General features: G+C 39.3%; 4 protein-coding genes, 2 non-coding genes and 3 pseudogenes across 13 annotated transcripts; 4 read left to right on the forward strand and 5 right to left on the reverse strand.

The window, feature by feature from the left end:
• The first annotated feature begins 60,311 nt into the window (after positions 1-60,311).
• LOC120365554 (U6 spliceosomal RNA) lies at positions 60,312-60,418 on the forward strand. The gene has a single exon (XR_005580464.1). It is a non-coding gene; the product is annotated as a U6 spliceosomal RNA (small nuclear RNA).
• Positions 60,419-79,305: 18,887 nt separating this feature from the next.
• LOC101042038 (high mobility group protein B1 pseudogene) lies at positions 79,306-80,497 on the forward strand (annotated as a pseudogene).
• A 41,197-nt stretch (positions 80,498-121,694) lies between these two features.
• Positions 121,695-122,167, forward strand: LOC101042349 (ubiquitin-conjugating enzyme E2 N-like; annotated as a pseudogene).
• A 6,384-nt stretch (positions 122,168-128,551) lies between these two features.
• On the reverse strand, positions 128,552-340,401 carry IPO11 (importin 11). 3 transcript variants are annotated; one of them, XM_074385585.1, is made up of 31 exons: positions 340,235-340,391; positions 338,588-338,650; positions 319,778-319,921; positions 314,833-314,933; positions 298,052-298,124; positions 295,635-295,838; positions 284,070-284,202; positions 280,259-280,317; positions 275,905-275,953; positions 273,618-273,688; positions 270,630-270,822; positions 269,451-269,603; positions 268,184-268,227; positions 265,669-265,759; positions 264,239-264,286; positions 263,406-263,511; positions 259,901-260,027; positions 245,658-245,691; positions 245,471-245,511; positions 243,670-243,786; positions 237,106-237,219; positions 227,334-227,449; positions 222,569-222,645; positions 214,869-214,948; positions 214,349-214,429; positions 204,498-204,593; positions 203,600-203,713; positions 189,735-189,856; positions 157,455-157,550; positions 147,605-147,689; positions 129,182-130,003 (listed from the first exon to the last, which is right to left on the reverse strand). In XM_074385585.1, the coding sequence occupies exons 2-31, from the start codon at positions 338,642-338,644 to the stop codon at positions 129,839-129,841; spliced, it is 2,991 nt and encodes a 996-aa protein (XP_074241686.1). In that variant the 5' UTR covers positions 338,645-338,650; positions 340,235-340,391; the 3' UTR covers positions 129,182-129,838. The 3 variants fall into 3 exon arrangements, with proteins under 3 accessions (XP_003925854.1, XP_074241686.1, XP_074241699.1); XM_003925805.4 differs by lacking the exon at positions 338,588-338,650 and having other exon boundaries at positions 128,552-130,003; positions 340,235-340,401; XM_074385598.1 differs by lacking the exons at positions 203,600-203,713; positions 204,498-204,593; positions 338,588-338,650; positions 340,235-340,391.
• Positions 157,557-185,462, reverse strand: LRRC70 (leucine rich repeat containing 70). The gene is made up of 2 exons (XM_003925812.3): positions 171,283-185,462; positions 157,557-170,828 (listed from the first exon to the last, which is right to left on the reverse strand). The coding sequence occupies exon 2, from the start codon at positions 170,788-170,790 to the stop codon at positions 168,922-168,924; it is 1,869 nt and encodes a 622-aa protein (XP_003925861.1). The 5' UTR covers positions 170,791-170,828; positions 171,283-185,462; the 3' UTR covers positions 157,557-168,921.
• LOC120365681 (U6 spliceosomal RNA) lies at positions 314,634-314,738 on the reverse strand. Its single transcript, XR_005580565.1, has one exon. It is a non-coding gene; the product is annotated as a U6 spliceosomal RNA (small nuclear RNA).
• A 7,698-nt stretch (positions 340,402-348,099) lies between the features above and the next one.
• DIMT1 (DIM1 rRNA methyltransferase and ribosome maturation factor) lies at positions 348,100-365,198 on the forward strand. Of its 3 annotated transcripts, none has more exons than XM_003925811.4 (12): positions 348,100-348,327; positions 348,672-348,745; positions 350,836-350,922; positions 354,099-354,160; positions 354,241-354,334; positions 354,420-354,469; positions 358,912-359,035; positions 359,527-359,619; positions 360,579-360,643; positions 361,321-361,384; positions 362,714-362,820; positions 364,634-365,198. In XM_003925811.4, exons 1-12 carry the CDS (start codon positions 348,249-348,251, stop codon positions 364,674-364,676), a joined length of 942 nt encoding a protein of 313 aa, XP_003925860.1. In that variant the 5' UTR covers positions 348,100-348,248; the 3' UTR covers positions 364,677-365,198. The 3 variants fall into 3 exon arrangements, with proteins under 3 accessions (XP_003925860.1, XP_010334886.1, XP_074241747.1); XM_010336584.3 differs by lacking the exon at positions 348,100-348,327 and adding an exon at positions 348,337-348,419; XM_074385646.1 differs by lacking the exons at positions 348,100-348,327; positions 348,672-348,745; positions 354,099-354,160 and having other exon boundaries at positions 350,846-350,922.
• Positions 365,199-367,319: 2,121 nt separating this feature from the next.
• KIF2A (kinesin family member 2A) lies at positions 367,320-449,074 on the reverse strand. 4 transcript variants are annotated; one of them, XM_010336582.3, is made up of 21 exons: positions 448,719-449,074; positions 410,330-410,424; positions 409,061-409,180; positions 406,976-407,030; positions 404,491-404,556; positions 403,768-403,868; positions 401,910-402,005; positions 398,840-398,894; positions 398,297-398,459; positions 395,290-395,380; positions 395,093-395,156; positions 393,801-393,892; positions 392,415-392,557; positions 391,842-392,046; positions 390,699-390,809; positions 389,754-389,821; positions 383,074-383,187; positions 381,443-381,593; positions 376,755-376,856; positions 372,268-372,403; positions 367,320-368,222 (listed from the first exon to the last, which is right to left on the reverse strand). In XM_010336582.3, the coding sequence occupies exons 1-21, from the start codon at positions 448,780-448,782 to the stop codon at positions 368,137-368,139; spliced, it is 2,178 nt and encodes a 725-aa protein (XP_010334884.1). In that variant the 5' UTR covers positions 448,783-449,074; the 3' UTR covers positions 367,320-368,136. The 4 variants fall into 4 exon arrangements, with proteins under 4 accessions (XP_010334884.1, XP_003925857.1, XP_003925858.1 ...); XM_003925808.4 differs by having other exon boundaries at positions 404,434-404,556; positions 448,719-449,073; XM_003925809.4 differs by lacking the exon at positions 383,074-383,187 and having other exon boundaries at positions 448,719-449,071.
• LOC104651041 (CREB-regulated transcription coactivator 2 pseudogene) lies at positions 422,406-424,176 on the reverse strand (annotated as a pseudogene).
• Positions 449,075-576,716: the final 127,642 nt, after the last annotated feature.

Below are 576,716 nucleotides of genomic sequence, written 5' to 3' on the forward strand. Positions count from 1 at the left end.
CTTCCACCCAGTACTTTGACACCAAAACTCTCCAGAAGCAGAAACCGCTGATTACCATGTGCTGCACTGCACTGTTTTGTTCCTGCTGGATTAAGGTTATAAATTAATTGTTAGTAGACATCTCCATTTTTAGTCATGGTAATCTCAAGAACTTTACACCTAACAAACCACTAGGTTAAGGACTAATTAGTCAGGTACTGGCAAAGTCAAACAATCCATATCAAAATTAAAAAGACATCCAAATCAGTTGTGGGCATGTTTCAGACTATAGTAACAATCCTTGTCTTCATTTTGCCTATCTGGTAGACGCCAGGAATATGTCTCCAGAGTCTTAAATGCTGTGGTGTAGTCATTGGCATACCAGATGATGCAACAGGTCATCCTGCAACTAAAAAAAAAACATGAGGGACTAATTCTAGTTCAACTGCAGATGACATTCGCTGAGCAACCTTCTAATCAACAGGCTCCAGACAGCAGTGCAGATCTGACTGATCATGTCCCAGAGACAATGGTCTCCCTTTCAGGTTAGAAGAATGACCAGAAGATGGTAACCAAGAATTGAAACAGAACTCATATCTTGCAAAACTGGACCAAATTGTGGCATCAAGAAAACAATCTAAGGCTCAGATTCTTCCTTTTTTTTTTTTTTTTATTTATGATACTTTAAGTTCTGGGATACATGTGCAGATCATGAAGGTTTGTTATATAGGTATACACGTGCCATGGTGGTGGTTTGCTGCATCCATCATCCCATCATCTACATTAGGTATTTCTCCTAATGCTATCCCTCTCCAATCCCCCCACTCCCTGCTATTCCCCCTCTGGCCCCCCACCCCACAGGCCCCAGTGTGTGATGTTCCCCTCCCCTGTGTCCATGTGTTCTCATTGTTCAACACCCATTTATGAGTGAGAACATGCAGTGTTTGGTGCTCTGTTCTTGTGTCAGTTTGGTGTGAATTATGGTTTCCAGTTTCATCCATGTCTCTGCAAAGGACATGAACTTATCTTTTTTATGGCTGCATAGTATTCCATGGTATATATGTGCCACATTTTCTTTACTCTATCATTGATGGGCATTTGGGTTGATTTCAAGTCTTTGCTATCATGAACAGTGCCACAGTAAACATACATGTGTATGTATCTTTATAATAGAATGATTTATAATCCTTTGGGTATATACCCAGTGGCTCATATTCTTTAACAGAAGCTTGTGCCAGCCCTATCTTCCAAGATAAGACACAGGCTCACCGAGTTCACAAATTCTACCAGTCCCCCATCAAAACTATTCTGTGACTAACTCTTGTCCTCAAAACTCTAGATTTACCCTTCCCTAACTTCCCTTTGGAGACACCTAGGTTTGTTCATGGTGTGTATGTTTCCCTGCTGAGGCAAACTATTAAATTTAACCCTTTTATTTTTACTGTAGCTGTGTTTCTGATAGTTTCTGGTCAGGGGGTCTTAGCAAAGGCCATAAAGTCACCTTGCAGCCTGCTGAGTCTTGATAAAGAGGGGTTTTGGGTAAAGTGTATTATTTTAAGCAAAGGGAAGAAAAAAAGGGAAGGGACCCAAAAAAGTGAAAATAGAAAGAAAATGGAGCTTCTTCATCAATATCAAATTTTTAGGTCCTACAACATCCTCATCTATGCTCCTTCCAGTGAATAAAGAAACTATAATTAGGTTCTTTGTAAAATAATTTGATGCCTAGACCATCTAGTTGCTATATAAATACCACTGAAAACAATAGCAATATATTTTCATACATATATATATAGATATACAGTAACTTATAAGATTATAACTTACAAGATAATCTACAGTACTAGAGTTGCTCTCATTTTAAAGGCAGTCTCAGAGGATCTAGTTACCTAAATTAGCATCACACAGATTTAAATAGTGGAACCAGAACATAAACTTGATTACTAACCACCATGATAAACTCCTTTCCCTTTTTTTCAGATTTTATAAGAATCTGTGTCACCTTGTGCATAATAATATATTTAAAAATTGCAGACAAGTTATTGTTTTAGAGAAAACAAAGTCCACTTTAAGAAAAAGTAGATTGGGGCGGGGGGGGACCATGGCATGTGCCTGTACTCCCAACTACTGAGGAAGCTGAGACAGGAGAATCACTTGAACCCAGGAGTTCCTTAAAGCTAGGAGCTCAAGGCCAGCCTCAGCAACATCACAAGATCTCATCTCTCAAAGAGAAAACTTAAATAAAAATAAATAATAAAATACATGTTGTGAGCAAAAAACAATCTTTTTAATCATCATTTTTATAGACTGTAGACTTTATGCAGTCAGAAGGAATTTAATCACACACCATAACCAAAAATTTTCCTTAGTTAACAAATACTCCCAGTAGAGTAGTCCCCACCCAACCCCACCCCCACCCCCACTCCACCCCACCCCCACCCCCACCCCCTGCTTTTCCACAGTTTCATTTCCTATGGTTTCAGTTACCCATGGCCAACCAAGGTCCAAAAATATTAAATGGAAAATTCCAGAAATAATTCACAAGATTTTAATTGAACAGCATTCAGCTCCATCCTGCTTGGGAGATGAACTAGCCCTGTCCAGTGTATCCATGCTCTAGACCATACCCATCTATTAGGCATTTAGAAGCCATCTCAGTTATCAGATCACTGCTACAATATTGCAGTGCAATAGAAGTACAGTGTTGAAATCAACCTTATTTTGTGTTTATTACAGTATATTGTTACAGTTGTTATACCTTCTTATTATTATTAATCTGTTACTATGCCTAATTTATGAATTAAACTTTATCATGGATATGTATATATATGAAAAAACATAGTATATATTGGATTGGTACTATCCACAGTTTCAGGTATCCACTGAGGGTCTTCATACGTAGATAAGTGGAAACTGCTGTAATACTGCCAAAGTTCTTAACCTCACCTCCCCATGAGGTCAAACACAGTCAAATGTTTTAAAAAGCCACCAGTCATGCTATCACCTGAGTGGAATAATCACCTTTGAAATGGCCAGCAGTATTTGAAATGTAGTCACGGCTCAGGTAAAATCAATGGCCCATGGAGAAACTCAGAGCATTTCATTAAACTGGGCTATTAAGCACATTCATAGTTCATAAAACTTAATGGTGTGTCTGTAATGATTTATTTTTAAGTCCCCCAGAGGCTGCTAGGAAGCCAAAACATGACCAAATATCATCAACTGCTGTGTCAAACTTAATGTGAGAATTTAAGGTCTCACCACAAACTTAACAAATTCACTAACTTCTCCCAGCATGAGCTGAAAGTCTCCATTTGAATAAACTAAAAGTCTTCCTGACCTACCAGGACTTCCTGACTTCCTATGTACTAAAAGGATATATTCTTTTTTTTTTTTTTTTTTTTTTTGAGACAGAGTCTTGTTCTGTCACCCAGGCTGTAGTGCAATGGCACAATCTCGGCTCACTGCAACCTCTGCATCCCAGGTTCAAGTAATTGTCCTGCCTCAGCCTCCTAGCCTCCTGAGCAGCCAGGACTACAGGTGCACGCCACCACACCCAGCTAATTTTTTGTATTTTTAGTAGAGACAGGGTTTCACCATATTGGGCAGTCTGGTCTTGAACTCCTGACCTTGTGATCCACCCGCCTTGGCCTCCCTAAGTGCTGGGATTACAGGCGTGAGCCACCATGCCCGGTCTAAAAGGATATATTCTTTCCAGAGTACTAGGTCAGCTATGTCCTGACAGAGCCAGAGGGACTGATTAACATTACCCACACAAAAAACTCAGCCAAATAAAGAGAGGACGCAAGATGGTATCCCTGAAAATCGGGACACTCATTTTTACTGATGGGAAGATGTTTAGAAAAGAATATTAATAGAAAATAGTTCCCTACTACAGAGGTTAAGTGTGAGTCTAAATTTGACAACTCTGTCTTAGTCCATTTTGCATTGCTATATAAAGAAATACCTGAGGCTGGGTAATTCATAAAGAAAAGAGAATTATTTGGCTTACAGTTCTGCAGGTTGTACAAGGAGCACGGCTCCAACATCTGCTTCTGGTGAGGGCCTCAGGGAGCTTACACTCACAGTAGAAGGCAATGGGAACAGGCATCACAGGGCAAGAGAGAAGCAAAGACTGGGGAGGACTGCCAGACCAGGCTCTTTTTAACAACAGCTCCCAGGGGAACTCACTCATTACATCCAGATGGCACCAAGTAGTTCTTAAAGGATCCACTTCTATGGCCCAAACGCCTCCCACCAGGCCCCACCTCCAACATTAGAGATCAAATTTTGACATGAGACTTGGAAGGGACAAACATCCAAACCATATCAACTGCTAACCAGAAACTGCAAATTCAGTGCTGTCATCATATGCTTTTGTATTTCCATGTAAACTGCTAGCTAAGGGGAAATTTCCATTTAAACTGCCAGCTGTCTGTTAATCAATAAATCACATAATGCACACCTGCATTCTTTTCAAAAATGAGCAGTTAAAGTGTCAAGGGACTCACTGTGATTTCTCTGCAAGACACTCATTTGATCAGTATGTGGTTGAATTGATGACATTTCATTTGATGTCAGCAAATTTATTTTATGTCTTTCACAAATCTACATAATACTGGAAAATAGAATAATGAGTAATAAACAGGATTAAAAGAACAGTAAAACAGAAAATAATGTCTTCAATTAACCGCAAACTAGGAGCCATTTCTAGGTAATATCACTATCAAGCATATTATTATATGCTTTACATGTTATATACTTTACCTGTTCTTCATATTGCATCTGATATGGTATAATCCCTATCAAGCATATTATTGGTTGTTTTACATATTATTATTTGTTGTTGATATGCATCTGATATAGCATCTAAAGCAGGATTAGGTATACAGAAGTTAGTAGAGAAATAGAATTGATTAGTAAATATAAAAAAAAAACAAAAATAAAAAAACAAAAAAGAAAAAATAAGAATGCAGAATGAATAAAAGAATAAATGTATATCTGTGTTTTAATAATCCCCACAATTGCTCTATTGGGAAGCATTTCTTTCCTCTGAACTCAAGAAATATTACGGCTGCCTCAAATAATTCTAATTAAAATCTCTCACATTGGGGGTGGATCTGAGATGGCCGAATAGGAACAGCTCTGGAGTGCAGATCCCAACAAGAACAACACAGAGGGTTAGTGAACACCACATTTCCAAACGAGTTATTGCTACCCACAGGCCAGGAGATTGACAAGCTGAAAATGCCATGAGTTCCCAGCATGGCTATTTCAGCCAGCACAGTGGGTCTCCACAACAAAACTCACAAAATCTGGGTGGCCATTTCAACTGCACCTGCAATGCTTGGGAGACAGAGTCACCCATTCAATAGAAAAAAGGGGGCTGAAACAGGGAGCCAGGCGATCTGGCTTGGCGGGTCCCATCTGCAAAAAGACCAGCAATCTGAAATGCTCTGGACTGAGAGTTCTGCAGCAAGGGCAGCTAGACCCAGGACCGTCTAGCTCTGTTGCAGGAAGGGTGTCCACCATTAAAGAGGCAGTACACCACTACCAAGGCAATCCATTACCAAGACAGTCAACCACTACCAAGGCAATCCACCATTACCTAGGCAGTCCACCATTACAGAGACAGTCCACCATTACTGAGGCAGATAGCAATTACTGAGGCAGTTCTAACTATACCTCTATTTTAAAAAACACAAGGAAGTTCACACAGCAGCTCAGCAATGCCTCTGCTGGCAGACTGTGACTAAGCTACATCCTCGCTGGGCAGGGCAGCTCTGAAAAAAAGGCAGTAGCATATCAGGAATTTGTAAACAAAGCCAGAGCATCCCAGAACAGAGCACCTGGGAAAAAAAGCGGTTACAAGTTCTGCTGCAGCAGACTTAAATGTAACTGTCCAGGAGCTCTGAACAGAACAATGGAGCTAATAGCTCAGCACTTGAGCTCCTATAAGGGATAGACTGTCTCCTCAAGCAGTTCCCTGACCCCTGCATACCTAAAGAGGCACCTCATAAAGGAGAGCTCAGGCTGACATATGGCAGGTATCCTTCTGGGATGAAGATAACAGAAGAAGAAACTGGCAGCAACCCTTACTGTTCTGCAGCCACTGCAGGTGATTCCCAGGCAAGCAGGGTCTGTAGTGGACTACCAACAGTCCTGCAGCAGGGGGGCCTGACAGTTAGAAGGAAAACTAAGAAACATAAAGAAAGAACTTCATCATCAACAAAAAGGATATCCACTCAGAGACCCCTTCCCAAAAGTCACTAAATACAAAGATACAGGTAGATAAATCCACAAAGATGGGGAAAAACCAACACAAAAAGGATGAAAACACCCAAAACCAGAATGCCTCTCCTCCTCCAATGGATCACAATTCCACAGCAGCAAGGGAACAAAGCTGGATGGAGAATGAGTCTGATGAATTGACAGAAACAGGCTTCAGAAAGTGGGTGATAACAAACTTCTCTGAGCTAAAAGAACGTGTTCTAACACAATGGAAAGAAACTAAGAACATTGAAAAAAGGTTTGACAAAATGATAACCAGAATAAACAGCTTAGAGAAGAAGACAAATGACTTAAGGGAGCAGAAAAAAACAACACGAGAACTTCATGAAGCATACATAAGTTTCAACAGCTGAATCAACCAAGCAGAAGAAAGGATATCAGAGACTGAAGATCAACCCAATGAAATAAAATGAGAAGGCAAGATGAGAGAAATAAGAGTAAAAAGAAATGAACAAAGCCTCCAAGAAATATGGGATTATGTGAAAAGACCTAATCTACGTTTGATAGGTGTACCTGAATGTGATGGAGAGAATGAATCCAAGCTGGAAAACACTCTTCAGAATATTATCCAGGAGAACTTCCCCAACCTAGCAAGGCAGGCCAATATTCAAGTCCAGGAAATAAAGAGAACACCACAAAGATATTCCTCAAGAAGAGCAACCCCAAGGCACATCATCATCAGATTCACCAGGGTTGAAATGAAGGAAAAAATGCTAAGGGCAGCCAGAGAGAAAGGTCAGGTTACCCACAAAGGGAAGCCCATCAGACTCACAGAGAATCTCTCAGCAGAAACTCTAGAAGCCAGAGAGAGTGGGAGCTAATATTCAACATCCTTAAAGAAAAGAACTTTCGACCTAGAATTTCATATCCAGCCAAACTAAGCTTCATAAGCAAAGGAGAAATAAAATCCTTTACGAACAAGCAATGACTCTGAGATCTCGTCACCACCAGGCCTGCCTTACAAGAGCTCCTGAAAGAAGCACTAAACGTAGAAAGGAACAACCAGTACGAGCCACTCCAAAAACATACCAAATGGTAAAGAGCATTGACACAATGAAGAAACTGCATCAACTAATGGGCAAAACAACCAGCTAGCATCAAAATGGCAGGGTCAAATTCATACATAACAATATTAACCTTAAATGTAAATGGGCTAAATGACCCAATTAAAAGACACAGACTGGCAAATTGGATAAAAAGTCAAAATCCGTTGATGTGCTGTATCCAGGAAACCCATCTCATGTGAAAGGATACGCATAGGATCAAAATAAAGGGATTGAGGAAGATTTACCAAGCAAATGGAGAGGAAAAAAAAATCAGGAGTTGCAATCCTATTCTTTGATAAAATAGACTTTAAACCAACAGAGATCAAAAGAGACAAAGAAGGGCATTACATAATGGTAAAAGGACAAATGCAACAAGAAGAGTTAATGATCCTAAATATATATGCACCCAATATGAAGCACACAGACATATAAAGCAAGTTAATGACCTACAAAGAGACTTAGCCTCCCACACAATAATAGTGGGAGACTTTAACACTCCACTATCAATATTAGACAGATCAATGAGACAGAAAATTAACAAGGATATCCAAGACTTGAACTCAGATCTGGACCAAGCAAACCTAACAGACATCTACAGAACTCTCCACCACAAATCCACACAATATACATTCTTCTCAGTGCCACATCACACATCCTCTAAAATTGACCACATAATTGGAAGTAAATCACTCCTCAGCAAATGCAAAAGAACAGAAATCATAACAGACAGTCTCTCAGACCACAGTGCAATCAAATTAGAACTCAAGATTAAGAAACTAATTCAGAACCGCACAACTTCATGGAAACTGAACAACTGACTCTTGAATGTTGACTGCATAAACAATGAAATGAAGGCAGAAATGAAGATGTTCTTCAAAATCAACGAGAATGAAGATGCAACATAACAGAGTCTCTGAGACACATATAAAGCAGTGTCTAGAGGGAAATTTATAACAATAAATGTCCACATGAGAAGCAAGGAAAGATCTAAAATCGATACCCCATCTTCAAAATAGAGGAGCAAGATCAAAAAAATACAAAAGCTAGCAGAAGATAAGAAATAACTAAGATCAGAGAAAAATTGAAGGAGATAGAGACACAAAAAAAAACCTTCAAAAAATCAATAAATCCAGGAGCTGTTTTTTTTAAAAGATCAACAAAATAGACAAGCTGCTAGCCAGATAAATAAAAAAGAAAAGAGAGAAGAATCAATAGATGCAATAAAAAATGATAAAGGGGATATCACCACAAATTCCACAGGCAACTGGAAGAAATGGATACATTCCTGCACACTTCCACCCTCCCAAGAATAAATCAGGAAGAAGTCGAAACTCAAATAGACTAATAACAAAGGCTGAAGGTGAGGCAGCAATTATTAGCCTACCAACCAAAAAAAAAGCCCAGGTCTAGATGGGTTCACAGCCAAATTCTAGCAGATATACAAAGAGGAGCTGGCACCACTCCTTCTGAAACTATCCCAAACAATCCAAAAAGAGGGAACCCTTCCCAAATCATTTTATGAGACCAACATCATCCTGATACCAAACCCAGCAGAGACTCAACAAGAAAAGAAAATTTCAGCCCAATATCCATGATGAGCATAGATGCAAAAATCTTCATTAAAATACTGGCAAACTGATTGCAATGGCATATCAAAAAGCTTATCCATCACGATCAAGTAGGCTTCACCCAGGGATGCAAGGCTGTTTCAATATACACAAGTGCATAAACGTAATCCACTACATAAACAGAACCAAAGACAAACACCACATGATTATCTCAAAAGAAGCAGACAAGGCCTTTGACAAAATTCAACAGCCCTTTATTGCTAAAACTCTCAATAAACTAGGTATCTACAGAACATATCTCAAAATAATAAAAGCTATTTATGACAAACCTACAGCCAATATCATACCAAATGGGCAAAAACTGGAAGCATTCCCCTTGAAATCTGGCACTAGACAAGGATGCCCTCTCTCACCATTCCTATTCAATATAGTATTGGAAGTTCTAGACAGAGCAATCAGGCAAGAAAAAGAAATAAAGGGTATTCAGTTAGGAAAGGAGGAAGTCAAATTGCCTCTATTTGCAGACGACATGGTTGTATATTTAGAAGACCCCATTGTCTCAGCTCAAAATCTCCTCAAACTGATAAGCAACTTCAGCAAAGTCTCAGGATACAAAATCAATGGGCAAAAATCACAAGCACTCCTATGCACCAATAACAGACTTAAAGAGAGCCAAATCAAGAACAAACTGCCGTTCGCAATTGCTAAAAAGATAATAAAATACCTAGGAATACAACTAACAAAGAATGTAAAGGACCTCTTCAAGGAGAACTACAAACCACTGCTCAAGGAAATAAGAGAAGACACAAACAGATGGAAAAACATTCCGTGCTCATGGTTAGGAAGAATTAATATTATGAAAATGGCCACACTGCCCAAAGTTATCTGTAGATTCAATGCTATCCCATCAAGATACCTATGACCCTCTTCACAGAACTGGCAAAAAAACACCTTAAATTTCATATGGAACCAAAAGAGAGCCCTCATAGCCAAGTCAATTCTAAGCAAAAAGAACAAAACTGGAGGCATCACACTACCTGACTTCAAACTATACTACAAGGCTACAGTAATCAAAACAGCATGGTACTGGTACCAAAACAGAGACATAGACCAATGGAACAGAACAGAGGCCTTGGAGGCAATGCCACACATCTACAACCATCTGATCTTTGACAATCATGACAAAAACAAATAATGGGAAGGGATTCCCTGTTTAATAAATGTTGTTGGGAAAACTGGCTAACCATGTGCAGAAAGCAGAAATTGGACCCCTTTCTGACACCTTACACTAAAATTAACTCCAGATGGATTAAAGACTTAAACATAAGACCTAACACCATAAAAACCCTAGAAGAAAACCATTCCGGCAAAACCATCCAGGACACAGGCATGGGCAAGGACTTCATGACTAAAACACCAAAAGCATTGGCAACAAAAACCAAAATAGACAAATGGATCTAATTAAACTCCAGAGCTTCTGTACAGCAAAAGAAACAATCAATAGAGTGAACTGACAACCAACAGAATGGGAAAGAATTTTTGCAACCTACCCATCTGACAAAGGGCTAATATCCAGAATCTACAAAGAACTAAAATAGATCTATAAGAAAAAAAACAAACCCATTCGAAGTGAACGAAGGACATGAACAGACACTTTTCAAAAGAAGACATATATGTGGCCAATAAACACATAAAAAAATGCTCATCATTAATGGTCATTAGAGAAATGGAAATCAAAACCACATTGAGATACCATCTCACGCCAGTTAGAATGACAATCATTAAAAAATCTGGAGAAAACAGATGCTGGGAGAGGATGTGGAGAAATAGGAACACTTTTACACTATTGGTGGGAGTGTAAATTAGTTCAACCATTGTGGAAGACAGTGTGGCGATTCCTCTAGGACCTAGAAATAGAAATTCCTTTTGACCCCGCAATCTCATTACTGGGTATATATACAAAGGATTATAAACCATTCTATTATAAAGACACGTGCACACATATGCTCATTGTGGCACTCTTTACAATAGCAAAGACCTGGAACCAATCCAAATGTCCATTGATGATAGACTGGACAAGGAAAATGTGGCACATATACACCATGGAATACTATGCAGCCATAAAAAACAATGAGTTTATTTTTTGTCTTTGTAGGGACATGGATGAAACCATCATTCTCAGCAAACTAACACAAGAACAGAAAATCAAACACCACATGTTCTCACTCATAGGTGGATATTAAACAATGAGAACACATGGACACAGGGAGAGGAGCATCACACACTGGGGTCTGTTGTTCGGGAATAGGGGAGATACAGCAGGGGTAGGGAGGTTGGGGAGGGATAACGTGGGGAGAAATGCCAGATATAGGTCACAGAGTGGGGATGGAGGCAGCAAACCATATTGCCATGTATGTACCTATGCAATAATCCTGCATGTTTTACACAAGTACCCCAGAACCTAAAGTACAATAAAATATATTAAAAACAAAAGTTTGTCACATCATTTCTTTGACATGATACCATTACTTCACATCTTTTGATTTCTTGTGTCTATATTCCATTTTTCCATCCTTGTTTTGCTGCATATTACCTCTCAATTTCAGTAACTTTATTGCCCTTCTAATTACAAAGATAATGCATGCATGGTGCAAAAAATATCAGAAAATATGAAAGATTATAAAGTGGTATAAAAATCATAACCCAGAATTAACCACTGCTAATATTTCTGTAGCTTTCCTCCAGACTTTTACTGATTCATGTATTCAAAATGAGGCCATACTACATATAGTACTTAATATCTTTTGTTAATTTTTCAAAAACCTAGTTTTGTAAAATCAGCTTCTGGCTCCCAACCATTCCAAGGGATCAAAAAACTTCAGCACAGGTCTGAGAATGTTTTTCTTTAGTTTGCAGGTATATATCCATCAAGGTATCTATACAGGAAGATTTATTGCAGTATTGTTTATACCAGTCAAAAATTGGAACTACCAATAGGAGTCTAGTTAAATAAATTCTGAGCCACCATACAATGGTATGTTAATCAGGATTCCCCAGAGAAACAGAATCAATAGGATAAATGAATAGACAGACAGATACCTAAGAAGATTTATTATGAAAATTGGTTCATGAAATTATGGAGGCTGAGAGCTCCCATGATCTGCTGTCTGCACACTGGAGAGCCAATGGTATAATTCAGTTCAAGTCTGATGGCCCCAAAACCAGGGGAGCTACTAATCTAAGTCTCAGTCTGAGTCCAGAGGCCTGCAAACCACAAGCATTGATGTGTAAGGGCAAGAGAGGATGGATGTTCCAGCTCAGAGAGAGAAAATCTTCCTCTACATTTTTGTTCTGTTTGGACCCTCAGTTGACTGGATGATGCATTGGTGAAGGTGACCTTCTTTACTTATTCCACTGGGAAAAAACCTTACCGACATAAACAAAAATAACGCTTTATCAGATATCCAGGTATCACTTAATCCAGTCAAGTTAACATCTAAAATTAACCTCCCATGGGTCCTATCTCCAAATACCATTATCTTGAGGGTTAGGATCTCAACATATGAATTTGTGCAGGGCATAAATATTCAGTTCATTGTACTGATAAAAGATGCAAGACTCCTGAGTCAGCAATAAATGACTATTACAGAAATAACAATAGTCAGAACATCAATATTTTATTATATCAATTTCCAATCCTGCAGAGCAAAGAGGGCCAGGTGATACCTGCAAACATGCTCTGGACTGTGTTAAAAGAAAAGAACCCTAACCTTAAAAGAACCTGAATATTTTAGACTGGGTAGTAAGCACGCTTGTGCTTTGCTCTAGAGGAAAACGCTGTCTTTCTTTTCCAAGGTTGTTCACTAGGCAAGCATCCTTGTAAATATGGTTTGAAGCTAAGGCAGTCAGCACCTCTGTTCTCAAGCCATACATGAATGTGAGAGACGAATGTGAGAGATTCATGAAGAATCAGCTCTCAGCAGGATATATCACTCATATATATATATCACTCATATATGTATATTGCTTATATATATATCACTCTTTTTAGTGGCTACATAATATTTAATTGTATTAATATTTAACTAATGTTTTAAAATAACATTTAGGTATTCCTAAAGCTACCAATAATATTCTTGGACTTGTCCTATTATTTCCTTGAGATTAATCTAGAAGTGGGATTGCTGAGTCAGACTATGTATATGCTTTTTGAAATTTTTTTAATATGTGCATTACATTGCCCTAAGCTTCCTACTTGTACTGTTCATTCACACCCTACTTGCATGAATAATGTTCGGTCCTCCACCCTTTCACTAACATAGGATATTAACAATCTGATCCCTTCAAATTTAACAGGCAAAGCGACATCTTACTTTGTTGTCATTTTCATTTGTTGATTGCTAATAAAATTGAATCTTGTTATATGCTTATTAACTGTGTATATTTCTTCTTTTATATTTAAATATTGACATCTTTTCAATGGAGTATTCATGTCTGCCTTGTTGACTGGTAAGAGTAAATATTAAGACAATTAATCCTTTGCTATAGGCAACCTCTTCACAAGATACATTCCATTTTATATTAAGAATTTTTATACAATAGAATATCAAGTTGAATACCCACCCACAGACATTGACTTTATTCCTAAGGACAATCTTCTAGCCCTTGAATATAATCTCTATCTCTAGAGGAGAAAGTAGTATAATTCCACGACTATACCACAGTTATAAACCCCTTTGTTATATATTAGGGCATCTCTGCCTTCATAGGCCATCAAGGTCTATTCTAAATAGCTTAAAACTAATGTGGATTTTCACGTAAGTTCTTCTTTCCTTTTTCCCTCAAATTTTTTATCATTAAACTTGAAATTAATTATAAAAAGCAATGTGGAACACAGAAACAAGACTTAAAATGCTCTAATAGAAGAGTTTGATCCTAGCCTGTTAAAATAGAAGTACCTCATCTTTCTCAATGTTACAATGAAAGTCATTACCCACTGAAAGCCTAATCTCCCAGGCCAAGTAAATATAAAAGGCTGTTAAATCTTAAAGAAGTTATGTAATGTGTTAGTTTTGTTAGTGGTCTTCCTAACAAGAGATTACTTTTAATTACCTCTGAAAATCTTGTTCCATGAAAAAATAAATCATCTTTTGCAAATTATAGCCAGAAATTAGAAGAATATAATATGAAAAATTTATTCAAATTTTAAGTTTAGAAGCAAGTGATTGCAACATTAAAAGGAAAACATTCAGCTCTGTAGTAAGTACTTTTTATATATATAACTTTAAGTTCTGGGGTACATGTGCTGATTGTGCAGGATTGTTACATAAGTATACACATGCCATGCTGATTTGCTGCATCCACCCCTCCATCACCTACATTAGGTATTTTTTCTAATGTTATCCCTCCCCCGTCTCGCGACCCCCTGCTACCCTTCCCTAGCCCCCAACAGGCTCCAGTGTGTGATGTTTTTCTCCCTGTGTCCAGGTGTTCTCATTGTTCAACACCCTCTTATGAGTGAGAATATGAGGTGTTTGGTTTTCTGTTCTTGTGTCAGTTTGCTGAGAATGATAGTTTCTAAAGAAAGGGGAAAAAAGCTTTGAAGCAGCTCTCTTCAAATAATGTATGAGAGCAAATTTTGACAAGGGCTTTTCTATGAAATAAAAGGCTATTTGTTAATTCAAAACTCAGTGGTAAGTGTCAAGTCTCAAAATTCTCAACAAATATTGTTTTACTTATTTCAGGCCACTGATGTATATTAGGTAGTATATTATTAAATGTAATTGTTAAAAATAATTTCAAGGTGAGGAAAAAAACTAAAATAACTAAAGAGATGCAGGTTCCCCTAGGACCTGTGTTGGTTTGGGGAAATTAGGTCTGAAATAAAAATCTCTTAAGCATTGAGAAATCAGCAGCCTCTGGATGCTCCAAGTGCAAAGAACACCTTCAGAGCACAGCTAGGGATGTTCAGGAACCCAAACCCATGCTGAGTCCAAAGAACCCAGCCCTTCTGGTGGCACTAGAAAGTGAGAGGTACTTTTACAGCCAGATGCTGTTCATATTCTTCAAGTCACAGAATAAAGACTACAGGTAGCCAGAAATTGCATGATTTTTCTTCTTGACATTGCTATTTGGGGCCTAATGAAAACTATGTATTTGCATACACATATACAGATACATAAACATATACATAAATATATGTACATAGAACTTTAAATTTGGTCCCTTCCTTCCCTCCCCATCCCCCCCAACACACAAACTTTTCTCTCAGCTTCTCTATCTTGCTCATGCCAACAGTGGAAACATTAAAAAAAAATCAACACGAACTTGAACTAGTACCTTCCCACCACCTCCCTTTTATGTATTTATTAAATCCTCACAACACGTATCACATACAGCAGAGAAACCGAACCTCAGAAGGTTAAGTGACTTTTCTGAAATCACACACTTACAGAATAATCTAGTGAACTTTCATTCTCAGAAACTTCCCAGACTGGTTTTTCCTCTGCCTCTTTTGGCACCTGACTTCAGTTACCTTCTGGAATACATGGAAAGTCTGACTTTCTTACCCTCCCCAACATGGTCACAGAGACCCAGACAACATCTTCTTTCTTTAAGTAGAAGATAAGATATTCCCCGTCTCTACTAAAAATACAAAAAATTAGCTGGGCATGGTGGTGTGTGCCCGTAACCCCAGCTACTCAGGAGGCTGAGGCAGGAGAATTGCCTGAATCCAGGAGTGGGTGGCTGCGGTGAGCTGATATCTCGCCATTGCACTCCAGCCTGGGTAACAAGAGCGAAACTCTGTCTCAAAAAAAAAGATATTCTTCTGTTTGGGTACCCTCTGCCAGATACAGCTGAAATCTTGAGCCAAGAGACCCCATAAAGTAGGTTTGGTGTTCCATAACTCTAAACAACTGGGCTGTAAGATTGAACCCGTCGACCTGTATAGCACCATTGACTCACAGAATCATGTGCTCCTGAACCTGGGTGGTACCAAAAAGCTCACTTGGCTCAACAAAATGATCACTTCTGAGGAGGTAAGAGAGCAAACTTTATGGGTATTTTCTGTTCAGTAATGCATTTCTCTATGTACCTTTATGAGAAAAGCATGGTAGGGTCCTTTTTGATTGATGGTACTTGGGTGAAAATTAACCATGCATCTGTGCCCCATCCTTTGAGACAAAAGCAGAACTATATAGTCAAGAATGATGGGAGTAAACATGTTGCATAACTAGTATATTTCAGAATGGAAGTCAAAGATGTTTGGGAAGAAAGAGCTAAGTGCTAGTGCAGGGTCTGGGGAGTTCTTCATTAAAGCCACTTTGTTATTCACTCTTCCTGTAAGTTTCTTTAGAATCATAACTGTGTTATTTGTCTACTTGAAATATTAGAGTATAAAGTATGAACATAGTTTTTGCCAATTAGAAGAATAGATTCTAATGAAAAAATGTGTCTCTCAGGTCAATGCTCTTAGAATCCCCTGACTAACACTAGCACTTGAGAGAAGTCGGTGAATTAATTTGATCTGTAATTTCTGACCCTGCAGAGACTCAAGAGATGGTTAAACAGAAGTAGATCTGTGGCGAGGCTAATGAACCTGAATTTCCAGGCCCTTACTTGCACGGGCCCCTTCCAAGACCCTTGAAAGTGCCCTCACAATGTCACAATGATTATATGTTTTTGTAAAAATCACAAAAGTGAAATATTTTAACTGCATTTGGTTGATTAGGACCCCTGTTTCCTACTGCTTCAGCATCGTCTGCACGCAGATGTTATAGTGGAAAGAAACAGGAATCTTAATCAACCAATAGCAGTAGGAGAGTGTTAAAGTGGCTGCAGTTATTTTGGGATCCAGCTAAGAGAGAAAGTCAAGTTGGAAATACATTTAAATGTAATGAGATGTACTTATGTGGTTCACAGTCACTTCCACATACAGCTAAGTTATTGCTGGCTGGTCTAGTAAGGATAGCTTCTAGGAAGAATATTCCTACTGCCACTATGTGACTCCCCTAGCACTGGCTCATGAAGATATAGGACAAGAGGCTGTATCACAATATAAATGGACCTATAGCACCCAGTGTTGGGAGCACACAGGTGGAGGAAGAATAAAAACTGTAAGAAGCTGAAAGTTCATTTGAAGAAAATTCATGCAATCATGAGACTTATAAAATTACAGTGACCCTTGAACAACATGGGTTTGAACTGCACAGGTTCACTTATAGATGGATTTTCTTCTGCCTCTGAGGTCTCACCCGTGAGACCTCAGACCAACCCCTCCTCTTCCTCCTTCTCTTCAGCCTATTCAGTGTGAAGATGACAAGAATGAAGACCTTTATGATGATCCACTTCCACTTAAGGAGCAGTAAGTATGTTTTCTCTTCTCTGCAATTTTCTTAATAACATTTTCTTTAACTTATTGTAAGAATACAGTATATAATACATATAACCGCAATATCTGTGTTAAATTGACTGTTTATGTTACTGGTATAGCATCCATTCAATAGTAGGAATGTTGTTCCCCATAAATAGTTAAGTTTGGGGGGAGTCAAAAATTATACACAGACTTTTTGCTGTGCAGGGGATTGGTGCCCCAACCCCTGAGTTGTTCAAGAGTCAACTGTATAAACAGAAGATTGGGTACTCATTGACTATGGCCAAAAGGAATTTTTCTAATATTGAGTATACTGAGGAATATACTCAATAATGAATGACATGAAAATTTAGCACCCCAGAACAACCTCAAGATGTAGAGTTATTAAAACTATTATAATATCAACAGGCAATTAATTTTTTAAATCTATGCTATTTTTCTGATTTTATATGTCTAAGGTATTTATCAAATTTTTTTAACTTGGTACTTTGTTGTGATTTCTTTTTATGATCTAAGTGAGTATTGACACTCATCCTTAATTTTGTATTTATAAATTTGAATTTCTTTTCTTAAACAGTGCTCCTAAAATTACAAAACCCTCAAGCCTCATACAATCTGGATCCTTCCCAAAACAACCTCTCTAGAAGAATCAAAAGTTAGAAAATCCAAGCGTCCTGAAGCAGGGAGGAATGTCAGCAGGCTGCATTTGGTGTACCCTACAAACTAAGGGATGCTTCTTGAGATGGGTCTGATTTCCTTTTTGTTATGTCTATTTCAGCAGTGGACCTCAACCACAGAGTGAGGGGAGAAATCTATCAGGAATGAAGAGGCTAGCTAAACAAGGGAAACCAAAGCAGAGCAAACAAGGGATGGGGTATTGTATAAATTTTCTCTAAAACTCTGGAAGAGAAACACTCAGAGAACTAAGTGCTCAGAGGACTGAGGCCAGTGAGTTTATCAATCCATGGCTGAGATAACACAAATTATCCCTCTGCCTTCAGGGACAAGACAAATACCATGACCTTGGTACTGAGATGGGGAGGGGAATAGTAGCCACAGCTTGGGGTGAGTGCCCCATCTAAGACCCTTCTTCTCTGAGAAATACTCCTATGGTCTGTAACACACCACTGTGCTTTGTTAATAAATGTCCCTTTTAGATTAAAGTTTTACTCTCAGACTCTCACACGAAGGCACCTTAATCCCACCCTTCTACATGTCTAGTTTCTTCCAGTCTAAGCCTTCTTAGTCCAACCTTCTTATTTATTAAGCATTTTGTCTTCTTGGCTTTCCCCCTTTGTTAGCTTTCTATGGCTGCCCTAACAAATTAAAACATCAGAAATGTATTCTCTCACAATTCTGGAGTACAGAAGTCAAAAATTCAGGTGTTGGCAAGGCCATACTCTGACGGCTCTAGGGGAGAACCTTGCTTGCCTCTTCCAGCTTCTGGTGGCTGGAAGCATTCCTTAGCTCATGGTCAAATAACTCAGTAACTCCATTCTCTACCTCCATTTTCACAGGGCCTCCTCCTCTTCTCTCTTATAAGGACTCCTGTCACTGAATGTGGAGTTCATCCAGTAGTCAACGATGAACCCAATGCAAGAACCTTAAACTAATTGCATCTGCAAAGACCCTTCTTCCAACAAAATCACATTTATAGGTTCCAGGGATTAAGGCATGACCATATCTTTTGGGAGCCACCCTTCAACAGGCCTCCAAACCTCCAAGGAGTTACTTGGCAGAACAGAGCAACCTGAAACCTCATTCAGTTCCTGTTCCTCCATCTCCTTCCCATCTTTAAAACAGCGCTGTCCAATAGATCTCTCTGCCATGACGGAAATGTTCCACATCTGTGCCAGCCAGTAGGGTAGCCACCAGCCACATGTAGCTATGAAGCCGTTGAAACAGGGCTAATGAAACAGAATAACTAGATTTTAACCGTATTTAATTTTAATCAATGTAAATGTAAACAGCGATATGTAGTTAGTGAGTACTCCATCAGACAACGCAGTTCCAAAATTTTGACAGTGCTCATTTACTGTCTTCTTCCCTATCGCTTGCCCTTATAAATATATACTCATTTCTTTATTGTCATTCTCGCCACATTTTGGAAAGCAGCGAAGATAAATACATGTGTTCAATCTGCCCTATAAACCAAATAGCTTTGTCTATTGTCATGGAACTAGCTCTTATAATCTCATTATGATGAAAACTATGATCTGGGGGATTTTCATTAGCAAATCCAATATGTGGATATTTTTTTCTGGGTCATTTTGGCTTGGGTCTGATTATTAGGACAGAAGAGAAATGAAATAATGGAATCTTAGAAATGTAAAAGGCAGGACCCCTTACTCCGTATTTGGAAACATAAGATCAATGAATGTGGAAACCATTAGGCAAGCAGAATGTCAGATTATTGTATTACCTTTGTTGTGTCTACTACACTGTGTGAATGAAGCGTAAGTAGAATGTCAAGTCTGACTGAGGCAATAAAGATTTCACAAAGATTTTATATATTTTAATGTGACAATAATTTTTTTAGGTTTTTTTCTAATTTCCCCCAAATCCACCCTCTTTTGTCACCATGGAAGAAAGTCAGGCAAAGGAAAGATTTCTCTTGCCCTATTGTCCAACAGCTGCATCCCTTGCTAGTCAAAATAGGTTATGACCAGCCTCCTCAAGCTTGCTAAAACTTCAAAATCCTAAATTACTAATCACTTACATTTCAGTTAGGAAATTTTTCATCCTGTTCATATTGGGCTGTAAGCAAACAGGCCTTCAAACTTAACCTGTGTGAAAGAAAGATTCAGAGGCGAAGCATACAGAAAATAAAAGCAGCAGCTTGCTTGCAAAGAAGTTGAAAAGGAGTCAAACTTCAGGAGAACTGACTCATCAAATAAAAACACGATGAGTAAATTTACTTTTTTAACTGCCAAGGTTACTGAGTTTATACTTAATCTGAGTTCATGGTGGGAAAAAAAACAGCCGTTTTCTCACAGTTTATATCTGCATATGACACAATGTGTCTTCAGGCATCAGTTTTGCAAAAGTCAGAGATACAGTTGTTTTCTTAAGGAGTCAGTCAGCAACTTACAGGAAATACTCAAGGTTTCTTTCACTTGGGAAGTAACTAGAGAAAACAAACTTGTTATTGTTGGTTTGTCTCAAGGTACGAGGTGGGGCTTTCTTTTAATCCGGACTGTGGGGCAGTTAAGTACATTTAGTCGTGATAGTGGCAGGGTCGTGTAAATTTGACTTCTACAATAGATGTTCTAACTCAATTCACTGCTAAAAAATTAAGCTAAGGAAACCATTATGCAGATGATTAAAGTCAACAAGCTGTTCAGAGTCAGTTTATGTGAATAGGAGCAGATTTTCCTGTATTCCAGACCTTCTTATGCTCTTCTGTATCTTATGAAAAACTTATTCCAATGACTTTGTTTAGTGGAATAACATTAATGGTGACTAAATGGACGTAAAATGGCCTATAATAGAGTTTGGCGCACTGTAACCTATGGTCTTATAAATAAAGTTTTACTGAAAGAAAGCCATGTCCATTTATTTACATATTATTATGGCTTTTTTCCCCCACAGCAGGGCAAAGTTGAGTATTTGTAGGCAAATCATATTGCCTACAAACTGAAAATGTTTACTATCTGGCCCTATTACGGAAAAGGCTTGCCAGCCCTTGGTGTATAACTTTGTTTTCAACTTAAGTTCAAACTCATCATTAATTTAGTCTACCAGTGGTCCCCAACCCTTTTGGCACCAGGGACCAAGACCAATTTCGGGAAAGACAATTATTCCACGGATGGCAGGGAATAGGGGATGGTTTTACGATGAAACTGTTCCACCTTGGATCATCAGGCATTAGTTAGATTCTCATCAAGGGAGTTCAGCCTAGATCTTTTGCATGCACAGTTCACAATAGGGTTTACTCTCCTGTGAGAATCTAACGCCCCTGCTGACCTGACAGGCGGCAGAGCTCAGGCAGTAATGTTTGCTCTCCTGCTGCTCACCTCCTGCTGTCCAGCCTAGTTCCTAACAGGCCACAGACCAGGACAAGTCCATGGCCCCGGGGTTGAGGACGCCTTTAGTATACAGTTGTCCCTCAATGTCTTTGGGGACTGTTTCTAGGACCACCGGCAGATATCATCATTCATGCATACGCAAGTCCTGCAGGTGGCCCTGAGAATCCACGGATATGAAAAGTCAACCCTCCATATGGTCTTTGCATCCTGAGAACACTCCATTTTTTATCTCCATTTATTCGTGGATGAAACCCTCCAACTAAAGGGCCAACTGTATTGAAAACATCTGAGTGTAAGTGGACCCACACGGTTCAAACTGCTGTTCAAGGATCACTATATTCTCTGAATATCCAGATGTCTAACCTTGGAACACTAGCTTATGGGCATTAAGGCCACACAAACGAACATGTGCTAATTCATTTCTAGAGCAAAGAAACAAAACGTATCTTTGAAACAGAGCTGAACTTTGTCTTCAAATTTTACCCATGGAAATAAAGGCAATGGAAAACATATTGTGCTAGCTAGATGACTTAGGGAAAGTTGATTACCCTAAGCCTTAGCTTTCTCATCTAAAATAGGAGGATAATTCCTACCTAATAGGGTAAATCAGGAATGCCTAATCTTTTGGCTTCCCAGGGCCACATTGGAAGAAGAATTGTCTTGGGCCACACATAAAATAGACTAACAATAGCTAATGAACAAAAAAAATTGAAAAAAAATCTTATAATGTTTTAAGATGTACAAATTTCTGTTGGGCCACATTCAAAGCCATCCTGGGCTGCATGTGGCCCATGGGCAGCAGGTTGGACAAGCTTGGGATAAATTACTTATTGAGAGGATTCAATGCAATCAGGTGAGTAAATGGCTTAGCAAAGTACATGCCACTCAATGCATGTTAGCCATTAATAATACCGTAATTTCTATAGTTAATTAACATAGAAAAATAATTACATAGAAAACATGAACTTCCAGTAAACAAAAGGAGTTTAAAAATCACACCTCTTTGTATAAACTCTGACATCTGACAGTGAACTTTGTTTTAAAAAGTTAAACGTGCAACTAAGCGTATTGCCACGAAGATTAATCCCAGTGTAAAGGCTTCCTACAACAATAGTATTGTACGTGTCAGAACATTAGAAAAGAAACATACTGGCTTAAAGAATATTAATTGGCAAGTAGCACTTGGTAAGAGTACAGGCTTGACAAGGCTCCAGGACATATCGGTTTCTTAAGAAAGTCAACTGGTCCTAAATCAGAAATACTGTTCCAATTCAGAAAACAACTGCTAATGGAGATAAATAATGATATCTGAGTAACTGGATGATGCTATACCTGTTGATTTAAAGAAAACATAAATAAACTCTTAATCTCCCTCAAAGATCCTTAACATCCACCCCCTGCCAAGAAAAACCTTGGACATTCTGTATTATATTTTGAGCTCTATTTATGGGATTTTAAATCATCTAATATAAAAAGCTCCTCCCTTGGATACTGTCCTGGACAAGGGGATATATCCACTTCCAACAAATTATATTAGCCCTTTATACCAAGCCCAGTCAAGACATATGGGAACTCCAGCAAGATAACAAAATTGTATCATTTTATATTAGTATTCTTTAAGCATTTGTTCACTGTTTATTTAATGGTAGAAGTGAAGAAGTAATTTTCTATGAAAATGTTCTATTCCTAACATTCAAAATGTGAGGTTTATCATATGCATGAATATTAACTTCTGCTTTTACCCCAGTGTCTTCTAGAATGCTCTCCTTTGATAGATTAAATAAAACCACATATTCTTTGCATGGAGTCTAATTTTCCATCTGCTTGCATCCGAGTTGGCCTCATGGTATGCTTTGAACAATAGAATGAGGCAGAAGTGACTACTTGGGTGACCTGAAAGCATCAGCTTCAAGAGCACCTGCAACTTCTGTTCCCACCCTCTGGGACACTGATATCTTGTGAAAAAGCCTAGCTAGCCACCTTAAGACTGAGTGCCTTCCTGGAGAGAGACATCACTGGAAAAGAGTGGTCCTGCCACTCTGTCTATTCCAGGCCTCCCAGCTCAGATACTCAACATATGAATGAGGTGCCAGCCAACATATCAACTAACCGTAAAAGCATGAGTGAGCCCAGCCAACTCCAAGTGGAGCAGAAATGAGCCAACCCACACGAATCCTGTCCAAGCTGACAATTCACTGAACTGCAAGCCAACAAACGGCTGTAATTTTAAGACACTAAGGGTTGGATTGGCTATATAAAAATAGATAACTAAGACACACCCTGTTTGACATGGTAGACTAAAATTAAGACAGTCCAAACTTATTAATTCCCACATAAAAAATGAGAGGATTACAGTAGAGGTAGGACTTGAGAAAGTATCACTAGAAAGAGTCACTCATTCTTTACATTGGAGATTTCAACTAACTCCTGTTATAACACCTTTGATTCTTTGGATTTCGGTTCCATGTATCTCACCTCTCCCAGAATAGCCAAGTAATTGGAAAAAGTGTCTAATTCAAGCAGTAATTACTAATGTGCCAATACTCTGCTAGGGGATAGTAAACAAAAGTGAACAAACAGGTATGCACTCCGTCTTCATGGAACTTACCACCTAATGGGATGTTATCTTAGTCCATTTCATGCTGCTATAACAGAATACCTGAGACTATGTCATTTATAATGCACAGAAATTTATTGGTTCACAGTTCTGAAGGCTGAAGTTTAATATTAACATACCAGCATCTTAAGAGGTCAGCTGCCCCACACCAAATCATTCTAATTCTCCATCCATAGAATTACAGAAAGGTAGAAGGGGAAGCAGCCTCAAAATTATATCGCCCAGAATCCTCTCTTTATAAATAAAATCAGGAAACTGAGAGCCAAGGAGCAAAGGGCTTGGCCACAGTGAGAGGGCCTTGGTCAGAGTCAAAGGTAGATCCCACGTCTTCCTGTTCCCGCTGCTTTCTCCCTGCTTTAGTGTGTACAGAGACCCTTCCCACACATCATGCTAATCATCAAAACAGCTAATATAAAGTTTATCATTTGATTACGAGGGTGATCAGTGCTGAAAAAGAAGGCTTCAGGTTTACCTCCTAATAACTTTAACAAGTAGGCAAGGCAGATATTACAATTCTAATCTTAGGAAGAAGGAAGTGAGGCCAGGGTTAAGCAAAGTCCTCGTTGTTAACAGTGCCAGAGTCAGAACTGGAATCGGGTGCAGTGGCTCATGCATGCAATCCCAGCACTTTGGGAGGCTGAGGTGGGAGGATCACTTATGCCCAGGAGTTTAAGACCAGCCTGGGCAACATAGCAACACGCTGTCTCTACAAAAACTTCAAAAATTAACTGGGCATGGTGGTACATGCCTATGATCCCGGCTACTTAGGAGCTGAGGTGGGAGAATTCCTTGAGGTCTGGAAGCTTAACTCAGTTAATGCAGTTAGCACTAACAGAGCACCTACTATGTGCAAGCTATTCTCCGTCAGTGGAAGAGCCAAATGAATAATAAAAGGGTTTATAACCCAGTAAGGGAGATTAGCCTTGGTTAAGAGATGAGGAATTTCCGTTACCTTGCTCACTTCTGGGAGCTGGGGTCTTTGAGAAAGCATGTCATTTTCTCTGACTCTCCTGTTCTTACTAAGTCCTGGAAGACAGCAGTGTGCACCCTATGTGTCAGGCCTGTCACCGTTGGACAGGCTTTTATAACAACTAGACTTGTTGTTTTGATTGTAGGCAACAGAAACTGGCTTCCCAGCATCAATGAAGTACCTTTATTAGAAGGTGACCACAGAACCAATGGAAAGATTGGAGAATCAGACTTTGAAATAGACAGAACTCAGCAGCTGGATCCAGATACGGAGAAGTAGGCATTAGGAACGATCTTCAGCCAAGACCTGTCTGCCAATGGGACACATGGATTGCAATTACATTCTATCTCTTTATCCCTCTACCCAAGATTTATATTCCATGGAGGGAACATCCAGTCGGTCTAACTTGGGTCAAATCCCACCTCTTAGCTAGTGCAGGGCAGTGTACCCGATTATAGTTCCACCAGGCTACTTCCAGTGCAGACAAGGTAATTAGCCTAACATCATACTGTCAGTAAGGGGGGAAATATTTTAGGCAGCCAAAGAGGAAAACAAAAATCCATAAGACTCAGTGCACGCCATAGATCTTAAGGTAACAGAATATCAATTTCTCTTTCTCGAAAATAAGCCTGAACATTAATCACCAGCACTCTTAGTCTACAGTGGCTCCATGTGAACCACTACTGGGTTTTCATTCTAGCAAAATGATGAAAGAGTTTTGTAACTACTTACATATCACCTACCATAGTTGCAGCATGAGTATACAAAGCACCTATTTAACCATGCTGAGCCTGAGATAGCCTTCTGCAGGAACAGAAACAATAATTGTCATTGCCTCTGCCACTTGTGATTTCTCATTACAACTGATTGCTGGTATTGGGGGTGGTCAATAATAATAATAAAAACCATTGTGGCTAGAGGATCTACTGTGTGGCAGGTAGGCACCAGGTTAAGCTTTTTACATACATTGTTGTTTTTCTTTTAATCACGCCACATTATGTTGTGAAAAATATGACGGCGGCAATTTCATTCTGTCCCATGGTTGCTTTTGCCAACAATTTCTGCTTTTTTATTTCTAGAAGTCTCTAGGGATTACCTCTGTTACCAGCAGTGGATTCTACAGAACTAGTGGAAAACAATAAAGATGTTCTGCAGAAAGGGCACCCAGAAAATAACAGTTCCAGAGAATAATGTCTTGAGCTTTCTAGGGGGCTAACTCCTGCCAGCCTACAATATTTCCTCTGGTGAAATATATTGCTTTTTTATTGACTTTGTAGGTAGAACATAAAAGTAGAACATAAAAGAGAAAAATCAAACTGGCTTGCAGAAATAGATCACAGGCTGGTCTGAAGCTCCGGTCCGGCCAGGGAACAGATAACCTAGAGAATTTACCTTTGTAGTCAACATCCAGGAAGAGTCTGAGATTGTTTACACTGGATGCCTGCACCTGGTAAGCAGGGAGGCACATAGTCTGGGTCTCTAGAACAGCTAAGAGGGGCTCAGAGAACATAAGAATCCCTGCAAAGGAGTAGGTAAGCTTCTTGTAGCTGGCAGCGTCTTCACTCTGTACAGGTGGAGTCATTAGCAGGTTGGAAAGCTTGAGAGATCGGGGAGCTCATTTATCAGTCTGGGAACAACCTGCATGTCTATTTTGTGCAGACATGATAAAGCAGGTGAATATTTATATACTTTTCAATTAAGAGAACGTATGCATAAATGATATCTGTTGGCATTTTTCCATCAGTCACAGCACCAGCATGTATCGACGCACACACAGCTCCTAAGAACATTCCTGATTCAAAAAGAGACAGACTACAGGAAAATAAAGCTACTGAGTAGAGAATTATTGATCTCCAAACTGAATAAGTGTGGGAGAGGGACTTTATCTGAGCACACAAAGGTGGTGGTGAGGAAAATTAATCTCATCCACGGTAAAGTCAAGGACCAGCTGAAGATACAATGGAGTCAAGCAAATAATAAAGATTTGTCAAAACATTGAACCAAAAAGGTAGGGTGGGGAAAAGGCTAGTCCTAGAATAATGATTTTTAAAAAGAAAAAAAAAACTATAAGTTAGAAATAATTTAAGAAATGTAGTCCATTGTTGAGAACTGATGGCAGATACCTGGAGATAGAGATATGAAGACATTGAGATTTTAGTCATTGATAATTTAGTCGATAATTTAGTCCTTTACAGCATCAGACAGTGTAAAAATTGATATATTAAAATGACGGCAAAAGAAAACAAATGTAAACATAAGGGTGTTTACTTAGATTCTTGAGATAGAAAAATAAAGGGCCCCTTTTTTCCCACCTCATTTTTCCTGATGTGAAATCACTAAAAGTTCAGCTGTGCTTTTCTTAAAGCCCTATAAACTGAACTTAAACTCTGGAAGAAAATAGGCCAAATACTAAAAATAAAAAGGAGGTATAAATTAATAAATAGACTGTTTATTGGGTGCAGGGTCTCATTGTGGGGAGACTGTGTGTTGGGTGCTGGGTCTCATTGTGGAAAGACTGTGTGTTGGGTGCTGGGTCTCATCATGGAAAGACTGTGTGTTGGGTGCAGGGTCTCATTGTGGGGAGACTGTGTGTTGGGTGCTGGGTCTCATCATGGAGAGACTGTATGTTGGGTGCTGGGTCTCATCACAGGGGACTGTGTGTTGGGTGCAGGGTCTCATTGTTGAGAGACTGTGTGTTGGGTGCTGGGTCTCATCATGGAAAGACTGTGTTGGGTGCAGGGTCTCATTGTGGGGAGACTGCGTGTTGGGTGCTGGGTCTCATCATGGAGAGACTGTGTGTTGGGTGCTGGGTCTCATCACAGGAGAGACTGTGTGTTGGGTGCAGGGTCTCATTGTGGGGAGAGTGTGTTGGGTGCTAGATCTCATCATGGAGAGACTGTGTGTTGGGTGCTGGGTCTCATCACAGGAGACTGTGTGTTAGGTGCTGGGTCTCATCATGGAGAGACTGTGTGTTGGGTGCAGGGTCTCATCACAGGAGACTGTGTGTTAGGTGCTGGGTCTCATCATGGAGAGACTGTGTGTTGGGTGCTGGGTCTCATTGTGGAGAGACTGCGTGTTGGGTGCTGGGTCTCATCATGGAAAGACTGTGTGTTGGGTGCAGCGTCTCACTGTGGGGAGACTGTGTGTTGGGTGCTGGGTCTCATCATGGAGAAACTGTGTGTTGGGTGCTGGGTCTCATCGTAGGCCTCTTTATGTATGCTCTTTATGTGAAAATAAATAAATATTTTGTAGGTGTAGTATAAGGATATGTGAGGAGATACAGGAAAACATCTCAACTGCCAAAGAGTCACTCTGAGGCCAAATGTCCAATGTTAAGAGAAAGGAGGGGCTGTCGCCAAGAACTGGAACCAAAATTTATCATTGTTCAGGTCCAGCAGCAGCTCTGAGAGCCCAGAGAATTTTATCATCCCATCAAAGATAAGAGTCTATAAGCTTCCAGCTGTTTTTTTATTTATAACTTTGCATTTTTTTAAAAAAAATAGGTTAAATCAGGTCAGATTCAGAATACCCATACATGTTTCAAGTCACTATATGTGCCTTGATTTTCTGTAAATCCAACCTATATATTGTGGGCTTTTAATCAATAATTTCAACAAATATTAATTGAACACCTACTATGGACTAGTCATTGGTCCGTGTACTTAAAATAGAACCAGAATACTGAATAGGATAAACAAGATCACTGCCCTCACAGAGCTTACAGGGTGGGGCTGGGGAGGTGGGCAAATATGGAAAGAATAAGATAGTAAATAACAGTCTGATTAGGACATGATTCTCTTCTAATTTTTTTTTTTTTTTTTTTTTTTTTAGATGGAGTCTCACTCTGTTTCCTAGGCTGGAATGCAATGACATGATCTTGGCTCACTGCAACCTCTGCCTCCTAGGTTCAAGTGATTCTCCTGCCTCAGCCTTACAAGTAGCTGGGATTACAGGTGCATGCCACCACACCCAGGTAATTTTTGTATTTTTAGTAGAGACAGGGTTTCACCATGTTGCCCAGGCTGGTCTTGAACTCCTGACCTCAGTGATCCACTCACCTTGGCCTCCCAAAGTGCTAGGATTACAGGCATGAGCCACCACACCCAGCCATATTTACATTTAATAAAGATCATTCTCATAGGTTGCTGTGAGGATGAGAGAAGAGGAAGACTAAAGAAGATTAAGTGAAAACAGGGCGGCCAGGCAGGAAATTCAAAAGACGGTGGGTAGGTGGGTGGGGATGCCGAGTAGCATAGAACCACACAGAAGGAGAAAGTAGGTAATTGTGAAAGCTTGTTAAGAACTAGTATCAGTAATACTTTGCAATTCATTGAGTATAGAGAGGAGAGAGAAAAATGTGGTCAGTTGCTCTGCTATTTGGCCACAGGTTACTGGTGATTGGTTGTGCCATTTATAAAGACTGAGAATCAAGAAGAAAGAGCAGGTTTAATGAGGAAGATGATGAGTTCAAGTTTGAATATATTGAACTTAAGATGCTTGTGAGACACCCATGTAAAGAAGTCTAGCAGGTAGCTGATATATACAGACACAGATACAGAGAACAAGTCAGCAATCTGGAGTTGGAACTCATTAGCACAGTATACCCAGAAATACAGTTTTGAGAAGCATCAATATGTGGATGGTAATAGATGCCAGGGGCTTGAATATGCCCTCTCCACCTGCGTCAGCTGGAACTAGAAGACAAGGCCATTCAGCATGAAACAAAGCCAGTGTCTACAGAAATAACTACCAAGGGCCATTTTTCTGAGAAAGGGCTGTAAGCAGACAGTGCTTCCTGGATTTTCCAATGCAGCGGGCAAGAGAAGGCAGGCTAGTCACTCTCTTCCTTCGAAGAGTGTGGTTCAAATCCTTCTGACACAGAACAGCCATTTGTTGATATGATTGTCTGGAGCAGAGGACATACATGATAAAGCTAAAAGCTACTGGATAACTCTCCTTAGAACTTAGAGCGTGAAAACCCAGCCAAATGATGTAGGACAAGGGAATCTCAAAGCACTCAGAATGCCAACGCTTCCTCCCTCTGGCACTGTATAAATATGAGAGAGAAGGAATGGCAGATGGAAGAGACATGGGAAAGAAAGAGGAGCCCTGGCAGGAAAGTACCCACAAAACACCAGACATGACCCTCTGCGTGGCAACTCCCAGCATTACCAGACCAGGTAACCAGAGACCCAGACTTATAAATGCAGGCCAGCACCCACCCGAGCCATGCTGCCCAGGTTGCTCTTGCCAGGAAAGAGACAAACATATGTTCCTGACACATCCTCCTTTTATTTGCAAAACTGGAATTTCTTAGGTCACAGTTATGTCACATTTTCACTATTTTTTTTATCTTGCCAAAAATGTTTCTCTGAACCCAAGCCTCTACCCAAAATGAGAAAAAGATCCTGCTCGAGGCACTGTTTACGTGAGTTATTTTACCCTACACTCATGACATTGATTACGCTCATTTACATTAACTGACTGGCCTCTCTTTTATTAATGATTTGTTACCTGTGGCCGAAAGATACTTCCAACTCTGGTTAAAAAGATTAACCAACGTTCAGTTGGTTAGCCTAGACAACTTAACTTGTTCATAACAGTACAGATCCTAAGCTTATGATCCCATTTTTAACAGTAACAAAGTATTTGGCTGCCAAGATCACTGGTACAGAGTTATAATTAATCCAAGAGTATAACATTTAAAGTTACAAAATACATTGTGAAGTCAACCCATAAGAGACAGATTTTGCTAAGGCAATTGCTAAAATGTCCATTACACACACACACACACACACACACATCCCCCACACACTTACCTTGCCAGTATGTGTGTGTGTTATGCTTTGTTATTCATCTCATGAAGCAGGTGGAGCCCATCTTAAGTGGCCACACTTATTGAAAATGGTGCAATTATTCTGTGGTTATTTTGCAGAGGATGTGGTACTAGAAATTAGGCAACTGAAAACTCTTAAGGACATGTGCTTCATGGTTCTGTTAGTGACCACACTCCCTCTACCGTGAGACATGCAACATCAGCATCAGAGAGAGGACCATCTAGGACCAGTAAAAGGCAAGACTTGGTTAGGAGAACCTTCTCTTTTATCAGGAGAGCTGGGTTTCATTCATAAAAAAAAACCACCACATTTTCAGCTCTTTGAAGACAACAAGATACTAGGTAATAACCAGAAAGACTTCATTAAGAATAAATCCCATCAGGTTAATCCAGTCTGCTTCCAAGATAGCATGAGGAGGGAAAAAAGAGGATGTGCACAGCTTCGTTAAGCAGCGGTAGATGACATGAATTTCCCAGGAAGACAGCCGTGTAACTTGGCAGATTCAAAAGACATAGTTTGACATGGGCCGGGCACCAATATATCTAGTGAAAATATAACAACAAGAATGGCAAGAATGACTCTAGGATCTTGATGAGAAAGCACAAGACAAATGCCAAAATATGTTCATCATCATTCTAGAGTTTCAAATTCAGTGAACATAGCATTTCTCTGACTCTAAAATTTCTTTTTTAAGTGGCACTTATCAGACAATTATAAAATGCAAAGAAAAAATCAGACCACCTGCTAAAAGTAAGCAATTATAAATAATCAAAAATCTCTCTCAGGATCCAAATCACAACACAAGAAATTTGTATCATAAATATTTGACAGGTTCCATTGTCTGGTTGTGTTCACTGAGAAAAATAACAGGTACTTGCCTTAGGAAAAGAAAAGCCAACACTAGTCTCAAATCTTTTGTCTCTTGAATAACATTTCACACATACAGAAGCTTGCTTCTAAAGATTTCAAAACACTTTGCAAACAATTATGATCTCCATAGTACTGAGTTGTCAAGGGAGATGGAGCTTTGCAAAAATAAAGCCTGTGCAAGGTGACCTTGCAAGCCAGGGGTGGATATGGATGAAACTCTTAAATCTCAGTCTCTATCCCCCCTGCTTCAACTTCCTCACTTAGGGAAAATATGAATATTATCTTGATATTTCTTTCAAATACATGCCCCCAAGAATGTTAAACTTGAAGTGAAAAGTGTCTTGTTTCCAACTAAAATTGTAAAACCACATAAATAAATATACCAGAATAGTAGAGGGACTGTGGCCTGGTCATTGTGCCCATGGCCCCCACCACAATGCCCAGCATATGCTAGGCATTCAACAAATACTCTTAAATTAATTAATCCAATTAAATATCCATCAAAAAAGCTATTCCTCTCGTGTACAAGTATGTAATCAAATTACCCCAAATCCATAAATCACAGTTTATTTAGAATGGGAAGTTTTAAAGTTTCTGTCCCTTAAGAGTAGTAGTTTTTCCCCCAAATACAAAAGGTATGTCAAGATAGAATAGCTTCCTACTTAAGTTCAGAATTCTCCATTAACACTATCAGAATGTGTGGGTCCTGAACTCAAAGAAGTTTTGAGCTATGAATTCATGTCAGCTGCTCTCAAAAACTCTAAAAAGAAAATTTTGTCAGTGAAATTGTGGCAGAAAATCATTAGGTACTTAAAGTAAGAGTAAATCAGCGACTTGATCCACAAATTTATTTAGGTAACAGAAATTACTTGTTAAAAATAAATAATCCAAAAGTCACTAAAATAGATCCAGAAAAAGAGATAATGCAGAATAAAAGAAAAGTAAAAGAGACTGACTGAACCTTGCATAAACAAAAAGAGCACTTCCATCCCAAGCCAAGGAGACTGAAGAACTGATTTCTGGCTGAATTATTATCTTTGACTACATGCAGAAATATTTTTAAAAATAATCATGTCTCTTACTTTAGAGATTAAAATATTCACAATTTATTTGTGCATTTCATCTTTGAATGACCCATGTTTGGTAACTTTAAAAAGCCAACTATGGAGAATTTTTTTTCATATCTACATATCAGAGTGAACATATGGAACTACTTCAGGCTCATTTTCATTTGCGGCCCCATTTTAGGAGCCAACTACTCTCATTTCTCAAAATGAGTGAGTTAGACCACCAGGCAGGCCAGCAAAGGAAGTATTTGTGACCCTTGAACACCATCACACCAAAGCTACAGGTTAAAATGAGGCAGGAGGTTAGAAAGATTTCTCTGGAACAGCTTTATAAGCTTTACCTCCTCCATCCTCCATAAGGGATGGGCAGGAGGCTTGGTCTTTACTTCAAGCCTAGAGACAGAGTCTTCATGGAAACCACTCAGTGAAAGTTGTAGAGATCCCTTGGAGCTTGGAGCACAGTGGACTTAGGCCTGACTCACATCTGAGAAGTGGCTATGGTTGAAGTTGCTCTTGCCGAGAAGTTAATGACAAGAGTACTATATTTGCAAAGTAGTTAAACTCCCACTGATGATGGATAAAAGACGCATATTTTATGTGGATCCTATATGGGGAGGAACGCGGCAGGGAGGGAGGAGGCTAGTATGAGGTTGTCTTAGATCATGATCTAAAGGTCACCCTGGAAGGTGTAGCCCCCCATAAAAAGAGGCTGAAGATGAACAACCAGATTTCCAGGGAAAGAAACCCTAAGCAAACCCTAAGCAACCAGTCAGAGCAGGTATATTCACTCACCTCAACAGAACCGTAGGAGAACTTCCACTTAGGGGAAGTCTCCAAAGAACCCAAAAATATTGCCCTGAAAGACAATCAGCTTTTATCACCCTCTGAACCCAGCAAGTATCAATAACAGTTCACAGCATTACCAATAAGACATTTCCTGTCCTTCATCTCATCCCAGCTTCCAATACCGGCTAAAAGCATAGCTACTGGGCTGGGAGAGGAGGTCATCAAGAGCAGGTGGAGAAATGCAGTATGATTAGCCATTCTCACCTTCCCCATTGCTAGACTGCAAAGAGGATATTTGATTATAACACTGGACCAGTGATGCTAAACTGAACAGTCTTTTTTGAATGCTCAAGAGGCCAGAAGACTTTATTAATGAGTGAGCAAATAGGCTATGGAATCTATCTAAAAATTTTATTCAAGGGACAAAAAAAATTAGCCTCACAGAATATTTACGTAGAGGTTATTCTAAGACAACAAAGTTGATTTTATAATTTTACCTTTAAAATTTGTCTTTCAGACCAAGTATGGTGGTTCATGCCTGTAATCTCAGCACTTTGGGAGGCCAAGGAAAGACCAGCCTGGGCAACATAGTCAGACCTCATCTTTACAAATAATAGATGAAAAAATTTAGCCAGGCATGGTGGACCACACCTGTAATCCCAGCTACTTGGAAGGCCCAGGTGGGAGGATCTCATGAGTCCAGGAACTGGAGGTTACAGTGAGCCATGATCATGTCACTGCACTTCAGCCTGGGTCACAAAGCAAGAACCTGTCTCAAAAAATATATATTTTTTTCAACATCAAATTTACATTTAGATATAGAGAGGTATTTGTAGCATTACCACTAGAAGCACATAAAAAATAGATCCCATTTTTCTTTTAATTTATTTACATATTTTTAGAGAAACAGATTACCCAGGCTGGAGTGCAGTGGTATGATTATAATTCACTGCAGCCTCAAACTCCTGGGCACAAGCAATCCTCCCATCTCAGCCTCCTGAGTAGGTGGGACTACAAGTATGTACCACTACGCCCAATGACTAATTTTTAAATTTGTATATAGACAGAGTCTCAATATGTTACCCAGACTGCGCTCAAACTCCTGGCCTCAAGCAATCTTCCCACCTCGGCCTCCCAAGGTGTTGAGATTACAGGCATGAGCAAACACGCCCAGCCAGATCCCATTTTTCTCCCAGATATTTCATTTGTTCATTCAGTTCTATATTCACTCACTTCAAGTTATTGAATGTACAATGTATGCCTGGTACTACACAAGGTGCTATTAGGATACAAGGATTAAGTCCTTGCCTTAGTGAAAAGGTGGCATCATACCACATTGGAAATCAATACAAGTTGTTCATTGCCTGTTTTAAATGCCCTGGCTCTAGGGTGATGGTAATAATAAGTAACGTAAGCAGTAGGCTGTCTAGATTGCTAGGAACATAGAAAACTTCTACAGACAACCAAAAGAGGGAGCTTCTGGCTCTTACGCAGCCATTGTTCCTTCTGGGCCAAGGCAGAAGACTGAATGCAAATATACAGCTACATGATTTATTACCCGCTCTGATGCCACAAGAATCAGAGGAAGACACAGCAGGTCACAATTCTTAGCCATCCTCCTAAGTGTGTTGAGCAAAAGTTAACCCTTTAATATACAACTCAAAATTCTTTCCCTTCGTAACTTCCTTCTTCATCTAGGCCACAAACCCAGCCAACTCTTCTCTCTAGATCTTTTTCCAAGATGGACCTAACTGAACCATATGCAATGCCATTTCTAAGTACTTTTGACTGTCCTTTTTTTTTTTCTCATCCAGCCTGGAGTACAGCAACGCAATCTTGGCTCACTATCATTTCCGCCTCCCAGGCTCACACGGTCCTCCCATCTCCCAAGTAGCTGGGACCACAAGCATGCAACACCGCACCCAGCTAATTTTTTGTATTTTTGGTAAAGATGGGGTTCCGTCGTGTTGCCCAGGCTGGTCTCAAACTCCTGAGCTCTGGCGATCCATCTGCCTCGGCCACCCAATGTGCTGGGATTACAGGCATGAGCCTCCATGCCTGGCCTTACCTTTGTCTTTCTGTAGTTTTTCCACCTCAATTGTAAAATCCATTACTATAAAGTAGGAGAACCATTTCTAAGTCAGCAGAACTAAGCCACATCCAGCTATGCCCTCTGTTCCATGTGGACAAACTCTGTTCTTATTTACTTCTCTATTCTGGTTGAAAGACTGTGAACCACTGCATCTGCTTTCTCTCCTTGCTTATTTTTACTCCATATAAAATCACAGTACCTATACCCTAAAACTGCTGACTTCTCACTATTTCTTCTACTTAGCCCTGAGCCTTTTCTCCTCTCTTCCAATACCATAGCTAGTCTTTCTCACGGATATCGTCTGCTTAAAAGAGAAAGATATTTGAATCTCAGAATATCTCATCCCCTATTTAACACTTCAGATACATATTTTTCTAACATTTTTTGCACATGATATTTTCTAGGTACAGTTGATGCCTAATTAGGCAAGCTAAGGCAGTAATAGGACACAAATAATCTTAAAAGTTATTTCTGCCTGATTTAGTGAGCCCTGTGCAATCTTTGTTTTGATGCAGCTTCAACCAATATATTTTACTAACTCTACTTTTCTTGAACTGATGTTAAAATGTGTTTGCAATCCACAGCACATACTAAGTGGGGTGGAAATTTGGAAGTAAAATGACAGAATTTGAAAGTAAAGTGATGGAAGCATATATGAAATTTAACATATCCTGAGCTCATGCACAAAGCAAAGGTGGCAGTGTTTGCGTAGCCTATGAGATGCTTAAGCTACCTAGCAGAGTGAAGTATAGCTTTCCACAATTGAATTCTATGCATTATTCATATATCTATACAGCATCCACAGGAATTATCAACCCGTTCATTTATAACTGGTACCAATTGTTCCATAACACCCAGAATGCAAGAAATGTTATATTTCTTTACTTTCTAAATCAAATTCAATTCAGTTCAAGTTCCAACTAGCCAAGGTTGACAAGGAGAACAAGATCAATTAGATATCAGAGTTAACTTACAAGAAATGTTCGTATAAATGAAATGCTAGGGCTTACATAGTCCAAAAAAGTCCCCAGGTTTACATGATTCTTTCAAAGACTTTCAGTTTCTAGTATTCATGTTTGCCCATGTAGCCATCCATCTGCCTCCTCCAGGGTCTGCATTCTGGTAAAATTAGATGTCCTCAACTTCTCGAACTACCACCCATTTCTACACCAGTCTCAGGTAACGTAATTACATGGCTACAGAAAATTGGCCACTGCTCTCCAACCTTCAAACATAGAATTACTAGTCAACAAATGCTTGGCCAGGCATGGTGGCTCATGCGTGTAATCCCAAGCACTTTGGCAGGCGGAGGCAGATGGATCACCTGAGGATAGGAGTTCAAGACCAGCCTGGGCAACATGGTGAAATCTCATCTCTACTGAAAATGCAATACATTAGCCAGGCATGGTAGTGTATACCTGTAATCCCAGCTACTCGGTAGGCTGAGGCAGCAGAATCGCTTGAACCCAGTGGGTGAAGGTTGCAGTGAGTCCAGATCATGCCACTGCACTCCAGCCTGGGTGACAGAGTGAGACTCTGTCTCAAAAAAAAAAAAAAAAAAGGCAAATGCTCTTGGACGATCAAATCAAATCTACTTGTTGGTGTTCCACCTTTGAAATAAGGCTTCTTTCATTTGAAGGAAGAATGAAAAATCAGAGGAAATAACATCTTAAACAGTATTGGTCAGATAACACTAGCTATTAGAGAAAAAAAAAAAACAATATTCATGGTTCAACACAGTAGAAAAAATCATGGATTTTCCTAATGGGCATAGTTCCCTGCTCCATCCAGGCTGACAGAAGCTGAACCATTTTCAGTTTATGCTTCCAGGGTCGTTCTGGGCATTGACATCCAGCAAACAAAAGGGGCAAGACAACACAGAGAAGGTAAGCTGCTTCTTATCCATCTTAACCCAACAGTAGCATCCATTAGGTTTTCTCATATCCTAGTGGCTGATTCTACTCTCACAGCCTCACTTAAGTGCAAAAGTACTGATAAGTTTGACATTTGTGAAAAGGAAGTACGTATTTGATTAATAATTAGCCACTCTCCTACTAAATCATAGGTAATCCAAAATTAAAATTTATCTGCTCAGATGCTCTCCTTATATGTTAATAAGACTCTCTAAAGGGCCAATAGTTGAGAAGAGTTGAGTCTCCCTGTATGCCAAGTGATGAATGAATGAGTGACAAGTCAGAAATTAATAGAACAATAAAGCTGTGAAGGACATAAGTAGAGATTGCTTGACTCACCTCCTTAATTTACAACCAGAAAAAAATTGGAGCCCAAAGAGGTTAAGTTACTTTCTCTAAATCACAGAATGAGTTAATGATGGGGGGATAAAAAGAACTAAGATCCCTTGAGCCTTTTTCAGGTGCTTTTTCCACTAAAATGTAATGCTACCAGTTTCGTTTTTGTTTTTAGCAAAAGATGACAGGTCCAACTCTTTCCAGTTAAAATTTTAAGACTCCAAATTGTGCCTTGGGAGACGTAAGGAGACAAACTTTTCCTCCACTCTCTTATGTTTAGTGACGGGGGCCTGCAAATTAAACTGACAAAATCAGATTAACAGGAAAAAAAGGCATAAATATGTTATTCATATTTTTAATGTAACATGCACAGGGGCTTCAAGGAAAAGTGAAAACCCAAAAAAGCAATTCAACATGAAGGCTTATATACCATTTTAACAAAGGGTACTACATTGCAGAGACTAGACAAAGAAAGGGGGGGTTGGGTTTCTAGGGACAATAAATTAAGGGAAAGTGATCACGAAATACATATGGGAAGTTAATGGAAGACAAGGGTTATTTTCATAAGATCTGTTTATGCAGACTCTTCTCAATGCCACCTCTGTCTCCAGTACTAAGGGTTGCTCTTCTCAACCTGATACAGGAGAGGGGGGTGAATTTATGCCCTTATTTTAGGCAGAAATAGGGAGGAGGACAGATAGCTCTCCTTGCAACTGCTGTTTTTCAAGTGCCTTCAGCTCAAAATAATTAATATGTCAAAGTGGCATACTTTGAGGTGGCATATCCTGACCTCCTTCAGGAGAAGGAAAGATGGAGAGGAAGATAATTTTCACATTCTTACCAAATTATACCTAAAGGCACTTATTGAACTCTGTATATACCTATGATTAGGGTATAATGTCACACCCCCAATGCCACTAATTATCAGTAAGAACTTACAAGTGAATACCTTTAAATGGTCAAAATGTTCCCAGCTTGAACCACGTAAAATTTGTCAAGCAATCTGTTTCCTTTATGGTGGCATTCCTACCAAAAATGGTATAAATTTATTGCCAACAGGAACTGTACTTAGAGTCATTGATGATCTGTGGGAAATTTTTGAATTTCTATTTCAGGATGAATCTGCTTTAGTATGGAATCATGTTTTTTTCCGAGTGGCTTTCATTGCATGTGGAGCAGTATGCTTGGTCCTTCAAGTTTATTGGCCTGAAGTCATCATCTCAGTTTCTGACATTAAAATATGTTACTATGGAAACAATTTGTGTCAAGAGACTGAAGGATAACTCCATGGCAGCCTAAGTAGCAGGAGCAGACAAAAATCTCAGTAACAAAGATACTATTTTTATACTCAAGTTGCTAGTAAAATGTGTTGGAGAAAGGGGAGATAGGAATGAGAGGAAATAAAATGTCATTTGGATGTGTCTGGTTCCTTGAAGAAAACTCTTCTTAAATCTTAGTTGGAAAAGAAGTGTGCTGTGGGTTCATGATCCCTCCAGAGTGCTCCAGAAACTGCTAGAGTGAAGTACAATTTCACAGAATTTATCCAACTGTCTGAGCCTTTTGGCCTGTGTTGGTAAAAAGCAACTGTAGCTTTTTCTGTGAACCTTCTCTTTATAGGAGGAGATGCCAAGATAGGCAAGAGGGCAGCAAAATTGCAATTAAATAGACTATCGAATGAAATTTTCCCATTGATTGCGCATTTCAGAAAAGTCCACAAGGCAGAAAGCAATGGGTGCAGGTGCTTTGTGCATCCCATCTTCTAAAGAAAGCTACCAAGGAGCCACCAGCCATAACCTTGTAGCAATCACTAACAAGTGCTGCTACTGTCACCTTCCACTCCACCAGACTATGTCAGTAGTTCTCAAAACTGGCTGCACATTTGAAAAGCTGGAGAGCTTTTCAAAAATACTAACCAAGTCAGAATTTACGTGGTTGATCCCAGACACTGGTATTCTTTTAAAGGCTGCCTAGATGATTTTAGTCACTCAGCCAACATGGAGACCCACGGGTCCACAGGAACAGAAGGCTTAGGATCTTTGGAGTTATACGACGTCAGATATAATAAGTGCTCTGACTTCTCTCTCTTTTCTTGGGCCCAGTCAAGGCACTCTGCATTGAAAATGCCTCTGACAATGTCCAACAAAGGACCCACTCATGCACCCCACAGAGATACACTGCTAGCACTTGAATGCCAGCCACACAGCAGTCATGGACAGGCAGTCATTAACCGCAACAGAGAAACAAAGTCAGAAGATTTTGGCTCCTTTCTAAGATCTCTCACCTGCTTCAACACAGGAGGAGCTAAAAGCAGAAAATGAAGGATGAAAAAACAGACTGTGGCCACTCCCCATCTATACAAATCCCTCAAGCTGAGACCTTGCTTGCTGTAGCTTCAGCAATGAGGTCAACACTAAACTGGATGTGGGATTGAAGTTTCAACATAAACCACACAAGACTGGACCTTTCCATATTTGAAAATAACTGAAGACTTAAAGGATCTAAGATGTTCTTAAAGGATACAGAAAGAAAGGCAACCCTCCCAGAAGGGATGGCAGCACTTTGAAAGGCCAAGGTGGATCACCTGAGGGCAGGAGTTTGACACCACCCTGACCAACATGGTGAAACCCCGTACCCACTAAAAATACAAAAATTAGCCAGGCATGGCAGCGCATGCCTATAGTCTCAGCTATTTGGGAGGCTGAAACACGAGAACCACTTGAAACTGGGAGGCAGAGGTTGCAATGAGCTGAGATTGTGCCACTACACTCCAGCCTGGGCGACAGAGCAAGACTCTGTCTCAAAAAGAAATAAAAATAGAAGTAAAAAAATAAGGCAACCTTAAAAAGCATGTTTGAAGGAAGTCACAGGAAAAAAAACAAATCACTTCATATTCGAATCCCACCGAGTAAAGATGTTTGAGAAATTACTTGTGGCCAGGTATGGTGGCTCACACCTGTAATCCCAGAACTTTGGGAGGCGAAGGCAGGTGAATCACTTGAGGTCAGGAGTTCAAGACCACCCCAGCCAACACATGGTGAAACCCCATCTCTATTGAGAAAAATACAAAAATTAGCCAGGCATGGCGGTGGACACCTGTAAGCCCAGCTACTCAGGAAGCTGAGGCAGCAGAATCACTTGAACCCGGGAGGTGGAGATTGCAGTGAACCAAGATTACACCAATGCACTCCAGCCTGGGTAATTTTTGATGGTCTTCTTGAGATAATTTTATCTGTTTTTCCAAAATGTACTAATCAGAAGCAGCATCAGGAAGTCACCCAGTCCCTGGACACTTACCTACTGAAACTACTAGAGTGACTGGAGGCATAGTCACCAGAGTGATGTTAGACCTTCTCAGCCTCTGAAACCTTAAGGTAGTGGAGAGCTTAAAGCAGGGATCCTCAATTCCCAGGCCACAGAGCTGTGGCCTTTTAGGAACCAGCCCACAAAGCAGGAAGTGAGTGGTGGGCCAGCAAGCGTTACTGCCTGAGCTCTGCCTCCTGTCAGATGAACAATGGCATTAGATTCTCACAGGAGAACTAACCCTATTGTGAACTGTACGTGGGAGGGAACTAGGTTGTGTGCTCCTTATGAGAATCTAACTAATACCTGATGATCTGAGGTGGAACAGTTTCATCCCATGACCATACCCCACCCTAGTCTGTAGAAAAATTGTCTTCTACAAAACTGGTCCTTGGTGCCAAAAAGGATGGGCACCACTGGCTTGAAGTCCATTTGGAGTGGACCACTCCATGGCTGTGGATTGCTGGGGCCTCCTGTTATCCAAACTTGCTTTCCTGTCATCATATGTGACTCTCTTTCTGACTCATCTTCTGCTCATGCCTCATCCATGGGTGAGATAAGTCATGGAGACCTACACTCAGCTGCAAAGCCTAGGAAATTTTCAAGAAAGAAAAATCTCTTTGCACAATTAAACCCAAAGCACCAGAGACTGACCGAGAGGTATCCCATCAGCCTACCAATGTATTATTTTCAATCAACTAATACAGAATTCCTTTTATAATCACTAACAAATAAAAGTACAAAAGAGTGGACATCATCTCTAGAAGGCCCAAAATAAACTGTATATTTTACTTAAGACTGATTCTATTCCATTAACATAGTATATGCTAAATCTATATGTTAATATTTGGTATATGGATAAATGGGTGTGTGAATGAATTCAAGAACAAGCAAATGAACAAAGAATATACAGGTTCAAGACAAGGAAAGCCTAGAGCAATGCTGTATTGGGGGTGGGACCTAGAGAAAGTAAAAAAAAAAAAAAGGTAGAGAGACTTCATAGGAGGAATAGATCTAAAAACAAATTTACATCTAATTTTGCTAGAACCATCCTATTAATAACTAAAGAACAAATGTCATCCCTTCATAATTAATATGTTTCTACAGTCTCTTTGCTTGATACTCCAAAGTTTAAAAGCCCTTAAAAGGTAACCTAGCCTTGATCTTCCCATTTAAAACTCTCAGGCATTTTTTTTCTCAATCCACAGCTGGCAAATTACAGAATTTCAATATTGGAACCAGACATGAACAACTTCACGCATAATGAAACTTCAACTAAGCAAGTTCTCTGAACTCAAAAATTTCTCACAAATTAGGCATGTCCTAGGAATCCACTCTTTATAAAGCTAATGCTGAGTTGCCTTAGACAGTCGAGCCTGTGCATTTGAGGGTTTTGACAAGACTGAGTGCTGAATTTGTGATTTTAAACATAAGTTCTGGTTATTTTAAGCTATTCCTGTCTCTTTGAAGACACGGTAATGAAAGAAACTGAAAGGGTTTTTTTATTCTCTCATTAGTGTTTCTAGAAAAAAAATACTCATTTTATTTGTGGAAATTTTCCATTACCTAATAAATATAACCATTCCAAAAATAAGGATCAGTTTAATGAAAGTATTCATCATTATATACAGAGTAAAAGCCAACTACCCAGTTTAAATCCTCATTAATCGAAAACTACTTAGGTTTTTCCATTTCTCATGAAATCAACATAAAATTCATCTGTTGATGGATATGCAGCCACAAACCATTAACAACAAACTCTTAAATCTATGATCCCTGACTGCATGTCTCCAGGCAGTAGGGACCTATCTGGAACACTTAAGAATTCCCCCAAAAGGCAAGATCTTAAAAATATATACTCCACTGGTCTGAAATGTGATGTTTGAACCATACCTTTGGTTTAAGTAAGGGTTTTGGAATCAGATAAAGTTGAAATCTACACTGTTGGGAAAATGTATTTCCCCCAGTCCTCATATAGAGGGATCTCCCTAGAATGGCATACCCTATACGCTCATTCACTCCTCCCAATGGAAGAGTTTGGAAGAAGGAACTGGCCTCATCATACTCTCCCATCCTTCTCTTCCTGTTTTTCAGAAACAAATCCTCTAAAAGACAGAAACAAATCCTCTAAAAGACAGAAACAAATCCTCTAAAAGACAGAAACAGATCATTTATGAACCTTCATTATATTTTTTACATTATTTAGGTAAACTTTTTATTGGAGTATAACACACATACAGAAGAGTACACAAGTCTACAGTTCAATGAATTTTATTATTTATTTATTATTTTAGAGACAGGATCTCACTCTGACACCTGGGCTAGAATTCTGTGGCACAATCTCAGCTCACTGCAGCGTCAACCTCCCAGGCTCACTGATCCTCCCTCCTTATCCCCCCATGTAGCTCAGACTACAGGTACGCACCACCACATCCAGCTATTTTTTTTTAACTTTTTGTAAATACAGGGTCTCACTATGTTGCCCAGGCTGGTCTCAAACTCCTGGGCTCAAGTCATCCTCCTGTCTCAGCCTCCCAAAGCTGGGATTACAGGCATGAGCCACTGCACCTGGCCTAATGAATTTGTATTGAGTAAACTTACTCATGAAACCCCCATCAGATCAAGAAATTAAATATGACTAACATCCCAGAGAGTTACTTGTGTCTTGTTTTCAGTTACTTGTGTCTTATTTTCATCCTCCAAAGGTGGCTTTGAACACCAGAGATTAGTTTGGTCTGTTTTTGAGATGAAATATAAATGAAATCCTAGAGTATTTCACTCCGTTTGTGTCCAGCTACTTGCGCTCCACATTGTGTCTGTGAGAAGATACATGTTGTTGCTGTGGTTTTAGTTTGCTCAGTCTCTGCTGTGTAATATTTCATTGTGTAAATATACCGCAACTTATCCATCAGAATGTTAAAAGGGATTTGACATATTTTGAGTTTAGCGCTATAACGAATAATGCTACTGTGAACCTTCATGTACATGTTTTTTGTGTACACACACCAATTTCCATTGGCCAATTTACCTAACTGATTGCATTTCAACTCCTGATAAAGATGAATCAATGGAGTTCCCTGCCAGAGATTTGTTCAGCTTATATCCATTGAATGATACACTGTAGCATCTTCAGTTCCTGTTGCTTGGTTCCAGAGTAGTATGAGGAAACGTTACTGCCCACAGAGAACTGGATCATCACTGTGCTCAGCTGGAGAAAGAATTACATGGCCTGCCCAGTGGGCTCATTACACTCAAATGGAATTTTGTAGAAGAGAACAGCACCTGCCCTGAATAGAAATGAGCCATGTGATGAAGCTAGATTTGATGGAAGGAACCAGACTTTTCTAGGGGATACCTTGAGCATGAAAGTTTGGGTCCTACCTGCTATCTTCCCAAACTAGGGACCAGTGTGGGAGACCAGCAGCTTATATAAGACAGAGACACTGGCCACACTCTGCTGTGTGTGGTTTGGGTTGTGTTGTTTTACTGCCTCTCTGCTCCAGCAAGCCAGTGAGGAAGAGGGAAGCTACCTCAAACAGTGCCGAGAGCCCAGCAGAGCCCCACTGTGTCAGGGCTGCCTGCTGAGATAGAGAGGCCTCCCTTCCCAGCAAACTGGTTTGAACAGAACCTCACAACAGGTCTCTGTGATAGGTGTTGGTGGAAGGTCATGGCAACACAGAGAATTTGCAGGAGGCATACAACAGAGGTCCTCTCTCCCACTCAATATTTTTCCTTGGGATATTCTGCTTTATTGTGCCTCCATTTTTGACAAAGAGGAATGTCCCAGTACCCACTTATTTCACAGGCCCTTAGGCAGGACTGACTTACTTGACTATGGGAGCATTGCTCACTCAGTTTCTGTTGCAAACATCAAACTCAATACTGTACCTGGCCATGAACTCTTCTAAGGATTATTCCACAAATAAACAAAACTAATGTTTTTGAGATACTTATGGAAATATACTATTGATGTGATTTTCAATAATGAATATCAAGGTGAAAAAAAGAATTTCCATTTACGGATAAGCTAAGAGAATGCTTGTGGCCACGTGCACTCAAACATACACATACACACAGCGCCTCCCCCACCACAAACAGGACCCATTACCCCTCATACTGTGAGAAACCAGTCCTGATTCCTGGGTGTAGCACAGAAGAGGCCTAAACTCTGGATTATTTCATTCAACAAAGATTTATTCTAAAATAATTATTTAGCACATAATTTATACCAAGAAATTCTGAAATTGCCAGCAACAGAAAAGCACTTCTTCCAGCTAGAGTTCTGCACTCTGAGTGGCCATTTGCATGGAGCCTCACTTCTCAGAGAGTGCCTTGTAGAATATTTATCCTCAACAAACAGATACAAAAGGCTTTGGTAGTCAAGTAAGCTTTGAAAGTTCTACCTTTCATATCCCTTCTGGGAGATTCACCACGAGTAATAACATATTGAAGGCTCTGGGAAGTCCCACAATAACTAAGCTTGTTTAACTTTTCTTTACCTAGCCTTTGCCAAACCTGTTTGATCTTTGAATTCTTTCTCATGTAGCACCATATTCCTAGACCACAATTTGGGAAATGATGTTAAAAGACATTCATTAAAGAGACCATGTTAGCTGTGCGTGGTTTGGGTTGTGTTGTTTTACTGCCTCTCTGCTTCAGCAAGCCAGTGGGGAAGAGGGAAGCTACCTCAAACTGTACTGAGAGCCCAGCAGAGCCCCACTGTGTCAGGGCTGCCTACTGAGATAGAGAGGACTCCCTGCCCAGCAAACTGGTTTGAACAGAACCTCACAACAGGTCTCTGTGATAGGTGTTGGTGGAAGCTCACGGCAACACAGAGACATTTGCTCATCCAAATGTCATGATTTGAACCAACTTTGATACAACCAAATGCACAAAAGAGGGCCCTGGCTGGGCAGTTGTTTCCAAGGACTCACTGAGTAGCCTCTGCCCCATTCATGAATAAGCAAGACACCTTATATTCCATAAAACTCAGTTTCCTTGTCTGTAAAATATAGACTACAATTAATATACTTACTTTGAAGAGTCATTGCATTAGACAGAATGTGTTAAGTCCTTAGATGTATAATAAATGCTATCCATTATTACTAAAACTGCATAAGCCACAGTCTCCTTTCATGAGAACTAATTCCCTAGAATAAAGATCTATCATAATGATATATGTACCTTTTTGCCACTCACATTAAGGACCATAATCATGATGTCTACTAGCAAATGAGGGCAATATTGGCACACACAGATAGAACTAACTTCTTTAAAAGGATCACTTCCTATCAGCAAGGCCCTCCTTACTTTCTAGAGGGGCACTGTTCAATACAACTCTATGCAATGATGAAATTGTGGCTAGTGGCTTTGGATCAGGAACTTCTAGACACTTTTCATTGTCATCAGGCCTTTTTTCTCTTCTTCCCAAATATGGGTCCTCCACAGTTTAGGGAAAGCCCTGGTGTTCTCCATTATGTGGTCTGTCAGTTTGCAAGGGCTGTTTATAACTAGGGTTGATGTTGAGCTTTGGTAGAGGAGGAAGCTGTCTTTTCAGTTCATCTGGAGAGTTCTGGAGCAGGTTCTCATGCAGGTAAAACCCTTGCACAGGAATAGTGCCCCCATTTTCTCACCATTATTAACTTATTAACCTCTTCAGATTATATCCCTGAAGGCAACCATTAAAATGCAAATATCTTATGGATGAGATGACGTAGTAAGACATTGTCAGTGAAGAATGCCTTTGTTCCACTCAATTCATCAACTCCTTGGCAGAGAACAGGCCATAACGGAAGGAGACAGAAGACAGATGTGTTTCCATAGAACAAATTATCAAGAGCATGGACAACTGGTCACACAAAAGGATAATGCAGTAAAATGGCTATCTGGGCGACAAAATGCTGAAAGGGAACAATACAAAGTTCTAGTGACAATTTTTGAACTGCTTCAAAACTATCCCCATGTAGCTTCATATATTTTTGTTTTATCCTCTTCATTAAATAGTCCTTGACTGTGGAAATCCCTAAATTCTATTTATCTTTTATTCTCTCATCCCAACCCCTAGTGTAGGATATTATTTTCTGCCAAACACACCACCTCACAAGCCATAATAAAGTCAGGACATACGCAGAGGGCTTTGGGGTTTTAATACATCATCTGTGTCAGGCGAGACCATAAACTACAGCTGAAGAGGGTAGTTTTAAACTTCTTAAAATAGGGTGCAGTCCCACCAAAGTTTCAAATTAAAAAGATAAAACACTTATCTTTCTAACCAATACTATTTTAAAAATAAGTTGCCCGTGTTTATTTTAAAAAGAGTAATTATAGGGCTATTGGTAAGATATCTTTGAGTTAGATGTTTCTGTATCAAGCTTTATAGTAATTCTAACCCAGCAATGCCAAGATACTGATGCAGTTAGCTCACTCTTACATTTCTTTGTATAAAATTTAGGCAAAGGTTCTTGGGAGAAGACATGAAGGTGCAGACGGTGGGAGATAGGCGACAAGTAAGAGAGAGATGCATGCACACATATCCATGACACATACATATCGATGCATGTATCAGAGCAATATATCTTCAGTTGAAGACTTTTAACACAGACTTCTCACTATAAATATACAAGATACAGAATATACAGATGATTGGAGAGAATGCAGTTTCCTCCCACATCACAGAAAAAAAACTCATCCTCAGCTTTTTGAAAACATAAGTCATTTAAAACTCACTTCCCTTTACCAAGAGCTAACCCCAGGAAACTTATATCACTGAAGCCAAAGCTGGAGGAAACAGACAGAAAATAGCACGTACAGAATTCAGGCAAAGTAGCACAGAGAGAATTCCCTGACAGGCTGAATATGGATTAATCAAGGAAGCCATGACGTTTCCTTTCAGGATAATTTTTAGAACTGGATAAATTCCTTTGGAACTATCTCATGAATCTCTTTGGGAGTCAAGAGATGAGCCAGAAGAACAAATCTTTCTCAACCCTCTTCCATGTGTGTTATCCCCAGGTTGAAAATACAGTTAGAATGAGGACTCACATGGCAGTCAACTGTAAGTGGTGGCTTCATCTCAAGCCTGCCAGTCTGCCAGCACCGAGCTTAGTCCTGTTTCTTTTCCCTGCATAGATCTATTACAGACAAGTTCCCAAGACATAGATTAAACATAGAAAGCTTGGTTCCCCCTCAATCTGTACTAGAATCACTTTAATATACACTAAAGGACTGCAAAGTTTTAAAAAGTAATGTATGCTAATCAATAGGGCTTTAGAAAGTCTCTGTTCCTCAATTTTGTTTGACTATCAAGGGAAATTTGTTCATAGCCTAAAAATGTACTAAGAAGAAAGACTAATCGTGTAGAAGCCAAGCTCTGCCTGAACCAAAGTCATTGCCAATGGGTGTTATCTCAAAGCAAGTGAGCAAATCACCCCCTGGGGTTCTGTGTCTTCTGAGTTCACCTAATGAGGTGCCAAAGAATGGGTCAGCCAGAGAAAGCTGATACAGTCCGCAGAGATGCTTATGACTAGAAGAGATCTGGGACTCCAATCTCATGGCCTTTGTTCATTCTGCCTATCTTCTTCTTATTCTGGGATATCTCAGAGGGCATTTGGATCTGCAAGAGCAACTGGGAGGGAGTTCTCATGTCATTCTGAGTTGATGGGCATGGCTAAGGGATGGCCTGATCAGAATCATCTCTACCTGACTCCAACCACCACCAAGATGGAAACCCCCTCTTTTGAGCACCTGATTGAGATGAGTACTAGAAGCCCATTTTTTGAAAGCAGGAGTTATTGAACATTGTGTTCAATACTACCAGAAGATGTTGACAAATAGCATGGTCACATAAAACAAATTATTTTGTCTCAATACCTGAAAGCATTCCTCCAGAGGCGGCTAAAGGTTGATTGGGGAGAACAGGGAATTTAGGTCAGAAAAGTCCCAAAGCTAACACAGATCACCTCAGGGCATCCTGGCATCATCCCTTGGGAATGGCAATCCAAAAATAAGCCAACTTTGAGCCTCCATGATAGCCACTGTCTCTTGGTGGCCTCCTATTAGGCATTTGGCTGCACAGAGAAGGCAATAAACTGACAAACCTTCATTCTGTCAATCATGTTATGCCATAAGGTGGAAGATGGCCAGGGATGAAAGACAGGTGAAAGTGAGATGCATACATACATATCCACATATGCATCAGAGCAGTGTATCTTGAGATTTATACACACAAGCTGACCTTCAAAGTTCTTACCAACACTATCTATCCAGAGGGAAATGTTGTTAGAAAAAGGTGAGGTCTATGCTGCCTCTAGAGGCTGTCCATGATAAGAATTGTTTTACTTAGCAGAAGCCAAGAAATTCTATTCCCATTTTCTCCAGAGCTAAAAGGATGCCTCTAGCTCTCATCTTTAATAGCCTATGTTCTTACCCTTTGTGTGAATATCTAGCCTACTAATGACTTTCTCTAATCTTTGAGAGTATTGTCTGTCTTTTCAAACTTTTGCATCGTCCAAGATTGGTACAAGAGACTTTGACATACCTAAGCACACCTGAAACCCTCACTTACTCTGCTACTCTCTCCTTTCTTTTCCTTCAAAAGTTGGATTCTTCCTCTACCCAATTCTCTAAGTCACTCCTTTAGTCTTGTTTCCAGTAGTTTTCTCAAATACTTCTCTACTTAGAAGATGGACAATTTGCATATACGAATGACTCCCGTAAACAAAATGTCCATAACTTTTCCTGATTCCAGCTACTCCATTATGCACCTGCCACCAAATCTACACTTTATGACACCTGAAACACTGCCATCATAGACACCGCTGCAGCACGCATGGGTTCTCACTTCCTCATGATGACACAAAATTCCACTGCAGACCTCAAGACAGCCAGTTCCAGTACAGTACTCATCACTGTCTTCCTTGATCTCAGTAGTACAGCCCAACAGAAATATGATGTAAGCCCCATCTGTAAATTTAAATTTTCTAGTAGCCACATTTAAAACATAAAAAAAATGAATGAGTATGGGAGATCAGTCAGGATGGTTGGAAAAATTGTAAAATTATAGAATATAGTCACAAAGCTTCTTGGAAGGCTGAGAGGTTTGCATAGTTTCAGTAAAAATGTTGGCTGAAAGCAGCCTAATCCCCTTTACCTTTAGTTGATAAAAGAAAAGCAAATAACTAGGGAATCTGGGGGAGTTTTTCTCAATAACTTGCGTACTCATATGGTCCTAAAACTAACCTTTAATCTTTCATGGGTTGGATGGCTTTCCCAGGGGGAGGGCAACCAGATTTATCACCTACAAATGGTGTTGCTTTAGGCCTGGGAACCTGGCTTTTAATCATTATCCACCAGTGTGTTGACTTGGAGCCTCTGTTATTAAATCTATACTGAATAAATGCCTAGAGTACCAGCTGGTCGGGACCGATGGCTGCTATCTCTCTCAACGATGTCTGTGAATGGCCACGGACCTCCCAGCCCACTCCTTCACTGAAAATCTGCATCTAAGTGAATTTATTCATCCATCACTGGGTCAGGGTCTGCAGGTCAAACTCCAACAGGTAAGCGTAACTTTAATAATGTTTTCTCTAACTCAGTATTTCCAAACATCAACATGTAATTAAGAAAAGAAAACTATGAATGAAATCTTTTACCTTCTTTTTTTCTATTACCTCTTTGAAATCCAGTGTGTATTTTACACTGCTAGCACATCTCAATTTGAATGCTTATATTCTCACTAGAAGTCCTTGGGCAGTATCTAGGATTCACAAACTTTACAATTGAAAAATAGATTCCAATACACAAATTGTTCCAAATATGCTTAAACATTTTCCAAGAACCAAATCAATATTCATTTTAAAATTTAAATTAATTAGAATTTAAAATTCAGTTCTACTCGTAGCATCCTCCTGAGAGGCTATTCCTTCTCCTATGCCCTTGGTAACTTCAGAATCAAATGGAGGTATTGCATTGCTCTTGCTCATCAATGATATTTCCAACTGTGATTTATAACATGCCTTCCTTCTTTGAAGCTCCATCTTCTCCCACTCATTTTTACTTACTGACCTCCTAGTTCTTCCCCTTCATTTGCCAGATTCTGGCATCTGGTTCCCTCTCTTCCTCTCTACCCCAAGTCCTCCTGCTCTTCTATTATAGATGACCTCTGTGCTCTGTGTCACAGCCAACACCTGACCTCAGAGTTTCCTGACCCCTGAATTTCAATAACCTTTAATTCCTTTCATTTCAGCTATTCACATTCACAACTGCCTTTTAGATTTTGTCATAACCCTGAAATATTCCACACTTCATATCAAATCTTTAGCCCACGCCATGTCCATGCTCCCTAAAACATCCTGGATTTTACAGATGCTCGTCCCTGAAGAGTTTTCTTTCCTTCCAGTCCGTTGACCTAACTCCTGCACTTACAGCACAGTGGAAGGGTGAGGAAGAAAGTTCTTGTAACCAAACTCCCTGGGGGTTCTATCTAAGCTCTGCCACTTACTAGCTGTGTGGCTTAGAGCAAGTTATTTAACCTCTCTGCATTGCACTTTCCCCCTGCCTAAAATGAGTATAGCAACCCTATCAGGTAGCTTCTGTAAGAAAGAAAATATAAAGCATTTATTATGTAGCCATTATAAAAATTTAATTAATAAATGTTTCCAGCCAGTCAGGGTAAAACAATACTCTCCCCAACAAATCAATTGTCCTTTTTCTTTGTCCTTCTACCCCACCGGCTTTGCAAAACCACAACCCTGATCAATGCTGCTATCTGCCCTCCTGTTATCTACATCCAGGCAGCTAAGCCCTACTAGAGAAAATTGCAGTGTGGTACAAATGGGCATGACCACAAATGCTGTCACCGATGTCAGCATTACTGGATGAGCAATTTTCTTGTACCATTCTCCACACCTAACAGGATTTTCCCCCAAATGGAACTGAGGCCTATGACAGCCAGGGCAAGCACTAGCAAATCTCCAGTGAGAAATTTTGGGAGAACTGAACACTAGACACGAAACAAATGAGGTTTTTTTTTTTTTTTTTTTTGGTTGAGCTCACACTGTAGCAATAGTTATGCTGCAGAAAAATGTAAATGGCTGTTGCCCAGCCTAAGCCATCTAGGAAGTAAAGTTTGTCCACAGACTCATGCAACTGGGATTTTGTAGTCACAATAGAACAGAGTGAAGCAAAAACAAATTAAAGAAGATGCGGCGAGGAAGCTGAAGAGAGAAATTTCTTTTGGAAGAAAGTGAGGTTCTTAATGGCCAGACTGGGCAAGCCCAAAAGAGAAGTGTCACCATTCTTACATTCAAACATTATACATGAGGCTGAATAATAGCCCCCAAAGATGTCCACATCCTCAAAGGGAATGTGCAGGTGTCATTAAGGATATTGCCGTAGGGAGAATATCCTGGATTATTCTGTGGGCCCCAGATGTCATTCCAACAGGGAGTCACAGGGAGATCTGACATTGAAGTAGGAGTAGGCACAACAGAAGCAAGAGATTGGAGCAATGTAAAGAAGGGGTCATGAACCAAGGACTATCAAGGCAGCCTCCAGAACCCAGAAAGGGAAAGGAAACATTTTCCCCTAGAGCCTTCAGAGGAAGCAGCCCTACCAATACCTTGACCTCAGTCCAGTGAAACTAACTTTGGACTTCTGAGCTAATGAACTGCAAAAAAAATAAATTTCTGTTGTTCGAAACCAACAAGTTTGTGGTCATTTGTGACATTCACAAGAGGAGACTAACACACACATGGTATAGAAAACCTCCCGTGCTGCTGGAGCATTTCCAGGTGACAGGTTCGGCCTGTGCCACGCATGAGGGAACACGTGCGGGTGTGGTCTTTGGGGCTCAGCCCTGGTGCTGAGGTGCGCCTCTAGCGGTGAGCCTGAGGACAGCCATGCATCCGCTGGGCCTGAGTGAACGAGGTTCTGACAGAAGGTGCTTTCTTCCAGGAAGTGGCTTCTCGGAGGGAAAAGTAAGCAGAATCTGTCAGAAAAATGGATGCTTTCAGTGCCTCCAGAATGAATGGACCTGTTGCATATCTATCACACTAGGGACTCACGGGACCAAATCAAATGGTGTATGTCAGAAAAAACCCTTTAGATAGATGCTAAAGGAAACAGACAATAGACAGTGCTGGCCTGATGCACAGTAAAAAAAAAGATCAGGCCCAAAGAAAGATGTGGGTTAAAAATGTTACAATTCAGCTAGATCCACTTCAAAGGGAGAGCAGGGAGGAAAACGCAGCGCTCAGCCCCTCTGCTGCTGCAGAGACAGGTGAAGACCAGGGTTTTTGCTGCCTGAAGCCACCCCAGGCCCCCGAGGCTGGAAAGAATCAGAAGCTAAATAAAGGGAAATTTGGAGGTCAGTAGGGTGTTCACTAAGCCCCTGAAGCACAAGTTTGGGGAGTATCAGGCTCAGCTTCAGTTCAGGCACGTCAGGGTGATTCTCCATCTAAAGCAACCCCCGGCACAAAGCAGCCCAGTGGTCCAAGGAATTGCAAAGCCAGAGCGAGTGAAGTGGTAGTGGAGTTGGCTTTTTTCCTTCCATTTTTCTGGGCTCAGGGGCAATCGCTGAGAATACCTTGGGATCTTGAGGAAGGAGACACTCAGAAAACCTGGGATAGTGGATATTATGAGGAAATCATTCACTGCCATGCTTTATTGATAACTTACTCGCAAAATAACCTCACTTCCAAGCACAGCACAGCCTGTTTTCTGCTCACCTCCACTGAGCAATTGCTCCTATAATTGCAGGAAACATGCTTCTGTAAATTAATTACAGGTTTTCATCCACAAGCTACAAGAAGCGGGAAAAGAGCAATTTATACTGAGAATTAGAAAAGAGTGCTGTCTGACCGGAAAGAAAGCTGACTTCTCAACCAGAACCTCAAGGTTCCTTGAGGAAGGGCAGATCTTCAATGAATTTAATGACCTCTGCACACCGGATTTTCTCCTGATGTTCCTTCCAGCAGTTGTGGACTACTGAGCGGCCCATCAGTCCCAGCCTTCTCTGCTGGTGGCCGTGACCTCCCTTTTGCAGGCTCACAGGGCAGAAGGCATCTTCTCTTGTGTCTAGAACAGTCTCCATATGTGCACAGCTGTTCCATAATTACTTAATAACAGAAAGAGAAGCACTAAGCCATAACTAATGATTTGTAGTCATTAGTCCAGAGCTACTATCTTCTAGGAAATCAAATTCAAGGAACACGTAATTACAGACAACTCAGACCAGGGTCAAAGCCTCTTAGCAAAACCTTCATCAACTCAGTCTGTGATGGGCCAGCAGGTGATAGAAATCAGGGAAATGGAGTCTAGTCCACAGAATCTTTAAATGTCCTGTCTTTGTTTTATTCAGTGCATCAGTCACATGCCAGAGAACATTATCCTGTTCTTTGTTATTTAAAAATTTTAAGTTCAGGTCCTTGTCCCACACATCCTACCAAGGTCAGCACTGCCAAGGTCACTACCAGCTCTAAAGATATGTTACCTGGAGACTCTCTGCCTCTCATGGACCTTCGTCTCAAGTTGTTCTCTTGGGATGACTCATGGAATTAATCATTTTCCCTTGAATTTCTCCAGCAACTTTGCCAGCACCACCCAAAACAAAATTTAAAAAACACTACTCTCCCAAGATATTAGCAGCCTAAGCAGTCAGAAGGGTTTGCAGTGTGGCAAGGTAAACAATAAACAATTTTAAAGTGGCTGTGAAAGATCCCTGTTCTCAAAAGGCTTGCCAGGAGGGTGGGAGAGGAATAAGAGATGAAAAACTACCTATTGAAGTAAAATGTACACTGCACAGGTGACAATACACCAAAATCCCAGACTTCACACTGTACGATTCATCCGTGTAACCAAAAACCACGTGTAGCCCTAAAGCTAATGAAATCTTAAAAATTTTTAATAAAATAAAAGGGCTTACACACACTTCTACTAGCAAGGCCTCTTAGCCCACCCCATTCCACAGGCTCCAACCTCCTCTAACGTGGTCCAGCCTCACCAACTCCAACACACAGACATCTACTGTAGGAGACAAGAATATGCCATTACAAAATATGCCTCTTTGGCATAATGATTATTTTGAGTTGAAGGCAATTGGGAAGAAGTAGATATAAGAAAACCTCTCTGCCCTCTTCCATTTGCCTAAAAGGAGGACATAAATTCACAAGGAAATGTGTCCTCCTCCCTCACTACCAGAAAGGAGAAATGTTGACCATTGATTCAACATTAGACCCTATTCAGCCTGTGTACAGCGCCAGAGAAATCTGCATGACAAACTTGGCAAACTCCTACACATGCGCCTTCCCACAATTTGCTGCCCCTAGAGACTCAAACTCATTTTCCTTTGTCTTGACACTTCTCTAAAAATATACTGTTCTTTGTTAAAGATGCTACATAAGCCAGAGGTCTAAGCCACCTCTTTGAGAATTACTCATTCACCAGGTATCTCCCAAGTGTATATGAAATATACATGTTAATGCATTTCTGTTTGTCTTTCTCTTGTTAATTTGTCTGCTTCAGGAGTCTGTCACAGCTAAGAACTCAGAAGGGTAGAGAGAGAGTTACTTTTCCTCTTCCCCAAGGTCATGTGAAGATCACATTCCTTCCAGTACATGCTACCAAGGCCTCACCTTCCTCCCTTAAGTGGATTACAAAGGTTTTCCTAAAAACACTGCTCTTTTTAAGATATTTTCTGGAACCAATTACTAAGATGAAAAGTTTTTCATCCTAATATTATTCAGATCTGGTTTAAACCGGTTGATTACTCTGGGGAATTTTAAAAATCCGACTTGTTTTGCTTTATTTTTAAAAACCAATTAATGTGATTTGTTCCAGTTTTTAGTTTACTGCTGCTAAAGTTTCTGCTTATAAATAAACCTAGTCTCATTCACCTACTCCATGCATTTTTGCTTTACATCATGTTTTGACAAGTTCTGACAAAGTTAAAAAAGAATGCAAAGCAACCAACTGCCTCTACTTCAAACTTACATTAAAAAAGTTAAATTTTATTCTTGCTAAGAAAAACCCAGGAAAGGGGTACTCATAAATATTAGAAAATCTTTTGTCTAAATACGATAAAACATTTCACTTCCATTTTAAAGTAATTGTGCTGAGTGTAAGCAGAAGTTTATACTGAGTTATTAAATTAGTAACAAATATACTTTCTTCCAATCCAGGAATAACACTTGAACCTATAAGTAATACCATACGTACTTGGCCGTCACAGTGCCCTAAAATTTATCTCATCTCACTGTAAATTCTAAAAAGCAGGAGAGGGAAGAGAAGACATGATTTTGCTAATGGTGGACAGATTGACAACACTGTTGTGTCCTGGGAATCCCGAAGTTTTGCCATTTTGTTTTGTTTGAGCTCTTCCCTGCTCCCTCCCACCTCCCTCAGAGAAGACCTGAAGTTTCATGTCTCCACTTGCTAGTGATCTCCTTAAAGAGTTGTACTTGAGTGGAGATAACTAATTTAGTGAAAAGAACATGGATATATGGGCATTGGAATTCTGGCTCTGTCATTTCCAGCCGTGTAAGTTTTCACAAGCTATTTCACCTCTTTGAGACTCAGTTTCCCCATACATGGTTTGGCCTTATCAGAAAATGTATCCAAAATTTCAAAATAAGCAGAAGGGGTTGCCAGGAGTCCTTTCAGTATGGTACTGAGTTTGTTTCTCTATTGTCTGGGATGTCTTTCAACTCTGTAGGGGCAGAGTTTACATTGTACATTTTTGTCTAGCAGAAATGCAAATAATTTCCATTTAGTGACAGATATAACCACAAAAATGATGGCTTAGGGCCTGATTGAACATTACTCAGTTTTGTGTCTTACCCAACAATCTCATCTCAACATTGCCTACAAACTGCATTCCCTTTCAAATGCTCTCTGATCTACCATTAACATCTTAATGGTTCTTTCATTAATTAATAAGGTAAACAAAATCTTTGATGTGTATTCCCTTTATATTTGCATAAGGCTCATATTTTATCTTTCTGAAAATTATGCCTTAACAAAGGCAATCACCTCTGTTACTTTGGCTTGTGAGAGGATTCAGTGAAGTGATATAATAATAAAAATGACAATAATAATAATGTTTATATTTTATTAACTACTAACTCCATGCCAGCACTTCTCCTAAACATTCTTGTTACATGTGCTAATTCATTTAATCCTTAAAACCCTATAAAGTAACATAATTCCCATCGTATAGACAACAAAACCATGGCATAAAACGGTGGAGAAAGTTACCCAAGGTTACAGAGCTGGCAAGTGGGAGAACTGGTATACAAACTTTTCAAAAAAAGGCAAGGGACCTATGTGCCTCCTACTTGGCAAAAGCCTTTCTCTTTCTTTTTGATGACTTCAGCTGCCCCTATGAAGACAACATGGCAGTTAACAACTCATTGCCAACCAAGTATACGCCCAGCCATTCTCCCAGCCAATTCCCCTCATCCAGCCCTCTTTCACACTCAGCTCTAGAAAACCTTCTCCAGGGATTGCCCTGGCTGCCAGGAAGACTCCTTCCTCTGAATTCTGGCATCAGTCTTTAAGAAATTAAACAGACTGATACACACTGTTAGTTATTACACCAGGATTCCGCTTGAAACACCCTGCTCCACTGGAGACTGCAGGTAACTTAAGGGAAGACAAGGAGATACCTGGAGAGTGTCTTTATGTCATGGCTCTCAGATAACAACTCTTCACTCATGGCTCAAAAACTGGTTATTCTGAACCAGGCATACAAAAAGGAAAGTGAGAAGGAAAGATAAAATAATCACTTTCCCACATGCAGAACACAGTGATAACCACTTTCTCTATCTTCAGAAGAGACAGAGAAATCAGGTAGCCCCAGTAACCTTCACCTTTAACCTAGACACATATATTTGTGAGGCCTGTTCTGTCTTCTCTCTGGATCGTTAAGCATCTGATGCCTTGTGATGAACGATCCTGACTTTTCCAGCTATTCTGATGCCTCAGTCTCTCCCCTGTGTTCAGCATCAAAAGACCTGAGAGAGAACCATGACTACAAGACTGTGGCAAATCACCTGAGGGAGGTCAAACCCTCTAAGTCAGGAGTCCTCAAAGTGTGGCCCACAGGCCCTCACAGGTCCCTGAGACACTTTATGGTGGTCCATGAGGTAGAAATTATTGTCATAGTAATACTAACACATCATGTGCCTTTTTCCACTGTTTCCTACACTTGCAGAAGCACCGATGGGTAAAACGGCTGCCATGTTAACAGCAAACCAAGACAGTGGCACCGAGCCGTGCTGATGGTCATCTTCCCTGCCGTGTACTCACAGTGAGAAGAAAAGGCCAGTTTCAATAAAAACCTCCTTGATTAGTCAGTTGAAAATAGCAATTTCAATCAATCTCAACCCTCACACATTATTTTAATGAGCTTTGTGTCGAAACAAAATGTACACAGAAAGCATTTCTGCTATCTTGAGTTTGTCTCAAGGAAAAGCATTTGGGTAACTGAGTTGCAAGCTGAACCAGCTGCTTTCTCCATGGAGTGCCATCTTTATACTTGAAAGCATGACTGACAGACAAACTGGTTGGTGGACATTTTCTCAATATCAAACTGACCGAGCCTGTCACTTCAAGGAAAACTGGCAGCATTTACTGGCAACAATACAAATGTAAGCTCTTAAGCAAAAAAATTAGAGTTTTGGAAAACTTATATATCCACCTCCGAGACCGTGACAGCTTCTACATACATATAGACTTTTCTGATGAGACAGGTGGTAATATCAATTGTAATTTTTTGATATCATGTAATAAAATGTGTCAATATTTGGAACAGCCGCATAACTCAGCAATCCAATATTTTCCAAATGACCAATGCACTATACTACAAGTTCATGTATGGACAAGACATCCATTTAAAGGGCAAGACAGACCAAATGGATCTGAATGTACAGATGACAGAAGAGTCACTGGTATGTTCTCAGATTCTGCATTGCAAGCAACCTTTTAGAAATTACCTCTTATTGAGCTGCAGTTTACTATCAAAGAAGAATATTCTCAATTATCTGAAAAGACCAATGAAATACTTATCCCTTTTCCAACTAATTACCTGGTTAAGTCCAGATTTTCTTCACATACTTCAACCACCACAACAGATTGTGAAAGATTGGATGCAGAAACAGACATGAAAATCTAGTTGTCTTCCTATGAGCCAGACATTACAGAGATTTGTAAAAATGTAAAACAATGTCACTCTTCTCACTAAATTTTTGTTCTGGATAATGCAGTTATTTGTTATAAAGCATTTGTTATTTATGCTCAGATGTAATGGGTTTATTATTGTCATTCATAAATATTTTAAATGTCCATTTTGATAACTAATATGATAAATACTTATAGATAAAATAAAAGCTCTTTAGGATCTTCAGTAAGATTTAATAGTGTAAAGGGGACTGAGACCCAAAAGCATGAGAACTGCTCCCTAAGTAGAGAGTTTCGACGGCCGACAGATGGCTTTGTTTAATATGTAAGGAAGTGCTGACACAGGTTACAGGACTGTGATGTTGGCTTATCTTGGAGCCTGCCTACCCCTAGGCCCTGTCCCTAAGTGAGGAGTAAGAATAACTCCCATTTGTAGCAGAAGCCACCCTAACACTATGTCTTTCTATACCTTCCCTACGTCCCTCTCTACTGTGAAGCGTAAGCATCTTGTGGACAAGAACCATGACTTCTGGCCAGGTGCAGCATCTGACGACTATAATCCCAGCACTTTAGGAGGCTGAGGTGGGCCAACGGCTTAAGTCCAGGAGTTTGAGACCAACTTGGGCAACATAGTGAAACCCTATCTCTACAAAAAATAAAAAATTAACCAGCGTAGCGGCATTCACCTGTAGTCCCAAGTACTCAGGAGGCTGAGGTGGTAGGATCACTTGAGCCCAGGAGATCAAGGCTGCAGTGAGCCATGATCTAACCCCTGCACTCTGCCTGGGCAACAGAGTAAGACCCCGTCCCAAAAAACAAACAAAAGTCCATGACTTCTGACCTTTCATCTCTGCTTAAGTACCTACAGGTGTTACATATTTTCTATTATGAACTGACTTTCATCAAGAAAATATATCTCCTAAGGAGCTATGTTCTCCTGCAGACGGACTCAGTCCATTTGTTGTTGCAGCAGCACTTACATGGCCTGGGATAAAGTACAAGATGCCTCCTTCTGGAAGAGTCATTCTCTTCAACCAAAAGGGCTGTAAGAAAGAAAGAAACTTCTGTGCTCGCTTCGGCAGCACATATACTAAAATTGGAACAATACAGAGAAGATTAGCATGGCCCCTGCGCAAGGATGACACGCAAATTCGTGAAGCGTTCCATATTTTTAAAAAAAAAAAAAAAAAAGAAAGAAAGAAACTTATATCTGGTCAGCCAGACCAACCCAATTTGCCTTTCTCAATCTGACATTGTAACCAAATGCCCCCATACCTGAGCCAACATTTTTCAGCTGGAAACCTAATAAAACTAATATATGCATAGCAAATAGGGAGGAGGCAGCTGAGTTTAATAATCTTATATTTGTATAGCACTTTACCCTTTCCAAATCATTTATACCTCCCTGGATTCTCAGAACACCCCTGTGAGATGGGGCAGTCATTATAACTTCCCATTAGCCAATGAGCAAAGTGAGGCAAGGATAGATGAAATTACCCGCCAGTGCCCATTCAACAGCTTGGGCATCATTCACCCTGGAAGCCAGGTCTCCTGACCACCAGCCCAGTGCTCTTTCCCCTTCCCTGTGGGTACTCTGACTCCTGTTGCCATTTTGATATTGAAGGGACAAAGAGAAAGCCAGCAACTATCTTTGTTCCTTCATTCCTGTTTCTCGGAGGCTCTGCTCTAATTCCTTGATTCAGAAATAAGAGCAACTTACTTTTAAATAAATTTCATCCTGGCCTGGAATATTTTCACCTTAAAATATGTTAGATATGTCTACGAAATTCCTTATTATTACCCCTATAAATCCCAAGTCAATACAGCTTCTGCAGAACAAGCAAACATCGTCCTATGGTGTAGTAATGTAATTATCTGCCATCTCTCTGATCTCTTGGCTAGTAATATGTGTCAAAGTGCTGAAGTTGTTTCAGATAGAGACATATATATTCTGGCAGTACATGTTCCCCTATTGCCCAGATGGTTGTTTAGGTACAGATCAAGTCTGGAGAGCACTTTCCAAAAATACTTTGGTGTTAGAAAAGATATAGAAGCTAAAAGCCAAAATATCAAAAATTTCAGAACTTGCTTCATGTTACTCATTGTCACAGGTATCTGGAATAACTGCAGCTAGAACACGACTAGTATAATCGATGGCTGGAAAACCATCTAGGTTCTGTGAGTAAGATGGTGGTTATACACACGCACAACTTGTTTTTGTCCCCAGGTTGTAACCACAAAGCATGTCTTTTAAGAGACTGGAAACAGTCTAGATGGGTATTTTCAAAAACATCATGGGCATTCCAAATGGGGCAGCTTTGCGCTCAGATCTGATAGGCCACTCTCAGATTACCACTCTTATGGTAATCAAGTTTAACTGGTTTCATTAGGAATCTCCCCACCTCTACCTATGTCAAACCACAGATACCAGAACAGGTAGAGTGTCCTCACCTACCTGAGATCCAGCTGCCATTCAGAACTTGGGGCTTTCAGAGATGTGCATCCAGCAGAAGTTTGCTCCAGCTTGAGTTAGAGGGAAGCAAAATAAGCAACCCCCAAATGTGCCACTTTAGCATAAGGATTATTTTGAGCTGAAGGCAAATGTGAAAAAATAGGTGCAAGAAAAATCTCTCTCATACCTGTAATTTTTGCACTTTGGGAGGCCAAGACTGGTGGACCACAAGCCCAGGAGTTTGAGACCAACCTGAGCAACATGGCAAAACCCTGTCTCTACAAAAAAATACAAAAATTAGCCAGGCATAGTAGTATGTGCCTACAGTACCAACTACTCAGGAGGCTGAGGTGAGAGGATTGCTTGAGCCCAGCAGGCCGAAACTACAGTGAGCTATGATCATACCACTGTACTCCAGCCTGGGCAACAGGGCAAGACCCTGTCAGAAAGAAAGAAAGAGAAATAGGGGGAGGGCTCTCTGCCCTCCCCCTATTTGCCTAAAAGCAGGACACAAGTTGGTAAAAGTGACCCCCTCCTCTCTCTTCCAGGAAGGACGGAAGTTAATTATGAAAGAGAACTCTAGACCCTTATCAGCCCAGAGACGGTGCCAGAGGAGTCTACAGAAACAAACCTTACTAACTATACTTCCTACCTTCTGTTAGTTTCCCCCATATATTTACCTTTCACAATCTGCCATCTTTGGACGCTTCAAGTCCTTTTCTTTTGTCTTGTGATTTCTCTAAAAAGTTATTGTTCTTCTGTTAAGATGATACATAGGTCCTAGGTCTTAACCATCATTTGAGTTAGTCATCTGAGTGCTCTCATGTGTGTCCATAGGGCACACATTAACAAACTCCTATATTTCTCTTGATAATCTGTCTTTTGCCAGTCTAAATTGCAGGGCCCCACCAATGATACTAGGATGGATAGAAGAAGATTTTTCTCTCCTACAAGCTTCTCTTAAGATTTGTGGTTCCTTGATTTCATGAACATTAATAAAAACAATAAATAATGGACTGGAGGCAAGGCTAGTTCTTTAAATATCAAGGTGATCAGAGTTTGCAGTGGTCACTGGAGACATCCCTTCTAGCCTCACTCTTTATTTCTTTCACCTGGTCTCAGTTTTCCTTTCTGCCAATGCCCCTGGTCCATTGGACAAGAGCCTTCAATGAAGCCAAGATACACAGAGCCCATGAGTTAACCTGTTGCTGAATCCTGTCTCTGGGAAGATGGGATAGACCTGGGAAGGTCACACCCTAATTACGCCGTTGATTCCAGCACATTTCTCAACACAGTTGTTAGAAGCAGAGGCCTGCCAGGGCAATGCCTCTTGAACTTTCTCAGTGCCATTTACATATTTCTGGTGCTGAACTTTACCAAAACATGACTGATGTATTCTGACATTTCTGGCTTTTGGTGTTGGACAGTCCTAGTTTCAAATCCCAGCAGTACCTCATATCTAACCCTTGAGCAAGCTGCGTAACTCCTCTGAGTCTTGGTTTTCTCGTCTGTAATTGGAGTCAGAAAGACTCACTTGTAAAGATTAAAAGAGATATTTTATTTGAAGTTCTCAGAACCTAGTCTGGTACATAAATGTAGTTCTGAAATAATTTCTGTAAACCTGATAAAATCAATCAGGAAAGAAGGGAGAAGGAGAAGCAAAAATAAACCAAGCTTGCAGTACATCCAGCACTTCATGAGGTCAGCTTGCTCACTAGCCCACTTCCTCACAGTGGTTTGCTGCCTATTGCCTCAGAATCATGTAACCCCTAGATTATAATTCCCCTTAAATGCTCTAAAGATAAAACTTGAACACTGTGAAATGCTAAGTTTTCCAGTTGAGATCTTAGGTCCTGCATATTGATACAATTACTGCTCTCAGCTGTTCTGAACAACAAGGGCTGACTCACCAAAGAAAGCACTTTCCACATCCTAATTATTTCATCCACTTTACCCTAACCAATCAATGGCCGCAATTTTCCAGGACTTTGCCCTCCATGATTCCCTTAAAAACTCCAGCCCAGAGCTCTTGGAGAGATGGATTTTAGGATTCCTCCTGTCTCCTCACTCAGGTGCCTTGAGATCATTAAACTCTTTCTCTGCTGCAAACTCTGCTGTCTTGGCGCATTGGTCTGTTACTTCACAGTGCATGTATGAACCTGTTGGTTCTGTAACAGTTCCTTTGTGTTCCATACCATTATCAAAAGTAAAAGGGGAGAAAGTCAAGTAAGTTAACACAGAAGAGCAATAGCTCTTCCTCATCCTGCCTCTTCCCCTTTTGCTATGGACTAGCCACATTACATTCACTTATCCAGCAGAAGCTATTACACATGGGCTACTAATAATTAAGACTTCTAGCTCAGATACATTTCTTTCCTTGGTAAGGAGAAGGATATTGACAAAAGTCTGGAAATGTTAGCTCTCTTAGCTACAGGTGAAAGGAGTGCTTTTTTATTTTATCTGTACCTCGGAACCACCTGGAGAGCTATAGAAAAATACCAAGGTGGGTTTTACCCTCAGAGATTCTAATTTAATTGGTCTGGGCTGAGGCCTGATCATCTGTATTTTTAATGGCCCCACACACGATTCAAATGTGCAAAGGGCAAAGAGCCACTGATTGGAGTAACCCACATTCTCATTGAAAAGCCCATGGGTTACTACAAGAAAAGTTTGACTTTCGCATTCTCCTCTCCATGGATGCCCCTGTCAGAGGTTGATTTATAACAATAATATGTTTGTCTCCTTGGGGCTGGCAAGGAAGCTTAGCCAGAGATTATTTGTATTCAGTTATTCACACGCTGAATTTTAAATTCAGTCCAAAAGCCTCTACCACCTTCTGATCTTGTGTCAAGAAAATGCAGCCTCCACTGTCAATGGCGGGCTGAGAAAGTTATGCGTCTGGTTCTCATTCTTTCTGTTATGCTTGTCTCGGACATCTTGTACTTCCAGTTTGTAGTCCTACTTTTATCTATAATTTATTTCAGTGATAGTATTACTGATTCCGGACTGCCTAACTGTAGTTGATCAAACTCTAAAACATTCAAGCAAAGAAGAAAGCATCTTATACACTCCTCTTTCCTCAAGTGAGAATTAGATTGCATAAGAAACTGCAAAGAATTTGCAGTTTTATTCTTCAGACTCATGTTCAGAGATCTAAGCAGAGAGCTGTGGAGAGGAGGAGTTGGTACAGCTGAAGAAATGAGTCACTTAGGGGAGGGGTTTTCAGATGGCCGCATTCTCTAGTTTATGCTACTAAACTGGAATACCAACATCTGGTCAAGAAGTGAGGACACTCCGGTCTAGGGAATGCCCAGGCTTCTTCCAGGCTTTCCTCAAGGGATCCTGATTATATGAAAAATTACTGGTGGCTGTGACTTCTAGTGTGTACTGCCACCTTCTGGGGAAGGCATTTATTTCATCCCATGTCACTCCTCAGTAGAATCTGTACCACAACCCAATTCACAGATGGGGAAACAGCCTCTGAGAGGCAAGCCTCAGCCAAGGTCAAGCTCAAATCCATGTCTTCCCAGTTGTGTCATTTCCATGACCCTGCACCTAATTAAGAGGATGCTTTTTTCTTGAAGGCACAAACCTCATTGGCAATAAAAATAAACTTAAATGGAAGCTCTGAAATCACAGTATGAGGCTGGCCCAAGATCCCTGGGCAGATTTCCATGGTCTGTCTGAGTTCTCAGTAGCTGACAGCCTGGCTATTCTGACTAAGCTTTCATGGACTTGCTCCCTACCCAAGTGAAAACTCTGCCTTGTTTGCTCTAAGACACAGTCAATAGAGGCTTGCCCCATGGGCTCCTTCCTCCCTCAGGCCCAGCTCAAATCTCTCACCCTCAGCTGGATCTGACATCATCTAGGCACCTTGTCACAAGTTTGTCCTTCTTTTTCTGAGTTCTCCCTCAGCTGGCTTGCAACAGCTCTCTGCCTCTGAAGATAACAGGGCAAGATCCTGGCAATGCCCTCTCATCCTGGAAGAAGTGGGAAGTGAGCCCACCTCTCTCCTAATCCCCTCTCAGATGTTAAACTGAAAGATGAGAAGGTCTGATGGGGCCACTTGGGTATAAAACGCCTTCCCAGAAATCGCAAAGTCAGTCATGAGCAGCAAGCAATCACCACCATGGAACAAGGTTGATAAGGAGAGTCAGGGAAGCAGAAGATGCCATTACACCACCTCCATCACCTCCAGGAGCCTACAATCTAGGGTAGGAGGGACGAGTGAGACCAATAGTTCTCCATCCTCACCAGGCACCAGAGTCACTGTCCCCAGACATACTGATGCAATTTGTCCAGGACAGGAATCAGTTATTACTACTTTTTAAAAGATACCAGTTGTTTCTAATGTGAAATTGCAACCAAAATAAGTTAAAACATAGTATTCGCTCATAAGAGGGTGCCACTGTATTGTTGCCTCAAGAAGGCACTAAGTTGGTTAGGGTAGCTCTAAAACGGTGGAATTTAAATTACAGGAGAGCTGTTGTAAGGCAAGTGGGTGAAACTGGGGAAAAGCAGCTCTGAGGTATCCAGAAGAAGAAAATGGGCCGTGCCCATCTCCATCACGGGAATTGAGATTTGCATGCTGTGGGCAGTCAATGTGTTTTTTTGGGTAGAAAAGATCTGCACCTGGTCTGGGCATTTGGCAGCCCTGAGACTTCTTATTCAGAGTTGTTATAAACTGGCTCAAGAGACAACTGTGACATATTCCAAAATACCTCCTTTTGATCATTCTGTTAAAAAGTTGCGAGGTAGCTGCTATCTCTAAATTGTTCAAATCACAATGGGTTTGAGGACATGTTTCCACCCTCTTCCTCATCTTTTTGTTCAAACTCCTTAAGTATAATAGCTGTTTTTTATTGAAACTCAGTATTCTTAAATCCTAAGTGGCTTCTCCTGTGGCTTTTGCCTCAAAGCTCAGCAGAGTCTCCCAGAGAGCCTGGCTGAAGTGTGCACAGTTGAAGCATTGGAAGCCAAGGAGAAGCACACCAAGGCCTGGGGCAAAGCAGGCCTAACAGCCCCTGGGCCTCTTCCTCTATCCTCATCTCAGTCTTCTAGATTCTGTCACTCTGATGATAAACTCCAGAAAATGCTTTCCTAGGAAAGGAGAAGAGAGAGATTTGTCCTGAAGGCCCAGGGTGGAGTGGACCAAGTTACCCACTCAAAGTCTTCCCAGCCCAAGAGCACCTCCAGGCCTATTTTAGCCCCACCACAGCCAAGCTAAATTGAAGAGACAAACTATGCTTGAATATCCTGAGGGAGAAGAAACAAAAGTGGTCCTGCCCTGGGAAGCAAGTGCAATCCAGTCTCTTTGCATTATAGGAAAGCTCCGGAGGGGCTCAGTGGCTCATGCTTGTAAGCCCAGCACTTTGGGAGGCCTAGGTGGATGGATCCCTTGAGGCCAGGCATTCAAGGCCAGCCAGGCCAACATGGTGAAACCACATCTCTACTAAAAATACAAAAATTACCTGGGCTTGGTGGTGCATGCCTGTAATCCCAACTACTCGGGAGACTGAGGCACGAGATTCATTTGCACACAAAAGGCGGAGGTTACAGTGAGCCAAGATTGATCGCGCCACTGCACTCCAGCCTGGGTGACAGAGCAAGACTGCCTCAAAACAAATAAACAAAGGAAAGCTCCACCCTTGAAACCATGACCCAAGAAATATCCTGGGACTCTGCCACCCACTTCACAATGCTCCTTCAAGGGTAGGGCACTAAGGACTGGAGGTCAGGCAGACCCGAGGCTGAGGTCTCCATAAGAGGCTAAGAACTTGAATAACCCATGCTCTGTCTCTGAGGGCAAATTACTATTGGGTTCCCAGACTTTCCCGTAAGCTCTTCGGAGCACTTTCTGAAGCTCCTCTTTGGAGTAGTTTTTCTGTTTGGAGGTGATAAGCACTTTGTTCCTAGCACCTTATATGTCAAATAACCTTGGGTGATAATATCCCACACAGGTTTACAAATTAGCCCATAGCTGTCCAAAGCCTCCAACAATTTGTTTCTATGTCTGTCTCTACCTGAGCTGCAAATATCTTGAGGAGTAGGGTAGTTTTCCTTGTTTTTCTTCTATATACCTTCTGCCTACTGTGTAGGACCTATTACGTACAAAGAGCTTAATAAATGTTGAATACAAAAATAAATGAATTGCTTTCTCATTAGTGTCCTAAGTTCCAGACTTACCAGACTTGCCCACTTCCTCGTGAGCAACAGCCTTTCATACTTAAGAGTTTAACCTTTCTCTAGCCTTGCTAATCCCAACCCTTTTCACATTTCATCCTGGGACCTACTTTGTAAACTTTTCCTTCTGACCCAGTGGGAACTTGGCCTTACAGGATAACTCTCAGATATTAATGAAAGCCCTTTAGGGAAATTTGCTTCTGATCCTAGTCAGTAAAATTGTAGAAAATATTGGTCCTTCATCTGTTTTCACAAGAAATACAAATTAAATAATATGTTAATACAGTCATATACTTGGCTGAGGCATGACAATGGCTTGAACCCAGGAGGCGGAGGTTGTGGTGAGCCAAGATCACACTACTGCACTCTAGCCTGGATGATAAAGAGAGATTCTGTCTCATAAATAAATAAATAAAATCATGTCATTGGATATACAGTTAGTATTTTGAGATCATCAGAGAAATAATTCTATAAAAATTTGACAAGAGTCGCCTTCAAAAAAGTGAAAACTGCCTCTCCACGATAGCCAACTTTGAGAGATACTACAGCAATTCTCTGGAATTTTTCTCAAGTTTTTCTATTAGCTTCAAAATCAGTAGAACCTCATGTTTTCTATGTAGGAAACTTCAGAAGGGGTGGAGCCATTTCCAAAGTAGAAATAAATCACTCTCTTTTATCAGCTGTCTTCTTCCTGTGTACACATGGGCATCAGGGAACCAATCTTTATTGAATGCCTACTGTGTACCTGTGCCTTTTCTCTTTACCCATGTAGGGGAGGAAAAATATTTCCTCTATCCACCTTAGGTTCTCAGCTGGGTCCTTGCAACAAAAGAAAAATTAACAAGAAAAAAAGCATGCACATTTACTTAAGTTTTACACGACATGGAACCTTCATAATGAAATGAAGACCTGAAGAAACAGTGAAACCTGAGTGTTTTATTCTAGGTTTGTCAGAGAGTGGAAAGCCATGGAAAAATGTAAGAGAGCAAAAGGGTGTGAGCAAGAGTAGGAAACAGGGAGACAGAAAACCCGTTCCTTATACTTGGAGATAAGGATGCTCCTTTCCTCCAGGTACAGGAAGGGCGCCTCCCACGTGACGGCCAATGACCTGCTTCAGGGAGGTCACGGAGTTCTTCCCACACCTGCTGTTTCTCATATTCCTTCAGCTTAAAGCATTCGGTATGGCAGCACATTATTTTGAGATAGTGTGCCCTGAACCCCATCACCCACAAGTCAGCACTTATTTCGTACTATCCTCCCAGACAAAATTAAACTCCTTCAGAAGACTTAACGTTCTTTCTGGTTTTTCAAAGCACAAAGCTAGCCCTGAAGAGTCACATGCGCATGTCAATAAATTCTTTCAGTCCTCTCCAAACCTTTAAAATAAAAGATTGCCAATTTCCTGATTGATAATTTATCCACAAAATAGCAAAGGCAGAGGATATGAATCAATAGCCTACCATACATACTTGCACATATCATCAAAACATCTCTGTGACACAGATATGGTAAAATCAGGTTTACCACTGGCAAATTATACAAAATCTTTATAAAGCGGATCAGGAAAAATGGAATGAGGCCAACACCCAGTAGTTATGTTACAGCTCAGTCATTCCTCACGGAGACCCACTAGAAGCCAGTACACAGCCCAGGGTCCACAGTGGGAAACGAAAAAGTAATGCTAAAACCACCTGAAAAGTGATACCAAAGAGGTGTGTGCACAAGCTAGGGGAGACTGAAAGACAGAGATTCACAGATTCTGAAAGAGCTGAGGATGGCTTCATGGCAAAAGCACCATCTGAGCTAGTGCTGGGATGTATCTGCACTTCCCAGGCAGGATGCTGGGAGAAGGTGATAAATGTCAGGCAGAGGAGACAGCTCGCTCTGGAGTTGTGAGTGGGGGCTCTTCCAGGAACAGGAGATGCTCTGAGCAGCTTGGGGAGGAAGCTGGGTAAGGCCTGAGGTCTTCTGACATTTGGAATACATCCCATACACAATAGGGAGGGAGCTGGTGGCGGCTGTAAAACAAGATGTCATATAACAAGATTTCTTATCTAAAAAGATATATCCAGCAGAAGTGTGGAAGTTGAAATCAAGAGGAGAGAAACTGGAGAAGAAAAGGGACAGGGACAACTCTCTTTCTCCTTCCTGCAAAAGGCATGCAAACCATTCCTACAGATGTTATGCTGTCACCAGGAAGTAACCCTGATGCATTCTGGGGAATCAGACCCTACCTGTAAAGTCTGCATTTCAACACCCACTGCATGGACCTCTATTTAGGACAACTGATACTCCAGAGACAAGTGGCCTGTTTCCATCACAGCCATTACTTGTGCATCAAACTCTGTAGAACAACAAGCAAGGTTCTATTGGCAAATATTCTATATTGAGTTCTCTGGTTTCTCAAAATCCTGGCGTTTCTAATATCATTCCCTAATTGTTTTAAAGTGACAAGTTCTATAGCAACAATTTTCATATTATCATACAAAATATGAATTTGTTAAGCTCTTCTAATCATACATACCAAAAAATCTAAAGGCATTTTCCTCTGATTATATAAACTGTGGCAACAGAGTCAGGATTCAATTTTCGAAGCTCTGATTACTAAGTAGGAGGAGGTGACCAAAACTGCTTCCCACGAAATGATTTTCAGAGGATGTAGAACTATACTCTCCATTCCCTTACAGAGCTGAGAAACTGCTTCCTCTTCTTTATTCTTCTCTCTTCTTCCAGGAAAAATGGTTGGATTGCTCTGCAGTTTCTCCTTACCTGCTAAAGAAAGACTCATTGCTACAAAGGAATTTTGAACCCTCTCCTATTTTAAATGGCATCTCCCTGTAATGCCAATAGACCCATTTGGATTTTCAGCTCAACTCCTGTAGGGAAAGAAAAGTAAGTCGGAATCAAGCTTTTTGGGGGAAAGGACTGCCTACCGAGCTTCCTTTTCAGTCTGTAAAACAAGAGATCTCCTGTCAGACTTTCAGACAATGAGATCACACGCAAGAGGGTAGACTATCCCCTTGTCTCCCAGCACAGAGGCACCCTGGGCTGAAGAGTAGTCCTCCCTGGAGCTGTCAGGCCCTCTGTCATGTACAGGTTTCTTGTCTGTCTTCCCTTCTACCTCTCAAGTGGAGTCTGAGTCTCACTCATCTCCACTGGCCTAGCACTGTGGTTGGCACAGTCATAAGGAAAGCAATTATTAAATAAGAGCCTACTCTACACTGGACGCTGTGCCAGCTACTTCAGATAGACACAAGACTACTTAACTAACTCAACAACACCATTCTATTCTACATATGGAAAACAAACTCAGAAGGTTTAACCAAGTTTCTCAGTTACCTATTGAGAAAGAGTCAGCAGAAATTTGAGCTCAGTCCTGTGACTTCAAGCCTCTGCCCTTTCCACTCACCACAGGCCCTCCAAGGAGGACATCTGGGCTAACCAAGGGCTCCAGCTCTTGCACAAATTCTCCAACATCCAAGTAAGTGTGTCTAGACTGGTTCATCTGGCAAAATTACATTTCAAAGCAAATGTCCATAAGGGAAATTCCTACATCCATCTGATATGCACTGCAAAATCAGAAAAATGTTTCCATAGGAAAAAAAAATCCCCTAGAAGACCAAGCTGGAAACTGTGTGGTATAACAGCTGTGACTGCTAGAGCTATGGATGGTCCAGAGAGCAGCGGCAGCAGCATCACTTGGAGCCTTTCAAAATTACAGAATCCCAGTTCCTGCCCTACTGCATCAGAAGTGCATCTTAATCATATCAGATGATTCAGATGTACATTCTACTTTGAGAAGCACTGCCCTAGCCTTTTTAAACCTTTATACCAATTATCCCTATGTTATCTTACCATCTCATCCCCTTCCCTACACTCCAGTCTTCCCACAGGTAGGATTTCCATGATTTTACCCTTGCCTACTGGTATGAGTATGGTACACGGTGCCATGCCTATGGTTAGATTTCCCTAACTATGATTGACAGAATGAATACTTACAATCAAGCTCAGAGCCACAATCTAACCATAATGTACTTTGTACCTGAGTAGATTGATTTCCACAAATTGAGTCAATAATTTAATCCAGAAGTTTCAAACCCTGGATGCACATGAGAATCACTTGGGGAAATTTAGAAAATACTGATGTCCAAGTTGTGCCCAATTATAATTGAATCAAATTCTAGTGTGTAATAGGGTTGAGAGCCTAACCTATTAATTATAGTGTCCTGTGCATAGTAGATGCTTAATAAGTGTTTGTTGAATTAATCAATTATATCTGAAATCTTATTATTTGCTTAGAGTGACATTTAACCTCACTGATAATCCAGAGCTTTCATTCAAATCATTTATCCAACTGGAATTTTACTCTCCTTTCTCTAATCATAAAACGAATCCTCTTGTCTCCTGCTCAAATATTGTACATCTAAATTACCAAATATGGACTGCCAGGCATCATACTTATAAGCAGCTCATGACAGTGACTACCTGGCAGCCAGGGGCAGACAGGAGAAACCAGGATGGAAATGCTCAGGTTGGATTCTGATCAGAGCTGCATTTGTGGTTTGAAAGCCTCTGTGTTCCTCAAGGCAGCTATAAAGTAGCATGGCAGTTGCTCAGCATGGTGGCTCATGCCTGTAATCCCAGCACTTTGGGAGGCCAAGGTCACAAGGTGGCCTTGTGATCCACAAGGGTGTATCACAAGGTCAGGAGATCGAGACCATCCTGGCCAACATGATGAAACCCTGTCCCTACTAAAAATATAAAAATCAGCTGGGCTTGGTGTCATGTGCCTGTAGTCCTAGCTACTCAGGAGGCTGAGGCAGGAGAATCACTTGAACTAGGGAGGTGGAGGTTGCAAGGAGCCAAAATTGCACCACTGCACTCCAGCCTGGTAACAGATCGAGACTCCATCTCAAAAAAAAAAAAAAAAAAAAAAATAGCATGTCAGTTTCTGGATATTTTTGCTTGTGAAATATGGAAGGTTGATTCCATCGATGGTCCAATAATGTCCTCTGGGTCTCCAAGCAATGTGATTTTACAGCCCCTCCATTAAAGGGGTAGAGTCTCCTCCTTACATTTTGAATCTGGGCCTTGACTAATAGAGTGCAACAGAGTGATAGTGGTTGTGCTCCAAGCCTAGGCCTCAGGAGGTCTTGCACATCCCTACTCTTTTCTTTTGGAATACCTCATGATCATGTGAACAAGTCTGAGCTAGCCTGCTAAAGGACCACATGGAAAAGACATCAGATATTCCAATAGACCTTGTGAGAGACCAGCTAAGATCGGCAGAGCTGTGCATGCAACCCATAGCTGCCTGAACTCAAAAAGTCAGCCAAGCTAAGACAAAGAAGCACTCAGCTAATGTATAGACCCACACGCAATAAGAAATGCTTCTTGTTTTAAAACTAAATTTTGGAGTAATTTTTTTTTTTTTGAGACAAAGTTTCACTTTTGTTACCCAGGCTAGAGTGCAATGTTGTAATCTTGGCTTACTGCAACCTCCACCTCCCAGGTTCAAGTGATTCTCCTGCCTCAACCTCCTGAATAGGTGGGATTACAGGTTAATCCAGCCACTATGCTAATTTTTGTATTTTTAGTAGAGACGGGGTTCCACCATGTTGGCCAGGCCAGTTTCGAACTCCTGACCTCAGGTGATCCACCCACCTCAGCCTCCCAAAGTGCTGGGATTATAAGCGTGAGCCACCAGGCCTGGCCCGGGAGTAGTTTTTATACAGTAACAACACACTAGGACAAGGCAAATGATTAACAGGCCAGTTTCTTTGCTTTTTTGTTTTGTTTTGTTTTTGTTTTTGTTTTTCATGACTTATCACAAAGCTTCAATAGTTCAGAGCATGATGCTGGCACAAGTGTAGTAAATAGATTCGTGAAATATAATATGTATAACCCAGAATGAAATACTGTGTAATATAGAACCCCACATGTGGGAAACCTGATATATGACCAACGTGGGAGAGCAGAGAACATAGACTATGCAGTAAATAGTAACATTAGAAGGCATTTGTTATGGATAGAATTTTGTCCCTCCAAATTTATGTTGAAGCCCTAACTCCACAGATGGGCCAGTTTCTTTAAGGTCAGAAAGGTTTAACTTGGTGATGGAGGTCATCTTCCTGGTACCAAGTCAGGAGAAAAATCATCTCTATAAAAACATAGTTTCTTTTATCTTCTCCCAAGAAGCATTTGTACTACAAATGTATAAAGGCACCATTTGCCAGTTGAGATACGGAGTTTTCTTTTTGTGTTATTTTGCCAACTGAGCACAAAGTAATGAAAGGCAAGTCTGTTCTGTTACTAACCATCTGTCCTATTAACTATTATTAACTATTGAGTTGAATTAACTTCGGTGCTCTGATCGGTTTTCAGTCAACCCACCAGGCCATGCACAAAGACTCCATCAATAGCGTCTTCATGATGCTTTATAAACACATGGAAAGTAGTCAGTTCTGCCCAACTCACATGCAAGCGATGAGAAGAAAGTTTACCTACTAAGCAGAAGCCACACACCCTCAGTTCTAGAACTCAATAGCTCCATTCTAGCTGTAAGCAGAATCCTTGGGGTTCTTCACTGGGACACTTTGTAGACTTCCCCACAAGGGTGGATACACATAGCACACAGCAGCTCTTTGTTCTTCTTTAGTGGAGATCTTTATTTTATGTGTTAATATTACGAATTTCAACCATGTGCTGAGAGCACAGTTGTGGAGCAAGGACTGGGCACAGACCTTGACTAGAGTTGCATTACTAAGGCAATATTTCAAATGGTATTTTTCCAAGAATCCAAAAGGAATACAATAGACTATCTTCATGGTTGAGCCCCAGTGTTTGGTTTCTCTGGTAAAAAGAGATGTGGAAAGACGTGCAATAGAAGTTTTAGCTGAGGCATCAGGACTAACAGTGCCATATTCTAAAGTAAATGTGAGAACATCATAGTGTCGCTTTTACATTAGAAATGATCAAAATCTACTTTGGGACTCTCACCCTTGAACCCCTCTTCTACTTCACACCACCCTTCTCTTACGTAAGAGGCTAGAGATTGGAATTAGAAGTATTTGTGAGAGACCCACTGGTATGCTGAGTTCAAATGGCCCCACAGGGGTCTCTCACCTCAAACCTAAGGGACCGCAATGGGACCACTCAGAGGGTTTGACATGTGTCCTCTGAGTTTAGGGGACCCTGTGACTCCCACATTAAAAAATTGGTCTGGCTATCTGCTTCAGTGGCAGAGCAAAGAATGAAGGCTGGTATTGGGCTCTGGATGCAAGGATGCCTGAATACATTTTCTTGGACTAGACGTGGCCACTTGTGTGAGGGAACCAATGGGAAGCCTTTTGGATTTCCTCCAAGATGGCTGCCTGGATGGGGCAACTAGTCCTAGGAGGAAAGATACCAGAGGTACCACCACAGGCCTAGGGCTGAGCATGAGGAAGCCACCGTGCACAGTGGAAGCATGACCCTTCGAAGAGCAACTATAGGTGAGAGATAGCAGCCACTGGCATGAGCAGAAGGAAGCAGGAAGGAAGCGGGGCACTGAAGAAACTACAAAAGTGCAGATGTGGAAAGAGGCAGCTTTACACGCCTGCCAGACCCAGAAACAAAATGTCAGTACCTGACAGTGTCAGTCAAGGAAGAACTTCCCTGGCCTTTTCCCGTCACCTACTCCCTGTCGCTGCCCTGGAGAGTCACAATAAGGCCAGCAAGATGGAAGATAAGTAAAAGTGTTAGGCTGGAAAAGGTGAAAGGGCAGCCCGAAGCAAGCTACCAGTGTGTCTTTGCAGGGAGAAAGAGCAGCTTGAAATGTAAGTTTTAGGCTGGGCATGGTGGCTCACGCCTGTAATCCAAGCACTCTGAGAGGCCAAAGCAGGTGAATCACTTGAGGTCAGGGGTTCAAGACCAGCCTGGCCAACATGATAAAACCCAGTCTTTAACAAAAACACAAAAAAATTGGCTGGGCATGGTAGCACATATCTGTAATCCCAGCTACTCAGGAGGCTGAGACAGGAGAATCACTTGAACCTGGTAGGTGGAGGTTGCAGTGAGCCGAGATCGTGCCACTGCACTCCAGCCTGGGTGACAGGGTGAGACTTCATCTTAAAAAAAAAAAAAAGTCATGGGACTGCCCTAAGTCTTTTATGAGAACAGGAGAATAACCAAGTCTCCCCAAGAAACTTAAAGAATGTGTGTTTTGATAGTATAGCCCTTGAGGCCCAAGCCTTCATCATCATGACTTTACAGGCACTGGGCGCCAGCTCCAAGTGCACAAACTTCACCTGCAGCAGAGAACCCATGGAGCCCAAGCAAGCCTGGAAAACGGAGCAAAAATGAAAAACAGACACCTGCATCTGGAAGGATGTTTCACTTGCTACCAGCTGCTTCACAGCTTCCTCTGGAGTTCCTCAGATGAATTCTGAAGCAGTGACTCAAGTGGGTGAGTCAACTCCACTGAACCCGTTTCCTGTGAAGGGTGGTAGTAATGACATGGCCATGGGTGGGGGGTAGACACTAATTTCCTGTAGCTGCTGGAACGAATGACCTCAAACTTGAATAAACAAAACTTATCCTTTGACATTCTGGAGACCAGAAGTCCAAAATCAGCTTCACTGGACCAAAATCAAGGTACCAGCAAGGCCACACTCCCTCACGAAGTACTAGGATCACTTGGGCGGATCACTTGAGGCCAGGAGCTTAAGACCAGCATGGTCAACAGGTGAAACCCTGTCACTACTTAAAATTTAAAAATTAGCCGGGCATGGTGGCACACATCTGTAGTCCCAGTTACTTGGGAAGCTGAGACAAGAGAATCGCTTGAACCCGGGAGGCGAAGGTTACGGTGAGCAGAGATGACACCACTGCACTCCAGCCTGGGTGACAGAGCGAGACTCTGTCTCAAATTTAAAAAAAAAAAAAAAAAAAAAAAAAAAAAAAAAAAGTGCTCATGAGCACATATGAGCATAAACACCTCCAATGGTTTATTATGAAAAAACAAAGCAGAAGAGCCCACACGTGATTGTTTCCAGCCTTCTCCAACACACAGGTATAGACAGACAATACTTACTATGGATCCCTGTGTCTGGGAGGTGTGAGTCATAGTAGCAGGGAAGACTGGCCAGTACTGGTGAAGTACAAAGGCAATGGTCAAGAACTGGAGAAGTCCTCAAGCTACTCGCTTGCCACACCTTCTATAGTACAGACACTTTCCACTTGTGTGTCTGCAGAAGCCCTGGGTTAGCATGTATCTATGCTGCTTGGGAGATGGTAACACAGCAACCATCCATGGTGACACAGTAACCCAAGAACCCACAACAATGGAACATAAGCATCAGTGAGTTAGTGTCAATAGCAGATAGAGACAGGAAAGACTGGAAGAGAGAAGAAGTAGGACCACAGAGGAGCTATGAAGTGAGGGTTGGCTCCTGGTGGGCTACCTCTCTGGAGACCAGAAGATAGGGTGGGAAAATGGATGGCCTGGAATGGAAAAATATTCACAGAATGTTTGCAGGGATTCGTGCATCAACACCAGAGTGGAAAGCTTAATTTCCTTGGCACTCTTACCTAGGGCAGCCCAAAGGAAAGCCAGAGGCTGCCCTGTTTAGATAACTTAAAAAGCTCTTGTCTTAGACATCCTGAAATCGGTGGGCTTTGCAATCTGCTCTTATTTTAAAATCAGTGGCTGTCAACATGCTACATGCTAAAAATATGTCGGTCCCCACCTCTCCATTTTATCAGCCTGAAAATATTGAAGTTATAAGGGTGTTTCCACCTCTGCCACCCACTTAGTGTCAATTCAAAGGTGAAACTGTTATAATTAGTTATCTTCAAATGATCTTGAGTTTCTTCTTTCATCTTCCAAATTTGGGGATACAAAATCTGTTAAGGGGGAACTTGCTTCTCTCAAAAAAAAAAACCTTGTAGGCTAATTATATCCTTTAGTTAAGAAAAGCTTGAGCTTTCTTCTTCTTGAAATAAAAAAAACATTTATTCCTCCCCTTCCTGAGGTGCAGAAGGGGACAGTTACTCTTCCTGGATTTTCACTCAGCACTGACCTCTGAGGGCTCCAGACTGACCTGTTACCAAAGAAAAGAACCCATTACTTTTGTTGATTTTGTACGGCTTTAGCCCAACACTGAAAGTGGACACAAAGGACCTGGCCTTCACTTACAACCAAAAGTGCCTTTAACCATAACAACAGAAAATATCTGAGTTGACAAAGACAAATGATAGGTCTCACCTCAATCCTGAGCTCACAGCCTCAACCAGATAATGACAGAGAATCCTGAAACTGGCAAGATGAAAGAAACCCCAGGTTCTTATCCTAACTCTCCAAAATCCTGCTCCTTAGGGAGCGCCGATTCTTCTATTAACCTATTTTCCACCTCAGCTTTCAGTATAAAGTCAAATGACAGCTAACCTTACTGCATTTTCAGTTCAGAAGGATGTCACATTTCAACAGCCACTTTGGGATTTGGATAAAGACTTCACGCAAAAGACAAGTCCCGCTTAGCATTTTAGACCAACTTCTGCTCATAAATGGCAAGAGGATCCAATCTGCTTGTCAACACCAAGGGAAGTGACTGCTTGTAGAGCACTGCTGGGAAGGATTCTGCATCTGCAAACCGACTCAATAGGAAAGAACACCATGACCAACCATCAGGGGCCGGCAGCGCCCAGGGCCTTAAATGTGTTGGCAAATCCCATTGAATATGGAGCCATCTTAAAGTCAACATCACCCACTCAAGTGTATTTTGGGCCAGGTGTACAGAGCTCCAGATACTTGTCTGTGGATGAACTCCTGTGATTTTAGACAATATCTCTTTGCTTTACATCCTCCTGCAGAAAACAGTCTGTTGACAGTAATCTCTCTCAGGCGTACTTGAAGATGAATGGGCTGCTTTGAAAGCACACAGGGCTCTTGGAAGAAAATGCACTGCATAAATCCCAGGCAATACCATAGCCATTGTCTGGATTACCTATCTAAACAAACAACTCCCTTACGTCATTTGATTTCTTTGACTGGATTTCAGTTTCTATGAGGTATATAAACTACTATCACAGGAAGTTAAGGCAAATTGACCAGTAAGAATACTTTATAGACTTAATCTACAATTGAAGAGCTTGACATCCTCTGTTTACATCACCTGATCAAATCTCTGGCATGCAGAGAGCACAGTACTAGCTGCAATTGTGAAAAAATATTTCCCCATGATTTTCCAATGGAATTTCACCTAACAACACAACAGATGTGGTGCTTTATGGTTCACAGCCCACCTTCCAAGGAGCTGTCTCACCCAGTACTCATGGAGCTGGCCCACTGCCATAGCTAAAATGCAGACTCCGCCTCTGGGAGTGTTGATGGCCACGCCCAGCTGGCGGGTTTATTTTGCCCTAAAGATACATTTTTAGACAGCCATTGCAGTACATTGAGCTCCATAGAGACAGCGCCAGGACAAGTGAGAGCCAGACGGGCACTGGGCGACTCTGTGCCTCGCTGAGGAAAAATAACTAAACATGGGCAAAGGAGATCCTAAGAAGCCGACAGGCAAAATGTCATCATATGCATTTTTTGTGCAAACCTGTCAGGAGGAGTATAAGAAGAAGCACCCAGATGCTTCAGTCAGCTTCTCAGAGTTTTCTAAGAAGTGCTCAGAGAGGTGGAAGACCATGTCTGCTAAAGAAAAAGGAAAATTTGAAGATATGGCAAAGGCGGATAAGGCCCGTTATGAGAGAGAAATGAAAACCTATATTCCTCCTAAAGGGGAAACAAAAAAGAAGTTCAAGGATCCCAATGCACCCAAGAGGCCTCCTTCGGCCTTTTTCCTGTTCTGCTCTGAGTATCACCCAAAAATCAAAGGAGAACATCCTGGCCTGTCCATGGGTGATGTTGCGAAGAAACTGGGGGAGACGTGGAATAACACTGTTGCAGGTGACAAGCAGCCTTATGAAAAGAAGGCTGTGGAGCTGAAGGAAAAATACGAAAAGGATATTGCTGCATAGCGAACTAAAGGAAAGCCTGATGCAGCCAAAAAGGGAGTTGCCAACACTGAAAAAAGCAAGAAAAAGAAGGAGGAGGAGGAAGATGAGGAAGATGAAGAGGATGAGGAGGAAGAGGAAGAAGATGATGATGATGAATAAGTTGGTTCTAGTGCAGTTTTGTTTCTTGTCTATAAAGCATTTAACCCCCCTGTACACAACTCACTCCTTTTAAAGAAAAAAATTGAAATGCAAGGCTGTGTAAGATTTGTTTTTAAGCTGTACAGTGTCTTTTTTTTGTATAGTTAACACACTATCAAATGTGTCTTTAGATAGCCCTGTCCTGGTGGTATTTTCAGTAGCCACTAACCTTGCCTGGTATAGTATGGGGGTTGTAAATTGGCATGGAAATTTAAAGCAGGTTTTTGTTGGTGCACAGCACAAATTAGTTCTATATAGGGATGGTAGTTTTTCATCTTCAGTTGTCCCTGATGCAGCTTATATGAAATAATTGTTGTTCTGTTAACTGAATACCACTCTGCAATGGCAAAAAAAAAAAAAAAAAAGTTGCAGCTGTTTTGTTGACATTCTGAATGCTTCTAAGTAAATACAATTTTTTTTTATTAAAAAAATACATTTTTAGGACTTCAACTCTTTTCTTGTCTCCTGAGGAAATCCTGGAATGGTTTTGTCAAAAAGTCCCACACATTAGCATTTGTTTATACCTATTTCCGGGACTTATAGCCAGAAAAGGAAGAGATGTGATCATGATCAATTTCCCTTTTTTAAAAAAAAGTTTTTTCTTTTTTTTTTTTTTTTTTCTTGTTCTGTCACCCAGACTGGAGTGCAGTGGTGCACTCACAGCTCACTGCAGCCTCAACCTCCCAGACTCAACTGATCCTCCCACCTCAGCCTCCCAAATAGTGGGGCATACAAGGACACACCACCATGCCCAGCTAATTATTTTTATTTTTTGTAAAGAGGGGTTTCACTTTGTTGCTCAGGCTAGTCTCAAACTCCTGGGCTTGAGCAATTCTCCCGTCTCAACCTCCCAAAGTGCTGAGATTACAGGTACTGGAATTATAGCCTCCCAAAGTGCTAGGATTACCATGCCCAGACTGTTTCTCTTTTAACACACTCACATAAATCTGATACAAACCCATTACGATGGCATGCATTTGATTGGCCAAACATATGACTATAATTGTTTTCCTAAGAAGGAGTTTTTTTAAAGTACAAGTCAACAGAACTTGAAACTTATATGTTGTAGATTAGTTGGACCAGCTCTCAACCAAACTGCCAAGCATCAATACTTCTCTTCAATATTCCACTATCTTTCAACTCTCTTCTCTTCAACTAGTGGCGGCCCCTCCTATCTACAGAGCCCTTGATACAGGCATTGCCATATTTCATCTAAAATTAAAAAGAAGTGAAATAATCTGTCGTTGACTTGAAATAATCTGCCTTGGTGTGAACATGTCACTCACCTTCTTAACTGTCCCAGGTATATTTTATATTTTAATCTTATTTCTTATATTGAACAAAAGGAAAACTTTTCTGATGTTAATAAAATGTTAGGCATTGGAAGCAGATGGAGTATTGGAGGATTCAGGAGAAGACGCCAAAAGCTTCCTGGGGACCAGGCATAGTGGCTCACATCTGAAATCCCAGCACTTTGGGAGGCCAAGGCAGGAGGATCACTTGAACCCAGGAGTTTGAGACCAGCCTGGGCAACATAGCAAGACCTCATCCCTACAGAAATAAAAATTTAAAAATTAGCTGGACATGGTGGCAGGCACGTGTAGTCCCAGCTACTCGAGAGGCTGAGGCAGGAGGATCACTTGAGCCCAGGGGTTTGAGGTTACAGTGAGCTATGATCACACCACTGCAGGCCAGCCCTCAGCCTGGGTGATAGAGCAAGACCCTGTCTCTTAAAAAATAAACCAATAAATAAAATAAAGTTTCCCAGGAACCCAGGAAGGGTTACTTGTCCAAGATAATACCTTAGTGTATATATTCTCAGTCTGACCCAAAGTTTTAAAGGAAATTTTGAAAGTGCAATGTGAAGTTACATCAGTTAAGATTACTGACTTTAGTTTCCTGTTTTTCAAATGTTTTCTTCATCTGAATCCCTCTGCAGGAAGCCTTGTGGCATAGATGCATGTACATACATAAGTAGGTTATTATGTATGTGTCTCTGCATATGTGTATACATATGTGCATGAAGATGTGGCATTTTACAACATATAAAACTTAAGCTAAGTTATTGGAAGTAATAATTACTTACAGGTGAGGAACCTGAGAGGTAAGGAAGGTTTAGTGGTATGTTCAAGGCTTGAGAATAAATCCCTGTGAAATCAAAGGCAGGTCACCAATTCACAGCCCCCAAAGTCTCGTTTGCATCTACCTACTCCTGGCCCCTACCCTGTAAGTGTAGTGTTTCAGAGTCTCATCAACATCCCTTAGTCTTTTTCACACAGGTCACAATTGGGGTATATTATTATTGTATTTGATGGTTATTATTACAGGAGAAAATTATTAGTTTACTGAATTAGCTACTCTTCAGCAGTCCCGAAGGGAGCACTAAGGAATACAGTCAGAACTTTGAGCACATGCTCAAGCCTCTTTTCTACCCTTTCTTCAGTCCAGGCCCATTGTGATGGGTTTTTTAAATGTTGAGTTGGCTGGGCTACAGTATCCAATTATCCAAACACTAATGTAGGTGCTGCTAGATATTCTGCAGATATAATTGAATTCTCAGATAAATTGACTTTGAATAAGGGAAATTATCTTAAATAATCTAGATGGGCCTAATCAATCAGATAAAACACCTCCAAAGCACAGTTAAGACTTCCCTGAAAAGAGAAGAAATGCTTCCTGTGTATAGTATCCTCTATCTGTGCCTGTGAGTTCCAGCCTGTCTGTGATCTTTCAATGTTGGGGATCTGTTCTATGAATTTCAGATTTGCTTAGTGAGTCCCAATTTCATAGGCTGATTCCTTGTAACAAATTGATAGATGGGGACAGGCATGGTGGCTTACGCCTGTAATCCTAGCACTTTGGGAGCTGAGGTGGACGGATCACCTGAGGTCAGGAGTTTGAGACCAGCCTGGCCAACATGGTGAAATGCTGTCTCTACTAAAAATACAAAAATTAGCCAGGCATGGTGGTGGGAGCCTGTAATCAGAGCTACTTGGGAGGCTGAGGCAGGAGAATCACTGGAACCTGGGAGATGGAGGTTACAGTGAACCAAGATTGTGCCACTGCACTCCAGCCTGGGTGAAAGGCAAGACTCTGTCTCCAAAAAAATAAACAGATAGATAGATAGATACACAGATATATAGACAGACAGACATAAGATATGGATATGGATAGATAGATACATACATAGATGTACAAACATATATAGGTATAGATCTCCTACTGGCTCTGCTTTTCTGGTTGAACTCTGACTAGTATAGATTTTGGTACCAAGAGTGGGGTGCAAACAGACAGGGTTAAATCCTGACTAATACACCCAGTTTTCCCCAAATGTCACAACTGCTAAACTTGAAATAACTAAGTGAAAATAAGAGTAAAAAAGATCAAAGTAGCTCATCACAGATCTGCAGTGTGAAAGATTCCAGAAAAACACCCTCCCTCAGGGGTAGAGTCTGTTTCCCCACCCTTGAATTCACTTTAACCTGTTTTTGTTATAGGACTTTAGCAAATGTGATGATGAGGCTTAAAAAGCACTCGCATATGGAGACTTGCTGTCCTGTTGCTCCTGTGAAGCCCTTGACTGTCAGCACATAAAGATGCCTGGGCCAGCCCGCTGGGAACAACAGACACTTGGCCAGTTGTTTCTGTTGTCCTGGCTGACAGTCTAACAACAACAGTACCATCAGCTGATCCGCCCATGAACCCAGCTGACGTAAGCTGAGCCTGCCAGGACCAGAAGGACTGACCAAACCCACAGAATCCTGAGCCAAATAAGTGGTTGTTGTTTTGATACACTAAGTTGTGAGGTGGACTATTAGATAGCAAATGCTTGCTAATACATGAAGAAACTGTGTACTCACTTGTTACATTTGAGATGAGGTCTGCGAAATTTTATGAAGTCCGCCATCTCCCTCAGATTTCAACTTAATCCACATTTTTACTAACATTCCATGTGATTCCTGTTTTACAATTCTTGATGCATGGCTGGCATTTCAGTGTATCTTACAAACAGAGGCACTGATTGTCCTTATTCCAGAGTATCTTCTCAAAGATTTTTGTTTAGAGAATAGCCTTGGAAGATAGAGACAGCACTGCTCTCCAGAGAACAGGGCAGGCATGCTTTGCCCAGTTTAAAAGATTCTGGTTTCATAAGGTCAGAGGTTCTCTCCTATAACACAACCCACTGCCTATTGCAGGTGTTACTTGGTCCCGTTTTCATCAACCAGGCACAAGAAATTGATATTCTGGCCCCTGTTAATGCTGTGAATAGTAAAGTCCTTTGTCTCTCACCCAGGAGTCTCCAGTCTTGTGCCAGCATCCATGAAACACTGGCAGGCTAATTTGTTAGCTTGCAAGGGGGTAAAATCTCAGGCCTTCCACAGTTCTTGACACCAATTAATCAAAACTCCTGTGTATAAAACTATCAGCCAAATTCATGTAGGGGATATTGCTTGGTGTTTGTAAAGGTCCATTTATGTGCAAATTACCCTGGAAAAGCTCATTATTTGCCTGTACTCAGAAACTCCAAGGCAGTGACAGCTGTATACATCCTTTGTTTTTCTTTAAAGGGCACAGGATAAAGGCCTGAGGCCAAATCCATTTTTTTAAATCATTAAAGAAAAAGGAAATGGCAAGCTAGATACAGATATGCTAAGAACACACAGAGGTTTAACAGCAAAAGAAAAATATTGTTGATCTCTCCACTTTCTGCTTTTCCCCCCAGCATTCAGCAGAAAGGAAGCAAACCTGAGTGGCCTTATGCATGCCATCACAGGGCACATGGATTCAAAAACTTCAGTGAAGCCAGAAAACTTTTTAAGCCATTATTATAATAGATTAAGAAAACCAATCCTGGTTGTTGGTTCATTGACTGCACACAGAACTTTTCAGGCATATCCTAGCATTTTAATACAGTTCAAAACTCTACCCTCAGGGCAAGAGACTTACACATTTGTTCCTAACCCTAGCATATTCAATTCAGCTATTTCTGCCAAGAAGTTGTGTCTATGCATTTAAATCCTTCCCAGATTGTCAAATAGTCATTAGACTAGAACATTGGGAGGAGAGAGATGATGTGGCAAAGATGCCAAGGCTCTCTTAGGACAACAGTTAAACACCTGCTTCAATGTCCTGGAGATGAGCAATTACTTAAAAGGAGCACCTGAGCCAAGACCTAGAGGGACGTTCAGGAAATGTCCTTGTCTTCTTTGAGTAAATGTTTGAGGGTCAATATCTTTTTCCCACAAAGCTCAGATTCTGCAGGATGAAACCCCTCTCTATGCTATATCAGCCATAAGATACTAGTTGCTCCAGGTATACATGGAACAGTGGTTTTCAACCCTCATTGCTCAATAGAAACACCTATGAAGTTTCTTTTTTCAAAAAATCCATTTTGGCTGGGCACAGTGGCTCACACCTGTAATACCGGCACTTTGGGAGGCTGAGGTGGACGGATCACCTGAGGTCAGGAGTTTAAGACCATACTGGCCAACAGGTAAAACTCTGTGTCTACTAAAAATACAAAAATTAGCTGGCTGTAGTGGCGGGCGCCTGTAGTCCCAGCTACTCAGGAGGCTGAGGCAGGAGAATTGCTTGAACCTGGGAGGCAGAAGTTGCAGTGACCCATGATCATGCCACAGCACTCCAGCCTGGTTGATTCTAATTTAATTGGCCTAGGGTGGGGCCACTGGAAATTTATATATATAAAATTTCCTAGGGCCCCACCCTAGGCCAATTAAATTAGAATGGAAGGAAGATAGAGTGCTGACTTTATTATTTAAAAAAAAACTACTCAGGTGATTGCAGTGTGCAGCTAGGTGTAGAAAACCTTGTTAGGGTAAAACATTCAAGTGTGGCTCTAAACATATAAATATCAAATCAAATGGCCTTCTCCTAAAATCCGTTTCATTCTAGAGGTGGAGATTAAAGTGAGTTTCAGCACTTTTTTTTTTTTTTTCACTTGAATTGAAGATCAGAGCTCTTATTCATTGGTGCATTAATTCAATAAATATTTTTTGATCACCTGGTAAATGTCAGGCACTACCCACAAGGAGTCACAACCCAGAAGGGAAGATAGAAAAATGAACCAGCAATGTTAGTGCCCTGGAAAGGCAGGTGCAGAATGCTTCGAGAGCACAGGGGAGGGGCACCCTTCATTTGCTGAGACCACATCTTTCTTCTCCTGCTGCCTCAGTCCTCAGCCTCCTCCTCCTCATTTCCATACCTCCAGTCACTACGAACTTGTGACTGTGAAGTCCAGGTTCTAATGGAGACTTTGTCACTCACAATCATTTACCAAAACCAGAGTGTACTTTGAATAAATCTTATGAGCACCTGAATAGCGTATTCCTCTCTGATTTAAAACAGGGATTTCTAGAAAAGAACAAGAAAAAAAAAACAACTGACATTCCTAAACCCCAAGGCTATGTGGAAATGCAGAAGTGACACATTCTGAGTGGGTTTCAAGCTAGGGATTGGGCTGAAGAAATGGGTCCCCAGCACAATCTCCAAGGAGGAAGTGCTGTAACAGAATCTCCTTTGAAAACATATCTGACCAGAGCAGCGCTGCCAAGTAGCACAGGCAAAATCGGAGAGGAGACAAGACCATGCTCAGACCGTGATGCTACAAAACGTGGAGGCATGTTCCTCTACTGGCCCTGGGAGACCAGGAGTAACTATCTCAGCTGCATTTTCAGAAAGTATAACTTGCCTTTTTCTTCATCTGCTACCAAGCATCCTTCACAAAGTGAGCAATACAGACAGGCCTGTTTTCCGGAATGCTGAACTCGGAAGTGCACCTTCATTTTATATTTCTGGAATCAGCACTGCGCCTGCATACCCTTCATCCTATACTGTGACTAAGAAAGGAAAACTGTATTTCAGTATCAGCTCCACGATTTGATGGATGGATGATGTTAGGAAAGGCAATTAACCTCCCTGTATACTTAATTCCCTGGTCTGTAAAGGAAGACAATGATCACAGGAGTGTTGTAGAGACTGAATAAAATGATTTACTTAAAGCTTTTAGTTCAGTGTTTGGCACATAGGAGGTATTCAGAAATGGGAACTATCAGGATCCTCACATTCAAAGCCTACCTGCAGAATGTAGCAGCTGTGAATTTCTAACTTCTTACAGCAGAGCCCTGCTTCTCTCTATTTAAGAAATAAAAAAAGAAAAAAGTCTGCATTTAATAAACAGTATCTCCCAAGTCCTAAGCAAACACAGGACAGTATTGGGAAGCTCAGACACCAAGAGCCAGTTCTCTCACACCTCCCCAAATTGCAAAAGGCTATGTGCTGTTGCAGCATGTCTGTTCAGCCTCTTCAACACTAGCACTTTCAGACCAGCTTTTCAGAAAACTATGTTAGACAAATGGAGAAAACAGGACTTCCTCTCAAGTTGGACAATATTCTTTCATTTCAAATTCCTTTGCCAGAGTCAGGCCCACCAAGGTAAACTGAGGGAAATGTGCAGGGTTAGGGGTCGGCAGAGGAGGTGAGATGCTGAGGCTAATGACTTTTTTTCTTTTTTGAGATGAAGTCTTGCTCTGTCTCCCAGGCTGGAGTGCAGTGGTGCCATCTCGGCTCAATGCAACCTCTGCCTCCCGCGTTCAAACAATCCTCCTGCCTCAGCCTCCCGGGTAGCTGCAACTACAGGCACCTGCCACCATGCCCAGCTAATTTTGTATTTTTAGTAAAGACAGGATTTCACCACGCTGGCCAGGCTGGTCTCGAACTCCAGACCTCAGGTGATCCACCTGCCTTTGCCTCCCAAAGTGCTCTTTATGAAGCACCTGAGATGAAAGAGTGGAGGCATCCTAAATGCGGACACATCTGAGACTGGAGTCTTCTGGGCTCAGGGACAAGCTGGGGAGAGCTGGCCCCAAACCGTGAGATTTTTAAATAGCACATGCTTAAATCACAGGTCAGCATCCATTTCTTCAAATCTTCTGAATATCTTCTTTGTGCAGAAATACAAACTCAGAGGATTTGCTGACAGCAGCTCTGACAGGGATTTCCATCGGTGTTGCCAGGCATCAAGCCCTCCTGTCCTCGGCTCCCAAAATAATGCAGTTATTTTAACTTGTTTATCAGGCCTGGTGTGGAAGCAGTATCAGAGTTAGGAAGCACCTTCTCTTCATCTTTAATTTTAACCTTTTCTTCTTTTGGCATTGACTAAGGAATGGATAAATTTAGACATTAGTTTTCTTCCTGACTTATCTTAGTGAGTTGGCCACATCTCAAGCACTGAGCTAACGCTACATGTTCTTGTAAAAACAGGAGGCTACTTCAGAAACGTATATGTCATTTCAAAATAACATGTAGGCACTCAGTGTCTGCCATATTCTTGATCCCCCAAAATGAAAACAAAAGGGAAAATATGATAGATACTGAAGAACCAAGAGAAAAAAGAATAAAATGTACCATGTTTATCATAAGCAAGACCATTATACCTGGTCAATCAATGCAAGAAATCAAGGCTATGAGTAATAGAAACAGATACTTTCTTTCATAAATGTACTATTTTAATTTAAAAGATAGAAATGCATATTTATTCACCAAGGCCTTTCCACTGGGTATGGGTCCATTCGTTCAAGCTCCCCATTGTCTTGAGACTCAGCAAGTTCCTTAATGGTTGGGACTGCTGGCTCTTTGCCTAAATCAATTCTCTCCCTCTCTATAATAAAAGAATTATAGCCCGGCATGTTTCTGTCCCAATAGAGTACACTTCCAGGTGTCCCCCGCAATAGGTATGGTCACGTGACTGAGTTTTTGTCAATAGAATGCTTGCAAAAGGGATGTGTACCACTTTTGGACTGATGCCTTAAGGTAAGAGTTCTGGCTTCTCCATGTTCTCTTTACTCTTTCTGATTCCAGAATCCATGAAAACCTGTTTTCAACCATTTAGATATCAACAAGGCCATATGGGTCTGAAGATCAAAATGATTTAGAAATAAACAAAAAAAAGCCTGGGCATGGTGGCTCATGCCTGTAATCTCAGCACTTTGGGAGGCCAAGGCAGGTGGATCATGAGATCAGGAGTTCAAGACCAGGCTGTCCACCTGGCCAATGAGCGAAACCCTGTCTCTACTAAAAATACCAAAAAAAAAAAAAAATAGCTAGGCTTTGTCTTGGGTGCCTGTAATCCCAGATACTCAGGAGGCTGAGGCAAGGGAATTGCTGGAACCCGAGAAGGGGAGCTAGCAGTGAGCTGAGGTCGTGCCACTGCACTCCAGCCTCAGCGACAGAGCAAGACTTCATCTGTATCTTTAAATGATTACAGGAAACAGACTTCCCTCTGACGCAGAATACTCACCTTGGACTCCTAAATAGAAAAACAAACAAGTAAGTAGAACTCAGTCTTCTTTAAGCCATCAAATTATTGTTAGGCTTCATTGTTCAGCAGCCCAGTCTCACGCTCATAATCCACATCCAGTTTCAATTTGTCAATATGAATCAAAAACTTAAAGAGATGTGGGAAATAATCTGAGGGCAGAATCCTGTATTTTTATAACTTTCTCCTCGTTTATTACAGGTGTCTCACCTACATCTTATCTGATGTTTGTTAAGACTCCTATTTTTATCAAGTCTTTACAATGCATTCAGTTTAGTTTTCATATGAATAATTTTCATTCTCAGACTCATATGTCATTGCTTTCAAAGTAATATTAAAGTAAATGATGTAATTACTAAACAATACAGCTGGCATAAACCTCCTGGGAACATGCTACCCTTGATGTATCAGCCATGGCTTCATTACAAACCATCCTCAAAATTCAGTGATTTAAAACACCTACCTAAAACACCTACCTACGCCATATCTTCAACTCATAATTCTGCATTCAGGGATCTAGGCTGGGCTGCACTGAGCTCCTTCATGTGTCCCTGTCCCTGCAGGAGATACTCCTGGTTTTCCCTTGGGTGAAATCTGATGACATCTCATCCACATTTTCCCTCATCTCCCTCCTCATTTTTTTTTTTTTTTGAGACAAAGTTTCACGCTTATTGCCCAGGCTGGAGTGCAATGGCATAATCTCGGCTCACTGCAATCTCCACCTCCTAGGTTCGAGCATTTCTCCGGCCTCAGCCTCCCAAGTAGCTGGGACTACAGGTATGCACCACCATGCCTGGCTAATTTTGCATTTTTAGTAGAGATGGGGTTTATCCACATTGGTCAGGCTGGTCTCAAGCTCCCACCCTCAGGTAATCTGCACACCTCGGCCTCCCAAATTGCTGAGATTACAGGTGTGAGCCACTGCACCTGGCCTCATCTCGCCTTTTATATCCCTCTTTTCCACTTCCCTTTCCCACTGTAGGGTACCATGATTAGTATATGATAACAGTTAAATCAATCAGTTAGTATGGAATACCTATTATGCAAAGCACTATTATGTAAATTAAAGCTATGCTGCTTACAGGTTTTGCTAATTGAGTATAAAATCAAACAGGGAAATGTTCCAATTTGGTAAATTATAATTCCACGTAACACTCAGATGATTTGTCATTACTTTAACAACACTTTTTGGTACAAGCATACTGTATGTGAGTAAAAGCTGTTAGATGCTCAGTGTTAGTAAGAGTAGGGTAAAAATGATACACTCATACACTGCTGGTGGCATTGTTGATGAAAAAATATTTAGGCAATATATATTTTTGGCTATGAAAATAGTCATACACCTGACCACATAATTCCAGTCCTAAGTCTATGTAAAAGAAAAGTATATATTGGCTGGGCACGGTGGCTCACGCCTATAATCCCAACACTTTGGGAGGCTGAGATGGTCGGATCATGAGATCAGGAGTTCAAGACCAGCCTGGCCAACATGGTGAAACTCCAACTCTACTAAAAATACAAAAAAATTAATCAGGTGTGGTGGCAGGCGCCTGTAATCCCAGCCACTTGGGAGGCTGAGGCAGGAGAATCGCTTGAACCCGGAAGGCAGAGTTTGCAATGAGTCAAGTTCACACCACTGCACTACAGCCTGGGAAACAGAGTGAGACTCTGTCTCAAAAAAAAAAAAAACAACAACAAACAGTATATATTATAGCACCATATTCAACAACCCAAAATGGAAGCAATTCAAATGTCAGCATTAAGAAAATGACTTAATAGTTTTACAGTTCGTTTGATTATAATGAATTATGCATTCATTAAAAATGGGTATTTATGGGATATTTGTGGACGTATACAATGTTTATAAATAATATTAGATGAGAAAAGCATACTTCAAAGTTTTGTGAGTACTGTGAAAACAAGTATGTAAAAATCTGTGTGCATATGGACAAGAAGAAAAAGATAACACTCAGAAAACTAGACATGTTAAAGTAGTGGATTTTTAAAAGTTAGTATTATTAAAAATAGGAGCCCTCTTTGGCAATATTCCACAGGAATGGAAGGAGAGAGGTGAGAAAGACGAAAGGAAGACAGACTTTAGCCTAGGACGAAGTTCACCAGCAATATAGCTCACATTCTCAGAGCTGCAATTTATGTTTGGCTTGGACTATTTTCAATAAGGATAATGATTAATTTGTAATCTGAAAGCATGCTAATATATGTAATCTATTTATTCAGAAAGAGGCTTACTCATGAATTCTTTCCTCTTACCAAATTATATACATGCTTGGTTATATTAGATATTTATGGAGGGGAAGAAAGTAATTTCAACTTAACATGAGAGAAATGTGTTTGGAGTCAGGCTCTCTGGCTGTGGCCGTGCCATAAACCAGCTGTGTGCAGCTGAGCAAGTGACTCAGGCCCCCTGGGTCTCACTTCCTCCACGTACAAAATAAAGTGCTGAACTGCAACTCAGAGGGCCCTCTCAGCTGTAACATTTCATGACATTGGTCAGTTTCACCTGGGAACTTGATGCAGTACATGGGGACAGCTCTGTATTCAATTTAGCAATGGTCAGAGACTCTTGAGAGAATTAGACAGAGAACCTGCCTTTGGTGTTTTGATCGTACCGAGTTAGAGGTTGTCACTACCCATAGTTATTTATTTATCAAATTACACTTTTATAGCACTTATGCCCTATTTAGTGCTGCTAATGAGTTTCACTCATTTAATCCTTAGGAAATAGGAAAAATTATATCCTTACTTTACAGATGAAGAAATTGAGGCCCTGAGAGGCTAATAATTTACCCACAGTCACTCAGCTGGTAACAATGGAGCCGGGACTTAATGCCAAGCAGTGGAGCTCCAAGTTCATGCTCTTAACCATGATGGAGTCGGTCAGGATGCCTCTTCCTGTTTATCTGGCCCCACTTCCATTCAAACTCTTCAGTCAGGAGATAAAAATCTCACAGGAGGAGATGAAGGCTCAAGTATAAAATCACCAAGAGCATGCTGCCTCAGCGATGGCTCAGAATACTCCAGTCATTACCGTCAGCACGTAGCGTCAGATAAGCCTTCATAGGTCCTTGTGGATTAATTAGATTTACCACTGCCTTCTGTAAATCTAGCACTGAACAGATCCTGCGGACTTTGGAATAAGAGGAAAGTGCACAGAAACAAGTTTCCCCCAGGGTAGGCCATCTCAGGACACACCTCGAGTAACTGGGATTACAGTCACGCCACCATGCCTGGTTAAATTTTGTATTTTTTAGTAGAGATGGGTTTTGCCATATTGCCCAGGCTGGTCTCAAACTCCTGGACTCAAGAAATCCTCCTGCCTCAGCCTCCTGAAGTGCTGGGATTACGGGCATGAGCCACCATGCCAGGCCTATAATTTTAAACTGTGACACAATATTCAGTGGACTTTGTGGGAATTCAGGGACACCTGATTTGATGCTATATACCTCCATAGACTGTTACTGGAGACAAATTTTTATATGTGAGTAAATTTTTATATATGAGTAAATCTATGTTTATGAATTCTTAGAGGAGCCATTTACCCCATCTAGAACCTATGGCAAGCCCAGTCTTCTATATCAGTGCTACCCAATGCAGATCAAGCATCCCCAATCTTAAAATCTAAAATCTGAAATGCCCTAAAATTCAAAAGGTTTTGAGCACCATCATGATATCACAAGCAGAAAATTCCACACCTAAGTACCTAACACAAACTTTATTTCATACACACAATTACTTTAAATATTGCATAAAATTAGGCCCGGCATGGTGGCTCACACCTGTAGTTCCAGCACTTTGAGAGGCCGAGGCAGGTAGATCACCTGAGGTCAGGAGTTGGAGACCAACTCCCTGGCAAACTTGGTGAAACCCTGTCTCTACTGAAAATACAAAAAGTAGCCAGGCGTGGTGGTGGGTGCCTGTAATCCCAGCTACTTAGAAGGCTGAGCCAGGAAAATTGCTTGAACCCTGAAGGTGGAGGCTGCAATGAGCTGAGGTCACACCACTGCACTCCAGCCTGGCAATAGAGCAAGGCTCTGTCCCAAAAAAAAGAAAAAAATCAAAATATTATATAAAATTATATTCAGGCTACGTATAATGTGTATATGAAATACAAATGAATTTTTTGTATTTAGTAGAGATGGAGTTTTTCCATGTTAATCAGGCTGGTCTCGAACTCCTGACCCCAGGTGATCCTCTTGCCTCAGGCTCCCAAAGTGCTAGGATTACAGGAATGAGCCACAACACCTGGCCAATTTTAGATTTTCTTGTGGCTACATTTAAAAGGTGAAAATAAATTGGGAAAATTAATTTTAATAACATTTTATTTATTCTAATATATCAAAGATATTATTTTGACATGTAATCAATATAAAACGCATTAATCTCAGCACTTTGGGAGGCTGAGGTAGGCAGATCACTTGAGGCTAGGAGTTTGAGACCAGCCTGGCCAAAATGGTGAAATCCCATCTCTACTAAAAATACAAAATTTAGCTGGGTGTGATGGGTGCAGCAAACCACCATGGCACACATATACCTATATAACAATCCTGCACATTATGCACAGGTATCCCAGAACTCAAAGCAAAACAAAAATTTTTTTTAAATTAGCCAGGTATGGTGGTGTATGCCTGTAATCTCACTACTCAGGAGGCCAAGGCATGGGAATCACTTGAACCGGGAAGGTGGAGTTTGCAGTGGGAGCATTTTTTAGACAGATAGAGCTCTGTTGCCTAGGCTGGAATATAGTGGTGTGCTCTCGGTTCACTGCAGCCTTGACTTCCCTGGGCTTGGGTGATCCTTCCACCTCAGCCTTCCCGGTGCTGGGATCACAAACAGGTGCCACCATGGCTAGAAAATGTTTGTATTTTCAGTAGAGACCAGGTCTCACTATGTTGCTCAGGCTGGTCTCCAACTTCTGGGTTCAAGCAATCTGCCTGCCTTGGCCTTCCAAAGTGCTAGGATTACAGGCATGAACCACCACCCCTGGCCTTTTCTGAAAATTTTCCTAGGGTAAATTTAGGACCTCCAGGTCCTTGGAGGACCTGGACCAACTGAACATCTACCCACCAAACATTAAGGCAGTTTTCAAATATTATATTCACAAGAAAGATTTAAGGATAGAAAAATTGTCAGGATTTTCTATCAGAAATTCTAGTATTCTAAAAGTATATTCAATATCATCCTAGTTAGACTTTAAAAAAATGGAGTCGATCAGGCACGGTGGCTCACACCTATAATCCTAGCACTTTGGGAGGCCGAGGCGGGTGGATCACGAGGTCAAAAGATTGAGACCATCCTGGTCAACATGGTGAAACCCCGTCTCTACTAAAAATACAAAAATAGCTGGGCATGGTGGCATGCGCCCATAGTCCCAGCTACTAGGGAGGCTGAGGCAGGAGAATTGCTTGAACCCAGGAGGCGGAGGTTGCAGTGAGCCGAGATCGCACCATTGCACTCCAGCCTGGGTAACAAGAGCCAAACTCCATCTCAAAAAAAAAAAAATGGAGTCATACATATATGCGTATGTATATGTGCAAAACCCTTCACACACATCACAACATTAAGGGTGGCTATTTCTGGATGACTGGATTATGAACATTGGTTGATGATGAATGCTTCTTTACCTTTTTCTTTTCTTTTTACAGTCTCTCAGTAATAAACATTATTATCTTCATAATCAAACACAAAGGAAAATTGTACATTTATACACACACACACACACACACACACACACACACACACACACACACAGAGTCCCCACAGAGATCCTTAAGTTACCCTGAACTGTGGACACTGGTGGGCCTCATCTTTGGAGGTCAATGCACAGTTGGCAGGCATAACCAAGCAGCAAGAAATACAGATGATAATGTCAGTGTTTGAGAAATGTGCTTGGCTGATTCCAGATGTTCTCAGAATCCAAACTGCATTTAGGAATCTTGATGGAGCATCAGAAGGGAACAAAACAGATGGAGTGCAGATCCTACTGAGCGTTGCTTGTTTCCATTTCATTATGCTTTGAAGAAATTCCTAGCAAGTCAATGTTTACCCAAATGGCTTTATTCTTCATTTTATTACATATCTGGTAGGCAAGAATAATGTCTTCCCCTTGTCCTAAAAGGACAGGCAACTTTGTTCCCAAGTCTTTAAAAGGGATGAGTAAGGGAAAGCTGAGCTGGCAGGGGACACACGCATCATCCTTCCAGCTGCCCACCCTCAAACCTGCCCCCTTTCCCTCCACCATGAAGCTCCTTGTGTGTTTGCTGTTTTTGAGGAACTCTTGTGAATCAAAATGTCAGAACCATATAATACCACCAACAGCACAAGAGTAAGAGCATGTATTGGCTAACTACTATGTGCCGGGAAATGTCCTTAATGCTTTCTGTATATTAAATGTCTGATTTAATCTTCATGAGAATCCTACAAGAAAACTACTAGCACCATCTCCATTTTACAGAGGAGGACACCAAGATATAGAGAGAGAAAGTTTGCAAGAACCACATAGCTAGTGCGTAGTGAGGCTGGATTCTGAACACAGGAAGTCACCAAGAAGAAACCTGACTAAGAACAAAAAGCAAGGCCGGGTGCAGTGGCTCACACCTATAACCCCAGCACTTTGTGAGGCCAAGCTGGGTGGATCACCTGAGGTCGAGACCAGCCTGGCTAACATGGTGAAACCCCATCTCTATTAAAAATACAAAAAATTAGATGGGTGTAGTGGTGGGTGCCTATAATCCCAGCTACTCTGGAGGCTGAGTCAAGAGAATTGCTTGAACCTGGGAGGCAGAGGTTTGCGGTGAGCTGAGATTGTGCCACCGCACTCCAGCCTGAGCAACAGAGCCAGACTCTGTCTCAAAAAAAAAAAGAAAAAAAAAGAACAAAAAGAAATCCTGAAACTCAGGTACACAGCTGGCTGCCCATGATGGATATGAAAGTTGGACTATGCCAGAGAAGCAGCCGGGAAGTGAGACTGTGCTGGAGAAAAGACCAGCCTAAACAGACAAGGGCGTCAGAACTTAAACGCCAGAGACAGCTAAGCAAGGGCACTAAGCAAGGACTGGAAGACAAACAGGTGAAATGATGCGATACACAGGAAGCAAATGGGGAAGCGGTTACAGTCAAACTAGTCCAAGAAGCCATTCCACGGGGAAAAGGGCCAAGGAGAGGAAGGGAGGAGAGCATGTGAAGACCGGATACAAAGGACACAGAACAAACAAAAAGAGCAGCGGCAGAGTGATGGAACTGACTGCAGAAGGAAGGGCAGAAATGCAGGCGCTCAGATAATCCCACACTGGGAAAGCAAAAAGCAAAGAGGGAAACAACTGATTGGAGAGGGAAATGCATCATTTCCTTTTCACTGTTATTTTAACCTCGTGTCTTCCTCAGCCACTCTGCCAAACAGATTGACAGGGGTGAACCCCTCCCTCAAGGGAGTGAAATGGTAACACACTCACTGCCGCAGTCCCATGGTGTGTGGGTTTAGGTTGGATGGTCGGTTTTCTGTATGTCTTCTGCGTTTTAGCGATTTCTGCCAATAATGAGGTGTGATCAGGTAAGTAGCTGCCATTTAAAAGGGGCTTCTTGGCTGGGTGCAGTGGGTCACACCTGTAATTTCAACACTTTGGGAGGCCAAGGCAGGAGGCTCACTTGAGTCCAGGAGGCTGAGACCATGCTGGGCAGCACAGTGAGACCCCTATCTCTACAACTAAAAAAAATTAGCCAGTCATGATGGTGCAAGCCTGTCATTCCAGTTACCCAGGAGGCCAAGGCAGGAAGATTGCTTCAGCCCAGGAGTTTGAGACTGCAGTGAGCAACAATGGTACCAGCGCACTCCAGCCTGGTAGACAAAGTGAGACCCTGTTTCTGGTGGGGGGAGGGGAGAGCGCATGAGTGAGCACAAGAGGATTCTTCTTTCACAGGATCATTGTGGCCATGAAATAAGATCATATATGTAAAGGACATGTGTATAGGGCTTAACAATTGGTATGTGCTCAAAGAAAGATGCCATGGGAGAAGGGTGTCCCTCTTCTACTCAAAATATTCAATGGCTCCCACCACTGTGGGACACAGAACAGACACCCTGCCCTGCCACTGAAAGCCCTCCACTGACTAGCTTCAACTTACATTTCGACAACCTCAATTACAGAATTAATTCGCTCAACCTGCATTTAGCACCTTCCGTCCTGCTCAGAAATGCCAAAAAGCTTATGTAAGAGGATTCAAGCATTAAAGGACATGGGTCCCATTTATCACAGAGCTCAGCCAGGGATCACAGTAGTTGATTTACCAAGTAACTCTTTCAGGTCCAGGAGGGAGACGGGAGGAAATGTCCTAAGTTGCACTCCGAAATAAGGATCAAGTTTGGATGAGATGAAATGACAGGTGCTGTGTCCCTGGAAAGGAGCTTTCTGATGAGGCAGCCGCAGAATAGGAGGGAGACACTGGTGAAGTCAATGTCGATGCAACAACAAAGAGGAGCAAAGGTCATATAATTCAATTAGAAAAATGGGGCTGGAATATTGTGTTTAAAGACAGATGGCCACAAGTAGGCAGGCTTAAAAATAAGCAAAGCCAAGATTGCACCACTGCACCCCACCCTGGGTGACAAAATGAGAACCTGTCTCAAAAAAAGAAAAAATAAGCAAACAGCTGTGTGCACAGGGCCCACGTGGCAAAGCCAGAGGAATCCTAGATCAAGTAAGAAGAAAACTGCTGAGATGTTGTTCTCCAGGATGACTACGTTACTTGGCCTATATTCCAGACACACAGATCTCATTTTTAGCTCTCTTTTGGTTCACTGCAAAGGGGCTGCTTTATTTATTATTTGTCATATCTGCCATGTGTCCTTCTCCTGGCAGTGTGCTCCCCTGTGCTCACATGCTTATGATGCTATTGCTAATTCCAGGGGCAGGCATGTAACCGAGGTCCACAGTCTTTTGGCCACAGTGATTGGTCCAGAGTCAGGTCTGTGGCCCAACAAGAATCAATGAAATGCAATAAGACCTTTGTTGGGGCAGCAGGTGATACGGCATTTGCTTTTTTTGCCGGAATTGTAAGTCAGATTACACACACCTGGACCTGCCCAGAAAGCCAACACTGTGGAAGACACAGCCAAGAAATGGAGAAACTGGGTCCTCCAACACTGTTTGAGCCCTTGGGTCACACTGCACCTGAAGCCAGTATAGCCCAACTATATTAATGAAGTGAGCCAGTCAATTCCCGCTTTTCTTAAGCCAGTATAAATTAGATTCCAACCTCACAACTGAATGAAAGAGTCCCAACTAACAGAGAAAGGGAAGCTAAAACTGAAATAAATTTATCTCTGCCAGAGAGGTGGGGTGACCCGTGCCCCAGGAAACACACCCTCCTTCACTGCACTTGTCCAGAACACCTTAACACAAAGGCCAGTACTCATGGGAGGGCAAGATGGTGCTGACCAAAGACCCAATCAGCTCTTAGCCCAGACTTGCTGGGAAAATATCCATCTTCTCATGGAAGCAGAGACACCTCGGGTAGCCAGGAGGAAAAGACAGCTGTAGGAGATCCTATGCGCAGTTTCTGTCTTGTAATCTTCTCCGTGGCCAGTTCTTCTTGCCCACTTTTTCCAGCTGAAACTGTCTTTGTCACTACAGTTGGTCCTACTGCCATCCCCCAACCACATTGAATGCCCCCCGATTCCACACAGTGGCTCCTACCTGCCTAGACTTCTCCATCTCCTTTTTATCATCAATCTTGCCCATATTCCTAGGCGTGATTCAAATCTTTTCCATTTTCTCTGGTTGCAACAACCCACATTTGAACCCAGTTTCCATATCCGTAAAGTAGGATAATAATCTCTTAAGGAAGCAGCTATTAAAACATAGTAAGTTTGGGACCAGCCTGAACAACTTGGTAAAATGTCTCTACAAAAAAAAAAAAAAATACCAAAATTAGCCAAACATGGTGGCACGTACCCATAGTCCCCCTCAGGAGTTAGAGGTGGGAGAATCACTTGAACCCAGGAGGTCAAGGCTGCAGTGAGCTGAGATCATGTGCAGCACTCCAGCCTGGGCAACAATGAGACCCTGTCTCTAAATAAATAAGTGATAAATAAGCATAACAATATTATAATAGCCAACATTGATGGAACACTTTAATATACATCAGCACTACCTGAGTGCTTTACATGCATGAACTCATTTAGTCTTTATGTGTTCCTAGGATCAAGACATTGTCATTATATACATTCAGACAATGGAGGCACAGGAAGGTCACATAAATTGCCCCATGTCATGCAGCTGGAAGGAGACAGAGCCATATTTCAAACCCAAGCACTTCGGTGCCAGAGCTTTCATTCTGAACTGCTGCACTCCAACTGCCCTTAGTGGCGTTAGGATGAAGTGAGAGATGAGGATGCAGGAATGTCAGAATTCTGCCCAAACCGCTTCCATCCTGAACTGTAAATCCCCTCAGGGAAGTATACCTACCCGTGACAATGGCAGGACACTTTTAAAATTGCTATTTTATTACTTGTCACTTAGGTATGAGGTCTAAGAAGGACCCTCCCTTCCCCTAACCCAAATCTAGGCCTTGTCACCATCCAGCTGCAAAGCCTGAGGCAATGGTAACTGTGCCCCAGAGAACTCATGAGAAAATCCAGAACTAGGGCTGGATTAGGGCAATCTCTCACCCAGACCCAGAACTAAACGAGGATAACCTATGTTCTGATGTGCTCTGACAAACTCCTAGTTTATGACAAAAGGCCTGGTTTCTGTGTTTCCCTGGTGCAGATATTAAACATTTCCTAAGTTTGGTTTGGAGTATAAATTAGTTGGTCACCCTGGGCTTGCCTATATGTGAACTAAGGGAGTGAGAATATCACAGATACTTTCCTTTCCTACCATGATGACCTCTCTGATTCTGCTCCTGTGTACCTTCCTGAAACCAGTGATGTCCTCTCAACCCTGCAGGGACACCCCCTTGAGGTTATCTCCAGAAGTTCTAAAATGGATAAGAGTAGAGGGTGACTCCATGGCCAGACTACGTAAACAGACAAAAACAAACTACATCAGGCAGCTCAGGCTGCTACATCAAAATACCTACACTGGCTGGCTTAAACAACACACATGTATTTCTCACAGTTCTGGAGCCCGAGAAGTTCAAGACCCAGGCACCTGAAGATTCAGTGCCCTCTTCCTGGCCTGCAGATGGCTGGTGGCCGTCTCACTGTGTCCTCACACAGGAGGGGAGACAGAGGGGGCGAGCTCTGCTGTCCCCTTCCTCTTCTTATAAAGACATGAATCCCACCATGGGCGGGGTTGGGGGGCACCCTTATGACCTCATCTGAACCTAATTGCCTCCCAAAGGCCCTACCTGTAAATTCATCATACTGGGGGTTATGGCTTCAGCATATGAATTGTGGGAGGATACAAACATTCAGTTCATAACACAAACAAATAACCCACCCCACTCCCATCACCCATCTCAACCAGTATTTAGCTCCATTTCCACGCAGGTGTCTGCTTAAATATCACCTTAAGAGGCAGGGTTCTAAGACTACCCTTCTCAAACAGCATCCCCAGCATCAGCTTTCTCAATCCCTATACACGGCTCAGATTTTCTTCCTAGCAACACTGCGTGTGTGTGTGTGTGTGTGTGTGTGTGTGTGTGTGTGTGTCTATTTTTAACTGAGTGTCTCCCCCAGTGAAAATGTGAGCTCCATAGGAGCAATCCCAAGCAGAATGCGAAATTTCAAGCAGGAAACTGCTGCTCATTCCCCCTTCCAGCCCTTTTTCACTGGACTTTGTCAAAATAAATGTGTTCAAGCATGTGTGGGCCATATAAAACAACGTTCCAGTCAGAATGTTGTTTTATCAGGTTAGGAAGCTTGTTTTATTTTTATAACTGTATGATGTTTCCTTTAATCAAGGAGTCTCTATTCCCACTCAGTCAGAAAATAAAATTTGTCCCAATCCAGTAAATTCAAGCCATGGTGGCATTTTTAAAAATTGGTTCTATTTGAAACTGTAGTCCCTCTTGGGTAAATATTCAAATTCGGGTACACTGGTTAGGTTTGATGGTCCAGTTGAAGCGCTCCCTCTGCTTAAACTCTACACTGCTGCCCACCTCCTCTAATCTGACCCTGTGTTCCAGAAAGCCTCACCCTTGCCCATCACTGTGCAGCAACAGCGTCTGGGCAAGGTGAGAGTTCATGTCCCAGGACCGGCTAGTTCTTCTCCTGGCTTCACACAAGCTCGGCAGCTGCTAGCCTTACTTCCAGAATCCTCTAAGCTTCACAGGAGACTTCTCTTCAGGCCCTGACCTTGGAGAGGGCCGGAAAGGGTTGGGAACGGGTCAAATTCCCCTCCCAGCACCCGACCTCTGCTCTCTGCAGGAAGCCAGAGGAGGCTGTGGCAGGATGGGGCCCAGTGGGCCAGGCAGGCCACAGCTGGAGCAGCCTCCTGGGTCTGCTCCATGGTTCCATCACCTCCGGCCAGGGTGCACTGTGGCTCACCTCGTGATCTGGGGTTTTTCTTGACTGAGGGGCTGGTCATGAAGGAAGAAGAACTCTCCATATTCTGTCGCAAGTACTGCCACAAGAAGTAAGCTTTCTCTTTCACTCGATTCCCCATGTGTGAGTGCTTCACGAAGTGCAAAGCCCCACCCACCTGCGAGGTGGTGTTGGTGCCCAGCTCCAATCATTCTAGATTTCCTCCTGTCTTGCCTGGACAACATTGTATCCTGAGGCATTCACCTTCTGCAGAGAATGCTCAGGAGGGAGCTCTGGAATCCTGATCTGTCCTTCTCTGCACAGCTCAGGAGCCAAGAGCGTGGCGCTGGAGCTAGAAGCTGGCTTGGAAGCTCTGCTCTGCCACTTGCAGGCTGTACGACCTCAGGCAAATCACTTAACCTCTTGCATCTCGATTTTTTCTCTGTAGAGGGGTGTGATACTGGGAAAAGTGAATAAGCTAATACATGTGAAGCACTTTAGAGCTGTTCCTGATACGTAGGAAGTGCTGGCCCAGAGCTGCTGGCTGAACAAGGCTAGTCTCTGGAGGTCAGCGCTGCCGCTGTGTCGGCAGTGGGTTCAAATGATTCAGCCAATGAGTTCCTCACCTGCTATTACACCTTCTTTGCAGGCTGTACCTGCAAACCTAAAAGGAATGACATCAATGGCTTTCTTAGCAGGACAGAGGGCTTAGTGATCTCAGAAGACACCATCTGACTTAAGTTGCTTTTCGGAAACCTGGCTTTACAATTTTTAATTTCTCCATTCTGCTTTTTCTAGCTCTAAGAACAGAACTTCCTGCCCTGAGATCCTGTCAAAGAGCATTGCTCTGCCTTGACAAGGGCAGCCACTGCTCAGTGGGGTTTTCTTTATATGTGAACATCTGCTTCCAACAACCATAGGCAAATGGTTATCTACATAAATCACACAGACCCGGCAACTGCAAAGCAGCAGCAGGATTGCCCTAACCAGATACTTCATCTGTTTGAAGGAAGCACAGTTTTGATACAGTACAGTTCTGGCTTTTACCTAAGCAGCAAGAGAGATTCAGAGCATCTTGGTGAGCAGAGGCAGGCTAAGCAGCGGGAGTTGGGCAGTCTTCCAGAGCCCGGCCCAGCCACCACAGGTACGCATGTGAACATGCACAGTGCCAAGGATGGTGCTCAGCAGCTGGGAGAAGCAGCGCCTCTTCCTTTGCCAGGAGTTTTTGGCTTACAGACCAATGAAGCCAGTGTAGACTCTGGCAGACCTTCTTTGCTTATAGACAACCCACAATCATGCACATCCCTAAAGAGAGGGACTTTGCAGATGAGTAAGGCCCAGGGGCACCATGGGACTGGGCAGTGCTTGCATGGGAAGGCTGGGTGTAGGATGAGAAGGACAGAGCCTGAGAAGGCTGTGTGGCAGAGGGAGGAAGGAGGGGTGGTGGCCTGACAGGTGTGAGTGAGGAGGCAGGGAAGGGAGATGGCAGAATGATGGCAAGGGGATGTGGTGACATGATGAGGAGCATGGTTGATGTCAGACAGACTGATTGGTGCCCCAGTACCACTAGTGACCAGGTGTATGGCCCAGGGCCGATCACCTGGCCTTCTAAGCCTATTTTCTATCTAGAAAATGGAGGCAGTACGCTACCTATGATACAGTTTGGACATTGTTCCCTCTAAATCTCATGGTGAACTGCAGTCCCCAGTGTCAGAAGTGGGACCTAGTGGAGATGATTAAATCATGGGGTGAATTTCTCACGAATGGTTTAGTGCCATTCCCGTGGTGCTGTTCTCACAATAGTGAGTTATCCCGAGATCCGGCTGTTTCCAGCTGTGTGGCACCCTCCCCCTCACTCTGTCTTGCTCCTGCTTCAACCATGTGATGTGCCTGCTCTTGCTTTGCCCTTTGCCATAAGGAAAAATTCCCTGAGGCTGCCCCAGAAGCCAAGCAGATGCAAGCGCCATGCTTGTACAGCCTGCAGAACCATGAGCCAATTAAATAAACCTCTTTTCCTTATAGATTATAAAGTCTCAGATATTCCTTTACAACAACACAAGAATGGACTACACAACCTATTTCACAGGAATATTGTGAGAATCAAGTTAAACATCATCAGTATCAGAATTATTTTTGTCATTGTTATTTGCTGGGTTATAATAGCATGTGGAATGGAGAAGAAAGGACCCTATGTATTCTTTGAGAAATGAGACCACCTAATGAGTGGCTTTCCAACTTGAGTCTTTTATACAGTTCTTCAACGAAAGTAGTAGAATGCTAAATGTTAGTCTACAATTAGGAGTGCCACTTCAGAGGAGAGCAGACCCTGTGCTCCACCAATGCAGTCTCTCTAAATATGGGCTGTAAGGTAGATGTAGCCTCCGCAGGAAGTTACTTAATACCATCAGGTCATGACCAGCCAGTCGAACTGGCCAAAAGCTCGCTCTCTCCTGGACTCTCTTTCAGACTGGCAAAGTCTGACATTGTGGCTTGACAGGTCAGAATCATGTTGGAAATTACACAGGGCTGTGATATATAATTTGATACGATTTAATGGCATTAGACAGTAGTGGTTTTAGACAGCGACGCTGACCTTCAGAGACTAGCCTTGTTCAGCCAGCAGCTATGGGCCAGCGCTTCCTACGTATCAGGAACAGCTCTAAAGTGCTTCACATGTATTAGCTTATTCACTATTCAGGAGTCCCCAAACTTTTTACACAGGGGGCTGTTCACTGTCCCTCAGACCGTTGGAGGGCCGCCACATACTGTGCTCCTCTCACTGACCACCAATGAAAGAGGTGCCCCTTCCTGAAGTGCGGTGGGGGGCTGGATAAATGGTCTCAGGGGGCCGCACGCGGCCCGCGGGCCATAGTCTGGGGACACCTGTTTTAGACTCTACCTGTGACAATCAGAAGACAGGCAGATAAGAGGAAGGGAGGGACAAGGAAAAGGAAAATGTAAGAGAAACTTTTTTTTTTTTTTTTTTTTACCTCAAGTCACAGGCCTAGTTCAGTGGCTCATGCCTATAATCCCAGCACTTTGGGAGGCCAAGGTGGGAGGATCACTTGAGGCCAAGAACATCCAGTCGAACTGGCCAAAAGCTCGCTCTGGGAGCTTTTGGGAGCTCGCTCTGGGAGAGCAGCCTGGACAATGCAGTGAGACCCTGTCTCTAAAAAAAAAAAAAAAAAAAAAAAAAAAGTTTTAAAATGAGCTGGGCACAGTGCTGTATGCCTATAGTCCCAGATACTCGGGAGGATCACTTTGGCCCAGGAGTTCAAGGATACAGTGAGTTATGATCACACCACTGCATTCCAGCCTGGGTGAGAGAACAAGACCCTGTCTCTAAACACACACAGGTGAACCTGACTCACAAGGGTGTTTGACTGCACTGGTTTTAAACCACAAGTAGCCTGTCGCTGAGAATAATATTCAATCACATTTTCAACTGGACCCTTGTCATCTCTGGCAAAATCAGAGATCTCTCTTTTATACCACATGGAGGTTTACCTAAATGTCATTTTAAGTGGTTTATTCTGGGAGAAGGCAACCTTAATTGAAGAGGAGGTATTAGATACATATTTTCGGGCTGTGAAAGAAGTGTAGAAAAAAATCTTTTTTTTCTTTTGTAACAAAGGAAATTGTAATTTCTAATAAAAAGGTTGTCATAGGTTGTGTGTTCACTAAAGTGGAGAATCCAGAATAGTACAGAAGTTTCTGCATCCAGACTGTTGTGCTGAACCCCTATTGACTCCAAGGGAGGATGACACTAGGTTCAAGAGACTGAAGAAGAGACCCAGTGCCAGCAAACGAGATGGATTTTAGTGGGGACTTACATACAAGTGAGAGAGTCCAATGGTGGCTGGCTGGACAGAAGAACCACGACCACTTACAAAAAGCATGCAGTTTTGATGGCACTTTCACTTAACACCCTCCCCCAACCACCTCCACCTAGCAATCTTCTTTCAACCCAAAACAAAAGACCTCGAGCCCCTGTATGGCCTGCATGTTCCGGGACAGGGCTGGGGCTCGGACGTTCCTCATTGATATGGAATGAATCTCCAGGTTGGCTACTCCTGGGTTCCTCAGCTTGGAACTCGAGACCACATTCAGGTGTGTCTGCTGTACAAAGTCATTCTCAGGGTATGCTTAAGATATTGCTATCAGGTGTGTTTACCTGCACGGCCAGACCCTAGAGAAGACACTCCTCTATGGGCACAACCTATGATACTCTGGGCCAATAAGTCAGGCCTGGTGAGACCTCAGGAGGCTCTTTCCAGAGGTCTGAACACCTGTAAAGTATGGTCCTCACAGTGTAAAGTTTCTCTGCCACTTGCATGAGTCCAGTGAGACAGAATACTCAGACATCAGGCCATGCAGCTGTATTACTCACAGGTAGGTAGCAAGGATATCAGAAGCCTAGGATCCATGCCAAGTGGATGCCCGAAGGTTCGGAGAGCCGTGCAGGGTATATGGAGTCTTGTCTGTGCCTGCGCACATCACACCGCAGCTGAGGGACCCTGAAAGTGCTCTGCCTTGGGCTTTCCTTAGCTCTAAGTGGTGCCCTTGGCACCACTTAACTCACTGGACAGAAGTGTGGAAGAACATCCTGTTTTGGAAGTTACAAGGACACAGCCAGGTTGTTCCCCACTTCCTCCTTATCTCAGGATATTATATCCTCCATACATTCTGAGAATTCCAGAGGAAGCAGAGTTGGGTGTTAGCCAAGGCCATCCAGGGCCCTGTCCTCCTCCATACCAACCCTTGCAGTTAGTGTGCAGGGCTGCCAAGCCCTCGATGGCTACAACAACAAGTTTTCTCTAGTGTCCTCTTGGCTGGGTCTAAGTCTCTGCTTTTCATGGTGGAAGCAATGAGGGTACATGGCTCATCTCCACGTTGCAGCTAAAAGGCAGCCAGTGCACCTGCACCAAATCCTTGCTGCCAAGAACCACAAGTGCCTCACAGCTGTCCGTGGCAACTGTCCAGGAACATCACATTGCCTTCCTCACCTGCTGCCCTTCTGCCACTGGGGGCACTCAGCCCTCTTCTCAATGTTGGCTGCTGTCCCTAGCCCTTACCCTCTGTTGGAGCTCCCGGGTGAGAGGGTGAATCTGAGCCCTCTCTCCAGACTCAGCCTGGAGCTCTCACCTCTGCATCTTCTGGCCTGGGCATCCTGGAGAGAAGTCACTCTAGTTTTGGTTCTTGGAATATAACCATGCCCTGGATCCCGGGCCCCTGGAAGCATGACCGAGCTGCCCCAATTAAAGCTGCTGAGCTCGCTCTTTATGCTTCTGTCTGTGGAGGAAGGGATGCAGGTACTCCTAGAATGGAGAGAGCTTTCTTGTCTGTCTTCTGATAATGGTAATAGGCAGTTAACAAGTTCTCATCTTAAAGAGAAAACAGCTAAGAGCTTTTAATGCCAAAGTTCCACAGGTTTGTCTAAGCATTGCTTCTGCATGAAGCACGTGGGATGAGTCTTCTGAAAGAAGAGCCTGATATAATAAAGCCAGAAGTGGAATCATAACAGTTAAGAACCAGTGAGAATGTGTCTCTGCTGTTCTTTGATGTTTATTCTTTTATGTATCTTTTTAAAATATAGCACTTAGTAATACACACTTATGTAGCACAGCTGTTTTCTTTAGAGGAAAAAGCATTTAAAATTTTGCAATTCTGATTTGAATCTCATATATTAAAGTGCATTTCTAAGCATTTATTTGGTTACCAACCCCCTGTGCATTAGAAATAACGGGAAAGCATGTTAGAAATACACATGTTGAAGGCCACGCCCATAAATTCTGGGCCCTGGTGTCTGTTCTGTTAGCATATGTGATGTTTGAAAACTACTAGTCCAGTGTCTCTCAGACTTTAAAATGCATGGGAATCACCTGGGGATCTTGTTTAAAATCCAGATTCTGACTCAGTCAGTCTGAGGTGAGTGCCTGAGGTTCAGCGATCTCGATCCTAACGAGCTCCCGAGGCGAGGCAGCTGCTGCTGGTGCACACATCACACCAACAGCAAGGCCAGGGCAACACACCCAGATGCAGCCGCTCACCTGCTGGCAGCCGGGCCACACTGGAGGTCAAGGAAAATAATCAGACTCCTTAAGACTGGACTTCCTACACTAACACATGAAATGATTAACAACAGACTTCACATGCATAATCTCAGTTCATCCACACATACACTGCACAAGATCATTATTATATTATTTTTTATGGTTGAGGAAGCCAAGACTCAGAGTCATACAGCTAGAAAGTGTATTGGTTGTCTATTGCAACTTTAACAAAGGACCACAAACTTAGTGGCTTAAAATGAGACAACTTTATGCCCTTATGGTTTTGCAGACAAGAACTTCTACAGTCCAGGCACTGGCAAGGCTACCTCCCTTCTGGGAGCTCTAGGAGAGAATCTGCTTTCTTGCCTTTCCAGCTTCTAGAGGCTGCCCACGTTTCTTGGTTCGTGGTCCCTTTACCCATCTTCAATGCCAGCAGCACCACATGTCTCTGACACGTTCTCCTTCATCACATCTCTAACCACAGCTGGGAAAGGGTCACTGCTTTTAAGGACGAAGTAATTAGATTGGGCCCACCTGGATAATGCAAGATACTCTCCTCTCTAGAGTCTGTACCTTAATCAAATCTGCAAAGTCCTTTTTGCCATGTAAATGAACATATTCACAGTTGATGGGAATTAGGGAATAGACATTTTTGGGGGAACATTATTCTGCCTTCCACAGTGGGAAAAAAGCAAGATTTAAAACCTGAAAGCAAATTCAAATCTGTCTGATTCCAAAGTCCATGCTCCTAGCATGCAACTCAAAACAGTAGCTACATTGAATGTTGCTGTGGTCTGGAGGCCAAATCACGAATGGTGTCAAAGGTCACTGCCACTGTAGGCAGCCTGAATGCCATTATCATTTTAAATTGAACTGAAGGATGTTGAAGCGGATTTTGTGTATTGCCACGCATTTTGCATTCTCCGTAGGGTCAGCAAAATCCAGTCCTCCTTGCAACTGCAATGCCTTGTATAATACATGAACATCTAATCGTGGTTCTTGGTCATTAATTAATGTAACTTAAGATGGAAACCAAGGAACATCTTCAAGAGTTCACAGTGAATTATTTATACTTCTGAGCAACTGCACCAAAGAAGATTCGTAACTGAATCTTGAACATGTGACTCTCTTGCAGGAAGCTTGATGATGACTGAGGCGCCGTCTTCATCAAATTCCTCAAAGTCCTGCCAACATAGTAGCCAGGCGTTCCTGTCTGAGAGATGTAGCCCCTAAACCGACGTAAAACTTACCTCACGCTTTCTAGGGGATTCAGAACTAGGTTTTTTTTTTAGAGCAGCAATACCAACCTACGTTAGTGGGGCTCCCAGTTATCAGACATATGGCCATCAGAAAAATATGAACAGAGAAATATTTAGTTGCGTTTTGAGACACAGTCTCTGTTGCTCAGGTAGGAGTGCAGTGGCACGATTTCAGTTTGCTGCAAACTCTGCCTCCTGGGTTCAAGTGATTCTCCAGCCTCAGCCTCCCAAGCAGCTGGGATTACAGGCACCTACCATTATGCCCAGCTAATTTTTTGTATTTTTAGTAGAGACGGGGTTTCACCGTGTTGGCCAGGCTGGTCTTGAACTCCTGACCTTGTGATCCACCCGCCCCAGCCTCTCAAAGTGCTGAGATTACAGGTGTGAGCCACCATACCTGGCCGTTGGGCTCTTTTAAGTTCATCTGTGATGGGTTGAATTGTGTCTCTCTCTACCTCCCCACTCTTGAAAACAAAAAGAAAAAGATATGTTGAAGTTCTAAGTCCTAGTACCTCAGAACATGACCTCATTTGGAAATGGGGTCCTTGCAGATGTAATTTGTTAAGATGAGGTCATGCTGGAGTAGGATGGGCCCTGAATCCAGTATGACTGGTGTCCTTGTAAGAAGAGAGAAGGGCCAGGCACGGTGGCTCATGCATGTAATCCCAGCACTTTGGGAGGCCAAGGCAGGTGGATCACTTGAGATCAGGAGTTCGAGACCACCCTGGCCAACATGGTGAAACCCCATCTCTACTAAAAATACAACAGTTAGCTGGGCATGGTGGGACAGTCCTATAATCCCAGCTACTCAGAAGGCTGAGGCAGGAGAACTGCTTGAACCGGGGAGGCAGAGGATGCGGTGAGCTGGGATCGCTCCACTGCACTCCAGTTTGGGCGACAGACCAAGAATATTAAAAAAAAAAAAAAAAAAAAAAATAGAAGAACAGAGGGAGAAGATGACCATATAAAAACAGAGGCAGAGGCTGAGATGATGCATCTAGAAGCCAAGAACACCAGAGTACTGGCAAACACCAGAAGGTAGAACAGGCAAGGAAGGATTGTCTCCTGTGGGTTTCAAAAGGAACCAACCTGATGACACCTCAACTTCAGACTCCACCTGCAGAATTATGAGATCATTAATATCTGCTGTTCTAAGCCGCCCAGTTTGTGGTGCTCTGTTAACGGCAGCCTTAGCAAACCAATACAATATCCTCTGGCTGTTACTATAATCTACATTTCTCATTCTACAGAATGGATGTATTCCTGGAGAGGTAAATGGATACAGGTCAAACAGTGATCAGAAGGTGGCTTAAACCCTGGAGGTACAGTCTCAGGGAATGAATGGTTTTTGACTGCAAGATGTATTTAAACCACATCATAGACCCTTTGCCAAACACTATTCAGTATAAAGTTGAGTTCAGCATAACAGACATTTCCTAGCCCCTAAAGAGGTCTGGTTTCAGGAAGTTCTAAAATGACTGTACAGAGTATGGGCCCAGGAGACAGCTTAGCACTGGCAGCAGCAGTCCAGTGCTACCTGGAGGAATCTCTCATAGATCACCTGCTCTGAGCCAGGCGCTGTGCTAGACTATTATGAAAAACAAAAACCTTTTTCTTTTGGGCAATGACCTCCTGCAGAGGGTAAGAGGAGAGGGATGTAATATCAAGTAGAACTCTCTTCCACCATCACATCTTGAACCTCATTATCACCCAAACCATTCCGCCTTCTGAAGCAGTGATCCCAGGATCTCCGTTTCTCACTACCATTGCCTGGCAGTCCTTCCAGGCTGCTTAGCTACCACTCCTACCACCAACGTTCTACCCGTTAGGACCTTTGAACTTGCTATTCTCCCCAGGGTTTCTTTCGCCAACCTGTACTTCCTTTGTATCCAGCTTAGAATCCATTGTCCATTATTGTGACCCCCCCATGTCTTCTGACTTTTAGCAGCATTATCTGCTGAAACATAACCTCTGTGGCTGTGCTGAGCCATGACGCTGCCAGGAAAAGTCACAAATCAGGGATTTGTCTCACTGACTTCATCAATTTCTACTCAGAGTACTGCTTAAATTCATTTATCTCCATTCTGACCATTACCACCTGGATTTATAATAGCTTCTAAACTGGCCAGCCTGTGGCCATTCCCCATCTCCTCCCACCCTACCATCACCACCTGTTGCAGTCAAGATTCTGGCTTTAAATTGCAAATTGGTTTTTGCTACCTTTGCATGCTTCCTCTTCTTCCTGTGGTTCTTAGAGTCCTTTCTGTATGTTGCTCCCTCTGACTAGAACACCCAGTGTCTTAGCCCCAACCCCAGTCATCTCCGCCTCCTTTACACCTTCCCGCCCATCATCCCCTCCACAGAGCTGCCTATCCTTCTCCAACTCCCTCAAGTCAGATCTGCAGGTACTCTTGGTGCTCCAGGTCACCATTCCATTTTAACACTTATTTGCAGGCTTATTTGATGGCTGTCTCTTCTGGTGGACAGAAAGCTCAAGACAAAAGTCTTCTCTGCTTTTGTTTGTTCATCATTGTGTCCTTAGCACCTGGCATAGTGCCTGTTATATGCAGGTACTCAATAACATTTATTCAATGAAAGTTGAATTAATGACTTAATTTTCACAACTAATCCTAGAAAGAAAACTATTATCCCTATTTTACAAATGAGAAGATTGAAGCAACTACGGAAAATTAAGTTACTTAAGTTCTAGATAATTAAACACTCACCCCAGTATCTTAGTATTTTCAGGCTACTATATGACAAAATACTATAAACGGGATGACTTTTCAACAGAAATGTATATCTCACAGTTCTGGAGGCTGGGAAGTTTAAGATCAAGGCACCCGCAGGTTCAGTGTCTGGTGAGAGCTCACATTCTCACAGATGGCACCTTCTTGTTGTGTTCTCACCCAGTGGGAGGGGTCGGGGGTCTCCCTAGGGCCCCTTTTATAAAGACACTATCCCATGACCTAATCACCTCCTACCTCCATCACCTTGGAGATAAAGATTTCAATTTATGAGTTTTCATGGGGATACAAACATTCCAACCACAGCACCCAGGTTCCTGATTATAAAGCTCACATTCTTTCCTCTGTACTATTTCTCATAATATGATACTCAAATGTCACAAAATATGCTGTGCTAAACAAAAGGTGTGGTCAGAGGAAGCATCACTTTGGTGTCAAATGCAAGTGAGAGGAAGATGAGTCCTATGTGATGCTGGGCTCTTAAAACATCTCTTAGGGCACCTCTATCAAGAAGACCTTTACCACCCAAAACAATCAGCCTATATCAAAAGCCTTAGAAATGTAATATCTTCTTTTTTTTCAGATGGAGTCTTGCTCTGTCACCCAGGCTGGAGGGCAGTGGTGTGATCTGTGCTCACTGCAACCTCCACCTCCCAGATTCAAGCAATTCTCCTGTCTCAGCCTCCAGAGTAGCTGGGACCACAGGCATGCACCACCACACCAGTTAATTTTTTGTATTTTTAGTAGAGACGGAGTTTCGCTGTGTTAGCTAGGATAGTCTCGATCTCCTGACCTCATAGTCGCTCCCTCCTTGGTCTCCTAAAGTGCTGGAATTACAGGCATGAGCCAGCACTGATAACTCTTTACCTAGCAATTGTTTTTAGTAATTCTAAGAAAACTTTAACAGCTGTACACAAAAATTTATGCACAAGGATGGTAATTGTGGTATTACGTTTGAACAGATACAGTTAAATAACACACCCTTATAACACATTTTTATGCAGATGCTACAAACATATTTTTAAAGAATATCTAACATGAGAAAATGGTTAAATATTACATTCAGTAAAGACAAATATGACAGACTAATAAAAGGACACTAGTAATGATTCCAATTTTAAAGATATGTGTTTCTAGCTATATGTAGTCAAGAAAAATAAAATACGGCAAAGTGTTAACTGGTTATCTCTTAGTAAGACTGCAGGCAATTTTATTTCCTCCCATACACCTCATTGTATTTTCAACTGTTCTCCATCAGCATGTGTTGCTTTTATAATGAGAAAAAAATGTTATTCAAAAGCAATTGACTGTGTAATTTACTCAAAGTTTTTCTTGCTTATGTTTTTCAACTGTTATTTCTAAATTATTTCAGAAACAAAAAGTCTTTTGAGGAATTTTCCCTCTACCAATGCTCAGGTTAGGTTATTTATATAATGGAAGGCTACATGGAGACGTTGGACTTCCTTTTTCAGCTTCAACATACAAAAAGCCTGGAAGTTGTCACTCCTGTTTTTACAAGAAAAATCTGGACAAACTGAAAACCAATGACTCAGACTCATTGCAGAACCGATTTCACAGGGCAAACTGTCTCCAGAGTTTGCAAACTACCTCCAGCAAATCCAGGGACAAAGCTGAGATCAACTTACCTGGAGCAGAAGTGTTGGATTGCTAAACTGGTAGGCTCACTTCTGGTACCACAGCCTTGGGGAAAGCCTCTTGGTTTTGTGAACATTACCTCTAGGAATTCCACCAGTTTCTCATTGTAAAGAACTGAGAGAAATTGCCCTCATAGTTCTTGCAGGAGAGGAAGAGTAATTCTTATGAAATATGTTGAGCTTTCTCCATAATAAAGACTTACTCCTCAGGGAAAGACTGAACCAGGCTTCAGGCTTGTCCTAGAGCCACGGGGAAAGGCACTTCTCTCACTCCAGCCATTTCTCCCCTTTCTGTCTCACCTGAGGGGGATAAGAGAGTTTTCCAACAAGAAGCACCTGTGAAGGTCCCAGGCCAGAGACTCAGGCTTACTAAGAGACTTGAGATTTAATTGTAAGATTGAGAACACTCCTCTCCCACTTGCCTCACCACCACACCAACAGGGCTAAAGAAACAGTAAACAAAACCCAATCCTAGCTAAATGAACATAAATCCTCACACTAGATGCCTGTTTATCTTAGTCCCCATGACCCAATACATGTCCAACTTTCAACAAAAATTACAAGGCATGCTGAAAAGCAAGCAAGAAACAGATCAAGCAAGTATCAAAACCAACTCTGATAGGATATGGCTGCCAGATTCACCAGACAGGGTGTCAACAGCTCAAACGGGAAAAGTAGGCAACATGCAGGAAACAGACGGGTAATGTAAGCAGAGATGGAAATTATTGGAAAGAATCTAATGCTAGAAACTGAAAACACTCAGTGGCTTAGCCCCATCCCCAGTCACCTCCTCATAACAGAAACAAGTTAAACAAAAACAAAAAACTACACCTAGGCATATCAGATTTATACTGTAGAACTGCAATCCTCAACCTTTTTGGCACCAGGGACCTGCTTCGTGGAAGACAATCTTTCCATGTTGGGTGGGGGTTGGGGAGATGGTTTTGGGATGAAACTGTTCCACTTCAGATAATCAGTTAGAGTCTCATAAAGATCATGCAACCTAGATCCCTCGCACACACAGTTCACAATAGTGTTCAAGCTCCTGTGGAAATCTAATACTGCTGCTGAGCTGACAGGAGGCAGGGCTCAGGCAGTAATGCTTGCTGCTTATCTCCTGCTTTGTGGCCTGGTTTCTAATGGGTTGCTGACAGGTACAAGTCTGCAGCCTGGGGGTTGGGGAACCCTGCTGTAGGAAATGAAAAGACAGATAAAGAAGGCAGTGGCAGATTTTTAATTTTTTTCTTTTTCTTTTTTTTTTTTGCCTATAGGAGAACAAGTATAAGAATTATAGTGAACTTCTCATCAGAAACCATACAAGCAAGAAAAGTGTGAAGTGAAATATTTAAAGTGCCAAAAGAAGAAAACTCTGGAACCTTATAACTAGTAAAAGTAGCCTTCAGAAGTCAAGAAAAAAGACTTCCTCAGACAAAGATAGGATGTTCATTGCCATCAGACCTGCCATGTAAGAAATATTAGAAGGAAAATGACATAGATCAGACTTGGATCTAAATAAACAAAGGACAACTGTCAGAGAAGAAATACAACCAAATCGTAAATTTAAAAAATTCTTACCTGAACTGAGGGATAACTGTTTAATAACAGTAATAATGTATTGGATGATTATAACACATGAATAAATGAAATGAGAGACAGCAACTCCCTAAGGGTAGGAGGGAGGAATTGGAACTCCCCTGTTACAAGGTATCTGCACTACATGTGAAGTGCTATTTGAAGGTAGATGTAGATTAGTTAAGATGTATATTGTAAATTTAGGGAACCATTAACATTTTTTAAAAGGAAGTATAATTTAAAGTATATTGAAGTAGACTCATGCCTGTAATCCCAGCACTTTGAGAGGCCAGGGCTAGCAGATCATCTGAGGTCAGGAGTTTGAGACCAGCCTGGCCAACATGGTGAAACCCCATCTCTATTAAAAATACAAAATTATAATGCAGTAAAGCTAATCTGGATGGACAAAAAGAAAAAAAGAAAAGAAAAAGAATACAAAATTAGCCAGGCATGATGATGCATGCCTTTCATCCCAGCTACTTGGGAGGCTGAGGCAGGAGAATCACTTGAACCCAGGAGATGGAGGTTGCAGTGAGCTGAGATTGCACCATTGCACTCCAGCCTGGGCAACAAAGCAAAACTACATCTCAAAAAATAATAATAATAATAATAAAGGGGGTAGATCCAAGATGGCCCAATAGGAACAGCTCTGGAGTGCAGTTCCCAGCAAGAAGAACACAGAGGGTGAGTGGTCACCACATTTCCAAACGAGTTTTTACTGCCCATAGACTAGGAGATTCCTGGGCTGAAAAGTGCCACAAGCTTCCAGCATGGCTGTTTCAGCTGGCGCAGCGAGTCTCCGCACAAAAACTCACAAATCTGGGTGGCCATTTCAACTGGTGCCTAGAATGCCTGGGAGACAAAGTTGCCCATTCAACTGAAAAAAAAAGGGGCTGAAACAGGGAGCCAAGTGATCTGGCTCAGTGAGTCCCATCACCCACAAAGACCAGCAATCTGAAACACTCTGGACTGAGTTTTGCAGCAAACTCAGCTTGACCTGGGACAGTCCAGCTCAGTGAGGGGAAGGGTATCAGCCATTACTGAGGCAGTCCACCACTACCAAGACAGTCTGCTATTACCTAAGCAGTCCGCCATTACTGAGGCAGTACGCCATTACCAAGGCAGTCCACCAATACTGAGGCAATCCACCTTTACTGAGGCAGTCCGCCATTACCAAGGCAGTCAACTATTACTGAGGCAGACCACCATTACCAAGGCAGTCCTAACAGGAAGTTCACTTGGCAGCTGGGCAGAGCCCACAGCAGCTCAGTAACACCTCTGCGGGCAAACAGTGACTAGACTACCACCTTGCTGGGCAGGGCATCTCTGAAAAAGGGCAGCAGCATGTCAGGAACTTATAAATAAAGCCCCACTTTCCCAGGACAGAGCACCTGGAGAAAAAGTCGTTTATGAGTTCCGCTGCAGCAGACTTAAACGTACCTGCCCAGCAGCTCTGAACAGAACAACGGAGCTCCCAGCTCAGCACATGAACTCCTATAAGGGACAGAATGTCTCCTCAAGCAGTTCTCTGACCCCTGTATATCAAAGAGTCACTTCGTAAAGGAGAGCTCAGGCTGACATCTGGCGGGTACCCTTCTGGGACGAAGATAACAGAAGAAGAAATTGGCAGTAACCCTTACTGTTCTTCAGCCCCAGTGGGTGATCCCCAGGCAAACAGAGTCTGGAGTGGACCTCCAGGAGGCCTACAGCAGAGGGGCCTGATGGTTAGAAGGAAAACTGTAAAACAGAAAGAAATAACTTCAACATCAACCAAAAAAAATCCACTCAGAGACCCCATCTGAAAGTCACCAACTACAAAGACCACAGGTAGATAAATTGCTAAAATAGGAAGAAACCAGTGCAAAAGGATGAAAACACCCAAAACTAGAATGCCTCTCCTCCTCCAAGGGATCACAACTCCACACAAGGAAGGGAAAAAAGCTGGATGGAGAATGAGTCTGATGAACTGACAGAAACAGGCTTCAGAAGATAGGTAATAACAAACTTCTCTGAGCTAAAAGAACATGTTCTAACCCAATGCAAAGAAACTAAGAACCTTGAAAAAAGGTTAGACGAAATGCTAATGAGAATAAACAGCTTAGAGAGGAATATAAATGACTTAATGGAGCAGAAAGAAACAACACAGGAACTCATGCAAAGCATACACAAGTTTCAATAGCCGAATTGACCAAGCAGAACAAAGGATATCAGAGACTGAAGACCAACTCAATGAAATAAAATGAGTAGGCAAGATTAGACAAAAACGAGTGAAAAGAAATGAACAAAGCCTCCAAGAAATATGGGATTATGTGAAAAGACCTAATCTACGTTTGGTAGGTGTACCTGAATGTGACGGAGAGAATGAATCCAAGCTGGAAAACACTCTTCAGGATATTATCCAGGAGAACTTCCACAACCTAGAAAGGCAGGCCAATGTTCAAGTCCAGGAAATACACAGAACACCACAAAGTTATACCTCAAGAAGAGCAACCCCAAGGCACATAATCATCAGATTCACCAGCGTTGAAATAATGGAAAAAATGCTAAGGGCAGCCAGACAGAAAGGTTGAGTAACGCACAAAGGGAAGCCCATCAGACTCAAAGTGCATCTCTCGGCAGAAACCCTACAGGCCAGAAGAGAGTGGGGGGCCAATATTCAACATCCTTAAAGAAAAGAACTTTCAACCTAGAATTTCATATCCAGCCAAACTAAGATTCATAAGCAAAGGAGAAATAAAAGCCTTTACGAACAAGCAATTGCTCAGAAATTTCGTCACCACCAGGCCTGCCTTACAAGAGCTCCTGAAAGAAGCACTAAACATAGAAAGGAACACCAGTACTAGCCACTCCAAAAAAGTACCAAATGGTAAAGAGCATTGACACAATGAAGAAACTGCATCAACTAACGGGCAAAACAGCTAGCTAGCACCGAAATGACAGGATCAAATTCATACATAACAATTTAAACCTTAAATGTAAATGGGCTAAATGCCCCAATCAAAAGACACAAACTGGCAAACTGAATAAAAAGTCAAAAACCATCCATGTGCTGTATTCAGGAAACCCATCTCATGTGCAAGGATACACATAGGCTCAAAATAAAGGGATGGAGGAAGATTTACCAAGCAAATGGAGAGCAAAATAAAAGCAGGAGTTGCAATCCTCATCTCTGATAAAATAGATTTTAAAGCAACAAATATCAAAAGAGACAAAGAAGGACATTACATAATGGTAAAAGGATCGATGCAATAGGAAGAACTAACAATCCTAAATATATACGGACCCAATATCGGAGCACCCAGATACATAAAGCAAGTTCTTAACAGCCTACAAAGAGACTAAGACTCCCACACAATAATAGTGGCATTATTAGACAGATCAATGAGACAGAAAATTAACAAGGATATCCAGGACCTGAACTCAGATATGGGCCAAACAAACCTAATAGACATCTACAGAACTCTCCATGCCAAATCCACAGAATGTACATTCTTCTCAGCACCACATCACACCACTTCCACATAATTGGAAGTAAATCACTCCTCAGCAAATGCAAAAGAATGGAAATCATAATACACAGTCTCTCTCTTCTATCAAATTAGAACTCAGGATTCAGAAACTAACTCGGAACCACACAGCTTCATGGATACTGAACAACAGGCTTTTGAATGTTGACTGGATAAACAATGAAATGAAGGCAGAAATGAAGATGTTCTTTGAAACCAATGAAAATAAAGATACAACGTACCAGAATCTCTGGGACCCATTTAAAGCAATGTCTAGAGGGAAATTTATGGCAAAAAATGCCCACATGAGGAAGAATGAAAGATCTAAAATCGACACCCTATCTTCAAAATTGAAAGACCTAGAGAAGAAAGATCAAAAAAACTCAAAAGCTACCAGAAGACAAGATCAGAGCAAAACTGAAGGAGATAGAGACACCAAAAAAACCCTTCAAAAAATCAATAAATCCAGGAGCTGGTTTTTTGAAAAAAAAAAAACAACAACATAGACAGGCCACTAGCCAGATTAATAAAAAAGAAAAGAGAGAAAAATCAAATAGATGCAACAACAAAAAAGGGGGATATCACCACCAATTCCACAGAAATACAAACTACCATCAGAGATTACTACAAACAACTCTAGGCACATAAACCAGTAAACCGGAAGAAATAGACAAATTCCTCAACACTTGCACCCTCCCAAGCCTAAACCAGGAAGAAGTTGAAACCCTGAATAAACCAATAACAAGGACTGAAGTTGAGGCAGAAATTTATAGCCTACAAAAAAAAAAAAAAAAAAAAAAAAAAAAAAAAAAAAGAGCCCAGGTCCAGATGAGTTCACAGCCGAATTCTAGCAGACATACAAAGAGGAGCTGGTACCACTCATTCTGAAACTATTCCAAACAATCCAAAAGGAGGGACTCCTTCCCAAATCATTTTATGAGACCAACATCATCCTGATACCAAAACCCAGCAGAGACTCAACAAAAAAAGAAAACCTCAGGCCAATATCCATGATGAACTTAGATGCAAAAATCTTCTATAAAATACTGGCAAACCGACTGCAACGGCACATCAAAAAGCTTATCCATCATGATCAAGTTGGCTTCATCCCAGGGATGCAAGGCCTGTTCAACATATGCAAGTCTATAAATGTAATCCACCACATAAACAGAATCAAAGACAACAACCACATGATCTTCTCAATAGATGCAGAGAAGGCCTTTGACAAAATTCAACAGCCCTTTATGCTAAAAACTCTCAATAAACTAGGTATCGATGGAATGTATCTCAAAATAATAAAAGCTATTTATGACAAACCCACAGCCAATATCATACTGAATGGGCAATAACTGGAAGCATTCCCTTTGAAAACTGGCACTATACAAGATTGCCCTCTCTCACAACTCCTATTTAATATACTATTGGAAGTTCTAGACAGAGCAATCAGGCAAGAAAAAGAAATAAAGGGTATTTGATTAGGAAAGGAGGAAGTCAAATTGTCTCTATTTGCAGATAACATGATTGTATGTTTAGAAGACCTCATCGTCTCAGCCCAAAATCTCCTTACACTGATAAACAACTTCAGCAAAGTCTCAGGATACAAAATCAATGTGCAGAAATCACAAGCATTCCTATACACCAATAACAGACTTAAAGAGAGCCAAATAAAGAACAAACTGCCATTCACAGTTGCTACAAAGAGAATAAAATACCTAGGAATACACCTAACAAAGAATGTAAAGGACCTCTTTAAGGAGAACTATGAACCACTGCTCAAAGAAATAACAAAGGACACAAACAGATGGAAAACCATTCCATGCTCATGGTTAGGAAGAATCAATATTGTGAAAATGGCCATACTGTCCAAAGCGTTTTACAGATTCATGCTATCCCCATCAAGCTACCTATGACCCTCCTCACAGAACTGGAAAAAAACACCTTAAATTTCATATGGAACCACAAAAGAGCCCACACAGCCAAGACAGTCCTAAGCAAAAAGAACAAAGCTGTAGAAATCATACTACCTGACTTCAAACTATACTACAAGGCTACAGTAATCAAAACAGCTTGGTACTGGTACCAAAACAGAGATATAGACCAATGGAACAGAACAGAGGCCTCAGAGGCAATTTCACACATCTACAACCATCTGATCTTTGACAAACCTCACAGAAACAAGCAATGGGGAAATGATTCTCTATTTAATAAATGGTGTTGGGATAACTGACTAGCCATGTGCAGAAAACAGAAACTGGACCCCTTCCTGACAACTTACACTAAAATTAATTCCATATGGATTAAATAGTTAAACATAAGACCTAACAAATACCATAAAAGCCCTACAAGAAATCCTAGGCAAAACCATGCTGGACATAGGCATAGGCAAAAACTTCATGACTAAAACACCAAAAGCAGTGGCAACAAAAGCCAAAATAGACAAACGGGATCTAATTAAACTCCAGAGCTTCTGTACAACAAAAGAAACAATCATTAGAGTGAACTGGTAACTAACAGAACGGGAAAACATTTTTGCAATCTACCCATCTGACAATGAGCTAATATCCAGAATCTACAAAGAACTAACAGATTTACAAGAAAACAAACAAACCCATTCAAAAGTGGGCAAAGGACATGAACAGACACTTTCAAAAGAAGACATATATGAGACCAACAAACGTATGAAAAAATGCTCATCATCACTGGTCATTAGAGAAATGCAAATCAAAACCACATTGAAATACCATCTCAGCCAGTTAGAATGGCGATCACTAAAAAGTCTGGAGACAGATGCTGGGAGAGGATGTGGAGAAATAGGAACACTTACACACTGTTGGTGGGAGTGTAAATTAGTTCAACCACTGTGGAAGACAATGTGGCGATTCCTCAAGGATCTAGAAACAAATTCCATTTGACCCAGCAATACCATTACTAGGTATATATACAAAGAATTATAAATCATTTTATTTTAAAGACATATGCAGGAGACAAGACCATAGGCTGAACTCAGGTTCTGACATGATGGCCGGCCTGCCCCACAGGATCAACGAAACCCAGTGTTTGCTGGCAGAACCAGTTCCTGGCATCAAAGCAGAATCAGATGAGAGCAATGCCCATTATTTTCATGTGGTCATTGCTGGCCCTCAGGATTCCCCCTTTGAGGGAGGGACTTTTAAACTTGAACTATTCCTTCCAGAAGAATACCCAATGGCAGCCCCTAAAGTATGTTTCATGACCAATATTTATCATCCTAATGTAGACAAGTTGGGAAGAATATGTTTAGATATTTTGAAAGATAAGTGGTGCCCAGCACTGTAGATCCGCACAGTTCTGCTATCGATCCAGGCCTTGTTAAGTGCTCCTAATCTAGATGATCCATTAACAAATGATACAGCAAAGCAGTGGAAGACCAACAAAGCCCAAGCCATGGAACAGCTAGAGCATGGACTAGGCTATATGCCATGAATAATATTTAAACTGATCCGATCATCAAGTGTGCATGACTTCTGTTCTGCCAAGACTTCTTTTTGTTTGCATTTAATGGACACAGTCTTAGAAACATTACAGAATAAAAAAGCTCAGACAATCTTCAGTCCTTTAGTGATTAAATGCACATTAGCAAATCTGTTTTGTCCTGATTCGCTGTCGTAAAGCATGAGCAGAGGCTAGAAGTATCACCTGGATTGTTGTGAAAGGTTTAAAAGCACTGGCCCCTTCCTGCTTTTACTCATTTCCCCCATCCTGGTTTAAGTATAAAGCACTATGAATGAAGGTAGTTGTCAGGTTAGCTGCAGGGGTGTGGGTGCTTTTCTTTATTTTTTTGAGGGCGTAGTTAGTTTTATTTTAATTTTATGGGCTCCTTTCCCCCTTTTATGGTGATCTAATTGCATTGGTTAAAAACAGCTAATCAATTATTTAGAATATGCTCTCTAGCCAAGTCTAACTTTATTTAGATGCTGTAGATGGACAAGCTTGATTGTTTGAACAAAAATGGGAACATTAAACAAACATCACAGCCCTCACTAATAACATTGTGACTTTGCTGTCAAGTGTAGATTCCCCCCTTCAAAAAAAGCTTGTGACGATTTTGTATGGCTTGTCTGGAAACTTCTATAAATCTTATGTTTTAGTAAAATATTTTTTGTTATTCTACTTTGCCTTTGTACAGTTTATTTTACTATGTTTATTTCATTTTCCCAATGTGATAATCATATTTTAAAATTAAAACTGATGGAACATTAAAAAAAAGACATATGCACATGTATGCTCATTGCAGCACTGTTTGCAATAGCAAAGAGTTGGAACCAACCCAAATGCCCATCGATGATAGACTGGACAAGGAAAATGTGGCACATATACACCATGGAATATTATGCAGCTGTAAGAAATGATGAGTTCGTGTCCTTTGTAGGGACATGGATGAATCTGGAAACCATCATACTCAACAAACTGACACAAGAACAGAAAATCAAACACCGCATGTTCTCACTCATAGGTGGGTGTTGAACAATGAAAACACATGGACACAGAGAGGGGAGCATCACAAACTGGGGTCTCTTGCGGGGGACTAGGGTAGGGAAAGTGGGGTGTAGGGAGATTGGGGAGGGATAACATGGGGAGAAATGCCAGATATAGGTGACAGGGGAATGGAGGCAGTAAACCACATTGCCATGTGTGTACCTATGCAACAATCCTGCATGATCTGCACAGATAACCCAAAATCCAAAGTACAATTAAAATATATATATATATATATAAATAATAAAATTAGAAAAGTATATTGAAGGAGGCAGCAAAGACCCAGGTCTGTTGGCCTTACCTTTCTAATCCATTTCCTCATCTATAAAACGATTAGGTTAAGAATAGATCACCTCCCTGATTCCCTTTCCGCTCTGCAATTCCATTAAGGAAAAAAAAGTTAATTAAAAGTCTACCTTATTCCTTTAGTCCAAATGATAACTATGAGGAAGAATCTTTTGACAGAAGAGCTTTCTAAAATAGCCAAGTCCCTAATTTATTCAGTAAATTTGGGTTTCCATACTTCCAAACTGTGAGTTGCTTTTACTAGGTTTGTCTTGCACATATACTAAAACAATGAATTTGCTCACCTGATTCAGCACTCCTCAATGCATTGTGCTGTAAGTAAACAAGACTGAAAGGAAAGGGCCATTTCATGGTATTGATTTCACTGCCAGAGATAGCCCAGGACATGTGCCTTTCAATTCAAGAAATAATCAAACTGCCTCCCTTGCCTAAATAGAGCTCTTCATTAATTTGTGATTACCTCCAGATCTGTCAATAGACTTTCCTTCCCTGGCTATCAATAAATTTCTGAGCTCAGTGAGCACTTTTATGAGCTACAACTTTCCTGTCAATTAAAAAGTTTTGCTCTTCTAGACTATTGCTCAAATTGCAGTGTTCATTACAAAAAGAAGAAAAAGGCACTTTGAATTGCCCTAGAGAGCACTGTGGAAATGACCTGCTCCTTTTGAAATGAGATGCTGATCTCGCTTCAAGTTAAAGCAATCAAGAAAAACTAAAAGCTCACTTGTAGGTCTGCTCAGTCTCATCTCCAGAATTTTCTGCTCTAACCCTTACAATAAAAATCCCCAACAAGCAGAATTCTAGCCAAAAGGCCTATTTCCCACTTTAAAGCCATCTGCCTAGTTGCAAACAGATAGACATGCTTTAAGCCTCCCTGGACTCTTACCTGATCTAGCAGTTACTTGCATCCTATTTTTGACCGACTGGGAAATTAAAGTGGCATGAAAATCAATGTTTTACATTGAAAGGGAAAGGGTCAGATCACCAGATACCAATATATTCCTTCTTGGAGTACACAGTTCGTCAAAGCACACTTAGCCAATAAATTCCAACCGACAGGCCCAGATGAGTTGAATGCAGGCATTTGCTGGAACAAAGAGCAAAACTGGCTTGCTTGTTAAAGATTGTTGGCCAATCAGGGACTTTCCACTTATGGTAAAGAAAGAATTCAAGAGAAAATGTAGTCAACAGCTCTCGGTTTTGAATTTCATCCAAGTGCTTCAGACTGTAAGGAATCCCCCAGGCTAGGAGTCCAAGTGTCCAGAAGTAAAAACAGACTCTCAGACCAACAGCTGTAACCCTTTCCAGGGCATCAAGGTATTCACCATCAAGGGCTCTAAAGCTCGACTTCAGACAAATAGCATGAAGCTGTGTAAAAAGTTCCAGCTTGAGCTGGGCACGGTGTCTCACACCTGTAATCCCAGCAGTTTGGGAGGCCGAGGTGGGAAGATCATCTGAAGTCAGGAGTTTGAGACCAGCCTGGCCAACATGGCAAAACCCTGTCTCTACTAAAAATACAAAAATTAGCTGGGTATGGTGGCATGTGCCTGTAGTCCTAGCTACTCGGGAGGCTGAGGCAGAACTGCTTGAACCCAGGAGGTGGAGGCTGCAGTTAGCCGAGATCGTGCCACTGCACTCCAGCCTGGCAAGAGCACAAAGCTCCATCTCAAAAAAAAAAAAAAAAAAAAAAAAGATCCAGCTCTACCACCAGATGGAATTGTTTTTTACCACTTCATGGAACACCAAATTCTGTGTAATTATGTTTGGGACAGAATGTAGTTTCTTAAGTGGTAAAAAGATAACTTTAAACTGCTTTTCCAGCAGATGTCACAGTTCTACCAAGATACCAAGATCAAAGCTTCACATTTAAGGAAATGATTATTTTTGTTTCTCTCCTCATTTTGTCAGCTGATAATGTACTGCTTCTTATCCTTAACCACACTCAAAGGTAATGCTCTCAAGTCTAGTATGTTTCTAAACTCAGCCCAAACTTGAGTCTCACTAAAAAGATAAAGTATTGCTGCATTTCTGCCTTTTTGCCAAGAGTTTCCAAAGCCAAAAAGGATATTTTGGTAATGGAAAAGGCAGTGTTTGCCTTCCATTTTAGTGGTGTGTTAGTTCAAGTTATATTGGAAGTCACAAAGAACTACATAGCTTAAAAACAGGAGACAGTGAGAGAGAGAATAGAACTCGTGAAGAGATGACTTTTTTTTTTTGGACAAGGTGTTTCGTTCTCATTGCCCAGGCTGGAGTGCAATGGCACCATCTTGGCTCACTGCAACCCCTTCCTCTCAGGTTCAAGCAATTCCGCCTCAGCCTCCCGAGTAGCTGGGATTACAGGTGTGAGCCACCACGCCCGGCCTAGAGATAACTCTTGACTAAAGGTTGTGCAATAACATGAGTTTCGGAGACTTAAGGCTGATGAAACTTGAACCAGGTTCAATATACTTCTTCCCCAGTTCAGCCATGCTACTTTCCTAGGATAAAAAAAAGTTGCAGAACTGTAAATGAACAGGCAAGCTAGTGGTGATAAGAGCTCTGATTTGTTAAAACAAACAACAAAATAACCACTGGAAATTTCTAGAGCTGTAAATTCTTTAAACATTTATCCTTATCATGTAGATACCTGGAGCTTAGAATTAGTATCATTCATACAGACAACCAAACTCCATGTGCCTCCTTATGTGATGTCACATAAACTGTACATTACCAGAATAGCGTTGTTGCAAAAAATGCTTACCTGAATAAAACTGTGAGGAAACAAGTAGAAAATTCCACAGTAAGGAACATTCTACAAGGCAATTACCTTGGATTCTTAAAATTTAAGAAAAAAAGCCAAAGACCTGAAAAGAGGACAATTCTAGATTGAAAAATTAAGCAGCCAAATGCAATGTATAAATGTTAAACAGAGCCTGGGCATGATGGCTCAGGCCTGTAATCTCAGCACTTTGGGAGGCCAAGGTGGGCCACTTGAGCCCAAGAGTTCAAGACCAGCCTGGGCAATATGGCAAAACTCCATCTCCACAAATAAATAATGAGCCACACGTGGTGGCACGTGCCTGTAGTCCCAGCTGCCTGGGAGACTGAGGTGGGAGAATCACCGGAGCCAGGAAGGTCGAGGCTGCAGTGAGCTGAGATCAAGCCACTGCATTCCAGCCTGGGTGACACGGTGATACCCTGCCTAAAATAGAGGATTCTGACCAAATGGTTTTTGTATGTCTTTCATCATATGTCATATAAAAGACATACAAAATAATAAAAGACATTTTTGTGGCAGTGAGGAAAATTGGAATATGAACTGTTTATTAGATATTATTGCATTATTGTGAATTTTCTTAGGGGTATAATGATTATTAGTGGATATCTAGAGGAATAGCATCCTTAGATGTCTGCTAAGTATTTGGGGCTAAAAGGTTTATAATTATAAACTTTTGTAGTGTTTGTACTTTCAAATGGTTCAGCAAAAGTAAATGCGTGTATATCTAAGTATATTTATATACAGACACATATAAAGACAGTAAATATGGCTAAATGTCAACAGTTTGGTAGATCTAAATGTACAATATGCTGGGTTCATTATACTATTTTTTTTCATGCTTCTGCAGATTTCTAAAGTTAGGAGAAGAAAGTATTTTCTGTTTTTTATGACATGTATCTCATCTTTAATGCTCTTCAACTTTTAAATTTCTATTCACTTGAGGTTTATGACTTAGAGAAGCAGAAAAGACAACAACCCTTAGTAGGTGAGCCTTATGTTTTAATTCATGGAATTAGAGATTAATTGAGAGGCTACAAAGATGCAACATTTTCAAAACCTCATGATTTTGTATGTTAAAGTGACTCCAAATTGATGTGTCTGGAGTCAGGGTGTTGCCCAGTTCCAGTGTAGTGCCACTGACATTTAAGTCGCCTCACCAAACCATGCCACTTGAGAGCAGTTTTTAAGTAACTATTAAATTATAGTGACAGCATCACTTTCTTTCATACACAGTCTCCTTCCCCTGCAGGACAACTGCCTGACAACGTGCGCTTTCACTGGAACCCCTATTTTCTGATAGCATGTCAGCAAGTGTGTTCCTAATCAACTGTGAAAATTCACGAAGGTGGGTACTATGTTCTACTCTCAGAATGTAGTACAGCATTATGGCATGAAACAGGAAATAAATACTAACTGAATAAAGAAATGGGTAAAATAAAGATTAAAGTGAGGATTTTTCAAGAAAAATGGTTTTTAAAAATTTGTGTGCTATAATGTGGATTCTCTAAAATGACTGGTAAGAGAGAGAGAAGGGACCAACTTATAAGGAAGCTTTAAATGTTATTGTTAGTCACATGGGCCTTTGTAAGAGGGTTGGGAGAAGTCTCTGGAATAGAAAAGACATATGTTTTTGGAGTATAACTGATCACTACCTTGTATCAGGAGCTACAGTTCAACCAGAGGCCTAGCTGAGTTGTTTGTCGTAAACTTAATATATTTGCTAATAGTTCTGTTAATGAATATAATTCTGTAAATCAATGATTACATTTTATGTCTTAATTGAGCACTTAAAAATTCAAGATACATTATTTTCTGAACTATTTACCAATACTATTTATAACTATGAGTTTAAAAAATGAATCAAACTCTTTCCCTGAGATAAGCTTTTTACTTTTCAGTAATATTTGCTATGGTACTATAATGAAATCTGTCAGGAATTAAAAGGATGAGTACTTTACTATAACTGAAACATGAGCATGTTTGAGAATTTCTGATAGCACTAATGGGTTAGTGTTTCAAATGAAAATAATTGAGTCAACAGAAAGTAATTCTTCTTGGATTAGTCTTGAGGACTGAGTAATAATGATAAAGAAATATCACTTAAAAGAAGCTTTTTGTCTTTAAATGAAGATAAATTAAAAGAGTAACTAGGATTTGCTACCTCCAGTACTGATATCTACTAGCGTGGAATCAAAGCTAGAGTATAAAAGAAAACTCTCTTTGTAAGTCACTGGGCAATTTTTATGAACTCTTTCTTTGTGGAGCAAGTAAAGTAGTCTGACAAATCAGGCCAAGGTGAGGTATCTTTGGAAAATTTAATTTGGACCATAGTTTCTTCTTTTTCTGAAAACATCAAATATCCCCATACATTTTGGGTTCCACAGCTCACAAAGGGGTAGTGTGTTTCCCGCAGTTACATACTGTACCCAGCTTTCTATAGAAAGATAAGACATTTTCCAACCTTGCTTTTGAGTATTTCCTAAAAAATGCTTTAAAGTTTCCTTATGATAAATGGCAAGTAAAACAAAGTAAGGCTTTTTTTTCTCCTTTTCCCCTTTTTATGTACTGCATGTTGGAGAAATAAGGAAGGAAGACTAATTCCATCAGTGTACTAGTAATCCTAGTATCCTGGGGATTACTGCTGGATCCTCCAAGGTATACCCCTATTATTGAGGCCCTGATGCACCCCTACATTGAGAAACCTGCGAAGGGTAAGTGCTCAACAGTCTGTCATAGCCATGTGGGACTGTCACAGCACAGGTGGGGACTGGGAGTTGCCCAGTTCTTCTTGATGCTCACAGGAGTAACAAAGGAACTGGGACCACCAAACCATAACCAGAGGCCTCCCATGTGGTACTGCAGTATCACAGGTTCACTTTTGTGGGCCTTAACAAATGCACATTTATAGACCCAATGTATTTACTTGGGAAAAAAAAAAAAAAAAAAACAAGAAAAAATGCCTTTACTAATTTCTGTATCAAATTATTAGAATGAAAATAAAAGCATTTTTCTGATAAAACACATTTTCTATGTTAGATGAAAATAACTCCCTTGCAAGATAATATTGGTAATGTGTATTTGTCACTATTTATATATTTTTGCTTAGTACACACATTTCTTTAATAGCATCATCTGAAGAGCTTTGTCATTTCTCAAACCTGTAGTTTCATTAGCTTAAAAAAAGGATAAGGCAGCCAAATTTAACCAATTTTGGTTGCAGAAAAACATCTCGGGTGTTAACTTTCAGCTTTTCAAGTGTTAAGAGCACATAATTAAAAGATAAAGTTTCTTCTCTTAACAGGAAACTAAGTGGCTACTGTCATCAAATGTACTTTTACATGTACTTTTTAGTAAAGGGCCCCCTCATAAATATAAAATTAAATTCTTTTGAGGAATAGGTTTGTGATTTTAGTTATGCAGGATTTACATGTATCCATTACATTTTGTAGTAAAAAAATGTGTGGTCTTTGCTTATTTTCATACACAAATGATTTCTTCATCTCAGCAGGCTCTCACATACAAACGGCAGGCTGGGTTATTCAGCTTATTTCTGAAAGGGGAGGCAGCAACATATCATGTGCTCTTAGAATCCTTGCAAAAACTCCTGTAGCTGGGTGACAATCTCCGTGTCCACTGTTTCCATGAGGGACTGAAAACCTTGTTCTCCTAGTAACTCCTGCTGTGCCTTCAGCTTCTCGTAGATGAACTGCTGCAGTGACACCGTATGAACAGGGTCCTTCAGGGCCAGCTGTGGGATACAGAGAGGAGCAAGATTGTCAAAAAAGCAAAACTAGTCTCTCCTATCTGCAATTACTAAAGTTCTTTGTAATCTCTTCCATAGTAACAAAATTGCTTCTGCCTCTGTTCTTACACAGATTCTATATCAGTCTCATGGTAGAAAAATTTATCAAAGAAAATTTCATTCAATTAGTCTAACTTCAGTTCCCTAGGGCCCCCTGAACATGTTGTCTGATTAACTGTTTCTCAAGAGCTGGGAAACTCATTCATTTAAAGCATCAAAACCTAGTAGAAAGTATTTTAAAAGGAACAGAACATGCTGAAGAACATTTAAATACAATTGTCTAGCATTCTCCTTAGGAAGACAGGGTAGGTCACAGTGGCAACCCAGTGATGCCTTGAAGATAGAGAGAGCAGACTATTTTTGCCCTTCCCTGGATTGCAATACTATTTAAATTCCTGTGTATGCTTCTGGTTGAAATTAAAAAAAAAAAAGATTCCTCCTCTCCCACTGGGATATCTGGAAAACAGAAAAAGTATAACTTCATAAAAAATAACCCATAAGTCCACTCCCTAAAGATAACAGTAACAACAGAAAACACTTTGGCCTCTTTTGGCTTCTTCTATGCCTGTGGTATGCACATACATACATACACATAAAACACACCTGGAACCAGGGTAATGTGTGATATTCTGGATTGAATCCTAGAACTATCAGTATTACCAGAAAAAGTGGTGAAATCTAAATAAAAGTCTAGAGTTTAGTTAATAATAATGCACCAATGTTGGTTTCTTAGTTTTGATAAATGTACCATGTATATATCTGAAAAATATAGGGCCAGGCACGGTGGCTCTTGCCTGTAATCCCAGCACTCTGAGAGGCAGAGGTGGGCAGATCATGAGGTCAGGAGTTCGAGACCAGCCTGGACAATATGGTGAAAGCCCTTCTCTACTAAAAATACAAAAATTAGCCTGGTGTGGTGGTACATGCCTATAGTCCCAGGTACTTGGGAGGATGAGGCTGAAGTGAGCTGAGATGGCACCACTGCACTCCAGCCTGGGTGACAGGGCAAGACTCCATCTCAAAAAGAAAAAAGTAACATACAATGTTAACATTAGGAAAAACTGGGTGAGGGGCACATGGGAACTCTTTGTACTATTTTTGTTACTTTTCTATAAACCTAAAATTATTCCAAATTCAGAAGATTATTCTAAAAAATGGACTCAGAAATTAGAAAAGTATACCCCTCTGTGGCCATCTGGTATAAGGACAAACCGCTCTACAACTGACATCTCATCTTATATATTAGCTTAAATAAGTGTCCAATAACACAACTTCTAAGCAGCTAGCCTGTATTCAATTTTGAGATAAAAACTGATGTCTCCAAGCTCTGAATAACATTCAAGATTAGTTTTTCTCAAGTTAATGACATCAAAAGAACCAGAATATAGGATCAGAAAATTCCTGGTTTTGTTCTCTTTCCATTACTTCCACATGCCGACCTCTTACACTTGCCGTCTAAGAAAACGTGATCATTTAAGAAATATTTCAATTGAAATGGTTAAGATAAAATTAGAAACCTTCAGAGGCTTCAGTTATTAGCAAAAGATAATTACCCAGAATTCCCAACTCTGGAGTAACACCAGATAAATGGAGTGTTAACAACCAGATTCACTTTAAAAGTCCACACATCGGATTTTAATAAGCAAGTGGCTCAGTATTGCTTGGTTTTAAAATTATTACTCTAAGAACGGTTCGAGTTGAAGTGTATATCAGTTCCCTCTGTTGGTAATGAAAGCCTTTTGACATATGCTTCAACCCATGAAATACTTAGTCTTCAAAAGTGGTTCAAGATTTTAGCTTCTGGGAGGCTACTTACACATTTCTTACTCTTTGAGATTTTTATTCCTTGAAACAAAGTTTTCTATCATATTTTACATTAATAAGCATTTCACCCAGGAAGAATTTAGTGAAGCAAAATCTTTCATTTTCCTTATGTGGCATATGTCATTATTCACTTTTTAAGCCTAGAGGCCCAAATGTAATTCTTCAGAAACTACTTACTGTAAAGTTATTTTATCAGAGGCCTTTGAACTACTGCAACTCCATCTTGAATAGGGACTGGATAAAATAAGGTAGAGACCTATTGGCCTGCATTCCCAGGACATTAGGCATTGACACAAGATACAGGTAATAAAGACCTTGCTGATAAGACACCTTGTAGTAAAGAAGCTAGCTAAAACCCGCCAAAACCAAGATGGCCACAAAAGTGACCTCTGGTCCCCACTCCTCATTACATGCTAATTATAATACATTAGCATGATAAAAGACACTCCTATCAGCACCATGATGGTTTACAAATGCCATGGAAACCTCCAGAAGTTACCTTATATGGTCGAAATAGGGGAGGAATCCTCAGTTCCAGGGATTTACCAACCCTTCCCAAAAAACTCAAGAATAAACCACCCTTTGTTTAGCATATAATCAAGAAATAACCATAAATATAGCCAGCCAGCAGCCCTAGGGGCTGCTCTGCCTATGGAATAGCCATTCTTTTATTCCTTTACTTTCTTAATAAACTTGCTTTCACTTCACTCTAAGGATTCAACTCAAATTCTTTCTTGCGTGAGATACAAGAACCCTCTCTTGGGATCTGGATCAGGACCCCTTTCTGGTAACAATTGCATAAGGAATTTTGCTAAAAAGTATATTCCATCCTAGAAAAATAATAAATAATTGCTTAATATGAATTTAATTTTTGTCACTTAGACATGTAGAACATTTTTGTAAGAATAATATATTCAGGCTTCCTTTCCATGAAACTTGGTAGATGACACATAAATACACTAGGTATATAACACACCAAAAATCTTAAAAGGAAAATTTATCTACAACAATGTATTTGACTATGTGGTCTTCAAAAATTTCTTAGTTTAATTAAAATATCTTTGGTTCAAAAATTCCCTTCTTTTCTGATGTCTAATTGTTTTGCTACATCTAACTGTCAATGTCTGAAATAGATCTAAAATATCTAACTTTCTAAAATATGTTGGATATAAATTCTCCTCCCAACTCTGGCTTAGTGAAGAGTATGAGTCCACAAGATACCAGTCAGAACCCACTTAATCAACACAGCGCAACAATACAAACTCAATCATCAAATTGTACCCACTGTGAAACCCAAACTGTCCTTTGAGAAGCTTGGAATACAATTTCTAAATAATGAGCTTCTAAGTAAAGGAACTATTTTACATTGCTATGTCTAGAAACACTGGGATCTAGACTTCATGAGATAAGAATGATGGTATGCATGTCTCAGTGAACAAATTAAAATTCCAAGTTAGCAATTGTAAACTAGGTTTCCTGATATAATTATTTTTCTTTCCATTAGTCCTTGACCATTATTACTTGGAATTCTTACCCTAGTATGCCTTTACTGCAATGTGCTTTAAATTTCTCAGAGTAAGCTTGACAAAAATGCACAACTTAAGCAATTAGACAAAGTATTTCAAGCCTAGATCTGCGCAACAGAACATCTGCTTATTTCCTTATGTTTCAGTATGAAGTGATCCTCAGACCAATTAAGTAGGAATCAAAATACATTATCCACATTTACTAAACTCCAATCACAGGCAAGGCTTACGCTAGGTACAGGGTAGGCCACTCACACACATAATTTCATTTAAAACTAATAATAAGAATAAAGGGAAGCCTCATCAAACATATCTTTATACAACGGTAGTTCTTCACTTGGCAGCACAAGGGAATCATTTGGGGAACTTTTAAAAATGCTGATGTCTGAGTCCCACTGCCAGTGATTCTGATTTTAACTAGTTTCAGGTACCAGAATATTTAAAAGCTCCCCAAGTGACTGTGATACATATCCAAGAACAAGAAACACTGCTATGGAAAAATGTGGGCCAAAAGAGTTTTGAGGCCTAAACTCTCAACAAATACAATAAAACATCTATAGGTATTTCCATATGCATTAAAATAAAAGAATACAGACAACAGGCTAAATAAAACACATAACACTTAAAAAAAAAAAAAAACCCTTCAGCTAGTAATTATAAGCTCTTTAAACTTAAACCCATTTACTGTTACTTACTTGCCAGAAATCTTTCAGGTTTCCTTTCTCCTTTAGTTTCACTGAGGCAATTTTGAAAGAGTTTTACTTTACTGTGTGCATACTAGAAAATATTGATGACTTTTTAAAAAATCATTGTTTGACTCATCCACTGTCCAGAAGTTTAATGTACATCTGATTTTGATTTTTGTTTTCAGAATTCCAAAGAATTCCTCAAACCACAGGGTAAATAAGATTCAAATTTGTAAAGGGCCGTCATTTAGGCTGCTTTTCCGAACTGGTTATTGCTAGCATATAACAGCAACATACATTTATGTATAATTATCACTTACTAAATTCTCTTCATAGTTAAACTGTTGACCTTGGATTTTTTTCTGGCTTAAATTACTGTCAGAAACAGGAGGCAGACAAGGCACACCTCCCTTCCCCCTGAAACATAGCCTTAGCCTTCAAGCCTAAAACAGCCTGAAGGTTGAAAAAAGGGACTGCAGGTCTGAGAATCTCCAACCAGCCTGCCCACCAGGAGGACAGAGTGGAGCCTTGGGAAGTGCATGCCCTGTTTGCAGGGGGAGGAGCCTGGCCTCTGCTGCTCCTGTGTGGTAACCTGGGATTCAATCCATGAGATGTGGCCTGTTAACAGGTACCCCTGTCACTTTGCTGAGTTTTTTTCCTTTTTGCCCAATAAATTTGGTTTCCCCTCGCTCTTCAAAGTGTCTGCGAGCCTAATCCTTCCTGGTTCTGTGACAAAAACCCGATTTTTCCTACAACATTATCATTTCAATGACTTCTGAATTTCGTCTCTTCTTTGCCAATACTTAAAGGGACATACACTCTCTTCTCATCACACTAGCTAGAAACTCCATGTAACAGACTATTGTATCATCACCATCAAACCCTTTTACTCGTCTTCCTAGGCCACACAGACCACATTTCCCAATTCAGCCTAACTCTTAAATCACTCCTACTCATTCTTTTTCACAGTTTTCCAGCTAGACAGAGCCATGTGTTGAAGTCATGCATGTCAGTAAGTCTGGATTATAAATTAAAAATAAAATTGTAAGGCCTCCGCCACCCACCATCCATCTGAATGGACTTCCTCCTTGGCCAGGGCACTCTTAAATGTAACCTGAAAGACTGCTTCAGGCCATGATGGCAAGTAGGGTGCCTCATTATACTCTCCAGCATTAACATAAACACAAACCTTCAGTCTCATAAGAGACATTTATAATTTATTTTCTTGGAAGCCTGCCACCTGGATGCTTCATCTGCATGATAAAACTGGTCTCCACAGCCCAGACATTTCCTTTCCATTGACCCCAGGTCTTTAGATAAACTCAACCAATCGTCAACCAGAAAAATTTAAATCTACCAAAATCTGTAAGTCTCCTGCCTCCACATTTTGTCCCACCTGGAACCAAACCGATATATTTCTTAAATGTGTCTGATTGAAGTCTTGTGTCTCCCTAAAATGTATAAAACCAAGATGTACCCCAACCACCTTGGGCACATGTTCTCAGGACCTCCTGAGGGCTGTGTCACAGGTCATGGTCCCTCATATTTGGCTCAGAATAAATCTCTTTAAATATTTTACAGAGTATGATTCTTTCCGTTGACAGGATCATCCCTCAAGACTGTGCACTTGAAGACACACTCCTGGCTCCTCCCTTTTTTGTGTTTTTCCTGAGCAATAAATAAACTATTACATTAAGCTGAGATTCCAGAGGTCTGTTAAAGATGATGATAGCATTTCCTGGCATTTAGATTATCCACTATCCTGGTATGTTTGTGCACAGTTTCAAATATAGATAGTTTATCATAATATTCTATTGCTATTTCAATGAGAAATTTTACGAGGAATATACGCTAAATTTAACATTAAATTAAATTTGCTGATAGTAATTTACATTTTTGCATCTATTTTTATTTTAAAAACCCATCTATAATTTTTTCTGTTTTGTTCTTTTTTCTATGTTCTAGAATACTTGAACTAGCATAGAATTATCTATTCCTTAAAATTGGATACAAAGGAAGAGAGGAAGGGAGGGAGGGAGGAACAAAAGAAGAAAAAAGGGAGGAAAGACAAGCTGTTGCTAAAAGAATGTCATTAATAATTTTTTATTTTAGAAACAGTCTCGCTCTCTCTTTCAGGTGGGAGTGCAGTGGTGTGATCTCGGCCTACTGCAGCCTCTGCCGCCTGGGTTCGAGCAATTATTCTGCCTCAGCCACTCAATTAGCTGGGATTACAGGTGAGCAACAACATGCCTGGCTAATTTTTGCATTTTAAGTAGAGATGGGGTTTCTCCATGTTGGCCAGGCTGGTCTTGAGCTCCTGACCTCAAGTGGTCCAGCTGCCTTGGCCTCCCAAAGTGCTAAGATTACAGGCATGAGCCACCTAGCCCGGCCTGTCATTAGTAATATTTAATGAATTAAACCACATTTTAAAAAGACATAGTATATTCCGGTAATATCACTTGGAATGAGCAAGCAAAAAACACTGAGAGGAGGGGCTTTTGAGGGGGAAGGAAGCAATTTAAAATAGTTCTTCCATGGTTATAAATCTGTTTCTATCTGGTCCTAAGTTTCTCATTTTTTTTTGTAAAATTAATATAGGAAAACTGTTCTGATAAGATTTTTCCATTGATTAGCCTAGACTTGCATGTATAATATCTGAAGCTGTATTACATGCCTTCTTATCCCTAATATTTTATGTTTATTCTTTGACCTCTTGATTAAATTGGCCAGGTTTATCTATTTTGTGGGTATTTTAAAAAGAAAAACAAGCAAACAATACTTATTCATCAATTTTAATACTTTTCTCCCTTCTAATTTAAAAAATTATTAGTCTATTAATAATTTTATTTTTCTAAAGGCTGACTTTTTTCCTTTTTCTCACATCTTGACATCAGTAGAGTTTAATTTTCATTCTTTCTTTAATAAAATTACTTAAGGCTAGGAATAACTGAGCTGTGCTCACGTTTTTATGTGTAACAATCTCAGTGTTGTAGGTCATCTACTTCAAAATTTCAAGCTTCCCCTTCAAAATACTGTTTAAAAAACTTTGTAAAACCAGTATTTCTCTCAACCTTTGTGTAATATCTGGTTTTACTTTAATGTGGTCAGATAATATAACCTGTATTATATCTACTCTGGGAAATTAGGGGTTTTCTTTGTTAGCCTAGAGTATGATCAGTTTTTATAAATGTTTCATGAACATTTATATATTCTACTTATAGAGTAGAATTTTTATATAGATATTAAATTTCCTGATCATATTATTCAGATCTCTCACCACACACCCACCAGATCATCTTACATTCAACTAAACATAGGCTCACACGACTATCATAGGCTATCCTTAGCATCAGTTAACATAGAAGGCTGCAAGGAAGACTTGCTATCACAAAAAGAAAATGTGTAGGAAAATAAAATAAATTTTGCATCAATAAAAATGTTATGATCTTATATGCATTTTTAGAATCCTATAAAAGTATGTTGCTTTTTGAGATAATTTTTTACATGTTTTATAAAAGCATTTCTACTTTTAAGTCAATTTTGGCAGTGCAATTAGGACTATCTGCATTCAATTTCCAGCAATGGAGTGATGGCTTTACTTTTTAAAAAATCAACTTTAATATATAACTAAATTAGTAAATAATAGAGAATTTTTTCCTTCCATTCATCTTATTGTCATTAAAGTAAAATGGCTACATAAAGTGTAATAGGATATTTAGGGGTGTGCTACACACATCAATGTAATGAATATTAAAAATAACAGATTGCTAGATATCTAGAAGTACCACTATCCAACAATGCCTTTAATTATAATTACTTCCCTCTCAGAAATGTAATTAATATTCATGTTTGTCCACTGTGGGAGAGAATATACTATAAATCCAAACGTGTGCATAAAACATTGTTCCTATTATATGTGGACACCAGGTGATTCAGAGAATGGAAAGAAGATAAAGAGAAACTGTGAGGAAAAATCAGACGAGATTTCTGTTTGAAATGTAAATGTCATGGATATGCTGAGTTTTCTGAGTATCATTTATTTCTGTCTACACCATTATTACAGGAACTGAAAAATCTGAACATAACAAATATGAGCATCTTGAAACCACAAAGGCAATTGGAACAATAAGGAGATATAAGGGGAGCAGCTGTGTCCCTTTTATCTCCTTATTGTTCCAGTTGCCTTTGTGGTTCCAAGAAGCAAGATCACTGAGCAAATCATATTAAGAATCTCAAGTCTGTTGATAAAAATGCTCGACAAGGTCAAGCTATCAGGTGAAGGACTGAAAAGTGCAGGTGCTATAAAGAGGAAATGTAGAATGGGTTAGTGCCCTCAATCTCTTTCAAAAATATGATTTCATCAAATTATATATCATTAATTTATAAAAATGACAAAATGTGATGGAGATGGTGTTTGACCATCTGCTGACATAGCAAAGTTGTTAAGCCAAATTTGGCTCTGAGGCTAATTTTTCTAAAGCAGATCCTGATCTCTCACTGATTTTTTTCTTTTTTTTAAGTCAGAGTTTCACTCTGTGGCTCAGGCTGGAGTGCAGTGGCACAGTTTCGGCTCACTGCAACCTCTGCCTCCCAGGTTGAAGTGATTCTCATGCCTCAGCCTCCCAAGTAGCAGGGACTACAGAGGCATGCCACCATGTCCAGCTGATTTTTGTATTTCTAGTATAGATGGGGTTTCGCCATGTTGGCCAAGCTAGGCTCAAGTGATCCACCTGGCCTGGTCTCCCAAAGTGCTGGGACTACAGGTATGAGCCACCACACCCAGCCATCTCATTGATTTTTATCACAAGTCAGATGTATATGTATTTTTTTTTTTTTTTTTAAAGATGGGGTTTCACCATGATGGCCAGGCTGGTCTTGAACTCCTGACCTCAGGTGATCTACCCGCCTCGGCCTCCCAAAGTGCTAGGATTATAGGCATGAGCCACTGCGCCCAGCCAATCTATATGTACTTCTAAACAAGTGTTATTTGATTATGTTTTGATTTATTGAGGAATTTTCAGAAACAGCAGAAAACTATTGGCAAGAAAGATTTGAGATTGTGCTTAGCCACATCAAGAAAACTTCCTGGCATTTTCCTACTACAGAATCCGAACTTGCTCCTCCACCCCACCCATCAACATTTAGCTACCTACAGATTAACTGCTTCCACCCAGTGAACAATAATGCTGTTAGACAGATACCTCCACATAGCCAGTTAGCTGTCCCTGGGCCTCAGTAACAGAAATATCTTCTCTTTGTTTTCTGTTCTGGCTCCTCCTCCTCTCTGTTCTGTACCACTGCCACCCCATCCCTTCTTCACGCTCCCCCCTACCCCATCTTCCACTTTTAATGACTTGTCATGCCAAAGTACCTACCTAGATAACCCAAAATAATTTCCCTTTGATCAGCAAATTCCAGTTTGTCACGTGTTAAATTACTAGAATGGAGTCACTTGTGCTAGATGCCATGTCATCAAACTAAATTTAAGAACAGGCCAGTTTTCTAAAAACGGGGATTCACAGTAACCAACCAAAAGGGGCCCAGTAAACCCGAGACAGGGTGATAGGGAAGCACCCTTTCCCTTAGCTCATCCAAGGTGTTAACCAATCCACTTTTTGTACTAATTTTGTTTCCTTGTTCCTGCTCAGGTTACCTTACAAAAACCAACTCTGCTGCCACCTCCTCAGAGCTCCAATCTATTTTGTAGACTGGATGCTGCCTGATTCATGAATCACTAATAAAAGCTAATTAAATCTTTGTAACTCAGTTTGTTGAAATTTTGATCTTTGATATGGGAAACATTCACAGGTTCCAGGGATTAGGACATGCACATCCTTGGGGGATGAGAGGGATTATTCTACCTGCTACGCTTCTGGCATACAAAGCCCTCTATAAGCTATCTGCTATTTTGGCACATGGTATGCACCTAGTAAATACTTCTTGAATGGTACTCTTGCAATTACCCACTGCTCAGTGAAACAAGATAATTTATACTTGCAAAATCTAAAAAACAAAACTACACCAACAAAACATGAGTGGCTTAAATTCAGCGTTTCTCAAACTTAGCACTAACAAACATTGGACAGATAATTCTTTGTTATGGGGGTTGTTCTGATACAGACAGGAGATAGGGAAATACTGGGTTCCCTGGCGAAGGCCCCACCCTCAAGCCTGGAAACTCAAGGCCCTAAGTGGGAACAGGCATTCCTGTTTTCACGCCCAAAAGCTTCCGTATGGTGCACCACACCCACGTATCCTGTACCCAATAAACCCCAACCCACAACTCCAGAAGGTGAAGAACAGAAGAGGAGAACAGCAGAATGGCACGGCAGAGAAGGAAAGAAGACAAGGAGCATCTGAACGCTGAGAGGAGTTCGGCTGGGGCAGTCAGAGAGAATACTGGCCATTAGATGGCTAAACTCTAGGAGAAGATATACTTCTCACTCTATCCCCTTTCCAGCTCCCCACATATCTTGCTAACAGTCATCTCTACCATTCAGTAAAAACCCCATATTCACTATCCTCAAGTCTGTGTGTGACCTGATTCTTCCTGGATGCCAGACAAGAACCTGGGTACTAAGAGGGCACTGAGCTGGTTAATGCTTAAGCCATCGGTAGACGGCAAAGCTAAAAGAATGCACTGTAACACATACACACTTGGGTTTGGGGGTTGCAGGCTACCACCCCCAGCTGCTGTCATGGGGCCAGAGCCTAAGGGTACTTGCTCTGGCTCCTGCACCTACCTGTCTGCAGGCTCCCCCTCCTGTAAGGGGCTTGAGCACCAGTGGATGAGTCACACCCCTGTCACATACTGTGAGGGGGGGTCAGGGAATTAATCCATTTCAGTTCTAAGTATTGCAGAACTTTAGCAACAGCCTTGACTCCCAACCATTACTGCCAGTAGCACTTCCCTGCCCTGTAACAGGGACTCAGGGGAGGGAGGGATGGACAGGCAGAACACAGAGGATTTTGAAGGCAGTAAAATTCTTACATATGATACTACAATGGTAGACACATGTCATAATACGTTTATTAAAACTCACAGAATGTACAATACCTGAGGGAACCCTAACATAAAATATTAATTTTCAGTGATGAGTCAGTGTAGGTTCATCAGGTATAACAAATGCAAGACCACTGTGGAATAGGATGTGGACAGGCGGTGAGGTTTCGTCTCTGTGCGGGCCAGGGCATATATGGGAATTAAAATGCCAAATGAGAAAACTCAGTGGGGAGAAAAGAGACAAAAGGGCTATTACAGATGGAAGGACTAGCATGTAACAAAAGCGGAAACCATGTAACGTGTGGAAACAAGCCATTTGGTTTAGCCAGTGAAGGAGACAGAATGGGAAAACAGGACAAGGTTTAAAAGGTTGGTTGGAGGCAGAATGCAGAGGTCTTTCTTAAAAGAGTGACAAAAAGTTTAATTTTTATTCTAGTGGTTTCCAACCCCAACTGTACACCAAAAGAACACGTGAAGCTTTTAGAAAATAGTTTGGGGGCCTGATTCCCAGGCCCCCAAATCCAGTAAGTCTCAAGTAGAGAAGGTGAGGGCTATGGCTTGTCCAAAGGTAAAAACAGCAAAAGAATATTGGGCTCTAGGATTTAAGAGGACAAAGTAAGGAAAAATTGTAGGGCTCCAGATAAAGATACAAAATAGATCTACCAAAAGAAAAGGACTGCTTAGTAAGGAAGAAGAGGCCATGATGAGAGAGAAATGGAGTTCAAGGTTTGGGGTCAAGATGTGGCATGAGAGGCCAGGAATGGTGGCTCACACCTGTAATCCCAGCACTTTGGGAGGCTGAGGCGGGTGGATCACTTGAGGCCAGGAGTTCAGGACTAGCCTGGCCAACATGGCGAAACCTCGTCTCTACTAAAAATATGAAAATGAGCAGGCAGTGATGGTGTGTGCCTGTAATCCCAGCTACTTGGGAGGCGGAGGCAGGAGAATCACTTGAACCCGGGAGGCAGAGGTTACAGTGAACTGAGACAGCACCATTGCACTCTAGCCTGGGTAACAGAGTGAGTCTCCAAAAACCAACCAAACAAAAAAAGATGTAGCATGACAACAGAAGTGATCAATGCTGATGGAACTGCAGTAGCTGAGAAAAGAAAAAAGCTTTCTCAACTCATAACCTGAATGGCACTGCATGTAAGCTGAACACTAAAAAGTATTTTCAACAATGCTATAATTTATGTTGATTACTGAATGCTATAAGGATTCTCAAGTGGTAGTTCTGAAGCCACCAATAAGATGATGAATTACTCTCATATTATTTATAAAAGGAAATTTTATTTTATGCATACATTTAAAAATTACTGATATTTAATTAAGAAAAACACAGTACCTTATCAGTACCAATACAATTCTATCTTTATGCTAGTTCTGTTGAGGTTTTCTAGACACAAATGGGAGCTGGCAAAAGAATCAATTTACTGGTTCTCAGTGGTCAAAATCATCCAGGGAAGAGTTTAAAAACTCCCACCCCAACCACTACCACAGGGTACCCTGTTGATATTTGACATGGAATAAAAATTTGCAGAAAACCTTATGAAATGTTTTCAACTCATAATAGTGTCACTTTCCTTCTGACAATGCTTTCTAAATTCTAGTAAGTCTAAAGAAAGCTTCTAGATCCAAAAGTTAGATAAAATGAAAGTTTTCAGAGAGCTAATGAGGGAAGGAGGGGAAAAAGCAGGGAGGGGGAAATGAGGGAGATGTCTGTGCTCTAAGAGAAAAATGTTAGCTATGTGTAGGCTCTGACTGCAGGACAATTCTACCCCACAGTGTGGTACTCCTGTCCATCCTTGATCCAGTGTGATATCTGGCAACTGGAGTACAGAAACAATAATCGCTCTAAGATAGTACACAAGCCATGCTCAGGATGTGTTACATATGGCACGAAACTTAGGATGTACTTATAAATTTATCAAATCAAATGCAACTCAACCTAACGTGCAGTTTGCTTACATATGTTAAGAGTCCAGGCAGAAGACTATGATGCCAGGCTTGCCAGAGCCACAGTCTACACATACTTGGTTGCATTAAAAAGCTAAGTAAAGCTGCAGATTATGTTTGCCATATAATCTAGTTTGGTTCACAACACATTCAAATGATAATGCTCACACCATTTTAATTTCAGTGGTTTGTAATGAGAAAGAAGGGTTTTCCTTTTTTTTTTTTTTTTTTTTTTGGGAGACAGGGTCTCGTTCTATTGCTCAGGCTGGAGCAGCAGTGGCATGATTTTGGTTCACTGCACTTGCCATCTCCCAGGTTCAAGCAATCCTCCCACCTCAGCCTCTTGAACAGCTGGGACTATAGGTGCACACCACCACGCCCAGCTAATTTTTGTATTTTTTTGTAGAGGCTGGATTCTGCTATGTTGCCCAGGCTGGTCTTGAACTCCTAGGCTTAAGCCATCCTCCCATCTCTACAAAAAATTTAAAAATCAGCATGATGGCATGCACTTGCAGTCTCAGCTACACAGGAAGGTTCGTTGAGCCCAGGAGGTCAAGGCTGAGTAAACCACGTTTGTACCCACTGCACTCTAGGCCAGACAACAGAGCAAGACTCCATCTCCCAAAAGATAAAAAATATAATAAAATAATAATAATACTTTGTTAGCTGGTATCATAGAGTTGTTCGAAACCATTAAAATGCTCAAAACAATAATTTGGAAATTATAACTTTTAAGTGACTATAAGTCAGATTTCACCAAAAAATTATTAAAAAAACTTAAGGTATTAATATATTAGCTCAAGTCTTTATAGAAAAGGACATGAAATTAATATTCTACTATTAGAATATACTGGACAGAAAGGAAACATATATTAAATGAAAAGCTTGAGCTGCATTTGCTATTCTATTATTTCACCAAAATGAAAGGTAGAGAGAGAGGTTGAATGAAAAAGAAGATCAAAAGTCTGGACAGCTTAATAGCTTTCCTGAGTGTAAATTTCATCCTTATTTGAAATAAAATATAGAGAATTCTCAGAAACCGATGACAATTTAGATCATCTGCCTTTCTGAACTACAATCACTATTGCCATTCTCTACCAAAGCAGCTGTTGAAACACAGACACCACATTTTATGGACTACTATAAGACCACAACAGTAAGCAAATCAAATTTTCATTTATGTGACCTAGGAACTAAGCGGTATATTTTTCTTCCTAGTAAATAATTTCATTTTAATTCCTAGCTAGTAAATAATTTCATTTTAAAATGAGAAAAACCTTTGCTGCTATATTTCTTTTATAAATAATTATTCATAACAATTTACCAGCAAATGTTTCCTCTTTCACTTTGAAGAAAGAACCAAGATATCCTGGACAGCTCTCAAAAAATGTCTAATGTTATAGACAACACAGTGCAAGAATGACATAATTACTGAAAAAATACATTAATTTATACTTATTATTCTAAGAGACAAGTGAAACAAATTTTGTTTAAAGTTGTTGGAAATGAGCTCATATTCATAATTAGATTTATTAAGTGTTATAATACACAATCCCAGCTTCAGTTGAAAACTGCTGTGGTATCATCAGCATATCTAAGAACAGTGGGTATCCAAGAGCAAGACCAAGGAAATCTTACTAGAGATGACAATATAAATCTACATTAACTATCTACTGTAGTAAATTACTTCAAGTAAAATCAGCCACTTAAAGAATGGTTGTTCTATAAACCAATACTACAAATAATTAGAATGATAAAGTGGGGGTGTGAGCAGTGGAAAGACAAACTGTTAGGTTATACTTAAAGGTTATCATTACTGTAGGTGAAAAAAATACACTTTCCATGTCTTTAAGATACCACATAGGCCAGGCGCGGTGTCTCACACTTGCAATCCCAGCACTTTGGGAAGCCCAGGCAGGCAGCTCACCTGAGGTCAGGAGTTCGAGACCAGCTTGGCAAACATGGCAAAGCCCTGTTCCTACTAAAAATGCAAAAAAAATTAGCCGGACATGGTGACACGCACCTGTAGTCCCAATTACTTGGGAGGCTAAGGCACGAGAATTGCTTGAACCTGGGAGGCAGAGGATGCAGTGAGCTGAGATCATACCACTGCACTCCAGCCTGGGGTGATAGAACAAGACTGCATTGCAAAAAGAAAAAAAGAAAGAAAGAAAGAAAAAGAAAAGAGAGGAGAAAAGAAAGGATACCACAAAACAGTTTAATTTCAAAGGAAAAATGCTTCTGGAGGTTAACAGTCATGCACTGCTTAAAGATGAGGATATGTTCTGAGAAATACATTGTCAGGCAAGTTCCTTGTGTAAACATGGAGTGTGCTTACAAAAACCCAGATAGTACAGCCTACTATACACCTAGGCTATATGGTATAACCTATCGCACTTACACAACAAATCTGTCCAGCACGTTACTGTAGTGAAACTGTAGGCAAATGTAACAAAGTGGTATCTGTGTATCTAAACACATCAAAACACATAAAAGCCATAGTAAAAATAAGGTATCATAATCTTACTGGATCACTATCATATACAGTCTGCTGCTGACCAAAACGCTGTGTTGCTGAGCAATGCATGACTGTGCAGCAGGTCCTTGCTAACAACATCATTTCATTATAACTCTGATGAGGAAAAAAATGGATTCCAGGCTGCGGCCACTGTTTGTATGGAGCCTGCATTTTCTCCCCATGTCTGTGTAGCTTTTCTCTGGGTACTCCAGTTTCCTCCCACATGCCAAAGCTGTGCACATTAGGTGAACTGGCATGTTGAAATTGTTCCCATCTGAGTGAATGTGAGTGTCCAGGAGTACACTCTGTCAGGGAATGGTGTCCTGTTAAGGGCTGGGTCCCATCTTGCACCCTTAGCTACTAGGATAAGCTTCCACCACCCACTACCCTAAATCAGAATAAGTGGGTTGGAAAATGAATGAATGAATACAAGTTATCGTCATATAAATGCTGCTCTATGGAAGTGTTCAGAGAGCCCACCAGATTTGTTCTTTTCGTTTTTGAAGGACATGGTAGTAGGAGGTGCTCCTTACAATTTTCACTTTGCAAACATTTATTCCTTGATTTAATCCACCACTATATCCATCATCACTTACTGATTCACTAAAAAAGTGGGTAAATAATTATTTAACTTGTTTTCATTAATCTTTCTTAAATGTATATACAGTTCACACTGGCTGCAATGTTGAATATTAAAATTGCTTTGGATCTTTATTTAGAAGTTTGGTGATGTTTTTATTACCAGAAATAGGCCATAGGAACTTCTTGTTTAGATCAATTGCCCATGGTACAATTAGTTTAATTACATGTTGTGCTGACACAGTTTCCAAGAACCTATCAGTGATGTTAAATGAGGACTTACTATATGCACATAGTTTGGGGGAAGAAAAGGAATGATATTAACGAGTTTTAACAACAATTTTTCAGTTCACAGGCCCTAGAAATTTGCTAATCCAATTTCTACCACTTTTCACAGATAAGGCAAAAACAGTTCTAAAAAGACAAGGTGACTTGCTCAAGGTCACAAGTAATAGTACAAAAAACCCCCTAGAATTCAGGTCCTAAGAATCCTTGGATGTTGTCCTTTCCACTATATTATGTGCTACGGGGATGATATCTAGCATAAAAGCAAAGTAAAATGAGTTAAATTCAAACATTTTAAAAGAAGGCTCTCAGAGCAGTGCAATGTTAGCTACGAGCTAAGGATTAAGCCCTTGAGGGCTAACGTGTAGTAATGCAAGGTGTAAATACAATGTTCAGATTAAAATGATAGCTAGCACTTACAGAGTAATTACTAGGCATCCAGTATTATCCCATAACCATTTTATATATTTATTTATTCTACCTATGAGCTAGATACAATTCTTTCACTTTGCAAATGAGGAAAGAAGCTGTAATAAAGCTAGCTAAATGATGAGGCCAGAAAACGAGATTCCAAAAGGGGAAAAAAGTTTCTTACGTACCTATTTTACATTCATGATCAAAATAAATATTTAAACATTCAAGATTATACATAATTTTAAAGGCAAGATATTTTAGGTATTTCCCATTTGTTTGTTCTTTTTTCCTTATCAGATTCCTCTGGTGAGAATTACTGGTTTTTACAAAAAGTTAGTGGTTAACTTAAGGGCATTCTTTTTTTTTACAGAAGCCTGTGATGCAGATCAGCAAAGGTCATGTAAAGATCTATGCAATAATAGGGAATGCAGGGAAATTTCAGTACATCTTCTCAAAACAGAAGAATAATCATTTCAACTTAAATAAGGTTTGCAGGTCACGCGTTTTCTGTAAGTAAAAACTAAATCATCTGCTCTGCACTAAGGCAAGCAACAATTGCTTCAGATGAAAAGTTAACCTCAATTTCCTGTACTAGGAATAAAATTTATCTGTTTTAGGGTACACTTTGCAGTAACTCTGTAACATGGGATGGATAGATATACATCTGGATGGACAAATGGACTACAGTTATTTCTGAACCTACAGAAAATGATAACATATGGTTCTTAATTTTTAGAAACTACTTTTATAACTTACCATCTTTTTCCTCTTATCTTGTTCTGTGGGTGGTTCTTCATCTTCTGTAACTTTTGGTTCCTCAAGATGAGACATCAACATACAGCTATAATAATTTTTTAAAAAACATGTTTTAAATAAACAATGTCTGTAGACACTTAATAAGTCCTTAAAATCACTAAGAACATGAATAATTTTATGTACCGAAATGTGAGAAAGACTAGATAATTTAGATTTAAAATCTAACAAAATTTTTGAATTATGAAAAGATATCTCACTATAAAAAGGGTCCCACTAAAACGTTTTAGAGCATTTTACTTGCGCATTTAAGACAGTAATTCTTTTTAGTTTTTGAGATGGAGTTTTGTTCTTGTTGCCCAGGCTGGAGTGCAATGGTGCTATCTCAGCTGACCACAACCTCCGCCTCCCAAGTTGAAGTAATTCTCTTGCCTCAGCCTCCTGAGTAGCTGGGATTACAGGCATGCGCCACCATGCCCAGCTAATTTTGCATTTTTAGTAGAGGGTTTCTCCATGTTGGACAAGCTGGTCTTGAACTCCCAACCAAGTGTTGGGATTACAGGCATGAGCCACCGTGTCCAGCCGATAGTAATTTATTTATAGGCAACTTCTGAAACAATGAAACATCAACTGACAAAGTAATGCATGTATACCCTTTATGTTATTTTAAAATGACACAAACTCTTAGAATACTTCTTTTCTGCTAATTTTCACATCTACAGAGTTTTATACATGCAATAATTTAAACATCACAAACATATTAATTATGTAACAATCTACCTTGTGTTCCAAATGACATTACTGTGCTGTGAGAAACTTGTCCCTTAGAGCTTGTACTTTCTGGGTAGTTATAAACCATTTTATTTTTATTTTCTGCACCATGCTCTTTACCATTAGCAGAGATAACAGAAACAGTTTCCTGTTCAGTCAATACTGGTTCCAGGGAGACCAGAAATGAACACTATCTAGTGAATCAAACTGATGGAACAAACTCCACTGTTTACTGATTTGTAACATGAGAATTCAGTACTATTTATCAGCATGATCATAGGTTCTTAACCAATAAACTGTGGCCAAGACAGTTTGGTTTCTCTTGTTTTGTAGCAAGTATAGGTGAAGGACAATTCCTGACTCAGCTGTGTAAATGGCTTTTAATATAGAATTAAAACACAGGTGCTGATACTAGAAAAGTTGATCAGCCTTATTTTTGCAGTGGAAATGAGTGTCCTTCATTTCTATTTCCTACCATTAACAAAAACAATGTGTGGGCTGGGTGTGGTGGCTCATGCCTGCAATCCCAGCACTCTGGGAATCTGCACTGGGTAGATCACAAAGTCAAGAGATCAAGATCATCCTGGCCAACATGGTGAAACCCTTATCTCTACTAAAAAAAAGAAAAAAAAGAAAAAAAAAATTTAGCTGAGTGTGGTGGTGCACACCTGTAGTCCCAGTTACTCAAAAGAGGTTGAGGCAGGAGAATCGCTTGAACCCAGGAGGCCGAGGTTGCAGTGAGCCAAGATTGCACCACTGCACTCCAACCTGGTGACAGAGCCGGGGGCGGGGGGGTTTGGAGTGACTGCTGCTGATCCCGTCAGTGCCTACTGGTGTGATCAAAGAATAAAAACCTTAGGCTAGAAATAAGAAGTCCCTGAAAAACAGCAAGAACTCAATCTCTAACTTGCCTTGACCTCTTGGGGCTGCAATGCTTTTGTCTGCCATGACATAATAAGAGTATGGGTCAAGTAGCTGGCCAGTGAACTCCATCTGACACAAAGTGAGACAATTACATTATTCTATCAACCCAAAAGCTAAAAAGGTCTACATCCCAGTTTGTATTTTAGAACTGAATAGTAATATGGGGTTCCCTTTACACTAGCCAGTTTATGTCTGTTGCAGATTTGAATTCTAACTGCAACGATCATGGATCTGCATGAAAGCATGCTTTATTTTGCATCGAATTCTTCCACTGTATTCCAAAGTCTATTAACTTACTTACATAGTGAATGCTCTCTGTTTTTCCTTCCCTAAATTAAAAGATTTATCATATTAAGGCCAGGCATGGTATGGCACACACCTGTAATCCCAGCACTTTGGGAGGCTGAGGTGGGCGAATCACTTGAGTTCAAGACCAGCCTGGGTAACACGGTGACACTCCTTCGCTACTAAAAAAAAAATATAGTAACTAGCCAGGCGTAGTCACAGGTGCCTGTAACCCCAGTTACTTGGCAGGCTGCGATGGAAGAATCGCTTAAACCTGGGAGGTGGTGGTTGCAGTGAGCTGAGACTGCACCACTGCACTCCAGACTGGGTGACAGAGCAAGACTCCATCTCAAACAAATAAAAAGATATATTAATATTGGAGCATATTCTGGAGATACATACATACATATTCTGTTTCTTTCACTGACCAAAAACTAGACGAAAAAACAGTATTTGAAAAGCCCAAACCTAAAACTGTCCTGCAGGAAAATGTTCAATTAAAAGTCGAATCTCATTTTGTCGACAAAGATTAAAGATAGACAACCATGCTTTACATAAAAGACATGTAAGAATTAACAGATTCCTAATAAACTAAAATGTGTAGACTGTGCATGCATTAATAGTTACACTAAAAACAGTAAACACAACAGTTTAAAATAGGAATGACTAACATGAATGTAAGTGGCCACTCCTCCATTCTAAACTCATGGCAGAAATCACCAAATAGATCCAGGTACTCCAGTCCACTAAATAAAAATCTTTCTCAAAAAGAAACTCAACCAGCTAAACAGAACCAACAGGTGTTAGCATGAAAAATAAAGCCTTTTAAGTCATTTCTGGGTTTAAAGATACCTGAAGTAATACCTTTCATTTAATCTATACAAACTCTGCCCTAAGTAGTTCAGCCATTTTACAAATGAGAAAAGACTGAATTTACAAACATTAATTGGGCACTGATAAATAGTATTATTCCTCAAATTTTTTTTTTTTTTGAGACGGAGTTTTGCTCTTGTTACCCAGGCTGGAGTGCAATGTTAGATTTTGATGGAGCCTGAGAATCTGCGTTTCTCACAAGTTCCTCTGTGACGCTTTCTCATCATTTCCTACATAATGTTAATGCTGCTGTTGAGGAAGTTGTTGGGACACACCTTTTGTTAACCACAATCCTAGCACTTTGGGAGGCTGAGGTGAGCAGATCACTTGAGGTCAGGAGTTTGAGACCAGCCTGGTCAGATTGTTGAAACCCCATTTCTAATAAAAATACAAAAATTAGCCAGGCATGGTGGCACGTGCCTGTAATCCCAGCTACTCGAGAGGGTGAGATGAAAAAATTGCTTGAACCTGGTTGGCAGAGGTTGCAATGAGCTGAGATCATGCCATTGCACACCAGGCTGGGCAACAGAGCGAGACTCCAGCTCAAAAAAAATTAATAACAATAAAAATAGTAACTTATGAGTTGCTTCACATGTGACAAAACAGACACTACTCAGTTGGTCTCTATATTGGACACTTCGCTTGCCTATTTAATTAGCCTCCTTCTTAACTGAGCCCCGAATGTGTCCAGTTATCCTCTTCTTCCATGCTACCACTATTTCAGAAAAAGCTGATCCCAGCCCCAATGCCAGTGGTTCAATAAGCAATCATGGAGATCCCATTCCCTTGGTCAACGATTACTTTCAGCAGGGGCATGTTTAAGGCATTCTGGCCAATCAGGCATAAAAAGACGTCTAATGCCATCATTTCCAGAAAAGGTTTGCTTTGATTTTTAAAAAGACATAAGGAAGAAGATTACTTATCTGTCACGGGCAATGCCATGAACTATAATGCCTAAAACTACTTTTTATTGATAAGGGATAGTAGCCTGCAGATGAGGTTAATGTGCTGAGGGGATGGTGTAGAAAAAAAAACCTGGGGCTTTGATGACGTTGCTAAGGCCACAATCAGCTAATCCTGCAGTCACTTACCTACAATCATTACGTCAGGGGTCCCCAAACTTTTTACACAGGGGGCCAGTTTACTGTCCCTCAGACCGTTGGAGGGCCGCCACATACTGTGCTCCTCTCACTGACCACCAGTGAAAGAGGTGCCCCTTCCTGAAGTGTGGCCGGGGGCCGGATAAATGGCCTCAGGGGGCTGCATGCGGCCCACGGGGGCCATAGTTTGGGGACGCCTGCATTAGGTTATCAGAAACAACTAATTCTTTATTGTTAAAATGGAAAGCCCTTTTACAGTCCCTTATATAAATACCTCATGAAAAATGCATTTCTGGACTCAGGGCATGACACTCCAATGAGAATAAATATTATGAGTCTCTTTCTCGTGTGTTAAATTACATTTAGCCTAAAGTTTCCTCCTCACATATTTTAAGTTCAACCTGAAGGTCTCTCTGTACATAGTAAAGTGTAACCTAACTGGAAGTGTAAAGAGACTGTAACCTACTCTTGTACCAATCAGAGTTTCACAGGTGGCTGACTGTTGAAACCATGTTCAAATAAGGCAAACGCAGAGCTCTAACCAATCCAGCTGTTTCTGTACCATTTCCCTTTTCTGCTCATAAATATTATCTTGACCAGATGTAGCCCTGAAGACACTGAACCGATTCTGGTTCTGGGGGCTGCCCAATCTGTGAACAATTAGTTGCTTAATAAAACTCTTGTTAAATTCTTATTAAAATCCTTTCAATCCTGTGTTAACAGTTTTCTGTTATAATGAGCACGTGCTTTCTGTCTCCAATCCTCTTACAGTCACTAGACTGAATATAAGCAACTAAATATTGTATATTAGCAGTAAAGACAAAGTGCCATGAAGAAACGGGGAAAGATGCAATGATTCTTTCTATAAGTCTGCAATGCAATTGTAGCAGTAGATATTTGCTAAGGAGGATAAGGGTGAGGGCTTGACACACCAAGGAGCAGAAATATTATTAGTCAAGCCATGAGTATAAAAATGTATGGCATGTTTACAGAATGATGAAGAATAATCCAGGGAGGCAAGAGATAAAGCTGGTGACTGAGCACAGAATAGAGCCCCATTAACTTGATCCTGCAAGAAACTGCGTTTTTAATTTTAAGTGGAGCAGAATGGATCAAACAGGGGCAAGTTAAGAAAGAGAGACTTCCCAAGGAGGTCACAAGGATCTACACAAGTTAAGATAACATAGAGATGTCAGAATCCAGGAACCAACGTTTCTTCTAGTATTCTCTAATCCATTCTGAAGAGCTGTCTGGTGGGTCAATGTATTGAATGAAGGAAAAAACACCTTATAAAAGCCTAATTTTAACTTTCAGCATCCCAGGCTGTTCTATTGATCTGAGACCACTCACCAGCATCTACCCTGACAGTCTTCCTCCACAACAGACCAAAGTAACCTTTCTAAGCATAAATCTGATTATGTCCCTCCAGTGTGGAAAAAACCAGTGGACCTCCATTGACTACAGAATACAGAATAGTTTCAATTAAGACTATTTCCTTTAGACTTGGTATGTTTTGTACTTTCTAGCTATAAAAACCACAATTTCTGAGTCCTTTTCTAATTAAATTTTAGTGGCTCTAGACATCTTAAAATGCTGGCTAAATTCTTTTTTTTTTTTTAAAGACAGGGTCTTTGCTCTGTCACCCAAGCTGGAGAGAAGTGATGCAATCAATCACAGCTCATTGCAGCCTTGACCTCTCAGGCTCAAGTAATCTTTCCACCTCAGTCCCTGAAGCAGCTGGGACTAAAGGCATGTGCCTGGCTAATTTTTAAATTCTTTTTTTAGAGATGGGTCTCAGACTCCTGGGCTCAAGAGATCCTACTCTCTTGGCCTCCTAAAGGGCTAGGATTACAGGCGTGAGCCACTGTGCCTGGCAGCTAAATTCTTTCTTCCTTTTTACTTCCCAAAACTTGGCAAGGCATTGTCAATTTCATTTCCCAACATTCCTTTCAACAAATTTTTTTTTTTTTAAATAGTAAAAGAGAAACACTCTAACCAGACAAGCAGAAATCAAAGAAGGCAAATCTCTAGCCTCAGGAATATATTTTCCTGGCTTAATAAAAACTCTAGTTAAATAAAAAGAAAACAACCAACCAAATCACAAACCCACCAACAAAACCCCAACAAACAGATTCATAAACTCTCAAAATGGAATTCTTCTTTCTTCTAAAAGAATTCATTTCTGTACAACCCTGAAGAAATACTAGCATCAAGATTAGTAACAGGCAACTGTTGACTATCCATTTATTTTGGAAGATAAATGTTTCTACGTTTAAAAAAGAAGGATCATTAGAAGGGAAAATAAAAACCCATTTCCATTTTCTCACACAAAACGTTGTTTAAATTTAAAAATGCCTGTTTCAATATGTTATGAGGACAAATCAAGGTATAAAAATCACAGGCTACTAGGTATAAGCACAACTATGTTAAAAAATTATATATGCATGTGTGTGTCACATGTCACCCAAACTACAAATACCTTTCAACCCTCTCTAGCCATACCTACCTATCCCCATTTCCTGCTAATCCTTCCTCCAAAATCTATCTCAAATGCATCTTACCACTGCTCACCAAGGTAAGATTACTGTAACAACTACCTTTATATGGTCTTCCCACCTCCACAGTAGTAGGTTCTCAATTTTCACAGTGTATATGAATCACCATGTTTCCCGTTTGCAATGCAGATTCTACTGTGTGACCCCCAAAGATTCTGATAAGAGTCTGCACTGAGGAAGCAAAATCTGCATTTCTAACATGCATTCCAGGTTGTTCCCCTGGTCTGAGACCACTCACTAGCATCTACCCCTTTGGTTGTCCTCCACAATGCATCAAAGTGACATTTCTAAGTATAAAACTGATGAAATCACCAGTAGACCTCCACTGACTACATAATACAGACCACAATTCTTTGTATTTCACAAAGATTACTTCACTAGTTGGCTCCAATCCACTACAAATCCTTAGGAATTATTCTGTTTCCCCGGACTCCTTTCTCTCTTGCACCTGGTATTGCTCCATTGGTCCCTATCTACCCTTCCAGGCTGTGGGCTCTTTCACGTCAGAGACTCAGTTGCTTCCTCACACTGCACAGTCCCTGCCATAAACAGTTTGAATAAAAAGATGATCTGTCAACAAGGCATTCTTAGTGTGATGGCTAATTTTGTGTCAACTTGACTGAGATACTGGGTGCCCAGCAATCTGGTTAAACATTACTCTGGGTGTATCACTGAGGCTGTTTCTGGATGAGATTAGCATTTTAACATATAAACTGGGTAAAGCAGTTTGTTCTCCCTGTGTGGGTGGGCCTCAGCCAATCCACTGAAAACCTAAATAGTACAAAAACTCTGACTAGATGAGGAAGAAGTCGTCCTCCGACTGCTTCAAGCTGTGACTCTGTACTTCTTCCACCTTCAGAGCCAACTAGTTAAGTAAACTGTGAAATACAATTGTGGCTGTATTCTATAATCAATGGAGGTTCACTGGTGATTTCCACACTGGAGGAACTTCTGACTTACACCATGGGCTTTCCTGGGTCTCAAGCCTGCAGACTGTAGATTTTAGACTCCTCAGACTCCATAATCATGTGAGCCAATTCCTAACAATCAATTTCTTTATATATTTTTTTGTCTCCTGTTGGTTCTGTTTCTTTGGAGAAGCCTAATACATTACTGATGTAGGTGAAGGAAACAGAGTTTTCTTCCTTTTTTCCAATTCACTCAGTTAAGAGACTATAATAAGAATTCAAGATAACCAGAAAGATTAACTTTTTTGAGTAAACTGTTTAAATAAACAGGAAGGGGTAGTTGAAGGCCAGGTTAGCTACGTAAGTATGTATTTTATGTTTCTCATGCAGACTTTTCTGAAAAGTTATATAGTTAACTCATTTAAGTAACTTTTCAGAAAAGTCTATGTGAGAAATATAGAATACATACTTACACAGCTAACTTTACTTATCCCTTATAGTCTCATGGACTGTAATTTATAGAACTCTATGTAATTAATAGAATTACAAAGTAAGAAGATTTAATAGAGATCTAGTCTAACCACTCTTAGAAACAGAGACTCAGAAAACGTAGGTAATTTGTTTCTCAACTGTGTTCCTATATGCAAAGTACCACCCCAGAGTAAAAAGAAATCACCAAACAATTCTGGGTAAAAAAGAAACCAGTGGTCAGATATGTTCTAGCTACTGATCAATACAAAATGCCAAAGTCTATGCCTTTGTAGCCGGGATCCTAAAACTGAGTTTCCTTACTTCCAATGTTTTTCCCCTTCCAAACCACACCCTTTTCTTCAAGGCTGAGCTTGGCATATTGAGATCCTGACTCTTCTTGACTCTTCCACAAATTTGCAGTGTCACTCTACTTTTTTTTTTTTTTTTGGTAATTTTAGTAGAGATGGGGTTTCCCCATGTTAGCCAGGCTGGTCTCAAACTCCTAACCTCAAGCATTCTGCCTGCCTCAGTCTCCCAAAGTGTTGGGATTACAGGCGTGAGTAAGTTGCACCCAGCCAACTTTTCAGAGCCATAATATCCTGATTGTTAATACTATGAGACTGCACTAGATAATTTCTAAATTTTCTAGTAACTTTCACACTCTCACCTCTTACAGTTAAAACATGTTATAATTTTGTTCTACTTCCTACATCCTAACCCATATCCTTCTCTGAAGACTATAACACATAGTGCCTTTTTTCTTTCCCTGATTTACTATTAAGGCAAAATTTAGAATTGTACTGTTTGGTGTGCCCTGCACAAAACAGATATAACTGTCTGTATTCACTACTAGTGTTTTAACTGTGCTATCAACCATGTCTTCCCCTCAACTAAGCTGTATATTTCAAAGAGGTCAAGGAACATCTGATTATATCCTAAATATTTCACATATTGTTGTAAACTTCGTCACATATTATATATACAATTTACCATCATGTGCAGTTGATATGGTTTGGCTGTGTTTCCACCCAAATCTTATCTTGAATTGTAGTTCCCATAATCTCCACATGTCATGGGAGGGACTGAGTTAGAGGTAATTGAATCATGGCAGTGGTTACCCACATGCTGTTCTCGTGCTAGTGAGTGAGCTCTCACGAGATGAGATGGTTTGACAAGGGGCTCCTCCCCCTTTGCTCAGCACTTCTGCTTCCTGCCGCCATGTGAAAAAGGATGTGTTTGCTTCCCCTTCTGCCATGACTGTAGGTTTCCTAATTTAACTCACAGTTCCTCCCCAGTCCTGAGGAACTGTGAGTTAAATTTAACCCTCTTCCTTTATCAATTACCCTGTCTTAGGCAGTTCTTTACAGCAGCATGAGAATGGACTAATATAGTCGAAAACCCTTACATTAACTTAAAAAGAAAAAAAACTGCCTACATGCATAAATGCTTTCTTGTTTTTGGTTTATAGTCTCAAAAAATTTGATGTTTCCACTTCATACGAACTCTGGTGTTCTCAAAAGCTAAGTGACATGTCAGACACGTTTTGTTAATGTATTTAATAAGATTCAACAACATATATCTGCTAACCAATTTGTCAACAAAATATTATTCAAGTAAGTCTTTTCTATTTGCTAGAGATGGCATTATAAAGAGGAAAGCTGAAAAAAAGAGCATGCTCAAAACGTACTAGGAAGAAAACTTAAATGCTAAAAAATATTTGAAATTGTAAAAAATCATCAAACAATGATTAAATCAAAGAAACTCAATTCAGGTTGTTGCTGTAAAATAAAGCTGATATCAAGATCAAACAATAAATAATATCACAAGCAAAATAAACTTTTCCATAAAAAAGACAAATTATAAAACTTCCATACTGTGCTTATAGAGTGATGGTAAATAAAAATCTTGCAGCATGTATTTAATTATTCCCCAAATCCAATTGTGATTAATTAAATAATGCACCTACTCTTTATAAGTTCCTGTTTCAGGATCTTCCGTCATGACATCATGCAGGCCTTCCACTGAGATGTTTATAATCCCACAGAATTTATCTTGGATAACACTAGAATAAAAAGAAAAGCAAAACAGGTTAACTGGAGTACTCAGGTTAATTTTTTTTCCCCTAAATATCCTCTTGAACAAGAAGAAAAATTTCAGTTCTGAAATATAAAAGAAACTTTCAAAATATATTTCTTAAAACAAAAATTTTAACTCTGCCTATAACATTATAAAATTCTTTTTCACTAGATTATTCGTAAGTTTAAATACTAGATAGGTAGATTAGATAGAAAAGGACTATTTTAATATTACTGGATTTATTATAACAGTGTTATGTGACTTTTATAACTACAAAGACAAACATACAGAGTATTGACAAATAAAAATTCCTGCTCTTTTAATGACACTGTGAAGAAAAAGGACATGCCATATTCTAGAAGAAAATATTTGTAAAACAAGTATCTGCTAATGGACTTGAATCTAGGATGTAAAAAGAACCCTGCAAACACAGTAAGATGACAAATAATTTCAATTTAAAATAGGCATCAGATGCAGTGGTGCAAGCCTGCTGCAGTCCTAGCTACCTGGGAGGCTGAGGCAGGAGGATCTCTGGAGGCCAGGAGTTCAAGACTGCAGTGCACTATGATCACACTTGTGAACAGCCACTGCTCTCCAGCCTGAACAACACAGAGATCCATCTCTTAAAAGAAACAAAACCAAAACACTTTTTTAAAAAAGGCAAAAATGCGAACAGACATTTCATCAAAGATATACAGATGACATGTGAGCATCCTAAAAGGATGCTCATCATTAAGCATTAGGAAAATTTGAATTAAATAATAATAAAATTTTTTTAGAAATTTAGTGTGTGTTTATTTTTTATTTTTTATAGATTTGGGGGTAAATCTATAAAAGTGCAGAATTTGCAGACTTTACAAAGTCTAAGGAGGAAAACAGGCAGGAAATAATACAAATTTTTCAATTAACTTTTCAAAATAGTTATATAAGCTAAAACTGATGATGCAACTTTTTAATAACAGCAATCCCAAGACAGAAATGAATCAGAACCTTAATCAACTTAGAATTTTCTAAGCTCTAACCAGACCACAATTATGCTATTTATATATCGTACCTAATTAATATTTAAAGTCATTCTTGCATTATTGTATTTTAAATACAGAAAGTAAGTCAAGTGAGGGTAATTTAAGAGACTAAACATTTTTAGGCACTAAAATTCACAACCAAATAAAATATTCCCTTAACTATATTTATCTGCTTATATCATTCAACAGGGTTAAGCAAAGAACAATTTATTGAAATAGTGAAAGGAAGAAACAAGCCCTGATTTATCAGCTTTATTCCAGAATTTCTACAACAGTAGAGGCTACAACAGTGGTAACATTAAAAAATAGTTTTCCACTTTTCCCACCAGAGGAGGAAGAGCTGACAATGGGAAGAGCCCTGAGCAAGGAACAAACTTAGCTGAAATCAGCTACACTTGGCAAGCAATAATAACTGAGATGGTGGAGTGTCCACGCAGCTGCCAGCAGCTAGAGCCAAGACTGAAATCCAGAACCTTATACTGATCAAACCCAGAGGGCAGTGCTCCACGCTTGAGCTCACCATGCTGAGAAACTGCTTTTCAGAGGGCTTCTACAGAGCTCACAGCTCATCTTTTAGAAGTCATCTTTAGCTACTCTCAGTTTCTAGGCTTTGCAGGACTCCCTTCAGCCTAGAGCAATACAGCTTCTGATCCTACAACTCCATGGAGAGAAGACATCCATTTTTGAAATCTAGAGGCCACACTTCAGTCTACCTCATGAGATAGCTCTGCTGGGTAGATAACACTGGTCTCCCTTCCTGAAGACTCTGCTTCTTTGCCTTCTGTGAGCATAGCCTCTTCTGGTCACTCTTGTTGTCTGGCATAGACTTCTTCTCTGGGGGGCCCTTCAGCATCATTATTGCCCAAGGGAGTACAAAGGACCACATAAGGGAGTATGATTTTGGTGAGAAGCCAAGATCAGTCCACATCTCAAAAAGAGATGGTAGCAGCCTGAAATAGTTTGGTGGCCATGGGAATAAAGAGAAAGGGGCAGACTTGACAGATGTTTAATGGGTAAACATCACAGGATTTGGCAACTAATCGGCTATGGAAGATAAATGGGAGGAAAGAGTCTAGGACAACTGCTGGGTTTCATCTTGGGTGGGTGACTTGACTAGGTTAGTGACTTCACTCAATACAATAGGAGGTACAAAAAGAGCAAAGACATAAGAGAGAAGATGATGAATGTGGTATCCTAGAAAATGAGAGAGTGACCAACACCAAAAGTCAAGCAATCAGATAAATCAGGTTCTAAGCTGAGGAAGGGGACTGACAATTCTTTCAAAAAGCTTCTCCACGGAGGGGAACAACAGTGTAATAACCAGACGGAGTGCAGGGTTGAAGGGGTGTTTTTTGGCTGAGGGAAATGAACCAGTAGAGGTTGAGCAGATGAAAGTGCAGGTGACAAGGTGATGGCTGAAGGAGCAAGATCCCAGAGATGGGATGAAGTGGGATCATAACAGAGGCAGGGCTGAACAGAAAGGATATCTCTTTGCATGAGGCAGCAATACACAGATGGACATACTCCCTTGGAGGCTGACAGTGGGAAGCAGAAATTCCTCTATTTTGAACTTTCCTCTGTCTGTGAATTAGAAGGTGAGCTTATGTATTAGGCATGTGGGTGACTAAGCAGTTGGAGCCAAATGGTCAATGTTTACAGTAGACGGTCCTGACCAAGGACAAAGATTGCTCAATGGCACTGAGATCCAACTGCAATTGAATGCCCTAGATTTTTTAACAGCCCCAATCTGTATACTTCTATCGTTTTTAGTTGCTATATTTTACATCCAAGCAAATATTCATAGAAGAAATTGAGTCAGGCAATTCAGGCTTGGAAGATTACAAAGCTGGTAATGTTTGAGGATGAGGGGTTTAAAGAGCTGAGGGTATGAATGAGAAGTCTGAGTTGACCACAGGGCACCAGTTGGGTCAGGTAGAGAATGGGGTTAAAAGGGCGGGGGGGAAACACAAAAGGAAAAAACCCTAACACCAAGTGCAAACATCAAGGTTTATGCCAGATATGGTGGCTCACACCTGTAATTCCACTTTGGGAGGCTGCGGTGGAAGAGTCACTTAAAGCCAGGAGTTCAAAACTAGCCTAGGCAACAAAATGAGACTTGTCTCTACAAAAAATAAGAAAATTATCTGGGGGCAGTGGTGCATGCCTGTAGTCCCAGCTACTCAGTCCCAGCTGAGATATGAAGATTGCTTGAGCCCAGGAGTTCAAGGTTGCAGTGAACCATGATCGCACCACTGCACTCCAGCCTGGGTAACACAGCAAGACACTGTACATTAAAAAAAAAAAAAAAAAAAAAAAGTTTAGTGGTAAAGAGTAAGAAAACTGGAAAATATGAAGTTGCAGTAAGACAGGATATTAGCGTTTTGAGCATGGAATGTATGGATAAAGTGGAAGTGCATAGATTTTTTTAAAAAATCCAAGTCTTATAGGGCCAATTGTAAGGCCATGCTTGAAACCATTCAGGGTGGCAGAATTTGTGATGAAGACTGCAAAGCAGATTCGAGGCCTCAGTGACTCCTGCAAAATGACTGTGAGACTGGTAGAGAGCTGGTGACGTAACCAGATGGCATGGACATTCTGACCCGTTCCAGACCTCATGGAAATGGCAGAAAACTGGTCAGCATCAGAGCCTCAAATTGTGGCTTTACCAGTGACTTAACTACGTGGCCTTGGGCAAGTCAATTTAACCTCTCTGTGCCTCACTTGGCCTCATCAGTCACATGAGGACATAATAATACCCACAAGTTAAGTGCTTATAACAAGGTCTGCCACATGTACTAGAGCACTAGTTAAATGTCAGCATCATCACTATTTCTCAATTGAACAATGACGGGTTAACAGTTATCCTCTAAGTCTCTTAAACTTTTTGGTCTTCGTATCCTTTTACACTCCTAAAAACTGCTGAAGATGCCAAAGAACTTTTTAAAAAATGTATTATATCTGTCAATATTTTTCAGATCAGAAACCTGAGAAAATACTTTAAAAATATTTATACACTTAAAAATGTAATAAACTCATTACCACAGGGCACCAGTTGGGTCAGGTAGAGAATGGGGTTAAAAGGAAAAAAAAAAAAACAAAACAAAAATTTTTCCCCACACATATTTTCTAGGACACAACCTGCAAATACTTTTGTCATTCAAATGGAAACATACATCTTTTCTACACAGTAATTCTCTGCATGGTCATGGAAAAGTATATTAATAAATCTAGCTCCTCTGAAAAATACTGGCAAGAAAATAATCTAAAAAATCATAGTGGAAATTGACTATCTTAAAGTAAAAGTTGAATTTTTTTTTGCATTCAATAATGATCCTTATAAAGACTTTTATATACTAAACTATTCCTCTGATTATGTTTTATTTTTTGAGCGCGCACACACACACACACACACACACACACACACACAGCAGCCAGCACCGCCCTCCCCCAACAAAACCATTATCTTCAAGACTATAAGAAATAATTAAAATGATCTGTATGTAATGGGATGAGAAGAAATTGCCATCTTATGTGATTTTGCTGTAAGAAACAATGCCCAGTGAAGACACGTAAAGGAGATGATCAACGACTACTACAGAACTGTCTGGAAAAAAAAAAAAAAATTAAGCTAAGTAAAAATGCTTGAATAGTTCTTTTAAAAGTCACTTGACAGAATTGGTTTTTTTTTTTTTTTTTTTTTTTTTTTAAGTGATATAAAGGAATTTATCAGAGAATTGGTAATTAAGGAGCTACGGGTACAACTTCAACATTGTAGATATTGGAAAATGATGAAAATAAAGCTGTACAATATATAATTAAAAGGTAATCATGAACGTATATTTTAAGAACAAATCAAAAGGCCAACTCTGTTAATGTTACTGAAGTTATATGAAAAGGTAATTGTATTGTGGGATTAAATTCCTGGAAAAGTCTTGTACACTATACAGCTCAGATCAACATGAAGACAAAATGCTCTGGAAAACAGTGTTACATGATCAAAAGGGGATTTTGACTGATAATGATGAAGACACCAATGTCAAAGTTTGCAAGAAGCATTTGAATAAAATTGTATCATGAAATTTAAAAAAATCTCTAAAGCAAAATTTCACATTTAAATATACATGTGTAATTAAACTAACAAATTCATATAAACAGATATTTGACTATTTTGTTACAGCTTTAGAATAATAATGTGTTCCAGTTGCCCAAAAATCTTTATACTCAATGACCTTTCTCTGAGCTCCAGAACCCGAAGTCCACCAGTATCCTTCTCATCTACTCTTGGCACTCTCACAATCATCTCAAAATTAAGAAATCCAACACCAAACTTACGAGTGCCTCCCCAACAAAAACAAGGAAACCAAACACAAAAAAGAAAATCAAAGCCAGGCTCTCTTCCTGTTTCCCTTAACTGAATAAAAAGCATCTCTATCAACCCAGTGACTCATGCTAGAAACTAGGGATTCAGTTTACCTTTCTTCTCATTCACCCTTCCAATTTACCCTTCTCATTTACTCAATACATTATCACTCAATTATGTCAAATTTATCTCTGAAATTTTTCTTGTTTCTCCTCCTTTATATTCTTACTATTAACACAGTGCAACAAGCCAATTCTGTCTCGAGTTTAGAGTTTAAACTACTGCCTACTTTCCCAAACAAGGAAGCTTCTACTCTTGACTTCCTCTAATCCATTCTCTATGTACCAGACTAGAATGTTTTTACAAAATCAGGTATCTTTTCCTTGCTTTAAAGCGAAAGTTTACACCTTTCAATAACTTTCCATTATATTTAGAAATCCAAACCCTTAATCCTAGTTTAATCAGCCCTGTATGACCCAGTTCCTGTCCAGTGCTCTGACCATATCTAGCCTCACACTGTTCTCCAGCTTCATCAGCTCTCTTTAACACTTTATAGTTTCTGGGCTTTCACAGGGCCTTTCCATCTGCTAAGAATTGTATGATCTGGATTTACCTAGTCAGTAGTGTTTACACTAAGACTACAACTACTGTAACAACACTGAAGGTATGGTCGTGATTCTAGAAGACAGTATTTAAAGATGCTTCATAGATGAGAAGCAGGTAACAGGATAAGGGAGTTTCAAAAGCCAAGGCTTGAGAAACTGCACTACAACATAAAAACTTTTGCTCCTCAGAGCCTCAGACAAAAATACAAACTTACATATTAACTCGTGTATCATAGAAAATATATGACAAGAAGCAATAAGGTTGCCAAAAGCCAAAGATCCAAACTCACAACAGGCTAGGGTTTGGGTGCATGTACTGAAAATTCCACAGACATGGGAAGAAATGGAGACAAAAGAAAACCAGAATGTCGACAATGTATAAATATAAGTTCTCCACATTATTCAGGATAAGAAAACTATTTTCTACTAAATTACAATGTCCTCTATCACACGATGTCTCGGAATTGAGTCAGAAGCAATGAAACAAGGCACATCTGGGCCAGCAGGAGGTATACTATACATTCTTCTCTCTCATACTGCTTTCTCCAACATTTCTCTTTTAACCCACCAGCCTTCCCACATTAAAAGTGTGCAGCCACACAAGCTTACTAGCTTCAGCAAAGGAATGACCAGTGGTAGAGGGCGCTTAAAAGGGTTCATATAGGTAAGTTCAGTACGAGAAAAGTCAAATATAAATTTTAGTAAGAAACGAGTAGGTCTAAATAAAGTCTAATAGTAAACAGAACAGCCTGTTTTCCTTCACATAACCCACTCTCCTTCCTCTTAACGGAGCACATTGTACTTTAAATTCAAATATACATTTTTCTAGTTTGGAGATTAGTAACAGAGGACCAGTAAATAAGTTAGAGCTGTATTAAAAAACAAAACAAAAAAAAAACAGGTCTCAACAGAAAAGGTTCGTGTGAGACCAACTTGGTAGAAAGACCTGGCGTTAAAGCTGTTTTTTTATAAGCTTGAAAGGTTCCCTGGGCTTTCTTCGACTTTTTTTTTTTTTTTAAACACCGTGTAAGAACAAATACAGGAGATTTTACTGTTTTTTGTTGCTGTACAGCTAAGTTAATTGAGTAAAAATGTCCTAATTACTTGTTGGACCTCCTTCACTTCAAAGCTTAAAACTTAAATGTTCATATAATGCCTAGAGACTCAAGAAATGTCCACATATGTATTACATCTGAATGTTCTATTTCCTGACCTCAGGGGTAGTTGTGTGTCTACTTCTGTATGTGATGTATTTATCAATAACAGTTTTAAAAATGTTTATAGGGAAAATATTTGTCATGCGTTAACACTGACACAGGTGAGAGCTAGATAAACTCTACTATTACTTTACTATAAAATACACAAAGCAATAGAAAAGACAGCAAAAATCTGTCCAATGGTTACTCAAAAGACCCAGAAGGCCACGAGGCAGAGTAGATCAACAAAGCAACCCTGGTTTTCTAGTTGAGTCTAAATCAATTAGAAGTTATATTTTCAAAAAGCAAAAATTCTGATAGATTTTCTGAACTGCCTTCTTTGAATTTAGAAATTTTGTTTTAGGATAAAAACATTTTGTTACATAAATTTTTCTGAACTTAACATAGGCAGCTGTGTTGCTTGTGAACATCTTTAAGAGGATATGATTTAGGTGATAAGAAGTGGGGCATGGTGAAGTTTTCAGCTTACCTTACGTATTTCTGAACTGTTTAAATTTTTTCCCAATGAACATGTACTTTTAGTAATTAAAGAAAAAAACATAATTAGAGATGTAGGAGTTGGGAGGATATAACAAAGAAACGAATACATTATTAAAAATGTCTCTCAAGATGAACAACAAGATCACTCCTCCATAACAAAACAAATTACTTAGGAAAAATAACATTCACTTAAAATATATTCACATTTTCTGCTGAAATTATAATCCCAGAAAAAGTATTAAGCTAAGCAAGGAAAAGCCAACCATTGTTTGAAAACTCCTTGGAGCTGGTGGGGCTTTACTTTGTGCAATTTCTAATATATCTTAAAACTACTCTTCAGCTCCTTTCTGGTTTTCTCTCAAATACATTAACACAGTGGTTCTCAATGTACGGTCCCAGACAAACAGCATCACCACACTTGTGAAACTGAAAACTCACAGGCTCTATTCCACATCTACTGAATCAAGAATTCTGGCTTGGATATTCATTTGCAGAAGAATGAAACTGGACTATTTCTCACTGTATACAAAAATCAAGTCAAGATGCATTAAAGACTTAAACATAAGATCTGAAACTATAAAGCTACTGGAAGAAAACGTAAGGAAAACACTTCCAGACACTGGCCTAGGCAAAGATTTTATAGCTAAGACCTTAAAAGCGCAGGCAATAAAAACAAAAATAGACTTTAGAAGGACTATTTTAAATGAATATGCTTCTGCGTGGCAAAAGAAACAAGAGTGAACAGAAAACACACTGAAGGGGAGAAAACATCTGCAAACTATTCATCTAACAAGGGACTACTATTCAAAACATACAAGGAGCTCAAACAACTCAACTGCAAACAAATAAACAAAAAACCCCCAAAATAATCCCATTAAAAAGTAGGCAAAAGACATGAACAGACATTTCTCAAATGAAGACATACAAATGGCCCAGAGGTATATGAAAAACGTTCAACATCACTAATCACTAATTGCGTTTGAAATGAAAATGAAAACCACAATGAGATACCATCTTAGCACAGTTAGAATGGCCATTATTAAAAAGACAAAAAATGACACATGCTGGTGAAGATGCAGAGAAAGGGGAACTCTTATATACTGTTGGTGGGAATATAAATTAGTACAGGGATTTCTCAAAAAACTAAAATTAGAACTATCATCTGACCCAGCAATCCCACTACTGGGCATTTTTATCCAAAGGAAAGAAACTAGTATGGATACCTGCACTACCATGTTTATTACAGCGCTACTCACAATAGCAAAGATCAGGAATCAACCTAAGTGCTCATCAACTGACAAATGGATAAAGTAAACTGTGGTGTATGTACACAGTGGACTATTATTAGGCTATAAAAAAGAATGAAGTATTGTCATTTGCAGCAACAAAGACAGAACTAGAGGTCATTATGTTAAGTGAAATAAGCCAGGCACAAAGACATGTTCTTACTCATATTCGGGAGCTAACAAAAAGTTGATCTCATAAAGGTAGAGAACAGAATGATAGATACTAGAGGCTAGGAAGGTTCTTTGTGTATGCAGAGAAGATGAAAAGAGGTTGGCTAATGGGTACAAAAATATACTTAGATAAAAGGAATAAGTTCTAATGTTCAATAGCAAAGTAGAATAGCTAGAGTTAACAACAATATATTGTACGTTTCAAAATAGCTAGAAGAGAGGCTTGAAATGTTCCCAACACATAGAAATAATAAACAATTGAGGTTATGTCCCAATACCCTGAGACCTGATCATTACATATTCTATGCGTGTAACAACATCACACATACCACATATGTACAAATATTATCAATAATAATTTTTTAAAAAAGAAAAAAACTCTGGGAGGGGTAGAAGGAGTCAGAGGCAGCAAACTGTGTTTTTATAAGGCTACCAGGTGATTCTGAGTTTGAGAACCACTGTATTATGGTACAATAAACAGTATTGCATTTTATTATAATTATTTTCATTTCACAATATAAACTTGATAATTATCATTTGATTTAAATACTCCCAGGTAACATGTTCCAGGCTGATTTCATATGGATTGCATTTTTTAGTAATTAAAAAACACAAATCTGGGGGAAAAGGAAGGATATGAACGTGAAAGATACAATGCTTAAGAAAAAATTTTAAATACATATTTGTGGTTCAGGTCACTATTAACAAACCAACAAGCATGGTCACTTACTATAATGCCTAATATTCTGCAGAGGGCTACACAAGTACAAATTCATGCTAATGAAGAGAAAACATTACATTACTTCCATGACTTCAATTACTATCTACATTAAAGATTCTCAATCGAGGGTACTAACATCTCCTAGGGACTCTTTCAACTTCCATAAGGTCTTCCCTACTTACCTACTTCCCAAAATCATGGCCCAATTGGTTATTGTTACCGTAAGGGGTGTATCATACACTTCCAGTGTACTGGATAAATGAAAGTGTAGGAATTATTTGTCTTTACCATAAGACCTCTCTCCTGAATTTCTGCATGCTATATATTTCCGATTGGAGATCTAATAATAACCTCAGATTCAACCTGTCTAAAACTGAACTCATCATTTTGCCCTACTCCTTTTCTTTCCTTAGCTTAGTGAATACAGCACAAAACTGCCTAAGCCAAAAAAAAAAACCTGACATCTTTGACTTCTCCCTCCCCTGCCACCTCTCAACCAATCACTAAGGCAGTTCATTTTACTTTCAAAGTACCTCTTGATCATCTATCCTTTTTGCCAGTATCCTGGCCCAGGCCTCTAGAATCTCTTCCCTGGATTAGTAATTCAGATTCCTACTCAACTAATTCTGGCTCCAGTTTTATTGTTCCTTCCAGACAAAGGGAACTTTCTAAAGGGTATATCTAATCATTTCACTCTACTGCTTAAAATCCTTCAATCAAGATAAAGCATGTAACTACAAAGCTTTCATCACCTGATCTCTGCTTCAGGCTTTAAACCGCATACCATCGTTCATGACTCCAGCTGTACTGAATTTTAGTTCCTGAAAAGCAGTATTTTCTCTTCTGTTAACCCCTCTGACACGGCGTTAGCTCTTTTCACTGGGCTAATTTCTATTTATTCTTCATGATGCAGTTTTGACGTCACTTTTTTTCATAAAACCATCTCTCACCTCCACATATGTTATACTCAGTAGCATCTCTAAGTACAGTACTTATCATCATACTGTGCAGTAACCATGTATCTCCTCCTCTAAATTTCAAGCTCTACATAGAATAAGAACAATGTCTATTTTTTCATATTACAATCCTAGCACCAAACAGCAATACACCATGAAACTGAAGGCATGAGTTCTAGTCAGAGAGGCTCAAAAAGTGTTACGAGCTGTGAAAATTTGGGACAGTTACTTAAACTCTAAGATTCCTTACCTGTAAAGTAAAGCTAATACCACCTTTCAATGCTATTCATGGATTAAATATGTGAAACATTTGGCACAATGCTTGATACACAGAAATGTTAGCTATTATTACTTAGTACGTATCAAAGAAAATATTTGCTAAATGAATACACTATTCACAAATTATTAAAAACATATTTTAATAATGCTAACCTCATATAATTCATTGTATTTCCAAGTATATACTTCTATAAGGAGGTTTCAGTTTTAATCACGTCCATGGCACCAAAGTTTCTTATAGACAATATTTAGTTGAGTTATAAAGCAGAATGTTCAAAAAGAATGACCTGTGCCTCATTTTCAGGAACAATTTGTTTATGAAGTCGAATCTGCTCCAAGCCAGGACTTTCTAGAAAATTTGGATTACTGTTACAAATTGAGGCAGTTACATTATACCTTGCTGACTGATAAAAGCTGTAGTATTCAAGTCTATTTTCCCTTGAGTTTTCTAGTGCCTTTAGTTTTTGTTTAAATTGAACAACTTTGTAGATCAAAAAAATGATTAAAACACAAGCTAAGATGAAAAAAGCTAGCAAAATGTCAAAAGCCTCATTCAACTTCTCAACTTCTTGTGTACAAATCAGAGATGTTTTCCCTGATATTGAAGCAGCATCAATTGGTAGAGCACTGTTTTTTTCCAAGTTCAAGGTAACAGAAGTAGTAAGCTGTATCTGCACAGGTAACACTGCTGTAGTCTCTAATGGATTACCAAAGGCATTCTCTTGAAAAAATCTACCGGCAGGTGAAGTAGATTTTCGTTCCCAGAAAGTAATGCTCTCGGTCTCAGTATTTTCCAGAGGATTGCCACTGGTGGTTACTTTAGGCCAGGCCATCATTAGTGCAGTAGTCTTGTGATGAATGTGAGGAGATTTTACAACAGCCCAAGCTCTGGATACTTTTGTTGAAGACGTAACACAATTTGTAATGTTAATATAACGTAATGCTCTGCCACGCATGGATGGGGGATTCTGACAATAGATGTTTAGGGTAATGGCTGAAGATGTTAGCCAGTCTCGAAGGCCCGCAAGTTTGCAGTTACATTCCCAAGGATTAGAATTTGCCTGAAGATGAATCAATGAAGACAATGGCTTAAGGACCCTTGGATGCAAGTCTGTAAGATTATTAAATGACAGATTAAGGATCTTCAAAGATGCTCCCATGTTTTCAAATGTATCATTATCAATGCTAATTATTCTGTTTCTATCTAACTTAAGGTAAATTAAATTCTTCAACAAACTAAATGTGTCAGAATTTAAATTCTCTAAATCATTATGACTTAAGATCAAATGTTTAAGATTATTAATTCCACTAAATCCATCTCTAGTAACATTTCTAATTCTTGAATTTTTCAGGAGGAGATATTCCAAGTTGACAAGTCCTTTAAATGCAAAGGGCTGTATTACTTCAATGGGATTATGAGACAAAGAAAGTCTTCTAAGACTTTTAAGTACTTCAAAGGCATTTGATGGTACTTTTGTTAAAGTATTACTTTCTAGATACAAACAAGCAAGGTTTCCAAGATGTTGAAAGCCTGAGGCTGATATCCTCAAAATGTTATTGTTTGATAAGTCAAGTATCCGAAGAGCAACCATGCCAACAAAGGTACCACTCCCAAGAACAGTGAGGCGATTCCTTTGTAGATTTAAGTACTGAACTGAAACTAGATCACTAAATACTCCTCTTGGAACAAAAGACACCTGATTAGAATGTAAATATAAATTACGAAGATTTACCAGTCCCTTAAATATTCCAGGATCTAAGCGTTTGATAAAATTATTATTTAGAAATAGAAAATGTAGATGCCTCAACTGAACAAAGGCTTTTGGATATACATACAGAATGTTAGAATTGTCCAAATACAATACTACAAGAGAATGAAGTCCTGTTAATTCACTTTCATTTATATAAGATATATTATTTCCAGTCAGATACAGAAAAACTGTACTTTCAGGAAAATTCTGAGGAATACTCGAAAGGCCTAAGTTACGGCAGTTAATTTGTCTCCCAGTGCAGAGCTGACAAACAGATGAACATCCAAGTATTTCTTTGTGAAGTAATAATAAAATATAACAGGTAACAAGCAGAAACAGTCGTAGGCAAAGCAGAGAAAACTGTAATCCACACATATCCCTGTTCTTGGTTTTTCTGTTCAGATCAGAATTGGCTATAAAAAGAGAAGGTAAAGCTTAAATCATCAAAACTTCATCAAATGAATTCTTTTTACAATACTATAACTTCTGTATTGTTTTAATTAGGATCGGCCAATAATACTATCATAAATCACACCATGGTAATAGCATAAAATGGGTATGGAATACATTCCAGAATTATTAACATGATCAGGCCATTAACCCACTATTTGACAAAATAGTTTAGATTAATGAAACATTTGCTAAGTTAACTTAAAAATTACAATTGATTACGACACAGGTGACAAATGATGCAAGAATGAGAATCTATGAATTTAATGTGTCCCTTTAACAACACAGTCTAATATCAAACATTATAATTTATAAAAATACAAATTCACTACAGAACAATTAAACTCTAAATTACAGTTTTTCACAAAACTATTTTTCATGTCAGCTGTAAGTTCATATTTAAGTAAATAATCTTACCAAAAACAGGAAATTCATATTATTAACGCTCAGCTGATTCAGTAACGGTTTTCTTTCTAAATCTGAAGAACGACATTTCTAAACTCCATTTTGTTCTGTGGCACTGCTGACCTCCACCCCATCACCTTTTTTTTAAAGTCACAGTTTGCTCAGGAAACACCACTCTTCACATTGGTTCCTTTAGAGTCAATGTGTAAAACAGAGGTTGCCATGGATACAGGAAGCTGAGAGACAGGAAGTAATTTTATCTGTGTTTCAAAAGTATTGCTAAACGGAAATCTCGGGAACTTATTTTTTCAGAATGCAGTTAGAGTTTTCCTAATATACACATCGAAACATCTCCTATAATTTAAAAATAATAGTTTTTAGAGAATACCTGAAAACCTTAGTTATTCAGAACCTAAACATAACAGACTCTAGCTATCAACAACATAGCTATTAAATGGAAAAGACTAGTTGAAATAAGATGGATATACAGTAAGATATTTTTTGTCAGCTTTATAATGAATAAAATATTTATAGCGTTTTAAATACATATTGACGACCAATTTTATGCTTTATTCCTTTAATAAAAATAGGAAAAAACAATTTAGAATGGTGAACACAAATGTTGTTATACTATCCTCTAGTGTTCTTTTTAAAATTTTCAAAATATTTTTGGTTGCAAAAACTACTGAGTACTACTTAATATGTTAAGGTACTAACTGGTAGTAAGGTATTAATTAGTATTAAGGCACTAATTGGTTGCACTGGGTTATAAGATGGTAATAAGCTGCATACCAAATTACTGACATAGGTTATCTTTGCAAGAAAAGTTGGGGAGAGTGCAAGAGGCAATGTTTTGCCATATATATATATATATATATATATATATATATATATATATCTGAATTAGTTTGAATCTTTTAGAACAAAATGGGGAATATTAATGTAATTTAAGACTTTAAAGAATTGAGTATAAATTGTTTATATTATATATTGTTCAGTCATTAACTTTCCAAAAGGCTAGTTGCTTAAGCTTTCTAATTCTTTTAATACTACTAATACCCTGATAATATTCCTAAAATATCAATAGTTATATAATTGTATAGAACTTTCCTTTGATGTTAAAGCAGTTTTATTTCACATCAAGAAAACAATTACTTTAGATAATAATTATGTCCACACTAGTAGATACCTTAAATAATACCTAGCACTATCTTTCTATGACTAAAAATTCAGTAATGCATACTGAATAGCAGCTCTTTATCAAAATGATTTATGATTCTTACAACTATCCTTTAGGGCTGGCTATTGTTACTATTTTATGCATTAAAAACTGGAAAACAACACAAATGACAAAAATGACATGAACTTGAGGTAGGGCTAGGTTTCTCAGGTCCACTTTGTTTAGTACTTCCAGTAACATACAAAGTGATATGAGGCTTGTCTCATGGATTTTTCAATTGCATAATATAACTTAAAGAGTTAAGAAAAAGTCAGAGAAAGGGTCCTTTAAAATAAAAATTAATTTAAAGGGAAAAAACCCATATAGTAATATAACCAGAGTATTAATTTTGTTCTCTGTGGCAAAAATAGCCAACACAGTCAAGAATACTTATTAGTCAGGTTGCAAAAGTAAAAATTTTAGAAAACTCTATTAAGAAAAAAATGACAGAATAAAATCTAATTTCTCACATTCTAAAAACTGATGAAAACTAAACTGACTTCACCAAAAACAGTAAATCGTACACTGTAACTCTCAGGTTGCGTGGTTAAAAAAAAATCCAATCTCCAGCAAAACAAAGTTTAGTCTTTCTGTTCATTTAGGAGTTGCTGCTCTTAAAGACAACTGATCAACACTAGAGAAGGCCACAGAAATCAAAAACTCAAAAAAGGTAGATGTGAGAAGGTAATTTAAACCTCTTCTCTTGCTTAGTATGATCATATCACTAGTTAGTGGGCAAAACTGGCTACTCAGGTTTTAGATGAGAATTCAAGTCTTCTGACTTCCCTGTGTACTTACTGCAAGGTACATTTCCCTGTGCTTTGACTGAGTATTATTACTTCACAGCAACTCACATCATGCAAGTAGTATAAAATATTCTCATGAGCTCTAAATCCTGTAACATGTTTTCTAAAATCTCCACATGATCTCTAACATGTAATAATTCCCCCCATCTGAATTGTGACATTTTGATTTTGTTCTGTAATAACACATCAAAATGATTCCTCATTACCGTATTCTGATTACTAATATTCATTACAACTATTACTGAACACTACACTCAACTTCTTAAATTAGCCTTCTATTTCTTTCCAGGAAATTGACTAATTATTTTCCTTTCATTCTTGTAGCTGAACCTTCTTTTACAGTGCCTTTGTCTTCAAATCATCTCCTGCTTCTAGTATCAATACACAACTATTCTCTTTTCCATTCAGATTTTGCCTATACAAAGACAAGAATGTATAAATAACAGAACAATTGTTCCATTAGCACCTTTTAAATATACACCATCTGTATGTATGCATGTATTCTTTTGAGACACAGTCTGGCTCCATCAGCTAGGCTGGAGTGCAACAATGTGAACACAGCTCACCACAGCAGCAACCTCCCAGCTTAAGTGATCCTCTTGCCTCAGCCTCCTGAGTAGCTGGGAGTACAACATGCCACCACACCTGGCTAATTTTTCTCATTTTTGTAGAGATGAGGTCTTACCATTTTGCTCAGGCTGGTCTTGAACTAGTAGACTCAAGTAATCCTCCCACCGTGGACTCCTCTCAACCTGCGATTACAGGTGTGAGCCACTGTACCGAGCCTATATGTATTTAGATATATAGCATCTACATATAAACCAATCGAGATTAGTTTACATATAAAGAATGGCTTATAATAACAGCAGTCACTGATTTTATGGATCTTAAAAGTTACTGATGGACCTAAAGTCAAGAGAATGAAAATGTGAAACAGGATTTGCAATTAAAAAATAATCCAGCTCTTTGTGCCATCATGAAGCCTGTGGAGGCCTGCTTGAAGCATGACTTCCAAAAGCAAATCTGTCTGGAAGGCTGTGGTCCAAGGCCATTTTTGCTGGCTATAGGCAGGGTCTCTGGAACCAAAAGAAGCAAACAGGTGTTCTTTTTTTTTTTTTTTTTGAGACGGAGTTTCGCTCTTGTTACCCAGGCTGGAGTGCAATGGCGCGATCTCGGCTCACCGCAACCTCTGCCTCCTGGGTTCAGGCAATTCTCCTGCCTCAGCCTCCTGAGTAGCTGGGATTACAGGCACGCACCACCATGCCCAGCTATTTTTTTTGTACTTTTAGTAGAGACGGGGTTTCACCATGTTGACCAGGATGGTCTCGATCTCTTGACCTTGTGATCCACCCGCCTCGGCCTCCCAAAGTGCTGGGATTACAGGCTTGAGCCACCGCGCCCGGCCAGCAAACAGGTGTTCTTAAAACTGAAGGTGTTTATGCCTGAGATGAAACTGAATTCTATTTGGGCAATAGTTGTGCTTACGTATACAAAGTAGAGAATAACACAGTGACTCCTGGCGGCAAACCAAACAAAACCAGAGTAATCTAGGGAAACGTAACTTGGGCCCACAAATTTGGCTCGGTTTTTGCCAAATTCCAAAGCAATCCCTCCGGTAAGACCCTTGGACATAAATACTGTAACCCTTAGGATTTAAACTAATGAAAAATAAAGAAAGTGGATTTGTGCTCTTGGAAAAAGAAATCTAGTAAATGATTTGAAAATTATCATTTTGCTCAATGTAGGAGAGAAATTTTAACAAGGGTCAGTACTTTATCTCAATATACACCACTTATCAGTTGCAAGAAAAAAAAAAACATAGTAACTATACACAGTGGAAAAATCAGATAACACCATGACCAGCATTAACATCATCAATGAGAAACAGATGAGCACCATGTGACTTTGCCTGTGATATTCCAAGAGGCACACATCACTCATACAATATTCCAATGGGAGATGCATATATATATCTAACTGTAAGAAAATACTAGACAAACCACAAATGAGGAACAGGTTATTCTGTTGGGGATGGTGAGGGGAGGATGGATGGGAGACAAAAACAAAGAAACAATTGGAGAGATAGAGATTAAAGGAGTGGATTCTTTAAAAATGTTATAAGAAAAAGAAAAGACTGAGGAAATGACATTACAGAGTAAAAGAGACTATAAAAAGACAAAAACTAAATGCAATAATTGGTCCTAGACTGAAGTACTGAGGAGTAAAAGACCATGACAAATGCAACTTACACACAAATGGTTCAGAATATAAAACATCTATCTAGTTATCTGACAGAAAATACGTATCACACAACAAACTGGGACAAAAGTTAACAATAGGTGATTCTAGGTAAAGGTTATATGGGTGTTCTTTACTGTTCTTGGAGTGTTTTCCTAATTTGAAATAATTTCTAAATGAAAATATCGTGACAGCAGCTATAATCTCCATGTAAAATTTGTTCTTGTGCATTACTGCCAAGATACGTCAGCATTTCTAAGTTTTTAAGGTATGCTTTAAAATAAAAATAGAAACAAATATTGTGCTGTTACATTATGGCGAAACTGTATGAATATCTCTATTTTCTTAATTGTCAACAAGAAAATCAACTAACAAATTTTTAACTACAAATCTATCTATGAGAATAAAAAATAAACTATATTCATCAGAAGCCTAAAATTTCAACTATGTCTGTGTCTTCGGGGCTTTAAAAACACTGTACTGACACTGGAACACTTTGAAGGAACATTATTTATTAATCATTCCCCCTAGCATGACTTTAGAAGAGTATTTTTAACTTCTTGATATCTGTTCCTGTTACACAGTCATTTCGAGAAGCAATATTCTATTTCCATGGACAATTTTAGGTACCATCCTCATTGCTGCTACAGGATAAATTTCTTTGTTGTGTACTGGCATAGTTTTACACTGTAAAGCACAGAAAGCAGAACTATTAAACAGAAGGGCTGTTCCAACTTAGAAAAAGCTAGGAGAGATGCATTATAATTCAAAGTATCTCCTCTTTCCCCTGGCTCCAACTGAAACCTTTGGAACACTATCTCTCCTCTGACCCTATCCACCACCTTCTGGGTTTTGCTAAGATAGACTACTATCAGCAGACTGTAGTTTAGATGTGAACTATATTAGCATTTCTCTTTCCTGCAAATCCCTTCCATTTTGATGGTTCTTATTTTACACTTACATTACCAATATCCAGTTTATCACAATTCCTAAAATCCCTATAGTTTTAAACACATACACACACAAAGGGAGAAGAAAGGAGGGAGTAGTAAGTCCGGAAGAGTTGAGTCTCTTCCAATAATTATATAATAACCTTTGAAATTATTTTCTTGCCTCAAAAGACAGTATTATAAAATGGCTGCAGTTACATGAATGAAGACTATATTGAATATAGAAATTAGCATATGCAGTTAAAAGCACAGATTTGGGAGTCACTGTATTTTGGAGATAATACTTACATAACAAATAGCTATATAGTTAGAAAAAAGTCCTACAATAAAATGGGTGCCTTAAGGAGTAGAAACGTTTTATTAGCCAAGTAACCAAGTGGAATCTGAATGAACATCCATCATACTGTAGAAGGAAAGTTCATTACCAAGTAAAGGGTAACCTAAATAACCCCTAGGGAACTTTCAATGTTAAGCCACCAGTGCTGAAAACTACCCAATATGGCTGAGAGGTATAAATATAAAACTACTGGAGGGGCATCAAAGCTCCACACAATACCATCTATGCCAGGCATGAGACCAGTCAAATTGACCACAGTGTGAAAAATAATTCCAGAAGCATGCCCAGTTTGGTCACTGGAATATGGCTAACAGTTTCTTGGTACACAAACTGCTAAGCTTTTCATGGCCAGTCTTTTAAGCATCTTATAGCTTGGATTTGACAGAACCTCTACCATTTAATCTCCATTATTTTGACCCACTAAGGATGCATCTGCAGCTCTTTTTCACTCCAATAACCAATGCTCATAACCCACTGATCTGCTTACAGATCATACATACTACATAGTATAATATAGCTATTCAGCAATTCAGAAAAATTCCCAATATAAAATCCAACTCACAACTTAAAAAAAGAGTATACAGTCAGAAAGGTTAGTGAAGCAGAGAAATTAGGATAAACAGAAGATAAGATTAACTGCTTTTGCTACTGCTGGACAGATGTCTTTACTGATAGAGTGCTTCTATGACCCAGAGAATGTTCTCAACAATTTTGAAGTATTACCTCTTTTTAATTCTCACAGGAGCCCTATAAAGTAAGGTATTATGATTATCCTCATATAACGGATAAAAAAATGAGACACAGAGAAATTAAAACTAAAGCTTTATACCCAGAAGATCCTACCATATTTCCATATATAAAATTTTCTGGTGTTTTTATTATCCTTTAAGTTCTGGGGTACATGTGCAGAACGTGCAGGTTTGTTACATAGGTATACACGTGCCATGGTGGTTTGCTGCACCCATCAACCTGTCAAACACATTAGGTATTTCTCCTAATGCTATCCCTCCCCAGCCCCCCACCAACAACAGTCCCTGGTGTGTGATGTTCCCTTCCCTGTGCCCATATGTTCTCATTGTTCAATTCTCACTTATGAGTGAGAACATGCAGTGTTTGGTTTTCTGTTTTTGTGTTAGCTTGCTAAGAATGATGATTTCCAGCTTCATCCATGTCCCTGCAAAGAACATGAACTCATCCTTTTTATGGCTGCATAGTATTCCATGGTGTGTTTGTGCCACATTTTCTCTATCCAGTCTATCACTGACGGGCCTCTGGGCTGGCTCCAAGTCTTTCCTATTGTGAATAGTGCCACAATAAACATACATGTGCATGTGTCTTTATAGTCTAATGATTTATAATCCTTTGGGTATATACCCAGTAATGTGACTGTTGGGTCAAATGGTATTTCTATTTCTAGATTCTTGAGGAATTGCCACACTGTCTTCCACAACGGTTGAACTAATTTACACTCCCTCCAACAATGTAAACGTGTTCCTATTTCTCCACATCCTCTCCAGCATCTGTTGTTTCCTGACTTTTTAATGACCACCATTCTAACTGGCACAGTTAGATGGTATCTCATTGTGGTTTTGATTTGCATTTCTCTAATGATCAGTGATAATGAGCTTTTTTTCATGTTTGTTGGCTGCATAAATGACTCCTTTTAAAAAGTGTCTGTTCATGTCTTTCGCCCACTTTTTGATGTGGTTTTTTCTTGTAAATTTGTTTAAGTTCTTTGTAGATTCTGGACATTAGCTCTTGGTCAGATGGATAGACTGCAAAATTTTTCTCCCATTCTGTAGGTTGCCTGTTCACTCTGGTGATAGTTTCTTTTACTGTGCAGAAGCTCTTTAGTTTAATTAGATCCCACTTGTCAATTTTGGCTTTTGTTGCCATTGCTTTTGGTGTTTTAGTCATAAAGTCTTTGCCCATGCCTATGTCCTGAATGGTATTGCCTAGGTTTTCTTCCAGGGTTTTTATGGTTTTAGGTCTTATGTTCAACTTTTTGATCTATCTTGAGTTTATTTTTGTATAAGGTGCAAGGAAGGAGTTCAGTTTCAGTTTTCTGCATATGGCTAGTCAGTTTTCCCAACGCCATTTATTAAGCAGGGAATCCTTTCCCCATTGTTGTTTTTGTCAGGTTTGTTGAAGATCAGATGGTTGTAGATGTGTGGTGTTATTTCTGAGGCCTCTGTTCTCTTCCATTGACCTCTATATCTGTTTTGGTAACAGTACCATGATGTTTTTGTTACTGTAGCCTTGCAGTATAGTTTGAAGTCAGGTAGCATGATGCCTCCAGCTCTGCTCTTTTTGCTTAGGATTGTCTTAGCTATGTGGGCTCTTTTTTGGTCCCATATGAAATTTAAAGTAGTTTTTTTTCTAATTCTGTCAAGAAAGTCAATGGATAGCAGTGAATCTATAAATTACTTTGGGCAGTATGGTCATTTTCACGATATTGATTCTTCCTATCCATGAGCATGGAATGTTTTTCCATTTGTTTGTGACCTCTCTTACTTCCTTGGGCAGCAGTTTATAGTTCTCCTTGAAGTTCTTCACATCCCTTGTAAATTGTATTCCTAGGTATTTAATTCTCTTTGTTGCAATTGTGAATGGGAGTTCACTCATGATATGGCTCTTTGTTGGTCTGTTATTAGTGTCTAGGAATGCTTGTGATTTTTGCACAATGATTTTGATTCCTGAGACTTTGCTGAAGTTACTTATCAGCTTAAAAAGATTTTGGGCTGAGATGTTCTTATATAATTTACAATAAGAGGTTTTTCTTAACAAATGGAACTTGAGAAAATGGAACTTAAAAAATTAACTATGTGCAGTGACCAAACTTCATAACTAACTATGGAAGAATGTGAAAACCCTGGCACGGTGGCATACACCTGTAATATTGGCACTTTGGGAAGTTGAGGCAGGAGGATAACTTGAGCCTAGGAGTTCAAGATGAACCTGGGCAAAATGGTGAAACCCCATCTTTACAAAAGATATAAACAATTAGTTGAGTATGGTGGTGTGTGCTTGTAGTCCCAGCTGCTGGCAAAGCTGAGATGAAGGAATCACCTGAACCTGGGAAGTCGAGGCTGCAGTGATCCATGATTGGGCCACCATACTCCATCCTGAATGATAGAGTGAGAATCTGTCTCAAAAAATTAACAAACAAAAAAATATATACACAATTATTGTGTACTATAAAATCAAGATTATTATAGTTTAAAGGTACTGTGCCCTGTGACTAAGCTACCACCAGAATTTTATAGTTGTAAACACCAAATAATACTTCCAATGTATTTTCTATGTCATCTCTTCCAGATAAGTATCTATAATGTAGTGGAGAACCTCAATAAATACTTTCTTAATAAATGCACTTGATTTCCAGAGAGAAGACAGAAAGAATGATTTGTTGTCCCTTTTATGAACAACTTAAATACAACGAGGTATGTGGTTTTAAGTGGTTGGAAGAAGTACCTTACTTTAATAATGAAATTATCTAGGATTATGATCTCATTTTTTTGATCAGACTAATAAAAATGACTCAGAAGTAGTAAAACAAGATTGTGGAATAGTAAAATTAGACAATATAGCATTACTTGAGGTACTCAATAGCCTGGCAGAATAGACATCAAGAGTAAGATGGACTGGATTTGAATTTCAGTTTGGTACTTGACTTTGGGTGGGTAATTAGGCTTTAATAGTCTTGATTACATATTTAAAGATTTAATAAGGCCAGACGCAATGGCTCACGCCTGTAAGCCCAACATTTTAGGAGGCTGAGGTGGGTGGATCACTTGAGGTCAGGAGTTCAAGACCAGCCTGGCCAACATGGTGAAACCTTTTCTCTACTGAAAAAAACAAAAATTAGCCAGGCGTGGTGGTGTGTGCCTGTGATCCCAGCTACTGGGGATGCTGACTCAGGAGAATAACTTGAACCCAGGAGGTGGAGGTTATGGTGAGCCGAGACTGTGTCACTGCACTCCAGCCTGGACGACAGAACGACACTGTCTCAAAAAAAAAAAAAAAAGGTTAATAATGTCCATCCCCCAGGACTGTTGGAAGAATCCACTGAAATGTGTATGAAAAACATATTGTATAAAGGCTATCATAAATTATGTGTTCTATTAGTTATTATCTATTTCTTATTATCATCTTCTTCACACATAAACTAGATGAATGTGGGAAAGCTTCCAAAGAAAGCTTTGTACCTACTTAATAAGCTGGTACCATCACACAGTTATTCAAAATGATTAATATCAGAAACAATTATTTACCGAGTGGTCATATTCATTAAGCATTTTAGAAGGCATTATATATACATTCTCTAATTCATCATAATAAGCCCTAAGTGCTAGCTGTTAACACTGCTTCCATTTGAAACATGAGAAAACAGAATGAGAGAAAACTGGTCCAATGTCACATGAACACACCAGGCAGAACATGCATCTGAAGCTAAATCTAGCTTACCTCTCCATCATAATGTGTTTTTTTCTCTGGGACTCTGGATAGAATGAAAGCAGAAACTCAAGGAAAAGAATCTCATAAATAAATAAATAAATAAATAAATAAATAAATAAATAAATAAGATGTTCCTCAGGCTATGAAGGAACCACTTGTGACAAACACATGCATCATCTACATGAAGAAAAACCAGAAAGCTCAGGAGACTCTCATCATTTTCCTCCTGAGTACTTTTTCTATTGTTATCCTTGCTGGAGCTAGCTACTCTGTGTGCAATTACTTTTCTTTATCATTTCAACTACTTTGAGGATCTGGACCCAATACAGCATTCTCACTGATAAACATCTCTTATTCTCATTGTAAAGCAGTTTGAGGTCCTGAAACATCAAAATAATCTCATTTGATCATAGTGTAGTTTTCTCTGGTGACATGTTCGAAAGAAGCTTCTCATACAATGGTCAGTGATTAATTAAGGGCACCCAGTGTCTATAATATGACTGTTACATATGAAAACAGTTTGCCAGAAGCCTTTATCTAATTTGCAGATGGGCACTGTCCCTAGATATTAGGAAAGCATTGAGAACGTAGTCCCAAATTCACAAGCCTTCAGAAACTTTCCTAAGCAGTCAGGACAGGAGATAGAAGACACAAATTGTTGTTCTAAGATGCCAGAGTACAATAAACAATAATGTATCCTAAAGGTGAAATACAATGTGTCCTCAGTACACAGCATGTTGACCTAGCACATAACAGCATCTTTAAATCATTGCTGTTGTATTAGTAAGTGTCCTAAGGTTGCTATCAGAAGAGGAAGAAGTGAGCATTTTAATTCTAATGTATGTTTCAAGAGTAAAGTAAATTTGTTTTAAAAAGGAAAACCAAAATAGACGATTCCCATTCAAATCCTAATGTATGAAGATAGAAATACTTCAAAAGTGTGGCACTTTGGGGGAGGGGGAAGTGTGAGGAGGGGAATATCTGGTTTTCAAAGAACTTTCAGAAGCTTAAAAAGTTTTATAAATGATTATAACCTTTCAGTTAAAAGTCAGCAAGCCAAAGAATTAATCATTTACCTTCTTTCTCAATGAAACTGCTTTGTATACAGATGAAAGGAGTGACATCCAATTGTAATATCAACTGTTCTTCTTTCTAACACTTGTCTACACCCTCCAGCTTCTGCTGGATTAAAGCTAATAAAATTCAGCTTGTAATTAATAGCCAATTCAAAAATAGATGCTCACTCAAATTATGCTGGAAAACCAGTCCCAAACTCACAAAAGCCAAAGATACATATGCATAGCTTATACCAAAAACAAAAACATTAAAAACTGCATCAAAGAGTTTTTTTGTCCCAGTAGAACTGAAATAATCAGAACCAATATTTACTACAAACTGTATTACATTATATACAAAAAAGGAAAACATGTATAAGGTAAAGATTATTCTTTTTAACTTCTAAGGATTTATAGCCCCTTTGTAAACCAATATTCAAAGAGTGGTTAGGGAGCAGAATTTCAGCATCTGAGGTCCTGAAACTTCAAAGTAATCTTATTCATGTCTCTATTTTCCTCATATAACAATGCAAGAAAGAGAATTAGTCACCATTCAATATACCCAATGAAGACTGTTCCTTTTACAGTCAACTCTGGCAAAATAAAAATTGTAAAGAACTCTCCCCTTGTTACTTCACTGACCTGTTCCACAAATTACTATATAATCAAATAATATGAACTAAGTTAGAAATCAGCTCAGACTGTATTTTGAATAAAAACATCAACAATAGGAGCAACTACTTAGAGAAGAGGAAGAGTCATATGAAAAAACAGAACCCTCCAATGACCATTTCCTTGCATTACTCCACTGGAGCATCAATTTGCAGAATAATTTTCAGAATTATCCAAACAAGAAAATACCTTCACAAGAGCTAAAGAAACCAGGTGAGAGATCACAGTACCTGGTAAATAAGAAAGGGCACACTGAAAGGAGCAGAAAGAAGAGTCTTTCATTGCCTGCACCATTCCTACACCAACCCCAGGCAGCACAGGGCAGAGAGAGAAGCTGTGCTCTTGGGGGAGAGAAAGAAGAAAGTATGCAGACAGCTTTGCCTTGGCCGCTACTACCAGCAGCCCCCCTCTCTTTCTCACTGTCCAAAATAAATCACAGTACTGGGTCCAACTCGAAACAGTGCAGCACAAAGAGAAACTCCTTCCATATGAAGGGAGAGGAAAGTGAGTAAAGGCCTTTGCCTGAAGAACCCTGGGAATTCTCAAGTCCCTCAGGCTAGGGATCTTCACATGGAAGAGAGTCACAGAACACCTTGGCCTCAGGACACTCTCTAGGGCTGCAGTGTCCACAGGCTTAAGAAACTTAACAGTCAGTCCCTTTTAAATTCCTGAAGACCCTCTGAAGAAGGACATGTAAAAACAAGGCCAGGCTGTGAAGACAGGAAAAAAAAAATACCTAATTCATTAAGGCTCAAACACTGACATACCTCTATAAGTATCAAGAACATTCAGCTAAATATGATCTTACTTCATATTTATCAGACTAAATAAAGCATCAGTGATCTATCCTGAAGAGATGGGGATGTGCAAACTTTCAGATAATTCGAAATAGCTCTTTTGAGGAAGCTCAAAAAATTTCAAGAAAACATAGATAATCAATTCAGAAACTTATCAAATAATTTAACAAAAAATACTGACTTTTTTTCTTTCTGTTTTTCTAGACAGAGTTTTTTTAGACAGAGTGTCACTCTGTGACCCAGGCTGGAGGGCAGTGGCATGATCTTGGCTCACTGCAACCTCTGCCTCCCAGTTTCAAATGAGTCTCCTGCCTTAGCCTCCTGAGTAGCTGGGATTACAGTTATGTACCACCACACCCCACTAATTTTTTGTATTTTTATTTTTTGAAAATCAAATGGAAATACCGGAGTTGAAAATACAATGGACAAACTGAAAAATTTATAGGCTCTCAACAGCACAACAGATCAAGCAGCAAGCAGAAGAAAGAATCAGTAAGGTAGAAGACAGAATATTTGAAAATACAGTCAGCCTGGGGTGTGGGTGGCTCACATCTGTAATCCCAGCACTCTGGGAGACTGAGGTAGGAGAATCGCCTGACACCAGGAAGTTGAGACTACACTTCACCTGGGCAACAGAGCAAGACCTGTCAAAAGCGAAGGGGAGGGGAGGGGAGGTGGAGGGAAAAGGAAAAGGAGAAAGAGAAAGAAAAAGAACACAATCAAAGGAGGAGAAAAATTGAAAAGAAATAAATACAGCTTATGAGATCTATGGGACAGCATCAAAAGAGCAAATGCAGCCGGGCAAGGTGGCTCATGCCTATCACCCCACCACTTTGGGAGGCTGAAGTGGGTGCATCACCTGAGGTAAGGAGTTTGAGACCAGCCTGACCAACATGATGAAACCCTGTCTTTACTAAAACACAAAATTAGCCAGGCGTGGTGATACACACTTGCAATCCCAGCTACTCGGGAGGCTGAAAGGAGTTCAATCTTAAAGAAAAGGATGGTAGAGTAAAACAAGAAAACATCTGGATGGATAAAATTATCTGGTAAAGGTTAACTATACAGCCGAGCATGGTGGTCCACGTGTGCAGTCCCAGCTACTCAGGAGGTTGAAGTGGGTGGATCACTTGAGCTCAGGAGATCAAAACCTGCCTAGACAATAAAGTCAGACTGCCAGTTTAAAAAAAAAAAATCTTTTTAAACTATATGGACAAAAAAATCAAAATAATCTAATACTGTAATTGTGGTGAGTATATCACATTTGTTTCTTGCAGGACTATTCACAATAGCAAAAACATGGAACCAACCCAAATGCCCATCAATGACGGACTAGATAAAGAAAATGTGGCACAAATACACCGTGGAATACTATGCAGCCATAAAAAAGGAATGAGACCATGTCCTTTGCAAGTACCTGGATGAAGCTGGGAGCCATCACCATCAGCAAACTAACACAAGAACAGAAAACCAAACACTGCATGCTCTCATTCATAAGTGGGAGTTGAGCAATGAGAACACATGGACACAGGGAGGGGAACACCACACACTGGGGCCAGTTGCAGGATACAGGAGAGGGAAGTTGAGCATTAGGACAAATAGCTAATACATGTGGGGCTTAAATCCTAGATGTCAGGTTGATAGGTGCAACAAATCACTATGGCACACGTACACATATGTAAAAAACTTGTAGGTTTGTTACATATGTGTACGTGTGCCATAGTGATTTGCAATTGTATCCCAGAACGTAAAGTAAAAAAAAGACAAAAGAAAGAAAGAAAGAAAACAATTAAAGACATAGCAATACAAAAAGATGTAAACTGAAACATCAAAAAATCAGAATGTGGGGGGGTGACATGTAGAGTGCTCAGTGTTCATTTGTTTCTTTTCTTAATGATCAAAATTAAAATTGTCATTAATTTTGTTTTTCTTGAGACAGAGTCTCACTCTGTTGCCCAGACTGGTGTACAGTCGCATGGTACTGGTTTACTGCAACCTCTGCCTCCTGGGTTCAAGCAATTCTCCTGCCTCAGCCTCCTGAGTAGCTAGAATTACAAGTGTGCGCCACCACACCTGGCTAATTTCTGTATTTTTAGTAAAGATGGGGTTTCACCATGTTGGCCCAGGCAGGTCTCAAAGTCCAGACCTCAAATGATCTGCCAGCCTCAGCCTCCAAAAGTGATGAGATTACAGGCGTGAGCCCACTGTGCCGGCCTGAATTTGGTTACTTCTTTAGGTACATTTTCCTAATACAAAATTTACTATGTATTTCAGATGCAAAAATGTATCTTTCCCATTTAAATCATCTTTTAGAATTAGGTACTGCATTAAATGGATGGGAAAAAGAAGGGGATGAAATAAGGACAGCAACTCCGCATCTATGCAGACAGTTTGACCTTACATATGTAACTCAATCGTAATCCTTACAGTAACTTCATTGGAAAGATACTATACTACCCCCATTTTAAGAACAAGGAAACAGGCACAGGGGAGTTAAGTAACTTGACCACAGTCATTAGCAAGTGACTGGTGGCCCTGGGATTTGAGTGTGGACCTAAAGTCTATAGGCTTCACCAAATTTCTAAACCAAAAGTAGTGGATTAGAGTACAAGAGAGTTTAACCATTTGTCCCCAGGGATATCTAATGACAATATCTGATGACAGTTTCAACTGCTGTGACTTGAAGGTGTGGGAGGAAGGAGAGAGTACTACCTGCATCCAGTAGGTAGTGGCCAGGGATGATGCTAGACATCCTACAATGTGCAGGACATCCTCCCACAAAAAATAATCATCTGGACCCAAATGCCATCATAATAAAAGGAGGCTACAACAACATTTCCCAATTTAGCCTGACTTTCAAAATCATCAACATCACACTTTAGACATGCCTTATTTTGGGAAAAGCAAATGGTATGCTGCAAAATCTAAAAGAAACACAAGAATAGGAAATTACTATTATGTAGAAAATAAGAAATCATCATTGGGAATGCAGAAGGGAAAAAATTTCCCCAAACTCCAACAGCTATGTAGTACACTGGAAGAATGGTTACAAACAGGAAAAAATAAAACTGCTGACCTGAATATCAGCACATTCCACAAGAGTATGTGACTATAAATTTCCCTAAGTCATAAGTCAATTACTATGTGGAAAATTTCTAGGGCAATAAAGGTGGTTTTTATCAGATTGTTACAGGTTGACACAGATTTTCTATATCAATGTTTCATCACTAGTCTATTAAGGATATTATGAAGTTAAATCATTATTCTTTAAAATTCTACTACCACATTATTCAAGACTCTTAGTACCCTTAAAAATGACATGAGTTTGCTAATGCCCATCAGATTTGTATCTCATTTTAAAAACAAAAATAATGTCTGATCTTCCATCACAATGCTATCACATCACAAATTTTAAATTTAAAATTCCAATGTTTAAGAGAATTTCAAGTCTTACGACCTATCCCTCAATTTACGTAAGTTGATTTAAGTCCCAGTCTAAGTGCTAATTTTTCTTATAGATGACAACTATAGACTGAGCATCCCTAATCCAAAAATCTGAAATCTGAAATGGCACAAATATGAGATTTTTTTTGAATGCCACAATAATGCTACAAGTGGAAAATTTCATACAAGTACTTTGTTTCATATACAAAATTATTTAAAATACTATATAAAATTATCTTCAGACTATAGGTGTAAGGTGTATATGAAATATAAATAAATTTCACATTTAGACTTGAGTCCTAGCTCCATAATATCTTATCTATATGCAAATATTTCAAAATCCCAAAAATCCAACATCTGAAAAAAAATTTTGGATAAAGGATACTCAGCATGTATTAAACTTCCCCAACTTACATGTCAAAACCAAAAATGGTTTTGAACAAACACATACTTACATAACATTATATGTTGAAGCAAACAGTATTCTCATTAAAAATGTAAAACAAATGTTTCTGATACAATTAGGTAAATTTCTACACTTAGCCCCCACCATTTCTAGCTTTCTTTCAATAATCTCAGAACTTCATATTGGAGAAAACTCTAACATGCTTTATAAACTCATTTCTTTCCATTCATTAATTCATCTAACCAACATTTAGAGTGCTGACTACTACCAAGGACTACATTCTTTAACATTTCAATATTAAAAGCCTGAATAATTCTCAAGTCACTGTTTTTCCACTGAGAGAAAGAAACACCAATCAGCTAAAATGTAGGTAAATTTGGCTTTCAAAAATAAGTAAGATGCCACACCATTTCCTAGTGAGGAAATCTGTTCATCTTGTGTGTATCCACCTGGAAAGAAGCAATTATCACCTGGTGGTTAAAAGAGGCATTCCTGGTGTCAAGCAGCTCAGGTTCAAATTCACTTATGCCATGCCAAACACTAGATCGCATACCTTAGAAATGTTACTCAACATTTTTAAGTAATTGTTTACTATGTAAGAAGGGATAATCATACCTACACCTCATGGGGCTGTTTTAAGAATTAAATATCAACATAAAGCAGTTAGGAAAGTATATGGCATTTGGTAAGTATTATCTACTGTTATGATGTTGAGATAAAATAATTACATATGTCCTTAATACAAATTACCATAGTAGAAGTAAATAACAAGTAAAGAACAAGTAAGGATTTCTAAAACTGGACTTACGTCATTAACCTATCACTAGAATAAATATGCTCTAAAAATTCCCTAAGACAGTGTTCCCCAACCCCTGAGCCATGGACTGGTACTAACCAGTCCATGGTCTATTAGGAATCAGGCTGCATGGCAGGAAGTTAGCAGAGGGCAAGCAAGCATTATCGCCTGAGCTCTGCTTCCTGTCTGATCAGTGGTGGCATTAGATTCTCATAGGAGCAGTAACCTTATTGTGAATGGCACATGCGAGGGATCTAGGTTGCATGCTCCTTATGAGAATCTAATGCCTGATGATCTGAGGTGGAATAGTTTCATTCTGCCTCCTCAGTCCATAGAAAAATTGTTTTCCACAAAACCGCTCCCTATTGCCAAAAAGGCTGGGGACCACTGCCCTAAGACATAAAGATCTAATGTAGTATCACTACTCTTTTCATACAACATCAAGCCCTGAGACCTGCTTTTAAGGCTTTAGAATTAAAAGTACAAAAAAACAGTGGCCAGCAGAATGGCTTTGATACAGAAGGGCAGCAAGAAAAGCTGTTATGCCATCAACAAAGTGGTGACCTGAGAATATACCAACATTCATAAATGCATTCATGAAGTGGGTTCCAAGAAATGTGCTGACCATGCATGAAAAGAAATCCATAACTTTGCTATGAAAAAGAAGGGGACTTCAGGTGTGTGCACTGATACAAAGCTCAATCAAGCTAAGTCCAAAGTATAAGCAATGTCCGATACCACATCCATGTACAGTTGTCCAGAAAATGTAATGAGGAAGATTCACCAATCAAGCTCTGTGTTACTTATATACCTGCCACCACTTTTAAAAATCTACAGTGTGAAGAAGTACTAAGCACTGACTGTCAAAGTTTATTTTTAGAAGTATTTCGTGCCAAACTCCACAAAATAGGAATTAAGACAAACTTTATGAAGTGCTATTGACTTTAAAATGTTAGATATTTAATGTCTATGTAAAAAGAGGGCTGAAGATTAGTCTAATAAAATGTAGTTATTATAAAAAATGGAAATTCAGACAAGAATTAAATAAACTTGTAAAATGAATACAACCAAAATAAACTACAGCCCCCACCAACCAAGAGTACATATCCCACTCACTGCTTTCTAGACCTGGACCAAACTTATCACATCATTATCAACTAATAAACTTCACATCCATATATAAATAAGTACCACTGCCCAGCAACACACAGCAATACTGATGGCCAAAAACAGTGTTTCCATTTTGATGCTTGAAAGAAACAAATTTTAAGAAAACATTTCCTTACCTATTATCAGATGGCAGAAGAGAAAGCAAAGCCAAAGCTGAAAGTTTTCTTCTTTCGGGCTGGGTAATGTTGTCCATTCGATCAACCCACATTTCAATCATATTTCCCAAAAGCTGGTCCATCTAAAACAAGAGGAAGAGGCATCTGAAAATACCTAATATACGTTTTACTTGTGGATAAGCACTTTTAAAGGATAAAACCTCCAAAGTCATCATTAAAATTCAATTATAGTAAACCACATAACTGCAATACTTGAACTGGGGCTAAGTCACGAGCTGGAAATGTACAATTTGAACAAAACCAGAAACTGACTCTAATTAATCCTGAGAATTAAAAAGACTTACTTAAAACATGTATGTAGCCAATGAGTGATTTTAGTAATATTTAATAAATCACTGCCAATCTGGCATGCTGAAAAAAACATGCATTTTTCAAAACTATCAACTTATACTTAGATTATAGTTTATTCAATTGGATTATTATTTTTCAATGTTCTCTAATTTGCTGGACTAATTTGCTGCTACTCTCAGAGGAGAGGACAAGTTGCAAACTCAAACTGCAGAGTTTCAAAAGAAAACAAATGATTTCCTAAGACATTTGTATACTACACTAAAAATGATGCTAAAACAAATTAACATAATACAGAATGTGATGGCTAATTTTATGTGTAAACTCTGCTAGGCTAAGGTGCTGAGTTGTTTGGTCAAACACTAGGCAAGATGTTGTCATGACAGTATTATGTAGATGTGATTAACATTTACAATCAGTTGACTCTAAGTAAAGGATAATGTCCAAGATAATAATGTGGGTGGGGCTTCATCCAATTCACTGAAAACCCTAAGAGCAAAAACAGTATGCCCAGGAAAAAAGAAATTTTGCCTCAAGACCCTAACAGAAATCTTGTGTGAGTTTCCAGCCTGCTCTACAAAATTCAGACTTACCAGGCCCCACAATTATGTATGCCAATTCTTTAATCTACCTGTCTCTACAATTATAGTAAGCACAGAACTGGAATACTTGAACTGGTAGAGGTAGAGGTTGCAGTGAACCGGGATTGAGCCACTGCACCCCAGGCTGGCAACAGAGTGAGACTCTGTCTGAAAAAAAAAAAAAAAGTGGATCTCAGTGTTTGCTTACAGTGTTTCTTTTGCCCTGAGGCCCTGTGAAAATATTACTAAGACATTAAAGGTACCATGAATCCAGACATTTTGGTAACTGCTGATTTATACCATGGTGTCTTCAAATTATATTTAATTCAGAAAGAGTACAGATCAAGGTTTCTGTAATTAATATCTAATAAGCAAAATTTTAAAAACAAATCATAACCATTATAAAAGCAAATATCAAGTTATCATGCCCTCATTTTAAATATGTATAATACATATTTTATAAATATATAAAATTTATAAATTATAAACATATAAAACATATTATACATAAAATATATAATTACATATTAATATATTATATACAGATGAACTGAATCTACAGAAATGTATCTGCTTGAAATAATGCAATTAGCAAGACAGCTATTTCTGTCTATATTTATTTACAATTTATAGTTTAATATTTATTTATTTATAATTTATACCTATCTCTTTAATGTAAAAATATTTAACAAGCAATTGCATATAATAGTAAGCTTGGGCAAGTTTTAATTAAGCAACTAGAATACTAGGGGTTACCAAGCTTTTTCTGTAAAAAGCCAAATAATTAGTGTTTTAGGTTTTGTGGATCATATGCAAATGAGAGCATATTCAACTCTCAAAAATCAGTCATAAACAGTAAGTAAACAAATAGGCATGGATGTGTCCCAATATAAAAATGTAATATAACTTCACATCATGAAATATTACAATTAAATACTCAGCAGGAAAATATTAAAGAAACAAACAAACAAATACTGAGTACCCCTTATCTGACATACTTGGAGACTAGAAATTTTTCAGATTTTGGAATATTTGTATCTATTTACCAGCTGAGCATCCTTAATCTAAAAATCTGAAATCCAAAATGTTCCAATGAGCATTTCCTTTGGATGTCATATTGGTGCTCAAAAAGTTCCCAATTTTGGAGAATTTCAGATTTTGAATTTTTAAATTAGGGATAACTCAGTCTGTAGTCACTAGGCAACATACAGCACGTAGTCTCAATAAGTAGTAACTTCTCTTATTGTTGAAAGTAATGAATGACCTCTCATCTTCTATTAAACAAACTACAATTATACATAAAGCTTTTATAGCCCTTCTAAGTACTAGAGGTACTTGTACTCTGTAAAATAGAGATTCAATAACTCTAATGTCTCCAAAGTTTATCCAAAAGTTGTATTTAATTAGTTAGCTTAATTTATTCATTTTAACCTTTCAACAGAGAGAGCTTCACAACTGTCAAAATAAGTAAATGAACCTAAAAATTCAATATATTTTTCATGTGTCTTCAAATAAAAAACTGTCCAAATAATTACACAATTTTTCTTGAAATTAAAACTTTGTTTTGAATGAATGGTATGTCATATTTCATTTCTATAACATCTTCCATTTTTTTTTCAGAATGCTATCTTTCATTTTATATGTTCAATCACCTTTTTAAGGGGGTCAAATGTGTCAGCTTAGATACCTAAAATTCTTTGCAATAAAGTAAAAATTATAACAGATATATAACACTACCACTCAACATAATACAGAACCAGCAAAATGAGCCAAAAAACAGGAAGGGGATGGGAGATGCAGATTGGAAAGGAAAGAAGTAAAATTGACACATGATTGTGTATATAGAAAATTTTAAGCAAGCTACAACAAACCTACCGGTATGCTACTAAAATCACAATATCTTTATCAATATACAAATATAATTTCATTTCTCTTCACTACCAATGAGCAACTAGAAACTGAAATTGTCAAAGCACCATTTACAGTGGCATCAAAACTAAGAAATACTTAGGATAAACTTAGCAAAATAAATGTAAGACATTTACAATAAAAACTATAAAACACTGCTGAAAATACTAAAAAATACCTACATAAATACAAATCCATGTTCACAGACTTGAATACCAGATAAATAAATGTCAATCCTCCCTAAATTGAGCAATACCATCAACACAATCCCATTCAATATTCCAACAGCCATGTTTTTATAGAAATTCACAGGGTAATTCTAAAATTTATATGGAAAGGCAATGAACACAGAATAGCCAAAACTGCTTTAAATAAGAAAAACAAAAGTTGTAAGATATGTATTACCAGATTTCAAGACCTATTTATTACAAAGTATAGTAACTAAAAGTGTGAGACCATGAGTATTGCGAGGGAAGGTTTTAACTGGGTGCTGCAGCCAAGGAAATGGGGAGATCTCAAATCCATCTTCCTGACCAATGAAATTCAAAACTTGGGGGTTTATGTAGCAGAGAAGAAATGTAACTACATGCACAAAAACAGGAATTAGGAAAAGGTAAGAAAGAGGAGCTGGTCAACAGCAAACAGGTTATCAGTTGGGCAGTCATGAAGGGTGAGGGGTCTGGTGTCTTACTGCCCAGATACAGTGATTTGGTAAGTTTCAGTTGCTTCACACTGAGATGCCTGACGGTTGCTTTCCTGAAAAAGGATCCCAAATAAGACAAGTATAACTTTCTCAAGTTTTAAGACTAGGAGGGTCAATTTCTAAGTTTATTCAAAAGAAACCATAAACATCAGTTCTATGGGACAACCAGGCTGGTTTCATTCTGTGTCACATTTTGAAAACTCTTGTAAATACTTCACAACTTTTCGTTATTATTCTATCTGTTGTGGTGGCCTGCAATCAGTGATCATTTATGTTCCTACTGCAATTGTTTCGGGATGCCACAAAACACACCCATATAAGATGGTTAATTAACTTAATAATCTATAAATGTCATGTATGTTCTGACTGTTCCACCAACTGAAAAGTTCCCCTATCTCGCACCCTCTTTTCATGCCTCCCTACTCCCTGAGACAAGGTTAATACTAAAATTTGGCCAATTATTAATCCTACCATGGCCTCTATATGTTCAAGTTAAAGGGAGTCACACATCTCTGACTTTAAACCAAAAACTAGAAATGATTAAGCTTGTGGAGAAAGACATGTCAAAAGTTGAGATAGGCTGAAAGGTCTCTTGATCCAAACAGGTTGTTAATGAACAGGAAAATTCTTGACGAAAATTAAAAGCGTTTCTCCAGTGAACATATAAATGGTAAAAAAGCAAAACAACCTTACTGCTGACATGGAGGAAGTTCTATTAGTCTGCATAGAAAATCAAATCAGTTACAACATTCTCTTAAGTCGAAGCCTAATCCAAAACAGCGCCCTAATTCTTTAATTCTACGAAGATTGAATGAGAGAAGAAAGCTGCAGAGGAAAAGTGTGAAGATAGCAGAGTTTGGTTTATGAGGTTAAGAAAAGAAGCCACCTCCATAACATAAAAGTGGAAGGTGAAGCAGCAAGGTGAAGCAACAAGTGTTGATGAGAAGCTGCAGCAAGTCATCCAGAAGATCTTGCTAAGAGCACTGGGGAAGGTGGCTAAACAACAGGTTTTCAAAGTAAATGAAACAGCCTTCTACTGGAGGAAGATGCAATCAATTCAGGACTTTTCACAGTGACTGGCTTCAATACATCAATGTGTCCATAGGCTGACTCTTATTGGGAGATAATGTAGCTGATGACTTTAAGTTCAAGCCAATGCTTATTTACCATTCTAAAAATCCTAAATCCTTAAAAATTATTTTGTATCTACTCTATCTGTGCTCTTTAAATGGAAGAACAAAGCCTGGATGACAGCATATCTGCTTACAGCATGGTTTACCGCTATTTTAAACCCACTGTTGAGACCTGTGGCTGAGAAAAAAAGATTTCTTTCAAAATATTACAGCTCACTGACAATGTACTGGGCACCCAAGAGCTCTGATTGAGATGTACAGGAGATTAATGTTGTTGTTTTTATGCCTGCTTAAAACACAACATCCAGGTAGCCCATGGATCAGGGGGTCATTTCAAACTTCAGTCTTATTACTTCAGAAATACATTTCATAAAGCTATAGCTACCTATAGGAAGTGATTTATCTGATGGATCTACACAAAGTCAACTAAAAACCTTCTAGAAAGAATTCACCATTCTAGCTACTATTAAGAACATTTGTGGGCTGGGCCTGGTGGCTCACACCTGTAACGCCCACACTTTGGAAGGCTGAGGTGGGTGAATCACAAGGTCAGGAGATCCAGACCATCCTGGTCAATATGGTAAAACCCCATCTCTACTAAAACTACAAAAATTAGCTGAGTGTGGTGGCGTGTGCCCGTATCCCCCAGCTATTTGGAAGGCTGAAGCATGAGAACAGCTTGAACCTAGAAGCCAGAGGATGCAGTGAGCTGAGAGTGCACCAGTGCACTCCAGACTGGTAACAGAGTGAGACTCTGTCTCCAGGAAAAAAAAAAAAAAAAAAAAAAAAAAAAAAAAACAAGAATATTTGTGATCCATGGGAGGAGGTCAAAATATCAACATTAACAGGAGTTTTGAAGAACCTGATTCCAACTCTGATGGCTGATTTTGAGGAGGTCAAGATTTAGTTGGAGAAATAACTGCAGATATGGGGTAAATAGTGAAAACTACAGTTAGAAGTGAAATTTCAAGGTGTGACTGAATTTTTACAATTTCATTATAAAGCTTGAACAGATGAAGAGTTGTTTTTCTTTTCTTTTCTTTTTTTTTTTTTTTTTGGAGATAGAGTTTCGTTCTTTTTCCCAGGCTGGAGTGTAATGGTGCAATCTCAGCTCAGTGCAACCTCCACCTCCTGGGTTAAAGCAATTCTCCTGCCTGAGCCTCTTAAGTAGCTAGGATTACAGGCATGAGCCACCATGCCTGGCTTATTTTGTATTTTCAGTAGAGATGGGGTTTCACCATGTTGGCCAGGCTGGTCTCAAACTACTGAGGTGATGCACCTCGTAGTTTGAGACCAGCCTGGCCAACATGGTGAAATCCCATCATCACTGAGGTGATGCGCCTCGGCCTCCCAAAGTGCTGGGATTACAGCTGTGAGCCACTGTGCCTGGCCATGAGAAGCTGTTTCTTATGGATGAGCAAAAAAAGAAAAACAAGTGGTTTCTTAAGATGGATCTATTTCTGGTAAAGATGCTGTGAACACTGCTAAAATAATGACAAAAGATTTAGAATATTACATAAACTTAATAAAGCAGCAGCAGAATCTGAGAGGACTGATTCCAATTGTGACAGAAATTCTACTGAGGACTAAATAGTCCATTATTGCCTTAAAAAAAAAAAAGTACTATCAGTAATTTTGTTATCACTACCAAAACAACCTACTGTTCATTGTCCTTTGCCTGCAACTTCCTTCCATCCTCTTTTATTTTTTCCTTTTCTTGCTCTCTGAGGACCATTAGTCTTCAGTAGAATTTCTGTCACAATTGGAGTCAATCTTCTCATTTGTGAAGGGAAGAGCCAGTTGATGCAGCAAACTTTATTGCTGTCTTATTTTAAGAAACTGCCATAGCCACCCACACCTTCAGCAACCACCACCCTGATCAGCCAGCAACCATCACTATCAAGGCAAGATCTTCCACCAGCAAAAGCATTGTTCACTGAAGGCTGAGAAGATCGCTAGCATTTTCTAGCAATAAAATATTTTAAATTAAGGTATATACGTTGTTATTGTAGACACAGTACCATTGTGCTACATACTACAGTATACTATAATTATATAACTATATGCCCTGGAAAACCAAAATAGTTGTATGACTTGGGTTATGAAGACATTCGCTTTATTGTGGTAGTGAGGAACCAAACCAACAATATCAGGTATGCCTATACAAGTTTTCTAATAGGTGGGAAACAAATTTAGAGTGTAATGATACTCTCATATTAATATTAACTTTGATATTTTTATTACATATTTTATTCCTTAAAATATTCTATTAAAACTACATAGTAAATGGTATTCAGAAAATGTCGACAGTATTCTTCCAAATGTTTTTGTTCATTTTGACAGTTAAAAACTGTGTTTTTATTTCAAATACATAACTATCCATCATCAATTCAAGATGGTGCTTTACTTTTTTCCCTGATCGTTGCAAAAATTCTTTACTTTTGCCAGTGAAACTTTAATAAAAAATAACTGACATTCTGATAAAATACAATTTAGACCCTTCAACTTTTAGTAATACAATAATTTAATGCAGCATCTTTGCACCCAAACTTTATACTAGCCAAGTCATTATATTTTTGTTCAAATAGTAAAAGTTTCTTTATTCCAAGAATAAATACTAATTTGTTTTAGTTTGCACCGAATCCTATACATATAGCAGTTACTGAAGATTTTTTAAATTGTTCAAATATACCAGAAGATGTATTAAACTGCAGTTTATTGATAAAAATTTCTTCACTATACTCTGCAGATTCAAAACGTGTTTACGATACTTAAAAGGAATGCTCAACTTTTTATAATAAAATGTATACTATTAATTAATTATAATATTTATCAAAGCCATTTTTTACCCTGTTTGCTAATTCTTAGGCGTTCTGTCAAAATTTTAACAAATGGTATGACCACATTGACACCTGTCAGCTAAATAGCAGTTCTGAGCTGCAGAATTTATCATTAGTTTAACAGGGATTCAGCACACACTTTTAAAACCATAGTACATTGAGCCTTGGTATAAAGTTCTAGGTGACTTACTATGATTCTAGCCCAACAAATGAAAAAAAAAAAAAAAAATAGAAGGCTGAGCAAAAGACTGAAAAGTAAAAGCCTGAGGAGAGGAAGGCAGAGAAGAAAGGATTGAGAGTTCTTTTCGGCCACAGTTGGCAAATGGACGGTGCAGGAAACATACGAACCACTCAAACCTCATCAGTATAGTATGACAGATAGATACCAAATCAGCTTTCCAACCCAGAATACCAAATGTCTAATCCAGAACAAGAACACAGCATTCTGGAAAGGAATGCATTCCAGGTACTAGCACCATGATGTGTGGATATAAAAACAATACAGAATTGAGAAGAAAAAGAGGAAAAAGTAGGCAGGGTAAGATCTGGATTAGCCCATTAGCCTATAGATGGAGGCATTAACAGTATTTCCCTTACATTTCCATTACTGATTTCCTGTCAAAACAAATGATATGTCAATAGGAAGTGAGAGGCTAGGGGTATATTTTAAGTTCCTAAGTAAGAAAGAGCTCATGACCATCCCAGAGTTGTTATCAAGGATATAGAGACACTGACAGTAATGTTTAGATAACACATTGAGAGGCACACACAAGTGAGGCCAAGAATTCAAATGGGATCTAGGTAACTGAGGAGAACACGAAGATATTCAAGGAGACAGAATCCTCATGCTCCAAGGGATTTTAGACAGGACTGGACATGTGAATAAACCTAACAAGAATACTGAGCTCGCATCAAGTAGGAGTTTTGTAAAAGAATCACAAGCTACAAAAGAGCCACAAAACAAACAATCAAAACCAATTATAGTAGGAACCTGGCGGGGTGAGGAGGGGGTGGAAGGAGTGTCCAAGACTAGGAGAGCAAGGAAAGGAAAAATAAGAGGATGGAAAGAGGATAAAAGAAACTTGCAGGCAAAGGACAATGAAAAGTAGTTGTTTTGGTAGTAATACCAAAATCACTAAAACTTCATTTTTTAAAAATTCTCATTTAATTTTTTTTGTTTTAAAAAAATATTCAAACTTTTTTTTTTTTTTAAGAGACAGAATCCTGTTCTGCTGCTCAGGCAGGAGTGTAGTGGCATGATCATAGCTAACAGCTGCCTCAAGTTCCAGGACTTTAATTTTTTTTAGTTTTTGTAGAGCTGAAGTCCCACTTTGCTACTCAGCCTGGCCTCAAGCTCCTGGTTTCAAGCAATCCTCTAACCTTGACCTCCCAAAGCACTGTGATTACAAGGCATGAGCCACCACACCCAGTCACTGAAACCTTAAAATGTGTTTGCTTTCAAAGTTACCAAGCAGTAACTGAAGTAGTCCTCACATGATGCTTTAATTGTATGATAAGCAGACCTAAGCCATTTTATTTATTTTTATTTACTTCTTTATTTTTGAGACAGAATCTCACTCTGTAGCCCAGGCTGGAGTGCAGTGGTGCAATCTTAGTTCACTGCAATTTCCACCTCCCGGGTTAGAGTAATTCTCCTACCTCAGCATGCTGAGTAGCTGGGATTACAGGTACCTGCCATGATGTGGGTCAAAAACTAAGCTGTTTTAATTACTCAAGAGGATCTATTATTGTTTGTGCATTATGATGTAATATTTTAAAGCTAATAGCAGCCTAAAGAAAAATATCAATGTTGAGTTACAATTAACTGATTTAATATCTCACTGGATTACACTCAGATTTAATCAGATCCAAAGTTGATATGGACCCATATGACAGTATTTTTTTTTCTTAATTAAAAACCAGATTAGAGAAAAACCGAAGGTGGTTGGGCAGAGTGGCTTATGCCAGTAATCCCAGTGCTTTGGTAGGCAGGGACAGGAGTATCTCTTGAAACCAGGAGTTCGAGTCCAACCTGGGCAACATGCAAGGCTGGATGTCTACAGAAAACTTTAAAAATTAGCAGGGTATGGTGGCATGCATCTGTAGTCACAGCTACGTAGGAGGCTAGGGTGAGAGGATCACTTGGGTCCAAGAGTTTGGGGTTGCAGTGAGCTATGATTGTGCCACTGCGTTCTAGCCTAGATGACAGAGTGAGACTCTGTCTCTAAAACTTCTTTAATAAAAAATCAAATTCTTAAAATTTAAAAACATAAACAAGTAGAAAAAAAGTGAAAACGAGAGAGAGAGAGAGAGAGAGAGACAGACAGACAGACAGACATACCATGTTCATGAACTGGAGAAATTAGTACTGTTAAAACGGCCATGATATCCAAAGCAATCTACAGATTCAACATAATTTACCCTATCAAAATAGCAAGTATATCCTTCAAATAAATCAGAAAAAAAAATTGTATGCAATCATGAAAAATCCCAAACAGCCAAAGAAATGCTAAGCAAAAAGAACAAAGCTGAGGCATCACACCACCAGATTTCAAAATATATTCCAAAGGCCAGGTGTGGCGGCTCATACCTGTAATCAGTACTTTGGGAGGCTGAGGTGGGCGGACCACTTGAAGTCAGGGATTCAAGACCAGCCTGGCCATCATGGTGAAACTCCATCTCTACTAAAGCACAAAAATTAGCTGAGCGTGGTGGCATGCACCTGTAAGCCCAGCTACTGGTGAGGCTGAGACAGGAGAATTGCTTAAGCCTGGGAGGTAGAGTTTGCAGTGAGCTGAGATCATGTCACTGAAATCCAGCCTGGGTGATGAGCTAGACTCCGTCTACCCCTGGCCCAAAACAAACAAACACACACACACACACACACACACACACACACACACACACACACACCATATACTACAAATACAGTAACCAAAATAGCATGGCACCAGCATAAAAACATGCACAGACCAATAGAACAGAGAACCCAGAAATAAATCCATATATTTACAGCTAACTGAGTTTAGACAAAGCTGCCATGAATACTCACGGGGAGAGAACAGTTACTTCAACCATGGTGCTAGAAAAACTGGATATCCATATGCAGAAGAATGAAACTAGATCCCTATCTCTTGTGATATACATAAATCTTGAACTAAAGACTTAAAATGGAAGACCAATAACTATAAAATTACTAGGGGAAAACACCTCAGGACACTGGTCAAGGAAAAGATTTTATGAATAAAACCTCAAAAACATAGGCAACAAAAGGAAAAATAGACAAATGAGATTCTATCAAACTAAGCTTCTATATAGCAAAAGCAACAAACAACAGAGTAGAAGGACATCCCACAGCATGGGAGAAAATATTTGCAAATTATACATCCAACAAAGGATTACTACCCAAAATACACAGGGACTCCAACAACAGCTAAATAAAAATAATACTCCATTTTTTAAATAGGACAATTATCTGAATAAAGAGTTCTCAAAAGAAGACATACAAATGGCCAATAGGTACATGAAAAAATGGTCAACATCGGCTGGGAACAGTGGCTCACATCTATAATCCCAGCACTTTGGGAGCCCAAAGCTCGTGGATCACCTGAGGTCAGGAGAGTTCGAAATCAACCTGGCTAACATGATGAAATGTCGTCTCTACTAAAAATACAAAAATTAGCCAGGCGGGGTATTGGGCACTTGTAATCCCAGCTACTTGGGAGCCTGAGGCGAAAGAATTGCTTGAACTCGGGAGGCAGAGGTTGCAGTGAGCTGAGATCACACCACTGCACTCCAGCCTGGGTGACAGAATGAGACTTTGTCTCCAAAAAAAAAAAAAAAGGTCAACATCACTAGTCATCAGGGAGATGCAAATCACAACCACAATGAGATATCATCTCACTCTGGTTAGAATGGCTATTACCAAAAAGGCAAAAAAATAACAAATGCTGGCAAGAATGTGGAGAAAAGGGAACTCCCTGGTGGGAATGTAAACAACTACAGCCATTATGAAGAACAATATGGGTTTCTCAAAAAACTACAAATTGAACTATTGTATGATCCAGCAATCTCACTACTGTGTGTGTGTGTGTGTGTGTGTGTGTGTGTGTGTGTATCTCTCTCTCTCTCCCCAAAAGAAAGGAAATCATTATATTGCAAAGATACCTGCTCCCTCATGTTTATTATAGCACTGTTCAGAATAGCCAAGATGTGGAATTAACCTCAGTAACCCATCTACAGATGAATGGATACAGAAAATACACACACACACACACACACACACACACACACAAATACTATTTGGTCTCAAAAAAGAATGCATTCCTGTCATTGGTGGCAACATGGATGACGCTAGAGGACGTTATGTTAAGTGAAATTAAGCCAAGAACAGAAAGATAAATACTGCATGTTCTCACTTACATGAAGAAGCTAAAAAACATGACCTCAAAGTAGAGAGTAGAAAAGTGGTTCCCAGAGACTGGGAAAGGTAGGGGAAAAATGGGGAGAGAGAGAGATATTGGTTAAAAGATATAAAATTACAGGTACACAGGAAGAGTAAGTTCCAGTGTTCTATACAGCACTGTAGGATGATAACAGAAATATATAGTTTCAGTTAGAAGAAGGCTGCTGTATGTTCCTGACACAGAGAAATAATAAATGTTTGGGGTGATAGATATGTCAATTATCCTGATTTGATTACTACACACTGTATGTACAGAAGTATCACTATGTACTCCAAAAATGTCTACAATTGTTATGTGTCAATTTTAAAAAAATTTAAAGAAATTAATCAACTTTGGTGATTAAACATTTATTCATTGTGATCTCAGATTGAATCGTCATGAACTTAAAGCAAGGCAAGAAGTACATATATTTCAAGAAATGTTGGAAACATGACCAGGTCCCTCATGGAAACAAAAAGGTAAATACATAGTAATGGCATTCTGATGTTCCTTGGGATAATTTTAATTTCCTTTCTTAATGTTCTTAAATATTTTTAATTATCATGTAATCTCAGCACTTTGGGAGCTCAGAAATTTGAGACCAGCTTGAAAAACACATAGCGAGACCTCACCTCTACTAAAAACTAAAAAACAACAACAAAAAAACCTTGTAAATATATATATTATTAGCTTATTAATTATAATTAAAACGGGATATTATATATTATTATCCCATTATATATATTGTTTTTATATATTTATCATTACATATGTAATATATATTTATTATTTTATATAATAAATATATAAAACAATATATATAATGGGATAATATGTAATATATAATATATATACTTTTATTAGCGTATTAAATTTAATTGAAATGGGATAATATATAAAATATATGCAATATAATGTATATTACATATATTATATATTTATATACATATTTAAATATATCTATTTTTATATATTATATATTATATCATTATATATTATCTAAATTATATATCATATATAATTATATAATTAATATATATTACACAATTATACATTATATAATATATATTTTTATATTGTATATATTATATATATTATCCCATTTCAATTAAATTTAATAAGCTAATAAATATCTACCCTATTTAGTTATTACAACAAGGGTTGTGATCTCTAATTAGATTAGTCTGATTCTAGAAAAGTTATATATATTTTAAAATTTGTACTTCTGGATTTCCTCATATTAGAAATAGTTATATTTGTTTTCAGCCATAATCCAAAAGATATTACAAATTGTCTCCATTGTAGGTATACTGGTCAAGCATACCCTATCTTCTACATTTCATAAATCTTAACAAACAGATTAATGACTTACAGTATAATGTTATTTGAATATCATGTATATAGTTTCAAACCGTCTCACTCAAAAACTCATTGCAAGCTTACTCAGGTAGTAGGTGTCAGCTACAATTTTTAAAAATCAACCTTTGCTAAAAAGGTAATTTTCTACAATAATCAGAACAGAAACACTGTCAATCCATGGCATTAAAAATAAGTTAACCAAAGAAATAATACAAAGATGATACATCACTTTATGCAAAATACCTGCTTCCAGATTCTGTAACAGTGAAGAAAAACCACAGCTATAAACAAATCAAAATTATATTCTATAGCGAAGCAGAATAAAATCACCTATTTTGAGCGAGGGCAAAAATGTAGAAGTTTCAACTGCCACTTACAGGTTCCTTTTTCTTTCTTCTACCCCAAATTATTGATATAGCATAACTAAAGGTTTTAAATGTAAAGGTGTAAATACTATAAAGCAACTTTTACAAAGAGTCACTATTTCATCAAACTATTCCTAATTTATATTTAAAGGCTTCCTTAAATTTAAGTATATAGAGTCTTACCTCTTGATTAAATTTATGGGCCATCTCATTAAGTAGTGAAGAAAAATAACTAGTGTTTTGTAGTAGAACTCGACCCATAACTCCAAGATACGTGGACATCACTACAGGATACCTCTGGACAATCAAAATATAGCACATGTAAAATTGTGTTATGGTACAAGTATAAACAATCGTTGACATACTAACAAGCAACAGGGATATAAAATAACATTCTCCTTAATTCCCTTTAGAATGAACTGTCAATAGTGCCTGAGTTCTAACTTACTAAATACATATATGAATTATATGTACTATCTATATGTATAAAGAGAAAGAAACAATATTTATCAATTTCATATATTACTATATTACTTGATCTTTTTTTTTTTTTTTTTTTTTTTTTAAGACGAAGTTCACTCTGTTACCCAGGTTGGAGCACAGTGGCAAGATCTCGGCTCACTGCAACCTCCACCTCCCGGTACTGTATTACTTTAAATATCTGTAACATACACAGGTTCATGGATGTATTAAAGAGAGCTATTCTTAGAAAATAACCAGTGGTTTCACGTAATCAGTCTGTAACAATATTAGCACTATTTTGTCCCCCTCATATTCTCAATAGTCAACCACTGGCATTAAGCCACTCACCATTCCTGTACTTCACATGATTTTTTTGTGTGAACATACATGCATTATGTTTGAAAGAGACATGTTAAAGAAAATACGCTATGTGGAGCAGGAAAAGGCAAACGTGTCTAACTGCCCTAAAAATTTAACTTAATTTAACATGATCCAAAAGACAAGGAAAGCTTTCCTTCTGCATATAACAATGAAGTAGAAATGACTACAAGTAAGAGAGTAATTGAAACTAGAATCCTAGAGTCTAATGCTACCCTTGGAACTTTAAGAAATATCTTACCTCCCCTTCTATAATACCCTTGAAAACATAGGGTAAAATCGGTTGAAACATTTGCGGACCTAATATTGGGTTCACTTTAAGGGCATTTTCCACAACCTAAAAACCAGAAAGAAACATTGGTGATACTCAGTAGTTCAAGTCATTGCTTTATGAAAAACACATGTAGGGAAACAATGTACTAAAATAAATATCACAGACCAAATTTAAGAAGACATACAAGTATGCAATATTCTGACACTAGACACACTTTTACAAGATAATCCATTTTAAAACTGCAGTTGGGTATAAAGGATATAATATTTACACACAGCTTTACACCTTGCATACAATTTTATTTAATTACATTGTAATGACATAGGTATCATACGCAGTTAATGTCATTCTTACCCTTGCAATTTAAACCAATAGCCCTTAAAAATGATGCACTAATAGAGGCAGCAAAAGGCATTTTTACAACATTGGCTTTTTGATAGCTAAACAGGAAGTTGGCAATACCTATACTCACTGCCCAGAAATAAATCTACATTTATGTTAATCAACAAATTGGAGGAAAAGGGCATGTTGCATATACACTGAATATTTATTAAATTAGAAATCATATTGCATTCATAATTATACTGATCAGTCATGAGTATTGATTGTTACATGTGAAAACAACATAGAAATTATTTTGATATGAATGAGATGTTTCTTCTACAACAAAAATGGGTAAGCATGAAATTCAAAGCAGGGTGGAGTTTTTTCTTTATTTTTGTTTTACTTTTTAGGAAGAGATGAATGCAGTGGTCAGGAAGCAGCAATAAGGACCAAGAAGGACATTTACCCGACACTCACTTCCAGCCTAAAGGCTTAACAGGTGGGAAAAGAAACAGATACCATCTGAGAGGGTTGTGGGCAAGGAATGGCCTTAGGGTGGAGCCACATTTCCCTTAAGAATTCTATCAATGCTTCTCAAGATTGACTACTGACATTTTTAATGAAGAAAACTATTTACTGGGCAGTCATCCCACGCACTGAGGGAAATTTAGCATCTTCCAGTGTCTGCTCACTGGGTGCCAAAAGTACTCCAAAAATTATGACCATCAAGAATACTTCCATGCATTTTGAAACAGTCCCAAGGTAAGCAAATAGCATCCGTGGTTGATAATAACATTTGTTGTTGCTCTAATTTTGAGCAAGAAGGGAAGGTAATGTCTAAACAAAAGATTAAAAATATAAAAACTTTACTGTGGGACAAGCACTATGCTACTACTAAGAGATACAGGTTTAAAAGATAGCAATTCCTGATTAAAAGCAAGAGGAGACAAAATCTTAAACATAAAAATTTGATCTCAATAAAGTTTATTTAATTTTGAAGGAAAAAAAAAGCTAGGTCTCAGAAAAAAAGATAAACATGGAGAATATATAGATAAGCTAGTAGACTGAGAGAGTAGAGGCTGATATCACCAGACAGTATTTATCTGTGAGTAGAAAGTAAGGCCACCTGCTGATTATTAAATACATCTATAATTTCACTCCCCCCTAAAACCCCACTAAAACTACAGGAAAAAAATTTTAAGAGAGAGAGAATAATTTTAAAAAGACAAGAGGAATGAGAAACAAACACTTAAAGCAAGAAAGAAGAAAGTCAAGAGGAAACTGACTCATAAAGTCAGAAAAAGCTGAATCCCAAGGTATCAAAGCAACCAGATTTGCTTCATATAACTTCTCCCCCTTTCTCCACCCCCAAAAAACACAGAAAGTATCAGAACCTTATTACCTTTGGGAAGGAGAAAAGGGAAGCTAAAAATAAGAAGAATAAAAAAATAAAACAAACAAAAAAATAAGACTGGTTGAAAGTATGTCTAAGAAACAGAGTGCTAGATATTTTCAACTCTGCATTACCTGGGCAGCTGACACCCAATCCATGAGAACAAAGAGAGTATATTTTCTGTAAAGAGTCTAAAAGAGATTGCTTCCAAACTAAAAGAGCCCATTCCCAATGTAATGCATTTAAATAAACCTACATTATGGCACTAGGAACAAGAAGGAGCAGCTACAAACTTGGAAAAGGAGGAGGCCCAAAGAGGGAGTCAGCATGGCTCTGAAGAGACTTGAAGAGAACTAAAGTAATGGAATCCTTGATGTATCTGAACATATTGAGTATCTGTCAAGGCAGTTTAGTGAAAATAAAAAAACTATACCAAAAAAAGATAAGTATTACTTCCAGGGACTACAAAAAATTATACAGGAAAGTATTACTTCCAGGGAATACAAAAGATTGTACAGAAAGGAGAAGTAATCACAGCTGACTACACGTCTCAGCTTCGAATAGGAAATTTAAGAATCATGGTGTAAACACTGAATTTTGATTACCTGGAGGATAAAGGCACAGAGGAAGTGCAACAGCGATATCAATACATACTGCCTACAATTAACAACTCATGAAGGAATAACACAGGGGTTTTATTTACCGATATGAACATAGATACAAAAGAATCAGCTACAAGCAATAAAAGTAGTTGTCTCTGAGCAAGGAAAAATGTCTGGCAGAAAGACAGCTGATTACAGTTTGTTTCTTTAAGAAACCATATATATCTAGTTGACTCTATGTCATATAAAATTCTGATTAAAATTTTAAAAACAAACAAACATAGGGTTTGAAGAGAATATAGTAATAATACATAGCTGTGGGTGGCCCCAATCCACAGGAATCTTAATAGTTTTCTTTGGCGACGGGGAGGTAGGAGTTGTGGCAAAAGACTATTTAGAATTAATGTAAGGATTAAATAATGCAAACATAAAGTTGTATCTGATTGAGTAAATAAATATCTCAACATAGTCATATACACATATACTTCAGGGCTAAAGTAGAGTCTTTGAAGTCTAAAAGTTCAGGAACCATAGCTAGCGAAGATGAGAGTTTTGGAAAGAAAAATATCATTACCACACTTGGGGGCAGAGGGTATGGGGCAGAATAAAGAGAAATTCAGAACTAGAACTAATAACATATAGAAGAGCTGAACAGTGGACCAAAGGTGAAAAAGTCTTTCACTGCTTCTACATTTTCCTGTTCCGGCAAATCGGTACAACTGTAGTGTCAATAGTAATAATGACGTTCCATTCTGACATGCTGAATTTTAGGTGTCTGTGGGAAATTCATACAAAATGGTCTGTATTATTTCTCTTACATTGAAAAATCCCAGGTCCTATAACCTTGTTTCTTTCTACTACATATATACATATATGAGTTTCAAAATAGCAATGCCAATATTACTGATGACAATACTACTGAATGTAATTATAAACTTCTTTTTGTTCTAATATTACATCCCATCAGGGATATACATGTGAAATACTATGTATTAAAATGACTTGAAGTAGTCTTCTCAAATAGCTATGCCACCAACATCATAACAGTTAGATTCAAATGTTTCAGTCTGTTTTTTATCTTTAGGAACTGCTTTTTCTTTTTCTTCCCCGCCCCCCCGACCCCCAAACCATGCTTTACCTCTACATGGTTCCAAACTCTAACATTTAAAACAGATATACATCCTGACTGTTCTAGTTTTCATACTCTTCTCCTCTTTTTGCTAGACAGCTACTTTAATTAACTTGGTTTATTCTTCCATTGCCTTCTTCCACTCTTTAAACAGAAGAAAACTAGAGACATGCTCTTTGCCTCGTTTTCTTCTGTTTAAAAAGTGGAAGGCAGCAATGGAAACTATAATATACTCCTTGCTTATATTCTCAAATTAAACTTCTGTTTAATGGAAACTGGAAGAAGGCAAAGAAAACTAGAATATGCTCCTTGCTTCTATTATCAAATTCATACAGAGATCTTCATGCCTTTTTAATGCTGCACAGTACTCTGCTATATAAATGAACAAGGTGTGGCACTTCAATTATCCAATCACCCATTACTAATTGTTTTTTGACAACATTTTGTTATTACAAAAAGAACTTTTGCACTTTAGTTTAAACCCATTCCCTTTTCAGAATATACCTGCAACAGATTGTGTTCTTAAAACCTTTGGGGAAAATGCAGAATTCAATTTACTTGACTTAGGCTTACACTGCATACAAAGTGATTAAACGCATGGATCTTAAAGTCAAAATGACTTTGTTATATCATGGTTCCAATAATTACTAGCTGAGTGGCCTTGAAAAAAATATTCACCACTCTGTGATTTAATTTCTCATCTGTAAGACTGGGAAAAAGAGCAGTACTATCATCACATGTTTATGTGAGGATTAAATAAAATCTGTATTTTATATTTTTAGAAATGTGTAGCACATGTTAAATGTTAGTATCTGCTATTTGTGTCATCTTAAAACCTGGCTTAACATTGCTTAATATGACCAGGACCAAAATGAGAATTCAAAAAGTCAAAGTAGTATGGCTACAATACTGACAAATTTCAAATTAAAGAAATGTTAACAATTTAAATTTGTATTTTATCATTTAATTATATTCCTCTAGATAACATGTTCTGAGTCACAATATACAGTAAAGTCTATTCTTTGTTCTACATCATTTGCTCCAAAAGCAGGCATACTGGTCTCTCTATCCAATTTTCATAACAATGTAATTTTCTACTTCAAAGAACAAAGAAGTTAATTGAAGATACTGTCAGAAATTAGTGTAACAGTGACATTTAGTAAAAATTATATTTAAAATGTTATATAGCACACTATATTAAGAAACAGTATCTGATATTAAAAATGAAGGTGAGCTAATATGAAAAACTATTGTTACTGCTATACTAAAACTCTAAGATCAGGAAAATGCCAAATACATTGAGAGTTTGCCCAGCCTTAAAATATAGCAGGAAAATGAAAGCATTATTGCCTTAAAATATTCCCGAACATAAAAATACAAATAATTTATTCATAATGAGCACATTTTTAGTATTTAACATCCATTTATTAAATAATAAAATCTGGTTTCTGAGATTTTAAGTCAAATATACAGACTGAGCTATACCAATATTTATACAAAAATACCATCTTAAACACATATTATCAGATTCTCAATTTTTCATTCTTTTCTTTTTTCTCTCTCCCTCTTTTTTTTTTTTTTAAATAGAGATGTGGTCTTGTCATGTTGTACAAAAGGCTGAAATCGAACTTCTCAGTTCAAGTGATCTTATAGCCTCAGCCTCTGAAGTAGCTAAGATTAAAGGCACACACTACCATGCCTGGCTCCAAATTTCTTTCTTATCTTTTCTTTTTTTGTTGTTGGGAAGGAGTTCCACTCTTGTCGCCCAGGCTGGAGTGCAATGGCTCACTGCAACCTCTTGGCTCACTGCAACCTCCACCTCCTGGGTTCAAGCAACTCTCCTGCCTTAGCCTCCCAAGCAGCTGGGATTACAGGCATGGGCCACCAAGCCCAGCTAATTTTGTATTTTTAGTAGAGATGGGGTTTCTCCATGTTGGTCAAGCTGGTTTCAAACTCCCAACCTCAGGTGATCTGCCTGCCTCAGCCTCTCAAAGTGCTAGGACTATAGGCATGAGCTACCACGCCCAGCCCCAATTCTTAATTCAAATATTTGTATCCTAATAACAACCTACTGTTGGCATACTTACAGATAAATTGCCTTCATTTTTAACCTGTATTAAATGTTACAAAAATAATTTGACTATATATTTGACTACAGATTTGTAATATGCAGTAAGTTAGTTTGGAATTTTCTATAATAAAAAAATTTAATTGTGTTATTCTGAGCAGAAAAAAAATACAATTAATTTTCTTTCTTTCTTTTTTAAGAGACAGGGTTTCACCATGTTTGCCAGCCTGGTCTTGAACTCCTGACCTCAGGTGATCCACCCACCTTGACCTCCCAAAGTGCTGGGATTACAGGTGTGAGCCACTGCGCCTGGCCAATTTTCTTCTTTTTCTTCTTTTTGAAACAAGGTCTCCCTCTATTGCGTAAGCTGGAGCACATTAGCACAATCTCAGCTCACTGCAGCCTCCACCCCTCTCCACTCCCACCTCAGCCTCCTGAGGAGCTAAGATTATAGCACACACCAGCACACCCGGATAATTTCGTATTTTTTTTTAAAAAGATGGGGCCTCACCATGTTGCTCAGGCTGGTCTTGAACTCCTGAGATCAAGTGATTTGCCTGCCTCAGCCTCCCAAAGTGTTGAGATTATAGGCGTGAGCCACCACGCCTGGTCAAAATACAATTATTAATAATTTTAAAGAGCGAGCTGAGATATGCAGTTCTTGCTAATAATATACCATTACTGTGTAAACCACCTGCTTAGTTTTAAAAGCAAACTTTATTAACGTACTTAAGTATTTATTTTGAAGAAACTGTAAAATGATAAAGTAGAACAACTTGGTTTCTCTAGAGCTGAAGATCTTAGCAAATTATTTTGCCTATAATTGGAGTAGACTATTTGCCCCCAAAGAGAGACTAAATAATTAGTCTCTCAAAAGACAGCTATATAATTATATTAGATAAAAACAGTCAATGCTTATATTCACTTATTACATGCTAGGCATTGTCATAACTGTTTATACATATAAGCACAAGTATTCCTCACATCAAACCTAGGAAGTAGGTAAAGTTATCATCCCATGTTATAGATGGAAAATGAGGAACAAAGAATAATTTGTCCACATCACGTAACTGTGAAGTACCAGAGCCAATGTTCTAATCCTGGGGGTCTCCCTTCAGTGTGTAGTCGTATCTGCTATGCTATGCTCACTCTAATAATTTTTTAAGAGTATAATTAAAAACAAGTAGAATCACAATGGCCATTCCAGATAATCCACAAGTTGTCTTTCAACAATTAATTCAATAATATTGTTGCAGAAAAGCCAAAAGAGTGCATGGGGGTGAGGTCAATTCAAATTTGGACTGGAAGCTGTTTAAACGTGAGAAATCACCTCTTTTCTTAATCACTTAGAATATATAGATTATAACTTAACATGGAGAATTTCAGGTACTGCATAGGTACAGAATAAAAATCATTTAATAAATGAGGAAAATGAAGGCCAGAGTACACTCAAGAGCCATAAAAGTAGCAGGGCAGCATACGCAAACCAAGCGGATGGTCAAGGAGAGAATTCCAACTGGATCCTCAGTATACATGAGATGGCATTTCCATTGGAGGCACAGTTCCAACATAAAAATTATGGATTACTTGCCTTTCAAGTCACTTACTACGTATGTATTCAGAGCTAACAGAGCACACATTTACTGAACTTTGGATAATGGAGAAGGTCAGTCTAATACAGGAGTAAGGTTAAAACAGGCATACATACAGAAAAAAAATCTGTGGAGACAATAGTATCAAAATGACATGGCAATTTTCACTTGTTTTAATCACTCCCAGGATGCCAATCACTTTTTCCTCAAATAGTCAGAATTAAGTCCAATGTGTCAATTCCTTATTTCCTCTTACTTCCAGAGAAGAATTTATCACCAAAGCAAAAGCTGAAGCTGAGATTGTGTAAATCTGATGAAGGTCCTTAATACACTTATATTGCCACTCTGTCAGTTTAGTAAAGGCATAAATGCAGTTATGCCTATAAAAGGCATAAAAGCATTTTAGTAAGCAACATGTTTGATGTTACTTGTTAGCTCTGGGGCTAGGAGAACACTTTGAAATTAGTAATGAATGAGGATTAAAAGACTAGTGCAATAGACCAGGCCTCAAGTATCCAGGGTCTCAACAAGTCACATGCACAGATTCCTGTTATTACAAATCCTTTAGTGCCCACGTGATTCTTTGGTAACAGTGGCTTATAGTCTCACCATTTAGTAAACCCCTTGCTCTAAAAAAGAAACAAAGAAACTACAAAATTAAAGCCAAAGAGTTCTGCCATATCCTAGATGTAATCAAGGTAAGATGAAGATATTAGAGAATGTCCTTAATCAATTACGGCTTTTGTCCTTGCAACAACAAAAACAAAACAGACACAGACACATACCAGGAGAACATCATGTGACAGCGGAAGCACGGATGACGGGATTGCGTATCTACAAGTCAAGGAATTCGAAAGACTGCCTGCAATCACCAGAAGGTAAGAGAAAGGCTTGGAACAGATTCTCCCCCTTAGACCCTTCAGAAATAGTATGGCCCTGCAAACACTGATTTTTTTAAATTATATAATGAATATCAATATTATAAATAAACTTTTGTTTTAAGCCACCAAGGTTGTGGTATTTTGTTACAGCATCCCTAGCAAACCAATAGTCCTTACTGATCTCCTTAAGCTCCTTCCTTTTCTCATCAATCTATAATTTAATACTTCAGTAATCTCACATATGACCCTTCTAATTTACAGACACTCAATATGTTTTAAATTTTGGGTTTAAACCTTCTTCCTCAATAGACAATCCTAAGAGCATTTTCTCTCTCCTTATTCTTGTTCACTTCTCTGCAGTGCTTAACACTGTATTAGCCTGATTGATGCTAGCAGAGTTGCGACAGCAAATAAATACACAGTCATGTGCCACTTATCAACGGGAATATGTTCTGAGAAATGTGTCATTAGGCGATTTTACTGTTGTGCAAACATCATAGAGTGTACTTACACAAATCTAGATGGTATCTTATTGGTTATGGTAAAAGGCTAAAGTAACAAAAGAATAAAGCAGAAGAAAGAATCCATTTTCATACTGCTATAAAGAACTGCCTGAGACTGGGTAATTTATAAAGAAAAGAGGTTTAATTAAGTCACAGTTCAGCATAGCTGGAATGGCCTCCAGGAAACTGACAATCAAGGCAGAAGGTGACAGAGAAGCAAGGCACCTTCTTCACAGGGTGGCAGGAAGAAGCAGTGCCAACCAAAGGGAAAGGAAGCCCTCATGAAACCATCAGGTCTCTTGAGAACTCACTCACTATCATGAGAACAGCATGGGGAAAACCACCCCCATAATTCCCTTGATTTGGGAGACAGTCAACCTCACAATCCCCTTGATCATGGGGTGATCTGGGTGGACCCAAAGCCTAACCATATCAGTTACTATGAAATAAGACTTCATTATCTGCACAAACTTTTACCAACTTAGATCCTAGAGTATACTTTGGATTACTTCAGTACACTTCTTACAGCAAACGTATTTGGGTAACCTCTTTCATTTCACTGGGAGGAAGTGAGATCATTTTTAGGTTCTAAAGCAGTGCCATGATTTTCACACCATAATGCTATTTTGTTATGATAGAAATTCAGCTCTCGTATCTTGGAACATAGCTGAGAAACTAAACACCAAAAATAGGGGTACTTTTAATAGCAACACCTTCTCTCAAAATCCATGCATAAAGATATTTTAATATATTTATATATATGTTTATATGCAAATATACACTTAATACTATTTCTATCCTTAATATACAGACATAATATATAAAGATAATATACAACTTAGAGCCTGTTGGTTCTTAATTACACAATCTCAACAAACATGGTACTCAAAAATTTTGAGAGCCAAATCAAATTAAAACTACCAAATTATAAAGTGAAAAGTCTGTCCCAAAGGCAGACTAACAAAATGAAAGAGTGAGAAGTATCAGACACCACACCAATAGATAATTTACAAGAGTTAAAATCCTTACTACACAAAGTAAGGTATCGAGATAGGCAACACCCCCATCAGTTCAGACCTTGTGAGAAATCCAGAACTGAATTTTAATAAGATGTCCAGGTGATCTGTTGCTTGCTGAAGGTGTATGCAACTTCAGATTTGAGACCTCTGGTCCACAGGTATTAAACCAACTGAAAACTGCTAAAATAGCCCGTCCAGAACTATATCAACTCTTCTCCTTCTTGTGAACCATCCACACCCAAATGAAAGTCCAACTTCATGAAATATAAAGAAAAACTCATATATTCACTTAAAATGATTACAATACCTTCAGCACTTGAACTTGACCTTCTGTGGTAATCTCCTTTAAAAGTTCACAAAAGGACTGGCATAGACCTACTGCGTATGTCTGAAATTCAATTAAAAGTCAATACGTATGTAAGAACACATCTGTAATATCAAAACAGTATAAAATTTCATTGGGACTCATTATAATCTATTTGAGAAGTATATGATAAAGGTCTAAGCATATCAAATTTCAATTAGAACTCTTAGAAAAAGTTAAAGAAAAAAGATTATGCCGAATAAACATATAGATTATTGATACATTAATTTTTACAGGAATATAAAAATATATTTGCTGACACGGCACATTTTCTGCATTAAATAAGAAAATAACTGCAAGCAGCCCATCTGTCCTGCAGTGGAAAATGCTCAGCCAATGTTTCTTTGCCTCAAAGTAATAGACCAATCTTAAAATTCTTAAGAGGCACTCCCTGATTTCGAGCAAGAAATAATCAAAATAGTAATTATATAATTTCATATAATGCAAAACTACTACAACATACCTGTAAAAATTCTGTTGATGATAAAAAGATATAACCATTGATGATCTTAAAGCAAGTTCTGAGATTTTCTGAACTTAGTTCTGCCAAAACAATAAATGTCAAACACAGAAAAAATAACAAATTAATTCACTGCTCAAAATTAGTTTAAATGATTCATTGTTATTTAAAACTAATTTACATACTCTAAAAACCTCAGCACTATTCAGACTACTAGTATCTACAGATATCTAAAAACTGGCATCACTAGGATTTAAAGGTTACAGTCAGCAATGATCATGCCACTGCACTCCAAGCTGGGCAAAAGAGTGAGACCCTGTCTCAGTGAATTAATGAATGAGTGAATGAATGAACAAACGAACAAATACTGGTATCAACCCAAAACTTAATGCTACCTCATTTGCTTTTCACTAGTTGAAACAGTCAGAAAAAAAAGCCACACTCCCTATATTTTTTCCTTTCAGAAAAAAACTAGCTAATCATTCGACCCAACCTTTCATTTCAAAATGAATTTTTACTGGTAGCATGACAAACTACATGAAGCTGAATCATTTTACCCTCATATTCTGACATTTGCTTAAATGAGTTCACTTGATGAACATTTACTGAGTGTTTTTACTGCACTTGCACTAAATATGCAATATGACTTCTCAACAGACTCCTGATCACACTCCAAAAAAATTATATTAGGTTTAGATAGTTTCAATCTTTCCACTTTGTTCTTCAAATCTGGTCCCCTATAAAACACTACACATAAAAAATGTTCTTAACATTTAATTACCAGAGTAACATTGGAAAAGGATATCGTTTTTAGCTATTCCTTTGCAAGTGTAGAGTAGAAACTATTTGTTAAAAATGAATATGATCAAAAGTTCACACAGTAATATTTTACGTGTCTCACTAAATAAAATAATAATACAAAAGGATACAGGCTCCAAGTACAAAATTATACAGATTAAAATATGACTCCCAATATACGTCGATGCCTAAAACCTGCCATTCTTTGTTACAAGTATTTTGGAAATTATATTCACTCACAATAGGACAGATTGTTTTTTCTTAATTTCTGGCAAAAGATTAGCCCCTGTGTTCTTATCTGTCATTTCTAAATAAAAGAAAGAAGACATTATATTCATATGTGAATTTTCCATTTATTTTCACAAAAGAATGACAATCCAACCTACCTCAAAATGTCTTTGAAGGCATTAGTCCTAAAATTTAGGATTTGACAGTTTTAAAAAATAAGGATGGGAAGAAGACAGGAAATAATCAACTTATTACTAGTTACTAATCTAAAAAAACATTTTTTAAAAAGCTGTTATCTAAGTATCTTTTGACAACAAAAGATAAAATCTCAGGATAAAGGAGGCTTTTGTACTCGATTAAAGCTATCACTACGAAAAATTCACATTATCCTTTTCTCCTCAAGGAGAAAGCCTGGACTTATGCACAGTTTTTTGTAAATCAACAATGAACAGCAGACTGTTTGGCAATTGCCAGGAAAAGTAAGGCAAAGGGTCTATATTTAAGAGAGAACTGAGAATGGCTTCATTCCAGGCATATCAGAGAATATAATTTTGAAATCACTGCCAAGTATAATTTTATCAAAATCAATATTAAGTGAAAAAAAACAACATTTAAGAAGAACTGATATAAAAAGAAAAGAGCCCATCTCTTCCTACAGATATTTAAAAACTATTCCTGGACCATTCTATACAAATTAGGTCACTTCCCACTGCTTTCCATGCCTCTAATATGCCCAGGATGGCACTGACAAAATTTTCTTGGGCATGTTATCATCAGCAAACACTAAATATTGATATTATACATAGCCCTAAAATTTAACAAATTTATCTATTTAACAGTACTGAACAGTGTTCATGACATCCATAAGTTCCTAGTGAGACTCTAAAGAAAAATGACTATCTAGGCCTAATACCAAGAAGTTGCTAGGCCTTGACAGTCATTTTTCATTATCTGAAATTACTCAGTATCTGAAAATAAATACATACCTATTGCATGACTGCAAGAAGTCAATAATGCAATAGATACGTATTTATTTTCAGATACTGAGTAATTTATGTCTAAGGTTCTCAGTCAGGGGCAATTTTGTCTGCTGCAGGACATTTGGTAATGTATAGAAACATTTTGGTCATTGCTAACATCCAGTAGGTAGAAGGTGGGGATACTATTAAACATCCTTCAATGCACAGGGAAGTCCCCCACAACAAAGAATTATCTTGACCCAAATGTCAACAAAGCCAAGACTGAAAATCCCTGATTTAAGTGACTAGGTTTTTCTTTTCATAGACTGCTACAGAGCTCTAAGGTAAACCTGCATATAACCCATCAATGTATTTAGTTACGCACTGTGCATATATGATTCATATCTTTAGTGTGATTTTATTTTATAATCTACTCCTATTTGCTTTTATTTATACTTTTGCTCCTATTTTTAATTTTTATTTTACATTTTATATATTCCTTTAAATTTCTGTAAAGAGGATAGGAAGTGAATTATTAAATTATGTTATAAAGAATCGAGAGAAATCTACTTCATCCTTTCCAAATGTGTTAGAAAGTTACCAGTTGAAAAATTTTACAGTTAATTGAACATTAGTTCCATTCACAGTAACTAGGACAAGAGCCAGTCACATGCTGATCTTTTAAGTAAGGAGAATATTAAGTAAATTAACAGCATAACATAGATTTAAAGAAAAAAACCTATTAGAACTAAATTAATAGAATTACTTCCAGTTATAGCCTCTGGTTCTACTTAAAACTTCTCAGATTCTATTTACATTTAGGGACAAGGATATAAAATGAATCTTGGCCTTGAATATATTCAAACTTAATTAATGCATCCTAAAAACCATTAACTTAAATATCTTAAAGTGCTCTATAATGTTGGCTTTACATATTTTAAAGCAGGAAACTTTCTGCCAGTGGCTTTCTTTCTTTTATTTTTACTTTTTAAAGAGAAAGGTTCTCACTCTGTTGCTCAAGCTTAAATGGAACAGTACAATAACAGCTCACTCCAGCCACTACAGCCTTGATCCTCTTGCTTCAACCTCTTAAGCAGCTAGAATCACAAGCACGGCCCACCAAGGCCAGCTATCTTTTATTTCTTGTAGACATGGGGTCTTGCTGTGTTGCCCAGGTTGGTCCCAAACTCCCACCCTCAAGAAATCTACCTGATTACAGGCATGAGCCACTGCAACTAGCCCAGTGGCTTAATTTCTGCTTAGAAAAATATAATAGCAATCGTATTCATTAGATAGTTTAAAAGCATTGTGCTAATAAGAGAATTTAACTGATACAAAAACAATATTCATTTTGGTTTATACTCTTAAAAGATTAAAATAAATATTCTGGTTGTATTTAAAAACAAATTTTAAAACTTGTCTGAAAGAATGTATATGCAAAAGCTGTATGTCAAACAATTATTAGTGCTATACTCAAACAAAAATAAAGGTAATACTGATGTCAAGATATACTAATAAACATAAACAAATCTAATTTGTAAATAGGATTTCTTCATTACTGATGCAAATACACATACCACAATGCATAAAACAAATTATGTTTACCATTTTTTTGAATGATAAAAATAGAAAACAATTCAATAGCATTCACATCACCTATATTCATCAAAACTTTATAAAATAGAATTCTTTAATTTTTTTTTTTTTTTTTTTTTGAGATAGAATTTCACTTTGTTGCCCAGGCTGGAGTGCAGTGGCACAATCTCGGCTCACTGCAACCTCCGCTTCCCAGGTTCAAGTGATTCTTCTGCCTCAGCTTCCCAAGTAGCTGGGACTAGGTGTGTGCACCACCACCCCTGGCTAATTTTTGCATTTTTAGTAGAGACAGGGTTTTGCCATATTGGCCAGGCTGGTCTTGAACTCCTGACCTCCTGATATCCCCTCCTTAGCCCCACCTAAGTGCTGGAATTATAGGTGTGAGCCACTATGCCCAGCCAGAATTTTTTAAACCTTTAAAAATTAAACAAGTTTGAATTAAATATGTTATATCAAAAAGTTGCAATTTCATTAGTTCTTCATTCAGTAAGTAACAAATCCTGAAGAGCCAGTCAATGGTAGGATAATTTTAAAATAGGAGTAATGTTAATGGTGACAGTAATAGCACTAACATACCAACAAAACATTTAGATAATACTTACTATGTGCCAGGCATTATTCCAAACACATAAAAGTCTTTATTGATTTGGTTAGAAATATGTATCAATTACAAAGCTTTATATTGTTAAAACTACACTAGAGGCTGGGCACAGTGGCTCAAGCCTGAGAGGTGGGCAATCACATGAGGCCAGGAGTTCAACAGCAGCCTGGGCAACATGGTGAAACCCCATTTCCACTAAAAATAAAAAATTAGCTGGGCATGGTGGTACATGCCTGTAGTTCAAGCTACTTGGGAGGCTGAGGCAGAAAAACTGCTTGAACCTGGGAGGCTGAGGCTGCAGTGAGCTGAGATCATGCTACTGCATTCCAGCCTGAGTGACAGAGCAAGACTCTGTCCCCCCAACCCCCGCCCCCGCCGCAAAAAAAAAAAAAAACAAAAACCAAACTAGACCACTTACCTAAAGCTCTACTAAATATAGTGTTATACAGTTATGGTAAAGTAAGTCATATGCTTTCTATTTAAATCTCTTCTTGGTTACCAATCCCTCTCCCACCACTCTAAGGGAACTGAACATTATGGAGACCAAGCATGCTGAATTTGAGGTGGAAAACAGGGTGAAAGGAGACCAGTGTATGAAATCACACATATGTGAAAGTAGCTGAATGCTGTTCATGACAAAGTTGGTAAAAGATCTGGTTGAGGTGTCTAATCCTAGGTCAAATATAAAGAAGCCTGTCAATTGCTTCTTTATAAAATGGCAGGGTATGGGCCAGACGCGGTGGTTCATGCCGGTAATCCCAGCACTTTGGGAGGCCAAGGTGAGTGGGTCACAAGGTCAGGAGTTCAAGACCAGCCAGGCCAACATAGTGAAATCCCATCTCTACTAAAACTACAAAAAAAAAAAAAAAAGTTAGCTGGGCTTGGTAGCAGGCGCCTGTAATCCCAACTACTTGGGAGGCTGAGGTAGGAGAATCTCCTGAACCCAGGAGGTAGAGGTTGCAGCAAGACAAGATCGCACCATTGAACTCCAGCCTGGGCAACAGTGCGAGATTCCATTTTTTTTAAAAAAAAAAGTGGGCATGGTATAGTAAGTTAGGTAGAACACAACTAAAAAGGGCTTCCCCAAAGAACCCTATTTTCTTTCTCTATCATGACTGAAAGATAAAATTTTTCCTAGCAGATCAACACCTATTGCCACTGACTTCATGTTTGGTAAGTTTTTCCTTTTATGGGGACTCTAAATAACAAAGAGCAAATGGTTCTTTATTAGAAAACAACTGGTTACTATTTGAGAAGAGGAATAAAAAATTTCAGAGAAAATGTGAAGAACTAATCACATTATTTAGCCACCATGGTCATCCAACAAATAAAAAGAGAAAATGATTTTTTAACCAGTTATAATCATTTTAGTCCACATTTGCTGGTTTTTCAAAGAGTAAGTCTATTTTTCCAGTGTGTCATTCATTATACCTCAGAGGCATTTTTGCCTCTGATAATCCCAGCACTTTGGGAGACCAAGGTGATCAAATCACGAGGTGAGGAGTGTGAGACCAGCCTGGCCAACATGGTGAAACCCCATCTCTACTAAAAATATAAAAATTACCCAGGTGTGCCAGGGGTGGTGTTGCACACCTGTAATCCTAGCTACTCAGGAGGCTGAGGCAGGAGAACTGTTTGAACCCAGGAGGCAAAGGTTGCAGTAAGCCACGATCAAGATCGCGCCACTGCACTCCAGCCTGGGTGACAAAGCTAGGCTCCATCCGAAACAAACAAAAAAAATTCTCTGCACAAATAAGTTCTTAGACCTCCCCTCCAACAACAACAACAACAACAAAATAAATAAATAAAAATCTGCAGACACTGCCATAATAATGATGCCTTTCTTCCTAGTATTTTCCTAGCTAATGCCCTCTCATGACAATATTTAAACTATTTGGTTAGTATACCCAAAGTTCAAATGAAGGAATTAAAAATGCTTCATTGAGGATCCATGAATGGAAAAAACATACATAACATTTATAATACAGTCTCTAAATAATCAAAACAAGGAAATATTTTGCTGACTGAAACAGAATGAAAGGGCTGGTAAACAGACTATATACAATTTTGAAATGTGTGTTAAAGTATGAACCTACCCTGGTAAACACCCACACAAAACAACCTATAAACAAAATATTATTTATCAATTTTTACACTGATACCTATTTGAGAATGGTAGCTAATATATAACAGAAAAGTAGAGATTTTTAAATTAATTATCATCAAAATACACATTCGGATTAGAAAATGAACCTAATTAGATCTCATTCAAAAAGGCTATAAAAGAGATTAGCCCACTCATAGCAGGGTACCCAGTTCTCTGGTTTCACGTACCAAAAGTGTTGCTTAAAAAATATGAGGCTTCATGACTTCAAAGTTCATTCATAAGCAATATTTCAACAAACAATATAAATAATTTCCTGATACTTAAGACTCTTTGGGTAGTTCCCTAGTTAAAACAGAAAAATCTGTACAAAGAGCTTTTGTGATCAACTGATAAGGCAAAATCCATTGTATAATAAGCTAGATTAAAAACACAGTATTTAGAAGCAGTTTTACAATATAGTCTTCTAAATAGCTAACAGTACTACTATCAAACATAGGAAACTTACCAGGCAAAGTTCAAGCTCAATTTGTAATTTGTTTCCTAAGAACATATTGGTATTAAAAAAAAGTTTCATAGTGATATAATTTAGTGTTCACTTTTAATAAGCAGAAATGATTCTAAAAAGTTTACAGCAAAATCTAAGACCATTAAAACATCAGCAGGACATGGTGGCTCACACTTGCAATCCTAGAGCTTTGGGAGGCCAAGGTGGGAAGATCACTTGAGCCCAGGAGTTTGAGAACAGCCTGGGCAACATAGTAAGACATCACCTCTACAAAAAAATTTTAAAAATTAGCCGGATGTAGTGATGTGTGCCTGTAGCTCTAGCTACTCAGGAAGGTGAGATGGGAAGATTGCTTGAGTCCAGGAGTTCGAAGCTGCAGTAAGTTGCAATCATGCCACTGCACCACAGCCTGGGCGACAGGGCAAGACCTTGTCTCAAAATAAAACAAACATGCTGTTAAAAGAAAGTCATTAAGAGGGGGGAAATTAAAAAATAAATAAATTAATTAATTAATTAATTAAAAAAAATAGAATAAATCAAACAAAAAACACCAACCGACTTACTTGTCAATATCAGGGATTAAATCAAAAAAGAAGGTATGTATGTTCTAAAATTGAGTACTCATGGACATAATCATGGCAAAAATAGATACTTTGGCCTACCAGAAAGCAGAGGGAGGAACTCAAAGGTTGAAAACTGTTAGGTACTATGATCACTACCTAGATGACAGGATCAGTTATACACCAAACCTTAACATCACACAATATATCCATGTAACAAATCTGTACATATAGCTCCTGAATCTTAACTAAAAGTTGAACTAAAAAAAAAATACAATAATATTTGTCTCAATGCCTCCAAATTATGGCTGCATTAAAAAATCATTAGTAAGTTTATGCTTACACATACCAAGAAGTGGTGACATATTCTGAAATATACGAAGCAACTCCGGTGTAACACATGGGCTGTTTTCCAAAGTTACTAACCTAGGACGGAAAAACAGGTGATTAAATTACTTTCCATGCCCATGTAAAGGCATTAACATAATGACTTAAATATTAAAAAGGTCCCATTTAAATAAAGAAACATAAATGGATAATCAGTAAGTTATAAAAATTATCTAAGAAAGATTTAACTAAATAACTTAAAATAAAAACCTGTCTACAGATTATGTAGTATTTCTATATAAATAGCAAAGGTAGTGGAAAGTAACTACAGTTGAGCCTTGCACAACATGGCTTTAAACTGCGTGGGTCTACTTATACCCAGACTTTTTCAACCAAATGTAAGATTAAAAGTACAGTATTCACAGGATGCAAACCCAAGTATATGGAGGGCCAACTTTTCACACATACGTATACACAGGTTCCACAGGACTGACTGCGGGCCTTTAGTATGCATGGATTCTGGTATATGTGGTAGTCCTGGAACCAATCCCCTGTTGATAGAAAGACACGACTATATATACTAAAGTATCTATAATAATGAAATTATAACAATTAATCAAAAGTATAAGTATTAGGGCCGGGCGCGGTGGCTCAAGCCTGTAATCCCAGCACTTTGGGAGGCCGAGGCGGGTGGATCACAAGGTCGAGAGATCGAGACCAACCTGGTCAACATGGTGAAACCCCGTCTCTACTAAAAATACAAAAAATTAGCTGAGCATGGTGGCGTGTGCCTGTAATCCCAGCTACTCAGGAGGCTGAGGCAGGAGAATTGCCTGAACCCAGGAGGTGGAGGTTGCGGTGAGCTGAGATCACGCCATTGCACTCCAGGCTGGGTAACAAGAGGGAAACTCCATCTCAAAAAAAAAAAAAAAAAAAAAAAAAAAAAAGTATTACGAATTGGTCAAGGACATAAAAAAGTTATTTTGTTGTTCTGATTTTCTTGATACGTTCCTCTGCCACATGTAATTGATATGTCCTTTAAAGAGAAACTAGGCTAATAAATTAGTAAAACAACTTATGCTGAATGCTGAATAAATATGAACTTAGTACAACAAAGGCCAATTACAAGCCAATCTGACTGCATTAGCAGTATGCAACAATCCATAATATAATACATACACATGAAAGGTTTAATACAACAAAGGCCAATTACAAACCAATTTGACCACAATCCATGACATAATGCATATCCATGGTGGGTTATCAAAGAAGTGTGTGGTTGGCCCAACTCTCAAAACAAGGAGGAAAACTATGATTGTCAAAACAGCAGCGAGAAAAGGAGGGAAAAGCCTATTCAAAATCTAACACTGGCTTTGAAAACTAAAAACTGAGGAATAACCTGATGATGTTATCAAAACTGTAAAGAAACCCTGGCCCCCACCATTGGTCTATTTCCAGTTCCTTTTATTAATGAATTGTTCAAACGTACAAAGAATAGATTGATACATATCACAAAAATTATTCCAGTACAAGAAAAACAATTTTTAAATTGTTAAACAAATATAGCACTGATATAAAATCAAAAAGAATCACAAAATGTAAATCATAGATCCAACTCATTAATAGAGGAAGAAATAAAATTAGATAAAATATTAGAAAAATGTTTATAATATACATTAGTAGTGTAATTCACCACCACGTAAAGTTTATCCTAGGAAGTCAAGGTTCTTTTAAGAGAAGAGTTTTTTTTTTTCTGAAGAGAAAGATATAATCTTTTGAGTAGATGGCAAAAAGCAATCAAATTCGTTTTTTTTTTTCAATGATCATACTGCTTTTAATGAGATATAGCTGATACTGCTGACTGCTTACCAGTATTCATTACTATCCCATCAAATTTTCTTAAAAATGAAAAACTGTTTATACAAGGTCTTTTGAAGGCTAAAAGTTGATGAACTAATTTTGTTAGAATGGAAATCAAATAACAACGAACCCATAAACCTAAAGCAAGTAGAATGAGATAATAAAACGTAAGAGCAGATATTAATAGGAAACAAATAGGAACAAAAAGAACCAAAGCCAAAGGTTGTTTCTGAAAAGACTAGTAACTGACAAATATCTAGGGAGACGGATCAACAGGAAAATAAAAAGCCATGGTGGGAAATAAATCACATAATCGGTCTAAGAGTTTCACTCTATATTCATGACCCCAAACATCAACTGGTACTGGTTTTAACCCTAATAAATTCAAATTATCATTCTTTTAACATAACTGCTGTATACCTTCTCTCACCTACAGACCTCTATCTTGTATACACTCCTAATTCAGCCCATTACTCCTCACTAAAGGTGATGCTTCATATTTTGTTAAGAAAACAGAAGCTGTTGAATGAACACCTTCCTATCTCATCCCATTATCAAATTTGAAAAACCGCCTTGGGCCTCCAGTTAAAATGGATGAAGTATTTCAGCTGCTACCAAAATTTAATCTCTCCACTTAAGCTCTCAATCCCACCCCTTTTTGCCTCCTTTACTTATTCCACTCTCTCAATCCAGCCTCACCCATTCCTCTAGATCTTACATTTCCCACACTACTCAGCTGTTGCCCCATTTCTGTACTCCTCTTAATAGTAAAGGCTCTCAAACAAGTTAACAGTGTGCATACTCTGTGTGGACTTAGCTTCAATTCATTCTTCAGACTACCCCAATTCTAATTTCTGTTCTTACCACTCCAGTGAAAACCCTCCTATCATCTTCATGTGGCCAAATTCACATTTCTATACTAATCTTGTAAGGAAAATCAGCAACACTTGACAAAGTTCACCACTCTCCCCTCTTTTAGGAAATATTCTCCTCTCTTGGCTTGGTTTTCCTACTATCTAAGTACACAGCTCTTATCTGTCTTTGTAAATGGCTCTTCATGTCCTCAAAATGTTACAAGTACATTAGAATTCTGCCCTGGGCAGAATATTCTCTATCTGTCCTTCTCTTCCTAGGCAATCATATATTCTCAGGCATTGAATGCCATATTCAAAGTGTCAACCACTTCAGCAAACATCTCATCTTCACAACAACCACGTAAGGGTAGGAATTATTCTTCATTTTACAGATAAGGAAATTGTGGTTCACCAAGGATGATTAACTTTTTCAAATTACATATATAATGCAGTAGTATAAATGGGATTGGAGCCTATGTTTACCTGATTTCAAATATAAACTCTAACCCATTAAGAAAAATTCATGAATACATACTCTGAATCTTTAGAGAAACTCAACAAATTAATTTTTTTAATTGTCCTAACTTATTTTCATTAGCATGTAAATAAAGGCTAGAAAAAAAATTACCATTAACAAAGCAGTACATTTTTATTACTTTTTAATGTAATCCCTTGAAAATATATATATCTTTAATAAGCACATTAATATATTGTCGGTAATACTAGTAAATCTGAGTCTAGTATCTTTAACATATTTAGATTTTTTTCTAACATTAAACATCATATAGTATCTACATGTTTAGAAAAAATTATTTATATGCCAGGAATTAATATTTTACCTTATACTCTAGAGCAGAGGTGGGCAAACTACAGCTCATGGGCTAAATCCACCCAGGTACTTATTTCTATAAATGATGTTTAATTGGCACACAGCCATACCTACTTGTTAATGTATTGTCTATGACTGTTTTGACACTGACAGCAGAGTTGAATAGCTGCAACAAAGACTGTGTGACTTAGCCTAAAATATTTAATGTCTGGTTCTTCAGTACAAGTTTGCCAACCTCTGATCTAAAGTAATCTATCCTTATACAAATAGAAATATTTGAATATAAAATATTTCAACAGGCTAATTTACAGCTGAACCATATAGATGCCATTTAAGTTTGAACAACACCTTTCTGAGGAACACAAACTGCAAATTAATCAGTATCCACCTAGTTAAGCTTTAAAGTCATTCAGCTCATATCCTGATAGAGATCATTATTTACAATTTGCACCAAAGGTAATTTCCAAGAACCAAAACTTTTAAATTCTATACATCTAGAAAAAACAAGGAAGGAAGGAAGGAAGTTCCAAAGGAAGAGACGAAGGGAAGAAGAGAAACAAATGTTCATTTCTTTGATGGTTGATTTCTATGATTTGCTTTCTTTAACTGCATTATCAATTTATATAATGGGATTTTGAAACTTTTCATGTATTTCTGAAAGACTGTCTCTGGATAAAACTGTTGCCAACAGCAAAGTGAGCTTAATAAAGCAAAAGAATTTTCTAGCACAGTTGCTTACACACCATGAGCAGTCAATAAGCCTCTGTAGCACTGAGCTGCCACAGAAGCACGGCATTTTTTTTTAAACCTCTTAATACTGCTACTATTAATTTACTCAGTAAAACAATAAGTAAGACTATAAGTAGCTTTACCATTTGGGGCTGAGGTATAATATCTCAATGCTTGGTTAAGTAGTAGGAGGACCTCAATATCCCCCAAAAATCTCATTTAACAGATTAGAGATTGTAAGTCAGTAACTTTTTGGAAAAGTTACATGAACCCATTTTACATGACAAAATTCAAAAGATTAAATGCAGATGAGTTCCTGTTGAAAAGTCACCCTTTAACCGTAATCCTACACTGAGTGACAGGTGCCCCCAAAAAAGGAGATATATGCCCAGTTTGAAGAAACAGAGTTTACATTTTTGTTTTTAAAGCCTTATTACATGACCTTAACTTTATTGGCATGAGAGTAGGAAAGGTCACGAATAAAATAAGATCCATGGTGGTGTTTTTCCTCTTACCATAATTCTAAACCATCTTCCAGAAGATAAACATGTGGAGGCTGAGAAACATCTGTACTCAGTTGAATAACTGGGAGCAGGAAAGGGTACAGGTTCTTGCTGTCTGCTCCTAATCCCTATGGGAAGTATAAATAAAACTTATAAGACACTCTAATGTCCCATCCCCCATCAAAAAATTACCTATCATATAAAAAGCCCTCAAACCAATTTATTTAAAAAATGAATCATATTTTTAGAAAGGTCCTAATTACAAGCAATAGTAAAACAAAGTCAGTTCTGTTTATAACTGGAAAGCAAAATTCAAAAAATACTATTCAATTGCCTATTGGCAGTAAAAAATACATATGCCAAGGCTATACATATTTGTTCATTTTAAGAGATTGTACATATAAGAAATATCTATTTTCCTCTCCCTGTCACTTCAGATGACATACTAACATTGGTATTTAAAATTCTATAGATGCTCTCACCTAAATAATTAATCTAAAATGAACCCACCCTAACGTTCATCAGTAAAACAAGTTATGAAACTTCCATATTCTAAAATACTGAGAAGCCATTAAAAAGGATTTGGGGGATGAATGTCCCCAAATGTTCATCAGTAAAATAATTAAATTATAAAATTTCCATATTCTAGAATACTGAGAAGCCATTAAAAAGGATTTGGGGGCTGAACACAGTGGCTCAGGCCTGTCATCCCAACTCTCTGGAGGCCAAGGCAGGAGGACTGCTTGAGGCCAAGAGTTGGAGACCAGCCTGGGCAACATGGGAAGACTCTATTCTTGAAAAACATTTAAAAGTTAGCCAAGGCTCGGCATGGTGGCTCACACCTGTAACCCCAGCACTTTGGGAGGCCAATGTGGGTGGATCAGGAGTTCAAAACCAGCCTGGCCAAGACAACATGGTAAAACCCTGTCTCTACTAGAAATACAAAATTAGCCAGGCGTGGTTGCACATGCCTGTAATCCCAACTACTTGGGAGATGGAAGGAGAAGAATTGCTTGAACCTGGGAGGCAGAGGTTGCAGTGAGCTGAGATCGCACCACTGCATTCCAGCTTGCACACCAAGAGTGAAACTCTGTCTCAAACAAACAAACAAACACAAAAGTTAGCCAAGCTTTGTAGCACCTGCCTGTAATCCCAGCTACTCAGGAGAATGAGGCAGGAGGACTGCTTGTGCCCTGGAGTTCAAGGCTGCAGTCAGTGAGCTATGATCCCACCACTGTACTCCAACCTACATGACAGAGTGAAAATGTGTCAACCTCCCCCCACCCCACCAACAAAAAAAGGATGGGGGTATTTGACATAGAATTTTAAAATTTCAAACAAATACTTTTTAAAAGGTGCACAAGTGTGTATAACAATTCCACATGTCAAACAATTTTTAAAAATATCTAGATATCTGTATATGGTGTACACATAAACGTTTCTGAAAGCAAATAGAAAAAACTGATAATGCTTCTTAGATATGGGAAAGGAAAAAGGATGATGTTGAGAGGAGGGCAAAGGAGTTCTTTGTTTTTACTTTTTAAATATATTTAAGAATTTTTGTTAATATTTTTAATGAGTCAAGAACACAAAGATGGAAGAAGAAGAAGAGAAATTTTGATTTAAAATTCTAGTTTGCTGAATCACTGTCTTAGAGAAGTTGATTCAACGTACTACACAGTTAAGTACTTTGGAAGAAAACAAAAGGGATAAAAAGTCCATCTGTAAAACATAATAATATCTATAATTTGATGAACACAAAAAGGAAACCAAATAAAATACCAAATGCCTCCTCACTTAAGAAGTAATTCAAATGTCAGTATAATTCAGAGCATTACAATACCACACAGTATACGTATATTCCCCTTTTGATGACATATACTACTAAGTTCAATTGTTGGGGTTTTATTTACAATTCTCCAGCGTACAATGTATTATTTTTCTGACTATACACACCGCACTATATAGTAAATCTCCAGAACTTATGTTAAATATAATTTTGGCCCTTTTTATAATGAAAAACCACTTGAAGGACCTTATTAAGGAGTTTTCTAAAGGAAGAGAATTATAAAAATGCCATTATTTAATAGAGTAGTACGTTGGGTCTTAAAACTCACTTCAACTTCACTCTCCATAGCTCAATCTTTCATGAAACAAACAAACAAAAAAGAATATTAAGAAAAAACAGTCAGGTTCATTTTGATTATGAAGTAGGCTTAAAATTCCCTTGGAAAATTTATCTATTTAAGTATATTTTCCAATATTCAAAATATGCTAGCATTAGCTAAACCAAAGTAAGTAACTGCTAAACACACACACTCTCTTAATCAATGCTTGAAGAGATTCAATACCTTACTTATAATTCTAATGGCTAAAAAATGTGTCCAACCCCTGGTATGCAGCTTTATGTAAACACCCTTTGGGCCCACAGTAACTACAAGACATTGCATACAATATTATAAAAGTTCAAAAATAAATTCATCAATCATTAAAATAAGAAAACTACTAGAATAATTAAGGAGAGGAAAATTAATATTCTACTATAATTACAGAAGATATAAGGAGAAATTAAGTGAAGGATACATGGTATCTCTATACACCACCTTAGAAATTTCCTGTGAATCTATAATTATTTCCACAAAAGAAAAGTTAAAAAAAAAAAAATCACCCTCTAAATACTGGTCTTTCTCAGGCTACTATCCTTGTCCCACTTCTCATGTCCCATAAACTCACTGATGATATACAAATCTATCATCTCTGAAACAACTGTCTGAACTCCAGACAATCAAGTAACTATAGTACATCATCTGTCAGAGGTATCTCAACCTTTAATACTGAGCCAACTTATTGTCTTCTCAACACACAGTTCCTCTTCCTGTATTTTCTAACTCAAGTGACATGAATAACTGTCTACCTAGTGATAAATTATTATCATAACTACCTCCTGGTTCTTCTTCAGTTCTATCTCCTTAATATTTTTCAAATATTTCCCCTTCTCTCCATAACTCAGGTCCTCATCATCTTTTTTCTGATTAACAGAGTCTCCTAATTAGTCTACTTGACCTTAGTTTTACCCACTTCCAAACCAGTGTCCTTAGTGGTGCCCTATTTTTCTAAAATAAAAATAAATTCTCATAATGTTTCTTTCTCTGACCTTCAAGAGATGTTCACTTAGCCTTCCTGACCAGTTCCCCTTACACAAGCTCTGTATTCTATGTTCCTGCTCTACCAAATAAATGCACAGTATTAGAAATCACTGTGTTAACATCTGGAGAAGGCTGACAGATGAATGATTTCAACACATGCATTTACTACTGTTCTTTCCCAAAGCCAACTAAAAGGATACAGGAGGAATTTTTTTTTTTTAAGAACTAAAACCAGAAATACAAAGACAGCATAAGAGATAAAGTAATTCACTTTGGAAGCTGGAAAAAAAGACAAATGCTAAATGATTTCGCCAACTAAGAAAACTAAGCTAAAATCTAGCAGTGGGGTAGGTACAGACAAACTACGTGACTTATACTACAGAAAAAAGACTGAGGAAGTAATGGCACCAGGTATTTTGAGGGGTGTGTGTGTGTGTGTGTGTGTGTGTGTGTGTACGAGCATGTGTGTGCATGCATGCATGCATTTGGGGGACAGAGATTTTAGGACAGTGAAAAGGAAGTAATAATAAGAGGACTTCTACAAAATGTTTAGAAAGCAGTTTGATGCCAAGATCTCATCTAGATACATAAGCAGACAAATAACCGGCCCTCTTCTGAACCAGCATAAAACCAGCTATTTATTTTCTGATAAAACAAAACAGATGGTTTCAAGACAGGGAGATATCAGGTAACCAAGAACAGGGATATGACATAAAACAGAAGGATTAAACCAGCATCTAACAGGCAAGAGACTGAGGGATCTTTCCCTGAAGAAAGACCTTAAAAAATTAACATGAAAACATTCTCCTACAAAACGCAGCCAGATCATCCTAAAATAAAAACACATAATCATGGCTGGGCAAAGTGGCTCACGGCTGTAATCCTAGCACTTTGGGAGGTCAAGGTAGGCAGATCACCTGAGGTCAGGAGTTCGACAGAAGCCTGGCCAACATGGTGAAACACTGTCTCCACTAAAAATACAAAATTTGCCGGTCATAGTGGCACACACCTGTAGTCCCAGCTACTAGGGAGGCCGAAGCAGGAGGATCACTTGAACTCTGGAGGCGGAGGTTGCAGTGAGCTGAGATCGTGCCACTGCACTCCACCCTGGCAACAGAGTGAGACCCTGTCTCAATAAAAAGAAAAAAAAAAAAAACACAGTCAGCAAGCATCCCCACCATACCACATATGCAATCCTTCCACTCAGTTTTTTTAGTGCCCATTCCTAAATTTACATGGACAAAATGCTGATCTTGAGGTTGGGTAGTATTTCAGAGTTCATTACACTCTTCTTCCTTTTTTGTGTATGATTCAAATTTTTCATGATAGAAAGTAAATAAGTAAATAAGAGAAGGCAACTAAGGATCAACAGATATGATTAAAATGTTTGCTATAAAAAAAGAGAACCAAAAAAAAAAAAAAAAACTAAATAGAAAACAGCACCTTGAAAGAAACAGAGACCAAGAGAAATGAAAGCTTGGAAAAATGTATCATTATTATATTTTCTAATTAAAACACTGCATTCATAAAACAAAACCAAAATGTTGTACAAAACAATTATTCAGCAAAACACAAAAGATTTCATAGGCATGAAAACATGCCAACACAAAAGAAAAACTCATTAAAAAGGCTAAGAGATAAAACTGAGAAAACTCCCTAGAAAGTAGAACATAAGAACAAAGAGAAGAAAAAGCAGGAAAGAAACTAAGAAAATCAGACGACTGGTTCAGAATATCTATCCTGTAAGTAGCAAAGAGTTCAGAAAGTAAGAAAAGAAAAATATGAAGAGGAGGAAATAAAATAAAATGGAGTCATCATTCAGGAACATGAGTTTCCAGCTTGAAATGTCCACCAAGTGTCCAGAACAGTGAGATGAAAAGACATTCACATCATGAAACTAAAAACAGGAACACACAGATGATCATACAAGTTGCCAGAAAAGGGAAGGAGAGATGATACATTCAAGAATCAAGAATTAGAATAGCTCCAGGGTCCGCAGAGCAACTTCGGAAGCCTTAAGACAAAGAAAAAAACTCTTCAAAATTCTGAGGGGGAAACTTAGACTTTTATACCAGCCAAACTACTAATCAATGTGAAAGTAGAATGAAGACATTTTCACACATGCAAAATCTCAAAAAAATTTACCTCCCAGATATTTTTATAAAACGCCCGTGCCATTCATGGCTTCCACTAGAAAAAGAAAGTAAAATAAGAAAGACATGTCCCTGGTAGTCTAGTGGTTTAAAAAAAAAAAAAAAAAAAAAAAAAAAAGACATGACATGACATGATGCACAGAAAACAGACATCCCACAGAAGGGATAGGCAGTGAAAGAAAATCCATTTGTAACAGCTATGCAAAAGCTTAAGTAAAACCAGTCCAAACTAGAGCACATAAGAATCTGTTGTATCTCTTCAAAATGATGAAAGTAACAAAACAATACTGAGGGAATGTGTAGATAACAAGTAAAAGCATAGGTTTAACTGAATAGAAAACTAAGTATACTAAGCAGAAATCTAAGATGACCACCTAAGGTTCTTGGCCACCACAGTATATGCACACCATACCCCATTCCCCAGTTATTCAAACACTAATCTAGGTACTACTTTGAAGAAATAATTTACAGATGTAATTAAAGTCCCAAATCAGCTGACCTTAGATAGGAAGATTATCCAGGTGTGCCTGACCTACTCATATGAGCCCTTTAAAAGAGAGCATCCTCTACCTAGTGGTATAAGGGGAAGCCACAGATTAAAACCCTTAGGGGTTCTGAAAGTCGAGAACCACACCATTGCTGACTTTGAACATGGAAAGGGCTATGCGTCAATCAATGTGGCTGGACTTAGGAATGAGAGGGGACTCTAAATGACAGCCAACAAGTAAACTGGGACCTTAGTCCTAACTAAATTCTGCCAACAAGCGGAATGAGTATGGAAACATACTCTTCCGCAAATCCTCCAGTGAAGAATTTATTCTGGTAGTCACCTCAATTTCAGTCCATTAAACCCTGAATTCAGACATGGCATGCCCAGATTTCTAACTTACAGAACTATAAGCTAATAAATGGATATTGTTTTAAAACACCAAGTTTATGGTACTTTCTCAGTATACTAAGCAAACAAAATTATTACTACAAGGGTGAAATTTGGAAACACCATGTATTAGAAAGAAAATTAATCATGACATAATGATATATGCCTTGAGTAGTCTTTATACAATCAAGTATATTGGGAGGATGGAAGAATAGAAAGGACACAGGGGTACAAAAGAATTTCATTTTCATCTTCTATGCAGAGACGTGAAGAAATAATATCCACAATGCTTATATCAAAAATAAATAATATGTTAGAGTGAGAAAGACTGAGAAACCTATGATCTGGCTGTAAGAGCTGAAAGTAGATTCTTCCACCAAAAAGGAAATGAGGAAGAGGGGCAGGGTACTAATACTTTCATTCAAAAAATCTTTAAGAACTAACTCCTTTATCAACATTAAAATTGATCAATATATAAACCTTAAAAAAAATAAAATGTACTGCATTCTCTAATGCTTAGGGAGCTTTACACATGCCGGTTCATATGTCTAAAACACTTTTCTACTCTCATTCCTAAACACAATCTCAATAACACTTGTTGTTTAACACTATTTAACATCACCACAATTTGAGTAATATCTCTGTCAGGAGGCCTTCCCTAATGTGCCCCACCTCACCCTCCATGTGATACAGCAAACAGACCATGTACCCTCAATGGCAGTATGTTCTTAACTGCAAAAAGAGCAGTTAATACAATTATTTAGTATTTCCCTACTCACCTACACAAAGAGCTTGTTCTATTCATTTTTGTATCCCAGTGCCTATGTATTACACTCTGCAGGTTCTCAATAAACGATTAATGTATGAATGAATACCTACTTCCACTAAGGTCAACTATGCAGACTAGAAAGTTTATTTTCACCCAGTGACCACCTCTACAAAGACTACCAGAATCTGGGTTTCCAGGTTTAAACAAAACAAAACAAAAACATACAGAAACTTACACTACTATCTGTCTGTTACGTGTGAAAAGCCAAAAGATAGAAATATTTTGTAAGAAAGGAAATTTACCAGTAAACTTATTTTTTTATTTTTGAGATAGGGTCTCACTCTGTCACCCAGGCTAGAGTGCAGTGGTGCCATCTGAGCTCACTATAACCTCTGCCTACCAGGTTCAAGCAATTCTCCCACCTTGGCCTCCTGAGTAGCTAGGACTACAAGTGTGTACCAACATAGCCAGCTAATTTTTTTATTTTTAATAGAGACGGGGTTTCACCATGTTGGCCAATCCAGTCTCAAACTCCTGACCTCAAGTGATCACCCACTTCGGCCTCCCAAATGCTGGGATTACAGGCATGAGTCATGGTAAACCAGTTAACTTTAGTATAACCTTCCCAAATGCCTGAAAAATATATTTTAAGCTACATTCTCAACTTTGGTATTAAACGTTATATGCTTTCTCCAAGAAGGGTAGATTACTACTTGGTCGAACCTTGCACTCTTGGCCTGTAAAAATATACAGGGTACTTCAATGTCATGATTAAAGAAAAAAGGTAAAACATTTGACAAGAGTTGCTCTGACTTCCTAAAACTACTTGAAGTAACACTGCCTGAGGAGATATAAATGTTGGTGTTTTGTCACATGTCCCTCACAAAAGTCCCAAGTTGAGCTTAAAAATACATTTTGAGCGGGGCGCGGTGGCTCAAGCCTGTAATCCCAGCACTTTGGGAGGCCGAGGCGGGTGGATCACGAGGTCAAGAGATCGAGACCATCCTGGTCAACATGGTGAAACCCCGTCTCTACTAAAGGTGCAAAAAATTAGCTGGGCATGGTGGCGCGTGCCTGTAATCCCAGCTACTCCGGAGGCTGAGGCAGGAGAATTGCCTGAACCCAGGAGGCGGAGGTTGCGGTGAGCCGAGATCGCGCCATTGCACTCCAGCCTGGGTAACAAGAGCGAAACTCAGTCTCAAAAAAAAAAGAAAAAGAAAAAGAAAAAAATACATTTTGGCAGAGATACTACCATAATACAAAACATCTGGGGTCATTCATTGCTCTATTACTTGTAAAGTAATCACAAGCTAGGCAGTAACCATCTCTTAGTCTTTATCCTCTTCTATAAAATGGACATAATCTTCATAAGATAACCATAAGCATTAAAGGATAGACAGAAAGAGATTCTGGGCCAAACACTTATTTTCTAAAAGTGCTTTAGCAACAGAGCTGTGGAGTTATTGTTTATGGCATAGCTTCAGTTTTACAAGATAAAAAGAGATACTGAGATAGAAGGTAGTTATAGTTGAACAACATTATGAACGTATTTAATACCACTAAAGGTACAGTTAAATACCATTAAAGGTACAGTTAAAATTGGTTAAAATTGTAAATTTTATGTTACGTGTATTTTACCACAACGAAAAAAAAAGGGAAAAGTATATTAAAAATATTTTGCATTACTATTTAGCTTATACTGCCTCAGAGAGAAATCTGTAACTAAAACTCATGCATAAATATTTACGGAGGGGCTGGGTGCAATGGCTGACACATGTAATCCTAGCACTTTGGGAGGCCAAGGTGGCTGGATCACTTGAAGTCAGGAGTCTGAGACCAGCCTGGCCAACATGGTGAAACCCCATCTCTACTAACAATACATTAATTAGCCCAGTGTGGTAGCCTACACACGTAATTCCAGCTACTTGGGAGGCTGAGACAGGAGAATGCTCAAACCCAGGAGATGGAGGTTGCAGTGAGCTGAGATCATGCCACTGAGCTTCAGCCTGGGCAACAGAGCGAGACACAGTCCCCCCCCCCCCCAAAAAGAAAACATTTATGGAAATAATTAGTTCATGTTTAAAAAAGTATCAAAGCTTCTAAGAACAGTTTCCGGTGTTTTTCTAAGCAATTTTAGAAAGCTTTAGAGTAGTACTTCCGAATTGAAGTATACTTCTGAATTCTCCTCCAGTGAAAAATTTCTCAAATTCGTGGGTGAGGTCAGTAAAATCACTTGAGCATCCCACACATATATTTTAGCTCGTGGCCTTGAGCTCGTCCCTCTTCATACTCTCATCAGACTACAATTCACTTTAATAACAGTTCAAATGAGAACTACAGTCTGGTTCAAAGTTTCAGGTTCCTCTCTACCTTCTACACATCCCAACACCTCAAAGTCAAAATATTTGAAATCCAATTCGCTCATCCCCATCAAAAGCAACTCACGTGGTTTCCTAACTTCCCAAGTTATAATTGGGATTTTTTAAATTTTAAATCAAGGAAAAAGAGTGAAAACATAAAGTATGTTCAAGCAGAAAGAAAACTGCATGCATAGTACCATGGACTGCATGAACCATGAGTCTATCATCACTGGAGACTACTACATCTAATAGAAGACATCTTCTTTAAAAGTGAATAATATTTTTCACATCCTCAAAAAAATGTCCAAAATAAGCATGCAGAAGTTGTTTTTAAATCTGTTTAGATCACACATGAAAAAAAGGTAAAAGTAAAATGTGAAGTTTTGCAGTATCATTAACATAAATCACATAAAAACAATTTTTAAAAGAATTTTTAAAAACCCACTAAACTAAAAAAACCCTATGGAGAAGTGACTTACCTGAACAAGATGAATAAGTGTTGTCAAAATAGCACATCTCAACATATTGTGCTCTTCACTCTGCTTCCAAAGGAGGGGCAAATATTGTACCAAGCATCCCACATATGGTCGTATCTATCACAATATAAGTAGGGGAAGCAACAAAATTGTATTAGTAAAGAAGGCACTTTACTTTGAAAAACAGTGAGAGCACTATTAAGTTGCAGGCAGCAAATATTTAATATTTATTAGATATAATGTATTAAGCTTACATCCTTATGAAATAAATTAGACATTACATAAAGACCCAGGGCTCTATAGTAAATATTTTTAAATAATTTTAAACAAGTATCAAGTGTACTGAATGAAATAAAATTTATCAATATAAAAAAATTCATTAGATAACAAAAAAACGCTGTTATATCCTGCTTCTTTTTTAATAAAACAGCTTACCTAATTGGAAATTATACCATTGTTTTTTTAAAAAGTCAGCATTTATTCATTTATTCTACAAACATCTTCCAAGTTTCAGGCCCTGAGCACAAGGCACTGGGAAAAAAAAGGATACAAAGAGAGCTTTACAAACTCTTACAATGAAAACGGAAAAGTGCAATGATGAAGGTGTATACAAGGTACGGTGAAAACACAGAGGAAGAAACCATTTTCAAAGGATAAAACTGCTAAACCCACTATGGATTAAGTTAATCGGATTTTAGATTTTACCCTGAAGCACAGCTGAGTCTGACAGTAGTCTCCTGAAAAACAAAATGGATCTACAATGATGCTGGACAGCGTTTCAACTCCAGTATTTGAAATTGCTATAATCTTAGTATCACAGTATTTCAAATTGCTTGAAGAGTATCCTTGGGGATGAAACAGAAACACTAGACCTTCACAGCTTCACTACTATCTATTTGAATATCATGGATTAAAATTTAAAATGTTCCCAGAAAGGGAGATTTTCTTTATTCTGCTAGTAAAATACTCTAAAGGGGTAGCCAAACAACTGCAAAATTTGCTCCCCTCTTCTGGTGGTGGAAGTGGTGGTGGGAAATGCAGAAAAGTAAGAAGTTAAATATTTGCCCAAACATCTCAGTAAGATACAACAAATATTAAGACACAAACTACCTTATTTTCATGTATTTATCAAGTAATACCTTATTTTCAAAATTTGACTATTATAATATTTCTAGAACATGTGCTCAGTATCGCTAAGTATTCTTCAAAGATCATTCCAATTAGCTCATAAAAGCAGACCATTAAGTAAGTAAAAACAGATTTCAAAGTATTTAACTCATTCATAATCAACTAAAAAAAAACCATATGACAACACAATTTACTGATAAGGAAAATAAGGTAGTTTTGGTTATAAATAGAGAGGATACTTTCCTAGAAATTACAGAAAAGAAATATATACTATAAATTACAAATGGGATAATAAAAACCAAAGTACTCAGTTACATTTAAAATCTATAAAACATTTATATTCTAAGCTGTCATTAGAATATATAATGTTCTAAATTAAAATTAATGCTACAAAAACAGTACTTCAAAAATCAATCACAGAGGCTCGGCACAGTGGCTCACAACTGTAATCCCAGCACTTTGGGAGGCCAAGGTGGGTGGATCAATTGAGGTCAAGAGTTCAAGACCAGCCTGGCCAAAGTGGTGAAACCCCACCTCTACTAAAAATACAAAAAATTATCTGGGCATGGTGGCATGCACCTGTAATCCCAGATACTCAGGAGGCTGAGGCAAAAGAATTGCTTCAATCTGGGAGGTTGCAGTGAGCTAAGAGAGCCTCACTGCATTCTAGCTTGTGTGACAAAGTGAGACTCCATCTCAAAAAACAAACAAACAAACAAACAAACAACAAAAAATAAATCATAGAGTGCTGTGAAAGATACAAAAGGAAAAAAAAAGAAAAGAAAAGAAAAACAATAAGCATTAAAAACAACAGAGCAGGGACATCAGAGCCAAAGATATTCCAGTGGGGTGGGAGGATAACTAATGGGAGGAACTAAGGAAATCTGAATACTGATTTGATATTAGATAGTATTGCATCAGTGTTAAGTTTCTGAGTCTAATCACAGTTATAATAATGTAGGAAATGGAGCATACATCTCTTAAGGAGACATCTAATATTCTGGAGAGTGTCATGATGTCTGCAACTAAAACTGAAATGGTTTTACAACAACAATCTGTACATGTGGATAGAAAAAAGAAGGTAAATGTGGTAAAATATTAGTAAGTGATGAAACTAAGTGAAGGATATATGAATGGTGAGCTACTCTTACAACTTTTTTGTAGGTTTGAGAATTTTCAATGAAAAAAGGTGAAAGAAAAAATACTGTCCATATAAAATTATGAATAGGATTATAATACAAGGGTTTTAAGGAAAGGCTAATTTCAGTTATTTGTAAAACATTTAAAAAATCACATAGAATAAGAAAGTTTCTGCAGTTGATAGGGAAAGGCAAACCAAAACCAAAATGCGAATCAAAAATAGTCAAGGTGGCTATCATTAAAAAAAAAAAAAAAAAAAAGACAACACAAGTGTCGGCAACACTATGGAGAAACTAGTACCCTTGTACAACTGTTGGTAGGAATGTAAAATGTTATACCCGCTATAGAAAGCAGCATGGAGGTTCCCCAAAAAATGAAAACTAGAACTACTGTATCTTCCAGCAATCCTATTAAATTATCAGCATTACCATGTTTATTGCAGCACTATTCACAATAGCCAAGATGTGGAAGAAGCCGAAATATCCATCAACAGATGAGTGGATAAAGAACATGTGGTATTGCATACACAAGGGCATATATATACTATGCAGCCTTAAAAACAGAAGGAAATTCTGCAATATGGGACATTATGAGTGAATCTTGCCAACAATATGCTAAATCAAACAAAATACAGAAAGACACACACTGCCAATTCTACTTATATGAAGTTACCTAAAATAGCCGAGTTCATAGAATCAAAGAGTAGAATGATGGTTGCCAGGGACTAAGGGGAAGGGGAAATAAGTTACTAATCAACAGGCATAAAGTTTCAGGTAAACAAGTTGAATAAGCTTTAGGGTTCTGCTATAGAATGTTGTACCAAAAGTCAACAATAATATATTCTACACTTACAGTTTTGTTAAGAGGATGGATCATGTTAAGTGTTCTCACCAAAGAATTTGGGGTGTTGGGGAAGCACTTTATGGCCTTATGAGTTAATTCATACATAGGGAAAGCTCTACTATCATTCACCACTGACAACATGAAAATCAAATATGTGACAATCTAACAAATGTTTTAAAGAGGGCTCTATCACTGGGGTTAAAAAAATTACTCTAAGTCTCCAAAGACACATCATCATTTAGATAAAATTTTCAATAGAGTATTTTATATTTCATAGAGGCTCTTTAATTTTGTTATTTCACTTAGGAAACGCACAAGCCCAAAGACTGCCTGATACCACACCTGATGATTACATATTTATTTTGACTATATATTTATAAGCTTTCTGTACAAGAAAAGTTAACTGTAGGTTTTCAACTACTTTCTCAAAAAGCAAAAACAATATTCAAATAATTGTACATTATGGTACAAAGATGGTGACTTTACTGAAACTTCAAAATTAAACTGTATGTGCCAGAAAGCACTACTGTAAGGTGGCGCAAAATGTTTGCTGCCTAATATCAAAAAGATACTTCAGGCTGTGGGTGGTGGCTCTTGTCTGTAATCCCAGCACTTTGGAAGGACAAGGCAGGTGGATCCCTTGAACCCGTGTTCGAGACCAGCCTGGCTGACATGAAAACCTTATCTCTACTGAAAGTACAAAAAAAGAAAAAAAAAACAGCCAGGCATAGTGTCACATGCCTGTGATCCAAGCTACTCAGGAGGCTGAGGCACAGGAATCACTTGAACCCAGAGGATTGGGGCAGAGGGTGCAGTCAGCTGACATGCAGCACTGCACTCCAGCTTGGGTGACAGAACAAGACTCTGTTTCAAAAATGATAAAATTTGTTAACATTTTTTAAAAAGTTTGTTGCCTGATGGACAAACATCAAATTCGGCATATGAAATAGAGTTGAGGGACATATGCAACAATGGTAACAATGACAGGGTTGATCAAAGGTTAACATAGAAAAAAGTTAAAGAATCAGACAAATGAAAATATTTTTTTTTTTTTGAGATGGAGTTTCACTCTTGTTACCCAGGCTGGAGTGCAATGGCGCGATCTCGGCTCACTGCAACCTCCGCCTCCTGGGTTCAAGCAATTCTCCTGCCTCAGCCTCCTGAGTAGCTGGGATTACAGGCAAGCGCCACTATGCCCAGCTAATTTTTTGTATTTTTAGTAGAGACGGGGTTTCACATGTTGAGCAGGATGGTCTCGATCTCTCGACCTCGTGATCCACCCGCCTCGGCCTCCCAAAGTGCTGGGATTACAGGCTTGAGCCACCGCACCCGGCCGAAAATATTTTTTAACCTTTCCTATTTAGTGTAAGTTTTGAAAAGCAAAAACTTTACTGGATAACCATATCTAATTGTTACTTTCTGATGATACAGGCACATGAGCTGCTTAGGCTATTTGTGTTTCTAAAGATGAGTGTAGACAGAAACAGAAAATTTACTAAGCCAAAAGAATAACACACTTTTGGAGAAAAATGTTTAATTTGAAATTTGGGGAGGCAAAGGTAAGAAAATCCATTTCTATTTTAAAAAAAAGTTTTATTTAAGAAATTTCCATCAGCCATATGTATCTAAACAAAATTAAAGATAATGGCCAAATCTTGTTTTTGTAATCAACTTTTTAAACAATTTATTGCAGTTTTTAAGTACTCTGAAGCATACTGGACATGTATAATAATTTCATGCTCATGAAATCCTAAGTAAGGTGAGTTCAGAATTATCGTTACCATTTTAAACATGAGGACACAAGGTTAAAGACTGACCAAACTGAATAGTGGAGGCAAGGACTTAAAATGAGTTCTTAAAACAGCTGCAATGAACTCTGTGTGACCAAACTCTCTCAATGTTGTTGAAAAACAGCATCAAATGAAATAATGTGATTAACATATTAAGAACACCAAGTACTGGCTGGGCGCGGTGGCTCAAGCCTGTAATCCCAGCACTTTGGGACGCTGAGGCGGGTGGATCACGAGGTTGAGAGATCGAGACCATCCTGGTCAACATGGTGAAACCCCGTCTCTACTAAAAATACAAAAAATTAGCTGGGCATGGTGGCGCTTGCCTGTAATCCCAGCTACTCAGGAGGCTGAGGCAGGAGAATTGCTTGAACCCAGGAGGCGGAGGTTGCAGTGAGCCGAGATCGTGCCATTGCACTCCAGCCTGGGTAACAAGAGCGAAACTCTGTCTCAAAAAAAAAAAAAAAAAAGAACACCAAGTACTAAGAATCATGCAAGGTATTACTACTTTTAGACAACAGTATGCAGATCTGTTTCAAATGATTAACAGTGACTCAACCCTACCACAGGAGTGGCATTATGCCGAGTTTATGTATGAGCAGTGCTATTAAATTATGTGAACTTTGAGAAGTTCCTTCAAGTCTCAAATTGTTAGAGAAAATAAATTCTAACTTCTACCTCAAGTTTTTTGTGAGAACTACATGAACAATATATGCAAAGCATTCAACACATATGTCAGTATGTTGTCATTACGGAATAATTAATAGCTATTCCCATCAATTTCTTTAGAATTAATAAATCTGCTCAAGGTATCACAATTCACTAATAGCAGATCCAAGAGTAAACTCTAAGTCTGTGAAATCCAAATCAATTATCTTTCCTAATACAAAGCAAATCACAGATTTGTTCCAGTGCTTTCCAAACAAGGATATGCAATGGTGAACTAGAATACAGAAAGCCACAAGGATAATTACAGTGTGGTTTCCTGGATTAACAATTTTTCACAAAGATTCAGAGTGACTGGAGAAGCTGAATAATTGAACTGTTAAGAGCTTTACACATCATTTTTACATTAAGCCAAAAGTAAATATAATGCAGACTAGATGGCAAAACATACTTAATGTTTAAGGTAAAAATAGCAGACTTTCCAGAAGTCTTGCTGATGGACACTTCTGGCTATGCTCTCAAATGCACTGAGTTTTACATTAGATGAATCTTCTAAAACATGAAAAATTCTGCTTTATGAGTATCTCTATATTGTTGATCCAATTTTTTAATATTTTAATTTTCTTAGACATTTTTTAAAACTTGAATATAAATGTCAATTTTGAGTAATACATAACTGAAATGACAATCGATAAGTTGGAAGCTTTTCAGTTAATGTTTTAACTCTTAAACCAGGCGTCCCCAAACTTTTTACGCAGGGGGCCAGTTCACTGTCCCTCAGACCATTGGAGGGTTGCCACATACTGTGCTCCTCTCACTGACCACCAATGAAAGAGGTGCCCCTTCCTGAAGTGCGGTTGGGGGGGCCGGATAAATGGCCTCAGGGGGCCTCAGTTTGGGGACGTCTGTCTTAAACAATGTAGTCAAGGATATTAATGAATTTTACATATACTCTACTTACCTCTCAGACATTTATTTTCATATTTTACAATATAATTACCTGCACATTGACTCTTTCGATGACACAAGAAAGGACATGCAAAACGTGCATCTTTGTGTCACATTCTGTAACTTGCTGCAGTAACTGAAAAAGTAGTGTGAACATGGTTTCCAAATACTGCAGGTAAAAAGAAATAAAATAAAAAAGGTTTAGAATAGAAATCTAGAGACCTCTACATACATACGAACAGAAGTGAGAAATAAATCATAATGTTAAAGCAGTAAAAGTCAAATAAACAGAAAGCCAAAAGCTTGGCATTACTTAAACAACTTGAAATTGCTCAAGCTACTAAAATGTAAAAAAGTGTTTTCTGGCTCACACCAGTAATCCCAACACTTTGAGAGGCTGAGGCAGGTGGATCATAAAGTCAAGAAATCAAGATCATCCTGGCCAACAGGGTAAAACCCCATCTCTACTAAAAATGCGAAAAAATTAGCTGGATGTGGTGGTGCGTGCCTGTAGTACCAGCTACTTGGGAAGCCGAGGCAGGAGAATGGCTTGAACCTGCAACCAGAGGTTGCAGTGAGCCTTAATCAAACCACTGTGCTCCAACCTGATGACAGAGCAAGACTCCGTCCCAAAAAAAAAAAACTATTTTCTTTTTTCATTGCTGCTAAATGTGTCCATTTCGGAAATTAACTCATCCACAAACTGAACAATGTTTAGTGGAGTATTGTCTAAGATGTGTATGTTTAAATTTATACTGTTAACTATTTTATACTGTTAACTACTAACAGTGCCTAGTCACTGTTCTTTCACATATGCCTGTTGCCAATCACAAAATGTTTTGTTTTGCAAGACCTATTCAGTACAGCAAAAAGACATTAATTATTGCACTCACATGCCAGCTAGCTGTGTGGCCCTTAACATATACTGCATGAAAACATACATTTTTATAGATATAACCTGTTATTCTAAAAATGGCAGAATAGTTCTTACTAGGAAATCAAAACCAAATATCCTATGTCTGGCTGTGAACTCTTATATTATGAAAATTATGTGAGAAACTAACAAATCACATACATAAAACAAGCATCTGTTCTTTCAGATATATGGCTCATTTTAATACAAAGTTATATAACACATTCCTTTCACCCAAAAAATGTCTAGTGATTTCATATTAAAGTAAGATAACTGCTCTACAAGCTCGCCCTATCTATCCCCCTCACCAAAAGAAGTACAGACAGACATTTATCTGTACAAAAAAATCTTTATACAGAGAGACATTTTATCACGTAACTTTCTTCTCACCCAATCCTCTTAAGAACAAATACTAACACCCCAATGTTACTGACATGTTTAACAAGTGCTCACTGAGTACCAATTATGGGAAAACACCATGCTAGGTGCTGGGGGTTGAGTAAAGAGTAAAAAGATGAGTCAAACTTGGTATTTTGTTCATCAAGTAATTTACATCGAGTATGTAGGATAGGATACAGATATACATACTCAAATAACACAGAGAAATAACCTAAAAAGTAAAAGTAACAGAGACACAAAAAAAGGAAGATACTCGATGTTTTTCAATTTTGAAAAAACAGTTTGGCAACCAACTTCAACATAGATTAGAAAATTGCTAAACAAAAATAAGCAGAATAAGAGTGAACTGCTACCAATGAAAGGTACCAAAACAGTTTACAAATAAAAGTTATGTCTTCCAAAATAATCCAATACAGCATACTTTTAAATGTAACTTTAATAAGTAACACACAGATAATTTCATGTATAAAATAATACAATATCAAAGATAAAGGCAGAAATTGTTTAAAAGAAAAAAAAACTTCGAAGTATATATTCTTACCGGTAGAAACTGATCTGTTCTAAATTCAAAATCATCAACAGGTAAAGAGCAGTTAAGGAATATTAAGAATGTGTAAGTTTTATCAAAATAAACATATATAAAATAATATACATAAATTAATTTCACAAAACAATAAAAGTATGAAAGTTCTTTGCAATGAAGTATTTTTAAATTTTCAGAAGGATATTTAACTTCAAAGTTGTAGCTGTTTCAATACGGACCTAAAAGAAAGTATATCATGAGTTTTTAATCATTCTAAAATGACAAAACATCATTAATATCAAACAAAAAACTTTATTACAAATCACCTTTTTTACCCTATTAGAGTCACAGACCATACAAATTTTCAGAAATAAAAGGACACTCTCCTTCTCCAAAGCAAGGAATAAAAAGAAAAGGTAAAGTAGTTTATTATGATTCTTCTCACTTTCCCATAATTGACTTAACAAGCCTTTAATCCAGTGAGTCCTTCCAGGAAGGAAAATAATTTGCCATAAAATATGTGGAGAGCATGGGATTGAGGGAAAAGGAAGCAGGAAACCAGAGCGGGATTGAGCAAACTGGAGGATGTATAAGTGAAAGGTACAGAAGGAGACAAGAAGGAAGGAGACAGAAAGAACACAAACTTCCACCTGTAACCTCAATTACAGCAAACCTTTGAAATATCCCCACAATATTCTGAGATTTTCTAAATCCCACAGTTCACAAATACAGAAAGGTTTATATATGCTCCTGACCTCCTAAATAGTATTTTCTATGCGTATCAGCATGTTACCTGGACAAATCATATTACAACATAATCTCATTATCCTTCAAGTCTTATCTTGTACTTAATCAGCTAATGGCCTAAAATATTCGTAGTTTCCACTTAAAGTAACATGAGTTCAAGACATGACTAAATTCTGTATTTCACTCTGTGGGATAATATTTCTAAAACTTTTACTTCCCACCTGAGAATCATTACTTTCTTAGATGTTACACTTTCCTTACCTATTAATAACAACTGTTTATTTCTTTCCACATTTTTCAGAAAGTCAGCGTTTAAAACCTTTTACAGGAGCTTCTGAGGTCTTGAGAGGCGACTAGGCAACTTCACCAAATGTTAAATACTCTATTGCCCAATCCACAGATTCCAAGAGCCTACAATATAGATGTTTTCTCACCTGCTTTTTTCCTTTTATTCACTGTCTCTAAAGGCAAGGTTAACATTTCCATATTTTTAACCGATTTAACAAATTTGCTGATTATCTAATACATGCAAAGCATTGTGCCACATGTTCTACCACAAAACGACCTCATGAAAAGACAGTATGGTCAGGTATTTCATCAAAAACTATTCAATGAGGAACTATCATCAAGCACTGCGTTAGGTGCTACAGAAAAACCTAAGTTAGGTGTGCCCATAAAGAACTTACAATATGGGGAGGAGGGCAACAGACACTAAACAATTACTAATGAAAATGACTAACTTGAAAATGTTAAGCACAGGACAGTCCCTTGAGGACATGGACTATGTGTAATCATCTTTAAGTTCCCAGCATTTAGTGCTGAGTGAATATATAAGTACAATATTAATTCACAGACACCAAGACATGAAAGCCCCTCAAAACAGAAACAAGAAATCAAGGCCAGGCACAATGGTTCACACCTATAATCCCAACACTTTGGGAGGCCGAGGCAGGTGGATCACTTGGAGCCAGGAGTTTGAGACCAGCCTGGCCAACATGGTGAAACCCCGTCTCTACTAAAAAAAAAAAAAAAAAAAAAAAAAAAAAACAAACAAACAAACAAAAAAATTAGCTGGGCATGGTGGCATGCACCTATAATCTCAGCTACTCAGAAGGCTAAGGCACAAGGATGGCTTGAACCTGGGAGGCAAAGCTTGTAGCCACAGCACTCCAGCCTGAAAAACAGAGTAAGACTCCAACTAAAAAAAGAAAAGAAATCAAACTGTCAGCACACTAACCCATAATTCTCTCTTGATTTTCTTCCACAAAAGAATCATTTATTTTAGAGATGTACTCAACCCCCAGCCTTAACATTTTTTTAAGTATATGAAACAAGACACCTGAATAAAACAATGTGTTTTCCTTCCTAACAAAGGGAAGTCAGTGTAGTATTATGTGCAGAGAAAAAGGTAAAAAGAACTAAGATGACCTGCTTGCATTCCAGTATGACTGCAAGAACAGAAAGCCAGATCATAGGGAAAAACAACAACTACAACAACAAAAACACAGACTTTTAAAGAAAGTTAAAGAGCATTTTAAATGATAACAAATAAAAATTTTTAAAAAGTCAGCTCTTCCCAAGCTTTAAAAGAAATGTACTTACCACAAAGAAACAAATGAATTTGGCAGCAACTGAAGCAACGGGGGACAAAAATCAAAACCTGAATTTATAAAATGAAGACTTGGGGAGTATGCTAGAAGACTGGTAGAATAGTCTAACTCACTTCTACTGTGAGTCTAACTCACCCCCAGCTGAAATCTCAAAAATCCATGAAAAGATAACAGGCAATTCCAAATTGCCACAAATGTCGTCAAGACCTAAGAAACATTGGAAAGATCCTCCGAAGCATGAGAGAAACAGAGATATGAATGAGAAGAAACCACAAGTCAACAGCACTTCCAAATACTGCTACAAAGGTAAGCACAGCCAGAAACTTCTGTGCAGATGTCACAGTGAATGAACCTCATTAGGACACTTAGGTGGGCTTGGACTAATGCCTGACTACTTCTACATCCTGCCCTTAGCAATGAAGGCAGTCCACAAACTAAAACAGTCAGCATGGTGTTGGGGCCAGAAAGAAACAGCAGTGTCTCAGGGACTTAAGACCACCAGGAAAATGTAAAAAAGGGAGACACAAAAGAATAATACGCTAAGGAGAAATAAAATAATGATTTCATAATTCAATTATTTAAAAAGCCATCCTCATTCTTGGGTTCTTTCGTATCCCTACTCCTAATTCTTTCAATAACCATTTTCTAAGACGTGATTTCACGCCAGGCATAAGAAATACTAATATAAATGATATTATGCTATACTATCCTATATATTAGTACCACCTAATTATATAATCTGATATCATCCTTCTGAAATGTATGTATCAATAAGTTTCCTAAAAGGAAAAAACCACCTTTGATTTATTCATCTCCTCCTGAATCAAGGACCAAAGATAAAAGAAAAATAAATATTTAATCTCCTTTCAAGAAAAAAAATTATCAAGGTCATTTTCATATATAACTGATAGACATATCAATTATAAACCCAAAACCGACTATAGGGAAGTTACTAAAGTTTCCTTTCTTCTTGGTTTTAGATAGCTCAAATATTTTGATATCTCAAATACAGATTATTTTATATTTCCTGTGAATTTATATTTGGTGAATATCACTGAATTCAGAATTCATTCTGGAATTTTTCAAAACACAGACTAGCTGAGAGCTTAAGATCTATAGCAGTGTTTTTGAGATACAAAGAATAGGTAAATAGAAAAAGAAAACAGAGAGTGTATAAAAGAAAAACTGACAAATCTGAAAGACCCATAAAATGCACAAGAGTGGAAAAACAGGAGAGTTTCAAAGTACCTTGTAATACCTCTGTCCCGATCCCAGCTGTACTTACTATACTAAACACTGGCTTTGCCACAGTCTTCTCCATGCCACTGAAAGTACCTCATTAAACTCCCCTTAGTAACTTTCCATTTTTGAAAATTCACTACAGTTAGGCATCACAGAATTATGTATTAGTCAACAACATACTGCATTTACAAAAGTAGTCTCATAAGATTATAACTGAGTTAAAAATTCCCATACATAATGATGTGATGGCTGTCACAACACATCACATTACTCATGCATTTGCACTGATGCTGGTGTAAACAAATCTAAGGCACATACAGCAGTATAAAAGTACAAAATAGACATGGCCTGGTGTAGTTGCTCACACCTAAAATCTCAATACTTTTGGAGGTCATGGAGGGAAAACTGCCTGAGGCTAAAAGTTTGAGAGCAGCCCAGCCTGGGCAACATAAAGAGATCTACTCTACCAAAAAAAAATCAAAATATCAGGCAGACATGAAGTCATGCACCTGTAGTCCTAGCTACTTAGGAAGTTGAAGCGGTGAGGATCACTTCAGCCAGAAATTGAAGGCTGCAATAAGCTATGATCACACCACTGTACTCCACTCAGGGTGACACAGTGAGACCCTGTCTAGTTACAAAACAAAACCATAGCATATACAATTATGTTCAGTAGTGTTTAATACTTGATAATGAAAATAAGCAACTATGTTACTGGCTTATATGTATATGCTATACTATATGTATGTATATGCTATATGCTATACTATATGTATATGCTATGCTATACTTTTTATTGTTATTTTAGAATATATTCCTCTATCATATTTTTTTTCTTTTCTTTTAAAGTTAACTGTAAAACTTCCTCAGGCAGATCCTTAAGGAGACATAACAGAAGAAGGCATTTTTTGTTGTTGTTTGTTTGTTTGTTTGAGACAGAGTCTGACTCTGTCACCCAGGCTGGAACTGCAACGGCGTGACTTCTTAGGCTCAAGCAATCCTCCCACCTCAGCCTCCCCAGCAGCTGGAACTACAGGCACATGCCACCATATCTGGCTAATTTTTGTATTTTTTTTTTGTAAAGACAGGGTTTCACCACGTTGTCCAAGCTGGTCTTGAATTCCCGGGCTCAAGCAATTCGTCCACCTTGGCCTTCCAAAGTGCTTGGCTTACAGGTGTGAGCTACTGCACCTAGCCCAGAAGAAGGCATTGTTTTCATAAGAGAGGACAACGCCATGTGTGTTAATGCCTTGGAAGATCTTCTAGTGGGACAAGATGTGGAGGTGGAAGACAATGTTATTGATGATCCTAACCTTGCATAGGTCTAGGCAAATGTGTTTGTGTCTCTGACTTAGATTTTAAGAAAAATTATTAAAAGTGGAAAAAACTTATGAGACGTTTACAGAATAAGGACGTAACAAAAGAAAATGTTTTTGCACAGATGTAAAATGTATGTGTATTTTAAGCTAATTGCTGTTACAAAGGAAATCAAGAACTTTAAAAAAACTTTTAAAGTCCCCAAACTAGCAAGGCAGGCCAATATTCAAGTCCAGGAAACAGAGAGAACACCACAAAGATATTCCTCAAGAAGAGCAACCCCAAGGCACATAATCGTCAAATAGATCAGGATTGAAATGAAGGAGAAAATGCTAAGGGCAGCCAGAGAAAAAGGTCTGGTTACTCACAAAGGGAAGCCCATCAGACTCACAGAGGATCTCTCAGAAGAAACACTATAAGCCAGAGAGAGTGGGAGCTAATAGTCAACACCCTTAAAGAAAAGAACTTTCAACCTAGAATTTCATATCTAGCCAAACTAAGCCTCATAAGCAAAGGAGAAATAAATACCTTTATGAACAAGCAATTACTCAGAGATTTCATCACCACAAGGCCTGCTTTACAAGAGTTCCTGAAAGAAGCACTAAACACAGAAAGAAACGACCAGCACCAGCCACTCCAAAAACATACCAAATGGTAAAGAGCATCAACACAATGAAGAAACTGCATCAACTAATAGGCAAAACAAACAGCTAGCATCAAAATGGCAGGATCAAATTCACACTTAACAATATTAACCCTAAATGTAAATGGGCTAAATGCCCCAATCAAAAGACACAGACAGTAAATTGGATAAAAAGCCAAAACCCATTGGTGTGCTGTATCCAGGAAACCTATCTCACATGCAAGGATACACAAAGGCTCAAAATAAAGGGATGGAGGAAGATTTACCAAACAAATGGAAAGCAAAAAAAAAAAAAAAGCAGGAGTTGCAATTCTCATCTCTGATAAAATAGGTTTAAAGTAGCAAACATCAAAAGAGACAAAGAAGGACATTACATAATGGTAAAAGGATCAATGCAACAAGAAGAGCTAAGGATCCTAAATATATACGCACCCAATACAGGAGCACCCAGATACATAAGGCAAGTTCTTAATGACTTACAAAGAGACTTAGACTCCCACACAATAATTGTGCTAGACTTCAACACCCCACAGTCAGTATTAGACAGATCAGTGAGACAGAAAATTAATGAGGATATCCAGTACTTGAACTCAGACCTGGACCAAGCAAACCTAATAGACATTTACAGAACTCTCCACACCAACTCCACAGGATATACATTCATCTCAGCACCACATCAGACCTACTCTAAAATTGACCACATAATTGGAAGTAAATCACTCCTCAGCAAATGCAAAAGAATGGAAATCATCACAGTCTCTCAGACCACAGGGCAATCAAGTTAGAAATCAGAATTCAGAAACGAACTCAGAACCGCACAGCTTCATGAAAACTGAACAACTGGCTCTTGAATGTTGACCGGATAAACAATGAAATGAAGGCAGAAATAAAGATGTTATTCAAAACCAACAAGAATGAAGCCACAACATACCACAATCTCTGGGACATATTTAAAGCAGTCTCTAGAGGAAAATATATAGTAATAAATGCCCACATGAGAAGGAAGGAAAGATCTATAATTGACACCCTATCATCAAAATTGAAAGAGCTAGAGGAGCAAGAACAAAAAAACTCAAAAGCTAGCAGAAGGCAAAAAATAACTAAGATCAGAGCACAACTGAAGGAGATACAGACACAAAAAACCCTTAAAAAAATCAATAAATCCAGGAGCTGGTTTTTTGAAAAGATCAACAAAACAGTCCACTAGCCAGATTAATAAAAAAGAAAAGAGAGACTAATCAAATAGATGGAATAAAAAACAATAAAGGGGATATTAACACTGATTCCACAGAAATACAAACCATCATCAGAGATTATTACAAACAACTCTACGCACATAAACTAGTAAACCTGGAAGAAATGGATAAATTCCCGGACACTTGCATCCTCGAAGCCTAAACCAGGAAGAAGCGGAAACCCTGAATAGACCGATAACAAGGGCTTAAGGTGAGACAGCAGTCAACAGTCTATCAACCAAAAAAAGCCCAGGTCCAGATGCGTTTACAGCTGAATTCTACGAGACGTACAAAGAGAAGCTGGTACCATTCCTTCTGAAACCATTCCAAATAATCCAAAAAGAGGGAATCCTTTCCAGATCCTTTTTTGAGACCAACATCATCCTGATACCAAAATCCGGCAGAGACTCAACAAGAAAAGCAAACTTCAGACCAATATACATGATGAACTTAGATGCAAAAATCTTCAATAAAATACTGGCAAACCGACTGCAATACCACATCAAAAAGTTTATCCACCACGATCAAGTAGGCTTCATCCCGGGGACGCATGGCTGGTTCAACGTAACGAAAGCCCATAAACGTAATTCACCATAAACGGAACCAAAGACAAAAACCACAATTATCTCAATTGATGCAGAGAAGGCCTTTGACAAAATTCAACAGGCCTCTATGCTAAAAACCCTCAATAAACTAGGTATAGATGGAACGTATCTCAAAATAATAAAAGCTATTTAGGACAAACCCACAGCCAGCATCATACTGAATAGGTAAAAACTGGAAGCGTTCCCTTTGAAATCTGGCACTAGACAAGGGTGCCCTCTCTCACCACTCCTATTCAATATAGTACCGGAAGTTCTAGCCAGAGCAATCAGGGAAGAAAAAGAAATAAAGGGTATTCAAATAGGAAAGGAGAGAGTTTAATTGTCTCTATTTGCAGATGACAGGATTGTATATTTAAAAGGCCCCATTGTCTCAGCCCAAAATCTCCTTAAACTCATAAGCAACTTCAGCAAACTCTCAGGATACAAAATCAATGTGCAGAAATCACAAGCATTCCTATACACCAATAACAGACTTAAAGAGAGCCAAATCAAGTACAAACTGATCATTCACAATTGCTACAAAAAAAGAATAAAATACGTAGGAATACAACTATCAAAGAACGTAAAGGTCCTGTTCAAGGAGAACTACAAACCACTGCTCAATGAAATAAGAGAGGATACAAACAGATGGAGAAACATTCCATGCTCATGGTTAGGAAGAATCAGTATCGTGAAAATGGCCATACTGCCCAAAGTACTTTACAGATTCACACTATCCCCATCAAGCTACCAATGACCTTCTTCACAGAACTAGAAAAAACACCTTAAACTTCATATGGAACCAAAAGAGAGCCTGCATAGCCAAGTCAATTCTAAGCAAAAAAAACAAAGCTGGAGGCATCACACTACCTGACTTAAACTATACTACAAGGCTATAGTAATCAAAAAAGTATGGTATGGGTACCAAAACAGAGATATAGACCAATGGAACAGAATAGAGGCCTCAGAGGCAACACCACACATCTACAACCATCTGATCTTTGACAAACCTGACAAAAACAAGCAACGGGGAAAGGATTCCCTGTTTAATAAATGGTGTTGGAAAAACTGGCTAGCCATCTGCAGAAAGAAGAAACTGGACCCCTTCCTGACAACTTACACTAAAATTAACTCCAGATGCATTAAAGACTTAAACATAAGACCTAACACCATAAAAACCCTAGAAGAAAATCTAGGCAAAACCATTCAGGACATAGGTGTAGGCAAGGACTTCATGACTAAAACACCAAAAGAATTGGCAACAAAAGTCTAAATAGACAAATGGGACCTAATCAAACTCCATAGCTTCTGCACAGCAAAAGAAACAGTCATTAGAATGAATCGGCAACCAACAGAATGGGAAAAATTTTTTGCAATCTACCCATCTGACAAAGGGCTAATATCCAAATCTACAAAGAACTAAAACAGATTTACACACAAAAAACAAGCCCATTCAAAAGTGGGCAAAGGATATGAACAGACATTTTACTAAAGAAGACACTGACGAGGCCAACAAACATATGAAAAAATGCTCATCATCACTGGTCATTAGAGAAATGCAAATCAAAACTACGTTGAGACATCATCTCACACCAGTTAGAATGGCGATCATTAAAAAATCTGGAGATAACAGATGCTGGAGAAAATGTGGACAAATAAGAACACTTTTACACTGTTGGTGGGAGTGTAAATTAGTTCAACCATTGTGGAAGACAGTGTGGCGATTCCTAAAGGACCTAGAAATAGAAATTCCATTTGACCCAGCAATCCCATTACTGCGTATATATCCAAAGGATTATAAATCGTTCTATTGTAAGGACACATGCACACAAATGTTCACTGCAGCACTGTTTTCAATAAAAAAGACTTGGAACCAACCCAAATGCCCATCAATGATAGACTGGACAGGGAAAATGTGGCACATATACACCATGGAATATTATGCGGCCATAAAAAACCACGAGTTTATGTCCTTTGTAGGAACATGGATGAACCTGGAAACCATCATTCTCAGCAAACTGACACAAGAACAGAAAATCAAACACCGCATGTTCTCACTCATAGGTGGGTGTTGAGCAATGAAAACACATGGACACAGGGAGGGGAATATCACACATTGGGGTATTGCGGGGGGGAAAAGGGGAGGAACAGCAGAGGGCAGGGAGTTGGGGAGGGATAACATGGGGAGAAATGCCAGATATAGGTGATGGGGAGGAAGGCAGCAAACCACACTGCCATGTGTGTACCTATGCAACAATCTTACATGTTCTTCACATGTACCCCAAAACCTAAAACGCAATAAAAATAATTTAAAAATAAAATAATAAAATAAAGTTTAAAAAATTTAAAGTAAAAAAGTTACAGTAAGCTGTGGTTAATTTATTGTTAAGAAAGAATATTTTCCAATATATTTAGTGTAGCCTAAGTGTACAGTGTTTATGAAGTCTACAGTGGTACACATTAATGTACTGTGCTTTCACATTCACTCATCTTTCATTCACTGCCTCATCGAGAGCAACTGCCAAGCCTGTAAGCTCTATTCAAGTTAAGCGACCTACAGAGGTGTAACATTTTTATCTTTTATACTATGTTCTTACCGTACCTTTTCTATGTTTAGACATACAAATACTTACCATTGTGTTACAACTGCCTAATGTATTTAGTACAGTAACATGCTATACTGGTTTTACCCACAGCCTAGATAGCCTATACTATCTTGGATTGCATAAAAGCACATTAAATGATGTCCGCACAATGAGGAAATCGCCTAACAACGCATTTCCCAGAATATATCCTTGTCTCGAAATAGCACATGACCATTTGTCTATGCTGGCGGTCAACGTGCCCATGAAGACGGCCATTGTTCACAAACAACCACACCACACCCTCAAACTACAGGTTTTCTGATTATACCACAGTTTATATCTTACACAGGCTTTCACAAAAGTGAAAGATTATACTAATGCTGATTTTCTAGTAATTTACTGCTTCTTTTACTGAGGTTTGAATAATCTAAGTAAAACTTTCTAAAAATTTCTTTTTGTTTTCTTTTGAGATGGATTCTTGCTCTGTTTCCCAAGATGGAGTGTGACAGTGTGATCTTGGCTCACTGCAACCTCCACCTGCCAGGTTGGAGCAATTCTGCTGCCCCAGCCTCCCAAGTAGCTGGGACTACAGGTGCCCACAACCATGCCCAGGTAATTTTTCTATCTCTAGCAGAGATGGGGTTCCCCCATGTTGGCCAGGCTCAGGTGATCCACCCACTTTGACCTCCCAAAGTGCTGGGATTACAGGCTTGAGCCACTGTGCCCAGCTAAAAACTTCTAAAAACTTATTTTGAATTTCTGAAATAAAGATATAATTGGTTCAGAAACCATACAACCTAAAGCCCAGTTTATAAACAAAGTATTCTGCTTAAAGAATCATCTGAAGTCCTGGGAAAAGAAGGTTCCTCTGACCTAAAATTTAGTAATTCAAATAACATCCTAAAACCCAAAACTTGTCATAAGCACTGTATCTACTAACTAGTATGTTACAAAGGGGAAAGGAAGGGAGAGTGTAAAAGATGTTTTTAGAAGGTGTTTTGTTCTGTTGTATAGAATCCAGGTCAGTAGTTCTCAAATTATGGCACAAGGAATTACAAGGAACTACTGGTGGGCTTCAAAGGAGTAGTCTGTTAACAATAAGTGTAAAGAGGTGGTCAATTAACAGTAAGAACAAACACTGGACAATACACAAAAATCATGGCTAATGAAAGCAGTACTTCATCTTCCATCAACTACGAAAAATCTGTGGGTACTGAAAGTTACAAGAACATGTTTCCTACCAGGTATGAAGGAAACATGTTCTATAAAGCTGTTTAAAAAAAAACAAACACAATATTCAAGCAGAGATATGCAAGTAAATCAATGAAATGGAACAAAATCCAGAAACAGATCGACATGCAAACATGGGATATGACAGAGATAGACCTATGGACCACCAACAAAAACTATACATTATTCAATGAATCATAGTGGTGCTATACTTATTTTTTAAAAAAGAAAGATGGAATCTTATTTCACATCACTCAAAATTAAATTCAAGAGAGAATAAAGAACCAAGAGTGAAGAAAAGGATTTCTTACAGGCTCAGTGGCTAATGCCTATAACCCCAACACTTTGGGAGGCCAAGGTGGGAAGACAGCTTGAGTTCAGACTTCTTGAGCAACCTAGGCAACACAGGAGACCTCCTCTCTAGAAAAAAAATTAAAAATTAGCCAGGCGTGGTGGTACACACCCGTAGTCCCAGCTACTTGAGAGGCTGAGGTGGGATGATTGCTTGAGCCCTGGGGTGCTGAGGCTGCAGTGAGCTGTGATCTCACCACCGCAAACTAGCCTGGGCGACAGAGCAAAACCTTGTCTCAAAAAAAAAAAAAAAAAAAGTAATCAATAAAGCTATTAAAATTTAAAATCTCTTCTTAATGAAGACAATAGAATGACACTAGAAAGAGACAGAGGAATTTGATTGCATTTGTAATATTTTATTTCTTAAATAAAAGATATGAAATGTATGTGGAAAAATACTGCAAATGAAAATATGGGTGATAAGCACACAAGTGCTTATTATGTTAGTTGCTGAATTTTTTTATTGACAAAAACCTTGTCTATGGGGTAGCCCCACCCTTTCTATGGAGCAGCCAAAAAAAGAAAAAAAATTAACAGCTACTTCTGTCATAGCCAGTCTCCTCCTAACAACAAAAGAATAGCCATGGACAACTGTAGTGGATCAATACCAAATGTACCCCAACTCCTTATCAGCAGCACTTAGGAAAGAGAATGCAGATTCTGAAAGCCAGAAAGGAATTGAATTCATCAGGATCTACATGCTTGTGACACAGAAGAAGCAGAGCAGCAACTGGAGGAAGCAAATTCTCCAGTTAATAGGACTTCAGAAATTTTATAACATCGGAGGCCACTGGGTAGAGAACATCTATTCTGATAGCTGTGTGACAATACAGAATTATTGTCTGATCTAGGGAAATAGAATACAAATAGGGTGACATATTTTTTGGTTTGTTTGTAATATTGTTAATTTTTCCTAAGCATAACAATTTGACTTAATCACATGACACACATGTATACACATACCTACACAATGTGTGTTTGTGTATATGTTTATATATATAAAAATGTATGTTTGCATATACATACATGTCTCTATATGGTTGTACACTATTGTATATATATATATGCATGTATAAAGTATCTCCCCACATTACATTAGCTAGCATTTCTCAAAGGTTCAAAATTAAAGCAAAGGAGTTCAAGACCAGCCTGAGTAACATGGTAAAACCTGGTCTCTACTAAAAGACAAAAAATTAGCTGAGCATGGTGGCGTGCATCTGTAGTACCAGTTACTCGGGAGGCTGAGGCAGGAGAATTGCTTGAACCCAGGAGGCAGAGGTCGCAGTGAACCAAGATTGCATCACTGCACTCTAGCCTGGGCAACAGAGCAAGATTCTGTTACCCCCTCAAAAAAGAGAAAAAAGAAAGAAAAGAAAAATTAGCTAGGTGTAGTGGCACATGCCTGTAGTCCCAGATAACTAGGAGGCTGAGGTGGGAGGATCAGCTGAGCCCACGACATAGAGGCCACAATGAGCCGTGATCGTACCACTGCACTACAACCTGTGCAACAGAGAGAGACTCAGTCTTCCTTTCCACCCAAAAAAAAAAGAGAAAAGAATAAAGAAAAATCCAAGCAATTTCTCTATTTCCCAAAGAAAATTTAACTGAAATTTAACCCTTCTGTAAAACATGCATACATCATTTACTATCTTTTCTCTTACAGAAGAGAAAATAGTATTTCCAACTAGGAAAGAAAAATTTAAATCTTATTGTTTTACTGTAAAGCTATTACAAAAGAAAATTAATTTCAGCAAATAGAAATTTTAGAAATAGCTTGTTAAATTAATACATTTCTAAGAATATAAACCCAATAAAAATAAGTCTCTCTTGTAACTTTCCATGCTTATACTATTTAATAATTACAGAATAGTACTTAAATTCCCAAATTATTTACACAAAGCAGATAATACTTAGGTAGAAAACCCAAAGATCAGTTCTATTTGCTTTCGGAATGTATTGTGTTTCTGTAACAAATTTACCTAATTATGTTTTTCTTTAGTGAACACTACATGTAGTTTTCTTTATGAGAGCATATGTAAAAAAGAGAACTACAGTTCAAGCCTTTGCTAAAAGGCAAAAACTAGGCAGGTTCATACAAAAAATAAGATTGGTGGGGGAATAAGGGGAGAATGATTTAAAAAGATCTTAGCACAACTCGGGGGAGAATTTTAAAAAATCACTTAATTTTATCTAAAACAAATTGAAAATCAGGAAAAGACAACAAACACGTATACATTAAGTCACTAATATATTCACTCAGGCATATGGTAAAGCACCAGCAGGAAAAAAGGAAGAAAACTATTCTTTACAATTTAAACTTCTTAAAATCACAGGCCTGTAAAATTGCTACTACTGTTTCAGTAATTTTATAATAAAGCAGCAAACCTACTGCTCTGAAGGGGGAAAAAGCAACAAAGAGCTTACTATCAAGTTTTCAGTAACACAAAATCAAGAATATTATGTGAATACATAAGAAAGAAAAATTCCTTAAAAGAATCCAATAATTCCAAAGGCTTAAAAATTTTTTCACAAATGAGGGACAAAGAATCAACAGTAAAGATGAAATAAATCATTATGCTATCTCAATGCCAAAGTCTATCCTGAATTTTACAAATAATATGTAAGCTATAAAGGGATTTTTTTAACTGCCTTTTTTTCTTACTAAGAAATTAAATATTACTTTAGAATAGTAGAGCTTAAATTTTTTTTCAATGGCTAGTAATGGAAAGGGCAAACGATAATCAAAAGATTTTCCACCCTCAAATCAAGCTGCTCAAAAAGAAATAACTAGTACAGTGAAAGGCCATACGCATTCTAAAGAAAGGCATAAACTGTTGTGAACTTAATTATTAGCACTGGTGAAACTTTAAAAACTAACTCTTTTAAGGCACTGAAAAAACATACCACTAAATCTTGATCTTGAAGCAAGTTACAGATTGCTTCATAAAGCATGGGTCTTAAGTCAGACTTGAATTTCACAGAAATCCACTGACCGATGAGCCAAATCACCCTGCGTCGCAATGGCTTATACCTAAATAGAAAAAAAACATGAAATTAAAATGTTAAATATTTTAAGAGGTCTATTTTATTTAGTATAATTTATCAGTTAAATCTAAAATGTACTAAGAATGTAATCTGCATTTTTTAATATACACGCTTAAAAGCGGGCATGCTGGCTTACGCTTGTAATCACAGCACTTTGAGATAAGCCATAGAGGGCAAATCACTTGAGGCCAGGAGTTCAAGACCAGCCTGAGCAACATGGTGAAAGCTCATCTCTACCAAAAACATAAAAATTAGCTGGGTGTGGGCATGTGCCTGTGGTCCCAGCTTCTCATGAGGCTGAGGCACGAGAATCCCTTGAAACTCAGGAGACAGGTTACAATAAGCCAAGACTGTGCTACTGCATTCCAGGCCAGGTGACAGAGCAAGACGCTGTCAAAAAAAAAAAAAAGGTTAAAGGCTACTACTTCTAAATGTACCACGGTACAAAATATTCACAATGTCCTGATCTAAACAAATTTTTAATATTAAAATTTTTAGTACTTAAAAATTCCTAGGCATATATGTTGTAAAAGTCCTGATTCTTTTATCTTAAAGAATCACAATGTAGATACATTCATAAAAACCAAGTCCATTTGTTTTTAGCTCAAGTAACTAAAAACAGTGGTAATTCCCCAAACTCTAAAACTGGAAAAGTCCCAAAAAGTAAAAGAATCTCCTATATTTAATTTTCTATTCTAATTGTGTTAATAGCATGAAGATTATTTTCAGAACAATGTAAGAAACTTCTAGGTTTATATAAAACATTCATATAAATTTTGTTATTTTAACTAAATTTTCAAAGAGGTACACAGTAACAGAATGTGACTCAGATTACCAAAATAACATATTAACATTTGCAAAACACTTACAATAACATGTATATACATTTCTTTCTCTGATTATCTTTGCTAAAGGAAATGAAAGTTCGGGTAAGGAGAAAAATCATGAAGTTTAAAACATTTGTGTCCAAGAATTTCACTCATGAAGTATCTTCTTGATATTATGTAAATTTTCACGGCAAGATGCTAAATTATTTCTGGGTATAAATGGAACAAGCTAACGAAACACTATTTTATTTTTCTTTCAAAAAACTACAGTTTTAAAAGATGATCAAGCACATAGGAAAAAAAAAAATTGCTCATTAAAGTTACAAAAATTGTAATCCCAGCATTTGGGAGGCTGAAGCAGGTAGATCACTTGAGCTCAAGAGTTTGAGACCAGCCTGTCCAAAATGGTGAAACCCTGTCACTAATCAAAAATACAAAAAAATAGCTGGGCATGGTGGCACACACCTGTGGTCCCAGCTACTCAGGAGGCAGGGGTGGGAGGATCACTTGAGCCCAGGAAGCAGAGGCTGCAGTGAGCCAACATCATGCCACTGTACTCCAGCCTGGGTGACAAAGTGAGACCCCATCTCAAAAATTAAATGAAATAAAATAACTAAATAAAGCTACTAAAAAAGTATGTAAGTATTCCCTGCCCCCAAGAAGTTTATAACATACCTAAAGGAATTAAAAAACACAAGGACTTTGGAAAAGGAAGAGATGAGATGAGCAGAGACAGATAGAATTTAAGCAAGTCTTTGAGATAAACAGTATTAGAGCTGAAAAGTAAAAAAATGTCATTTCAGGGGATAGGAACTGTTTGAACCAAGTAACACAGGCAGAAGTAGCACTTGTGTAAAGTAAAGTAAAAGCACCAAAGAACCATCAATTTTGGGACTAAGGCCATATTAGACTCTGTTCCAGATAAAGAGAATGAAGCACAGACATGTCCAAACAGCGGTAAAATCATAGATCACATTGCTATTCAATGTATACACTGCCTGATCTGTCACAGGCCTAAGTCAAAACCTAATCTTTAACAAGATTACCAGGTGGCTCATATGTATATCAAAGTTTGAGAAACATGGGTCTACATCAGCTTTGTCCATTAGAAATATAATGCAGGCCACATATGTTATTTTAATTTTTTAGTACCCACATTATAAGAGAAATGAGTAAAATCTTAATATTTTTATATATCCCAATATATCCAAAATATTACCATTTCAATATGTAATCAATAAATATTTTACATGGCTTTAATTTTTAAATTAAAATTAATTAAATTTGCAAAGTCGTTTCCTCAGTTGCACTAGGCACATTTCAAATGCTCAATAGCCACCCATAGGGAGCTTCTGTACTAGACAATGAAAGTCTTACACTAAGTAGCCTCTAGGGTTTAAGGACAGCTAAACTGCAGACTGCGTCAGAGTCTGTTTTATTCACCACTACTATATAGGACATGGCAAATTCCAAAAGTTAAAAATATATGTTAACTAAATAAATGATTGAATAACTGAAGAGATAAACAGCTACTTACTGCTAAGAATTACTTTTAGAACATCCCTGGCTCTACAAATTCTGTGGCTCTAAATATGACCTTCTATTCGTTCATTAGTTTAGTCAACAAATATTAACTATCTATGACTATATGCTAAGCATTCTGATAGGCCCCAGGTAGAATGAAGTGAATCAGCAGACGTGTACCCTTCAAACTAAGAAGAAAGTCTCTTAGAATTTTTTTAGATTCTCCAATTTTAAACTAAGAAATAATTTTTAAAACTATGAAAGAGCTTTTTCCATTTTATGTATTCAATACCTAAAATTTAAATAAATAGGCGGGTGCTTAAATGCATATAAAACAAAGGAATTGGACTGGCTGGGCATGGTGGCATGTGCCTATAATCCCAGCTACTTAGGAGGCTGAGGCACAAGAATCACTTGAACCCAGGAGGTAGAGGTTGCAGTGAGTTGAGCTGGCACCACTGCACTCCCGACTGAGACCCTGTTTTAAAAAAAAAGAATTGGGCAAATGTGCTAGTAAATGTACTAAATTCATTCATTTCGTAATTCATATTAAATGCAATATGAATCTGTACTATATAAGTAGGTACCTCCATTAGAACTTACAGTGTATTCAAATATTTTTGCCATGGTGCCTCTACATCCTACTCAGCTGCCCCTCCCAAAGACTTGCAGTATGCATTATGTGATCCCAAGACAGTCACCTTTCAGGTATTACTTTGATTAGTCTATTTCTGACACTAGACATATCCCCTACTAAGTCTCCAATTGTCTTTTTCTTAGGCATAGTTTCCTTCTTGAACTCAGAGACCTGCATCCTCCTTCATCTTTGCATAAAGTCCTCCTTTTCTCCTGTCGAATACTTCCTAGATGTCAAAATTCTTATTCTTTTCCACACAAGACATTACCTAACTCATACGACTGTATTTTTTAAATTGTAAGTCAATTTTAATGCCTTCCTGTCTCCATTAATAAGGTAAAATAAGTGCAGAATAAATACAAACTTTTATACTTGCCTATTGTGAATGACTTGTAATTCTGGAAGAAGCTGGTTTTTAAACCACTGATCAAAATCAACACTGTCAAAGAGCTCATAAGCAGCTAATCCAACAGCATTATACACTGAGAAGAAAATTTAAGAAAAAAATTTAAAGGTTTCAGATACCGGATCTGCAAATGAGTGGATGAAACATATGTTAACAGAAACATACAATATGTTAATCAGGGAAACTGTTTAAGTAGACATTTTAGAAACGCTAATTATCTTACTTCATGTTTTTCCTAAATATTCCTTACTACTTTCAAATAGAAAATACAATTCATTCTAAAATATTTAAGTCTAACTATACAAATTATAAAATAATGACTGCTTCTAAATGGATGTAATATTTTATGATCTGGACCCTACTTAACTCTCTCCAGCCTCAACCCAACCCTTAACCTAATGTTCCAGTTAAACCAAAATAGTCACAATTCAAATTCTAACTCTGCTTCCTCCTCTTTCCTTCAAGTCTTTGTACCCATTGCTCCATCTCCATGGAATGCACCACTCTCTTTCTACCACCACCTCCTCGCACATATAACTCCTATTTGTCCTTGTGTTCTCCCATTACACTTCTTTAGAAATCTTTCCTAGACACACCAAACTACCTGATGATCACCACCTACTTTAGCATTAACCATCCTGTATAGCATTATTACAATGCATTATCTATTTACTTGGTCATCTCCCCAACCAGATTGTTCCTGTATGTTAGCTACTCTTACATCTCAACGCCCTCAGCATAAAATCTACCACAAAACAGATTCTCCATCTATTAAATAAATGTTTCTAAATCACTTAACATACCAGCATCTTTGATTAACAGTGCATTCATATCTTCCACATTTGTGGGTCCTAAAAAAAATAGGTATCAATAAAAGCAAATAAAGTTTTTTTAAAAAATTTTACATTTAAACACAATGTGTTATTTCCCAATTCAATTACGTACAACACATTTCATGGTATCAAACATGGACACAGGTATAAAGGGAAAGTCTAAGTTTTATGATTATCATTAGAGAACACAAGATTAAAAACCATTATTGCATATTTGAAAAATGTTGTGACAAGCAATATTCTAGAAAATACGCACCATAAAACGCTAATGTGCTATATACCACACAAATTTTTTTTTTTTAACTTTTTTTTGAGACAAGGTCTTGCTTTGTCACTCAGGCTGGAGTATAGTGTAGTGATCTCAGCTCACTGCAGCCTCAACCTCCTGAGCTCAAATGATCCTCCCTCCCACCTCAGCCTCCTGAATAGCTAGGTCTATAGGTAGTCACCACCGGGCCCAGCTAATTTTCCTAATTTTTGGAGAGAGAGATATTTGCCACGTTGCCCAGGCTGGTCTGGGACTCCTAGGGAGCCACGATGCCTGGCTAACACTCACTCCTGACAACATGCTCTTCTCTAGGATACACCACCACACCTGGCATTTTTACAAGGCTTTTATTTCCTCATATCCCTATTGGTAAAAATCTCAGCTTCTGTCCCTGAGATCCTCTTTTTTTTCCCAAGGCTCCTTTTATGTATGCACTCCAAAAGTATATCTCTATCTCCTACCATTTCTAATGAAGTAACTGTTTCCTTGTTATTAAGGCTCAAAAGGTTAGGATCTTCTTTGATTGCTTTTCCTTGCCTAGCACATTCAGTCAGTTGCCAAGTCAATCTAGTAATAATAGTTACTGAATATGCCCAGCACTGGGAATAAAGTAAACAAAAGAGACATGACCAATGCCCCTAGGACTTACAGTCTAGCAGAAAAGACAGAAATCATAAGTCAATGTTAGTTAGCAGGCAGATAATTACTTGTGTACAAAGTGAAATGATCAAGTGTCAAAAATTTACATCATCATTCTCTCTCAAATCCATCATCAATTCTTTCCATTCCCATTGATACCATTCTAAGAGAGGCTAACACTTACTATTTAAACCTTTTCTCACTGTTTCTCAAAACATGCTCCAGATAGACTTTCTGCAAGCAACATGATTGCTGTTTTGCTTATGCTGCTATTGAATTTATTAGAGGAAAATTTAACTATCATTTTCCAAACTATAATTCAAGGCCTATCTCAAATACCACCCCTTTGGAAAATAACACATTCTGTTTTTCTGAAATTCATATTCTTTATATGACCCAAGAAATAGCAAATTATGCATTGTAGGCACTCAGACTATTTCTTAACTAAAGATTAAATAGATCAACTCAAAGGTAAATGCAAAATACGCCTTACCTTGAAGGGTTTGCATCATTTCTAGAAGTACAGGAGTAAGAGTCTGATTATATTCATGGAATATATCTATAAATAATACTTCAGTGCATGGCTGGAGAGGGAAAAAGACAAATTTCTCATCCAAACAGCTGTACACTATATTGACTAATTGTATAACAAAGCAAATACTCAATTTTAAAGTTCGAAAACTGTAAAAATGTTTCTAACTTTTGATTTGTTAAAAAAAAAAGGTAAGATTAACATTTTTTGTAACCAACACAATGAAAAATCAAATCACATCATCGAAGTTTATTTTCTTATTTCAATTATTTGTCATTATACATTCAAAAACTTAAAACTATGGAGAGCAAAGTGTACATTTTAATCATACCTTAAATTTAAAAGGCATTCTGTACCCACTCGTTTATAGTTCAGCACTATAAATAGCTGACTATCCAAGATTTAACATGCTAAAAATTATGTTTTTTGGTTTTTTTAGATGAAGTCTCGCTCTGTCACTAGGCTAGAGTGCAGTGGCATAATCTCGGGTCAACCTCTGCCTCTGGGGTTCAAGTGATTCTCCTGCCTCAGCCTCCCAAGTAGCTGGGACTGCAGGTGTGCACCACAATGCCCAGATAATTTTTGTTTGTTTTTTTTTTTTTGAGACGGAGTTTTGCTCTTGTTACCCAGGCTGGAGTGCAATGGCGCGATCTCCGCTCACCGCTGTTTTTAGTAGAGTCAGGGTTTCACCATCTTGGCCAGGATGGTCTGGATCTCCTGACCCTGTGATCCACCTGCCTCAGTCTCACAAAGTACTGGGATTACAGGCATGAGTCACTGCTCTCAGCCAAAAATTATGTATTTTCTTAGCAATGATAAAATAAGCAAAAACAGGAACTCCAATTTGCCAAATAAAGTAGCATTTCTCTTAACAAACACAAGCAGTAACAGAAATCAGCGTTAGCTACATTTAAAAAATCATTCATGCCGGGCGCAGTGGCTCAAGCCTGTAATCCCAGCACTTCAGGAGGCCGAGGCGGGTGGATCACGAGGTCAAGAGATCGAGACCATCCTGGTCAACATGGTGAAACCCCGTCTCTACTAAAAATACAAAAAAATTAGCTGGGCATGGTGGCGCATGCCTGTAATCCCAGCTACTCAGGAGGCTGAGGCAGGAGAATTGCCTGAGCCCAGGAGGCGGAGGTTGCGGTGAGGTTGCGGTGAGCCGAGATCGCGCCATTGCACTCCAGCCTGGGTGACAAGAGCGAAACTCCGTCTCAAAAAACAAAAAAAAAACAAAACAAACAAACAAACAAAAAAATCATTCATTTGGTTCTTAAAATTACTGAATCATTTCACACTGCATGCTGGTATCAAAACATATCATGTACCCCATAAATATGTACACCTACTATGTAACCACAAAAATTTTTTTAAATAATTTTTTAAAATTTAAAGAAATAAAAATTGAATCACTAGACGGTTCACAATATTTAATTTTTTAATTAAATTTTAAGGTATTGTGCACTGTTTTAAAAGGAACATTATAGATATACACACTGAAATATGGTCAGAGGATGTGTCATCTCAGATATCTACTTTAAAACATTAGGGGATGTTTACAGGAAGCTAAAGTAGACGTGAGTTGATAACTAATAAACTACGTTATCATGAAGGGTTCGTGTTATTATTTTATTTTTTAATATGTTTAAACTTATCCATAAGAGAAACTTTTAAACATTAAAAAAATGAAATTTTTAAAAGTTTTAAAATCACCAGTAATCTCTGGTTGACAACTCTATGAGTCTAAAAACATTAAGATAACATTTTTAGGCCGGGCGCGGTGGCTCAAGCCTGTAATCCCAGCACTTTGGGAGGCTGAGGCGGGTGGATCACGAGGTCGAGAGATCGAGACCATCCTGGTCAACAGGTGGCTTGTGCCACCGCGCCTGGCCTACTTTGACATTTTCTATGGGTAAAATGATAATTATTCCCATGCAATGTACTAAAAGAAAAAGAAAAAATTCATTTTGAAACCCCAAGTTAACAAAAAAAAAAAAACCCTCAGATTGAACTTCATAATGTAATATGAATACAGTTCTTACAGTTTCTTATAATTATAAACAGTTACTTATCTGTCTGACTTAATGTTTGGAATCTTTAATTTCTGTTTTAAGAGACAGGGTTGGTATGATTATGACACACTGCAGCCTCAACCTCTTGGGCTGAAACAACCCTCCTGCCTCAGACTCCTGAACAGCTGGAACTACAGGTATGTACCACCACTCTGGTCTTTTTTTTTTTTTTTTTTTTTTTTTTTTTTACTTTTTGTAGAGACAGGATCTCGCTACGGTGACCAGGCTAGTCTTGAACTTCTGGCCTCAACTGAGCCTCCCGCCTTGGCATCACTAGGATTAAGATGTGAGCTACCACTCCCAGCAAATGTTTGGAATCTTTAATAGAGTGTCATTCTCTACTAAGAGCTTTAGAAGGATTAAGCTTTCCCCTATCAATTTTTCTTTCAATTAATACTTACCCTCAAACTATATTTCCAAGAATCTCCTCCTGTTTCTTCCACTGCTGCAATTAAAAATATGTAAACATTTTCAACATCTTGGTTTAGAAATCAAAGATGTGAATAACATCAGTATAATATTTCTGTGAACTGTTTTAAACATAATATTAAGAGCAAATCCTTGGGAACACAGGCCTTAAACAGATTTTGTTACTGCATGCTATAGATCGCAGCTGTGTATCTCAACAGTCATCTAATAAGTGCTTACTCTATCCATAAGCATTCTCATTTTCAATAAAAATTTTTTATGGAGAAAAGCTCAAAGTACTTCTCATTTCCAGGGTATCTGCTATCACCTGATCCAATATCACTATAATTCTGAGAATCATTTCGTTTCAATACAGTAATCATGTTTCAATAGTTACAATGATTAGTCACACTATCCATAAATTTCTGGTATTTATATTTAAAGTCAGATACTTCAGGGCTTTTAAATATTTAGGGAGTCAAGGCTTCATATGACAATATTCTATGTACTACATAAAGAAAGCAAATTGAAACAAGATGTTTCAGGGGGAAAAAAGAAAAGACGTGTTGTATAGTACAATACTATATTAAAACTAAAATTATTTTTAAAAACCAAAATGATAATGAAGATAAGTATTACAAAAACTCTTAAAATATTAGGAAATGTGTAACTACACAAGGGCATCCAGTCAAAGGGAAAAGGGAAGCTAAAATCTAGGTATGTCCCACCATAGCTTAAATAATGCACATACAAGTACTATATTACAACATGATTCCTTGATTTTCTATAGCAAGGGTTGCAATAGACTTAGTCTACTCATTTGCCTAGTACTAAAATTCAAACAGCTATAAAGATGTCCTGTCCAAAAAAAAAAAAATCTATTCATCAAAAACTCTCCAAATTTCTTTGTTAAGAATTTTTACAAATTAAAAAAAATATGTAATGAAGCACAAAGTAGAAACTGACCTGATAACAGAGAGTTAATTTTGTATTTTTGTTTGAAACTACCTATTTGTAAAAGAATCTAAAAACTAAAAGAGTCCTTTTCTGGACAAAATTCTACATCATATTTGTATAAGTCATTCATTTTCCGCGTCTCAATTTGTCATAATGGATAACAAAGAAAGAATAAGTTAATTTTAAAAAACCAAGATTCCCAGATCAAAAGTGCTGTATGAAAATATATTATACCTATCACTCAAACACATATTTATAGAAAGGGGAGAAAAGCCATGCTAACACTAAAAAATTAATTCTTACTAAAGCCTTCTGGGTCTTCTTCCCACATTGTCAGTTCTTCTTCAGTTAACAGAAAATAATGAGAGACTAATCTTCTACATATCTCTGTCAAAGTAGGATATGTGAAGAATGCCATCTTAATCTTATGGGCTTCAAGAGTTTCAGGGCTGCTATCTAGAAAAATGAAATTTCCAAGTTAATTGTATAGCCAAATATTATAGCTACATTGAATTATGTAACTTAAATATATAAAAATTATACTCTCAGGGAAAAAGTCATACTTGTGTATAAATTTTAATTTTTTATAAACAAATCTCAAAGATACTTTTTCCTTATAACACACTCACATTATTCCTGCCTCTGTCTTACCATTACAGCTTCTGTATTACCATGCAATACTATCACAGCATATTGAAATAGCTTCCTCATATGTAGAGGGTGTGTTTCTCTCTCCCCCTACCAACAAGACTTCTTCATTCATCTTGGCACACATGCATATGAATGAACTCCAAATAATATAACAATTTAACCCGTCTAGAAGCAATCACACTTTATATAAAGTCAGAGAGAGCCTTTATTTGTTCAAATGAATACAGCCTACAACATAAGCTGCAGTGATGACTATAGCACCTAATTCTTAAAATCCCTAAGCTTCAATCACTTTATTGTACTACAAAAAATGGCTTATTTATTTATTTATTTATTTATTTTCGAGATAGAGTTTCGCTCTTTTTACCCAGGCTGGAGTGCAATGGCGCGATCTCGGCTCATCGCAACCTCCGCCTCCTGGGTTCAGGCAATTCTCCTGCCTCAGCCTCCTGAGTAGCTGGGATTACAGGCACGTGCCACCATGCCCAGCTAATTTTTTGTATTTTTAGTAGAGACGGGGTTTCACCATGTTGACCAGGATGGTCTCGATCTCTTGACCTCGTGATCCACCCGTCTCGGCCTCCCAAAGTGCTGGGATTACAGGCTTGAGCCACCGCGCCCAGCAAAAATGGCTTATTAAATGCACTATATTGTTCTTAAAAGCTAGTATAAACATACTAAAGCCTATAATCCCTATCTTTATTTCATGTCCCAGCAACAATTTATTTTTCAAACTAAAACAAATAAAATTTTTTAAAAATTATATAAATATAGGAATTATATCACACTTAAGATTAAAATAATATTTAAAACTGCCAGTAAAGCAATTACCTTCAAAATTTTTCGATGGCTTATAAGCATAATTTTTGACAATCATCTTAATAAGATTCATACACTGGACAATGAATCGTTCAAATGTAACGCCTTCACCAACTTCTGTAAAAACATAGCTTACAGAAAATTCCAGTGATCTCTGAATTAGAGGAGTAAATGAAAAGGGATGTTGATCTAAGAAGTCCAAAAGCTGTTAAAAAAAAAAAAAAATTAACATGCATTTTCCCCAAATCCATATTGGAACATAATCACCCCAATTATAACTTTACTAATAATCATTTAGCAAGTTTGTACCTTAATGTGGAGTCCACATTCACTCAGTTTTACATGTATCATAACCCTTCTTGAGGTACATCACATAATGTGGATTATTATTAGATTATACCTCTTAATAAGAACTTTCTATCATTTTCAGTACAGAAACCAAAACAAACCCAATCATACACAATTTCGTAACAATGGGTAAATATGATAGAAAATGCTTAAATGTACAACAGACAGACCTTAAAACGTAACAGACTAATGGAAATAATTTAAATATTATCCTGCCTTTCCCATATTAATTGCATTTTAATTTATCAAGTAGCTGATGAGAGAGATGTCTTCTTTATAGAAGAATTTCAGCTAATAAACGCAAAAGGAATAACAGAATTAGAATGCCATCATTTTGTAACTCCTAATCAAATAAGGGATGTAGGCAAATGATGATCAACAGCTGTTAAGGTAAGAGAAAAGATGCTAAGGAAATTTGATAGATCACTCATTAAACTTAGCTACAGAAAAGGCAATCAGACACTGTGTGCCACACCGCATGTGTGCATGTCATGCAATACAGAGCAACACTTATAATGTATTCTTGTCATCCCTGTCCTATCCCTACAAAAAAGCCTGAAAGGGACTTAGCCTCTACATCTAACTACCAACTTATAAGAAATATAGGGGGAGGAGTAGGAGAAGTGTGGAGACTAAAGAATATGTAAAAAAAAAAAAAAAAAAAAAAATTGTGGAGATACAAGCAATCAAATTCAAAACATGAAAAAGTATAGAAAATTACCCGTTACCTCAAAAAATAATAGCAAGGAAATCAAACAGATAGAAAGGGAGCTGACATGACTTGAGTCCTGATTCAAACAAACTATAAAAAATGCATGAGACAGAGACATCTAAAATCTGACTAGATATTTAAGTGATGTTAAGAAGTTATTACTATTTTTTAAAAATACAATAATTGTGCTAAGATTCTATTTTAAAAAAAACAAAAACAAAAAACAGGCCAAGCATGGTGGCACATGACTGTAATCTCAGCACTTTGGGAGGCAAGGGTGGGTGGATCACTGGAGCCCAGAAGTTCAAGATCAGCCTGGGCAACAAGGCAAAACCCTGTCTCTACCAAAAATACAAAAAGTTAGCTGGGCATGGTGACATGCGCCTCTAGTCCCAGCTACTCAGGAGGCTGAGGTGGAAGGATCACTTGAGTCTGCAAGACAGAGGTTGCAGTGAGTCAAGATCACACTACTGCCCTCCAGCCTGAGTGACAGAGTGAGACCCCATCTCAGAAAACAAACATACACAAAACAAAACAACCCTACCACTTAAAGAAACTCAGATATTTACAAATAATGGTAGATAATGTCTGGGATTTGCTTTAAAATAACCAGCAAGGATGGGAGGGGAAAGAAGCACACAGACAAAGTAACACTGACCATGGCCACAGATTGATAACTGTTGCTGAGTGATGATCTCATGAAGACTCAAAGTTACTCAATTCTACTTAGAGTAACTTTATTCTATTTTGAAACGTTCCGATTTAAAAAGCTTTAATAAAATCATAGAGATCATAAATACAAATACCATAAATGAAATTGCTTCCAACTTGTTATGTAAAGTAGAATAAATTACAGACACCAACTATCCATGTCATTACCTTAAGAAACAATAGAAAGAACTGAAAAATCTCACAGCTAAATAAATGTGTTTTCTAAAACTGATCATCTAAATAATACTTTCTAAATTTGACTTATGTAATTGATATACTGAGTTGGGGCTGTGAGGGAGCAGAGCTGCAGGTAAGTGTCAGTGATATATCCTGTATAGTCCCCTTTGACTAAGCATATCATCCTGTTTGCTTTGTGTTTTTTTAACAGTGAATCTGAGTCAATTTTATAGTGTATCTTGGAAGATTAGGTGGGCTTTTGTTGTTGAGGTTACATGGAACAAAAGAAATGAAGACAACGGAAAGTAAAGGCAATTACTACCTAAAACACAAAGACAAAAAACAGCTCATTTCTGCTCCTTTTCTCCCCTCCCAGGGAATAAGCAACCCCTACCCTATTATGGAACCTTTAACTAAAAAGGGAAAACCGATTACGGATTTTGATATCCCCACCTGTCTGCAAGTACCTATTTAAGTGCAAGCAGTCCAAAGCCAGGTCTTTCTAACTGCTGTAACCCAATTCTTTGCAATTCTCCCAATCCTTCAACCCCAGAATTTCATAAAAATTAATGCCTTATCAAATATAATTATACACACTGCCTACCACAGAATACCCCCTATAATTCCACTCTACAGATGTTCAGTATGAAGATAGTGTGATAGTCATTCTGAATATACTAACTTCCTGATATTATACTGTCTGCTACATTTGATCTATTTCTAGCTGAACTGCACTGCTATCTTCTTTATCTCCACTTTCTCTAGTGGGTCAAGAAATAATAAGCTTTAGAGGAATCAAATATTTTAATATCTATTAGAATTGATTTTTCATATATCACGGTGACTTACACATTATGACACATGGTATATAAATTTAATTATATGCATGCTAAAGTACATACTAAAGCAATTTTTTAGCTTTCCTATTAGGAGTCAGAACATAGGTTTCCTTACACTAAAGTGAAAATGTATAGTTACAAAAATATCATTTTCCTTTCTAAATCTGAATATGTGTATTATATCTGAGAAAACAAGTTTTTAAAAACACTTACCACTTTAGTAAAAAGAATGATGGTCTTTTCCAGTCTATCTCTACACACATTATCTGTACCTATATTTCTACCTGTTAAAATACATTATAAAATTTTAGTAGAAGTTAGTAAGTTTACAACCAAGACAACATCAAAACTTTTATAAAAATAATATTGCTGGTTTTATTTTTGGTTATTTTGCATTATGAATTCATTATTTAAAAAGCAATACCAAGATTTACACTGAATAACAGACACAGTAGCCCTCTGTGCCATATTATACAAAATTAACCCTAGTACATGAACTGAACTCACTGTTACAGTAAAAGGAGTCATTTTAGCAATGAAACATGGGTAACACTTAAAAACTAAATGTTGAAGTATTTGTCAAGCAACATACATGTGTAAAATAAAGCGCTCAAAGAGTAATATACTCATTATCATTTTTCCTGTATCTTGACAAATTTATTCTGATAATTTCCCTGTCGTGAATTTTTTTTTGTACATTCAGAACAATGATCATCAGCTCATCAGCTACTCTGCTCTCTAATAATAATATTCATATTCTGTTTGTTCATTTATCTTATTCTCTCCTGGAAGGGCTTATATTCTTCCTTCTGCTACACCCACAGGGATGGCCAGAGAAAAATGACTATTTTCAGAAAACTTAACTACATAGTATGAACATTCTTATTCATCTTTGCATTCACAGGACCCAAAACAGTTCTGGCAATGGGCTCAACAATATTTTACTAAATTGAAACTGACTAACATAAAACAATCAACAGCTCCTTAAAAGTGAGCAGACTAAGATATCTTCTCAGGGTAGCAAGTCCCCAAACACACACACAGGTGCACGCGCACACACGCACACACACACACACACACACACACACACACATTTGTATGTATATGTCCAAATAAAGGTGCTGACAATCACATGGAAGAAGATGGTAACAAACAGACCACCAGTAAAATACAACACAAATATAAATACTGCAGTCTCTCATGTGGGGTAGTGGATTACAAAGGATGCTAAAGATAGGTCAGTAGAGATTAATGAACAAGGGATTTACAAAATGAAACTGTCATTTAAGGAAATTTATATCACAGTGATATGCAACAAACACTAAAAGCAAGAGGCTACAAGAAGTCTAAACAGGATCTGGCATACGGTCTACAGATAATATTTGTTAAACATCTGACTGTTGTGAATGTCTGGCTGGAAAGGGGTAGCCACAGTAAAACATAAAGGAATGAACACAAAATAGATTTTTTTTTTTTTTGAGATAGGGTTTGTTGTCACCCAGACTGAAGTGCAGTGGTGAGATCACTGCTCACTGCAGCCTCAACCACCCAGGCTCAATCAATCCCTCCCAACTAGATGGGACTACATGCACACGCCACCATGCCTGGCTAACTTTTTAATATTTTTTGTATTGAGAGGGTTTCATCATGTTGCCCAGGCTGATCTCCAGTTCCTGGGCTCAAGTGATCCACTCACCTCAGCCTCCCAAAGTGCTGGGATTACAGGCATGAGTCACCACGCCTGGCCCCAGGGAAATCTTTTTTTTAAAATCTGTTTTGGCCAGGCAACGTGGCTCACACCTGTAATTCCAACACTTTGGGAGATGAAGGTGGGCAGATCACTTTAGCCCAGGAGTTTGAGACCAGTTTGGCAACATGGCGAACTCCCTTCCACTCAGTACCAATACCGTAGTCCCCTCTTAGTTTTAGGTGCCTGCAGTTAATTGCAATCCAAAAATATCAAACAGAAAATTCCAGAAATAAACAATTCATAAGTTTTAAATTGTGGACCATTCTGAGTATGGTGATAAATCTCAAGCTGGTCCACTCTGTTCTGACCCAGACAAGAATCCTCCCTTTGTCCAGCATATCCAGGCTATATATACTACCTGCCTGTTGATCACTTAGTAGCTATTTCGGATATTAGCTCAAAAAAAGTATAGTACACATAGGGTCTAGTACTATCTGTGGCTTCAGGCATCAACTGTAGGTCTTGGATCGTAGTCCAAGGAGGGACTCCAGTATATGAGACAAAAGCTAAGCTTCTAACTTCAGAAAGTTGACAGAAAATATTCGTTTTAGCTATATACAGGATCTCTGCAGCTATCAAGTGTTTACTCAAGGCAACTGGACGAGACATTTTCTCCAGATTTACAAGTGCGCAACAGAAGCTAATAATGAATAAGCATCTATTAATCCTTCGTTAATCCTAGTTATTAATGAATAATCTGTTAATGAATAAAAATTCTACAGTAAAAAGGACTGTAATGAAAGTACTTACTGCATTCCAGAAACTGTTTTAGACGTACAAATATTCCATGTAAAAAACCCTAGAAAAGAATATTATTTTATTTTCAAGTGTCTCAATTCATTGTTACAAATATTTACCTTGTACCTTTCTCATGGATACCAAAACAAATCTAACACATCACTTAAAAAAATCAGCTGAAGAAAAATAAGTTAAAATTAGGGAAAAAAAAAATTCACTATTATAAACAAGTCTCCCAAAAGTAAATAACTATAGTGTTTCATATCTTCAATATCTCATTTAGTTACATGAATCATTTTGCAATAAATAAAAACTTACCTTTTAAGAATCCTGTTTCACTAAACACTCTCTATGCTCCTTACTCTGCTGTAATTTTTCTTCATAGGCCTTAAATCCATTGACATATTGCATTTGTCCATTTATTATGTGACTCTTCTCATTAGAATGCAAGCTCCTTGAGAGCCAGAACTTTGCACTGTTTACTGCTTTATCCCAGCATCCTGGAACAGTGTTTGGCAATAACCACAGTTCTTAACTTTAAGTATATGAGACATGAGTCCTCAGATACTAGTATTAGATAGGCATCAACATATATCTGCTAGGTCTAATGGACACTTTATTTTTGAAAACATATTCTAAGATACATTTTGAGTAATTAATAGGAGTAAATATAAAAAAAAAAACTTAAAATTTTAATAAGAATTTAAACATAGAAGACATCTTTGTATCAATAAATGTTGGTATATAAATATCATAAAAGATGTCACATACTCTATTAGCAAATGAGGTAGTCATGAAATACTGGATGACGGTGGCTTTCCTGGAAAATAACTCAAGAATGCACATTTCCTCTCTGTCCTCAGAAATACATTATTCATTCATCAATTCTTGAGTTTGAGAAAATTCAATTAGGATACCATTAAGACCTGGTGTCTGACATTTTACTTAGACAATCAAGTTCAGTGTTATCATTAGAGTCAAGAGTACTACTCTCAGACTCTGAATATCCATCCACTGACTCATCAAAAAATTAGTAAACCACTTCCTCTGTCAATTTTCTTCTTTCTCTCTGTCATTTTAGGCAGAAAACGTAAAATTCTGAATTTTCAACTGTATTAAATAAAGCTAAAAGCAGAGTAAAATGAGTGTTTCCAGTCTTCCTTTATGCCTTCTGGAAACTCGATGCAATAAAATAGGGAATACAATTTAAAAAGAGAAGAAAACTTCAGGATGATAACTTCACTACTGCATCATCTTCCATTTTCATACTGTTTGTCTTTATAAAGCATAGTTGGCAATAATTGATAATGAAAAGTAACAAGAGAACAATGAAACAGCAAAAGGTTTCAATAGCAAAGAGTAGGATCACTAAGATCCCACATGTATCTTAAATTTATAAAAGGGTCCAATAGTCCTATTCTGCAAAGAAAGTAGAAAATTACAAAGGCCATTAATTTTAAAGGCCATCAAATCAATGTGCCTGCTTCCAGAGCCCACAATCTCACTACTGTCATATATTGTTTCTTTAGCATCTTTTAAGCTTTAGGTTATTTTTAACATTTTTAGATGAGGTACGGTGGCTCATGCCTGTAATCCCAGCACTTTGGGAGGCCAAGGCAGGTGGATCACCTGAGATCAGGAGTTCGAGACCAGCCTGGCCAACATGGTGAAACCCCGTCTCTACTAAAAATACAAAAAATTTCCTGGTCATGATGGCAGGAATCCCAGCTACTCAGGAGGCTGAGGCCGGATAACTGCTTCACCTTGGGAGGCAGAGGTTGCCGTGAGCCGAGATCACGCCATTGCACTCCAGCTTGGGCGACAGAGTAAGGCTGCCTCAAAAAAAAAAAAAAAAAAAAAAGACAAAAAGGATTTTTATATTATTTGAAACACTGTCCTTAATTTGTTAAAATTTTATTCTCCAATTAATTGATGACCTTAATTGCTAAACTAAGGCATTTATAACTGAGTAAAGGCTGACATATGATTTATGCAGACAGGAGAACTCTGAAGGGAAATAAATCATACATAGTATGGATGATATCCAGTGTAAACCATTATTTCACCTTATAGAGATGTAAGTCAAATCAATTCATTTTCACTTAAAAGTTAAGAAGATGGGTGAGGTGGCTCACGCCTGTAATCTCAGCACTACGGGAGGCCAAGGCGGGCGGATCACCTGAAGTCGGGAGTTTGAGACCAGCCTGATCAACATGGAGAAACCCCGTCACTACTAAAAATAAAAAATTAGCCAGGCGTGGTAGCGTGTGCCTATGATCCTAGCTACTTGGGATGCTAAGGCAGGAGAATCACTTGAAGCTAGGAGGCGGAGGTTGGGGTGAGCCGAGACCGTGCCACTGCACTCCAGCATGGGCAAGAAGAGTGAAACTCCATCACAAAAAAAAAAAAAAAAAAAAGATAAAGATAATATTCTAGTTAATATAATAAGGGTAATTTTGCACATAATTCCTGAGGCTTTTGATACACTGCTTCTAAAATAAAGGATGTATTCATTAAACAAATAACTATTGAGAATTTACTATTTATTTACTGTGACTGTTCCAAGCTCTGAGTCACAGTAAATAAAACAAAGTCCCTCCCTTCACGGAATTTACACATTCTAATTAGGGAATTGAAAGAGTATTGTCAAGTTGGTTTCTCGAAAACCCTTTTTGACAGTATGGCAATTAAAATGTATCTGGATTTAAACTGATGCTTGATATACCTTTCAGTAATTTGTTAATATGTATCAATACTGTGAACATGCATAAGCTTAACCTAACATTTTCAATTCTAGGAATTTATCCTAAAGAGATTGGAAAACCATATAAATGACCCAAATGTTCATTCCATATCTTTTATCAAAAATGAAAAACTGAGAACCTATATGCCCATCAACAGATGACTAGGTAAGTATAAGAATCCTATATTACTATCTCTTTTTTAAAAAAATTAAGTCTATTGACATTAATCATATGAATATACTATACAATCATTTTTAAAGTGACACGTAACAATATAACTGACAAGGGAAGATATCTATAATATGCTGAGTTTGTTTTTTAAAATGCTGGTAAGGGAACAAGATGTAAATATGATCCCATTAATATCAAATTGAGTGAGAAGGTCTATCCAAAAGAATATGAATAAAATGTCTTCAAGAATATTTACAAACTTTACCATTATCTCTGAAGGGTAAGATTATAAATGATTTTTTAGTTTCTTTTTCTGAAATTCTTAACTTTAAAAAAAGCATGTAAATTTTCAAAAGATGAAATAACCATCACATTATTATGATGTATATTAACCGGTTTTAAACTCTTCTAACAATAGAACAATTATTTCAATCAAATCTCATCAATATACAAAAAATTCTATTTTTTTTAATGGTTCTGGTCAGATCTAATAGGAGAGACCCAAAGATCCAATTAGATTTGTTTTTTCCTCAACTCCTGAGCAACCCTCAAAGCAACTTACAAAAAAGCAATGTTTTACCTAAGCTAAATTTAATGTGAAAACTAACACAGATATAAGTATACTAAAATGCCATTTCATTTATAGAAAGCAAATGCAACGAAGCTGAGCACGGTCACACCTGAAATCCCAGCACTTTGGGAGGCAAAAGAGGCAGATCACTTGAGGCCAGGAGTTCGAAACCAGTTGGCCAAAATGGTGAAACTAAAAATACAAAAATTAGCTGGGCATGGTGGCACGTGCCTATAATCCCAGGTACTTGGGAGCCTGAGGCAGGAGAACTGCATGAACCCAGAAGGCAAAGGTGCAGTAAGCCAAGATCGCGCCAGCCTGGTGACTTCACTGCAGCCTGGGTGACAGAGCAAAACTCTGTCTCACAAAAAAAAAAAAAAAGTAACTACATGTTTGCATAGAAAAAAGCAGATGGCTATCTACAATGAATATATATCACAACTTATGATCAATTTATTGACAAGGTTTTTCTCTCATATTTTTTTAATTGATTGCAAAGAGCATCTATTAATGTTATGATTAGACAAAAAAAGCAAATTTATTTTAAATACATAAAAACAAAGAAAAATATTAACTATATAAATAGTATCTAAATGTACCTGGTAATGTTATAATAGCATTCAAGAGTTTATTTTAAATTCAAATTGACTCTCAATGTACCATGGCATCTTGAGAAATATCCTGGGCCTATTTCCTCTCCTTTACACAACAGCCACTTTAATGTAGTGAAAACAAACCAGAAGTCTAAAAGTCAGAATGGTAAAAAACTAGATGGTCACTTAATAAAAGTTCTAATTGAATGCCAAATAAAGGAGCACTCTTTTAAACATTCAGGAAAATACCTTTCCCAAAGTCGCAGTTAATTACTTCGATCACTTACCATCACCTCCATATTTTTATGAGGTTCCACAAATCCATTAACAGTTAACTTACGCAGCACTGAAAAGCAAAAGGAAACTTTACTTGGATCTTATTTCATCCAACTAAAATCACAATCACAATAAAGATTCGGAATCACAAAACCTAATCAAGCTAGGAGGTTAATCTGGGTTAGAAAGTTAACTCCTGGTCATTTGGTTGGGAAATTAGTGGGAAAGACGGAACTAATGTCTAGTTCTTCTAACTCACAAAAGCAGTGTTCTTTTGATTTATTGTAACTACTCTCATGTTTCTAAAACTGGATTCCAAAATTCAGTGTAATTTATATAATTGTTAGTACTTCCTACCTGTAATAACTGAAATTGAGAAAGTTATCTCTATTTCAAGAACTTTGAGCTATGACTCAACGGTAACAAAAAAATTCATTCAGTTTTAGGCTATATTAATGGAAATACAGTTATCTCCTAAAAAGGATATAAAAATTAAACTCTATTTCCAAATTTGGAATAAACTACACTGCTCAACTGTGACATTTTATGAGTAACACTGACAAATCAGTGTAGACAGATAAGCAGGACAACAGATTTGAAAGCAGAGCTAGATTCAAATCCTTGCTCGATTGTCTACAGCTATATTATTACTTTGGGCGACACTTCTAGATCTCAGTTTCTTCATCTATAAAATGCGGTTAACAAATCCTATTTCACAGGTTATTGATGGATTCCATGTTATATGTAAAATATAGCAATTATTTTGCAACAATAAGGATGATGACAGCGTAAGAGGCAAAATTAAAAGTTCATTAAAGGGCTGGGCGCAGTGGCTCAAGCCTGTAATCCCAGCACTTTGGGAGGCCGAGGCGGGTGGATCACGAGGTCAAGAGATAGAGACCATCCTGGTCCACATGGTGAAACCCTGTCTCTACTAAAAATACAAAACATTAGCTAGGCATGGTGGCGTGTGCCTGTAATCCCAGCTGCTCAGGAGGTTGAGGCAGGAGAATTGCCTGAATCCAGGAGGCGGAGGTTGCAGTGAGCCAAGATCGCGCCATTGCACTCCAGCCTGGGTAACAAGAGTGAAACTCCGTCACAAAAAAAAAAAAAAAAAAAAGTTCAAAAAAAAAAAAAGTTCATTAAATAAGCATTGCTATCTATAGTACTAAAAAATTATACTTTAAATAGTGTTTATGAAGTAGAAAGGCAATGGATTAAATTTAGGATTAGAATGTAGCTGTCTACTAGACCCTCTCTTTGTAAGTGTAAAGCAATGTTTTAAAATTAGGTTTAGAAATGTAGCTGTTTACAAGATCTTCAGTTTGAAACCATCAATTACATGCGACACAGAAGCTGCTGCATTATAATGTTGTAGTAACTTTTCCTCATTTACATAAGCAGAAAACAGAATTCAAATTGAATCCCTTATTCTGGATATGCTTTCCCATTAAGACCTTGAGCCATAATACCTGAGAGGATTCTTTCCTTCTCCCTTCGTCACCTAGTTAACTTCCATTTACCCTTTAAGATTACAGCTCAAAGACCACTTTCTCAGGGAAATTTTTTCTGATCACATTATCGGTTATCCTAATATCATAAGGCCTCTGTCACAGATGTCACTTTAAATATATGTGTGTGATCATTAACTCTGTCTCCCCAATACGAAGCACCTATAGATTTGTCAAATGAAATAACGAATGCATCAATGTCTAAAAGATACTAAATACAACTAAGTGTAAATTCAGATAGCGATTACAAGGGAGAAAAAATTCTAGTCTGAAGTATTTCTTTATTTCAGGACAGAAATGTATAGTTAGAGAACAAAATTTTCCAGAGCAGGATGCCTGTATGAATCTAAGACCTTTAAGCTACACCTTTTGTCAGACAGGAGTTAGGTTTTGAAATCAAAAAGGTAAAAAAAACTTTATAATAAAAAGAAATCTTGAAAATTTCCTAATCATTAAATATACTATACATACAGCTTTCTATACACAGCCTTACATCAGTTTCTCTAATTCTACGTAAACATTTCTCTCCAAGGCCTGTAATTTCTTCCTCAAGGATGTTGACAAAAACATCTCTACTCACTTTTATAACTACCTCTGAAGAGGGAGACCCAGGCATCTCAGATCAACTTCCCCTTTGACTATCATACTGCATTTCAATAGAAGTAAAGGCTGACCAACTGGCGCCTCCTGTTTCACCTTCCTGTAGGTGGCAGACTTGGTCTTGGGGACTCTCAAGAAGGCATTATTTTTACTTAAAACAGGATTAAGCCAGAAACCTTTTCACATGTGAGTCCTAAAACTGTAAACCAGAACCCTTTCATATGTGATTCCCGAAACTGTCAACAGAAACCTTTTCACATGTGAGTCCTAAAACTGTAAACCAGAACCCTTTCATATGTGATTCCTGAAGCTGTAAACCGAGACCCTTTTCATATGTTATTTCTAAAGCTATAAACATAAGATTCTTCCACGTGTAATACCTAAAGTATAAGCCTATATAAAGGCAGAACCTTCCTTTGTTAGATGAATTGAGCTTTTGACAAATTATCACTCAAGCTCCCGGCAGAATAAACTTCTTCCTTTTCCATTTGGTGTTCCTGCGGCTGCTCCTGCTACACCTCTACAATGGATTTTATTTATCAATGGTCCTTTAAAATCATTCACACATTTCCTCACAGTTTCACAAAATGTGCTGACAGCTCGGGATTTATGCATCATTGTCTGGTTAAACTAAGTGACGCAATAAGGAAATGTCAAGACCCTATGATGAAATTCCAAGGTACCAGACTGACTATAATAAAAGAACTTATAAGTAAAACTAAAAAGAATGCAAGGTGAGTTAGAGTAAGAGAGAAACGGATGCTACCTGGAATCAAAGAAACAAAAACAACTTAGGCCAGGAACAGTGCTCATCCCTGTAATCCCACTTTGGGAGGTCAAGACGGGAGGATCGCTTGAAGCTAGGAGTTCAAGATCAGAAAAATGTAAAAATCAGTGCAGTAAAGTGGCATGTACCTGTAGTCTCAGTTACTCAGGAAGCTACAGTGGGAGGATCACTTGAGCCCAGTAGTTCAAGGCTGCAGTGAGCTATCATCGTGCCACTGCACTTCAACCTGGACCCTGTCCAAAAAAAAAAAAAACTAAAAGAACCTTACCAACAGGAACATAAAGAAGAGGGACTAGAAGAGTAAGAGAGTAAGACAAACAGGTATGTTTTAGAAGGAAAGGAACCTGGAGATACATTCATCAAGATAAACAGCCCAGGGGAAGTGTGATGAAGATTTATGCTAGGGGGGAATGCCTACAAGCAACATATGTCAAGATGCAGGCCAAGACAGCATCCCATCAAGCACCTTCTGAAATGCAAGTGCGCCTAAGGTACTAACAAGAAAGATGGACCCTTGCCTTTCCAGGGAAAGGAGAGGTGAAAGATGGCTCATTCCAGCCTAGAGAAAAAATTTTAGGAAAGTTAGCATGACAATGATAAATGTAGGGTCCAGAGTGAGAAAAATAAAGTAGAAACAAAAACTAGAAGCATTTGAAAAAAACACATTCAGAGCCATGAGGCCACAGTAACGTGAATATAACATAAAACTATCCACTTCGACTTACTATATGTGCTTTCATAAATTAGAAGGGGTAGAGGAAAAGCTACTATGACAAAACTACAAATAAACCCTTATCTTTCAGGGAAAAATTAACCCCTTATTTTCCCAGTGAAATTGGGAACAGAAAACCCATATAAAACGACTATTTGGTGACTGTTCAGAGGTATCTCATTTCAAAATGAACATGTCAAGCTTAATAGTACCTTTCAATGATAGCAGAGTTCGTTCTAGTGAACTCAGAATTGCAGCTTCATTGCCAGAAGAAACTTGTTGCAGGAATGTGTCTGTATGGTGATTCCACAGAGAGCAGGCAAAATTATAAATTCCAGAAGCTAACTGCAAAAAAAGGCAACAAATTTATTCATACTGTATTATAGATTTCATTAATAAATTAGAACTACGAAGTAATATATTTTAGTTTTACAATTAAGCACACATTTTCTGAGAGATCTGAAATAATCAAAGAATATTTGTGGCAATGTTTCACACCTTTTTTTTTTTTGACAGCATCTCGCTCTGTCACCAGGCTGGAGTGCAATGGCACTATCTCAGCTCACTGCAACCTCTGCCTCCATGGTTCAAGAGATTCTCCTGCCTCAGCCTCTCGAGTAGCTGGAATTACAGGTGCCCGCCACCATACCCAGCTAATTTTTATATTTTTCATAGAGACAGGGTTTCACCATATTGGCCAGGATGGTCTCGATCTCCTGACCTTATGATCCGCCTGCCTCAGCCTCCCAAAGTAATGAGATTACAGGCATGAGCCACTGCGCCTGGCTTGTTTCATGTCTTTTTAGCCACAGTGCACAGTAACACATACAGCTTACACTGGCTGTTAAACACACACAGACACACCCCTAAAATGCTACTTTCTTAAAACAATATTAACACCTCATCAAATGCCTGCATTGTAGCCTTATATATTCTATTTTTATTATTTTTATCCCCACTAATAGGTTGCAAACTCAGTTTAAAACAATGATTTATGGACCCTCACTGAGTATGTCAGATAAATCAATATACAAAGATACACAAAGAAGACAAGCTTCTGTGTTCTGCCAGTTCTTCCCATATGTCTTTTGCACATTTAAAGCCAGGAACATACAAACCACATGGTTTCTCAGTTGCTTTACTGAAGTGTACTGGTATTTAAAAATCTGAACCTCACATTAAGAAAGTAGTTAGCTTCTGCCTCCCAGTTTGAGGCAGAACATCTTCCAATGATATCTTCAATTTTTTCCAGGAGGTCTCAGAGCAATCCAGTTGAGTCTACATGGCTATCTACTTTAAATTAAAACTAGATAAAAGTGGGCCGGGCGCGGTGGCTCAAGCCTGTAATCCCAGCACTTTGGGAGGCCGAAGCGGGTAGATCACGAGGTCAAGAGATCAAGACCATCCTGGTCAACATGGTGAAACCCGTCTCTACTAAAAATACAAAAATTAGCTGGGCATGGTGGTGCATGCCTGTAATCCCAGCTACTCAGGAGGCTGAGGCAGAATTGCCTGAACCCAGGAGGTGGAGGTTGTGATGAACCGAGATCGCGCCATTGCACTCCAGCCTGGGTAACAAGAGCGAAACTCCGTCTCAAAAAAAAAAAAAAAAAAAAAAAACAACTAGATAAAAGTATATATGACTAGTTATCATTAGCATACTTCAGAATACTTTTTTTTAACTCAAGATACAAGCATATCATGTTGACTAATTAAATGCTATTTATAAAAGAGACATCAGAAACCAGAGACGTAATCCTGTTAAAATAATGTTTTTATGCAAAAATCAATTCCATTTCTGTTAGTTTAATTCAGTAGGTTTAGTGGCCTGTCCCATTAAAACAGCTTGATAATAACCCCCAGGACAACTTCACATGTATCCACATAGAACACACAAGCTTAGCATAGGCTTGAACCTCAGTTGATCTCTGTCTTGGAAAAAGATCCTGGGATCCTCCCAGAACACAAGAAGATAGAAGGCTTGTAAGAAACTTACAAAACCATCTCCTACTTGCCTCCTTTACCTCCTCCATTAGGCTGTTATGAGACAGTTTCTCATCACCTCTCAAGTTCTGAAGAGGTATAAGGCTTTCTGTCCTTCTCCCCTTAAAACAGACTGTAGAATATAAAACCACTGAGCCATACTGTCTTGAATTGACTTCTCAGCAATTAAGCATCCCACAAGTCACACTGGAGTCATCCACCTATTGTTTCTGTGTCATTCTTTCTGGTGTATGAGTCAAGGCCCACAGGAAGCTGGCACCTTTGGCTAGCTTCCTTTCTCTGTCTAAATTAAATAATGAACTGCCTGAATCTAAAAGTGGTTCACTGTATTTTTACAAACTAAATCAGTGAGGGATAGGCCTTGGCCCGCCGTCGTCTTGTGTGTATACTTCACAACAGGTACAATGACTACTTATTAAGTTACTTTATCATATTCTCAAGTATATATGTAATATTTCAAAGAGTAAAATCCAATTGTTGTTTCATCCTAGCCAAAATACTTTAGTGATTATTCTCTCAATTAATACAGTGTTACAAAATAAGCTGCTGTATCATAAAAAGAGTCTGAAATTGACATTTTCCCATGAAGTAATATTACAGCAGAGAAGCAAACATTCACTCTAACAGAGGGAAATAATCTTTAAAAAGTGGGAAAGAAGCTTTATTTCGACAAACTTGCATGCTTTACTTAGAACTTCAGTAAACCATAAAATGAATTTGTATTTTTCTTAGTAAATCCTTTCAGAAAATAAAAGACTGAAATATGTATCCAGAATTGAAAAAACATCATCCTAAATTTTATTGTACTTACTGTGTAACAGACAACATCCTAAACTTTTCCAACACATACATCATTAAAATATTTTGTCAGCCAGAAGTGAAAGAATAGAAACAGAAGGAATTAGAGGCAGAATAAGTAAGAATTCTATAAAACACCTAAAGTTAAATTTTAAACTAAAGTAAAATTTCTTACTGTAACAAATATTTCAACTCCCCAAAAATGAAATCTATAGCCATGGCTATAATTTGTAGATCCATTTTGTACTATGTCTTTTTGTAACAAATAAAACCAAAACTCAAAGGCTGCCATATCCAAATTTCAAATAAGATCAAAAAACTATTTTATTTTAAATCAGTATCTTGCTTACAACAAAATGACATTTTGATTAATTTTATAGCTTTTCTTTGCATCTCCTTAGAACTACCTGTTAACATTAACTTCTATGTATAGATTATATTAAAATTGTTTAAAAGGAGTATCTTTATAGCAAAATTTTTTGTGTCGGTATTATCTGAAGTCACTTGAACTCATTTAAAAACATGCTGAGACTAGGCACGATGACTCATGCCTGTAATCTCAGCACTTTGGGAGGATGAGGCAGGTGATCACTTGGGGTCAGGAGACCAGTCTGGGCAACATGGCGAAAAATACAAAAAAAATTAAAAATTACAAAAAAATTAGCCAGGAGTGGCAGGGTGTACCTGTAGTTCCAGCTGCTTGGGGAGCTGTAGTGGGAGGATCCCAGGATACCATGAGCCCAGGAAGTGAGGCTGCAGTGAGCCAAGACTGCCCACTGTACTCCAGCCTCAGCGACAAAGTGAGATTCTATCCCTATTTCAAATAAAAAAAAAAGCCAGGCATGGTGTTATTCCCAATAATTTGGGAAGCCAAGGCAGTTGGATCACCTGAGGTCAGGCATTCAAGACCAGCCTGGGTAACATACCGAAACCCTGCTTCTACTAAAAATACAAAAATTAGCCGGATTTGGTGGTACGCGCATATAATCCCAGCTACTTGAGAAGCTGAGGCAAGAGAATCGCTTGAATCCGGTAGGCAGAGGTTGCAGTGATCTGACATTGTACCACTGTACTCCAGCCTGGGTAACAGAACAAGACTCCGTCTCAAAGTAAAACAAATAAAAGGTATGTTCAATAGATCAGTTTATCAGAATACAAGTATTTAAGTAGATAATGATAACGTAAATGGTAAATAAAATATTTACAGAATAATAAGACATTTATTAAATGCTACCATGCACTAGGCATTACTCTCAGCACTTTACCTATGTGAACTTATTTAATCATCACAATCTAAAACTAGATATTATTTAATCTCCTTTTACAATAAGAAAATTAAGTGAGGCATAAAAATGTTAAGTAACTTGCTCAAGAGTAAAGAACACAATTAACAGGAGGAAGAGACAGGATTTGAATCCAAGGAAAGTGCTCAAAACCTGCATTATCTTCTATGCTCCAATGTCTATTAATACAGTAACTAATAACTAGCTGCATTGTAATTTAATAAAAGAGATAAGCACTTTTTTTTGTATAATTGAGTTCTGTTTAAACTTTTCTTTTTTTTTTTTTTTTTTTTGAAACAAGGTCTTACTCAGTTGCCCAGGCTATAGTACAGAGGTGCGGTCACAGCTCACAGCAGCCTTAATCTCCTAGGCTCAAGCAATCCTCTCACCTCAGCCTCCCAAGTAGCTGGGACTACAAGGATGAACCACTATACCATGTTAATTAATTTATTTATTTTTGTTTTGTAGAGATGTGGTCTCACTATTTTGCCCAGCCTATGGTCTCAAACTCCTAGGCTCCAGTGATCCTCCTGCCTCAGCCTCCCAAAGTATTGGGTTACAGGTATGAGCCACTATGCCTGGCCCTGTTTAAACCTTTTGATATCAAAGTATAAAGTACACTCTGGGCATAGTGTATCACAACTGTAATCCCAGCACTTTGGGAGGCTGAGGCAAAATGATCACTTGAGGTCAGGAGTTGAGGACTCACCTAGGTAACACAGTGAGACCCTGTTTCTACAAAATGTTTCTTAACAAATTAGCCGGACATAGTGGCGCATGCCTGTAATGTCAGCTACTTATAAGGCTGAGGTGGGAGGATCATTTAAACCCAGGAGTTTGAGGCTGCAGTGATCTATGTATGATCATACCACAGCACTCCAGCTGGGACAAGAGTGAGACACCGTCTCAAAAAAGAAATTGAATGTTTTTCTTATACATATACATATATTCATATACATATAAGTAATATATATGTGTAAATTAGAACTAGTCCCATTCACTAGTCATAAGAGCCAGACTTTTTATCTAATTCTCAATACCCTCCACTACATGCCAGATTCACATGCCAGACTCGAAAAAAAAAAAAAAAAAAAAAAAAAAGATGGTGATAGTAACTATTCCCTAGTTCCTCAATTAAAAGTAAGATTAAGCTTGAAAAAGAAAAAAAAAAGAGTCTGCCAAATAAAACATGGCATAGGCCCAAGAAGGAAAACATTAAGGGAGAATTTGCCACCCTACATAACCAGCATGGTATTTTGAAATCATGTCAGATTTATTTTGAAAGTATTTTATACTGGCCACACACAGTGGCTCACGCCTGTAATCACAGCTACTCAGGAGGCTGAGACAGGAGGACTGCTTGAGCCCAGGAGTCTGAGGTTGCAGTGATGCAAGTACATTGTATCACTGAACTGTAGCTTGGGAGACACAATGATACCCTGTCTGTAAAACATAAAAATAGTATTTTATAATAATGGTAGCAAAAGGGGCAGAACTACTTATTTATTTATTTATTTATTTATGAGACAGAGTCTCACTCTGTCACCCAGGCTGGAGTGCAATGGCATGATCTCGGCTCAGAGCAACCTCCGCCTCCTGGATTCAAGCAATTCTCCTGCCTCAGCCTCGAGTAGTTGGGATTACAGATGAACATTAGCACACCCAGACAGTTTTTGTATTTTTAGTAGAGACAGGGTTTCATCATGTTAGTCAGGCTGGTCTAGAATTCCTGACCTTGTGATCTGCCCACCTCGGCCTCCCAAAGTGCTGGGATTACAGGTGTGAGCCACTGTGCCTAGCCAAAACTGTTTTAATTTTTTCAGGCATTACTTCTGTTACCAGAAGAATATCTCTTTGCAGAATTCTACCACCTGCATACAAACAGTGCAAATCACAGTATATATATTAAACATAAAATCCTCCCCACTCACCTACAAAACAAAGAATAAAAAATACCAAAGAACGTCTCTGATACTATACCAAAGGTTCTTACTTGTCACAAGAGTAAATAAAAGGAAGCATTTAATCATGGTGGAATCAAAGTCATTAAAATACAATTTTATTCTGTTTCATAAAATCATCTCATTTTCTATTTATCATTTGACTCTAAAAACATGTGTGACAAAGTTCAGTAACTCAGGTAATCAAAGATTCTACTTCATTTCACCTTAAGCAACTTTCAGTGTTAAATTTTCATCCCTACTTCTTACAACAATAAAATAAATGAGATTTATAGATATTAGTGGCAAAGTTAGATCTTGATCTACTAATTAATTCTTCCCTCTTTCTGGCCCTAGAAAGTAATACTTAATATGAGAGAACTACAGGCTAAAATATCCACATCTGAAAGTCTGAAGTATTTGCTTCAAAATCCGAAACTTTCAGTGCCAGCACAATGCTCAAGGGAAAGCTCACTGGAGTGTTTCAATTTTCACATTTGAGATGTTCAACCTAAGTATAACGTAAATATTACAAAATCTGAAACACTTCTGTTCCCAAGCATTGCAGATAAGAAGTACTTAACCTGTACTTTAAGGACTACAGATATGAAAAGCATGTAACACGCAAGGCACACAGCAGGTACTACTAAATGAAGGCATGTAACATTTGAGAAAAAAATCAAAAAAGAAACAATATGGAAATTCTGCTTTAAAACTTAATACTTGCCGGGCGCGGTGGCTCAAGCCTGTAATCCCAGCACTTTGGGAGGCCGAGGCGGGTGGATCACGAGGTCGAGACATAGAGACCATCCTGGTCAACATGGTGAAACCCCGTCTCTACTAAAAGTGCAAAAAATTAGCTGGGCATGGTGGCACGTGCCTGTAATCCCAGCTACTCAGGAGGCTGAGGCAGGAGAATTGCATGAGCCCAGGAGGTGGAGGTTGCGGTGAGCCGAGATCGCGCCATTGCACTCCAGCCTGGGTAACAAGGGCGAAACTCCGTCTCAAAAAAAAAAAAAAAAAAAAAATTGTACATATCTCTTGTACATAGTAGGCATTCAATAACTGTTAAGTGACCGTTAGACAGAAGTAAAAATTTCACGTTCATCCCTAATATCCAGGCTGGGTACAATCATATGCACCTGTGGTCCCAGCTACTTGGGAGGCTGAGGTGGGAGGACTGCTTGAGCCTAGGAGGTCAAGGTTGCAGACAGCTATGTCTGTGCCACTGCACTCCGCAGCATACATTTGTGGGTTACACACCATGATTTGGAGACATTATTTAGTTTAACACACTTGTAATTTCATTAGAATTTCTACTTGTACCTTAAGTTTCCTTATTTTGCCAGGCACAGTAGTTCACGCCTGTAATCCCAGCACTTTGGGTGACCGAGGAGGGCAGATCATGAGGCCAGGAGTTCAAAACCAGCCTGGCCAATATGGTGAAACTCAGTCTCTACTAAAAATACAAAAACTAGCCGTGTGTGGTGGTGTGCGCCTGTAGTCCCAGCTACTCAGGCGGCTGAGGCAGGAGAATCACTTGAACCCAGGAGGTGGAGACTGCAGTGGGCTGAGATTGTAACACTGCACTCAAGCCTGGGTAATAGAGGGAGATTCCATCTCAAAAAAAAAAAAAAAAAAAAATTCCTGATCTTTAGAGACTTTGGATTTTAACTGTAGTTAATATATATTTTATCATATTTAGGTTTATATAAAGGCATACTGTTTTACAGAAAATGAATTCCTGGCCAGGCACAGTGGTTCACACCTGTAATCCCAGCACTCTGAGGGCAGATCACCTGAGGTCAACAGCCTGGCCAACATGGCAAAACCCCACCTCTACTAAAAATACAAAAATTTTGTATTTTTATAAAACTACCACCAGGCATGGTGGTGCATGCCTGTAATCCCAGCTACTATGGGACTGAACCTGGGAGGTGGAGGTTGCAGTGAGTCAAGATTGTGTCACTGCACTCCAGCACTCAAGACTGGGCAACAGATTGAGATTCCGTCTCAAAAAAAAAAAAACAATTCCTGGCCGGGCGCAGTGCCTCACGCCTGTAATCCTAGCACTTTAGGAGGCCAAGGCAGGTGGATCATTTGAGGCCAGGAGTTCAAGACCAACCTGGGCAACATCAGGAAACCCTATCTTTACTAAAAATACAAAAATTAGCTGGGCATGGTGGTGCACATCTACAATGCCAGCTACTCAGGAAGCTAAGGAACCAGAAGTGGTTGAAGCTAGGAGGCAAAGGTTGTAGTGAGCCAAGGTAACACCTCTCTCTCAAAAAAATAAATAAGTGAATTCCTTTTTGTGTCACATCAAGCTCAATTTTGTTACTGCAAAACAATTTGCTCTCAATTGTTGATTCTGTAATTTGTCACCCCTGAAAAAGAGCTTAATTTATTTTAACATAGAGGAGGAAAGGGTATAAAAATTGTTGGGTCTCCACTGCCCATATGTGCAAGAAATAAAAAAAAAAAAGAAAAAAAAATTGTTGAGATACACTGAGCAGCAGGTAGCAATTTTAAGTGTACTCTGCATTACTTTGCTGTAGCAACCAGCTTAACCATAAGCTTACTTTTTTTTTTTGAGACAGAGTCTGACTGTCGCCCAGACTGGAGGGCAGTGGCAATCTCGGCTCACTGCACCCTCCGCCTCCCAGGTTCAAGTGATTCTCCTGCCTCAGCCTCCCGAGTAGCGGGGTTTACAGGCATGAGCCACCATGCCCAGATAATTTTTTGGTATTTTTAGTAGAGACGGGGTTTCATCATGTTGCCCAGGCTGGTCTCAAACTCCCAACCTCAGGTGATCTGCCTGCCTCAGCTTCTCAAAGTGCTGGGATTAGAGGCATGAGGCCTGACCCTTACTTTTTTTTATATAGGAAACTAATTTGGTACTTGATGACTATCTTGGCATCTTTCTAATTAAAAGGGAGATTTTCTATAATTCGAATTACCAAAACAGGCACAGCTGTATTAACTAGCAAAACTGCTCTTTAAAATAATGTCTTCCCATATGTGCTACCTTCAATTAAGTACACATCTTGTACCTCAACCACATGAGACAGGCTGCCCTTCCTAGTCCCTACTGTAGTCCATATTTCCAGGTTCAGCTGTTCCACTTCAAAACAAAAGGTGCTAATTTGATTTTTTTCCAGGTATCTTTAGCTTTGACTAATCTCTCAAAAATCCTGCTTTGTGAAGTTTTGCACTGTATCACTCTGATATCCAGCAGGTACCTAAGATTAAGTCTCCTATTATTCATTCACTTAACAGTTATAGAGCATCAATCATTATGTGTACTCTTTTAGACTATGCAGTAGGATGACAGCAGTAAGAGCTACACCGCAGTGAATTTGAGAAAAATAAGAAAATTACAATTCAGCACAGTGTGATAACTACTACATTGAAAGTAAGTACAAGATGCTAATTAAGCCTATACTTCATTTTATATGGAGAAGAACTAGCTTCACACCACAAAACAAAGAAACAAACAAACAAAAAAAAAACAAGAAGCAAACTCACACACGTTATCCAGCTTAAGGCCCTGTTTATCTCTACAATCTGTAGAGACTGCCTCGGCTAAATATAAACTGTACCTGTAAGGCAACATATTCGCAGAGTAAACTTTAAGATAAAGTTGAAATATGAATTCAAACTTTTATAGACTGGTAGCCTTTAATAACAGGTAACTGTAACCAAGAATCTTCTAGATAATTGATTTTGGGACTCTCCCCAACAAAAAAGTAAGTCCTAGAAGTAAAGGGTTTGAGGTGAGGATAAGAGTTCAGCAAAAACAATCTGACACAAAGACTGGAGTGAGTAAACTGTCCATTTCGTTTAGTGCTGGCTAGACGTCAAGCAAAAGTGAAAAGGATTTGAAAAGCAACCTTGAACTATCAAAAACAGTTTCTCTTACACACAACATCCTCGAATGAACATAAGACTAGCTATTTAAACCCACTGAGTTAAAAATGAAAAGGATACAATGTAGTTTGACGTAAACTTTGGTATATATAAAAATCATATGGGGAGCTTGTTAAAAACGCTCATTGCCAAGCCATGTCCTCAAAGTGAAGATTCCAAAAGTGTAGTTCTGAAACGTCTCAGTCTGTGTATATAACACATTGAGAACTAATGTGGACATGAAAGACAGCTCAAGATTAGACACTATTCTTCCCACCACCCTTCCCTAGTCCATTCTCAAAGAAGAGGCTCTACACTTGAGTCCAAATCCTCAGGAACAAAAAGTTGGGCAGTTCTTTGTGTAGAAATAAAGGCAACATAAAAAGAGTAGAAGTATTTTCTTCTAGAAATCTCTCTTCACTTGGCTCCTTCCACTAGATCCCTTCCCTTCTACACGCTGCACACTCTTCACTGATTCCTTTTCACATCATAGGACTAGGCTACCACCTTCTTAAGAATGAAACATCTCTAATCATGGACAGTGAAGTAGAGACCAGAGCAAAAGTCAGAATGAGGCCAGGGAAAGGTTGCTTAAAACCACATGCTAAGTTTAGAAGCAAAAGGAACTCTGGAAGCTCCCAAAGAAAAGCCTGCTAATTTAGGGAAAAGTATGAACTATATTTAAAGTACATTTAGAGGAGAAAAAGAAAGACAAAAGAAAAATCTTTCTATAAAACTCTATGTCACCCTATTCTTTTTGGAGAGCAGCATGATTCAGAACACACCTGAAATAGTTTGAGCCCTATCATGTGGCCATATAAGACTTAAAATTATATTCCTTTAATTTCTCTACAATTACAAAACGTAACCAAGAACACTGTTAAAAATACTTTAAAGCAGGCTGGGCGCGGTGGCTCAAGCCTGTAATCCCAGCACTTTGGGAAGCCGAGGCGGGTAGATCACGAGGTCAAGAGATCAAGACCATCCTGGTCAACATGGTGAAAACCCGTCTCTACAAAAAATTGGCTGGGCATGGTGGCACGTGCCTGTAAACCCAGCTACTCAGGAGGCTGAGGCAGGAGAATTGCCTGAACCCAGGAGGCGGAGGTGGCAGTGGGCTGAGATCGTGCCATTGCACTCCAGCCTGGGTAACAAGAGTGAAACTCCGTCTCAAAAAAAAAAAAAAAAAAAAAATACTTTAAAGCATGGCTAACACAGTGAGACCTCAGCTCTACAAAAAATTTTTAAAAACTAGCTGGGTATGGTGGCATGTACCTGTAGCCCTAGCTACTCATAAGGCCGAGGTAGGAGGATTGTTTGAGCTGAGGAGGTCAAGGTTGTAGTGAGCTATGATCATGCCACTGTACTACAGCCCGGGTGACAGAAAAAAACCCTATCTCAACACACACACACACAACCAACCCCAAAACCAAAAACAAACAGTGCAAAAAAACCTAATAAATGGCTACCACTCCCTACTTATGTCAAACTCTTTCCTACATCTGCCCTACATCCTTCAATTACCCACATGTCAATTCTACTTCTAAATGCCAACTCTATGCCTGCCTAATTGCACCCATTACCACAGCTTCGTTTAAGAGATGTATCATCCCATCTGAACTACTTCCACTGCCTGAAACTGATCTCCCTGCCTTCAGACTGTGTCCAACTAACCAATCCTCCTCACTGACAACTAAGTGATCTTCTTATTCATATCACTGCCCAGCTTAAAATGAGAAATAATTCAGTCTTTCAATAAAACATCAATAGAAGTAAAACTATAATCATTTTTTACAAGTAGCACAATTTTCACAATCAAATTTAACTAAGTGAAATCACTTACATCATAAAATAGTTTTCTATCAGCAGCAAGTCGTTTGGATGCCAGTGTCTTGGTAACATGATAGAAGGTAAGTAATGCTCTGTGCTGTCGAAGATCATCCTGGACTTTAACAGACTCTATAAGAGTGGGAATTAGTTCAGGCCACTGTCTGGGACAATCCAATCTAGCAACTTTTGCAATCAGCACTGCAATCTGAGTTGCAATCTGGAGAAAAAAATTAATCATCAGAAATAGACAAATGAAATCAAGGCAACTGATAAGGAACACATTCATGGTGAAAAAGTACATTGTTAATTATACATTTGACAGAAATGAATACAATTTCACTGAATGACTGCTTAAAGACAGTGGTTCTCAAAGTGTAGCCCATGGACACCTGGTAGAGCTAGGACCCTTTCTGAGACCTATAAGGTCCTCCTTTTCCCAATTACCTGTCAGTGTGAAACAAGGTTTTCTTCATGTAACATTTATCATGTACCGCAACAGAGTAAATGAAGAAGCAGATATAAAAACCTAGATCTCCTCCTTGAAATAGCTGAACCCTAAAAACGCAAGCCAATGCCACCTTTCTCACTAAATTTTTATTGTTTGGGAAATAGATACTATTGCTTATTTCCAAAGCTGTTATGTTGACACGTATAATTTTATTTTTTACACTAATATTTTTAAGTTTCTCAGGTTTTTTTTTTCTTTTTTATTTATTTCTTTATTTATTTTCTTTTTTTTAAAAAAGACGGGGTTACACCATGTTGGTCAGGCTGCTCTTGAACTGCCAACCTCAGGTGATCCGTCCGCCTTGGCTTCCAAAGTGCTTTGGATTATAGGCGTGAGCCACCACACCCAGCCTAAGTTTCTCAGTTTTCATTTATAACACAATAAATATTAACAGATGTAACTCTTTAAGGTCTTCAATTTTAGCAGTATAACAAGATCCTGTGACCACAAAGTTTAAGACCTCTCACCTAAGAGTAGAAAGAAACATCACATATTGGGCATTTAAATAATGATACTTCTACACATCAGTGTTTCCAAATGCTAGCTGAAAGAACAATTAGGCAGTGGTTTACTGTTCAGTAACACAAACCCCTCCCTAATCATCTCCTGCCACATTAAAGGTAGCTCTATTTTTCTCTAATAGCACAATTTTAAAAATCAAGCATAACCAAGTATTATCTTGAAAAACTTGAGAATTTACAAAAAAAAATTGAGAATTATTGTACCTATAAGCAAAACTTATTTTATTCTTAGAAGAAAAACCTCAGGCCAGGCGCGGTGGCTTATGCCTGTAATCCCAGTACTTTGGGAGGCCGAGGCAGGCAGATCATGAGGTCTGGAGTTCGAGATCAGTCTGGTCAACATGGTGAAACCCTATCTCTACTAAAAAGACAAAAATTATCATTCAGGTAGGCTTGCATTAAAAAAAAAAAATGACAAAAATTAGCTGGGCATAGTGGCAGGTGCCTGTAATCCCACATACTCAGAAGGCTAAAGCAAAACTGCTTGAACTAAGGAGGCAGAGGTTTCAGTAAGCTGAAATCACACCACTGCACTCCAGCCTGGGTGACAGAGTAAGACTCCATCTCAGGAAAAAAAAAAAAAAAAAGAAGAAGAAGAAGAAGAAGAAAAACTTCAATTTAAAAAAACAAAACAACATATAATTCACTATCTATCTGCCACAGAATAGTAGGAATTGAAAATGTGATGGATGCAACCAGAAGCCATTCTGTAGCTTTTCTAAGAAAGTGGTAGGGAAGATAATCTAAAAATTATAATCATTAAAATTAATTCCTGTGCAGTAAGACTACAAATATAGCCATGTATCAACAACGGAAATACATTCTCAGAAATGTGTCATTAGGCAATATTGTGGTTGTGTGAATATCACAGAATGTATAATAATTGTATGTGCTATACTTTTACAAGACTAGCAGCAGTACAACAGGTTTATTTACACCAGCATCACCACAAACTAATGAGTAATACACTGCACTACAATGTTAGGATAGCTATGATGTCAATGGTTGAGAAGAATTTTTCAGTTCCATTATAAACCTATGGGACCACAATTATATATGCAGTCCACTGCTGCCCAAAACATTAGGCATCACATGACTATAGAGAGATTTGCTTTAAATACAGGCTCAAAAAATGAGAAAGCTGAAAAGTATACAAATATACCTTAAAATGACTTCTGAGTTTTAAATAATTGAAAACCAAATCTAATCAAAACTATTCATGGCTACAAATAGATCACAAAATTTAAAAATGAACAAAGTATATAAAAAAATCACAAATGAAAATACTGTAATAGTAATATTTTTATTTATTTTTCATTTTAATGCCAGAATATAAAATTAGTTTGGAAAAGCAGTAAAAATTAAAAGAAAGAAAAACCAGCATGCATTTTTCTCACTAACCTGGTTTATTGGTTCATTGAAGTTGGTGATGAGCCCTGCACGCAGAGTAGTTTTCTCCTCCTCTGAGAGAGCACTGTAAAACAAAATACATTGCTTATGCCAAAGAATGGCACCTAATAGTAAACACTACTGTAAATTTTAATAATAAAAAGCCTTCAAACATGTGTCTCTGATTGGTTTTTATAAATAAAAAGGATTATTTACATTACTTGTACATTGGCACTACTGTGAACTTTAAAACTAAAAAGTCCTCTAAACAACTGTCCCTGATTCATTCTGGTGAGTAAGATTATTTCTATTACTTGTATCTTGGCACATCAAGTAAGTCAGAAGCATAAAATTCCTTCACAATTGAATAAATGGGAAGCACCACACAGTAAGCAAGAGGAAGTAAGACAAATCCAGGTAATCAATATATTTCATGCTCACTTTCACTGATGTAAAAATGGTTGCCTACAAAAAAAAAATAGCTAAAAACAATCTATACAAGCAAATATTACTGGCTCCATTGGCTTCTTTCATAAAATCTGTGTGAGGCTATTCTGTGGGGAAAGAGATTCAGAATCAGAGAATATTTGGGATGAGTGACTTATTAGAAATCAACTAGTTTAAATTTTTCATTTTACATCTCCAAAAAGAATAAATACAATACTAGTAATTTTGACTGCATATGAGAAAGGAAAATAGAAAGCTACTGGACAGGAAAGGAGAACACTACTATCTAAAACCGTATGCATGTTCAATTCTGAACCATATGAATGTGTTGTTAATTTTAAAATTAAGGCCAGGTGCAGTGGCTCAGGCCTGTAATACCAGCACTCTGGGGAGGCCAGTGTAAAATGATCACTCGAGCCCAAGAAGTCGAGGCTGCAGTGAGCTATGATTGCACCACTGCATTCTAGCTAGGGCAAGAGAACAAGACCTTGTCTCTAAAATATTTTTTTTAATAGTAAAAGTACATTAAATGTTAATGCCTCATTTTAAGGTTTTCCATTCTGAGTATCACGGACTAGTATGATTTTGTATAAAAGAAATCATCCCAACAAGATCAGCTATAAAAGCTGTATAAATTTTTTTTTTTTTTTTTCAGACAGTTTCACTCTTGTTGCCCAGGCTAGAGTGCAACGGTACGATCTTGGCTCACCGCAACCTCCCCTTCCTGGGTTCAAGCAATTCTCCTGCCTCAGCTCCCCGAGTTGCTGGGACTACAGGTCTGTGCTATCACACCCACCTAATTTCATATTTTTAGTAGAGACGGGGTTTCTCCATGTTGGTCAGGTTGGTCTCGAACTCCCAACCTCAGGTAATCCACCTGCCTTGGACTCCCAAAGTGCCGTGAGCCACCACACCTGGCCAAAAGCTGTATATAATTTTTTAAAAAGATTAAGATATCCATTCCAAGCTGAATTGTGCTCCCATAAAATGAAATGCTCAAGTCTTAAACCCAGGTACCTTTGAATGTGACTTTATTTGGGAATATATAGTGTCTGCAGATGTAATCAAGGTACAATGAGGGAATCCTGGATTATGGTGGTCCCTAAACCAATGACTGGTGTCCTTGTAAGAGGAAATTTGGACACAGAAATGATTCAGGAAAGAAGGTCAACAAAGGCAGAGACTAGAGAGACGCAGTTACAAGCCAAGAAACACAAAGGATTTCCAGCCACCACCAGAAGCCAGGACGCCACAAGGAGAACTCTTTCCTAAAACCTTCAGAGGGAGCACAGCCCTGCCAGCTACTTGATTTTGGACTTCTAGAGCCTCCTGATCTGCAAGAGAATAAAAAAATTTTTTTTTCAAAGAACAAGGTCTAGCCTCCTGATCTGCAAGAGAACAAACTTTAGCTGTCTTTCCCCACTACACCACCCGCGCCCTCTCCCCCGCCCCCACAGAGAACGAGATCTTACTATGTTGCCCAGGCTGGTCTTGAATTCCTGTACTCAAACGATCTGTGACCCAGTCCCACAAAGTGCTGGGATTCCAGGCATGAGCCACTGCTGCACACATCTGTCTTAAGCCACCTAGTTTGTGGTAATTTGTTATAGCAGCCCTGGGAAACTAATACAGCACCTAAAAACAATCTATGCAGCCAAGACTTAAGAGACTTAGGTCTCAGGAAGAAGGCAATGATCTGTGATAAACTAGTACATTTCCCCTCAGGCATATGCGTACAAGAAATCAAGTTGAAAGCATCAGCTAAGACACTGAAGAGCTACGAAGAGATTTCAGCAGGTCTCAATGTTGAAGAGACAAAAATCGGCTCACAGCCTACCAAAAGGCAGTATCTTGGTAAACACCCAAGGCTTTGCAGTTAAAACCCCAGGAAGGTTGCAACCTGGGATTAACACTAAATAAGGCCGGGCATGGTAGTTCACACCTGTAATCCCAGCACTTTGGGAGGCTGGCAAAATCACCTGAGGTCACGAGTTTGAGACCAGCCTGGCCAACATGGCAAAACCCCATCTCTACCGAAAATGCAAAAATTAGCCGGTGTGATGGCACATGCCTGTAGTCCCAACTACTTGGGAGGCTGGGGAAGGAGAACTGCTTGAACCGAGTAGGTGGAAGTTGCAGTGAGCCATGATGAGGCCACTGCACTCCAGCCTGGGCAATAGAGCAACACTCTGTCTCAAAAGAAACCCAGTAAATCAGAAAGAGATTAAACTCAACTATATCAAGGTTGAGATCGTATTCCATTTGTTTGCCCAAAGAAAATTAAATTCTCTCTAGAGAAAGAGAATTTAAAGCCTCTCCAATTTTAACTATACAACATTAAGCATCCAATGAAACTTATCATGCATATACCAATAAATAGGGAAAAATGACTGAAACCAAAACACAAATAGAAACAGGAGTACATTGTAGATATAAAAATCACACTCAAAACAATTATACACTCAAGAAAATAGGAAAGAGATGGAGAATTTCACCAGACAACTAGAATCTTTTTTTTTTTTAATACTTTCAAGTTTTTATATTCAGGGGATACACGTGCAGGTTGGTTACCTGGGCATACTGCACAATGCTAACGTTTGGAGTACAATTGAGTCAGTCACCTAGGTACTGAGCATAGTACCCAACAGTTAATTTCTCAACCCCTGTCCCCTCCCCTCTCTAGTAATCCCCAGTGTCATTGCTGCCATCTTAAGTTCATGAATACCCAATATTTGTCTCCCACTTACAAGAACATGCAGTATTTGGTTTTCTGTTCCTGTGTTAATTCACTTAGGATAATGACCTCTGGTTGTATCCATGTTGCTGCAAAGAACATTACTTCTTTTCCTTTTATGGCTACATAGCATGTCATGGTGTATAGGAAGCAAATTTTCTTTATCCAATCCACTGCTGATGGGCACCTAGGTTGATTCCACATCTTCGCTATTATGAATAGTGCTACAGTGAACATATGAGTGCATGTGTCTTTTTGACAGAACAATGTATTTTCTTTTGGGTATACATCCAGTAACAGGAAGGCGGGGTCAACCAGTATTTCTAGATTCTTTGAGAAATCTCCAAACTGCTTTCCACAGTGACTGACTAATTTACTTACCTACCAACAGTGTGCAACTAACTTCCCTTTTCTCCACATGCTCACCAGCATCTGTCATTTTTTGATTTTTTTTTTTGAGACAGGGTTTCACTCTGTCACCCAAGGTGGAGTACCACGGTGCCATCACAGCTCACTGTAGCCTCTAACTCCCAGGCTCAGGTGCTCCTCCTGCCTTAGCTTCCCAAGTAGCTGGGACCACAGGTACACACCAAAACACCTGGCTAATTTTTCTATTTTTTGTAGAGATGGGGTTTCACCATGTTGCACAAGCTAGTCTTAAACTCCTGGGCTCAAGTGATCTGCCCACTTCAGTCTCCCAAAGTGCTGAGATTACAGATGTGAATCACCACACCTGTACTTAACTTTTTAACAATAACCATTCTGACAGATGTGACACAGAATCTCACTGTGATTTTGGTTTGCATTTCTCTGATGATCAGTGATGTTGAGCTTTTTTTCATATATTTGTTGGCCACTTGTATGTATTCTGTTGAGTAGTGTCATTCATGTCTTTTGCCCCCCTCCCCGCTTTTTTTTTTGAGACGGAGTTCCGCTATCATTGCCCAGTCTGGAGTTGAATGGTGGAATCTCAGCTCACCACAACGTCTGCCTCCTGGGTTCAAGTGATTCTGCTGCCTCAGCCTCCTGAGTAGCTGGGATTATAGCATGTGCTACAATGCTCATTTTGCCCATTTTTTAATGGGGTCATTTGGCTTATGTTTGGTTGATTGCTTCAGTTCCTTATAGATTCTAGATATTAGACATTTGTCAGATGTTAAGTTGTGAATATTTTCTCCCCATTCTGTAGGCTGTTCTTTTTGTTGATAGTTTCTTTTTTTTTTCTTTTCTTCCACCCAAATCTCATCTTGATGTTGACAGTTTCTTTTGCTATGCAGAAGCTCTTTAACTAGGTCCCACTTTTTAATGTGTTTATACTACAATTGTTTTTGACTACCGTCTTAAGTCATAAATTCTTCCTCAAGGCCAATGTTCAGAATGATGCGTGTTTCCTAGTTTTTTCCCCATTATTCTTACAGTTTTAGGTCTTACATTTAAATCTTTAATCCATCTTGAGTTAATTTTTGTGCATGGTGAAATGTAGGGGTCCAGTTTCAAATCTTTTGCATATGGCTCCCCAGCCCTCCCAGCACCATTCACTGAATAGTGAATCCTGTCTCTGTTGCTTATTTTTGTTAACTTTGTTGAAGATCAGATAGCTATAGGTGTTTGGCTGTATTTCCGGTTTCTCTATCTGTTCCACTGGTCTATGTGTCTGCTTTTGTACCAGTACCATGCTATTTTGGTTACTACAGCCTTTTAGTATAGTTTGACATAACGTAAAGTGACGCAGCTGGCTTTGTTCTTTTTGCTTAGGATGGCTTTGGCTACTTGAGCTCTTTTTTGGCTCTACATGAATTTTAGAATAGTTTTTTCCAGATCATGTAAAATGACATTGGTAGTTTGATAGGAATTTGTAGATTGCTTTGGGCAGTATGGTCATTCTAACAAAATCGATACTTCCCATCCATGAGCATGGAATGTTTTTCCATTTGTTTGTGTCATCTATGATTTCTTTCAGCAGTTACTTATAGTTCTTGTAGAGATCTTTGACCACCTTGGCTATATGTATTCCTACTAATTTTTATAAAATTGCTGCAGCTTCTATAAATGGAACTGCATTCTTGATTTGGCTCTCAGCTTGAATATTCCTGATGTACAGGATGCTACTAATTTGTGTTCATTGATTTTGTAACCTCAAATTTTACTAAAGTCATTCATCAGTTCCAAGAGCCTTTTGGTAGGGTCTTTAGGGTGTTTTGGGTATACAGAATCACACCGTCAGCAAAGAGAGACAGTCTGAATTCTTCTTTTCCTATTTGGATGTCTTTTATTTCCTTCCCTTGCCTGATTGCTCTAGCTAGAACTTTCATAGAATTTACTTTTTTAAATACCAAAGGGGAATCCTAAAACTGATAGACATAATAAGTGAAACAGAAATAACGAACTAGAAGATAGGTCAGTAGAATATTCAGATTGACGAATAAGAAAAAATGCACTTCTGCTTCTGAGAGAGTTCACTGGCCAGATGTGCACTTAAAGAACACTAAGCTGGGCACAGTGGCTCACGCCTGTAATCCCGGCACTTGGGAGGCTGAAGGGAGAGGATTGCTTAATGCCAGAAGTTCAAGACCAGCCTGGGCAATATTATAAGACCCCATATCTTAAAAAAAAAATTCTAAAGGCAGTTCTTCAGGCAGACACAAATGAACTCAGACGGAAGCAAAGCATAGTTAACATTGCCTGTAATCCCAGCAGTTTGGGAGGCCAAGGCAGGTGAATCACTTGAGGTCAGGAGTTTGAGACCACCCTAGCCAACATGGTGAAACCCTGTCTCTGCTAAAAATACAAAAATTTGGTAGGTATGGTAGCAGATGACTGTAATCCCACCTACTTGGGAGGCTGAGGCAGGAGAATTGCTTGAACCAGGGAGGCGAGGCAGAAGTGGCAGTGAACCAAAATTGCCTCATTCAGCCAGGGGGACAGAGCAAGACTCCATCTCAAAAAAAAAAAAAAAAAAAAAAAAGGTAAGTTAAAGTGAATACTGTTAATAAGATAATATAAAATAACATTTTTGGGTTTTAAAATGTATGTAGAATTAAAGCAATAGCATTAAACACAGGAAGGAAAGATTACACAGAATTAAAGTATTACTACAAAGCTCTGGTATTAACTAAAAAAAATAAAGGGCCCACCATGGTGGCTCATGTCTGTAATCCCAATCCTATGGGAGACTGAGATGGAAGGATTGCCTGGGGTCAGGAGTTCAAGATCAGCCTGAGCAACATAGCAAGACCCTGTCTCTACAAATGAAAAATAAAAAAATTAGCAGAACATGGTGACATGCACTTGTAGTCCTAGATACTCAGGAGGCTGAGATAGGAGGATTTCTTGAGCCCAGGAGTTCAAGGCTGCAGTGAGCTATGATTATGCCACTGCATTCCAGACTGGGCAACTGAGCAGGACCTTGTCTCTAAAAACAAAACAAAACAAAGTTAAAAAAATAAATAAATAAAGTACTAATACAAGGATATCAAGGATGCATGTTGTAATCACTTAAGTCATGAAAACATACTAAACATTTTAGAGAGTAAAACTGAGTAACAAAAAATGTCCTGAATACAGTTGTCCCCCTTAATTCACAGTTTTACTTTCCATGGTTTCAGTAATCTACCATCAATGAAGTAGACTCACTGAATGGAATGGAAAATTCATAGATTTTGAATAGCATAGCATTCTGAATAGCATGATGCACTCTCATGCTGTCCCTCCCTGTCTGGCCTGGGATGTGAATTATCCCTTTGTCAAGCATATCCATGTTGTACATGCTTCTGCCCACTAGACATCTAGTAGCTATCTTGGTTATCAGACTGAAAAAAAACATACTAAATGGACTCAGGACTATCTGCAGTTTCAGGCATCCACTGGGAGTCTTGGAACCTATCACCTACAGATAAAGAGATAAAGAGAAACTATTGTAACCCAAAGTAAGGCAAGAAAGAAAAAAAAAGGAACAAATATCAAGACACATAGAAAACAAAGTGTGGGGATGGACACCATAGTTCACACCTGTAATCCCAGCACTTTGGGAGGCCAATGCAGGAGAATCACTTGAGCCAGGAGTTCAGGACCAGCCTGGACAACATGGTGAAAGAAACTCTGTCTCTACTGAAAATACAAAACTTAGCTAGATGTGGTGGCAGATGCCTGTAATCCTAGCTACTCGGGAGGCTGGGGCATGAGAACTGCTTGAACCTGGGAAGCAGAGGCTACAGTGAGCTGAGATGGCATCACTGTATCCAGCCTGGACAACAGAGCAAGACTCTGTCTCAAAAAAAAGAAAAAGAAAACAAAGTATGGGTAGTAGATTTAATTTCAATGTATCAGTAATTACATTAAATGTAAATGGGCATAATACCAAAATTAAAAGATATTTATGATAAAATTGGATTAAAAAACAAATCCAAAGCCAGGTATGGTGGCTCACACCTATAATCCTAGCACTTTGGGAGGCTGAGGCAGGTGTATCACGAAGTCAGGAGTTTAAGACTAGCCTGACCATGGTGAAACCCACCTCTCTACTAAAAATACAAAAATTAGTAGGGCGTGGTAGTAATCCCAGCTACTTGGGAGGCTGAGGCAGGAGAATCACTTGAACACAGGAGGCAGAGGTTGCTATGAGCCGAGATCGTGCCATTGCACTCCAAGCCTGGGCAACAAGAAAAAAACTCCATCATAGATAGATAAACAGATAGATAGACAGGTAGATAGATAGTTGGGTGTGGTGCCGAACACCTATAGTCCCAGCTACTCAGGAGGCTAAGGCAGGAAATCGCTTGTACCCAGGAGGCAGAGGTTGTAGTGAGCAAAGATTGTACCTGCCTAGGCAACAAAGCAAGTCTGTGTCTCAAAAAGACAAAAATAAAATTCAATTTTCTATTGACAAGACACTGGGGTTTTTTTTTTGTTGTTGTTTGTTTGGTTTTTTTGGTGAGGCAGGGTATGGCTCTGTCCCCCAGATTTTACTGCAGTGGTACGATCCTAGCTCACTGCAACCTCTGCCTGCAGGCTCAAACCCTCCTCTCATCTATCTCAGGCTCCCAATTACCTGGGACTACAAGTGCATGCCACCATCTCTGGCTAATTTTTTGTATTTTTGGTAGAGACGGGTTTTGACATCATGCCCAGGCCAGATATACATATTTTACTTATTTATTATTTTTTGAGACAGGGTCTCACTTTGACAACCAGGCTGGAGTACAGTGGCGTGATCTCCACTCACTGCAAACTCTGCCTTTGGGTTCAAGTGATTCTCATGTCTCTACCTCCCGAGTAGCTGGGATTACAGGCGTGCACCACCACACCCAGCTAACTTTTTTATTTTTAGTAGAGTCGGGATTTCATCATGTTGGCCAGGTTGGTCTCAAACTCCTGTCCCCAAGTGATCCATCCACCTCAGCCTCCAAAAAGGCTGGGATTACAGTGAAATACACTTTTTTTTTTTTTGAGATGGAGTCTTGCTTTGTCACCCAGGTTGGAGTACAGTGGCACGATCTTGGCTCACTGCAACCTCCACCCGCTAGGGTTCAAGCAATTCTCCTGCCTCGGCCTCCCCAGTAGCTGGGACTATAGGTGTGTGCCACCACGCCCAGTTAATTTTTTGTATTTTCAGTAGAAACGGGGTTTCCCCGTGTTAGCCAGGATGGTCTCAACCTCCAGATTTGTGATCTGCACGCCTTGGCTTCCCAAAGTGCTGGGATTATAGGCGTGAGCCAAATCACCCCACTATATATCTTAAATAGAACACAGAAACACTGAAAGACAGAAAAAGATTTATAATGAAAATACTAACTAAAGATGGCTGGTGTGGCTCTATCAATATTGGAAACACTACACTTTAAGCCAAAACATATTTCTAGCTTATATTGTTAGGTTTTGTGTCCCCATCCAAATTTCATCTTGAATAATAATCCCCCTGGTCAAGGGAGATACCAGGTGGAGAAAAGTGAATCATGAAGGTATCTCCCTCATGCTGTTGTTTCAAATTACAGGCATGAGCTACCATGTTTGGCCTTTTTTTGTAATTTTAAAGTAGTACAGGTTGGTGCCTCACAAGGTGTTTTTTTTTTTTTCTTTTTTTTTGAGACAGAGTCTCGCTCTGTCGCCAGGCGCTAGGCTAGAGTGCAGTGGCACAATCTCGGCTCACTGCAACCTCCGCCTCCTGGTTTCAAGCAATTCTCCTGCCTCAGCCTCCCGAGTAGCTGGGATTACAGGCATGCCCTACCATGCCCAGCTAATTTTTGTATTTTTAGTAGAGACGGGGTTTCACCATGTTGGCCAGGATAGTCTCGATCTCTTGACCTTGTGATCCGCCCACCTTGGCCTCCCAAAGTGCTGGGATTACAGGCTTGAGCCACCGCGCCCGGCCTTTTTTTTTTTTTTTTTTTTTTTTTTTTTTTTTTTTTAAGATCAGATCTCACTCTGTCATCCAGGCTCGAGTACAGTTGCGTGACCTTGGCTCACTGCCCTGTCTCCTAGACTCAAACCCACCACAGCCTCCCAAGTCGCTGGGACTACAGGCACGCGCCACCACACCTGGCTAATTTTTTGTATTTGTGGTAGAGACAGGGTTTCACCAAGTTGCCCAGACTGCACCTCTTTTTTTTTGAGACTGAGTCTTGCTCTGTCGCCCAGACTGGAGTGCAGTGGCATGATCTCAGCTCACTGCAACCTCCGCCTCCTAGGTTCAAGCAATTCTCCTGCCTCAGCCTCCAAAGTAGCTGGAACTACAGTTGCCAGCCACCACACCCAGCTAATTTTTGTATTTTTAGTAGAGATGGGATTTCATTATGTGGGCCAGGATGGTCTCAAACTCCTCATCTCATGATCTGCCCACCTCAGCTTCCGAAAGTGCTGGGATTATAGGCGTGAGCCACCATGCCTGGCCATTCAGTTGTTTTTTAAATTTCCTTCGTGATTTCTTTCTGTATTTATAGGTTAATTAGAAGTATAGCATCTAATATACAACATGTAGAGCTTTTTAGTGTTTTGTTACTTATTTCATTTCTTAAAATGTGCTGTCTTGCTTTATGATCTAACTATAAGGTATTTTGGTAAATGTTTCATGTGTACTTGAACAGAATGTGTTTTGCAGTTGTTGATTGTAATGTTTCCTATATGTCAATTAAGCTGAATTTGTTAATTGTGGTATTCAAATCTTCTGTGTCCTTATTGGTTTTGTGCTACTTTTTCCATCTGTAAGAGAGGTGCATTAATTTCCAAATATGGTTTTCCCATCAATGAGAGAGGTGTGTTAATCTCAAAATATGACTATGGACTTGCCTATTTATTCTTTTTGTTCTGATTTTGCTCTCTATATACGGAGGTTGTATTAGCATCATAACAGGGTTGTTATTCCTGTTGAATTGACCTTGCCATAATTATAAAATGTTCCTTTATTGCTAGTGTATTAGTCTCCTTTCATACTTTTATAAAGAACTGTCTGAGAATGCGTAATGGTTTAAAGGAAAGATACTTATTTAACTGACTCACAGTTCAGCATGGCTGGGGAGGCCGAGGCTGGCAGATCACCGAAGGTCGGGAGACCAGCCTGACCAACATGGAGAAACCCCATCTCTCCTAAAAATACAAAATTCGCCAGGCATGGTAGCACATGCCTGTAATCCCAGCTACTCAGGAGGTTGAGGCAGGACAACAGCTTGAACCCAGGAGGCAGAGGTTGTGGTAAGTGAAGATCGCACTATTGCACTCCAGCATTACGGCAAAACTCCATCTCAAAAAAAAAAAAAATTACAAAAAGAAAGAAAGAAAAAGAAAAGAAACTGAATGTATGAAAGTACTACATATCAATGCTTGTGAAACTAGTTATGATTATATGAAAAGCCTTAATGCTTTAAATCCAAGTATATAAGAAAAACTGAAAATCAATTATCTAAGTTTCCACCTCAAGAACCTAGAAAAAGAATATCAAATTAAATCCAAAAAAGTAACAGAAAGTACATTAAGCCTTAAAAAGAACAAAACAAGAATAGACAAATAGGCCAATAGAATAAAAGTGAAAATCCAAACCAAATCCACTTCTAAATTGCCTGTATAACAAGAGTACTGGGCCAGGCACAGTGGCTCATGCCTGTAATCCCAACACTTTGAGAGGCCAAGAAGGATAGGCTGCTTGATCTCAGGAGTTCCAGACCAGCCTGCTCAACATGTCAAACCCTATCTCTACCAAAAATACAAAAATTACTCAGGCACGGTGGCTGCACCGATGCTCCCAGCTACTCCAAAAGCTGAGGTAGGAGGATCACTGGAGCCTGGGAAGTCAAGTGAGCTGTCATGGCACCACTGCACTCCAGCCTGGGTGACAGGGTGAGACCCTGTCTCAAAAAAAAAAAGAAGAAAAAGCAAACAAGGGTACCATCATAATGCAATGGGGAAAGAACACATGTCCCTACTTCACATAAGCACCTTGTGCAAAAAAAAATTCCAGATGGATCATACACCTAAAATAAAAAAAGAAAACAAAGCTTTCAACAGAAAACAGTATTTTCATGACCACAGGTTGAGCAAAAATTTCATAAATAGGCTAGGTGCACTGGCTCACACCTGTAATTTCAGCAGTGTAAAAAGCCAAAGTGGGAGGGTCACTTGAAGTCAGGAGTTCAAGACTAGCCTGGGCAACACAGTAAGACCCCATCTCTTAAAAAAAAATTTTTTTTATTAGCTAGTGGTGGCACACACCTGTAGTCTCAGCTACAGGCAGGCTGAGGCAGGAGGATTGCTTGAGCCCAGAAGTTAGAGATTACACTGAGCTATGATTGCATCACTGCACTCTAGCCTGGGCAACAGAATAAGACCTGATCTCCTTAAAAAAAAAAAAAAAATTAAAATTACGACCCAAAAGAAATAATCACAGAAAGGTAATTAAATTAAACGTCATTAAAATTAAGGGCTTCTGTTCACCAAAAGACACCATTAAGAAAGCGAAAAGGCGGCCGGGTGCGGTGGCTCAAGCCTGTAATCCCAGCACTTTGGGAGGCCGAGGCGGGTGGATCACAAGGTCGAGAGATCGAGACCATCCTGGTCAACACGGTGAAACCCCGTCTCTACTAAAAATACAAAAAAATTAGCTGGGCATGGTGGCACGTGCCTGTAATCCCAGCTACTCAGGAGGCTGAGGCAGGAGAATTGCCTGAGCCCAGGAGGCGGAGGTTGCGGTGAGCCGAGATCGCGCCATTGCACTCCAGCCTGGGTAACAAGAGCGAAACTCCGTCTCAAAAAAAAAAATAAAAAAAAATAAAAATAAAAATAAATTAAAAAAATTTAAAAAAAAAAGAAAGCGAAAAGGCAAGTCACAATGAAGTTTTTTGTTTTGTTTTGTTTTGTTTTGCAGTCAAGAGTCTTGCTTTGTTGCCCATGCTAGACTGCCACCTCTACCTCCCAGGTTCAAGAGATTCTCCTGTCTTGGCCTCTCCAATAGCTGTGACTTACAGGCGTGCACCACTATGCTCAGCTAGTTTTTGTGTTTTTAATGGAGATGGGGTTTCACCATGTCAGCCAGGCTGGTCTCAAACTCCTGACTTTGAGTGACCTGCCCACTTCAGCCCCCTCAAAGTGCTGGGATTACAGGCGTGAGCCACCATATCCAGCTTAGGAGAAGATATTTTTAATATGTACATTTGACCAAAAAACTCCTACTCAAAATAAAAATCTCATAAATCAGTAAGAAATCCAATTTTTTTTAATGTGCAAATAACAGGCCCTTCACAATAGAGAATATTCCGGTAACTAATAAGTACAATTAAAAAGTGCTCATCATTCCTCAAGAAAATGCAAACTAAAATTACTAAGCCCACCAGAATGACTAAAATGAAAGATCAGACCATGTGTTGATAAGAATGCAGAGCAAATACTAACACTCATATGTTGCTGTGGGAGTATAAACTGGTACAACCAGCCTAGAAAATTCATTGACAGTATCTACTAAAGTTGAACACACATCTGACTATAAATGGTAATAAAATGCACACGTGTAAAAGTTTCTGGAGTGTTTTAGGTGTTCTACCTAGTTCCAAGTGGCTTACACGGGTGTCTTCCCACTATAAACCTTCATTTGTGTACTGATGAAAGTATGTTATGTATTACACTTCAAAGAAACTATTTTAGGGCCAGGTGCGGTGGCTCAAGCCTGTAATCCCAGCACTTTGGGAGGCCAAGGCAGGTGGATCACGAGGTCAAGAGATGGAGACCATCCTGGTCAACATGATGAAACCTCGTCTCTACTAAAAATACAAAAAATTAGCTGGGCATGGTGGCGCGTGCCTGTAATCCCAGCTACTCAGGAGGCTGAGACAGGAGAACTGCCTGAACCCAGGAGGCGGAGGTTGCGGTGAGCCAAGATCGCGCCATTGCACTCCAGCCTGGGTAACAAGAGTGAAACTCCGTCTCAAAAATAAATAAATAAATAAATAAATAAATAAATAAAAGAAACTATTTTAAAACCTTAATGACTTACTCAAGGTTAATAAACAAATGAGAAAACAAGATTAAGATAAACATTCAAGTCATTAGAAATGATCTCTCTAATCCTTTTATGACAGATGACTATGTTATACTTTCCATACTTTCCACAGCAGGTAGTTCCCTTTTACTAGCAAATCCATGATATAATGTGTTCTCCTACAATGCTTTGCTTTAAACTTGTAACTGAACTTTTCTTCTATGCCAAGGAGCCAGGTTCAGCAGTCCGCATAACTCTAATTAGGATAAAAATGTATAATATAATGACTAGCTATCAAAATATGTAGAGAGAGACCATGCAAAAAATATACAGATGCTCCTTACTTCTAATGAGGTTACCTCCTGATAAACCCATTGTAAATCAAAAAATATTATAAGTCTAAAGTGTATTTAATATATCTAACCTACTGAACATCATAGCTTAGCCTAACCTAATTTAAACATGCTCAGAACATTTACATTAGCCTACTACTGGACAAAAGCCTCCAACAAAAAGCCTATTTTATAATAAAATAATGAATATCTCATGTTGATTTACTGAACACTGTACTGAAAATGAAAAATACTGTACTGAAAATGAAAAATACTACACTGAAAATGAGAAATACTACACTGAAAATGAAAAATAGAATGGTTGTATGGGTACCTGAAATAGTTTCTATTGAATACATATTACTTTCGCATCATAGTGAAGTAAAACAAAATCATTAAATCAAACCACCATAAGTCAGGGACTGTATACATATTAAAGAAACAAGCCATTAACCTAAAGAAAATTTGTATCTTTAACAATTCTCTATTAATAGTTAATGTTCCACCTTTAATTCTATGCATATTATCATTAGATGAATTCAAAGTATATCCCAAGCAGAAATAGGATGGTATTTAATTAATAAGGACCCAGAAAAACATGGTAATGGTAACAAGCTTGTTCAGTAATTCTCATTCCGTGACAATGGTTAAGAGTAGGATCTATGAAAAATGAAACAGAAAAGTAGAAAAACAAGCATATTTTTTAAAAAGTCTTAAGTTTAACTATAAGTTCAATTACTAATCAGCCACCCTTGCTCCCTTTCTAAATACATTCATCTCCTTTCCTGCTTTCATCTCAATATATACTAAAAGATACAGCTTGGGATTTATCTACCTAATATTGTGTAAATTATCTCTTAACTTTTTAAATTTAAACTAAATTCCAGGTTCTAATTCATTATGTAAAAGTACAACCTTAAATATTTAATTATAATTTACTTTCCCTGCAAAACAATCATTTATTTATTTTTATTTCTATTTATATATATTTTTTGAGACAAAGTCTCACTCTGTCGCCCAGACTGGAGTGCAGTGGCGTAAGTTCGGCTCACTGCTACCTCTACCTCCCAGGATTAAGTGTTTTTCCTGTATCAGCCTCCCCAGCAACTGAGATTACTGGCATCCACCACCATGCTTGGCTAATTTTTATGTTTTTAGCAGAGATGGGGTTTTGCCACTGTTGGCCAGGCTGATATCGAACTCCTAACCTCAGGTGATCCGCCCACCTCAGCCTCCCAAAGTGCTGGGATTACAGGATTGAGCCACTGAGCCCAGTCAAAACAATCATTTATAACTATATCCTTTATATAACCCGTAAAACAAAATGAATTTGAGGAGTCATGCAAAGTTTTGTTCTGTTTTATTTTTTTTGAGATGGAGTTTTTCATGTTGCCCAGGCTGGAGTGCAATGGCGAGGTCTCAGGTCACTGCAACCTCTGCCTACAGGGTTCAAGTGATTCTCCTGTCTCAGCCTCCCAAGTAACTGGGATTACAGGCATGCGTCACCACACCTGGCTAATTTTGTATCTTTTTTTTTTTTTTTTTTTTTTTTAGTAGCGACAGGGTTTCTCCATGTTGATCAGGGTGGTCTCCAACTCCTGACCTCAGGTGATCTGTCTGCCTCGGCCTCCCAAAGCTCTGGGATTACAGGCGTGAGCCACTGTGCCGGTTCAGAGACGAGCAAAATTTAATTGGACAAAGTAGTAGAAAAGTGCTGCTGGGCCATTTCCTATAAACCAATAATGCACACTTTCTCATCACTACCTACCATATTTCTCCCCAAAATTATAAATTAATCCTATCTAAAAGTTAATCCTATCTAAAATCCTAACAAAGAAGACAAGTTTGCTTTAAACCATATTATAAGCCTGAAATATTCTAGTTGTTTCCAATATTATTCAAGGACATGTTTTATATGTACTCTGAAGTATTCAGACTTCAAAAAAAAAGTCTTACGGCTTTAAGACTTTACAGAGCTACAGTGCCATCTACTGGAAAACACAGATTATGTTACTTCTTTGGCAAAATTCACTACCATATTTTCTATCAAACAAATCCCAGGGTCATGTCTACAATGCTTTTCCATTAATTATATAACATGTAAAATTAACTACTAAGAGAAATCTGTTAACTACGTACATAACTGAATACTAATGTGATTACGAATGTGTACTACTCCATTTCCGCCACAGAGGAAGAATGTGTAAGACTCAGAAACTAACACCCAGTTGGTTCAGGATGGACCTGGGATTTCCTTCTGAATGGCTTTTTTCTAAATCCTAACCTTATACTTCTGTTTCTTTTTTCTTGAGATGGGGTTTCGCCACATTGCCTAGACTGGTCTCAAGCTACCAGACTCAAGCAATCCTCCTGCCTCAGCCTTTTAACTAGGTAGGACTAAAAAGAAAAAGGCTTTTGTTCAACATGAGTCACTAAGCATGATCCTTGCAAGCAGAAGGCAAACAACACACACACACACACACACACACACACACACACACACACACACACACAGAGAGAGAGAGAGAGAGAAACAAAACCACGAAAATAATATAGCTATTGATTTGTCATTAACTAAATAGAACAGTTATTCAGTAGTAAACACTTTTTTTGCATTTTTTTCTTTTAAATATCAAACACTTCACAAATTTCCACAACATACTCGTAGAGACCATGCTAATCTTCTCTGTATTATTCCAATTTTAGTATATGTGCCACAGAAGCAAGCACTAAACCATTCTTTTACATAAACAAGTACATTCTTTTACCTTCTTGAATTTGGGAAGGATCACACTCAAGAAATAGGGGAAGTGACAGAACTTACTGAGGTGCTACACGTCTCCAGTAGCGATCAATTCCATGTTTAAAATACAGTACAGCAAGCCACCTTACATTTATATCCAGAGTATGGTTTGTGAAAATATTCTATAAATAAAAAACATAATATTACAATTAGCATGAAATAAAAGTATAATTAATGTACCCAAAATAAAGTACGGACACTTTTTTTTTTTTTTTGAGACAGAGTTTTGCTCTTGTCTCCAAGGCTAGAGTACAATGGCACAATCTTGGCTCACTGCAACCTCCGCCTCCCAGGTTCAAGCAATTCTCCAGCCTCAACCCCCCAAATAGCTGGAGTTACAGGTGCCTGCCACCACACCCAGCTAATTTTTTTTGCATTTCTTTTTGTAGAGATGGGGTTTCACCATGTTGGCCAAGCTGGTCTCAACCTCCTAACCACATGTGATCCAACCACCTCGGCCTCCCAAAGTGTTGGGATTATAAGTGTGCGCCACCACTCCCTGCCTAGACAAATATTTTTATTAAATTTGTTTACATTCTATCACTACATATATCATATTGATATTTATGAAGTATATATAGTTCTACAATTCATATAAGAAAGTATACCTGCTCAGTTGTGTGTTAACTGTTTAAGCTGAGTAACAAACACGTAGAGTCATTGTACTATTCTGCTTATAGGTGTGTTTGAAAATTCCCCTAGTAAAAAGATTAAATTCAGAAACAAGCAAACCTAATTATGTTTCAAATGAATACCATAACCCCACACATATCCAATAAAACATATAACTTCCAAATTAGAAAAAGTAGTCCCACTACAGCACAGATTCAAAGGAGTCAAGGCCCCAGGGTTGTGAATACATGCTATGAAATAAGCCTATTTCATAGTACCCTCCTTATCGAAACAATTACAAATAAGTTTGATGAGGTGGGACATAGTTGGCTAACGCCTATAATCCCAGCACTCTGGGAGGCTGAGGCGGTGGATCACCTGAGGTCAGGAGTTCAAGACCAGGCTGTCCAGCATGGAGAAACTGCATCTCTACTAAAAATACAAAAATTAGTTGAGCATGGTGGTAGGCACCTGTAACCCCAGCTACTGGAAGCTAAGGCAAGAGAATCAGTTGAATCCAGGAGGCAGAGGTTGTGGTGAGCTGAGACTGCACTGCTGCACTCTAGCCTGGGCAACAAGAGCAAAACTCCGTCTCAAAATAAGAAAAGAGATACAAAGCTAGATGTGATGTAAATAATGCAACTCAAAATTAACCATTACTCAAAAGAATGTATTCATTATGTTAATCCAAATAATAATAATAATTACTATAATTACACTTTGTCTGAGACCAAAAACAACTCCAATTCCCAGAGGTGACCTCCTAAACCTTGTGTACAAAAATTCCAAAGCTAAAAATGATGTGGAAGTATGTTCTTTGCTATAGAAAAATATTTATGGCCAGGCATGGTGGCTCACGCCTGTAATTCCAGCACTTTGAGAGGCCGAGGCAGGCGGGTCACGAAGGTCAAGAGATTGAGACCATCCTGGCCAACATGGTGAAACCTCGTCTCTACTAAGAGTACAAAAAATTAGCTGGGCGTGGTGGTGCATACCTGTGGTCCCAGCTACTCAGGAGGCTGAGGTAGGAGAATTGCTTGAAACCAGAAAACGGAAGCTGCAGTGAGCCAGGATCACACCACTGCACTTCAGCCTGGTGATAGAGCAAGACTGTCTCCAAAAAAAAAAAAAAAGAAAAATATTTATAACTCCTTTTTTTTTTTTCTCTTTGAGACAGCGTTTCATTCCCGTTGCGCAGGCTGGAATGCAGTAGCGCAATCTTGGCTCACTGCAACCTCCACCTCCCGGGTTCAAGCAATTCTCCTTCCTCAGCCTCCTGAGTAGCTGGGATTAAAGGTGTGTAATGAACAGCTACCTACTGTATTTTTAGCAAAGACGGGTTTTTGCCACGTTGGCTAGGCTGCTCTGGAACTCCTGACCTCGGGTGATCTACCCGCCTTGGCCTCCCAAAGTACTAGGATTACAGGAATGAGCCACTGCACCCAGCCAAGTATTTGTTAAAAAGGAATGCAGGCTGGCTGTGGCAGCTCACACCTGCAATCCCAGAACTTTGGGAGGCTGAGGCAGGTGGATCATTTAAGGTCAGGAGTCCGAGATGAGCCTGGCCAACATGGTAAAACCGTCATCTCTACTAAAAGGACAAAAAATTAGCTAGGTGTGGTGGCAGGCACCTGTAATTCCAGCTACTTGGAAAGCTGAGACAGGAGAACTGCTTGAACATGGGTGTTTAAAGTTGCAGTGAGCTGAGATCCTGCCACTGCACTCTGGGCCTAAGCAACAGAGCGAGACTCTGTCTCAGAAAAAAAAAAAAAAAGGAATGTACGCTATATAGTCATTCTTAGAAAATCATGTGTAAATACAAAAAAAAAGGTTACAATAGTTGTGTAACTCCCATTTATTCCTTCAAACCGCTGGCAACTGAGTGCAAGTCCCTCTTTTGGGTCTCCATTATAAAAGATGCACTTCTTTTACCAGATTAATCACATTTGATCTTGACACGTTACCTGTCCACCTTCTATACTAGATTGAGTCTTGTCTTATGCCTAGATACTAGCACAGTGCCTGGCAAAGCAGAAACTTCATAACTTTCTATTGAGCAAATGAGAGAATGAATCCAAGTAATATGGGAATATTGTGAAAGTTGGTGAGTCTCAGTCTATCTCAACTAGTCTTGGGAAAACAAGAAAAGTCAAGCTGCAGATGTCAATCCAAGTTGAAATATCCTATAAGTACTTCGAATAACAGGACTAGAACACAAACCTGAGATCATGTATACAAATATAGGAGTCTCCTGACTAGAATGGACAGCTAGGGAAGATTAAATGTGCCAAGATAGTGAGTATAGAAGAAAAAGGAAGACTGAAACACAGCAGTTTGTTCATCTACTATAATCTGTTCTATAATATAAAAGAAATGTTATATCCCTCCTTTAAGAAGAAAATTACAGCTAGTAAAAATAAAGACATTGGGAGGCCAAGGTGGGAGGATCACTTGAGCCCAAGGAGTTTGGGACCAGCCTGGGCAACAAAGCAAGACCTTGTCTCTACTTTAAAAAAAGACCTAAGCATTTAAAATTATTAACAATGTATAGTTATTCATACATAAAAAGACAACAGTTAAGCAATGCCTATTGGTTTTTAAGGTCCAGCAGTAATTAAAATAAGAAATTCTAAAAGTGTTTTATATTTTGTCCTGAAACAGCTCAATTCTAATTACAGAGCATATTCATTTAAATAAGTGTAAGGAGAGTAAAGATACTCAAGAGATTGTCTTTTTTTTTTTTTCCAATGGAGCGTCACTCTTCTTGTCCAGGCTAGAATACAACGGCGGAATCTTGGCTCACTGCAACCTCTGCCTCCCGGGTTCAAGCGATTCTGCCCTGGCCTCCCAAGTAGCTGGGACTACAGACAGGCGCCACCACACCTGGCTAATTTTGTATTTTTAGTAGAGATGGGGTTTCACCATGTTGGTCAGGCTGCTCTCAAACTCCTGACCTCAGGTGATCCACCTGCCTCGGCCTCACAAAGTGCTGGGATTACAGACGTGAGCCACCACACCCAGCCCTACTCAAGATAATTTCTAAAGCTTTATATATTATGCCTAAAATGTACAAACATGATGCTAGGATTACATAAAGAATAAGATGTTTTCTTTAGTATCTTTTAAAATCAATCTTTTTTTTTTTTACCTTTTTGTTACTAACCCAGTCAACTTTTTTTGTTATTTCACAATAACAAGTCTGACTCTAAACAATTTCCCTTACAGTCATGACCAATATATTCTTCAATCTAATAAACAAATCAAACTTTTTGGGCCAAAAAGTATATGACAACTGCTATCACTCATTTTGCAAGATATGGTAAACAATTTTGCTCTGAATCTATGACCCAGTCACAAATATTGAATCGGTTTTTAACCCAACCCAGCTTTGTTGTCCTGACCAGAAGCTAAACCTTAAACACTAACCAGAGTTCTCAATTTCTCAGAAGAAAAGTATAAGGAAGCTGTTTAACACAGAAAGACTTCTTTCATTCTGGCATTGAGAAAATAATTTTGATTAACTAGTCAAAAACTTTAAACTCCAATAAAGGTTTGGTTAAAGCACATGTTGTTAATTAATTATACTATTTCCCATTACACCCAAGAAAACATCAGTGTGTCAAGAGAATGAAATTTTTAGATGAGAAAAGAAAACATTTCAAAGTGCCTGATGCGAAGACCTGAACAACTATTGCAACATAAATTGCGTGGGGTAAAGATAAAGACAGAATATGAAGGTGTGTTACTTGAAGTCCTGATGGTAGCTACTATAACATATTAAAACCGAAGATCATCACAGTTTTGCCTTCTGGACAGATGTTACATATGCCTTGCTTATTTTTATATTTATGAACAAATATTTCTTTTTTTTTTTTTTTTTTTTTTTTTTGAGACGGAGTTTCGCTCTTGTTACCCAGGCTGGAGTGCAATGGCACGATCTCGGCTCACCGCAGCCTCCGCCTCCTGGGTTCAGGCAATTCTCCTGCCTCAGCCTCCTGAGTAGCTGGGATTATAGGCACGCACCACCATGCCCAGTTAATTTTTTTTTGTATTTTTTAGTAGAGACGGGGTTTCACCATGTTGACCAGGATGGTCTCGATCTCTTGACCTTGTGATCCACCCGCCTCGGCCTCCCAAAGTGCTGGGATTACAGGCTTGAGCCACCGCGCCCGGCTGAACAAATATTTCTTATCAACCCTTAAGAAGTCATAAAGTAGTAAGACAATGGCAGAGGCAACAGCAGCCAAACATTTGAATCTATTTCACTAAACTACCAATAAAACTAAGTTTTAAAAACAATTAATGTTGTCTCATTTTATTAAAAAGAAAAGTAAACAATTTTAGAAAAACTTACCAGCAACACTGAATAGAAACCTGGCTGTGTCTCCCACTGCTTCAACTGCTCCTCAGCTGGTTTTAACACAGCAGTATCCTGACTGGTGGCCTGTGTTAAGACCTGAAGAACAACAGTGCTGGCACTGTTGAGATCCATGGAAACCTGGCAATGATAAGTTAACATACTTGAATATATACTATAAGTAACAAAAACTTAACAATAATATAAACGGAGACAAAGACCTTTCATGTTCTCAATTACTCCTATTTGTCTACTCCTTCATATTTCTGCCTTTCTGCCTTCTTTGTGTATACCCATAATCTTCTTTAAAATTTATAATCAAATTATTTTTGCTTAAATCAATTTATTCCTAAAGGAAACTATATTTCACTGTTCCATAAATAGAAGATAATAAATTGAGGGAGGGGAGACACACACAAACTTCAAAGGTTCTACATTTTGAGTTAAGTACCATTATGTACCCAAGACTAAGCATAATGCCCTCTGTCTTCATTTTAAAAAGGAGATTAATAAGTATTATAGGACTAGGTGCAGTGGCACGATCCTGTAATCCCAGCACTTTGGGAGACTGAGATGGTGGATCACCTGAGGTCAGAAGTTTGAGATCAGCCTGACCAACATGGTGAAACCCCATCTCCACTACAAATACAAAAGTTAGCCAGGCATAGTGGCACATACCTGTAATCCCAGCTACTAGGGAGGCTAAGGAAGGAAAATCACTTGAACCCAGGAGGCAGAGGTTGCAGTGAGCCAAGACTGCGCCACTGCACTCCAGCCTGGGCAACAAGAGAGAAATTCGACCACCAAAAAAAACAAATAAATAAGTGTTATAGGCCAGGTGCGGTGGCTCACGCCTGTAATCCCAACATTTGGGAGGCCGAGGTGGACAGATCACAAGGTCAGGAATTCGAGACCAGGCTGACCAACATGGTGAAACCCTGTCTCCACTAAAAATACAAAAGTTAGCCAGGTGGGATGGCATGCTCCTCAACTACTCAGGAAGCTGAGGCAAGAGAATTGCTTCAACCCAGGAGGTGGAAGTTGCAGTGAGGTGAGATCATGCCACTGTACTCCATCCTGGCCGACAGAGAGAGTATCCATCTCTAAATAAACAAATAAATAAATGTTATAAAAGCATTAAACCATATAGACAGAGCAAGACTCCATCTCTAAATGAATGAATGTTATAAAAGCATTAAATCATACGGTAGCACCTAACATTACACTTGACAAAATCAGAAGATAGAAAAGAAAACTAAAAAAGAATTGTTTTGACTCACTGGTAAAGTACTTTGTAACATCATCTTACTGTGCCACCAGTGGTACATGTCCATATCATATTTCTTAAATACACAAAATGAAATGCTGTGGGGAAAAAAGTCAAACTGACCTACTAAACAAAAATCTAAAACCTAAGTCAGACAGGATCTTAAGGTTTAGGTCATCTAATCCTATACCACGTAGCTGAAGCCATTCAACAAATATATAATTTCTTGAATTTGTTGAATTATCTAGGATTTTGTTTCTAATCACCCCCAAAATTGTATACAACTATATACTTAGCAAGTTATATAGAGTTATTCACAATATATATGTACAAAATATAAGGATTAAAACTGAAAGCTAAAATGTAACAGAAAATGAGTCAAAGTTCTTAGTGCAGGGGTGACAGGGACTAGCTTTGTACTGTGTTGATATAGCTTAGTGATAGTAGCTAACTCTAAAACTGAAGAATGTTCCAGACAGTAAAAGTCTGAAAGTTATTAGCCTATAAAGAATACAGCCAAAGCAAATGAATACCTTTGTTAAAATAATTATAATTGGCCAAGCACAGTGGCTCATGCCTGTAATCCCAGCACTTTGGGAGGGCAAGGCAGGTGGATCACGAGGTCAGGAGTTCAAGACCAGCCCATGGTGGTGGGCGCCTGTAATCCCAGCTACTCGAGAGGCTGAGGCAGACAGATCACTTGAGCCCAGGACTTCAAGACCCACCTAAACAACACAGCAAAATCCTGTCTCTACAGAAAATACAAAAATCACCCACGTGTGACTGTGTGTACCTGTAGTCCCAGCTACTAAGGAGGCTAAGGTGGGACGATTACCTGAGCTCAGGGAGGTTCAGGCTGCAGTGATCTGTGATCCCGCCACTGCACTCAGCCCTGTCTCAAAACAACAGACGGACTGCAATTGAGTCTGTCACTTTAGACTGGGTATTCAGGCAGGGAAGGCTTCTGAGAAGTGACATTTATGAGACATGAATGACAAGAGAAAACCAACCAAGCAAAGATCAGAAGGCAGAGCTTCAGACAGGGAAAACAACTAGAAAAAAGGCCTTGGGATTAGAAACAAACTTAAGAAGGCCAATATGGCCAGGCACGGTGGCTCAAGCCTGTAATCCCAGCACTTTGGGAGGCCGAGGCGGGTAGATCACGAGGTCAAGAGATCGAGACCATCCTGGTCAACATGGTGAAACCCCGTCTCTACTAAAAATACAAAAAATTAGCTGGGCATGGTGGCGCGTGCCTGTAATCCCAGCTCTCAGGAGGCTGAGGCAGGAGAATTGCCTGAACCCAGGAGGCAGAGGTTGCAGTGAGCCGAGATCGCACCATTGCATTCCAGCCTGGGTAACAACAGCGAAACTCCGTCTCAAAAAAAAAAAAAAAAAAATTAAAAAAAAAAAAAGAAGGCCAATATGACTGACACTTAGTGAGAAAAGGGGAAAGTGGTAGAAGATGAAGTTGGAGAAGAGGGCAGGAACAAATTGTCCAGACTTTTCATACAGGTACAAAAATAGCCATAGCATAAGAAGAATATAAATATACTGATATCAACATATGAATGGAGAAAAGCTCTACCACAACTCATCCTCATCCCACCCGCTCCACCAAAGAAATAAAGATAAAAGTCACGGACTTGTTTTGGGCTACTACTAAAAAAAAAAAATCACTGACTACTGCCAACCCTCAAAACAATTTTCCCCTAAAGCAAAGATTATACAGAGAACATAAACGCACACAGCCAAGCCATCCTTAAGTTTATGTACTCTTATCCTTATATCCCACTTACCCTCACCATTTTACCTGTTTTAGTGGCATCTGCTAGGATTTCCCATCCCTACCTCCTTCCAGTACCCTGCCCCATCCAGGTCCTCCCCTTGCTTTGATCCTTGATCCTAAGAAGCCCATCCAGTCTAGGGGGAAGAGCTCAGTTCATACATTTCTGGAGCACCTATTTTGTGCTAGACACTGCAGTAATTGTTAGAATAAGAATCAGAATAGTCTCTGTTGTCTTCCCACAATCTGTGGGCTACTAGGGTGGGAGGCAGAAGAAGCTATTCTTACTGTTAAGACAAATTGTGAAAAGTACGTTTCTACTATACCAGTTGGCACCCAGTATATCTCCCACACAGAACCAATATGAGTGGTTCATCTAATGGGTAAAAACCCAAAGCCCAAAGATATACAAATGTGCCTATAGTTTGAAACATAAAACTGCTCATTAAAAGAAACAGTAAGCAAAAGAAAATGCAGCACCTTTGCCTGCCACTAACAGATTTCTCAGATGTGCATTGACTTTAATTTCACCCATACAAAATAGTTTTCTGTAGAATATTCGTACTATCTGTGTTTGTCATTAGTTTTAGGGTATTTATTTTACATAAACAATAAAACCAGCAAGTCTACAAAATGCCAACGCATTAAGTAGAGTGACATTTTTTTTAAAAATGCCAATATTAGAGTAAAAACTGAAGAGGACTGTTTCAAAATAAAAAGAGTTCCCACAGTGAAATTATTTATTCAAGCATGGGTAAATAACCCATGCTAAAACTATTAAATGAAAGAACAGTTGTTGAGGAAAAGAATGTTCCCAGTGTGTCCAACTATCACTCCACAGATTACCTCCCAATTGTAATGAAGAAACAAACCTTTAAAATAAAGAAATCCATCGTCAGTCACCAGCTTAACCAAGAGAGCAAATTCAGTTATCAACAACAGCAACAAAATTTAAACTTAAGTGCCTCCTGATGTGATGAAATGAACAGCCCACAGCCTCACCTCTGAAACATCAAAAATGGTTAACATTAATCTAACCAAGACTTGACCTAACTTCCAGTTCAAAACAATTAGAGGCAGGGTGCAGTGGCTCACATCTGTAATCCCAGCACTTTGGGAGGCCAAGGCAGGCAGATCACAAGGTCAGGAGTTCAAGACCAGCCTGACCAATATGGTGAAATCCCATGTCTACTAAAAATACAAAAATTAGCCGGACGTGGTGGCAGGTTCCTGTAGTCCCAGATACTCGGGAGGCTGAGATGGAAGAATCACTTGAACCCAGGAGGTGGAGGCTGAAGCGAGCCAAGATTGTGCCACAGCACTCCAGCCTGGGCAACAAAGCGAGACTCTGTCTAAAATAAAAAATTAGAAGAGAAGAGAAAGAATATTTTTGGAATGATGTGAGTAGCTCCACAGACCTTCTCTTCAGGGATACAACCCTAACTAGTGAAAATTATAAAAAGCTCAACGTCTCTGGAAAATGTCTTAAGCACATGCAACAAACATAAAAACATCTATGCAACAAACAGTACCAAATCTTGGTAGAATCTGTGGCTTTTGAGCCACAAACCCAGCCCTGCCCCACAGGGTGAGGAAGCTCTACTCCAGGGACATATAGCCAAGAACACAGGGCTCTCGCTCACCCTAACTCCCAGCTGAGGGCTACAGTTTCTCCCCAGTATGAGAAATGCTGGTAACCAGCCAGCCAGCATTTCTCATACACCCCAGCTCTATGCTGCAGAAGTTCTACACCAGGCAAACACAGCTAGAGGTCTAGGGCTCTCTTCTTCTACCCAGGTACCACTCCTGGGGCAGAAGCTCTACCACAGGGCAGCAGGCCAAGAAGAGTGAGCCTCAATTGTGCCCACAACAGCTTGTTCAAAGAGCAGAGGTACCACACCACAATAAATAATGTAGCCAACTCAAGTTTGACCATTTGCCACTCAGAAGCCAAAGTATGGCATGGTAAAAGAATCACAGCTTTTACTTAAACGTAAGTAGATGGGAAAACAGCCTAGCTCAAGCCTCAAAGGAACCACCTCAGGTTTTTGGGCTGAGTGAAGGGGTTTAAGGAGAAAAACTTGGTATAAGAAATATACGGCCGGGCGCGGTGGCTCTAGCCTGTAATCCCAGCACTTTGGGAGGCCGAGGCGGGTAGATCATGAGGTCGAGAGATCGAGACCATCCTGGTCAACAAGGTGAAACCCCGTCTCTACTAAAAATACAAAAAGTTAGCTGGGCATGGTGGTGCGTGCCTGTAATCCCAGCTACTTAGGAGGCTGAGGCAGAAGAATTGCCTGAGCCCAGGAGGCGGAGGTTGCGGTGAGCCGAGATCACGCCATTGCACTCCAGCCTGGGTAACAAGAGCGAAACTCCGTCTCAAAAAAAAAAAAGAAATATACAGGAGCAGTGCAGGAAGGTACGGGTCTGCAAGCCTTATTTATTTTACTTTTGTTTGTAAGTCTAGCTCTGTCACCCAGGCTGAAGTGCAGCGGCGCCACCTCAGCTCACTGCAACCTCTGCCTCCGGTTCAAATGATTCCTGTGCCTCAGCCTCCCAAATAGCTGGGATTACAGGCATGCGCCACCATGCCTGGCTAATTTCTGTATTTTTAATAGAACTGGGTTTTCACCATGATGGCCTGGCTGGTCTCGAACTCCTGGTCTAAGGTCATCGGCCCACTGCAACCTCCCAAAGTGCTGGGATTATAGGTATGAGCCACCGTGCCTGGTCTGCATGCCTTGTTTCAATGGCTATCTTGAGTAATCACTGTACCCAGTGGTACAGTTGGCATCATCTTGACTTCAGCCTGGTGGTGGTAGACTATCTGTAACTACTAAGTAGGATGATTCCACAACTGAGTCTCTATGCCTGGTTTGTTTTAAAATTAGCCCCTGGAAGAATCCCTTGAACTCAGGAGGTAAAGGCTGCAGTAAGCTGAGATCACACTACTGCACTCCAGCCTGGGTGACAGAGCAAGACTCCGTCTCAAAAAAAAAAACAGCTCCTGGAATTTCTAAGCAATTACACAATTAGGTAAGTGAGTACTGTGCACAGTTGGGAAAGGGAGGAAAATAAAGAGTTTTAAATACACTGTAAGGCCCAGGTATGGTAGCTCACGCCTGTATTCACAGCACTTTGGGAGGTCAAGGTGAGCACATCACTTGGGATCAGGAGTTTGAGACCAACCCGGCCAACATCGCAAGCCCCATCTCTACTAAAAATAAAAAAAATTTAGCCAGGCATACCATGGGACATGCCTATAGTCCCAGCTACTCAGGAGGCTGAGGCACAAGAATCATTTGAACCCGGGAGGCACAGGTTGCACTGAGGAGAGTGCACTACTGCACTGGAGCCTGGGCGACAGAGGAGACTGTCTCCAAAAATAAAATAAGGCTGGGCACAGTGGCTAACGTGACTCACACCTGTAATCCCAGCACTTTTGGAGGCTGAAGCAGGAGGATCACCTGAGATCAGGAGTTCAAGGCCAGCAGGCCAACATGGTAAAACCCCATCTTTACTAAAATACAAAAATTAACCAGGCATGGTGGCACGCACCTGTAGTCCCAGCTACTTGGGAGGCTGAGGCAGGGGAACTGCTTGAACCCGGGAGGCAGAGGTTGCAGTGAGCTGAGATCAAGCTGCTGTACTCCAGTATGGCGACAGAGCAAGACTCCATTTCAAATTAATTAATTAATTAATTTATTTATTTATTAAGATAAATTGTTAGACTACTTTCTGAGATTAAGGAGCCTGGCATGGTGGTTCACACCTGTACTCACACCCAGCACTTTGGGACGCTGACGCAGGCAGATTGCCTGAGCTCAGAAGTTCCAAGACCAGCTTGAGCAACATGGTAAAAACCCATCTCTACCAAAAATACAAAAAATTAGCCAGGTGAGGTGGCACGCCCCTGTGGTTACAGCTACTTGGGAGGCTGAGGTGGGAGGACTGCTTGAGCCCACAAGACTGAGGCTGCAGTGAGATGAGATTGTGCCACTGTTCTCCAGCCTGGGTGACAGAGGAAGACACTGCCTCAAAAAAAAAAAAAAAAAAAAAAAAAAGATAAAAAGATTAATAAGGCAAAAAAATTTAAATGCATTTTAAATCTGGGATTCTGAGTTACAACAACATTTGGAGACTTTACTACTCCATTTTCAGTAATGGATAGAACTAAGAAAAAGATCAACAAGGAAATAAATACAAGTCTAGAACCACATTAACTCACAAATGAGACCCAACAGACATTTATAGAATACTCCACTCAACAACCTTTTTCTCAAGTACACATGGAACATTCTCCAGGATAGACCATATGCTAGGCCACAAAACAAGCCTCAATAAATTTAGAAGAATTGAAATGATACAAATATGTTCTCATACAAAAACTTCACAAATATGTGGAAATGAAAAAACTCACTCCTATATAACCAACAGCTAAAAGAAATCACAGGGAAATGAGAAAATATTTTGAAATGAATGAAAATGGAGACATGATACACCAAAACTTCTGAGATATAGTCAGAATAGGATCTAGATTACTACTTCTGAGATGTAGATTAGAGAGACGTTTATAGCTGTAAATGCCTATACAGTTCTCTCTCAATATATGAGGGGTATTGGTTTCAGGATCACCCACAGATACCAAAATCCAAGGATGCCCAGGTCCCCTACATAAAATGACATAGTAGTATTTGCATAGCACATGCATATCCTTCCATATACTTTAACTCACCTAGATTACTTACAATGCCTAATATAATGCAAATGCTATATAAATAGTTGCTATACTGTACTTTTTGTTTTATTATTTAACGTTTTTGAAAATTTTCAACATGACATTGGTTAAACCAGCAGGTGCAGAAAGTGCAAATATAGAGAGCTGACTGTATTTTTTTTTTTTTGAGGCGGAGTTTCACTCGTTACCCAGGCTGGAGTGCAATGGCGCGATCTCGGCTCACCGCAACCTCCGCCTCCTGGGTTCAGGCAATTCTCCTACCTCAGCCTCCTGAGTAGCTTGGATTACAGGCACATGCCACCATGCCCAGCTAATTTTTTGTATTTTTAGTAGAGACGGGGTTTCACCATGTTGACCAGGCTGGTCTCGATCTCTTGACCTCGTGATCCACCCGCCTCGGCCTCCCAAAGTGCTGGGATTACAGGCTTGAGCCACCGCGCCCGGCTGTATTTTTTTTTTTTTTAATGAAATATTTTGGCCAGGGGCAGTGGCTCACACCTGTAATCCCAACACTCTGGGATGCCAAGGCTGGAGGATCACTGAGCCCAGGAGTTTTAGACCAGCCTAGTCAACATAGCAAGAACCCGTGGCTACAAAAGTTTTAAATTAGCTGGGCATGATGGCACATACCTATAGGCCCAGGTACTCAGGAAGCTGAGGCAGGAGGATCACTTGTGACCAGGAGGTCCAGGCTACAGTGAGCCATGATTGTGCCACTGCCTTCCAGCCTGGGTGACAGAGCAAGATCCTGTCTCCAAAAAAAAAAAAAATTAAAACTTCACCAAATGACACTATCAAGAAAGTGAAGCTGGCCAGGCACAGTGGTGCACACCTGTAATCACAGCACTTTGGGAGGCCAAGGCGGGTGGATCACGAGGTCAAGAGATCTAGACCATCCTGGCCAACATGGTGAAACCCAGTCTCTTAAAAAAAAAAAAAAAAAGATTCTTAAGACAACCCACAGAATGAGAGAAAATACTCGCCAACCATACATCTGATAAGGGAATTGGATTTAGAATATACAAAGCACTCTTATACAACTCAGTAATAAAAACATAAATAACCCAATTTAAAAACAGGCAAAGGCTTTAAATAGGTGGTTAAAGAAGATACTGAAATGATCCCTAAGTATATGACAAGATGCTCAACATCATTAACAATTAGGGCAACACAAAACAAAACCACAATGAGGCTGGGTGAGGTGGCTCACACCTATAATCCCAGCACCTTGGGAGGCCAAGGTTGAGGGACTGCTTGAGCCTCAGGAGTTCAAGACCAGCCTGGGCAACATGGCAAAACCCCATCTCTATACAAATTAAGGCCGGGTGTGGTGGCTCACGCCTGTAATCCTAGCACTTTGGGATGTCGAGGTGGGTGGATCACCTGAGGTCAGGAGTTCAAGGCCAGCCTGGCCAACATGGTGAAACCCCATCCTATTATTAAAAATTAAAAAAAAAAAACCACAGTGATATCATATCCACTACTACTGCTATAATAAAAAAGATAATGATCTGATCAATGGTGTCCAGCTTTTTTTTTTTTTTTTTTTTTTTTTTTGAGACAGAGTTTCGCTCTTGTTACCCAGGTTGGGGTGCAATGGCGCGATCTCGGCTCACCACAACTTCTGCCTCCTGGGTTCAGGCAATTCTCCTGCCTCAGCCTCCTGAGTAGCTGGGATTACAGGCACGTGCCACCATGCCCAGATAATTTTTTGTATTTTTAGTAGAGACGGGGTTTCACCATGTTGACCAGGATGTTCTCGATCTCTTGACCTCGTGATCCACCCGCCTCGGCCTCCCAAAGTGCTGAGATTACAGGCTTGAGCCACCGCACCCGGCGTCCAGCTTTTTTTAAAAAGATGATGAAGCATAGGTAAGGAGAAACTGCAACCCTCATGCATTGCTAGTGTAAATGTAAAATGGCCACTTTGGAAAAGTCTGGTAGTTACTCAAAATGTTAAACACAGAATAACATATAATGTAGCAATTCTACCTTTGGACATATACTCAAGAGAAATGAGTTTGTCCATACAAAAATTTGTACACAGATGTTCACTGTAGCATTATTCATGATAGCCAAAAACTGATAACAACTCAAATATTCATCATGTGATAAACGGTTAAATAAAATGTGGTATTTCAGCCAGGTGCAGTGGCTCACAAGTATAATCCCAGCACGTTGGGAGGCTGAGGTGGGTGGATCCCCTGAGGTCCAGAGTTTGAGACCAGCCTGGCCAACATGATAAAACTGCATCTCTACTAAAAATACAAAAATCAATCAGACATGGTGCCGTGCACCTGTAATTCCAGCTACACAGGAGACTGAGGCATGAGAATCACTTGAATATGGGAGGCGGAGGTTGCAGTGTGCCAAGATCATACCACTGTGAACTCCAGCCTGGGCCACACAGTGAGACTCTGTCTCAAAAAATTAAATAAATAAAACAAAATGTGGTATTTCCATTCAATAAAGTATTATTTTGCATAAAAAGGAATAAAATCCTGTAACATACTAAAACATGAAAGAGCCTTGAAAACATCACCCCAAGCAGAAGAAGCCAGTCAAATAAAACCACGTTGCATGATTCCATTTATATGAAATATAAAGGACAAGCAATTTTATAAAACAAAAAGTAGATAAGTGGTTGCCTAGGCTAGGGAATTGGCAGAAAATGTAGAGCAACTGCTTATAGGTCACTGTTTCTCTTTGGGATGATGAAAATGTTTTAAAACTGATTGTAATGATGGTTGCACAACTCTGTGAGTATACTAAAAACCTTGAATTGTACACCTTTTTCAGTGGGTGAATTATATGGACTGTGAATTATATAGCTCAATAAAGCTGTTTTTTTTTAAAGTGCTTTGACCATGTAAATATCAAAATCCACAAGAGATGGCCATGCGTGGTGGCTCAAGCCAGTAATTTCAGCACTTTGGGAAGTCTAGGTGGGAGGACAGCGTCACTCCAGGAATTCAAGGCCAGTCTGGGCAACATAGCAAGACCTCAATTCCATTTAAAAAAAATAAAAAACAAGCCGGGCGCGGTGGCTCAAGCCTGTAATCCCAGCACTTTGGGAGGCCGAGGCAGGTGGATCACGAGGTCGAGAGATCGAGACCATCTTGGTCAACATGGTGAAACCCCGTCTCTACTAAAAATACAAAAAATTAGCTGGGCATGGTGGCACATGTCTGTAATCCCAGCTACTCAGGAGGCTGAGGCAGGAGAATTGCCTGAACCCAGGAGGCAGAGGTTGCGGCGAGCCGAGATCGCGCCATTGCACTCCAGCCTGGGTAATAAGAGCAAAACTCCGTCTCAAAAAATAAATAAATAAATAAATAAAATAAAAAATAAAAAAAATAAAAAAAAAAACAAAAAATTTAGCCAGAAGTGGTGGCACAAACCGTCCCAGCTAACTACTCAGGAGGCTCAGCAGGGAGGAACCCAGGAATTTGAGCTTGTAAGTAAGCTAAGACTGTGCCACTGCACTCTAGCCCAGGTGACAGAGTGAGACCCTGTCTCTAAAAAAAATGTATTTTTCAAATTTTTTAAAAATGTGGGCTAGGCATGGTGGCTCATGCCTGTAATTCCAGCACTTTGGGAGGCCGAGATGGGTAGATCACCTGGGGTCGGGAATCCAAGATCAGCCTGACCAAAAGGGAGAAACCCTGCCTCTACCAAAAATACAAAATTAGCCAGGTATGGTGGCACATGCCTGTAATCCCAGCTAGCTGGGAGGTTTGTGCCACCATTCCTGGCTAAATTTTTTGGTTTTTGATTGTGCCACTGCACTGTAGTTCAGGTGACCCTGTCTCTAAAAAACATTTTTTTCCTCTCCTGGCCAAAGGATACAAAAAATTTTTGTAAAAATACAAAAATTACCTGGGCGTGGTGGCGTGTGCCTGTAGTCCCAGCTACACAGGAGGCTGAGGCAGGAGAATCACTTGAACCCAGGAGGTAGAGGTTGCAGTGAGCAAAGATCATGCCACAGCACTCCAGCCTGGCAACAGAGCAAGATTCTGTCTCAAAAAAAAAAAAATTTTTTTTAAATTTTTTAAAAATGTGGGCCAAGCGGCCGGGCGCAGTGGCTCAAGCCTGTAATCCCAGCACTTTGGGAGGCCAAGGCGGGTGGATCACAAGGTCAAGAGATCGAGACCATCCTGGTCAACATGGTGAAACCCCATCTCCACTAAAAATACAAAAAAAAAATTAGCTGGGCATGGTGGTGCGTGCCTGTAATCCCAGCTACTCGGGAGGCCGAGGCAGGAGAATTGCCTGAACCCAGGAGGTGGAGGTTGCGGTGAGCCGAGATCGCACCATTGCACTCCAGCCTGGGTAACAAGAGCGAAACTCCGTCTCAAAAAAAAAAAAAAAAAAAAAAAAATGTGGGCCAGGCATGGTGGCTCATGTCCATAATCCCAGCACTTTGAGAGGCTGAGAATCACTTGAAGCCGAGAGTAGGAGGTTGCAGTAAGCCGAGATCCCACCATTGCACTCCAGCCTGGACAACAAGAGTGTTTTGAAACTTCATCTCAAACAAAAAAAAAAAAAAATTTTTTTTTACTTATATAGGCCAGGCATGGTGGCTCACCCTGTAATATCAGTACTTTAGGAGGTGAAGGTGGGAGGATTACTTGAGCTGAGGAGTTCAAGACCAGCCTCGGCAACATAATAAGACCCTGTCTCTTCAAAAAAAAAAAATGTAGCTATAGTTTCCACAGTATTTGATGTTAACTCGGGGCCAAAAAGATCAAGAAATTAAAGCAAGGTGAAAGAACATAAGACTTTTGGCATAAGACAAAGAGGTCCAAAGATGCTAGTGTGTACTACAACATCTGGATTCAAATGTGTACAGCTGGATTCATTTCAGTTTCTCAGCAGCAGTCTTTGGCAGTTTGAATAAGAAAATACTTCTCTGTGCATGCACTGCAGGTTGTTCAGCATCTCTGTCCCTGCATACTATATGTTATTAACACTTCACAGAGATTAGTTAAAGATGCTTCCATATACTTTCCAAATACCTTCAGCTAAAAGAACCACCAGGGCTACTCATGTTATTCCCTATGACACCAGTCCCCAACCTTTTTAGCACCAGGAACTGGTGTCATGGAAGACAATTTTTTTCACAGATGGGGCGGAGCAGTGGGAGAGTGGTCGAAGGCAGGGGAGAGGATGGTTTCTGGATGAAACTGTTCCACTGCAGATCATCAGGCATTAGTCAGATTCTGATAAGGAATGTGCAACCTAGATCCTTTGCATGTGCAGTTCACAACGGGGTTGAAGCTTTTATGAGGATCTAATGCTGCTGCTGATCTGATAGGAGATGGACCTCAGGTAGTAATGCTTATTCACCCCCAATGCTCAACTCCTGCAGTGTGGCCCAGTTCCTAACAGGCCATGCACTGACTGATACTGGTCCATGGCCTGAGGGCTGCAGACACCTGCCCTATGACACTTCATGCAGACTGTCAAAAACTGGTTTCTTTGGGAGGAAAAAATGCATAACAAAATATATGTGACATCAAAGAGAGGCACTATTTGCTTGCTTTCTCTTCCCTACTCCTAAAACATCAAATCTACTCAAGAGTTTCAAAGGACCTGAACTCTGCTTGGTGTTTCCAAAAAACCTGCAAACTCTTACTTGTTAGAAATGAGTCTGGAGGGAGCGTGGCTCAGGCCTGTAATCCCAGAACTTGAGGAGGCCGGGGCGGGTGGATCACCTGAGGTCAAGCACTCGAGACCAGCCTGGCCAACATGGTGAAACCCTGTCTCTACTAAAAATACAAGAAATGAGCCAGGTATGGTGGTATGTGCCTGTAATCCCAGCTACTTGGGAGGCTGAGGCAGAAGAATCATTTGAACCCAGGAGGCAGAGGTTGCAGTCGGCCGAGATCATGCCACTACACTCCAGCCTAGGCAACAAGAGTGAAACTCCATCTAGAAAATAAAATAAAATAAATTGAATAGTCTGCAGTGCCACCTGATGGTAAGAAGTATAACATTCCGCTGGGTGCGGTGGCTCACACCTATAATCCCAGCACTTTGGGAGGCTGAGGCGGGTGGATTACAATGTCAAGAGATCAAGACCATCCCTGGTGAACATGGTGAAACCCCGTCTCTACTAAAAATATAAAAATTAGCTGGGCATGGTGGCGCACGCCTGTAGTCCCAGCTACTCAGGAGGCTGAGGCAGGAGAATTGCTTGAACCCAGGAAGCGGAGGTTGCGGTGAGCCAAGATCGCGACATTGCACTCCAGCCTGGGTAACAAGGGCGAAATTCCATCTCCAAAAAAAAAAAGAAGTAGTAGATTCCAAAGTGTATGTTCCAAGCATCCTTTCCACTCAAGGAGGGCTGAGGGAAGCAAGGAACTTTAGAATTCTCAGTGACCATTTGGGCAAGACAACCATCTTGACCAAACGTAATAGGGATTACAGAGTTCAAGAGGATAGGGCAAAGAATGCTGAGTTCCTGAGGGAAAGAAATGAATAGGCACCTAGAGAGTAATGCAATGCAAGAAAGATGAGATTCAAAACATAAAAACAAAAACCTCACCCTGAGGCAACATATGACACCTAAGAACTTCTTTACAGCACTGCTTCCACTTCTACAGTTAAATATTTCATCACTCTACCAAAAGAAAATTTGAGGCAAAGACATGAATGTATTTTTGAGTTCTAGTCAAAGTAAATATGAAGCAATTTTTTAAATATAATAATAAAGGCAATGTCTAACATAAAGGAGACTAGGCATACAAGAATAAGGAGACGAGGACTAACTTGTCTGTACATCCTAGTTATCTATAGTAACAGAGACTTGGAAACATGTGTCCATCTTTACTAACTTGTCTGTACATCCTAGTTATCTATAGTAACAGAGACTTGGAAACATGTGTCCATCTTTAGTGAAAGATACATAAAATTTATCTTATCCTTCCCTTGTACAATTTGTTCCCTCTGGCTGGAAAGCTCTGGTCTCTAGATAAAAGCATGTCTTGCTCTTTGATGGCATTCCATTCTGCTCAAGTTGTCCTCTATTTAAAGAGGTCTCCACTAACTGCCAATCTAAAACAGCTCACTCCTCAACCCAGAATCTTTATGTTCCCTATATCCTTCTTAATTTTTCTGCATAATACTATTAACTATATGAATACTCTTCATAGTACTGTACTGTTAATAGCTTACTGCACTGTAAACACATACATTTTAAACTATAAAATATATGTGTTGGCTGGGTGTGATGGCTCATGCCTATAATCTCAGCTATTTGGGAGGGCAAGGTAGGTGGATCACTTGAGGTCAGGAGTTCAAGACCAGCCCGACCAACATAATAAAACCCCGTCTCCACTAAAATTACAAAAATTAGCTGGGCATGGTAGCGAATGCCCATAATCCCAGCTTCTCGGGAGGATATGGCAGAAGAACTGCTTAAACCTGGGAGGCAGAGGTTGCAGTGAGCCAAGATCGCACCACTGCATTCCTCCAGCCTGCGCGGCAAGTAACACTCCATCCCCCCACAAAAAAGTAATAAATAAAATAAAATATATGTGGCTAAAGTACAGACTCCCTTGATTAGTATTTAAAGACCAGAAACTTCAATTTGTTCAAAGCTATATCCTAGTATCTAGAAGAGTACCTGGCACATATGAAAGTGATGAATAAAAACTTGTTAAATAAATGAATTCAATAAATAAATCTCAAGTTCTGCTTATAGTTCATTGTGTAAAGCCACAAAAAGCACTCAAATCTTTGATTTTTCAATCCTACCTGGTCTAACCTCAAATATGTAACATTCCACCTTTTTTTCAGCCCACTAGTAATTCAACTTGCACTCACAGTATTCAATAACGAAGCAGCCTCTACTGGTCAGCCACTACTCTGAGAGACAAAAAATAAGTGAGTCTTTCAATCAAGTCTAAAGAGGAAAAAACACAAACAGCAATTAAAATATAGTATAAAGGCTAAGATAAACTACCACGAAGGGCAGTTAAGAGGAGAACCTAACTAACTCACTCTAGAGAGACTGAAGCTTCCATCCAGGTGCATTAGTGCATGCCTATAATCTCAGCTACTTGGGACTCTGATGCAAAAGGATCACTTGAGGCCAGAAGTTTGAGATCAGCCTGAGCAACACAGCAAGATTGTGTCTTATGTCTTTTAAAGAGATAGAGAATGAGGCTTCCCAGCGGGGAAGAGGGTAGCATTTGAAATAAGCCCCATAAATTGAGTAGGAGTTACTCAAATGAATGCATGTTATAGGGTGTCTGTCAAACAGGTGATGGGTATATTTTAGGCATATAAAGGTCTGAACTTTTAAAGACATCCTAACACTCTTGAGGAATCGTAAATAGTTTACCACGACACAAGAACGTGAGGAAAGTGGTCCAGAATGTGAACAGAAGGTGAAAACAAAAAGTGGGCAACATCCAAATCATTAAGGTCCCTATTTTTTTTTTTTTTTTTTTGAGATGGAGTTTCGCTCTTGTTACCCAGGCTGGAGTGCAATGGCGCAATCTCGGCTCACCGCAACCTCCGCCTCCTAGGTTCAGGCAATTCTCCTGCCTCAGCCTCCTGAGTAGCTGGGATTACAGGCACGCACCACCATGCCCAGCTAATTTTTTGTATTTTTAGTAGAGATGGGGTTTCACCATGTTGACCAGGATGGTCTCGATCTCTTGACCTCGTGATCCACCCGCCTCAGCCTCCCAAAGCGCTGCAATTACAGGTGTGAGCCACTGCACCGGGCCTAAGGTCCTTAGTCCCAAAACTACATACTTTGGATTTTAATCTGAAGGTGTGCACGAAAGGAACGCAGAACACCAACACAATCTGTCTTGAGTAAAAGGCAGGGTGGAGAGGAATGGTCTGCATGCTTGGAAACAAAGAGTCAATTTACAAAGTTTACACAAAAGTCCAGATGATAAATGATAATCTGAGCCAGTGTAGTAGCAGTAGGGAAAAAGAAGTAGATGAAAGAATTGAAACAAGATTTGATAAATAAGTAAACAGTTGAAGGCCAGGCGCAGTGGCTCACGCCTGTAATCCCAGCACTTTGGGAGGCCTAGGCCTGAAGTCAAGAGTAAAGAATTGAAACAAGATTTGATAAGTAAATAGTTGAAGGTCGGGAGCAGTAGCTTACGCCTGTAATCCTAGCACTTTGGGAGACCTCGTCTCAGGTCTGGAGTTGGAGACCAGCCTGATCAACATGGAGAAACCCCATGTCTACTAAAAATACAAAATTAGCCAGGCGTGGTGGCATATGCATATAATCCAGCTACTTGGGAGGCAGAGGCAAAAGCCAGGAGCACACCACTGCACTCCAGTCTAGGAGACAAGAGCGGGGGGAAAAATAAAGAAAGAAAGAAAAAGAGACAGCAGCAATGCATGTACACACAGGGATGACCATGAGAAGAGGCAGCAAGAAGGTGGCCATCTGCAAGCCAAGGATGGAGGTCTTACAGGAAATCAATCTAATCTGAACCTTGATCTTGGACTTCCACCCTCCAGAAACCCCATCTCTACTAAAAATACAAAATTAGCTGGGCGTAGTGTCACATGCCTGTAATCACAGCTACTCAGGAGGCTGAGGCAGGAGAATCATTTGAGCCCAGGAGGCAGAGGTTGCAGTGAGCCTAGATCGCACCATTGCACTCCAGCCTGGGCAACAAGAGGGAAACTCCATCTGAAAAAAAAACAAAAAAAGAAAGAGTAAAAAGGGGACCTGTTATTCCATCACTTTGGGAGGCCAAGGTAGACGGCTAACCTGAGGTCAGGAGTTCAAGACCAGTATGGCTGAAATGGTGAAACCCTGTCTCTACTAAAAATATAAAAATTAGCCAAGTGTGGTGGCAGGCACCTGTAATCCCAGCTATTCAGGAGGCTGAGGCAGGAGGAGAATCGCTTGAACCCCAGAGGCAGAGCTTGTAGTGAGCAGAGATCGCACCACTGCACTGCAGCATGGGTGACAGCGAGACCCCATCTCAAACAACAACAACAACAACAACAACAACAACAAAAGTACAGCAAGACCCCGTCTCAAACAATAATGACAACAAAATAAAGAGGGAAGGTGGTTGGCCAGGTGCGGTGGCTCACACCCGTAATCCCAGCATTTTGGGAGGCCGAGGCAGGCAGATCACCTGAGGTGGAGAGTTCAAGACCAGCCTGACCAACACGGAGAAACCCAATCTCTACTAAAAATACAAAAAATTAGCAGGGCGTGGTGGTAGCCTGTAATCGCAGCTACTCAGGAAGTTGAGGCAGGAGAATCTCTTGAACCTGGGAGGTGGAGGTTGTGGTGAGGTGGTGAGCCAAGATCATGCCATTGCACTCCAGCCTGGGCAACAAGAGTGAAACTCCACCTCGAGGTGGGGAGAAAAAAGGAGGGAAAGTGGTGGATTAATGCCACCATGATAAACAGGTACAGTAAGCAGGGACACACAGGATTGTTGGGCTGTCTGTCCAGTACCCAGTAAACATTTGTTATTGAATGAACGGCTGTCATTCATGAACGTTAGTCCATTTTTAATATAACAAGCTCTGACCGTAACCAGCAAAAGAAAAACCACTGGAATGAGTCAGAACCTGAGTTATAAATCTAGAGTATGACCTTATGCAAGCCACTTACCTTTCCGGGCCTGTTTCATCAGACTGGATAATCAGCATAAGATTACCTCAGATTAAAGTAAATGATGCTATAAATTTTCATACAGCTTTGTGTATTACCTCAGTGTTCTTCAACTGTTACCAACCAAAGCAGTGCATCTCAAGATTTACTGAACATTTCTTTAATCTAGGTATCTTGTTAAAAATGCAGATTTTGATTGAGCAGCTATAGACTGAGCCTCAGACCATGCATTTCTAACCACAACTTAGGTGTTCATTCAATAACAAACGTTTACTGGGTACTGGAGTAGCAAGGATAAAGAACACTGATGCAACTTAAGCTCTGCAAAGCATTTAATTGTGGACTTATCTGCAATCAGTTTGACAGTCAGAAAACCAAAGACACTACAGACTCACATTTGCACTAAATGTGTTTTGCCATTCCTTAAATGCTCTGAAATTAACAGTCCCCATTTGAAGCTGATAAAGAAAGGAAAAAATATTACCATCAGTAACATTGAATTAGAAGTAAGGTTAAATACATACACACACATAGGTACAAACATGTAACACAAAGGTCAAAATCCAACTAGCAAAACATTCCCTTATCCAAAATTTGAATATTTTTATCACTGGGGAAAAAACTGTTTCTGGAAAAAAATCTTGTGTATTTTAATAGCCACATGCATATAAGGATCATTCTGTATTCTGGTTTGATTCCAAATGTAAATATATTCTAACATAATAAAATCTGAAGCTTAGATTTTCTACTAGTGATCAAATAATCTTTACATATTTGTTTAAAACCTCTAACATATTGCCACAGCCAAATGTGTTTGTCATGAAAATTCTCCTTGGCTTTAGGAAGTGCAACTAGCGCAGAGACCACCCTCCTACCCTGGGACTATAATATATGGCCACAAACCACTACTACATGTAAACTGTTTCTACTGTACCTTGTTCTAGGTTACAGCAGAAACAGAGAAAATACCAGTCCTATCATAACCAATAGGAAAAAATTTTCTAATTTCAACGAAATTTTCCTCAGTGATGAAAGATGTAAAAGGTGTCATGCAATGGATGTCTCCTATAGCAGAGTCACCCTGCCCTTAATATGAAGCTTCTCTACTGAACAGAGAAGTTTGAAATAACATGAAAATGGAGGAAGAAAATTCCTATCCAAGGACGGGGGTGGGAGGGAGCATTATGGCTGCAAACTGCTCTTCCTTACTTCCTTCTGAAGAATCACCAAAATCTGAAGGGCACTACCACACTACAACTGAGCTCATTTCAATTATGGAGGGGAGGAGGTATGCCAACTGCAACCTTGGTACTAGTAGGTAATTTACTATTCCTTGATATTTAGTCAAATCACTTTCAGGTAGGAGTACTTCTCTCATTCACCACCATGTCACAAAATAATAAAGAAAAATGACAAATGCAATGAGCCAAAGTAGTTTTGCTGAATCATAAATACCCCCAAATATAAATCTGCAGGAGTCGCTGAGCTTGAGAATTGGCGGCCATACCTCTTCCATGAAGCTCATCTCTATAAATGGGCAACCACCTTCACTTTTTCATTAAAGGCATTTAAGGGTCTAATGTTTAAAGCTATCACAGTATTGTTATCATCAACAAGGTCGTGTGCGCAGTAATAATGCACAATGGTCTTATATTCGAGATAACTACTTTATCTCAATATTTGCACCAGCTATCCTCCAAGGGCAAATGCATCACCCAGGTCTGCAACCGTGACCACGAAGGGTACCCTCGACTCTGCTCAGCCTAGCATACAGTCCCTCCCACCCCGCACCCTGACTGCTCAGCTACCACGCTATCCACTCCCGGGCTGCCTCGGCCAGCCCCCAGCTCCCCGGGTTCCTAAGGTTACGCAGACAGCCAAGCCTACAGGCCTCCCTTGCCTCGGACTGGTATCCCTCATCTCGCTACTTGTATCCCTCATCTCCCGGTAGCCCCACGTTCCTCCCTCGCCTCTCAGATCTCGGGTGCCCAACTCACTCCCTTCCACTCGCGCGCTCTGTGGCTCTCGGGCCGGGGCCTCACCGTTTGGTTCGGTCGGGAATCGCCCGGCCCTCCCGCTCCCACTTCCCAACACGAAGTGGCGTCGGTTGGTCCCGCGCCCCACGCTGCCAGTCCCCACGCCGCCGCCTACTGATGCCGAAAGCGGCTTCTAGGAACACGCCATGTTTAGCGTCGCGGCTCCAAAAGACGCGGACGCGCGAAAACTACGTCACAGGCGGGCAGCGCGCACGCGACCGGCAAAGGGAGAAGGCGATAGGCTAACGGCGGGAAGAGGAAGGAGGGGCTTTCTCTTCGAACCGAAAGGCGCGGGGTACCCAAATCAGTTGTGTGCGCTTGCGCAATATAAAGAGCCGGAGTCCATACTAGCCGGATCCGTCACCATGGAAACCATAGGTCTGGTTAGCTCCACTCCCGAGGAGCTCAATTATCTCTCTGGCTGATTGAAGCCTCCGTGAGAACCATTTCACCCTTTCTATTCTAGATAACCATTGCGGATCCATCATGGCAGAGAAGAGTTATTTAAAGAGTTATTTACTCCCATCAGTCCACTCACCCTCCGGCAAATATTTATTTTTTAACTTAACCCAAATTGCTGGGCCCTTACTCCTGAGTAATAGCAAGAGTGGAAAAAATTTAAGCGACATAAATCCAGTTCTGCCTGCCTCTGCTAAAAGTTAGCATAGTCACCTAAATTTTCTTATCCTTAAAAAGAGAACTTACCCAGGCGCAGTGGCGCTCACCTGTAGTCCCAGCTATTCCAGAGATTGAGGCAGGAGGAACCCTTGAGCCCAGGAGTTCGAAGCCAGTCTGGAAAATAGAGTTCCTCTCCACACACATACAGCCCCCATTTCAAAAATAATAATGGGTGGGCAAGGTGGCTCAGGCCTGTAATCCCAGCACTTTGGGAGGCTGAGGCGGCCGGGTCACTTGAGGTCAGGAATTCGAGACCAGCCTGGCCAACATGGTGAAACCAATGCCGTAATTAGCCTGGTATGGTGGTGGGCCCCTGTAATCCCAGCTACTCGGAAGGCTGAGACAGGAGAATCGCTTGAACCCGGGAGGCAGAGGTTGCAGTGAGCCTAGATCGGCCACTGCACCCCAGCCTGGCAACAGAGCAAGGCTCCATCTCAAAATAAATAAATAAATGATAAATATTTTTAAACTACAGACTATTTCTTAAAATATATAAAATAATAAAAAGAGAAGTTGTAAGGAAATAGAGTGTTCATAAAGATTAATAATAGAAAACTTCTATTGCTCATTTAAATATTCCAGGTACAGTTTTAAGATCTTTACAGGAATTATCTATTTTAATCTTCAGAACAACCTTTTGAGGTAGGTGTTTTCTTTATGTCTGCTTTACAGTTGAGGAAATTGAAGCACAGAGAAGTCAAGTAACCTGCCTAAGGTTAAAAGCTAGTAAAAGCCCATGTTAGGATTTGAACCAAGCTCTGCATTCCAAGAATGTCAATCACACAAGGGCTGTTTTTGTTTGTTTGTTTGTTTGTTTGTTTTTTGAGACGGAGTTTCGCTCTTGTTACCCAGGCTGGAGTGCAATGGCGCGATCTCGGCTCACCGCAACCTCCGCCTCCTGGGTTCAGGCAATTCTCCTGCCTCAGCCTCCTAAGTAGTTGGGATTACAGGCACGCGCCACCACGCCCAGCTAGTTTTTTGTATTTTTTTTTTTTTTTTAGTAGAGACGGGGTTTCACCATGTTGACCAGGATTCGACCTCGTGATCCACCCGCCTCGGCCTCCCAAAGTGCTGGGATTACAGGCTTGAGCCACCGCGCCCGGCCAACAAGGGCTGTTTTTTAAAGTAAAAAGATAAAATTATTTAAATGACCACCAATAAGATGGATGATAAAATCACAATACATTCATACATAATAAAATTCAAATTGGCCATTTAAAATTATGTTTAAAAAAAGACAATAACAAAAATAAAATTATGTTGAGGTCGGGCACTGTGGCTCACACCTATAAATCCCAGCACTTTGGGAAACTGAGGCAGATGGATCACCTAAGTTAAGAAGTTCAAGACCAGCTTGGCCAACATGGTGAAACCCTGTCTCTAATTTAAAAATACAAAAATTAGCCCATTGTGGTGGCGGGCACCTGTAATCTCAGCTACTTGGGAGGCTGAGACAGGAGAATCACTTGAGGCCAGGAGGTGGAGGTTGCAGCAAGCTGAGATAGAGCCACTGCACTCCAGCCCGGGAGACAGAGTGGCACTAAGTTACAGAGCAAGATTCCTTCTCAAAAATAAATAAATAGGCCGGGCACAGTGTCTCACGCCTGTAATCCCAGCACTTTGGGAGGCTGAGGTATATGGATTGCTGGAGGTCAGGAGATCTAGACCAGGCTGGCCAACGTGATGAAACCCTGTCTCTACTAAAATACAGAACTTAGCCAGGAATGGTGGTAGGAGCCTATAATCCCAGATACTAGGGAGGCCAAAGCAGGACAATTGCTTAAACCCAGGAGGCGGAGGTTGCAGTGAGCCAAGATTGTGCCACTGCACTCCAGCCTGGGTGACAGAGGGAAACTGTCTCAAAAAAAAAAAAAATGTAATTAATATTGGAAATGGGTTTATAATGTCAGGAAAAATCCACACCGAGACAATGGATAACTCAGCAAGGCTAGTTTACTTCCTGCAGAAAGGGTGCAACTCACCAGCAGTCTTGCCACAAGAGCACACCTGAACAAAGGAGACAGGGACATTTATAACTTTCATAACCTGATGCAATCGCCCTACTGCTGTGTCCAGTTTCCACTGGCCAGAAAGGGACCTCACATTCTGTGCTTGGAAATTTCCTAAATATATAAGGAGGAAAGAAAACAAGGAAGAAGACAAGGAAGAAGAGGAAGCTAGTCAGGAGGTCAGGAGGGTTTCCAAATAAGGAGCATGCACAAGGGTTTGGAGCTTGCCCGGTTTCTGTTCAGACATGCTGGAGTGAGTCAAGGTAGCTGATTTAAGATGTAGCTGATTTAGAAAATATACATGGGTATATGTTTATGCTGGCGGATAATGGCCATGGAGAAAGAAATTGTAATACCTTATAATGTAGTCTAAGATATAAACTTTGAAGAACTTTCCCATCGCTCACAATTAATTAAATAAACTAAAATTATCTTGAGTGTATTTGTTGACATGTTATACATTCACAATGCATTCTGAAAAAAGAGGGTTGCAAAACATTACATTCAGAATGTCCCTCTTTTGGAAATAAATAAATGCCAAAATGCTAAGAGTGTTTATCACTAGTTGGATGGGTATTGTGACTATGCTTTATTTTCTTTTCGCTTAACTGTATCTTCTGATTTTATTGAAAGATAGTACTTCTCAAATTTTAAGTATGCATAGAATCACATGAGGATTTTGCTAAAATACAGATCAGGATTCATGTGGTCTGAGGTGAAGCTTGAGGTTCTCCATTTCTAAACAAATTTAGATCTTACGTTTTGTGGTAGGCAGAATAAAAGATGTCCATGTACTAATCCCAAAACTTGTGAGTATGTTACTTTACAGAGCAAAAGGGATTTTTGCCAATGTGACTAAATTATCCAGGATAATCTTACTACAGGAAGATTATCCTGGATTATCCTCTAGGTCCAATGTAATCAGAGGGGTCTTTATAAGAAGGAGACTGAAGTGTCCAAGACACAGTAACAAATATGACAGTATAATCGATGTCAGAGGGATGCCAGGGCCATGAGCCAAGGAATGCAGAAAGCCTATAGACGCTGGAAAAGTCATGGAAATCGATTCTCTCCCACAGTCTCCAGAATAAACTCAGCCATGCAAACAATTTTAGACTTCTAACCTCTGGAACTCTACAATAATAAATACATCTTGTTTTAAGCCACTAAGTTTGTGGTAATTCACTGAAGCAGCAATAAAATACATGCTAAAAAGTTATAGGCTCTCAAATTTGCTACCCTTCATTTATTGTTTCAGCTTGCATAAAATTGGGTCTTTGGCAACTATATATTATAATAAAGCTCATTCAATGTTTATAAGTTAACAGAATTCCTAGAATGATTTTTGTTTAAAATAAATTGAAACAATATGTCTTTCTATAAGGACTGATTATGTAAATTATGGTATGTTTATACAATGGAACATATTTGCTGGTAAAGATGTTGATGTAGCTTTATATTCCTGAATATTAAAAGATGTTCATCAGCCGGGCGTGATGGCTCACGTCTCTAATCTGAGCACTTTAGGAGGCCAAGGCAGGTAGATCACTTGAGGTGGGGAGTTGGAGACCAGCCTGACCAACATGGAGAAACACCAGCTCCACTAAAAACACAAAAAATTAGCTGGGTGTGGTGGCACATGCATGTTATACAAGCTACTTGGGAGGCTGAAGCAGGAAGATTGCTTGAACCTGGGAGGTGAAGGTTGCGGTGAGCCAAGATCTCACCACTGAACTCCAGCCTGGGCAACAAGAGCAAAACTCCATCTCAAAAAAAAAAAAAAAAAAAAAATGTCCATCATATTTAGCCAAGTAAAAATAAGAGGTTAGAAGAGTTTTATATATATCCAATTCACTATAAATGGTAAAATGGAACTTAAGCTTAATCGATATTATGTATACAAAAAGTTTTTTAAAATATACAGCTATTTGTTAATAGATGTGAACTCTAGCTGGTGGTTTTTACTTTCTAAAATATTTTAGCATTATTTAAATGTTTTTGCAGAACAGATGCGGTGGCTCATGCCTGTAATCCTAGCACTTTGGGAGGCCAAGGTAAGAGACTGCTTGAGGACAGGTGTTCGAGATCAGCCTGGGCAACACAGAAAGACCCCGTCTCCATTTTTTTAAAATAGTATTTGCATTGTTTAAGTGTTTTTTCTTTTTTCTTTTTTTAGTGTCTATTAACTGACAAAAGTGTTTTTTAAAAAATCAAAAATAATAAAATTATTTCTAGTTTGGAAAAAGGAACATAAGAATACCTAGTACTAGAAAGTAAAAGATGAAATGGGTATTTTTTTCATATTTTGCTAGTAAGAATGAAAACTGATAAAACTGTTTTAGAAGATAATTTTACATCCTGTAGTCCTAGCATTTTGGGAGGCTGAGGCAGGTGGACTGCCTGATGTTAGGAGTTTGAGACCCGCCTGGGCAACAAGGCAAAACCTCTACTCTACTAAAAATACAAAAAATTAGCTGGGCATGGTGGGGAGGCTGAGGCAAGAGAATTGCTTCAACCGGGAGGTGGAGGTTGTAGTAAGCTGAGATCACAATACTTCACTCCAGCCTAGGCGACAGAATGAGATTCTGTGGAAAAAAAAAAAAAAAATTTTTTTTTTGTATCAAAAGAATCCTGCTGTGTCGCCTAGGCTGGTGGTGAACACCTTGGCCTCTCAAAGTCTTGGGATTACAGGTGTGAGCCACCATTTTCTTTTTCTTTATCTTATTTTTCATTTATTTAATTTTTTTGAGATGGAGTCTCACTCTGTGGCCCAGGCTAGAGTGTAATGTCACCATCTCAGCTCACTGCCACCTCTGCCTCCCGGGTTCAAGCAATTCTCTACCTCAGCCTCCAGAGCAGCTGAGATTACAGGCGTGTGCCACCACGTCTGGCTAATTTTTGTATTTTTAGTAGAGACAGAGTTTCACCATCTTGGCCAGGCTGGTCTTGAGCTCCTGACCTTATGATCTACCCACATCAACCTCCCAAAGTGCTGGGATTACAGGCATGAGCCACCACACTCAGCCCACCATTTTTGTTTTTGGTTGTTTGTTTTAGAGACAGGGTCTCACTATGTTGCCCAGGCTGGAGTGCGGTGGCTATTCACAGGCACAATCCCACTACTGATCAGCATAGGAATTTTGACCTGCTCCATTACTGACCAGGGCCGGTTCACCCCTCCTTAGGCAACCTGGTGGTACCCTGCTCCCGGGAGATCACCATATTGATGCTGAACTTAGTGCAGACACACCATCGGCATAGCGCACTACAGCCCAGAAGTCCTGGATTCAAGCAATCCTCCAGCCTCAGCCTTCTGAGTAGCTGGCACTACAGGCATGCGCCACTGCGCCTGCCATTTTCAAAACATAATATTTGACGCTGGGCACAGTAGCTCACTCCTGTAATCCAGCACTTTGGGAGGCTGAGTTGGAAGGACCACTTGAGGCCAGTTCAAGACCAGCCTGGGCAACACGGTGAAAACCCATCTCTACTAAAAATACAAAAATTAACTGAGCAAGGTGGTGTATGCCTGTCGTTTCAGCTACTCGGGAGGCTGATGTAGGAGGATTTCTTGAGCCCAGAAAGTGGAGGTTGCAGTGAACTGAGATCATGCACTGCACTCCATCCTGGGTGACAGAGTGAGACTGTCTCAAAAAAAAAGCAAAACCAAAAAATCCAAAACCAACAACAACAATAACAGATCACACACAGGGTTTTGTGTCATGTTCATCCTTTTTTTTTTTTTTTTTTAAGACAGAGTCTCACTCTGTCACCCAGGATGGTGCAATCTTGGATCACTACAAATTCTCAGGCTTAAGCAATGCTCCCACCTCAGCCTCCCAAGTAGCTGAGACTACAGGCCTGCACCACCATGCCTGGCTAATTTTTGTATTTTTTTGTAGAGACAGGGTCTCATTTTGTTGCCCAGGCTGATCTCAAACTTCTCAGCTCAAGTGATCTGCCTGCCTTGGCCTCCCAAAGTGCTGGGATTATAGGCATTAGCCACCTCGTCAGGCCATGTTCATCCTATTAACATTTGGCCGTGCCTAGCGCAGTGTAGACTTTTTAGAATTGTGGAATAACAATGATTAATGAAATTAAACATATAGTTGAAGATGCTATTAGGGTATACAAGATTTTTTTCCTGATTTAGAACTACATCAAAGAAAGAAGGGCCTAAGACCAAGGTTTGGGAATGCACTCAATGAATTGCTCAAGAGTTGGCTTTAGTAATGGTAGGAGGAAGTTATTTCTTCAACGAAATAGAATACACACAGATAAATTTAAAACTGAGAGCATTACACTAGCTGGCAAAACAGATGTGGATATCGTGGCCCTGGTACTCACAGTTTAATCAGGTGCACTGTCCTATCACAACGCCCAGTATGTTCTTATTATGGTATTTACAGCGTTTTGGATTTTCTGTCCATCTCTCTCAATAGAATAAACTTTGAGGTAAGTTTCTTATTTAACTTAGAATCCCCAGCAGTGTTTGATACACAGTTGGAGCTCAATAAATGTATATGGAGTGAGTGAATGACGAGGCACAAAAGGAATTTGTTGAATTACTGGTTGGATGAATCAAGTAAGTGTCTAGGATTCACGGGCTGTCTTCTGCACGATAAGCTTCATTCTGTGGGTCTGAGTTTCTCCTGGTTCCCAATTATGTGTCCTTTTGTGGATTATGTACTCCGTAGCTAGACTTTTGCATTTGTTTAAGATATTCTTCTATTCCTAATAGTAGCAACCCTAGCGAAACCAGACGTCAATTCTTTTCCCCAGGGCAAGTAGCGAACAATACATTCCCAGAAAAGAGCCAGCGAATCCCAAATCCCGGGTTTCCCACCCCCGCAAGGTGCGGGGGGGGGGGTGGGGGGGAAGGAGCGAGACACGTGAATACTTCTTTGGACCTCAGCGATCCCAGAACCTGGCCTTCTAAAGCATCCATAGTCTTAATCTCATTATATAACGTAAACCGCCTTCGCAACACCGAGAGCACCACACCAAAACCTCATCCAGCTCTGGCTGGGACAAGGCCTTCAGCTCCAGACTGAGGTGCTCCGTAGGGCGCTGTCTTCTGGGATCTGTAGGCTCCCGCGGTTCGGCTTTCCTCGCTCGGTGACTCCAATTCCCGGCAGCCACTGGGGTCCAAGGTCCGCCCTCTTTCTTGGGGAGGAACCCGTACGAGAGGGGGCGGACCCTTGCGTTTCCGTCGCGTGGGCCGGAATGTTGCAGGCGATGCTGAAATGCGATTCCCACGTGGTGGCTTTCTCTCGCTAGCCCACTTTGGTCGTCCTTGACGTCCTGGGCCTGTGGGCTCGCTTCCTGTCGAGATGCCGAAGGTCAAGTCAGGGGCTGTCGGCCGCCGCCGCGGGCGGCAGGAGCAACACCGGGAGCTCAAGAGCACTGGAGGTGCGGATCCCCTCGAGAAAGCTGGGGTCGGGTCAGGTCTTCCGACAGGACCGAGCCTGGGGTGCGGACCGAGACCTGATCCGCGGAGGCCGGTCAGTACCAGCTCCCGTGAGCGCGGAAGACCGGGCGGGTCACCGAGCCGGCCGCAGGCCCTGCACGTCACCTCTGGCCTCCTTTCCAGCTGGAGGATGAACTTTTATTAAGAGTTTGTCAGTCCTGGCGTGACGTTTCATGGCTCTGGTTGGCGCAGAAATCTTCCCTCTACCCATCCATCTTTCTTCTCTGCGACAGCCTAATATCTCATCTCAGTAGGAAAATTAAGGCTGTTTCGTGTTTTCTTACAGGACTCATGTTCAACACGGGAATTGGGCAGCACATTTTGAAAAATCCTCTCATTATTAACAGCATTATCGATAAGGTGGGTGTGGAAGAGGAAAGGGAGAGAGCTGTTGGTTTATTAATTGTATTCCTATGAATACATAAGCGCAGAAAGTCTGCCTGCCATAAAATAGATGCTCTGTAAATATTTGTTGAATCAAATAATTGTCTAGAATTCACCGGCTGTCTTCTGTATGATAAGCTTTATTCTGTGGGTCTGAGTTACTCCTGGTTCCCAATTGTCTTTTTTTTTTTTTTTTTTTTTTTTTGAGACGGAGTTTCGCTCTTGTTACCCAGGCTGGAGTGCAATGGTGCGATCTCAGCTCACCGCAACCTCCGCCGCCTGGGTTCAGGCAATTCTCCTGCCTCAGCCTCCTGAGTAGCTGGGATTACAGGCACACGCCACCATGCCCAGCTAATTTTTTGTATTTTTAGTAGAGATGGGGTTTCACCATGTTGACCAGGCTGGTCTCGATCACTTGACCTCGTGATCCACCCGCCTCAGCCTCCCAAAGTGCTGGGATTACAGGCTTGAGCCACCGCGCCCGGCTCAATTCTGTGTCTTTTTATGGATTATTTACTTTATAGCTGGACCTTTGTATTTGTTCAAGATAGTTCTTTTTCTTTTTCTTTTCTTTCTTTCTTTTCTTTTTTTTTTTTGACTGAGTTTTGCTCTTGTTGCCCAGGCTGGAGTGCAATCTCAGTTCACTGCAACCTCCGCCTCTAGATTCAAATGATTCTCCTGCCTCAGCCTCCCGAGTAGGGGGGGATTACAGCCATATGCCACCATGCCCGGCTAATTTTTTGTATTTTTAGCAGAGTCGGGGTTTCTCCATGTTGGTAAGGCTGGTCTCGAACTCCGGACCTCAGGTGATCTGCCCACCCCCGCCTCCCACATGCTGGGATTACAGGGGTGAGCCACTGCACCTGTCCTATTTTTCTATTTCTAATCCCCTTTTTGATCACTTTTAGTTTTTATGTACTTCATCTATTTATGTCTAAGCCGCACATTAGAAAGTTTGTTTCCCAGAAGAACATGTAGTATCATGTATAAATTATTTGATGTATTCCAGTGCCACATATAAAGTCCTCGAAGTATTACTCCTGTCTGGGTTATTGATGCTCTCTCATGGTTATGGATGATTGGGTGCTAGGAAATGAAATATACACGGTGCAGAGTACACTTGTGGTTACAAGCAAAGAAAGCAGCCTAGAGCTTTATACAGAAAGAGCATCACATAGTTAAAGATCTTGTCAGGCTTCATGTCATTTGAAAAATGAGAAAAAAAAATGAAGGTTGGTGTACCATTTTAACCTTTTTAGCTCATAGTTTCCTTTGAGCATCTAATGAAAGCTGTGGCCCTAGAATATTATAGCTGTGTACAAACATTCAGTTTTGTGTACAGTTTCTGCTCTTCTGTGTTCTTGAAACCACACATGGGTTGAGAATTGAAAATCCTTATCCAACACGTACAATCCTTTCCCGTTTGAACTTGTTAATATGAACAGAGAAGGTAGCAAGAGGCTATTGTAATATTTCTAGATAGAAAGCAGAATGCCAATCCCAGAATGCCAATCCTGCTTTTCTGACTTCTAAAGTTCAGCAGTATTCCTCCAAGTTAAGAGAGGTCTTAGATTTTCATTGACACCAAATGTTATTGAAGTTTTTTTTTTTTTTTTTTTTTTGAGGCGGAGTTTCACTCTTGTTACCCAGGCTGGAGTGCAATGACGCGATCTCGGCTCACTGCAACCTCTGCCTCCTGGGTTCAAGCAATTCTCCTGCCTCAGCCTCCTGAGTAGCTGGGATTACAGGCACACGCCACCATGCCCAGCTAATTTTTAGTATTTTTAGTAGAGACGGGGTTTCACCATGTTGACCAGGATGGTCTCGATCTGTTGACCTCGTGATCCACCCGCCTCGGCCTCCCAAAGTGCTGGGATTACAGGTTTGAGCCACCGCGCCCTGCTATTGAAGTAATTTTGTTAACCACATAGATCATAAAGAAATCTAAAAGTGGAGTCAGAGTAAAAGCTCTTATTGGAGCACATAAAAGTAAAGATGCTCAGGTGTAAATTAACTTCTGTGTTCTGATGTGCCAGAATAGCTAAAATGGCTGTGCTTGCTTTTAGGCTGCCTTAAGACCAACTGATGTGGTGCTAGAAGTTGGACCTGGAACTGGCAACATGACTGTAAAGTTGTTAGAAAAGGCAAAAAAGGTAAAGGGGATTTAATGTTTGGTATCACAAATGACTACATTAGCAAGCTCAGCTGGTTTATAATCTCAGTATGTTTTAACTAATTGTGGTTATTTTAGTAGTAACTCCTGATCCCTCATTAGGAATTTTGTCTTAGAAAACATGAGATATTTCAGTCAGGAAAACAGAAACCAGATTAGGTATTTCAACAGGGAATTTTTTTTCTTTTTTTTTTTGAGAGGGAGTTTCATTCTGCCGAGGCTGGAGTGCAGTGATGTGATCCCAGCTCACAGCAACTTTTGCCTCCTGGGTTCAAGAGATTCTCCTGCCTCAGCCTCCTGAGTAGCTGAGATTACAGGCATCTGCCACTACACCTGGCTAATTTTTGTATTTTTAGTAGAGATGGGGTTTCACCATATTGGCCAGAGTGGTCTCAAACTTCTGGCCTCAAGTGATCCACCCATCTCAGTATCCCAAAGTTCTGGGATTGGGGCCGAGTGCAGTAGCTCATGCCTGTAATCCCAGCATTTTGGGAGGCTAAGGCGGGAGGATCACAAGGTCAGGAATTCAAGACCAGCCTGATCAACATGGTGAAATGCCATCTCTACTAAAAATACAAAAAAAATTATCTGGGTGTGGTAGCATGAGTCTGTAATCCCAGCTGCTTGGGAGGCTGAGGCAGGAGAATCACTTGAACCCAGGAGGCAGAGGTTGCAGTGAGCCGAGATAGAGCCATTGCACTCTAGCCTGGGCAACAGAGCAAGACTCTGACTCAAAAAACAACAACAAATTGCAGGGATTATGGGCATGAACCACCATGCCCAGCCTCAACAGGGAATTTAGGAAGGAAATACCCAAGCCCTCTCCCTTGTACCCTGGTGCCTTTCACTGGCCAAGTCCAACCAGACGTTGAAAGGTAAGGGAACTGGACTGCATTATCTACAGAACGCAGAGAAAAGTCAATAATAGACCTGGGAGGGCCTTTCTCAGTGGCTCACACCTGTAATCTCAGCATTTTGGGAGGCTGAGGCAGGTGGATGGCTTGAGCCCAGGAGCTCGAGACCAGCCTGGGCGGCATGGTGAAACCCCATCTCTACAAAAAACTATCCTGGTGTGGTGGTGCATGACTGTAGCCTCAGCTACCAGGGAGGCTGGGGTGGGAGGATTACCTGAGCCTAGGAGGTTGAGGCTCCAGTGAGCAATGATCCCACCACTTGACTGTAGCCTGGGTGACAGAATAAGACCCTGTCTCAAAAAATAGTAAATAAAAATAAAAATAAAGATATATTTGGGAGCCAAACAGAATAAGCAGCACATTATTTACCCTGTAAACACAGTCTGCATAGAAGTAGAGCCAGGCACTGTGGCTCACATCTGTAATCCCAGAACTTTGGGAAGCTGGGGCAGGAGGATTGCTTGAAACCATGAGCTTGAGACCAGCCTAGGCAACAAAGTGAGACCCCATTTCTATAAAAAATAAAAAAGAGGCTGGGCATGATGGCTCATGCCTGTAATCCCAGCACTTTGGGAGGCTGAGGTGGGAGGATTGTTTGAGCCCAGGAGTTTAGAGACCAGCCTGGGCAACATAGTGAGACCCGTCTCTATAAAAAATAAAGAAAGAAAATTAGCTTGGTGTGGTGGTACACACCTGTGGTCCCTGTTGCTTGGGAAGGTGGGGTGGGAGGATTGCTTGAGCCCAAGACTTCTAGGCAACAGTGACCTATGATAGTGCTGCTGCACTCCAGCCTGGGTAACAGAGTGAGACCCCATCTCTTAAAAAAAAATGTTTTTAAATAAAAATAAAAGAAGTCAGTGAAACCTCAGCTGAAATTGCAATAAAATTTCAATTTTAGCCTTATTTGACATCCACTTTCATTTACTTGAAAAGTTATCTATGTCATGTATTCTGTATCTCAGCAGATGTAACATACTAATAGTAAGAGCGACTGCATTGTACACTCCTCTCTAACAACACTTACTGTAAGCATGGCCATATGGTATATTTTTACCATCATCTGTTTAATTATAAAGCATAGAGACAGATAAAACTTGGTTCTATGGATTATATGGGTAGAACTCTCACATAATCTGGTTGTCTACTTTTCCGGGTGGTGGTTTTTGTTTGCTTTTTTGAGATGGAGTGTCACTGTTGCCCGGGCTGGGGTGCAGTGACGCAGTCTTGGCTCACTGCACCCTCTACCGCCCGGTTTCAAGCGATTCTCCTGCCTCAGTCTCCCAAGTAGCTGGGATTACAGGTGCCCACCACTACACTCAGCTAATTTTTTGTATTTTTAGTAGAGATGGGGTTTTATCATGTTGGCCAACCTGGTCTCAAACTCCTGACCTCATGATTTGCCTGCCTTGCCCTCCCAAAGTGCTGGCATTATAGGCATGAGGCACTGCACCAGGCTGTATTTGTTATTTGAAGTAGGAGAGTACAGTTGAAGGAATATTGATGGTTGAAATGCAAAAAGAAGACGAACATGTTGGCGGGTGCATCCCAAGGTGGGTGCATCACCTGATGTCAGGAGTTCGAGACCAGCCTGACCAACATAGAGAAACCCCATCTCTACTAAAAATACAAAATTAGCTGGATGTGGTGGTGCATGCCTGTAATCCTAGCCACTCAGGAGGCTGAGGCACGACAATCACTTGAACCTGGGAGGCGGAGTTTACGGTGAGCTGAGATCCCACCATAGCACTCCAGCCTGGACAACAAGAACAAGACTCCGTCTCAAAAAAAAAAAAAAAAAAAAAAGGGAAAATAAGTTTGTTACATAAATCATGTAAGAGTTCCTTTTGGAGCTGGGTGCGGTGGCTCAAGCCTGTAATCCCAGCACTTTGGGAGGCCGAGGCGGGTGGATCACGAGGTCAAGAGATCGAGACCATCCTGGTGAACATGGTGAAACCCCGTCTCTACTAAAAATACAAAAAATTAGCTGGACATGGTGGCGCGTGCCTGTAATCCCAGCTACTCAGGAGGCTGAGGCAGGAGAATTGCCTGAACCCAGGAGGCGGAGGTTACTGTGAGCCGAGATCGCGCCATTGCACTCCAGCCTGGGTAACAAGAGTGAAACTCCGTCTCAAAAAAAAAAAAAACAAAACAAAACAAAAAAAAAAAAAAAGAAGAGTTCCTTTTGGGATAACAATAAGGTATTTATATTCCAATTAAGCTAAATAATTTTTTTTTAAATTAGGTTGTTGCTTGTGAACTTGACCCAAGGCTAGTAGCTGAACTTCACAAAAGAGTTCAGGGCACGTGAGTATACCTAATAGAATTTAAGCGCATTTCAATCTTATGAAACAATATTGTTTTTACATCTCTTCTTTTTTCGTTAGGCCTATGGCCAGCAAACTTCAAGTACTGGTGGGTGATGTGTTGAAAACAGATTTGCCATTCTTTGATGCTTGTGTGGCAAATTTGCCTTATCAGGTATGCCCTCACATTTTCAGGAACATCATATTAAGTGTTTCCCTGATATGTCTTTCCCAGAAATAACTAGTTAATTATCTTACAGATCTCTTCGCCTTTTGTCTTCAAGCTGTTGCTACATCGACCTTTTTTCAGGTTTGTGACAAAAGACTAGAGTTACTGCCAAATTTTAGAAAGACTTACAGTTCAGGTGGTAAACACAGCCAAAAATGAAAGTCAGGTCAGTTGAAAAACTACTGAAGAAGTTTTGTAGAAAATGTTGATTTATATGGAGGTCTTTCTCTCCTTTTAATTGGAGGGAGTATGCTGGAAGCCCTGCTTCTGATACCAGACAGCCTTTCCCTGTTTTTGAATCTTCCTGCCATTAAGCCTAGGTTAGAATTGTTATTACCTTATGTCTAGACAATTGCAGTGGTTTCCTAATGGGTCTCTAGTATGAGAGGTCTTCAAAAGGTTCATGGAAAATGTGTATTATGAAAAAACTATACACAAACTTTTTTACACGAAAGTAAACTCTGTACTAACTGAACAGGATCTAGTTAGTGTGAAGCACTGAGAAGGATAAGACATCAGTTTGAAAAGAGCCCCTATCAGAGCAACATGAATTCTGCTAAAAGTGAAGAACAAACATCCAATTTATGGTGAAGCTTGGTTGGAGGAGTGGTGAAATCACTGATGCGCTACAAAAAGTTTATGGGGACATTGTCCCAAAGAAATCAGCAGTTTACAAATGGATAACTCATTTTAAGAAGGGACGAGATGGGGGCCGGGCGCGGTGGCTGAAGCCTGTAATCCCAGCACTTTGGGAGGCCGAGGCGGGTGGATCACAAGGTTAAGAGATCGAGACCATCCTGGTCAACATGGTGAAACCCCATCTCTACTAAAAATACAAAAAAATTAGTTGGGCATGGTGGTGCGTGCCTGTAATCCCAGCTACTCAGGAGGCTGAGGCAGGAGAATTGCCTGAACCCAGGAGGCGGAGGTTGCGGTGAGCCGAGATCGTGCCACTGCACTCCAGCCTGGAGTTTCGCTAACAAGAGCGAAACTCCATCTCAAAAAAAAAAAAAGAAGGGATGAGACAGTGTTGAAGACGAAGCCTACAGTAGCAGACCATCGACATCAGTTTGTGGGAAAACATTCATCTCATTTGTTCCCTAAGTGATGAAGAACAACATTTTACAGCACAAAACAATAGCCAACACCATAGATATCTGTTGGTTCAGCTTACACAATTCTGACTGCAAAATTAAACAAACTTTCTACTTTATGGATGCCAAAACCATCATACCCTCTCTTCTGAAAGATTTGATGAAAAAAACAAAACAAAAAACATACTCAAATCAGCTGCAGATAAAAGCAGAGCTTCTAGTGAAAATTTTATATAACTGGGATCAAAATCCTGAAACATGGTCGGGCACAATGACTCACGCCTCTAATAGTAGCACTTTGGGAGGCCAAAGCAGGCACATCACTTGAGGTCAGGAAACCGGTCTGTCTAGCATGGTGAAACCTTGTCTCTACTAAAAATATAAAAATTAGCTTGGCATTGTGGTGGGCACCTGTAATCCCAGCTACTCGGAAGGCTGAGGCAGGGGAATCACTTGAACCCAGGAGGTAGAAGTTGCAGTGAGCTGAGATTGCGCCACTGCACTCCATACTCCAGTCTGGGCAACAGAGTGAGACTGTCAAAAAAAAACAACAAAAAAAACCCCCGAGATCCTGAAACATTTATTCAAAGAATTATAACAGGTGAAATATGGCTTTACCAGTGTGATCCTAAAGACAAAGCACAAGGTAATGCCTACCCAGAGGCAGAAGGGGTCCAGTCAAAGCAAACGTAGACCAGTCAAAAGCAAAGGTCACAGCAAATTTTTTTTGGAATGCTCCAGGCGTTTTGCTTGCTGACTTTCTTTAGGACAAAAGAATGATAACATCTGCTTATTACAAGAGTGTTTTGAGAAAGTTAGCTAAAGATGTAGCATAATAACTCCCTGGAAAGCTTCCCCAGAGATTCTCCCACCATAATACTTCCACTCCTTCCTCTCATCAAATGAGGGCAGTTTTTTGAGTTTCAGTGGGAAATGGTTAGCCGTCCACCTTATAGTCCTGATTTGGCTTCTTCTGGCCTATTTTCTTTTTATTTTTTGAGACAGTCTTGCTCTGGCACCCAGGCCGGAGAGCAGTGATGTGATCTGCACTGACTACAGCCTTGACTTCCTGGGCTCAAGCATTCCTCCCACCTCAGCCTCCCAAGTAGCTGAGATTACAGGCATGTGCCACCACACCCAGCTAATTTTTGTATTTTTTTAGAGACTGGTCTCACCATGTTGCCCAGGCTGGTCTTGCGTTCCTGAGCTCAAGCTATCTGCCCACCTCAGTCTCCTCAAATGCTGGGATTATTACAGGCATGAACCACCGTGCCTGGCCCTACTGATTTATTTTCATTTCCTAATCTAAAAAATCTTTAAATGGCACCCTTTTTTCTTCAGTTAATAATGTAAAATAAAGACTCTGGCTAAATTCCCCAGAGCCTCGGTTTTTTTGATATAGACTAAAAGGCTGGAATCATCACTTAAAAAAGTGTCTTGAACTTGATGGAGCTTTTGTTGAATAATAAAGTTTATGGTTTTTTTTTTTGTTTTTTTGTTTTTTTTTGAGACAGGCTGGAGTACAGTGGTGAGATCTCAGCTGACTGTAGCCTCAGCCTCCGTGGGCTGGGCTCATGTGATTCTCCTACCTTAGCCTTCTGAGTAGCTGGGATTACAGGGGTGTACCAGCATGTCTTGCTAATTTTTGTATATTTTTTAGAGACAGGGTCTTATCATGTTGCCCAGGCTGGTCTTAAACTCCTGAGCTCAAGTGATCTGCCAGCCTTGGCCTCCTAAAGTGCTGTGATTATATGTACGTGCTATCATGCCTAGGCTTATTTTTATCTTTTAAATCAATATTCCATGAACTTTGAAGTCACCTTCTTCATTGTATACTAGTGGCTTTCAAACTGCAAGTCAAAAACTGTTTAGTGGTTATAAAATTAATGAATCATGAGCATCCTTTTTCTTTTTTTTTTTTTAAATTAAAATTTTTTTTTTTAAGATGGGGTTTCACCATGTTGGTCAGACTGGTCTTGAACTCCCAACCTCAGGTGATCCGCCCGCCTTGGCCTCCAAAGTGTTTGGATTACAAGTGTGAGCCACCACGCCCAGCAATTTAAAAGAATTTTTAAAAATAAAGATGGGGTTTCACCATGTTGGTCAGGCTGGTCTTGAACTCCCAGCCTCAGGTGATCCACCTGCCTTGGCCTCCAAAGTGCATGGATTACAAGTGTGAGCCACCATGCCCAGCCTTTTTTTTTCTTTTTTAAAATAATGGAATAGAATATATCAGAGGGTAGGGCCAGACGCCATGGCTCACGCCTGTAATTCCAGCACTTTGGGAGGCTGAGGTGGGTAGATCACCTGAGGTCAGGAGTTCAAGAACAGCCTGGCCAGCATGGCAAAACCCTGTCTCTACTAAAAATACAAAAATTAGTTGGGCACGGTGGCACATGCCTGTAATCCCAGCCACTAGTGGGGCTTAGGCAGGAGGATCGCTTGAACTGGGAGGCAGAGGTTGCAGTGAGCTGAGACAACAGAGCGAGACGCTCTCAAAATAATTAAATAAACACACACACACACACACACACACAGAGGCATTTGTGGCTTGGGTTACAGTGCCAAATATATTTTTTAGTATGAATCATTGTCAAAAGTTTGAATGTCAAGTACAGCTTTGAAGATGTTCTGTTCGTTAACCCTTACAAAGTCTCCCCATTGCCTGCTGATTAAAAAAGTCTACATCTTTTGGCTAGGTGTGATGGCTCAGGCCTGTAATCCCAGCACTTTGGGAGGCTAAGGTGGACAGATAACTTGAGGTCAGGGGTTTGAGACCAGCTTGGCTAATGTGGTAAAACCCCGTCTCTACTAAAAATACAAAGCAGGCATGGTGCTATGCACCTTTAATCCCAGACACTCAGGAGGCTGAGGCACGAGAATCACTTGAACCTAGGAGGCAGAGGTAGCAGTGACCGAGATCACTCCATTGCACTCCAGCCTGGGCCACAAGAATGAAACTCCATCTCAAAAAAAAAGTCTATGTCTCCATCTTTTAACCTGGCAAATCAAGGAGACATTGAACATCACAATCTGCCTCTTCAGCGTTACCTCTTCCTTAAAGGTGTTTGCTACCTGATATATTTCTACTGAAACAATTTTGTTTCACTTTTTGTTTTCACTGCAATGAATTTTTTTCACTTTTTGTTTTCATAGAAGAGGTGATGGACTAGTGCTGGTTTGAAATACCTTCTTATTTATTGAGAGATTACATTTGCAAGCTATTTTGGGGTGAGGAGTATAGCCATTATAAAAACAAAGCCTGTGGTTTCATTCTGTGGCAATAAAACAAAGGCTGAAAGTGTTCTCCTACCATATAATCAGCTGCCAGTGCTTTGCTATTTCTCTATCAAGAAAATTCATTGCAGTAAAAATTCATTTATAGTTGACAATGACCATTTTCTTTATTCTTTTCTACTTTCTTTTCAGATGTGCTATACTTATGTTTCAAAGAGAATTTGCCCTCCGACTGGTTGCAAAACCTGGAGATAAGTTATACTGCAGACTCTCAATTAATACACAGCTGTTGGCACGTGTGGACCATCTAATGAAAGTAAGTGAATTTTGTTTCTCTTTTTTCTGAGACATAGTCTTGCTTTGTCACCTAGGCTGCAGTGTAGTGGCTCACTGCACTCTCTGCCTCCCAGACTCAAGCAGTCCTCTCACATCAGTTCCTGAGTAGCTGGGACTAGAGGTGTACATCACCAAGCCCGGCTAATTTTTGTTTTTTTATTCACCTGGGTGCAGGTGGGGTAAGGCCGAAAAGGGCATTAGCCCAGTTTTTGGTATTTAATAGACATAGGGTTTCACTATGTTGCCCAGGTTGGTCTTGAACTCCTGGGCTCAATGATCCATCTGCCTTGGCCTCCCAAAATTCTGGGATTATAGGTGTGAGCCACAGCACCTGGCCAGTGATTATTACTGAAATAATCTAGCTTAACTCATCCTTGAGCATCTAGTTGTGCCTTCTGTGAGGATAGCATCTTTGGTTACTAAAGAAAAGTTGCCTTTGAGAGTACTACTGAAGTACTTTTTCATTAACAGGTTGGAAAGAATAACTTCAGACCACCACCCAAGGTGGAATCCAGCGTTGTAAGAATAGAACCTAAGAATCCACCACCACCCATCAATTTTCAGGTGAGGTTAAAATACTAGCTCATTCACTAAAGGAAAAAAAGAAGTCCAGGCTGGAAGATGTGTGTCTATAGCAGCAGAAAAATATTAAGTCAACCTAAATATCCAAACATAGGGAAATGTTAATTAGGACACATCCCTGTGCTGAAAGAGATGGAATAATTTGATACAAAGTTATGAAGTGAGACCCAGTCTCAAGAAAAAAAAATTAACTAAAACTTGGAAAACAAGGTAAAATAAAAATGGTTGTTTTAAAGTAATATTATGGGTAACATGTTTTAATCATAATTGTTTCTGAGATTTAAAAACAAGAAAGACCACTTCAGGTAAAACCTTACTAGTCATATTAGAGAAAAATATGATTGTGTGTGTGGTCATCTGGTGGTAAATGGAGTGGTTCATCAATAAGTCCTTCAAGGAGGTTTAGGTATGTTACACAAGCCTTATCTGAAGTCATGTCTGTTTTGAATCTTATTTTTGAAAACGATTCTTAGATTTAAATAAATAGTGCCATGTTCTTTGTTTAGATGTGGGACAATTTTGTTTTTCTCCCACCTTCTTTTTTAAGATGGGGTTTCACTATGTTGCCTAGGCTGAACTTGAACTTTTGGTCTCCAGTGATCCTCCCACCTCAGCCTCCTGAGTAGCTGGTACTAAAGGCATGCACCACTGTGCCTGGCTTTATTTTTTCCAATTAAAAAGAAAAATATTGTGATGCTTTGACGCTTGTCAAAAAAAATACTGACGAAAAGACATATTCAGTTAAATGCACCAAACTGCAAAAATCAAGTGTATGTCTTACTTTTACATATGTGTGCCAGCCAGATGAAGATACAGAACATTTTGTTCACTTTAGAAAGTTCCCTTCAATTTCATATATTAAAAGAAAAAATAATACCTAGCAGGCATAGACAAGAACAAGAAGTTTGTAATTTGAAGTAAATATCTATCTTCTATTTCAGGAATGGGATGGTCTAGTTAGGATAACCTTTGTTAGGAAAAACAAGACACTCTCTGCTGCATTTAAGTAAGTATTTCACTGATTTCTAATGTATAAAGGACCAGTGCTCCAGATACTGTGTTAGAATTTGGTCCAAGTGTAAAGATTATGGGTCCGAGGCAAACTTTACCTTTTCAACTATCTTTGGACCTTGGGAGGCAGGAGAACTTAATGAAGTTTGCTGGAGTTGATAGTCAGATAAGGTTTTCTGGTAAAACAGGAAAACACACCCAAACTCTGACCATACATCAGCTCTAGTTTTTTGTTGGAAAAATGAGGTGATGATGGACCCCTTCCACACTTAATGAAGGATATGTGTCATCTTCTTAACCTGGGAAAATGGAACACATCAATTTGGGGTTCAAGGGTAAAAGAGAGGTGAGAGACAGTTTTAGAAGGCTTGGATTTTTTTTTTTTTTTTTTCTAGGGAGTGTTTTGTGGAGGGTCTAGAACTTCTCTAAGAATTTAAGAAGTATTTATCAGGATTTTGCACTTTAAGTATAATAGTGTTTGCTTTATAAGTTTAAATATTCAACAACTTTTAAAATTCCTTAATTTCACCATATGGAACATAGATTTAATGTAATCTAAACTGAAATTATTCAACTAGTTTATATATTATTAAAAGTAGTTTTTAAAAGTATGAAATTATAATAGCTCTGACTTTGAAATAATAACAGTGGCATCACTTCTTTATGCTATAGATCAAGTGCCGTGCAACAACTCTTGGAAAAAAACTATAGAATTCACTGTTCAGTCCATAATATTGTAAGTAGAAAATGTTCCTGCAGTTTCACTGATTTGTTTTTGAATGTCCATTTTTATTCTTGTTGATCTAGCATGAGATTATTTTGTACATTCCATATGATCCTTAAAAGAGATATAATGCGTAACTAGCACAATTTTGACTTGAACTCTGACAGGCCACTGCTGCTGTGTATCCTGTGGAACAGATATGAGCAAGTTTGATTACTCTACCCCAGGTGTCCCCAAACTATGGCCCGCGGGCTGCATGCGGCCATTTATCCGGCCCCCCGCCACACTTCAGGAAGGGGCACCTCTTTCATTGGTGGTCAGTGAGAGCAGCACAGTATGTGGCGGCCCTCCAACGGTCTGAGGGACAGTGAACTGGCCCCCTGTGTAAAAAGTTTGGGGATGCCTGCTCTACCCTGTCCTCTAACTACTGACAGTTGCTTTTAACCATAACAGGATTCAGCTGTTATAGTATCTTCAAAGCTGTAGATATGTGTAGCTTGAAAAACTTAAGATAATTGTATATAATTTACTGTCCTCTGAATTATAACCATCTCTTGTTTTTTGCTCACATAGCAGTTACAAATATAAAGTTATTTTCTTTGTAGTTTTTTAAATACCCAGAAATTGAAATAATTAGAATAAAGTTCACACGCTCAATACAGATTTCTGATTGTGAGCCTCATGCTTATCATTTGTGTAACAATGTCTAATGTGATGTTTGTTAGCTGTTTAGCTTCCAGTTTAAACAGAAAAGACAGATAAAGGCCAATTTTCTTTGTATTTTTAATGACTGAGAACCTATATGGTTTAATGTATCACAATACTAGCTCCATTTTCTCTTTTATAGGCAAAAGGTCATTAGATAATCTGCCTAAGTATAATAGAAAAATAGTAAGCTGGATTAAGAAAAATCTTTGAATAAAATATGTGAATTAAGGGTAAAATCCTTAAAACTCCCAAGGCTTGGGGAGGTCACATCTTTGAGAAAGACGAGGTGGTTAGGTGAAATGTGTTGAAAGGAGTAACAGTTGCTTTAATATTTAGTTTACAGTTTTAATTATTTGTAAAGTCTGAAACTAATAACTATTTCAGAATTTTAAAGAAGAAAAAGGCTAATATATACATGATTACTAATTCAAGGTATTTCAAGTTTTTGTAAATAAAGATCAGCCACTTAACTAATTTGAGATCCAAGTCTTATATAAACAGTCAGGCTTTCCAAACTTTCATTAACAAATACATTAAAGGTGACTATTTTATGACTTACTGAACTAAAAAAAAGAGTCAAAGTGACCTCATTAAAGATATGTCGTTCATTTATTCTGAATCTTATATTGATAGATAATACCAGAAGATTTCAGCATAGCAGATAAAATACAGCAAATCCTAACCAGCACAGGCTTTAGTGACAAACGGGCCCGTTCCATGGACATAGATGACTTCATCAGGTAATTACATTTTTGCTTTCCTAAGTGTTGACATTTCTTTACTGTGACACCTCCAGATTAGAGATTTTAAAGGCTTTTAAGCGGTATAAGGTGCTACCGGGGAGAGTTATTGCATAGCACTTCCATGGCATGGAATAGTATTTGGTGTAAAAGATGGAGGCTACTTAGCTGCAGCAGAATGAACATTTTCTTTAAGAACAGTAGTAAAGAACAGTCCAAGCCAGAAGATTGCCTTTGTGTTAATATGGTGTGCATGTTCCTCCCTTCCCACTCCTTCCTCAACTTTCATTCATAGTCTTAGTCTTAATAACTTATCCCTCCAAAATAGTCCAAAGGTAGAAAAATTGTAATACATGTAACTGGATCTGATTTTTAAAATTTCTTTACTGGGAATAGCTGTTGTTAAATCAATGTTAAGCATACAATAATGTCAGTCACAATCCTACCTGGTTATCTGTTTAGTAATAATACATAGTTACTTTTGTAGCATGAGGCAAGTTCTACACTTCTAAGGTAAAAAGATGTCAAAATTATCTAGGTAATTTAGACAAAAATTTGTTTTGCTTGAATTAAGCAAGTAAGTCTTACAAAAATAAAATAAGGCTTCAATTAATTATTCAGGTAATTACTAACCTCTACTTACTGTTTTTAGTCATTAACATGTTAACTTTCAGAAGTTCTTGCCTATTTAGCCAATTCACTTTTAAAGCTTCCATGTTCTAGAAGCTGAATAAACAATGAGGGTGGATTGTTATAAAAGTCATTAGTTTCACTTTTTCTAAGCTGGAAACACAGTTCTATATAACTAATACAAATGGAGTTTATATTTTATTGGGTGGCTAGCAGTACTACTAAGTCTTTTTGATGTTAATTCTAGGCATTGAATACTATTCATAAGTACCTACTTTGCTTTTTTAGACAATTTATCTGGACCTGTTTCTATGGGTCTGCCTAAAAATAACCTCAGGTCTCAAGTGAAATGTTTTATTTTTTCCTTCATTTTCACTAAATTTCCTCAAAGTTACTGAGCATTTGCAGTTTACTAACTAGAATCTAATAAGTACATAGTTATCTACAGAGAGAAACAATGTGTATTTAATTTGAATATAAATAACAGCTCAAGAGAGGAAGAATGGGCATGTAAGATTGGTCATTCATCTGACTTCTGCCAGTTCCAAACAGCTTCTTGTTCAGTTACCATGTTGAAATGAAACAAGTGCCAATGAGTTCTTAGCCTGGGACAACAAAAGTCCAAGACAATTTTAGTCAAATTAATTATAACATATAGGCTATAATGAAAGAAGCACCAACATGGCATTGTTTTAACCAATATATATCTATCTTATAAATGTAGTCAGACGGTAATGTTTCTTTCTTTTTATGAGACAGAGTCTTGCTCTGTTGCCTAGGCTGGAGTGCAGTGGCACAATCTCAGCTCACTGCAACCTCTGCCTCCCAGGTTCAAGTGATTTTCATGCTTCAGCCTCCCGAGTAGCTGTGATTACAGGCATGTGCTACCACACCTGGCTTTTATATTTTTAGTAGAAATGGGGTTTCACCATGTTGGCCAAGCTGGTCTCAAACTTCTAACTTCAGGTGATCCACCCATCTCAGCCTCCCAGAGTGTTGGGATTACAAGCATGAGCCATTATGCCCAGCCAGTAACATTTCTTTAGTAACTAGCATTAGGAGTGGGTGGGCTCTGTAAGCATGCTGTGTTCATGTTTTTCAGAATTAGTTGTATAGAACTATATACCATTAGGTGCTACAAATTAGCTTTTCAGTACCTTTCCATTTTGATTTCTTTTTTCAGATTGCTACATGGATTCAACGCAGAAGGTATTCATTTTTCCTAGGCATTTGGAAAACAGAATTTTTCAAGGTCAAGGAAAGAAATCTACATTTTTTATATTTGAGAAGATAATGCTTTTGCTTTACTGAGATATTCCTTACTTGACTATTTTTGGTTTAATACTACTACTGCTGTCACCATTTATTATTCTGAATCTTTTAAGTTGGAAAGTTCTAAGTATGCAAGTTTTTTTTTTTTTTTTGGTTTTGGTTTGTTTTTAATATATAACAGAGCAGGTCAAATCTATTAATAATAATCTTCATGTTCAGGAGCCGCAGAGACGCACAACTTTATACTTAAACTTATCATTTCTAACAGTTTATTGTATAAAGATGTTACTCTTCTATTTACTGTGTAATATACTGTGAGGCCTTCTTTAGGTCTTTAGGTCTGTTCCTCCAGTAGTAAAAAAGCTAAAATATGCTTCACTAGTCACACATTCCCCATACCATTTCATGTTATTCACATTCCCCATACCATTTCTTGTTATTCACATGTACAGTAAAACAATTGTTTCTTATTTTTATTTTGCTTCTCTCATTCTCTTCCCTATTTATCCTATACAATGTCTGTTATGATTGCCTACCTCTTTCGCTATCCTGCAGCATCATAGACTTAGGGTTCTGGGTAAGCCCGAGTCTGTTACTGCCACCATGCAGTACCAGGCATATTGAGAAGCTAAACTGGAATGAAATTAATATAAAATTACCTTTATCTTTTTAGTTCTTAGGGAGATAACTAAGCAAAATGTCAAAGGGTTTTGTAAATTGAAACTGGTTTTATGTTTGCTTTCAACTTCAGAAAAACAGCCATTTCCCATAACTACAGGTTACCTGTATTCCTATGATTTCTGGATAACTAAAACTTCCTGTACTTTTTTCATATACCTGGTGCTTAGTTTTAAACTATTTTAAAACTGTCAGATTGAGAATTTCAATAGATGTCATAAACAAGTTTTATTAGCTACTTATGTTTAAATCAATATAATACTAACTGCTGTTAATATACTATAATAAAGAATTATAGTAGCTATTTTTTTCTATAAAAAATTAATAAAAATATCTTTATTGATATTTGGCTTTTTTTTAAAATAACTAACTTAATATTAATAGAAGGAGTGTTTCCAATTAATTTAACAAAGCCAGATTTTGAAATCTGGCTTCAAAATCATATAGTAAATGTTACTATATAATTAAAACAATGCTTGTTCTTAACGTTTAATCCAGAACAAAAGCATCAAGCTGCTTTTTTTAAACAAATATGAAACATACATAAGGGTAGATTTTTTTGTTTAATCTCACAAAATTATTTTGCAAAGTTTACTTGTATCATCTCTATCCTTATAGAAAAAATTTAACATTTAACTTGGCTGTCTCAGGGCATTTCCCTCTACCCCTATAAACGCTGAGTCTTAGTTCCTTTTCTGGCCTTCAGTTTTAACTATCTGTAAAGCTGAAGGACTGTATTATACTACTTCCAAGATCTTTTCTGGTACTAATTTTTAAAATACTGGATCAGAATGAAGCCATCATAGAGTAAGGCAGCATATTTGTCTATAAGGAGACTTTCCAAACATAGTACCCATCCAATGCAAATAATAAATTTGAAGCTAATCTGTTGTGCTTTAAAATGAGCAAAATCACACATCTTTATTGCCCTTTGAAGTTTGGTTAATCTCAAAAACTACCTTTTTAAAACAGCCTCTGCAAGGTCAATTGTAACAGTTCTCCATTATTCCTCTTTCCTTTGAAATAAACACAAATAGAATGTATCTTACAACTGCAAGAAAACCTGAGTCCCTTCCAAAATAAAGGTGATTGTATTGAAGTAAATTATCTCTAAAACTCATTCCATAGACTTCATTTATTAATAAGCATATTGTGAAAATCTACATTTGTTTTAGATTTCATGTTTACAGAGCTTTTCACAATTGTATTAGGATCTTTCACAACTACTCTCCGGGTTTTATGAACAGTAAAGTAAAGAATCTGGCTCATATGACTCTCTATTCATAGCTTCCCTTTGGCTCCTATGAATGAGCTGGTAGTTCCCTGGAGTAAATAAATCAAAACAAGATATCCTTGGGAGATTTTAGTTGTTAATCTACTCCCAGACCCTATCCTGGGAACTGAGGAAAAACTCCTAGAGAGATATATAAAATCTTTTAACAAAATATTTACATGAAAAGTGGCCAGTTTTCTTTCTTAAGAGTAGCAATCTGTAAAAATAAGTGCTGCCATTTAAAAAGTAGCACGCCCTACACCCATGTTATTAGTGAGAATTTGGTGATTCTCACCAAATAATGATGAAGTTTCACATTTGGTACTGGATGGAGCTTGGGTTAGATCTGCCTTTTAAGGCAAAGTCAACTCTTTTGCAGCTTAATTCTTTTTCAGGGGAGTAATGTACTGTCTACACTTGGCTTAAACTAACTTCTATTATGGACTACTTTCAATGTACATGTAAATGTTCATGCATCAGAAGCCAATTTCCTTTAACAGTACACAGAAAAGGTATATTTTAGGGTGCTAATGAACACTTCAAATTAAGTAATCATATTGGTAAGGATCAAATTGCACTATTAGTCTTGTTAATACCACACTGGCACACACACTGCATATATATGTATTTTCCTAAGATAAAACTCTTCTCAGAATTTCATTACTTTTTATTATACACCAACTAGTTTATATTTTAGTTCTTTACAAAGAAAATGCTAAGAAAAATTATAATCACATGTTATATGGTTTTAAATCATAATTCCAGATTTCTTTACATATAAGATGGAATGGTCCAGCAGCTATATCCACTGTCACAGACTTTAGTTCCGTTCAATGATATGGCACATCCTGCAAAATTAACTAGTCACACACAAAAAATGTCTCAAATACAGTAAAAATGTACACACAAAGGTAATTTACAATGACAAGGAATGTAATTTTTCTTGGCTGTGCTTCAGAAATTTAGGGTCAGTAGCCTTAGTCAAGGCACAAAGCAGGAAAAGGTGAGCACAGCTGTCTCTAGGAGTGGGCAAGGTATGTACAATCACTGATGAGGTATGCATGCACGCAAAGGATTTAAAACTGCTCAGTCTCACTATAAAAATTAAACTGAGTTAAAAGGAAATGCTGTGGCTTCCCCCTACTATCTGGCTCTGGATTGAGTCTACAGTCTTACTTCATCATATAGAAATAAAATTGACAGGGATCTCCAAAAGTAAATCACTATTTGCATAAATGAAACAAAATGCTTCATTAATCCCAATTCTTGGTTGTGCCTCCTGGACTAGAAGCATTTTGTAGACAAAAGAGTGTTTCACAAAATTGCAATGTAATTTCAGGTGAAGGACAAAACATTTTCCACAGACACTTTAAAATTTCAAACTTTCAAATGGCCCTTACAGCTGAACTGTTGTATGTTACAGTATTGAGGGTTCTGGGGATCCTTTAGCAGCAAATGCCGGTTTAAAGGGCACGGGGTCTCTTCGGGTTGATTTGCTTGCTGGCTTGTTCCTCTTCTTGTAGAGCTGCACGGAAAGATTTCACTTTATCTTGGAAAAAGAAAAGAGAGGGAATAAGTATTGTGTTACATGCAATAAGAGTTTACAACAGTAACAGTATTTTTCCTTTTGTTCTTTGTTGTCTAGAAACTCAGAACTAAATATAATGTTCAACTATTGCAAAAGTTTTGTTACAGATTTCCAGAAATACCTATTATTATTATTATTTTTTGAGACAGAGTCTCTCTCTGTTGCCTAGGCTGGCGTGCAACAATCTTAGCTCACTGCAACCTTTGCCTCCCAGGTTCAAGCAATTCTCCTGCCTCAGCCTCCCGAGTAGCTGGGATTACAGACAGCATGCCACCACACCCAACAAAAATATAAAACCCTAAAGTTTTATATTTTTAGTAGAGTCGGGGTTTCACCATGTTGGCCAGGCTGGTCTCGAATTCCTGACCTCGTGATCTGTCAGTCCTGGCCTCCCAAAGTGCTGGGATTACAGGCGTTAGCCACCACGCCCAGCCCTCCAATTTCACCTTAGGCTATAAAGATTTAAAATGTATTTGAATTTTTAGAAATTTACATTTTTTCCTCATTGTGAGGAAGGGAGATTATGAAGTAGGGATGACAAAACGAAGTTTTTTTTTTTTAGACGGAGTTTCACTCTTGTTACCCAGGCTGGAGTGCAATGGCGCGATCTCGGCTCACCGCAACCTCCACCTCCTGGGTTCAAGCAATTCTCCTGCCTCAGCCTCCTGAGTAGCTGGGATTACAGGCATGTGCCACCATGCCCAGCTAATTTTTTGTATTTTTAGTAGAGATGGGGTTTCAGCATGTTGACCAGGATGGTCTCGATCTCTTGACCTCGTGATCCACCCACCTCGGCCTCCCAAAGTGCTGGGATTACAGGCTTGAGCCACCGCGCCCAGCTCAAAACGAGGTATTTCTTGCTTTTACACATTCTTTTCAGTCATGTACTGATCTAGAGTCATATAAGAACTAAAAATAGGTTAGTAAATTGTCAGACAAATTATATGCAGCTATGAAGATAAGCCATCTTTCAATAACAGTGGCTCTCAACTGAATGTGATTTTTGGCCCCCAGTGGGCATTTGGTAATGTCTAGAGGCATTTTTGGTTATTTCAACTGGTGTGGTGCTACTGTCATGTAGTAGACAGAGACCAACAATGCTGGTAAATATCGTATAAGATACAGGATAACACTCCTCAACAAAAAACTGCATAGCCCCAAGTGTTGTTAATAGTGCCAAGGTTACAAAACCCTACTCCATAGATTTCAGAAGAAAAAGTTGCAATCTCAACTTTCCTCCCCTTTTTTTGAAGTACAGTGATGTTTAAAAAGTTAACTTTTGAAATTTAGAAATAAATTTAAGGACTTCTGGATTTGGTGCTCTCAAACTGTTATTTTATTTTTTTTTTTTGAGACAGAGTCTTGCTCATTTGCCCAGGCTAGAGTGCAATGGTGCGATCTTGGCTCACTGCAACCTCCTCCCCCCGGGTTCAAGTGATCGTCCTGCCTCACCCTCCTGAGTAGCTGGGCCTACAGGCACATGTCACCATGCCCGGCTAATTTTTGTATTTTTAGTAGAGATGGGATTTCACCATATTAACCAGGCTGGTCTTGAACTCCTGACCTCAGGTGATCTACCTGCCTCGGCCTCCCAAAGTGCTGGGATTATAGGCGCCCAGCCCAAATTGTTCTTATGAATCTCAAATTTATCTCTGAGTGGTTAAAAAAAATTCTAAGGACTGAATAATGCCAATATAGCTGGATAGTAATTTTTTATAAGTTATGGATATGCTTGATATACATGAAATTTGAGAAAAGGAAAGGATGTCAATTAAGTTGAATGCTACAAAGAAAAAATACTAGAGTATATTATGACCTGTCTTCTGAATGGATACAGAAGCTGATAGTAAATTACTGCAAATTAGAAAAATGAAAAAAACAATTTAAATAAAGGCTTGAATATGAACAATATGAGAAATAAATGAAAATTGTAGTTTAATAGTCACTGCAGACTTTACAGAATATGATTTCAAATAACTAACTTTATAACCAGTCAGCAACATGTATGTGCTGAATACCTCAAATCCAAAAATGTGGCAGGGTGCAGTGGCTCACACCTATAATTGCAGCACTCTTTGAGGCCGAGATGGGTGGATCACCTGAGGTCAGGAGTTCAAGACCAGCCAGGCCAATATGGTGAAACACTGTCTACTAAAAATACAAAAATTAGCTAGGTACAGTGGTACACATCTGTAATCCCAGCTACTCGGGAGTCTGAGGCAGGAGAATTGCATGAATAATACAGTATGTCTAGATAGTAATTTCTTAAAAGTTATGGTGGGAGATGGAGGCTGCAGTGAGCTAAGATGGCCACTGCACAAAGTGACAAAGTGAGAAACCGTCTCAAAAACAAAACAAAAAAAACCCTGAAACCTGAAATCCCAAACTTTTGGTATAATGCAAATATTCAAAAATCTGAAATCCAAAACAATCTTGTTTCAAGTTTTCAGATAAGGGATACTCAACTTGTATATACTTCAAAATATCATGTTGTACCTAATACATTTTTAATCTGTCAATTTTTTTTTTTTTGAGACGGAGTTTCGCTCTTGTTACCCAGGCTGGAGTGCAACGGCGCCATCTCGGCTCACCGCAACCTCCGCCTCCTGGGTTCAGGCAATTCTCCTGCCTCAGCCTCCGGAGTAGCTGGGATTACAGGCACGCGCCACCATGCCCAGCTAATTTTTTGCACCTTTAGTAGAGATGGGGTTTCACCATGTTGACCAGGATGGTCTCGATCTCTTAACCTCGTGATCCACCCGCCTCGGCCTCCCAAAGTGCTGGGATTACAGGCTTGAGCCACCGCGCCCGGCTAATCTGTCAATTTTTAATTTTTTTGAGACAGGATCTCACTGTGTTGCTCAAACTAGAGTGCAGTGACATGATCCTAGCTCACTGCAGCCTCAAACTCCTGGGATCAAGTGATCCTCCTTCTTCAGCCTCCTGAGTAGCTGGGACTACAGGCGGGTGCCACCATGCCTGGCTAATTTTAAAAATATTTTTTAGAGACAGGATCTCTATATTGTCCAGGCTGGGATGTCAATTTAAATAAGTAAATAAATTTGAAAGAAAAATAACCGTTCAAACCAACTAACCAACTTCATAAAGGGCCTCCTTAAAAAAATTAAGCAGCTTATTTAACTGCCCCAAACTAGGAATTTACTTCTAGCTTATGTTGGATTGCATGTACACACACATACAGATGCTCACTTACACATAAACAGAGCCAATAGTGTACAAATGCCTAAAAAGTAACACATGAAGTAATGCATAGCTGAAGCTACACAGATAAGCTAACCAAAAAAACAAAAGGACACGGTTTAGTAGGTAACGCATACGCTTCCCTTCATGAATAAGGTATACAGAGTAGTCATCTTGACACTTCATTTAAAAAAAGTGGCACAGAGGCCAAGTGTGGTGGCTCATGCCTGTAATCCCAGCACTATGGGAGGCCAAGGCAGGGGAATTGCTTGAGCCTAGGAGTTTGAGAACAGTGTGCACAACACAGCAACACCCCATCCCTACAAAAAAATAAAAATTAGCTGGGTGTGGTGGCTCGTGCCTGCAGTCCCAGCTACTCGAGGTGGGAGGACTGCTGGAGTACAGGAGATTGAGGCCGCAGTGAGCCATGATCACACCCCTGTGCTCCAGCCTGGGCAAGAGTGAGACCCAAAAAAAGAAAGAAGATAATTCTCATAAGCATCAGCCTATCAAATTAAGATCTGAATAGGTATATAAAATTTATAAATTTGTTAAAGATACATTTTATCTCTTTAAGATGTCTGTCTTAAAATAAGAAAAGAAAGATGACTAGAGAAAACTTGAAATGATATGCCATGACTTTCAGAAAAACCAGAATGGTTAGCTGTCTTTATACCTCCGGAAAGTAGGTGCTAAACAGTGCCCCTAATTTTCACTTCATATGTCCTCTTGCAATATGAAACCCTCTCACTAATACATACCAATATCAATCAGATTTCAAAAATTAAAATGGAAAAAGAATTACCCCGCAGCTCAGTTAAAATGTCTATTTTTTGCTCAAGAATAGCTTCAAGTTGTGTGGCATATGAATCGACATCATAATCTACTTCTTCAGTCATCTCTAAGAGAGCCTTTTCATCTTCTAACCATCGAATAGATTCCTGCAAGGACAAAAATTCGATAATCCAACAAGCCGCTTTGTAAAACAGAAACCAAATTACAATTCTGTTAAATATAATCAAACGTACTTAAGAGAGTATTCTCTAAAATGTCAATAGACATAAAACATCTTTATTCACAGACAGTACAATTAAGAAATACAGTTGACTCTAGAACAACATGGATTTAAACTGTGTGGGTCCACTTATATTTGGATTTTTTTCAATGAAAGTTACACTGAATGTGCCTGCCTCTCCTGCCACCCCTTCTACTTCTTCCACTTCGGCCACCCCTGAGAAAGTGGGTCCAGCCCACCTCTTCCTCCTCAGCCTAATCAATGTGAAGATGATGAGGATGAAAACCTTTATGATGACGCACTTCCACTTAATGAATAGTAAATATGGTTCCCTTCCTTATGATTTTCTTCATACCATTTTCTTTTCTCTAGCTTACTTTGTGTTAAGAATACATTATATAACATATATAACATATATGTAATACAAAAAATGTATTCATAGACATTTATGTTATTGGTAAGGCTTTTGGTCAATAGGCTATTAATAGTTAAGTTTGCAGGGGGTGCTCAAAAGTTATACATATTTTCAACTGCACTGGGGGTCAGTGTCCTTAACACTCTTTAAGTTTTTCAAGGGTCAACTGTATGTCCGTAAAACTTAACACAAAAACATGAAAGATGGGCTGAGCAAGATCATTTCATTTCTCTACTTTTACTCTACTTTGGATGGGAATTTAGTGGAGGGAATGCATCAAATACATCAATATCAAAGAGCAGAGTAAGTCTCAAAACCTCAACAGCTGTTCCTAAAACGGGACGAATATGCCCAATAAAGCTACTGAGCAATTTGATAGGGGCTATGAAGGAAGCCTAGAACCTGACAAATTAACATATCCAGGCCAGGCGCGGTGGCTCAAGCCTGTAATCCCAGCACTTTGGGAGGCCGAGGCGGGTGGATCACAAGGTCGAGAGATCGAGACCAACCTGGTCAACATGGTGAAACCCCGTCTCTACTAAAAATACAAAAAATTAGCTGGGCATGGTGGCGCGTGCCTCTAATCCCAGCTACTCAGGAGGCTGAGGCAGGAGAATGGCCTGAACCCAGGAGGCGGAGGTTGCGGTGAGCCGAGATCACGCCATTGCACTCCAGCCTGGGTAACAAGAGCGAAACTCCGTCTCAAAAAAAAAAAAACCATATCCAATTAGGGACCTACAGTGGTTGGGTCAAGAGGTAAATTTCGGCTGGGCATGGTGGCCCACACCTGTAATCCCAGCACTTTAGGAGGCTGAGGCAGGTGATCACTTGAGGTCAGATGTTCGAGACCAGCCTGATTAACGTGGTAAAACCCTGTCTCTTCTAAAAATACAAATTATTAGCCAGGTGGGGTGACACATGCCTGTAATCCCAGTTACTGGGAGGTTGAGGCAGGAAAATAGCTTGAACCCAGGATACGGGAGGTTGCAGTGACCTGAGATCATGCCACTGCATTATAGCCTGGGCGACAGAGCGAGACTCTGTCTCAAAACAAAACCCAAAACAAGACTACATCATTCTGAATTAAAGAGCTTTTTGGACATAAAAGTTCTTATATGTGGATTTGCTTTTAGGATGCATACAATCTCAATTTTTCAAACATCAATTGACTTTAATGACTAATTATAACTAGACTAGCACCAGACAGAACTGGTTAACTTAGGTATGTATCCTGATTAGGAAACATATATTAATTAGAAAATACAAATATACCAAAAAGAAAAAAAAAAAACAAAAACAAAAAAGAAAATACAAATATACTCCAATTTTTCTTTCTTGTTTTTTGAGATGGAGTTTCACTCTCCTGGCCCAGGCTGGAGTGCAATGGTGTGATCTAGGATCACTGCAACCTCCACCTCCTGGGTTCAAGCAGTTCTCCTGCCTCAACCTCCCGAGTAGCTGGGATTAGCGCTACCATGCCCAGCTAATTTTATATTTTTAGTAGAGTCGGGGTTTCTCCATGTTGGTCAAGCTGGTCTCAAACTTCCGACCTCAGGTAATCTGCCCGCCTTGGCCTCCCAAAGCGCTGGGATTACAGGCATGAGCCACCACACCCAGCCATATACTCCAATTTTTCTTACCTTTTCCTTCAGCTATACACTTAATTTTGGTTTAACAAAACCTTATTTTGGGCCGGGTGCGGTGGCTCAAGCCTGTAATCCCAGCACTTTGGGAGGCCGAGGCGGGTGGATCACGAGGTCGAGAGATCGAGACCATCCTGGTCAACATGGTGAAACCCCGTCTCTACTAAAAGTGCAAAAAATTAGCTGGGCATGGTGGCACGTGCCTGTAATCCCAGCTACTCAGGAGGCTGAGGCAGGAGAATTGCCTGAGCCCAGGAGGCGGAGGTTGCGGTGAGCCGAGATCGCGCCATTGCACTCCAGCCTGGGTAACAAGGGCGAAACTCCATCTCAAAAAAAAAAAAAAACCACAAAAAAAACCTTATTTTGTGAAATGGCAGATTCTAATATAGAGGAATGATATAGGGAATTGTAAAAAGAATACTGGGTTGAAAGTCAGAATACCCAATTTTACCAATAAACAGCTGTAAGACTTTATCTAAAAAATGGCAGAGTGGGAAATGATGGTCTTTATATGACAACTTGTTCCAAAAGGGCACAGATGACAATTTTCTTTTCTTTTTTAAACAGAGATGGGGTTTTGCCATGTTGCCTAGGCTGGTCTTGAACTCCTGGGCTCAAGCAATCCACCCACCCTGCCCTCCTAAAGTGCTGGGATGACATGTGTGTAATTTTCTTAAATTATTAGTGTCCTTTCTCTTCTCAAACAACTGGGCTTCTAGAGAAATTCTCATAATAAGAATTTGACTAAAACTCTATAGAGTTTTTGGTTTTTGACAGGGTCTCACTCTGCCGCCCAGGTTGGAGTGCAGTGGTGCGATCTCAGCTCACTGCAACTTCTGCCTTCTGGATTCAAGGAATCCTCCTACCTCAGCCTCCTAAGTAGCTGGGACTACAGGTGTGCTCTATCATGGCCAGATAATTTTTGTATTTTTTGTAGAGACAGGGTTTCAGCATGTTGCCCAGGCTGGTATTAAATTCCTGGGCTCAAATGATCCACCAGCCTCAGCCTCCCAAAGTGCTAGGATTACAGGCATGAGCCACTGCACCTGGCCAAACTCTAATAGTTTTAATGAATGTGTATCCTAATCTGACATAAAGTGTTCTCTGTCATTTTTGAGCCCTTTATCCAAGTTCTTGAATGATCTAGAGCTGAAGTTCCTTTGGTTAGTGACAAAGATTTCTTCAACATCAAAGAAAAAATACAGGTCAGTAAGGGAGACAGGTACTGCTTTTTTCTCAAGTGTTCATAATACTTCAGGAGGGTTGAGGGCAGCAGAGTGCAAAGCAAGTCAACTGTATAGTCTTCATAAAGATGTACAAATGATATCTTCAATTCCTCAAATATCACCATGATAGGACATTTTCTTGTTTAAAAAAAAGGGGAGCAGAGTATCACATACTAAATACTTTTAACAGGTTGAATGCATAATAGGATGAATGCCTAAGGAGTTACTGCCTAAGGGTGGTGACATAAGGCCCTTCACTCAACTTGCCACTGACAGCTCAGAGCAGTAACTCTCAATCTCATGAAGTAGTCTATCTTTTCTGCAACAACTGATATTTCCTCAACTGCTCCAAAACCCTTCATAAGAGTTTTTCTTAACTGCTATCAAATAAATTGGCCTAACATTTAGAAAGAAGTACTGGTGCAACTCTTCTCTAAAAATGGACAAACGACAAAAACCAATAAAGAGGATGGGAGGTAAACAAAGTAGAATCTTTCACCATGGTGCAAAGAAATGTTATTTGTAGCCCTCATTCATTGTATTCAAAATTTGTCATGCCATATGCCTTATAAATACACATATACATATATATAAATACATATTTTCTTTTTTTTTTTGAGACGGAATTTCGCTCTTGTTACCCAGGCTGGAGTGCAATGGCGCGATCTCGGCTCACCGCAACCTTTGCCTCCTGGGTTCAGGCAATTCTCCTGCCTCAGCTTCCTGAGTAGCTGGGATTACAGGCATGCACCACCATGCCCAGCTAATTTTTTGTATTTTTAGTAGAGATGGGGTTTCACCATGTTGACCAGGATGGTCTCGATCTCTTAACCTCATGATCCACCCGCGTCGGTCTCCCAAAGTGCTGGGATTACAGGCGTGAGCCACCAAGCCCGGCCCATATTTTCTTAAAGAATAGTGTGATATTTAAGGAATTTAAAAAAATTATTTATCTCAAGAAATATTTTGATGAAAAGTCCTGTCTTACTTTACCTGGAACACTGCCCTGTGATCTTCTACAACTTGTTCTTCCATTTCTACCATTTGTGAGACAGCTTCATGGAAAGTAAACAGTTGCGGAGAAACTTCTTCTTCCTTAAAATAAAAATAATTAAGAAATTATGATACAGTGTGTATTTTAAATGTTATAAAAGTAGTTTTTCAATATCATTTACAAAAAGTCATTTAGAAATTGAAGAGACTTGAATGGTGAAGGCTACTGAAATATATGTGAAAGGCAAAACCCACAATTTCTTTCTTTGGGTAAAAATATGCAATTCTCAACAAGACAACTCAATCAGATGAGTAGGGAATAATTTTCACTTAGCCCAAGGTTTATTGCTGAACTACCCTAAAAGAGTGCTCTCTTTTGGAACAGCCCAACTTTTCAAAAATACGTTTATTGCAGGCTGTAAATGTACTGAAATATTTCCTTAGTATTGCTTACTTTTCACTAACAATTTAATTTACATGTGTATCTTGTTTCCTTTTTTAAAAGAGATTGAAGATAACATCTTTAGATGATGTATATTTACCAGTTTTTACAGAAATTTCAATGGACAATTCACAATTTGACTTCATCAACAAAAAACAGATATAGTTGACTCTACAACAATATAGGTTTGAACAGTGCTGGTTCACTTATATCTGGCTTTCAACTGATGCAGACTGAAAATACAGTATTTGAGATATGTGAAATCTTCATATTCAGAGGCCCAACTTTTCATGTTTGCAGGTTCCACGGGGCCAACAGTGGAACCTGAGTATGTGCAATTTGGGTATATTCAGGCAGTCAGGCAGTCCCAGAACAAATTCTCTACGTATAACTGAGGAACAAATACATACGATACATTCATATTTTCATCCTACAGCAAGTCAAAACTTCTCTGATCCCAGGCCATGTTCAGATGATGATTAAAAAAAAAACTGAAAAACAAAAAACTTTGGCCGGGTGTGGTGGCCCACGCCTGTAATCCTAACACGTTGGGAGGCCAAGACAGGTGGATCACTTGAAGTCAGGAGTTTAAAACCAGCTTGGCCATCATGGTGAAACCCGATCTCTACTAAAAATACAAAAAATTAGCTGGCATGATGGTGTGCTCCTGTAATCCCAGGTACGGTACTTGGGAGGCTGAGGCAGGAGAATCATTTGAACCCTTGAGGGCGGGTTGCAGTAAGTCAAGATTGTGCCATCACACACTCCAGCCTGGTGGACAGAGTGAGACACCATCTCAAAGTAAAACCAAAAAAACTGATCTCTAGAGCATGTCTTAGATGCTGTTCCATTTTCATCTACTTTGTTAAGACAATATAGCAATAAGAATATGTACATATGCACCAATACCTAACTAAAGGCTAATGCTGAGTCATCACAAGATAATGCACCAGAGGTGGCAAAAGTGATAGAAATGCACACTCTCTCAAACATGGAGGCTGCAAAAATTTATGATACCATGCTCCCCCGGATTAGTTCTGGTCGCCTGCCTAACCTCTCCAAATTAAGGCTCTACAGAGGCCCAGCAGATGCAAGAATAAAATGGAAAGATACGCTATAGGGAGTGCTTATCTTGTTCTGGTTTTCCACATCTTTGGGATAGGTAACATCTAGATGCAATGCAGTGTTTGCTTTGAAGAATCTAAAAGCAACTACAATCTCTCTTAAAAATTCTGGACACAAGTGATGGACTGAGACCAGGATCTCATTTTTAGTTTCTATGGTTCAAAGTTTAGAACTATTACTTTGAACTAGGTTTTCCCAGTCTTGGAACTATTGACATTGTATGGGGTAATGTGAGAAGGACAGTCCTGAGCACTGTATGATGTTCAGCAGCATTCCTGGCTCTACCCACTGTATGCTAGCAGCATCACCTCACTAGTGACAACCAAAAATGTCCATACATTTTGCCTTAGGGGGGCCAAACTATTCCTAGTTAAGAACCAGTGCTTTAAGTTCTGCTTTAATAATAGTGATTTGGAACACGGTAACAAAAAGTGGTATGTGTATTTGTTACTCTAGAATATTTTGGACTAAATATCTGCTACAAAGTATTAGAACTAACTAAAGGTATGTTGTTTTCAAAGAATACTGTATTGCAGGTAGCAGTTTAATTGATACAAGGTTTGGTGCTGGAATAAGAAAGATCTAAGTTTCAATCCTGGCTTCAGTACTTACTACTTACAAAATCTTGGTCAAATTATTTAAACCTTAGAATATCAGTTATAAAGTAGGGATAATTACAGTACCTACTACATTGAGTTGTCATGAGATCAGATAATAAATAAAATGCTTAGCAATGTATGTCATTGATTAGTAAGCAACTAATCAATGCTAACTTATAACATGAGAAAATGCCATGATAAGACTTAGTGGGAACAGAATGAAACAAAACTGCATAGAATATGCAGTTGTTCTTTTTTTTTGAGACAGAGTCTCACTCTGTTGCCAGGCACCAAGCTGGAGTGCAGTGGCGCGATCTTGGCTCACTGCAACCTCTGCCTCCTGGATTCAAGCTATTCTCCTGCCTCAGCCTCCCAAGTAGCTGGGACTACAGGCACACGCCACTACACCCAGCTAATTTTTGTATTTTTTAAGTAGAGACGGGGTTTCACCATGTTGGCCAGGATAGTCTTGATCTTTTTACCTCGTGATCCACCCGCCTCGGCCTCCCAAAGTGCCGGGATTACAGGCATGAGCCACTGTGCCTGGCCCAGAATATGCATTTTAAAAACACACCTTTACATCTCACACACAGAACACTCTCAATACATTAAAAGCAATTATGTGACAATGTATTATATATAACTTTTTCTTTCTTTATTCTTTCTGTCCTTATACAATGGGCATATATTTTACCTTTTTTAGTAATTGGGGAATCAAAAATTTAAATTATGAAGTATTATTAAAAATTTTCAGTCATATAGAAAAGCAACCAGATTGGCCGGGCGCGGTGGCTCAAGCCTGTAATCCCAGCACTTTGGGAGGCCGAGGTGGGTGGATCACAAGGTCAAGAGATCGAGACCATCCTGGTCAACATGGTGAAACCCCGTCTCTACTAAAAATACAAAAAATTAGCTGGGCATGGTGGCATGTGCCTGTAATTCCAGCTACTCAGGAGGCTGAGGCAGGAGAATTGCCTGAACCCAGGAGGTGGAGGTTGCGGTGAGCCGAGATCGCGCCATTGCACTCCAGCCTGGGTAACCAGAGCGAAACCCCGTCTCAAAAAAAAAAAAAAAAAAGCAACCAGATTTAACAAATGTTAGCATTTTGCTGTTTGATGTTAATACAGTGAATGCATCCTTTCAATATAGATGCATGGCCGGGCATGGTGGCTCACTCCTGTAATCCTAGCACTTTGGGAGGTCAAGGCAGGCGGATCATGAGGTCAAGAGATTGAGACAATCTTGGCCAACATGGTGAAACCCTGTCTCTACTAAAAATACAAAAATTGGCATGATGGTGTGAGCCTGTAATCCCAGCTACTTGGAAGGATTAAGCAGGAGAATTGCTTGAACCTGAGAGGTGGAAATGGAGGTTGCAGTGAGCTGAGATCACACCACTCCACTCCATCCTGGGCAACAGAGTGAGACTCCATCTCAAAAAAAAGAAAAAAAAACGATGCATATGTCCATAGTTCTTTTGTTTTTAAGCCTTTCTGGGGAGGGGGAGCGGAGGGGATGGAGTCTAACTCTGTTGCCCAGACTGGAGTGCAGTGGCAATATTTTGGCTCATTGCAACTTCTGTCTCCCAGGTTCAAATGATTCTTGTGTCTCAGCCTCCTGAGTAGCTGGGACTACAGGCACATGCCACCACAGTAGGCTAATTTTTATATTGTTAGCAGAGACGGGGTTTCACCACGTTGGCCAGACTGGTCTTGAACTCCTGACCTCGAGTGATCTGCCCACCTTGGCCTCCCAAAGTGCTGGGATTACAGGCATGAGCCACCACGCCTGGCCTGTTTTTAAGCTTTTTAATAAGATATTTATTATATGTATAATTTTAAATGTTGTTTTTCCCTATATTACTTTTAAAATTTCCCAAATTGTAATATCAGCAAAAATCTGAGGGGAAAAAATAAATAAATAGTTTATATTGGGGGCTGGAAACTTCCTTAAAGAGCCAGGTAATACATGTTTTGGGTTTGTAAGCCGCAGTCTCTGTACTGCTGTTATGATATGAAAGCAGCCAGACAACCTTAGGAGAGTAAGCATGGATATGTGCCAATAAAATTTATTTGTAAAAACAGATGGCTGGCCCATAGGCTGTGGTTTGCTGACCCCTGACGTATTTATTCATTTATTTTAAGAGACGAGGTCTTGCTCTGTCACTTAGTCTAGAGTGCAGTGATGGTATGACAGCCCACTGCAGCCCAGAATCCCTCTGTTCAGGCAATCCTCCTGCCTTAGCCTGCCTAGTAGCTAGAACTACAAATACATACCACCACACCTGGCTGATTTTTAAATGTTTTTGTAGAGAAAGGGTCTCATTAAATTGTCTAGGCTGGTCTTGAACTCCTGGCCTCAAGCAGTCCTCTCACCTCAGCCTCCCAAATTGGTGGGATTATAGGCTTGAGCCACCACACCCACAGCCTGACTCCACATTTCAATGATAGTTTTCAGTTAAGTTCTGCTACTGATGAAATGAACTAAGATGATATCATTTACAATTATAGTAAGTCACTCACATTTTGTTCACAAAGAAGTTTTAGATCATCTCTCTGAGGGGAACTCCCCACACCCCACTGTGTCTCTAAGTCATCAATCTGGTTTGGTGGATGGTGCATTATTGGACGAACATCACCAGCAGCAGTTGGATCTACAGTCAATTCTTTCACCCTATAAATACATAAGAGGCATCAAAGTTAAAAACACTCATGCAGAGGAACAAGAAAATACCAACCTATTCAATATACACGCAATTCAGTTTAACATACTAAGATTGATGATGTCACCTTTATAGGTAAAATTTATCTGAAATCTGTAGAAACACATAAATCGTTGTTTAATTTTAGGAAATCTGCTTAGGCAACTTTATGTAATTCATATATTGATTAATTATATCAAATATAATTATTGTGCAAACTAAACGAGAATTAACAAAGTATATAGATTCAGTATTCAAAGAAAAAACTTGTTGCAATTAAAAGTTTTTTTAGCCGGGCACGGTGGCTCAAGCCTGTAATCCCAGCACTTTGGGAGGCCGAGGCGGGTGGATCACGAGGTCAAGAGATCGAGACCATCCTGGTCAACATGGTGAAACCCCGTCTCTACTAAAAATACAAAAAAATTAGCTGGGCATGGTGGCGCGTGCCTGTAATCCCAGCTACTCAGGAGGCTGAGGCAGGAGAATCGCCTGAACCCAGGAGGCAGAGGTTGCGGTGAGCCGAGATCGCGCCATTGCACTCCAGCCTGGGTAACAAGAGTGAAACTCTGTCTCAAAAAAAAAAAAAAAAAAAAAAAAAAAGTTTTTTTAATTTTCAATTTTTTTACTACTGGCTCATCAAAGTTGATGTTATTGCAATTAAATTAGATAAACAGAAAAATGTCAACAATAGCAATTAGACCAATAAATACATCACTGCTGAAACAAAACAAAAATCCTGCAGATTTCTGGTAGTTATCATGCTCAATTAAAATAGCTACATGTAAAATAATTTTATTTGTAATGTATAAAGATTATAAGATTTTAAGTTTTATCATTTTCAAAGTGTTTACTCATTATACTTAAACTTACACATTTGGGAGAGGGTAAACTTTCTTTTCTTTAAAAAAAAAAAAAAAACAACCAATGATTTTTTTTTTTTTAAAGTAGAGACAGGTTTTCACCATATTGGCCAGCCTGGTATCAAATTCTCAACCTCAGGTGATCTACCAGCCTCTGCCTCCCAAAGTGCTGGGATTACAGGCATGAGCCATCATGCCTGGCCAAGAGAGGGTAAACTTCCTATGTCAAGAGGCTCCTTGCAGAGAAGGAAACTTGTAAGATCATACAGAATAAAGGCAAAGTCTTCATTTTAAGCAAGATAATTTATCTTTTAACAATTTATCTTTTAGTGGTAAGTATGCAAAAGTGACATCATCCTTAAAAATATGAGGGAGAAATAGGAAGCCTGAATTCTAAATCAACATTTTAAAGCAAATAGATTAATAAAGGACATAAGAATGCAGATCATGCAGTACAACCACCACCTGCCAAATGAAATGAAAATGAAAACTAAAATGGCTCAGGACAAAAATAGCAAATGAAATGTTTATACAAAGCACAAATCAAAAGAAACTATTAAAATAAACATCTTATTTATAGAATGAAGTAGACCTGGTAATTGAAGGAGAAAAGTCGTCATATTCATAAGAAGGAGAGAGATCAGGGCGACTGCCACTACCCTGTGAGAAGGGAATGTCTGATGGACTAATTCCAAACTCCTTTACTCTGCAGCACCAAAAGAGCAACAAATTAAAAGAAAATGCTCTTGTAAAGACAGCAATGCACATTACACATTTTGATTTAGTATTTACTTTTGTTTAGAAAAGAATATCGATATTGTTGTGACAATGTATTTAGAGTATTATTTTACAAATAACACATTTTAAGACATTTTTGAATCTTTGTTCTATTAATCCCCTGCTCTATAATCCTTAATCTTTCCTTTCTTGTCTATTTTCCTCTTTTCTCATAATCCTTCCTAGACATTTAACTAAATCACCTAAATCTGAAATGCCCCTTTAACTACATGACCACTCAATCTAATTTCCTCATATGGTCAGTACCATGACTATTTGTTTATTAGCATTCAGAGTCTTTGGCATTTTTGCAGTCTTCAAACAGGATACAAGGGAATTAAGTCCTAATCCCTTAAGCCAGGCATCCCCAAACTTTTTACACAGGGGGCCAGTTCACTGTCCCTCAGACCGTTGGAGGGCTGCCACATACTGTGCTCCTCTCACTGACCACCAATGAAAGAGGTGCCCCTTCCTGAAGTGCGGCGGGGGGCCGGATAAATGGCCTCAGGGGGCCGCAGTTTGGGGACACCTGCCTTAAGCCATCCATTATTTATAATGAAGTAACTTCTTTCCTATGATGCATAGGAATATTTCATAGCCAGAATGGCACTGGCTATGAAATATTCTTAGTGTAAATGAGAAAATATCCACTCTATTTTCAGTGGCTGGTGATTCAGATGAAGAACTCTGGTTAAGAACAGCCTTTAGCAATGAAATTTAAAATTGCTTTTGCTAACACCTTTAATAGTTATATTTAACCAAATTATGACTTTTCTCACCCCATCTATGTAATTCATGTCCCCTTTGGGCCAACCTTATTACATACAAATATAAAATATTTATTAAGTACTTCCTATATGTCAGGTATTAGGATTAGTAATTTTTAGGCATTATATTATTTCATCCTTCAACAATCTTTGATTTTATAGATGAGAAACATTTTTTATTCTCAAAAATAAGGTATCCTATCTAAGGTCATTCACTGAGAATGTGGCATAACTGAGGTTAAAACCTAGCCCTGAGTACAAATTCTGTGTTATTTAAACACTTCAATATAATAACCATATTCTTTTATTTTCTTGTGACTTCTCTTAGGTTGAACTAAATGAAATTCCCTTCTTTACAGGTCAAAAACAAGTGTCACTATCTTCATATAAATCAAACTAATATATTTCCTCTACTGACAATCTCTCTAAGCTATTGGTAATAGCTACTGTCAAAGGTTCAATATTGGATTCATCTGCCCTTTATCCTTCAAAGTTTATTAACCATACATGCTGAAAAATCCAAATATCTTTTTCTTGCCTTTTTTCTGTTTTTTTTTTTTTTTTTTTTTTTTTGAGACACAGTCTCACTCTGTCACCAGGCTACAGTTCAATGGCACAATCTTGGCTCACCGCAACCTCCGCCTCCTGGGTTCAAGCTATTCTCCTGCCTCAGCCTCCCAAGTAGTCGGGACTACAGGCATGCACCACCATGCCCAGCTAATTTTTGTATTTTTAGTAGAGGCAGGGTTTCACCATGTTGGCCAGGATGGTCTTGATCTCTTGACCTTGTGATTCGCCCGCCTCGGCCTCCTAAAGTGCTAGGATTACAGGCATGAGACACTGTGCCCGGCCTTTCTTTTTGAGATAAGGTCTCACTGTATCACCTGGGCTATACTGCAGTGGCTCAATCATGGCTCACTACAGCCTTGACCTCCTGGGGTCAAGCGATCCTCCCACCTCAGCCTTTACCTTAATCTCAGCTGGAACTACCAGTGGCATGCCACCACCCCCAGCTATTTTTTTATTTTTTGTAGAGATGGGGTCTTATTATGTTGCTCAGGCTGGTCTCAAACTCCTGGACTCAAATGATCCTCCTGCCTTGGCCTCCCAAAGTATTGGGATTACAGGCATGAAGTATTGTGTCTGGCCTGAAAAATCCAAATTTCTAATACTTACAACTATTTTCACTCCCACCCCATTTCTTATCTTATTTTCACTCCCACCCCATTTCTTATCTAAGTATTTTAATTTAGACACCCTATTAGCTTCATCTACACATTTTTTCCTCTATCCAAAGCTCTCTTGCCCAAGCCAAACTATACTATGTATAAGAATCATATTCTTCAAATGTTACTAAAAGCTCCTCAACACTTTAATCACTCTTCTACCCAAGACCCAATCACTGTAACGTCTTTCATGACCCAAAGATTAAGTATCTCTGCTACAGGATAGAGACCACTGTCTGTTTCTCATATATTCTATACATTTTTTTTCCTTGGGACAACCATTCCTTCTACTCTGAAAGTTTTCCCCTGAATGCTCCTATAAAATATCTTTAATTGCCTGGCTGGGTGCAGTGGCTCACCCCCGCTCTTTGGGTGGCCAAGGCAGGCAGATCACTTAAGGTCAGGAGTTTGAGACCAGCCTGGCCAACATGGCAAAACTCCGTGTCTACTAAAATTACAAAAAAATTAGCTGGGCATGGTGACAGGTGCCTGTAATCCCAGCTACTCAGGAGGCTGAGTCAGGAAAATCGCCTGAACCATGGAGTCAGAGGCTACAGTGAGCTGAGATCAGGCCACTGCACTCCAGCCTGGGTGACACAGCAAGACACTGTCATAAGTAAGTAAGTAAATAAATAAATATTTCTAATTGTCATCTGATTGCAACTGGACCTGTCAACTTAATTACCACCAGTAATGTGTACTGTTAACAAACTATCCCACAATCCCCACAAAAAACTTTGAAAGTATATTATTTTGACTAATATAAGGATATTTTTTTTAAAAAAAACTACTTTGATATCTGTCTAACTGAATTTTTAAGACAGAACTGCTCACTAAAGTAGCCATAGCAATAACAATTGATACACAATATATTTCAGGCACTGTGCTGAACATTTGACATAGGTCCCTCCTCAGAAACAATCCTTTAAGATGGACATGGTCATTAACTCTCCATTCTAAAGATGAGGAAATATGGACAGAGAGAGGTTAGTAACTTTCCTGAGGCTTTGCTACCATCAAGTAGTGAGGAAGGTATTAAATCTATTTCATCCCAAGAAATAACACTTCAATTACTAAGCTATGACTTAAATACAAAAAAAGTTTAAACACTTAAGAGAAATAGTTTCCTAAAAATATGGAAATTTTTACAGCAAAACCATTCATCATTTGCTTTAAAAAAAAAAAAATGGAAATTTTAATGTAATGCCACCTACCCACCACCTCAAAGTATTGGCCTAAATAAAGTCAGGTAGATTTAGTATAAAAGAAAGAAATTCTCTTTGCTGTAAAAAAAAAAAAAAAAAAAAAAAAAAATGAAGCTATTGACTCTTAAAGTCATAAAACATTGGTATCAAGGGAGGTTGAAAATCTTTATTCCAAGAGATTTGGAATAAAATTGAAAAGATTATGTGTCTGATATGGTTAGGCTTTGTGTCTCCACCCAAATCTTATCTTGAATTATAATTTCCATAATCTCCGTGTGTCAAGGGAGAGACCAGGTAGAGGCAACTGAATCATGGGGGGCAATTTCCTCCATGCTGTTCTCGTGATAGTGCGTTCTCACAAGATCTGAATGTTTTATAGAAGGCTCTTCCCACTTTGCTTGGCTCTTCTTCCTGCCACCTTGTGAAGGTTCCTTGCTTCCCCTTCACCTTCCACCATGCTCTAAGTTTCCTGAGGCCTCTGCAGCCATGCTGAACTGTGAGTTAATTAAACCTTCATAATTACCCAGTCTTGGGTATTCCTTCGTAGCAGTGTGAGAACAGATTAATACAGTGTCCTAAATGGTTAGTCATGTTGCAAGTGAGTTACATGATATAATAGTAGGTTAAAACATTTGACTTGGACCTAAGTGAACTAGAGAAACAGCTAGATATAGCATTTTCACAGTATTAGGGAGGAATCTTTTGCAGTCTCAAATCTTAAAAAACAGAGGAGTTTTAATTCTACAACATGGCAAGAATATTCTACACTCTGCTGTTCCTCACCTTTCTCATGAATAATTTTGAAATACGAAGCATTTTAATGATAAAAATCCCACATATAAAAATGTTAATTACCAATATCAGTTAAAACTAACACAGTAAGAATTTGCAGTTAGGAGCTCATAATTCAAACTTTAAAAGAGATTAAATTTAGAAAATACAATATTTCATATTTAGAAATGTTCTATTACTTTTTTTTTTAAAAGACAAGGTCTGCTCAGTTGCCCAGGCTGGAGTGCAGTGGTACAATCACAACTCACTGTAGCCTCAACATCCCTGGTTCAAGCAATCGTCTTGCTTTAGCCCCGAGTGGCTGGGACTACAGATGCGTGCCACCACGCCGGGCTAATTATTAAATTTCCTGTAGAGATGGGGTTTCACCATGTTGCCCATGCTGGTCTCAAATTTCTGGGCCCAAGCAATCTGCCTTCCTGGGCCACCAAAAGCACTGAGATTAAAAGCGTAAGCCACCATGCCTGACCCTATTACATTTTTAAAGAAGTGATTATATCTTAATACCTTTTTACAAAAGCTCAATAGGTTTATACTGTCCAACAGTGTTTACTACCATTAAAAAAATCTCTTTAGTTAAAACAAAAGAAACAAGATGCAAAAAAAATGGGGGGGTTATAGCATTTGTGTAATGTTCAAATACAGCTATCTATGTTACTCAGAGATACATTCATAGGTAGTAAAATAATAATAATAATTATTATTATTTAGAGATGGGGTCTTGCTATGTTGCCCAGGCTGGACTGCAGTGGCTATTCACAGGTGCAATACCACTACTGATCAGCACAGGAGTTTTGACCTGCTCCGTTTCTGACCTGGGCCAGTTCACTCCTCCTTAGGCAACCTGGTGGTCCCCCGCTCCCGGGAGGTCACCATACTGATGCTGAACTTAGTGCAGACACCTGATCGGCATGGAACACTACAGCCCAGAACTCCTGGGCTCAAGCAATCCTCCCACCTCAGCCTCCCAAGTAGCTGGGACTACAGGCATGTGCCACTGCACCCAGCGTAAAATTATTTTTTAAAAAAGAAAAAAAAAAAGCGAGAAAAGTATTGCACAGAAGTTAGGACATGAGTTACGTCAGGATAGAGATAAATGAATAAGGCATGTTATTCAGGATTGTGATCAGGAAGGAGCACATGGGGAACCTTTTGGGGGCCAATAATGCTCTCTTTCCCAAACCAATGACAGGAGTTTTTACTTTATAAGTATACATTTAACTATTCACTTATATTTTAGGTAGTTTTCTATATGCATTATGTATTTTACATTTTAATAAAGGATTAAGAAAATAACATTTCCACAGTGATTAAAACAAAGAAATAGGACAGATACTTTTGTCCAGCAAAATTAAGAGAACTGCTATACTAGAATTAAGAGAACTGCTATACTAGACATGGATTACAAAGAGGACTTTTGTCTCCAGGTTAAAATCACAAATGTAACATTTGAGAAGAGAAATTTAACACTAAATAGTCATTCAAAATAAGAGCAGTGGTAAAGTTACTCAAGGGCAGTGTTAAAAAAATATATATGGATCAAATATAAACATACCCATTATGATTCAAAGTTCCAAAGGCATTTCATGTCTACACAGAATAAACTGCTTTAGTAGTCTATAATGCATTCTGTCCTTCTATCTGTAATAACTCAGTTATCCATTTATGTTTATAAGACTATTAATATGAGTAACAAAACGTAACCCATAGAGAATACCAGAAAGGGCTAGGCGAGGTGGCTCACACCTATAATCCTAGCACTTTGGGAGGCTGAGGCAGGTGGATCACCTGAAATCAGGAATTCAAGACCAGCCTGGCCAACATGATGAAATCCTGCCTCTACTAAAAATACAAAAATTAGCCATGAGTGGTGGTGCATGACTGTGGTCGTAGCCACCCAGGAGGCTGAGGCAAAACAACTGCTTGAACTTGGGAAGCAGAGGTTGCAGTGAGCCAAGATTGTACCCCTTTGCTCCAGATTGGGTAACAGAACAAGACTCTGTCTCAAATAATAAAATGAAATAAATAAAAAGAAATGAACACCGGAAAGAACTATGCTATCACTTCTTACTCAAATCCTAGATTCCCCATATATAGCATTTAATATTATCAAGAATAATCTGCAACATATACCAAAACAATTCAAGAAGTACAAACTGGTCCCTTAATATTCACTTACTTCAGACTCTTAATGTAGTAGGAAGAATCTGCATTATTTAAATGCAGTAAAGTATTAGGAAATAAAACAGTGAAATGGAAACCTTGCTCTAGGATAAAAAGGCCAATTTTACTAAAGTTATCAATCTCTTCCCATATTACATATTCCACTTATTTTTAGAATTTGACAAAATGATTCTACGTATCACCTTAAGTAATAATATGCAAAACATTTCTTTTTGAAAATTGAAAGAACAATGTAGTAAGATATGCCCTATCAGATATTAAATTATACTACATACTGCTTTACTCCCCTCAGATTTCAAAATGGAGAACCATCTCTCATACCTATTTGCATATCTTAATGTATTAAGAGTATTTTCACAGGATGCCATTCCTGGAGAGATTGTGGCAATCTACAGGGGAAAAAAAACCATAAAGGTAAAAAAAATGTTATAAATGACCAAGACAATAATACTGACATACAGCTCATTTAGGTCTAATCTTATCATTGTTATTTAAAAATAAAGACTTATTAATGATATCTCAACTCCAAGATAGTTTGCTTGTATCTATAATCAGATAATAAAGTCTAGTTAAAATACAAACTGAGCAGAAATGGAGGTTAACACCTAGAAGGGAATAGTACTGACAGACCCCCACTCCACTCAACTTTTTTTTTTTTTTTTAACAGCTTTTTGACAGAGGGCAAGCTCTGCTGCTGTCACACAGGGCAACTAAAACTTGATTGAAAACTTGCAGTCTTCAAAAAAAAAAAAAAAAAGAAAAGAAAAGAAAAAAAGAAAACTTGCAGTCTCTCTGGTTAAAAAATTAAAGGATATACTGTGGGAGTGAAGATCACAGCAGCTGAAAAGTGAAGTTTCTCCCAGAAGGGCAAGTTCTACAGAGAGTGTGGTACTCTCCCTTCCGGGACAAACTTTTACATATAAACTGCCCAAATCCCTACATGATTCCTGACCTAGACATACACAAGGCACACTATAGGCAACATAGCTAAGTCTAAAAGGACAAAACAAAGCTTTCAATTCCAGCTATTGTCCAGGAGAGATAAGAGTTCAGGTAATCTTCAGAAGAACTAACAGAATCTAGTCTCTACATTCATTCATAACACACATCCTCTCTATCAGACTGGCAGGGACCACATCTTAAATATCACTGTATCACTCATAATAGAAGGATTCAAATGACTGTCATTAACATATACATTTTCCATAAATATTATGTATTTACTCCTTCAGGATTAAAATAAATAAATAAAAAACATAAACTTACCATGCAGGTACGAGAGTTTTCACCTATGAAAGAATCTCTTAACACCTGAGTGAGTTTACTTGCACGGAAAGGAGTATGAGGTTTATTTCTACCTAAGGCTCTGATGCACTCCTGAAAATTAAGAAACCAAGTCTCACAGATTAGTCTTTCTTATAAAGGGTAATCTTAATTAATGTTATTTTAAAAGCTCTCTCACTATGATTTTAACATTTAAGGTCTGATCAGCTGTGAACATTCTACTAACAGTTTTTGTTTTTGTTTTTGGTTTTTATTTTTATTTTTTTGAGACGAAGTCTCGCTGTCACCCAGGCTAGAGTGCAGTGGTGCAATTTCAGCTCACTGCAACCTTCACCTCCCGGGTTCAAGCGATTCTCCTGCCTCAGCCTCCCAAGTAGCTAGGATTACAGGTGCCCACTACCATACCTGGCTTGTATTTTTAGTAGAGATGGGGTTTCACCATGTTGGCCAGGCTGGTTTCGAACTCCTGACCTCAGGCTATCGCCCTGCCTCGGTCTCCCAAAGTGCTGGGTTTATAGGCGTGAGCCACCGAGCCCGGCCAACAGTTTTAAAGCATAGTGTAGATGTTCCAATAAATGCTAATTCAAGAAAAAAAATGACAACAAAAAAGCCTACTTTATTCTTCCAAGAGATATTTCTAGAAACTACATAGGATAATTGTAAAAAGTTCATTTCTTAACATGGCACTCCAAAGAAAAAAACACAATGCTTTATTATAGTCTTTCCAACCTTTGCTTTTCTACTCAAGGAAAAGATATAATAACCTGGTCTAACTTTTTGAAAGCCATTCCATGTTTTTCTGAGAAACTATTTCTTAGCTTAATTCAGTGGTTCGTTGCCCTCCTCCTAGAAAATATGACTAATTAAGACCCTTTGGAGTCTACCTATGTAGCCTAAGAACTGACCTACCAACTCACATATCCTTTTATCCTGTCTAAAAAGAATAAAGAACGTGTGCAAGGAAAAATTCTGGGTATGATAAAATCACACTGTAAGTTATAAGCATCGGAATTTTGAAAACCTCTCTTTTTATTAGGTAAAACAAGTACTATTATTTGGCAACTTTGTAAAGAAAATTAAAATCAAAAGCAAAAGACCTTTCATGATTAAATACATTTTATTTACCTTGAGTGCTAAAAGGCTTTTATTAATTTCAGCACCTTCAAGCCTAGTTTGCCTGTCCGCACTGGAAGTATCAGCTCCTCTTTCATTTCCAGCCAAATCAATGAGAGAAAATTTGCCATGTAGTTTTCCTTTCCTTCTAAGAATAATCTGAAACACTGCATGGCTCCGAGATGAATGTGCATTTGCAGATGTCTGACCGGATGTTCTACAACGTGATTAAGGACAACTTGATACATAAAAACTTTAATTTACATGTTCAAGTCACATTATTTTCATTAAAACAACAGCATCAACAAACTCCTATTTAGCTAGTTTTCATCTTTTAAATACAGATGAGACACTGAGTTGTAACACTTAAATAGAACCAGATTCATACAATTTAATCTGGCCTATTTTTAAGATATTTGTAATATAGTATCAATATAATTGTCACTCACATTTACATGTTACAAAAGTTTTTATGAACAATGATTTTTCTTCCAAGATGTATTGACAGATAACATCCTTGTTTGTTATGCTACAAGCAAAGTTTCTAAAACTGAAGTTTCCTTTCTTAATCAAAATGAGATTTACCTGCAACTGTTGCCTATGTCAATGAGTTTCAGCACATCTTCAACACATTTGACCTCCCGTTCCTGTAATCCCACAACTTGAACCTGCTGTTTTCCATCTTCTAGAACTCTTAATTTTGTTTTCCTATTTAGTAAGTCAAACACCTATGAAAAATAATATTCAAATTAGAAAACTAGCTTTAAAGTAAAAAAGAGGCTAGGCACAGTGGCTCACGCCTCTAATCCCAGCATTTTGGGAGGCTGAGGTGGAAGGATGGCTTGAGCTCAGGAGTTCAAAATTGGCCTAGACAACATAGTGAAACCTTGTCTATGTTAAAAAAAAAAAAAAAAAATTAGGTGGGCATGGTGGTGCATGCCTATAGTAGCAGGTACTAGGAAGGCTGAGGAAGGAAGCTCACTTGAGCTCAGGAGACTGAACTCCAGCATGGAGCTCCAGCATGGGTGACAGCACAAGACAGCAATTAAAATATTAGTTCTATAAAAATGAGTCACCCAGAGTTTAAAAATTATTTCAGAGATTAAAATAATAATTAGAGTAAGAATTCTCAACCTTGAAGTTGAAAAGTTTCAAAGGACATTTTTTAACAATCTCATAACAAAAACTCTAATATAAAAGTTCTGGCTGGGTGTAGTGGCTCACGCCTGTAATCCCAGCACTTTGGGAGGCTGAGGCAGGTGGATCACAAGGTCAAGAGTTTAAGACCAGGCCGGGCGCGGTGGCTCAAGCCTGTAATCCCAGCACTTTGGGAGGCCGAGGCGGGTGGATCACGAGGTTGAGAGATCGAGACCATCCTGGTCAACAAGGTGAAACCCCGTCTCTACTAAAAATACAAAAAAAAACTAGCTGGGCGTGGTGGCGCGTGCCTGTAATCCCAGCTACTTAGGAGGCTGAGGCAGGAGAATTGCCTGAGCCCAGGAGGCGGAGATTGCGGTGAGCCGAGATCACGCCATTGCACTCCAGCCTGGGTAACAAGAGTGAAACTCCGTCTCAAAAAAAAAAAAAAAAAAAAAGAGTTTAAGACCAGCCTAGCCAATTTAGTGAAACCGCATCTCTACTAAAAATACAAAAAAAAAAGAAATTAGCCAGGCGTGGTGACAGGTGCCTGTAGTGCCAGCTACTTGGGAGGCAGAGGCAGGAGAATCACTTGAACCCAGGAGGTGGAGGCTGCAGTGAGCCGAGATCGTGCCACTGCACTCCAGCCTGGGTGACAAAGCGAGACTCCGTCTTAAAAAAAAAAAAAAAGTTCTAAATACACATAAATTATGGTGGTAAAGGCTGAACAACAATGTGTGTATTTAATGCCACTGAACTTAAAAATAGTGAAAATTGGAAATTTTATTTTATATATATGGCGCCACAGTTTCAATTTAAAAAGTTCCCACTTACCTTTCCACTATAAATTTCAAAGAAGGTTGCATATACTTGAAGTTCTAGCTTCTTATAGTTTGGCTTCTTTAGCATTAAAAAGACATCTCGAGCTGTCAAGAATTTCATATACAGAAAATTGAGATGCAACAAATATTTTCAAAAGGAACTCAAATTTTCTATTTCTAGAAGAATCAGTTAATCTTTACCTAGGATGATAGTATCAATAATAAAAATGAGAACTAAAGTGAATATTAATTTTACAAAAAATAGTGTTAATAGAAGCTACTCTCTGTCACATTCAATAAAAGGGTGCTACATATATATATATATATATATATATATTTAGATTTACAAATAGCATAAAATTACAGGTGGTCATATGAGGTTATTCTCATACTGTATCTAGTAGCTTTTTAAAATTCAGAAATTCAACAATTCATACTAATCTCCAACAATGGGCTAGAATACACTGATAAATATAATCAAGATTTCTGCCCCCTCAAAATCAATCTTACAGTTCTTTTATTTTATTTTATTTTTTTTGAGACAGTCTTGCTCTGTCGCCCAGGCTGGAGTGCAGTGGTGCAATCTCAGCTCACTGCAACCTCTGCCTCCCAGGTTCAAGCGATTCTCCTGCCTCAGCTTCCCGAATAGCTGGGACTATACAGGTACGTGCCACTATATCCAGCTAATTTTAGTATTTTTAGTAGAGATGGGGTTTCACCATATTGGCCAGGCTGGTCTTGAACTCTGGACCTTGTGATCCACCCACCTTGGCCTCCCAAAATGCTGGGATTACAGGTGCGAGCCATCACACCCGAACAGTTTTTCTTTTTTTCTGAGACAAGAGTCTCACTCTTGCCCAGGCTGGAGTGCATTAGTGTGATCTTGGCTCACTGTAACCTCAGCTTTCTGGGTTCAAATGATTATTCTGCCTCAGCCTCCCAGTAGCTGGGATTACAAGCACCCACCACCACACCCAGCTAATTTTTTTTATGTGTACTTTTTAATATTTTCTCCATGTTGGCCAGGCTGTTCTTGAACTCCTGACCTCAAGTGATCCACTCATGTTGGCCTCCCAAAGTGCAGGAATTACAGGTGTGAGCCACTGGGCCCAGCCTACAGTTCTTTTTTTTTTTTTTAAATCCTGTGAATATAATCTTACAGTTCTTTTCAAGCAATCTAATAACCTTTAACTGATAGTCGATATAGCATTATACTTGCCGGGCAATATTTTAAAGCCTTATTTCAAAGCTACCTGAATATTACCTAAGAATAATATTCCAAATTATATGGAAAAAGACAGTTACCTGCTAATGCATAAATTCCTTTTGAACAATCTTGGTTCTTTCCTGAAAAGTCACCACCCATAGTCTGTATTTTAAAAAGAAAACAAATTACGGACATTACTCAGGAATAACTCTTAAGAATTTAGGTCTCAGAATTAAGCAATAAGGAAAAGAAACTCTAGCTTCGTATCAGTATATAATTTGAATAAATTACTTACATGGGTTTTTCCACTTCCAGTCTGCCCATAAGCAAAGCATGTAGCCATTCCCCTTTCAAATATAGTTTCCACTAGTGGTCGAGCAGTAAACCTTAAAAATAAAATGCATCAGTCAGAATATGTCACCAATATTTAGATGAATAAAAGTAATGCTGAGTAACACAATTTTTTTTTTTTTTTTTTTGAGACAGAGTTTCGCTCTTGTTACCCAGGCTGGAGTGCAATGGCGCGATCTTGGCTCACCACAACCTTCGCCTCCTGGGTTCAGGCAATTCTCCTGCCACAGCCTCCTGAGTAGCTGGGATTACAGGCACGCGCCACCATGCCCAGCTAATTTTTTGTATTTTTAGTAGAGACGGGGTTTCACCACGTTGACCAGGATGGTCTCGATCTGTTGACCTCATGATCCACCCGCCTCGGCCTCCCAAAGTGCTGGGATTACAGGCGTGAGCCACCACGCCCCGCCTACAAAATATTTTAAGCAACATTTCCGTAATAAACAATGGTGACAATAAAGCATATACAATAAAAACAAACAAAAAGTATTATAATTTCAACAGAAACAGAATAAATGAGTGGTTTTAAAAAGTTAATAGAGAAAAAAACTGCAAAAATAATACCTTTCGACCATCTAAATAAGTAGAAAAATGATGACTACCTTGAATGTAGACAAGTAATTTGCATTTAAGGATAAAGAATATTAAGTTGTGCTTATAGGACACTGAATTCTATTAATAAGTTGACAGTCTCAATTTAGGAAAAGGATACACCTAAATATTATGGTTTGAATTATATTTCAAACATATTGGTATAACCCACTGCTAGAATTAAAATAAAAAGGTGGGAAGGGGTAAGAAGTACTTTTTCACTGAGCAGAGCACTAAAAAGTATGATGAAGGCTGGGTATGGTGGCTCACACTTGTAATCCCAGCACTTTGGGAGGCTGTGGTGAGTGGATCACTTGAGGTCAGGAGTTCCCGCCTGACCAACATGGTAAAACTACATCTCTACTAAAAATACAAAATTAGCTGAGCATGGTGGTGTGAGCCTGTAATCCCAGCTACTCAGGAGGCTGAGGCAGGAGAGTTGCTTGAACCTGGGAGGCAGAGGTTTCAGTGATTGGAGATCAAGCCATTGAACTCCAGCTTGGGTAACAAGAACTTAACTCTCAAAAAAAAAAAAAAAAAAAAAAAGATATGATGGAAAACAGATCTACAAGTAGAACATTTTATATAACTGCTGTCTTTGTTTTGTTTTCTAAAAGGCAAAACTGAAGAAAGTATAGAATAACAAGAGTAGAAAAAAGTTCTGTTCAAACAGAATTAGAGATTAGCCTACTAAGTAGTTAAATCAAACCCCCACCTCCCAATCTTTCCCTACAAAAAAACGTGTAACTCTTCAATTCATAATAGTTAAATATAAGAGACAGAGGAGAAGGATAAATATTGATAAAGTTAAGCAGCATAAATACAGGGTGAAAACACAATGTTTACTAAATCATACACACAGAAACAAGCCTGTATCTGTGATTATTTCTTAAAAACTATTATAAAAGTCAAACTTATATTTTATGAGGCAGGAGTAGAAAGAGGGAATGAAGAGGAAGAGAAGACTCTTCAGAAAGCTAAAAAAAAATTCTACAATAAACAATTAAGACTCCCCTTTAAACATATTCTTCATAAATCTCTCTACCTAGCATTCACATGTTCTTTAATTTCATTCTTTTTTTAAATTACAACTGACTACCCAGTTTACTTGGTGAAAACAAAGGAGTTGATCTCAAAAGTATTTCATTTGTAACACCTTCAATTCTTAGTCCTATTAACTCTAATTTTCTCCCTTCTAGGCATTTTTATGAAAAAGGGCAACTAGGCATAGCATTCAAGCAGTTACAAAGACAGTTCTATTCCTAGATAAACCAAAATAACAATTCTGCTAAAACTGATGTTATAATTATCACAAATGATTGTTTGCAAACTTATGTATGAAAATCTAAATCTGGCATAAAAATTTGGGATTTTTATACCATTGTATAATGTATGTAAATTGAATTCTTTGTAAGTTGAATACAAAAAACACAGAAGAATCTAATGTATTAAAACTATCTCCAAGCTTAAATATGACAAATTTAAATGTAAGTAGATTTATATAACTTTTTTTGCCAGAAGTGACAATACATACTAAATACAGATTTAGGCAAATTAATAATTTACTGATAACATATGTTTGGCCAGGCATAATAGTGGCTCATGCCTGTAATCCCAGCACTTTTGGAGGCTAAGGCAGGTAGATTGCTTGAGCTCAGGCGTCTGAGGTCAGCTTGGACAATATGGCGAAACCTCAACTCTATAAAAAGTACAAAAATTAGCTGGGTGTGGTGGTGCATGCCTGTGGTCCCAGCTACTCAAGAAGATTGAGATGGGAGAATCACCTGAGCCCAGGAGGTCCAGGCTGCAGTGAGCTATGATTGTGCCACTGCACTCCAGCCTGGGCAGCAGAGCAAGATCGTGCCTCAAACAGCATTTCAAGTTTCTTTACTAGTACAGAGATTAAAAGGTAAAAATTCAAAGTCCTCTTCTGATCACATCCTACTCCTAGAGGTTATAACATTTTCCAGAAATTTCTTAGCCATATACATGATTTGTGTGATATATTTTTATCACACATGTATATATATGTTTGTGTATACATATATCTCACACAAATCATACAAATATCACATATATTTATATATAAATATATAACACAAATACACATATATTACATATATATGTAATAAACTAAATAGCAAGTAGCAATGAAAACTATGATTTGGGGAAGCATTAAATGCTTCCTAAAGATCAAATGTTAATATTCATTACAGCATTTATTACATTCTCTGTTTAAACTCAAAATAAAAAAGCATATTGCACTTCTGAAGAAACATCCCACAATCAATGTAAATTTCAAGGTGTTGATGACCACATGGCATAAGCACAAAATTCTGATTTAAAATGAATTTACCTACCTGTAAACCATTTCATTAGGAGCTGAGTCATCAAAGGCATAATCAAAACGAAATGTTTGGTTTTCTAGGTACCTTGTTAAATCTACTTTTTGTTTTGGTTCATGTACCATCACAACATCTTTACTAGGAATTGTGATTACATCAAGATCTTTCATTTGAGTTTCTAAAAATATAAACAAAAATCAATGCCCAATAATTCTCACAGCATTTGAGTTCACGTACAAAAATTATTTTAAGTAGTAAGAATTAAGATACAAGTAGTAAGTTCTGTACATATAAAGATAATAACCCACAAATATGCAACTCACTATGACAAAATATTTCAACAGCAAAGTAAAAACAACATCAAGATTACTGTGAAGCCTGACTCGGACTGGCAATGATTCAGAGCAGTAACCAACAAGTTTAGCCATAGAAATCTGCATAATGATTACATACAAATGAAATAATTTATATTTTTCCAATCAATTTGATTTGCTATTATAAAAATAATTACAAATCAGATAAAAGCAATCTTTTATTAGAGCTCATTAAGTGCCATACCTTTTTTATTGAGTGGTCGTTTTCTTACACACACACATATCCTATGTTCATCAATCTAGAAATAAAAAGTATTTTATTTCAGTGATTACCAGTGTCATGTAAAACACAGAGAAGTAATTATGTAATATTTCCTCCAGGGTTTTAGAAATTTATACACAGTGTAAATGATAGGTAAGCTTAAAAAACAAATTAGCTGTTGGGCACAGTGGCTCACGCCTGTAATCCCAGCACTTTGGGAGGCTGAGGTGGGTGGATCACGAGGTCAAGAGATCGAGACCATCCTGGCCAACACAGTAAAACCCTGTCTCTACTAAAAATACAAAAATTAGCCGGGTGTGGTGGCGCATGCCTGTGGTCCTAGCTACTAGGGAGGCTGAGGTGGAAGAATAGCTTGAACCCAGGACGCAGAGGTTGCAGTGAGCCGAGATTGCGCCACTGCACTCCAGCCTGACAACAGAGCAAGACTCAGTCTCAAAACAAACAAACAAACAAACAAACAAAAACAAATTAGCTTTGAATAAATTTTAATGGTTGTCAGACATAATTACTTCTAAAATTCTGAGTTTAATGGAAACTTGCTTATTTTGTTATTTGGAAAACCACTGCCTTAGGAAATAATTTTGTGTAAAGGGTACTACTGTTGTGAGTAGCATTACGTTCACATTAAGAAGCCATGAGGAGGCCAGGTGTGGTGGCTCACTCCTGTAATTCCAGCACTTTGGGAGGCTGAGGTGGGCAGATCACCTGAGGTTAGGAGTTCAAGAACAGCCTGGCCAACATGGAGAAACTCCATCTCTACTAAAAATACAAAAATTAACCAGGAGTGGTGAGGCATTCCTATAGTCCCAGCTACTCGGGAGACTGAGGTGGGAGAATCGCTTGAACCCGGGAGGCAGAGGTTACAGTGGGCTGAGATGGTGCCGCTACCCACCAGCATGGTAAACAGTAAGACTCCATCTCAGGACAAAAAAGAAAAAAGAAGCTGTGATGCCAGGCATGGTGGGTAATCCTAGCACTTTGGGAGGCTAAGGTGCGTGGAACACTTGAGGTCATGAGTCTGAGACCAGCTCAGCCAATATGGTAAAATTCTGTCTCTACTAAAATACAAAATCTAGCTGGGCATGGTGGTACACGCCTGTAATTCCAGCTACTCAGGTGGCTCAGGCACAAGAATTGCCTGAACGCAGGAGGCAGAGGTTGCAGTGAGCTGAGATCCTGCCACTAGGCTCCAGCCTGGGAAACAGAGAAGACTCTGTCTCAAAAACAAAGCTGTATTATCCTACTAAGTGACATATTTTCAGGCTGATCATAGGGAAAGTTGCTAGCAAAGAAAACTACCGGCAAGAAACAGGATTACCAGAAGATTACTAAAGCCAAGTAATTTGAACTATCTTGTAAACATGCCAGTTCTTTTTTTTTTTTTTTTTGAGACGGAGTTTAGCTCTTGTTACCCAGGCTGGAGTGCAATGGCGCGATCTCGGCTCACCACAACCTCCGCCTCCTGGGTTCAGGCAATTCTCCTGTCTCAGCCTCCTGAGTAGCTGGGATTACAGGCACTCACAACCATGCCCAGCCAATTTTTTGTATTTTTAGTAGAGACGGGGTTTCACCTTGTTGACCAGGATGGTCTCGATCTCTTGACCTCGTGATTCACCCGCCTCGGCCTCCCAAAGTGCTGGGATTACAGGCTTGAGCCACCACGCCCGGCAATATGCCAATTCTTATGCAAAATTTTTGTTCCCAATACATGTCTTCCTTTAATAATAATTAACATAAAGCAAGGATTGGCAAAGCATGGCCTATGGGCCTAATTTAGCTACTACCTGCTTCTGCAAAGTTTTACTGACACACATCGATTGAAACAAATGTCATACCCATCATTTATGTATTGTCTATGGTTGCTTTTACAATATAGTAGCAGAGTTCAGTAGTTGTGACAAAGACCATATAGTTCCAAAGCCAAAAACCCTTGCAGAAAATGTTTGCCAATTCCTGTCCTAAAGTGTGAGCTCCAACGTAGTAAGTGAAACATATGAAGGCATAGCGAGGCCTAAAATATGTGGGATACAAGTATTATGAATAATTTTATTAAATCCTGTATAATACATCTATCTAACACAAATGTTTTGTTTTGTTTTGTTTTGTTAAAGAACACATTCTGTATATGCTATGGCAGATGGATTCTTTTTTGTAAGTTTTATTTAGTTATAAAAGGATTCCTGGCCGGGTGCAGTGGCTCACACATATAATCCCAGCACTTTGGGAGGCTGAGGTGGTTGGATCACCTGAGGTCAGGAGTTCTAGACCAGCCTGACCAACAAGGCAAAACCTTGTCTCTACTAAAAATACAAAAATTAGCTGGGCGCGGTGGCAGGCGCCTGTAGTCCCAGTTACTCCAGAGGCTGAGATAGGAGAATCGCTTGAACCTAAGAGGTGGATGTTGCGAAGAGCCAAGATTGCGCCATTGCACTTCAGACTGGGCAATGGAGTGACACTCCATCTCAAAAAAAAAAAAAAAAAAAAAAAAAAAGCATTCCTTGTCCAGTGAATTCTCATTCCTCGATAGGAAAGTAGTAATAAGAGTAGAGGATTTTTTCGAGTTCTAGATTTCTAGTCCACTGCAGCCCTCAACAACCAATACTTACTGTTAAAAGCCAGGATACATTGAAAACTAACAAATTACTAATAGTAAATTAGAAATGTTGGTGGGACCTACAGCCCAAGCCAAAGATAAGCTTGGAATTGAGATTAAAGTATAACTGACAGTCAGAAAGGAACGTGGGTCTTCTGCTATCATTCCTTTAAGTGTTGCTCTGCCCTTCCAAAGACAGGGAGGCTTTGCTTTGAGAAGGACATCTCTACAGGCAGCATATCTCATATATCAAATTATGGGAAATGGGCATCAATGTGAATTATTTCTTGATTTTCTCCTTAAATTATGGGGAATAAGCAAGCATAAGGACAGGAAAAACTACATAGCTAAATTCAATACGAATTTAGCAAGTGTCAAACACATGTTTTTATTTGAGGCATAAAAAGTTCCCGAATAATGGTTTACAAAGAATCTTACAGGATCTGCTGTTGTTAATGGTCTATAATCCAAACTTCCTCTAAAGTCTCTGATCATACACATAATTTCATAATTTGGGTTTGTAGCATCAACATCCTATTAGAAGACAGAGAGAATTCACCATTTATTATAGTCACAATAATGTACTTGTTGCATTTGTTATATATGGTTTGAAAATTAAAATTAAAATAGATTGTGCTATTTGTCATGACCAAGCCCAAACTCAAACTGAAAATACAGTTTCATAGTTATGATTTCATAATAAGCTCTGAATCACTTTCATATTAAAAAACAATTCTAAAACAAACTAACAATTCTCTTAGTCTGCATGCATTCTGTTAACTCTAAAGTAAAGAATCTTCACTGAATTTACCGTTTATCTATTTCAAAAATCCATCTGTTATACATATACCTTAATTATCCTATACAAAGGAGCAATAGAGATATAATGCTCATGTTAACCACTGGCATATAACTCTAGGAAAGTTGAAATTCTAGGAAAATTCATTTAATCAGATTCACCTTCTAATTTAATCCAGTGTTTCAGCAAAGTATAAATATGGATTCATTTATCTTCATTTTCTATTTCTGCTGACCCTCTAAAAATTATTAAGTAATGACATTGTTGCCCCAAATGGACAAAACATAGAACTTAAAGAAATCAGAAGCCAAGATCATTTTTAAAAAGTCTTTAAAATTCAATTTTTGGAATGCTGACTACAATTTATTTGGCTTCAAAACAGAAAATTCAGATTAATATACAAATAGCAATAGTCAACAACCTCTCCTAACCTTCAACAATACATTATTAATCATTCTAAGAAGTCAGATTTTTTTCATACATCATATTCAGATTTGTGTTGAATGCAACTAAATTACAAACTGTTACTGAAACTTACTTTCAATTAACCTTCTTCTAGGAAATAATACCACCTATGTCAACTGAGAAGCAGACTGTGAAGTGAGAATTAAGAGATCACAGAGAGATGTGTAAGTATTATGATGTACCCACAGGAAACACCAGGTGGCATCTATGCTAAGTATTACTAGATAATCTGTTTTATTCTTTATTTCAAAACCCCATTAGTCATTCTAAGGTCACTTTTGGATAAAAGCTGATTCATCCAGTTTGGATATAATACTAGGTCCACAATTCCACAACGCAACATCTGAACTGGTAGTTTAACATGATTAAGGGCATTTGAACATACTATTGAATAATCCTGATGTTTTATTATAGAAAAGTGGTTCTAAGAATGTAACAGATGTATAGTAACAAAATGTCTAACATGTAAAAACCTGTAGAAGGGTAAAAGACCAGTTCTCTATGCAACTCCCACTGCTATTAAACAGTCTTGCTACCATATGAAGTGGACCACGAGAGAGATACAATACAGGTCCACTCTTCATATGTGGCATAAATCAAAACACAAGGAATTCCCCCCTTTCACTACGACATGTGAACTTATTAACCAGAAAAACAATAATAAAATGTACAGTTTAATCAAGGACTTTAACTGGATATTTTTTCCAATGTAATTTTAGGTATTTTTAAAATAAAAATTCTTGAAGGTTATACTATACACATTAGAATTCTGTAACACAATGGCTTTTTCTTAATGGAACAAATTTTAGGGTTAACACATACCCATAAAACATGAAAAGGACATTGTAGTAGAAATTTGTTATAGTAACTTATTTTCACAAGCGCTCATATTATTCCTTAATATCAATTTAAAGAATTCTTAAAATTCTCCAAAATATGCCTTAATTATTTTTTTCACTGATGAATCATTTTCACTGATATAATCTAATCTTTAGCTGGTACATAAACAAAATATATGTTTACGTTACGAACCTGGGCTCTTTTTTCTCTAAGTTCTTGCTGTTGCAGTCTCCTTTTTTCTCGTTTTTCTTGCAGTTTTTCTACTTCTTTTACACAATTAGATTTTCTACGTGCTGAAAAGAAAAGATAAGCTGCAGAAGTATAGTTTTCTTTTTTAGAGTACATATATTAAAATTTTTTATGTATAACTTCACCACACATACACAACAGGTACACAGTGACAAAGCATGTCTATAACAACTATGTGAGCCTTATTTAATGAGCTGCTTTACCAAAACTAAGATAGGACAACGTACAGATGGGAATCCAGAAAAATGACTCAAACATATTGATACATGTCATCTCTTGGTTTAGAAATACAGATCTTTGAATTGAAAGAATCAAGAAGGCACGAGACTTTCTTCTATAACATCTGAGAAATTATCATTTGCTCAGAATTTCAAACTCAAATATTGCTATAATTTCACAAAAAAATTTTGCTCCAAAATATACATTAAAAAAAACTCAATTAATAGACTAAATGAATAAAAATAAGTTAAATTTTCCACAGTGGTAAAATGAAATCTACAGTCAAGTTTGTACTTAAGACTGTTTACTATTTGAGGACTTAAAAGGATGACCAAGAGAGAATACATGTATGCCTAAAATGACTAAATCCTTGATACATAATTTACATACAAGGGGGTCCAAATTCCTTTTTTGCAGCTTGAACTGGAGATATATCTGAAACACTACCATTCTGTTGTGCAGAGGAAGACTGTTCAGGAAACTGACTGGGCCGTGCACGTGCAGAACCAACCACTGTAAGTTAAAAAAACAAATTTAAATTCAGGATAAAAAAATTAGTAGAAGTTAACTTTATTAAAAGGAAGAGATATCCCCAAAACCTGATACTTAAAAGTTACATTAGTAAGTTGCCAAGTGTTCTATTTATATATGTAAAATACAATACAGTTTATAAATCAATTCTGTTCAACAAACTGACATAAGCTAAAAGAGGCTTTCAAAGTAGTAAGTGCAGACTTAGCTTTCACCAATGTAATTTTAGCTACAAAACTCAATCTAAATAATTTACATTAAAAACCCAAGCTAAGCTTGATTTTTAATAATCCTTTAAGATATAAATTTGAAGAAAAAAATATATGTGAACCCCTCCATGTCTTAAACTTTAAACTGCAAAGAAATCCTCCTAAAATATATGTGTAAAATATAAGTTTTACATGCATTCTCATTTGTAAAAATTTAAACTAATCAGATACATACAGAGAGTAACAACTTAGAATTCGTCAACCCTCCCTATATTCCAAATCCCACTCTTTGCTCCTCAAATATGCAAATCTTCAGCAGAGAATTTCCCACTGTAAATATTATAAAAAAGGAAAAAAGAATATAAAATTAAATATAAATATCAAATTTTAAAAGAAATATAAATTTGCACAAGACTCTAAAGATAGTGTTTAAACTGAAGGACTGTTCCTCTACTTCCAACCTCTCCTTTAATACTTCTGTCCACACACACACAGAGAAACAACACTACCAGAAAATTCTGAACTACTAAACAGTAGAAAATAAATCCATTATGCTTTTCATGTCCTGGCTGAAAATATACTGGAGACTTCAGTTAATTACACATTTTTATGTCTGTTCAACTTTTCTTTAGCTAGTGAAATCATTTGCTCAGAATTTCAGTCAACTAATTTTCCCCATTCCTTTCTTTCTCATGATATTCTTCTTGAATTTACAAAATTTAGTAAATAAGACGAATTAAAAATTGCATTTTATAGTTTCATATTCATCCCATACATTTTATTTTATTTTGTTATTGAGTCTCACTCTATTGCCCAGGCTGGAGTACAGTAATACAATCTCATCTCACTGCAACCTCCGCCTTCCGGGTTCAAGTGATCCTTTTGCCTCAGCATCCTGGGTATCTGAGACTACAGGTGTATGCCACTGCACCCGGCTAATTTTGAATTTTTACTAGAGACGGGGTTTCACCATGTTGGCCAGGATGGTCTTGAACTCCTGACCTCAGGTGATCAGCCTGCCTCAGCCTCCCAAAGTGCTGGGATTACAGGGGTGAGCCACTGCACCCAGCCATCATCCCATAGATTTTAAAAATCATTTTTCTTTCTTTTTTTTTTTTTCCTTGGAGACAGAGTCTTACTCTGCTACCCAGGCTGGAGTGCAGTGGTGCAATCTCGGCTTACTGAAATCCCTGCTTTCCAGGTTCAAGCACTTCTCCCTCAGCCTCCCGAGTAGCTGGGATTATAGGCACTGCCACCACACCTGGCTAATTTTTTGTATTTTTAGCAGAGATGGGTATCACCATGTTGACAAGAATGGTCTTGAACTATGACCTCAGGTGATCCACACGCCTCAGCCTCCCAAAGTGGGGTGAGCCACTGCACCAGACAAAATCATTTTTCAGTATTAACATACTGTATTAGGAATTCAGGAAGACACCACGCTGGGCACGATGGCTCACACCAATAATCCCTGTAAACACTCTGGAAGGCCAAGGCAGAAGCATCACTAGAGCACAGCAGTTCAAGACCAGCCTGGGCAACATGGAGAGACTGTCTCCACAAAAAATTCAAAAAATTAGGTGGGCATGGTGGCACATGCCTGTGGTCCCACCCACATGTGAGGCTGAGACAGGAGGATCATTTGACCCTGGGAGGTCAAGGCTGTAGTGACCTGTGTTCATGCCACTGTACTCCAGTCTGGGTGACAGAGCAAGACCTTGCCTTAAAAAAAAAACAAGGCTGGGCGCGGTGGCTCAAGCCTGTAATCCCGGCACTTTGGGAGGCCGAGGCGGGTGGATCACAAGGTCAAGACATCGAGACCATCCTGGTCAACGTGGTGAAACCCCGTCTCTACTAAAAAATACAAAAAATTAGCTGGGCATGGTGGCGTGTGCCTGTAATCCCAGCTACTCAGGAGGCTGAGGCAGGAGAATTGCCTGAACCCAGGAGGCAGAGGTTGCGGTGAGCCGAGATCGCGCCATCGCACTCCAGCCTGGGTAACAAGAGCGAAACTCCATCTCAAAAAAAAAAAAAAATTAAAGAACCAAAAAAATCCTCTTAAAATTAGCCAGAGGAAATTTAAATAAATACATAAATACCAACAATGAGGGTAACGTTTACTTTTGATTTACCTTGTCAGGAACATACTAAGAAATCAATAGCCAAAATTAAGAGATAAATTTTTATTTTACCTCTATTATCTCTTGGAGGAGGCTCATTCTTAATAGAAGCCACAGTCCGTCGATTCTATGACAGGAAAAAATGTTCATTATATTTTCTATCTTTACTCTTCATTCATATATATCATGATCTGAGCTTCTTTCAATTAAACAAAACTAGGTAAACATATAAGACTATAAAACAAAATGAAGAAAAACTATAATCTTAATGAATTACTATTCATGCTATCAATATCCAAGTTCCTTTATATATTTTCCCCTACCCTCCAAAAATATCCAGGAATTAATATGAGCCAGGCACCGCTCTAAGGACTTTCTTTACAACAACCTATGAGGTCATTACTACTGCTATTCCCATTTCATTGGTGAGGAAACTGAAACAAAGAGAGGTTTAGCAGCTTCACAATAATATGTGTTGTAACCATCATACTATGCTGGTAAAACCATGTAATAAATGTTATTTCTGAATAATAGGGGTTAAGTCATAAAATAGTAGTTCCAGACAGCTTAGAACCCCCTTGTTAAACTGAAGTATCAGAATAATATAAAATGTGCATTGTCAGTTATCCTAAAAAGGTTTCATAAGAGTTTCAAAGACTTGGATACTATACAGATTAAGACAGCAAACCTTTGGTCCTCTAATTTATTCATGAAGACTTCCTTTTATTCACATCAAAAAAAAGATATCAAACAAAGTAGTTGTTTTTAACCTTGGCTGCACATTCAAATCAGATGAGTACTAGTACTATTAAGAGGACACTGATGCCAGGACCTCCCTTTAGGTAAAATAAAACTGAATCCCTGGGAGTGGGGCCCATAAATGAATATTTTTAAAAATACTGATTTAGGCCAGGCGTGGTGGCTCATGCCTGTAATCCAAGTACTTTGGAGGCCAAGGTGGGCAAGATCACCTGAGGTAGGGAGTTCAAGACCAGCCTGACCAACATGGTGAAACCCCATCTTAAAAAAAAAAAAATAATGATTTATATTTTTTAATATTTCTAAAAATAATGCTTATTTATTTTTAAAATATACTAATTTATTCTATTTCAGGTAATTCTAATGTAGAGTAAAGGTTGCTAATGATATGCCAGGAAGAATAAACTAAGAAGATCCTCCAATGAAGATCATTCATTTTGAAGCTGAATATGAAAAACAACCTACTTACAAGTGGTTGCTAATAATCTTTAAGTGGTGACTATCAATATGATTAATCTTATATGAGTTGAAAATATGCCTTATGTTCATCTGCACAGTTTACAAAACAAAGTTTTGTTGCTTCTAACATACTATATTTAGATGCTTATCTATGTCCTCCCTGAAAGATATCAAGTTCCTAAAGGCTGAAAGCCATGTCATATTCATCTTTGTATTCTGTCCCACAAAAGCATCTGACACGATATAAAAAACAAAACAAAACAAACAATAAATGATTGTTGAAATGAACACCAAGAAGTGCAGATTCAACAACTTTTACAATAAATCTGTTTGAAAAAGAGTTATATTTTGAAACAAAATTCTAATACTGAAAAGTCTTGAGAAAAAGGAGTATTATCTTTAAAATCAGTAAGAATAATGTGCTTTTAATTTTTATAAAGATGAAACTGCTAGAAGGATTTAGCACAGTTTTAAGGTATATCACCACAGATAATACATAAGCAAACTACACTATCATTTCCAATCATTCTTTAATAAACAAATAGCAGAATTATAATTTCAAAAGACTATCTGAGTTGGTAGTTATTATTCATAAAAAACAGCTATTATGCCTTTGTCAAAGTCATACATATTCATTCAACAAACATCAACAAGCAAATGGTTTTGATCTGTATCTCCTGAGAAACTTAGTCTCATGAAAATCCTAATTAGGTGAGAAATTTCTAAGACCTTATCCAATAATTGTCATAATTGTGAATTAGACAACCTCAATCCTTGAAAACATGTATGCACATATATGAATATGGATGGTGGAAAAAGAAAATTAATCAATAATTAAAATATACTCTTCACAGTCCACAAATTTCAAACTAGAACACACACATATCTATACCCACCGCTGTCCCCCACTGTTTTACCCTCTGAATATTCATCACTAACCTTTACAATTTTGTTTACTTTGGCTGAGGATGCTGGAGGTGGAGGTGTTTCTGGACTGGGTTCAATTTCTTCATCAGGAACAAGGTCAGGGTTAAGTGAAAAGATGCTCTCCAGGTCAATCTGTTCACAACAGACACATGTATATATTTTTTGAGACTATATTTTGAGACTATATTTTGACAATTAACCGTTTATTTTTCAAATAAATTGACACAGTAAATAAATTATTTTAGCCTAATGAATACAGTACCTCTGCTGGGTGTAGTGGCTCATGTCGGTAATCTTAGCACTTCGGGAGGTCGAGGTGGACAGATCGCTTGAGCCCAGGAGTCCGAGAACAGCCTGGGCAACATTGCGAAACCCCATCTCTATAAAAAATACAAAAAATAGATAGATGTGGTAGTGCAGCTAGTCTGTAGTAGTCCCAGCTACTCTGGAGACAGGTGGGAGGATCATTTGAGCCCAGGAGGTCAAGGCTACAGTAAGACGTGATCATGCCACTGCACTCCAGCCTGGGTGACAAAGTAAGATCCTGACTAAAAAAAACAAAAACCGAAAAACTAACAGTAACAACAGTGCCTTAGCTTTACAAACTAGATTCAGAATTATAATCCACAAAGTTAAAGAATCTCTCCTAAAATATCATTTTACAATCTTGACTCTATGAACTGCTAACAACACAGTGACCAATAGAATCACATAATTAAATATTATAGCACACTTTCAAATTGTGTGAGCTAGGGTAAAATAATTTTATTTTTTATTTTTTTTGAGATGGAGTCTGCTCTGTCGCCCAGGCTGGAGTGCAGTGGCACGATCTCAACTCATTACAACCTCCATCTCCCAAATTCAAGCAATTCTTCTGCCTCAGCTTCCTGGGTAGCTGGGACTACAGGGGCATATCACCATGTCCAGCTAATTTTTGTATTTTTAGTAGAGATGGGGTTTCACCATATTGGCCAGGCTGGTCTTGAACTCGTGACCTTGTAATCTACCCGCCTCGGCCTCTCAAAGTGCTGGGATTATAGGTGTGAGCCACCATGCCTGGCCAAGAATATGTTTATCAAATAATTAACAAGATTGATATGCGTAATCACATAAGAGAGGTAGGAGGAATCTACCTTTAAGTAAAAATTTTTAATCATTTGAAAGTTTTCAAGGAATAATAAAAATATCTGCACTAACTAACATTATGTACTTCACTGTTATGTTTTCCATTCAGAATCTTGAGTGCAGGACTAGGAATACAATTTAACCCAGTGATCTTACCTCTTTGCCTTTTGTATCTCCATTTTCTATCCATTCAACAGTTACACTTTCATTATCTTCATTTAAAGATGTTACCATTGCTTGATGTATTCGGCCTAAGTGGGAATAAAGCATACAGGTTAAAAAAAGTCACAAAATATGGCATTCCTAAACACTGTGAAATGCAATTTTATAACTTGCAAATTAAAAAAAAAAAATGACACTACCTTTCCTTATGAGAGATTTTCACACACCCTCAGGCACAGGCAATGAACTTTGTCCATGGGGCCATAAATCAATTTGCTACTTGTCAAATCCAGGAAATCAGTAAATTAGATGAGAACTAAAGTTTATTTTCAGCATATATGATAAATGGTCGCACAGTAACACAGAATGCCTGAAATCTTAAACTGTTAAATAGTTCTAATTATTTGAAAGCTTCCTTACTATGAGCCAAAAATGATTCTGTAAAACAAAGAAGAAGAATTCATAAAGCAAATTTTTTCTTTGTTTTTTCCTGAGACAGTCTTGCTCTGTCACCCAGACGACAGTACAGTGATGCAATCTTGGCTCACTGCAAGCTCCGCCTACTGAGTTCAAGTGATTCTTGTGCCTCAGTCTCCTGAATAGCTGAGATTACAGGCATGTGCCATGACACCCAGCTAATTTATGTATTTTTAGTAGAAACAGCGTTTCGCCACATTGCGCAGGCTGGTATCGACATCCTGACCTCAAGTGATCTGCCTACTTTGGCCTCCCAATGTGATGGGATTACAGGCGTGGGCTACTAAGCCTGGCTCGGGAAGCAATTTTAAGTTATTATACTGATATAAAATACTTCTTAAAAACCACTTTTTACCATATATAATGCAAATTGATAAAATTTTAAAATTGCGAAATTTCCTCACCAAAAAGGTTAGGAAATGCTAATTTAAAACGTCCTCTTCTATATGCTGTCTATCCAAATCTATTCTATTCCTTACTTTTCCTGACTATTCCAGTCTTACCATCTGTAGGGAGAAGATATTATACATAATATATTAAATTTATTTTCCCCTCTTAGTAGACTGTGTTTTATCTGTTAATAACTATAGTTCTAAATAATTATTTTTAATTACTACATATTTCATTATGTTTATCATAAGTTATTTAATACCTATTGATGGTCACTTAGGTTATGTGCAATTTATTATTATTATAAACAGTGCAATGAATACTATTGTATATTTGTCATTATGTACTTGTTGGATTATTTGCCTAGGACAAATTCCTAGAAGCACATCAACAGAATATATACATATATAAAATACTTTTTAAAAAATTTATTTCATCTGTTTCATCTTACCTATTCATTTGGTTATTAGTTAGGTAGAGACAGAAACTATGCAATATATTTGCATCTTCAATACTTCCTAATAGAATGCTGAACATATAGAATTTTCGTATGTATTTCCTAAATGAAATCCTTGAGGGCATATATGATTTAGCTTACGATAATGTATAGCTCTTTAAATATCTAAAAAGATATATAGTACATAAAAGTGTTATTATAATGAGGCTTACGATACTGTTAAAGAAACTATAGGCACTATAATAATTTGGTAATTATTGTTTATGACACTACTCTCACTGAGAGTATTTTATTTTATTTTATAATAGAGAGGGTCTCGCTGTGTTGCCCAGGCTAGTCTCAAATTCCTGTGCTCAGGCAATCCACTTGCCTTGGCCTGCCAAAGTGCTGGAATTACAGGCTTGAGTCACTGTGCCTGGCCCACCTTTTCTTTTTTCTCTCTTTTTTTTTTTTTGAGACAGAGTCTCAAGCAATGCTCTTGCCTCAGGTTCCTGAGTAACAGCTAGTATTACAGGCGTGCACCACCATGCCTGGCTAAGTTTTTTTTCTGAGACAGAGTCTTGCTCGGTCACTGAGAATGGAGTGCAGTGGAGCCATTTCAGTTTATCGCAATCTCTGCCTCCCATTCAAGCAATTCTCCTGCTTCAGCTTCCCAAGCAGCTGGCATTACAGGCACGTGCCACCACACCCAGCTAATTTTTGTATTTTTGGTAGAGACAGGGTTTTGCCATGTTGATCAGGCTGGTCTTGAACTCTTGACCTCTAGTGATCCACCCTCCTCAGCCTCCCAAAGTGCTGGGATTGCAGGTGTGAACCACCATGCCTGGCCCTGGCTAAATTATGTATTTTTTGTTTTGTTTTGTTTTTAGAGAAAAGAAAGAAAGAAAGAAAGAAAGAAAGAAAAAAGAATAAAGGAGAGGAAGAAAGAGGAAGAGGAAGAGGGAGAGGGAGAGAGAACAGGGGTGTTGCTTTGTTGCCCGGGCTAGAATGCAGTCTAAAAATAGGTATGCATATAAATGTGCTTATTAATGGAGACATGAAAAAGATGAGGGAAGAAAATAACAAACAAGCAGCCAACCAATATTTCATTTAAACCTGTAAGTAGCTGTGATGTGGTACTTTTTTTTTTTTTTTTTTTTTTTTGAGACGGAGTTTCGCTCTTGTTACCCAGGCTGGAGTGCAATGGCACGATCTCGGCTCACCGCAACCTCTGCCTCCTGGGTTCAGGCAATTCTCCTGCCTCAGCCTCCTGAGTAGCTGGGATTACAGGCACGCGCCACCATGCCCAGCTAATTTTTTGTATTTTTAGTAGAGACGGGGTTTCACCTTGTTGACCAGGATGGTCTCGATCTCTCGACCTCGTGATCCACCCGCCTCGGCCTCCCAAAGTGCTGGGATTACAGGCTTGAGCCACCATGCCCGGCCAGTGTGGTACTTATAAGAGTGTGTATTTTGTGTATTTAAAATGGAGAGTTCTATAAATGTTAATTAAGTTTACTTGCTGAGTTCAAGTCCAGGATGTCGTTGCTAATTTTCTGTCTCATTGATCTGTCTAATGTTGATGTTGAAGTCTCCCACTATTATGGGAAACTTAATAATATATGTGAGTTTAATACTGCCATTTAATGTTAGCTGGCTGTTTTGCCCATTAGTTGATGTAAATTCTTCATTATGTTGATGCTCTTTACTTTTTGGTATTTTTTAGAGAGGCTGATACTGGTTGTTCCTTTCTACATGTAGTGGTTCTTTCAGAAGCTCTTGTAAAGCAGGCCTGGTGGTGATGAAATCTCTGAGTACTTACTTGTTCACAAAGCATTTTATTTTTCCTTCGCTTATGAAGCTTAGTTTGGCTGGATGTGAAATTCTGGGTTGAAACTTCTTTTCTTTAAGGATGTTGAATATTGGCCCCCACTCTTTTCTGGCTTGTAGGGCTTCTGCTGAGAGATCTGCTGTAAGTCTGATAGGCTTCCCTTTGTGGGTAACCTGACCTTTCTCTCTGGCTGCCCTTAGCATTTTCTCCTTCATTTCAACCCTGGTGAATCTGAAGATTATGTGCCTTGGGGTTGCTCTTCTTGAGGAATATCTTTGTGGTGTTCTCTGTATTACCTGGAGTTGAATATTGTCCTGCCTTGCTAGGTTGGGAAAGTTTTCCTGAAAAATATCCTGAAGCGTATTTTCCAGCTTGCATTCATTCTCTTCGTCACATTCAGATACACCTATCAAACATAGATTAGGTCTTTTCACATAGTCCCATATTTCTGGGATATTTTGCTTGTTCCTTTTTATCCTTTTTTCTCTAATACTGTCTTCTCGTTTTATTTCATTAAATTGGTCTTTGACCTCTGATATCCTTTCTTCTGCTTGATCAATTTGGCTGTTAAAACTTGTGCATACTTTGCGAAGTTCTCGTGTTGTGTTTTTCAGCTCCATTAATTCACTTATATTCCTCTCTAAATTGTGTATTCTTGTTAGCATTTCGTCAAATCTTTTTTCAAAGTTCTTAGTTTCTTTGCATTGGGTTAGAACAAGTTCTTTTAACTCACAGAAATTTCTTATTATCCACCTTTTGAAGCCTGCTTCTGTTAATGCAACACACTCATTCTCCATCAGGCCTTGTTCCATTGCTGATGAGGAACTGTGATCCCCTGTAGAGGGAGAGGCATTCTGATTTTGGGTATTCTCAGCCTTTTTAGGCTGTTTTCGTCCCTTCGTTGTAGATTTATCCATCTGTGGTCTTTATAATTACCGTCTTTGTAATTGGGTTTCTGAGTGGATGTCCAACTTGTTGATTCCCAGTGCCGGAATCTGAGCAACCCACTGCTCTGGCTAAACAGCGGTGTTAAGATTGATGGTGCTTTTCTGACTCTGCACCAAGAACCACCGCACCAAGGCAAAACGGCCTCCCCAGCCACAAGAGATGTGCTGGCGACCTGTGGGGCTCCTCCGCTGGGAATCTCCTGGTCCGTGAGCAACAAAAATTCGTCTGAAAGTGTAGCATCCTCTCGTTCTCTGTGCTTTCACTGGGAGCTACGATCATGAGCTGCTAGTGATCAGCCATCTTGGATCTCTCTAAATTTTGTATTTTTAGTAGAGGTCAGGGTTTGTCCATATTGGCCAGGCTGGTTTCAAACTCCTGGCCTTAAGCAATCTGCCTACCTCTGTCTCCAAAAGTACTGGGACAACAGGCATGAGTCACCATGCCTGGTCTTGTGGCCTACCTTTTTTATATGAGCGCATATAAAATTCCATGTAAGTGATAAATGAACATAATTCTGCAGATTTCAAATAGTGAGGATTTTAAGTACCCTCAAATGATACATTGGTGCTACTTTAAAAAAAAAAAAAAAAAAAAAAACGAAAATATATACTACTGGTCTTTCCATGACAGTATATATAGACCTACCTATTACTTTTCATAACCATATAGCATTCCATAAATCAATAGATCACAATTTATTCCTTTATTAGGAATATTATTTCCAACTGTTTGCCATTAAAAGATGCCACACTGACTATCTGCACCATAGGTGTGAATGTTTCCACAAATAAAATTTCTAGAAGGAGAATTCGTGGGTCATGAATGTTGAAATTTTGATAAATATTCCTAAACTGCCCTTCATATACATTCTCACCAACAGTGGGACCTATTCCTCCACATCCTCGTCAACACTGAACATTATCAATCCTAAAATTTTTATCATCTCATGTGTCAGATTTCTCTAAGCTACTACTTTTTAAGCATGAATATGTCAGATACTAGCTCATTTCATTCATATTAGTTCACTTAATCATAACAAATATACCTACAAAGTAGGTATCTGTATTTAAAAATGAGAAAAATAAAGCTGAAGGTTACAAAGTGAGTAAGTAGCATGGATCTAAACCTTGGTCAGATTTAAAAGTACTTGCTATTAATCACTGTGCTTCTCTACCCACTTCAATTAAGCTGATGAAGATGTTTATATGTCTTTAAGTCCAGGCATTCCTATAAAAATTTATAAAATGTAACACAAATTCTCAACCCTCATGTTTACCAGAAACTCCTAGGGAGCTTTTACAAAATAAAATGACACTGCTTCAGTCTTGCCCCCAATAATAAGCCAATTCTTAACAACTATACTGCTATCACCTTGGTGCAAGCTACCAATGCCTTGTACTTCGTTTACTGTGATACTCTCCCAACCAGTCTTTCTGCTTCCAACTTACCTGCCCTCTGTCCTCCAGAGCAGCCAAGATGTTCCCGGCAAAAACTAAGTCAGATATTACTCCTCTGCTCAAAACCTTCCAATGACTCTCCATCCCCCATCTCACACAGAGTAGAAGCTAAAGTTCTTTCAATGGTCTATTAATGACTTAAAACAAAGCCCTACATGATCTGACCTGCATTACCTGTGACCTCCTTTGTCCCTCACTACAGTAACTCCTTTTTAATTGTCTGATTTCTGTCTCACAAAATACCACCTCCATTCCCCCCGCACCCATAAAAGATGGGTCATAAACTTAAATGTGGAAGATGTAAAAGCAACTGAGTAAATAGTGGTGCTTTTTACTAATACAGATGGACATTAGAGAAGATGCAGGTGCCGGGGGTGGAGGAAAATGATGATCTAAAAAATACTGGGAGGAGTCAAAAGGATTTACAAAAGGAAAATTAGATAATCCTTACTTTAATTTTAGAAATCAATTAGGTAAATAACCAGTGGAAGCGATATGTGTCATTTGGGGTCCTCTGAGAAGCAGATGAGAGTTAGGAGTACAAGAGGTTTATTGCTCAAGATAAAAGAGGGAGGAAAGAGGACTGGGCACAGAAAACTTTCAGACCAGGCCAGGTGCAGTAGCTCATGCCTGTAATCCCAGCACTTCGGGAGGCCAAGGCGGGCAGATCACTTGAGGTCAGGAGTTTGAGACCAGCCTGGCCAACATGGTGAAACCCCATCTCTACTAAAAATACGAAAATTATCTGAGTGTGGTGGTGTGCGCCTGTAATCCCAGCTACTTCGGAGGCTGAGGCAGGAGAATCACTTAAACTCAGGAGGCAGAGGTTGCGGTGAACAGAGACTGCTCCACTGCACTCTGGCCTGGGCAACAAAGTGAGACTCTGCTTCAGAAAAAATTAAATTAAAAATAAAAATTAAAAAAAGAAAACTTTCAGACCATGATGCAGATTTAAAACCTATGAAAGAAGTGGCTGTGAAGCAGGACTAAGCAGAGAAAGCTTCAGACCTTGATGAAGATCTAGCAAAGTCTTGGTCAACCCAGTAGGGTGCTTCAGAGCAAGACTGTCCATTAGAGGAGTCCTGCACTGGGCCAAAACGGATCAGTGCCAATGCTCTATCATTTGCTGTGGATTTCCCAGGAAATTCAAGTTCTCAATCCCAAATCTAAAGATCCTGAAGGTACTAACAACTGGAGGTTGTCACCTAACTACACTCCCTGAAATGGAAATTCTTTCTTAGAGAGATCTAAGCAGTGTACCTGCATGATTTCCATAGCATATGAAAAAGAGGATGAGTTTAACTGGTAGTAGAAATGAAGAGTGGACCCCAGAGAGTCATAAGCAGCCCAGTCATCATCACAATCTGGGAGGAGCCTACCACTGCCGCATCAAGCCCCTCATCAATCACCCTCCCTACAACATGAACAGTGAGGCTGAGACCTGGCAGCCATCCTTGCCCCAATCACCCCTGGCAGCCGCACAAACATTGATACCCACTAGTAGGGACAAGAAGATTACAGCAACAAAGGTTTTGGAGAAAGTAAAAGGGTTTAATAAAACATTAATATGGTTTCATCAACAGAAAGGAAGGAAATATTTAAGCCTAAGGAAGATGCATTTGAATATCAGACTACTGGGAAGAATAACCCTCAGCAGGAAATGAAGAGGCTGTGGTTGAGGTTAAAGAAATAAGACACCTAGCTAACAATGATGCTATGGGCATTCTTACATATGTTTACTGGTATAAATGTGCAATAATTTCTCTAGGATATATAAGAGAAACAATATAGAATAACTGAGTCCACATATATAAAACTTTTCTCTTCAGTGCCATGTTTCCTATCTATAGTAGCTATGTGATAGTTTGTATATTCGTCCCTGACTAAATCTCAGGCGGAACTGTAATTCCTATACTGGAGGTGGGGCCCGATGGAGGTGATTGGATCATGGGGGTGGATTTCTCAGGAATGGTTTGGCACCATCCACTTGGTGACGAATGCTGTCCTCAGAGTGAGCTCTGTTCTGATTGTTTAGAAGTGTGTGGCACCTCCCTCTCTTGCTCCTGCTCTGGCAATATAGCATGCCTGCCCCCGCCCCGCTCCTTAGCCTTCATGAGGCCTCTCCAGAAGCTGAGCAGATGCCAGTATCATGCTTCCTGCAAAGCCTGCAGACCTGCAAGCCAATTAAACTTCTTTTTTTCATAAATTACTCAGACTCAAGTATTTCTTTATAGCAATGAAAGATGGGGCTTAACACACAGTATCTGTAATGATTTGTAATCCTCCTAACAATTACTCCATATTCATGAAAACACTTAATATTAGCCAGATTCAACGTGTCATATTATGGTTCTAATTTCTCTGATTTCATGAGGTTTTTGCTTATTTTTGTGCTTGTTAGCCATTCAGGTTTTTTGAGTACTGACTTGAGTGTTGGGGTCTTTTTCTTTTGGCTACTTCTCTATAGGAATTCTCTTTATACTCTTGGTATTAATCTTTTGTTGTATGTATGCTAAATATTTTCTACAAAGTTGTGGTTTTTCATGTTTTTTATAGTGCCTTTTGATGAATTTAGGTTCTTATTTTTTTGTTTGTTTTTGAGACAGAGTCTCATTCTGTCGCCCAGGCTGGAATACAGTGGCGCCATCTCAGCTCTCTGAAAACTGTCTCCAGAGTTCAAGCAATTCTTCTACCTCAGCCTCCAGAGTAGCTGGGATTACAGGTGCCTGCTACCCCACCCAGCTAATTTTTGCATTTTTAGTAGAGACACGGTTTCACCACATTGGCCAGGCTGGTCTCCAATGCCTGACCTCAGGCGATCTGCCCTCTCAGCCTCCCAAAGTGTTGGTATTACAGGTATGAGCCACCACACCCGGCCTAAATTCTTAATTTTAATGTAGTCAAATATGTGTTTTTCCATTATGGATTTGTGTGTGTGTGTGTGTGTGTGTGTGTGTGTTATAAAATTTTTCCTAAGATTGAGATCCATAAAACAGTCTCTTACATTTTCTAAGTTTTACAAGCTGGGTATGGTGCCTCAGGCCTGTAATCTCAGCACTTTGGGAGGTCGAGGTGGGCGGATCACTTGAGATCAGGAGTTTGAGACCAGCCTGGCCAACATGGTGAAATCCCAACTCTACAAAAATTCAAAAAATTAGCCGGGTGTGCTGGTGGGTGTCTGTAATCCCAGCTACTTGGGAGGCTGAGGCAGGAGAACTGCCTGAGTCTGAGAGGCAGAGGTTGCAGTGAGCCAAGATCACAGCACTGCATTCAAGCCTGGGTGACAGAGTGAGACTCCATCTCGAATACATAAAATTTTACAAAACCTTTCACATTTGGGACCTTAATCCATTGGCATTTTTATATTTTTTGTAGGATAACACAATTTCCTTTCTAGGACCATTTCCTGAAAATCCCCTTTCCCTCTGCTTATCTGTAATACTACCTGTGTCACAATTCAAGCCTACATGCATGAGTTTATTTCTTTATCCCTGAACTAAAATTCCTTGGTATTATAGCTTTGCTTATTATTAAGTCTTGCCATATAGCAGAATAAGCCCTCCTGCTTTACTGTTCCTTAAGAGTATTCTTAAGGAATTCTAAAGTATAAACTTCAGAATTAGCTTGTGAAGTTCCAAAAAGTCATATAAACCAACAATCACAAAACTACCTATTGGGATTCTGATTGGAACTGCATTGTCTGTTTTGTTCTGGATTGTTTCTTTCTTTATACCTCCTAGCTATGAGGTTCTGGATTTTCTTATCATTAATCTAGACTGATACTGGCCAGCGGTTTTCCTTTCTCAAAACCACTTTTTTAAGAGTTCGGGGATCTCACTCTGTGCCCAGGCTTAAGTATGGTGGTGTGATCATGGCTCACGTTATCCTCCTGCTTCAGCCTGCTGAGTAGCAAGGATTATCGGCATGCACTACCATGCCTGGCTAATTTTTTGTAGAGACAGGGTCTTGCTATGTTGACCAGGCTGGTCCTGAACCTCTGGTCTCAAGCTATCACCCTGCGTCAGCCTCTCAAAGTGCTAGAATTACAGGTATAAGCCACTGTGCCCAGCCTCTCAACAAGCTTATTAGATTTTGGTATCATGGTTATACTAATCTTTTTTTTTTTTTGAGACAGTCTCCTTCTGTCACTGAGGCTGGAGTGCAGTGGCAAGATCTCAGCTCACTGCAACCTCCACCTCCCAGGTTCAAGCGATTCTCCTGCCTCAGCCTCCTGAGTAGCTGTGATTACAGGAACATGCCACCACACCTGGCTAATTTTTGTATTTTTAATAGAGATGGGGTTTCGCCATGTTGGTCAGACTGGTCTGGAACTCCTGACCTTAGGTGATCCGCCCACCTTAGCCTCCCAACGTGCTGGGATTATAGGCGTGAACCACCACGCCCAGCTGGTTATATTAATCTTATAAAATGATTTTCTATGGCAAAGTTCTCCCTTTCTGTACTCTAGAATAGTTGGTGTGAAATTAAATTATTTGATTCTTGAGTATTTGGTAGGAAAGAACTTGTTAAACCATCTTGGTTTGCGTCATTATAGGAAATTAGATTATTTGACTCGAGTATTTGGTAGGCAAAAACTTGTTAAACCATCTTGGTTTGCGTTATTATAGAAAGATCCAATTTCCTTAATAATTATAGAATTATTTTTTATTGTTTTCATAATTACATTTTTCTAGGTGTTTTAGATAAAGTTTCCACATTTTTGGCATCAAGTTCATAGTTATCTGTTTATTGGCTCTGGTATCTGATATGATGTCCACATTTTCATTCCTAATTTTTTGGTAAAGTTTTTTCTCTTAATTAATTTTACCTGGGATTTGCCCATTTTATTTGTCTTTTCCAAGAATAAACCTGGCTTTGTTGAATCTTTTTTATTAGGTGTCATTAGGTACTTAATTTCTGCTACTATTACTTCTTTCTTTCAACTTACTTGGGGCATATTTTACTGTTTTTTTCCCTTTAAATTCTTTAGATGAATGTTTAAGTCATTTACCATCCTTATTCTTTTTTCTTCATAAGCAGCTAAAGCTACACATTTATTTCCCAGAACTGCTTTAGCAGCATCTTACAGGTTTTTACATGTAGTATTTTTGTTATTGCTCAGTTCCACCTATTTTTCTATTTTCATGATTCTTTGCCTCATGAGTTATTTTAAAATGTTTCTCGAATTCCAGATATGGAAGTTTTCTGGATATCCTGTTAATGATTTCTAAAGGTGAGACACCTGACCAAGCAGAACAGACAAAGCCACAATAATTGGTACCACTTTCCCAGTGCACAGTGGCTGAATATCCCTGTATTTCTACCATAACTGACTGGACTGCCTGCCTTGATGGAAAAATTTCTTATAAATCTAGCTCCAGAAGCAAATCAGCAGCAATTTTAAAAGCAGCATTTAAGAGAAGTCACACAAGTCCTTGTCTTCAAAAGTGAACCTGACTCCAATTCTCCTTTTTAAAAGTCTCTTTCTCCCACATCATCCTACAGGAATCAAACTTTTGCCATCTATGCCTGCTTCAGCCCTACCCATCTCTTAGAATTCCTGTTCCATTACAATCCATGATCTTGTTTCTGAGCTCAGCTATGTATGCCTTTCTGGTTTCCTCTTACATGTTTGGGACAGGAGGGTGCCATTACATTAACTTTCTTTAAGTCATAGGTCATATTCATAGAAAATTAGGTCAGATTTGAAAATTCTAAGTTTACATTGTTATATAAAATTAATACTACCATAAAAAAAGTAACTTATAGTTTCAAAACTCTATGGCTTTGTTTTTTTTTTTTTTTGAGACAGAGTCTTGTCCTGTTGACCAGGCTAGAGTGCAATGGTGCAATCTCAGCTCACTGCAACCTCTGCCTCCCGGTTCAAGCAATTCTCCTGACTCAGGCTCCCAAGTAGCTGGGATTACAGGCACGCACCACCATGCCCAGCTAATTTTTTGTATCTTTAGTAGAGATGGGAGTTTCACCATGTTGGCCAGGCTGGTCTCGAACTCCTGACCTCGTTATCCACCCACCTCGGCCTCCCAAAGTGCTGGGATTACAGGTGCGAGTAATCCGTGCCTGGCCAGCTTTTTAACACTTAAAACCCAGAGACATATTTAAAAGTTTTCCATTTCATTTTAATCTAGTTGTAAAGATAATTTAGTGTAGAAGATGTCATCTGTTGGGGGTAAAGTTAGGAAAAAAAAAAAACTTGCAAAGAGTTTTTTTGATGATTTTTTTATTAACATACATTTAATTAAAAATAATATCCACCGTGGCTCTCTCCTCCACTGAGAGAGAAAAGGGTGGTGAGGAGGGGCTGGCAATGTCCACCCCTAGGAATCCAGACAATCCAGGAGTCCTAGGTTACCTTCCCAGGTTACCCTCTATATCCCCAGCTTTCCAGCAGGCTCTGACCTCCAGGCAGTTGGTTCAAAGTTACAAGTGCTTTTGGCCCTCCCTTGAGCTTCTCCAGGCCCACCCGTGTATGGAATTCAGGGGCCACCTGGAAAAACCCCTTGCTTTTTCTCATTCTTGGGATCCTTTGTTCATGCTACAAAGAGAATCTGGGGGCGGAGTGGAATCTCTACTAGCTGGGGTAAGGGAAGAAATGGACAGTAATGGGGGACAGGGCCAAGAAGAGGGATGGTGATGAATATTCCAGAGCACGATAGGGTAGCAGGGCACTGGGTCACTCAGAATGTTTAGCCCTTCCAGAATCAGTAGCTCCATGCACAGTTCATCTTATAGCTCTAGCCCCAACTCTAACCTGCTACTGACACCTCAAAGCCAGGCACTCCAACCAGGGTTACTGCAATCTCCCTAGAGAAACCTGGAGAGTTTCTATGAGGATGATGTTAGGCCTTGAGCCACAGCAGGAGCAGTGATGGGTCAAGTTCTGGTGGTTGAGGGTGTGAGGATCCTGAGGGCCAGCCACTGGCCCCTTGCCTTCTAAAAATCCAAGCCCTTCAGAAAAGCCAGGAGGATACATCGCCAGACTGGTTTATGGGGTCTCCATGCTGAACTGCTCCAGTTCCCTAGGGTGAAGTCACTCACTGGCCAGTGAAGACTTTCCCTAGCCCAGTGGGCCGAGGTGGGTAGTGTCCCATAATGCAATTGCCTGCCCAGAGGCTGCCCACTTGAGGGCTGCACTGAGTAGGCCTGAGAGGGCAGCTCTCATTGCTGTAGAGACTTGGTATGTGGCTGGGTGTGCAGATTACTGGTCTCCAGGGGGACACCCTGAGTGATGGAAGACAGAGTAGGTGACATTGGCAAAAACTGTTTGGGCAGCTGCTATTGGGACCTTCTGGCATTGGCAGGACCTGCGGGCAAACTTAGGGGGCTGAGAAGTACCTGGAAATAGTAGGGGGAGGCCCCAGGAGTAGAGGTTGAGTGAGGTAGGGGCAGATGGAAAATGAAGTGGAGGATGAGAGGAGGAGAGTCAGGGCAGCACTGAGTGAGGGGTGGCCCAGGAAGGTGGTGGGCAGTGCATGGTGGGCCAAGGAGAAGGCAGGTAGTGAGGGGTGGCTATGGGAGCCCTGAAGATGGGGCTGAGGACTGCTCAGGAAGCCTAGAGATCGGGATTGCTTAGGGAAGACTGCAAGGATGGGTGGTTGAGAGGTGAATGAAGTCCTGGGGCATTATAACCTGGGCCCAAGTCCATGCCCAGGCCCTCGCTAATGCCCAGGTGAGTCACGATGTGGGTCAAATTGGAGGTACTGTTGCCCCTATTAAGGCTAGGGTAGGCTGTCTCCTTAGGGTGCAGAGGGGTGGGCAGTGTTGGTATAAAGTGCAAACTGGTGAGATCAGGTAGGAACCTCCTCCCACATCCAGTATTCATGGCAGGTGGGAGGACAGACACATTGGCAGGCTGCCCAGAAGATGGAAAGATGTTAATTCCAGGGACTTCATAAGGACCGGGGTCAGGAGGAAGATGACGACAGCTTCTAAGTATCCCATGGCTTCAGCAAATGCTTGTCACCTAGGAGAACTTCTCAATAGCAGATACTTTAGAGTCCATTTTACCACCCAGAAATGTTGACTGGGCAGGTTGCTGGGAGGTATGGGGCCTGGATAAGTATCCTGGGGACTGAGGTTCATCACACTTGTGTGAAAGGCAGAGTCAGAGCTTGTCTTGTTAAATGCAGATGTGCTGGGTAAAACAGGTACCTCTTCTCTGCAGGGAAATTGTCCCAGAGCATAGTCCTTCACCAGCTGGACACTTGGGGAGGAGATAAGTAGGCAGGACTATAGGGAGAGCTGTCAATGTGGTAGGGTATTGGCAGGGTGGCGACACCATTCTGTGGGGATCTGTCTGTACCCGTTCTACCAGCCTGTGGTGCCGAGTGCCCTGAGATGAATTAAAAGGTGAGTGGAGAGGGCTTTGGAACTAGGCCAGGCTGAAACAAATCTGGTTAATATTAGGCAAAGAACAACCATAATGGGAGCCCCTAGTGTATGGCAGTTGCAATTTTTGAGTGTGTAACTGGGTGAAGCCGATGTCCATTATCATCTCCTCGAGGGCTGCTGTGTCCTCAGCCTGTCGCTGCTTCTGCAGCATGATCTCACTAAACTTGCAAAGATTGGAAGCCAAGGCTGTGGCCAAACAAGGCTCATTTGCCCCTGCCCCTGATGTCGCCACCTTCCTCCTTTGTTCCTTCCTGACATCCTCCTCCCCGACAGTACAAGCCACTGTTCCTCCCTCAACACCTCCCAGCATCTTACTCCAGCGGTAGCCACTGCCACCTCAGCCTCACAGACAGTTTTGGAAAGTACAGGCAAATCCTGCAGAATAGCTCCCCAGTCATTATTTTCCCGATAGAATACCTGTTGGTTTTTAATACCAAAACTTCCTAAAACGTACTTTTCTCACAATGCAAGATATTTCCGGCCAATATTTATGTAAGGAAAGCTTTATATTTGTATGTGACAAAACTAAATTCGCATTTTAAATAAAAGAGTATGCAAGAAAAGTTTGTAGTTACATTCCAAATATAATCAATAGACTATTAGAATCACAGTAGACATAAACAATCATGCCAAGTATCAAAGTAATACAAAATGTAGGCAAAGGATGATGCTTTTATTATATCCAGTATAAGCCATTTACTAACACACTTTGCTTGTCCTGAATGTATTTCTACAGCCTCTCATATATTTGTTTAGTCCTTGTTTGGCTTAGTGCTGAGAGTCCCTAAACATTTTAAAAAATGTTGAAGAAAACATTTATAATGGAAATAGGCAAAAAGCAATTATAATGGAAGAAAAAATTCCTATATATAAATCTGATTTGTTAATCTCATTGTTCATTGATCACACATGATGGTATTTTACTTATACAAAGGTAAATCACAGTGGTTACATTTCTGAATTTGGTTAGGGAATTCATGTTGATATACTGCCATTTTTTCCCATTAGTCTACATTCAACCATTCGACCTAAAAAAATGACAATTTCATATGGTTCAACGTAATATAAAAGTAATATTCACCCAAATTTAGACGTTAAAAATTTATAAAAATAAAATCTCCTATATCAAAGAATATAAACATAATAAATACTTTAAAATATAATCTTTAATCAAAGTCATTTTATGTTTAGTTCATTTTAAGAAATATCTCTACCTCACTTAAGGCTCAATTTTTTGTTAGGGTGAAATTACAGGGTGAATAGTTCAGATCTCAACTTTTTAATATCTGTTGGTAAATATCAAGACACATGATTTTTAAAAAGAAAAAAAGCCACAAATGACTGAAGAGAACATATGTGCAAATCTAAGCCATCTTTGCTTCAGTGAATAAATTCATATTTCAAGACTTTCTAATCTTTAAGATAATTACTTAAGATCTGATATTAGTGCTATTTAATTTGTCATAAAAGCTCATATATTCATTGAGCTGTCAAAAACAAGTTTTACATGTTGACAATTGCCTTTTGGTCTCTGAAAACGGGATCCTATTATATGTTTTCTAGTTCACAGCTGAGTTCACAGCAGCTGTGAGGCTAAGAAATGCCAGCAACCAATTAGGCTGGCATAAACCTTGTCTAGCATATAAAGTATAATTTGGTTGCAAATGTAGGAGACAAGAGCCAAAATAAGTCAGCCAAGAATACTAATAAAATTTTATTACAAGCATTAAAAGTCAGAATATTTAAAATCTAACAAAAATATGTATTTTATTAAAAGGATATAGTAGAACGTTAGGAAAAATATGAAAAAGCAACAATCAATTCTTTTCAGACCCAAGTAGTTTTTTTAAAAGGTTGCAGCTGTTTCTGACATACCTAGGATTACAAACTCTATGGGTTTTTTTTCCCTCTAACTACCCTAATCATAGGATTGTGGTATATGATCATACACATGGCAAGTCTTCTCCCAAAGTGAACATTATTTTTATCAGTTCCCCTTGAGATGTTTCTATGAAAATTTCTCTTCATAGTTTTAAGATATTAAGACCTTTATATATATATATATATATATATATATATATATATATATATTTATTTATTTATTTTTATTTTTTATTTTTTTATTTTTTTTCTTGAGACGGAGTCTTGCTCTGTTATCCAGGATGGAATGCAATGGCACGATCTCAGCTCACCACAACCTCCGCCTCCGGGGTTCAACAAGTGATTCTCCTGCTTCAGTCTCCCAAGTGCTAGGATTACGGGCATATGCCACCATGCCTGGCTAATTTTTGTATTTTTAATAGAGATGGGGTTTCACCATTTAGCTAGGCTGGTCTCAAACTCCTGACTTCAGGTAATCCACCCACCTTGGCCTCCCAAAGTGCCAGGATTACAGGCATGAGCCACTGCGCCCAGCCTAGACCTTTATAAAAATTTCAAAATCTAAATATGTATAAAAACAACACAACTTAAATGATTAGCAAAAATAAAACTTCAGTTAAAAGACTGTTCATAATGGCTATTTCCAAACTTTTTGAAGTTGTTTAAATGTGTTTTGTTTAAAGTATGAGAAATTTAAAAATATAACAAAATCAATGCTTTATAAAATATTACTAGAAAAAATATAATTTAAAACATTTTAAATATATATTGAAAAGTAGTCACTGGTGATTCATATGCATACAGCCATGTAAGGAAAATCTAGCTTACATGCCAATAAATTAAAATATATAGTGTATCTATTCTTTTTTTTTGAGACACAGTCTCACTCTGTCACCCAGGCTGGTGTGCAGTGGTATGATCCTGGCTCACCGCAACCCCCGCCTCCCAGGTTCAAACGATTCTCGTGCCTCAGCCTCCCAAGTAGCTGTGATTACAGGCATGAACCACCACACCTGGCTAATTTTTGTATTTTTAGCAGAGGCGGGGTTTTGCCACACCAGCCAGGCTGGTCTCAAACTCGTGACCTCATGTGATATGCTCACCTTGGCCTCCCAAAGTGCTGGGATTATAGGCGTGAGCCATCAGTGTATCTATTCTTGATAACACCTCTAGCAAGCCCTTCCATTTTCAATCATAATACCATCAAACAATCTGAAAGCATTTTAAATAGACTTGTAGAAATATGCTAATAAAATCTAGTTATCTCCTGCACCTTTCAAGCAGAGACTAAGACGGAAACATACATAAAAATATTCATTCTCAGGAGAACAGAAAAATAAATATTACTCTGAATTATAAAATCACACATTCAGACCAAATGTCTGGCAGAACAATGTTGTTTCCAGAAAATGAGTAAAACACAAAAGCTTACTCAAAGTGTTTGGTAAACAGATACCTGAAAGAAGTACTTTCTTCCAAGTCATTTCGCACCAGATAAATTATCTTAGAACACACTGATGATAAAACCTCTGCCACTTCATATGAGTGATTGATTAAAACCTGTCTTAAATAATAAGTTTCTCATTTTTCTTTTTTGAGACAGGGTCTCACTCTTGCCCAGGCTGGAGTGCAATGGTGTGATCTCAGTTCACTGAAACCTCTGCCTCCTGAGCTTAAGTGATCCTCTCATCTCAGCTTTCCGAGCAGCTGGGACCAGACATGCCTGCCACCACACCGGGCTAATTTTTGTATTTTTTTGTAGAGATCGGTTTTTGCCATGTTGCCCAGGCTGCTCTCAAACTCCTGGGCTCACGTGATCTGCTCACCTTGGCCTCCCACAGTGCTGGGTCTACAGGTATGAGCCACTGTCCCTGGACCCATTTTTATTAAGTAATAATTGAATACATAAATAGTGGTTCCAATCAATTGTATATTTAGTTATTAGAACCAATTGCCAGTGTAGAATGCAAATTCAAAAATTTTACTGCCGTCTTTCCAAGTTAAGTCATAGTAAAACATGTTAATTAGCTTTCATTCTCTAAAGAGGTTTGTTTTAAGGTTGGTTTTTTAAAACAGATACAATTCCTTTCTTCAGTTTATTAAAAGAATTCTAAAAGGATGCTTCAAGAATATGACAATTCCCTTCTTTAATAAGTTTATAATATTATGATCTTATAAGAGCAAAATGAAGAAAAATTAGAAAAACAAAGACTGTCAAATGCTGCTTTAAAACACTTAAAAGGACAAGGATGCTACAAAAAAGCATTATTTAGAAAATGGAAGTTAACTACACAGTAATGTTAACTACACTAGTAGTCATACATTGTATCTTGGTTTTGCCAACTACCTCAAAGCAGTTTATTTATAATCTAACAGTAAATGTCAATTTATTCCTAGGTGCCACTGACCAGTAAATGAGGACAGAAAGAAATCTGACTTGTTGGAGATCATACAGCAGAGCAGCAACAGATCCAGCAGAAGTCAAAGTCTCAAACTCTGATATTCAGGTTGTGTTAGCTAATCTAAGCAGTGAGGAAAAGAATCCTTCATGAGGACTATGTAGCATTACACCTTCTTCAATAGCTTTAGTGAAACAAGAAGGACATAAATAATGTCTCAGGTGACACTGGTTAACAGTGCTGTTTGCTGTTTAGTAAATCTCCAGGGAATGTGATTTTGCCAAACATAGAGACCTTTCTCTTTGGCTTATCACACTTAAGATGTTACTGTTTTTTAACCAAATTAAAAGTTCTAGTATTTCCTTTCTTAGACATTAAAAGTTTGACATGAAGAGAGAAAAAAGGAAATGATGTAGCTAATATTTTCATTTAAAAAATACAACTTCAAAAATGGGACAAATTTTATTCATATTGAAAACAAACTATGAATTTTCTTTCTTTCTTTCTTTCTTTTTTTGACAGAGTCTTGCTCTGTCACCAGGTGTCAGGATGGAGTGCAGTGGCATGAGCTTGGCTCACTGCAACCTCCGCCTCCCAGGTTCAAGCAATGCTCCTGCCTCAGCCTCCTAAGTAGCTGGGACTACAGGTGAGCGCCACCACACCCAGCTAATTTTTTTTTGTAGAGACAGGGTTTCACCATGTTGGCCAGGATGGTCTTGATCTCTTGACCTCGTGATCCAGGCACCTCGGCCTCTCAAAGTGCTGGGATTACAGGCGTGAGCCAACGCGCCTGGCCACAAACTATGAATTTTCAAATTTTTACCTTATCTATTGTTTTGAAAAGGGATGTGAAAACTTAGTAGCACTCAGTTCCTCTAGGGGATGGGAAAATTTCAGATTTGTTGAGCTGCACACTAACAATTAAGTCAGCATTATAATTTAGAAAGGCCTATTGTACAGCTTTTTAGAAAAATTTCATTCTGAATTTGTGTAACAGTAATAAGAAAAATGCCATAAAGGATCTATGATAGCATTAAAAAGTATTAAATCACTGTAGTTTCCTGAGGTTATTCAGCACATTTGGGGTTGGGGGAAAGGAAGGTTAAACCACCCCCCAAAACCACTTGTAAAGAGAACATAAAAACCAAAATTCTAAATTCACAATGTAATATGATTATGATTCTAGCTGAAACAGCAAAAATGTAACAAAAAACCCCCACAGTACTAGAAATAACACTTCATGAAGTTTATTAACAAGTAAACTAACAATATCAAAACCTATGAGCCTTAATAGGCTATTCTTCATATCTACATTCCCATGGGTGACAGAATATACCATACGTATCTTTACTCATGTGTTAAAGAATAAAAAATTGCCTGTTTAGAATACCAAAGACTTTTACAGTGATGCTGTTGCAGCAACATGTTGTTAATAGTTGAATATTCTGAAGAACTGTCTTTCCCAGTTGTTCTCCTGAATATACTGAGCAATGCTATCTAATTGCTCCCTGGTTTAAATTTTTATTTACCCAAAAGAGAATTCCATACCAATACAGCTGTGCTATTCTGTGAACTTTTCACAGCTACATGTAGATACCACCTTCTCTTATGCATACATCCTAAAGAGACACAGGGATCATTTTGTGGAATGTTTTTCAACTGTCAGTGCAATGTTACTATTCCCCCCAGGACTCTGTCATCCCAACTTCTACTCCACTCTACTTATGGGAAGCCTATGATGGCAGTGGCCCAGAGTCATGGAAATTTCTACTTTCAAAGCCTGGCCAATTTGGGTTAGGAGAATAAATGATCACTCTTCTAAGCCCTTTTACCAGTAGGGTAAAATGTATATTTCAAACAGTGCAGTTAGTGCAAAAGGAACATAAAGAAGAATGAGATCATTGAAGCTGTGTGTGGCAGGAAAGGCTAAAGTCAGATTGAGTTTGGTTTTGTACATATGAAGTTGGAGATACGAAGTAGGCTGTCTAATACACTGGAGATGGTCAAAGTTGAAGAAAAAAGCTTGGGGATTGTCAATGCAAATCATGCATTCTCTGGGGGTGAAATCCCCAAGGTGGTAAAAATTGGCTCTTTGGAAGGGAAGATCTTAGATATTATAATGGTTTATGGCCCTCCAAAGGGCCACAACCTATAAATAGATGAACAGAAATTTTTATTGGGATGGGGTGATTAGGCAATAAAGAAGTCAAAAGGCGCAGAGCAATAATAATAAAAAAAAGGTTTGTAAAACACCAATATAGACAGTATTTTTAAGATGATCAAAGTGGATGTGACCACCAAGACAATGAGAGTAGAAGTCCTGATCTTTAGTTCTGTACAGAGGTCAGGGAAGTGAGGTACCAGCAAAGGAGATCAAGAAGTTAACAGAGAAAAAGAAGAAAAATCAGAGGAGTAGTCATATAAGCTAAGTGAAGGTATTAAGGTATTTCAAACAAAAGGGAGTGAATTAACTGTGTCAAATGCTGCTAACAGATCAAGTAAAATAGAAGCAATGCCTAAAAGTGAGAGTGGTCAAGCGGTTTTTGCTTTTTTTTTCCTTTGAGGCAGTGTCTAGATCCTGCTCACTGCAAGCTCTGCCACCCTGTCTCAAGCAATCCTCCTACCTCAGCCTACTGAGGTAGCTAGAAGCACAGGCATATGCCACCATGCCCTGCTAATTTTTGGCATATGTTTGTAGAGAGGGGGTTTCACCATGTTGCCCAGGCTGGTCTCAAACTCCTGAGCTCAAGTAATCTGCCAGCCTCAGCCTCCCGAAGTGCTGGGTAGACATGGTAGACTTGTAGGTCTTTTCTGGTTGCTTGCATTTCTTGGTGGTGAAATGACACGCAAGGTCATTTGCTGAGAGTGTGGGTGAGCCAGGAGCAAACATCTTCAAGGGATGAGGGAAGATGGCAATTTCAATTAGATTTCTATTTGAGAAACCAGATATATGGTGTTTCCATTAACCAATATACAGAAAACAAATACAGAATATGGGGATAAAGGCAATGGATTCCATTTTTGGTAAGTTTAAGATACTGGCAGGAAATCCATGTGATAACATCTAGAAGGTAGATCAGAAACCAAGAGAAAGATTTGGTCTGCAGAGGCATTTTTTAAAAAACTTCTATTTAAGGTTTGGGGGTTCATATGCAGGTTTGTTACATGGATAAACTGCATGTCATTGAGGTTTGGTATACAAATGATCCCATCACCCAGGTGGTAAGCAGAGTGCCTGACAGTTTTTTCAACTTTGCCACCTTCCCTCCTCTAGTAATCCTCAGAGTCTATTGTTGTCATCTTTGTGTCCAGTATTTACCCAATGTTTATCTCCCGCTTAACCAGTTCACTGTTGATGGACATACAGCTTGATTACATATCTTTGCTATCATAAATTGTACTGCAATGGACATATAAGTACATGTGTCTTCTCTGTAGAATAATTTATTTTCCATTGTGTATATACTCAGTAGCGGAATTGCTGGGTCGAATAGTTCTACATTATTTGAGAAATCTCCACACTGTTTTAAACAGTGGCTGAACTAATTTACATTTCCACCAACAGTGTGTAAGTGTTCCCTTTTCTCTGCAACCTCACCAACATCGGTTATTTTTTTGACTTTTTAATAACAGCCATGACTGGTGTGAGATGGTATCTTGTTGTAGTTTTGACTTACATTTCTCAAATGATTAGTGATGTTGAACATTTTTTCATATATTCGTTGGCCACATCTGCGTCTTCTTTTGAGAAGTACCTGTTTATGTACTTTACCCATTTTTTTCTCTTTCAGAGCAGGAATTAAAGAAACACTTGATGGCTGGGCGCGGTGGCTCACACCTGTAATTTCAGCACTTTGGGAGGGCGAGGTAGGTGGTTCACCTGAGATCAGGAGTTTGACACTAGCCTGGCCACACAGCAAAAACTCCATCTCTACTACAAATACAAAAATTAGCCAGGCATGGTGGCAGGCACCTGTGATCCCAGCTACTCAGGAGGCCAAAGCAGAGGAATCACTTGAACCCAGGGGGTGAGGTTGCAGTGAGCTAAGATCACGTTACTTGCTGGGTGACAGAGCAAGACTTGGTCTCAAAAAAAAGAAAAAAAGAAAGAAAAGCTTTACAACAGTAAAGAAAGGAAAGTACAACTCAGAAGAGAAACAAGCAGGCAAAAAAAAAAAAAAAAAAAAAAAAAAAGAAACAAGCAGGCAACTTAAAAAACTAAGTATGCCCCCTTTTTAATGGAACTGTTTGCTTTTTGCTTGAATTGTTTCTTATAGATTCTGAAAATGAGATCTTTGTCATATGCATAGTTTGTGAATATTTTCTCCCATTCTATACGGGTTGTCTGTTTACTCTGTTGACAGTTTCTTTTGCTGTGCAGAAGCTCTTTAATTAGCTCCTATTTGTCATTTTTTGTTTTGTTCTGGGGAATTGGTCATACATTCTTTGATAAGGCTGATGTTCAGAATGCTACTTCCTAGGTTTTCTTCCAGGGGTTATTTGAGGTCTTAGATTTAAGTCTTTAATCCATTTTGGGTTAGTTTTTGTGTATGCTGAAAGGAAGGGGTCCAGTTTCAATCTTCTACATGTGACTACCCAGTTCCCCAGCACCATTTACTGAATAAGGAGTCCTTTGCCCACTGCTTGTTATTATTGACTTTGCTGAAGATCAGGTGGTTGCAGGTGTGTGGCTTTATTTCTGGGTTATTGATTCTGTTTCATTGGTCTATGTGTCTGTTTTTCTATCAGTACTGTGTTGTTTTGTAATGTAGCTTTGCAGTACTGTTTGAAATGGGGTAGTATGATACCTTGTTATTTTTACTTAGGTTTGTTTTGGCTATTAGGCTCTTTTTTGGTTCATATGCATTTTAGAATAGATTTTTCTTATTCTTTGAAGAATGTTATTGGTAGTTTGATAGGAACAGCACTGAATCTGTAAATTGCTTTGGGCAGTATGGCCATTTTAACAACACTGATTCTTCCTATCCATGGTCATGGAATATTTTCCTTTGTTTTTTTAAGACAGGGTCTCCCTATGTTGCCCAGGCTAGAGTGCAGTGGCTATTCACAGGTGCGATCCCACTACTGATCAGCACGGGATTTTTTACCTGGTCCATTTCTGACCTGGGCCCGTTCACCCCTCCTTAGGCAATCTGGTGGTCCCCTGCTCCCAGGTGGTCACCACATTGATGCCCAACTTAGTGCGGACACCCGACTGGCATAGCGCACTACAGCCCAGAACTCCTGGGCTCAAGTGATCCTCCCTCCTCAGCCTCCTGAATAGCTGGGACTATAGGCACACACCACTGTGTCTGGCAGTGTTTTCCATTGGTTTGTATCATCTCTGATTTATTTCAGCAATGTTTGGTAATTCTCATTGTAGAGCTCTTCCACCTCCTTGGTTAGCTATATTCTAGGTATTTTATTCTTTATGTGGCTATTGTAAATGGGATTGTGTGCAGAGGCAATTTGAAGAAGAATTTTCATTTACAAGTATTTATTTATTTATTTGAGACAGGGTCTCCCTCTATCACCCGGGCTGGAGCGCACTGCATAAACAAAACTCAATGCAGTCTCAACTTCTGGGGCTCAAATGATCCTCCCACCTTAGCCACCAGGGTAGCTGGGATCACAGGTACATACCACCATGCTCGGCTAATTTTTGCAAGGTATTTTTTTGTAGAGACGAGGATTTGCCATGTTGCCCAGGCTGGTCTCAAACTCCTGGGCTCAGGCAATTGACCCACCTTGACTTCCCAAAGTGATGGGATTATAGGTACTAGCCACTGTAGTCAGCAAAAAAATTTAAAGCATTAGGAAAAATTGCCAAGTTGCACAATAGGTGATAACCCCCTACATTCAGCTTCACTAATTTTCAACAGATGGTCAATCCTACTGCCACTTCTAGCACCACAACTGGATTATTTTGAAACAAACTCTAGCTAGCATATCAACTCATCAATATTTACTTCAGTATGTATAAAGCTAAAATTTTGGGTTTTTTTGAGATGGAGTCTTGCTCTGTCACCCAGGCTAGAGTGCAGTGGCACAATCTCCACTCACTGCAACCTCCACCTCCCGGGCTCAAGCAATTCTCCTGCCTAAGCCTCCCGAATAGCTGGGCTTACAGGCTCCTGCCACCACACTCAGCTAATTTTTGTATTTTTAGTAGAGATGGGGTTTCACCATGTTTGTCAGGCTGGTCTCGAACTCATGACCTCATGATCCACCCACCTCAAGCTTCCAAAGTGCTGGGATTACAGGTGTGAGCCATCGTGTCTGGCCAATTTTATATGTTTTTAAAATTCTCCTTTTTAAAAACCTTTTCTAATACATTTATTTTTCTATCTTTCTCAGATGTTTTAATAAAGCTGATTTTTTTTTTTACTAAATTGAATCACATTTCATTCATCTATTTTAAAGTAACATAAAGATACGAATATGGGAAAAAAAAAACCCAAAATCATAAAACAATCTTTACCATATTCAAATTTAAACTCTATTTCCCATGTATCTCTTTATGCCTGGTTTTGTGCTGTGCTTACTATGGTCTCTCTAAATACTGACACATTATACCACATATGCACTTATCTGTGTAGTTACACAGATAACAGGCAACCTTCTTCCACCGTTCAACTCTGGTAACGAAGAGATGACTTTGAGACTAGAGTTGCAAGGTATTTCAAGGTCTTATTCATTCTTCACCAAAGAATTGCAGTGTATTTGCTGACAAATGCTTACTTGTTTTCTGTTAAAAGGTTGAACATAAACATTTTAGGTCCCTACATTAGTAGGACATAAAGGTAGGTCTCATCTTAGATTAGACAATGTTTTCTTAGATGTAACAAAAGCTAAAGCAATAAAAGAAAAAACAGATACTAGACTTAATCAAAATTAAAAATTTTTGTGCTACAAAGGATATTATCAAGAAAGGGAAAATATAACCTCCAGAATGAGAAAAAAAAAAAATCTGTAAAGCATGTATCAGATAAGGCTGTAGTATTCAGAACTTTTTTTTTTTTTTTTTTTTGAGACAAGAGTCTTGCTCTGTTGCCCAGGCTGGTGTACAGTGCGGCTCACTGCAACCTTTACCTCCCAGGTTCAAGCAATTCTCCTGCCTCTGTCTCCCAAGTAGATGGGATTATAGGTGTCCACCACCATGCCTAGCGAATTTTTTGTACTTGTAGAAACCAAGTTTCACCATGTTGGCTAGGCTGGTCTTGAACTCCTGACCTCTTGATCCATCCGCCTTTGCCTCCCAAAGTGCTGGGATTACAAGTGTGAGCCACCGTGTCCGGCCCCGTAACTTTTATACCTCAACAATAAAAAGATAAATATTGACTGAGCACGGTGGGTCATGCCTGTCATCCGAGCACTTTGAGAGGCTGAGATGGGAGGATCACTTGAGCCCAGGAGTTTCACCAGCCTGGATAACATAGTGAGATCTTGTTTCTCCCCAACCACAAACCTCCCTAAAAAAAAAGTAGCCAGGCAAGGTGGCACATGCCTGTGGTCCTAGCTACTCAGGAATCTGAGGTAGGAGAATCACTTGGGCCTGGGAGGTAAGGCTGCAGTAAGCTATGATCATGCTGAATTTGAGTGTTTATAAGACATCCAAGAGGAGATATTCAGTAATCCATGACACATACAAACAGTAGATATCTGTAGCCAACGTGGGCTAAAGAGAAGCATTTAGTTTACCAGAAAGAGAATACTATGTGAGAAATATTGCAGGAGTAGGATCAAGCCCTGAGGAACATCAACACTTAAAGGGAATGGAGAAAGCAGCACCCGTAAAGATTAAAAAGGAAAAACTTGAGGAACAGAAGGAAAAGAAGCTCTACTTATTTTTAATTAAGGAATTGTTCTTAATAAAAACCCAAGATAGCATGTAACATTAAAAGCAATGTTATCACTCTCAATAAAACTGCAACCAAAGAACATATAAAGAAAGCACTTGCTATATACTTAGAGCCAAGTTACAGTCAACTCTCAGTATCAGCTATAATTTAAAAAAGAAACACACAATCCACATATAATCCCAACACAATTTCAAGCAACAGGCTTATAAAACAAATTTATGGCTGGGCACAGTGGCTCACGCCTGTAATCCCGGCACTGTGGGAGGCTAGGATTAGGCAACAGCAAGAGACTGGAGAAAACCAGAATGTGTTTCTCAAAAGAAATTTCAGAGCCAAAGAGCATTTGTATTGAGTGCAATAACTACTTATTATTTTGTTTTAACTGACTAACTTCTAGAGAAAAGTCCTTCATCCAATTCTTCAAATAAATCAGATGAAGGGACACATGATGATCATACAGCAAATACTAGTTGGATTAATAAAAACACCTGATTAATAAAAACTATACCCTAGAAGGGAAAAGTATTATGTAATTAATTATTTGACTTCCAATGCCAGGAACATTAATAGTGTACAAAAAACTCTACAATGAATTAGTGTGTAGAGGATTTTGGAGGCAGACAATCTATGTTCTAATCTCAGATTTGCTACTCATTTTATGTATGACTTTGGACAAGTCAAATTTCTCATTATAACAATATATGTAAGCAGTTTTGACCAACAGTAGTATTTCATCAAAAAGCTTTATGCGGTTAAATTCTAAGATTTACCTTACTAACTAGGGCCCCCAATTTGTTCTCATTTCGTAAAAATCTTCTAGGTAAATCACTATATCCATTTCTGTTTAGAAATTCATAGTAAATTACATGATTAAACATACTACCAAGAAAAAAAAAAGTTTAATACTGTTTCCAACCCCAACACAGTTTGTGCTGCTATGTTGATCAGGCTGATCTCAAATTCCTGGCCACCTAGTAATCTTCCCAACTAGGCAGGTAAACCTGTAGTTAAATTCAACAGCTGATCTCAAGGCTGAGACTGCTAGACACATTGCTTGACCATCTGTCACAGCATTTGAACTATAAACTCAAATATATCCATATATTAAAAAAAGGGAAGGGCTAAAGTTGCCATACATTTGTGAATCCTTTTTACTATACTATAGCTCATTAAATTTTTTTCTCTTCTTACATTGGCCAATCGACTATTCATGACAAAAATGAATAGCAAAATTTTATCTTAATTGTACACCTATATGATTGATCCTCATTCATAAAATATAATTTTTTGTCATTAATTGGTCCATTATTTCAAAAGTGGTTTTGACTTTTAACTCTTAAAGTTTGCATACTCTCTCCCCAATCTTTTTTAGGTTTACAGAAAAACCGAATGGAAGGTACAGAGATTTCCCATATAATCCTTAACCCCACATATACACAACCTCCCCCACTATCAATGCTCCACACCAGGTACACTTGCTACAATCAATGAACCTATCTTGACACACCATTACCATCCAAAGTCCCTAGTTTATATTAGAGTTGACTCTTGGTATTGTACCTTCTATGAATTTTGGCATATATATCATGACATGTATCCACCTTTATAGTATCATAAAGAATAATGTCACTGCCTCTGTGCTGTGCCTATTTATCCCTTGCTTACCTCTTTTTAAGTCCTAAATTGCAAACCACAGTTAAGAGAGGGAAATGGTGCTTAGAATCCTAAGGATGAAAAAGAGAAGGCAAATGCCAGAACAGAAAAAAATAGGCTAAAAGTAAGAGCAAAGAAAAAGTGAAAAAGAGCAGCTGCATTTCAAGAAATAAAAAGCATTCCATCCCTTAAAAAGCTGAAGCCATATTTTTTGTGTACTGCTCTTCCTTCTCATTCCGTTCCAAGAATTCAGAGAAAGTCTTGGGTAACACACTGCAGCTCAGTATTAAGAAGGCAAAGTATTTAGTTACAGCTTAAGTAAATTCCCACTGCAGGTAAACATTTAATGGAAGTGATTTATATCTTAAACTCACTTACTTTTATGATATTAGTGGCAAAAACTATATGCAGCCTGAGTTGCATACTCTCTTTGATATTACCTTCATAGGCTCTCAGTCCTCTACACTGTATTCTTGAATAGGGTTGGGTTGATTAAATAAAACTGAAGAGATTTTAAAACCTACACTAAGACTTTCTAAATGTTAAGTCCTTTCCTTTCAACTCATCTGCCCTTTATTCAGCACAAGTGATATATTGCAATATAACATCAACTCTTCTTGCAGTGCGTTCTGCATTATCATCTGTTCCTTAATTATTGCTCACGCTTCTAGACTGATGCAATCTTATCTATGCTACTTCTCATTTTCAATACTACTCTCCTTCTAATCTATCACTAATCACTTACTAACTCCTATTACTGTTCTTAGGAGATTAAGTCCTATAGTAGTTTCCAAGTGTCCTAGAAATTAATTCCAAGATCCTTACCTTACCTCTGTTTCCAGGTCTTTATTAGGGTGCCCCAGATTGCCCCTCCTTCCATATCTTCCTCATCACCCTCCCTCTGTCTGCTTTAAATGCCCTTCAACTGACAGCTTTGTTTCCAGCTCAGGAACTTCTTCCATGCTGTCCTACATGGCTAGAATGCCTCCTTCCCCTCAGGGCAATCTACTGGTCGGTCATCTTCCTCTCACCATTTAAACATCACTCTCCATGAAGTCTTGTCAGATACTCTGTTGGGAGATGCTGCTTTTACTAAAATAATGGATCACAACCCTGGCTGTACCCTGGAATCACTAAAATGTGTGACAAGTTAAGTTTCACCAGTATAGTATGCGAGGTCTCGTAAAGTAAAATACGGATACCTAGACTACATATTCAGACAGACTCTCCAGGCAAAGGAACTAGATATTGGTGGTAGGGTTTTTTTGTTTTTTTTGTTTGTTTGTTTGTTTGTTTTGGTCTGTTTTTTTTCCAAAGCCTCACAGGTGATCTAACGAGCAGCCAGAGTTATGAACCACCACAGGATGAGCATTCTTTAATCCAAAATGCTCCAAAATCTGAAACTTTTTGAGCACCAACATGACACCACAGTGGAAAATTCCACACATGACCTTGTGATGGGCTGTGGTCAAAATGGAGGCATAATGCCAGGTGCAATGGCTCACATCTATAATACCAGCACTTTGGAAGGCTGAGATGGGCAGATCACATGAGGTCAGGAGTTTGAGATCAGCCTGGCCAACATGGTGAAACCCTGTCTCTACTAAAAATGTAAAAATTAGCTGGGCATGGTGGCATGCACCTGTAATCCCAACAACTTGGGAGGCTGAGTAGGATAAGCACTTGAACCTGGGAGGCGGAGGCTGCAGCGAGCCAAGGTATTGCCACTGCACTCCAGCCTAGGCGATAAAGAAATCCATCTCAAAAAAGAAAAAAAAAAAGTTCATTCTTAGCACAGTGAAGACAGCAAATTTTACAAGTTTGTTCTCTACTGATCCTGTCTTTCCTTCAGGTAAAATTTGGTCAAAATTAATGCCAAAACCTGGAGAAAAAGTCTTCAAAAGTAAATAAAATATACTTTTGGGAGGAATCTGATACTTAACAGTTCCTTGGCCATAATGTGTAAGGAGGTTATAACCGAATTACACATAACCACCAGTAGCTGGATCTATTGCTGTTTTTATGTTCTGCTTCCCTGGTCTCTGTTTAAGACAGTGACTTGTTCTGTCACCCAGGCTGGAGTACAGTGGTGTGATCATAGCTCACCGCAGCCTCCAACTCCTGGGCTCAACCAATCCTCCCACCTCATCTTCCTGAGTAGCTGGGGCTACAGTCATATGCTACTAGGCCTGGCTACTTTTATTTTTTGTAGAAATAGAACCTTGTCATGTTGCCCAGGCTGGCTCCAACTCCTGGCTTCAAGCAATCCTCCCACCTAAGCCTCCCAAAGTGCTGGGATTACAGGCATGAGACACCAAACTCAGCCAGTCTCTGTTTACAGTACCCCAACCCAGGATATCTAGAGAAAAACCTGCTGTCAGGCACTGGTCTGCCAACAACTTAAAACTGAATAAACCTGGTCAGGTATGGTGGCTCACACCTTCCAATTACTTTGGGAAGCCAAGGAGGGAGAACTGCTTGAGGCCAAGAGTTCAAGACCAGTCTAGTAAACTTAGCAAGACCCCATCTCTACTAACAACACAAAAATTAGCCAGGCATCATGGTTGTGCTTACCTGTAGTCCTGGCTACCTGGGAAGTTAAGATGTGAGAATTGTTTGAGTCCAGTAGTTAGAGGCTGCAGTGAGCTAAAATCATGCCACTGCACTCCAGCCTGGGTGACAGAGCAAAACTACCCCAAAAATATTCCTTTTGATACCAAAACAATTTAAAAGTTATAAACTTATAACCCAAACAGGTACCAGAGGATAGAAAATAGGCTAATAATAACAATGCCAATTTCAATTGTCTGACAAGAGCTATCAGGACTGATAATGCTGTTTTAAGAACTCTGAGGCTAAATTAATCAGGAAATCATATTATGAGGGATCATGGATATTGGCCATAGAGGAGGAGAAATGGCATATATGACATGTATTTTCCATCTAGAAGGTCTATAACTTCAAGAGCCTACCTAAAAAGCCGAATCTTAAAAAGGAGAGTAGTAATGATGTACACACAAAATGGCATACTTCTATCAGTACTAATCACACTAGAGATGAATCATTTATTTACTTGTGAGGGCAGAACTATTTTTGCTTTCTTCTTTTTTTGTACTTCCAACACCTATCAGAATGCCTGATATATATATAGCAGGCTGTTAACAGAAGTGTATTTAATGAAATACGCAATAAGAAAATAAAGAAATATAAGATCACATTATTTTGATATGCCATAATCACTTAAGGTCTATACTCCAAAATATCACATGATCCAGGGAATGACCATCTGAACTTTGAGTACTGTAGCAGGTAATGAGATCACAGCTCACAGTAACCTCAAACTCATGGGCTCAAGCACTTGTCCTGCTTTGGCCTCCCAAAGTGCTGAGATTATAGGCATGAACTACCATGCTCAGCCTAGTAGCATGATTTTTTTTTTTTTTTTTTTTTTTTTTTTGAGACAGAGTTTTGCTCTTGTTACCCAGGCTGGAGTGCAATGGCGCGATCTCGGCTCACCGCAACCTCCGCCTCCTGGATTCAGGCAATTCTCCTGCCTCAGCCTCCCGAGTAGCTGGGATTACAGGCATGTGCCACCATGCCCAGCTAATTTTTTGTATTTTTAGTAGAGACGGGGTTTCACCATGTTGACCAGGATGGTCTCAATCTCTCGACCTCGTGATCCACCTGCCTCGGCCTCCCAAAGTGCTGGGATTACAGGCTTGAGCCACCGCGCCCGGCTAGCAACATGATTTTTAAAAGGAACACTTTCCTCCCTCGTATTACTATTGGGAGATAGTTTAATATGGTGAAATTCTAATGTCTATTTTCACTTAGCACTGTAATACTACTAATACTACTTTAGCTAAAAGAGCTGGAAGGCAACTTAACCTGTATTTGTTCCACAATTGAACCAGAAGAATGAAAATTAGTTTTATCCAAGGTTTAAAAATTGTATCTATTCTTAAGCTAAGAATCATAACCTCAAAACAAACATCATAAAATTATTATAGGTTACAAACAGAGGTTTTAAAATTAAAGCAGATGGCTGAATCCAAGAATAAAATTGTGCAAAAGATTAATGTCATATTAATCACAACTATACTTGTGACTAGAAAGAACGGGGTCTAGATGATCTCTCAAGGAATCTCATTCTGGATTTTCCACACTCTTCCCCCGTGTCTTATTTGAGCAGACACAGATTTAACTGGCCTTTTGCTATTTTCTCTAGCATTTTAACAATCATGACACATAAAATAAGTTGACACAAAGCTTTTCCCCAGAGTTTCAAAATCTTTATCATAGAATCAAGCGGCTAGGCAATGAATACAGATTCCTGGCTTTCTGTGGTACTTTTGGAAGCAATAAGTAGGTGACTATTTTAAGCTTTTTGAGCTTCTTTGGTAGCAGTGGAAAGAATTTTACTACAGGGGTTTGTATGTCTCAAAAAAACACTAAATTATAGAACTTCACACCATCATCAGCAAATATCTATCAGTACTTAGAAAGCTGGGAGTGAAGGGATTTAGGCTCTGGCCCAGGATATGCCCCTTATTAACCATGTGATCTTGGCAAATAATCCAATCTCAGATTCTCCACCTATAAATCGATAATCTGCCTTCTTCCTACCCTGCTTACCTCATAGAGTTTCTGTGAAGATCCAATTAGCTAACCTGTCTTGAAGCACTTGGAAAACTATTAAGGCCTAATACATATGCAGAAACATTACTGTCCCAGTCCCCATGCAAAAGGTAACTATTAGTCCACAAGTTCCCCTATTCCATCCCACCCGCATAATCCATCACATAATTATACCTAAAGAGTAACTGTATGGCTAAATGGTTCATCTTTATTACTTAAATTTACACACTCTATTCTCCAGAAGCCTATCTAATGACGTGTAAAGATGAACTAGCAGAAGAAAAATGTGGCAAAGCACCTAAACATTAGGCTGCTTAAAATCTTTTCTAAAGATTTTCTTTGCCTGCCCTGAACTCCGTAAGTCCCAATGGTCCTCTGAAATCTTCAATTTCCTTTTGATTTCTGATGTTAAAAGGTACTCTACACCTACACTTAACTAAGAAACAAGATTTTCCTCCTGCAATTTTAGGTTTTGTGTATTCTACAAGTAACATATCACTTCTTACCAAGAACATTCCAATTAAGCTCTGTAACACTGCTCGCTGGTGCCTTTCTCCCAAGTAAGAAATAATTTCCTACATCTTGACTGGGCTCTAGAAAACTGTATATGGTTCCAAGATAACAGAGAATTCCTCCTTAACTGTCACAGTTCTTGATAGTCTGATTTCTATGCTTAGCATGACAGGTTCCTGGCTGCCACCGACAAGTTGTATGAATCTAGACAAGTCACTTATGGTGACCTGGGACTCCCATTTATAAAGAGAACTAGTTTATCTCCAAGAATCTTTCTGGTGGAAATATTCTAAGATTCTCTTCAGATCAAATATATTAATACAGTCACAGTACTGTGACTAAGAGACCCCTCAAATAACAATCCCGTATTAGCTGCAGTTTCCAAATATTTTCATTTTTCCCCCAGTCCTCAAAGGGTAGTCATAGCTACTATAGAACTAATAGGACAGCTTAAAAAAAAAAAAAAAGAAAAAACTAGCTACACGACAGAAAGATTGTAGGCTTTTTAAAGAGTCAGTGGGTTCTAAAAAGGGAAAGGAATTGAATCATAAAAACAGGAATACACATGCAAGAAAATATACTAGTCCAATTTCATACCAGGTTATCTCTTGCGGCAGGGAACAATCTTAGGGGTCCAAGCCTAAACCCTGTCATTTATAACCTTAGAATACCAGAAAAGTCAGATTAACCTTAGCAGATCACTCAATTTCAATCAACTCTGTAGATCCTGACTGAGAGGCCAGTGGAAAGTAGAGGGCCAGAGTAGGGAGGTAGCAGTACAGAGGAGCATAGACGTAAGATTTCACTTCCAGCTAACATGTCATGTGAATGATTAATTAAAATGTTTGAAAACAAAAAATCCAATAATGTATGATATTTTCAAAAACGATGAGCAAGGAACTTTGCTAGGCATCCCAGGGGTAGGGGTGGGGGTAACGATTCACAGATGCATTCGGGGAATTTAAGAGTCATTAAAGGCTGGGCACAGTAGCTCACACCTGTAATCCCAGTACTCTTGAGAGGTGAGGATGGGAGATCACTTGAGGTCAGGAGTTTGAGACCAGCGTGACCAACATGACAAAAGCCTGTCACTTCTAAAAATACAAAAATTAGCCAGGCATGGTAGCACACACCTGTAGTCCCAGCTACGTGGGAGGCTGAGGCACAAGAATTGCTTGAACTCAGGAGGCAGAGGTTACAGTGAGCGGACATTGCACTACTGCACTCCAGTCTGGGTGGGTGACGGAGCGAGACTCCATGTCAAAAAAAAAAAAAAAAGTTATTAGTAAGTATTTTAATCCTGTAACACGCTGGCTCTGCTTTAAGAGGGTCTGGGTGGCCCGATAGCCCTCCATTGCATCCTCCACACCACCCATTACCCAGTGCAGTTTAATACATAATATTAAGAGTATGTACCCATAGGTATGAGGTAAGAGGGGTGAAAAAAGAGTTACAGACCCGAACATTAATATTTAAGGAAATGTGCTGTCTCATGAATAATACATAATGATTTAGAAATTCAGATGCTGACTGGCCATCTGGTTTTAGTAATCAGTGAAGACTCACTAGGATAGTTTTAATCACGGTCTTGAAAGATAAGAATAAGCCCATTTTAGTGTACCTGTCTGCCCTTGGAATATGTTTATTAGTATAAAAGCATCACTGATGAGAAAAGCATGGTCTGAAATAGGGACAAGGATCACCATCAGCAAGCAAAAAGAAAACCATCAAGTCACCAATTAATAATGGTCTGAAGCAGCCGTTCTTCACTCATGTCATTTCTACTGTCTCAGATATTAGTGTTCATCCAACTGCAAAATTTATTTTTGTTATAATAACCACTAATGTTTTATCTAATATAGATCTGTTATGAAAGTGAGAGGAAGCAAAGCTTCTTTAAAGTGAAAAAGGGAAAGCTTGAGGGGGCATTCTCCCAGACATCAGTTTCTACTGTGGAACACTAGTGTCCAATGCAAATGATCCTTCCCTTCTTTCCAAGTTCTCTACTAATCTTCTGCCTTCCACCAACTCCAACATGTATCTGAGGAACATAAAAAGGTACATGACCACAGGTTTAGGACAGTAACACACTGTAATGACTTCCATAATTTCTTATAGGCAAACTGCTTTTTAAACGTGGTTTTAGATTAGTAGAACTTACGTAAGAACACAAAGCTCTTTTATGTCTGGAAATTTCTGGTATAGGCTGAAGGTGAAGGCTGAAAAGAACTCAAACTGCTTCAAATTCAATAAATTTAAATAAAATATGCTCCATAAAAATTGAAATGTAGAATCTATCAAATGTCATATACTTTTTCTGATAAGATGTCAAAGTTAACACCTATACTCATGAAGACTTAAAGAATTTACACATTTTATTGCACCCTAATTTTTTTAAAACAAAATTTCATTGTGCATATTTGAGGTTTACAACATGATGCTATGGAATATAGATAGCAAAACGGTAAAGCAGATTAACATAGCTATCATTTCACATAATTATTTTTTAACAAGAGCTGCTAAAATCTACTTATTTAACAAAAAACTCTAATACAATTTCACTAACTTTGGTCCCCCTGTATCTCTAAACTTGTTCATCCTACATATCTGCTATTTTGTATTCTTGACCTACATCCCCCCATTTCCTCTTCGTCCCCCCACCAACAGTGGTAACCATTGTTTCATTCTGTGTATTTTAGCTGCTTCAAAAAATACTCTTCAGAGGCCGAGGCAGAGTGGATCACAAGCTCAGGAGATTGAGACCATCCTGGCCAACATGGTGAAATTCTGTCCCTAATAAAACACAAAAAATTAGCCGGGCATGGTAGCGTGCACCTGTAGTCCCAGCTACTGGGAAGGCTGAGGCAGGGGAATTTGCTTGCTTGAACCTGGGCGGCGAAGGCTGCAGTGAGCAAAGGTTGCAGTGAGCTGAGATTGTGCCACTGCACTCCAGCTGGGAAACAAAACAAGACTCGGTCTAAAAAAAAAAAAAAAATTCTACATACACGTGAGATTATGCAGTATGTCTGGCTTATCTCATTTAATATAATGTCCTTCAGGTCTATCTACGTTGTGGTAAATAGTAGGATCTCCTTTTTTTTTTTTTTTTTTTTTTTTTGAGACGGAGTTTCGCTCTTGTTACCCAGGCTGGAGTGCAATGGCGCGATCTCGGCTCACCGCAATCTCCGCCTCCTGGGTTCAGGCAATTCTCCTGCCTCAGCCTCCTGAGTAGCTGGGATTACAGGCACGTGCTACCATGCCCAGCTAATTTTTTGTATTTTTAGTAGAGACGGGGTTTCACCACGTTGACCAGGATGGTCTCGATCTCTTGACCTCGTGATCCACCTGCCTCAGCCTCCCAAAGTGCTGGGATTACAGGCTTGCGCCACCGCGCCCAGCTAGGATCTCCTTTTTAAAGGCCAAATAATGTTCCATTGTATGTTGTCTATACACACACAAACATATACACACATACACAACAATTTCTTTAGCCATTCATCATCCATTGATGGACATTTAGGTTGTTTTCCTATGGCTATTGTGAATAACGCCGCAATTAATGTGAGAGTGCAGGTAATCTCCACAACGTGGTGATTTCCTCTCCTTTGGGTGTATATCCCGAAGAGGGGTTGCTGTGTACCCAGAATCTTCAAAAGAATATGTAAATCCTACTTTTGCTGGTATACTGTGAACCCATGTTTACCTTAATAAAATGACATTAATAGCACTCTTTCAAGAAAGTAATTTGAAGAGAAAATATAAAAGAAACTTCAACCCAAGTAAAGAAGATATCTCTTTCCCATCAGTGATACCGGTAACTTCTAAAGCTCTAAGCAGTATAATTTATCTTTTCATAGACAGGATAATGATGGTTCCAGTTGTTACCAAAAATTACCTCAAATATAATCGAGGAAAAAGATCAATAGCTATATAGGGTCTTCCAATATACCATACAGACAACATGAAAGTCAATCTAGCGTCAGGTAACTTGGTCAAACCTGGAAGAATCCAAGAGGGGGCAATGCAGACATGAGAGCCAAGTTACTACTGACTACGCTAGGCTAAAGGCTAATAAATAAGCCACACATAAAAGGAATCCAGGTCAGGCGCGGTGACTCATGCCTGTAACCTCAGCACTTTCAGAGACTGAGGCGGGTGGATCACCTAAGGTCAGGAGTTCAAGACCAGCCTGGTCAACATGGTGAAACCCCATCTCTACTAAAAATACAAAAATTTAGCCGGGTGTGGTGGTGGGCGCCTATAACCCCAGCTACTCGGGAGGCTGAGGCAGGAGACTCACTTGAATCCGGGAGGCGGAGGTTGCCGTGAGCCGAGATTGCACTATTGCACTCCAGCCTGGGCAAAGAGTGAAACTCCGTCTCAAAAAAAAAAAAAAAAAGGAATCAGTATAAGAGACATGGGGTCAGGAACACTGTTCAACTCAAGATTATCACGTATCTCTAGTTCTTTCAATATTGGTACCGAAAGAATGATTTTACTAATCTCCCTCCGTACATTTATTCCTTTACAATATGAATTATTTCCAGTCTGGCTGGTGTATCTCACTCCACACCCCAAGCTAGTGACATAAAACACTGTCACCAAAAGAAACCTACAGAAAGACACATACATAAGCCTAAGGCTCTTAAAAAAAAAAAAAAAAAAAAAAAGCATGTGTCTTCACCTCGCCCTACACTTTTCTCAGTTACCTCTCCCGAGGGTGTGAAAATATCAACATCCGGTCGCCCACCCCCACCCTCTCAGCAGCGCCTTGCATTGACTCTGCCCATCCCCTATCCTTCCCTTAATAGTCTCACCACCTTGGAGAAGCCCATGGAATATTTCTTCCCATGGCTCCCCTCACCCCTATTCATGGCTCAACGCGATATTCTCCACATCTTTTTCCCAAGGAAGTGGCAAAAAAGAAAGCAGCATGGTCGAGGACGAAAGCCGGGGAGGCCTGACAACCAGACAGCAGTTTAAGGCGACAGGATTGGCTCTTTCCCCCCATCTCGGCCTCCGACCAGCGGTCATTTCTCTAAACGTGAAAACGCTGGTCTTCCCGCTCCGCCACCCCCATCCCCGTCAGAGGCCAGGCCGGTAATATCCGAAGACCGGGGGGAAGCGCGAGGCAGGGCGATCTCTAACGAAGCCCGCTCCCTCCCGGGCTGGTGTTCCGGGGGGGCTGGAGATCGCGGGGGGAGGAGCGAAAGGCCCCCACCCTGGGACCCTCAGAGGCGCGACCCTGGACACACGGGCCCTTTCCCCATCCGGCTTCCCTCCCCCACGGCCCGGCCCCCGGCACTGCAGCGGCGCCCGGTGGACCCCACGCTGGCCTCACTGGCACACACGCCACACACAAAAGCGCCGCGGCCGCCGCCTTCCCGCCCCCACAGCCCGGCGAAGCAATCAATGAGGCGGCCGGCGCCAGCGTCCCCTCCGTGCACACCGAGCACTGGGCCAAGCGGGCCAGCGGGGCGGCTCACCATCACTGCGCTTGATCTCCACGTAAATCCCGATCTGGATCTTGCCGAAGTTGGCCGTTGCCATCACCTCATCTGGAGCAGCGGCAGCGGGCCGAGGGAGGGGGACTGGAGGGCGGAAAAGGCGGGGAGGGGGCGGGGTAGGTGTGGGAGGGGGAGCGGTTGCCCGCGGCCGCGCCGGCCCGGGCGACAGCGTGAACGGGAGCGCTGCCGCGAGGAGCAGCTGTGGGGAAGCAGGCGGAGGCCCCGAGCCTGCAGGCCGGCAGGAGGACGCGCACGCCGGGGCGTCAGGGTGAAGCGAGGGCCGGGGCCGTGAGGCGGCGCGGGGTAGAGTGGGAGGGCCCGCGCCGCCAGCCCGGGAGCCGACGCTGGGGAGGCGGGGCGCCGCGCGCCTGCGCAGAGCGCGCCTTTGGCGTTTCTTCCTCTACGGCTGGTCCTAGCCGGCTGCCTCCAGGCGGCCCCGCCCAGCTCCCCAGCGGGGCGGGCGGTGGCCGCGGCTACTGGGACCGCGGGAGCCGTGAGCGCTCGGTCCGGCCCGGCCCCCAGCTAGCCGGCGTCGCGTTTAATTTCAGCGCGCGGCCTAGAAGACGCGGGAAGCGTCGCGCTGAGCCTTTTTGCCTTCTGGCTTCTGTGAATTGGCGCTGTTGCCGGAATGGGTTAAGGGTCCCGTGGTTTCAGGGCTTTCCAGCGGGCTGAGGGATGCGAATTCAAGGGTCCTCCTTGGTAGACAGAACGGGCTCGGTGTTTTCATTGGCACCTCCTATTTCCACTCACAGGTAGGTGACCCAAGCAGCCCTCCCAGGCACACCTGGTTCAGGTTTCCCATCCAGTTACGCTGGAAGGGAAGAAACACTCTTGAGGCGTCACCTACCCCAAATCGAAGTGAAGATCCGCCCCTTCACAGTCTTGCCTTATAGTTCATCACATTCAGAAAGAAACTCTGTGGTGGGGCGCCCTTAACTGTTCAGGTTATGAGGCATCAGACGCTGGTGTCCAGTTTCTGCTGAGGGTTCAAGACTTACCTGTAAAGACCAGCAACTGTGACTCAAGGGCAGAAGGCAGGCACGTAAAGTTGACTAGGGAATGCGTTTCTTTGCGGTCATTTCACTAGTCTGACCACATCAGCAATGTGGAGAGTGAGACTCTCCATCCTAGAAGAGCAGGAAGGCCATTTGGACAGGGCCCTGCAAACTATAGCACCGTGTAAAAACCTCCAAATGTCTAACTCTTGCTTGTAGTAGTGGGGCGTGATATGTAGGAAACAACACTTTCCCTAGTCATTGGTTTATTTTATTTTATTTTTTATTTTTATTTTTTGAGAGGTAGTCTGTCACTCAGGCTGGATGGAATACACTGGCACGATCTCGGCTCGTTGGGATCTCCACCTCCTGGGCTCAAGCGACTCTCATGCCTCAGTCTCCCGAGTAGCTGGGTTTACAGGCCCGCGCCAACATGCCCAGCTAATTTTTGTATTTTTGGTAGAGACGAGGGTTTCACTATGTTGGACAGGCTGGTCTTAAACTACTGGCCTCGGGTGACCCACCTGCCTCAGCCTCTCGGACTGTTGGGATTACAGGTGTGAGCCACCACGCCGGCCTTCCCTAGTCGTTGTTAATCTCCCTGTAACAATGACTACAAATACACAATTTAAAATTTAAAAATTGGAAACTGGATGTATACATCAATGCTTATGTGCATATATGTGTGTGCCTAGAGTTTTCAACCTAATATAAGTAATCAAGTAGATCTTTAAAAAAACTGTTGAAAGACTGGCTTCTCAATGTGGTGAAACCCCGTCTCTACTAAAAGTGCAAAAAATTAGCTGGGCATGGTGGCGCGTGCCTGTAATCCCAGCTACTCAGGAGGCTGAGGCAGGAGAATTGTCTGAACCGAGAGGCGGAGGTTGCGGTGAGCCGAGATCGCGCCATTGCACTCCAGCCTGGGTAACAAGAGCTCAAAAAGAAAGACTGGCTTCATCTGTAGCTTGAATGTGTTGAAAGTATACTTGTCGAAAGAACAACTCTATTGAATCCATTCTAAAGTGGGTATAATTTCTGTAAAAAACAAACAAACAAAAAAACCCCACTGGATAGACAATGTAGAAAATAACTTCTTTTACATTCCAGAAATGACACCATGCTTGAGAACCCCTGTTTCAGATGAAATTTGACCAAAATCAGGGTTTAGTTTTTATTTTTTCTATAATTTGGGGACTTTTTCTGAACTTTTTGACCTCCTGTCTAGAATTCATTTTCTGATGTCTCTCTGCAGCTGAGATATTAAGCATCTATTTATATTTTACTTATACTAGAATGCAAAGAAATCAAGGTGTACAGCTCAAAGTTAACATTGCTTCATCAAATTTTCTTTTCTTCTTCTTTTTTTTTTGGAGACCGAGTCTCGCTCCGTTGCCAGGTACCTGGCTGGAGTGCAGTGACGTGTTCTCGGCTCACTGCAACCTCCACCTCCCAGGTTCAAGCAATTCTTCTGCCTCAGCCTCCCGAGTAGCTGAGACTACAGGAGCACACCACCAAGTCCAGCTATGCGTCATCAAATATTTTTTAGCATGGTTGCTGACACATACCTTACACTCTTTGGTTTATATAGTTAGTCTTAACCTTTAATCCATATGAAAGATATTTTTAAAAATGCACATTATTTTGTGCCATAAAAATGTATAATACCTAATAAACACAAAACCTTTATAAGACATACCCAAAAAACCTACATTTTTTTTGGTACACATTAGCATATGTATTTACCAAGACTTGCATTATGGGCCTTGTATATTACTGGCTTCCTGAAGAACAGCCATAAATACTTGCAATGTGGCTATGTTTCCATCAATATCCTGGATCAAAGATTCTAACTCTGGCTCAGACATTAGCAAGATGTATAACCCTAACTAGAACTACTACTACTACTAAGATCCTGAGCTAGTAACTACTGATTAATTACTAAGATATATACCCTAAGAACTACTCTTCTCATTAGGATTACATAGTAGACACTCAGATATTTGTTCAATGAGTTAACATCTTAAAGTGCTCAGTATCTCAGTTATCCCTTTAATCAATTTGGAATAATAACTTACATTCTCTCAATCACAGAAAGTTTTTGTGAGGACAAATGAAATAAAATGTGATAATGCCTTGATATTTATCACTTTTTTTTTTTTTTAATAAAAGTAAACCATCCTAGGCCGGGCATGGTGGCTCACACCTGTAAGCCCAGCACTTTGAAAGGCCAAGGCGGGCAGATCACAAGGTCAGGAGTTAGAGACCAGCCTGGCCAATATGGTGTACTAAGAATACAAAAAAAAAAAAAAAAAAAAAAAAATTAGGTGGGCATGGTAGTATATTCCTCCAAGCTACTCCAGAGGCTTAGGCAGAAGAATTGCTTATACCCAGGAGGCGGAGGTTACAGTGAGTCAAGATGGCACCACTGCACTCCAGCCTGGGTGACAGAGATTCCATCTAAAAAAAAAAAAGTAAACCGTCCTATAAAAAATAACCCACACCACGTTTGGTGGCTCATTGCCTGTAATCCCGGCACTTTGGGAGGCCTAGACAGCAAGATTCCTTGAGTTCAGGAGTTTTAGACCAGATTGGGCAACATATAGAGACCTCACCTCTGCTAAAAAGAAAAATTAGCCAGCTGTGGTGACCTATGCCTGTAGTCCTGACTACTCCAAAGGCTGAAGCAGAAGGATCACTTGAGCCCAGGACATAAGGCTGCAGTGAGCTATGATTACAGCACAGCACTGCACTGCAGTCTGGGCAACATAACAAGATCCTATCTCAAAAAACAAAAACAAATCTCCCAAAACAGTACCCTACTATAGTCCTCAAATTATTAATTAAAAATTAGAATTTTAGGTAGAGTGTGGTGGCACATGCCTGTAATCTCAGCACTTTGGGAGGACAAGACGGGTGGATCACCTGAAGTCTCCCTTCTTTTTGGAACTTTCTCCACCCTAACCCATATATAATGACTGTCCTATGTGGGTAATTCTCACACAGTCATGATTATCAGAATCTTCTAAGAAAGTTTTTAAAACAAATACAGAGGTACAAACTCTATCTTGGGCCAATGGGTTTTAAATTTCTTGGGTAGGGCTTAGTGTTGTCCATTAAGAAAAAAAGCAAACTCAGAAAATTATGTATACCTACTTGAGAACTATTAATTATCCCTGAATTGCCATAATTCAATGTTTTCTGTACATTTGCAACTTAGGGACTGGGCACTGAATAACATTGCTTATTTTTCTAGTCCACCTTTTCTTTTCTTTTTTTTTGAGACAGAGTTTTGCTCTTGTTGCCCAGGCTGGAGTGCAATGGCACGATTGTGGTTCACTGTAACGTCCACCTCCTGGGTTCAAGTGATTCTTCTGTCTCAGCCTCCCAAGTAGCTGGGATAACAGGCACCCACCACCACGCCTGGCTAATTTTTTGTATTTTTAGTAGGGACTGGGTTTCACCATGTTAGCTAGGCTGCTCTCGAACCCCTGACCTCAGATGATCCACCTGCCTAGGACTTCCAAAGTGTACCCACCACTGTGCCCAGCCTGGTCTGTTTTTGAAAGATCTGCTTCAATCCATAGATTTCCCCCTTTATCAATTTTTTTCCTTACCTTTTTTTTTCTTCTGTTGAAAAAGCCAGGATATTTAGCTTGTGGAGTTCTCTTTTTTGTCTTTTAAAATAATTAATTGTCTGGGCAGAATGGCTTACGCCTGTAATCTGAGCACTTTGGGAGGCCTAGGTAGGCGGATTACTTGAGGTCAGAAGTTTGAGACCAGACTGGCCAACATGGTGTAACACTATCTCTACTAAAGATACAAAAATTAGTTGGGCTCGATGGTGAGCACCTATAGTCCCAGCTACTCAGGAGGTTGAGGCACAAGAATTGCTTGAACCCAAGGAGGCAAAGCTTGCAGTAAGCCAAAATCATGCCACTGCACTCCAGCCTAGGCAACAGATCCAGACTGTTTCAATAAATAAATAAATAAATTGACACATACTGTATTGTATTATACATAAGGTATACAATGTAATGATTTGATATATGTATGTTTTATAATAATTTTTAATCAAATTAATTAATATATCCATCACCACCCAAGCTGCACATTAGATCTCCAGAACTTGTCCTTTTTTTGTTTTTTTGAGATGGAGTCTCGCTATGTTGCCCAGGCTGGAGTGCAGTGGTGTGATCTCAGCTCACACAACCTCTGCCTCCCGGGTTCAAGCGGTTCTCCTGCCTTAGCCTCCTGAGTAGCTAGGACTGCAGAAGCCTGCTGTGATTCCTGAATACTTTTTGTATGTTTAGTAGAGATGGGTTTTCACCATGTTGGCCAGGTTGGTCTCGAACTCCTGACCTCAGGTGATTCACCCACTTCGGCCTTCCAAAGTGCTGGGATTACAGGTGTGAGCCATTGCGCCTGGCCTAGAACTTGTTCATTTTGTAACTGAAAGTTTGTACCCTTTGATTAATATCTCTCCATTTTTTACTTCCTTTCTTAGGACTATTTCAGTGTGTTTTAAAATCTACACACATAATTTTTAATAGTCATAAAAATTCATATTGTTGAGTTTTTACCAAAGTAAAATCCCCATAATAAACATGTTTGTAAAATTTTTTTGCTGTAGACACATTCTGCTAAGTGAAAATACTGGGTGAAAGGCTACTGAAGTGATCATTTAGGTCAGGCGTCCCCAAACTTTTTACACAGGGAGCCAGTTCACTGTCCCTCAGACCGTTGGAGGGCCGCCACATACTGTGCTCCTCTCACTGACCACCAATGAAAGAGGTGCCCCTTCCTGAAGTGCGGTGGGGGGGCCGGATAAATGGCCTCAGGGGGCCGCATGCAGCCGGCGGGGCCATGGTTTGGGGACACCTGATTTAGGTAATGCAAAAGAGATAATATCATTTTTTTTTTTCTTAAAACCTATCATTGGCTACCCAGAATAAAATCTAAATTCTTTACAAAACTCTATACGATCTAGCTCTGGCCTCCTTGGCAGCCTCATCTGGCACTGCTCTCCTCTTACTCTGCTCCATTTTCACAGAACTCCTTTCTGTCCCTTAAATCAGTCAAGATCTCTGATCAGGATGGCTGCTCTTGCTCAACTTTTCATGTGACTGATTCATCTTCCAGATCTCAGTCAAAAATCACTTCTGAAAAAAGCCTTTCCTTGTCCCTCACCTTACCCCCACTTTTCTCCCTGTCATCATCCCGATCATATCACCACAACCTGTTGTTACCTTACTAGGTTATTCTCAATCTGTGTCTCTCTTCCCCGACTTTAAAGTAACCTCTTCGAGGGTGGAAATCGTGCCTAAAATTCTTCTGTCTTTGGCACATAAAGGAGTACCTGGAACACAGATGCTCAGCAAGTATTTGTTGAACGAATGAAGGAAAAGTTTGACAATTTATTGTATGTTGCCAAATTTATAGTCTTAGATAGTCTCTCTCTGTCCCCTTTTCTTTCTTTTTTGAGATGGAGTCTCACTGTCACCTAGGCTGGAGTGCAGTGGCATGATCTCAACTCACTTCAATCTCTGCCAACCTCTGCCTCCTAGGTTCAAGCAATTCACGAGTATCAAGAGATTCTCATGCCTCAGCCAACCAAGTAGCTAGGATTACAGGCATGTACCACCATGCTGGACTAAGTTTTGTATTTTTAGTAGAGGATGGAGTTTTACCATGTTGGCCAAGCTAGTCTTGAACTCCTAACCTCAAGTGATCTACCCACCTTGGCCTCTCAAAGTGCTGGGATTAGAGGCATGAGCCACTGCACTTGGCCCATCTTTTCTCTTTCTGAATGAGCTCAATTGGTGATAGATTTTCTTATTTACATGACCCAGACAATCAGTATTTAATATTTCAGTCTTTTAAACCTCAGAAATCTCTAGTAGATATAGATTAGTATATATATATAATAAATATTTCTAAAATTTTTAGGTTGGTGCAGTGGCTCATGCCTCTAATCCTAGTGCTTTTGGAGGCTGAGGTGGGAGTTTTTTGAACCCAGGAGTTCAAGGCTGCAGTGAGCTGTGCTCCTACCATTACACTCCAGCCTGGCTGATAGAGTGAAAACCTGTCTCAAGAATAAAACAGTTTTAAAATAAAGAGTATAAAGTAGAATGAAAGGTAAAGTCCTCATTGCCCTCCAAGTCCCATTTTCTTGAAGTAGTCACAGTTAAGTGTCATATTAATCCAATAATTCTTAAACTTTATTGGGCACAAGAGCCATATGGGATGATTGTTATGCAGAGTCTTGGGTCCTATCATCAGAGATTTTGATTCAGTAGATCTAGTTTGAAGTGTAGGAATGTGGTTTTTTTGTTTGTTTGTTTGTTTGTTTTTTTTGTTTTGTTTGAGATGGAGTCTCACTCTGTTGACTGAGTGGAGTGCAGTGGTGCAATCTCGGCTCATGGCAACCTCTGCCTCCCAGGTTCAAACAGTTCTCCTGCCTCAGCCTCACAAGTAGCTGGGAATACAGGCGCATGCCATCATACCCAGCTAATTTTTGTAATTTCAGTAGAGACAGGGTTTCTTCATGTTGGCCAGTATGGTCTCTTATCTAAATTTCTTGACCTCGTGATCCACCTACCTCAGCCTCCCAAAGTGCTGGGATTACAGGCATGAGCCACTGCACCCAGTGGAATATGTATTTTTTTTTTTTTTAGCATTCACTGCAGGTGATTTTGATACAAATGGTCAGGTGATGATGCTTTGAAAAATATGTTTTACAAAAAATTTTAAGCCTGGACAACACAGTAAAACCTTGTTTCTCCCCAAAAAATTAAAAATTAGTGGGGCAAGGTGTTGGGTACCCCTAGTCCCAGCTATTCCAGAATCTGAGGCAGGAGAATGACTCAAATCCAGGAATTCAAGGCTATAATCAGTTATGATTGCAGCACTACACTCCAGCCTAACAGAGTAGGACCCTATCTCTAAAAATAAAATAAAATAAATTTTATTATATTTATGATTTTACCTGTGTGATTGATATTTTAAGGAAATAATGCTGTATATACTGTTCTGAAGCTTTCTTTTTAAAGAAAAAAATATACATATATTCATTTATTTTTTTCTGAGACAGGATCTCACTCTGACACGTGGGCTGGAGTGCAGTGGTACAACCATGTCTCACTGCAGCCTCCACTTTTGGGACTCAAGTGATCCTCACTCTTCTCAGCCTCCCGAGTAGCTAGGATTATAGGTATACACCACCACACCTGGCTAATTTTTGTATTTTTTGTAGAGATTTGGTTTTGCCATATTGCCCAAGCTGGTTTCAAACTCCTAGTCTCAAGTGATGCTCCAGCTTCAGCCTCCTAAAGTGTTGGGATTACAGGTGGGAGCCCCTGAACCCAGCCTAAAATATATTTGGGACCTGTTTTCATGCCAGTGTTCATAGATGTATCTCTGTTTTAATATCTGGCTATTATTCTACTGTATGTGTGGATAATAGGGGAATATGTAAGCGAACAAATACATAGATGGATATTTGGGTTGTTTCCATTTGACCTTTTGCTTTTATCAACAATATTAAATATAAACATTATGTACAGTTATATGAATATTTCTTTTTTTTTTTTTTGAGACAGAGTTTCACTCTTGTTACCCAGGCTGGAGTGCAATGGTGCGATCTCGGCTCACTGCAACCTCCGCTTCCTGGGTTCAAGCAATTCTCCTGCCTCAGCCTCCCGAGTAGCTGGGACTACAGGCGTGCGCCACCATGCCCAGCTAATTTTTGTATTTTTGTAAAAGTAGAGACAGGGTTTCACCATGTTGACCAGGATGGTCTCGATCTCCTGACCTTGTGATCCACCTGCCTCAGCCTCCCAAAGTGCTGGTATTACATATATGAATATTTCTTTAGGATAATTTCCTAGAAGTGGAATTGCTGAGCCAAATGATAAACATGTATAATTTTGGTGAAATTGGGGGATTTTTGAAAATGTCATTCTGATGTTATTTTGATGTTATATTTTACACAGTGTTTGAACTAAGGATACTATGTTATCATTATTTTTTTATTACTAATCCACACCCTGCCATACCTTGCTCGTTTCTGTAGAATTCTAGATTTTTAGCCAAATTCTCATGTTGGACGTACTGCATGTTCTGACTTAAAGCTTATGTACAAGCCCTAGCTCAGGGCTTTCTCCAGACCCCTGATATAAATTCACAACCCAACTTTCTGTCATTCCGCAGGGCTAGCTGTTTCCATGCCTGCCTTATAGAGGACTCATCAACCCTGTAAGTCCATGCCCTGGCCCGTTCCCCATAATCTAATTCCACCCACAGCCTTATTACTTGCTCTAACACATATGGAACAAACAATACAAACAATATGTAATTAAATGCTAGTTGTGTGGTACAGGCACTAAGTACAGTATAAGAAAGTCAATGAGAACTAGAGCAGTCAGGAAAGATTTCCTGCTGCTAATTTTTTTGCTTCTCTTGTTTTTGTGTTTTATTATGAGCAGTGAAGAAGTTCAGTTTAAAAAGGAAGGGCGGGAGCAGTGGCTCATGCCTATAATTATAATACTTTGGGAGGCTGAGGTGGGCAGATCACGAGGTCAGGAGTTCAAGACCAGTCTGGCCAACATGGTGAAACCCCATCTCTACTAAAAATATAAAAAATTAGCCGGGGAGGTGGAGGTTGCAGTGAGTCAAGATCACATTACTGCACTCCAGCACTCCAGCCTGGGTGACAGAGTAAGATTCCGTTTTTAAAAAAAGGGGAGGGGGGAAATATCCTCTGGTGGGTGCTGAGGTTTTGGGGAATAAAGAAAAAGGCAGGGAGTAGGGGTCAAGAGGTGTAACCCCTTCAGGTAGGCCCTGAAAGATGACTGGGATTTTAACAGGCAGACAATAGAAAAGGAAGCAAACAAGGTAACAAAAACCAGAAACAATTTTTTTTTTTTTTTTTTTTGAGACGGAGTTTCGCTCTTGTTACCCAGGCTGGAGTGCAATGGCGCGATCTTGGCTCACTGCAACCTCTGCCTCCTGGGTTCAGGCAATTCTCCTGTCTCAGCCTCCTGAGTAGCTGGGATTACAGGCATGCGCCACCATGCCCAGCTAATTTTTTGTATTTTTAGTAGAGACGGGGTTTCACCATGTTGACCAGGATGGTCTCAATCTCTTGACCTCATGATCCACCCACCTCGGCCTCCCAAAGTGCTGGGATTACAGGCTTGAGCCACTGCGTCTGGCCCAAGAAACAATATTTTTTAAAAATTTTTATTTATTTATTTTTATTTTACTTTAGGTTCTGGGATACATGCGCAGATCATGTAGAATTGTGGCATGGGTACATACATGGCAACATGGTTTGTTGCCTCTATCCCCCCATCACCTATATCTGGCATTTCTCCCCATGTTATCCCTCCCCAACCTCCCTAGCCCCTGCTGTCCCTCCCCTGGTCCCCCGCAACAGACCCCAGTGTGTGATATTTCCCTCCCCTTGTCCATGTGTTCTCATTCTTCAACACCCGCCTATGAGTGAGAATGTGGGGAGTTTGATTTTCTGTTCTTGTGTCAGTTTGCTGAAAATAATGGTTTCCAGATTCATCCATGTCCCTACAAAGGACATGAACTCATTCTTTTTTATGGCTGCATAGTATTCCATGGTGTATATTTGCCACATTTTCCTTGTCTAGTCTATCATCGATGGGCATTTGGATTGGTTCCAGGTCTTTGCTACTGTAAGCAGTGCCACAATGAACATATATGTGCATATGTCTTTATAACAGAACAATTTATAATCCTTTGGGTATATACCCAGTAATGGGATTGCTGAGTCAAATGGAATTTCTGTTTCTAGGTCCTTGAGTAATCACCACACTGTCTTCCACAATGGTTGAACCAATTTACACTCCCACCAACAGTGTAAAAGTGTTCCTATTTCTCCACATCCTTTCCAGCATCTGTTGTCTCCAGATTTTTTAATGATTACCATTCTAACTGGCATGAGATGGTATCTCAATGTGGTTTTGATTGCATTTCTCTAATGACCAGTGATGATGAGCATTTTTTCATGTTTGTTGGCCTTATATATGTCTTCTTTTGAAAAGTGTCTGTTCATGTCCTTTGCCCACTTTTGAATGGGTTTGTTTGTTTGTTTCTTGTAAATCTGTTTTACTTCTTTGTAGATTCTGGATATTAGCCCTTTCTCAGATGGGTAGATTGCAAAAAATTTTTCCCATTCCAGAAACAGAATATTTTTATGTGGCCACTTTAATGTGGCCGTTTTGATGCTAGCTAGTTAAAGTGTAGAAGTTTCCATATCTTTTTCAACTAAAGAAATGTATGCAACCAGATATTTATGCCCTCTCTTCCATCCCTAATGTTCACTCCAAATATGGTAGACTTCCATTTTCTAATTTAGTTACTTTTATATTGCTTAACCTTGAAGTTAGTATTATTATTATTTAGATTTTTTCTTTCTTGTCAATGTAGGATAATTAATGTGGGCCAGTTTACAGGAGGGAGAGGGAAGAGACATATCGGATGAGAGATGTACACATTGAAAGTAACTATAAAAGTCTTTTGGTGGGATATAATTATGGCAGGCCTTGAAAGCCGTGCTGAGACTTTTACCCTTGGTAGGGGCAGCAGTAGGGAACTTCTTTGGGAACAGACGTGACATGAAGTCAGAAAACAGCAGTGTGATGTGATGGAAGAAGCACAGGCTTTGACGTGTGACTGACCTGGTTTCCAATACCAGTTTTTCTGCTTATTATGTGTGTAGCCTTGGGCAAATTCCTGACTTTTCTGAGTCTAATTTCCTCATTTATAAAATGGAGATAATACCTTATGTCATAGAGTTTTTGTAATAATTAAATGAGTTAAGAGCTATAAGGCACTTGGCACAAAGTAGGCCCTTGATAACTAGTTGCTATAATTATTTGAGGAATGTTAGAATAGAAGTATTTTGCCAAATAAATTGGAGAAAGGAGAGTTTTGCATCAGGATGATCAGCAAGGAGATTCATGAGAAATCCAGAAATGAAATTATTCAAGTTTGAATTAGTGGGATGGCAGGGAACAAGAGTGAAACCAACAGACATGAGATGTCAGGAATGGAAATTGATTACATATGAAACATAGAGGATAAAGGAGAATGACATATGCAGTCCTCTGATTCTTAAAAATTGAGAACATTGTTATTTTCAGATGTTGGTATTTTTCTGGTATACAATTATGAAAAGTAGGAAGTAGTCTATATTGGCATCACTATAAAATGTAGTTTGAGAAGCAAAAATCAAGCAAGATGGGAGTCAAAGATAACTGATAATTTAGAAAAATATATTAAAGATACAACTTCAGGTGAAAAGATTTTGTTGGAAACTATTATTCTGGTTTACTAATACCAAGTGGTGTTAACATGAAAATTTTACAATCACATTGAATACTTCTAAGAAGAAATTACCTACCAGTAACAAAAGTTAAATAAACTATCTTTACCTAAAACCTCTTTCAGGGTTTAAATAGAATACAAAGCAAAAACCAAATTATTTGAAACTGCATTTTGCTTTGTATTTTATCCTGACAGAAAGCCCAAGTCAGTTCACTTTGCATTTAGTATTATAGTGAACATTTGTCATTGCCTTCTCCATCACCACTTCCCTCTTCCTAGCAGTACTATGAATTTCTTAATCATATGGTTTGGATAGGACTGATTCTTCTTCCATGTGTAGTCTGATTAGTCGATCAGTGTAGGTCATTTCCCCGATCCTTCCCACCAATGATTGGTTCATAGATGAAAACATTGCCCACTCCAGACCAACAGGGTGCAGTGAGTCTCAATTCTCAGGGAAGCTAACTCCCACTTTTCTGGAAGAAAGTAGCTCCAAAGTTGTTGGCAGCCATCGTGTGGTCACAAGAAGAGGGCCTGGTGGAAGGGAGTCAACATTGGAGCAGTAGAGCCAAAAGAAACTGTCCTAATTATTGAGCTCCTGAGCTGAATGAAAGCTTATCTGGAATCAGATCTATCTTTTAATTTTTCTGCAGCATCATCTACACATTCTCTTCAACGTTTCAGCTAGTCTAAGCTAGATTTGCTGCTACCTGCTACTAAAAATCTCAACTAATACAAGTGCCAAGTCATTTATGGGTGTCAGTACTGTCCTGAGCTCTGCAGGATATTGTCCACGTGATGTGTTGTGCACAATAAATAGATCCTGGATTAGGATTTTAATTTGTCTGTGCTTTGGCAAAGTTTACGGCAGAAGCTGAAATCACCAAGATGTAAATTTCTGTAGGACGGTAGAATCCTTAGAAGAATTTAAGATTGTCTTGTTAGCAGACATGTTGCAAGTCAGCTTCTAGGACTATTTTCTGAATTCTCCTATCAAGTTCATTTTACTGTTTACGCTAGTACTAGGAGAGATGGTGCTAAAGATATAAAGCAGCTTAGGTGAATGATTTCAGTTTATTTTCTAACCTCTTGATGAGAAGTATTTCCACTACATTTAAAGATGTAAAAAATGTAGTACTTAAATTTTCACTTTGAAATAAACACATTCAGTTTTCTCTGATATCCCAGCAACAATCTGAAGACGAGATGCTATTTGAAACATAAGCCATGGAGCAAATATATGTCCTTATGATTGAACATAAGGATTTTGGAAAGCTTGAAGGAGTCATTTTTCTGAGAGTGTAGAAGCATTTACCTTTACATCATATTATCCCTGAAGAGTATGTTGCAGGAATAGCCCCAAGCATTGAGGCATTTGTGGGAGTTGCCTTTGAAGTGCTAGCCAGTGCTGTGGTTAAGAGTAGTAGCTTAGACAATGGATGAAGACTACGTGAAGAAAAGAAAAGAAAACACAGAAAAACTACCAGCTGGTCTCAGCGAACCCATGAAGGTTTAGTTTATGGTTTTAAAGTTGTATGGCTGTAGTTACCACAAATTCAGTTGGAACAACTCAAAAAGAAGTAATAGATCCTGTGGAGGTTTTGGGAAGATGGAGCAGTGGTATGGCCAGTTGCTGGAACTGTGTACGACATAGCTACTAATAACTGTCTGGAAATTAAAAGAACTATTAAATGAAAATAATTTTGAGGAACAATCAGGGAAATTTGTATACATAGTGAGTAGTAGATATATTAAGGAATTAGCTTTCTTATGTATGATACTGATACTACGGTTCGAGATGCGGTCTTACTATGTTGCCCAGATTGGTCTTGAACTCCTGGGTTCAAGTGATCTTCCCACTTCAGCCTACCAAGTGGCTGGGATTACAGACATGTGCCACTGCACCTGGCATTCTGTTTTTCTTTAAAGCCATTTATTTATTTAACACTGAGTTGTGCTCTTGTTGCCCAAGCTGGAGTGCAATGGCACAATCTCAGCTCACTGCAACTTCTGCCTCCCAGGTTCAAGTGATTCTCCTGCCTCAGCCTCCCAAGTAGCTGGAATTCCAGGGATGCACCACTACGCCTGACTAATTTTTTGTATTTTTGGTAGATACAGGATTTTGCCATGTTGGTCAGGCTGGTCTCAAACTCCTGACCTCAGGTAATCCACTGGCCTCGGCCTCCTGAAGTGCTGGGATTACAGGCATGAGCACTGTGCCCAGCCTAAAGCCCTTATTTTTAAAAGACATAAAACTGAATAGAAACAAAACAACAGTAACAACAAGTAAAACAAAACAAAAAACACCAAACCCTACAGAGACTTTTATTAAAGTGGAGCACCCATGACTCTTTGAATCATTAATAAAGATGATTATTTGGTTTTTACAAATTGAAGAATGTGGCTAGACTGTCACACAGGTCATGGATAATGGAAAATTTGAAAATCTCAAATACTTTATATATGTGTAGCAGAGACTGCTAATGCTTATCAGCTTGATTTAGTGTGGTCAGATGACTGAATTCTGGCCAATGAAAAATTATGTGTGGCCTTTTAAGCTGTCTAACCTCCCATGAACTTTTCTCATGCTCTTTCTTCATCTGTCAACTGAAGGACAAGACTCCTAGAAAAGGGTGGAGCCCAAGCTAGAAAGAGTCTGGATTCCTGAATGACTGTGTGGAGCCAAGCAGTAAACTATGGGATGAGTAAGAGCAATTTTTTTTTTTTTTTTTGAGACAGAGTCACACTCTGTTGCCCAGGCCAGAGTGCAGTAGCATGATCTTGACTCACTGCAACCACTACCTCCAGGGTTCAAGCAATTCTTGTGCCTCAGCCCTCCAAGTAGTGAGGATTATAGACGTGTACCACCATGCTTTGCTAATTTTTATATTTTTACTGGAGACGGGGTCTCGTCATGTTGGCCAGGTTGGTCTCAAACTCCTGTTCTCAAGTGATCTGCCTGCCTCAGCCTTGCAAAGTTCTGGGATTACAAGAAAGCAAATTTGTATTGGGTTAAGCCACTAACATCTTGAAAGTATTTGTTACAGAAGCTAGTCTGCCATGGCTGGTACACAAGTCACCATCAAAATTTTAGGTTTTTAAATGATAACTCAAGGTGGTGGTTTGATCATGACCAAAATAATTCTCATAGGTCAGGTTTTCTAGGAAGCAGATTCTGAAATGGAGATCCGCATGTAGGAAAATTACTGGAAAATAGCTTTGAGATCAACACCTGTGGAAGAGTAAAAGCAGCAGGACTGGGCAGAAGAAGTTGAACTGTGACTCAGTGATAGCCAAGGCCTTCATCTATTCCATGTGTAGCTTTAGAGCTAGGATATTCATTCCAAGTTGTTTTAAGTTAGTATGAGTGTGCAATTGTAGACCTGCATATGGGCCACTTTTTGGATATGACTAGCCCTAGGAGAGGGGAGTGGATCTTGGATGAGGTGGGCAATTCCTGAAGGGGAACTTAGCTGTGAGCTCTCAGTAGCCAACACTCCAACAACTAGGAAAATAAGTGCCTTGGTCTTAAAAGTATATCTGGGCAGTGCAACACACATTCACTTCAGAAATATTCCAGAAGCTGATTTGTAAGGAGTGATATGCTTTTAGTGAATAGGCCAAACAGCTATTTATTGTTCGTGAAAGAAGACTGCCTACTGAGGCCAAGGAATAAGTGAAGTCTCTATTGTATGCTAAGGAGTTTGAGAAAATGGTTACTGTCCAGACACCAGGATATGGTAGATGGAAGAAGCAAGTGAATCTTTCCTGAGGTTTTAACTGTGGGAGAGATCTGGCTAGAGATAATTGCATGAAATAAAATACAGTTTCCAAGTGTTACCTTTCAGTGACATTCTGAATATCCATTTGATGATAATACACACTTTTTGTTGAAAACCAGTTGGATGTCAATAATAAGCTACATGATAAAAATGGGTTCCCTAAGGCTTTAAAAACTTGATTCTTATTAATACATTTTAAAAGATAATCTTTATCTTGCTAATCTTTATTATTTGCTGCAGAACAAAATTTTGAAAGGACAGAAAAGCTGCCCAAAGATAAATTCCAATTGGAGTTTAAATCTAATGTTTTAAAATTACTTTTTGTTGAGACAGAGTCTTGCTCTGTCACCCAGGCTGGAGTGCAGTGGTGTGATCTCAGCTCACTGCAACCTCCACCTTCTGGGTTAAACCAATTCTTCTGCCTTAGCCTCCTGAGTAGCTGGAATTACAGGCATGTACCACCTCATCTGGCTAATGTATGTATTTTTAGTAGAGACAGGGTTTTGTGATGTTTGCCAGGCTGGTCTTGAACTCCTGGCCTCAAGTGATTCTCCCTCCTTGGTCTCCTAAAGTGCTGGGATTACAGGCATGAGCCTGGCCTTAAAATTACATTCTGAGCCCTGCATGCTTTCTGGAGCATGAATGAGTGATTGGTATATTGATTGGAAGCAACATTGCTCTAGGAGTAAGAAAGGAACTTCCGTGATGGTTTATGTACCTTTTTTCCTTTAAGTTATTAATATATCAAAAAAGTCAAAGGAATAATACAGTTAACACATGTACTCTTACCATCTCATAACTGATAATTAGTTAATAAATAGTGATAAAGATTTTATTCTAGGCAGTCCACTGTTCTATTTTATTTATAAATATTTTGGAATTATTTTCTTTGTTTTACATAAAAAGTTTTGTTTGAATTACACTCAATCATATCATGACTACCTTTCTAATTCCCTTGAATTAGAAGGACATAATGACATTTATGTAACCTTTACTAACTCTTAAGACAAATGGTAAAAATAAGAACTTGCCCAGGAGAGGAAAGCCCCCTGAGAATGCAGAGCTACAGAACCTTCCTGGGAGAGGAAAGCCCCTGGAGAATTTGGAGCTACAAAAATAAATCATCAGTTCAACTCCATGGGTGTTTAGTTGATCTAGTTCATGTTTTTATTGGAATGCAGACTTCAAAGGAATCTTCCTGAAACCTCACAAATATTGACCTCTTTGAGAAGCAGGTAATATGAAGCAAAAAAAGTTTCCTACAACTCAGTTGCAATGAATTGTGCTTGAGAACAGACAGTTCCTGTTAGAAGTAACTGTACCCTATAATGTAAGCCAGCAAGCTGTCATGGATCACCACACTTGAGATTTTCAGGGTTGCTTTTTCTAACATTCCTGTTACTATTGTGGGGAAAATCACTGTTTTCAATGGACATCTCATTGGAACAGAAATCACAGGCCTCACATGTGAAATAAGGTACCTCTAGTATCTAGAAGTATATGTATGAAAATGTTAATAAGTTTAGATTATAATGGGAGAGATTTAGAGCACTTCATAAAAGTACATGGTCAATCTTTTGTTATTGGAGGATATAGAAAGTATAATACTCAGTGAATCTGCTGCCAAAGATTTCTCCCTCAAATTGAGGGCACTATTAAGTGAATATTTACAAAATTATCCTTAGAGAATTATTCACTTATTCATTAATTCAACAAATACTTATTGAGGCTGGGTGTGGTGGTATAAGCCTGTAATTCCAGCACTTTGGGAGGCCGAGGTGGGTGGATCACCTAAGGTCAGCAGTTTGCCAACAGCACAGCCAACATGGTGAAACCTCATCGCTACTAAAAATACAAAAAATTAGCCAGGCATGGTGGTGCATGCCTGTAATCCCAGCTACTCGGGAGGCTGAGGCAAGAGAATCACTTCAACCCGGGTGGTAGAAGTTGCAGTGAGCCAAGATCATACTACTGCACTCCAGCCTGGGGAACAGAGCAAGTTTGTGTTATACACACACACACACACACACACACACACACACACACACACACACAGTTACTTATTGAATGCCTGCTCTGTGCCAGTCATTACAATAGGTGTCTGGGGTATATCAGGGCACAAAAAAAGGATTCCTCTCTTCATGGGCCTTATATGTTATTGGGAGAGAAAGTAAATCAAAGCACAATAAGCAACTAACTACATTACAGAGTATATTAGAGGATGGTAGGTTTATGGGGAAAAAAGAAACAACTGAAGAGGATGAAGACATCAAGAGTGTTATGAGGAAGACAGTCTGCCTGACTGTCTGGACAATGAGCATCGCAACCTGAAGCTGTAGCCACACAAAGGCTGCCTGGCTGGTTTGAGGAACAGCTGAGGCAGGCAGAAGAGAGCCAAGCTATGATGCAGGCTTATGATCGCAATGGCCTACCCCATGGGATGCTGGAACTAAAAAGTCCTCTCAGAGTTGTCTTGAGTTAGGCCAAGCATTGATTTGTCATTAGATATCAGCCACCCTGGAAGGAGTGTGACCTTGAGCGAGGAGGCTCTCTGCAGCTAAAGGGAAAGAAAGCTGCAGAATGTCTACTGACCTCACTCCTGACAACCTTCACTGAAGAGAGAGCTGGGAGGTACGTATCAGTGTCAATATGTTCAGCCTCCTCATTTTCAAGTCTAAAATGGCTACTGTAACTTCAGCATTGACTTTCCAGCCAGCTGGAAGAAGAAAAAGGAACTATCCTGGTAGTTGTATGCACTACTTTTGCTCATGGTCTATTGCAGGAGTATAATCACATTGCCATACCTAACTTCAAGGAAAGTTAGGTTATATAGTCTTTACTCTTGTTGGGTTGGGATCGGCAAACAAACGAAAAGGATACTGAAGTACAGCTAGCAGTCTCTTCTATTATACTCCCCCATTTGTATAAAAAAGAGAATGTGGATTCACCACATGGAAGAATAAATGAAATGCAGCCCTTTTAGGTCATTCAAAATTTTGTGCTTTGGACAATGGGGGCATTAAAAGGCACCAAAGAAAGAATATTATCTTGAAGGGCTCGCAGAAAAGGAGACTTTAGGGGAGAAGAGTGACAGCAATTGTACAGATGGGTGATTGAGCCTGTGAAGTTGGAGATTAATGTGGTCTTATTCGTATCCACAGGCTGGTGGAGTTTGTGATCATCAGGTGGCATTTATACAGCATAACTCACTGTAGAACTGCTTCCTTCTTGAACCCCTCCCTTGGCTTGACTCCTCTGGTTTGTTAGTCTTCTTTCCTGGCTCTTCTTCCCACTCTTGACCCTTTAATGTTGATATGTTCCTGGGTTCAGTCCAAAGTCCTCATTTCTTCTCACAAGATTATTCTTTACCTTTACTGGGTCATGTAATTCTGAAAATATAATAATCTTCAAACCCAGAAAAATGCCTAGCTGACCATCACCAGCTTATTAAAGAGAATGAACCTGAGGGGGTTTAAAACCTTGGGATTTTATTTTTCCCCATCTCAGTCCTCAGCTGTTCTATATCAGCCCTCTTTTGCTCGATAGGTCCCCGTGATATGTTAAGCAGATCCCACAGCTTGCTTACCCTTGTAGTTAGTAAAAAAGCCAGAGAGTTCAATGAAGTCTCCAATCACATCTCTACTTCATCTGAGGTTTGACTCGTGGTCCAAGCACCTTCAAAGTCAGCTCTTTCACTCTTCCTTCCCTCCCTTTTCTGGTTCACTAGGTTAAAGGTCACTAGAAGGGAAGGCAGGTATTGCCTTATGGATCTTATCTCTCTCTGATTCTGTCTGGTCCTGTCTCTGTGGTTGAATTCAGCCAAGGGATGGCCTCTGCCTTAGAGATGGTGAGTGAGATTTCCTCTGGGAACTTCTCAGAGTCACCCTGCCCTCACACCTACTTTCTGGTGCTAAGGACCTTGTCCAGCCTCCATTCCTGACACCCCCACCAGAAAGACATCACTTCTGTTAGATGGCAGCTGACTGCATAGCCTTATAACTTCTGTTTTGTCTCCTGCCCTCCATGTTCTTTCAATATTTTATTTTCTGCACATAATTGTCCATACAGACTTGAATCTATGGTTAGGAAGATCTCAAAGGAAGGAAAAGAAATGGGTTAAGCCACACATACCTCAATCATTTCCTCCAAATTCACCTATCAGGTGCCTCTCTCCTCTGGAAAGTTCACCTATCAGGTGCCTCTCTCTTCTGTGGAAAGTTCACCTATCAGGTGCCCCTCTCTTCTGTGGAAAGTTCACCTATCAGGTGCCTCTCTCCTGTCTGGAAAGTAGTAAATGAGGAAGAAAGAGGAGAACTGAAGTGTTGTTCTAATAGAGGTCTCACAGAATGAAAATATCAAAGGTAGAGGAAAAAATGTTCCTGAATAACAATCCATATGTAACGTATGTGTATCTACTATGCATCTCCACTGAAATATCATACAGACATATTGAACTTAAAATCTGTCATACTGAACTGATCACTTAAAAAATACCTTCCAACCTGAGAATCTGTGTTTCTACATTTTCTATTTTATAATTTACTTAATTACTCAAATAAAAATTTGAGGATTCATCTTGGATTTTCCTCCTCTCCTCACCCTTCCTAAATATTACATCTCTCCATAACCTTCTTACTACTTTTACTGCCTTAGATGAGGCTGCCATTACCTCTCATTTGGATTATTATAATAGTCTCCTAATACATCTCTCTGTATCCAGACTTACCTTCCTCAAATCCATTTTGTTAAACTGCATCTAAAGTTATCCTTTGGAAATTCAGATCTCATCAGGTGATAACTCCTGCTTAAAACTCTCCAGGGACTCCGCATTGTTCTATGTTTATCAAAGTGTGATCTTAGATTGTCTTTGACTAGAATAATTTGGATGATACATTAAAAATTTAATTTTCTAGGCCATATCACAGATGTAATGAATCAAAATCTCTAGAGATGGGACCTTGGAACCTGCATTTTTAACTTTTGTTTCTAGAAAAGAATTTTTATGCATAAAAATTTTTGTAAATATTTACTTGTAAGATTAAGCTGAAACTCCTTTTTAGGGTATACAGCATGTTTCAGTATTTGGTTTATATTACCTCTTTACTTTTTCATCTTACCACTACCCCTGCAATTTGTGTTCTAGGAAAAGCATGTTTTCTCATGAATCATTTCACACTTCTTTGTCTTTGAATTTGCTTGTTTCTTAGCTTGATGCATTTTTCTCCCCCAACTCTCTTCCACCTGGTGAAAACCTATTTATCTTTCAAAATCTTGTTAGAATTTCATATATATAAAGGACAAGTGGACAAGGACAGATGGAAACCCATGTTCATTCTTTTTTTTTTTTTTTTTGAGATGGAGTTTCGCTCTTGTTGCCCAGGCTGGAGTGCAATGGCATAATCTTGGCTCACCACAACCTCTGCTTCCCAGGTTCAAGTGATTCTCCTGTCTCAGCCTCCCAAGTAGCTGGCATTACAGGCATGCACCACCACACTCAGCTAATTTTGTATTTTTAGTAGAGACAGGGTTTCTCTATGTTGGTCAGGCTGGTCTCAAACTCCCGACCTCAGGTGATCTGCCTGCCTCAGCCTCCCAAAATGCTGAAATTACAGGCGAGAGCCACTGTGCCCAGCCCCATGTTCATTCTTATTGCCTCTGGCCTTTGTGATGAGGATATCCTGTAGAAGTGAGGGCTTCTCAGCACAGAGACCTGGCAGGAGTGGGAGGAACTGAGGGAAAATCCAGGGGAAGTTAGAGCAACTGCAGGCCCAGCTACAGCGTCACACCAATGAAGTGAGTCAGCAGATCAGCAACAATGTAGGTATGAGCTACAAAATGGCCACTGTTTCCCTACCACCTTCCAAATTTCTTAGTAACCTTCCTTGTGACCCACTCTAACTAGAAGCATACCAGAAAATGAATTCTAGGAAGTGTTTCACCTAGCCAAGTTGACACATTACAAAACTACCACACATTGGATAATCTATTTTAGGCAGGGTGGTCAGATCTCATTGGTGATATGACTTTTTTTTTTTTTTTTTTTTTGAGACAGAGTCTCTGTCACCCAGGCTGGAGTGCAGTGGCATGGTCACAGCTCACTACAGCCTAGACTTCTAGGGGTCAAGTGATCTTCTTGCCTTAGCCTCTGAAAGTGCTGGGATTACAGGTGTGAACCACTGCCCCTGGCCAGTGAGATGACATTTGCACAGCAACTAAAGTGAAGGATTGGGCCAAGAGAAAAACATGAGAGATGATTAGGACATACAAAGGTCTTGAGGCAATGGCATCTGGATGGAGGACTCTGAATAAGGGTCAAATACCCAAAGAATAAGCAAGATCCAGCAGACTCAGGAATAGTTAAAACTAAGGACCCCAACACCCTCATGGCTTTCTCTCTGCCATTCTGTTTCTCTGTGTCGACTTTATTCTCTTTCACTTTAAACTGGCTTTCTCCACCTGGTGGAAACATGGTCACTGGAAGCATTTAAGTTTTACATTTTATATATTTAACTATCAGATAAACTATCTTTATATTCTCTGTGATAGTCCATCAAAAAATTTGGGGGAAATTACTCATTGCCCTAACTTGGGTTAGCTGCCCATTCTTGAAAAAATTAGTGCCGAAGGGCTATGGTATTAATTACCTGTTTCTGTGTAATAAATTATGCCCAAACTTAGCAGCTTTAAACAACAATAAACATTTGTTATATCACACAGTTTTTGTGCAAAATAAACTTAGGAACAGCTTAGCTGGATGGTTCTGTCTTGAAGGTTGGGGGTCTCAAATGAAGTTGTAGTTCAGATGTCAGTCGGAGCTGCAGTCATCTAAAGGATTAACTAGACTGGAGAATCCATTTCCAACTGCACACACTCACAATGCTGGTAAGTTTATGAGGGTTGTTGCCAAGAGACCTGAGTTCCATGCCATGTGGATACTTCCATATGCTTGCTTGAGGACTCTCATGATGTGGCATCTAGCTTTCCCCAGAGTGAATGACCCAAAGGAGCGAGGCGGAAACTATAGCATCTTCTATGACTTAGACATTAAAATCATACTCTGTTTTTTCTTAATATTCTGGTAGTTACATAGGGCAGACCCATTCAGTGCGTGAAGGGACTACATAATGAGTAACAGGAGGTGAGAATCTTTGGGTTAATTTTGGGGGCTAGATATCAAAGCACTCTAATTTGCACAGCCTGCATTAATTTCCTAGTCTTTGTAGCCAGAGCAGAGGCAGAATAGATCACATGACATTCATCTCTCTTGGGTGAAGAAAAGGGATACTATGGTAAAGATAGGGAAGATACAGGAGAAATTTCTAGAAAAATTGGATGAGTGTTGGGGAAAAAATAGCTGTCTGTTGCTAGCCAGGATGTTAAAAATTCCCTTGTTAATACCTTGACTGCACCTCTGTGCTACTTCTTAGCACATACATCTTAATTATTCATTTATAAATATTTTTCTTCCACTAGATTGTGAGATATCTTCTTTCATCTTCGAGTTTACGTCACCATATCATTGTTTGGTACAAAGTAGATGATCAAAAATATGTGAACCGAACTGAACTAAATAGACTAAAGCTTTGGAGGATATGAGCAAGGTTCTTAAATAATTAAACATATGGGGAACACAAAATTAAAATCACATCTCAGATTTGAAGGCATTTTTGACACTTGAAAGATATGTTCTTTAGATGAAATGAGGTAAAAGCTTATGAAACTTGTGTTTTCAAGAGATACAATTGCTTAAGATAGAAATAATTTATATGTTAAATATTAAATAAATAAAAATTTATTGAATAAATGAATATTAGTTAGGGCTTTTATTATTCTTGTATGAGGAATCAAAGCCCAACTCAAACTAGCTTAAAAATAAAAAGGGTGGATTTATTGGTGAATTACTGAAGTAATTAGTACAATCCAAGAGAACTTCAGGAATAGTACCACCTGAACTACAGCACAAAACAAAACCCAAAAATTCTTTTCCTTTTGACCCTTTTCTCTGCCCCTCTTCTGACATCTGCTTTACTTTTTCAATGCAGATCAGCTTTCTTATTTGCAGTCCACACGTAGCAGAAACAGTTCTGAAGTTAGCATTTATAGACTAGTCATCTAGAGAGAGATGATCTATCTCCCATTCCAGTTTTACATTCCCAGGGAAGGGACCAATAGATTTAATTAAGTTTAGATGCCCACTTTCAGACAAATTAAGCATGACTTGGGGCAGGGTCATATTATGGGAATATTGTAAATCCTGCTGCAACTCTCTAGATTGGGCAATGAGGTGAGGCAATTTCTGGAAAATAGTTGCTGGGTAGACAAACAATAGGTATGTTTTTAACGATGTTCTAGATAAGTTAAGAGATGACATATTCATAATAAAACATGAAAAGTGTTCAGAGTCCAACAAAATTCTCTGAAGTTTGACAGAGAAAATCAGAAGGTATTCTCAGTGTCATTGTAAGAAATGATTGGTTAGAGACTTGGTCTGAGACAGGGTAGCATTTGTTGTGTTCTAATCGTTTTAACACAGCAGAATAATGTGAAGGTGAAAGCACTGTCTTCATTGCTACATCTAATAAAACGGGTTTAATTAGGATTTTAATTTCCTTTGCTGACTTGCTGGGGAAGGTTTCAGAAGAGATAAACTATGGGTTATAGCTTCAGCCTTATTACTTAGCTATAAAGGAGGATTCAGATTTTTTTTTTCTTTTAACACCTACCTCCTTCTAAGATCTTGGTGACGACAGTAGTAGATTTGCTAACTGACTTCATCATCTGGAAGTTTAAAGCCATGTTTAAGTCCGGATACTTTTTTGACATTACCTACACTTTTTTGTTGCATGTATTTTGGTGAAAAAAAAATTTTCTCTAAAAGGTAGAAAGACTGCCATTACAAATGTTTTTACGTTAGAATGGAAAACAAAACAAAACAAAAATCAACTATTCAGTATAAAAGTATGGAAGAACATGTTCCTGACCTAGTTTGTAAAAGAAAGAGACATCATAATCAGAATGAAATTATCTCTGTAAATGTAACTATCAAGTGAATGTCTTCTAATCAGCAGGGATAGTGTGTGTGTGTGTGTGTGTGTGTGTGTGTGTGTCTGTGTGTGTGTGTCTGTGTGTGTGTGTGTATGGAGGGAGGTGGGGCGGGGGGTCGAGAAGAATAAAGATTATTCTTAGACTTCCTTTTGACTGCCCCCAAATCCAAACATTGCATTTTATTGTTTCTAATATACTACTCTAGTTTTTAGGTAGGATGCCTGAAGTCAGTGTCAGAATCAGGGAAACGTAACCTCACGAACATCAGTGTTTTCTGCCCATTTGTGTCTGAATGGGCTGAAAGAGGAAGAAACATATTCCAAAATCCTCCACTGCCTGTTGGAACGGCTTGCTCATTTTTCTCGCTGGGATTCCATGTTTCCTCGCTCCAGGCTTTTTCACATTGCAGTGTCTGGTGATTTATGCCAGTAGCTCTTTCCATCAACATCTAACCTTCAGTAGCAGTCTTGTCATTCATTCATTTGGTTTCTACTTTGAGATTCAAATTTTTATGTAATGATCCTTTTAACCAACTTCACCAATGCCAATGTTTACTGACCATGATAATTATGATTCTATTTCCTTTAAATAATTAATGGTTAACTCATAAAAATGAGTTCTATGAATTTTGGCAAATTTAAATTTTTTCCTATCTTCTCTTTTTTTTTCCCCAAGTATTTTATTAACAAAATGTCAGGGATTTTGTAAAATCTGTGTGTTCTCTCCAGTTGTTAATATAATTTTTAAAAAATGAATGATAGATGAAGTAAATGTGCTCTAAGCTTCTAGGTAATTACTCTATCCCATGTCTGTAGACTAGATGGGAAATATAAAGCTTTTGTCAGTCATCCAGAGGGGAGACAGCCCAAAGGGAGGTAGGACCATTAAAATTCCATAAGACTCTACACAAAGAAGTGGAGGCAGAGTCCCAAACAAAACTCGAATTCATTTGTTTGGGCCTGCCCAGTATTAGTCATTTGTCAGCCTGATTACATAGTAATCAGAAGCTTAACAGTAAGAAATTACATAGTGCTAAGAAATCCCTCAAATGGATTTGTCCCTAAATTTACAGCTTTTGTTGTGTCATTATTTTCATAGCATTTCTGTTGTGGTTTATATTAACACTTTACTGTGCTTATGTTTCCTTTTTAAACCTCTTTCCCTAAATTCCTCCAAAACACTTTCTGAGTTAGAGGTTTATGCACAGAACAAAGTTAAGTTCTAATAAGCATTTGTAAATGAATAAATATAAATAGGACAGAATAATAGATTATTTTATCAGAATTCTTAACATTTTATTTTGTCTGGACCCTTTTGACAGTCTAATGAAGCCTATGGAGGCTTCTCAGAATAATGTTTTTATTTGTTTTATAGAAATGGGGTCTTTCTGGGTCGCCCAGGCCGGTCTCAAACTCCTGGGCTTGAGCAAACCTCCTGCCTCAGCCTCCCAAAGTGCTGGGATTACAGGAATGAACCACTAGGCCTGACCTTCAGAATAATGTTAATGCATAAAATAAAATATAGAAGATTACAAAGGAAATAGAATATGTTGAAGAAATAGTTATAAAAATGAACTTCTTTTTTTTTTTTTTGAGACGGAGTTTCGCTCTTGTTACCCAGGCTGGAGTGCAATGGCGCGATCTCGGCTCACCGCAACCTCCGCCTCCTGGGTTCAGGCAATTCTCCTGCCTCAGCCTCCCGAGTAGCTGGGATTACAGGCACGCACCACCATGCCCAGCTAGTTTTTTGTATTTTTAGTAGAGACGGGGTTTCACCATGTTGACCAGGATGGTCTTGATCTCTTGACCTCGTGATCCACCCGCCTCGGCCTCCCAAAGTGCTGGGATTACAGGCTTGAGCCACCGCGCCCGGCCCTAAAAATGAACTTCTTAATCAAATCATAAATAATGTATCATTTTCAAAAGCTACCATAATTTTAAAGTACTGATGAATGCAATACAATATTTTAAGATATCCGCAACACTACAATGTGATATGAAAATATCTGAAATTCTATTGGTGACAATGTCTCTGCTAAGGTTGCCATCTTTTGATCTCACTAGCATCTGCTCCTGAGACCTGGGCCCGTGTCCGTTCTTACTTGGATACTAAAGCAACTCTACTTGTCTACAAAGTCTCTCATGAAAGTTGACCCTTTAGACTTTTGCTCTATGCTTTTTATTTCCTGCAAGAAACTTTCAAAAGGTCTCGATTCTCACCCTGTCCAGAGGAACAAGCAATACTTTAGACAAGTCATGGCATGTTTATTCACTACCCACCTCACCCCAAGTCAACAAAATCTTAGAGATATAGTTCTGATTTTGCCTTTCACTCTGTGTGGTTTCAGTTCCTTAGACATCACTTATTTATTTGGAATTCATTCCAGTCATCTTGGTTTTGGAATTTCTATTGATCCTGTCTCCCTGTGCTTATTGATGTCACAGCTCAGAAGTTGTGCTGCTGGATATATATCAGCTATCTGTCACTCAGCTGGTTGAAATTATGGTTCCAGCTGTCCCTGATCCCACTGGACAGCCACCTACATCTTAATGTCAAATGTAGAGAGATCAGTAGGTTGCAACTACATTTGAGGTTGGAGCTTATGAAAAACACTTTTCTCTAAGTGTTTAGATATTTCTAAGGCTCAATCCTGAACAGTCCCCATTTCTCTCCATAATCTTTGACAATTGCCAGGCGTGGTTTCTCTGTGTCCTTCATTCCGTTTCCTTGCTTCCTTCTCTGAAGAGCTGGAGTCTACTCTTTGCACTCGCTTTCTGTTGATTGGATTCCTATCATGAATAGACAGTGTGATGGTTAATTTTATGTGTCAATCTGGCTAGGCTATGGCATGTAGTTACTTGATCAAAAATCAGTTTAGATGTTACTGTGAAGGTGTGTATTATTTAGATATGATTAACATCTAAATCTGTAGAGTTTGAGTAAAGCAGATTACCTGCCATAATATGGGTGGGCACCATCTAATCAGTTGAAGGCCTTAAGAGAAAAGACCAAATTTTACTCAGGTAGAAGAATTTTTTTTTTTTTTTTTACTTTGAGATGGAATTTCACTCTTGTTGCTCAGACTGGAGTGCAATGGCATGATCTCAGCTCATTGCAACCTCCGCCTCCCAGTTTCAAGCAATTCTTGTGCTTCAGCCTCCTAAGTAGTTGGGATTACAGGCATGCACCACCATGCCCAGCTAATTCTTATATTTTTAGTAGAGATGGGGCTTCATCATGTTGCTCAGGCTGGTCTCAAACTCCTGACCTCAGGTGATCTACCCACCTTGGCCCCTCAAAGTGCTGGAATTATAGGCACGAGCCACTGCACCTAGCCAGGTAGAAGAAATTTTGCCTCTAGACTGCTTTGTATTCAAGACTGAAACCTTGACTCTTCCCTGGGTCTCCAGCCTGCTGGCCTATCCTGCAGATTTCAGATTTGCCTGCTCCCACAATAAAGTGAGCCAATTCCTTAAAATCAATCAATCAGTATTATTCTCTCTCTCAGAGAATCCTTACTTATCTCCTTCGGATTTTGGAGGCTATTGGTATTTCTTGAATTTCTTGGCTATGGCCCAATCACTTCAATCTTTGTCTCCATCTGTGAGTGTGTCCCAAATCTTCCTCTATGTTTCTCTTATGAGGACCGTTGTGGTGGCATTTAGGGCCTCCTTGAATAATCCAGGATAATCTCCTCATCTCAAGGTAAAATTCACAGTTTCTGGAGATTAGGACATGGACATATCTTTGGGTGGTCACTTTTCAACCTACCACAGTATCCTCTTGTAACAGCCAATTAACTCTTTGACTTCTCTCTCTCTCTCTCTCTCTCTCTTTTTTTTTTTTAAAGAGACAGGGTTTCACCATATTGGTCAGATTGGTCTCAAACTCCTGACTTCAGGTGATCCACCCACCTTGGCCTCCCAAAGTGCTGGGATTACAGGCGTGAGCCACCGCGCCTGGCAACTCTTTGACTTCTCTTATTGCAATAGCATTTTCAAATATAAAGTTCAATCTGAAAAACGGAGCTCTTTGAAATGGGAATAACATAGAAACACACCATTCTATAGACTGGAGGTTGCGAAATATCATATCAAGCCAAAAATATTACATCTACATTTCTAGCAAGATTATTTGCAGATTCAAGGATATGAGGCAGACATTCTTTAAGACCTTGAGAGCACTTGCCATGCAAAATGCATCAAAAGAAGGCCGAGGAGCAAAGCATGTTCATTATTTGACTTCTGGTGACCTTAATTATTCACAGGATGATGAAATCCTAACGTATAATTTCAGGTTCAAGATAATATAGATGCTCAAGTATAATAGATGTTTGCAACACTATTAATATGTTGGCTAAAAGTGCAAGAAATATGTCAGATTCAGCTGTGATTTATCAAGAATTGGCAGCTGGGCGCAGTGGCTCATGCCTGTAATCCTAGCACTTTGGGAGGCTGAAGTGGGCAGATCATCTGAGGTCAGGAGTTTGGGACCAGCCTGTCTAACATGGTGAAACCCCATCTCTTCTAAAAATACAAAAATTAGCCGGGCATGGTTGTGGGCACCTGTAATTACACCTATTTGGGAGGCTGAGGTAGGAGAATCGCTTGAACCCTGGAAGCAGAGATTGCAGTGAGTTGATCATGCCACAGCACTCCAGCCTGGGTGACAATAGAGAGGCTCTGTCTCAAAAAAAAAAAAAAAATTGGCAAAGAGAATTTCTACACATTTTTTCTTAATATTTTAATAATCAATAAAGTATTCAATAAATATTTGCTGGATGAATAAGTGAATTGTATGGACATTGTGATATTGCTGGGAGCTGTGATGGTACAATCTGTATTTTCTCTCACTGTTGCAGGGTGATCGGCCATATGTATTTTATGAAGACACTTTTTCACTCCACTAGGAATCTACATTAGGAAATCTAACACCATTCATAGGTTAGATTTCCCAAGGTATTTTCTCCTGAAAAGGTAATCTGCAAGGGAGAATTTGGGCCATTCCTTTTGCACTCCATCCTCATATTAACATCCTTAAAACTGAGAAAGAAACTTTTTGCTTAGTGGGATTATTGACAAATTTAAATATTAACATGTCACATTTACCATTGACATTTACCTAGTGAAACACACCAGTTGTATCAAAACAGTACTCAACAACAGCATAGCCTTGTATTAAAATATTACTTTAAAATGCTTTGAATTTGAAATTTGATTGCTATATCCCATATTCGTCGATTGATGCCTATTGTGGTGAATTCTAATATCCTTTGCTTGTATGCATTATCTCCTGCTTTGATTTAGTGGGGAAAGGCATGTTGCTATATACATTGTTTTCCTAGAAGATTACTTTGGTTGTTAGAGGATGTTGGTTAAGACACTGAAGAAGTAGGTTAAATTCTTTCTGGAAGTAAAACATGTTAGGAGGTATGGCTAGTGAGTGACTGTTCTGACTAAGCCTTCACAGATGTTTGCTTTCATTGGCTGTATTTTGGTTTCACACTATCAGCAGGAAACAGACGCATGATTCTCTCTTGACCCTCTATTTTAGCAGAAAATATACATTGAAAAAGCGTATGAATGAAGGAAATGTGATTAGAAAATAACAGTAGTAGCAATATAATCGACATGCTCAGTGAAAATATTTTCCTGTTTTAAAATATCCTTGAGTCTTTATTTCAATGCTTCAATAAAATTGCACTCTCAAACATTTTTATTGTTGTTGTTTAGAGAAGAAATAAATGATAGTCTGTGTTGTACAGGCATTTCTCAGGACAACATAAAACAATGTGTATAAGAAATTATATTCTCTTTACGTTAAGCCAAGTGACTTACCTACTAGTCAAGTTTCTAAAGAATGAGAAGTATATTTCTTCTCCTTGGATTGAAGCAAATTAAACTTTGCTATTAAACATGATGATTATCTTTAAATATCCAGCACAGGTTTTTCAATATTTTATTTTTATTATCACCTGAATTTGTATTCAAAATAAGAATATTTTGTTACAGCTTAACTCATTTTTATAAATCTCAGAACACAAAATCACTGAAATAAGGCTGGTTGCAGTGGCTTATGCCTGTAATCCCAGCACTTTGGGGGTCAGAGGAGGGCGGATCACCTGAGGTCAGGAGTTCAAGACCAGCCTGGCCAACATGGTGAAACCTTGTCACTACTAAAAATACAAAAATTAGCCAGGCGTGGTGGCACATGCCTGTAGTTCCAGCTAGTCAGGAGGCTGAGACAGTGGGCCTTGGAGGCAGAGGTTTCAGTGAGCCAATATTGTATCACTGCACTCCAACCTGGGCAACAGAGTGAGACCCCCATCTTAAAAAAATTGTTAAAATAATAAAAGTAAATAAATGCTTTTCTTATTCTTTTAAGTTTCCTGTGTGTGCATCAAAACTCCTTTGTATTTACTTTCTCTTTCTTGAGTGTATCTGAACATAATATGAACACTCAAGTCCTAAAGGGACTTATAAAGATGCCCACATTCAGAGTTCCTATCAAAAGAAAGAAACTGCTGAAAAAGGTTACAGTACTCCACATTACCTTCCCAAGAATAAAAACTTTATATATTTGAAATTCACATTAATTAGCCATTATAAAAACCTTGTGAAGCTCAATGTCTGGTCTATCTATCTAATCTATCTATCTATCTATCTATCTATCTATCTATCTATCTATCTGCATTTGATATATTGACAGGCTTTTTGCTTAACTGTTACAAAGCTACCCAGAGTGCTAACTAAAGTGTTACTACTATCATTTCAGGTTAATGTGCAAAGTGGAGTTAAGGGATTCAGGATAGGGATAGCAGAGTTTCAGGGGAATTGACATGCTCAGTTGATTAATTCTGCAAAAATGGATTCTGGGCAGCTATCACACGATTAAAATTACATGTTTATAAGCTATACCACAGTTATCATGGATCTTTCTGGCTGTCTCTCCAATAGAAAAACATACCCATGAATCAGGAGACTAAGCAGTATGGTAGAAAGAGTAATAAATTTTGGCTTTGGAAAATTGGATTTGAAGGCTGGGTAGGTGGGTATGGTACTTTCGGAGGCCTTGGCAGGTGGATGTCCTGGGCTCAGGAGTCTGAGACCAGCCTGGGTAACATAGCATAAATCCCATCTCTACAAAAAATACAAAAATTAGCAGAGTGTGGTGGTGTGCTCTTATAGTCCCAGCTGCTTGGAAGGCTGAGGTGGGGGAATCACTTGAGCCCAGGAGATGGAGGCTGCAGTGAGCCAAGATTGTACCACTGCACTCCAGCCTGGGCGACAGAGCCAGGCTCTGTCTCAAAAACAAACAACAAACAAAAAAATAAAGGCTTGGATTTGAACTCCAGGCTTGACTCTTCTCTCGTGTCTCTTGGTAATTTGACTAATGTATGTGAGCCTTTGTTTCCCCATCTTCAAAATGGAGACAGTATCATCTTTTGTAAATTAAATAAGAAAGTTTATGTAAAATGCTTATTAGAGTATCTGATACTTCAGATACACTATAGATAGTAACATTTTCCTACCTTTGAAAGACCTGAATTTTCTGTTGATGTTGGAAAAAAAAAAAGACCTGAATTAAACTAGAATAACTTTAGATATAATAAGGCAAAAAGTTTTTTATGCACATTGTCACAGTTACTCAAATAACATAGATTCCTAAAAGTAATACAGTTGGGTCTGTTAGCAATTAAACTGGAGTCTCTAAGTAACTTAAACTTTCTTATTTAATAATCATATAAATGAAAACAATAATGCCATAATAATGATAATAGACATTTACTGAACACTATATGCCATGTATTTTGTTATATGTACTATTTTATTCAGCCCTTACAACAATCTTATAGGGCAAGTACTATGATGATCCCCATTTTAGGAAGATTCAGTAACTTGTCCAAGGTCATACAATTAGTAAGTGGCAAGGCTGGGACTTGAACTCAGGCCTATATGACTTCAAGCTGTACACCTGAACTAAGATGTGACAGTAGAAATAAGAAGGAGATGATAAATGTGGAGATATTAAAAGTTAAAATGGGTTAGACCTGGCTCTGTAGATGGGGTCTAAGGGAAAGAGTGGAGTCATGGCAAATAAACATGTCGCTAACGGTGCTCTCCTATGTACAACAGTTAAACTACAAGTAACAAAAGCCCTGATCAGTTCACTTAAGTCCCTTTTCCCTCTGGGAAGAATTTACTGTAAAACCCTAGGAGTGACCCACAAAATCCAAAGCCAGGAATACAGCTGCTGTAGGAACACAGGAAGTATATTCTCTCTCTTCTTTGAACACCTGTTTCACTTGTTTCTGAGAGGACAGGCTTTCTTGGCTCCCAACCCCCATAGAACAAATAATTCATGGCTGGCTCACAGCTCCCAAATTTGCATAGTTTAGGTTTAGATACATAGAGGGACATTCTCTATTTTTCTCCTAATTTCAAAATCCTAGCGCAGAGAATCAAACTGACCCAGTTGGAATCAGGTGCCCCCAGTCCAAGCAACTGTTGCCAGGGATGCAGGGTTATATGACACAAACTTGGCTTTTGGGAAACCATCCAAGGCTAGACCCAGAGAAGAGGGTCTAGGCCGACAACCCTGTGTGTGGCCACCACAGTGCCATTCACTAAGAGGAAATGCCCAGAGTCCTCGGCAGTGGTAGTATCAAGGAGGCTGTGAGCTAGGGCCTTCACTCTGGAAATATTTATCCTTTTGTGGGGAAAAGTTTGGAAGTATTCATGGTGAGATGAAAAGAATTTGCTATTTTAAGACTTTCCATTGTCCTTCAGTGTAGAGCCCAATGTCTGTTCTGGGGTATCAACAGTATCAACTTTTCATGACAGCAAAGACAGATACTATCCATCATTCATTTCAATCTCTTAAATCTCTTACGACTTTAGAAGGTTTTAAGTTCAAGTCATGTGGTCCTGTGGGGTAATGGGGTGCTCTTGTCAAAACCTCAGTGTCTTGGGGAAACCTTGCTCAGTGTGGTAGCTGTAAAAACGTGTCATTTTTTAAATTCTAAGTTGTTTTTGTTTTAAGGGTTGAGACTTAAACTTGACCCTGGGACAGTTAGCTACTTTATTATGGAGAAACCCCCACTAAAAAACAAATTAAATTATTTCCCATTCTTCTTGGGTGGAAAAAACGCAATGAAGGAGAGTAACTCAGGAATAGACGTATCCAATAGAGCAGCTCTGTTTAGAAACCCATGTCTCTATCACTGAAAATTCCCTTAGAAATGGGACTTAGGCCTGCATTCTGACCTTCTTCCAGTCAGTCTTTCTTCATGGGCTCTTCCTACTGGAGCCTGTTTTCCAATTTCTTGACCATGTTTTGGGTGTCAAGGACTCTTTAATTTCCTGCCCAAACATCCCTGAGCCTGCTCCAAGGATCTCTGGAGGACTCTTTACTGAGTCTGGTTTCTTGATAACATCCCTAGGCCTAGAGATATATGGACAGAGCCTAAATGAGCAACTTGGGGGATGACCATAGGTGACGCCCCTTGAGGTATGGGATGGAGCTAGATGGAAGAAGAGGGGTGGGCCAGGGCCTTCTTGCCCAGAAACTGCAGATGTTATAGATGGGGCTGCCCTCAGAGCAGTAGTTCTCAAACCCTAGTGTGTAGAAGAGTTACTGGAAGGGCTTGTTTAAAATATTGATTGCCTGGGCCTGTCAGAGATTCATGGTGTCCAAAAATCAGAATTTTAATAAGTCCTGCAGAGACTACATGTTAGAAGGTACTTCTTTGGAAATTTTATTTCCTTCAATTTGAATTTAGAAGCCTGGAGCTTATTTATTTTTTCTTGTTCTTGTGGAAGTATTGTGTATGTATGTGTGTGTGTTCTTGTCGAAGAATTTTCCTTCAGGATACTTGCAGTGGAATCCTCCAAAACTGCAGGAAATATACTTAGGGCTGACATTTTAACTTTCCCTGGGGTCCCCAGGGAGTTCCCTGGGGGAGACTTGATGTAGCACAGTTTAGTGTAGGTAGCACTGACGTGGTAATGTTAAGAGTGGAGTGTGTAGATTGTGAGAAGTGTGCTGATGGTGGACAATGATGGCTCTGATGTCTTTTCAGAGGCTTTGGTGTAAGAGCAGTGATGCCTTGAATAGAGTGCATCAACTAGTGAAGAGTCAGTTCCATGGCAGAAAATGAGGGCTTGGGAGGTGGGCCTAAGGCTGGGGAGAAAGGGAAATCTGTTTTATCTTTTGAACTTGACATTTTGTCTGAGGGTCTAAGTTGTGGAAATATTTGTATTATTATTGAGGGGAGCAGTGAGCCGACCCTTTTTAGGGAAACAGGCTACATTTCTGAAATTAGACTTCTGTGATCTCTAGTTGCCACTTCTAATGGAAGGTATCAAAATTTGCTGGGTTTTTCCTCCCTTTCATTGTGCCTAAACTTGGGGAATTAGGTAGAGGTGAGGAGGAAATGGGTCTCCTCTTCTGAAGCCAGAGTAGTGATAGAGACTTACTGGTGCTCTGAGGCGTGTCAATCTCGAGGCTGTTATCACTGAGGCTGCAGCAGGAAAACTAAGAAACCAGATACAAAGATGTACCCCTGAACACACTTAAAAGACAAAATTTGGAAAACACAGAGCTAGCTGGCTGGCAGATACTTTGAAAAGAGTTAGTTTCTAGCAATGAAGCTGAAGTGGCTTATTCCTTTGTAAGTTGGCTTGACCTTTTATATTAGTTACAGGCTGGGGCCAGGGACTTTTGGGTCACATTCATGATCTTTGTGAATGTCTCTTGGCATGTTTTTGCTTTGACCATAATGGGGAAGACACTTTATGCTGGTTCTATGTGGAACTCTGAACAGGACAATTTAGTTATTCCCTTCATGCAAGGACAGACGGCCTGACCCAACAGTGACACAGTTAGTAATGAAAAAGAGGCATTCCAACAATGTATTTTTCTATGGAATAAAGTATGTGTAGAAATTCATTCTCAGAGGTAGAGGTGCTATAGAAAGCATAGGAAGATTCTTAGGGCTGTGAGAAAAAGAGGAACTATAACCATAAAATGATGGTTGATGAGAAAGATAAAAATAAAAGAGGAGATTAAAGTCTGATAGGTTCAAAATTTCATTATTACCCAGGCCTTAATGAAAAAGTTTCTTGTTAATCAAAAGGGAATTAAAACCTGAGGCCTGGAAAGCCCCCAATATTTTAAGGGATGGGGTATTTTGGGAAAGTCACAGGATCACAAGAAGTGGACTATATTTCAGTGGTTATTTCAGTTGAAAGGGCATGAGTTTAGGAAGCCTAGGAGATGTGGAGATGCAATTTGACCATAAACAGGCTCATCACAACATTTACTGCCTTATTCTTGGAAGAGAAAAAGGGGAACTTTGGCCTGACGTGGTGGCTCACACCTATAATCCCGCACTTTAGGAGGCCAAGGCGGGAGGATCACCTGAGGTCAGGAGTTCAAGACCAGGCAGGCCAATATGGCAAAACCCCGTCTCTACTAAAAATACAAAAATTAGCTGGGTATGGTGGCACATGATTGTAATCCCAGGGATTGTAATCCCTACTCGTGAGGTTGAGGCAGGAGAATTGCTTGAACCTGGGAGGCAGAGGTTGCAGTGAGCCAAGATCGTGCCACTGTACTCCAGCCTGGGCAACAGAGTAAGACTCCATCTCAAAAAATAAAATAAAATAAAATAAGAAATAAAAAAAAAGGGGCACTCTATGCCCCTATGACAAGTAGCACGGGTCATGATCTTAAAGGGGTAACTTTTGTTCCCTTTGCTTAGGTAAATAAATTTGCACCAGGAAGGTGTAGAAATAATGAACTGATAAGCCCAGAACCTATAGTTTAATATTCTTATGTTATATTTAAGAACTAGGCTTGTAATGAAACGACTTTTGTATATTCTGTTTGCATTTTAGGCTTAAGAGGATTTGAGCTTCTAAATTTGAAGATCTGGTTTATCAAATTTATACAATTGCTTAAAAGAAAGATTTTGTTTGTTTTTTTATACTGACTTGTAAGGTGGTTGAAGTGTTTGTCATTGTAATTTAGGAGCCTAAGATTAATATAATGTTTACATAGCTAAATATTTACAAGAGTTTGAGTTGTCGAAGGTAAGAGATATCTGAGCATTAATCAAATAGTACAAATAATTGTTCTTATTTGATATAAAAATTAAGAAAAAAAGATTTTTAAAATTAGTTAAAATAAACTACATACTAATCAAAATATTAGTAATTGTAAATATGCTTTTCTGTACACAAAAGCCCTATTTGATAATAAAAGCTTGAACCTTGGTTGTTAGAATCTCAGTGCCTCAGTGTAAATTCTGGTTCCACTATTTTCTCCCTTGAGCAAGTTACTCAATTTCCTGCTCTATTTTCTCATTGTAATATGGAGATAATAGAAATATTATCTTATAGGCTTATTATGAGACTTAAATAAAACAAGTAAAGTACTTAGAACAGTGTTTGGCATATTCTAGATGCTCAATAAATGAATATTATACTACTCTGATTTTTAAAATTGCAAACCTCAGTGTATAATAAATAAATATAGCCACACATCTCTGCTGGGGTACTGAAAAGAATTCAAGTGAAGAGAACCAGAGATGGAGGGGCCACAGGTGATGATGGTTTGCATTACTTGATTCTTCTCAGTAGTTACCTGGCTTTTGAAACTCAACATATTGTTAAAAAAAATTTCAAAAACTCGTCTGTTAATGACACCACATTAACCCAGCACTTTAAATAACAAACTTCTTAAAAGAAAAGCGCAGATATATGGCTCTGTGTGGGAATTTGCACATGGTGGTGATGGGGTTAACATAAGTGAACCTATAAAACATATGAATGAAAAAATGTTTGATCTCACAGGTAAAGATGAGGATTGTTCCTATTTTCACTGGATGGCAACAGGTTAGTAAAAGCATGTGATTACCACAATCAGTTGTATGGAGAAGTCAAATATGGTAACTGCATACTTTGTTTTGATTCAGTAAGAGACTTGGGCAAGATATATTCATGGTTCATCCTCTTCCTATACAAGAAAAATAGAGGGATTGTGCAGAGGGGAGCTTGAGCAACCAAGAACCACATCCTACATACTACCCACATCAGAACATTTCTGTGTGCTGCCAAAGAGTAGAACTGCATGGGAGGAGAGAGGTAGTTTATTATCTGATGTTAAATAGCAAGTTCAACTTGCTTTTTGTGTAATGGTAAATATAGCACCGCAACTCAGGCCGAAATTTTATTAAGCTGAAGAATGTGGGAGCATACTTAGCATAAATCCATGATTAAAAGACCCGTGGAACTTGGGAATCACCAACTCTATTAATTGCTTGTTGCTTCTTATTTGAATTAGTAGCCCATCTGTTACTACAAAATCATTGAATTATATGACACTTTACCCCTTTCAAGTCTCCTACCTACTTCTAATTCTTCTTCTCAACAAGACCCATATGGTTTTCCTTTTCATAAAGACTCCCAGGGAAGAGATTTTACAACTTCTGTTGTTAGTGCTTCCATAGCTGTCAGCCCACATCACCAGGAAATCTTTCCTTGTGTCTCTTAGGAAACCCCCTTAAAAGTAATGAGTAACTAAATCTTGCTTCTGAGCGGGAGGGAAAGAGAATAGAATATCAGTCTGCCAAACCAAAGGTAAATGGAGCCTCAGTTTGTTATTTGACATCTGAGCTTCCAGAAGTGATGGGGCAACTTCAGCAGTTGAATCACAGACTGGAAGGAGATGTGATTGGTTCCTGGCCCATCTTCTGTTTTAAGCAGAGTGAGATGGAACCGTGCCAGAGAGACTACTGTAAAACAACAACAGAACCTTAGCTCACTTTTGAAAACTTTAGGAATTTGGAGACAGCCACATATATAGTATTTATCACTTAAAAAAAGTTCATTGTAAATAAAGAGATCTTTATGTTATCTTATTTTTTAAAGATATATACATATATAATAGTCATATATATATTTGTTTTTTAAAACCACTTTCAAATTTTAACATATGGTTCAAAATAGAATAGTTTGTTAAAAAGTCAGGTTGCGGCTGGGCATGGTGGCTCACACCTGGAATCCCAGCACTTTGGGAGGCTGAAGCAGGTGGATCATCTGAGGTCAGGAGTTTGAGACCAGCCTGGCCTATATGGTGAAACCCCATCTCTACTAAAAATACAAAAATTAGCCGGGCCTAGTGGCACATGCCTGTAATTCTAGCTACTTGGGAGGCTAAGGCAGGAGAATCATTTGAATCTGGGAGGCGGAGGTTGCAGTGAGCAGAGATCACACCACTGCACTCCAGACTGGCAACAAGAGTTAAACTCCGTCCGAAAGAAAAAAAAGAGGTTGCTGAGTTCGGGTAAACTGTTTTAGAAATGGCTGAGGTGATCAAGGAAAATCTAATGTCTTTCCAGATGGAAGCTGGTCAAGACAAAAAAAAAATCTGAATTGAAACCTATGAATAGAGATTGAAAATCAAGTTAAATTCAGATTAGATGACTCCTAGTAACTTGGTTAGTAGCAGAGAAGCTATTTAAACATTGGTTAGAAGGCCTAAGAGAATTATGACAGTTTCTAAGCCTGGGACTTGGGAACAATGAAATGGGCTGGATTGGAAAAATTTTGGGCCAGAACTCTGTGCTAATAAAGAACCCTAGAACAGAGCTGAGAAATTGGATATTTAAGCAACAGAGTGTGGGGTAGAAAAAGTACAGGCAAGTCAAAGTATCAACATAGCTCTAATTCAAGCCTAAAATTCAGCTTTTTGCCCTAATAGAAGTCACAAAGGCAATAGCCATTCCAAGCGGCAGAAAATCCAAGTGGCAGAAAATTAGCATAGAATCAGGCAAGCCAGAACAGGACTGCCACTGGTCTTAAGGTGCTTTGGAGCTCTATGACAGGTCTCAAGGGTTGGCAAGTACATTGTAGGCTGAATGTTGGCTCCCATCAACTGGGATCCACACGCAGGATACAACTTGCACAAATGCACACAGAGGCTCTGCAGAGCAAGTGCAAATTCAGGGTTTTTAGGGGCAAGGTCCTGGAATCTATATTTCATTCCTGCTTATTGAAATCAAAATCAAATAACATATACATAAAGGAAAGAGTGAAAACTCATATCCCCTTTTTACCCTATCACCAACTCTCTAGGATTACCACTCCTTACAGATTTTCTTAGTGCACACGAACATTTATCCATACTATCTGTATTAATGTCTCCTATAGGATAAAAAATTATGATGTAATATTCACAAAAAATGTCTTTGCTTACTTAGAATTCAGGCTTTTGGTTGTGGTGATGAAGAAAATAAATTAAAGGAGATGTATAATTACACTCCTGAGATATTTGTGTCAGTAAAGTCCTGGCAGGGAACAGATGGCATATTTGAGTGGGGTCACTGAGAGGAGTGTAATTCAGGGACAAAGTGGCAGACAGGATTTAACGTAGCCAACAGAGATGCTGAAGTACCCCAAGGCCAGTAACAACTGGGCGCTGTTACCTCTCCTAGACCTCATGGGGCAAGGGGTAGGGCCTGCTACCAGAACTCAGAGCTGTGCTGACAACTCAGCGTAGCAGGATTCGGGACGCAAAACCAACTTGACTCCATTCTCCTTTTCTCCACCTTCCTCTGCCAAGGCTCCCCACAGGCCCCACTCAATTGGAAGCCAGAAGGCAAAGGGGCCTGGCAAGACAGTCTATCTAGGTCACCCGTGCAGGCCACAGAACAGGACAGAGAATGGGACTAGGAGGGCAACTGGAGGATATCCAACATAATATTTCCTGAAAGAATATATTTTAGGAGGCAGGAGGAGGGAAGGAAAAAGACAGCGGAGCCCTGTCTACAAAGGAAAAGAGAGGTTGGGGCATTTAGAGAAAGCAGAAGAGTATTGAGTTCTGTCACTGCTGTTGCTGCTACTGCTGCTCTCTCACTCGCTGTCTCTCTGTCTGTCTCTCTGTCTCTCTCTCTCTGTCTCTCTCTCTCTCTCTCTCTCTCTCTCTCGAGACAGAGAGAGAGATGGACAAAAGGGATTTTAAAGACGTGCTACAGATTATAAATGGAATGCTCTTTAATGATCCATAAACCTACCATAAAAATTGTATTTCATTTTCAAGTACTCTGGGTGGTTAAATTGTTAAAATGCTGTTTTTTCTTTCTTTTTCTTTAAATACACACAGATTTTTATATAAGGAGGCACTTAATGACATATTCTTAGATGCAGAGAAAAGGACTAGAAATGAATATACCAAAATATTAACAGATGTAATTTCTAGAGAGTGGGATTACAGATTATTTTTATTTATTTAGTGCTTTTAGTAATATTTTCCAAGCTTTTGGTCATGGGCCTGCATTATCTTGCAGGAGGACTAGGCTTGGCCCTAAGCCCCTTTTCTTTATTTATACTCTCCCTAGGTGATCTCACCCATTCTTAATAGTTTAAGTACTATCTAAATGCTGAAAACTCCTATATTTCTATTTCTAGCCTAGACTTCTCTCGTGAGATCCACACTATGATGGCCAACTGTCCCCCTTGGCTGGCTAACGGGTATCTGAAAGCCAACATGACTAAAATAAAGGTCTATATAAAATAAAGCATCTTCCTCTAATTGCCTGGCCACTTCTTACCAAAGACTGGTGTTTTTAAAACATATTTTGCCTAGTTAATTCATACAGTAAAATTTTAAAAAGTACAAAAGGTTAACTATTATAAAATATGTGCCTGTTCTACTCCAAGTTTTGTTTTCCTGTTTCTGTACTCAATTCTCCACTCCCAAAATATTACCTGTGTTTCTTATCTTCTTTGTGCATGCCAATATATGTAAATATGCACCCTTTTCATTTTACATAAAAGTTAGCATTTTTTATCCACTGTTCAGTATCTTGCACTTTTAATGACCTACTTTGGAGATATTTCTATATTAGTACAGCATATATAGAGCTGTTTATTTTTGTAATACTGCATAGCATTCCATTGTGTGCATAAAGCTAATTAAAAAAAATAAGATCCTATCTTGAGGCTAGATTGTTTACATTCCAGTTATAAGTAATAACAAGTTATAGTAAAAGTTGTACCATACCAGTCCCACTTTACAATCTTTCTTTTTTTTGGCTCATCTACATAATACAGACATTCTTCCACATTAGTGCGTGCAGAGCTACCACTTTCTTTTTAATCACAGCCTTCATATTCTATACGGTGTACCGTAACTCACCCAACCATTCCTTGTTTATGAACCCATAGGTTTTCTCCAGTGTTTTGCTTTCATAAGCAATGCTATGATGGACATCTTTCTTCAGTTCCCTATGGCAGTGTTCACCACACTTTGCTTTTCTCCAGGACACATAGCTGATCTACATTTCCCAGGCTTCCTTACAGGTAGACAAAGCCTTGTGATAAAGTTCTGTAAAGAAATATGAGCTGGAGTGATGTTTGTCACTTCCGGACCTGGTCCATGGAAATAAATCTCTGGTACCATCCTTCATCTGTTCTCTCTTTAGCCATCTTTGAACTTAATAGAGGTGACTCTAAGGATCTGGAGAAAGGTAGAGTCACAAGGCAAATCTTCAAATTATTTTGTGAGCAGAGCACCCCTGCTGACTTGCATTGGTGATACGAGCATAAAACATACATTTATCGTATTGAGCCACTACAATTTTTGAGATTTAAAAAATTTTAGTTAGACTGTCCTAAATACTACAACACCCATACACACTTCAACAGGGATTTTTCTAGGGTGGATTCTGAGAATTGAAGTTACTGGGGCCTGAATGGCCTAAACATTTTTAATTTGACACTTCTGTCAATTCATTCTCCCAAAAGTGTACTTCAGCTTATACTTCCTTCCATAGTACCTAAAAATGGTCAAGAAAAATGAAAATATTATGTGCATTTTTATTTATTTATTTTTTAATTTTTGTGAGATGCAGTCTTGCTCTGGTTGCCCAGGCTGGAATGCAATGGCATGATCTCGGCTCACTGCACCCTCTGCCTCCCGAGTTCAAGCAATTCTCCTGCCTCAGCCTCCTGAGTAGCTGGGATTAAAGGCTCCTGCTACCACACCCAGCTAATGTTTGTATATTTAGTAGAGACAAGGTTTCACCACATTGGCCAGGCTTATCTCAAACTCCTGACCTCAGTTAATCTGCCTGCCTTGGCCTCCCAAAATGCTGGGATTTCAGGCATGAGCCACCATGCCTGGCCATGTGCATTTATTTTATAAAATCTATTTATAGTTCTCATAATTTATAAAATCTATTTATATTCTTGTAATTTATACATTCATGAAATACATTTATTTTTATAAAAATGGTGATTAAAGTGAAACACGAAAAATTAAAGCTGTTTAATTACAGTAACATTAACACTTTATTTTTATTTTTCATTTTTTTGAGACAGAGTCTCACTCCGTCATGCAGGCTGGAATGCAGGGTTTGATCTCGGCTCACTGCAACCTCTACCTCCTGGGTTCAAGTGATTCTCCTGCCTCAGCCTCCCAAGTAGCTGGGACTACCACCTAGTAGGTGGTAGTAGGCCTACCAATAGTAGGCGCCCACCACCATGCCTGGCTATTTTTAGTGGAAATGGTTTTCACTAAGTTGGCCAGGCTGGTCTCGCACTCCTGACCTCAAGTGATTCGCCTGCCTCGGTCTTGCATAGTGCTGGGTGTGAGCCATCGTGCCCAGTCAATTGCCTCAATTTTAAGGATGAGGAAAATGGTGCTCACTGAGAGGCCAGGTGGCTACTTCAAAGTCACACAGCCACTGAGGAACAGAGCTACTGAGGACTCTACTGTCCCTTGGGAAGATGAGTTATATATATTTGTGTGTGTGTGTGTGTGTGTGTGTGTGTGTGTGTGTGTGTATGTGTGTGTATAAAAACACCCACCAAAGCAGCAAACTCCATGCCTACAGGGGCTGGGCAAGTGAAAAACAAAGAGTGAGATGGGCAGGCATGAGAAAATAGCAGTGGGAAGGACATGTCTGTCCTCTGATCAGCACCAGGCAAGCCATGCAGGAGTATGGGTGTCATGTGACTGATTTTCTAGTTTTGCAACTGATGCTGGGGGAGCCAGATTTTGCATGAATGATCCCATTTTTTAAAGAAGGAGCCAACAGTGAGCCAAACACAATACCATCACTGAACAAATATGGCCTAGGGGACTGCTATTGAGAATGAATTCCTTCAGCTTAATACCCATCCTCCTGTTCATTCGTTTTCTCAAAAGAAAGCATGCTCTAAGTGAGGAGGGAGGCCACCTTCAGCCATAAGGTGCCATTCTACTGGTGAGAGGTGGTGGGGAGTGTGGTCAGGGAGGGCTTTGTAGCTGGGGAAGAGATTAAGTCATCGTCATCAAGGATTTGGCCTTGCCAGGAGGGCGGTGGCTTCACCGGTTTCCCTGGGCGGTAAAGAGGGCTCTGCCATAGAATGTTACCAACAACTGGGAGTAAATGGGGGGCCCGGCCCTGTTCATTCAGCTGGGTGAGAACAAGGTTCTTGGGGGCACAGGTATAGGTGGGATTGGTGGGGGACAGTAGCTTTCTTTTTCAATTGCTCAACACAGAAGAAACCCACAGGAAGCCGCCAATCATTAAAACACAAACACAGACACACACAAACACAGACACACACAGGCGCGCCTCACCTTCCACGCTTGGTGCTTTAGTTACCTCAAACGGAAATGGGTCTCTTCAGCCCCCCTTCCTGCCTACCTCATAGCGTTGTTGCCAGAAGAAGGAACCGGAAGAAAAGGTCTTGGGATAGGACAAGGGTTAAGCAGCCGTACATTTTGTTATGGATGTGAGGGGTGCTGGGGGCTGGAGCCTGAGGTCGGGGAGAGCACGGGCCCTGGGTTCTTATGCCAGCGGGCAGCCAGAACCAGAGAGCGGGGGTCTAGAGATTCAGGCACCCAGATGCGCCAGCCCCACACATTAACATTAACACTTTAAATGATAAACGTAAAAACTGATATTATCCAAAAGGTTGTTGGTTTCCAGTTTTGGTGGCGGTAAGAGGGTATCTGTGTTTAGTTGAAGTCTCTCTAGGAGATTCTTAGGCCAGATTTGGAAACCACTAGCCTAATTTATTGTTGGTTCCAAGTGGTTAAATAGCGTAAATTTAATGGTACCCTTCAGAAAGTGTCATGAAATCCATATATACCAATGGAAGAATCTTATTCAGCTTGGATTCAGTCTGAAAGTTGTACTTCTATTCCTCTTGCCTCTAGCAGGCTTTAGAACTCATGTAATCATCCAGCACAAACAGCACAGCAAGGCAGGAGCACAGTCCTCAAGTACTAAGAGCTGTAGGGTTGAGTAAATACAGATACAACTCCAAGGTAAACAGCTCAGTGGTAGCAGACATTTTGCACAAATTTCCAGGTGAAAAGCAACGTTTCCTTGGAAATCAATTGGTGAGTCCTTTATCTGAATTTGCTCAAAATTTTAAGATTCAAAAATAAAAAGCAACCAAAGCTAGTAATTGAATATTCTCTACAATTGACATTGGCCACTACAATTCAAGAAAGTAATCATTTCTGCAGAGATGAAATTAATCAGCAGGAACTATTCAATAAATAAAGGAAAAGATAACTGAACCAGGTTAGACACCATTTTCTAGCCAATATCTGCCAAAAGGATTTGTTAAATCCTGAGGAGAAAAAATTGGAAGTTAAAATTGGAATCCCAATAGTTATATTTTTGTTTAAATTGACTATATTATAAACTGTATGTGGGTCTTATTTCTTAGTGTGGGCTAAATTCTCAAAAAGTCGTATAGTTATTTTAAATAAAATTTCAAGTTAATTCTTGTAGATATGATCATAGAGAGCAGGATCACATGTAATCTGAACTGACAACTGTGAGGATCATTTTGCTGTTCAGAGTGAGCGTTATAGATCAACCACACACTTTCCAGAAGAGTGTCTTTATAAGACATGTTCCTGTCTGAGGGCATTGCATTTTCCATATGCTGCTACCTCTGGGGAGGTCTGAAGGCAGTGTTAACTTCCAGTGACAGGCAGGTTGAATTCAATACCATGAAATTAATTTCTTAGCAGTAGGTTCTGGGATATCCGGAAAGAGCTGCATTGTAGAGGAAAAAGCCAAGGCATTATGATAATTGCAGAACAATCAGAAAGGCTTATTTGACATTAAGCAATGGACCTGGTGTACCTTAATCTCCTGGACCAACAGCAGTATTGAAATCAGAGGCTGTGGAAGGAGGTCATTAGACAGCCCTAGTTGTAAATATTAGGGGACTATAGGGACAGGAGTCTAGTGTCTTATTTATTTATTTTTGTATCATTTTAGTCATTCATTTATTCCACAAACGTTTACTGAATACCTCCTATATGCTGTTTATGATGCCTATGGAGAATACAATGAGGAGCAAGGCAAACCTGGTCTTTGCTGTTATGGAACCTTCCTGCACACTGCTGTGTGCTTCATGAAGTCAGTCATGGCAACCCCATTTCCATTGCTACTGCTTGGTTTATGAATGGCTAAGTGCTTCAGTTCTGGCCACTGAGACTTGAGAAGGCACAAGCTAGGAGGCATCTGAGATAGGTTTCCTTCTTTTTAAAAAGAGACGTGGAAAGTCCAGCTGTAACTGTTTATATATGGCCATTAGGGAGCTAGCCTAAAGATGAAGTCTGCATGTGGAGGTCGGCAGAACAGAAAGCTGGGAAGCACCCGCATCCGTGATCAACTGCAGAGTCATTGTGAGATAATGTCTATTGTTTAAGGCAGTCTAGCCAAGATGTTACTTGCAGTTAAAGGCCAACTCTCTGATACGTTCTCCAGAAGATTCACTGCAATTCACCTGACAGTGACTTGATAAGTAAATATATGGTTCTAAGAAGGAGATGAAGTTTTAAAGCCTGTCACACAATGGTAAACAGTAGTGAAAAGGATACTCAGTGTTTGCTAGGAAAAATTTTAAGAAGTTTCTGTAACTTGGGAATTCTGAAGACAATTGTGCATGTGTATGCACGTGTGTGTGGCATATTTGCAATTTTAAACTGAATGGAGAACTCTTTACACCTTTGCTTTAAAAGGAAATGTGTGTTTCAAAGACACTGTAGTTATGACTTAGAAAAGGAAACTAGATGAAAGAAGGAAGATTGCTAACTCTTAATGAGTACTTCACAGGCTCTGGGCACACTGCTTGTTCTTCAAAACAACCCTATGAAGTAAATACTATTATCTTTCCCATTTTCCCCAAAAAGACAATATGGTTGAGAAATAACTTGCCCAAAGTTACAAGTATATGGTAAAAACTGAAGCTTGGATCCAGGTCTGTGTGTTTCCAAATCCCATGCACTCCAGGCTTATGCTGGACAAGCCATACCAGCCACTTTCCAAAGTCTTCCTTTGGTAGTTTTCCCTCATGTACCCAGCAGCAATGACTGGAGGTTCCCTCGTTAGTTATGCAAATAGCAAAGCTGGTTACACAATGGAGAGAAGACCAATTCTGGCACTAATTTTAGGGCAAACCGCAGATGTCTTTGATGTTTTCATTGTGCATGAGAACAGAGCCAGTGATCCGACAGCTGCTGGCAGCCCTAATAAAACATGCAGAATATTAACGCAGTTTTATCTCAGAGCCTAATTACAGCTGGCACAGGGAAATTTATTTTGCAAAGGAGGAGATTTCAAATGGTATAAATGCAATATATAACCAAATATGATTGCCTCATTCTATTTACTCAGGGAGGTGCAATTATAGAGCACTTTTTGGAAAAGTGTTATTAATTGGCAGTCCTCTCAAGCTATGTAACCAAAACTTTGTTTTAGATATTATTGGAACAGCTCAACTGCTTTATTGCCTTATACTTAAACTTATTTTCTTCTTTTGCTTTAGATATAAAATACCTCCAGCACTTAATTTTAAAAGTAAATGTGGCCGGGCACGGTGGCTCAAGCCTGTAATCCCAGCACTTTGGGAGGCCGAGGCGGGTGGATCACGAGGTCGAGAGATCGAGACCAACCATGGTCAACATGGTGAAACCCCGTCTCTTCTAAAAATACAAAAGATTAGCTGGGCATAGTGGCGTGTGCCTGTAATCCCAGCTACTCAGGAGGCTGAGGCAGGAGAATTGCCTGAACCCAGGAGGCGGAGGTTGCGGTGAGCCGAGATCGCGCCATTGCACTCCAGCCTGGGTAACAAGAGCGAAACTCCGTCTCAAAAAAAAAAAAAAAAAAAAAAAAAAAAAAAGTAAATGTAATTACAACATTCTTGTCTAGTCCAGGTTTTTATACCCACATAACCAATGTGATGGTATCATAATTTAATGTCTTCTTGCCATCAAAAATTGTTTCATATTTGTAATGACAGAGAAATAGCTTTATAATGCTGATACAGGAGCAAAGAACTAATAGTTGACTGCTTCAACAAGCAGTAATCACAGCTGGATGAGACTCTGACATTTCAACTTAATGTGGCTTACATTATATTGGCCATGGCTGCAAGCTACTTGATGTTGAAACAGGATACACTGCCCAAATCTTCAAGGGAGGACTTGCTGCCCAGCTGTGGGTGGGCACTCCAGTTGTTTGTTCCTTCAGGGTCTGTCTCAGCTATAGAGAGTCACCTCCTGATATCATGCCCTTCCAGGGCAGTCCACATCCAGTGACTATGTGACGTGAAGTACAAAGGCCCAGACATTGAAGCATGGTATGGCACATTCTCCTTCTACAGCTTTCCCTGTTTCCCCTTCCCTCCAGGTCTGCTCTTTCATAAGTATCTTACACCTCAGACTCTCATCATTTGCTTCTAGAAAATCCAACCGATGACACCATAAAAAGAGAATCACGTATCAAACAGTTCTACCTTTTTCAGGGAATGATCTTTCAGCCATCATTTGAGAACAGAATATACGTTGAATTAAAGCCCAAAGTATGACTTTCAGTACTAAATGGCCACATTAAAAATGATCAGTTAGTTATATACCAGAAACTTAATTTTTTTTCAATATACCAAAATGCATTGTCAAAATAATGAGTTTTTATTTTTCCTAAATCTTTCTTGGCTTCAGTGTAGCATCTGACACTCACTGTAAGACCCCTTCTCAAACTCTTTTCTCTGTTACATTTCAAAGAAAAAATAAGCTCTGTTTTTCTATTTTTCTGGTTGTTCCTTTGTAATCTGTGTCTGGTGCGCTGCTTTATGATGGTATCCCAAGATTCTATCCTTGACCTTTGCTCATCTATGTTTACTCATTATTCACAGATATGCTCATCTTCAACCTCTGCTTATGTGTTGGTTATGCCTAGTTTTTGAGTTTTCAGTTCAGACCTCGCTGTGGAGCTCCAGAGCCATATAGCTTCTCAAAACAAGAACCCCCGCCAAATGGAATGTTTTATCTTTACATCCTTTCCTCCAAAACACTCCAAAATAAAAATAACCAACAATGGCAACCTATTCATCCTCCAGTGGTTCTGTATCCTTCTGTGGCACCACTACTCATCCTGTGGTCTTAGCCTGAAATCTGGGAGACATCCTAGACTTCTTCCTGTCACTCATGCTTCATATCCAAGCAGTCCCAAGAGCTCAGATGATTCTCTCTGTTTTTAAAAAAATTATTTTAGAGACAGGGTCTTTCTCTGTTGTGTAGGCTGGAGTGCAGTGGTGCAATCATAGCTCACTTCAACCTCAAACTCCTGGGCTCGCTCCCTGCTCAGCTCTAGAGTAGCTGGGACTGAGATTCTCCCTTTTAAACAGCTTGAGTCATTTCACCTCTTTCTTTCCACTGTCTCTTATCCCTTCTTCCATTAGTGGCTTGAAGTTTTTTTAATATCATCCTATTACCTTCCTCCTTAAACATATCCCTTTCTACCATCTGATCATGCTACATCACTGCTTAAAATCTTCCCGAGGCTTCAAACATAGCATGCAAAATCCCTAATGAAATGAGGCCTTGTCTATCTAGTCTCATTGTCTTTTTTGTTTTTTTTTTTAGTCTTTTTCCTTTAAATAAAAGTCTCATTGTCAATCATTTTTCAGTGTTTAGTTTACCAGTGACTTGGACATAAATGCATCAAGTAAAGCCATGTTAGAGTCCCTGAGAAAGGTGCAGTTCCCTCTGCCCTTAGCATGAAGATCCTTCCCCTTCCACTCATCCTCCCTTCAACCAGCTCATATTCATCCTTCAAAACTCAACTCCTGTTGAGACCATCTTTGGAAAAGTCCTCCTAGATGCCCCCACTACCCTAACACCTAAGAATGTATCTATCAAGACATTTATCCTGTTGTGAAGGGACTTCTTATCTCAAACTGATCTACAAAGTTCCTTGAAAACTCCTGGTTGGAGTTTACACTGGCATGTGCCTACTAAATTACGGGCTTCATAATGTATTTGTGAAATGAATGAAAATGAAGTTGTATAAACATGCAATGGTTCACCTGTCAGCAAACCATTATAATGGTAGATTACCAAAATGCACACAAACATTAACATATTGTTATGTAGAACTTTTACAAAACCTTTTAGAAAAGAGTTTTGGCTAGGCACAGAGGCTCATGCCTGTAACCCCAGCACTTTGGGAGGCTGAGGCAGGAGGATTGCTTGAGCCCAGGAGTTGGAGACCAACCAGGGCAACATAGTGAAACTGTCTCTATAAGAAGTAAAGTGCTGGGCGTGGTGGCTCATGCCTGTAATCCCAGCACTTTGGGAGGCCAAAGTGGGTGGATTACCTGAGGTCGGGAGTTTGAGACCAGCTTGACCAACATGGAGAAATCCTGTCTCTACTAAAAATACAAAATTAGCTGGGTGTGGTGGCACATGGCAGTAATCCCTGCTACTCAGGAGGCTGAGGCAGGAGAATCACTTTAACCCAGGAGGCGTAGGTTGTGGTGAGCTAAGATGGCGCCATTGCACTCCAGCCTAGGCAACAAGAGTGAAAATCCATCTCAAAAAAAAAAAGGCTTTGGGTCGGCCCAGTGGCTCATGCCTGTAATCTTAGCACTTTGGGAGTCTGAGGTGGGTGGATCACAAGGTCAGGAGTTCTAGACCAGCCTTGCCAATATGGTGAAACCCCATCTCTATGAAAAATACAAAAAAATTAACCAGGTGTGGTGGCACGCGCCTGTAGTCCCAGCTGCTCAGGAGGGTTAAGGCAAGAGAATCGATAGAACCCAGGAGGTGGAGGTTACAGTGAGTCAAGATCTTCCCACTGCACTCCAGCCTGGGCAACAGAGGGAGACTCCATTTCAATAAATAAATAAATAAATAAATAAATAAATAACTGGACATAGTGGTGTGCCCTTATAGTCCTAGCTACTCAGGAGGCTGAGGTGGGAGGATCACCTGAACCCAGGAGATCAAGGCTGCAGGGAGCCATGTTTGTGCCACCGGACTCTGGCCTGGGTGACAGAGTGAGACCCTGTCTCAAGAAGATAAAAAAAAGAAAAAAGTTTTTAAAATCAATACTACATATTACACACACACACACACATTAATAACATCTATATTGGCTTTCATTTTAAAAAGTTAAGATATATAACAAAATTATTTATAAATAAATTATATATAAAATTATTTTCACATTTTATATAAAATTTTATCCTTAGACAAGAAAAGTAAATACACTTTATTTTATATAATTTAATAATATTTATTGTGTATTTTAATATAAATCTATGCTATGTAAACTATAGGTATTATAAATAATCTCTATAAATTATAGATAGTTAACTTTATATGCAATATAAATTATTTTAATATAATTTTTGAAAGGAAATGCTGATGTAGATGTTGTCAATGAGGACTTTTGAGTAGGTGTGGGATTTTTCATGAAGTAGCTGACATACAATTTTTGCCTCTTGAAACTGATTGTCAACATATGGGTAAATAACAATCTGCTGACTTTGAAAAATTAGTTATAATCCATTTCACATAATGCATGCAAAACACAGCAGGCAATGGCCCATAATTGAAGGATTAGTTTGGGGCCTTAGGGTGGTTTTTAAAATTCACAGGCTGATAGAATGTTACACCCCATATGGACCCAGGATATTCTCATCAGGAATTTCTAGTACTCTCCTTCCACCTACAGAATACCACGTGTTCTGTATACATGACAGCACTTCCTCTATCCATCAGTACAGCAGCTGGAGATCTACCCTGGTGATAAAGTAGGCAGGAGGCTAAGGGTGCCTTATAGGAATTTGAATCCTGCCTGAGTAGATTTGTTAAACCATTTATGTCATTTCTAATTTTTTCTGTCCAAGGCACACTGCAGCTTTTTCTTGTCTTGTGCCTGAACCTTAAATCCTGCTAAAATTGCTCTTTGTGCACCATTCCTTTAGGGTTTTAGTAGCTTACCAGGGTAGAATTAGGGGCTGCTCTGTTATCTTTTACATTTCCTCACTGGTTTTTACTCTCACTTTACTCTCACCTTTCTGCCTTGATTTATGCTGTTTCCTGTGTATGATCTGCACACCTGCCCTGCTTTTTGTCTGTAGTTACTGCTTTCTTCTCCTGTTTTTCTTGTTCTTGTAGGATCCTTCCTGACTCTGAAGAGGGACCTTTTCAACCCCAGCTCCCGCTGGTCTAATCCTAACCAGCATCAGCTGGTTGGGAAGTACAGCAGGAACTCTGGCTGCCCTAAACTATATGGTGCTCTCTGCTTCTGGGTAGGGGTGTAGGTGTTTTTATATACTATTCTCTTGAGTATGAAATGCCTGAATAAAGCAGTGATTTGGCAAGCCTGAAGTCACACACTGGGTCTCATAGTAACTTGCTTCTACTAGCAACGTGAGCATTAGAAACATTTCCTGGCCAAGTAGCTTTGAATCAGATAAGATTAGAGGTGCAATAAGTCTGGGTTCACTTTACTCAGGGTGACAAAGCTTTAGAATATTGGTTAATCGTCTAACTCTTGTTTAAGAGACAAAGTAAACATACATACATACATACATACATACATACATACATACAAACAAAGAGAAGCTTTCTAGGGTTACTTAGGCTTTTTGTGATTACTAGCAGGAATGTTTGCATCTGCAAGCAAAGCGTATAAGTCACCTCTTAAATATCTTTCAAAATGAAGCCAAACATGGTTTATAGAACCAAAAATAAAAAATATTCACAATGATTTATAATTGAATCAGGAATGCATTTGGTATTTTTTAAAAAGAATAATTGGGTTAGATTTTAATTAATTTGCTTTCCTTAAAAACCCAGAGCCTAAACAATGGAAAAAATAGCAAGAGTTATGCTGGATGTGTGAGGGGTGGAGCAGGGGACCCAACTGGGACTGAAATTTCTGGGAGAAAATCTATAAAATCGGCCAAGCACACATGGATTGTGTGACTTCATTTAGTTGGAGGAGAACTTAGCAACTGACTGATCTCAAATGTCTTTCCCCTGGAGAAATAATCTCTCGTCTTGGAATGGTTGTAGCACTGAAAATCTATTCCACCCTTGGCACTTACCTTAATCTATCCTGTAATATTATCTCTTTTAGAAATGTTTTTATCTCTTCATTATGACAATTATCTTTTTATGTGTCTGACTTACCTAGGATGCTCATTCATTCCAGGTGTCCTGGAACAGTTCTGATTTACTCCTGTTGCCATGGTTTAATTAATAGTGTCCCTTTCACTCCAGAAATGTCCTGGTTTGGATGATAAATTATAAGGTCACTCTAGTCTTAGCCCAACTGAACAGAAACTTCCTGTGTAGTCAAGATCCCAGCAAGAAACAGAACATTCTGCTGGGACTTTGAAGAGAGAAAAATTCCCTTAATGAAGGGACTATTTACAGAAGTATGGGCAGAGTTACGAGCATCAAAAAGGATGTTGAGGCTCCAGCCCTGAAAAGGTAAAGGGAGGAAATTATACTATTGGAGCTTAGCTGGGGGGCAGAGCCTCAGAAGAGGGGCCACCCTGGAGAAGCCATCGTCCTGGAAGGACTCAAACACTACAGAATGGGACAAGCAAGAGAAGACATTCCCTATCACTCTCTTCTCCCACTTGTCTATTACCTATCTGTGCCTTCTATTGGCTGAACCCAAATGTAAGCCAGAAGGCAAAGGAGCCCTGGTGATAAAGTTGGAAGGTGTTCATTTCCTTGGGAGGAAGAGCAGGGAAAGACAGAGAATGAATTGAGAGGACCAGGGTATCTTGGGTCATATGGAAGTGGCAAACGGAAAATACGGCTTCCTAAGTGGTCTCTTTGTCTTCAAGTCAGTTAAAAACACATGTGTGCACACACATGCAAAACACTGCAGGAAAGGCTGTGATTGGCAAGACTTGGCAGCTATTTAAGGGAGATATCTCTACATTGGGGAAAGAGAAATAAATGTAAGAATGTTGAACTGTAGACTGAAGGTAAATAGCAGACTACAACAATATGAAAGAATTACTAAGCAGTATATGGTGATTGTCAGATTAATGGTGTCAGGTTAAAGGAGTTTGAAGGATGAAAGATCACAATGGCCTAGAGCAACGTGAAAAAAGAATTTATGGAAGAGGAGAGGTTTTCAGCTGCACTGAAATTAGAGCCAGTTTACATGGGCAAGGAGAGGTTTGTCTTCTTTTGGGGCAGTGGCATCAACCAGAGCATAGGTGTTAGCGTGAAACACATCTTCCCCTGGGAGGAGGGCTGGTGTTGCTTCTGAAATTTTCAAAAATTTTACAGACATTCCAGGCAAATACCTATGGAAGTGGCTAAAGCTTGTTAAATGGGCTGTAAGAGGCATAAGTTGTGGATGGCCACTGATTCATTCCTTCAATAAACATTTATTGAATGCTTGGTATTGGTCAAGCCACTTTTCTGAGAGCTGCTGATGCCAAGTAAAATAAGACATGGTTCTTTCCTTTGAAGAAAGGGAATGGGAAAGGCAGCCAATGAAGAAAGTAATTATTTTGCTTTGTGTCCAAATGAGGATTTTAACGTTCTCAGCTGGTCTTTTCATTCACTGCTTTAACTCCTTGGAGAGCTTTTACTCCCTTCAGGGCAAAGGCTATATACGAAGCCCTTCCGAAGTGGGCTTTGCTTGAATCTCCACCCACACCTCTTACCACTCCCCTCAACACAGAGGTATGCACAAAAGATATGCAAGCACACAGGAGATCATCTAAATGAGACTTGAGCAGAGAGTAGTTAAGCAAGACTTCCTGGAGGAGATAATGCAATCTGGATTCTGAAATGTGAGCAGAGGCTTTGTAATGGTGTTTCCATTTATTTGTGTCTATCCTGATGCACTCTAAAAAAGGAAGACGGTTGGCTTAAGAAATTCACAGAGCAAGCTGGACACAGTGGCTCGTGCCTGTAATCCCAGCACTTTGGGAGGCCGAGGTGGGTGGATCATGAGGTCAGGAGTTCAAGACCAGCCTGGCCAAAATGGTGAAACCCCGTCTCTACTAAAAACGACAAAAATTAGCCACATGCCATGGCAGGCACCTGTAATCTCAGCTACTCAGAAGGCTGAGGCAGGATAATTGCTTGAACACAGGCAGCAGAGATTTCAGTGAGCCGAGACCATGCCAATGTACTTCAGCCTGGCTGACAGAGTGAGACTCCATCTCAAAAAAAAAAAAAAAAAAAAACACAAAAACCCACAGAACAGAATAAAAAAAAAATTAGGTAAAACACAAGGTAGCCGGGCGCAGTGGCTCACGCCTGTAATCTCAGCACTTTGGGAGGCTGAGGCGGGTGGATCACGAGGTCAAGAGATCGAGACCATCCTGGTCAACATGGTGAAACCCCGTCTCTACTAAAAATACCAAAAATTAGCTGGGCATGGTGGCGTGTGCCTGTAATCCCAGCTACTCAGGAGGCTGAGGCAGGAGAATTGCCTGAACCCAGGAGGCAGAGGTTGCGGTGAGCCGAGATCGCGCCATTGCACTCCAGCCTGGGTAACGAGAGCGAAACTCCATCTCAAAAAAAAAAAACACACACACACACAAGGTGAGCTTATTTGCCTTTTATGTTCATTGCTGCATTTGATTTCAGAAAAGCTTTATGAAGTTGCACTTTTATTTTCATTTTCCAAATGAGGAAGCCAGGACCCAGTGGTTGAAATACCTTCCCCAGAGCACACAGTCCTGACAGGCAGTGGCAGCAGAACAAACCAAGCTGGTTTGATACTAGTCTGTGAGTTTTCAGCTGTGTGTCCTAGCATAAGAGGTGTGCTTGGGCTTCTGTGGCTTACCTCCCTGCAAGAACTCAAGGCCTGAAGGTGCTGCACAGGACAGTGAAGGATGGCTGTGCCCTTTAGGACTGAAGAGTGAATGAGTGAAGGAGGCGTATTATTAGTCCATTCTCATGCTGCTGATAAAGACATAGCTGAGACTGGGTAATTTTTTTTTTTTTTTTTTTTTTTTTTTTTGAGATGGAGTCTTGCTGTGTCGCCGGGGTTTCACCATGTTGGCTAGGATGGTCTCAATCTCTTGACCTCGTGATTAACCCGCCTTGGCCTCCCAAAGTGCTGAGATTACAGGCGTGAGCCACGGAGCCTGGCCTGAGACTGGGTAATTGCAAAGAGGTTTAATTGACTCACAGTTCATCATGGTTGGGGAGGACTCAGGAAACTTACAATCATGGGGGAAGGGAAAAAATGTGTCCTTCTTTACATGGTGCCAGCAAGGAGAAGTGCTGAGAAAAAGGGAGAAAAGCCCTTATAAAACCATCAGATACTGTGAGAACTCACTCACTACCATGAGAATGGCAGTATGAGGGTAACCACCCCTTGACTCAATTACCTTTCACTGGGTCTCTGCCACAACATGTGGGGATTGTGGGAACTATAATTCAAAATGAGGTTTGGTTGGGGACACAGACAAACCATATCAGAAGGGAACTAGGAAAGGCATTCCAGGCAGAAGAGTCAGTGTTTTCAAAGCAAGAGGGGTGTGAAAAAACATGGCATATTGGAAGGATAATAATTAGCTCATGATGGTTGGGAGTGTTAAGAGCAGTGCTGAGAGATTGGACTGGAGACACAAGCAAGGGCCACATCTTGAAAGGCTTCATATAACCCTTCACCTGAAGGGAGTTAAAAACTCTTGAAAAAGTTTAAGCAGTGAGTGACAAGACCAAGAATATTAAAAATCTCACTTGAACAGCAATGTAAGCAAGTCTAAGTCGGGAGAAGCCTGGAGGCAGGGAGGCCAGTTACAGGGCTTGCTGTAGTCATGGAGAAAGAAGATGGTAGAAGTGATAATAAGGTTGTTAGGGTTTGGGAGCTATGATGGAGAAACATTAGACAGAGGTGGGCCCCTGGATTGGGGGTGGGTAAAGGTAACAAATTCTCACTTGCGCAGCCAGCGAGGTGATGCCATTAATGAGGAAGGGATAATGGGGAAGAATCAGCTTGGTGCTTGAGGGTGATGAGTTCAAATGATGATGGTCATGAGTAACTAATAAAGGAATTGAGCTTCACTTTTTTACTTTTCCATTCTGTCTAGTTGTTTAGTTTATTGAGGCCTTAGAAAAAATATGGCAGCCCCAGAGAAAATAGTCAATAAAAGTTCAATGTATTTATTTTGATGAAATTGCTTTTATTTCAAAAATAATATATACATAGACAATTTAAAAATTACAGACAAGCCAAAGAAAATGTTGTTACACAAATGCAATGTTACAATGACTTGTAACACTTTGGTATGTATACTTTTTTTCTAAGTACATATGTGTAAATGTTGCATTTTAAAGGATTTCAGTAATGTTCTCATGATTAAATATATAATGCACATCTTTCTTTCCTTTGTTTCTTGCTTATTTTTTGAGATACGGTCTAGCTCTGTTACCCAGGCTTGAGTGTAGTACAATTCTGTTTCACTGCAACCCCACCTCTTGGGTTCAAGTGATCCTTCTGCCTCAGCCTCCCAAGTAGCTAGCACTACAGGTGTGCGCCACCACACCTAGCTAATTTTTGCATTTTTTGTTGAGATAGGGTTTTGCCATGTTGCCTAGGCTTGTCTCAAACTCCTGGGCTCAAGTGATCCACCCACCTTGGCCTCCCAAAGTGTTGGTATTACAGGCATGAACCACCATGCCTGGCACATTCACATCTTTCAATAACATTAGTAATTCTATAAGATCATTTTGGAGAGTGCCTGGTATTCCATTTGTGAATGCATAATCTCCTATTGAACTATGTTTCTGTTGTAGTCATTTAGGTTGTTTCCATTTTTGTTTTTACTATTACAAACAACACTGTAATAAAGTAATAAAAAATTTAAATTTCCAATTAACTTTAGACTTTTTCATAGTGCAATTTAGTTCATGAAATTAAGTTTGGGCATAGTTTTTTTAAGTGGTTGTAGAAAGAAACAGTTGTTTTAAAAGTGACCTGAAAAAATATGTGGTCTCTAATTTTCATGTATGAGAACAAAATGATATAATGTATGGCTATTAAAAAGGAAGTATGTAAACTATCTGTGAGCTGAGTCATTCTTTAACTTTCAATGAAGACAGAGACAACATTTGCTAATGAGATTATTTTGCTTTAATGACTTTTCAATGTCTCCCCAAGGAGCATAAAAAAGAATATTGTCAGTTCTTCAAAATGATCTACATACAAATTGATTAACCTCATGAATAATTGCAATTGTAGTTAAATTCAACTTCCTTTTGATCATGTACAGTGAATTATTTGCATACATCTTTAAAAATTTTTCCTTAATTTAGAAGCAGCCTTTGAGGATAGGAAACATATTATTGCTGACCTTTTTTGACTCATCATTGCCCTTTTCCTCAGAGTTCCTATTGACTACACTCTGTGCTAGATGTTTGCTCTCTCTGTCCTTGTCAAGCCTCTAATAGTCAAACATCTGAAATTCCTCTTTTCTAATGAAGATGCTGCAGAGTACTTGGAAGAGAAGATGAGATGTTTCTGGCTTGTCTGGACAAGTTTAGACCCTCAGTAGCAGCAGAAAAGGGATACAGGATGTCAGTGCTTACTGTAATAAAAGATGCATAATACATGCTTTTTAAATGACAAAATATAGAATGAAATACACTACTAATTGGTATTTTAAAAACATAAGGCTGGATAATATAATCTGCAAATTCTATGGGCTGTTTTATTTAATAGGGCTGTAGTCTTCAATAAATGTTAAATGAAAGTATGTGCTCCAGAAAAGTTATTCAAAATCTTCATTTGGGGGTATTTAAAAGATATTAACTCAGATATTTAGTGCTTGACTAAGCTTGGAAGTCCATATATCTGTTCTGAAGCATTAGCAGATGTGTGAGCTTGATTTATGCCTGCTGTTGTGAGAACGCAGCTTGTCTTTATTGGCCTTTAGGACCGTGACCCTGAAAGTCAGCCTGACATTGATATTTTTCTCTGAAAAGAGAGGCTACTACCCAAAGGAACTGTGACAGGACACCTGAGGGGTCAGATATAATCAGATGTTCTGTTTCCATTTACAGAGCCCTGGAAATGTTTGAGGCTGGTTGTCATAAGTCACGGTTCCAGCCAGTGCTGTGCTGAGCCATGTTGCAAAAGGAAGGCTGTGTACTACATACTACATAACTGGATATGTGGTTTTAAGTATTTTTAAAAATGGTTTCTGGCGGCTCACACCTGTAATCCCAGCACTTCGGGAGGTTGAGGTGGGTGGATCACCTAGGGTCAGGAGTTCAACCAGCCTGGTCAACATGATGAAACCCCATCTCTACTAAAAATACAAAAAATTAGCTGGGCATGGTGGTGGGTGCCTGTAGTCCCAGCTACTCAGGGAGGCAGAAGAATAGCTTGAATCTGGGAGGCAGAAGTTGCAGTGAGCTGAGATCTCGCCATTGTACTCCAGCCTGGGCAACAAGAGCGAAACTCCGTCTTGAGGAGTGGAGAAAAAAAAAGGTTATTGGCTTAGATAAAAATATCACCTATGAGTTTGCAAAGTAAATTTGTAATAAATTCTGATTTTGGTATAAATCAAATACTTAACATAATGTGAGTTTTAATATACCTACGTTTCAATTTTTTCAATATTTTAAAACTAGTGTTCTGCAAAAAAAAATTGTATCTGCTTAAGGTATTATTACATAGCATTTATCATAATTAAACATCAAAAATGCATTAAAAACGTGGATAGGGTTGTATGTTTTTCTGTCTTAGGCTCCAATATGGCTTGACATGGCACTATCAGCTCTTGTTTTCATTTAAAATGTTATTTTGTTCTTCATGGATTTTTGCATTAATTTGGATTTTATAAAATATTATATGAAAATATTATTTATCTTGACAACCAAGGTTTTGTGCCCTGCTTACATTTTCTGCCTGACGTTAGTGTTTCACTTGCCTTAACCTATTCCCAGCCCTTGTCCCAACCCTTTTTCCAACAAACTATAATACAAAAACTGCTACAGGAGTGAAAACTGTGCTCACTAGGCTAGAGGAGACATTCAAATCCAACTATTTTCCCCACAGTTCAAGTGAGTCTAGGAAGCAACATGTCAATGGGGGCAGAGAATGTGATATTTACAGCTAGACAGATTGGGAATCAAATCCTGCCTTGCCTCCTTAGCAGTCTGAGTAATTACTTACCCAATCTGAACTTGTTTTCTTATTTCTAAAAGGAATCATTTTTTAGTGAGAGTTAAATGAGATCACTTGTGTAAAGCCTGTATATTCAATGCATGTTCACCTGTCTTCTGCCCTATTTTAGATTGACTCACAAACATTGAGTTGCCCAAAGACTTGCTCCCTGAAGGCTGGCATTGAGATTTGACCCCAGGTGTAGAAAAAGTCCTGTGCTCTTCTCACTAAATTGCACTAATTCTAGCAGCAGCAGCGTTGTGTCTTTCTAGGGACATAATTCCTAGTTACACTAGCTGTAGCCCAGAGAACTCGGATAAGCAGCTCTGGAGCAGAGGTGGAATATGTAGCCCTTCGACACCACCATATCCCACCAAAATAGAAACATGAATGCAGAAACTGATTTCATCTCCTCTTTCTGACTCTACAAATATTTATTTATTTATTAGCAAGAGATGAGATTTCTAAAAGATCTGAAGAGAGTCAAAAATATTTTTTTTCTTTTTTCCTTTTCTTTCACCAAGTTTTCTAGGCTAGTCTCAACCTCCTGGCCTTGTTACTGGTGGCAGATCCTACAGGTCTGCAGCAACCTCAATACTCACCTCCTCAGAAGAAATAATTCGACTGAGGTGGAGAAGTCAGGAGACACTGAGGTAAGTTTTAGAGCAGAAGTGAATGTTTATTAAAAAAACTTTAGAGCAGGAATGAAAGGGAGGAAAGTATACTTGGAAGAGGGCCAAGTGGGCGACCTGAAAGGCAAGTATGTGATTTGACCTTTCGTCTTAGGGTTTTATACATTGGCAAGCTTCTGGGGTCTTGTGTTACTTTTCCACCCTCCTGAGAGCTTATCCAGAAGCTGATCACTTTCAGGTGTTTTCTGTTTATTAGGAACCTGACTTTCCCTCGTGCCAGCTGGGACCAATGAGTACTTTAAAGAGACAGTTAAGAACCACCTGGCCGCCCAACAGTCCTGGATGGGGGATGGGGAGAACTCTCTCCAGTCCACTCCTCCCCTCTCCTGCCCTGGCCTGCTCCACCCTGCTCCTGTCTGACTAGCTACCTACTGTAACAGCCTCAAGCGATCCTCCCACATTGGTATTCCAAAGCTCTGGCATTCTAGATGTGATCCACTGTACCCGCCCTTAAGAAACTTGAGTAATGTGCTTTTCAATATATAAGACAATTTGTAATTAGGAATTAAATAGGTTTGTTAATTGTATGTATGCATTTTGGTATATTTCTTATGATGATTGATATTTTATCTCATTTTAGAGGCAGATTGTATAGAATAAATTGAAATTTGCTTAGTGATGGCTGAAAGCTTTGCATCTCTTCGGGGTGATGAACTGTGCTTACAATAAAACTGTGGATGTATATATTTGGAACAGCCTTAGAATAAAAAATATTCACAAAGAACATTCTGCTGTTATTAAAAATGGTATTTTCAAAATATGAAATGAAAAAATGAGGACATAAGACTGTATAATATGAATCTGGCTGGGTGCAGTGGCTCACACCTGTAATCCCAGCAATTTGGGAGGCCAAGGCAGGATTGCTTGAGTCAAGAAGTTCAAGACTAGCCTGGGCAACATGGCAGAACCTTACCAAAATAATACAAAGATTAGCCAGGCAAGATGGCTTGTGCCAGTTACTCCAGAGGCTGAGGTGGGAGAATCCCTTGAGACCAGAAGGCGGAGGTTGCAGTGAGAGCCATGTTCATGCCACTGCACTCCAGCCTGGGTGACAGAGTGAGACTCTGTCTCAAAAAAAAAAAAAAAAAACCAAAAACCGAAAATGGTATAGTATAAATCTAATAATATAAAATTTAAAATTTTTTAAATTTAAAAAAATGTACTCATGTAAATACAGAAAACAACTAAAGATACTGAAATGTTAACAGTAGTGATGGGATTATAGGTGACTTTTAATTTTTAAACATTCTTTCATAGATTTTTCCAAAATGTCTATTAATTAACAAATATTATTTTTCTATAATTAAAAATACTTCAAAACACAGTTTCTTTAATGGTGGAATTTAAATGGTACCCAAAATAGACCTACCAAGTTTTATTTTGGAGCAAATAAATTTGACAATTAGAACAATTCCAATGTATGTTTTTATTTTTATTTTTTACTTTTAGTTTTCTAAAGACAAAGTCTTGCTTGGTCACTCAGGCTGCATGATCATAAATCAGTGTAGCCTCAAACTCCTGGGCTCAAGCAATCTTGCTGCCTCAGCCTCCTAAGTAGCTAGGACTACAGATGTGTGCCCCATGCCCAGCTAATTAAAAAAAATTTGTAGAGATGGGATTTCGCTATGTTGCCTAGGCTGGGCAACTTTTGGCTCACGAACTTTTGGCCACAAGCGATCCTCCCTGCTCCACCTCCCAAAGTGCTGGGATTACAGGTGTGAGCTGCCGCATCTGGCTTTAATGTATGTTTAAATAGTCATGTGTTAGTAACCTTTAAGTAAAGGAAATTTTATAACTTTTTTTTTTTAAGACGGAGTTTCACTCTTGTTACCCAGGCTGTAGTGCAATGGCGCGATCCCGGCTCACCGCAACCTCTACCTCCTGAGTTCAGGCAATTCTCCTGCCTCAGCCTCCCGAGTAGCTGGGATTATAGGCACGCACCACCATGCCCAGCTAATTTTTTGTATTTTTAATAGAGACGGGGTTTCACCATGTTGACCAGGATGGTCTCGATCTCTTGACCTCATGATCCACCCGCCTCGGCCTCCCAAAGTGCTGGGATTACAGGCTTGAGCCACTGCGCCCGGCCAGCTTTTTTTTTTTTTTTTTTTTTTTTTAAGATGGGGTCTTACTTTGTTGCCCAGGAATGCAATGAGTCTTCACAGGTTCAATCACAGTGCACTCTGGCCCTGAATTCATGGGGTCAAGCCATCCTCTCCCCTTGTCTCAGTCTCCTGAGTAGCTGAGACTACAGGCAGGTGCTACCACACCCAGCTTGTCAAGGAAATTTTGAGTCACCTTTGTCCTGGTTTAGCCGTAGTTCATAATGTTAAAAAAGAACTTTGTTTCTGGTGCCAAAATGTTGCCACAGTTCTTATTGATTTCTTCTTATATACTTTCACCTCAGAAATATAAAATAAGTTAGGAACAATAAATATATAATGAAATGCTGTACGTAGGGAGAAGATTGGGTTGACCATACCCCCTGAAAAAGAAAAATAATGCATTTTTCATTTGTAGCAGCTGTAAATTGAGCAAAAGCTTTGGTTTGTTTCTCAGTTACAATATTAAAGAAGACATTTGATATGTAATGGCACACTCTCCTTTCCTGATCTTTTTTCTAACAGTCCTCTCCTTGTGAATGTTTCCCTGTCACTCTGCTGAGTGTCTGTATCTTTTTTTTACTGTCTAACATTAACTCATCTCCTTGTCACTAGAAGGGAAGCAGATGTGGGCACAGCTGTTCTATATTACCACTTTCCCCATCTATATGGCTACCACAGAAACAACCTTGTTCTTATACAACTCCAGGTCCCCATCTCTGTTGTTTGGCCCAGGGGTTGGGAATACCACACAAACTAGGTCAAGAGCTTCTAGACTTTTCCTCTAGTAGGGGAGACTTTAAATCCAAATATTGGAAACTGTTATTATTCATTGCTGTAGTTGAATTGTGTCCCCTGCAAAAAGGTATGTTGAAGTCCTAGCCCCCAATACCTCAGAATGTGACCTTATTTGGAAATAGGGTCTTCATACATGTCATCAAGTTACAATGAGGTCATTAGAGTAGGCCCTAATCAATAGGACTGGTGTCCTTATATAATCAAAAAGGGAAATTTAGACTCAGAGACAGACACACACAGAAGGAAGTCCATGTGAAGAGACACAGGGAGGAGATGGTTATGTGACTGGAGTGACGCATATACAAGCCAACATCTGTCAAGGATTGCCCGCAAACGCTGGAAGCTGGGATAGGCCAGAAACCATTCTCCTGGAGAATCCTCTGAGTGGGCGTGGCCCTGCAGGCTCCTTGAGTTTGGACTTCTAACCTCCAGAATTGTGAAACAATAGATTTCTGTTGTTTTAAGCCAACTCGGTTTTAGTATGTTGTTACAGCAGCCCTAGAAATAAAACTGTGTGTTTTTTTTTCCATCATGTGGAGTGAACTAGAGTATGCAGGTTTATTTATTTATTTTTTCAGAGGAGAGTCACAGTGAGTCTGATAGCTTTTGAATCTTGGTTTTGAGTCCTTTCTGAGATCTAAATGCATGACTGTCCTTTCTGTGTATTGGTAATTCAGTCTTTTCTTGGATTGCATAAACTGATTATCCGTTTTTGCAGGGTAGAGTGTCTAAGGTTAATTGAGTTGGATTTCTGGCACTTTTCTGGCACTTGCAATGAGAAAGTAGCTAATGAATCCTGAGTATCTAAGCAGCCTAGGAATTTCTAACACAGATGACATAAAACTTTTTAAGGTGTTGTATTACCTGAAAGGCAAAGTTCTCCTTTTCTAACACTATGACACACTGATATATTTAATTCCTCACATAAAACAGGAAAAAAAATTACTTGTAGAAAATACAACTTTTATTGCAAGGATGCAGGCAGGTGTCACACATCTGAGCTTTTTATTTATTAACATCTAATCATGTTGTCTTCTTTCAATTGGAACCACCAAAACTTAAAAAATCATGGGAGAAATAAATTTTAGTTTAATGATTGAACATTTGCTATGTGTGGGCATTGAGCTAGGTGCTAGGTTACAACTGTCAATAGAACTAAATCTTTGTTTTTGAGGAGTTTGTGACCTACTAGAGGAAAAAGAGAAGTAAACAGAGGGCCAGGTGTGGTGGCATGAGCCTGTAGTGCCTGGAGCTGAGGTGGGCAGATGGCTTTAGCCTAGGAATTTGAGGCCATGGTGCACTATGATCATGATGGGGAGTAGCCACTGCACTCCAGCCTGGGCAACATAGCAAGTCCCTGTCTCAAAAAAAAAAAAAAAAAAAAAAAAAAAAAAGGAACAAAATGGAATTGAAATACAGTGACTAGGTTGTAGCCTGACTAGATTATAGAGTGCAAGGGATGAGATTATCATGATAAACGAGATAGATCAAGAAATGAATTTCATGCCACATCAAAGAGTTTGGGTTTAGATTGAGGGCAGTGAGAGAAGGTTTTGAGCAGGAGGGTGAGAAGGGTTGGACTGAGCCTTTGAAAGTGCTAGTGCTTTAGAAGATGCTGAGCGTTTTGGTTAGGAAGCCTGTGATGTAACATAGGTTTGAGAAGGTAGCGGCCTCCTCCCCCAGGACAATGGCAATAGAGATGGAGGGGAGTAGATTGGTTCAGGGGAAATTATTAATAGGAGTGGAATTGACAGGCTTGGTCATGGATGGTTGTGAGGAAAAGAAAGTCAGGTGTCTGGCTGAGGAGCTCTGCTGGATGGAAATGCTGTTCACTGAGGCAGCAGAGACAGGAAGGGAAATGGTTTGGGAAAGCGGGGGAATGATGCGAGCATCGCTGAATGTGATGGGCTTGTAGGACCAGCAGTGAAGATGTCCACAAGAGTTGGATATATAGTGTTGGTGCTCAGTGGAGGGACCAGGGGATTTGAATATAGTTAATAATTGAAAATGTGGATGTTTTTACCAAGGGAGTATATATTATGTAGGAAAATCAAATAATGAAGATACATTGACTAGATTGTCTCATGAGGATACATCTCTGAAAAACTCCATCCATTCTGAAAAACTCCAAAAGACCATCCTTGGTAGCTGTGCCAAGTGAACGGCCGGGTCTCTTAAACTCTATGCTTAGACACAGGTTGTCCTGGAGGGTGGCATCCTTCTGGATTGTCACATACCCCATGAATGAAGCACGTGTTACAACAAAAATGGAAAATATGAAAATGAGAAAAAAGTTGCTTAGTGCCCTGCTAAATTCAGACTCCATCCCTATTTGTATATCCCAAAACATTCAGATTTTGTTTGTTTTCTCATATTTGTTTGATTTTCTCCAAGGAGCCCATACCTGCTGCGTCATTCCTGGAGTGTTGAGGGGCACCAGAATTTGCCTTTGGCTTTTGTTTCAGTCCAAAAGTAAGAGTTAGAGTCATGCATGAGGCAAACACATGCTGAAGCTTGTTTGAGGGACCACTGGCATTTCAAGTTGAGGAAAAGCCTCAGAGTACGTGAGGTCAATTGTAGAATGGGTATGAATGAACATTCCTGCCAGCAGTCTGCAGACTTCTGATTTCAGGCCCCTGCAAACTGTTATTTCCTGAGCTTGTTTTTAAAAGCAGTGCCCAAATTTATTTCTGAGAAAGGACAGAATTAAAATTCAGCAGATAGTTGTTCATGCTGTATAAATAAATTCTTCCTCAGAGAGTGAAGGAATCCTTTTCCTCAGGGACTACAGGACTGCTTATAATTAGCATTTTCTTCACATCAAGAACTCAGTCTTTGTGGCAGCTTAACTTTTTTGGAGAGGGCAACAAGTAGCTGTTGTCTAAATATACATCACATACATTAATTTTTACCACAAAATCTGAATGTTTTGGCATATACAAGTAAATGTTTCTTGACATATGATTTCCCTAAAGTGATCTTGAATTGAAGAATAGAACATGTGCTTAAACTAGCAAAGACATAAAACACTATAGTAAATACTGTCATTTAATGATCAGCTAAACTAAAGCTGATTATTGAAGGTTTCTCCTTATTTTGTGCCTACTTCCTATATCTCCCCATTTCTTATAGTTCTAGAATTCCAAATTCTCTTATGTGTTACCATGTTGGGGGTCTACTTTGGTCAATAATAGCATTTTTTTTTTTAACATACTATTCCTCTGAACAATATAGGCAGCCTCTATTTTGTGTTGATCTATCATTCTGACACTACTTTAAACAGGCGAATAAGCAAACACTCTGATTCCTTTAATGGGCCTCTTATCATATTTTGGTTGGACTTTCAACAAATAGCTGATGTAACTCAGTTAGTTTGGATCCTCCTAAATATGTGGAAATGTCATCTCCAAGGCCAGCAGGATTCTGGCTACCATGTACTTTTAGAAACTAAGTTGTAACACTCAGTGATAGTGATTACTCCCATGGAAATGATGTAATAATTAAATATTTAATTCCTTGGACAGGGATATTTGGCCAGATACTTTATGATATCATTAAAGAAAAAACACAGCAGTATAAGTTTCTAAACCAATAAAAAAGTAGTAAAACTGTTTTCTATCTTCTTTAAAATGGGCCTAATATATTGTTACTTTGATTTTAGCAGGGACCCTAATGATTGACAAAATGTACTCATAGTACATGAAAATACCGCTCCACTGTGGTGTAAATTTGCTCTAAAACTAATATACTGGTGATAATAACCATTATGTATTTAACTAACAACAATTTTGCTTTGTTTGCAGAATTTAGAAAAGCTTTTTGGTAGCATTTTGGAAGGCTCAGATTTCTTTAAAACATCTGTCTAGGGAAATTTGAACTAATTTCTCTTTTATTTCCCTCTTGTAAAAATTCCCATTAGCAAGCAAATGCATTCAAAACCATTCCATTGATCTTATAACTGTGTTTTGTAATAATATCCTTGAGCTTTTCCTTTCTATCCTGTGGGCTGAAAGCACTGCAGTGGGGTGTCTGAAAAGCATACAGGAGGGAGGGGAACTGGGAAATGAGGGGCAGTCAGCATTGAGAGGGACCCCGGTCTGTCTTTCTAGCACAGCAAATGTAGGGGGAAAGGGATTTGGCTTCCCCTTTTTGTTTTCTGACCCTGTTTCCAGGAAGGCTTTGTAAAAGTTGAAGACTGCCAGGAACTTATTTAAAACTGTAATGGAAGTTAAAAATGATCATAAAATGCTAGCTTCATGACAAAATCACAATTTGGTCCTCTTCTCTAAAAACCAAAGAATTCCTATGAAGCAAATCACACACCCACAATTCAGTCACATACCATCTTTACATTTCTCCCAGTACCTTCTGGTCCTGTCAGTTCAATGTTATGCTGAGGATATAAAGGCCCAGGCACAAATATGGGCAGGGGATACGTTTAATTTATCTGATGCAACCCTGCTGAAGTAGTCTTTTTCTACAGACATTTTATCAAGTCATAGGAGAGTTTAACTTACTCTCTTTCCTAATTACGTCTATGGACTTGTCTATTTTCCTCATATTTTCTAACCCAGTCCTGGAGAGAAATTTTATAATGACTGTAATATATCAAGTACTTATGATATGCCAGGTACAATGCTAAATATTACAGGTATTATTATTATTTGAGACAGGGTCTTACTTCTGTCTCCCACACTGGAGTGTAGTGGTACCATCTTGGCTCACTGCAGCCTCAAATTTCAAAGTTCAGGTGTTTCTCCCACCTCAGCCCCCTGAGTAGTTGGGATTATAGGCATATGCCACCATGCCTAGCTGTTTTGTTTTCTTTTTGGTAGAGATGAGGTTTCAGCGTGTTGCTGAGGGTGGTCTTAAACTCCTGGGCTAAGCGATCCATCTACCTTAGTCTCCCGTGGGATTACAGTTGTGAGCCACCATGCTTGGCCTGTGATACATGTTATTGCATGGAATCCCCAAGCAAGTTAGAGATTCTTAGTCTCTCTACAGTTAAGGAAACCAAGGCTCAGCAAGATTATACAGCAAGGTTCCCCCAGATTTCACAGCTAGTAAAAGGCTGAGATTCTAATTGAGGTCTGTCTCATGGAAAACCCATGCTCACAGCCACTGTGCAGTGTGCTCTTCCTGTTTGGATGTTTTCTGTGTCTGGGTACCTCAGTATACTTGAGAGACACCTCTGGCTTATGAGTTGTTATCTCCCTTCTGTAGTAACATATGCTTGAGACCCAGCCTAATATTCTTCTTTGAAGTCACACTTAACATACAACTAATTTTATTTTATTTTATTTATTTATGTATTTTTGAGTTGGAGTCTTGCTCTGTCTCCCAGGCTGGAGTGCAGTGGCATGATCTCAGCTCACTGCAACCTCCACCTCCTGGGTTAGAGCAATACTTCTGCCTCAGCCTCCCAAGTAGGTGAGACTACAGGTGTGCGCCACCATGCCTAGCTAATTTTTGTAGAGACGGGGTTTCATCATACTGGCCAGGCTGATCTCAAACTCCTGACCTCGCGATCTGCCTGCCTTGGCCTCCCAAAGTGCTGAGGTTATAGGCATGAGCCACTAAACCCAGTAACCAATTTTATTGAAGCTCTCTTTGTGCAAGGAAGTCCACTTTGAAACTAGAGTTCTCCAGGGAAACAAAAGCCTCCTTAGAAACAATGTTGGAATCTTCATTGCTATGGAAGAAACTTAAAAAGCCTGTGTTACTTCCACTTCTATTCTTGGATGGGTTTTGGCCCCTAGCTGGTTCAGAAATTCTTCATCCTCATTTAGATTCTTTAAGGGAGTGGCTCATTCCAGCCCAGCCCAGCCTCATTCTGCCCATAGCAGGTTTCCACCCTGGCTCTGCTCCCCCGCAGGGCAAGCATCAGGTGGGGACAGCTGCCAGCCCACTCTGCACAGGGTCATGTATATCCCTAGGCAGGGCAGACTCTCATTCTCTGTGAAAAACCTCAGGGCTGCTTTCTGGCTTTAGTCACATTCATTAGATGAAACTTGTGGGTGTTACTAAGACATTCTGTGCCCTGAAATTGGGAGTGGTTTTGAAAAGTGGCCTCAACTATCAGATTCCAGAAAACTAAGCGTACACATTCACTACAGTTATAGCAGCAAAGAAGTCTCTCTCATTGCCTGTTTTTCCATCCTTCTATGTGCAAACACTATGTATCTTATTAGTATTTAGAGTGGCTTAAACTTCACGTATCTTTCATTAGGAATGTTGATTCTAAAATACACTTTAAATGGCAAAAACTGCAATTACTTTTGCATCAACCTAATACCTAGATGTTTCTGTCTACATTTTCAGATAGTGAGTGGGAGTCAATGCAAGAGATGTCAGTTTCACAGCTTGCTTTTTTTTTTTTCAGTTCCTCGAATCAGATGCTGTTCTCTGTTCTGATCCTCTTTTCAGACACCTGTTTCTCCATGTTTTCTAGTTTCCAATAGTACTACCTCAGAATCTAGAGCTAACCCCTGAGTGCTCCTTGGCTGAGAGCACTTTAATACCTAATGGATGACATGGAGTTGTGGGGAAATCGTGGACACAGAGTTTATTTATTTAATAAATATATTTATTGTCACTACATGGAGAGTACACCATACTCACCTCTGAATAAGTGGGGAAACTGCTAATATGAGGTCATTTCCCCAAAATGGCCCTTTCATTATCATGTCAAGGTGGCTTTATTTCCACCATTAGTTGCTTAGTTTTTTGTTTTTTTTTTTTTTGAGATGGAGTCTCGCTCTGTTGCCCAGGCTAGAGTGCAGTTGCATGATCTCAGCTCACTGCAACCCCCTGGGTTCAAGTGATTCTCGTGCCTCAGCCTCCTGAGTAGCTGGGACTACAGGCATGCACCACCATGCATGGCTAATTTTTGTATTTTTATTAGAGATGGGGTTTCACCATGTTGGCCAGGCTGGTCTCCAGCTCCTGACCTTAAATGATCTGCCTGCCTCGGCCTTCCAAAGTGCTGGGATTACAGGCATAAGCCACGGTGCAGGCCCACTTCTTTTTTTAAAGCTGATTTTTTTCCCATGCTGATATTCAAGGAAATGTTAGTAAGAATACAGTGAAAGGTGCTCAATGTGCACACAAACCTGGGGGGTTAAACGAAGCTAAATAGTTTCTTAGCTGCAGGCTGCCCAGAGCCTGCAAAAATGAACGTGTGTCATAATTGTTCACACAGGGTGCCATCACATGCAGCCTTTCCTAGTTATTTGACCGTAGAACTTCTTTTCTCATAGCAAGTCTATTAATAGCTCCTAGAACAGAGTTCCAACAATCATTGTATGATGAACACTGAAGGTCTTTGTCAAAAGCTTTGAAGGTTCTTGTCAGAAGTACATGTATTATCCAGGAGAGGAAATGCAGTTCACCACCACTATCACAGAATAAGTTGGCTGAAATTAGCTAGCTAATCTCACTTGGCAAGGCCTGAGCAGCAGCTTCCTCTGTCTTGAGTTTGAAGCTCTGTTTGTCATTTCTGTATGACCTATGCTAATTTTTGAACCCACTGGTCCACTTTCTTGCCCTATAGTTTATCCTCCCTACCTGACACGGTTTTGGTAGGCATCAGTGATAATGTTTTCCAGGCCCCAGCAATACCCACTCTTTCACTCCCCAGTCCTCATAATGAAACACTGTAAGAAGCTTTGTCTATGTCAAGCATTCTCTGGCTTAAAAGGAGAAAAGATTTTCCTTCCTAACCTATCTGAGCTTAATCCTGGACTTAATCCTGAAATCTTCTCATCACTTTTTGCCTCTGAAAAATGTGACCTTAATCAAACATAACTGCCAAATTTTGGGCAGTGTAAGAGCTGCAGAGAAATCAAAAGGAAACATGCTGAAGGGTAGTGTGTATGAAACTTTCCTGAGCAATATCGAAGAGGTAGTAGTTGTGGGAACGGTAGAATATTTATACCATGACTTGGATTTTGTAGAAATTTTTTCACTCAGCCGTGAAGGCAAACTGCTCGTAGAAGTCCTACCCACCCTTTTCTCTCAGCCAACTTCGAAGGCATGAAACAGGTAATTAAGACATCACCTGCGGCTCTACTTGTCAGATTCCCAAATGAACTTTCCAAATTAAGTTCTTTAAGATCATTTGGGTATTACCGCTTATGTTTATTTAGCTCTTTAGAGTTTGTCAAACACTTTAACATATCTTATCCAAATTGATTTTAAAAATTATTTTTATTTTACTTTTTAAATTAATTGATTGATTTTGGCCTGGTAATGTCACAAAAAATTATTTTTAGAGCAGTTTTAGGTTTACATAAAAATTGGCCTGAAAGGGAAGAGGATTCCCACATACCTATACTTTCTTCTCCCTGCAGTTTCTTTTACTATTAATATCTGGCATTACTGAGGCATATTTGTTACAATTGATGAATCCATGTTGATATATTATTATTAAATGATGTCCACAGTTTACATCAGGGCTCATATTTGTGTTGTGCAGTTCTACAGGCCTTGAGAGGTGTAAAATGTCATGTACCCACCTTTATAATCTCATAGAGGATAGTTTCACTGCCCCCAAAGTACGACATGTTCCACCTGAATTCATCCTCAAGCCCCTGGCAACCACTGCTCTATTTTTTGTCTGTATAGTTTGCCTTTTCCAAAATGTCATGTAGTTGGCCAAATTGACTTTGATCTTGATTATAGTCAAGGCAAGTATTATTACCTCATCATAGATGAAAGAAGTTCACTGAGATGAAGTGACTTATCTAAGGACTCACAATTGAGGGTGTCCAGGCCAGGTCTAGGACCAGCTACAAACATGAATACCAGCTGATCTCAGAAAGGGGTTAATTGCTAAAGACATAGACTGTTAGTTTACAGAAGCCCTCTCAGCCCAAGCACTTTAATTTCTTAGTAGCTAGAAGGAGGAAGGAAGATTGCACATCTTCAAAGGAAACTATATGCAAGATATTGGTTAGATGAGACCCGGAGGTGACTTCACAGATGATGGGTTTAGTGCCCCATAATTATGAAGGAAGGACAGTCCCTGCCAGTCTGACTCAAAGGGCTTACTGAGTCATCCTATTTATCCTCTCTGCTGCTATTTATGGGCTTCCCAGTTGCTGATATTTGTTGGTTAAATGCTCACACAACCAGTCTTGTCTAAAGCAGTATCATTTATAGGATGTTGAGAATAACCAGGGTGACAGGTGTGGGATAGTCGTTTTAAAAAATATTTAGTAGCTAATTCTTTCTTAAAGCTCTCCATGCTTAAAATATAAGTATTCTGGAAGAAAACAAAAGCCAGGATCCTTTTGGTAGAGAGCTGCAGAATGCTAGGACTTTCTGGGAGTGCTGCCTTTTGCACAGGCGTGGTAAGCATGAGTGAAGTTGTTGCTCAGGGAAGCTTGGGACAGGACGGGAATGAGAAGAGAAGACAGTGTGGAGACAATGAGAGAAAAGGCCTAAAATGTAGTCACCTGAGCGACTTAAGATCTGTTTGTCTTTAGAAAGAGACTAGAACAGCAACACTACCCTGATGAAGTGTAGTCGTCCAAGTCCATGTAGTGGATGGATTGCTTACTCCACAGGAGTGATTGAAGAGAGATTAATGAAGGGGCTATTTACAAAGGTGCAAGCAGGATTAGTGGGGCATTCTGGAGCCAGTAGCTGCAAAGAGCCATTACCATCCTCAGGCCTAAGGAGTCAAGGGGAGGGGGGTCACTTGCTGGACCCTAGAGAGACCTGTAGTTTAGCGGAGGCTGCTTGACTTAACTAGGCCCTTTGGCAGAGAGAAGCAGCCACTGCCAATCTGCAGCTGGAGAATAAATAACACACCCTCTGTTTTCTCTCATCTTAATTTCTGTTAGTACCTTCCATTGGCCAAACCCTAAAATGAAACAGAGACCAAGGGAGCCCATTATGATGCAATAATCCACAAAGGTGGGCCTCCCGGGCCGCTGGGTCAGCAGGGCAGATGAGGGTGGAGAGGGTCTCTGGGGGGCCACACACCAAAGCCTTCAGCTCCAAGGAAGAGGATTGCATGAATGCCCTAGGGCTAGACAGTAATGGAAGATTTTGCTGAAATCTGCTTTCGTCAGTCTTTATTAATATCAAAAATATTATTAAGTAAAATATTATAATGACATATATTGACTGTGCAGTTTCAACTTTATATATCCCTTGGTCTCTGAAAATTCTAAAATGCCTGTTTTGAAAGGATACGTCTCCCCTAAGTCCTTATGGAAAATCACTCATAAGTGACCAGACAAGGGTAGCTTGTGTTAAAGTGGAATGTGTATGGAAAGCTTAGTTAAAAAGCTATTGAATAGTTAAAATTATAAAGAGGGGGTCCCAGTTTGCATCTAAGACATATTAATATTTTCTCACTTTGTACCTAGATTTAGCTTAAGTTTAACAATTTATTCATTCAAAAATATGTTCTGCGCTCCTGCTTTGTGATTGCAAAAGGATCTACAAAATCTGTCTCTTTCTAGTAACACTTCCTGACCCCTGGGCCCTGGCCCCAGCCACCACTGACAGGACTCGATGGTAGGTGGTGAGGTAAAGGAAAAGACTCTCTGAGGTGGTAACATTTGAGCAGATGAGGAAGGAGTCAGCTCTGAAGATCTTGGGGACGTGCTGAGGAAGGAGCTTGCCCAAGGCTCTGAGGTTTGCCTGAAGGTGGAAGGTGCAAGGGGAGGGAATGATACCATGGTCCGAAGCCTGTTCAAGGAGGGCCTTCCAGACCACAGTAAGACGTTTGGATTTTATTCTGAGTGTGATGGGTAGTAAATAGAAGGTTCTGAGCAGGCAAGTGAGATGACAGAATACCATGTGGAGATTGATTCCAGGGAAATGGAAGCAAAGGAACTAGTTAGGAGGCAATTTCAGTGGCTGTGACAATAGATGATGATGGTCAGTAGAGGTGCTGAAAAGTGATTGGGTGTGGATACACTCTATGTGGATATTCATATTGTCCTTTTAGTTAAAAATGACAATTTTCTTTTTCTTTTCTTTTTTGAGACAATTTTATTTTTGTTGCCCAGGCAGGAGTGCAATGGGGTGATCTTGGCTCACTGTAACCTCTGCCTGCTGGGTTCAAGCAATTCTCTTGCTTCAACCTCCTGAGTAGCTGGTGTTATAGGCATATGCCACCACACCTGGCTAATTTTGTATTTTCAGTAGAGTCGGGGTTTATCCATGTTGTTCAGGCTAGTCTTGAACTCCTGACAGCAGGTGATTGGCCTGCCTTGGCCTCCCAAAGTGTGGGCATGAGTCACTGTGCCTGGCCAAAGATGACAATTTTTAAAGGAAGATTTTCTTTTATGGATGGGGTTGAGGGAACTTACACCAGTTAAAAAGAATTGATTTGCTGTTGTCTGACTTAGCCTGCCTCAAATTCACTCAGGAGACTTATTTAAAAAGGAAGATTTCCCAATTTCTTACTCAGAAGAATCCTGATTCTCCAAGGCCTAGACATCTGCATTTTTGAACTCAGACTGAGAATGACCATTTAAATATTTAGCACCACTCCCTATTGGTGGCTATTTGAAATTGCAGATGTAGCACATTTAAAATACAGTACTTTGAATTCTTCTTACGTATTTGCTATATGCAAAGTAACAATCTTTTGTGTCTATTTTTGAGCTAGTTAAATAGAGCTAATTTTAGGGGAATAGCCACATGAGGGTAGACTCTATTCTCCAGTGATTATCTAGAGAGAACTCTCAGAAGTATTAAGATTAAAACATAGAAACCTCATAAGTAGTAATTAATTGGTTACTACTTATTGTCAGACAGCAGTAAAAGCTTCTAACTTAGAGCCAAGTTGATTAAGTGCTACAAGATTAGAGTAATTGAAACTGTGCAGGTGAGATGGAAAGTTAGTGGCCTCTAAAAGTCATGAAAAACCAACACTGAACTTACACCAGCTATGGAACAATAGCAGTATGATCCCCAGGGGTGTGTATTTCTTTGACCATTGTTTTAACTGGCTACAGTAAGTCTGTGTTTAGAATTTTGTGAGTTTATCATTTTGTGTTGGAAATTTTTGTTGTATAGCCCCAACGCAGACCAGCCTGCAATACCACCACCGTCTCTATCCTCGCTTGTCTGCTTTGCTACCTTCTTTCCTTGGACTTTCCAGAGGGTAGAATAGAGTGCAGCTAGGTCTTAGAGCCCTGCCAATGGGAGGGAAAATATTCCAAATATTGCAGATATGGCAATTGTTTCTACACTTTGGTCAGATGGAGGAATCTTTCAGCTTCGTAGTATATGTGTTGGCTTCCTTGCTTTCTGTTTGTCATTCTCAGATTCTCCACTAACATTCATCCTGCACTTCTAACTCCCATGTTTTCTCATGCTTAACACAGGCTTATATTTGAACCAGAAGGTCATGTAGCACATCTTTCTCACATGCTTGATGAGGAGCCTGAGGTGTGAGTAGGGTGGCTGCTCTCAGGTTACAAAAAGGTGTGGCTGTCCAGTGGAGCTGTGTCCCAGCACTGCACCCAGAGGCCCAGTAATACTTGGAGGCCAGGGTTCTTTCTGTGATCATCCAACTCCTCAACATCTGCTCTTCATTTCCTTCCTCCATCCCTATAAACATCCCCTTCACTCACAAATGCGCCCTGCTATGTGCACACACGTGCGCACCTGTGTACACACACACACTCACACACACACACACACACACTCAATTTTCTTCTTTCTGCAAATCCCCTTCCCTTCCCATCTTGGCAAGTTGCCCAAAGTATGAAAAATTAGGCAAGTTGAACCTTTAAAAAAAATCCTTTATTTTAGAATAAACCCAAAGGAAACCTCAGCTGTCCACTTTTCACTAACTAAATTATGCAGTGTTTCCTTCTGTTCCTACATCTTGATTTATTTTTGTGGGTTAAGCCTTTGACAGGGAAAAAAAAGGTTTATTTGTTACACTCCAGAAGAGAAAGAACTTGAAGCAGGAAATATAAAACAAAAGGAAAAGTGAGCCGAAGGATTAAATAACAAATAAAGGGAACACGAAATACAAATCTGGACATGCCCACATGTACTTTTCCATTTAGAAACAGAACCAAGAAGCAAGTGGTACCTTTACTCATTTTTTCGAGACTAAAGCCCTTGCTTAGTAGAGTTCCTGAAGTTAGCATTAGCCTGCCCTCTAGTGGTGCCTGAAAACATGCGCTGGACTGTATTGCCCAATGCAGAGCTTCGCTTGCCCCAGAGACAGAAGCCTGAAAACCTCACGAATAGAAGCAATGCTTCAGCTGCTTTCCAGTAAATACAGTAGGTGGAGACACACACCGAAAAACTGCAACATAGGCAACGCTGCTTTCGTCTGACTCTTAGAAGATTGGTAGGCACCCAGTTATTGAAACTCGGGTTGACCATAATTTATTTGTGATGCTTTATATTTCCTGCTTAAAAAAAATTGTTAAAAATGTTAACATATGGAGATTTTATTTCAGCACATACAGTTTATAAATCCATTGGCCCTTTATGCCATTAGTGTATCTTAAATACCCACCATGTGCAGAAATTTCGGTAGTGGTATAGAGGTGCAAAAGTTGAGACAGAAACCCTGTCCTTAAACTTACTCTCTGTTTGGAACAGAAGATCTATTTGAATGTAATTACAATACATGGCAGTGGTATAACAATGAGACAGTTTGAATATATATATATATATATATATATATATATATATATATACACACACACACACACACACAGACACACACACACAAAACTCTGCTAGATCTGTCCACATCTTACTAAATACACACACACACACACACCCCGACACACACACATACACACACACACACAAAACTCTGCTAGATCTGTCTACATCTTAATATATATCAAAATTATGTCTTTTTACATCAGAGGAAAGGGAGCTTCAGAAAGATTAAGTAACTTATCCTAGTTCAGATAGCAAAGAAATAGTAAAATTAGAATTCAAATTCAGGTATTTTGATTCTACTTTCATTTCAATTAACTTCAACAGAGCTTTATTGAGAATCTACTGTGTACCAGGCACTATGCTACTTGCTGGACATGCGAAGATAGGAAATAGCATTACTGGCCTCAGGATTATAGTCTTGTAGGGGACTGGGCTATGCAGAAACAATTAAGCTGTATTGTGATATGCAACAATGCAAGTTTGTATGCATTGCCTCTGAGAAAAGCTGCAAAGACTGTTCCTTTTCCATGAGTTGTTGACTTTCTGTTACGTGACCCTGGTAAGTAACCATGATCGAACTGATCAATAACCTGTAACTTGGCTGAAGGTAACCACAAAATTGTGCAAAACTACAGGAAACATACAGTAAATATTTACAGTGTTTCATTATTACAGATGATGCTGAGGAGAGAAAATTTTTAAATTTTTACTATCTTAGGTTTACCAATGGGCTCTGGGGAGGTCTAATAGCAGAATTCCGCCCAATAGGGGAGGTAACTCACTGACTCAACCAGTGAGAGCACAGGTAGTGTCCACTGTGAGAAACTCAGCTACAGAACCAGAGCAGAATTAGAAAGAAGTAAAAGTGGAGGTAACAGCTGAATTGGTGAGAAGCAGAAGCACAGAGAGCTGGAGAAGGAGATAAGTGATTTGTGAGTATGGCACTGTCATGAGTCAGGGGGCTCTCAAGGGGGCGCTACCATTACTGACTCAAGGGGGAGCCCTTACTGACATCCCAGGGCTCTGGGAAGCTGGACTGCGACCTGCTTAGCCTCACACGGTGCTTCCTTATTTCCTTAAGTGTCTTTCCAATCACCCATGTCACCAGAGGTCACCCAAGACTGCTTCATCTTTGCAACAGAGAGTGTAACTCCTGCAGCACTGAAGTGGTGCTGAGAAGAGTAGGGAAGTGTGGCTGGAAGGGTGGATGCAGCAAGGGCTTTACCAGGAGGCGATGCTGAAGCAGAGTTCTGAGCTACAGCAAGGAGTTTGCAAGGAAGAGAGGTGTGGAAGGTACCTCATAATTCCAGTACTGAACAGAATCCATGTCAGACCTTAGTTTCCAGTATCTCCCTTGTGTAATAACACCAGAAATCCTCTCTTCAGGAACCCTGGCTTTGGGAGAGTGGCATGAGAAAGGAGAATTTTCTCTTTTATGGAGACTGTAAGTCGTGAAGCTTGGTGTGCTGACCCTATTGTGTGGCTTTAAACATTGGCATATTCTTCTCAAGGGGATGCAGCAGGGGACCAGCAGATTACACAAAACTATAGGATACATAGAGGAAATCTTTATGGGGTGTAATTGTTACAGGTAACATGAGGAGAGAAAAGTTTTAACTTTTTACAGTCTTGAAGGGTGTTGTCCTGTATGATCAGTATAAACCTGCTTTTTCATGTTGGCTTAATTTTTTTCCCACTCACTCGCATAAAATCCAGGGACCCCTATGATCCCAGCTTAAAATCACACTCAAAGAAACACAGTCTTTTATTTATCCATTCATCTGTTAATGAGCATTTGGGTTGGTTTCACCTCTTGGCTATTGTGAATAGTGCTGCTATGAACACGTATGTACAAATATCTCTTCAAGATACTGCTTTCAATTCTTTTTTGGATATATGCCCAGAAGTGGGATTGCTGGTTATATTAGTTCATTCTCAGATTGCTATAAAGAACTACCTGAGACTGGGTAATTTATGAAGAAAAGTGTTTAATTGACTCACAGTTCTGCAGGCCGGACGGGAAACATGACTGGGAAGCCTCAGGAAACTTAGAATCACCACAGAAGATGAAGGGGAAACAGGCACATCTTCACATGGTGGCAGGAGAGAGAGACAGAGTGAAGGAGGAAGTGCTACACACTTTTTTGTTTTTGTTTTTGTTTTTGTTTTTTTTGAGATGGAGTTTCGCTCTTGTTACCCAGGCTGGAGTGCAATGGCGCGATCTCAGCTCACCGCGACCTCTGCCTCCTGGGTTCAGGCAATTCTCCTGCCTCAGCCTCCTGAGTAGCTGGGATTACAGGCACACGCCACCATGCCCAGCTAATTTTTTGTATTTTTAGTAGAGACAGGGTTTCACCATGTTGACCAGGATGGTCTCGATCTCTTGACCTCGTGATCCACCTGCCTCGGCCTCCCAAAGTGCTGGGATTACAGGCTTGAGCCACCGCGCCCGGCAGTGCTACACACTTTTAAACAACCAGATCTCGTGAGAACTCTGTCACTAGACAACACTAGAGGGATGGTGCGAAACCATTAGAAATCACCCCCATGATCCAATCACTTCCTGCCAGGCCCCACCTTCAACATGTGGGGATTACAATTCCACGTGAGATTTGGGTGCAGACACAGAGCCAAACCATATCACTAGATATGGTAATCCTAGTTTTAATTTTTTGGGGAACCTCCATACCGTTTTCCATAATGGCAGGATCGTTATACATCCCACCAACACTATATAAGAGTTGTTATTCCTCTATACCAATGCTAACACTTGTTATTTTCTGTTTTGTTTTTAAATAGTGGCCATCATAATGGGTGTGAGGTGACATGTAAATTGATTTTAAAGTATAAACCTCCTTTGAAGTGCTAAGGAGTCTTTGAACTTTCATGCCTTCTGGTAAACTTTGATTTTAGCAATCAGCTGAAATCATTTACTTAAGTACATGTTATTTTGGTCTAGGCAAGTTGTTAGGATCCAGGAAAGATATCTTGGATTGCTTTAAACTTGATAAGTATAAAACTGGAAGCCCCAAGAGTAGGGGCTGCCTGAGAAGTCCCACATTGGGTACTTGTCTCTCAGTTGTTTTCACCCAGAAGACATTTTTATTAAATGAAAACAAACATTTTCATCAGAATTATTTCGGCATTCTTGGAAATATTATCAATAAATTATTTTCTAGAAACAACTGTTGAATTAATGTAAATTCTTTGGGTAATTTCTTCCTGTGCCATTAAATAATTTTCAGTATTTTTATTTTACTGAAATAATTTAGATTTTATTCAATGATCACATTTTGTTTCCATATTAAATCTTTCCAACTTTAGCATCAGCAATATTGAGGTTTCTTCACTTTCTACCAAACCTAATTTTCCTAGGCTAGATTTTACAGGTATAATTTTTGACAAGAAGATTGATTCTTTTGTCAATTTTAAAGTCCATGACAAATTTTTCTATGTAAAGCTTTTGCCTTGTCAGTTTTACTTTGTGTTATTTCTATAAAGTGCAATTTCAAAAGGGTTCATTTTTGTAGTTTTGAGAGTTACCAACACAATGAGATACTTCAGTCAGTTTTTTGTCAATACCAAAGTTAACATATATAATTTTAGCTATTATTGGTTTGGTTTTGTGTAGATTCTTTTTACTACATCAATTTTTTTTTTCTAGTGACCAGTTGAAAATATACTTGATATAAAAATATCAAGGTCATATCATTTTGTTTTCATTCAAAGCGATTCTGTTTTTAAAAAAATTAAAAAAGTAGAATCCACCTGTCCCCATAGAGGCATGGGTTTCACAGGTAAATCCTAAATCTAGAAGTGAGAAGTTCTGGGTGTCTGTCTTTGTTCTGTTACTCATCACTCCTGTGTCTACAGTTGGATAGTCCTCATCTAAAAGTGAAGTGATTGAAGTGAGTAATTTCTAAATCTCCTTCCAATTCTGGTAGTCTATGACTGTAGGAATCTCTTCCTTTCTGCAGATTGAGCTATCCAATCATTGCTTTGCTTCATATTTGATTCATTCCTCTCCCCTGTCAATCCGTGCCTCCTGACAACCAGCCTTCCTACCTGCTCTCACTCAGACCTGGGCAGGAGACTTTGATGTTCCCTACATAGATTTGTATTTTGTTCCTAGAGTCTTGGCATCTGATCTGCTCCAGAGTGCCACTGAGTTCCAGTTTTCTGAGCTCAACCCATATCCTTTCTGATGGGGAGCCTCCCAGCTGGGCTCAGAGCAGCCGGCCTCCTTCCTGCGCTTCATCTACCTGGAAGCTACAAGGTTATCAGGGACCACGCTGAACCTTGTCTTTCCCTATCCCCACTCCTCAGCCTAACTCCTATCACCTCTTCTTGTGGGTTAGGCATGAAGGGAGAATCTTGGGTATGTGGATGTGGTTTAGGGCAAACTATCTTAAAGGCAGCAGAGGTAGGACAGAGCCCAAATCCATCCTACATAGGTAGGGAGATAGGATGGACCACATCATTTAAAGAATCATTTTAGGATCCCAGGAGAAATGTGTTGGGCGATTTGCATTAGAACAATTGAAGGAAGGTTTAGCAAAGGGACTGTTTACAAAGGATGAGCAGTGTGTAGGAAGTCCATAAAGGACAGTATAGTACCACCGGGTTCAGTTACAGCTCCTCACCAGAACAGATATGAAGAGGGATCAGTTACTGGAACCTGGGTGGGGAGGATCACACAGAGATGACTGCAAAACAATATTTCATAGATGGAGCCAGAGGCATAAACACCCCAGCCTCCTTTCCTTCTCTGTCCCTCTTATCTCCTGTTGAGGATCTCTAATTGGCAAAACCTAACTGGAGGTCAAAGGGCAAGAGAGTCCATTGATGAAACTCATACAGTTCAGGGTCCCTAGCAAGACAGTAGAATGAGAAGGGTAGAGAGTGACTCCAGCAGTGGGGAAGAGAAGATAACAGGCACAGCCTGCTCTTCTAGCTTGTTCATGTATATCCCTGTAAAATCAAGTGGAAAAGATCATCTGGAGAGGACTGGGAGGGAAAGGGTTAGCATGGCTATGTCACCTTGGTTACGTGATGGTCGGTTAACTCATTAACTTGCAATGAGTTAAATACAGTGACTTTTGTGAATTTCAGCTGATGTCATGTGTAAGTCATATCTTACCCTGACAGCTGCTTTCTAAGGCATGGCCTTCATCTTGCGTTGGTTCTGGGTCAACAGAAGCCCAGGGTGGGTTGATTTAGCTTATTTTGCTCTTCTTTGAGAGGGCTCTGAGGAGCTGGCTACAGTGGGAGCTTTGGGAGGATGGGATTAAAGCCCTTGGATATCTGGGTGGGGTAGAGGGAGTTTTAAGAATAGAGAAAAGGGAAAGGGAGAGAGTGTTGAAAGGGTGCTGATGGCACATCTGGACAAGGGGCAGACCTGGGGCTACTGAAGATGGCATTGCATCTTGATTAGGGTTTATAGAGCATAGAATGTACTTTACATGGAATGATGCCACCCTCACTGCCTGACATGCACTGTGTAGACTGAGATGCTGCTGGAACTGTGGTGGGGGTAGGGAGGAGGGGTAGGTGGGAAGGCGGTGGGCGCACTCTCCTTTCAGAGTCCTGTAGCACAGAGTTCTGGCACAGAACACCACTGTTCTGCTTTAAATACCATTACAAATGGTCAACATTTGTAGACAGGTAGAGGAAAGAGAGAAAAGAGGAGAAAAAGAGAGAATGTGATTGTCCAACTCAAGCATATGGATGAGCTGGCTCTGGTGCTCACCGCAGGTTTAATCAAAGGATTCACATTTGTTGATGGGTGGGTGGGATGCCCCTTGGGCAGAGAAGCACAGTAGGCTGTGGGCTGAGCAAATACTTAGAAGCATATCTGTTACAATCATGCTTTGCTTCTGGTCAGTGGCACAATATATATTTAACATATTCTTTTGGGAATATTAAAATCCAATATAATAGAAGCCAGTGGAAAGTAGTCTTTCTTTTATTATATCCATTGACCAGTGGGTTGGTCAGCAGAGGGAAGAGAGATCAGAAAGCAGAAAGCTGTATGGAGGAATGACTTCATCTCAGTAACTCCAAAGAGTTGCATCTACCTTGACCAGAATTATGGCTAATAAAAGAGCTCATTGGCAGAAAGAATCGGAAGGTGAAAAGAAAGGAGAGAATAGAGACAAAAGAAATATAACCAAGAAAAGTGAGTTTTTCCAGAAAGAATTTTATTGTCAAGTAATTCTGCAAGGGAACAAAGTCTTCTGAGAAGCATGAAGCACAATCTTTCTTTGTTTTTTTTTTTTTCTATTACCTATGAAAAAAACCCTGTTAATTTTGTATTAAAAACAAAATACATTTCTTTTTCTTGAGTGCTCTATAATTGTATAGGAATGTGTATCATTTCCTCCCCATAATTTTGAGAATATTTCTGAAGACAGTGACATATTCTGACTCTTTAAGAACAAAACAATTCAATTTAAAAATCATGGAGTGACAGCAATCAAAGTTCTGAAGTGATGCAGTTCGCCTTAGCACTTGTTCAAAATGTCATTAGAAAACCAACATATAGCAGGTTGTTATGGCAACTGGAATACCAGAGTTTATAACATCACTGTAATTAATGTTATCCAAACGTTATTAATCGTTCAACATCACTCACGTTCTCTGAAGGAACGGCAGTTGTGGTTCTCTTAGGATTTTTCAATACTGTAATCCATTGCAGCTTTTCTTCACATTTTATTTTTAAATAGATCTTACTTTGACTTTGCTTTAGTGAAATTAGTTATTATTTCTCTGTCTTTACTTGTTCTATTTTGTCTGCTATTTTTTCTGATAAAACTTGAAGTAAAATGGAAAAAAGGGATTACAGCTAAAAAACAGAATAAAGTCTAGAGATGGAAAGATTTATATATTTAAGTGTGGAGAACCTGAGGAAAATATTAAAATATTTTGCATACAGATTTGTAGTAGTATTAACTCACATTTGCATAACACTTTGTAATTTAAAAAGCAGTTTTACATGTTATTAACATAACATTATTTAACATAACAACCCTAAGAAGACAAGTAATATTTTTTGAGTATCTACTATGTGACAGGTAATATGATCTGGATACATAAACCTTTTAGTTCTCACCACAATCTGCAAGATAGGTGTTGTGGCTTAAAAATATGTCTCCATGGTTTAACACAAATAAACAAATAACCTGATTTAAAAATAGGCAAAGGACTTGAATAGACATTTTCCCAAAGACGATGTACTGATGGCCAATAGGCATATGAAAAGATGCTAAATATCACTAATTATTAGATAAATGCAAATCAGAACCACTATGGGATATCACCTGAAAACAATTTAGTGGCTACTATGAAAAAAAAACAGAAAATAACAAATAGTGGCAAGGATATAGAGAAATTGGAACCTTTGTGTACTTCTGGTGAGAATGTAAAATGGTATAGCCACTATGGACAACAGTGGTGGTTGCTCAAAAAATTAAAAATAGAACTACTGTGTGATCCAGCAATCCCACTAATGGGTATATACCCATGAAAGAATCAAAAGCAGTATCTTGAGGAGATATTTATATATCCATGTTCATAGCAGCACTATTCACAGTAGCCAAGAGGTGGAAGCAACCCAAATGTCCATCGGAAGATGAATGAATAAACAAAATGTGGCATACAAGTACAATGGAATATTAATCAGCCTTAAAAAGGAAGGAAATCCTGTCCCATGCTATAATATGTCGTATAGAACATTAATGCTAAGTGAAATACGCCAGTCACAAAAAGACAAATACTACATGATTCCACTTCCATGAGGCATGTAAAGTAGGCAAATTCATAGAAAGAGAAAGTAGAATGATGGTTACCAGGCACTGGATGGAGGAGGAAATAAGGACTTGTAAAATGGGTATAGAATTTCAGTTTTTCAGGATGAAAATGTTCTGGAGATCTGTTGTACAACAGTGTAAATATGCTTAGCATAACTGAACTGTATACTTACAAATGGGTAAGGTGGTGAATTTTACGTTAAGTGTTTTTATGCCACAATTTAAATAGATGTCTCCAAATTGACACTCCTTGCTTTAAGAGGTAGAGCCAGTTCCTCTCCTTTTAAAGGTGGGTTGGACTTAGTAATTTGCTTTTAATGAGTACTGTGGCAGAAGTGACAAGGTATGACTTCCAAGACTGGATCATAAAAGACATTGCTGCTTCTACCTTACTCTTTTCTGGCTTTTTTTTTTGGGGGGGGGGGTAGGGGACAAGTGGATCCAGCCCCAGTCAAGCCTTCAGGTGGCTGTAGCCCTGGACGATATCTTGACTACAACCTCATGAGACACCCTGGGCCAGAAAACACCCTGCTAAGCTGACTAACAGAAACTGAGTAAAAACAAATATTTGTTGTTGCTTTAAGTCACTAAGTTTTGGTATAATTGATCACACAACAATAAATCACTAATGTAATAAATATTTTCCCTTTATCTGAAGCAATGAATGGTCTCTGGTGTGTTAGGAGGGCTCCTCCAACCTTTTTGCGGATTTGCAGTTCTGTTGATGTGTCTGTTGCATCTTCTGAATACCAACTTCAGGTCAGAATTAGACAAATGCCTTCTGTGAATTATCTGCAGTCCCAGCCTTATGAACAACATTTGGGAACTGCTGTCCTGTAACCAGAGCATTGCTGGATTTCTTTGAACTCCTTTATCGTCTCTCTTCTTGCAGCATCAAGAAATATGAATGTCCATAGGGTTTTCTCATTGAAAGTTCAATCACATATGAACCAGTGAATTTAGATACCAGAGGTCACATCCCAATATTATGCTATATTCAAAGAAAGTTTTCATTCACCTTTGTGAAAAATGTGAAAGGGCATCACAATAATACATTGGGGAAGCATCCAAAAGGCTAATGAGAAAGAAAAACTCAACATCTCCTTTGGAAGTTGTGGGGATTCGTCCAGGAATGTCATTTGAGGATAGTTTCCCCCGCTGTTCTACATAAATTTTATCCTTCCCTCTTATGTGTAGAAATTAAGCTATACATTTTGCAGGGTAAGGCAACTTTACTAACCTGGTTCTCTGGCTGCCTGAAGATTGTATCACTGCTTTGAAATTGGAAAATACCTATAGATATAATCTTTTACTGTTTTAAAATGTTCTCTTTAAATAAATGGACTTGCATCATTGGTTATAGTGGTGAACTCTTTGGATGGGAAAAGGAGCTTCCCCAGACTTGTAATGAAGGTGTTTAAAAAAAATAGTTTGTATCTCTTAAAAAAAAAAGAAGTAAATTGAAGCTCTCAGAATTTTGGTTTATTTGCTAAGGTTGCATATCGAGAATGAGGAAACCTATGGCTGCAGACCTATATTTTTCTGCTCTTAAAACCCATGCTTGCTTTCTTCTTCTTCTTTTTTTTTTTTGGTTTTATTTTTTGAGACAGTGTCTTGCTCTGTTGCCTAGGCTGAAGTCCAGTGGCACAATCTCAGCTCAGTACAACCTCTACCTCTTGGTATACAAGTACAATCGAATATTAATCAGCCTTAAAAAGTGAGGAAATCCTGTCACATGCTACAATATGTCCTGTGGAAGGTGTTCTTCTGCCTCAGCCTCCCCAGTAGCTGGGACTACAGGCGTGTGCCACCACACCCAGCTAATTTCTATATTTTTAGTAGAGATGGAGTTTCACAGTATTGGCCAGGCTGGTCTCAAACTCCTGATCGTGATTGTGATTGTGATTGTGATTGTGATCGTGATCGTGATCGATTGTGATCAGCCTGCCTCAGCCTCCCAAAGCGTTGGGATTACAGGCGTGAGCCACTGCACCTGGCCCTCATGCTTACTTTCTACAACCCCAGGGAATTATTCTTTTCCTTCTAGGGAAGAAGAAGCTGAATCTTGGTGAGGGTAAGTAACTTGTCCATGGATCTACTGCTGGTTAGTGCCAGAATCCAGGTTATAAGTCTTAGCCCAATACTCTTTTACATGGCATTATGTTGCTTTCCTGTTTAGATAATGTATTTTGTGAAGCTGTTGAGATATAAATTTGCATAAGATAATCATGTAGAAGACATCACAGCTTTGAGCAAATGTGTCAGGAACATAAAATTAGATTCAGATTCTTGGATTTTTAATTGAGGATCTTACATTTTATTTTTATTTGAGGTGAAGTCTTGCTCTGTTGCCCAGGCTGAAGTGCAGTGGCATCATCTCAGTTCACCACAACATCCACCTCCCAGCTTCAGGCAATTCTTCCTCCTCAGCCTGCCAAGTAGCTGCGAGTACAGGCGCATGTCACCATGCTGGCTAATTTTTGTATTTTTAGTAGAGATGGGGTTTCACCATGTTGGCCAGGCTGGTCTCAAACACCTGACGTCAGGTGATCTGCCTGTCTTGGCCTCCCAAAGGGATTATAAGTGTGAGCCAACATGCCCGGCCAAGGGTCTCAAATTTTAAATGAGATGGTGATTCAAAAACTTTTTTTCATTACATTATTAAACTACTGAGAAAATAGCTATTTGTTAGAGCAAAAACATACAACAATGCCTCATTTTTGTTTACCATGCTACATTTTCTGAGCACTTTCACACATAGCAGTCCATGTAGCCTCTTTGTCCTATCGCTACTCAGTAATTCTGTATTGGTTGTAAATGAAACATGGTCACTTATCTGAAATCAGCATCAACGTTCTGCAGCCTACATGCCAAAGGTGACTGGAAAGATAACTGAGTGGCGAACAGGGCAGGGGTTTCTATTCCAAGCCCTTGGCAGGCGACTACAAAACAGTTGGCTTATCCCAGTTCCCCTCCAATCTCCAGCATTCCTCTCTCATGGGTCTCATAAGAACCCGGGCTCTCCTGTCATCCTGGGATATGCCTACCACTCTGCTCTTGCAACAAGATGGTTCCCCTTTCTCTCCAATCAAAACTTTCTTTTCTTTATTCTGAAAATAGCTAATAATGCATTTTTCTTCTCTTTTTTGGGAAAAAGTATAGTTTACTTACAGTTGGTGAGGGAAAGCTCCTTTTTACAGAAGAATGCCAGCTAAAAAATATAGAAGAAAAGATTGAGTTAAAAATATCAATTTTGCACTCTTTTTAAAAATTTTATTTTACTTTAGATGTACACTATATCCAGCATTTCTCCCTATGTTATCCCTCCTCATCCTCCCTACCCTCCCCACCCCCTGCTGTCCCTCCCCTACCCTCCCCAACTGCCCCCAGTGTGTGATGCTCCTCTCCCTGAGTCCATGTGTTCTCATTGTTCAACACCCACCTATGAGTGAGAACATGCAGTGTTTGGTTTTCTGTTCTTGTGTCAGTTTGCTAAGAATGATGGTTTCCAGATTCATCCAAATCCCTACAAAGGACACAAACTCATTGTTTTTTATGGCTGCATAGTATTTCATGGTGTATATGTACCACATTTTCTTTTTCCAGTCTATCATCAATGGGCATTTGGGTTGGTTCCATGTCTTTGCTATTGTACACAGTGCTGCAATGAACATATGTGCGTATGTGTCTTTATAGCAGAACAATTTATAGTTCTTTGGATATATATCTAGTAATGGGATTGCTGGGTCAAATAGAATTTCTATTTCTAGATCCTTAAGAAATTGCCACACTGTCTTCCACAGTGGTTGAACTAATTTACACTCCCACCAACTGTATAAGAGTATTCCTATTTCTCCACATCCTCTCCAGCATCTGTTGTCTCCAGATTTTTTAATCGATGCCATTCTAACTGGTGTGAGATGGTATCTCAATGTGGTTTTGATTTGCATTTCTCTAATGACCAGTGATGATGAGCATTTTTTTATATGTTTGTTGGCCTCATATATGTCCTCTTTTGAAAAGTGTCTGTTCATATTCTTCCCCCACTTTTGAATTGGATTGTTTGTTTTTTTTTTTCCTTGTATATCTGTTTTAGTTCTTTGTAGATTCTAGATATTAGCCCTTTGTCAGTTGGTTAGATTGCGAAAAATTTTTCCTATTCCGTTGGTTGCCAGTTCACTCTAATGATGGTTTCTTTTGCTGTACAGAAGCTCTGATTTTTAATTAGATCCCATTTGTCTATCTTGGCTTTTGTTGCAATTGCTTTTGGTGTTTGAATGAAGCCCTTGCCTATGCCTATGTCCCGAATGGTTTTGCCTACATTTTCTTCTAGTGTTTTTATGGTGTTAGGTTTTATGTTTAAATCTTTAACCCATCTGGAGTTAATTTTAGTGTAAGGTAACAGAAAGGGGTCCAGTTTCCGCTTTCTGCACATTGCTAGCCAGTTTTCCCAACACCATTTGTTAAACATGGAGTCCTTTCCCTATTGCTTGTTTTTGTCAGGTTTGTCAAAGATCAGATGGTTGTAGATGCTAAAACCGTTAACGGAAAGGTGGTTGGGGAACAGTATATTCTCACAGCATCAAAGTAACACCCCACAGATTACTTGCTAATTGCAAAAGAAAGACCATGCCATTACAGTGGAGGTATCTGACTATCACTACTTTAACTAAGAGATCAAGTTCCTTGCCTTAATAATGGGAAATGAACACTCTCTATGTCCCTGATGTGATACAATATGAGGTGCACAGTGTCATTCTTGAGGTATTCTTCTTCTTCTTTTTTTTTTTTTTTTTTTGAGACGGAGTTTCGCTCTTGTTACCCAGGCTGGAGTGCAATGGCACAATCTCGGCTCACCGCAACCTCCGCCTCCTGGGTTCAGGCAATTCTCCTGCCCCAGCCTCCTGAGTAGCTGGGATTACAGGCACGCGCCACCATGCCCAGCCAATTTTTTGTATTTTTTAGTAGAGACGGGGTTTCACCATGTTGACCAGGATGGTCTCGATCTCTCGACCTCGTGATCCACCCGTCTCGGCCTCCCAAAGTGCTGGGATTACAGGCTTGAGCCACCGCGCCCGGCTGAGGTATTCTTCTTAAACACATTTCACCTGACTGTAGTCAAACCTTTGATTTAACTTCCAGTTTACAGAAGTTCGGGGGACAGAAAATTAAACGACACCAGGAACAACCAATCAGACAAATCTAGAATAAGACTCAATCAGTCAATCAACTGACTTAATTTCTTCTGAAGATCAATGTCAGTAAAATAGAAACGTCGGGAGGGACTGCTCTAAATCAAATCAAACTAAAAGGACTTGATTGGCTCTTGGTTAACAAACCCCACAAAACTATGCAAGATGTGTTCAGCACAGTTGGAGAAATATGAATCTGGACTGAGAATAACCATTGTCAGGAAATAGTTATGAATTTTATTATGTGTCTATGTGCCAACTATCAGTTGGATCAGCTCCAATTCAGACTTCAGTACTGCTCTACAATAATGGACTGGACTCTTCAAGTATTTCCTTTTTGTTAGCACGATGTTAACTTTGTCAGTAGAGGGCACAGGAGGGATACTGTGGGAGGAAGGGGCTTTGTTTCCTGGTTTGGGAGTGCTGTCTTTTGCATGTTTTGCTCCAGCTGTCCAATTGGTAAGTGGTGCCTGTGTGTCTGGGGACATCTGGTGGTACACTGCCACAGCCGCATGCCAGATCCTGACCCTGAAGCCTCAGTCCAGACCAGGTGACGCCGTTGATGTGTGTGTGTGTGTGTGTGTGTGTGTGTGTGTGTGCATGTGGTTGGCAGAGATGGGTTATTTTCTGCTTTCCTGGTGATTGTGGACTAGATCTGATCTGGGAAACCCAGCAGACTTCCTCACCATCCATTGGCTGCAACCATGCCTTCTCCAATGAGGTCTGAATCCAAGCATGTTTGCATCCCTCTTCCAATCTGGTCCTTCCCTGGGTATTCTCACTCAGCTCTAGTGGATTCAGTAGAGTTCTCTTGACATCTTTATACTTACTTTTCAATTAGATCTTAATATATACATTTTTAAATGACAAGGTATCACTCTGTTGGCCTGAAGGCTGGAGTGCAGTGGCATGATTATAGCTCACTTCAGCCTTGAGATCTTCCTGCCTCAACCTCCCAAAGTGCTGGGATTACAACCTTGAGCCATCATGCCTGGCCCCTTAATAATTCTTTTGTTTGTTTTTGAGGCAGGCTTTTCAGCCTAGGCTCAAGAGTGCAGTGGGTGATCATGGCTTATTGCAGCCTCAACCCCCCAGACTCAAGCAATCCTCCTGTCCCTGCTCCCGAGTAGCTGGGACTACAGGCATGTGCCACTATACCCAGCTAATGAAAAAAAAATTTTGTAGAGATGGGGTCTCACAGTGTTACCTAGGCTGCTCTCAAACTCCTGGGCTTAAGTAATTCTCTTGCCTTGGCCTCCCAAAATTCTGGGATTATGCGTGTGAGCCACCCTGCCTAGCCTAATAATTAATTTGAACTTCCTCTTTCAAATAACTGTTTGAGGTTTCTGCCTCCTGACTGAACTCAGACAGATATACTATGATGCTGATATTGTGGTTATCAAGGAGAAAGGTCTAGTTTTCATAATACTCACTGAAAATATTCGGCAGTAAAGGATCATGCTGTCTGCAACTTATTTTAAATGGCTCAGTGATATGTATGTGCACATTTTGATTTGTCCTTATGCATGCATGCATGAGCATGTGTATGTATGTGTATGAATAAGGCAAATATAGTGACACATAAAACATTAGCAATTACAGAATCTAGTGGAAGGGATATGTGTGTTTACAGTACCCATTCTTTTAACTTTTTTTGTATAAATAAATAAAAATTTTCATGGCCAGATGCAGTGGCTCATGCCTATAATCTCAGCACTTTGGGAGACCAAGACAGGAAGACCACTTGAGGCCAGGAGTTTGAGACCAGCGTGAGCAATATAGTGACACCTCGTTTCTCCTCTGCCATACACATACGCAAAATTAGCTGAGTGTGGTGGTGTTTGCTTGTAGTCCCAGCTTCTTGGGAGGCTGAGGCAGGAGGATTGCTTGAGCTCAGGAGATCACAGCTGCAGTGAGCTATGATCACACCACTGCACTCCAGCCTGGGTGACAGAGTGAGATCCTGTCTCAAACATTTTTTTTTCATAATTAAAAATTGAGGAGGAAATTCTTGCCTTCCTTCAGTATCTTTGCTTATGGGAAGGTGGAGAGATTCAGAGGGTCTTACTGAAATAATATGCTCCTGGTAGGAGTGATTGAAAGACAACCCAACTTCTTAACCCTGGCTCTGTACCCAGAAGACCCTGGGCAGCTTTTATAGTGACACATACAAAGTTTTTGAATCAGAATCTCTAGGATCTGGTTATTTCACACATACACTCAGGACTTATACAACAGTTTTTGAATCAGAGTTTCTAGGGTCTGGTTATTTCAAGAATAGTTAAAATTCTAAAGGAGAACCTTATTGATCATAAGGTAGTGTGCCTAGCTAACTTTTTGGGGTATATTTCACAAATTACATTTGTTTGTTCCCCAATATTCTGGTATTTCTTAAGGGGAAAGGCAGAATTTGAGGAAAAGATTATAGTTAGCTCTTCCCCATTCAGGTGTCTTGTCCTTTTAGTTGAAGTCCACAGATCCAAATGGATCTTTAATTGATAATGTATGTGGCTGAGAAGCAAAGCAGAGCCTTCTCAACTAGGATGCTTTGCTAGTTTTCCCATTGTATGCTGTCACCAGCACCAATATCCAGTGGCCTAGCATTAGTCCAATCTTGTGTTGAAGCAAAGATGCAGAGGGAAGCTTAACCCAGTGTGGTCCCACTGATCAGGAAAGTACAGACTGGCACTTGCGATCAAATTCATGCTTCTCAACCCACCTTTCATTAGTCCAACCGTCTCCACTATCAAACTTACAAATACTTAGACATTTTCATTCTTCATTCACTCATTCACACCTTCATTCAGTATTATAGTGGATACCTTGAATCCCTTTCACCAGCTTTCATAGTTTTGCTGCTACTGGCTGGTATTTGTTTCTTTCTTTAGAGACTTTCTCTTGAGCTATTGGAGCTGAGAGGTGAGCTGAGAGTTTACACCTTCCAAGTGGCCGATGATTGACTGGTGAGAGGATGTAATGCTTGGCTCCCTTGCCTCTGGGTTGCAGGCTGCAGCTCCACATGAGATTGGGCTGTGGTTGGGCCTTCACTGCTTCCTCACTCCCTTCCCAGTTCCATGGTAAATCGTTTACACACTTACCCTTGCCTTGGGGTCTGCTGTAAATAACTCAAACTATGACAAATATTTACTTTCATTTATTACAAATATTTACTGAGTATCTGCTAAGTGCCAAGCCCCATGCTAGGTCCTGAGGATGCATCCTCTGTCCTTGAAGAGCTTCCATTCTAGGAAAAACAGGAGGGACAGGGAGACAAACACATGACAAGTGCATGGCTCTGAAGATAATGAATGCTATGGTGAAATGCAAAGCAGGGAGTAAGGACAGAGTGATGACAGAGACAGTGAGGCACTATTTGAAATAGGGTACTCAGGGAAGGCCTCTGAGGAAAGGTGTTTGAGCAGAGATCCTGAATGGAGTGAGAGAGTAAGGCATTTGGATATTTAGGGCAGGAACATGTTATGAAAGATCCCAAGGTAGGAATGTGTTTGAGGGTTTGAGCAGAAGAGTAGGGTAATTTGATTTTTATTTTAAAAGGATCAAGTTTATCTCTCTGTTTCCAGGGAGGAAAGAGGGAGGTAAATTAGAAAACTGCAGTGAGAAATAAGCGAGCTTAGGACCTGGGTGGTAGTGCCTGGGTGGGGAAATGGTCAAATTCTGCATATATGTCTTAAAGGCAGATCTGAAGGCTGGAGGAATGTGGTGAAAGAAACACATCAGTTTCAACTCTAGGGTATTTTCCCTGAACAACTGGAAGAATGGGCCATTTCCTGAAAAATGTAAAATGTGCAAATTGAGGGACAGTATTTCCTTTTTCCTTGTGATTTAAACCCATATATATATATATATATATATATGTTTTATATGTTAGACTGCAAAAGATAATGCACAAATCTAAAGGTAGACAAAGTAAAGAAAAATATTTGATTACATAAACATCTTAAACTTCCGTATGTGAGAAAAAACTTGCAAGATAAATGAAAACTTTAAAAAGTATTTTAAACCTACTTGACAAAGGATTTAAATTCTTATTATACCAACGAATCTTATAAATCAATAAAAAAGAAATATATTCTCTCTTTTCTGTTTAGAAACTGTCTTGCTCTGTCACCCAGGCTGGAGTGCTGCGGTGCTGTCATAGCTCACTGCAGCCTTGAACTCCTGGGCTCAAGACATGCTCCTGTTTCAGCCTCCCAAGTAGCTAGGACTACAGGTGCACATGGCTGTGCCTGGGTCATTTTTTTATTTGTAGAAGGGGAGTCTCACCACATCACCAGGCTGGTCTCAAGTGATCTTCTTGCCTTGGCCTCCCGAAGTACTAGGATTACAAATGTGAGCCACTGCACTTGGCCAGAAATGTATTTTCAAAAGGAGAAAGAGGAAAAGACATAGCAATTTATATATGTATATGGTAAAAGTCATAAAACCTGACTTATGATCAAATAAATACAAAATAAAAATGGGATATTTTTTATCTATAAAGAGTTAAAAAATGATTATATGTAGTATTAGTGAAATTCTAGAGAAATAAAATATATCATGAGAAATACACAATATTTTTACAGCAAGGAGACAATATGTGTTAATATTTATACTCCTTTTTACCAACTTATTTTACTTCTAGAAAACTAAGGAAAAAATACATGATATGACAAAAATGATAGTGCATCCAGATAATGGAATTTTAAGTAGTCATAAAAATAATTTCTGAAAGATCACAAGGAAATACTATGTAGATTACAATCTATATATTCACAGAAAAAGATGTAGAAAATAGTTAAAATGGTAACAGCAGTAAGATGAGATTGGCAAATTATGGATTACTTTCATTTGCTTTTTAACTTTTTAGCACTTTTATTTATAATGAACATTTATTTGCTTTAATCAGAAAAAGATTTTTAAATAAGGGTTAGAAAAAATTCTTCCCTCCTTATCTTTCTCTCTCCACATTCAGCTCAACTCCTCACCTATCCTAAGCCTCAAGATCTGACTTTACTGGTTCCTTTCACTCAAATGTGTGGGACTCCACTGCCAATGTAAACCAACTCTGATATTTTCAGCTATTTCATACACTCTTTTGACCTCTGGTGTGGATGATGTGTTTTTACGTTTGGCCCACTGTCTACTGTAGAAGCTAAAAAGACTGGATGGTATCTTCCCAGCCTCCCTTGTATCTAGGGTACAGGCCCATGTTGCATGTTCCCCGAGCCAGATGCATCCGCACCAGAGCTGGCATCGGAAGTTAGAGCTGCACGGAAGGAAAGCCACCAGGAACCCATTAGGTGGAGCTAGTGCTGGCAGCAGCAAGTGCAGTTTCCAGAGGCTGCAGCAGTGGGTTGAGGGGCCAGCCGGTGCTGTCCTTGGGGGTTAACCCTGATGGCGTCCAGGATGGTGCAGGAGTGGTGTCTGGTGTGTTTGGTGTTGGCAGTGAGAGCCAGGTAAAATATGTGGCACTGGGGCACTGGGGTCTTCCCAGGACCAATTGTGTGCATCGAGATTGAGAGCGTTGTTTCTGGAAGTGTGGCTTCACATCAGATTCTCCAACTTTATGGGAGATAATGTGAATTACCAATTATCTTTTAATATATTCCTTTTCTATGCAAATTACTCAGAGTTGATTAATGTGTATTGAAACTAAAAACTTTGATGGTTATACTTTGTTTTTACTTTTTGATACCACATCCTCAAAATCATATCATTTGAGGTCATTTCCTTTCCTCCCCCAATGATGGAGGAGACATTGTTTCTCCTCCACCCTAAGATCGGTGTCCCTTCACGGCAATTTCTTAACAACATTTCTTTGACCTTAAGCTCATTACTGCTGTCAGTTGACTTCCAGAATCACTTTTGTATCCAGCCCCTTGCTTCTATTCTCTAAAACCTCTACATTCACATTGGTAACCCACTTTACTTTTCTTACCTTCAGTAAGGTTTGTTAGGCAATGACTTTGAATTAAGAAGACAGTGAGATGGGAGCGACAGGTCTGAAGCTTGCTCTGAAACTTAATGAGTCTGTGTATAAGCATTATATACTAATATAACCATTAGTGTTAATGTTATAACTCAAACCAGAAGGGCCAAGGCTAGAGAAAAGATGGCTTGAAGGGGAAGTTAGAAACTGGACCAGCAATAAAAAGATGGATAGGTTGGCTTTTGGCAGCTGAGTTCATCCAGGTTTAAGAGAGATGTGTTCTATTTTCACACTAAGACATGCCTGGAAAAAAAAGAAAAAAAAAGACAGATGTGTTAATATGAGCAATAATATTACCATAAAGATGGGGAAGGCTCCTACTGACAAACAACAGATAAGTAGCATTTGTTATCTTGCTATCCTCTGAAATCTTTAGCAAAAGTCTCTTAGAAACCTTCAAATGAAGCTGTGTTGTTTGGGGGCGGAGGTCAGAGGAAAAATTTCCATAACATACGGTTTTGCCACAAAAGCGAAACTCAGGTAGAAAAGCTGATAGAAATAGAATGGACTCTGGTGGGGAAAATGGGGAACAAGCCTCCTGTTAAAAACAGGCTGTGGTGCACATCTGAGGGAGCACTCTGACATTGTAACTCTGTCTGCCCCGCCAGCCACAGGCATGCTCCCTCTTCAGACTTTTTCACTGTTTACTTCTGTTCCACTTCCAGGGAATCAGGCTCAGAACTTCCTTTATTCTCTTCCAATACAATTTCCTTGTCTTTCCTGGCTGCAGGATTCCCCCAACCCAATGCGTCTGCACCAGCCTTGGTACTGGAAGCTAGAGATGCACGGAAGCAGAGGCCACCGGAACCCACTGGTGGAGCTGGCACTGGCCTAAGCGAATGACGCTTCCAGAGGCAGCAGCAGTGGGTGCAGAAGCCATAAATTCAGATTATATTTTCTGAACGTTTTCTTTAGCTTCATAATGATTTTAAGTCATGACTCATGTCTTTATTCCCTCTTATAATCCTTTGGCATTCACTTGCTTCCCCTACCAAAACTTTGGAAGCTTGGTTGTTTCGGAGCTACTTTAAATCTGTAATTTTATATCTCCTGGTCACCAGTGATGAACCTCAGCCTTGAGTTATTCCTATTGTCTACTTTCAGTTAATATTGTCACATCAATAACAGTTATTAGAAAAGGCATGTTAGAAAACATCCTATGTCCATTTCATCTGTCTGGCTTCTCTCAGATTTTTCTATGAATATGTATACTATAAACCATGTGTAACATTTAATTTTTTTTGAAACAGTCTTGCTCTGTTGCCCAGGCTGGAGTGCAGTGGTGCAATCTTGGCTCATTGCAACCTCTGCCTCCCGGGTTCAAGCGATTCTCCTGCCTCAGCCTCCTGATTAGCTGGGACTACAGATGCCTGCCACCATGTCTGGCTAATTTTTGTAGTTTCAGTAGAGATGGAATTTCACCATGTTGGTCAGGCTGATCTCGAACTCCAGACCTCAAATGATCTGACCATCTTGGCTTCCCAAAGTGCTGAGATTACAGGCATAAGCCACCACACCCAGCCAGCATTTTAAAGTTTTTTAAAAAAATTGTTCTTTTTTTTCCTCTAAGAGTATCTCTGGACATCTTTCCATGTCATTACATGCATACTATATCATTCTTTCTTGAACGACTGCATAGTATTTCCTTGTATGTACTTTATTTTTCTAATTTAATATTTAGATTGCTTCTAATTTTTCGCTACTTTAAACAATGCTGCAATAAGTAACCTCTGCGTGTATCTTTTTGCACCTGTGTTTTTCTGCAGGATAATTTCCCAGTAATGGGTTTGCTAGTTTAAAGGATCTGTGCTTTTTACTATAATCCCAGTACTTTGGGAGGCTGAGGTAGGTGGATTGTTTGAGCGCAGGAGTTTGAGACCAGCCTGGGTAACAGAGCAGGACCTTGTCTCTACAAAAAATACAAATGTTAGCTGAGTGTGGTTGTGCATGCCTATAGCCCCAGCTACTTAGGAAGCTGAGATGAGGAGATCACTTGAGTCCAGGAATTGGAGGCAGCCTGGGCAACAGAATGAGACTCTGTCTCAAAAAAAACAAACAAACGAAAAGGATCTGTGCTTTTAGAATGCTGATAGATAATGCTAAATTTCTCTACAAAAATTATGACAACTTATACTGTTAATATTTGTATGAGAACATGGTTCTGCTCTAAATAAGTATTGGCCTCATTAGGGTCTTAAAACGCTTGGGGATGCCTAGTATTCATTTTTTTTAAAAAAATCAATTCTCTGTTTTGCTGTCTACAGAACACTGCCAGGCCTTACACACTCCTGAGAGTTACTAATTTAATCCTGTGCTTCTGAGCTCAGAAATGGATCTCACTTTTCCCTCTGCCATCTTCAGTGTGATGGCCTTTCATCCTCCTGCTTGTTGCTTCATTATCTCGTGATTGCTGCTGCAGCTTCACACATTACATCTGCATTAAGGATGAAAGAGGAAGGATGGTGCTAACTGCATCTGTCCTTTTTATTAGGTAACTAAAGCCCTCTTAGAAGTTCCCAAGTAAACTTCCCCTTACATCTTTTTGGTCATAACTGGCTCCTTGGCCATTTCTAGCTGCAAATGGACATTGGAATATTTAAGTAAGTATCTAACAAAGTGGAACAAGATGGTCACGAATATGTGTAACAATATTGATTTATTGTTTGAGCCGGCATGTTGCCACTCAGAATAAAATAAAGGTTCTGCTAGTATGGAAGAAGGGAAGAATGGATATTGAGTAGGAACTCACAGTATTTACCAACAATATGTATTTGCTTAATGTGTATTATTGAATGCATAGTATAAGAATAGGGTTGGCTGGGTGCAGTAGCTCACACCTGCAATCCCAGCACTTTGGAAGGCTGAGGGTGGGTGGATCACCTGAGGTCAGGAGTTTGAGACCAGCCTGACCAACATGGAGAAACCCTGTCTTTATTAAAATACAAAATTAGCTGAGTGTGGTGGTGCATGCCTGTAATCCGTAATCCCGGCTACTCCGTAGGCTGAGGTAGGAAAATTGCTTGAACCCAGAAGGTGGAGGTTGCAATGAGCTGAGATGGCACCATTGCACTCCAGCCTGGGCAACAGGGCGAGACTCTGTCTCAAAAAAAAAAAAAAGACAAAACGAAAAAGAATAGGGTTAGCAACCTTCCACCACACTCTCCAATTAATATAGCTCCAGATTAATGAATTAGTTATTCAAAGTCATAATTGGTTTCTAAGTTACAAGTGCTGGATATCTGAATCCAGAATTGCATTGTGTCCTGATGGGGGCCACAGAGTACATATACCATGGTTGAGTGAAATTTTGTTCTCATTTGGATTCAAATTGATTTTGTCATCTCTGAGGGGCAGATGTTATGCATCAAGCAAGTGACAGATTGCAACTTTAATTTAAACAGTAAGTAAGATTTAGTTGTAATATGCTTATATTTATTATAGAAAAAAATCCATTGGTGCTACCCAAGTACTTACTGGATTTGAAGAAAAGTTTTTTAAAAATTGACAAAGAAATCAGAGGACAGTGAGATACTCACAGGCCCCCTCAACAAATGGTGAAGACAGTACTGTGGACTGTGACTGAACAGCACCAATGGCAGTGATAGGACTAAGGTAGTGGAAGCCTCAGAGGATAAAGTTGAAAGAAGAAAATAATCATGATGAGCGGGAGGACAAGAACAAAGCGAGGTGCGTGGTGGTGCAGCTAGGAGCAGCCCTCTTGTCCCCTGGGTTGGTTTGTCTCTGCAATCTGGTTAAGTTGTATGTCAGATGAACAGGTATTTGTGTTTGCATCTGAGAGAGTTATGCCATGAAAGAGGAGAATTTAAGCAGCCATGTCCTTTGATTTTTTTCTTTTCCTTCTTTTTTGAGGTTAAAACTCATCTAGTAAAATGCGTGAAGTACTTTAATCCTAAATGCACATTTGGTGAATTTTTACATATGTGTACAGTTTTGGGAACTACTTCCTGGATTGAGACATAGATCATTCCTTCAAGTCCTGGAGTCATGAAGGAGGTCAGCAGGACTAAAGTCTGCTAACTAGTGGTTTTAAAAACAACATGTATATCACCTTTATCACCATCATGGAACTCACAAACTTGAAGGCCTATAGGGGTGGGCAGTTGAAATAAACGAGTGAAATGGATGAAGTAGAAACTGCCATGATTAACTGGAAGTGATGTTTAGCTTCTGACTTTTTGCTATTAATGAATGGCTTTATAACTCAAGTTACCTTTCCCATTTTAGGGTATTTTCTTAGGATAGATTTAGAGAATTAGACTTACTAGATTAAAAAAAAATAAAATTATTATTAAACCTTTTAATATACATTGCCAAATTTGTTTACCAAGAAGTCACTGTGGTAGCCATGGGAATGAGCCTCGAAGTCCTCCAAACACAAAAGTGTAATAGACTAAGGGCCTATCCAAGGCTACTCTTCCCATGGGCTGCTCCCTGCTAGTGTCCTAGCATGGAAGGGATACTAAAACAGACCTGTTCCTGGGACTCTGCTGGTGGCTGCCATTGGCTGGAAGGCTTCCCCATTGCCCTAGTGAGCCTTCCTGAGGCTCCCAGCAGTTGAAGATGCTTCCATTCAACCATCCTTTCTTCCCTTGAATTCAGACTGCATTGTGGTCTGATGGTTCTCTCAGCCTTCCTTGGCTCCCTCTCCATTTTCTCTCACATGGGCATTTCCTCTGATAAAATTCTTGTGTGAAGCATAATCCATTCTTAGCATCTGCTTCTCTAAAAACCTGGACAAATAATTATATTTGCTTCACCCTATTCCCCCAAGTAATCTATGACAGTGAGTGTTCTACCTCATCTCTGCTAGCACTTGATAGTTTTGAAGTCTTTGCTTCTTTGAAAAACAAAGAGAAATGTCTTCCTTTAATTTGCATTTTTAAATAGTGAAGTTTTACATTTTTGTCTCATACTTTTTACCAGTTTGGATATCCCTATCTGTAAACTGTCCTTGTGGAGTCCATGGAAACACAGACTCACCTGGAAAAAGGTGCTTTTTGGGAGGTGTGGTCTCCATCATCTTTTCTCCATTGTAGTTGCGGACACTCAGCAGCCAGCAGGTTTCAACTGGGAGGTGCAGCCAGCTGCTACACTCCAGAGGAGGGATGTGTGGCTGCAGTGTGAGATCTAGGCTGAGTGACACTAACGTGACCTAGTCAGTTCTTGTTTGTTTAGTATGAGGAGGCAACCATGTGTTCCAGCACGTGGTCCCATGCGATGTGGAGGAGACCAACATTTATAGAGCATCTACTATGTGGTAGGCACATCCCTCTCTCATTTAATCTTAAGTAGTTAGTCTAATTTTCAATATTTTACTGATGAGGAAAATTGCATTCAGAGAATTACCCCAGTGGCACTTAAAGATAAAAATCAGACTTAATTTCAAAGTTTGGTCTTTTGTTAAGTCAAACTTCTGAGATGCCTCTGATCTCAAGCATTCTGCATCACTCCTGTGGTTTTTCTGCATTCTGCATTGTGTTGCATAGCTCTTTGCTTACCTAGGTTATAAATTCATGTTCCTCTCAATAAATAGTCTGTAGTAAGTGATGCTGATGGTGACTTAGCCTGATTTCCTGGAATTTGAGTCAGCCTGAAGAATTGACCATAGCTTCCTCAAACACTTCTTAAAAGTGGGTATGTGCAGCATTCATTTACCAACCCCATCCAAGGACATTTCCTGGAGTGAGATTTAAAAACAACCACCTGCTTCCAGAAAACAATCAGTGAGCAAGAAAGCAAAAACAAACCTTTCAAAAATCCTTATACAAAAGATGACCATTTTAAAAAAGTAAAATATTACACTATTCAACTCTAAAACCAAAGGATTTTGTGTATAAGGGAATCAAGTTTTTCTTTGTAGAACCTCGATTATGTGCAGGGTCATGAAAAGACCTAGTAACTTGGCTTTGTGTCTTCCCAATTCGGATTTCTCAGTATCCTGTCTCCATTCCCTACTTTGGTATTGCATGATGACTTATTAAGGAGAAAATATGACTGTATTCTCAGTTTTCACATCTCTAATAAAGCCCAAGTTTTAAAGCAGTTTCGGAATTTAGGTTTAAAGACAAATTAAATACATAAAAAACTAAGCCAGACAGCAAAGTTTATTTACCTGAGAAACAACTACTAAATTTATCTCTTCAGTCAGGAACATAAGATAAATACTTCAACAAACTCACTATGCTTTTGCTTTCAATTTAACTTTAGGCCTTATTAAATAACATATTCAGCAAGAAATGTACACATATAGATTTAAAGCTATCCTGATCAGAATGAGCTATAATAACTCGGCTATGTAAAAAAATTTGTCTTTTTGCTACTGTAATGATGCTTATCTTTCTATCACTTTCAGTAGAGTTATTTAGGTTGCAGGGCATTGCTGTTTTACTCTATCTTGAGTACAAGTAATCAAAATTAAGCATGGTAGACACTATAGGCTACAAGCAGCCTTGACTTGTACAGCCTCTGTAGGTCCCTCCTGTACACAGGGGTTGTTCCTCACCAGCAGCTGCCTGAAGCTAAGTGACAGGTGGCCAGGGGATTGCTTTGCTCCACCATCATGTTTTTTTGAGATTTCTCTCACTTCTCCTTCCTTTTCCCCTCCCTAATGTGTTGTTGCTGGGATAGGTCCAATCTCCTCCATGCTATCTTCAACCTCTGTCTCTTCTTTGAAAGTTCCTAACCTCACTGGTTCTCACTGTTACAGTGTCTTTAATGAAATATTGAGAATAAGGATAACAGTAATTTGGTGTCCTTTTAGAACTGGATGGTGCCATATAAAAAGTTGTGTATCATTTATGACATTAATGTGACACTGTGATGGTTTAAGTTAGCAAAGCATGAAAGGAGGTTTAAAAAGCTATGAGTCCTAGGGGTTCCTACCTCTGCTAATGGACCAGGTCCTGTTGTTAGTATCTGACCAAGTTTCTTCTTTCCAAAACACATGGGTGGCATTTTCCTCTTTGGGGATTTTTCCAAAAGCAAAAGCAATCATCTCAATCACTTGTCATTCAAACAGGATGAGATCTAAGGATGGTTCTTGCAAGAGTTACACCAGCTGGGCCAAGCAAATGTAGCTGGCATGCTGCACAAGCGTGATGTGTGATTGTGATCATAAAACAACTTATTTTTTTTCCTCCTACTGCTTCTTTAAACTTTGTTCAGTGGGGGAATTATCTTTCCTAATCTTGGTTGAAGTTACCCAACCCATGATTTTTCTATTTACTCTTTTTCTTTTTTCTTTTCTTTCTTTCTTTCTTTCTTTTTTTTTTAAAGATGGGGTTTCACCATCATGGCCAGGCTGGTCTTGAACTCCTCACCTCAGGTGATCCACCCACTTCGGCCTCCCAAAGTGCTAGGATTACAGGCATGAGACACCATGCCTGGCCTCTTTTCTTTTTTTTTTTTTTTGAGATGGAGTTTTGCTCTTGTCATCCAGGCTGGAGTGCAATGGCATGATCTCAGCTCACTGCAACTTCCGCCTTCTGGGTTCGAACAATTCTCCTGCGTCAGCCTCCTGAGTAGCTGGGATTACAGGCACCTACCACCACACCCAACTAATTTTTGTATTTTTAGTAGAGATGGGGTTTCACCACATTGGCAGGCTAGTCTCAAACTCCTGACCTCAGGTGATCCTCCCACCTTGGCCTCTCAAAGTGTTAGGATTACAGGCATGAGCCACTGCACCCAGTCTATTTACTCTTAAGTAATTGATAATCTTGGAGCTTCTTTAAGTCATAACGAGAGATTTACTTTACAGTGGGAATGTCCAGGTTAGTGTTATCAAAACTCTAAGCCTGCCTGATGCTTTTTTCTCCCCACTCTTTTTTTCCTAGATAAGCTGTTTCTTCCTAGAAGTCTTCAGTGGGAAAAGGGTGTGGTTGTTCAGCTCTCTACCTTCTCCCTGGTCCCCACTTTGTACTCTAGGCAATGGAAGCTCAGGAAAGGAGGGAAGACGCGGGCATAGCAAAGTTCTTACTTGGCTGGGTGGCTCTTGGCTCTGGGCTCAGTGGGTATACGAAGTTGGCATGCCCAAGTAGGACTGATAATCACTGCTGATTCTTTTTTCTCCTTTGTAGGTTTCTTAGAGGTGTGCTACTGGGCATCTCTCTCCTCCAGTTCTCTTTACCTATGAAGAAGTATTTTTCTTTCAAATTATTTCTAGTGACCCTTTCCTTTGGTCTGGACATGAGGCAGTCTCCAGCCTTTTCCAGAGTCTCTTTACCCCTCCAGGTGGCTCTATTGGACAAGAAACAAGTCTATAGTCCACTTCAGCCGTACAAAGTTAGACACCAGGCCAAATCAGAGATCACATTTCAGAGCCTCTGAGAGGTTCCCTTGATATCTTTCTCACTTTGCCTGAAATGCAGGGTAGTACTTCTCATTCCTCCCCTAAAGGGGGAGCTTGGACTCACAACCAGTTAACTTCTCTCTTCAAAGAATTCTTTTTTTTTTCTTTCTGAAGACATTCTCACTCTGTTGCCTAGGCTGGAGTACAGTGGCATAATCTCGGCTCACTGCAACCTCTGTCTCTCAGGTTCAAGAGATTCTCCTGTCCCAGCCTCCCAGAGTGGCTGGGACTATAGGTATGCACCACCATACCTAGCTAATTTTTGATTCTCCTGTACCAGCCTCCCAGAGTAGCTGGGACTATAGGTATGCACCACCATACCTAGCTAATTTTTGTATTTTTAGTAGAGATGGGGTTTCACCATGTTGGCCAGGCTTCTCTTGAACTCCTGACTTCAAGTGATCTGCTCACCTTGGCTTTCCAAGATGCTGGGATTATAGGTGTAAGCCACTGCACCTGACCTCAAATAAGTCTTTTTGTGAAACTCTCTTATTCCCCTCTGTATCCGTGATTTCATTGATGACTGTTGTATTAGTCAGGGTTTTCCAGAGAAACAGAACACACACACACACACACACATACACACACACACACACACACACACACAGAAAGAGAGAGGGTTAGGGATAGGATGGTAGGCTAGAGGCTAATGGAAAAGTTGCAGTTCAAGTCCAAAGGTGGTCTTCTGGTGGCATTCCTTCTTGCTCAGGGGAGGTCAGTCTTTTTTATTATTTATTTTTTAAATTAAAGCCTTCAACTGATTGGATGAAGCCAACCCACATTATTAAAGATGTGAAAGGAAAATAAATCCTGGGATCCCAAAATCACTAAGCCAAAGGGAAAACCAAGCTGAGAAGTACTTAGGGCAAACCTGCCTTTCATTCAATCGCAAAAAAAGAAGCTACTAAGATAAAAAAGTACATACCTTCTTCACAACGAATTTCCTTGTGGACAAAGGACAGACAGAACTCAAAGTCATCCCCTGCTCACTGAGATAAATGCATATTTGAGTTAAGACTAATGATAAACTCAAAAGAATGCAACTGTTTGTCTCTTAGCTACCCATGACCTGGAAACCTCATTTGTGCTTCAGTTTCTCCTGCCTTTTAGGACAAAATCAATGTACATTTTACACATGTTGATTGATGTCTCGTGTCTCCCTAAATGTATAAAACCAAACTGGGCCCGACCACCTTGAGCACAGTCCCCAGCACCTCCTGAGGCTGTGTCACAGGCACATGTCCTTAACTTTGGCAAAATCAACTTCCTAAATTGACTGAGAACTGTCTCATATATTTGGGGTTCACAAGAGTAATCTGCTTTCCTCAAAGTCTACTGATTTAAATGTCAGTCTCAGCTGGGCATGGTGACACATGCCTGTAATTCTAGCTCTTTGGGTGGCTGAGATGGGAGGTTCATTTGAGCCCAGGAGTTCAAGATCAGCCTGAGCAACATAGTGAGATCCCATCTGTATAAAAAATACAAAAATTAGCTGGGCGTGGTGGCACATGCCTGTAGTCCCAGCTACTCTGTGGGGGCTGAGGTGGGAGGATCACTTGAGCCCAGGAAGTTGAGACTCCAGTGAGCAGTGATTGTGCCGCTGCACTCCAGCCTGTATGGCACAATAAGACTGCCTCCAAAAAAAAAAAAAAAAAAAAAAAAAAAAGTTAAAAAATTCTTTCACAGAAACGTTTAGAGTACTGTTTGACCAAATATCTGGGTACTGTAGCCTACCCAAATTGACACAAAATTAACTGTTGGACATCTAATGAGGTCCTCCATTCTGCATTTGGGGGTGAGGGAACTTGACCACATTTGATTTCTGACTGATAGCTGTCATGCTGGCACTTCAGTAGACACAGAGGCAAGGAAAGCCTCATTCTAACATTCTGTTTTCAAGGGTAACATTCGGGTCACTGTTGGCTATGCAGACTCAGAGGTTGTCACCAAGTTCCAGGTGCTTCTTGGCTCTACTGCTCAGTTATTGAGAGTTTGGGCTTTGGCATGTGACTTAGTCTACAGCAATGCCTAGAAGGGGAAATCAAAAGTGTCCCCCTGAATTACCATCTGAACCTGGTTAGTTGGGTCAGTTTCTTCAGGATTGAAGGTTGTCACTCAGATTGAATGACTGACACCATTTCTTCGTCAGTCAGTCCATGAATGTGATATGATTGCTTCTTGAGTCACCAACAAGCAAGGAGAAGGGTGAGAAATCAGCTTTATATGGATTTTTCTGGCCTCATGAGGAAGCTGAGTTTAGCTACTATCAGGGAAATACAGGTAGCAGCTCAAGTGAAGTTGGAAGAGAAGAAGTTAAGATTAAAGTTTTAGTCAAAGTACAGAAGGGGACAGAAACTACTGTATCTCTGCTCTTGCTCTCTCTCTCTCATTCTCTCTCTCTAAGATATTTTCCCAGAATCTCTGAGTCCAGAGAACTAGGAACCAAGTAAAGGGCAAATGGATTTTAAGTGACAAATGCCAAGTTTGCGTGTGTGAATGTGTTTATTAATCATCCAAAAGGACTTTGTGACCTAGTACAGTGTGTGAGGACATAAACACCCTGCCCACTTCCTTCTCATTACTGCCTGTTATGGGCTGAATTATGTCCGTCACCACATTTCTATGCTAAAGCCCTCACCCGAGTACCTCAGGATGTGACTTTTTTTGGGGATAGGGCTATTCAAGAGGTGGTTAAGTTAAAATGAAGCTTACAGGGTGGGTCCTAGCCAATCTGACTGAGGTCCTTATAGGAAGAGAACATTTGGACACTTAAGAGCCACCAGGGCTGTGCACGCACAGAATAAAGACCATATCAAGAAGCCACAAGAAGCTGGCCATCTGCCAGCCAGGAAGAGACGCCTCAGAGAAAACCAAAGCTGCAGACACCTTAATCTTGGGCTTCCAGCCTCCATCTCTATTGTTTAACTCATCCGTCTGTGGCATTTTGTTGTGGCAGCCCTAGCCAACTAGTATTATAGTAGTCAGAACCCTCAGAAATCAGAAAGGGGTAAATTATGAAAGTAGACTCTATTTTCCAGAAAGCTAGAAAAGAGAGAAGTTATGGTCAGGAACAAATGTAGGGTAATAAAGGGAAAGTGGGTAGGCCCTTTTCTGAGCTGATAGGAAAAAAGAAAAGGAGTTAACTCCATCATGGGTTAAGCTAGAAGAAGGCAAACACATGCATATATGCTCAATCTTTGATAAGGGTGCCAAGAATCCACAATGGGAAAGGATAATCTTTTTATGAATGGATACATGAATTATTAATAAATGTATATTAGACTATTCTTGTATTGCTATAAAGAAATACCTTATATGGGGTAATTTATAAGAAAAGAGGTTTAATTGGCTCACAGTTCTGCAGACTATACAGGAGGCATAGTGCCAGCCTCTGCTGGAGCACCCTCAGGAAGCTTACAGTCATGGTGGAAGACAAAGAGAGAACAGGCATATCACGTGGCAAAAGCAGGAGCAAGACAGAGAGAGTGGGTGGGCAGGAGGTGCCACACAGTTTTAAATGTTCAGATCTCTATGAACTTGGAGCAAGAACTCACTTATTATCAAGGGGATAGCCCAAGCCATTTATGAGGGATCCACCAACCCCATAATCCAATTACCTTCCACCAGGGCCAACCTCCAACACTGAGGATTGTATTTAAACATGAGATTTAGAGGGGACATATATTCAAACTATATCATTCTGACCTTGGTCCCCCAAATCTCATGTTCTCCTCACATTTCAAAATGCAATTATTTCTTCTCAATAGACCCCCAAAGTCTCAACTGGTTTTAGCATCACTTAGAAGTTTAAAGTCCAAAGTCCCAAGTCTCATCTGGAAATGATTTTTTTTTCACCTATAAGCCTGTAAAATCAAACTAAGTTACTTCCAAGATTCAATGGGGGTGGGGGGTAATAGGCTTGGGTAAATATTTACATTTCAAAAAGAAAAATTGGACAGTCCTTAAATCCTAAAGCTTCAAAATTGTCTCCTTTGACTCCATGGTGTGCATCCAGGGCACACTGGTGTGAGGAATGGGCTCACACCAGTGAGCTGCTCAGAGGTTTTGGGCAGATCTGCCTCTGTGGCTTTGCAGGATTCAGCCTCCATGTCTGCTCCTACAGGTTGCTGAGCAGTGGCGGCTTTTCCAGGCACAGGGTAAAAGCTTCCTGTGGCTCTACCATTCTGGGGTCTAGAGGATGGTAGTTCCCTTCTCATAGTTCCATTAGGTAGTACCCCAGTGAGGACTCCTGTGTGGGGGTTCCAACCCCACATTTTCCTTCTGCACTGCCCTAGCTGAGGTTCTCTTTGGAGGCTCTGTCCCTGTAGCAGGCTTCTGCCTGGACACCCAGGTTTTGTCATACAGCCTCTGAAACTAGCAGGAGGCTGGCAAGCATTATTCACTCTTGTGCTCTGTGTTCCTATAGGCTTACCTGCACATGGAAGCCACCAAGGCTTATGACTTGCATTCTCTGAAGGTACAGCCTGAGCTGTACCTGGGCTCCTTTGAGACACAGATAGAGCTGGAACAGCTTGGATTCAGGAAATAATGTCCTAAGGCTATGCAGGGTAGTTGGGCCCTGGGCCTGACCCATGAAACCATTATTTCCCCTAGGCCTCTGGGCCTGTGATGGAAGCGACTGCCACAAACAACTCTGAAATGTCTTTGAGGATTTTTCTCCATTGCCTGGGCTATAAGTAGTTGGCCCCTTTTTAGTTATGCAAATATCTCTAGCAAGTGGTTGTTCCACAGCCTGCTTGAATTCCTATCCCCCAAAACCTTTTTCTTTCTCTGCCATGTGGCCAAGCTGCAGACTTTCCAAACTTTTACCCTCTGCTTCTCTTTTAAATATAAATTACAACTTTCAGTCATTTCTTTGCTCCTGTATCTTAGCAGAGATTATTAGAAGAATCCAGGCCACATCTTGAAGCTTTGCTATTTAGAAATTGCTTCCACCAGGTACCCTAAATTACCACTCTTTAGTTCAAACTTTCACAGATCCCTAGGGCATAAACACAATATAGCCAAGTTTTCTGCTAAGGAATAACAGAGGTGATCTTTGCTTCAGTTCCCTATAAGTTCCTCATTTCCGTCTGGGACTTCATTAGACTTCACTGTCTGTATCACTATCAACATTTTGGCCACAACCATTTAACCGGTCTCTAAGAAGGTACAAAACTTCTCTCATCTTCCTGTCTTCTTCTGAGCCCTCCAAACTCTTCCAACTTCTGTTACCCAGTTCCAAAGTTGCTTTCACATTTTTAGGAATCTTTGTAGCCATACTTCACTCCTGGTACTTATTTTCTGTATTAGGCCATTCTTGCTATAAAGAAATACCTGAGACTGGGTATTTATAATAAAAGAGGTTTAATTGGTTCACAGTTCTACAGGCTGTACAGAAAGCATAGTGCTGGCATCTGCTTCTGGGAAGGCTTCAGGAAGCTTACAATCAGGGCAGAAGGCCAAGGGGGAACAAGCACATCACATGGCAAAAGCAGGTGCAAGAGAGAGAAAGAATGGGTGGGGGAGGTGCCACATACTTTTAAATGACCGTATCTCATGTGAACTCAGAGTGAGAGCTCACTTATCACCAAAGGGATGACCCAAGCCATTAATGAAGGATTCACTTCCCATGATTTAATCACCTCCCACAAGGTCTCATCTCAAACATTGGTGATTACATTTCAATGCGAGATTTAGAGGAGACACATATCCAAACTTTATCATAAATGGTTTTGGAAAAACTGTATATCCACATGCAAAAGAATGAAATTGGACACTTATCTTACACCATATACAAAAATCAACTCAAAATAGATTAAATACTTAAATGTAAGACCTGAAACCATAAAGATTATAGAAGAAAATATATGGAACAAGGATCCTAGATCTTGGTTTTGGCAATTTTTTATTTATTTATTTATTTTTTATTTTTTGTATAAGACACGAAAACACATGCAACAAAAGCAAAATTAAACAAGTGGGACCACATAAAACTAAAAAGCATCTGTACAGCCAAAAAAAGAAAAAGAAAAAGAAAAGAAAGAAAGAAAAAGCAACCTATGAAATGGGAAAAATATTTGCAAACTATATATATTAATCAGGGTTCTCCAGAGGGGCAATCCAATAGGATATATATATAGAGATAGATACAGGAGAGGGGAATTATTAGAGGAATTGGCCCCTGTGATTATGGAGGCTAAGTTCCATGATAAGCTGTCTGCAAGTTGGGGAACCAGGCAGGCTGGTTGTTTGACTCAGTCCGAGTCTGAAGGGCTCAGAGCCATGGAAGCTGATGGTGTAACTCTCAGATTAAGGCTGAAGGTCTGAGTGGGAGACCACTTGTGCAAGTAATGAAGTTCAAAGGCTGAAGAACCTGGAGTTCTGATGTCCAAGGACAGGAGAAGGTGGGTGTTTCAGCTCCAGGAGAGAGAGGGAAAATTAACCTTTCCTCTGTTTTTTTGTTGTATCCAGGTCTCCAGATAATTGGGTGGTGTCTGTCCACACTGAGGGTGGAGCTTACACACTCAGTCCACTGAATCATCTGTCAATCTCTTCTGGAAACACCCTCACAGACACACACAGAAATAATGCTTTATTAGCAATCTAGGTATCATTTAATTTAGTCAAATTGGCAACTAAAATTAATCATCACATCATATTTTTGAGAAAGGATAGTATCTAAAACACCAGGAAACCATACAACTCAAGAGCAAAAAACCGCCAACCCAACTAGGAAATAGTCAAAAGACTTCAATATACATTTTTTTGAAAAAAGACATACAAATGACCAACAGTTACATGGAAAGGTGCTCAACATCAGGGAAATGCAAATTCAAACCACAATAAAATATCACCTCACACCTGTTAGGTTAGCTATTACCAAAAGGCCAAGAGATAACAAGTGTTGGTGAGGATGTGGGGAAAAGGGAACCTTTGCACGCTGTTGGTAGGAATATAAGTTGGTACAGCCATTGTGGAAAACAGTATAGAGGTTATTCAAAAAATTAAAAGTGGAATTACTATATATCCAGCAATCCCACTTCTGCGTATATGTTCAAAGGAAATGAAATTAGCATCTTGAAGAGATACCTGCCCTTCCACATTTATTGCAGCATTGTTATAGTACCCAAGATATGGAAATAACATGTGTCTGTATTAGTCCATTTCACACTGCTATGAAGAACTACCTGAGACTGGGTAATTGATGAAGAAAAGAGTTTTAATTGACTCATAGTTCCAGTCTTAACAGGAAGCATAACTGGGAGGCCTCAGGAAACTTACAATCATGGTGGAAGGCAAAGGGGAAGCAAGAACTTTTTATTATGGCAGAGCAAGAGAGAGGGAGTGAGAGAATGGAGAAGTGCCACACACTTTTAAACTATCAGATCTTGTGAGAACTTACCATCGTAAATACAGCAAGGGGGAAATCCACCCCCATGATGCAATCACCTCCCACCAGGCTTCTTCTCCAACATGTAGGGATTATAATTCACCATGAGATTTGGGTTGGTGACACTGAGCCAAAGCATATCAGTGTCCATTGAAAGATGGGTGGATAAAGAAATTGTGATCTCTTTCTGTCTACTGCCTTCTAAGAGTGGCATATTATTCAGCATTAAAAAGAAAGAAAATCCTGCCCTTTGGGATAATGTGGATGAACTTGAAAGACATCATGCTAAGTGAAATAAGTCAGACAAAAATAGACACAGATACAGGGGTTATCAGAATGGTGTGAGAAACAGTGAGATGTTGGTCAAAGGGTGAAAAATTTCAAGTATAAGATGAATAATTTCTAGAGATCTCATGTACAGCATGTTAACTATAGTTAATCTATTATATACTTGATATTTGCTAAGAGAGTAGATCTTAAGTGTTCTTATCACATACACATAAATTGTTAACTGTCAAATGATAGCTTAATTGTAGAAATTGTTACATAAGTATACAGCTATATCTATGTTAAAACCCTACATTGTACATCTTAAACATATACAATTTTTTGTCAGCATACTTCAGTAAAGCTGGAAAGAAACCCAAAAAAGCAAAAACCCCCCAAAAATCCCAAATAAAAAAATCCATCAAGGGCCAGGTACAGTGGCTCATGACTGTAATCTCAGTACTTTGGGAGGCTGAAGTGGACAAATTACTTGAGCCCAGGAGTTCAAGACCAGCCTGAGCAACATAGCAAAATCCCATCTCTAACAAAAAACTAAAAATAAAAAATAAAAATTAGCCAGGCATGGTAGAGTGTGCCTGTGGTCCTAGTTACTCAGAAGGCTGAGGTTGGAGGATCATCTGAGCCCAGGGAGATCAAGGCTACAATTAGCAGTGACTGCACCCCTGCCCTCCAGCCTGGGCAACAGAGTAAGACTTTGCCTCAAAAAAGAAAAAAACTTTTTTTCAACCTTCCCTCATTTATCTTCATTGGGCCCAGCCTTGCTCCTCCACAGAGACTAGAAAATGTTAACCTCATTTTTCCACAGTGACCACCAGCAGTAGCTCATACCTGGCATAAACACTCTCTTTCCTTCCCTGCTATATAGTTAGCGTGTGAAGAAGATCTTACTGTAAGGAGATAACATGTGTTTCCTGCATTTCAGATGGGAACCTGGAATACATTTTTCTGTTGAAATTTTGTTATAAGTGGTACCTCATTTCTAATTTAGTTATTGTTAGCATAGAATCTTATTTCAGGTACATTATGATTAAGTGGAGTTGTGTAGGCTGGTCTGAGGTTCTAACTACCTTGATATTATTTTGGAAAAAAGTATTTGAAATTCCAAACATAGCCACATATGTACACTCTAAGCTGGAGTGGGCTGTATTTACTTGTGGTCTATAAATGTGGTAGAGTAACTCAACATCATAAGGAATATAGACAAAAGTGAACTGCAATCATTGAGACAATTCTAAACAGCAACTTGATGTGCTAGTGAAATTTATACCACTTGTTTACACTGGAAGCTCTTTGTTCAAGCAAAATCTGACATAGATCCAGTGATGTAAAGAAGGTAAAAAGCAACACCATTCTGGTTGAAGCAGAGATGGAGGGTGGAGCCCTAGGTACACAGTCCACTCCACCTGCAGAGCAGACACCAGGGAGAGCTCCATGGAAGCTCTTGGAAGCTCTGGGTCTATGGGACACAGTTTAAAACCACTGTGATAACATCATTCTCTGTCTTGGGCTGCTAAGAAACCCAGCAGTCATGCTCAGATTTCTCCAGATACAGAAATACCTGGATGTTATGGGAGCACAATGGATACTATCCAGAAATAGTAATGTTTTCAACATATCATAATTAGTCTGTGAATTTTCCATAAATCACTTGCTGTAGTTGTGATCCTTGGTCTCTCTGCTTTTAGATCTATTTATTGCTCCTCCCTGCTCTGTGCTCAGGAGGTGGATCCCTGCAGGCTGTGGTTTCCTAGGTTCCTGTTGAGTTCAGCCAGTGGGAGGCCAAGGCAGGAGATAGCAGGCAGAGTGGGAGGGAGATGGCAGGGTATTTCTCCTCCCTCTCCCTGGACCCCTAGTCCTCCCGTGGCCCTCATATACAATCCCCCCTCTCACCCACACCCTCTCCACCCAGGATGGATTGACATTTCTGACAGGGACCATGTCTTCTCTGTGACTCCAGCTCCTGTAGAACAGTCTGCCATGGGTCTAGCCTTCACTGACAACAGGTACCAAAAAGCTGAGAAACATTGAGAAGGAAAAAAAAAATTAAAACTGGGAAAACTCGGTCCATTCACTTATGACTTTTATCCCCCTGTGAATTGGGAGAGAGAGAAACACCATTTTTCTGTTTTCTTCTTCTTCCTATTTTTTTTTTTGAGACAGGGTCTCACTCTGTCACCCGGGCTGGAGTGCAATGGGGTGATCTTGGCTCACTGCAACCTCCGCCTCCCGGATTCAAGCAATTCTCCTGCCTTAAACTCCTGAGTAGCTGGGATTACAGGCACCCACCATCACGCCTGGCTAATTTTTATATTTTTAATAGAGACAGGGTTTCACCATGTTGGCCAGTCAGGTCTCGAACTCCTGACCTCAAGTAATCCACCCACCTCAGCCTCCCAAATCCTGCTGGGATTGTAGGCGTGAGCCAATGTGCATGGCCCCATTTTTCTATTTTCAGTGTCACTGCTTGAAATACCTATTTTGAAAATCAGGGCATCACTGAAACAAATGTAATATTTTGAAATTAAGAAACTTTAAATGAAACAAGGCTATGTTGATTATACTTTTCTTTTTTTTTTTTTTTTTTTTTTTTTTTTTGAGGCGGAGTTTCACTCTTGTTACCCAGGCTGGAGTGCAATGGCGCGATCTCGGCTCACCGCAACCTCCGCCTCCTGGGTTCAGGCAATTCTCCTGCCTCAGCCTCCTGAGTGGCTGGGATTACAGGCACACGCCACCATGCCCAGCTAATTTTTTGTATCTTTGGTAGAGACGGGGTTTCACCATGTTGACCAGGATGGTCTCGATCTCTCGACCTCGTGATCCACCCGCCTCAGCCTCCCAAAGTGCTGGGATTACAGGCTTGAGCCACCGCGCCCGGCTTGATTATACTTTTCACTGAAACTGGGGCTATTTTGAATTCCTGTCTTTAGCAGCAATGCCCTGGAGAAGAGCCCCCAAAATGAGTGACCCTTCAGCACTGCTGGGGCTATCCCCACAGCATCCAGCATTTCCCTACCCAGGTAATACAGTTTCATACAGGCTCCCTGAAGTAATATTTTACCTTTCCTTTCCCCTGGTTTATATATGGGATCTATATTTTTGGTCTAATTCAAACATTTTTTAGTTAATTTGACAAATAGCAATTGTATATATTCATGGAGTAAACAGTGATGCTTTGACACATACCATGTATAGTGAACAGATTAGGATAATTAGCATATATATCACTGCAAATTTTTATTATTTCTTTGTGATGGGAACATTCAATATCTTCTTTCTAGTTATTGAATCTATATATTTCTGTTAACTCTAGTCATCCTACAGTGCTGTAGAATACTAGAACTTGTTCCTCAAATCTAGCTGTAATTTTGTACCCTTTAGCAAATCTCTTTGATCTCTTCATTCTGGAAAGGATAGAGACTAAAATGCTTGATGTCTTAAGACACTGAATGTTTTTAGGGGGAAGGTAGGAAGGAGCTGGACATCCTGGGCAAACATGAGGAGCAAGTGAAAGGGAAAGATCACAGCCACTAGACGAGGATAGATTGTTTTTCTCTTTCTTTTTTCTTTTCTTTTCTTTCTTTTTAATTTTTTAATTTTTATTTTTTTAAGACAGAGTCTAGCTTTGCCACCCAGTTTGGAATGCAGTGTCATAAACACAGCTCACTGCAGCCTCAAGCTTCTGGATTCAAGTGATCCTTTCTCCCACCTTAGCTTCCTGAGTAGCTGTGATCACAGGCATGCATCATCATGCCTAGCTAATTTTTGTATTATTATTATTATTTTTTAGAGACAGAGTCTTGCCATGTTGCCTAGGCTGGTCTCAAACTCCTGGTCTCAAGCAATCCTCCTGCCTTGGCTTCCCAAGGTGCTGGAATTCCAAATGTAAGCCACTGTACAGGGCCAGTTTTTCTCTTTCATATAGAGTCTTTATTCTGAATGTTTTTGGTGAAGCTGATTGGAAAGGCCACATGACACTTGCTCTGATTTACAGATGAACATTAGGGTATCAATAAAATCTTCTAAGATTTAGTAAAACAGACTTCTCTTCATTTCCTTTTACATTAACTCAGGACCTCAAAGGCTCACAGCTACTAAACAGGCAATCCTGGCTTTGGTAATCAGATACTATGTAAGTTTTCAGAAAACCTACTTTTGGGACTAGACTTATCTATATTTTAACTGGTGAGAATTAGAGGAAACATTATCTTACTTTTGTGAGAAACATTATCTGAACTGCTGGTGTTGATTGTGCCTGGTCTAAATTAGTGGTACCCAAATTTAGATACTAAAAACTTTTAGCCTATAGCCCAGCCCCTGAACCAATAAGAGCCATGCTGGGGGCTAAAAAAGGCACCTATTTTCTCACTATTAACAGAACAGAATCTGGAATGACCCTGTGGGCCTTGGAGTAAGGCACCCTACCTAACTGCAGCCTCTTTGCTTCTCCCTGCACCTCCTGACCCTATGGCCAGCTAGGATTCTGCTCTGGTTCCTGGTTGTTACTCCAATACTCTGTTGACATCAGAGACCTGCCCTGAGATCAGCTTTTTGTCCAGGGGTGGTCTTGCTGCCAACCCTTGCCTTCCCTCTCTCCCCAGGTAGCTGAGGTCCTGTTTCACCCAGATGAACAACTCTCCTTTTCATTCCCATAGCAAGATGCTCCTATACATCTAGAAACCAGTGTACACTATTGTCCCAAGACTGCTAGTGCCAAATTCTAGGCCACAAATAAGATCCTATGGGTATTGGTTCTCCCTTATTGTTGTAATGTGGACTGCTGGTCACCCTTCTGGAGACACATCCTATAACCAGATTAGTTTTCTCGTAGCCCCAGTCTTAGTTGATTGCTTCTACTTTCCTGAATGAGATTAGGTTCTCAGCATAGATTCCCAGGCTAATGCCAGTCCATTCCTGACAGCCAAATCACGATATCCTGCTAGTCAGAAGGAGATGTAAAATTCAGCTTGATTTGCATGGTATAAATTTATGTATCTATGTATAGTCTAGATGTATGTATTTATTTCCTAGGTGGAAATACCTTTTTCTGATAAGACAAGATTATTGTAAATATACAGAGAAATGAAAGTTCCCCCACCACAGGTCATCTCTCTGATTAATAATGTTAACAGTTTATATTGATAGAATTCTCCCAGAGCTTTTTAATGGAAGTATCCGTGTAAACACAAACACACACACACACACACACACACACACACACACACACACACACACACAAGCAGAAATTGAATTATACTTTTCTGTAACCTGTTTTTCATTTCAGCTTTATGATTTATTGTTGGACATCATCCTGTCCTCATTTTAAACCTGGACTCTCTTTGGCTCAACTTCAGAGTGGTCTATGATTTAAGTACAAAAAAAAAAAAAAATTCTTCCTTTCATGGTGTTTTTTTTGGGGGGGCAGATATGTTTGCTAAATTATTTATAGTGATAGGTTTTACAGAAATAGATGTTTTTTTCTGAGACCACCAACACCCTCAGTGCTTAATGATTCTGCTGATTAAGTGGGAAACACACGAAGGCATGTCAACCTGTCAACGCAAAGAAAATGCTATCTCTCCCTAACGTAAATGGATTACATAAAGGCCTGATCCCCCACCGCATCAAGTTATGGTGTTTCATGCTTTAAAGACCAGGTAGGTATTACTTCGCACAGTTCTTGAAGAATGTTAAACTTTTAAGACTAAGAACCAAATTTTAAAACTGTCATAAATCTGAGCCTGGCTTTCAGAAGGCAAGAATGCTATTTTTAGTGTGTCTGGATTGCAGTCTTTCCCTTTGGTAGTTGATGATGGCTACACAGTAAGAATGAAAAATGAAACTTCTGGAGATTGGATAGCTAAGGAGATTGAAAATAACATCCAGACAGTGGAGCTTTTGGGTCACTAATTTGAATTCAGCTCAGATCAGTGATGACTACAAATTGTTCTGTCTGATGGCAGTGAGGCTTGTAGAAAATGCATTCTTCATCCTTAGCTATGTTAATTATGTCTATATGCTTGTCGGAGCCAGGTTTGATGATTTAGATTGTAATCCCCTGGAGGGCAGGGACCATATCTGCATAATGCACTGTTTACACCCTCACTTAGATGAGTGTTGATTAGATGATTTTGATTAGGGAGATGAAGAAGTGCTCTTTCTGAGGTGTGAGACTGTGACTATCAGACATTCCTGTGAAATATGACAGTAACATCCCTTTCAGTTTGTTTTGAGTGGCCTTGGAAATAGTTTGGTTCCACACAATGACAAATAGCCTTTTTCAGTCCTGTCAGCACACACCACAGCTCCTCCCTGACATGTAAAGACAGGCTTCTCGTTTCTTTCCTTTTTTTCTGATTTGCCTACATCTTTTGGGGTTTAGTTCAATACCCGCCTTTTCTATTGTTTTCCTTGATTGCTTCAGTCCACCTTAACTGTAATATGTTATAAATTCCATTTATTTTGCCTGTGTTCAATGTTATCCTGATATCTGTCTTTTTGTGAATGTGTCCTGTCTCTCTTTGTAGAGACAATCTTTTTGAGGTTCAAGACCATGTCTTAAATCCTCTTGTCACCACCCCATCTACTAATACAATGCTTGTAACATTTGGTGCTAATATTTGTGGATTTTATTAATAGCATTGTTGAGCAATTGAATAAAAGTCTTACTTAAAAGTTTGCTGTCTTACTTAAAACTTTATGCTAATTGCTATTATGTGAGTTATGCTTTTCTGACTCTTTTGATACCATATTACGAGTGTCATGGAGGGTGGTGCCCATAGGATGCAGGGTGTACATTATGCAACTCTAGAGGCTGATGCACATAGGTAGATGATGGCTATGGCGAGTGACTCTGATGGTGCTGGCAAACGGAGGTGAAAGAATAATAGCACTGATGTTCAAAAGTAAAAGATTTATTAGTAACTACAATGGGCCAGGCAGGGAAGAATAAGTCACTAAAGCGTGAATTCTACCACACTGGTTTTTGAACCAAAACCAAATATGTTGGGGACAGCATTTTTCAGCAAGTGAGTGTTTTCATTTCTTTCACCCGCTTTGCCTATCCCAAAGGGACTTTTTTCCCCCTTGAAAGGTCAGTTTATTCTTATCCTCAGTCCACTAAACAGTTTGACTTTTGTCTTCCCAGCTTTTGGGCTTTTGTGACACAGAATCAGGAGACTGGATTAGATAGCAGAGAGACAAGGAAGGGAAATGGTCCAGAGTCCTGACTGCTGGGCTCGGTGGGAAGGCTGAAAGAGGGAGAGGCTTTGAAGCAGGTAGGATGGGAGAAAATTTAGAGAGGAGCAAGCAGAGGGTTCTTGAAGTGCTGCAGAGAGTAAGAGTTGCATTTCCTCTAATGCTTGTATGTCAAGATAGGGTAGGTTCTGCCGCTTTCAAGTAGCAAACTACTCCTAAATCTCTGAGACTTAGAACAACAAAATTTCATTTCTTGCTCAGAGTCTGCAGTGACTCTCCAGTGCAGGTGACCTCCATGCAGTGACTTGGTGGCCCCAGCTGCTTTGATTTCATGACTCTACTGTCATAAGAATGGCAGGGGAGAATAGGGCATGGAGACCTCACAACCATTCTTCCAAGCTTCTGCCAGGAGGAGAGTTTTGCTTGCAGCCCATTGCCTGCATCTGGCCTCATGGTGGGGGCCTGGGAGGCATAGGCTTCCCCAAGCCTGAAAGGTGAGAGCTGTGGATAGGTGAGCTCTGCTAATACTGGCCACCGGCTCTTCAAAGGTATGCAGAGGCTGGAATGGCTTTTACTTTCAGTGGCGGGGCAGTGTCTCTTTTAGGTGATACCTCTCTGAGACCGGGTAACAGAGGGCTCTGACATTTATTTGGCTTATACAGAGAAAGAGGAAAAGGCAACTGTATGTAGTGAACCTTCCGTAGGAGTTTCCAGAAAACACAATAGAGTAGTTGTTATGTTGTTAAGTATTATAAGGGCTTTTCCAGTTTTTTGCCTCCGTGTGCTCTCTCTCTCTTTTTCCCCTTCAGTGAGAAAATACTCACAAATGCTATTATTCCCATGACTCATTCAGAGGAAGTTTTAAATTTGGTTTTATTTCCTTTGCTTCCTTGATAGTCACTTTATTAGGCATCTTAAGATGGAGAAAAGGTTACAAATTCCCGTTAGTATCATTAAAAAGAAGCCTGTCTAGGATGACATAAATGTGACGGTCATTCATGATTCCTTTGAGCTTTATGATTCTTCCAAGAAAGTAAAAAGTCTATGTTGCAAATCCATAGGAGAAACGAAGCTGGCAGAATATGCCTAATGTGATTTCTTAGCAAGTGTGTTTCAGTAGAGGACAAAAGAATAGAGAAGTACATACATTTTTTTGAAGAATAAGTTAGGAGACAATTTTAGATCTTTCTGCAGTTTTCTCAACAGAAACAACTGCATTATAGGAGCGATCATGTGATTATTTGTGTCTTGACAGCATTTCAACAATTTCAATAAGTGACACATACCATTAACAACAACAACAACAAGAAACCACAACCCCTGGCTGGTGCAAATAAGAGTGAGAGAAGGCACGATTGAATACTTCAGCATGCAATTACATTTTCTGCATAATTAGTCATAAATTGAGCATCCAAACATAGATGCATGCCTAATTAATTATGACTTATTTAAAAGCACTCAGGTTGTGACACTTTGTTCTTCATTTCCTGCAAATCAAATTACTAAAGTTTTCATTTCATTTCAAAATAGTTTTCTCTGCATTATTTAAAAAATTTCTACTGAGATATGAGGTTGATTGTAACATGCATAACTGATGCAGTGAGGTAGACACCAGTTATAAAAGGGTAGGTGAGGGTGGTGTATGAAAAGATAAGATTGCAGAACTCCTTCTCAATCTGGAGGGAGAAGGCGAGGCTACGGCTGGCTGAGCTAAGGATTGGATGATCTTTTCATGGTATTTCAGCCAGGAAAAGATACCACATCAAGAGAAATAACACAAGTAAGGAAAGTATGATGATTAAGTGATTAAGGATCTGGAGATGAGGCTAATATTGCCATCTTCTAAGACATATTCAGTTGTCTGGGCGCTGTGGCTCATGCCTGTAATTCCATCATTTTGAGAAGCCGAGGCGGGTGGATCATTTGAACTCAGGAGTTCAAGACCAGCTTGGCCAACATGGTGAAAACTTGTCTTTCCTAAAAATACAAAAATTAGCTGGGTGGTAGTGATATGTGCCTGTAATCCAGGCTACTCTGGAAGCTGAGACAGGAGAATCATTTGAACCCAGGAGGTGGAGGTTGTGGTGAGCTGAGATTGGACCACTGCACTTCAGTCTGCGTGATGGACTGAGAACTTGCCTCAAAACCAAACCAAACCAAACCAAACCATGTTCAGTTAAAATATTCTCTTGGCCAAGAGTGGTGGTTCACGCCTGTAATCCCAGCACTTTGGGAGGCCCAGGTGGGAGGATCACGAGGTCAGTAGTTCGAGACCAGCCTGGCCAACATAGTGAAATCTCATTTCTACTAAAGTACAAAAATTAGCTGGGCATGGTGGTGCACACCTGTAATCCCAGCTTCTTAGGAGGCTGAGGCAGGAGAATCGTTTGAACCTGGGAGTGGAGGTTGCAGTGAGCTGAGATTACACCATTGCAGTCCAGCAGTCCAGCCTGGGCAATAGAGTGAGTCTCCAACTCAAAAAAAAAAAAAAAATCTTGGCTAATGAATATTTTATTTTTAGCAGATTTAGATAGCATAAATTCCAGACTACTTTTTTTTTCCCCCTAACAGGGTCCATTTGTTGTTTGAAGGAAGTTGAGATCTATTGTGTGGACATGTGTGTTGTCCATATTATTGTCTTTTCTATAACGCTGTGTGATGACACTTCGGTAACTGTGTCTATTACAAGGGCTTCTAATGTTTGTCTTGCCTTTCCTGGCATGAACAGTTATGAAAACTGAGTGTTTTATACCTACTAGGCTTCTCCATATATGGACTCCAGGCTAGTGCTTTTTTTTTTTCTTTTTTAAATTTTAGATTCGGGAGTATATATGCAGGTTTGTTACAGGACATATTGTGTAATGGTGAGGACTGGGATTCTAGTGAACCACTAACCCAAATAGTGAACATTGTGCCTAATAGGTAATTTTTCAACCCTCATCTTCCCTCTTACCCTCCCTGCTTTTGGAGTCCCCAGTGTCTACTATTTCTTTGTGTCCACATGTACCCATTGTTACCTCCCGCTTGTGAGAACATGTGGTATTTGTTTTTCTGTTGCTGAGTTATGTCACTTATGATAAGGAAGCGCTTCTCAATCTTCCCTATTAAGTGCCCCTAATAGTGTGGACATTGGATTGATATCTCTGGAAGTATACAGTCATATTCCAACCTCATCCCCAAATAAAATTGGAACATTTCTTATATTTTTATGTCAGAAATTCATGTGAATTTAAAATTTTGTAATAAATCTGTTTTAAAATAAAAATTTTAAATTTTAAACTGTGGAGAAAAATAAAAATGATTTCTATTTAACTCTCAGCTAATGAGTGAGTCTTTCACAATGGGTCTCTCAACTGTGGAGGATCAAGGTGGGTGGTAGGAACCTAGCGCAGCACACCAGTTTTGGTGTCTAAGCAATTTCTCTTAATATTTAAAGAACTCAAACTCATTAATATCTGGAGATATATATGCATGTATATCTGCAAACTTTGCAGTTGTATGAGCTACATCAATGCTGCCCAAGACAATGTTCAGGGCATTTTCATGCAATTCTTGGTGAAATAGCAATAATTAATGTCTTCTCAGTGATTGCTGGTCAAATCACTCCTGAGATATTGGTTGGCTGCAAGTATCTGCCCTATTTTTATCTGCTCATTGCACATAGCAAGAAGATCAAGAGCCAGGTGCTTTGGATTAAGGCATTCTTGGTGAATACAATGTCTACTGGTCTAGTTAGATTGTGCAATGGCTTTGATGCATTTTATTGTTCCCACAGTATTGTTTGTCACAGATTTGCTGCTAATCTCACGTGCCCATGCATTGCTTTTCAGTCAATAGCACTTTCTGTTAAGAAACATATCTCATTTCACTGGAAGTTTATTCATTAGATAGAATATGAATATCATTAAGCATGTTGAAAATCAGCATAGAATTTCATTGTAAATATAGGAAATAAATAGCAATTACAGAGAAAATTTCTTCATCTGCTTGTGTTCTTTGAACTGTAAGGTATAAAAAAAAAATTGGGTTAATTCCTCAGTCAGTTATCTAAATGTGTATTTTTACCTCAGGCTCATTCTGCCATTTCTTTAGAGCAACACAGGGATCTCCAATGCATTCTTCTAGGTGGGCTTAGCTGGAAGAAGGGCAACATGTCCACCCCTACGTTGGCTCAGAGGAAACTTCCCAAATGCTTCTGTTCTAGTCTGTTGCCGTCTTGTTCAGGGGCAAGTTTTCTCTTCTCATTTTCAATCATACCTTTGTGGTTGAGACTTGGTGGAATGCTTGATGTCCAACCCCTCCTCCTTCAATTCTGGAAGATGATTGTCTTCAGTTACTGGAGCAGCTTGCCTTGAGGTCCTTCCGCTCCTCTCTCCAGTCTTTAGAGAAAAGTTCTTTTTCTCTTTTCCACTTTGAGGACTTCTGGGAGTCCTTTCCCTCTTCCTCTTCCTCCTCCTCCTCCTTTTTTTTTTTCTTTTTTAGGTTTTGAGGCAGGGTCTTACTCTTGACTCCCAGGCAGGAGTGCAGTGGCATGATCACAGCTCACTGAAGCTTTGACCTCCTGGGCTTAGGTGATCCTCCCACCTCAGCCTCCTGTGTAGCTACAAGCATGTGCCAACATGCCCAGCTAATTTTGTTTTTAGGAGAGATGGGAGTTTGCCATGTTGCCCAGGCTGGTCTCAAAATCTTTAGCTCAAGTGATCTACTTGCCTCAGCCTCCCAAAGAGCTGGGGTCACAGGTGTGAGCCACCGCATGTGGGTCCTCCTTTTTCAACTTAAATTTATCCACTGCACACTACTCTCCCTTCCACCCATCCCCTTATTCCATTCAGTCTTTACATGGTAAAAGTTTGTGCTTAGGCTTTTAAAAGTCCCATTCTCAGGCTAGCACTGGTTTTGCTAGAAGAGAGAAGAACAGTGGCCTGGAGTATTGTTGAGAAATCAGAAGGAATACAGAACCTATACACAGATTAAGATTCCAAGATATAATCCTGCCACACCACAGAGTTTTGTCAAATTTTCTTCTGTTAAGTTTAAGGTGTCCTTGAAGAAAGCCTCAAGTAATTCTTTGTTTAAAAATGCTTTCCATCAGCCGAGCATGGTGGCTCACGCCTGTAATCCAGGCACTTTGGAGGCTAAGGCGGGCGGATCACCTGAGGTCGGGAGTTCAACACCGGCCTGATCAACATGGTGAAACCCTGTCTTAAAAAATAAAATAAAATAAAATAAAAATACTTTTCATCATCTCTCTATGAAGCCACCCTTTTCTTTCTTTCTTTCTTTCTTTTTTTTTTTTTGAGACGGAGTTTCGCTCTTGTTACCCAGGCTGGAGTGCAATGGCACTATCTCAGCTCACCGCAACTTCCGCCTCCTGGGTTCAGGTAATTCTTCTGTCTCACCTCCTGAGTAGCTGGGATTACAGGCACGCACCACTATGCCCAGCTAACTTTTTGTATTTTTAGTAGAGACGGGATTTCACCTTGTTGACCAGGATGGTCTTGATCTCTTGACCTTGTGATCCACCCGCCTCGGCCTCCCAAAGTGCTGGGATTACAGGCTTGAGCCACCGCGCCTGGCCAAAGCCACCCTTTTCTTCATTGATAAGTTATTTGTCAGATCAATTGATGGTGGACAAGAGGGGAGGACCCAGTGGAAAGCAGTGGCCTAAAAATGTCTAGCAAAGCTTAGATCTAGCAGTGCTTAAGGCACTCTCAGTACTTTGGGACTTGGCTGAACAAAGTTTGGAAAGCACTGGAGAAGATCTTTAGGGCCCCTTGCGGCTCTAGAAAGATGGCTTTTGGGTCTTTCTTTGGGGTAGGAAGAACACTGTTCTTTCTTGCCCTTGGGTAGTTTTCTGGAAAGAATGGCTGTATAGCTATTCCATAAAACAATGTTCCAGTTTCACTGGACTTAGTCTGAAAATATAGGCCACCTCTCTTCTTGAAATCAGATGCCCTATATTGCAAAGGTCTTTTAACATTGCTAACAGGGAGGAAAATTTTTCAGAAAGAATGACAAGAGGAAGGCTATTGAGCATTAGTCAGCCAAAAGGTGCTGGCCCGAAAACTGCTTTCAAGCCTTCTAATGGGACATAGCTTAGCCCTGGGCTTTTGCACCTCGAATGCTAGGACTGTGGATTTCTGGATCTGGACAAGGGCAAGCTGGCACCAAGGTTTTTCTTTAATAAAAACAGTCCTTCACACCCTGTTGATTCAAATCAAAGGGATCCACATCAGTTTTCACATCTCACTGATTATTTTGTATATGACGCTGCATGTTCATTTAGGCTCAAAATTGCATCCATATATTTCCTGCTTTCCATGATCTCTTTTGCTTCATTTGCTTTTCTGAAATATTTCCAATTATTTGGGTGCCCAATTGTTCGTGAAGTGGTCGCTCAGTTTGTGCCGAAAAGGCATTTTTTGAAAAAAAGATTTATCATAAGCATGATGTTGAGTTGATTTCAAAAAGACCTGACCATTGAAGCCCATTGAGATAGTAAATGATTTCTCCCTTTACAAACTTTGAAATAATCCTTCTTAAAATCTTTTAGACATTTTTCTTCTGTGGCTGACTGGTCTTAGTCAATGAGTTGTAACAGGAGAGCTTTGTGTGAAATCAGCCTGTACCTGGGGAGCTTGAATGGAGCACTTACACCCAAGGATAACTAAACCTTACTTCGTAGAACAAGTGATTTGATTCAACTGGTATAGTAAGTACTCTTTGTTGATGGTATCAGTCAGAATTGAAGATGCCATTCTGGGTTTAGGGTCTGGAAACAAACTTTTTCAGACTCCTCTTGCAGTCTTCTGACATCTTGCATTTCCTTATATAGCAAGCGGAGTAGCCTGAAAATAACTTGCACTCCCTCATCATCTTAGGGAAAACTGGTAAGATACACCCTAGCTGGTATATAGGATTCCTGTTATTCAATTATTTGTCATATCAATTGATGGTGGACAAGAGGGGAGGACCCAGTGGAAAGCACTGGCCTAAAAATGTCTAGCAAAGCTTAGATCTGGCAGTGCTCAAGGCTACTGCTGGTATATAGGTGCTTTTATGCAAACTGCAAAATAAATGACTTCTCTTGGCAGATGAATTACAATAGACACCCCTTTTTTATTGCGTCTCCTCCCAGGGGCTGAGCTAGATTTTAGCCCTCTCAAATTTCTTCCACCAGGAATCTTTGCATATTACGCAGTGTTCTAATGCACCCCAGTGTTCTAATGCACCCTCAGTGGGGGCCCTGTTAATGCTCCTGGCAAGAGTGTTGCAAGAATCCCAAGATACCACAGACAGATAAGAGACCAGAAGCCAGATAGGTGCAAAGTGTCGGGGGAAGAGAGTAATGACAGACTCTTTCTGGTAATACTACTGGGTGTTGACAGGTGGGAGGAGGTTGAAATTGGGAAAGTGTTGTGAACCATGACAATAGGCAAAGGTTTCTTCTTCCTCCTAGATAACACTTGCTTGGAATGCCAGTTTTGGAGCCTGAAAGGAGACATCCATTCCTCTTTTCTTGTGTTGTTTATGTCTGTACCGTTGACTAACCCCAGGCCTAAAGGATCATGGCTACTGCACACAATTACATTGTTTTTATATTGGACACTATTTAGGCTTAAAATAATAGATTCATTCAAGTAGTGAGATTTGAGAAATGCTTTTTTTCTGTGTCCTTTATCCTGTATGTAGTACTCTATTTCTTTATTTTCTTTTTCTTTCTTTCTTTCTTTTTTTTTTTTTTTTTTTTTTTTTGAGGTGGGTTCTTGCTCTTGTTTCTCAGGCTGGAATGCAATGATGTGATCTCAGTTCACTGTAACCTT

The sequence above is a fragment of the Saimiri boliviensis genome, chromosome 1, assembly GCF_048565385.1.
Source record: "Saimiri boliviensis isolate mSaiBol1 chromosome 1, mSaiBol1.pri, whole genome shotgun sequence".
NCBI classification, from domain to species: domain Eukaryota; kingdom Metazoa; phylum Chordata; class Mammalia; order Primates; family Cebidae; genus Saimiri; species Saimiri boliviensis.

Coding starts and splice junctions, on each gene's coding strand:
- IPO11 (XM_074385585.1), bottom strand. CDS start 338,644: ATGGGGACTGTTAATTTCAGAGCATTTAAGGAATGGCAAAACACATTT. Junction 273,689..275,904: donor AAAACAGTTTCTGGAATGCA/GTAAGTACTTTC, acceptor GTATTTTAACAG/GTAGAAATATAGGTACAGAT. Junction 203,714..204,497: donor AGGGTATTATAGAAGGGGAG/GTAAGATATTTC, acceptor TTGATTGTCCAG/AGGTATCCTGTAGTGATGTC.
- KIF2A (XM_003925808.4), bottom strand. CDS start 448,782: ATGGCAACGGCCAACTTCGGCAAGATCCAGATCGGGATTTACGTGGAG. Junction 383,188..389,753: donor ACATTAAGATATGCAAATAG/GTATGAGAGATG, acceptor TTGGTGCTGCAG/AGTAAAGGAGTTTGGAATTA. Junction 376,857..381,442: donor AACTTCTTTGTGAACAAAAT/GTGAGTGACTTA, acceptor TTTTATTTTAAG/GAAGAAGAAGTTTCTCCGCA.
- DIMT1 (XM_003925811.4), top strand. CDS start 348,249: ATGCCGAAGGTCAAGTCAGGGGCTGTCGGCCGCCGCCGCGGGCGGCAG. Junction 360,644..361,320: donor ACACTCTCTGCTGCATTTAA/GTAAGTATTTCA, acceptor TTTATGCTATAG/ATCAAGTGCCGTGCAACAAC. Junction 361,385..362,713: donor ACTGTTCAGTCCATAATATT/GTAAGTAGAAAA, acceptor TTATATTGATAG/ATAATACCAGAAGATTTCAG.
- LRRC70 (XM_003925812.3), bottom strand. CDS start 170,790: ATGTGTGGATTACAGTTTTCTCTGCTTTGCCTACGACTGTTTCTGCTT.